The sequence below is a fragment of the Miniopterus schreibersii genome, assembly GCF_964146895.1.
Source record: "Miniopterus schreibersii genome assembly, chromosome: 16".
Classification (NCBI taxonomy): Eukaryota; Metazoa; Chordata; class Mammalia; order Chiroptera; family Miniopteridae; genus Miniopterus; species Miniopterus schreibersii.
The window spans coordinates 12,760,479-13,262,801 of NC_138116.1; the positions used below are offsets into that span (position 1 = coordinate 12,760,479).

General features: G+C 43.7%; 6 protein-coding genes across 18 annotated transcripts; 5 read left to right on the forward strand and 1 right to left on the reverse strand.

Moving 5' to 3' along the window:
- The first annotated feature begins 121,534 nt into the window (after positions 1-121,534).
- LHX1 (LIM homeobox 1) lies at positions 121,535-127,808 on the forward strand. The gene is made up of 5 exons (XM_081161937.1): positions 121,535-123,100; positions 124,898-125,124; positions 125,221-125,498; positions 126,840-127,005; positions 127,374-127,808. The coding sequence occupies exons 1-5, from the start codon at positions 122,931-122,933 to the stop codon at positions 127,751-127,753; spliced, it is 1,221 nt and encodes a 406-aa protein (XP_081018063.1). The 5' UTR covers positions 121,535-122,930; the 3' UTR covers positions 127,754-127,808.
- A 5,780-nt stretch (positions 127,809-133,588) lies between these two features.
- AATF (apoptosis antagonizing transcription factor) lies at positions 133,589-209,567 on the forward strand. Its single transcript, XM_081115667.1, has 12 exons — positions 133,589-133,867; positions 134,782-134,973; positions 137,238-137,651; positions 138,112-138,249; positions 161,074-161,188; positions 162,376-162,574; positions 163,093-163,257; positions 164,523-164,606; positions 183,912-183,979; positions 185,808-185,888; positions 191,292-191,363; positions 209,227-209,567. Exons 1-12 carry the CDS (start codon positions 133,777-133,779, stop codon positions 209,288-209,290), a joined length of 1,683 nt encoding a protein of 560 aa, XP_080971793.1. The 5' UTR covers positions 133,589-133,776; the 3' UTR covers positions 209,291-209,567.
- A 10,162-nt stretch (positions 209,568-219,729) lies between these two features.
- ACACA (acetyl-CoA carboxylase alpha) lies at positions 219,730-439,625 on the reverse strand. Of its 12 annotated transcripts, none has more exons than XM_081161544.1 (58): positions 439,535-439,625; positions 437,557-437,611; positions 395,164-395,210; positions 392,830-393,082; positions 381,527-381,659; positions 379,875-380,013; positions 377,783-377,892; positions 375,926-376,007; positions 374,732-374,830; positions 373,280-373,386; positions 372,099-372,209; positions 367,166-367,375; positions 363,989-364,159; positions 362,862-363,023; positions 362,355-362,518; positions 358,919-359,069; positions 358,040-358,143; positions 355,716-355,797; positions 355,145-355,290; positions 354,228-354,378; positions 352,794-352,928; positions 352,294-352,440; positions 351,786-351,974; positions 351,005-351,105; positions 350,203-350,291; positions 347,885-348,009; positions 340,625-340,738; positions 339,341-339,454; positions 338,302-338,391; positions 336,609-336,727; positions 325,929-325,952; positions 323,157-323,300; positions 322,273-322,369; positions 321,250-321,357; positions 318,649-318,705; positions 318,394-318,438; positions 313,095-313,136; positions 311,924-311,965; positions 310,653-310,868; positions 309,547-309,702; positions 307,212-307,415; positions 303,216-303,371; positions 301,285-301,431; positions 286,329-286,598; positions 283,485-283,582; positions 279,400-279,520; positions 278,717-278,827; positions 260,286-260,429; positions 259,603-259,723; positions 256,175-256,271; positions 252,673-252,769; positions 251,675-251,810; positions 244,791-244,968; positions 242,991-243,103; positions 231,485-231,639; positions 230,627-230,797; positions 223,427-223,563; positions 219,733-222,086 (listed from the first exon to the last, which is right to left on the reverse strand). In XM_081161544.1, exons 4-58 carry the CDS (start codon positions 393,054-393,056, stop codon positions 221,963-221,965), a joined length of 7,083 nt encoding a protein of 2,360 aa, XP_081017670.1. In that variant the 5' UTR covers positions 393,057-393,082; positions 395,164-395,210; positions 437,557-437,611; positions 439,535-439,625; the 3' UTR covers positions 219,733-221,962. The 12 variants fall into 12 exon arrangements, with proteins under 12 accessions (XP_081017664.1, XP_081017670.1, XP_081017661.1 ...); XM_081161535.1 differs by having other exon boundaries at positions 437,523-437,611; XM_081161539.1 differs by lacking the exons at positions 437,557-437,611; positions 439,535-439,625 and adding exons at positions 398,992-399,025; positions 405,291-405,371.
- On the forward strand, positions 416,403-429,952 carry LOC308568729 (uncharacterized protein C17orf78; the record flags this gene model as incomplete). The annotated part of the gene is made up of 7 exons (XM_081161974.1): positions 416,403-416,460; positions 417,474-417,560; positions 418,049-418,294; positions 423,573-423,692; positions 425,532-425,677; positions 426,384-426,599; positions 429,914-429,952. 7 exons carry the CDS (start codon positions 416,403-416,405, stop codon positions 429,950-429,952), a joined length of 912 nt encoding a protein of 303 aa, XP_081018100.1.
- A 493-nt stretch (positions 439,626-440,118) lies between the features above and the next one.
- On the forward strand, positions 440,119-477,822 carry TADA2A (transcriptional adaptor 2A). Of its 2 annotated transcripts, none has more exons than XM_081162856.1 (16): positions 440,119-440,269; positions 443,034-443,160; positions 445,914-446,020; positions 447,661-447,720; positions 454,107-454,198; positions 454,338-454,495; positions 455,807-455,895; positions 457,093-457,165; positions 464,999-465,062; positions 466,677-466,720; positions 468,589-468,699; positions 470,439-470,510; positions 472,196-472,328; positions 472,877-472,920; positions 474,973-475,046; positions 476,479-477,822. In XM_081162856.1, exons 2-16 carry the CDS (start codon positions 443,136-443,138, stop codon positions 476,662-476,664), a joined length of 1,332 nt encoding a protein of 443 aa, XP_081018982.1. In that variant the 5' UTR covers positions 440,119-440,269; positions 443,034-443,135; the 3' UTR covers positions 476,665-477,822. The 2 variants fall into 2 exon arrangements, with proteins under 2 accessions (XP_081018982.1, XP_081018983.1); XM_081162857.1 differs by having other exon boundaries at positions 440,128-440,283.
- A 22,672-nt stretch (positions 477,823-500,494) lies between these two features.
- Positions 500,495-501,837, forward strand: DUSP14 (dual specificity phosphatase 14). The gene has a single exon (XM_081115917.1). The coding sequence runs from the start codon at positions 500,586-500,588 to the stop codon at positions 501,180-501,182; it is 597 nt and encodes a 198-aa protein (XP_080972043.1). The 5' UTR covers positions 500,495-500,585; the 3' UTR covers positions 501,183-501,837.
- The last annotated feature ends 486 nt before the right edge of the window (positions 501,838-502,323 follow it).

Here is a 502,323-nt window from a genome sequence, read left to right on the forward strand (position 1 = left end):
CCAGCACCCCCCCAAAGCCAGGCAGGGTCACCAGGGCCTATAGCTGCCCAACCATGGCTTCCTGCCTCCTGTAATTGACAAGAACTCCCCGGAGACGGCCTCTCTTTGTGCCAGCCTCATGCCACTAAACTCCAAATTAAGAGGCCCAGCTGAGATTTCTGCCGTATTCCTCCTGTACCCCTGGGGCCAATCCGCTCTCATTTCAGGAGGGGAATGGCACTAGAAGTTTGGATTTGGGAAGGGGGGTACTGAGGGCTCACCACCAAAGCTGGTGCCTCTATGCTCCGGAGACATGTGCGTGTCCTACCATGCAGCTTAAGACTTCTCCAAAACACCGTCCCCCCAAATCCAATAAAATTGCAAATTTCACTGTATTTCACAATATCCTAAATAAACATGAACAGCATGCATTCTCTTCCTTGCATCAAATATTAATCTGCCCGTGGCCAGCGCCTGTTCCCCTGCGTGTGTGCACACGCTGGGTAAACACCGGGGAGATTGGGATGCCAGACCTTCCCTTCTCTTCCCTAAGTCGAGAGCATGACAAATTTTTCTCCTAATTACACCTGCCACTGTTTGCCTTCTAATACTGTAAAGCCTCCATCACATAGTTTTTCAGATTCGGGATTAGGTTCTCTTCCTGTCGTACAAATGATTGGAGGGGGCAGGGATGGAGGAGTTGGGGGGGCAGCGTGGGCTGTGTGGCATCGCTTTTCACAGTTTCTCCATGGAGTCCCTGAATTGGGCATAGACAGTGTCCCCAGGCCCCTGGCCCTCCTGCGGGGCGGGAAGATTTCAAGGGGGTGGGGAGAGGAGAGAATGGAGCAGACACCTGCTCAGGTGTGCAGAACCTGCTCACCCTAGGTTAGTCCCCTAGTTGCCCCCAAACCTGGACATAATAAAAATCCTGAGAAGAAGGGAGATGGGTGAAAAATGTCTAGGATAGTGCCTAGCACACAGTAGGTGAGCAATAAACCATAATTCCTTTTCCCTTTGTTCTGTTTCCTGGCTGATGCCATCCTCTCTCTCCTGGACCATGAAACCTGACTCTGGTTTCCTATCTCGCCTCGCCCCTCTCCAACAAACCCATGTCCCCCAGCTGCCAGGGTGCTCTTTCTAAAGCCCAGAGCTCTCTGCTCCTGCCAGGCGCTGCCTTAAAATCCCCTACAACTTCCGTGAATCATGTCCCGTCCCAGCATGGAAGGCCCTCTGCCCCTGGGCCACCTCTATTCTCTGGCCTCTTTTCCAGCCCTCCCCAGGGCCTCTGTCCATCTCCTCTGCGCTGTGGCCACCCTGCCCCAGATGTGCTGTGCAAGTTGCCACCTCCATTTCTTTGCTCAGGCTGTTGCTCTGCCTGTTGAAATTTCAGTCTTCTTTTCAGGTGTTCACCCCCAATGACACCACCTCCTTGAGTCTTTCCTGATGCCCCACTCGTTATAAATCATGGCCTCCTTTGTGTTCCCATGGGACCTTGCAGCTATCACGTTTTGGCTCAGACCTTTGCCTTGTCTGTCAGTGGATGGAGGGTCTCTGGTGCCTTCAAGGTAGGGACCAGGTCTCAAGCATCTCTGTCACCTCAGTATCTCTCTAGCTTCCAAGTCTAATGCTGCAGAGGGTGATATTTGGTGTGTATTTGGGAGAAGGGGTCTCCTGCTCCCTTAATCTCATGACAAAGTCGACTGCCTGGTCCATCTGTGGGTGAGAATGGGCACCCCAGGGTCAGCCCTTCCATGCCTCTGGGAACAGCCGCCAAACCTGGCAGGTATCATGAAGCCCCTACCAGCACAAAATATCAATCCCTCAAGACCACAATGGTGGAGGGAAGGGAGTCTGAAGACCTCCCCTCCCATCACTTCTGTGACCAAACCCCCCGCCCCCCGCCATCCTTCCCTGAGCCTGGGCTGGTCTGACTGAGTTATCTGTCAGTTATCTTCCAGTTATCTGTGTGTCTGGAGCACCCAAGCTGTGCAAACCACACGCGGATCACACCTGTGGGGCTTTGGCACACACAGGATCATTGGCTGCTTTTACCTGGTGACCAGGTGCAGGTAACAGCTTTGCCTTTCTTATTTTAGTTGGCTCCTAGAGGCCCTTCTGCCTCTAGGGATGCCCCAGCCCATTGGCTAAGGAGGGGGCCCCACCTTCTGGGGCTCGAGGCCTAGAGCTGGGCTAAGGAGGGCAGCCTTGGGTATGTTCCATGCTACCCTGGTGAGGTATCCACCTTGCCAAAGCTCCCCTGAAGTTGTTCTTGAAGTCGTCTCTCAGAGCCAGCTTGCTCAGCTTGAGTAATAACTGTCTCTGGCCCTGTCCCCTCCCCACACATTTCACCTTCAAAGGGCTGGGAGAAATTTCCCTAATTAATTAACTCCTCTGCAGCCTGCCCTCCATGTCATTGGGTGATTAATGGTCACTGTGCCTTTAAATCCAGAGGTGGAGGGAAGGTGGGTTGAGTTGGCAGCCGTGGATGCCAGAAGCAGACACGCTGGGGTGAAGGTAGCCTGAGGGCCTTTCCTGGGGTTGGAGGACCCCCGCCTCCACCCTCATTCATGTCCTTGCCCAGGGCCTAACTGAGAGGCCCCAGAGCCAGACCACAAATGCATCCATCAATAATCAATCGATGAGTCTCAAATATGAGACTGGGAAGTAGGGCATTCTAGGAGAGGCGGGATGGCTAGTGCCTATCCTAAAGGCTGCAAAACAGGGTATGTCGCTTTGCTTTCCTGAGCCTCATTGTTCTCACCTGTAAAATGGGGGCTAGTCATAGGACCTTCCTCCTAGGATGGCTGGGAGGGTGAAATGAGACTAGTGTGTATAAAGCCCTTACCGTGGTCCAGGGTATGGAGCAAGTGCTCAGTAACAGTGTCCAGCTAGGACCCTTGCCCCCCCTACCCCAGCTCTGTTCTCCTAAATAGCTCCCACCCACGCCCCCAAACCCAGCTATAGCTGCATGACCTGGGCAAGGTACTTATTTTCCTCTGCATTTATTTTCTGATCCAGAAAATGTGGATAAAGCTACCCTATCTTCATGCATACAAGGCACTGGGACACAGCCCTTCCTCTGAAAAGTTCCACAGCAGGGAAGAGAGGAAATAAATGCAAATATGGGGTGACGTGTGACAGAGGTGCACAGGGCATTCAGCAGGAGGCAGGCAATGGCATCAGGGGCCCAGAGTTCAGTGAGGGTAAAAGGAGATAATTCTCAGCACATAATAGTTGCTCAACAAATGTCCATTCTCTTCTCCAGCTGTCCCCGTCCTCACATGGTCTTACATTTTAGACTCAGCTCTTTTCACCTTAAAGCCCTAATTTCTGTACTTTCTGCTGAGCCTACAAGGTCTGGAAAGAGAAGCAAAGGGGTGGAGGGGCAGAAGGTGAATTCACTTGGGGAACCCTTGCTCCCCTCAGCTTCACTCCATTACCCTTCCCCCATCACCAACGTTAGCTAACGTTTATTGAGTGCTTACAGTTGCCAGGCACTGGGCAAGTGTTTTACAACAGCCCCATTTGACAGTTGAGGAGACTGAACCAGAACCTAAAGGAGACAGACTAGGGGATAAAGCCCTGGTGGACTTTGGTGGAGCTGGGGAAACCAAGGCCTGGGAAAGTGGGTGTGGCCAAGAAGGCAGGTCCAATCAGAAGAGGCAAACGTCCAGCCCTGGGGACTGCAAGCAGAGCCCTGCTGAGGCCTGTGGTTTTCAGGTATATTCGGTTCATTTGCACATTTAACAAAGTTTTGGCCTTGTGTTCTGTAACAGGATGGAATTCCCCGTGCCCAGCCCCCATCTCTTCTCAGGGCCCCTCGCCCCTGAACTTAGGGAGCCTCTCCCCACCCTCAAGGGCACTGGCCAGATCAGGTGTGTCTGCTCAACAGGGCAGGCACACTGGTGGGAACAGGGCGCAGGTGGGGAAGTCAGTCCTGTCTGGAGAAGGCAGGTGTCTGGGCTCAAAGCAGGCCTGGGGGGGTCTAAGAGATAGAGAAACACCGATCCTTTGCTTTGCATACACACTCCCACCTGCAATTGAACCCACAACCTAGGTATGTGCCCTGACTGGGAACTGAACGCACAACCTTCTAGTGAATGGGATGATGCTCCAATCTCCTGAGCCACCCAGCCAGGGCAGAATCTTATTCCTTTTTTTATGGCTGAATAATATCCCGCTGTATGGATATACCACATTTTGGCTATGGCTGCATACTCAGTGCCTGGTTCACAGTCAGTGCTCGATAAACATATGTTGGATTAATTAGTGAATGAATGGATGAATGAATAAATGGAAGGAGTAATGAATCTTTAGTTCTGCTTTTGTTTTATAACCATTGCATTTGAGATCCTAGAAGAGCATTCAATAGAGATGACAATGAGTGGCCCTGGGTGTTGAGGATGAAGGGCGCTACACCGTAAATGGGCTGCTGGGGAGAGGAGCAGGGGGTGAAGAGGGACCTGCTCTCCCACCTGCCCTGGGCAAGGCACCCCTGCCCTCCCTTCCTCACTGCAGAGAAGATGGGGCAGGGAAGATAGTCCCTGGTGGGTATACAGTTTAGGGCTCCCCGACCCCTGGCCTCTTCTCCCTTTGGGGTGCTCAAAATGTGTGTATGTCTTTAGAGGGTCCCTAGGTCCGGCAGGCTGGAGATGGTGCCCCTGCTGGGCAACTGTCCTCAGGCTGAATGTGCTGAGGGTCTGAACTCACCCCTGAGAGGGTCCAGATGTCCAGCCTCATCCCTGCTAATTAGTGCAATTAATTAACAAGTGACTTTGTGGCTCTGGGAGCCCTGGGCTTCCTTGGCATGCTGGGGCCAGGTGCAGCACTGTAAACAGGTGTTGGGGGCCTGTGAGGGAGCGGTGAAGGAGACAGGACTCCAGGATGTCCCTGCCCCGGGCAGAGAAGCCCCCTTTCTGAGTAATTGCATTGGTGTCTCTCCCCCTCTCCCTCTCTTCCCCTCCCTTCCCCCCACCCCATCCAGCTGTGCTCCGAAGAGCCACAGCTGGGAAAAGCTAGGATCCAGGGTGTCCAGATGGGAGGGGAAGCTCCACCAGAGGAGGCCCAAGTCCCAGGGACAGAGCCACAGAAGGAACAGGAAACATGGTGTTCACTATCCCAGGTTGATGGAGGAAACATGGGTTCTGCCAAGAGAAACCCCTTGGGTGATAGGGAGAGAGACAGCCCCTGGAAGGAAGTCTCCCTAATCTGATGTGAGAGAGAGACCCATCCTGGGAGATTTCCCCAACCTGATGATAGTTTCACCTGCTGCCCTGGGGGAGCTCCTAGTCTGAGGGGAGACACAGTCCCTGCCTAGTGGGAGATGAGCGAGGACACAAACTGGAGAAAAGGCTCCTAGCCCTTTGGGTGATGCCGAGATAAATGCCGAAGGAGGGTGTTCAGAGGAGGGAGGGCAGGTCGGGTCCTCAGGGAAGTAGCTGTCCTACTGCCCTTGAAAGAGTAGAGAGGAGTTGAGGATACAGGAGCAAATTCTCAGCCAGGATGCCCTCGGCACCTCCTGGGGACAGCAAACTGAAACACCGAATTGGGACATAGACAGGCTGACTCACTTCAGGGAGAAGATGGCCAAGGTGGGCAGAGACCTGGCAGGCAGCAGCCTTGTGACTTCGAGCTAGAGATGGTGGGGACCCGCTCTGGGTTGGGTGGACACTGGTCCTCCGGCACCCAGGGATGGGGGCTGGAGGGTGGTGGGCTGGCCCGAGTGATGGACTCAGAGAAGGAGCAGAGGATGTCCCTGGTGAGTGTCATTTTGACCAGCTGGTCATGAGCAAGAGATAGGGTGGCTGGGGAGAATGGCTGTCTGGAGGGAGGCATTCAGGGTGAAGTGATGGATCTTTTCAGGTTAGTTTCTGTTTTGCTAACTTGTTCTAGAACCACTGAGTTTGAGGTCCAATGAAACATTCAAATAGAGATGAGTCATTAGGAGGGGCCTGAGGCTGAGGACAGAAGTCATCAGACCAGAAGTCAGAGATTCAAGCCTCCACACCTGTGCCCGATGCTAATTCAGTGTTAATAGAGAAGCTTCTGTTCCTCAAACGTGGGCCACGGACCAGCAGCAGCCCTTGAGAGCAGGGAACAGGTGCAGTGGGGTGCTGGTGAGTGTTTAATAGTAGTCTCTTTGGAGAAAAAAAACAATGTCCTGACTTGTAGCATTCCCTACTTTCCCTAATTTCCATGGTGTAAATACTTCCCGCCGTGATGGGTTTCAAGCTATCAACATGCCATCCCTGAACATGGACTTGGAAAGACTTGTGCTTGATTGACTCTTGTGAGGCAGGAGCTGACCCCAATGCGTGCATATTTCTTGGCCTGAGAAAAATATCAGATGAGACAGAACCAATATCTTCCCCACTGACCTTAACCTGTGTCTACTCTCTCCATGCCCCCAAATGTGGACCGGTGGCTAGAAAGACTGATGGACAGATAGACAGGTGATTCTGTGCTAGTGCCTCTGCATATGGTTAGCTTTAGGTGCAGTACTTGCATGTGTCACCTCCTTGGGGACAAAATCAGTGACATGGTGACCTCTGGTCCTATCCCAGCTGAATGTCATTCTTAGCCAGCCTGCATTCCAGTGAGTTCTCTCCAGGCGTGAGCACTAGGAGCTCAGTGCCCAGGCCTGGGGAGCTATCAGGGGCCAGACCTGCCTGGTTTACTCTTTTCACCTGAAAAACCTGATTTCTCCAAAGACTCAGATCACCATGTGGAAGTGACCTGAGCAAGCCAGGAATCCCCCCCACCCCAAGCGGGTGGTCACAGCCCCTTCCCAGTGGGAAGGGTGCTGGATTAGTGGACGAGTGATACAATGGGCACATATGGTCCTGAGTGCCGGGTGCAGCCCAGGGCCTGTACTCAGCGCCACTAGGATTAGACCTAATGAATTGGAAGGAGTTAACAATGCTTTGGGGCCCTGCAGAGGCCCAGGAGGCCTGCTCAGGCCTGCACTGTGGCCGCCTTTCACCACTGAGGTGTAATCCTCTTTGAAATCAAAGGTGGTACAACGAATGAATTTAAATTTGACATTTACAGCTCTGCTGAGATGATGTATTCTGGAAAGGTCTCTTCTTTAAGGGGGTGGGAGTGGGGAGAGCGGAGGAAGGGAGAGTAGGAGAGTGCCACCATCTGCGCTCAGGGGAGGCCCAGTCCTGGCCAACTTCCTTCCATGCCTTGGACTGGGGGAAGAGGGGGATTTGGGGCAGCTGGAAAGAAGCAGGAGGGGGTACAATCCATTTTCCCACCCTCCCCAGAAGTCCACCAGAGCAAGGTTCCCCTGGTCCCAGAGCAGTCCCAAGAAGACAGCTAAAGCAGAATTTTTGCCAAAGAGGTTCTTGGCCCCCATTTGTTTTCCTGTTGGATTAAAAAAAAAATTTTTTTTTAATTGTGGTAAAATATAGAACATAAAATGTGCCATTTTAACTATTTTCTAAGCGCACAATTCAGCGGCATTAGTTACTTTCACCAAGTTGTGCAACCATCACCCCTATTTCCAAAACCTTCCATCTCCCCGAATAGAAACTCTGCGCTCACTCAGCAACAGCTTCCCATTTCCCACTCCCTGTGGCCCCTGGTAACCTCCCATCTACTTTCTGTCTCCGTGGATTTGCCTGTTCTAGATATTCACGTAAGTGGAATCATTCAGCAGTTTCCTTTAGTGTCTGGGTTCTTCCCCTTCGCATAACGTCTCCAAGGTTCATCCACGTTGCAGGACGTATCAGAGCTTCATCCTTTGTACGGCTGAGTAATACTCCGCTGTGTGCACATAGCGCATTTTGTTTATCCATTCATCTGTTAATGGGCACTAGGGTTGTTTCCACCTTTTTGGCTCTTGTGAGTAATGCTGCTGTGAACATTGGCAGGTAAGTATCCAGTCCCTGTTTCAGTTCTTTTGGATAGAAACCTAGGAGTGGAGTTGCTGGGTCATATGGTAATTTTATCTGTAATGGGTCGAGGCCCCTCCACTGTTTTCCACAGCAATGGCACCATTTTACATTCCCACCAGCAGTGTGTGAGGTTTCCAATTTCTTCACACCCTCTCCAATGTTTATTTTCTCTCTCTTTCTCTCTCTGTGTCTTAGAGCCATCATAGTAAAGTGAAATTGTACCTCCATTTCCCTAGTGACAAATGACATTGAGCATCTTTTCATGTGCTTGTGGCCATACGCGTATCTTCTTTGGCATCTAACCCCATTTTATAAATAAGGGAGCTGCGGTTCTAAACTTGGGTGGTGTGGCATTTGGACCTGGTCCTGTTTGGCCCCAGCCCCTGCAGGCTCTTCGCCCTCACACCCTCAGTGGCCACAAGGCACTCCCACGTTCCCCAGACACCTCGGGGACCCTGCTGAGCTCTGGGCAGGGCGGAGGGAGGACAGGGACCCCTTCCCACCGGCCCGAGGCCCCTTCTCTCCATATGCCTCCGTGATGACTTCCCGCTCATACTTCCCACCCAGGTCAGACGGCACCTCTGCTGGGAAGAACTCAGCATCCTGCTGCGGGCTCCCGGAGAGCTCTGCCCTTGTCCCAACACTCAGCTCCTCCCAGCAGAAGGTAAGCTTCAGGGCTCTTCTCCAAGAGTGGGAGCTGTGCCCCCTCCCTGGGGGCCCTCAGCGTGGGGCCCTGGATCATCAGGTAGGTGACCCACGGGCTTTATTTTCTCCCACTGCGCCGTGTCTCAACGAGCACTTGTTTGGGAGAGATAAGAGGAGAATATTAACTCTTTCTAATATTTATTGAGCACTTACTATATGCCAGGCATGCTAAGCCCTTTACTTATATAATCTGTCTCAACTTCACAACAGCCTCACGCAGCTAAGTAGTTTTGTGATCTCCTTTTTACAGAAAGGTTCCCCTCCTAACAGGTAGGCACAGGGGGCCTGCTTCCTGTCATCCTTGTATCTTTATGGTCACCCTTCAGCCTTCGCAAGCCTTCCCTTCTCCAGCACAGCCCTCTAGCTCTCATCCCATTTCATCCCATACCTGTCATGTCCCAGACTTGGATGGGGGTGATCAACAGGCCTGGAGACAAGAAAATAATGTTTGACCCCTCACCTGAGCGTAGGCCTTCGTGCTTCTAAGCTCATTCATAAGCGAGCCCTCTATCTGGTAATTGGGGTGCGGGTTTGTCTCCCTTGTGGCAGATGAGGAAACTGAGGCTCAGAGAAATTAAGTAACTTGTCTGATATTATACAGATAGTGGGGCTGGAGGTCGGTCTCAGTTTCAGATCTTTTGCCCTCAAATCCAGAGCTCTTTTCTCTAATCAAGATGCCTCTTTAGATCAAAGAGCTGGTTTCATCAACCTATAACACATTTTAAAACAGGACCCCAGCCTTAGATTGACTTTCCTCTAGCCCTTCATTTTCTCATCCCTAAAATGGGAATAATAAAGCCTGCCTCCTACAGCTGCTGGAAGAGGTCACAGTGAATGAAAAGCATCCAGCGTAATACCTGGCATGTAGTAGGTGCTCCATAATTACTTTCCTTTCACTCTTTGGACAACCCCCCTTTTCTTGGGGGTCTGTTTCGGTGAGAAATGAGAATTTCTGGGTTGGGGGGTAGTCAACTGTGTTTGAAGTGACAGTGACAGATGGGTGCGGTGGCTCTCCCAGGCGCCCGGCCAGCCCTGTGGTGCGTGTCCGCCAGTCCCCGGACATTTCCTCCCTCCTCCTGGCCACGATGAGGTGTCATTTGCCGCCTGTCCCTTCTCGTCATCGATTTCCAAGTCGTTAATTAACGGGGCTTGTCAGCTGGGAAGATGAATTCTGTCCTCGGTCCTCGGGGCCTTTTGTTTTGGGATTGTAAATGTTATAGATCTCCCGTGATGGAAGGCCATGGGGTCAGGGGGCGCTGGGCTGCCCAGTGGGGGTGGCAGGGAGGAGAGGAGCCTGTGGGCCTGGCAGAGCCCCGCTGGTTGGGGACAGGCCCCAGTGCCCCCTCACTGTGGCCTCTCTGACTTGGCTCCCTGGGGTTCGGGTGGGAGGGATGCGGGAGTTCTTCTGTCATCCAAAACTTCATTCTGGGAGAGCTGCCCTGTGCCAAATGGTGTAGATTCAGCCGTGCCCAGGAGGGAGACTGGCTGCAGGGGGACGGAGACCCTACTCCGTCGGATGGGGAACACAGCGGTATTCTCAGGGAATAGCTAGTCTGATGGGGAGACACATCGTCTTTGGGGAACAACCAGGGAGTCACAGTTCTGTCTGGGACAGCCCTCAAGCTGATGGGAGAGAAACAGTTCCTATTCTGGGAGAACCTCCATCATCTGGGGGAGACATGGCTCTGCCTTGGGAACTCCCCAGTCTGATGGAAACACACACACCCTGCATCGGGGGAATTGAAGCCTTGAAAAAATAAAATATTTGCAGGCAAAAAGCTACTCAGAGCTTGACTCAACTGGGTTTGGATCCTGTTTCCTGGTGTTGAGGCAAACCAGTCCCTGGGAGGGTGGGCGCCTGTCCCCCGGGTGAAGTCTCTGAGCAGCAAACAGTCTCACCAACAGCCGAGCTGAATTCTAGCTGGGCAAAACTGATGCCTAAGAACACTTGCAAAAATAAAAATGACACACTTGGTTGTTGTTTTTAAATTTTATTTTTCGATTACAGTTTATATTCAGTATTATTCTGTATTAGCTTCAGGTGTACAGCACAGTGGTTAGACAATCATATACTTTACAAAGCGATGCCCCTGATATTTCCAGTCCCACCCGGCCCCATGCACAGTTATTACAATATTATCGACTATGTTCCCTGTGCTGTGCTTTACATCCCGGGGACTATTTTGTAACCACCAATCTGTACATCTCAATCCCTTCACCTTTTCCCCCAGTTCCCCACCCCCATGCCCTCTGGCAATAGTCAGTTTGTTCACTGTATCTGTGAGTCTTTTTCCATTTTGTTTGTTCATTTATTTTGTTCTTTAGATTCCACATATAAGTGAAGTCATATGGTATTTGTTTTTCTCTGACTGCACACACTTGGGTTTTGATGACCCGGGCCGTGGGATTTGTGTGTGGAACGAGTATACAGGCCACTGACCAGTAGTGATGCAAAAGCCGCAAACATGAGGAGCCCCGGCTTTCCTGGTGCTGTGGAGAGGTGGAAGGTGGGCAGGGGAAGGGCTGCCCTTCAGCTTTCTGGGTGGTGCGGGCTCCTCTGCCCTGGAGCTCCCGGGACTGGCCAAATATGAATTGGAGTTCAGGGAGACCCAGATTGAGCGACAGTATAGCTTCTTTCTTAGCTGTGTGACCTTCGGGGACTTTTTTCCTGTCTCTGGGCCTGTTTCCCACAAGAGGAGAGCAGAGGTGCCCCCACCCCTAATGCTCAGGGTGGCGGGTGGAGCTCAGGCTTGTGAGCAGACCCCTGGGGTTTGAACCTGGCCTTGGCCTTACCTTGGCCAAGCAGTTCAACCCCTTTGAACCTCATTTCTTTATCTGTAAACTGGGAATGAGAGAAGCACCGCTACTCAGGGCTGTTGTTATGTTTAAGTGAGCTGTTATGGCTCAGTGCTGAGAACAGGGTGATGGGGGCCCCAGCTGGGAGGCAGAAGAGCCACGGCAATGGGGGTGTTGGCCAATGGCTGGGTTGAAGACGTCACTTCCACCTGCAGAGGCGGCTGAGGCTCCTGCTTCTCTCCCTTTGTAAATCACCAGCTAAGGGGCTGGAACCTGGGGGGAGGAGCGGGGCGGGGCGCTGTTAGGGAAATTTACGGTGATTTCCTCCACCTCGGGAGCTGAGGGGGCTGCAGTAACTCTGCTGTGGCTTCTTACAAGCATCACCCACGCCCCTAGCCCCACACCTCATTCCCCGCACAGGAGCAGGGGCGAGACTATGCAGGGAGGGTGGAGGGTAGACTTCAGCCAGAACTTCCCAGACACTGGGAGCGTTCGGGGGCACAGAAATGGCGAGTGATGGAGGCAGCACTGCACAGAGGCTGGGGGATGGATTGGACCGCCTGTTGGGTACCAGTCATCCATTTGAAAAATACTTAACAGGTGCCTAGTATGTGCCAGGCTCTGTCTGTGCCAGGTGCTGAGCAAGAGAGATGTAAGCAGAACCTGCTGGAGCTTGGGGGTGAGATGGACTTGGGTGTAATAACCCCACAAACACATCCTCACTGGGGATGGTGAGCCTGCCTGCTGGCTCCTTATGGCCAAAGGGGTTGAACCGATGGCCAAGGTAAGGCCAGGGCCAGATTCAAACCCCAGGGAATCTGCCCTCCCATGTGTGGGCTCAATCTGAGGCCCAGGAGCTGCCTTCTCTGCCCACACTGACCACCCTCTAATCAAGGGCTTAATTACAGCTTCTTGCCCTGTGCCGGCCTCTCGTGGTGACATCTTCATATGGCCCTGGGACCATCAAGTTTGCTGGTCTCTCCTCCAGGTCTCAAACCTGGCCCAGGCTGAGCTGTGGGGTACCTCTGTTTTTCTCTCTCCCAGATTTTGGTATTTACGGGGGTTTCTGGAACCAGTCCTCCATAGATACTGAAGGACAACCATATATTCGGATAGATAATTTAAATTGTTTGCAAACAGAGGCACATACCAGCTGCACCTTCTCACAATCAGAGGGGAGCTCCCCATTACTGGAGGTGTTGGGGCAGAAGCTGGGTAACTGCCTACCATATTGCAAAAGAGAGCCCAGCACTGGATGGGCTGGTCTGTGCTTGGTCCTGAGTCCTCTGTCCCCACATCCTGCAGAGGTGGAAACGAGGTATGGAGAGGTGAAGGGCATGTGCGATCTGTCCCAAAGCGAGTCTGTAGACAAGCTAGCGAAGACCAGGGGTCTGAGAATGATGCTGGGGCCGAGCCCATGGGAAGACGTCCAATGGTGCTTGGGTCTGTGATGAGGTGGGGCTGGGGAGGCCCAGGACATTCCAGGAGAGCGTCCTCATGCCTTGGGAGTGATCGGGAAGGGTGGGAGCACGTGCACCGTCTTAGCCCTCCCGTTTGTTTGTAAAGGCTCAGACAGGAATCTGCCCCCGTGATCCCGAGGCCTCGGGTTGCAAGGCTCAGAGCGGGCCCTGGGGACGGAGGGGGGACAACTGGCGTCTGACCCCCTAAACCCGGTGTCTCCACTGATCGCCAGGCCAGATAAGGGGCAGGTCACCCGCTGACCTTAGGCCTTGGGGCCCTTGGTGAGGAGGGTCTACAGTTCAAGGGTCTGTGTCATGGAATCAGTCTCATGACAGAGAGCCCCCAAAAGAACTTTGTGCCCACTATTTCCCAAACTTCAGTCATTTGCATTCTACTTTCATAACGCTGGCCATTCCTGAGTCTCCCTGTATTTTTAAACTTAAAGTGCATGTTATCTTACAGGCGCATCTTGATCAATTTTCACATGTGTTTTCCTTCCATCTCAGTGGGGAACGTTTTCAGCACCCAGCCCCCCACCAAATGTAGTCAAAAGTAACCATCGACTAGTTTAGCCTGCTCTCGAACTTCATTCGCATCCATGGACTCGCCCACTAGGCCCCCTTCATCTTGCGTCCTTCCCGCAGCATTTTATCTGCGAGCTCCATCTGTGTTGTTGGACGAGGCAATAGTTTGCCCTTTTTGGGTGATGGTATTAATACACCACAGTTTAGTTATCCAGTGTCCTACCTAAAGACATGTGAGTTTTTTCTGGTTTGGGGCTATTAAAGACAGTGCTGCTGGGAACGGTCCTGTAGGTGTCTATTGGTGGATGGGTGAACCCCTTTCTGCGGGGCTTACCCCTGGGGGGAACATGCTGTGTTCTGGGGGTTCGCCCCCTATTACTGTTTGCGCGGAATATTGGCAATAGACCTACTTTTGTGTAAAATCTGAGTGTACGTACAGAAAAGTACACAACTTATACATGAATATGTAGATGAATTTTTCACAAAGTGAACACTGTACCTTTGTAACCAGCTTCCAGAGTGAGGGATAAAACATTACCAGAAACCCCCACCCCGCACAGAGCCCGTTGCCGTTTCAAACCCTCTCCACCAGGGACAGCTCTCCTGACTCCTAATGCAGTGGATCAGTTTTGCATTTTTAAAAACTTTATAGCCCAGGGGAGGGGGGTGGAAGGGGTGGAAGGGGTCAATGGGGAGAAAAAGGGACATCTGTAATATTTTGAACAACAACAAAAACCAAACCAAAACAAAAACTTTATAGCCCGGCCGGTGTGGCTCAGCAGTAGACCATCAACCTATGATCCGGGAGATCTCAGTTTGATTCCCGGTCAGGGCGCATGCCCGGGTTGTGGCCTCGATCCTCAGTAGGGGGTGTGCAAGAGGCGGCCGGCCGATCAATGACTGTCTCATCAGTAATGTTTCTATCTCTCTCTCCCCCTCTCCCTTCCTCTCTCTGAAATCAATAAAGACATATTTCAAAAACAAAACAAAAAACTGCCAAACTGTATTCCAAAGTGGCTGTACCATTTTGTAGTCCTGCCAGCAATGAATGAACTTCCTGTTGCTCCAAATTTAATGTTGTTAGTAATTTGGATATTAGCCATTCTGATAGGTAGTTAATGGCATCTCGTTGATATTTTAACTTGCAATCCCTAATGACGCTTGGTGTGGAGCATCTTTGCATATGCTTACTTGCCATCTGTGTATCTTCTGAGATGACTGTTCACATCTTTTGCCCAATTTGTGAGTTGTTTACTTTCTTACTGTTGAGTTTCAGACTTCTTTGGATCGTTTGGATACAAGTCCTTTACCAGATATATGTTTTGCAAATATTCTCTCCCAATCTGTGGATTTTCTTTTCATTCTTTTGAAATATATTCATTTTCAAACAAAACTTCACATCACAGTAGTAATGAAGAAACCAGAATCATTTGCCATGAAAGAAGGTAACCATAAAAATACGTGAAATAGAAAGCGCTTTGCTGTTCCATTCTAGTGATTCCTGCCACCTGCTCCAGAGCTCTGAGCCTGAGGCTTAATTTCTCTTGGTAACAAGGGAACTAATGAGTGGCAGAGAGGTGCAAGATGTACTAGCTCCAAATCAAGACCTTCTCCTGGTCAAAATCAGAAAGTTTGAAAAACAATTGAAGCTGTAACTTTTTCTCTCTGTAAGAAATTATTTAATGCTGGTCAGTGTATCTCCTGAAATAATCTTTGTGAATCACTAATAGAGTCGACCCCTCTGCCCCTTGCTTTACCCATCTGATGCTAAAATCCTTTGATCTTTCACCCTCCAAAGAACAGGAAATCCCTCCCTTCAAGGACAGCCTGTTTCTCTAGAGACAACTCTAGTAGGAAGCTGTTTATTGCATCAATCCAAAATCTCCCTGAAACTTCTCACTGGTCCTGCCTCTCCACCTTGGGGATCCTAGGATCAAAGCTGATCCATTTGCCCCAGAGAGCCATTAACTTTTCAGAGCCTCAGTTTCTTCCTATAAAAATTGGGGAGAATAATACTCGCTCTCCAGGGAGTTTTTAATGATGCAATGAGATGCAGTATGTAAAGTGCTCAGCCCCATGCCTGTCCCCCAGGAGGTGAGAAGAAAGGAGCCCCTTTGTTGATTCTACTGTGAATTCCTTCATAGGAGGAGGTGAAGAGGGGTCCTTACAGCTTTGTCTGGGGGATGTCTAAGCATCCTTGGGAGGAGTCAGGATCTGAAAGTCTGGGGAGGCCCTACCATTAAAACACTGGGTCTGTGTCCTAGTAGAACCTTAACAATGACCTGACCTAACCTCTTCAATCTACAGTTTAAGAATCTGGAAATTATAGAGGTTGAGAGATTGGTCCAAAGTCATATGATGAGAGGTGGAGTGGAAGCCTGGGGGCGGGGGCAGATAGGGATTTCGAGGACTGTATAGAAAAAGGAACACTGGACTTGCAGTTCCTGAGCCCTAGCTATGGACTATCCAGCTATGTGGATACTTTACTGTGTGACCTTGGCCAAGTGTCTTTCCTTCTCTGGCCTCAATTTCCTCACTTATAAAGTGAGGCATTGACTTAAATACTTTTCGAGGTTCCTGAAATTCTGTAATCAAGGAGGGAGTTCTTGAGCTTGAAGAAAAGGTGGAATCAACTTCTCCAAGAGACAAGGGCATTCTGGGTGGGGGAGGCAGCACAAGCAAAGATTGTAACTGGAAGTAACTAAATTGAACATTTGGGGAGATGAGACCCCAAGACATTTTACCTGTAGAGGAAAGCATGGAGCATGGCATCTGAGCAAAGTGTCCCATTCCCACAGCTCCATCTCAACCATTGAATAGAGGATAGTGTCAAATCAAAGTCTATTCCCTTCTCTCAAATCAGTGAAGTGGCAGCTTGGCGCATGGTTGTTCAGCTGGGCACCAAACTCTCCAGCCCCCTTGTAGCTTGGCACGGTCATGGGACAAAGTCCCCACTAATGGAATGGAAGCTGAGGTGATGTGTTGCTATTTATAGGCCCTTAAAACACTACTTAGGTGCTCAGACAAGAGCATCACTAAGGGCTGGTGGAGGAAAACTCATGGAGCGAGAGGGTTCTTGTCCGGCTGTGTGGAGCAGTGCAGAGCCTCCTACCCAGCGTGTTACATGAAAGTGAGGTAAACCTTTCTGTTCTTTAGGCCAGTGGTCTCTTCTTTTGCCAGAACCAACATATTGTCTGTAGGTGGCTAGGGGCAGAGGGGCAGTCAGGTGGCTCCCCAGTGCTGGCCAGCTTGCTGCTGTGTCATGAGGAGCTCCATCCTTTGACCTCACCCCTCCCTGGGTGATGGCCGTAAGTCCATTAAAATGAATGGAAGGTCCCTGTTTTAAAAAACAGAAAAATAAAAAGGAAGGGAAGGAGGGAGGGAGAGAGGAAGAGAGACGAGAGAAGTCAAACATGATGCCAAAGCATCCTGGGGTCATAAAGCTGCCAGAGGCCTTGGAGATGGTCCTGTCGTCCCCCTTCAGAGGTGGAAACGTGTCTCTGGAGGTGCTCTAGTCCCGCCACAATGGCAATGCTGGCGAGATGCGGGGGACAAGCAGGCAAGGGCGTGCTGCTCTCCGTGGTCCTGAAGCACCTCCTGCTCCAAGTCAGGATTCTTTCCCTCACCCTGGGAATTAGGAGACGAGAAAGAGAGGCGGGGTCACGGGGCAAAAGGAGGTCACTGAAAGATGAGGGCACAGGGGTGCAGGCTAGAGAAACGTAGCTGTGGCATCGCCGGGGAAGAGGAGAGCCTTTTGTTTCAACATTGCTTTCACACATCTGCAGTTCCCAGCTACAGACTGAATGTGAAATGGCGAGGAGAAGGAGTGTGCGTTGCAAGCGATGCAAAGCTATGCGCGTGTCAACCTGCGCGAGCGAATCCAGGCGGGCACGCGGGGCACAAGTGGGGGGGGGGAAGGGGGCTGACTGTAGTTACTCTTTGTTTTCCTTTTCTTGCCTGATGAAACATTTGCGATTTTTACACTGCCACAGAGCAATCAAAGCTGTGATTATGTTTCACAATCCTGACAGCGAGTTCCATGTATTTTAAGTAGTTCTATTCAGTTTTAGACAATTAGAACAATTTGCTCGTCCCCGGGAAGTTAAAAGAGGACCGCACCGCGCCTCCGCGTCCCGCCAAACCTGCGTGAGAGCAGGCCACCCAGCGGGCGCTCACTGAGCGCAGCTCGGAGTGTCGGGCATCAGGACCCACTTACTCCCCACAATGGCCCAGGGAGGGAGGTAACGTCACAGCAGGAGTGGCAGGGGGTCGGTACCTGGCCTAAGATCACCAGCTGGTAGAGTGGGCTGGAATTGGAACCAGGGAATCTGGCTCCATAGCCTGCAGTCTCAGCCCTAGTCCGACCTTTGGTATCTTTCTTGGGGACAGCAGACCTGTATTCGAGCTTTCTGATTCTCAGAGCAGAGCCTTTCCTCGCCACCGTGTCCGTGTAGGCACATCACAGAACCAGGGTTCGTCTGCTGAAGGGAGGCGCAGTCATACGGAGCTCTGCAGATCTGCCCTACGGTAGACGCATGGGGCTGGTCTTGGTGGGAGACGTGGGGAGGAAAAATCAGGCTCCCGCTGAGACCTGGGTTCCAGCCCCCCCACCCCCGCTTCATGCTCCAGGGAGCTCTGGCCAGGGAGGAAGATCCAATTTCCAGGCATGGTTGAAACCGGAGCTGGGCTGTCCCCTCCGCTTGCCTCCTGTGTCCCTCCTCCATGTGTGCTGAGGTGGAATAGGCCGAGGGCACAAGGGGAAGCATTGTTCCTGCCCCCGCCTTGTGCGCCCCGGCTCCCAGCGGAGCGTGGAGGAGTTTGTGTAACTTTCCTGGGGGTTAAGAGCAGGTCAGCGCAGGGCTGCAGCCCAGGCGACTCTCCCAGCTAAGGGAGCCTGGGGCTAGCAGGCAGCCCCGTGGGAACAGCCGCGCATACCTGCTGCCCATGCCCTGAGACGCGAGGGCAGCCTGAGCCGCTGGGCGTGAAGCCGCAGGCCCAAACCGCCAGCTGCCCTCCACCTGGCCTGCGCCTCGGCACGGCTGCAGATCACAGACGCCAGAGCCCACGGGAACCTGGACGGAGACGTTTGGCGGTGGGCGGACTCAGTTCCGAAGAGGAAAGAGGAGCGAACACGAATCCCACACTTTACCGAGGGCCGTTCACTCACTCACCCATTTATTCAACAACCGCTGTGGCACGTTAAGTGTGGACACTGTTCTGGGAGGTTCATTACACTTCTCATTCAGATCGGCCTTCAGGGAAGGAAATAGAGGCTCAGAGAGGGCATGAGGTCTTTCCAAGGTCACACAGCTGCTTTGAGGCAGGTTTGCTGAGTACCAGCCCTCGACTCTCACTTGTGCCCCAGACATGCAAACATGTGTATATGGTACATAGAAAGTCAGAGGGGGGAGGGATTTTAAGAACCTATCTGATCCATTTTCCCATCTCCCGGCAACTATGACAGAGTCAATTCCACTCAACAATTTATTTGGTGTCTATCCTGGGCAAAGTACTTAATTGATTCTTTTTTTCTGGGAAGATTTCCAGGAACTAACCAGCCTCCTGCTTTGGGAAGTTAGTCCTGATAATATCTTTCCTCCTTTAATTTAAGCCATTTTCCCATTTGTCATGTACAGGATGTGAATATAGCTTGTGCTTCAAGCAAAATTCTTTCCTTTCCCATCACAAGGTGAGCAAAAGCTGGGGCAGGACCATGAATGTGGAAGAGTGAAGGTGTGTTCACTCCAATACCTGGTAGAGAGTCAGAGCTCAACAGAGATTGGTGGGATGAAAGAAAATGTACATAAAATTTAATGTTTAAGTAGTACTTCAAAATTTATAGAAGATGTCCACGTACACTCTTTCAGTCCACAAAGCAGTCCTGGAAGTGAGAAACTCGAAGCTCAGAGAGCATAAGTGAGTTACTGAGGGCCGCAGAGCTCACGAGCAGCAGAGCTGGCCCTGCACCCAGGCCTCTTGACTCCTAGTTGAGCGGGTGCATGGGCGAGGTACTAGTGGACAGTATCGTGTAATGCCGGTGGCAGGTGTGTGTCTCTCATTCTTGCAGACGGGGAAATGCTCATGTGGGCTGGAAGCCCAGTTTCTTCCTCCCCTGGAGGAGGAGTGGAGGTGGAGAAGGGAGGGACTTTCATCCGTCCAGATGTGTTGAAAGGAAGAGCGAGCTCATGGCTTGGGTTAATGACCCCTGCAGCCCCCATCACTGGGTGGGGGAGCAGGTGGCCAAAGCCAGGCTGACCATCCAGGGAATGGAGCCGGCTGAGTTAGGAGGTACACCCCCAGTCCACTCCCCCTTCCCCACTTAGGGGGACAGATATGGGCATCTTATCCCACTGTCCCCCCCTTAGACTCTCATCAGCACATATCCCAGCCGTGACAACTGCCTCTCCACTGGTCTCCTGTCCCCAGCCCCACCCAGTCCCATGCTGCCTCCTTGCTCTTGGCAGAGCTGGGTTTCTACAGCACAGACCTGCTTGTGTCCCTTCTCTCCCCCTCACCCCCAGTGCAGGCCCCAAACCCAGAGCAAACTTTTGTCATTTGGCCCCAACTTACCCTTCTAAATTTGACCACATGCACCTGTGACCTCACAGAGCTTCCCACCCCCCCTTGTCCTTGCTGTTCCCCTTACCTGAAGAGCTCCCCCCCCCCCAGTCTCCAGCATTGATCTTCCCTTTTTTCCATCCTGCAACTCAGTGTTTCTCTTGTGACATTTACCACCTTCTTACTTGTGTTTCTGTGCATTTTATCTCCTGGCCTGGACCAGGAGCACCTCAAGATGTATCTCATTTAGTCCCCTCTGGCCCCAGCGCAGCACTTACTCACCATGGCAGGGGCTTACTAGCCCACAGTGGACATGGACATGGGCTGGGGAGGGGGATGGGTAGCGGGGAATGCTCACAGTGCAGGCTCCAGAGCCAGGTTGTGCCTGGCCCCTGGAGCAGGAACCAGCCAGAGCTAGCTGCCCTGCCCTGGATGGAGCCTGCTGGGGAAGCATTTATAAGGGGCTGAGTGAGGTAGAGGAGACACTGGCCTCCTGGTTTCCTCTGCCCCACTGCTCCCCAGTCTGACCATCATTGGTGACTTCAGCATTGGGCTCCCTGGGACATCTCCTGCCTCCTAGTGGATGAATTTGAGCCTCCTTCCAGGGTGTTCGATTGTGTTGGCCCTTTAGTTCCTTAGCTCTGGATTCTTCAGGCAGCTGATCCCCTCGGACAGGAGTCGTTCAAATGAACTCTCTGGCCAAGATCCAACTGCTTCTGAGGCATATGCTCTGCCTTGTATGAATGGCCACTCTATACAAGCTTAAAGGACACACCACAAAAGGTTGTAGACATGTGACCATCAAAGGGTTAACACTGTAATATACCAAAAGGTTTTCTAAATCAATCATAAAATATATGAATGCTGCAATAAAAAAAAATTGGTCAAAGGACTTGAACAGGCAATATTACAAAAGAAATAGAAATAGTCAATATGTATATGAGAAGGTGTTTGACCTCACTAGTAATCAAAGAAATTCAAATTAAAGCAGTGATGAAGAATCATTTTTTTCACTTTTCCAATTGGCAAAATTTCCAATGTGGATGTGGAGAGATGGCCACGCTCATGCCCTGTTGATGGGACAATAGGAGCGTAAAGAAGTACATTTCTGGAAGGCATTTCTGGAAGGCATTTAGAAACCCTTGGCAATCCTCAAAAATGTGCATAACCTTAGAATCTGCAATTCAACTTCTTGGAATTTATCCTAAGGAAACACTGGAAGATGTGCCCAAGGATGTATGTGCAGTGATGTTTATCTCAGCACTATTTATAATAGCAAAAAGATGGAAATGGCTTAATGGTCCATCGATAGAGAACTGGTTACATCAATTATGGTTCATTCATATAATGGAATCTTATGCAGACATTAAAACTGATGAGGTACATCTGTGTCCACTGGCATCCAAAGAACCCCATGATCCATTAAATTCTTAAAAGTTACAAAATATCATGTACAGCATGCTTTGTCTGTGTTAAATTTTATACCTATGTGTGTACACAGGCCCAGGAAGGTGTCTGGAAGGTTGTTCACCTTCTGGGTGGGAGGAATAGTGGATTCTGTGGTTTGTGCTTTCTTTGGGTCACCAGTGCTGGGTGACCCTCTGAGCTTGCCACTCACCCCCTCTTCTCATTCTAGTGGCATTGACTCACCCTAGGGTCAGAATGACTGGCTCAAGGGGATTGGCCATGGGGACTTGAACCAATGTGGATTTGTTCTAGAGCATCGGAGAAAGACCATGTTGCATAACAGAACCTTCCAAAATGTATTGGTCTAAAACAACAACCACTTTATAACAGATTCTGGTATCAGGAATTTGGAGAGTACCCAACTGGAATGGCTTATCTCTGCTCCATGAAGCCTGGGGTCCTACCTAAGAAGTCGTAGATGACGTGAACAGCTGGGGTCTGGAGTCGTCTGGAGAGTTCTTCACTCACACATCTGACACGTAAGATGATGTGGAAGCTGGGCTTCGTTGGGACGTCGACTGGGGCACCTACTGTGGCCTGGGCTTCTAAGAGCATGGCAGCCCGACTCCAAGTGGGAGTGTCTTCCAGAGGGAAGAATCTGGAAAGTATTCCAAGAGATGGGGGCAAAAGCTACAAAGCTGCTTCTGACTTGGATACCATGCGGCATCACTTCCACCACATTCTCTTGGTTACAAATGAGTCACTAAAGCCATCTCAGATCCAAGGGCAGGGGCATTAGACTCCACCTCTTGATAGGGAAGGGCAAGGTCACATTGCCAAAGAGCATGTGCGATGGGAGATACTGTGGTCTCTTACGGCAAGACAATCTTCCATAGACAGTCTGTCTTCCCTGCTGGACTCGAAGCTCAGAGATCTGAGATCTGAGATAGCCACCGCCTCCTTGGAACCACAAAGGGGAAGCCTGTGTATAAAGCCAGCTTGGAGGAGAGCCAAGGGATGTGGGAGAGCGTGTGTGTGTGTGTGTGTGTGTGTGTGTGTGTGTGTGTGTGAGAGAGAGAGAGAGAGAGAGAGAGAGAGAGAGAGAGAGAGATCAGGTCCAGAGGGCACCATTTGGAGCCAGCCCCACCCCTGACTCCTCAGTCCCAAGAGCCAATAATCTCCTCATACTTAAGCCAGTTTGAGTTGGGTTTTTAATCTCTTGTAGAAGAAATAGTCCTAATCAATACAAGGGGATTTTACAAGAATTTTACTCCTTTTTTTTTGTGTTTCCATATTGCTTGAATTTTCTACCATGGGTTTGTCATGTTCTCAATGTTTTAAATTTTTAAAATTAAGCCACTGTTTGTGAATCACCATTGGCAATAACCATGACTTTAAGAACCTCAAATTTCGCTCTAAAATCCCTTGCCCACCATTATCTTTTGTTTGTTAGAGAGCAGCACCCACACTTCCATCCTGACATCCCTCACTAACTCCTAAGGTTTCTTTAAGCTTCAAGCATCTTCCAGCCATTCCAGTCAACACACAGCTGGCGGGAGGATTCTGGCACAGCACGGCTCCTGGCATCCACGAGCCCCCAGTCTAGACATGAGACGGAAGTGGGCAGAATCGTTCTGATCAAGGGCTGTAAGTGCTAGAATGTGCTGTGGGGAGATATAGAGAAAGAGAGACACATTCATACTAAATGGAGGTGAAGGGGGCATGCCCGGCAGAAGGACCAGCCTGAACAAAGGCCTGTAGTGAGACCACACAGGATGTGTGGTTAGCATGGCACAAAACAAGTGAGTGCAAAGTAGGGAGCACGGCCCTGATCCGTGTGGCTCAGTTGGTTCAGGGTCATCCTGTGCACCAAGAGGCTGCCGGTTCGATTCCCGGTCAGGGCACATGCCCCGGTTGCTGGCTCAGTCCCCAGTAGCGGGCGTGCAGGAGGCAGCTGATAGATATTTCTCTCTCTCATTGGTATTTCTTTCTTCCTCTCTCTTCCTCTCTCAAGTCAATAAAAGCATATTTAAAAAATATATATTGGGAGCATGATGTGGGGGCTTGGGGAAAGACTTAGATGATAGGTTAGAGCCTGAGCTAGGGAGGGCCTTGAATGCCAGGATAAGGAGTTTGCCTTTATTCTGAAGATCATGGGGAGCCACTGGAGGGCTTTAAACAGAGAAGTGTCATGATCAAATTTTGAGATGCACAGGTAGCTCTGATGATGCGGTAGATAATGAATGGAAGGGGCGTGAGACCAGATAAGCAGCTACTGCAATAGTCCAAGCAATCAGTAGAAAAGGCCTGAGTCACCTTGCATCCTTGTAGCTACTTTGTCTGAGCCCCACCTGAGAGCAGGCATTCCTGGCTGTCTATGTCCAGGCCTGTGCTCGGGGAGAGAAGTGATTCTGGTGTTCTCCACGGCCACACTCTGACCTTGGTCAGAGACCTCATCCTGCCAGAGCCCCATTCGTTCAGTTTCCCAACTATACCCAGATCCTGGCTCTAGTTAGGGTGTGTAGGACACAGGGGGTGTCTATATCTACCTTCCTGACTGAAGAATACCCAGATTTGCAGTGTCTTCAAAACTAACAGGTAAAAAAATAATAATAAAGACAAGAACAACCATCAGACAGTATAAACCTTGACATGGGTTATACCATTTAATGCTCTCAGCGACCCTGTGAGGCAAATTCCATTGCTGGGTCCACTTCACAGATGAGAAAACTGAGTCTCTGAACCATTAATGCAATAGCTGCTTACTCCGAGGCTCCCATACATATTTGGCCTCCAGTAGGGCAATACCTGAAGATTCCACCTCCGGCATCTATGAAGTCCTTGGTCTTCACGGCTGAAATGCGGTGGCCCACTTTCTACTGCTGTTCATCTGTCCAAGCCCAAGAAGGGTGTCCCTGCCTCTAGGCAGCCCCCAGCCATCCCAGTCCCATCACCACCCCCAGTCTGGGCAGGTTTCCTACTTCCTGCCCCAGAATCCACCTTGCAATGCTTTGCTTGTCTGTAAGAGGGGCAGCTTCCCAAAGACAAGCGGCTGCTCTCACTCACCCTGTGGTCCCAGCACCAGCAATGAATGATCAGATGAGGGAGGGAAGGGTGGGAGGCTGTCCGCCCCCCCACCTGCTGTGGGGTCTTCTGGCTCCCTGGAGGGATGGGCTGCCTCGCAGACTCCCCTGAAACCTGCCGCACCCCTGCATGGAGGGCTGAGGGCCCAAGTTGTGTGTCCCCATCACTGCTACCACCTCCCCACCCTCTGCCTTCTCTTTTCCAAGTAAGGAGCCAAGTTCAAAGGCTGCTGATAGTCTCTAAATGAAGAGAGGCTGGTATTGGCTCAGACTCATAGACCAGGGTGCCCAGCCCATGCCCAACCTGGGAAAATGAGAAAGGGGGAAAGGGAAAAGATGGGCACTGAGCTGGAGGCAGATGAAGAATCGAGGGAGTCAAGTGCCTTCTTTAGAGCCTCCTTGGAGATGCTCAGAGGTGGGGGAGAAGTCAGTGCAGCCTCCAGCAGACAAAATGGGGCAGTTGTGGTGTGTGGCGGCCTGTGGTACTTAAATGCAATAGCTGATCTAATCACCAGTCTGGCTCTCGGGAAGCTTTTTGCTGCATTTTAGCACAGAAAAGTGTTGCCTTTCTCTCTTTTGTGGCTGGAACTGCTATTTAAGAAAGAAAGAAAAAATCAATATGCCTTCCCTGGCTTTCAGTCTTTTCCCCCCAAAAGGTGTTTCTTTGGGGAAGAGGAAGAGGTGGAGGGGGGGTCGAGGAGCGTTTTTTGTCATTCATAAGCCCTGGTGACAAATCCTTGACATCATTCGCGGTTCCTATCGATCAGCTCCATCCGAGGCACCAGAGGACAAATAGAAATCATTTGTCTGTCTTGGCTCCCAAACAGCCCGAGACAAAGGGCTCCACCGGCAATCAGCAGCTGGAGGTATTAGCAGCAGGTCAAGTTCGGAGGTCAGAGGTCAAACAGGTTGTCATCAGTTTCTCACAGCTATCAGAGCAAGGGCAGGGGAGGGGCCGAGTAAAACCCACTAACAACACAGCTGGTTCTTATTAGCCAAATCCTGCCTCCCTGTAAAGAGAGAGAGGCCAGTCGGATCCACACCCACCCCAGGGACACCCCGGGGTGCCAGGTTTCCTGTGATGGCAGCAGGGCTGGGGGTAGTGAGAGGCCCAGGGGGAAATGAAGAAAGATCTGAGCTCTGCCTCCCACTACCCACCCTTCGCCCTTCCCGGGGAAGTCCTGGGCGATTCTGTCCTGGGTCCCGAAAGAGCCAGAAAGAGACCTTGGGTTTCTTTGGGAGTCTGAGCAAGCAAGTTAATCCTGTAAAATTGGAAGTGGCTTAGATGTCCTGGGAACCAGGGGTTGCAGCCAGGGGACAGTCGAATCATTTTAAGTCCCTGATTATGCACCACCTGTTTTGGTTTCTTCTCCGACCCCTGGGAGGAGGAAACCCTACTCTTAGGGCAATCAATCTCTTGGAGAAAGATATGAAAACACGAGGGTGGCAAATCCAGCCCCAGGGAGCCGCACACATAGGAGGTGACTCAGGAACGCAGGAGAAGCATGACAAACAGGATGGCAGCTAGCAGCTCTTCTCATTGAGCGCTTAGCCCTGAAGCTCGGGCCTGCTGCAGGGCGATCTCACTTTAGAACCCAGAGAGCCCTGTGAGGGCTGCTGGTCCCATTTTACAGAAGGGGGAGGGGCACTGAGATCAGCTCACCGGTATCATGGAAGCCGCAGGGGCCCCCAGCACATCCCCGAGAGGTGGATCTCCATGTAACAAAGGAAGAGGCACCTTGGATGGGGCCCACTCAGTGAATACAAGACCACCTGAGGGGAGCATGGTGCGCGTTCTGGGTCCCTGGCCTTGCCAGCTGCTCCCTTGGCATGCCCCCAAACACCCAAGGATTATATTGTCTTATGAGGATGAAAGGACCCAGGAAGCTGGCAGCTCCAAGGAGGACCCCACTCATGGAGAGAAAGCTGACTCAGGAGTGTGGAGCTGGCCCACGTGAGCCCTCGCTGGCCCAGGCTGGCCCGCAGGACTTGACCACACTGACCAGGTGGTAAATCCAGCTCTCAGGAGCCTTCCAATCAGGTAACAAGAAGGATGGGTTCTCTCTGGTACCACAGAGCCACAGGGAAACAGGAATGGGTGGGTTTAGGGCACACCAGAGACATGAGTGGGCTATCACTGAGGGGTGTCCGCAGGAACAGGGGCCCTGCTCGGGTCCAAGGGGCTCCAGGGGACATAGGAACGCACTCTAATCGAGGTGATTAGGGAATTCTCCATGTACCTGCTATTCAATCCAGCTCTCTAAGGGACTTTTGAATTTGGGGTGGTGAGCACACAATACAATATACAGATGATGGCTTATAGAATTGTACACCTGAAAACTATATAATTTTATTAACCAATCTCACCCCAATAAGCGCAATAAAAAAGTTAAAAAAAAAAAAAAAAGCCAGACACAGAAGAACTAAATAAATAAATAAAAAGAATGGACCTTTAAGATGTGGGAGAAAAAGAAAGGTAACAGGGGAAGTGGGGTTGGGTTGATTTCTGGGGTAAATGTCCTTCTGAGGCAGGAACCCTCGTTGTACAATAACTAAGGGCTGTGGCTCTAAAAGGATAGCATGAGGGATCTGCAAATTTGCGCATGGGGTAAACTGCATAGAACTAAATACACACACATGTGCATGCAAAACTACTGAAACCTGAGCGGGGTCAGTGGGTTGTACCGGTGTCCGTCTCCTGGTTGTGATATTGTGCTTTCATCACACAAGATCTTAGCATTGATGGAAACTGGATAAAGTGTATATGAGATCTTTCTGTACTATTTCTTACAACTGCATGTGAGTCTATAATTATCTCAAAAGGGAGAAAGGTGTAAAAAGGGAGCAAATAACTAAGGAGCATTCTGTTCCCTTGACAGAGCTCTGCTCTTTGCTGCTTGACATAGACACAGAGAGAAGCATAGGCAAGAAAGGAACCAGAGCTCAAACCATGAGCTCTCTCAGTGCAGAAGACAGATAAGAATGACCCACATTATATATTTAATCACACGTTTTTATCCCGTTTTTTAGAGGGGAAAACTGAGACTCAGGATGGAGTAATCATTGGCCCAAGGCGATAGTGGCTGGGCTGGCATCTCAATCGTGGTGGGCTGCATTATAGATTACCCCCAAACTTAATGGCTTAAACAATAAACTTCCAAGTGAAGATGGCAGAGCAGAAAGATGACATCACTGAGCCTTCGAATTAACTAATTCTGCTACAGAACATCTTATTATAGAGATAATGAATCCCCTTATAGTTTATGCTAATTTGAGCTGGGTTTTTCTGTTACTTAATAGCTGAAAGTGACCTACCTGATGCATATTTTTAGATACATGCTATCTCAGTCCCAATGAATTAAATTATCCTACATTGATAACCAGCAAAATCCCAGTAGTTTAAAATGTAAAGGCTTATTTCTCTGTTGTACTACTTGTCTACCACAGGTTGGCTAGGGGCCCTGCCCTATACCATGTTCACTCTAGGCCACCAGCTAATGGAGCAGCTGATATCTGAAATGTTGATGGTTGCCATGGCAGAAAGAGAGCACTAGGTGGTCTTGCTCCAGTAATTAAATGTTCCTGGAAGTTATACAGACCACTTTAGCTCATAACTCATTGGCCCCATGTAACAAGAAGGGACCAGAAAGTACCATCCTCCCAGTGTCAAAGCACTGGACATACCTGGTGAGCAGCACTAATGACTATGACACATACATTTAGTTTACAAATTTCCCTCTAAATATTGCTTTAACTGCTCTTTACAAATTGTATCTAATACAATAGTTCTTAAATAAACTTTTAACTTTAGAATAGTTTCACATTTACAGAAAAATTGTGAAGATGATACCTAGAAAGTTCTCATATATCCCACACCCAAATTTCCCTATATTAATATCTTACATGGTACATTTGTCACAATCAGTGGACCAATATTGATACACTATTATTAATTAAACTCCAAACTTTATTCAGACATCCTTATTTTTTCCCTAATGTCCTGTTCCAGGATCCCATCCAAGATACCACATTATATTCATCAGCCTCCTTAGGCTCTATCTGCCTGTGACAGTTTCTCAGGCTTTCCTTGTTTTTCATGACCTTGATGGTTTTAAGGAATATTGGTCAAGTATTTTGTATAATGTTCCTCCACTGAGATTTATCTGATGTTTTGCTCATGATTACAGTGGGGTTATAGATTTTTAAGGGGGAGACCACAGAGTTAAAGTGCCATTCTCATCACATCATTCCAAGGGTACATAGTATCAACATAGCTCATCACTGTTGGTATTGACCTTGATCACCTACCTGGCTGAGGTAGTGCTTGTCAGATTCCCTACTGTAAACTTACTCTTTTCTCTCTCTTTCCATACTGTGCTTTTTAAAAAAATCCTCACCTGAGGATATTTTTCCATTGCTTTTCAAAAAGGGGTGGCGGGGAGAGAGAAACATCCACGTGAGAGAGACACATCGATTGGTTGCCACCTGCCCCGGTCCAAGAATCAGTCATTTCTTCAAGGAACCCTGGTTCCTTTGATCGAAGACCTGTGCCAGGTATGATGATTGCCACTGGGGTCATTCTTTCTAGGCCCTCTCAGCTGGCAGGGCAAGAAAATACATGTGTGTTTGCTAACCCATGTATGCACACTTATCTATATAAAATTCTATATGTAGCATCTGTATTTATATTGAACTAAACATAAGTTCATTCTGATGTCTCCAACTCTAACCCATCGCCACATGGATCATTCTAGCCTGAATGCCTGGCTTATCTGGAACTTTCCTTCACACCAGCAAGAAGCGTGGCTTAAGATGTTCAATTCCAATATACATGTACAGTGGTTCAAAATTCTTAACCCTTTACCATTATTTAATTCTGAGTATTTAATTAATATTCATTGATTTACTCTTTAACCATGAATTATATAGAGGTTTGGTTTTTAGTTTCAAAATATAGTCTTGTTAGCTTTCTTTCCGCAGTTGCTTTCTAATTTCCTTACATTGTGCTCTGAGAATATTTCCTGTATAATGTCAATTCTCTAGTATGTTTTGAGACTTCCTCTGTGATTTAATATATGCTCAATTTTGGTGACAGTAACATATGATTGCAAAAAAAAGTATAAATTTTGATACATCTACTTTATGCCATTAAAAAACATTATGAAAATGTAGAAAGTATACAAATGTTTAAGATAATGTGGAAAGAAAAAAAAAGAACACTAAACACATGCCACGTGTGCAGCAGTGTAAGCTACTCAGTCATGAAAACAAAGCCCTGAAAGGATAGGCAAAAATGAAAACAAGTATCGATGTCTAGTGGTGGGATTCGAGGTCATTTTTTCTCTCCTCAAAACTGTATTATTGTTTCTATAATTTGTAACACTTTAAAAAAGCTATCCCGGAAAATACTGGTTTGATAAATTAACAAAGGAACACAAGTATTGACTTCTACAGACATTTTTTGGACCCCTGCTATGTGCTGGGCACCGTGCTGGATCCTATGGATCCAGGAAGGAGAAGTCAAGGTCACTTTCTTCAGCGACTTGTAGATCAAGAGGGGCAGACCAGCCCTAGCCGGCTTGGATCAGTGGTTAGAGCTTCAGCCCTCTGAATGAAGGTGGCTGATTTGGTTCAGGTCAAAGGCATGACCTCAGTTGCAGGCTCTATCCCCTGCCCCAGGTCGGGAGCGTGTAGGAGGCAACCAATTGACATGTCTCTCTCACATCGATGTTTCTCTCTCTCTGTCTCTCCCCTTCCCTTCCACTTTCTGTAAAAAATCAATGGAAAAAATATCCTTGGGTGAGGGTAAAAAAGAAAAATAAAACAGAGGGGCAGACCAAGCATAAGTAATTCCTGCACGAGGCAGATAGTGAGGGGATCCCAAAGAACTCCATACTGGTACAGCTGGGAGACATTAATTTAGATTCAGCAGGAGGAGGGGGTATGCAATGTCCTTGTGGGACTGGTGGGAACTATAGAGGGTCTCAAGGATCCCTATGTGGACACAGGCAAAGGGGAGACCTTGAATAATAACAAAATTTGATGTTTGTGTAAGACTTTATAACTTACAGTCTCCCAACACACACATACACACGCCCACACAAAATCTCATTGCTATTTACCTAGCTCTATGCTATTTACCCTGTGAGATAGATATTACTATTTTTATACCATTTTTCACAGAGTTGGAATCTGAGATTCAGAAAGGGGAAGCAACTTGTCCAAGGTTATACAACTAGTAAGTGACAGAGCCAAGACTCAGATGCTAGTTTCCCAGCTCCAGATAGAGTTTCCTTCAGGTAAACCCCTCTTAGAAAATAACTCCTTTGCAATGCACTTAGGAAGAGCCATAAAAACAGCTCAGCAGCAAGGCTGTCCCACTCAGCAAAAAGGAATATTATCAAATGTCCTCTCGAGGAGCAGCTACTGTGGAAAAAGAAATTGAGGACCAGTTGCCTTTCTGGTCCAACTGAAAAGAAACCAACAACAGTGTACACATGTTGGTATATCAACAGCATTAAGATGATTATTTAAAACATCATAAGACTTGAAAGATGAAAAAGTTGCCCAGAAGAAGAGCATTCCAAGCCGAGGGAAGAGATCATTCGAGGGCCTTGGGATAGAAACGAGCTGGCACTTTGGAGGCACTGAAAGCCTGCAGTGGCCGGTGCGGCTGGGAGCAAGCAGGCTGCGGCAGGGGCGAGGTAGGCAGGGGCCGAGTTATAAATTAAAAAAATGGAAATGAGTGCCGGCGGATAATAACCGAATTGCGTTAGGAGCGCCGATTACCCCTCCAGGCTCCTCCCCCCTCCTCCCATAAACTATGGTCCAGCGCAGGCTTCATCCTGAACGGATCCGAAGTCTGAACGACCCCTCAGAGGGTCAGGGCACTGCACACCCTGCTACCCAGCTGCCCGGCCTCAGCCCCAGGTTCCCGGTGGGGGTGACAACAAGGTTCAGAGTCCAGGGGAGATCGTGGCCGGAAGGCCTGGCTCCTCACAGGGATGCACAACTGCCAGCACCCCGCTTCTGTCCTTGGGGCTCCAGCGGGAGGTGGAGTGCGGTGGTGGAAGCTCCAGCTGCAGCGTGTGGGCGCCTGGGTGTGAACCCGCCATTCTCTGTTAGCTGTCCCTGGGCCAGCTGCGACTCTGGGTCCCTCTGTCTTTGCATCCGTGAAAATGGGGACAATCACTAGACCCACCTCACGGGGCAGGAGGGGGCCTTTAAATAAGGGACATCTCACTTTAAGCACTTGGCTTTGAAGCTGGCGCATGATCAGCACTCAATAAACGTGCGCCCAATTTCTGCTCCTCTGCCGAGGTTGGGTAAATGATGACCAGGCCGGTGGTCGGTAGCCTCTGGGGGGGGGGCTCTGACTGGGGGGGGTGCCCTCCCTCCCTGTAGCCTCACCCCTCTGGCCTGGCCAAGGGCTGCTGCTGAGAGAGCAGCTGCCTGGCGAAGCACCACCCCCACCTGGTCATCACTGGATCCTTCTGAACAGCCAACTTCATTTCCACTTCAATTTTATCAGCGGGGGGCCGGGGCTTGTGCGGGAGATAGAAGGGCGGCCCTGATTGCCCGATAGGCTCCCAGCCCAGTGGGCTCGCAGCCCCGGCTTCTGAGCCACCGCTGGCCGCCCTGCCTCTCCTTGGTGTTGCCAGGTCTCTTTAGGCCTCGCAGCTCCGTTCCCGTCACGCTACCCAGGGCGAGGGAGCTCCTTTGCATTTGGCCACGTCTACCAGGCCAAGGGGAAGCTGGCAGCTGGCTGCTCCAGACACCCACCCCACAGGGCCAGGCAAGGTCACCCTGGAGCCACCCTGGGGGTAGCACAAGGGCCCTGCTGCTCCTGCTCCCAGCCCCTCTCACTTTTCCACAGCCAGGTAGCCAATGAAGTGCTGTGGTGGGGGGGTGTCCAAATGGGTGTGTCCCTGTGCAGCCCTTTGCAAACGCCCTCCCATGTAATCGTGCCAAGAAGTCTGAGAAATTAGGAGACTAGGAAAGGGAAACTGAGGCTCAGAGAGGCAGCAATGCTCACCCAGGGTCACATTGTGTGTTAGCGGTCTGGCCAGGATTTGGACTTAAGTCTGTTCATTCCAGAGCCCTGGTGAGGGGCAGGTCCAGCATTCCCCTTTTTCCTACTCTATAAGTTGAGAGAATGTTATTCCCCAAATTTATTGCAAAAGAAGATGGAAGTAATGCAAGCACTCAGAGCTTCCAAAGGGGGGAGGGGAAGGCCTTCCTCCCACTCCTTCTGGCCCCCCACGACACGGCCCCCAAGAACCCACTCCATTTTCCCCTACAATCCCCACCCTCACTGCAGGCTTGACCCAGAGAAAACCCTTGCTATGTTCCAGCTAGGCTAGTGGCAGAGGCCCAGAAACTGGCTGTAGGACCCAGGGGGTCTTTCCACCCCTCCCCAGATCCTGGGGGAAGGGAGTCTAGCCCTGCCCAGCTCTGCCTCACCTCTGTTTCCGGGGTGCTGTTGGGGAAAATTTATGTCCCTCTCAGGTTTGGGAACCGATCCCACACTAAAAAGAAAGAAGAAAGAGAGAAAGAAATTATTTTAATTTTTTTTAGGTCCAGAAATGAAGCAGAAGTGAGTAAATTTTAATGAAACGGTGCAAAAATGACATCATTTACTCAGAAATCATTAATTTGTCAGCATTAATATTTCAGCTACAACATTGCCTGTCATTTTGTGCCTGCAATGACTGATAAATCTATAAAAGCGTGCTGCTAATTTACTGAATATTTATGTGCAGTGTCATTTGCAGAGTAAGAATGGAATTTATTTCGTGCCGAGTTCTGCGGGAGAACATTCCCCACAAACCTTCACCCTGGTGGGAGGGGGAGGGCAGGGGGAGACTCTAAACTTCCTGGAAAACTGGTGACAGGACAAAGACAAAGGGCATCCGGGGCTCAGGCCCCCAGCTCCAGTGAACTGGGAAGGGGTCGCCTCACTTTTGCTCTCCTGGTGCAAAGGCATTTTGGAATGCCCTTCTCCCCCCCATCTTGGCAAGCCCAAATTACACCTCTCCTCCCCGTCCTCTTCAGTGTTTCTGCTCTCGGGAAGGCGCCCTGGATGCCACCACCCCTGCAGGGCAGTGGGGTGGGCCTCCTGCTCAGTGGGTGTGGGGTGTGGGGTGTGGGGTGTGGGGTGTGGGGGGCAGGCCCTTTGCAGAGAGGATGGCAGGGCAGGTGGGCTCCAGGTTCTGGTGAGTGATCAGAGGAGGGGATCAGAGGAGAGGTTAAGCGCTGGAGATGGGAGTCAGCCTGAATTCCACTTCTGGCCCTGCAAATGGTCTTAGAAGTCTGGGTCTCAGTTTCCTCATCTGGTACATGGGGACACTACTAGTACTTGTTCCTGGAAACAGGATTGGCCGATCTAATGGGTGTAAAGATAGAACAGAGGACTCAGTAAACAGTACCTGCTGCCGTTTTTGAAGGAATCACTGCCACAGTCCCTACTCCTGAAATGTCCCCAGGACATTTCCCCAGGTGGGGAGGCAGAGGCTCTGAGACCCCATCCCCACATTCCTGAGAGGACTATGACCCCTTGACAAGGCTCCTTGCTCCCCTATATGGGTCTACCTCCCCAGCATTGGAGGGGAGCCCATCCTCTCCCTCCACTCCCTGCTCATTCCCACATGCTTGAGTGACCAGCATTCTGGAGTCTCTTTCCAGAAACAGCTTCCTGAAGCACCAGCTGGTGTTTCCTGGACTGGGAGCTGTTGGGGAAAGGATGACTGTCCTTTGAAATGCCTCCATTTTACAGAGAGCAAAATAGAGGCTCTGAGAGGAGCACTGGAGCCTGATGACCCCTCACCCCCACTTCCCCACCCCCCCACCCCACCAAGAGCACAAATCACAAGCCTTCGAGTTTTGCACAATTTTGCTCAATTTCCTGCCTGAATGGCACAGGGCCTGACCCTCTGCAGGTGCTCAGGAAATGTTCGTGGAATCAATAAAGAACAGCTAAATCTCCCATCTTCTGAGAGCTCTTTGTCTCCTCCCTCCCCCCTGCTCCCCACACTCCATCAGGGACCAATTCCAGTGGCATCCTCCTCCGTAATGCCCCTCAAATTGTTCCTTTTTCTTCTTTGTCATCGCCCCTGCTCCAGGGGAGCCCCCCGTTAATGCTTACCTGGACCGCTGCAGCAGTCTGCTCATGGATCTCCCTGCCTCCACTTCCCCCTCCGATGCAATCAGCATGGAGCTGCCCAGCTTTCTAGGGAGCAGTCCTGAGAATGCCACTCCCCACGCCCAAGAGCTCCAGTGACCCCCCACTGCCAGGGGAAATGGCATCAGTGTGCCCTTCCAGGTCCATCACACCCCACTCTTCTTCTTAGCTCTCTGACACACCCACCTCTTTTTCTTTTAAATCCTCACCTGAGGATATTTTCCCATTGCTTTTCAGAGAGAGTGGAAGGGAGAGAGAGAGAAATATCAATGCGAGAGAGACACATCGATTGGTTGCCTCAACCAGGGCCCCAACCAGGGCCAGGGATTGAGCCTGCAACCAAGGTACATGCCCCTGGCTAGAATCGAACCCAGGACCCTGCAGTCTACGGGCCGATGCTCTAATCACTGAGAAAAACCAGCTAGGGCCTCTCCCACTATTTAACATACATGTCCATGCTTTTGGGTCTCCAAGCCTTCATTGACCCTTTCGCTGGATATCCCTCCATTCCTCACAGGAAAATCCAATCTGGCCTTCAAGAACCATCACAACTACCCTAGAAAGCTTTCTGACCTCCTCAAAGGGAGGGGCACCCATTGTCTGAATTTAGGGGAGAACCCTAGACAGATGGTCAGGGGACCTGGGCTCTCAATCTCAAAGCTTAGCACTGCGTGGCCTTGACCTTGCTGGATTCTGCCTGTGAAATGGGATGGTCCAGCTCTCTCCAGTTCAGACTGAGCCTGGCATGTTCACAGCTGCATCCTGGCACCAAGCAGAATGCTGGGCATACAGTCGTTGCTCTGTAAATACTCGTTGAATGACCTCCATGCCAGGGTTCTGAGGATGTGTGACTTGGTCTTGCCCAGGAAGATCTTTGGTGGCTCACCAAGGGACAGGCAGAGGGGATACTGTGATACTGACACTGAAGAGAAACACACTTTCACATAAATTGTGTTATTTAACCCTCACAGCTGCCCTGCGAGCTGGATTTTCCTGTCCCCATTTCATAGGTGAAGAAGGTTAAGTGATCTGCTCAGGCCTCACACTCAGGCTCTTGGCTCCAAACCCAGTGCCCTCCTTGCTGCGTCCAAATGCTTTGCTTTGCCGTTAGGATAAACCCCAAGTCCCACGTGGTTCTGCATGATCAGGCCCAGAGGCCCTCTCCAAGTTTACTCTGCCCCTGGGTGAGAGCCACACGGCTCCTTCAACACTCGAAGCTTAATCCCACCTCTGGGCCTTTGTACTTGCCTTTTCCTCTGCCTGGAAAGTTCATTCTTACCATCCTCGTCTCAGCTCTAATGTCACCTGCTCAGAGAGGCCTTCCTTACCCACCCAAACCAAATAAGTGTTCGGTTCTTTCAGATGCCACCTGCAGTGGTCTTACAAGTCTATGCTCTGTTTATCATTGCCCTCCACGAGGGCAGCGACCTTGCTGTCTTGCTCATCCCTGTGGGCCCAGCACCTGGCTAAGAGTGGCTGCTGGTTAGGTGGATCTGTGCTTGGCAGCTCTGCCTGGATGTGTTTTACTGTGAACTCCCAGTATGGCAGGTTGGGGACACCAGGAATAGAAGGTGCAGCCTGCTCCCAGAAGTTGGATCCAAGAGAGGCTGAAGCTGGAAGGCACCGTCCCACCCTTGTCCTCACTGTCCCCCCCCATGCCTCACACTCATTTCCTTCCTGGAGTCAGTCTCATTTGCTTTCCCTAAAAGCCAGTGAAGGAGCCAATATGTATGTGATGAATATTTCATCTCCTGAGCGTGGGTTTGCGGGAGAGCTGCTATCACCAGGGGAGGCAGCGCTGCCCAGCCGTGCCTGGGAAGGAGGGGGCCCGAGAGGGGAGCTGGTAATAGAGTCTCAAAGATGCAGCTTCCACCCCCTACCTCTGTGGACACCCTTGGCATTAGGAGGCTCAGAGCTGGTGGGGCAGCCCCGAATCTGGGCACAGATACTCCACACTCCCTGGGGCTCCCAGCCCTTCCTTGGGGTTCACTTCTGGCTAGGGGTAGACTTTGTCATTAGCTCCGAGGCTGAAGTTGACCAAGGTGAAGATTCCACTGGCATGGCAATGGCCGAAGGTGGGAAACTTGTTCTGGTTGTTATCTATATAGTGGCTTGTTACCTAAGATCCTGCAAATTATCTCACCCCAGGGACTGAGGCTGGCAAACTGCAGACTGAAAAAGTAAGGAGTAACAGAGAAAGTGCTCAGGAGGAGGGAAGGGCAGGACTGTGAGTAGTCAGTCCCTCCTAACCCGTATGCTAAGCCCATTCCTAACCTGTCCATCATTCTCTCCCCTCTCCTCACCCATGGCCACAGCATCCTCACGGGGATGGTCCACCTGAGCTTCTCCAGCTCTGGAGCCTGACCATCCTGGCTGCCATTCCTCTGCTCTGAACCTCTCTGAGCCTCAGTTTCCCTATCTGGAAAACAGCGTTGGTCTCACCTCCTGGCAGGGTGATTCTGAGTGGCCAGCAGAATGCCTGGTACATAGTATTGACTCAAAAGATTTAGTGTTTGCACCATACACACACACACACACACACACACACATACACACACCCCGCACACAAAGCACCACCATTACAGTTCCTCTAGCGCCCACCTCTGGTTGGAAAAGAAAGGACCCAGTTTCTCCTCTCCCTATACCTGTCCCATTGCTGCCCACCTGACTCCACGACCATGAGCCTCTGCTAAGGGACTGGGGTGGCGGAGGGAAGGAAGGCACCTTGCTCCCCGGGCCTCAGCCGGCCCTGGATCCAGATGACCTCTTGCCATGGACCCCTTGCCCCCAGCCCCAAATCTCTGTAGCCAGCTCTGTCCCTCCCCCACTGGCCAGGAGCAGGCCCACTGCTCTCATCCCCACCCACCGCATTACCCTCTGAATACTCTCATTATACCATTACTAATTAGGGCTGCTCCGCAAATTGGCGGCTGCATTAGAGGGAGACAGTGTGCAGGAGCATATGGCATAATATCGTATTAATGAACACTCTAAATTCAAACCCGGGTCAGCTGCTCGCTTCTCACCGGTGTCACCCACGCTAAAGGGAGGGAGGGAAAGAAGCAGTCAGCCTTCCCCTCGCTTTCCTAGCCTCTCTGCAAACACACATTCCCCAGCATGGGCTGGGCTGGCAGAGGTGGCTTTTTTTGGTTTGGTTTGTTTTTATCGTATCTGGTGAATGGGAAAAGAAAGAAGAGCCTGGGCCTCCTTGGGGGCTGCAGAAGGACCTCTCCCTCCCTGCTCATGTGTAGTAGACACTTAGCATGGTTGGGAAAATAATAATTAATAATAATTAACAAGCGCCTGGAGCCAGAATTTTCACCCAGATTTTCTCTGCCTCCCAATATCCCTTGGGGAGGGTTTTAGCACAGAGGATCCAACAGAGGCCACAGGGGTCAGGGAGCTTTCTCAAGGCCGCAGGGTGGCAGGGCTGCAGAGCCAAGCTGGTCTTTCTGCTTTGGAAAGCACGCTTTTCCCGCTCTGTCCAGGGAGGAGGGAGGCTCAAGGAAACCCCAACACAAGACCCTTCCCACCCCTGCCTCCCTCGCTCCCAGCACAGTAGCCCCAAGACGCACAGAGGGTCGAGGCCTCTGGCTGGGGGTCCATCCCCCACACGCAGATTGAGGATTTGGCTTGGGACTCAAACTGGCAAGGGGGGGCACAAAGAGCCTTGCTTCCTTCTCCCTCCCTCACCTCTTTCCCTGTTCCTCAGAGACATGCAGGACTCTGACTCCAAGTCTGGTCTGTGAGGCTGGGAGGTGCCCTCCTGCCCCCCTGAATCTGGAGAGGAGGGGGTGAGGGAGAGACATTTGTGAGTGGGGGCCAGGCTGGGGTCAGCCTGCGGAGGCCTCGAAGAGGAGGTGAGCTCTGACCAAGTCTCCCAAGAGGAATGAAAAGACCTGAACTGAAAAAAACAAGCATAGTGTGTGCCTCCATGGGGGCTGCAGGAGGACAGAAGGCTGAAAAGCTTCTTTGGGGGGTGGGGGGCAGAGTCCACTGACGGCGGGCCCACACCTGTCTAAGGTGCCCTAACACCGACCCAGGCGTGAGTCCCATGCCATCCATCCGTCTTGCTATCTGATGATGTCAGTGATCCTCGAACAGATCCTCTAACAGCAGCCGGCTTCCTGAGCTCATAATTCCTCATTTCACCTCAAAATGCAGGGCTATTCCATTCCTGCTGTCTGATGGGCCCCAAGACTGGAGTGGGGGAGGGGCTGGTCCACTCAGGCACGGGTCTCCCAGCTCCACCCAGGCTCTTCCCTGCTCTGCTCAGAGCACCCCGGACTTCAGCCTTCCCCTGGACCACAGAGCTTTTTGTATCTGAGTGTCTTAGAGACTCATTTTATGTGTTATCCCCAGTTGGGGACAGCCTCTCTCTCTCTCAGAAAAGGGAGGGGTGGGAGAGCCTGGCCAGATTCCAAAACAAACCCAACAACCCTTCCTACCTCTGCCCACCCCACCTCCACTCGGGGAGCTCAGTACCTTAGGGGACACCCTTTCCATGTCCCCATGTGCATGGGTACTCCCGGCTAGGGGTCCAGGTGGATTTCAACTCGAAGTAAGTCACTGTGCAGACCTCTTCTGGCACCTTCTCTGGCTTCAATCTTTGTGAATTCAGTTCCTGGCCCCCTCCTTGTCCTCCTCACCCAGGCTGTGATGATCAGGTGTTTCTGGTGCATGAAAGGGTTTGTTAGGACACACTGTTTGGGGGACCTTGTTTAGCATTGGAGGACCCTCTTCTCCCAAGTCTGACAGGGACACGGGGTTGCTACCCACCTCTGGGTGTATGTGATGGGTATGGGGGAGGCATTAGGAGTGGTGGGCTGCTGACTGCCTTCAAGGGCTCCAGTCTGGAATTGGGGAGAAGTCACCTGAGCTGTCCTTGTCACCTAATGTCCTTGTTGCTGCAGGACTCCAGAATTGGGTGCCTTCTCTGTTTACTTTTCCATCTCTGAGATGGGTGCATTAAAGTAGCTTAGCCAGGATTGGGGGATGCTTCTGAGAAAGACACGCCTGCTGAGGCACGAGGCTCTGGCCAATCTAAGCATCACCTTCTCCTCCCCAGGCAGCTCCATGGAAAAGAAAGAGCAGCCTGGACAAGCGGCTGTTGCATAAGGGTTGAGACTGGGGGTACCCCTGCACTGCTGCCCCAGACTAGAGGCTGTGGGGGCTTAGAGATACCAACAGGAGGTGCAAAAGCTCCCCTCCCCCACTAGGAGCTGACCCCCTTCCTCTGGCAGCCTGGGCCTCCTCAGGACTCTGGCCCGGGGCTGTCCTGCGTGCACTTCCCGCAGCCCTTCCCACCAGCCACCAGCTGCCCTGGCCATGGCTGCTGCCCTCCTATCCCTGAGCTCTGCCCTGCTGCCACTCACGCTGCTGTGGGCATAGGATCATTTTCCTTTGTCTCAAAAACTCAAGGATCCTTTCTTTCCTCCCTATAGCTCTCCCAGCAGGAGAGCCCAGGAGGAGTAAATAATTGTTGCCCCTCCCAGCCCTGACTAACCTGGTGGAACGTGGGGGTGTCATCAAGCCGTGGATGCCAATTACTTTATCACCACCCCAATCCGTAACCACGACCAACCCTCCCTTCCCCACAGCTGGAGCCCCTCACCCCCTAGCAGGGGAGTAAAGAAGCCCAGGAAAGGTGTTGGCTGGTTTCTGGATTTTAGAAACAGCTTGTCAGGACTTGCCTGGGTGTGGGGACACCCCCCCACTTCATCTCTCCAGAGGCAATAGTGCAGCTCTATGTTGAGGCTTCAGCTGTGTGTGTGTGTGTGTGTGTGTGTGTGTGTGTGTGTGTGTGACCGACCAAGATTCCAAGGAGGTTGGGCCTGCTCCCCAATGAGCAATGACTGAGCCACAAGGGAGCTGAGAGGTCATCTCCTTGGAAGTCTGAGCTTGGGACCCAGAGAGGTGAGGGCACTTGCCCAAGTGACAAAGCCAGCAGGACACAGCCCCACATCTGGGTAAATTGCACTTTCCACAAGTGACCTCTGTTACTAGAGTTCTGTCCAGGGATGCCCTAAACAACAGAACCCCAAATTCATACTTTGCGACAGCCTTGTCCCACCTGCGCTGTGTCAAGGGCAAGACTAGGACTGGCTACATCATTTGAGGCGCCCATTGCAAAATGAAAATGCAGGGGCCAGGAGTGGCTCAGCGGTTGAGCATTGATCTAGGATCCAGGAGATCGCGGTTCGATTCCCGGTCAGGGCACATGCCTGGGTTGCGGGCTCAGTCCCCAGTCAGGGGCGTGCAGGAGGCAGCCGATCGATGACTCTCTCATCATTGATGTTTTTCTCTCTCTCTCTCCCTTCCTCTCTCTGAAATCAATAAAGGTATATTTTTAAAAATGATTACGGCTCCCAAGACACCTACAGAAGAGCATTAAATCATTAAGCCATCCAAACACGGGGTTCTGTGCACACATCACCAACCCCTAAACCTGGCCCTGGACTTGGCCCGTGGCAATCTATTACCTCTGCAGTGGTGAAGGCCTTGGGTGGGAGCCCCACACACTTTCTAGGAGCCTCCCTGCCTGGAGCCAGGGTTCTACAGCCACAGTGGCCCCACCATGGCCCACAGCCTGGCTGACCCCCTGAGCGAGGGGGAGCTGGCCTGGGGACCAGACTGGCTCTGGCTCTTGTAGGGGCAGCGGGCACAGTGTCTGAAGATGCCCAGAACTGAGGCCCTGTGGATTTCAGAAGAGTGCAGGGGCCAGGGTTTCGGGGGGAGGGGGTGCTTCTTCAGCGTTGCCATGTGTCTTGTAGAGGGCAGGGGCCATGCAGGTGCCATCCACTCTCGTGGGCGCATCATGTGTGTACCGGGAATAGCTGTGCGGGTGTCCCTCATGGGCTGCACTCACACCTGTGCGTGCACTCGGAGCCCCACACAGGGTGAGCGGGCTGATCCCCCCCATCCGTGCTGCCCCCACAGGTGCCCTGGCCTCTGTTATGAAGGGCACGTTCCTATCCCCGGGCACTCTGCATTGGAATTCAGGCCCTTGCCAGCCTGTTCCCTGCTTGCTAACTATAAACTATCTGATTTATATTCATTAACCAGTACTGGACAGCGGCAGGCACAGCAAACTTCGGTGGGGGACATGGTTCCATCGACAGGCGGACTGCATTTCAGTTAATTAAGGGGCTGTAATTGTTGTCCGGGACAAGGGTCCCCAGGGCACAGGCTTTGTAAATAACTACCCTCCACTGCCCCCTCCTCTCACCCCACTTCTCCCTCCTTCTATCCCTCTTTCCCAAGCCTCAGAGCCAGGTAAAGGGAGCTGGGGCAGGAGAGAAGACTGTATGGGTGGGAGTGTAGGGGTGAGGACCTGGATGTGGGGGGTGCCCCTCCTACCTCCCTGCCCCAGAAAGGCCACATTCTAAGGCCTGAGGTAGGCTGGGGGTAGTCCTGGGCAGAGCATGGTGGGTCTGGGTCATAGAAGCCTGGATTTTACTGCTCAAACTGGCTCAGCCTGGGAAGGCAGGACCCGCCTGCACACATCCACTGGTGTGAGCACACACACATATTCTCTCCCACCACCCCAAGCTCAGTTATTTATCCTGTCTCCCCCCACCTGCCTATATGCCCACCTGAGAGCTCAACCAGAGAACCTAGGCAGTGGGCAGGCTTTCTGGCATCTGTTGGGCACTGGGGGACATCAGGAGGTCCAGCAGAAAGCTGAACAAAAAGGAGGTGTCATCTCACCAGCCCAGACAAGTAGAGGAGGGACATCTTACAAGGATCTGATGAGGAAGCCTTGCCCCCTTTGCAGGCCTCAGAGGGCTTCCAGTCTGATGGGGAAATGGAGTGCCCCAGGAGCTCCCACTCTGACAGCAGGGGGGCTCCTCCTCTTGAGAAATTCTTGGTCTGATGTAGATCGGGGTGTAGGGGGTAGCCTGGAAGGACAAAAGTCTGATGAGGGAGGAACATGCTAAAGACAACCAGAGGGACCAGTGTATACAGGAGTCACGCAGATGAGTGGGCAGTCCCCGAGAATGTGACAGAGAGGGAGAGAGGGGCCTGCTGGGAGAGGGAGTCTTGAGCCAAAGTTTGCATGAAAGGATGTCCCAACTATGTGAGCAGATGAGCTTTGCTAGAGGCGTGTCTCATCCACTTCTTCACACAGATGTTCCCCAGGGCCCACTATGTGCCAGCAATAAAACGGCAAGTAAGACCTCCAGGTTCCCTCCCCTTGCAGAGAACAAAGGATGGGAGGCAGTGTGTGCTCATGTGCACACATGCCTGTATGTGCGCAGGTCATGTGCACACACGTGCATGTGCTATTTGTGCATAGTTTCAAAATACTGTATCTATCGGGTGCCTGCGACATTTCAAATACAGGACAAAACCACAAGCAGGACAGATAGTGTTTTTGTCCCATGAAGATCACTCTGGCCCGTGTACGTGTGCGGGTGGGGATGCAGGGCCTGTTCCTGCTCTGTGTGCGGGCCCCCAAACCCGAACTTCCTTCGGCCCACTCAGGACGTCAGCCAGGACTCATGCTACTTTGTAACCATCCCGTGGAATCATTCTTGGATGTTTGAACCTGTGACCGCTTCTGCTCTCACCTCACCACCTACCCCTTGCTGTGGGCCCAGGGAAACCACACAAGTTTTGTTTTCAGCTGCCCTTGAACCACTGAATAATTACTCTAAGCTTTATCAGACTTGTTTTTTAGTTACCCTCACTTGCAGTTCAGGATTATCTGTGCCCATCCTCCCCCTGCCACCCAGTAGGAATCTCAGGGTCGGCCACAACCTTTTTTTTTTTTTTTTAATGTTTTTATTGATTTTAGAGAGAGGAAGGGAGAGGAATAGAGGGATAGAAACATCTATGAGAGAGAAACATGGGTAGCCTGCCTCCTGCACACCCCCTACTGGGGATCGAGCCCCAAACCCAGGGATGTGCCCTGACCAGAAATCTAACTGGGGACTTCTTGGTTCATGGGGTGACCCTCAACCACTAAGCCATATCAGCTGGACTCGGCCACAACCTTTAAAGTGACTTGTGATAAAATACTCCTGGGAGTCGCTATTTAACTCAGATCTATCAAGACAGAGTTCAGCAAAGAAGAGAAAATAAGTTTCCATGTTCCTCTCCCCCATCTACTCTCCCCCCATTTCCACCTATCAGCCCTTATCTGAAAGAAAAATTAGAGAGTTATTAGGAGTTTTATTAGGGGTGAGCAGGTTGGTAATGAAATTACATTTCAGCTCTTTCTCAGCCCCTGTAAGTATTAAGTGGTTTGATCAATGGTGTTCACACAATTAATTCTGCCTGATTGCAGAGAGTGGCTGTATCGACAGTTGGGTTTCACACCTCGAACTTTGTCTCTTAGCCAAAACGTGCCTTCAGGAAGGCTGGAGGGCGAGAGTTGGGGTCCCTGTCAGTGAAGGCCTTTGCTGAACACCACATTCAAGCTCATACAGATTTGTTTTTATTTGCCTTTAAACTTCAAAGAAATTTAAGTATCACACCAAAATTAAGTAACTACATTCTAGACCGAGAGATGAGATAACCCGCCTCCAGTCTATGCAGTGGACCGGCGCTCCTTGAGCCCCCACGCCACTTCTCAGACCTGATCCACCGCAGGCCTCCTTCCCGGGACAGGGCGGCACAGCCTTCGCCCCGCAGCCTCTCCCCCGTGTTATCCCAGGCTATGGAGAGGGCCTGCCTTGTAGCCCACTCAAATATCTGCTGCTTTAATGTCATCCACGGACTCTTGTTGGGTCTTCTGGGGATATGGAAGGCTGTGTGGTATGGCCCTTTGTGAAACAACACTACTGATGACAGAAGTTATGATTTTTAAAAAATTTTAATATATTTTTATTGATTTTAGAAAGAGAGGAAGGGAGAGGGATAGAAACATTGATGAGAGAGAAACATTGATCGGCTGCCTCCTGCTCGCCCCCTACTGGGGATCGAGCCCGCAACCCAGGCATGTGCCCTGATCAGGAATCAAACCGCGATCTCCTGGATCCTAGGTCGATACTCAACTACTGAGCCACGCCGGCCAGGCAAAGGTTGTGTTCTTGAAGCTGGGGACCCTCCCGTTCCTGGGACCCTGCCCATCAGGGTATGTGTCCTTACCAGCACCCCTACCCCACCTCCCCATGCCTCTGCACATACTGCTCTAGCAGGAACCAAGCGGCCCTAACACACCAGGGCTTTGGGAATGCCTTCCATGGGGGAGCCTGAATTTATAGGAGGGAAGGCCATAGAAGTGTTGGTCAGTGAGATGCTGGGAAAGGGGTGGAGGGGCAGAAAGGGGTGGACAGACTAACGCTGGGAGACAGGAAAGGTTGCAATAACAGCGGCAGCTGCCTGCATTGAGCCCTCGCCAAGGAGCACATGCGGCTTTTCAGGCACGCTTTCATGAAACCTTCCCAGCTGGCCCAGGAGGTAGATGCCCCTTTCCCCCCCTTTAGCAGGTGAGAAAACTGAGGCTCAGGGGAGTAAAGGTCTTTCCCAGGTCCCACCCTATAATGATGCCATATTGTTAGCCAACTCTTTGCACTTTACAAGGTGCTTTAATGTTTATGAACTTATATAAAAATAGTTACTGGTGAGCACACAATAAAATATACAGATATTGAATTAGGTTGTACACCTGAACTGTACATAACGGCACTTCAATAAATTTAACAAAAAAAATCCATGAAGCACCTATTCGTGAGCCCATTTAATAGACGAAGGAATTGAAGCTCAGAGAGGTTAAAAGACTTGTCTAAAGGCACAGAACTCATCCACTGTGGCAAAGGAGGACTGAAACTTAGGCCTGTCCAGATGAGAGCTCAGCATTATTTCAAGGAAAGAACAGGAGCAGGCAGGAAAGGCCAACACGACAGACATCAGCACAGGCACAGCAGAGACCAAGCAAAGCGGAGATCTGAAAAGGGGAAGGAAAAGCATTTGCCTGCCTTTGCCTGTCTCTACTCAAATGTAGAGGGGAAAAATCACTTTAAGTAGGTGCCTTGCAGCCTTGCATTTAAGAAAAATGCATGGAATTAAGTTCCTAAAAAGCTAGGAAAGCTGAACCAAACCATCATTGGGGCTTGAAATGAGATTTTATGTTTTTCCTGTTCTGGGCACTGAGCCATCAGTGGTGCCACGTGCCAAGCTGGTGAGGACCACTTGTTCCTTAGGGGCACCGGGGCTGGTGGCCGTCCGCCCAGCCTGGACCAGGCTAGCTCTACCCTGGTGAGTGCCAGCTGCTTGGGGGCCTGTCAGAGGGCAGGGCTCACAGAACAGCCAAGGGGGAGTTCTAGCTCCTTGTTGCTCAGTGTGGTCCACGGACCAACAGCATCACCCAAACGTTGTTAGCAACGCAGAGTGTCGGCCCTACCTACCAGATCAGAATTTATATTTTAACAAAATCTGAGGGTGATGTGCGTGCCCATCCTAGCTTGAGAAACCCTGCTCTAGTGGAAATCAGAAAAGATAAAGGATAAGCCTGGGTCTCAGAGGCCCCTCTTCCCCCTGCCCTGGGCCCCTGAGTTCTGAGCAGCTCACACACACACCCAGGGATTGCTGAAGCCTGACAGTGTGGCCATGGGCACAGGGGAAGGAGGAGGGAGGAGGCCCACCCCCACCTGACCAGCTTGAGGTGCCTGCCAGCCACAGCCAGGGAGGGTGGGGGTGAGTGAGTTTGTCTCTGTCAGCAGATCTTTCTGGAAGGAGAGTCAAGGTGCCCCTAGTTCCCTCCCCTCCCACATGGGGACCGAGTATAAGAATGCCCTGTGCAGGGATGGCAAGGCAGGTGGCCAAGGCCACTGGGTTCACCTTCCCCAAAGGCACTATGGTTCTCGTGGCCTGTCCCTGCCCCTCCAGGCCTTATACTCCCAGAGCTGGCCCCAGAGGATCAGACCAAAGAGCTGCTTCTCTCCAGAAAAGGGGGGAGCTCAGTCCTCTGCTCCCACCCCAGGCCCGAGGGAGCTTGCCCTCCTTCCTGCCTCCCTTTGGAAGTTTGCCTCCCCAGCTCCTGCTGAGGCACCGGCTCCTCCCCAGCCTTCTCTGGCCACCTGGCCCACAGGGCTGGGTCCTCTGCTGGCCCCCAGCGTGCCATCTCCTTAAAGAGACAGCTGCTCCGTGTTTCTGCCAGTATAACTACCCTGAGAACAGACTCAGAGGCCAGGGTCTCCAAGCCTGGGGAAGGGGCTGGGCTCCCCCCTTAAACTCCGAGAACTAGCCATCATCCAGTCCAAGAGATTCACAGCACTAACCACATACTGAAATCACCGAGGGAGCTTTAAGAGATACCATACCTGCAGCTCAGCCCAGGACAATTAAATCAGGATTTCTTGGGCGAGGTAGGAGGTAGGGGAGGAGACATCAATAAGCTAAGTCCTCACTTAACGTGGATTGTTCTTGGAACTGCGGAGAAACAATGCATAACAAAACCAGTGTTACCATAAGCTAACTGATGTAAACAAGAGTTAAGTTCCTAGGTATCTCATCAACATTATAACAAAATGATGTTAATCAAGAACCCCATGTATTTTTAAAATACTAATGTGCAGCCAGGGTCAAAGGAACCACTTTGCCCATCCATCAACCGATGAGAAAGTATGGCCCAGACCATAGCAATCGTGTAGCTGTGTCCCAAGAGAAGGGCTCACTCAGGGTCCCAGGGCAGAGCCAAGGCTAAAGCATACCAGCCAACACAGTGGGCTGAATGAATGAATGGAAGAAGTTACACGTGGGCCATTCCCTGGGAGAGGCCTGGGCTGTTCCACTTAGAAATCTAAGCTCTGCAAACCAATCCCAAGAGAATCCTGGCTGTCCAAGGTTTCAGACTTTTGAAACTTCTACTGGAGGGGTGAGGGCAGGGGACCAGGCAGTGGGAGGCTTTTCTTGAAGGGGCAGAGTTTATCCACATGGCTGAGGCCCCCTGAGTTTCAGGCCAAGGTGTGGGAAACTTGACAGAAGAATTAACGCTTCATTCATCTCCCAGCCACCTCCTGCCCCAGCCCTGTTCCACTGCAGTGGCTCTGGCCGCACTGTGGGAGGGGCTGGGACCTCACCTTCCCTTCACCCCTCTCCCCCGCTGGAGCCCAGCCAGGGCATCTGTGGGGTCACGGAGATGCTGGCACAGTCAGCCCCTGGGGCGGGGGGCGGGGCAGGGCCCCCCCTCCTGTGCTGGCCAGGGTGAGGTCTAGTCAGCCAAGGAGAGGAGGGGAGGGACCTCTCAGGTCTGGTGACAGGTACGCTGCCTCCTCTGAGAGCTGGAGGAGGGCAGGGAGTGAAGGGAAGTCCCTTTCAGCTAGCCCCCCCACTCCAGGCCCCCCAGGCCCAGCAGGCAACCCTCTGCCACCACTCCCAGCCAATTTCCTGGTCAAACCTCTCTGCTTCACTGCCGAAGCTCCCCCTCCGATTAAAGCTGCAGCTCCAGGCCTTCCTTCCCTCTCATCCCCCCTCCTGTCACCATAACCCCCAGGGCGGCCTGAGCTGGGCAGGGCCCGCCTTAATCAGCTCCTTCATCGCCGCTTTGATGAGAGAAAGTCCTGCCGTAGGAGAGATCAAACTAGTTGTATTGGGGCATGAAGGGGGGCAGGGAGTATCTCCTGGGATCTGAGCTGCCATCCTGGGGCAGGAGGGGGCACCGGCTTGTTTTCCTTCCTTGAGCAGGTACAAAGGAAGCCACATTAACACAGCCCTGCCTTTGAAGCTCACCTTTGAAACCTGGACTCCTGGGTCTGAGCCAAGGGGACCCAGACGCCAGTGCCCTCTCCCCAGCCACCCTCCCAGCCCTCCAGAGATGCTGTTGTGGTTTCTGATCTGTGAGATCAAAGGGTCCTGGCCCCCTCCCCACCTTGTGTTCGAGCCCTGGGTGAAAGGCGACTGTCAGGGCAAGGTGTACAGGGTCCCCTGCAGGGGCCCAAGCTCAGATTTCAGAGGACCCCCAAATGCATAAGCTCCCCAATACATCTGGGGCATCTCCACACAGGGGCGGCCTCATTTCTTCCTCACACTTGTTATTGTGCTTCGGGGCCCATTTTACAAATGAGGGAACTGAGGCTTTGAGAGGTTAAATAAGGTATCCGAGGAATTAGGATTGGAAACCTGATCCCAACTTCAAGGCTGTCTCCCCACTGGAAAGTCCCATCCCTACCCCAAAGATGGAAGATGATTTCCAGTTCCTGGTCAGCAACCCAGTTATATGCTTCAGCCCCCAAAGCCAGCAGCTCGGAAAAAGCTACCCCTTTCTTGTTTCGAAGTGCACTTGCCTCAGTGGCCCCTCCTGCACAGGCAGGATGGGCCAGCATCCAGAGCTCCACCTCGAAACCCCATCTCCCTTCTCCTCCAGGCACATCAGCTCTCGCTTTCCCTTTGTATTTGCAGCCTGTATGGCAGCCAGGACTGGAGAGCTGGGGGTGGGGGTGAGCGAGGGTACCCAGTCTCTCCACTGAGCTCCCCCTTAGATACGAGAGAACTGGGAGAGGAGGGCCACTGGGCAGTGGCTCAGCTCTTTCCCAGGTGGAAAGAAGGAGCCGCCTCTCACCTGACCCCTCACCTGGCCCTCTGCTTCCTCTCTTCCTCCCACCACCCCAATCTCCTGGCCTCTCACCTCACTCCAGGCTACCTGATCAAAGGGAAGAATCTGGGAGGCATTAATGATCTCTTCCTCCCACCCTTCTTCCTCCCCCCTCCCCAACCCTTCCTGCCCTCTTCCTGCCATGACACAAATAACTGTTTCTGCAGGTGGAACGAGACTGGGTCAGAGATGGAAAGGTCTTCTACATCAGCTCCTTCATTTTACAGATGAGCAAGCTGAGGCCCAGAGAGGGTGATCTTTCTCAAGACCACACAGCTAATTAGTGGCTGACCTTTGCAAGCAAAAATAATGAAGAGATTTTGTCTCTCCCCTGGCACAGGCGTTTCAAAATAGAAACAACATTAATCTGTAAAACACAGAACTGTCCTTTTTGCAATGATAGGAATGTTGTATATTCACATTGTACTTTATGGTAGCCACTGGCCACATGTGGCCATTACACACTTGAAATGTTACTAGTGTGACTAAGAAGATGAACTTGTAATTTAATTTAATCTAAATCTACATTGCAATAGCTTCATGTGGCTACTGACTGTCGAATTGGACTTCTCAGCGCTGTGTGCTAAGTTAGCATCACTCCTTTCTAGATTTTCTGCTTGCAAAATTCTGGTTACATTCATCAAAGCTGACTTTGAGGTTTGGGTTTGTTTTGGGGGCACCCTAAACCACTAAGCCTGTCTGTTGAGTAATCTTGTCCTGTCTGGAACTCAAATTTGGTCTGTAAAAGATGACAAATGGTACAAAGACAATTCTATGGAGTGTCAGAAGAGGGATAGTGTGTGTCCAGGGAGGGGTAAGAAAACCACCTAAAGGAGGCTTTCATGCAGGAGGCATTGAGGTAGAGTGTGGAGGCAGTGGGAACAGCGTAAGCAAAGGCACAGAGGCAGGCAATGCAGGGTCTATTCAGGATCAGCATCCAGGGCACAGGATGTAAATAGGCTCAGCAGGACCCAGAGATTTCCCAGTCCCCTGAGCTGCAGTCTCTCACCCACCTTGTCATGCTCTGGCCATTACCCAGTTTTCCCCTGGGGGCTGTGCTCTGGTGGCCTTGTGTGCTGGAGGAGGAGGATTCCTATCTGAAGTGACGGGCAGGGAAGGGGAAAGCACGGAGGAAAGGCCAGTGGCTATGGGCCATGTGAGAACTGAACAGTGACAGGGGATCCCGGGTCTCCCCATCTGCACCCTAACTCTGACAGAGATACCTGGAGGGCAGGACAGTTGCTAAAGCCGTTTAGAGTCATAGTCCAAGGAAACTTAGTGTCCCAAACTCCCCACCTAAGTTTCTGCCCCAGGGTCCTTAGTAACAGCCTTCTTTTTTCAAAAAATATATCTTTATTGAGTGAATTGCATCTCATGGAGTTATCAGGGAACCAAAAAAATGTGTATATTTAACATGTTTAAAATGATACAAGAGGGAGAAACTTTTGATCAGTGAACTTGACCAGAGAGGCAGGGATACGGGGCTGGGCCTGGAGAGCCCACTCTGACCAAGCCCCGCTGCCCAAATTGGTGACTTAATTCACTGATTCACTCTTACAGTAAAACTGCGATCCTGCCTCACCACCGGGGTCAAAGAGGTGAGAGGCCCCATCTCTGCCCTCAAGGAGTTTGCAATAAACACACAGTAACAACCCATGGGAAAGGTCCTGGGCCTAGGAAGTGCTGGGAGCACAGGTGAGAGGAAAGGTGAGTGGCTTTTCACAGGGAGGAGTCATTTCTTAGAGGAGGTGACATGAGCGGCTCCTCCCCTCTGTCTCCCAGGACCATTTTTGCATCTCTCCCTATAAGAAGCAGAGCATGGGTGGCTGTGGGGCTCCCACAGAGAGCCCCGGGCTGGAAGAACTTCCCTGCAGTCCCCTGAGGAAGTAAAAGAGGAGACAGTTGTGGCTAATGACAATAACCACAAGCCTTAGGTCTGGGCCTCTTTCACTTCCACTCCCTTGTTCAATGATGTCAGCAGGGCAGGAATCATTACCCCAGTTCACAGAAGGAGAAACTGAGGCCCAGTGAAGGTGAGTGCCTTATCCAAAGCCACCCAGAGAAGGGATGACTGGGCTCACGGATTGAGTCTTCTGTGTCCATGCTCTTGAGAGGATTGGCTGCATGTGGCCTTCCTCCATGTCCACTGCCTTCTGCTCGCCACCAGGGCCCAAGAGCGAGAGCTAGTGACACCCGAGCTTCAGCCAGGAGCAGGGAAACTCAGGGCAGCCGCGCTGACTTCCCTGGCTGGGCATCCCCAACTTCTCCACAAGTTCCCGAGGAAGAGTCCCCTGGAATGGGGTGCATGAAGCCAACTTTATAAAATTCTCCACAACCAGCCAAGCGAAACCTATTTTCCCTCACAATGCAATTAACGGCACCAACATTTACAAAATATGATTACGAGAGCTTTGGTTAAGTAGAGGAAAGTATATTAGATAGCAGCGAGGGGTTGATCTTAATGTGCATTTTTTCGAGAGACTTGCATTTTCTTTGTGCAAATAAAGAGGCCCTAAATTCTCCATAGGCACTAAAATCAATGCAGTGGAACCATGATAACAAACACAGGCTCCACTTTTTGCTACATCCCCCAATTAATTAAGCCTTTCACGGGCATGTAATTAGGAACATTAGCAAGTCATAAAATTGCCGTGAGTCTTTAAATTATGTGCTGGCCCTCAGCAATTTGTTTTTAATTCCTTCTGAAGACAATGGCACTGCGGGGCCCAATAGATCTTCATAGCGGCCTACTGTGCTCTCCTTTAGGGGGAGGGCCGGCCTGCGGGGCTCCCCTCCAGGCAGCCGGGGTGCCACCTGCCTGTGGCTCCCAGGGCCCAGGGGTGCTATGTGGTTCCAGCTCCTTCTTCCTTCCTCTTTCTCCCCACTTGCCTCACTTCCCCTCTCTTCCCACGGCTCCCTCCCCTTCCCGTGATCCCTCAGGAGCACCTCCCCTCCCCAACCCTCCCATAGGACCCAGCTCTTGGCCCCTTGATTCCCACTCTTGCTGTAAAGAACCTCAGAGGCCATCAAACCTGACCTGCCACCTCTATGATTTGTGGCATCAGTTACACTCCTTGGGAGCCAAACCCTGAAGCAAGCTGGAGGTGTTTGAGGGAATGAGGGGCAGGGGTTATGACCCCACTCCCACCATCCTTCCCCCTTCCAGGGAAGGGGAAGTGGGAGGCGATGACTTGCTGGCAGAAGGCCCCTGAAAGTGCATGGGCCTTTCACTCACCTGCCACGGCTCCCTGGGACCTAAGGGAGTCGGCAAACCCTGCTCCCTATCTCTGCACCACCCAGACACCCCTCTCCCCCCAAGCCTGCAGCCACCAGTTTCAGGACTTAAGGGAATTAGGTCTTGGGTTTAGGCCTTCTAGAACCAGCCCGTCCTTCTATCTCCCACCCAAACCTGCCTTTTCTGCCAACCAGAGGTTTCTCACTTGTGAATCAAGATCAACTAGATCTTGATGTGGAGCCTGGAGGGGCAGGCCCATGGGCACAATCCAGCTCTTCTCCAAGGTCTGCTGAGATGCTGGGTACAGTACCACTGACCTCTGGCCGGGGCCCCCTTCCCTTCCTCTGTACTGTCAGTATCTCCTCCCCACCCCTGGAGATCTCGAGGCTTTGTGAGATCTTAGAGTCCCCAAGGTTTAGAACTGGGAGGAGCATTACTCTTGTTGATATCAATTAGCCTATGGGAAAATTGGTTTTATCATAAGTAGTTTTGCTTAAAGTCGCAGAACCTATTAATGACATTAAGTGAGGACTTAACTGTACCTTTATCTCAGACTTACCATGTGAACTTGGTCTTATTTGCTTATCTCTGCATGCTCAGCCCTCCCTAGACTCTTAGGTTCTCATGACATGGCCAGCACCTCAGTCATCACTCGGTCTCCCCTCTCACTCCAACACATTGTCGACAACACATTGCTGACAACAATTACAACGAGGTCAACATCTATTGATTGCTTACCACCGCCCTGCGCTGGGCTACACGCCACACCCAGCTGATCTCTTTGAACATGTACTATTATCACCTTCATTTTATACCCTCTGGAGCCTCTTCATCGACCCCCCTTACGGTCGTGCAGTTTCTCAGTAATACGCTGTTGAATGAATGAATGTTGCCTGCAGGGAACAAATAAATGAGTAAGCGAATTCTGACTTAGACACAAAGAAGAGGCTAGGGCTCGATGTAACACACCTGAGTGAGCACACCTCCTCCCCGTCGCATATGCCTGCTTTATGAACTGCCCAGGCAGCTGTGAGTTTGTCTGTAGGGGGCCTGTGAATAGTCGGGGTGTCCCCCGTGGGAAGGACACCCCCTCTCCCTCCCCCAGGCTGGCACATGCAGGCATTCCTGACCAGAGCCAGCAGCCCCAGGCGGGGCCCACCTGCTGGCTCAGCACCAAGGCAGGCGGGGTGCCCCAGGAGCCCAGCCAGGGGCTCTGCTGGGCCCCTTTGGAGGCGGCTGCTGCATCCCCTTAGGGACGGGATGCTGTGATTGGGAGCCTGGCGAGCAGAGTCTAACCTTGAGTAAGTGTTTTGTCGTTGTCATCGGCAGATCTAACGCAAAGCCTGCTGAGAATTCGTGGTAGAGACATATATTACACCCGGAGCTTTTTATCTCGCACATGTGACCCTGCCCATCACGAGCTGTACATTTTATTCTCGCTGGTGGGACAAAAACCGCCTCCCACTGCAGCATATATCAAGGGGAAGAATGTTGAACTTTCTTTGCATTAATATAAATAGCTGTTTAGGTCTCATTCCCCAGCCTGGGACCCTCTGTGCACCTGTCCTTCATCTACTCTATTTGGCATCTGGTTCAAGTTTGGTTTATTTAGAGCCCAGGTCGCCAGGCTTTTACATATTAAAGGTGCATTTTAAAAGAGCATTTTCTATTCTAATTTGGGGGAGCCAAGCTCTTTAGGGCTTTCGGGAGCGGTGTCCACCTGATTTACATTTCCCCCACTGGAGCTGAGCCACAGACGCGCATTAGAATGTAAATAATAGTGATGGATACATGTATCTTCAAAGATCCATTTTCTCTCCATTTTTTCTCTCTTTGGAGGGAGGGAGAAATGGAAGTACCTAGGCTGTGGGGGCAGAGGAAAGAAAGAGGTGAGAGGGAAGATGCACCGAGTTTCTTTGAAAGATTGGCTCCAGGGAGGAAAAGTGGCAGTTCAGAGAGCTGGGGTGCCAGGTTTCTGCAAGAGGACAGTCAGCAGCCTTCTTTGTCTCAGAAGAGGGTGTATTGTTTTGCAATTAAGCCAGTGTTCAAATATCGGCTCCAAGGTGACTTTGAAAAATTCACTTTACCTCTCTTAGCTTAGTCCTCTGATTGAGCTATGGGGCTCATCATAATTATCCCATCCAGGACTATCACGAGGAAAAAATGAGATGACACCTGTAAAACCCAGTTGCACACAGTAGGTGAGCAACTTAACACGTGTTAGCTATTGTTTGTTATTACTATGCTTGTAAATCTTGTCTTTTATCCCAAACCCTAGTGCCCTGCAGACACTTGATTCATGTATATTAGCTGGACTCCATTCAGTCAATGTCAAGAAATGGGCCTGGCTCCTACTCTGGGCTATAGACGCAGCACAAGGCCCTGGAGAAAAAGATGATGTTTGAGGCATAGTTCCTCACCTCTACCCACCTTCCACTCCCACCAAAGGCTTCTGTCTTACCTACCTCTTCGGGTACCCATCTGAGCCATGCTCTCTCAAGCTTTCAATGATCTCGGACCAGGACCTCCTCTCCCCTCTTCTTCAGCTAATAAATTTCATTCACCCTTTCCCAGGAAGCTTTCCCAACTCTCCCAGCTGGGTTAGGTACCCTCCTTGAGGGCCCAGAGTGCCCTTCAGTTCCTTCCACCACTTTGCTTACTGTCCTCTGTGATAACTCTTTTGGGGGTCCATATCCCTACTAAAGTGTAAGCCCCAGGGGAGTAGAATTGTGTCTGTTTTTTAGCAGTATAGCCCCAGCCTGGCATACAGTAGGTGCTCAATTAATGTTTGTTCTAAAATGATGAAGCTGATGCTTCCAAGCTGCTTACAATCTCAGGAGGGATGATGGACTCATATACAAGTTGTTATGATGCAAAATGAGCTTAGGAGGGGATGCTGGGTGAGGCAGGAGGACTTCCCAGAGGAGGTGGCAGTCAAGTAGGGCCTTGAAGAGTGAGGAAGGGTTCTTCCAGAGAAAGAGAGAGAGAATTTGAAGAGAGTGCAGATTTTGACAACAGAGAGACCCTGAATGGGAACAAAAAGAGATGGACTTCTTTTTTGAATCTTGGACCAAATCCTCTTAGACTAGTTTGGATGGGATCCATCTGGGAGATGTTTCCCAAATGTGGGCCCTAAGAAGATCTAACTGCGAGGGCAAGGGGAGGTTGAAGGCAGTGGGGAGAGAAGGTACCTGGCCTCAGCCATAGCTGGGAAGGGGGAGGCAGAGTAGGAGAGAATGCCCCCCGCTAACCCTGAAAGGAAACCTGGCATAGGTGCCCAGCACCGGGGACTGCACCTGGTTCCCAGAGCCTCTGAGGGCCCAGGACAGCAAGGATTCATTCGGGAGAAGACAAGTGGAGGGGGCCCTTCTGGCTTCGATTTCCCCGGCCAAGATTGCTTCAGAAATCCAGGGGAGAAAGCCTGGGGCCTTCCCTTAGCAGCCATCGTGGTGGGGCGGGGGTGATGTCAGAATGAAGGTGTAGAGAGGGGAAAGATGGGGGGGGGAGAAGAAAAGAGAATTGGGTGGTGGGGATGCTCTCTATCCAGAGACAGGGAATTAGGGGGAGGGAGTGGGAAGTAGGGAGGTGGGACATGGGCCCAAGGTGGGTGGCAGGGAGGGCCTGGGGGGGGTTGACAGAGGTTTGATTATGGCAAGGGGGGGGGACAGGAGGCAGAGAAGGAGATAAAGATGTTCTTTGGTCTTCTTCCTGGAGAGAAGGGGCCAGGCTGAGAGGAAAAGGGACGGAAAGTCTCACTGGAGCTGTTGGCTTGACAGAATTTGTCTTTGGAACAAGCTTTTTATCAGTCATCCTTAAAGATCAGGATCCTCAGAGGCCGCTCCGTCTTCCTCTCTCTCCGTTTCTCTGTCTTGCCCTCCTTTCCCTGCTCCCTCTGTCTCCTTTCGCAGCCCAGGTACCCTCCTTTGGCCCAGGTCTGCCTCTGCCTGCGCTTTCCTCGGTTCCTGGGGCCCCCTCGCATCTTCCTCTGCCCTGCCCACTGCTCGCTGACAATGGGCCAGGCCCTCCTCAGACCCTCGGGGGGCCAAGCCCCCTGTTCCTGCTATGAGTGTCTGCTTTGGCCAAATCAGGGGAGCTCCCTGAACCTCTGTTTTCTTCTCCATACGGTAATGGGGTTGGACACCATAACCCTTAAGGTTGAGGTTGTAGGCAGGTGTGACAGTCCTCAAGGAGAGCCTTCAGGCTGTCCAGGAGAGGAGATACCTTAGAGGGGGTGGGCCTTTACCCTCCTTTATCAAATGAGGTCCCAGGAGTGGGGGCGGCCTGCCCCAAGTCCTACAGTCCTGTGCCAGCTGACATCCAAACTTTGCTCAGGGAGGAGGCAAGGGAGAGGTCTGTGCCTCAACACTACCTGTGATGGGTGACCATCAGGGCCACACTGAGACCTTTAGATGCTCCTCCCCAGATGTAGTTTATTTAATTTTAAAAAAATATTTTTTATTGATTTTTAGATAGAGATGAAGGGAGAGGAAGAGAGAGAGAAATATCCCTCGGCTGCCTCCTGCCTACCCCCTACTGGGGATCGAGCCCGAAACCCCAGGCATGTTCCCTGACTGGGAATCAAACTGGTGAGTTTTCTGTGCACGGGACTACGTCCAGTCAACTGAGCCACACTGGCCAGGGCTCCCCAGATGTAATTAAAAAACCCAACAACTCAGTGATAAATCAGAGTACGGAAAGCCAACAAATTTCTGATTCTCCCATATTACTTATATGCTTTCTCTGGAATATTGAATTCTTTCTAAAACCTTATGTAGGTGGCCCTGCTTTGCTGGTGCTCCTGGCATGTGCTTGGCCTGCCTGGTGTGTTGTGTAGCCCAGCACAATCCACTAGGACATAGCAAACCTAGAGGTCATCAGTTAGCCAAGGGCACAGCCACAACCCCCTTCCAAGCTGTACAGGAGGCAGTGAGGTTGGGGCAGAGGGGGATAGGCCTCTGTGGGCCAGGTGGCGAGGCCCTGAGTCCCAGTGAGGAAAAGGGGTTAGGGACAGCCTGTGGCCATGGGAGCCCTTGATTCTGACACAACCCCCACCCCCACCAAGTTAGCTTCCTTTTCCACCTTGGCCAACTAACTATTGAGGTGTGGCTCTCACCTGTCCTGTGTCCATATCCTCCAGCCCCACCAGCAGGCCTTGGAGAGGGTAGATGGCAGGAAGGAGTTAAAAAAATATATTCATGCACTTGGCAAAGACGGTAAGGCAGACTTGATTCAGGACCATCACTATGAGTATAGGAACTGCCGCAATGGGATTTTGCAGGGATTCAGGACTCAACTCCAAACACAGCAGATGGGACTTGCTAGCCAAGGAACAGGGTGGTGGTCAGTGGGTGGAAAGTTACTAAGAGGAAACATTAGGGGTAAGGGGGATTCTTGCTCAGCCAACCTAACAGGATTCTTGCTGAAGACAGATCAGGGGGGTCAGACATCACCTGGGGGGGGAGCGCTGAGCAAATATCAAGCGTGGTGGGCTCTTGCCAAACTGGGTTCTTGCTAAAACTAGGTTTTACAAGGAAGTGCACATATGGGCCTGGGAGAAGTTTGAGGAGCCTGACTAAGGCTTGGTCAAGCAAAGAATCTTTGTCGCAGGGAGGGGAGGAGCAGGGAGCAGCTGGGAGCACCAGCATGGATGGGAGCTTGCAGTATGCAGGTGCTTCCCCCACGTTAGTGAAGGAGTCCTGTCCCCTCCTCCCCGGGAGAAACTGCCGTGTCTGCCAGTGTCCTGCGGCAGAGAGTGGAATGCAGGCCAAATCCACGGCAGGGAGGGCTGCTGGCTGGGAGGCGAGGAGGCCAAGCCAGAGAAGGTGGGGACTGGGCTGCCTGCCTTTCTCGGCTCACCTCTCCTTGAATATTAACATTTTGTATTCCCAGATAACGAAGCTCTTACCTGGACCCTGGCTTATGGTCCGGAGGACTCCCATTTCCTGCCCCTGGGTATTAACACTAAAATGTTAACGATTTGATTTTCTTGGGAGGGCTAGGGCCTGGGCTCAGAGTTTTCCATGGAGCCATCAGGAGCTTCCTGCTTCCCATTCTGACTCAGGGCCTGAGGGCCCCCAACCCGGGAGGGGCTGTGACCTGGGAAGGAGGGAGAAGAGAGGGTGAGCCAATGGTGGCCTGGTGTCAGGTCTGAGCCACAGCCCTAGAAGCCCCACCTCTGGGTGAGCGACTCTCAGTCATCTCTGAGGTGCCTAATCTGCAACCCCCATGAGTTTGGGGGTGAGCCTCTGGGGCATGCAGGTCTGCCCCGCAGGCCCAGCCCTGCTTTTCCCAGGGCCGTGGATGGGAGGGGCTGTGCTCCGGGAGGAGCAGGGAGCGGGCCAGGCCTGTGCAGAGAGGCCTCAATTTCACAGGGCTTGCTCCTGAGTGAGTTTCGCATAAAAGGATTAAGGCGAGAGGAAGTGCAGAGGAAATGGGATGTTGGACACCTTGTTAAACGGGCTGTCAGGGCTCCCAGAGCGTGGGTGCTAACTCTATTCCCTGCCTCTCTGAGAGCAGGCCAGGCCATTACCTGAGTGATCAAAGATAGGGCCTGTGAGTCAGCGCCTGGAGGACCCCGAGGCTGGATGAGCCAGAGGGGGAGGGCTGGGCTGGTACCCACCACCCCCGCCCCCCCTCCGCTCCTTCAGGTCTCATTCCTGAGGGAACTCCAAGGGGTCAGGGAAAAGGGGAACGGAGGCTCAAAGTGTCTTCCCACCTGGCCTGGAGAGCTCTCCACCCTGGGATTAAAAACAGCATCTTTTGGGTGAGGGAATGGGGGTTTGGGGGGGTGTATTTGACCTAATGATGTGTAGATTATCATTTCCTCCCTTATCTTCACACCAGGGACATTCTTTTTCCTGAGCCCAGGGAATTGGCTCAGTTTGTGAATGAGTTTGAGCGTATCAGCACTTTTCCTGAAGAGATAAGGGAGTTAGTTGTCACGATGGGGGGAGTCCTGAAGACCTGCTGTGGGGAAGGTCTCAGTGGCCTGCAGGCTGGGACAGCTCACACATCCACACAGGGAATCCCTGCCTTTGTCCCTGTCTGTCCTCTGCCCTGCTTGGACCACTTCCACCCGTGTCACCTAGCCAATTCCAACCCATCCTTTAGAGGGGTCACAGTCCTGGTTGAACATTCAAATCACCTGGGAGACTTGAAAACTTACCCATGTCCAAGACCCACTTGAGACAGATGGAACAGGACTCTCCCGGGGCTTGGGTACTGGCTTGGCTGTCACAGCCTCTTGGTGATTCTCAAGTGCAGCTGGGTTAAGCTCTGCTCCTCCAGGAAGCATTCCCTGGCCCCTGGCTGGGTTAGGTACCACCCCTCTGTCTCTTCTGCTCCCTGGGGCATACCTCCAGCAGTCACACCTACTACTTGGTGGTTTTGTTTACCTGTCTGTCTAGACCTCCCACCCCAGACTGTGAACACCTGGGTGTGGGGGCAAGGGGCACTCACCCTTGTCCCCTGGGCCTTAATCCTGCCCAAGGTGGGCCGCCAATACACAGGGCTGAAGGAGGGAGTGCTGGGAGCAGGCCTTAGTCACCTGCCTATCTCTGCTGCCCATCAAGTTACTGCTCTGGAAACGTGCTAACTGTGCACTGAATGCCCAGTGATCACATGGCCCTTCTGAGATGTGGGAGGTGGGAAGTTAGCTGAAGTTCTCTTACCTTTCCTTTTGAGGGAGGGGGGCTTCAGGACGACTCCTCCTTCGTTCCCCACCATCACCACCACCAACTTTTACATGCTTTCAATTGGGGGAAATGAGAGTTTAGATTAGAAGTCAGCAACCTTTTTCTGTAAAGGGCCAGGGAGTAACTATGTTAAGCTACTTGGGCCCTCCTGTCTCTGTCTCAACAACTCTCCTGTGACAGCTCAAAAGCAGCCGTGGACAATATATAAATGAGTCAGCGTGGCTGTATTCCAACAACAGTTTATTTATGGATGCTAAAATGTGAATTTCATATCATTTTCACATGTCACAAATTTCTTCCAATTTTTTCCAAAGTCATTCCCAGCTCGTGGCCATATAAAAACAGGGGGTGGAGCGGCTGGATTTGGCTGTCATTTGCAGATGCCTGATTTCAATGCACTCGGGGGTGGTAGTTTCCTGATTCTGAGCTTAAAGCTGGACACCCACAAGCTCCTGAGTCACCGGGGTCCTGGGCTGCCCCTCCATAAGATAGAGGCTGTGTGAAGGGACACAAGCGGAAGCCTTGATCCCTTCAAGGATGGGGGTGGGAGTGTGAAGGTTGTGAATTCTGAGACACTGCTGATAAGTAATGTGGTTTCACTTCAGGTCATTTCCTGAAAGTCAGATCCACTTTGCACGTGCAGACGAGAGCAGGAGCTTCAGAATTCACTCTCGGGGCCTCCAAATTAAAAGCCAAATAGGATGTAGCTTTTGGCTGCACTGCGTCTTCATCTGTCAAGAGCAGTTATTTTCAGTGTCCACTGCAAGGGCCTGCTCCTGTCAGTCACCCCCGGCCAGCCCCTGCCTTGTTACCTCCTCTGCATGGCACACCCTGGGCTGGGGGATGTGTCTACTCACGGGGCCTGAGATCCCACTGATTGTTCAAACAGGGACGGAGGTTTGATTGGGGGTCCTGATGGGGTGGCTCACCCATCTGGGTCTTCAGAGGAACCTGCCTCTTCTGGCCCAGATTCCTAGCCAGACTTCTGGAAGTTCTCTCTGGGGAAAGGGTTGGGAATTCTCTATAAAGGCCCAGTTACCTTGGGAGGAGAGTGGCAGAGTCTGATGCCTGCAAGCTGCCAGCTCCAGCCCCTGGAGGAGAGGTGGGAAGAGAGGCAGGAAGATGGATATGACACAGAGGGCCCAGAAGAGCAAGGGCTGCCGAGTTACGCACTTAGTTCTAGTCCCGGCTCAGACATTTACTTGCTGTGTGACCTTGGGCCAAATGCTTCATCTCTCTGAGTTTCAGTTTCTTCAACTTCTACAGCCTTACCAGCAGGCCCCTCTTGGGAATGTATCTTTTAGGACTCACAAGAAGCCCAAGAGAGCACCATATAGGACCCAAAGTACCATTCTGTTCAGGGCTGTGAGTCGGTATGTCCCGGGGGGGGGGGGGGGGAGTGGGCAGGGAGCCGTGGGTTTTGTGGCAGGACCACTGAGTTGGTGGGAGCCCTTGCTTTGTCCCTGCCCTCCCCCACAGCTGTTTGGGGGAGGGGCCTGGAAGCTGTCTTGGGCTGTGTTTGTTCTTGTTGCTCCCCTCATGACCCAGAGCTCTCAGACAAATTGGCATCAGAAGACTTAGGTTAAGATTCATCCCATTACTGGTGTGATCTCTGGGAAATTAGTTTACCTCCGTGAGCCTCGGGATTCTCATCTGTAAAATGGGGATAATATCTCACTCGGCTGACTCATCCTTCGGGATGTGAAGTGCTTTGTAAACATATGGGCCCCACACATAAGCATACAGATTTATATATCCCCTCCTCCCTCTAGCCAGCCCTCCTGCCATCCCCCAGCCTTCTCCATGGACACCTCAACCCCACCCCACCCCACCCCCAGACCATTTGTCAATGCTGAGACTTGCTAGACTAGATTCACTGGAAAAAGGGGCTCTTTTCCCACTGGGGTAACCTCACCCCCTGTAGCTGCGTCAGACCAGGAGGAAGCTTCCAGCCCTGTTCTCCCTGCCCAGTGGGAGGGCCTCCAGAGCTCTCATTTCTTTCTGGCACAGTGGAGAGCCCAACAATGTTTGAGATAGGACTGCATGATCAGTCTGAGTCCCTAAGCCTCTCTGATGAACAGAGTCCCAGACAATGCACACGGGACGTGTACTGGAGCAAGACGTAAAGGTGCTTGTTTAAGTCACTGAGACTCAGGAATTGTTTGTTAGGGCGGCACAACTTAGCCCATGCTGACCAAGGGTTGTGATAGGGACACTAAGAGTTAATCCAGGTAAAGCATTGGCACTTTACATTCCATAAACAAGCTGCTGTTATTAATGGTATTGCTAGAGAGGCGGAGAGGCATGGCCACGTAAGGGGCTGCAAAGGAAAGCAGAAGCCTGCTTCTGAGCATCTGAAACAGCAGGCCTAGGAGTTTGGGACTGACCCTGAAAGCACCAGAAGCAATAAAGATTTTAAAAGAGAAGAATGACATGCTTTATAGACAGTTCGCTCCAGAACCTGGCAAATAGCAGGCATTTAATAACTACTTCTTGGATGGATGGATGGATGGATGGATGGATGGATGGATGGATGGATGGAGCTTAGAGGAAGAGGGACCAGTGAGGAGACCATTTCAGCAACCCAGGGATGCCATGGTGAGGCCTGGAGCCAGGGCAGGTGCCTTGCAGGTGGGTGGGACCCACAGCCCAGCACAGGGCTTCCATGCCCACCCCTACCCCGACCCGGGCAGGGAGCTTCGTTGGCACCGCGGCTGGTGTGCAGCACACACCACCTCATCGCTCACTGTGTTTATGATGAAACGGAGCGGTTGTTGGAAGACAGCCACTCTGACACCCCCCAGCCCCCAGGGCCATTCCTGATGTTTCTCTTCCACCGTCCGCTGCTTAACATGCCAGCTCTCCCTCCCACACCCTGCTCCCCACACCCTCCATCAGTGGCACTGATCCCTAGCCCCATATACACACACCCTCCGCCTGCCTCTCCAGTGCCACAGCCAGAAGGAAATTTATTACAGCCCCAGACTGCTATGGGCAAATACTAATAAAATGCTGTTTTGCTGCAATTTGTTTAATTGGCCACAGAAGAGACGTCATGAGCATGTGCAGCCTCTGCTTGGGCCCGCCTGCCTGCCTGACTCACAGATGCTCTCTTCTCCCCGCACCTTGCTTCCCTGGCTGTGGCCACTGAGAATTGGACAATGGGAAGAAGGGAAGGGGGAGAGGGGCCATTGGAGTGGAGAGGGCAGGAATAAGCCCACCTCCATTTATTTTTACAGCACTTTACTGAGCCCCATCACCCACGAACTTCAGGATCCTTGTGGTCAGCCAGAACTGCCTGGGTTCAAATCTCACCAGTTCCTCTTCTTAGCTGTGTGACCTTAGGCAAGCTGCAGAACCTCTCTGTGCTCTAGTTGTCTCATCTGTAAAATAAGAAAGATTACAGCACTGTGAGGATTAAATAAACGAATTGATATTAACCCAGGACAATGCCCGATTGGTAGGAAGCGCAGGATCAAGGTTGAGTATTTAGATTGGGTTCTCATCCCAGCTCTGTCGTCTACTAGCAGTATGGCCTTGGACAAGTTACTTAACTCTTTGTAACTCAGTTTCTCCATCTGTGAAATGGGGATAATAAGTGTAACTGCCTTCTAAAGTTGTTTAAAGATTAAATGAGTTACTCGGTGTAAAGGGATTAGAACAGAGCCTGGCCCATGGTAGGAGCCACAGAAATGGGAGCTCAGCAGGCCATGGGCAGGCCAGTGCTCTGGGTTAGGGTGCTTGGGAAGCCTTTATACCCCATGCTCCTTCACTGGAGTGGATTGTAGGGTAGGAGTGAGTCCTTAGAGATAGGAATTCCCAGGAGTAAAAAGTTTTAGCTGGTTCCTGGTGTTTTGAAGCCAGCTGGCAGGGTAGTAGGAGACCCTTATTGTCACTCAGGGGTTGGGAGGTGCTGCTCCTCAAACAGAGCCCTGGGGCTGGCCTGCTCCTGGGGTCAGCCCAGCCTCCCAGCTGCTCCCCTCTTGGCCCCTGGCACCCACACCCTGGGGGTGGGCACCCTGCCACTGCCAGATGGCACCAGCAGAGGCTGGGGTATGGGGGGGGTGGAGAGGGTTAGGCCAGGCTGCAGGAGCTGGGCACTCGGGTTTTGGGACAGATGGGCCTTCGTCTATCCCCAGCACAGAATGCCTGGGGGCAGGGTGGGGGCAGCCTCCCCTTCCTGAAGACAAAGCTAGGCTTCACCATGTCCCTGTGTGGTGGCAGAAGAGTATGGGATGGGAGTTGGAAGTCTCCAAGCCAGTCCCTTCCCATCTTGGAGTCTGTCCCTCATCCAAGAGATTGTATTTATCTGATAGCCCAGGTGAAATGGTCAGCCTACTGCCTAGAGCCCACTAAGTCCTACGTGCCTGTGCTATTGTTGTTAATTCTCAACAGGACAGAAGTTGAGACTGTGGGCTCGGGTCAGACAGCCTGAGTTCAAATTCTGACTTGACTACTTTTCAGCTGTGTGACTTTGGGCAAGTGACCTCTCTGTGCCTCGTTTTCCATCTGAAAATGGGCTAGTGATAGGGGGTACCTCAGAGGATTTTGTGAGGTTTAAATAAAATAATATTGGACCCTCCCTTGTGCCGTCAGGCAGGTGCTCTTTTTCTCTATGCTTCAGATGACAAAACTGAGGGTCAGAGAGGTAAAGCCACTTGGCCGGGATCTCGCTTGGCCCAGCTGGCTCAGGAACTTTTGTCCAAAGAAAACTGGCCTGTCCCAAAGACACCCTTCACCCCAGCCTCTAGGTCATGAATGCTAGGGTCTGCCCCAGGTTACAGGAGGTAGTACGGCATTTTCATATGGCCTTAAGTCATAAGTCAAATTGAATTCTGGAGACAGCTGCCCTGAGGTGTCTTTCTCCAGACTTCCAGAGAAGGGGCAGGATGGCACAGGGTGGGGAGAGTCCTCCGGAGCCAGATGGCCAAGGTTGAATGCAGGCTCTTGCCCTGGGAATTCAACTGTGTGCTCTTGAGCAAGTAACTTTCCCTCTCTGTGCCTCGCTTTCCTTTTCGGTGCCATAGGTGCCCCCTCCCATCCCAGCCCTGCTCTGGGCCAGCTGCTCAGTGCTTCCCTCCCTTCTAGACTCTTCCCCAACCTCCTCCCTGCAGCCTCTCTGCCTTTGACTGCCCATCTACCCAGTTCGGGCATAATCTCTTCCAAGCAGGGCTCCAATCCTGGCCCCCACCAGGAGCCTTTTCCCACGACTCCCCGGGGCTGCTCAGTGGAGTGCAGCACCCTCCCTGGCCTGTCAAGGTCCTTGCCCGTGAGGTGAGGGATTTTCTGAAGCAGCCTTTATCCCATTGTACAGAAGAGAATACAGAGGCCCCAGGAGGGAGAATGGTACTATCTCTCACAGTCCTGAGCAAAGGCAGCCAGGAGAGCCAGGACTCAGGAATTCAAGAAGGAAGGAAGGAGGGGATGCCGTCAGTCTGGGCCTAGGACTGGACAAATGTGTCGTGTCCCCAGCCAGGAATATCCCCAGGTTCTGTTCACCCCTGTGCAATCTCAGATATTAAATGGAGTGGGAGGAGGGGCAGAAGGGCAGAGCCCACTCTCCCTGGCTCTGCAGAGCCCGATGCAGCCAGCTGTGGCAAGCAACAGCTGGATACACACACCAGGATGCATGGTCCCACGCCCTCTGCCAGGGCTGGGCATTTGGGGAGGGAGGGAGGGTCTGGCCCCGGCAAGTGCCAGGGAGGGCAGTGTGGCAGCTCTTGAGGATGCAGGCAGGGGCGTGGGGAAGGGGAGAAAGGAGGCCTGGTGAGCACTCAGCCAGGTCTTCCCCTGGAGGCCACTGGGACTCAGGCCATCACACCCTGACTCATGGGTGGCATTAGGGGCTCTGTAGATTCAGCCCTATCACGAGCCTCAGCCCTCACTCCCTGTCTCAGGGGACTGGGCTGTGAAGTGGCAGCAGGAGGGTGCACAGGATGGGACAGTTCTCAGGAGTGGGGGGGGGGGGTGGAGAATATTAAGAACAATCCAGGTTACAATACCCCAAAACTGGAAACAACACAAGAACGAATTCATAGATCATGATATGGCCACATAGTAGAATATTGTACACGCTTAATAAAGAAAGCATCAAATAGATGCATTTTAGTTAGAAAAAAGAAAGGAAGTCACAAAACAATTTAAAAAGCCTAATTCTAGTTATATATAGTTTTAAAATATACAAAATTAAATAATACACTGCTATAAGAACTGTTCATGTGTGATAAAACTATAAATAAGAACAAAATTAAGGCAACTGGTCACTTCCAGAGAAAAGGGGAAATGTAATATGATAGGCGCTCACACAAGCTTTAACATGGTTAGAATTAAACTATTCTCAAACTGGGATGAAAGTACAGGGTTTCTCGTTTTATTAGTAGTAGTACTCAAACAGTATATTTATCTGTTCTTTTGTACAAATGATATATTTCATTTTAAAAATAAAAGTTAAAGGTTTAAACTGTGCATTAAAATATCACAAGCATTAAAAGGCAAATAACAAAGTAAAAAATAAAGATAGAAAGAACCGCCCAAGGTGGGCGGTTACCCCTATAGCTCCTTACCCCTAGAGCTCTCTGCCCAAGTCCCTTTGAGGAGTTGAAGGGGCCCAGGAAGAGAAGGTATGTCGTTAAGTACTTGCTCCTTCACAAATATTCCCTGAGAAATGGCCTCAGTAAACAGGAACACGGGCCTTGTCTTCATGGAGCTTAGAGTCTGGTGGGAGGGACAGACAAAAGGCAAGTTCACAGGCAATTCCCAGTCCATGTTTTAAGGGCTATCATAGGTGCGTGCCAAAGCTTACATGGACAAATGGCACCTAGCTTGGTAGGGGTCAGGGGAGGCTTCCTGGAGGAAGCAGCACCAATTGAACCCTGGAGGATGAGGAGGAGCTCTCTGTGAACAGAATAGGGCAGGGAGGAGTGTTCTTGACAGAGATCAGTGTGTGCAAACATCCCAGGGCAGGGCGAGGGGGGCATCCTGAGGAACACAGAGTTCAGCGTGGCCAGAAATGGCAGAAGGTAAGGCTAGAGTGGCGGACCTGAGACAGATCATAGTGGAGTTAAGACATTTGAACTTCATTTTGGAGGCCTTGGAGGTGGAGGTCCTGAAGGGTTTTAACAGAGAAGGGACAAGGTCAAGTTCGCATCTGAAGGCGAGCACCCTGATTGCAACTGGAGAGCACACTGGAGGCAGGGAGGCCAGATAAGAAGCTGCTGCAGTAGCCCAGGATGGCAGCCCCAGGGCCCAACCTAAAAGAAATGTATATGATGCTGAACTGGCAGGACGTGGCAGTGACTGGCTGGTGGGGATAGGAGATGACAAGAGGGAGAGTCACACATCTGCTCAGCCAAGTCATAGCTACGATGCCATTCACCAAATATAGGATACCAGGGCAGGAGCAGCGTTGACTGATGGGGATGTAGCAGATTCTGGGTTCACCATTCGTCTTAGAGAGTATGAGGTGCCAACTCCTCCTGCTGTCCCTCCCCACCCCCAGTGTTTCAAGCATCAGGTCCGAGTTCGAGTGTTCACTCGCCAAACATCCTCAGCATGTCAGCAATGTAGGGAAGACAGAAATATACAGCCACCTGGTTCACGCCCTCCAGGCCCTTCCAGTCAGCAGGGAAGGTGGGCCACGTGTACAAATGGCAGGGACACAAGGTCTGATCTGTCCAAGTCAGAACTTTATTGTTTTTGACCAAGGCTGTTTGCAAGGGCAGTAATTGATTAAGGGCCACATGAGTGGTGCAGAGGGTAATTGCCTCAGCGGGTCAGAGGAGAGGGCCTTGGGGACAGAGAGGTGCAAGGCTGCTGGCAGACTCAGAGCCAGGGGACTGGGTTCAAAGGCCCAGCTATGTCCTAACATGAGTGACCTTGGCCAAAGGGCTATATCTCTCTGGGCCTCTATTTCCTCGCCTATAAAATGGGAACCAGGATAAAGCTCTAGCTCTCTCCTCTCGCAGGCAGTGTGGGATCAATAGAGCAAATGCACCCATACCATCTCTGAAAACGTCAAGTGTCACTTACTTGCAAGGTGTAAAATGAATCCACTCTGCCCAAGTTATAGGATTTGTCTGGGCCAGTGTTTTTGGACCAGAGTTCAAATCTTGGTTCTGCTATTTTCTGGGCACCTTTAGAGAAGTGACATAACCTATCCAGGCCTCAGTGTCTGTAAAATGGGACAAACACTTCTGGCCACAGGATGAATGAGACCATTCACTGTCTCTCCTGGCAAGGGCTCCAGCAGTGACACCCATTGCTGTGGGAGTGGCACCAAATCACTAGGACAAGTTCACCCCAGCCCCGGGTGCCCCAGGGCCCTAGCTATTCTTAACCACAAATCTTCCCAGCCTCACAAGAGACCCTCATTGCCCCCCTCCCTTGCCATCCTAAAGCTGCCCAGTGGGGGTGGGGGTGGGGGCCCCAAGTCCCCAGCCAGCCCCTCTGGCCCAGATAACACGCACACCAATGGGGATTCTGGCCTATAGAGACTTCCCAGATAAACGCTGCCTGCCCCAGATAGCCGGGGCCTATCAGCCTGTCATCTTGTCCTCCAAACCACATTGCTGGTGATAAAGGGATTGTGTGGCGCAGCATCTGCCTGGGCCCAGGTGGGAGCTTTTCGCAGGTTTTTTTCCCCTTCTCACTCTTATTAACAACAAATGTTTGGCCCCTTCCGGGACTAACCATTCCTTTGGCAGCCAGACTCTCCCAGCTCAGCTTCCCCTCCCTCTCTCTCTTGCAGCTCTGTAAGAGGGCCATTTGTCCCCTCTGTTGGACTTTCACAGGAGGAGAGGAAGGCCAGGAGAGGTGAGATTAGGTGGTGGCAGACAGGAAAGTGCTGTGTAGGGGTCTGTGTGGTTATAAAGGCTTGGAGTGGGGTGCCCTTGCTAAGGGGACACCTATAACAACATTGAATGCTTATTATACGTTAGGTATAGCTTATTTGATCCCATGGGAGAGGCCTCTTGTCTCCTTTGTTTCCATTTCACAGGTAAGGCAGCTGAGGCTCAGCAGGTCACAGACACAACTGGTAAACGAAGCTGGAATTGAAGGCCAGGTCTAGGGGCTCCAAGCCCCGTGCTCTTGCCTGTTGTACCCTATTCCCAAAGTCCACCTCTGCATCTGGCCATTTCTGGGGCATGGAGAGGAAACAGGTGGCTGCTGTCCTAGGCACGAGCAGAAAAGTCTGAGCCACAGCTGGAAGCTGGCTCTGGGCCAGCGGTGGGCTACTGGGTTGGGAACCTGGGCCTGAAGGAGCACTGCCAGTCCCCCAGTTTGGGTCTTCACATCCTAGGGCTGAAACAGCTTTGGAGGCCATCTAGAGCCGGATCTCATGGGACAAATGGAAAAACACAGGCAAAGCGCATCAAGGTGATGTGTGCCCAGGGCCAGCCAGCCAGTGAGGTCCCAACTCTCCAGTTTTACAGATGAGGAAACTGAGGCCCAGAGAGGGGGAATGACTTACAAAAGCCCACATCGGTTAATTAAAGCAGAGCCGGGAATGGAACTGATCTGCAGCGCAGGGCTGTGCCCACTATCCCACATTAGACACGGACCATCAGATGCAGACAGCCCCCCAGAAACATACCCACGGATCCTCGTGGACAGAAACTCAGTGCACAGGTCGGGGCCACCCAGATGGGCCCAAGGCTGGTGCACACTTCCAAGTATACGTGCTCACATGACATGACACTGAGTGGGACCTACTTCCACCTCTTCCACCCCAGGACCTAGAGGTGCCACTGCTTGACTCGTTCTCACGCCCCCTCTCCCCCCCCCCCCCCCGCCAGCCCCCACCTCCAGAACAGCACCAAGCCAGGCAGCGTCACGCTGTGCTTAAAAAGGGCACTTAATTTTTCATGCTTAAATGCTGGGATGCTCTTGTCTTCCCACTTCGCCCAAACCCCTTGGTGGAGATGGATGGGGGCGCGGAACACAGTTATCAGAAAGATTAAGCTGGGACTTGTCATTTTTTTATATCACGGAGCAGTCAGCCCTGCGAGTGATGTCCTCCACTCCGCCAGGATGAGTCCAGAACCTTTAGTGCCAGTAGTAAAAAAGACTATAAAAAACACCATCGGAGAAAGGGTAATGATGAAATTTAACTGCTCCCGATCACACACCTGGGGTCTGCTCGCCGCGGAACCAGGGGGTTCGGCCGTGTCATCCTTGACTGCTGTGTCCTTGTCTCAGAGTTTAAGGTCCTTCCACTGAACCAGAACCTGTGTCCACTGCTGGGACCCTGGGGCCCACCCGCCCTGCCCCGCCCCGCCCCGAGGGCAGAGAGAGGGAGGAAGCATAACAGGCTGGGTCCTAGAGGCCTTGGGGTCCTGGCCGAGGGGTCACAGGGCTATGGAGGAGCTCCAGCTTCAGCTGCTAGTGAAACCCAGTTAGGGAACTGCGGGCCTGGGGCTCAAACCCCGGTTGCTGCGAGCCGAGCTGCGGAACCTCCACTGCATGACCCTGCTCCCTCTCGTTCACCCTGTCAGGCCTTGCTGTCCTCCCTGCTAGTCCTCAGCATGCCAGGCATGCCCTTGCCTCTGAGCCTTTGTACGTGCTGTTCCTTCTGCCTGGAATGCTCTTCCTGCTGACAACCTTAGGCTCACCCCCTCTCCTCCTTCAAGTCTTTGCTCAAATGTCATTTTCTCAATAAAGTCCCTCCAGGGTCTGAGGCCCCAGGGCCTGGGTCAGGGTGAGGACCTACTGCTGACTCAGTGGATCTCCACTGTTCTTTTCCCGCTAAAACTCTGGAATCAGAGACCTTCAGGAACCTACCCCTCAGTCCTTGCCCCCTTCATGTTGGACAGTAGAATGTGATAGTGAGGACCCCAAGCTTTGGGGTCAGGCAGGCCTGTGTTCAAATCCTGGCTGCTCCTTTTCCAAATCTGTGTGACCACGAACAAGTAGCTGTACCTCTCTAGATCCCAGCTTTGTCGGGAAAATCAGAGAATAGATGCCGCCCTCATACGTTGTTGTGTAAGGCGGAAAGGACACGTGCCTCGTAATTGTGACACTTTGGAAACACTCAAGGGGCTTGGCAGCTGTAGTGATCCTCAGACCACAGACTGGCGGGCGCTCCCAGGGGTGCCAGGGGCTGTTGTTCCCCTGTCACTGAGGCTGAGTTGGGTCCTATTTGGCTGCCCCACTTGCTGCCGCACACACTCCGGCTCATCTGTGCCGACAGTGAGTTTCAAGGGCCAGGTGAGCATATGGCCTCATGCAGAACTTGGTCAGAGAAGGGTCGGCTTCGTCTCCCTCGTTAGAGTCGCCCGGGGGCCTGCGCCCTCCTTAGCAGAGGCCTGGATAACGAAGGCCACAGCCTATTAATTGCGGTGACAGTGATAAAGGAAGGGGGGAGGCTGCTATTTGTCTTGCCCGTAACCTCTCGCATCATTCCAAGATGAATGAAAACTCATTTTCTGCTTTGATTCGGTCTAATTTCTCCGGGCCCCCTGGGCCCTGTGGGGGGATAGGACTCACAGCCCCTGCTGAGAAGGAGTTGAAGGGAGGGGGAGGAGGGGGTCAGAGGTCACAGAGGGAGGAGGAATGGGCTCCACTAGGGAGCGGAGACCTTGGGGGGGTGGTGACTGGAGCATTCATTCATTAGGCACGGGGCTTACACAGGTGCTGGCTGATCAGATCGTGAACTAATCCCCCCGTGAAGGAGGGAATCTGCTCCCCGCTTCGTGGGTGGGGCAGTGGTGGTGGCCGAGAGAATGGCTCGCACAAGGTCACACAGCCAGTCGGGGCCGAAGCCCGGCTTCAGCTCAGAGGGTCTGTCCAGCACTGTCACCAGCTCTTTCCTGTCACCCCCAGATTGCCTCCCATGTGGATGAATGACTTCGTCCTCATGGAAACCCCTTGGAGGGGAAATGAGTGTCCAGATGGGGGAGCTACCACCCCACCTGTCCATTCGCCCCTAAGGGCTGAGGCAAGGGGAGGGAGGGTATGGGATGGAGGGTGGACCTTTCTCTCCATCAAGGAGCAAGACTGACTGAGGGCCTTTTGGGGAGAGCCGTTCTCTCTTTTGTGAGACAGAGCCAATGGCGCCTGCCTCCCAGGACCACAGGGTGGCTGGAGAGGCGGTGATGGGAGTGTGAAGGCGCTTCCTCTCCGTGGAAGGGAGAGGGAGCCGTAGCTGCCAGTGATTGGAGCATCGTCCCAGACTGATATGTCTGGGGGTCGCCTGCCTGTGAATCCCTGTGAGTGCCCTGCCTGGTCACTTGTTGTATCAGGGTCCCCTCTGATGATTCAGGGGTCTGATGAGGCCCAGAGAGTAAGGGCCCCATGATCTGTCTGCGAAAGTGGCCTTGAAACCCCGGAGAGCTGCATGGGCTGTGAGGAACTGGGGAGATGCCCCCACGTCTGGTTCACAGTAGGACTCAGCAAAGTATGCTGCACGTGGCTCATATGACATCCTCCCAGGTGGAGGGGTTGCCGTTGGGATTGGTTGAGGTGGTGTGGTCCACGAGGAAGGGTTTGGGCTCTGCAGTCAGGTGACCTGGTATGAATGACAGCTCTGTTGCTGACTACTGTGTGACCTTGGGCAAGTTGCTTTGCCTCTCTGGACCTCACTTCCCTTTTCTGTAACATGGGGCAATAATAGTATCACCTTAGTATGACTGTCGCTTATGTGAAACACTTAGAGCAGTGTTGGGTACAGGTCAGAGTCTGCGTGGAGCTGTGAGGGGCGGTGGCCACAAAGCACTGGTCTGGGGTCTGGGTGTGTGTGAGAAGTGAGGCAGCTGACTCCACCCATGCCCCACCCCTCTGCCGAGGAAGTTCTCCCATCTGCCCCCAGATCTGAATTGCAAATAGCCTTCCCTTTCCCACCACTCCAGCTCCAGCTGGAGCTGAGGACAGAGGAGCCCAGAAAAGATGAGTTCTTGCCCCTTCAGGATGCCTGTAGCCTGGCTTTGTCTCAAAGGGTTTGCAGGCAGAGCCCTCAGACCAGGGCCCCTTTCCAGCAGTCTGGGAAAGACGAAGCAAGACCCAGTTAGAACCATCTAGCCTGGCATTCAAGGCCCTCACAGTCTGATCTCACCTTTTCTCTCGGCCCTATAAGGAACATCTACTTTTACCTCCCCTCACCATCCCACTGCCCTACCCCCACTGTGCCTGTCTCAGCTATACCTCCCACACTGTGTACTGTTGATAGTCCCATTCTACAGATGGAGCCACTGAGACTCAGAGAGGTTCATAGCTAGCAGGTGGCAGAGCTGGGATGCATAACCATATTTTGCTCACTCCAGGGCCCAGCTCTTAACCATTACCCTGGCCTGGCACAAAATAGACTCTGCCAAAATGCATAGGAGAAATGAAGTCATGGAGTCAGGAACTATAATAAAGGTAAAAGAGGAGCTTCTACAAGAGGTCATTCATTCACTGATTTGATATTTACAAGCACCTACTAGGAGCTAGGCACTCAGATATAACAAAAATGATGATGAAAATAGCAAACACCAATAATAGCAACATCGATAATAGCGTGACAGTAATAATGTGAAAGCAATTGCTAAGATTTCCAGCCCTACTATGTGCTTGGCACTGAGCTAGGTGCTTTGTATGCGGAGCTCTAATTCTTATGGTAGCCCTGCCAGGCAGCTACTATTATTATTATCGCATTATAGATTAGATGAGTCCTCTGAGCCTCAAAGAGGCTAAGTGCCTAAGGCCACACAGGTTTCATGCACCTGAGCGAGAACTTGAACTCTGGCCTGTCTTTGAAGAAGAACAGCAATGATGATGATGGTAACTATCCAGTAGGTACTGGGTGCTTTCTTTGTACCAGATGATTTGCTAAGCACTCAAAATGGCAACGTAAGCTCAAGAAGAAATACCAAGCCCTAGACTCATTAAGCGGATTTGTTCTCCTACTTCCAGGCTTCCTGGAATCGGAAGGCCTGGCCTCAGCCTCTTCCTGGGCTGCCTGCAGGATTAGGCTGCCCTGGGTTTGAATCCTGCTCTCACCACTATCTGCGGGACCTTGTCATGTTGCTCATGCCCTTGTCTGTGAAATGGAACAATACTCCCCAACTCACAGTATTGTTGTGAACACCTGGAGCCTCCTTTATGGGGCAGAATTGACATTTTCTAACCTGGGAACCAGAGCATCACAGGCCCCAGGGCATCCTGCCTCCTCCCCCCTCATTCCTCTCCTCCACCTCTGTGGCTCCCTCGGTCTTGCTGAGAATCTCAGCCTCTTCTGCTATAGGACACACTGGATTTTTTTTTTCCTCTCTGTCAAGTTGTAGGTGGGGACACAGTAGAGACACTTTCAGGTAAAGGGAGAATCTGAGACTTAGAGAGAGCAACAGGGGAGAGGAAGAGAAGAGAGGGAAAGAAAGAAACCAAGAAGAAAAGGAAACTGAGATAAGAGAGAAAAAACAAAACTAAACACAGAACTGAAAGACCAAGAGACTAAGGGACACAACAGAGACAGAGAGATGGAGATGAAACAGAGGAAAGCAAGAAAGAGAAGTATTCGAAACTAGAAAGATGCTGCCACAGAGAAAGTGGGTGGGAAGGGAAGGGTCCCTCCAGCAGCCGGCAAGGACAGAGACAAAGCTGACCCCCGCCGGCCCCCAGCTGAGCCGGGCTTTCAGACAGCGGTTCCTCTGCCAAGAAAGCAAAGCCTCTTCCCCCACATGCGAATGAATTTGATATTCAATCAATGAAGATTAACTCGCCCAAGGTAAGGGGGTTTTTACATCTGCAAGGAAGTCAAATACGATTATGCAGATGAGAAAATTATCCTGAGATGAGGAGCGGCTCCAGGGTGACAATTCTATGGAAGGGTGGACTCCCACACTGATTCGCATACCTTCAAGACCAGGCCAGGCGGAGGAGGTAAGGGCCAGAGGTGGGCATGCAGGACTGCGCCCACCAGGGCTCCCTGACGACCTTTTCTGGAAAAGAGGTTTGATCAGTGAAGACCTTAACAAGAGCCTTGATCCTGCTGTGTCCACTGAAAGGCCCTGGACCTCAGCTTGCTCTTTTCTCAAACCAGAGAGTACTCCAGAGCAGGGCTTCTCAAACTTTCAGATGAGCGTGAATCACCTGGAGGTCCTCCTGAGGTGCAGGCTCTGATTCAGTGCGTCTGGGGTGGGAGGTCTGTACTTCTCACCAGCTCGCAGGTGATGCTGAAGCTGCTGGTCCCAAGGCCACACTTTCCAGGGCCCCGCTCAGTGGTTCTAATGATGATTCTCATGTGTCATCTGAGAACCTTTGGCCTGAATGATGCCTGGGATCTTGAGAAGTCCAAGGCTCCAGGGACCTTCAGGCCCTAGGGTCCTCAGAAGCTACAGACTTGAGCAGAGGTAAGGGTGGGGGCGATGGGATAGGCGGGAGACACAGAAATGGGGTGACCCAGGCAGGGCCCTGGGCCCTAAAGTCTGACTAAGCCAGGAAGTCCCTCCCTGTCCTCTATGCCTGAACTAGGCCCACCTTCAGTCCTGGAAGGGAGTGAGCAGGGGATTGGAAGTTAGGCAGCCTTGGGTTCAGATTCTCTCTCCTGTTACCTCTGTGACCTTGGGCAAGTCATTTACCTTCTGAGTGTCATGCTCCTCCTTGGCCAAATGGGATGATAAGACCAACTTCTAAGGGTGCTGAGCTCATCTAAGGGAGATGAGCTCAGGTAGCACATGGATGGCATGGCGTTCAGGCAGGAGAGATTTTCTCCTCGCAAGGGGATGGAGGCTGGCTGAGCCAAGGCTCAAAGATTCTAGAACTTGTGACTCTTTACTCCTGCCCAGAGCCTTGGCCAAGTGACCACAGGCTCCTCCTGCATTCTGTTGGTGGGACACCAGCACCAACATTAACCCAGTACTTCCCAAGTGATGTGTCAGGGTCAACCCAGGCCTGTCTGAGCTGTCTGGGCTCGTAACCAGTATTCCCACCATCTGGATGGCTGGGACTGGACCCTCTGCCCCAGGAGCCCAAAAGGACAGGTCTCCTCTGCCCTCCTCAAGGAAATTTGGGTGTGGCTTCCAGCACCTCCAGCATAGCAGGCACCCCTTTACCTGTTTGGGGGAGCTCTGGCCCTTGAGTTCCCCTCTGTAAAGAAAGGCAGTGGGCCTGGGCTATCTCCACAGAACCTTCCAGCACCAGGCAGCCTTCCTGAATGGGAATGTATAATGTGTAGTGTTTGAATGGGTGTGTGTGAGCATTGTGGGTGTGGGTTTCTGTGTGTGCCCCCATGGGTGCATATCAATATGGGCGTGGAGATCTGAGTGTGCGTTAGTATGGAGGCTATATCTGACGGGGTGAATCAGCATGTGTGTATGTGTACCTGTGTACATCTGTGTGGATACGTAATAGTGTACATGGGCATAAGTATGTGTGTGTGGCATGTATCGGTTTGTGAAATCTGGGTGTGTGTCTGGGTAGGTTGTATTGGTGTGTGGGGGATGTATATCCTGTGTGAGACTGGGTGAGAGGAAAGCAGTATGTGGGGTATGTATAGTTGTGTTTGGGGGGGGGTGTATCAGTGTATGGAGTGTGTGTGCACCCTTGAGTGTGTACATATCTCTGTGTGGGTCTGAATGGGTACGTTTCAGTGTGTGGAGAGTGTGTATAGCTGTACATGAATCACTGTGAGAGTGTCTGTTTATCAGTGCCTGGAATGGGGGGTGTCTTTGTGTATTGGGGGGGGTGAGTGCCCGTGTGTGTCTGAGCGTCTGTGTGAGCGTCTATATATCTGTGTATCTGTGTGGGGCTGCACCTCTCCAGCGTGGCTGGGCCCAGGCACTGTAAATCCATCAACTCCACATGATTTTGTCAATTCTGACAGCTAACTTCAACATGACGACAAATCTGGCCCCAGAGGATATTAAGCAAAGACACATGAGCCTATAATTTTCTGCTTCCACGTGTGAGATGCTATAATAATCAAAAGAAAATGAGTTTCTAACTACCCCAGCTCTTTGTGCTGTTGCCTTCATGCCGGCTGCACTAATTGAATCACCCGGCACCACTGTATCAATGGTAACTTGGGTATTGGGGGGTAATCAGGCGTGTGGGGGGGACCAGCTTGGAGAGGTGCGGGGGCTTTTGTGAAGGTCCCATCTGCCTCATGCGCCAAAGCCACCCGCCCGCATTTGGCTGGACAAGCGAGCAACTGAAGGGCAGCCCCTCACCCAGGGGAAGGTCTGGGAGGGGATGCCTGGGGGAGGCAGCACCTGTACCCAGATGCTGTGGCTCAGGCCCCTTGATCCCAAAGGGGGAACCGTGCAAAATAATCCAGATCCAGGCTTTGAAGATGGGCCTACCTGGGTTCAATCTGGGCTGAAGGCCCTTATGTCATTGGCCCTCTGGGGCTTGGTTTCCTTGTGTAGATCCCAGTCTGCCTCACAGGGGTGTTGCCAGGATAAGTGAGTACACGCCGATTAAGCACTCCCAGTTGCCTCAAAGAGAGGCGGCGCTTTGAAGTTGTCATTATTTTTGCCATTACTAAAGGTTTATGGTGCTTTACCAGGCCTTAGCTGGTTGTCTCTTCACAGCATGAGATAGGGCTCATTCTCCCTTTTTATAGCTAAATAAACCAAGGCTCAGAGAGGTTAAGTAACTTGGCCACCTAGGACACAGCTCTCTTTATACACAATTGTGGGAGTTTGAAGCAGGATGTGTGTGTGTGTGTATGTGTGTGTGTGTGTGTGTTTTCAAAGAGGAAGGTGGCTTTGGGATGTCCCCCTCCAACAGACCTGTGACTCAATAAAAATCATAGTTGGTCACCCTTGCAGAGCACTCAGCATGGGGCATTTACTGTGTATTAATTTGTATAACCCTCACATTGAATTTATAAGGCAGAAAAGCAAGTATTCCTGTTTTACTGATGAGAAGACTAAAGCCCAGGGAGGCTAAGTAAGTTGCCCAAGGTCACATGGCTGGTAGGTGGTGGAACGGGGCTTCAAGCTTAGGAAGTCTGTCTCCCTTGTCTTCATTGTCATTCACCACCCATTTTTAAAGATCCAGCTGTATCCCCACATCCTCTTCTAAATTGAATCCCTCATTTGCCCCTAAAGTGAGCCTCCAGAGTGGAATGAAAACTCCTCCATTCCAAACCCCACTGTTCACCCCCACATCATCCCATGTGGCTCTCTGGCTTGTGCCTCACCACTTCAAATCAAACAACAAGTTTTCAGCTAGCAGCTCCTATGTATCTGGGACTGGTCGGGGAACTGGGAGTGAAGGGGCAGGGAGACAAAGAGGAAAGTATTATAACTCCACACTTTTGTACATCACTTGACTGTTTGCAAAGCTTGGAGCAGTAGAAAGGGCACAGGCTTTGGAGCCAGGCAGATCTGGGTTCTGATTTTGGCACTGTCACTGACTCGCTAGGGTCCCTTTGGCTTGTGACAGAACATCTCTGACTCAATTTACTTAACTATAAAATGGGGACAATTTCCCCCCTAATATCAGGACCAAGGCAAGGATGTCTGTTCTTACACTCCTATTCCACACTGTACTGGAGATCCTGGCCAGTGCAATAAGACAAGAAGAAGAAATAAAAGAAAAACCATCTTTATTCACTGACATGATATCATCTTCACAGAAAACCCTAAGGAATCAACCCCCAATGACAACAAAAAAGCTACTAGAACTAGTGAGTTTAATAAATTGAAAGATACAAAGTCAATATAGAAAAATCAATTGTATTTCTATATGCTAACAATAGACAATAGGAAATTGACATTAAAATAAGACAGTTAAACCCACTTCAAAGACGTTTGGGAGGAATAAAATGAGGTAATATTTATCTAGAATTATCTAGCTCAACTACTTCCTGATAGCTTTCCTGAGATGGGGAAAAAGAAAGAGGCTGGTAGAGAATCATACCCAATACCCATCCCCTCCTGTCTGCCCCACAACCACTGAGAGGGAGTGTATCTGAATTGAATGTATCTGAGTGAATTGAATGAGGGATTCAATTTAGTAGTTGTCCTTAGTAGTTGCGCCAATGACAAATATTAAGGCAAATTTGGGGGAGTAGAGAGTAGAAAGGTGGTTCTTCAAAATCTGGGAGCTCCCTGGGAAACAAATTGCCCATGAATGTGTGGATATTGTCCATCATGTGGGCTCCCCAGAGAAGGAACTGAGAGCCACATCCTGTATGCGCGTTCCCTCCTTTCCCTCCACCTGCCCTTCTCACCTTTCTATCATACTATACTTCTGCTAAGCCCGGTCCAGGGTGAACAGTGCAACCTGAATAAACCACAGGGAAGTCTTACTGTAGATCACATCCAAAAGACAACTTAAGAGCCTCCAAAAGCACTGATTTGCAACAAAGCCTTTACCAAACTCTCTTGGACAAGTGGCAAAGTGGGGAAGGAAATTACATCACACAACAGATACCAAAATCCTTTTTAGTCCTGTCTTTCTCCAAAGTCTCATAGGCCATTAGGATCTCACACACTTTTCCTTTGTCTGTCCTAAAATTCCAGCTCTACTCCCTCTTGCCTCCACCACTAGCCAACTAGATTGATTTTATTCTGATCCAGCTTTTGCTGGATTTATAACTTTATGCTCTTTCTTGTAGGGGAAGCTTCTTCAACTGCATCTATCCCTATCCTCTGATCAGCTCAGGTGGGAGGAACAAAAATGCTGTAAATATTTACACCTTAATATTTTGGTCCCTGCTCATTAGAAGCCCTCAAGTCACAGCCTTGTGTATGTGTGGGGGGGGGGGGGGAAGGGGGAGATGAATGTAGATGGCTACACCACACCACAGTGATAAACTCTCCTCAAGGTAGGTCCAAAGCCCATAGATGCAAAGAGGAGGCCTGATTCCTTAGGGGGAGGGGTGGCCAAAAGCAGGTGGCATTGACCCAGGGCTTGAAGGACCGGTGGGCATTCATCTAATGGGGAGACGGAAAGAAGGGGGAAAGGAATGGGTATTTATGCCTCACCTCCTGGCATTTTGTATCCATTATCTTCTCTTATTACCACCAACCCCTAATAGCCTTATGAGGTGGGTATACATTAATATTTCCATTTTACTGATTTGGAGATTGAGGAAAGTGAACTTGTCAAGGTCACCCAGAGAGCAGCTGGCACAGGTAGGATTGAATTCCGGCCTGTATGGTTTCAAAACCTTTATGGTGGGCAGGTGGATGGAGAGGAGAACTTCAAATTGCCCCTGTATGGAGGGTGGAAATGGAGACTGGTCACAGAGACAGTGAGTGGAAACAGCGAGGTGCAGACCGCTGTGTACAGCGCACCACCATTTGTGGGTAAGGTGGGAAAGACGACATGTATTTGCCTATTTTTGTGTAACAGATCTCTGGAAGGATGCCCAAGAACCTGGGGGTGTTAGTTTTCTTGAGATGGGAACTGGGGGGCTGGAGAAACCTAAGGGACTGACACAGGGAGGGGAGGGAACCATTCCACCCTCCCTCTTATACTTTTTGAAATTTGAATGATGTGAATGTGTCACCTATTCAAAAAAATATACGAAATTGTTCTTAGAAAATAAACAAGTAAAAGAATAATCATGCAGTAACATTAAAATTCAAACTAAAACAGTGCCCAGGCATTGACAATGCACTTGAGGGAGCATGTAGTGGGTCACCTCTGGGCCAGGCTGTGGCCCACACTGGGGGCTTGGCCCTGGGGGAGAAGGGATTGGGGGGTGGGGAAGAGAGCCCCAGTGAGTGTGAGTCAGCAGTAAGGCCGTCTCAGCTCACTGGCCCCGTGGACGCTCCCTCTCATCTGATGGAGAGGGGCTGTCAGACAGAGGAGGGGGCTGCGGGAGAGCCATCGGAGATGGGACAGGACATTTGGGCAGTTGGGGCCGATTTGTTGCCATTTTCACGGGCAGACTTGGGAATTAAGTGGCATGAAATTGAGCACAGACCAGGTTCCCCCCAGAGACAGGGCAGCCCTTGCCCAGGAGGGGAGATGCCGAGGGGGTAGGAGTGGGAGGGGTGGCCTGGTGCCACGCTTGGCTGCTTCTGGGTGCAGATGGAGGGAGAATGGAAGGGGGCTGGGCCAGCTCCTCCTCCCCAGCCCCTCCCCGCCCTCCTCTCTCCTCAGACAAGCAGAGGGTCTGCCAGACCTCAGTGTTGTCAGGCTGAGCCTGGGCTTGCTCTCTTGTACCCAGGACCCCTGGGAGTCAAGGTTGGGGGTGATGGTCAGGCTGGAGCCCCATTCAGGAGCCCTTTTGCTGATCTCAGCATCTCTCTGCTGCCATTTTGCCAGGTGCCCAGGAATGGGGCTAACAGGAGGTAGAGAATACGCCCCTGCTTCTGGGTGGGGAAGAAGTCAATGAGACAAAGCATTGACTGAGGAGCTAGCAGGGACCTGAGTTCCAGTTCCGGTTCCAACAGTGTGGCCTTGAGTGAGTTACTTAGCCTTCTCTGAGCCTCCATCTCCTTATCTGTAAAGTAATAAGAGCATCCAGAATATATATGATGCTGACCATGTGCCCAGTACTAAGTGTCTTGCATACTTTGAAGCAATTTATTTGATCTCAAAAATACCTTTCAAGGTACTGTTATCAATTGCATGCCCATTGTACAGATGAGAAAACAGATCACCCAGCCAGTGAGTGATGAATATAGGATTTGCTGTTTAACATTCTGTTACCTCAGGGAGTCCAGGGGAAGATTCAATGAGATAGTGAAGGTTTATAGTTTAACACATGGTCCATAGGTAACCCATGTTAGCTGCTGTCACTCCTGCTCTGTGTGACTTTTCATGGGAACAGGAAGCTCCAATGCAGAACATTAAAACTGGAAGGACGAGTCCAGATCACCTCACTTGCAGTCTCTTGGGCTTGACAGATGACAAGGAAAGTGACTTGCACAAGGTGATACATCGAGGTGGGGCTGGGCTAGGATTCAAGGGTCGGTGACCTGAGCCCTTGCTCTTCAGGGTCCTGAAGACAGCCCTGGGGCTTCGGGGAGAGCATAAGACTTTCCTTTCCCATGAGGAGAGTCTTCAACTTGGAATTTCAATCCCTGTGGGCACTGTGGGCTATGAGTCCTCCCTCCCCAGGTGGAGAGGGACCCAACCCCAGTCCCAGTGGGAGTGAGGGGGGGTAGACAGCCTCAGTCTGCCAACCTGGGCACTTCCCTGCAGCAGAGCTTTGCCCTACAATTAGGAAGGCTGTGTCTGCCTCAGCGCCAGGCCCAACAAGCCCACGAAAACCATGAGGAGCCCTGCAGGTGGCGGGGGGAGGACAGGCCCCATGGTGCTTAATAGGACCTAATCTCCGCCAGTGTTGTCGGAAATGAAAATGAAAAACAGCCACGATTTTGTGGTTTAAAATTAGCATGTGTGCCTACCTCATAAGCCCCTGGACTGCATTACCATACAGATTTATCCCACGCCCAGCACGCGGCCAAAATATGTAATTACACACAGGCTTGAGGTGGAAAAGTTGCTCTCCTCTTTGCTATCTATATAATATGGATTTTTTAAAAATGAAAGCTAGATCTGAAATTTTGTGAGGGACCTACTTCAAGAAAGACTGGCTGTGGTGGATTTGGGGAAAGGGAGGGTCTCAGCCCCATCAGCAGTATGCTGTGGTGACACATGGATGGGTCAACTTAAGAGCCGTCTTTCTGGGCTGGGGGGGGGGGAGGTGAACAGGACAGGGGGGTGGAAAGCCTTGCTTTAAGTACTGTGGTCTCTATGTTCCATGTCCCATTCAGTTCTCTCATATACATTCTCTGTATATGAGAAGACTACAGAGAAAGCCTAAAAAATAGGTATGCTTATCCCCACTTGAAAGATGAGGAAACTGAGGCTGGTAATTGCTGAAGTCCAAGAGTTAAACTCATGACTCCAGAGCCTATGCTCTTTCCAATATGCTATGTATAGCCCCTGGCTTCATTAGGCTCTCTTCATCTGACTGGTGACTACAGAGCTTAGTTAAAGTCATTGCAGGCGGAAGAATGGGTGACAGATGCAGGATGATGGGTCAGCGTTCAACTATGAAGGCTGAAGGGGAATTGCGGTCTCCAACCGGGGACCAAGAGATCCCAACCATTAGCACAAGAAGTGACACGCAGTAGATGTAACAGATAAATGACTGGCGGAATGAGTAGACCAAAGCCCTAAAATAACAATCAGTGTCTTTACCCAGGGTTGGGTGGTGGATCATGCCCAGGTACTGAGAGAGGGAATAAATCAGCTTCCCAACGTGGGATCAATGTCTCAGTCCCCAGCTGGGTGGGAAAGGGAGTCAACATGCCAACGTAGGGATCGATTCCCCAGTGAAGATTTGGTTGAGGTAATCAGTGTCCCATGTAGGGGTCGATGTCCCACTACAGAGCTGGTTGAAGGGAATCAATGTCCCACCATAGGAATGGGTCCAGGAATCAACATCCCAATGTTGAGATCAATGCCCCAGTTCAGAATTGGTCGAGGGGAATCGATGCCCCAATATCAGGATCAATGGCAGTTAATCATATACTACGATGGGTATGACAGTCAATGCCCCAATGTGAGATCAATGATGAATGGAAGGGGGTTCATGTCCCAACGTAGACCTCATCTGGCCAATATGGAGGACAATAGGGTACCTATCTGTGCCTGTAGACTTCCTTAGGTGTATTTTCTTCTCATATTTGCTCTAACGGGACAGTTCCCAGGCCCCCTGGCCTTTTTGACCCCCTGGCTAAGTCCTTCACTGTGGAAAAATTGGGGCTGGGGGTCAGTGTTGTGCCTGCAACATGGCCCAGCCTGGTCCCCTTGGAGGGCTCCGGTTCCCTAGCCTGTCCCTGCTTCGTAACTGCATCCAGAGAATTCCAAGCGCCCAGAAGAGGCTAGTTACTGTGCAGGGACTATTTCCTGTGGGGAGACCAGGCTCATCCCAAACCAGTAGCAGGTGGGATAGTCACAACCACTCAGTTCTTGTCTCATCAGCCTGGTACGTGTCTAAAAACCAGTTATCTGTTTTATTTAACATTATATCTATCATTTGAACGACTGCTTCCCCCTGTTTTACGGATGAGAACAGCGAGGCTGGAGGATGAACTAATTGGCCACAGAGATGTGGCAGAGATAGAACTAGAAACCTGGTTCCCTGGCTGCCAGCTTAGCCCTTTTTCAGCTGCATTAGGTAGACATGACGGAGACCCCCCCCCCCCCCCGCCAAACCCCCCCCCCCCATGTAGGTGGGCTAAAGGAGTTTATCACACAGCTTGGGCAAAGGAGTTGAAAGATCTCTCCCTCAAACCTTCACTTTCCTGCATCTGCCCCATCACCTCTCCAATTCCCAGGCTTTTGGGGGCAGGGTGAAGGTTCCGTTGCTTTCCAGGGTTAGAGATGGAGCTGGAGGGTGACAGGGATAAACCTTCCAGCCTTAGCCGCCACGGGGGCTTAAGAGGGGGTGTGATTTTCTCTCTCGCAGACAAAGCCTGGGCCATAGCATCTGTCGGCCGACTCTTGTGTCTTGCAGCTGCTCAACAGTCAGACCCAAGGCAGGTGCCAGTTTGGGGAGGGAGGGGAACATCGACACATGCACTCACACTTCCCATCCTCCTCTCACAGACCCCCTGCACATGCAATGCCTCCTGTTGCCCATCCACCCCAGTAAGCAAACCCTGTGCCCCAGGACCCAAGGCACTGGGAACCGGACCCCTGTCCCACATGGCCCCTCTGACATTCCCCTGTACTTGTCCTGCTGAGTCTACTCCTAGTGCCCTCAGGTACCTTTGCCCAGCCAAGGAAGAACTACCAGTTAGTTTGGTATGAGATGGGGACCCTTGTGCCTGATGGGGTGTCTCTCACTTAAGCCTCTCCTACTGGGCTTCCTGGACACCTCCTAAGAGGCTGGGGAGGAGGGAGGTGAGATGCACAGGCTCACAGAAACGGGCAGACACTGATGGTGGGGGACAGAGGGAGGGGGTGCCGTATCGTCAGACTAAGTGAAAAGAGCAGAGTGTGTATATGTCTGTGTGCATAAGAGTTACACATGTGAGAACACACCCAGGCAAACACACAGGCGTATTCACGCAGTTTGACATACACAGAACCATGAGACAAGTTGGAAAACTGTTTCAGATGCTCGAACAACCAGAGCTCTGTGCAGTCCATCTTTTCAAAAATATTTATTTATATATTTGCTTCTTTAAATCGCATTACCACCTCACTCCCACTCTGCAAAGAAAAAAACTAAGTCGGCTGTGACTCCTTTGTTGAGGCAACTAATTGTAAAGTCTCTATTTTATTGTCCACATATTTTATTTTCAATTCTACAGGCAGAAGAGAATGTGGAAAGGGCAGGGGTTGGAGAGGGGTGTCTTATTAAGAAGATGATGCAGGAAGAAAAGAATATTTCCATGAAATCTGCTTGGTGGGGGGGGATGTACAGATTTTATACAGAGATGCTTCTGAGCCCCTCCCTGGCACAGCCAGTCCTCTTGACCTCTTCCTCCGCACTCCCAGGCTCCCAGCCACCTCCCTCCTCTCCTCCCTGCCTGCCCGGGCCTCTCCCTCTTCCCTCCCTCCCTCCCTCCCTCGCAGCCCCCACGCCTCCCCAGGGCCCCCTCCTCAGATGCAATCCCCCTGCTGTAATTTCTGGGGGAATTGCTTCATCTCGGGTGCAGATATATTTGTGTCAAGGTGCAGCTGCACAGATAGCCTTCCTCTATGCATAGTAAGAGGGTTTCAGAGAGAGAGGTTGTGCCCAGAGCAAGGCCTTATCAGAGCAAGCTGCCTGCCATTTATCTGATTCCCCATCAAATAGGAAAACGGGCCTCAGGCTGCTGCTTCCACTTTCCTTGGGAAAGCCATGGGGGGAATAATAATTTACTCCAATCTTTTTGTTTCCAGCTCTCACCTTCAGCCTGATACAGCCCAGGGTCTCCCCACCACCCCCTGTACCCTGCAACACCATCCTGGGAGTAGAAGGCGGGGCCCCAGCCTGCAGGGGCCCACCCTAGGACACCCCAAAAAATGTCCTTGCTGGTTGAGTGGACCTTCATAATGGATTGGCAAGAGCTGGAGAAGATACCCTTTGGCATCAGGGAGTGTAGACACGGGAGAAGAGAGGCAGGGACACAGTGGGGGGGGGCGGGGAGGATTGGCTTGGCTGCAGGGGGCCTGGCTCCCTTCCCAGCCCCCACACATATGCAGATCCCCCACGAACACTCACTGTGCGCATGTGTGCACACGCACATGCATTTGTCAGACTTGACCCTATAAGCATCCTTGTATGAGGACCTATCGGTACCTTTATCTGCGTGTGTCTGTCCATCTGTCTGTCTATCTGTGTCTGGGGTGGAGATGAATGGAGGACTGGGGACCGTTTCTGTTCTGTGTCACAGACTCTGACCTCCCATCTCAGTTCACAATCCCAAAGCCATGAACAAGCCCAAGACAGGATGACAGGGACTGTCTGAAAGGGAGAGAGCAGTGGGTGAGGGTGAGGGCGGGGGTTGTGCGGGGCCTGGAGGCAGTCATCTTGCCTCGCCCTCCCCGGCGGAGCTGCTCCCGGGAGCAGCAGGCAGCCCATCTGGTGTGGGAGCTGCAGAGAGGTGGGCGGCGGGGAGGGGGCCGCTCCCCACAGGCCAGCCATAAATCACAGTTATGTGGCCAGGGGGCAGGGGGTGGGCAGGGGGCAGGGGGCAACCACAGCGGCACACACGGGACGGGGCAGAGAGGCCAGGGTCAGGTGCGGCTGTAAATCGTCACCTAAATGCTTCCAAGCGAAAGCTAATCAGGGCGCAGTGACAGAACACACCCGGCCCCACCCGGCCCCAGCGGGCACACTCCCGTCTGTGCGAGCACATGCACACTCACAGATACAAAATACCCCGGACACATTCTACATAAGGAGCTGTGCATGCAAACGTGTCACCCTCATACCTGGGTAGACAAAGACACTTGTGTACATCAAAGTTACTGCTGCCACATGTGTATGTGTTCACACACACACACACACACACACACACAGGCAGCTCTGCATCCACTCAAGTTCATTCAGACCCACAAAGATCTACCCACAAAGATCTACCTAATATACCTCAGCATCTGCACACACACAGACACACACACACAGTGAGCATAGAAAGTGGTGGGCACACTGTACAGTACCCAGAGCAAGTACAGCTTGGAGGGCACACCCCCTGCAGAAAGGCATGGCAGTGAAAAGAGGTAGACGGGCTTAGTGGGGCTGTGCCACTCAGCCCTGGAACCCTGGTGCCTGGGCTCTGCTCCCAGCCTCTCTCGGCTGGGCCTCTGTCCCATTCAGCGGCCCTTCTTCAGAAGTTCACCTCTCATGTGTCCAGAGCGCACACTGTTGTTTGGTCTCGCCCTGTGGCCATGCTGGAGTCAGACTCACTCATTCATTCACTGGCCTTCACTAAGCACCTACTCTGCATCGTGTGGAGCCTACTGTGCAAGGCTCTGGCGATGGGATCCGAGCCCTCAAACTTAAAGCCTAGCAGAGGAGGGAGAGAAATGAGCAGACAATGACAGTCCCCAGGGATTCTTGCTTCAGGAGAGGCACCAAGGAGGAGCAGCCAATGGAGTACATAGAGGGGAACAAGGAAGGCTTTCTGGGGAGAGCTATGGCCCAGCTGATGACAGGCAGAAGCTGGCCAGGCTTGAAGAGAGGACTTGCCCGGCCTGACCAGAGAATGTCAGTGGCAGTGGGTAAATACCGCAGGAGACACAGTGGGCCCTTGGCCATGTGGTGATGCGCCCCATGAGATGCACCCACCTTGGAGCGTTGATGCTGCAGGGAGACCTACTACGCTTCCTCACCTGAACCCCAGCGGGGACATCAGCCTCATTTCCCGGGGTTTTCCTGGTCACCCCTGCATCTGTCCAGGAAGAGGTCTGAGAGCTGGGCCCAGCCTTCCCAGCAGGAGCTTGTATATGGGGTGAGGACAAGGTGTTCACGTGGGGGACCGAGAGCAGCGCCTGCTAAGCCTGAGAACAAGAACAGAGAGCCCTCCCCGCACCCTCCTCACTCAGGCCTCCTGGCCCTACTCCCATTCATTCTCCAGAGAAAGCTTTGAAACCTACTTAGTATCACTTTGTGAGTTCCACAGACCGGGGTGCAGGGCTTTGAAAAGCAGGACTCTGGAACCCCCAGCCTCAATCCAAGCATTTATCTACTTGTCCTATTTGACTTCCAAACAGGACCTCATTTGAACAAAGGACTTCATGTGTGAAAACCATTAATCCGTAAGACGGAGTCCAAAGTCAGCTTGGCATTCAGAGCCCTCCCCAACCTCTCCCTCCTCGGCCTTACTTCTATGATGCAGCGTAATGGTCTCTCCAAAGCCCTCAACACCACTCCGCTCCTCTCACCCCCACCACCCCTTCCATGTACACGGGCTCCATCCTCTGTCCTGCCCCATCCCACCCGGACCCTTCCCTCAAGCCGAACCCAAACTCATCATTTTTGTTTTTAAACATTCTTTGAGTGCCTGCAATGGAGCAATAGACACATTACCTTGTTTAATCTCCTTTATACAACTCTGGGAGGTGTAGCCTCATTTTACAAGCGAGGAAACTGAGGCTCAGAGAGCTTAAATGATCTGCTCAAGGTCACTGTCACCTTGGGAAAGCTAAGGGAATGGTGATTCTAGGTCCAAGCTGAGCCTCCAGGCACTGGATCCATCCCCCTCTCTTTCCCCCCACCCCAGAAAGACAGCAGAGCAGGGGTCTCCCTCCCTCGTGCTTGCACCAAGGCAAGAGCAGAGGGAGTGGGTCTCTGGTGGCCAGTAGAGAGGAAGAGGCAGAAGAGGCCCCAGGAAGCCTCTGAAGCAGAAAGTAGGGGCCGGGAGTTCTGGCTGAAGACCAGAGAACCCCGGGCAGCCCCTGGGGGAAGGGAGTGCTCCTGAGTCACCTGCTCATAACTGGAGGCGGTGCAGGCCATGGTGGCAATTTACATCTTCAGGTGTGTATTGTCTCCTACCTTCAAGGGGCAGCCCCCTGAGGCCAGGCATCAGTGCCTTTGGGAGGCAGAGCAGGCGAGAAGGGAGCAGAAGTTCTGGGCTGTCGGTCATGCTTCTGAACTTCTTGGAGCCTCAGTTTTTCCATCTCCTAAATGGGGATAATAATAGCATTGTTTGCACATAATCGACCCTCTACAAATGCCAGCAGCTTCCTGCTGCCCTGAAAGCATGGGGATGGGCTCCATATTTCTCAGTTGATGGAAATGGCTGGAGTGGGGGTATCACATTTTGGGTTGCGTGGCCTGCAAAGGGCCTCTGGTCTGGGCCTGGCTTGCAGGTAACATGGTGGGGTGATAGAAGGGGTGTAATCGCTCATTTTTCCTCTTTTCTTCCCCACTGGCTGTCCTGTCTTGTTCAAGGGAAGACCAACCCCTCTGAGATTAAGTAGATAAAGAAGATCGAGAACACTGAGACTGTTCCTCTACCCACCCCCCAGCCATACCGAGGCTTCTAGATCTCCTTCACGGATCACCAGAAGCAGGACCAATGCTCCCCATCAGCAACACGGACAAGGGCCAGATACACACTGGCAGGCAAAGGAGGGAGTTGATATGGATTAGAAGGAAGGGCCTCCCCGGCCTGGGGCCCCCATTGATTAGTTTCTTCACCAGCTTGGCCAGTGGCCGGCGGGCACCCAGTTGGGGGTCGCAGCCTCAGTCCACCTCCTCACCCTGCCGCAGAGCCCTAAAGAGTTGAGGGCCCCCACAGGAGCCATGTAGAGAGGGGTAGGAAAGCAAAGCGTGGGGAGAGAACAGGGAAGCAGCAGCTCAGCCTCAGGCCCAGCTAGCTTCACACCCCCCAACTGAGCGAGTTTTCTTGATGTTGAGAAAATGGTCAGCAGCTTGTCACAGTCCACTGGCTCCAAACAGCCCTCTGGAAATGTTGTTGAATTTAAATCCAAACACAGAGATACCCACATGCATGCCTATCGCTCCTCCTGCCCCTTCCTTAAACACGAACATAGTTATCTCATGGTTACATACACACCGCGTGATTCAATTCAGCCCAAAAGCATTTATTGAATACCTACGTGTGCCTGGCACTGCAGCTATAAACAGCTTCATGCCCTAAGGGAACACACATTCTAAGAGAAGACAAGTGTGGAAAGAGGTCATTATAGGGCAAGGGAACAGGTGCAATTACAGGAATATAAGCCATGTACGGAGGAAAGAGCAATTAACTCTAGGGTCAGGGAGGGCATTTCCCAGAGGAGGTGATATCTCAGCAGGGTTCTTAAGGATGAATAGGAGTTTTCCAAGTGGACTGAGTGACAAAGGGATCATTATCATGCTTGCCTCCTGCTGACACCTCTGGCCACACAGTGCAAACTTTCCCCTCCCTTTTGCTGACTTTGCACTTTTCCTTATGAGTTCCTTTCAACACTCTCTATGCTGTTCCAATTGCCTGAAATGTTCTTCCCTTCTTTTCCTTGGCTGTCCCTTATCCAACCTTTAAGTCTTGCCTTAAAGAACTATCCCTTCCTTAGAGAGAGCTACCGCCCCCTTCTAGATGCTGCTGTAGCATCCTGTGTCTCTCCATTCTTAACTCTTAACACACTTGTGTCCACCTGTTTTCTCCATGAGGACAAGGACTATGTAGTACCTACAGCATCTGGGACAGCGCCTGACACATTTCAGGAGCTCGTTGGATGTGTCTGTGGATGGATAAACACGGATGGATGGAGGGATGGATAAACACGGATGGATGGATGGATGGATGGATGGATGGATGGATGGATGGATGGATGGATGGATGGTTGCTCAAGGAGCTACAAGTAAAAGAGAATTTAGAGCTGCAAAGGTATGTAGAGGACAAGGGGGTGGGACTATGATGGGAGAATCGTGGGAGATGAAAGTGAAGAGGTGGCTGGTGGGAGGCCCCATGACCCACACCTAGCACACGTTGGCATATGATGTGAATTCCAGGACATTAGCAGTACAAGACCCCTCTGAGATAATATAGTGGTAACCTTCATTTTACAAATGAGGAAGCTGAGGTCCAGAGAAGCAGGGCTTGCTCCAAATCACCCAGGGGGCAAATCAGTGGATTAATCCCCTAAGCCTGACCTCCCAGTCCCGGGGCACATTCAGCTTCCTTTACCCCTGGAGAGATGAAGCCACACTCACTTTCCTGGGTTGGGCCTGACTCTCTGGGTACACTGACTGCTAAAGGACATGTACTGAGTCTATACTATACACAACACATGTGCCCATCAGAGCAAGTGACTGAAACCCAGCTTAATCTAGTGTATCCAAAGGGGGAGATCACTGTCCTGCCCTGTGTGACAGGGAAGGACGGGTGGGCTGACTGGGGTGCAGCTAGATCCAGGCATCCAAGCAGTGTTGCCAGATCTCTCCCTTCTCCCTCTCTCTGTGTGCTGGTCACACTCTCGCCTCCTCCTGGTGGGCTTTTTCCATGTTGGGTCTGAGGAGGTGGGTGGGAAGGGATGGGGTATGGCCCACATTGCTGGAAAGGGAGAGAGGCAGGAAACTTGCCCATCTCAGAGTCAGTATATAAAATCCAGCTAAATATTCTGCTGCTTCTAGATCTGGTCTGATCCGTTGGTCAGAAGGATAGACACTATGATTGAGCAAGTCTGGATTTCATGCCCACGCCGGAGGCCAGGAGAGGGCACAGGACAGGGAATGACAGCTCATCAGCGACGTGGAAGGGAGAGAGCAGCACTCCGAAGGACAAGGGTGCTGATTAACCCACTAGGCCTGCCATCATAGCACTAGGTATCTAGGGCATTAGAGAGAGCACTTAGAAATAATAATAACACCACTAACAATAATGATCGCTTTTAGAGTACGTCACGCAAGTGCTCTGCATACATTGTCTCATTTCATCTCATTTAAACCTAGAGTGAGAAGACCCAGGATTGAGTCCTAGCTCTGCCATTCACCAGACCCGGGGCCTGTTGCTGAACCCTTCTGACCCTGTTTGCCCATCTCTAAAATGGGAAAATAGGGCCCATCTTCCAGGAGCTGTTGGGTTCTCTGTACAATGGGAACAATGTTAGGGGTAGGAGAGGTTCACACGGATGCTTGTGCACTGGTTCCAGGTGGAGACAGGAATAAGGAGATGCTTTTCGTGAACCAGAAAGTGTTCATGCCAAAGGCGCAGCAGCCTGGCTTCCTGGGGTGCAGCTGACTCAGCAGCAAGAACGGGTCCGCCCAGGGCACAGGAAGCCCTGCTCTGGGAGCCCCCCTTGGCCTGGCCACTCTCTACCCTGGTGAAGGGGGTGAGCAGAGGAGTTAATGGATTACAGGGCTGGGCAGGAGGAAGAGAGGATTTTTCATTTTAAAATGTTCTGAAATAATTCATATTTGCTTTGCAGGGCAGCGTTGTGTGCTGTCAGCTCTGTAATAACTTCTAGGCCTTTATTTATTGTTTTGCCTTAATGATTTCATGTGGCTCTGGTGTGGAGAATTCACAGTGTCTGTAACACATAATGGCAGATAAGGTCCAGGCTGTGGCAGGCCCCAGAGGGGAGGGGTCCCACTCCCCCACAGACCCTGCCCTGCCCCCTGGAGACGGCATAGCCTAGAGCAGGAGGCAGCAGAGGGCAAGCTCTGTGTAAGGCGTTTTATCCCTGAAGGCCAATTCTCACAACACCCTACAAAGTTGTACTATTATCCCATTTTACAGAAGTGAAAACTGAGTCTTGAAGAGATTACAAGAATTGCCACCTAACTTTGGGTGACCAAGCTAGGATGTCGGCACAGGTGTGTTGTATTACAGCCTTCTGTATACTGTGGGTCTTCAACTTTGGTGTGTGTCGGAATCACCCGGGGAGAATCTTTAAAATATGGGTTCCTAGGGCCCAACTCTGAAGATGGGACTTTAGCAGGTCTAGGACTGTGCCTGAAGCTCTCTGTATTTAACAAGCTGCCCAGATGAATCACAGCCACATTTGGGGACTCAACTGGTAGCTGAGACCATACTAGCCACACACTTGGACCCTGTTCCTCAAAAGTTGTGGTCCCACCATCAGCCATCCCCCCATAGTCCATTTCTCTCACAAATATCCCATCAGCTCTCCTGTCCCGCTGTCATTCTCAATCCTGTATCCCTGAGAGCTCGGACTCCCCCCCAGACCTCTAGCCCCTTGAGTGAGGCCAGGAGAGGAAGGGTAGGAGAGGGAGGAGAGGCTTTCTTGGTTGCCATGGTGATTCTCCACCTCCCGGTCTGTGGGGGGAGCAGTTTCATTGTGAACCTCCAGCCAAGGCCTGAAGGGAAGCAAGCTGTCCTGAGCGGGGAGGAGGCAGAGGGGTGAGAAGAGGACTCTAGTCGCTGGAGAGGGGAGGAGGGGAAGGAGGGGTAGGGGACAGGGTGGAAGAGCATGCTCCCAGGGCAGCCGGGACAGAGAGCCAGCCCCTCCAGATGCTGGGGGCGCCAGCCTTCAGCCAGGGGGTTGGGAGGAGGTGTGCAGGAGCTGAGGCCCACAGGGCCTGATGCCTGAGCCCGGAGCTGGCAGGAGACCCCGGGCAGGTGGTGGCAGAGATGCAGGGGTGGACGAGACAGCCAGAGGCTGGCACAGGATGGAGTCAGAGCCTCAGGGCTGGGAAAGACCAGGGCTCCGAAAGCAAAGAGGAGAGATGTGGGCAAACCAAACAAAGCAGCAGAACCCCAGACTGCAGCCCACTCCCACCCCTAGCCGGGCCGGGGCTGGCACAGCCTGGGATCCCAGCCTGCTGGGCTGGGCTGGACTGGGCTGGCAAGCCGGATGGCACAGGCTGTGGCAGAGGCAGATGGAGCGAGGAGGGGGCCTGACCCCCGGCCCACCAGGGAACGGCTGGGATTGTCTGTTCGCTGGAGCCCTCCCACTGCCCCCACCCCCAACCTCCCGCCCTGGGAGGTGGCTGGGCAAAAGGGGGTGGGGGAAGACGCAACATTTCAGAGCCGGTGTCTCCACCTCCTCCTGCTCCCTTTGGCTTTCTGTCCCTGCCAATGGCATGCACTGCCTGCTCCCAGCCTGGCTCTGGCAAAGACTACGATGTTGGGGGTGGGGGGAGCATGATGTGAGAGAGGGAGGAGGGAGGGAAAGAAGCTGGGAGGTGACGTCCCAGAGAGGAGAAAGGAAGCTGAGGAGAGAGGCCTGATGGGAGCTACTCCCCCAACCACCACGTTCTAAGCAAGCACCTCCTTTGGACCAGGCCCCATTAAACACCTTATATGTATTAACTAATTTAATCCTCACAACAGTACTAATCAGCAGTGCTGTTATTCTGATTCCCATTTTACAGATGAGAAACTGAGGCAGAGAGAGGTTGAATGACCTGCCCAAGATCACAAGCTAGGAACTGACAAAGGGAGGATTCAGGCCCAGGAAAGCTTCAAAGTTCATACTCTTAGCCCCCATGCTCTACTGCCTTTCCCCCTCCCCCTCCCCTCTGTGTTTAGTCTATAAATTTCCCCTTCCTTTTTTGCCCCATCTTTTCTCAGCACTTCTCTAACCGGCCTTTGTTCCTTCAGGTAGCATGTTCCAGTCTATCCACGTCCCCATGCCAGCACTATTGTCTGAATGGCCATATCCACATGTGTGGATGCATGAACACTCACATGCATGACCGTTGGGGAGCCCACATGCATGTGAATGTATGTGTACACCTCTACGCGATAAGCACACACATCCACATGTCTATGTATATGTACACAGGTCCATTCACACGCGTATCCACCATACATACCACACCCTGGGTGGGTCTTGAGTGTTACCAACAGAGAGTTAACTGTGGCAAGATAATCCCAAACAATGGTGAAGCCAAAAAATCTGTTCGGCTTTGCAATAAAGTACTGCTTGGCATATGGGGTTTTTGGCAATACATTTACCTTTCTAGGTTTAGCTCGGGCTGATGTGGTTTCCTGCATGTCTGCAGCTTGGCAGCCCTGGATTCCAGGATAATCAGGCCCTGAGAACCTGCCAGATGCCAAGGCCCTCGGCAAGGCACCTACCAAAAGTTTGCTCCGGTCCTCAGAGCTGCACACGAGGCAGGTCTTGCTGGTCCCGTTTTATAAGTGAGACTCAGCGTGTCGTGCAGTTACACAGGGAGAGTGAGGATTCGAACCTCAGGTCAGCCCGAGGGTCTGTGAAGCTTCGGTGCCTGCAGGTGGGTTGGGGAGCCAGACATGTGGCTTCCCATGCGTGCCTCATCCGTCTGGAATGTGGCTGCCTCACCGTCTGGTCACGTCTGGGCCCCTCTTCTGCAGCCAGGCGGGTGGGCGTGGATGGGCTGCAGCAGCTCATGCCGAGCCGCTCTGCAGCACGCAAAAGCCTTCCCCCCGTGACTGTGGAGGTGATCGTGATAATGCTGGCTCGGACGATACAAAGACCAAACGGACTTAGCGCCCACCGCTGAAACTTAGGCATATCCATTCCTTCGGCCTTTCTGCAGTACCTACTATGTGCCTGGCATTTTGTTGGACTCGGAGGACGACACAACTTGAAAGCTGAAACTCGAACTCTGCCTTCTCTCAGATGGCTTGTCCCCCAGCCCTCAGTTCCTCTACCTAGAGATAAGCACAGTGACCATGTTGGGAGCTTCCTTTCAGAGATGATCTGTGAACAGACAAGCAAATATCCAGCTGCATTTTTATTACACACATTCTTCTGCACCTTGCTTTTCTCACTTAATAATACCTCTTAGAGATCCTCACACAGCAGTACATGGAGAGCTGCCTTGATATTTTTAATAGCAGTATGCTATTTCATTATAGTTCGATACTTACATTATGTCTGGTCTTTGGCTCTTACTGAAAATTTTGCAATGAATTAATATGTGTCATTCAACATATTAATCTATGCATTCATTCATTCATTCAATAGACATTTATTGAGCACCTACTATGTGCTAGTCAGTAATCCAGGTGCCAAAGGTAGAGCAGTAAACAAATGGGCAAAAGTCCTTGCCCCCACTGAGCGTACCTTCTGATGTTTCTGAATAGATCTGTAGGATACATTCCTAGAGGTAGAATCATGGAATCAAAGTGTCTGTGCATTTAAAATTTTAGTAGCTGAAGCCACATTTCTCCCTAGAGAGGTTGTACCAATTTTCCCTTGCAATGTAGGAGAGTGTCTCTTTCCTTACCCTTTATCAACAAAATGTTATTGAACTTCTTGATCTTTGCCAATGTGTCAAATGAAAAATAACTGAAGTTTTCGTTTGCATTTCTCTTATGGTGAATGGGGTTAGACATGTTTTCATATACAGAGTGTCCCAAAAATTGTATATACACTTTAACAGCCTATAGTTCCATTTTGAAAACGAAATGTATTTTAATAAGCACTGCCTTTATAATTATTCAAAGTATGTGTATACTTTTTGGGGGGACACCCTATATGTAAGAACACTATTCAGATCCTTTTCTGTCAATTATCTACTATCCATTGCTCATATTTCTATGAGGTCATGGATCCTTTTCATGTTGATTTGTGGATTCTCTTTATCTGTTAAGGAAATTAGACCTTTGCCTGTGATATGAGTTACAAATAATTTTTCCCTAGCTTGTCATTTGTATTTGAGCTTTGTTTATGATTTTTTAATACGGACTTTGTAAAACATAAAGTAAAATTTAAGAAGAATTCTGCTGAATCCTAGCTTTGCCCCCCATAGTGAAATGCTTGCTAGGTGACAAGAGAGATAGGTCACAAGAACATGATCTTGGGTTCCAATCTGGGCTCTTGATAGAAGCACAGGTTCTAGGCAGAGGAAGGTGATAGTCCTACCCTGTTCTGATGCCTCATCTCAAGAGGTCCAAAGGACAAAGGGGAACAAGCTCAAAGGAAAGTAGCCAAGAAGGTGACTAGGCTTGAAATCAAGTCACAGAAGGGATGGTGATGGAACTGTGTCTCTGAGCCTGGAGCAGATCTTGGTCTATGAATAGCATCTTGGGCAATAGGACTGGCCACGTGATGCAGAACCAGGGCCTGTGTGGAAGCTCTGGGAAGCCGTCAGATAATCAAGCTCTTTTTAAGGCAGAGCTGTCTGGAAATAGAATGGCCTACTTTGCAAGGAACTGAGCTTCCTGTCATTAGAGATGTACAAACCAGAACTGCATGACCACCTGCTGGAGAAGCCAAGGGTTAGACCAGATGCCTTTCAAAACATCTTCTAATCCTGAGAGCCCATAATTCTAGAAGACCACAAAGAATCTTAAAATTCCTCATTTTGCGGATGACAAAAGCAGGCGGGTGAGACTAACTTGCAATGAGCACCTGCTTTGTCCCAGGCACTTTGATGTCTGTGACCTGACTTAAAAGAATAGGACCAGAGAGGCTGAGTGATTCACTTAAGGCTGCACAGCAACCTAGTGGCAGAGCCAGAACTGGAACCCAGGTCCCCAGAATCCAAATCTAGAGCTTGTTCCACTGAACTATCTGTTCCTGTTCAACAGTTAAACACATGTTTATTGCATGCCTATTGCATACCTACTCTGAATGGACACTAATGTGGCCAATGAGAGCAGATAATATTCAGGCTATTTGCAAAGTCTCAGGGTCCATGCTCTGCAGAAGGTCACTGCTAGTGGGCAAGTACAAACACCACTTCTGTGTTGCCTGGCTCCGTGTGAATGGTGCTCTCTGGAGTTGTGGTAGCCCTGGGTAGACCTATAATGAAATATGAGGCAATTTGGTAAGTGCTGTAATAAAAATGTGTACAAAGTGCTACAGGAACACAGAAGACATGATTAATTCTACCAGGGAAGGGAATCCAGAAAAGCGGAGGTGACATCCGAGCAGGGCCTTGAAGGATATGTAAAAGAACAAAGAGCAGAAGGGAATAATTTCTATATTCATCCCACATACATTTATTGAGCAGCTCCATGTTGCCAGGAAGAGATGACTAATGCACAGTCCAGTAGTGGGGGCAGATAAGTCACCAATAAATTGCCATGGAGTATAAGTGTAATAGTGGCAACCTGCTCATGGTATAAAAGTGAAGTAACTCCTGAAATAAAGTTGTGGGGGGAAGGCTCTTGGAGAAGTGAAGACAGATTTGGGGAAGAGAAATAGACCGTTTCAGGCTGATAGTAAGAGAGCTGGGAGAGAGGGAAAGGTAATTCTAAGCAAAGGGAATGGCATGTGCAAAGTTTCTGAGTCTTGAAAGCTCATCCTGTCTTTAGATACCCAAAGCAGATCTGAAAGGCACCGATGTAAAATGCCAGGAAGGTGGGCAGCCAGGCAGGAGGTGGAATTGACATAGAGGCTTTTAGGCAGGATCTACCAGGCTTCCGGATGAATGGGGAAGGAGCGTTGGTGTGTACTAGGATTTAGCAGACTTAGCAACCTTCCTTCAAAGCTGTGTCCCAGATTGAGAGCTGGAAGAGAAAAGTGTGAGCCATAAATCCCCAGCTCCTCCTGCTGTGCCCAGCGCTGCAGAGCCGGGGAGTCTCCATGGCTCTCCAGTCCCACCGCTGCGACCCCAGCTAATCCAGCCTCCTGGCCCATCTGACACACACTTCCACTTAACATTTTGTTAGCGACTCTATAAACGAGCTCTCCCTGACCTTCAATCCCTGGCTAATTGCTGGTTTCATGTACAAGACTAGCTTAATTTTACGTGATAATTACCTGAGAGTGGCAATACATATGGCATTGCATGTTTGAAATGTCAGGCCTGGAAAACTACCAAGTGGCCGTAGTCGGGGGCCAAGGGAGGAGGCAGCTGGGTGGCGGGGGCCTTAGAGAGGCAGCCAGGAGATGAGGCCACGAGGGGAGAGAGAAAATGCCCAGTGCAGACAGAGATCGGGAGAACTGAGGCCCCGGCCTGTGGGAGGGCCCAGAATTCTCCACTGAGCCCGGAAAACCCAGGGACACACAGGCCGGGAGGGCAGCTCGCACATTTCCCCGTCACACATGCACACGCACCGTGGAGGAACACGGCCCAGCTCACACATACACTCTTTCAGTCACTCGGCAAATACTCACGGAGCACCTACTACACATCAGGCAGCGTGTGGCACTTCCACTGGCTTCAGACCCCCACCCCACTCAGGGAGGTTGGAAATATGTGGAGGGCATGTTGGGACTGTCAGTTATTTGGGGGGATGCTGAATAGGCAAGGCCCCCAGGAATGCTAAAAGACTTGCAATTCCCAGCGCAGTCCTGTTCCATAGAGAATTGCCCCCCCCGCCCTAGCTGCTTTGGCTCAGTGGTTAGAGCGTCAGCCCGCAGACTGAAGGGTCCTGGGTTCGATTGTGGCCAAGGGCATGTACCTGGGTTGCAGGCTCAAACGCCAGCCTCAGTCCGGGCAAGTGCAGGAGGCAACTAATCAATATATCTCTCACATCGATGTTTCTCTCTTTCTCTCCCTTCTACTCTCTCTGAAAAGCAATGGAAAAAATATCCTCAGATGAGAATTAAAAAAAAAAAAAAGAATTGCCCACCCCACACCCAGTTGAGAACCCTCACAGCTGAGCCAGGGCCACAGCCATGAAGGAGCCAAGTGGCCCCTGCCCCCTTGGAGTTGCCAGGAAAGATGAGAACAGCGAGGGTTTACCAGGAATGAAAGGGGACTCCGGACATTTCACAGGTGAACTGACCAAGTCCAGGGTTCAGAAAGGACCTCCCTTAAAAAGTGTCGATTCTTCCCCCAGCAGCTCCAGTTTGTGCCTAGAACAGTGCTTGGCACAAAGACGGGCAGATACCAAATGGTGTCCACGTGTCTACACCACATGCCACATACCCAAGTGTATACACGCCCTACAGAGCGATGGCTTGGGTTCACTTTTCCTTTATCAGTCCAAGGTACAGGGCAAGGCACGTGGGGTCCTGGGCTCTAAGGGGGTGGGGCAGGGGAGCATAGACCCAGAAGGAGAAAGGGTGCCCCTGGCCAGGAGGGAGGTCCCTCCGCAGGAGCACATGTGCGCACCCACCACACAGGCCACAGCAGAAGGAAGCGCAATCCCCAGATTAAGGCGCGGCCCCTTTAGCCTCCTCCCGTAGAATTGTGGACTCCTGAGCTGTGTTGGAGTAAATTACTTGCTTAATGAGATTTCAATTAACAAAAACAAATTAAAATCACTTTGGTAATTAAGCTGCTGTGAACCTCACCAGCAGCTCTCCCTCAGACCTCAGATTTCCACGGGGAGGGAGCTGGGAATCGAGGCCCACTCAGCCATGCTGTTGAGGCTTGGTCAGGGCCAGGAGCTCCTTGCCTTGGGGATTCCACCCCAGGAGCCACAGCTTCCTGGAGACATTCTACAGGCACCAAAAATGTGGGTGGGAGGGATGGGACAGCACGTAGCAGCTAAACTGAAATTCAAACTGTAGCCCTGCCACTTGGCTGTATGAGCTAGGGCCCATTTATTGATCTCTCTCAGCCTCAGTTTTCTCATCTGGGTAATGAGGATAACAGTGCCTATATCATTGTCTTGTGGGAGGATTAAGTGGATGAATGCATGTAAAACATTTAGAAGAAAGCTTGTCCCACAGCAAGGGCTTTTGATCTGCTTTCCCCTGTGGGATCAAGCCCTCACAGGGTGATCTTTCCAAACTTGCAATTTGCATTGACCTGAACCCCAGCCCCTCCAGGACAGCCCTGTTGCTCTGAGTTGGGTAAGAATCTACCACAGAGGTCCCTTGGAGGTGAGGTTTCTGCTAGGTTCTGTCCCACCTGGGCCCCTATCTCTTTCTATCAGAGCCAGTAGCTCAGATCTGGGAGCTATAAAGCTTTTTCTTCTCAGCTGGCCTGGAAAATACACCTTTCCTTGGGTTAGAGAATCACCCACTTCCTCCCATGTGAGAGGCCTGGAGAGTTAAGCAGTGCAGGTATTGCTGGCCCAGTGGTTGAAAGAGAAGAGCAAGTCTCAGTGCCAGCAGAAACCCACATGTTTGCTCTTGTGAATTTTTAGTAATAAAATTTTAGGTTTAATTCTTGGGTTGCTGTTTGCTACCTTCATTCACACGAACTGAAACAGGAAATTGAAATTAAAATTTATTATTCAAAATTCACAAAACTAAATAAGTGTATAATAAATCTAAATCAAGTTTTAAATAATTTCTTTGGTTTCTAAAGTTTGCAGCACTTACACTTTTGAAGTTATTAAAGCAAAAACTGCACTAAGCCTTTTGGGATATTTATGTTATAAATAATATATATTTTATTTATATAGAAGTATAAATGCACACACACCAAATGATGTTCTCTGTGGTAGTTAAAATTACAGACAGTTTTATTTTATGTGTTCATTCGTTCATTCATTCATTCAACGATTTTTTTTTTCATCCCAATAGCAGCTTTTTAAACTCAACAGCAGTTTTTTAGTGCCCATAAAGTGCCACAATGAACAAGCCAGACTTGAACTCTGCTTTGAAGGAACTTAGAGCTTGTTGAAGACGGACATTGAACATGAAACAATGAAATGACTATTGCAGAGAAGGGGAGGCAGGGCGTCTGAAGCCTATTACAGAAAGGGCCATTCTGGGGGTAGAAGTGGGGTGTCTGTAATAAACATTTACTTCTTTCATAAAAGTACTAAAATAAAACAATTTATATATTTTTAAATGAATCCCAAGAGTCCCATAGCTAGTTAGTATCAGAACAGAACATAGACCTAAACACCACCTGGTTCTCAGGCAAATTATTTTTTTAAATCTGACACTAACACCCTGGATAGTTTGAAGAGCATCCCAATTTTGAGTAAAAAAAACATCCCAAGATGGACATAGGAGATGTCTGACTAAGGTGGTCCTACCATCTGTGCGCCTGTCAGACCTAGGAGGTATCCCCATTCACGCTCCATGTCAGATGGAGGAGGGTGTGTGTGTGTGTGTGTGTGTGTGTGTGTGTGTGTGTACCAAGCAGGACTCGGTGGATGGGTGGAGTCCAAACATTGCTGCCCCACCCTCTCAGCCACGCTGATCTCTAGTGCTCCTTCCGCCCACCCTGGGAGCCAGGCCAAGGGGAGAACCTCCCAACATCCAGAACCTCCCTCCCTCCATCTGTTCCCTCTCAGTCCCCGAATAGTACTAACCTTGCAGCCCCTCTCCTGCAGTCCCTCTGTCCTGGGGAGGGAGAGGGCAGGGTGCCATCCTCCAAGGGCACAGCTCAGTGAGGGCTGCTGGCCCTAATGCCCCTTCATCAGGAGATGCAGCCAGAAGGGTGGTCCTCTCCCTGCCCAGACTTCTTGTATCATATTTTGTGCTGACTTCAGGCAACCAAGGGAGGAGGGCACAGTTGTACTTTCCAAGTAGCTAGAAACCCTTAATCAATGTTAATTGGTTCTAATTAGCATATGTTAATTAATGATATTTACTACAAATTAAAGGTATGAGTGCTCCCAGAGGGTTTCCTGTTCATCCAATTAGTGCCAATTAGTTGCAATTAACACGTGTAAATGAGATTCCATTGAACCCAAAACAAACAGCACGAAATCTCTGGGATTCCCTCTTGCACCTTTTCAGTCAGCCAGGGAGCTTGGGAGGGAGGGTGGGAAGTGAGGGTGGGAGGGGGAGGGAGAGACCCTTGGGCTGACCTCCTGTAGCAAGATACTGACTCGCCACATACCAGGAAGGAGAAAAGGAAGGGCCAAGTTGGGCCAAGCAAGCTGCTGGTCAATTCTGGCCTCCTGAGGCCTTGACTATGTTCCTCAGGGCCATGGGCCATCCCTTGGGCATCCCTTACCTGGCAGGGCCTAACCCAGTATATGGCCTATAGTAGATGCTCAGTAAAAATTGGCTGAATGAAAAGCTGGTTCCTTTGCATCAAAAACCAATATCTTTAGACGTAAAATTACAGGATGCATTGATTAGGAAAACATGCAGTGTTCTCTTCTCCATAAGGCCTTTCCAAGGAGCAAGATGGTATTTATATATCTATGGAGATTTTACTTTACTACCAATATTGCCATTTCCTAATTTTATTTCCTTCTCACTTAACTACTACCTGAGGCTCAAACTTCTATCATGGTGGTAACCGGATATAAAAACAGCCAGAAGGGGCTACCATGAACAATGAACTGCTACCCCAAATTCTCCACCCACACAGAGCCTTCTATGAAATCGGGATGGATGTAGGATATAGCTCCCAATAAGTTGTTTATTCTTAACTCACTTTTGCTACACCAAACCTTCCATTAAAGTTGATATGTATTGCTTTTTAAATATTTGTTGGTCACTGTACGCCAGGCACCAGGGGCTGGGGATACAGCAGCCACCAATCCTCTACAAACCCCTGCCCCCTTGGAGCTCACATTCCACTGTCTTATTACCTCCCAGTGTGTGTTGTGAGTATCTCGAGTCAGACTTGAGTTCTGCCTCTCAGCAGCTAGGAGGGTGGGGGAAACAGGATATTTTATCTACCTGGACTTCAGTTTACTTATCTGTAACATGGATATAATAATGCCTATTGCACAATGCACTGTGCAGATGATGTTTTATTGAGTTGTACACTTGAAAACTGTATGGTTTTGCAAACCAATGTCACCCCAATAAATTCAATTAAAAATCTGTTAAATAACAACAAAAATAATAGTCATACCTATCTACCTATTCTATAGTCATGTTATTGGGAGGATTAAGCTTCTTCCCTTGTCCCATTCCTTGGCAGGGCAGAATTTGGACGTAAGCCACCAGGAAGGTAGGAGAAAAAGAGGCAAAACTCAATCTAAACTCACAAATAAAAGTCTGATTAAGTCATCCCTACGTCTGGATCTCTATACCCCAGCTGGCCACAGCAGTCCCCACCACCCACACTGCACTTCACAGTTTACAAAGCCAGTGCCCAACCAGCTGCCCACAAACCAATAACCGCCATGCTGTGTTAAGTTAGTGGGGCAGGGAGGAAAGGTTCAGAAGGGGGAAGTGCCTCCTGGGTCACAGAGCTGCTAAGACTGGGACCCAGACCTCCCACTCCTCTGGGCACACCCCCCTTTACCCCTGGCCTTTCTGAGTGATGGGAGGTAAAAGTGGGTCCAGAAAGGTCACTGCCGCTGGCCAGGAGCAGGGGTTGGCTGCCAGTGACCGGACAAGCCTGGCCCAAGGTGCAGCTTTGTGCAACCAGGTGCCAAGACTCTTCAGGGGGGCCAGGCCTCACCCAGGCCAGAGACCACAGCACCTGCAGCTTTTGTTCCCTCCCTCATCCTCTGAACTCTGTCCCCATGGCTCCTCAGGCAGGGTGTTTGATCATTTCAAATTGCCTGAGTGTCCCTTTGTAAAGCAAAAGAGTCTGCCTAGATGGTCTCTAAGGCCCTTTCAGACCTGGCATTCTAGGATTCTGGATGGCCTCTGAAGGATGGAGCTCCCACCTCTATAGGGTATGCGCCAACATCCGGGGGCAACTACATGGTAGATGGGCAATCAAAAATAGCCTTGATTTCCTCTTGTTTTGGGGAGCCCTGCCACCTGTGACAGCCTAGTGGCTCCCACTCCCCACCCCACCCCCAGCAGTTTCCCACAGCTCTTGCGTCATCTCCACTCCCACCCCGACCTTCTCCAGGATAGTGATGAACCACCAGCCCTGGCCACCAAGACACCAGGCCTCAGAAAAAGTTCTCCCTCACTCCGATCAACTTCAAAGTCTATTTAGAAGGCCAGTGGGAGGAATGGAGCTGATAGTGTTTAATGAAAATTGCTCAGCTGGGTTATCTTCCTGGAGGGGCAGGCAGCCGTGGAATGGATGTCTGCAGTGGACCTTCCTGGGGCTCAGCATTTCTTTCCCACCACTGCACCCCATCCCAGGGCCAGTGGACATGTTGTGGGTGGGATCTGGAAGCAAGTGGAAAAGACCCTTTTCTGGCTGCCTTTCCTTCCAGCAAAAATAAAATCACCACTATTGGATACCCTCCACGTACCAGGCATGGTACTAGGCCATTTACTCACATTATTTCCATTCAGAAAGTATGGCATTGGCTCTGTTTTCATGTCTAAGCACTGTGAGCATCTTGGGCTGGGTTGGGCTAGCGTTGGGACCAATAATCAGCCAAATTTGACCATGGGAAGTAAAATAGGAAGGTTGCAGTGAAAGATGAGGAAAGTGCTATTTGCTGTGTCCCCACAACCAGTGTATACACACACACACACACACACACACACACAAGCACACTCCCCCTCCTCTCTCTTGGCCAGACGGATGCTGGCTTCACCAGTGGGCAGGGGAAAGATCCAGCGGGAGGAGGCTGCCACTAAGAAGGTTGAGTGTCAGAAGCCAGGGACACAGTGGGGTCAATTCTCAGCTTTCAGGGACTAGAATGCGGCTCCAAAGCAGGAGTCCCGGGAGCCCTAGAAACTCTGGGATGGAGAAAAGGGACTCAGGTGCAATGTCTGTTTTGTATCCCACTAATGCCCCTTGAGAAGTGATATCTCTCTAAAGCCAAAGTTCCTGCAATGAGGCTTAACATGGCCACTTTGGAAAAAAGCCTCAGCTCCAGGAATGTAACAACAGAAAATAATTAAGGTCTAATAAGGTCACTGTTCCACCTTAACACCTTTTCAGTTCCAGTTAAAACCTCTACTAATTTGCCAAGAAAAACCAGCCTCACTTGGGTCTTATTATTTGAATCACGTCCTGTCTCTTAATTTAAACGAGAGACTCACATAAGGATTTTTTTTATTTTAAATTACAATGCCGACTTTCTTCCAGTTGATTACGGTATATGACTCTCTGTTGGAAGGCCATTATTTTTTGCTATGATTTACAAAGCATTTAAAGCGAAATCAATGTAATAAATATTGAAGTATTGTAATAGATAATTCCATATATTTAACCGGAGACACAGTGCAGCCTGGTTTGGGCAGCCCGGAGAGGAACTGGGAAAGGATGGGGTGGGAGAGTGACCTGATATTCGCTCGGAGGGTGACGTCTTCTCTTTTCTCCTGGACTCATTCAGCCAGGACCCACTGAGTTCTCCCTAAGGTCCTGCACACTGGACTTGGGACTGTGGGCAGTGTAGGGTGCCCAAGACATGTCCTCCAGGTGCCAGAGACTCTTTGGGGAGAGCCCCCTGCAATGGAGGGACCAGTAATGCAGGCCAACAGGCCTGCGTAAGGAGCCTGTGATGGGGAAAGGGGTCAGCACAGGGAATGGCCCACCAATAAAGGAGGTGCACGTGGGGGTGCCAGCCTGCGGGTTGGCCCCCGTAACACACCTCTGATGCAGGCAACGCACTCTGTCTGCAGGGCCACTTGAGTGCTGCGCTCTTTATAAAGATTTTGCCAACAATACACTTCTGGCTTGTGACAGAGCAGGGGTAGGGCATGCACACGCATGCACTCACACGCGCACACACACTCACACACATGTTTAGCAGACCTCAGAGGAGGAAGATATATTGTCCCTTGCCTCCCCACCCCAAGCCTGAACCCAAGCCCCAAGTCCCTAGCTCTGAACATTTTCTACCATAAATTCCAAGAGGGGACACATAGAGGGAAAGGGAGCTGAGAGAGGAGATTTACAGCAAACTTGCTTTCTGACACCTCTTTGGCCCATCCCATAAAATAACAATATCACCAGATAAATCACACAGAGTCTCAGGGGGTCTTACCCTTGTCCTTGTGGGGTCTTTGGTGGAAGTCAGTAGGACATGGTCAGAGGATTCCACCTAGCTGGGTTCTCTGTGACAACATCAATCCCGTACAGCATGGGGGGGGGGGGGGGGGCTCAGATCTAATCCCTGGAATATGGGAGTGGTGGAGAAGGGGTGATGTAGAGAACATTAACCTATTATCGCCCAAGAGAGAACATGGCATAAGGGATTCAGCATGGGCTTTGAGCAAATCCCAGTTCAATTCCCTAGCTGTGTGATTTTCGGCAAGTTACTTAACCTCTCTGGGCCTTGGTTTACTTCCCTGTAAATGCAGGACTTAGAATATCCACCTAACAGTATATGTATGAAGATTTCTTGAGACTAATGTATGCCAAAGTGCCTGGCATATAGTAGATACTCAGAAACAGGTCTGATTCAGGGGGACTGAGGTGGCACAACCTTGAGGGAGTATGTGTGTGGGGCTGGGGGGCAGAAGGGGGCATGCTCTGGCCTGAGCACCCCCTGTATCTCCAGCGCCTGCAAGATCAGGAGTTCACCCGCAGGGCAGCTGTCAGCAGCTCAGTGGATGGATGAGTGAAAGTGTAAGAGGTGGGAGGCGAAGATGCTGGGGAGGGAGCCATCTTCAAGTAAAAATGAAAGGAGCATGGCGGCGGCTGAAATAACGGGGCTGTTTAATATAAGCCCCACCCAAGGCATCTCGGTCCTGGGACTCAGCCTTCCTGTTCAGCTCCCTCAAGCCCTGTGTCCCTGCCCAGTTTCCTGAACTTTCCCTCAACACAGAGGCCCATTAGTGTCCCTGATCCTTCGGGGAGGCCAGGGAGCAGGAGACACCATCCCCCCAAGTCCCTGGGCCCCTGCCCTTCCCAGCCTTCCCCATCTCCCACTGAGGATTGGGACCCCAGGCAACCTGCTCCCAATGTGATGTCCGGGCAGATTAGTGCCCAAAGCTGGCAGGCCTATTAGGAGGCCTTTGTGGGGGAGGGGGCTGGGGAGGAAAAGGGGATTTTCCATTCTCTGAGCAACTGGATCACCCAGCCAGGGGATCAGGGAAGAACTGGCTGCTTAAACTACCTCTTCACAGCCCAGCCTCTGCCCTGGCTCTCAGCCTCCCAGTGTTCTCAGCAGGGATCTTAGTGAGCCTTGCCTTGCCTGCTTTTGAGGTGGTTTTGTGCGTGTGTGATCTGAGTCAGCCTCAAGGGCAAAACAAAGTCTCCTCTCCCCACACCCTGAAAGCTATGACATCAAAGAGGGACTCAAAAGGGATCAGTGTGCCACCAACTTCCTCGAAGACCTCAGGTCTGAAGATGGATCCCGAAGGTCTAGTTCAGAGAAGTGAAGTGATTGGCTCTGAGTCACACAGCAAGTGATGGGCAACCAAGTTGGTTTCCTAACTGTGGCTGGATTCATAGGAGCATGTTCTCTGCAGAGTGAGCCAGGTCTATGCCAGGGACCAGAAGGAGCCCGAGACTCTACCATTTTCCCTTCGTAGAAGGTTTGCTGCTGAGCTTTCCTCAGCCCCAGTATGAGCTTTAGAGGGAAGGGAGCCCTGCTCCCATCTAGTCCCTCGGGCTGCAGGGGACCATACCACAGTAGATGGGGAGCTGGGAAGGAGATTAGGTTTAAAGACTTTAAATTCTTAAGGTCTAGTCCCAGGCTTACCACTTAACTTGCAGCATGACCTTGGGCAAACCACCTCCACTCTCTGAGCTCCGTTTGTCTTCTTTGCAAAACAAAAGTAACATCTCTTTCAGAATTGTTTTGAAAATACTGGAAGAGCATCATGCATAGCACCTTATGTACTAGCTGATTGAAATCATGGTGGAGGCAGAATTGGAGGTGACTTTATTTCCTTTTCACAGAGCTGTGCCCATTCCCCAGAACAAGAGTCTCTACTGCACATTCTAACAACTGGTTCATCCCACTGGGAGGGCAAATCCATCATGTTCAGCAACTACTGGCCTCCCCCACTTGGTGTAAGGTTATTGGGGGGTCATGCCCCCACACCTTGTGTCCACTTTCTAGAAAGAGGCCCAAAGCCCCCTGCCCTAGCCCCACGTGGCCCCTAGAGGCCTTTAGCTGACAAAGTGGTCATCTGTGACCTTCCTAATGGCCTGTGCTCCTTTCAGCCAGAAAATTCTATGATCCTGTGACCCCTTAGAGCCCTGCCCTGCTAATGGTTTTATGATCTTCCAGAGGAATCCTCTCTCTGCCCTCTTTAACCCCCAATCCCCTTTCAGTAGGTCCTAGTCAAAATAAACAACGTTTATGACCAGAGAAGGATTCAAGGTCCGCATTGCAAACAAATGCAGAGGCCTTTGAAGGTGCCTAGGGAATCCATCACGTCCTGGGGTGTGATGCTCCCCAGGCCCGAGGGGAGGTGGGCCCTGGGAAGGGGCACAGGCCTGGGAAGCTGGGCTCTGCATCTAGATTTAGAATCTGAGGATCCTGTGCTATGTCTGGGGCTCCCTCCCCAGCACCAAGCCTGCTTCCCTGCAGGGGAAGTGAGGGGAGAGAGGAAGGGGCCTGGGCACAGCCCAGCGATCAGCAAACTTTTCTGTCATGTGTGCCGGACGTGCCGTCAGGGGAGAAGGGACAAAATGAAAGAGTGGGGGGGAAATAAAGAGGCAAATGGAGAAATAGTAGGCATGAGTGGATGAGAGGATTAGAGCCGAAACCACAGAGGTCTCAGGTCTCATCACTGCCTCCAGTGACCACGTGAATGGTGGCGTAAGGGTAGCCACCTTGGGACAACTTTCCTAAAGAAAAGTAGTCCAGCTGGCTTCAGGAGAAAATCAGGCAGCCGAGCGAAAGCAAGAGTGGGAAAGAGAGACCAGGCTCTGTCCTGAGTTTCTCTGGGAGGCCCTGAGCCTCACCTTTAGTGAGTGAGAACATCGAGGGGGAAGTGGAGACCCTCCATCCAAAAGGAACAGCTCCTCCTCCATCCCAACCCAGGTGAAAGGCAGAATCCCTCCCCCCACACTCTCTGCAGCATCCTCAGTGGGAGACAGGGACCCACAGAGGTCGGCAGCCCATGTTGTCTCAGCTTTGTCTTCACTTGCCAAGCGGATGTGATGCCTCACCTGGTCTCAGCCTCCTCTGGCAGGTGCAGCTACGAGCAGATTTGTTTTCAGGGAGGACTGGCCCTGCCTAGGGACCGGTTGTTGGAGAATATTAAGATAGAATTCCCAGAGGCCCAAGTCTGAGAGCAGCTTTCTAGGACGCGCAGCTCAAGGCTTTTGTCAACCACAGCACCAGCCCCCAGAACTGGGGCACGGGCCTAGGGGCTGGTGTTCTCTGTCTCAGGGCTGGGGGAGGGAGGGAACTTCCCCTGAGGCCTGTGCCTTATCACTTACCCTACTAAAAATACTGTGCTACCCCACAGGTTGGGTGAGGAGCTAGACGGGAAATACGTGCAGGTGGCAAGGTATCTATCACATTTATCAGGTACCAGCTTATAGCATTTGCATATATGGCATTATAATTAATGTTTGATGAGTGAGAGTCAGGGAACTGGAAGATTGGAACAAAGATGGAAGGGAATAGAGATCGCTGGAAATGCAGGCATGAGTTTTTCCAGGATAAATAGTTTGCTCAAAAATGATCCTCTCCCTAAGCTAAAAGAATAATTGCAATGACTTATTATGATCTTACATGAGTGAATTTAGAACTTTCGGCAGAGTGCACTGGTGCCCAGTACAGTGCTTTGCATATAAAAGGTCCTCTGTGATGTAGAGTTTAAGGGTTAGAAGGGCCTGGGAGAGTATCTAGGCCAGTAGGTCTCAATGTTGGTTGAATATGTATAGAAATCACCTGGGGTGCTTTAAAAAATAAAAAATAAAATGCTGGATACCCACCTCCAGAGATTCTGATCTAATTGGTCTGGGATGGAGCCCAGGTGTCTGTGTTTTTTAAAAGCTCCCCAGATGATTTTACTGTGCAGCCAGGGTGGAGAACCACTAGTCTGGGCCAGTACTTCACTTTCCAGAGGTAGAAACTGAGGTCAAGAGAGCAGGTTACCTACGCTAACTGGCAGCAGAGCCAGGACCAGGGAAGGTATCCTGGCTCATTTGTTAAATGAGCAAACAAAAGATTGATTCTCTTTTGAAGGCATCTTTATCTGTAGAGACCAGCTACCCAGCCTCCTCCTCCCACCCACACATTTTCATATTATTTTCATCAGAGCCCAGGCAGGCTGGCATTTTGACCCTGCTCCTCCTGGCCTCCCATCCTGGATGCCTCGGGAGTCATAAAGGACAAACACTCAATTCAGATATTGTCAGACAAGTCTGGATCCTTCAAGAGTAACAGGGCAGCCGATGCACCTTGGCCCATGGGTGTCAGTGTATGCCCCAGAGCAGGGGTGCGGGAGCGTGTGCGCGCAAATGTGCACATGCACACAGATGCACACTTACGTAGGAGCCTGTGCAGAGGATCCCCCTGCATATGGGCACTCGTCCTTCTAGGCACGTCTGCACTCGCAGTGAGAGCACTTCCATGTGTACATATAAACGGCCACGCGTGGGATGGTGTGCATGTTCATGTCAGCATCGTCTGTGAGGCAGTGTGGGTGTGTGAGAAATGTGTAGAAACGTACCAAAGATACTAAAATGTCAGTATGTGTGTCCATAATTATGCACAGGTGCATAAAGCTGGATCTACCTTCACAGAATCTACACTCACATTTACCAGTGGAGACGTCTATATGACAATACATACAGGGCCGGCCGTGTGAATGTGTGTGACTGGCAGCCTGTTTGTGCAGGGTGAAAGTAAACGCGGACAGAGAAGAGGTTTCTGCTGTTTCCATCACATTTCTCCTAAGTAATCACTGGGAAATATATGTGTTGGAAAACTGTATCGTTCATGCTTAAATATATCTCAGCATATACAAATGAAACATGATTATTGTGCCAACTGAGATGCTACACATTAGCATTGTTTATCATTGATAGAATTAAATAACCCATGCAAGGCCCTGGTAGCATTTCTTACAATTTTATTTAACACTGTTTTGGCCAGGCAGCATTTGGCAAACGCCACATATACACTGTAGATTACCGTAACAAATGCATGCTTTGTGAGATATAATATACAACACATGAGAAGTATTAACAGAGGAGTGTTAAACATTCCAACCGTCTCCGTCTTTCTTTGGGCTCAACTCATTCCCCTTCCTTCCCCAAACCAGATTAAAACCCGTCCCTTCACACTTCCCTAGGAGGTCCCTGCATTTGTATTTGAGAGATAAATGGAGGGTGAGGATTTGGGGTGGCGAAGAGATAACACTCTAAGACCGGGTCTCTGGAATGTTTCTGCTCCTCCCCAGTCTGTCAGAGGCAGGCCCGAGTCCCAGCATGTGTTAAAATAAGGAGACCAGAGGAAGCATTTTTATAGGTCCTGCAGACCCTCGGGCTGACTGACAAAGTTACTCATTCAGAAGGAGTAAGAGCAATGAACTTATCAAATTAGTAGTAAATCCTTCATTAAAAGATTCATAGAAATGGTTCCCTGCTTCTCTGTTTTAAAGAGAAACTATCCTCTCTTGGGCTCAAATGAGAACAAGCTTACAGGTCTGCCGGCTCACCTTTCCAAATGTGTGCTGACTGATGGCCTAGAATGTGGGCTAAATTATGAACGGCCTGAGAGAAACAAAAAACTCAGGAGCTGGGAAGGCTGGGGTCTTCGTCGACAGTGCAGACTGGAACATGAGCAAGAAAATGGTAGCACCACAAATGAGGGTCATACAAGCTGAAAATGCTCATTTTCCAGCCCCTGGATAGTGAAAGAGGTTGCATTTATTCCCAAAGATTATGAATAAATGGCACTTGTAGGTCTTTTCAAAACTTGGAAAATCCAACTTCTTAATGTCTCAGGATCGAGGGCTGCAATCCCACATGGAACCTCAAAGCCCTGCTCTCTAGGATCTGTTTTTACCGCCACTGGGCTTCATTTGGGCATGGCAGTGCCATGATTAAGACAAGGAACTCCCTACACCTGCCTTCCTGCATTCTAAGTTTCTCTAACTTCTCTCCTACTGAGACGGAAAGACTAAAGATGGCCAAGTCTACTTTGAACATCGACTGGATCCACCTCCACTCCCCAAATGCTTTGCCACCTGCAATAAAGCAGCCATCAGAACTATCTTTCCAGACAGCCCGTTGGCCCCTCTCCTCCAGCAGGGATATCAGCCAGCCTGCCTGGGGGACAGCTGAATGTCAGCACCCAAAAGTATCGCATCATCTTCACACCGCTCAAGTCAGGAAGTTGGCTCTCCAGAGCTTGGTGCCATGCGCGATCTCCTGAGTGAATATAGAAAAAATAAATTTCCTAATGTTTGGATTAGAAGAACGGTGACAAGTACCCATCCATGTGCGTGCCTCTCCCCAACACGTACACACTCCCACACACCCACACACACCCTGTCCTTGCAGACAAATCATGAATCATCTCCGTGGCTGAACATTTTAGCGTTCAGTAATATTCTCAGAGGCCCAAGGTTTTCAGGCAAATCCCGGGTCTGTGCACAAGGACACTGCATAAATCCCTCCCCTTATGAAAGGCCAGTCTGAGCAGATGGGACCACTCTTAAGTAAACTGCCGAGCCCTCCCTTGTCCACCTCAGGAGGAGCAGCAGGGAGCCAGTCCTACCAGCCAGGAGAGCAGAGAGCAGCAAAAACTGCTAATTCTGAGGCTAATGTTCACGTCCCCGACTTATCTCTGGGAGGGAGGTGTCCGATTGACCACACAATCCTCCCTCCCTTCCCCCAAGGGGAAATCACATCTTGAAGTCAGATTGGAGGAGGCCACAGCAGGCCAAGTGGTGGCCAGAGTTGGGAAAGCAAATATGAGCTTTGGAGAGCTGGCCGGGGCTAGGAGGCCAGAGGGCCCCTCAAACCCAGTTTTTTTCCATGCTAAGCCTGGGGAAATAACCTCACAACAGCTTCACTTTCTGATAACCTGCCTCATTAATATTTATTAAACAAAATATATATATATTTTTTTAAGAAAAAGGAAGGGCCAGATAATTAAGCACTCTGTGGAGGTAGAGGCTTCTTCCATTCTGTTCTCTCCCTGCCCCCTACCCACCCCTGCAGCCTTGGCCAAATATATACACTGCACTATCTACCACCCCAGCCCCTACTCATCTATCTCCCCAGGTGTGTCGGGAAGACACAAGGCAGGTGGATGGAGAGAGAGACAGACCTGGGCACCCCAGGTGCTCACGAGGAAATGCATGGACTGTGAAATTACACCAGGGCTGGACAACTTACCACCACACTGGAACCCTTGGGGTACTGAAATAATTAACTTGCTAATCAGCTACACCTTGCTTTTTTCCCTTTCGTCCAGGAAAAAAACAATTGCAAATCGCCTTCACATCAAGTTCCTATGTCAGTCACTTGGAGACAAGTGATGCTGTGGGAGAAATACGCTTTGTGCCTCTCCGTGTAGACTGAAATGGGTCAGGCCGAGTTGGGCCCCCTCCTCTTCCCCACCCCTTCCCAACGGGCCTGGGGGCCACGTGGGGACGGAATGTTCCTGGAGACGCAGGGTTTTTTCTGCCCACGCCACAGAGCTTTTCCATCTCCGCTAAGCTTTCTCGCTTTCGGCCCTCTTTAGCCTGCTTGCTGGCGCTAAACAGCCAAGATCCATGTGGAGAAAAGAAGATCGATTAGAATTGTAATAATAATCCCCGATTCGTCCGGCTTTAGCCTCACAAAGTGTTTTCACACATTATCTCATTCGGTCAGAGGAGGTTGGAGCCGGAAGGGACATGAGCAACCGTTTAGCCTCGTTCCCTTGTGATACAGATGGGGAAACTGAGGCCCAGAAAGGTTAAATGTCTTCTCCAAAGGCCACAGCTAAGGACGGTGTGGCCAAGTCCCCATGTTCATTGTCTCTAGAGATCCCGTGTTACCTCTGATACTCTAAGAAGAGGGAAAGAGAATGGTCACCTTTTTGCTCCACAGTGGATATAAAAAACCAAGAAATCCAAAAATTAAAAATAGGACATTAGAAGGAATGAAGGCAACTCTTGTAAGAAATTATTTACGGAGGGGCTGGGAGTGGGGGAGACTAGTCTAAGTGCTAAACGGAACGCATTAACTAACACACTTTCCTTCCTCCCTTCCTCATAGGCAAGAGGAAGCCGTGTCCCTTTGTCCCCTCACCTCCCCCTTCTCTCCAGGTATAAATATGAACATTACGCACTTTGAGATCTAAAGCTTAATTTGGCCACAGGCCCTGAAGGAGAAGGCATACTTTCCTTGGATTCAAATCTGGCACCTACCCCCTACCAAGATTCCCAGCATGATGGGTTCGCATGTACACGTGTGTGTCCACTCAAGACATTGGCTTTAACGGTGAAAGGCAAGCATCTTGATCCTTTCACAGATCAGATGATTTGCAAATTAATAGCTCTTCGCCCCTCACCCCAAGGCTCTGAGGAGGTGGAAAAAAGATTTCTGATGGGGATGGGGAAGGCGGAAAAATATAAAATGGGGAAAGGAAGTAAAATGACATTGTATTGTGTAGGGAAAGACCTCCCTGTGAATGGTGCGTGCGTTTGGACACGGGTCTCTGCATTTCCACCCGGCCGCCTTGCCCCGGTTGCCGGAGCCTGTAGGAAGGTAAGCGGTTCCTTTGTGTGTTCGTTTATTACTAAGCCCAACTCTTTTCCCTCTAAAACTCCTTCTTCTCCCTGTTGAGCTGACCATGCTTCTGGATTTATGAAGAGAGATGTTTTAGCAGAAATCCCCCAGAGTGTCCCATCAGCCCTAAATCCCAGGCCCACTCACCCCCCCCAGACCCCATGACACACAGCATGCCAACACGGCTTCCTCTTGCCTATGCATTAGCCATCCATTGTGGCAACCTGACATCTCTCACACATAAAACCGTAAGAGAGAAATAAAATATCTGTCTCTTGGCGAAAATAAAGCTTTGCCTCCCTCCTGATGTATAGGATATAAAATAAAGCCGCGGCTCCGATAGTGGCTTTTCCTTATGCCGAGTTGCCTTTGCACACACAGAGACAATGAAGACGGATGGTTTGGGACGAGGCCCAGCCTCCTGGGGCCGCCTCACCTTTTTTATTATCTTCTACCCCCCCCCCCCGGGCCTTTTTCTTTCTCCTCTACTTTCTTTCCTTTCTGGTTTGGATTTGCCTTTTATATGCCCTTCTCTTTCTTTCCTCTGGAACTTTATTCCTTTTGCTCACTTTCTTTCTAAAGCATGACAGACGGGGAGAGAAGAGCCAAGTTTCTCACCTTCTCAAACACGCCCGCCATCTCTCCCCGCCTCCCCCTTCTCCGGACCCCCAACTCTCTCTGGACTGCCAGCCCCTTTGACGAATTTTGCTGTTACTGCTCTGGGATTTGCTTTGGTCAAATGTACAAATGTTCCCAAGGGACAATTAAGAATGTATTTCGTGGGGTGGGGGGTGGATTTTTTTTTTCCTGGGGAGCTGCCTTTCCCCCCTCCTTCCTCTCCCTAGGCTGGGTGGTTTATGGACCGCAACAACTATTTATTTAGCTTCGGAGGAGGCCAACAGAGCAAACCTGCCACCTCCAAGGGGTGAAAGTTGACATTCACCTCCCAAACCCAAGCCTCAAAGCTGCATCATAGACAGCCTGCGGGCCTTGGGCCCCTTCCAGCGAAGTCCAACATTCTCCTGCCTCTTTCCCCAGTCCCAAAAACTGAGGGTGCTGGGGGAAATAAGAGGAGCCCCTCCCCATGGTCACACTGAGTCCCACAGCCACAGAAACATGGTCACCTTCCTGCCCTCCCCCCCACAGTGCATGTGCCTACCTTTTTCCCCTCTGTCCCCAGAGACCTCCCACTTGCCAGGTGTGCATTGCACCCCACTGTACTTCTGTGTGTCTTCACTCCTGTCTGGGTGGGTTTGTTCCTAGAAGACTCTTCCTATCCTTGGCCTGACCTCATCCAACCCAGCGCTCGCCCTCCATCTACCCAAGGCTGCTTCCCAGCCCATTCAGAACCTCACCCACCCCACTCAGGGCTGCGGGACACATCCCAGGTCCTGGGAGAACCAAGTAGTGACTGAAAGAAGGGGGGCAGGGCCTCGGCTCCTGGGGGAACAACAAGGCAGGGGTAGATTTGGTGTTGCCTAGGGGTAGGAAATGTCCAGCAGAGGGGCAGTGGGTGGCTTTCAGCCTCTGAGATTGATGAAGGGCGTGTGTGTGTGTGTGTGTGTGTGGAGGGCGCCTGGTCACCCCTAAGCTGAGAAGATCTTTATTAATGCAAACATAGAGGGGTTGGGAGGACAGCAACATCTATTAAACTTTGGCCCCCAAAAGAGGGGAAGGGAGCTCAGAGCCGCCAAGTCCAGAAAGAACTCAATCCGATTCCCAGGGGTGGTTTAGCTTTGGGGGGTCTCTCCCCCTCCGTCTCTCTTTCCACTTGATATCTCTCCACATATCGGCAATGCCCACCGTCATTAGGTAAGGGGGGAGAGTCAATTAGTGGGAGGATTAATTACTCGGAGGCGCGAGCCCCGTTTGTCTTCCTTACGGGGTGTGTGTGCTCAGACAGGGGAACACGGGCACGCACCCAAATACACATTGTTGTCACGCCGTCTTAGACGTTTTATTTATTTGTTGGATTCCTGCCCAGAGCCGCTCACACGCTTTTCCACGGACGCTGAGTCTCCCACCAAACACGCCGCCTCCTTGTCTCCCGCCTAAGAGCGCGCCCGTCACACACCCGCCGCCCGAGTCCCGCGGCCCCTCGGCGCCTGCAGGGCGCGCGGCCCCGCGCGGTCCCCGCCGCCTTCTCGGTCGCGGCGCGTCTTTCCCCGCCTCTCTTCGCCTCCACCCCTCCGTGCATTTCCCGCGGCGCCTTTGCTCCTTTTATCGCCGCCGACCCTTCCACGCTCCTCGCTCTTTCCTCTGGGTTTCTGCCCTTGGTCTCGGCGCCCGTGCCTCGCCCCTCACCTCTCTCCCCGGCCTTCGCCAGGTCCCCCTCTCCCTCCCCAGACGGCGCGCGTCCCGTCCTCGCCGCGCAGCACCGACTCGCACCTGAGATCACCACGCGCGACCTCGCTCCGCGCTGCACGCCCAGGATCCCTCGGCGCCCGTGGGAAGCCCGGCTTGTTTACCCAGCCCGAGCGCACGCCGCGAACCCCGGCCGGATGCGGCCCTTTCCTGGCCTCCGCGTAACCCCCACCCCACCTCGGAAAACGTGGCCGAGGCAAAGTACGCGGTGGGGCAAGGGGATGAGCCCCCCAAACTTCTCTCCTTCAATAATGCCCAGACCGACGGACCTCGAGCAAACCGTCTAACATGGGTTTCTTCCCCGGGAAGGAGATAATACCGATCGCGCCCCCTCTCCTTACTATGTGGTCCAGGGGTGTACACTGTAAAGTGCTGCACAGAAGTAGGTCATTTCCAGGCGAGAGCGATGGAGCCAGACTAAGGCAACCTGAGGCGGGAGCGAGTGGGAGAGGAAAAGAAAGGAGAGAGCGGGAGAGGTCGGGTCGGATCCCAGAGCCTCGGGCCAGTTTCCCGCGTCGCGTCTGCGGCGTCCTCGCGGTGTCCGTGCGGAATTCGTAGGGCCTCCGGGGCCCGCAGGGTCCGGGACTCACCCGGCTCCTTCCTCCCCCCTCTTCCCGCCCCCGCGTGCCTGGTGGCCCCGCGCTCCTGCGGCCAGATGCGGGTAACCACCTGGAGTCCGCTCCGCCCCGGGCCTCCGTCCGCGGCCTCGCCGTGGGTTTCTGGGGGTCGTGGGCTGAGCAGCAGCGCGCAGGGCGCGCAGGGGTGCAGCCGCGGGCCGGCGCCGCTCTCGGGGGATGAACAGCACCGACCTCCCGGGCAGACTCGGGAGCCACTCGAGAACGTGGGCGGGGGAGGCGAAGTGGGGCTCGGAACCAAGGAGGCAGCGGTAAGAAAGGAGATGCAGGAAGGACTCCTTCAGCGCCCCCAAAAGCTGCAGGGTGACTGGGGAGGGCCGGCAGAACCCCGTCTAGCCCCAGTTCCCGGCAGGGTCCCTCCGCTGGAGCTTCTCAGAAGAGAAACCTATCACGCGAAAGCCGTTTTCTGGGCCTTCTCCAAGGGTGTCTGGGGGAGAGGCGGCGAGCACCCCTCAGGGCACCCGGTCCAGAATTTACAGGACCCGGGGCGGTGTGCGTAGGGGGCATTGGGTAGGAAGGAGCTTGTGCACCTCAGGGCGCAGGCAGCGCTGGCGGTGAGGGTGGGCAGGGGCGCTCGGTGCTGTCGCTGAGCAGACATTGGCTCAAAGGCAGGGCTGAGCCTCTGAGAGGCTTCGGAGCCGGCCAATTTGGAGAGCTCGGTCAGTTTTCTCTCCATGTCTCTGTGACCAATTGCATTTTAAAATAAAAACTCAGTGGAAACGAAGAAAACATTAATCTAGTGTGCTGTCCCCGTGGAGGCGTTAGATCTGGACTTTAAACCTAGAATAGAGCCAGGAGGTGCGCCTCGAGTTGCGCTCCCTGACCTCCTGGAAGACACTTGGGTTGGTTCCCGCCGACCTGTTTACTGAGCCATCTGGACACAGGGACAAGCAGAGCCCCACGTCCCAGAGCCCGCATCCTGTCCTCACCCTCAACTCCTTCACCGCAGGTCCCCCCGCAGGGAGGGGTTCCCTTTCCCCGGTGTAGAGGTCCCAAGGCGCCTGCACCCCCAGACTGGTGCAGCAACCTCCTCTGCTCCCCGGAAAGGAGGCGGCGGCGGGCCTAGGGTTCAGTAGGGGCTGGCAGCCGTGTCCAGCTGTCACCTCTTAGGTCCCCCGCCGACCTCCCCCCCTCCACCCCTTTGGCCCCTCTGCTTTGCATAAGAAGCAGCCCAGCTGGGGTGGGGGCGGTGGCGAGCCGCTCGGGACGGGGTCCGCTATAGATTCCAGAAAGGGGCGGTTGGGTCCCGGGCGGTAGCCGCGAGAACAGACAGCTGGGGGAGGGAGGAGCGTGGGGACCGCTGGACTGGGCCAGCCCCTCCCCCCGGCTTCGCCCAGCGCGGCCGGCTGGGGAGGCGCCTCGGGCCCCGCTGGAGGAGGCGAGGGTCCCGCGCCGCGCACCTCTAGCGTCTCCCCGGGTCCTGGGGTACCGGGTACAGGTCGGCTCGTTCCTCTTCAAGCGTCGGGTCCGCAGGGGGAGCACAAAGCCTAGTCTAAGCGTCCGAAGCCGGCTTGCTGGGTTGGAGAACCGCCCGCGCATCGCCGGGTCCTGCCCTGAGCCCCAGCCTGGGAGAGACCCTCGGGTGGGGCGGGTGCGCGCGAGAGAACCAGCCCCTACAGCGCCCTCCCCGCAGTGGGGAGCCCGAGCCCAGGTGTTCCCGTGAAGGGGGTGCGGCGAAGGCTTTAGGGGCTCCGCACCTAGAGGTCAGGAGGGGCGGAGCGCCAAAGAGGCGCGGGGCGAGACCGGGCTTCCAATGAAAAGGCGGCGCGGGCGGCCAGGCGGGGGCTGTCGCCAGGCCCCGGGGTTGCAGGCTGGGGCGCCAGGAGCCTTGGAGGCAGAAAAGGGGCGTTGGCAGAACCTTAAAATCCCAGTCCCACTGAGGCTCACACCGAGTTCGCTGTAGCAGTTTGCTGGTTCGCCCGAAGAGGGTATTCTGTTTGCAGAGGGCTCGGTTCCCCGCCCACCCAGGTTCGGTGCAGTCGGGTGTCAGCGCTCGTTTCCCCCTAGTTAGCCCCGGACCTGCTGTGGGATGTCTGAGCCCCGCACCGCGAGTGGGGCAAGAAGGCCAATTCCAAACTGCGGGTTAGACCTGGCTGGCCGCCTATTCTTATTTCCCTCCACGCTGGGGCCGAATGTTCTTTCCTAGTACCCCCTCCCCGAAAAAAAACACGAAACAAAAACAGGGAGCAAAATAGCAGGACCACCCAGCTCTGCTGCCTTCAAACTTCGGGAGAAATCCCTGTAAAGCATAGAAATGGTGCCGTCGAAACGGAATTTGGTATTTGCGTGGTGTGGGCCAGGGAACCAGACTGACTCCTCGAGGCTAAGGCTTCCAGGACCCCGAAGCGACCCCCGTGTCCCCGATAATCCGCCCTCGTGGGCGGTGGTCCCGAGTTTATGCTCTGGGCGGAATGAGGGAGGCATGGGCTCCCGGAGAGTGAACTTAGGGGGGTGTGCGCTGTGGGCGGTTGTCTCCAGCCCGAGGCCTGGAAAAGCGGGACTGGAAGCCAGGTGCCCGCGGCCCCTGGCCGCACGCCCCAATCCACCGCAGCCTCTCCGTGGTGCCCCAGGGACGTCCCTCTTCCCACCGCCCCCCCTCCCCTCGGGCCGCGGTAGTCGCGCAGTTTCCCGCCTATTCGCTTGTTTTTGTTTATAAAAGGTGTCTCCGGATCACAGTTTTCTCACAAGTTCGCGCTCGGGTTGCAACTCTTGGCCCGCGGCGTTTCCCCACCCACTCCTTTCCCCTCCGGGGCGCGCCGCCTCCGGTCTCCCCCGCCCCCACCAGGAAACCGCCGGAGTCGACTCCGGGACCGCGCGGCGGGAGACAGACACCCAGATCTCCCTGGGACCCGGGCCCTGTGGACTTTGGCTGGATGGGGGGAGGGGGAAACAGAAGGACGGGCTGAAGGAGGGGAAATCTGCAGCCAAGGGCCCTCCCTTCACCACTTCCCCTAAGACTCGCCCTGCGCTCGGGCGGCGCTTCTAGGCCCAGGTAGCGAGCGGACAGAGGGGGGAAGCCAACACCCAGTGAATTGCAAAGCCAACGAGTGCAGCGGGGCCGCCGGGGCTCCCAGACCCAGTTGCACCCCAGCCTCCGACAAGGTTTGATCTTGGATTACTCCCCCCCCCCCCCAGCAGAACGGTGCCCTCCGCCTGGCGTCCTCCCGAGTTCCCACCGAAACCGAGGCCTTACCGGAGCAGGAGGGGGCCCGGGCACCTCGCTGCCCGCCGCGCACACGCGCCGGGCCGCGGATGCGGCCGCCACTGGTCCTCTAAACGCGGTCTCCCCGCACTCTCCCGGGCCTGGGGATGCAGAATGGTTTACAGAGGGACCGCGAGCCGCTGATTGGTCGCAGGCCGCGGTGACGTCGGCGGGCGCTGCATTAAGGCGAGGGGGCTTCGAGAGCTCAGCCAACAGCCAGGAGCAGTGACCGAGCCGCCGGAGCTGGGGAGAGACGCGCCGGGGCGGCGGACTGGGCCAGGAGACCAGGGGCAGAGAGACGCTCGTCCAGGGAGAGCCAGCAACGACCCGCGGCCCGAGCGGCGAGAGCGGGGGCCGGTGCCGAGCTGTTCCCGCCGCGCAGAACTGTACCCGCGGCACCAGGACCTTTTAAAAAGCTCTCTAAGCTACTCCCCCTCCTCCCGACTCCTCCAGCTGCAAAAGGAAAAAAAAAAAAAAAAAAAAGGAAGAAAAGAGGCTAGAAAGGAAACCCAGATTTGCCACCACAACGAAAAAAAGAGGGGGGAAGAAACAGAAGAAAAAGTCCAGCGACTGTGGGGTCGGACGCCGGCAGCCGGAGCGCGGGCCAGCGATGCGGGGCTGCGCGCCCAGGCGGCCGCGGGTTGTGACTGGAGCCACGATGCACGGCCAGGCGCGGTGAGGAGCCAGCCCGAATCACCTCCCCGAGGAGTCCAGGCGCAGGGAGGGCGGTCCCGAGAACACGGCGGCCGCCAAGCAGGCCCTGGGCCGAGGTGACTGGGCTGGGGCGGTGGGAAGCGAGCGCGCGCGCCTGGCCGCGTCCCCCCGGAGTTGTCCCTCTCCGTTCTCGATTGACACAAACACTTCTCCAAGAGGGGAGAGACCCAAGCAACCACAGTCAACAACGAGATCTTACTCCAGCCCTCCCCTGCCTCCCTCCCCCCTCGGCCCGCCCCCGCCCCCTCCCCCGGCCCACCTTGGGCGCCCAGCGCGTCCGGACCCGCTGCGCGATGCCGGCAGTTTAGGATCCAAAGCTTCTCTACTCCATTTGTTATTTTCCTTTATAAAAAGAGGAGGGGAAATCCCGGTGGCGGGCAGCCGGGCACACACGCACCCGCACTCATACTCCGACAAAAGCAGATGCACTTTGACTTCTGACAGCTCTACCTCAAGCCCGAGAGAACTCAGCGGCGCTCTCCCTGCAAACAGAGCTCCCCGCGCCGTCCTCTTCCTTCACCGTCTCCGTTTTATTTATTTATTTCCGTTACCGTCACCGTTCTCAGTGACCTTCACTCCTCCGCGGGTTCTGGGCAGAAGAGTCGCTTTCGCGCCCGCCTGAGACTCTTTTCCTCGCCCCAGGAGCTGCGGCGGCGCTGCTGTGCCCCGGGGCCTTGGGACTCCCAGGCCGCTCACCACCGAGGCGCCCCCCCACCCCCTTTGACCGGTTTCCCCTCTTTTGATTTGCGCGCGCGGGTTTTGGCTTGCACCTCCGAGTGTGTCTCCTCTTTTTGGAGGGGCTGGGGAGCTCGTTTCGGTCGTCTTCGGGAGTCATCCCCTCGGCTCTTACCTGCTCTACTATCTCCGGGCCTCACCCGACCAAACCAAAGACCATGGTGCACTGTGCCGGCTGCAAAAGGCCCATCCTGGACCGCTTCCTCTTGAACGTGCTGGACAGGGCCTGGCACGTCAAGTGCGTCCAGTGCTGTGAATGTAAATGCAACCTGACCGAGAAGTGCTTCTCCCGGGAAGGCAAGCTCTACTGCAAGAACGACTTCTTCCGGTGAGTACGCCCCTCGCGCGCCTCTGGGCTCCCTCCCCGCGGGCCCTTCCCGGCCAGCCAAGGATCAGAGCGCGGCGTGGCCGCGGTAGGAGCTGCCTTTTGAGAGGGCAGCCAAGTCCCGCAGGCGCCCGCCTCTTCGCCAGCTGGCGCGCTGGGCTCCCGGGACGCGGCCCTGCTTGCGTCCTGGAAATCGTGGGTCGCGGCTTAGCTGCACGTGCCTGGGAAGAAAGGGTCTGAGCCCGCCTCGGCCCACAAGCCCCTCCAAGCTTGGAGGAAGGCGGCGCGGCCTCGGGCGTTGTAGCCCCGGCCCCTCTCTCTCCCAGTGCGCCGAGCTCTCCAGCCTCCTGGGTTGCTTCCCTCTAGGCTGAGCTTTGAAGCCCGGTTTAGCTCCAGGCCACCAACTTTTCAGTCTCCGAGAGGTCTTGGCGGGAACCGCCGAGCTTTTTGCATGGGTCTGAGTCGCTCGCCCAGGCAGCGGCAGGAAAGAGCCCCTCTCCTGCACATCCCGGGCGTTCCCAAACCCCAGCCGGCCTAGGCAAACCGCCTCACCGTTACCGTGAAGTGCCCCGAGGCTGCAGCCTCCGCGGTCTTTTCCTCAGCTTCCCGGGCTGCCTGCGGTTGGCATGAGGTTTGGCCTCCGCGCTGCTCGGACTTTGGCTGTGAGCGCGGGCTCCTCTCGGAGCTCTCCCAAGCACTGTCCCCCACCCCCAGCCACCTCCTCGTGGAAACCCCGGGGAAAAGCCAAGATTTCTCCCTACAGTCCTCCCTCATTTAGCATTTTAATTGTGTTCTCTTAAACTCGCTATTTTGTTACCAAATCCACACAAACACGCGTCAACAGAGAACAGAAGCAAATGCGAATTGTAATTCCCCTGTGGTGCTTGAAATCTCCCACTTTACTCGGCTGACTCGGTCTCTGTTTCCTTCGGAGTCTGTAGTGACAGATCAAACTGGGAGAGGGGGTGGGAGTTCAAAGCCACCTGTCCGCAATGCCGCCCCAGGACGCGTGGCTCCGGTTGCGGGAGGCTGCGGAGCAAAGCGCTGCGCAGGCTGGTATTTCCAGGAGGAAGCGCAGGCTGAGCCTCTGAGCCTCGGCAGGCCCTGCCCGTTTTCCCTGGGACTGGCTGGAACCCAGCCCCGGAGCTGCGAACCGTGCCGGCTGCCAGTGGCCCCAGAGGCCTGGCCCCCCGCAAAGCGCGGCCGGGCACCTAGAGCCAAGCCGCGGCTCTAGCTTGCGCCAACCTGCCGGCTTTGGGCTTGAACGTGGCGGCGGTCCAGCTGCGGCCGGCTGGGCTCTCCGCGGCTGTCTGTTCACCCGCGGCGGGGCTGGACCTTGCCAACCCCCCGCCTGGGCGCCGGTCCTTTGGCGGTGAAAAAGAAGCGACGCTAGGAGAGAAAAGTGGCGCGCGGGAGGCGTTTACATGAAGCTCTAATTAGAATTTGACTGTTTTCTGAATCTAATCGGGGGAAAAAAAGTGCCTCCCTCCCCCTTCCCTTCGCTGTCTTGCCGCCTTCTTCCGCAGCGCTTTTTCTCTCTGGGACAACGTTGGGCATGAGATGAAGGGTGGGGGCAGCTTGGGCCCCTCGCTCTCCCGCTCTAACCGTGTGTGCCTCCTCCCCGACTTTTCGTGGTGCCGCGCTTCTCTCCCCGCCTTGCCAGCTTGGTCGGCTTTCTGCCTTTCTCACTTTTTGGCTCTCTCTCTTCCTTTCCCCTTCCTCCATTTCTACTTTCTTTCTCCGTGACTTTCTCCCCGCCTCTGTGTTCCCCGCCCTTCACCAACCCCGCCCCCCCCGCAGGTGTTTCGGTACCAAATGCGCGGGCTGCGCGCAGGGCATCTCCCCGAGCGACCTGGTGCGGAGAGCGCGGAGCAAAGTGTTTCACCTGAACTGCTTCACCTGCATGATGTGTAACAAGCAGCTGTCCACCGGCGAGGAGCTGTACATCATCGACGAGAACAAGTTCGTCTGCAAAGAGGATTACCTAAGCAACAGCAGCGTCGCCAAAGAGAACAGCCTCCACTCGGGTGAGGCCCCAATTCCCCGCTCGCTAGGGGCGGCCAGGTCCCCGGGGAGGAAGGTCCGCCCAGGCCGCCGCTCACCTGTCCCTTCCTTCTCCCCAGCCACCACGGGTAGTGACCCCAGTTTGTCTCCGGACTCCCAAGACCCGTCGCAGGACGACGCCAAGGACTCAGAGAGCGCCAACGTATCGGACAAGGAAGGGGGCAGCAACGAGAACGACGACCAGAACCTGGGCGCCAAGCGGCGGGGGCCGCGCACCACCATTAAAGCCAAGCAGCTGGAGACGCTGAAGGCTGCCTTCGCCGCGACGCCCAAGCCCACGCGCCACATCCGCGAGCAGCTGGCTCAGGAGACTGGCCTCAACATGCGCGTCATTCAGGTCAGGGCCCTGGCGTGCCTCTCAGATCCCCCCAGAACCATAGGGCTCCTCTAGGCCAGCTTGCAGGAGCCGAGCAAGTGCGTGGAGGCTGGCCCAGGGGGAGAGGAGAAGCCCAGACCCACCCCTACCCCTTGCGACCTTTGGAGCGGCAGCCTGATGTTTAGAAGTACTGGGAATCCCTACTCTTCCTGGTCCAAGGCGGGTGATAGTGGTGGCCGAGAGGAGGGAAAGGGAGCTCAGCAGGAAGCTGGAGGAGGGGACGTTGTCAGACATCCGGTGAGAGTTGGGACCCTTTTTTCCTGCACCACCTACCCCTGTCCCGAAGGAGCGCAGAGGTCGCTGTGCATGTGGGACTTCGTCGATTCCTCCAGCTTCTGCACAAGGAGATCTCCCTCTGCATCCCCAACCCCGACTTTGTGGGTCTCTTGCCCTAGTCAGTCAAGTCCCAGAGCAAAGACTTCCCCTCCAAAGAGAGGTGGGGTGTCCGGGTTTGAAGGTGAGGCGGTCTTCTGGGAAGTCAGCCCTACCTCAAGGTCCCAAGTGGGATGGGGAGGGGAGGGGACCACCTGGGCAGCTGTGCTGGTGTTGTAAGGATCTGAGACTACACGTGATTTGCATGGAGTCTCGGGCCCAAGTTGAGCTGTCTAGTTCACCTTGCCTGGGTGTGCCTGGGAAGCTCAGTGTCGTGAGCAGGCGTGTGCCAGCTGCCCTCCGAGGAAGGCCCTGCAGCCTCTGGGAGGTTGTGCCAATGTGCGCGCATGGGGCGCATGGGAATGGCAGGCTGCATGCCTGTCACTGTGAGTGAGAGGCTGTGGATAAGTATCTTTGGCACTGGGAGATTGTGCGTGGGTGTGAGAAGGAGATTGTGCGTTTGGGTGTCACTATCGTTGGGACACTGAATGTCAACAGGAGGCTGTTTAGTGCTCTGTCACTATCATGGGGGGGGGGGGAGAGGGAGCGGCCAGCGACTGTGACAGGAAAGCTGTGCGTGTCTGACACTACTTGGGGAGGTTGAACGTCTGTGCGCACAGCCCCCCAGAAGCTGTAACTGTGAGTGTGACTGTTAGAAACAACTCCAGCTGCCTCACGTTGGGCAGGGCAGCTTGCCCAGGTCCTCCAGGCGGGAATCCTGTTTACTGTTGGCTCAGGCGCCGCCCCGCGCTGTCCTACTCTGAGGACCCCCCAGCACCACCATCCACAACACACACACACACACACACACACACGCACCCCCGGAGCCCTGAGAGCCAGGCGGTGGGGGTGGGGAGGGGCCGGCCCGCGGCGCTCCTGAAGTGGGGCCTGGGGTCTTTGTGGCCTCACCCCGGGGCGCATGTGCTTCAGGTCTGGTTCCAGAACCGACGCTCCAAGGAACGCAGGATGAAGCAGCTGAGCGCGCTGGGCGCCCGGCGCCACGCCTTCTTCCGCAGCCCGCGCCGAATGCGGCCGCTCGTGGACCGCCTGGAGCCCGGGGAGCTCATCCCCAACGGGCCCTTCTCCTTCTACGGAGGTGGGTGCGCTGCCTGCTGCGGGGCTCGGCCAGGCCGGGGTGGGCTTCGTCGGAAGCGGGTGGCAGCGCCCGAGGCGCTTCTCTCTGTCTTTAGAGAAGTGGAGAGATGGGTGGAGGCTGGGAATTCAATCCTGGGGACGGTGGTGAGCCCGGGGGCCGACTTCCCGACCCTGCACGAGGCCGGTGGGCAGGTAGGGAGCAGCTCCTGAGTGTGCGCCCAGCCTCCTGCCTGCCCCCAGCCTGGCAGGGAGCCCGCGAACCGCGAGCGCCCCCGCCGCCCTCCCCAGCCCGCGGGCCAGCGCCCGCCCCGCGCCGTCTGCCCCGCCCCGCCTCCCCGCCCTGACACCCTGCTCCCCGCCGCTCCGCAGATTACCAGAGCGAATACTACGGGCCCGGGGGCAACTACGACTTCTTCCCGCAAGGCCCCCCGTCCTCGCAGGCCCAGACGCCGGTGGACCTACCTTTCGTGCCGTCCTCGGGGCCGTCCGGGACGCCCCTGGGGGGCTTGGAGCACCCGCTGCCCGGCCACCACCCGTCCAGCGAGGCGCAGCGGTTCACCGACATCCTGGCGCACCCCCCTGGGGACTCGCCGAGCCCGGAGCCCAGCCTGCCCGGGCCTCTGCACTCGATGTCGGCCGAGGTCTTCGGGCCGAGCCCGCCCTTCTCGTCGCTGTCGGTCAACGGCGGGGCCAGCTACGGGAACCACCTGTCTCACCCTCCCGAAATGAACGAGGCGGCCGTGTGGTAGCGGGGTCGCGCACGGTCCGCCGAGCTCGCGGTTGTACAGAAACGAACTTTTATTTAAGAAAAATAGAAAAAAGGAAAAAAAAAAACACACATAAAAATCAAGTCACTCCCCCCACCATCACCACCTTCCTCCAGCCTCGGGGACCATTTTCCGTCTGGGGAGACTGGATGGGAAAGGGGGACACGAAATAGGATTTAAATCTGCCTGGAGGTAGGACTGGGATCCGCGAGCTGGCTGGGAAGGTGCAAGACTGGGGGCTCCCGACGCGAACGCAGACCTCTCCCCACCTCCCGCCCGGGCCCGGCTCTGCGGACGGACGCGGCGGGCGGGCGCGCGTGGCCGGCGGACCGCGCGGAAACCCCGAGGGCGGCCGCGGGAGCGCGCGGGGCCGCGGGGAGCCGCGGGGAGGGAGGCTGAGCCCGCAGCCGGGTGCGGGAGGCGAATCGTCCCTGGGCGCTCCCAGGCCAGCCACCAGGGCTCTGGCGGTGGGGAATCTAATAGTGCTGGTCTCAGAATTCAGCAACAGCGACTACAAACTCTTATAGCTTCAGAAACGCCGACCTGCTGTGCATCAGGTGGGACTATATATATATATATTTTTTGTCTCTCTGGGTTTTCTGTTTTTTTGTTTGTTTGTTTGTTTTTGGCCAAAATTGCAAAATCCTAAATGTAAAGCCCTCAGTATCAACTCTTCTACCTTCACAAAGCTCTACACACAGACACACAGGGACACACTGGATAGGACGGTCTCCAGCCAGACCTCTCAGTAAAATGACTTGAACATCAGCTGTACAAGAAAAGTATTCTACTTTCACACACACACACACACACACTTAAAAAAAAAAAAAGACTATTGAACTAAAAACAGTCAACTGTTTACGTATAATGTTAAATTCAGGAGTTCAGTGTTTTACTAATATATCCTGTTTTGAAACCTCTTGTTCAAAAACAAAATGTTTTGAGCAGTCAACCAAAATTATTCATTTTCCTTTCCTGTAGATGTTCTGACAGATTTGCAGGGCTCGCAGCTCACTGTGCTAGTAGTATGTAAAAAGGTGTTGTTTACACAAGGCAAAGAGAAAACACGATATTCAAACACTTGCCAAATAGAATAATTATAGCACAAATACTGTAAAGGTGCCTGGCACCACAACCTGAGAAAGTGTTAAAAAAAAAAAAAAAAGTGTTACAAGGTTTAAGAAAGAAACATCTTTGCTAATTTTTAGTCCTGTTGAACATTCATGGAATTGTTAATATGACTTATATAGACCCACACAGGTTTTATTTTTGTGTCTTTAAAATAAAAGTCCAAAATATTTAAATTTTATGGTCAAATATGCAGTCAACAGCTGCTACTTTTTTCTTTATATATTAAATTTCACATATGTCTTTTATTGTTCTGATAAACCTAAGCTTGTGTGACCTCCAGTGCATATTAGACCATTCACTGTATGAAAGAAAACATGTTGAATAAATTTGTGAGTTTTTAATAAAAATAGAAAATCTGATGTTTAGATAATTGGTGTGTTATTTGATGTTTTAAGAACTAGAAGGGAGGCAGGATGGGGAGCTGAATGGCCGGTCAGAAGTGAGGCAGGGCTAGGATATCTATTTTTACTTTGGCTGTTGTTGAACCCCATTGCTAACGCCAGCCAAGCTTTTCTCCATGGCTTCCTGCTGTTATTAACTACAGATTTTACATTCTGTGGGTTTAACTGATACAGTTGAAGAGATGTTTGCTGGTAAATTAATATAGAATTTGAAATAGAAATCAAATCCATGGCTCAAAATGAGTGACCCCAATCTGTGATTAGGCATGAGATCCCATGCACTCTCTCTCTCCCCCTCTCTGCACAAAATAAACTGGACTTGTGAATGTCAGTTAGCAGCAAATATATAGGGAGAGGTGGTCTTTTTCAGTTTCAATTCATTTCCCATAGATAATCCTGTTTTCTAATTTGGTGGTTTGAAAGACAATGTAAAATGAATGTACAGTACAGCTAAAAGTGAAATACCTTAATCTCTTTCACAGAAATGATATGAAATAGTTGTTTTATAGTATTTGTTACGTTTGACGTTCCCCAGAAGGAAAACTATTTTGTCTGGCACAGATACATACTACGCTTCTCTGAGAGATGAGTAAAAATAACCAATATAGAAATCAGATGTCAACTGGCAGTTGCCAATTGGTTCTGAAAAGTAGTTCAGTCCCTTCCAAGCTTTCATTAAACGTGGAAGGAATTTAAATATTTTATCTGCTATGAAATGCGTGTGTGTGTTTTAATATCAGACACTATTAGTGTTCCAGGATTTCTTTTCCGTATCACCTAGATTTCAGTCTGGGTTATTTGCTTCCTTATTTTCTTAAATCAAGGTTTTACATTAAATGGCATGTAATTTCCAGTGTTGTTTTCATATTTTGTTAAGACACAACCTAGTGTATGTTTCCTGACAAGGCTTTAAAATAAGCAATATTTCACTGCACCCATATGATGGCTTATCCAATGGGGAGGACTATCAGGGAGGAATCTGAGAGTATTCTTGTAGAAATCCAAATTTATACAATACAGGAGAGACTTGAAACACCTAGCCTCTGCACACAGCACCTTCCTTTCTTTATCCGCTCTGTATGCAATCACTGGATCAGCTTGTTTTTGCCCGTTTAGTGTTTATTTGTGTTAAATCATAGCCACCTTATTTATTAAAGCCACCCCCTTTAAAGACATTCATTTAACCGAACCTCATTGGGAAGCTGCGTTTTCCTATCAAGCCCGCTGAATTATTTAGCAGCTTTATTGTGGAACCGGGTACTTGATAAGAAGCGTTTTAGAATTGGGGGCTCAGGCTTGGTGTGGACTCAATTTTTCTCTGACTCCGTGGCAGCAGCCCAGTTTTTCCCCCTTGGCGCTGTGTCCTGAACCCTAACGCATACCTGAACAGGTGGCAAAGCTTAGCAGTCAATTTGGGAGCTGCCTGAGAGGAGGAGATCTAGAAATGTCAGGGGCTGTCCTCCTTCCCATCAGAGCCTCGCTGCCCACCTCTGGCCCTGAGGTGCAGGCAAGCGCCTCACCATCCCCACCCCGGTGGGGCTGAGAAAGACTAGGGGCCCGAGGGGAGTGGCAATACAGCCCCTTCCTGCCTAAGAGGGCAGTCTCCTCTCTGGCCGGTCTTGGCAGCCTGGTTTCTCCCTGCAGCCATCTTAAAGCCACCACCTCTTGTGCCTTTTCGCCACCTGCCCTCAGGGTGCCAGCGGAGGAGCTGCCATCTGCCCTGGGCGAGAGAGGTGAAACTCACCCACCCAGCCTCTCCAGGCTGGGGGAGTCTGTGGGAGCCTGGGGGGCTACTTTAGGGTGAGACAAGGACAGGGAGGACTATTCATGGAGAGCCAGGCCTGGGACCTGGAGATTGATAGTATCTGGGAAAAGAAGAGAGGCAGGTAAGAACCTGGTTTCCCCAAACTCTAGAAACTCCTGGTCATGTGACAGGCAGTTGATTGGGACAAGGGGTGGGGGCGGCATCTAAAGTCACCCCTGCCCATCCTCTGCTATTCCTACACCTGTCTACCACTGTGCAGCCCTTAGGCAGCAAGCAGAGGGACAGTGAACGGGGAGACCCTCTGAACTTCTCAGGAGAGGACTTTTTTTGGGAGTGCGCTCCCATCTATTCCCACCCCCCCTGCTTATCTCATCTGCTCTCCTCTCTAGAGCAGTCAGAGGTTTACATTTCTTCTAGGAAACGAGGTCTTTGAAATATGCCCTCCCATCGTTCACCCTCTGACTCGATCCCATCAGGAGACCCCTCTTTCCTTCTCAAGAAACTAGGGGGGGGGGCAGAGACAGCATTTAGGTGGTTGCTTTCCTGCCCCACGCCTCAATTTCTCTTTTTGCATCTGAGGTTTTAGAATTCTTCCCTCTTTACTCCACCCCTGGAGTCCCCTCCCTGCCCTCAGTGTGGGGTAATAAGTCAGGGGAAACATTCTGGGGGCTCTGGAATGTGTGTGACAGTAGGGTGGTCTTGATTCCTTCCTCAAAAGGCTTCCCAACTGAGTGGAACGAGGAAGGAGAAGGGAGAGGAGGTGAGCAGGTCTACAGCATTTTCTGCCCAGAATGGCCCAGCAGCGTCCTGTTTGCATGACAGCTGAGAGGTGGTGTCTGGCCGGCCTTGCCTTCCTCCCCACTTTCTCCCCTTTTCTTGACCCCTAGGCTAGATTTCTAAGCATTATTAGTGTCCAAAATAGGAAGGGAAGAGGATTGTGGGAAGTAATTTCCTAAATGTGGGCTGAAACATTTTTGTCCTTTGCAGCCCAAGGCAATGGCCCCTTGTCACAGCCTGAGGAGCGTGCATTTGCTCTGCAATTACAGGGGATGTGTTGGCGTTTTTTTAAGCTGTTTCCTAGCTTGAACTTTCTTGCAGATGGTAAAAAGCAGGGGTTTTTTTGTTTTGTTTTGTTTGTTTTGTTTTTGCCGGAGTCCCCTGCCTAAGGTGCTCTTGCCCTAGCCTGGCATTCTTTCCCTTCCACGGTTTTTTGGGGGGAGGGGAGGTCCATTCCAAGGCAGGTCTCCTTCCCCTATGCAGCCACCTAGGAAAGGGACATAGGACAAGGCACCCCAAAGTGGTGGTCTCTCATTGACCTTGATCCTGAAGCATACGAAGACTGTGCAAGGCAGGGATTCCCATTTCCCTTGGGCTCCGCGGTGAACACTGGGGAGCTGAGGGGTCCCTAGGAAGTTCAGCTGTGGGATCCAACTGGCCTGGGCTGTACCCAAGAAGGGCAGGGGACACCTCTAACAGCCGTTTTCTGGATCCTTTTGAGACAGTTTCTGTGTGGGGGTTTTCAGTTCTCCACAGGTGACTTCCAACAGGCGCGGGAAGGGCGGCCCGCTTTGTAAGCACCCTTATCCCTCGCTGCTGCTCCTGTTTACATGTTTGTCTGCCCCTCTAGGCTGATCGCCTTCGGGAGGGGATCTGACTTACTCCTCTTTGCATCTCCTCTGGCAGTGCCTGCCACACAGCGGGCAGTCGGGGAATGCTCCGGAGGGAAGGCAGTGTGAAAGGATCGTCTCTTTCCGTGTGCCCGAGCGCAGTTAAACTGATCCTGGGACGTCTTTATATTTCGAGTCTACCCGTGCCCCTCGAATGGCAGACTTGAGTCCTTCCGTATGTGTATCGGTGCCAAGCGTCTGAGTATGCCCGTCTCTTTGCACAGCGAAGATGTGAACGCCGATGGGTGTGCAGCCGAGCAGTAACCTCTCCCCCCCTCTTTCCCAGTGCAGACAAGTCTTCTTGGGGAAACTACATAACTGATCTTCATGTGTGCGCCGCCATAGCGATTTCTAATTATCCCTATTAATAAAGACGCCGGCAGTCCGCCGCACACTTACACATACACCTATCTGACGCAGGAGTCCCACATCCTGGCTGCTGCGGGGCCAGAGGCGGGAGCCCGGCCGCTGCGCACTGTGACCGGCCAGACCCGCGGGTGGTCCGAGGCTGTGCGAGCCGCAGGGCGCCTCTGAGGCTTCAGCTTCACTCCCCCCTCCTTCCCCAGTCGGCCACCATGGGTCACGGCTACATTGCACTTCATTTCTAAGCAAATCGCGGACACATCTTGAGGTATATTTTGCGCAAGGGGACAGCGGCCGCTCGCACCGCAACCCCTGCTGCGCGTCGGCTTCAGCCGCGGCCCCTTGCGCGTGCCCGCGCCGCCCAACGCACCCCTCGGCGCACGGGCACGCGCACGCGCGGCCGGCGGCCGGTCCGCGAGGATCCCTTCAGCCTCCAGGGCGCTTCCGCCTGCGTTCTAGCAGTGACGTCAGGCCCCGCCCCCTTCCGTGCTCCTCCCGGAAGTTGCCAGCTGGGAGCTGAGCGCGAGGCTCCGCGCGGTTCCTGGCTTGGCTGAGGAGAAGTCTCCAGGCGGGAGGACCCGGCGGGGAGAGAGCGTCCCGGGCTGGGGCCGCACGTTCACGTTCACGTTCACGTTCACGTGCGCGGCGCCGAGCGGAGCGGAGTGAGACCTAGTGACGATGGCGGGGCCGCAGCCCCTGGCGCTGCAGCTGGAACAGCTGTTGAACCCGCGACCACGGGAGGCGGATCCCGAGGCCGACCCCGAGGAGGGTGAGGCTGGCTGGGGGAGGCCACGTGCGGCCCCGGGCCGCGTGTGAGGGCCGGCATCCTTGCTCCTCTGTGGAGGAAAACTGCCTCCCGGGGGGTTTCCCCGGGCTCGGGCGGACGGCCTCAGCTTCTGACACGCTGCGGGGACTTGGTGCTCGGGTGGGCGGAGCGTCCCGCGGACCGCGGCTTGGTTAACTGTTGGGCTCGGGCTGGTGCCGGGAGCCCGAGTCTGGCAGCGGCTGAAGTTATCTGTCAGGATGCACTTAAGGGAATTGCGTTAGAAATGAGGAGAAGGAACACTCATCCGTTTTTTAAACTCCGCCTGTCCCTAAGAACTTACTTGGGGAATGAAGTAAGAAGTAGATTTCCATGGTGCTGTTGAAGCCTCTTTAGGCCCCAAGACACTTTGCTCGGTTCCTGTAGGCTCAGGTTCAAGGTCTAGTTGGGAGTAATCTTGCTTTAGACGTGAATCAAGTAAGTGTGAGGAAGGGAGAATAGTGAAGGATAAATGTGAGTGCTGGGCTGTGTCTTAGGAATATCAGTTGGAGGAACTGGGGCTGTTTAGCCAGATAAGTGAAAAAAACACCCTGAGGGATAGGATGATGGAGTGAGGACAGAACATGATGATGGCTGACTTACAGTATTTGAGTGACCGTCATACATGGCAGAGGAATTGCACTAGTTTTATATGATCCAAGGCATAGAAATATATCCTGCAGTAGATACAGAGTCAGCTTTCTGTTCTGAAACAGCAGTAAGGTAGAGGTCTACCTGGGGAGGTAGTGAGTTCCCTGTTCCTGGATGTCGGTGGGGATGTCCTTGAGGATATTCAGGTATGAGTTGAAAGGGTTGGACAGGGTTACCGCTCAAGTTTCTTCTGACCTGGAGATTCTGATTACTTTCCCCCTCCCCCACAGCCACTGCTGCCAGAGTGATTGACAGGTTTGACGAAGGGCAAGATGAGGAAGTTGACTTCCTGGCTGTGGGTAGCATTAGAAAGCTGGCATCAGCCTCCCTCCTGGACACAGACAAAAGGTATTCTGGTAAGACGACCTCTAGAAAAGCTTGGAAGGAAGACCAGTGGGAGCATCCTCTGTCAGGTTCATCTGGTGAGTGGATATATTTGCATGGTTTTTGTTTTGTTTTTGCATAGTACTCTTACTCTTCCCTAATTTTTCAGGTTAAAATCACCCATTTTAGTAATTAGGTAAGACTAGCCTATGTACCACCACCTATTATCATAAGGGAGACCATTTGATTTGGCTTTAGAAAGGGCTTTAGAGGTACTTGATTTCGCTTCATAAGGAATCTAAAGCCTGGAGTTATTAAGTTGCTACACTCCTTATATTTAGACTAATAGTTCACCGTGAAATGGAGTGAGAGAAAAGGCAGTGCATGTTGGATACGGAAGAAGGCTGTGTGTTGAAAAAACATTGCCTCTGATGAGAATGCTATTCAGGGATTTTGATACTTTTCCTTCAGTTTTTCAGTCTTGCATTGGGGTCACTGTATGATACTAATTTGTGATACCCATTTTTTGCCATTGTAAAAATAGCATAATCCTTCTCCTTTCCCTGCAAGAGTGTTAGAAGATGTTAGAGTTTATAGTTTTAAAGCAGAGTGGAAGAAGGGGCTGGATATGGTAATTATTGAGTGGATGTCAGTTTGCTTTTCATTGGAGAAATCAGAGGTGCTGGATTGAGAATCCACAGGTAATATAAAAGAAAATTTCATTTATGTTATGATATACATATGATTTAGTCTTTGATATATTTTGGGGGTTCCTGATAAGCTTGTTTCACATCCTTTGCCTAGAGACTGATAAAGAGACCAGTATGAGACAAGTATTACATTTATTGTGCTCTCACCATGTGTCAGGCACTGTGGTAAGCCTTTAAATTAAGGTCTGAGAGCCTGGGACACAGTAAGTCCTCAAAAATTGTTATCACCATTATTATTACATATATCATCTCATTTAATCCTCCCAATAGCCTTGTGAGGTTGGTACTATTTATTCCCATTTTAGAGATAAAGAAATTGAGGGACAGATTGGTTAAGTAACTTGCTCAAGGTCATATAGGTAGTAAGTGGAAGATCCTGTACTCAAATAAGGCAATCTGACTCCAAGATCTGTACTCTTAATTACTGCTCTGTAGGAATGTTTCTTAATCTGAGAAGTGGCATACCTTTAAAGAACTTTGCCTTTAGCTTTTGTATTTATATTTTTGACAGACTTCCCTGTGTCTTGAGTTTATATATAGTTTTTAAAGAAGTACCGAAGGCCTCTCACATTTCCATACTACCTTCATTTTATCGAAGAAAGTTGTTGGTAACTGGTCCCTGTGTCTAATAATTATGTTTGCTTTACATGGGACCTTTATGTTCTACCATGGAAGAGAGAGGATAATCAGTAAAAACCCTAATCAGGTGATACCCTAAGGATAAGTAAAACCAGGAGCCGTAACTAACATTCCATTTACTGTAGGATCAAGTTCGAACTCCTTCCCATTAAAGGTAAGACTCTCCTGATTTGGTCTCTGGGCAAATCTCCTACCATTCTGCACTCCAGTGTATTTTCATGGTGCTGGATCTTTGCATGTGCTGTTTTTTCTTTCTCCTTTCTCTGTGTGATGAGCTGTTAATTATCATTAAGATTATAAAGGCTCCTCCTACACATAAAGCCATCTCTCACCTTTCCAGAAGAGTTAAGTGGTTCCTTCTCTATATACTGTACTACTGACATTGTAACATAATTATTGGTATGCATATCTACCACTCCCACCAGACTATGAAGCCGTCCTCATAGGCATCACATTCTATTTGTCAGTCCTTAGCATTTTTCTGTGCCTGGTTCAGAATAGGTGCTTAATAAGTGTATAATAAATCATGTACACTTGTGTGATAGAGATTATGCATTTGGGATAGTTAATGATAACCTATAAGTTTTTAGATTCAAGTTTGGGAAAATTGGTAATTCCCTCACACCTGTTAAAATCTGACCATTCTTCAAGGTCCAGACCAAAGACTATCTCTTCCTTATAACTTTGCTTAAATTCACTTGCCCCACAGTTAAAATTTTCCCCTTTTCTGGGGTATCAAAACTTTGTCAAAGCACTTTTTATGTCTTTTCTGTATTATAGTTTTATGGGTCTTTCCCACTAGAGCCTTTCATTAGGATAGGATTTATGTTTTATTCAGCTTTGCTTATCTCTTAGCATTTTAGAATAGATGTGTAATAAGTATTTATTGAATTGAGGACAATGTACTTTTTTTTTATTTATAACTGCCATGGTCCTTTAGATGAAATGAAAAACATGGCCTGGTATTTGCCTCATGGTAACACCATTTTTTTCTTCTTTTCTCCCTTGTTTAGATAAGGAAATATCTGATGAGGAAGAGTCTGGAGATGGCGATTCAGAGGGGCTGGGTCTGGAGGAATCTGATGAGGATGCCATGAGTGCTGCTGAGGAGCAGGAGTGTGAGGACGATGGGGACAGGAGGAAGGGGAGCAGAAGCCGCTCTGGGAAAACGCCTGGCTTCAGTGTCCAGCACATCAGTGACTTTGAAAAATTTACTGAGGGAATGGATGACCTTGGTAGCAGTGATGAGGAAGACGAGGAAGAGGAGAGTGGCGTGGAGGAAGGGGATGGCGAAGACGACTTAGAGGGTGCCAGTGAGGAGGACGGGGCTGAAGGCAGGAACCGTGAAGATGATGGTGTGATGACCTTCTCCAGTGTCAGAGTTTCCGAGGAAGTAGAGAAAGGCAGAGCTGTGAAGAACCAGATAGGTTTGTACAACATGGTTTACTGTTTGCTTATTTTTCAAAGTGTCTGCATTTCATGTCCTTTTTGTTTGTTTGTTTTGGGCTGTTCGCTCTCTCCTGTGTCCTTCCAATTAGTTTGCGACATGCCCCACTTACCTAGAAGCCTAAAGCCCCGTTCCTCTATGCTTAGCCAGCCATTTCTACACTGAGCTGCTTAGCTGGTTCTGCTCTAGTACTTCCAGCAGCTGTGCAAGACTGAAGAGAAGAGTCTTTTCTCCTCTCTTTGGGCTTTAGCATTCTCTCATGTAGCACATATTTGCTTCCAAGATACTGAATTTTTTCCTTATAATACGAGTGTTTCCACGGCATGAAACTGTGATAAAGCTGTGCTGCTTAGAGACTGGTACGATTTCCTGTCTCTTTCCCCCGTCCCTCCCCAGGAAGATTGTATAACTGAGAAATGGAATTCTTTTTTCTTTCTCAGCACTGTGGGACCAGCTCTTGGAAGGAAGGATCAAACTACAAAAAGCTCTGTTGACTACCAATCAGCTTCCTCAACCGGATGTTTTCCCTATTTTCAAGGACAAAGGTGGCCCAGAATTTGCCAGCGCCCTAAAAAATAGTAAGAATACTTATGCCGTATTGGGGTACTTTGTAGCACCCCCGATGATCTTCTTCATGTCTTCCTTTGGGTTACACAGGGTAAGGAAAGATGATGACTGCAGGAGGAGGAAAAAGTTTTAGAATCGCTGAGTTTTGAAGGCCAAAAATTTTAGAAGAGAAAAGGAATTCAGAAATTTTACAGATGAGAGAACTGTGGCCCAGAGAGAATGAGTTGCCCAGAGTTACAGAGCTTGTTCGTGCACGGCAGAGAGAAAACTCCAGCTTTTCTGTCTTTCGATCTTGGAGTCTTCCTTCCGCATCACACTGCCTCCTGTGTGCTGCGTGCCTGTGTGCCCTGTGGCACTAGAGGACGTGGGTAGAGGGAGATGGGGGTAGAGGGAGATGGGGCTAGTGCACTGTGGTTGGAATCGCTGTTCTTCATATATGTGCTGAGACTTAGTGTTTTCATTTGCTCTTTAAAACTAACTTTTATCTTATGGAGTCAGGGTTGGAAGGGACCTGAGGAGGATGTCTAATTTGGTATCTTCTTTTAGGGAGAATCACCATAAATCATTTAAAATAAATGTGTAGGATTTCTAGGGAAAGGGACTCTGAACCTTTCATGTAGGGGAATACCTGGTTTAACTAGGAATTACTTCCTCGAGTCCAGTCTATAGATTGTATGTCCTGCCATACTTGAAGTCTGTTTCCTGTGTGAAAGGCCCGGTTAATTCCTTTAGGAACCCTGCAGATACTGTGAGGGTGGGTCTTTTATATCCTCTCCCCCCGCATTTCCCCTTTCCTCCCTTAAATAAATAACAGATTGCCAGTTTTCAAAATTTCTCAGATTTTTGGAGCTCTTCTTTTGCTATTTTTGATGCCCTAGCCCCCTAATTCCCGATTTGCCTTGGAATGAAACCTGGACTGCTCTAGATTAAATGTCTGAAATGTTTTGCTAAAGGCCTTTTTTTGTGTTACTTATTACTCTTCTTTATAATGTCTCTCTCTCTCTTTTTTTTTTTGGTATTTAACCAATTGCCTCTTTGCCTCATCGGTGAACCCCAGTTAATGTGACAGATGTCTCTTAGTCTGACAGCGTTGGCTATGGTGGAAGAGGGAGACGAAGAAAGGAATGTTTGTTTGTATCGCATATTCTAAGATAGAGGGTGGGGAGTTTCTAATAACCAGAATTCCTGCACATCTGAAAAGTAGTTAATTTTTGTTTGTTTTCAACCTTCTGATGACAGTATGACATAATACGTTATATACCTCCCTCTCTTGGTGAACAGAGTTTAAGAAAAATTTCTTGACTGCATTACTCTGGATGAAGAATTTATATTGTGCGTGCGATAGAGCTGGTGTGGAACACGGGCTGAATTTGTGTTGACCTCAAACAAACACTGGCACTTCCTGTCTTTAACTAAATCTCTTTTCAGTTTGCTTGGTTTACAGTAGTTAAAGTCAGACTGCCTGGGTTTAGATACCATCTTTGTGACCTTGGGCAAGTTACCTAACATCACACTGAAATGCTGATAATAAGGCTGCGAGGAGGATTAAAGGACGTGATGTGAAGCATTAGCACAGTGTCTGGCACAGAGCGCGCTGCAAAGGTTAGGTATGGGCAGAACTTTTTCCTGCTGAAAGAGGCATTTGGCAAAGTTCAGCTATGCAAATGATAGTCATTGTTGTAACTACCACCCCCGCTGACTTCAGTGTTTTTTGACTCTTTATGAGTATTCATATTCCTGATATAATTTAAATTAACCATTTGTTCTGAAAAGTGGATATTGTTGTATTCTATGATAATACTTGTAATTCAGCTTCTGCCTCTTATGCCTATGGAAAGGAGAGCTGAGATTTCCTTATTTCCAAACCCAGCCTATTGCCTCCCTGAAACGTTCAGCCTTTCCTGGAAATATTTGGCTTTGGTGCCACTGCGTACGCTGTTTGGGCCCTGCCTTTCTGATTTCTTCTCATCTCAGACTCTTCTTTTATCTTCCCGGGGTCAGTTTCATTGCATTTAGGATCCTGTTCTCAGGTCGTGTTCTCTTCATATATTCTGTCCTTGGCACTGTCATTTACCCTTATAGTCCTGACAAAAGTCTCTAAAACAGCAGACTCCAGCCGTGGTTTAGCTACAGTAAATTTCTGAACAGGTCTTTGTACCTTCAGTACCCTAAACTGTACTTTTCAGAAACTAAACAAACAACGCCTTCCTCCCACAGCACACACGCGCACTTAGTCCCCAGTCACCTTGATGTTACATGTTGGTAATTAACTCTTGAACTGTGAAGTCATTGCAGAGACGGTTTTTGATATTTTAGTAGCAGCATAAGTGGTAAATCATGAAGTAACCTTAGCAAAATTAAGGGATTTTCTATGCACAAAACCATTTCTCCAAAGAGATTAGTGTTTCATCTGATTTTCTTTTAAGAAGTTCTACAGTATTACGAAGCAGGTCTTTTATGTTGGTAGCAACAACATATAAGGAAGAGGGCAAGTTATCTAAGGAAAACTCAGCGTGAGTTATTAAAAACTTTTCATTATGCAATATATCAAACCTGTATAAAGTAGAGAGAATTGTACAATGGTCTCATATACCATTACCAGCTAAGTAATCATCAACTCACAGCCAGTCTTATTTCATCTATATTTATACTAACTCTCCCCTTACGTCTGGATTATTTTGAAGCAAATATCAGACATCCAATCATTTTATCAGTAAATTAGCATGTATTTCTAAAAGAAAAGGATTTTTAAAAAAATCACAATACCATTATTTCACAAAGAACATTAACTGATTTCTTAATAAGTATAACTGATTTGAATGGATGGAGGACTTGAGGGAGCATTTCTATAAGAGACACTCTCTGCTATCTTTTACAGAGTTTGCTCTATAGCTTTAAATGAAGTGATTAAAGGAAAGCCAAACTTCAGCCATAATAAGTTGACCTTTTAGTGAAATGCATGTTATTAATGTATTTAATGAGATGCATTACAAACGGCAGTGAGCGCCATGTTTCATTACAGGTCCAAAATGCAATATCATTAAAGACCTTTAATAGAAACAATGGTTGACATTTTGATATTTCCCATAAGCAAAAAAATCCAAGAACATAGTATAATGTAATATAAATATAGAGGCAGTGTTGGAATTTTTTACTTGCCTAAGAGTGTAAAAACAAATTCCATTGTTAATAAATTACATTTTGTTTGCTCCCCCTCACCTTCCCACCTATAGTTCCTACTCATCCTTTTATCTCTCTCTGGCCCTTCCCCTGGCACCCCTCAACTATTTTGATTGAATAGACTAAAAATTTTAATGCTATTTGACATCCGTACTAATAGATACCATAAAGAATAGCTTACCAGTTTTTGAGTAAGTCATGGGCAACCATAGAGTCTTGATAATGTTTCTGTTTTGTTTTTAAATTTTATTTATTTTTAAGTAGGCAGTATATTCACATGGCTCAAAATTCAAAAAAGATACAAACAACTATATAGAACCCTCCTTTCCACTCTTGTAACCCCACCGTCCGGTTCTCTATCCTATTCCGGTTCTCTATCCTATTGGCAACCAATATTCTCAGCAAACTCCTCCCCTTTTTAATTACTTAGTTGCCTTAGGTGACAAATTCATGAACATCTATTTCGGTTTTCTTTCAATTAACACTTTATGGGTTCATGGCAGAGTTCTCACAAATGATCTGTAGAACTCTGAAATAGTCTTAATTACTTGGAATAGATTTAAGTATTGCTTGGGATGAAGGCACTTGCAAGCTTCTCTAAGAGCAGCATTGTATAGAATTAAGGACCCTTATCACCATGGACTTCATCTAGCCAAGATGATGTAAGATTGATCTTTTTGTTTCAGCTGGTGGCTATCACTTTTTTAAATAGCTTTACTGTTCTAATTATAAAATTATGTCATGTTTACTTCAGAAATTCAGGAAATACATAAAAGCATAAAGAAGAAAATAAGGATTACCTGTATGTAATCCTGCTGCCCAGAGGTAATCACACTTGTCATTTTGATGAATATCCTTTCAGACCTTTTTCTGTGCTTACACACACACACACACACACACCCTTTTTTAAAACCAAAATGGAATCTTATAAATATGTACTATTTTGTAAGCTTATTTTTTCTACTTAATATATCACTTCATGTCAGTATATTTAGATGTACATCAGCATTTTCAGTGGCTACAGAATATTCCATTTTATAGATTTACTGCAATTTGTTTAACCAATCTGTGTTGATGGATGCTTAGGTTGATTCTGGTTTTCACTTTTATGAAGCATGCTTTGATAAACATCCTCGTACATACATATCTGTGCAATTTGTCTAAAAGTAGCACTGTCCAGTAGAAATATAATGCAAGCCACATGTGTAACTTTAAATTGTCTAGTAACCACATTAAAAAAATGTAAAAAGAGGTAAAATTAATTTTTGTAATATTTTATTGAACCCAATATATAAAAAAATTTGTTATAATTTTAACATGTAGTCAGTATACAAATATAAATGAGTTATTTTATGTACATTTTTTCATGTTAAGTCTTAGAAATCCAAAGTGTATTTTATATTTACAGTGCATCTCAAAATTTGGACTAACTACATTTTGGGTGCTCAATACTCGCATGTGGCTAGTGGATACTGTATTGGACAGCACAGGTCTATATTCCCTGGAAATGCAGTTGCTAGGACAAGGAATCATATGGTATTTTTTTTAGAAAGGCTTTTGGAATATGTTCAGAAATTGGCCCTAGAAGAATTGTAACAATTGAAATTTTCATCTGTAAGTTATTTTCCTGCAGTCCTACCACCACAGAGTATTATTGATCTCTTATTTTTCCTAAACTGTAGGTGGGAAATGGAAGCAACCATTTCTTGATAACTTTCTGTTTGATATTTACATAATACCTGTTGACTTAGCATTGAAATGTATGCTATGTTTTGTCTATTTATTAGAGAATGAACTCTGTGTCGGAAGACTTTTGGTCCCTCTTGAGCTACTACCTAATTTGTCCAACCTGGTTAATTATCCACTTATATTATGTAGAGAGTAAAGTTGGGTTACAGAGTAAGTACTTTTCCAAAGTAACCAAGTAGTGGAACCAGGATGAGAGTGTCAGATTCTTCTGCAGTGATTCCAGCTACCCTGAAAAGATGAGACTTAACAGATGGGTCACGGAGCTGCGAAAGTTTCAAAACTACAGAAACCAGTCTAGTCCGAAAATTTGTTTTGTTTTGGGTTTGTTAGGAATTAGGGTTGTCTTCAGCTTCAGAAACAATCCTTAGTACTAATGAGTTCAATAAGGCAGCGGCCCTGACTTGTAGTAGCTTGTAGGAGTTCAAGTAGGATCACTCTATCCGATATTCACCGTGAAGTTGTACACATCACTAAATGTCGGACCCTCTATGGACATTTAATTAGCTCACCTTTCACTATATGTCTGGCCAAAAGGAAAAGGGGGAGGGAAACAGCTTAAATAGTGCCAGCAATTCTGCCTCCCCTTTTACTGAGTGAGTGTGTGCCCTGGAGTAAGCATGAGAGGGCAGGTGGAATCTGCTTTTGTATCAATTATTTTTTGTTCCTGAATACTTCTCATCAGACAGACTATGAATTTAGTGTTTAAAGTTATATCATGCAGTCTTTATACAGCATGATCCCTAAGCACAATCATCTAAGGTTAATCAGTGAAGCAGCTGCATGCTCTGGTGTTTGAGGGGAGAAACTACGTTGAACTAGAGGAGAGACAGCATGGTGCTCAACTCTATGGGCAATTTTAGGGATTTTTAAAGCAGTTTTGTCAGAACTTGATTTTTGTTTTATGCTCAGACTTTAGAACCTAACTACTGCATGAAATGCTATTCTAATTTATTATTATTTATGTCTTAAAACCTATTCTTGAATCATCTTACTAAAATTATACATGAGTGTGATAAATACTACAGAAGCATTCTGGAAGACAAGAGTCCTTTGCCTTATATCCAGTCTCATTCTTTTTTTTAAATATATTTTTTATTAATTTTAGAGAGAGAGGAAGGGAGAGGGAAAGATAGAAACATCAATGAGAGAGAGTCATGGATCGGCTGCGTCCTGCACGCCCGCTGCTGAGGATCGAGCCCACAGCCCAGGCCTTCCAGGTCCATAGGTCAATGCTCAACCACTGAGCACACCAGCCAGACGACAATTAAATTTTTAATTATTTTGTTGTATTTTTGGAATCCATAGGATTTATGTTTATATCTCTAGTTAACATGTTTTGTTTCTACTTGATTTTTCAGTTTTAGGCATTATCTATTGACTCATTATGAAAATGAGGATTTAGCTCTCATCCACCCCCTTCCCCTTGGCAATCACCACACTGTTGTCTGTGTTTCTTTCTTTCTCGATCAATCCCTCCCTCCCATCCAGCCCTCCAACCCCCTCACCCCACTCTGACAGCTGTCAGCCTGCTCTCTATGAATCTGTCTCTGTTTTGTTTGTTCATTGTGTTCATTGGATTCCATATATGAGTGAGATCATGTGATACTTGTCTTTCTCTGACTGGCTTACCTCACTCAGCATAATGCTCTCTAGGTCTATCCATGCTATCATAACGGGTAAGATTTTCTTCTTTTTTATGGCAGAGTAATATTCCATTGTATAAATATACCTTATGTTTCTTTTATCCACTAATCCACTGATGGACACTTGGGCTGCTTTCAAGTCTTCTTTGAATGTTTTTATTTCACATATGTTCTTAAGGGTTCTTTGTGCAGAGTCTGTTTCGTCCAAGCTTCTATAACATGTTAGATGTTTTCCTCAGATATGTGGTGCTCCTGTGCTCTCTGTTGACTTTTAAAAGTAGGGTACCCAAAAGTTGATTAGAAGCTTTGTATGTTTAGATAGGGCTCTTTGTCTGTGGTTGCCATTGTAGTGACCTATCTGGGTCATATGGGGAACCCCACTATCTTTAGATCTTTGCTCTTCATGGGATCACTGTTGCTAGGGGACTTCTGGTCTCAGCCTGGCTGCCAACATTCTAGGAGGTGGGTAACCTGGGGATTTCAGCATTCAATCTGTGGACTTCAACTTATTCCTGTTTTTTTAAGTGATCTCCTGTCCAGAGACCTTATGTTAACTCTCTTCAAAGGATAAACCTCTAAACTTCTGCCTGAGTAACTGGTAACCACTGGTAACTGAAACCATAGAAAGCAAAACTACAGATAAGGAGGGGACTACTGTACATGTTTTTGTATGTACATATACTTTCACTTCTCCAGGATAACAGAATGAAATGGCTGGGTCACATGGTAAGTATATGTTTAATTTTTAAAGAAATTGCCAAGCTGTTTTCCAAAGTGGTTATACCATTTTACAGTCCAGTCTCACCAGCAGCATGTAAGAGCTCCAGTTGCTTCACATCCCCATAAATATGTGCAATGGTCAGTCTTTTTCATTTTAGACATTCTTGTAGTTGTTTCATCCATTGGCTTTTTAGCTTACCAAACTGAGTTGCTGTCATCTCTCTCATACTTTGTCCTTTCTTTGTGGGTTTATTAATTTTAAAAGTTACTTTAATCAGTGGAATAGAATAGAGAGTTCAGAAATAGAGTCTTCCAAATATGGGTAATTGACTTTTTACAAAGGTGCAAAGTCAGCTCAGTTGAGACAGGATAGTCTTTTCTGTTCTATGCTAGAACAATAGTACATTCATTTGCAAAAAATGACCTTCAATCTGTAGCTCACACTTTAGACAAAAATTGACATGACATAGATCATTGACTTAAATGTAAAAAATAAAACTATAAGGTGAAGAACACATGGGAGGAAAAAATTCTCATGACTACATTAGGCAAAGAATTCTCAGATATGTCACCAAAAGTATAATCTATGAAAGAACAAATTGGTGATTGGGCTAAATCAGAATTAAAATCTTTTGCTCTGTGAAAGATATGTTAACAGAATGGAAAGACAAGCTATAGACCTAAAGAAAACATTTCCAAATTACATATTCAACGAAAGAGTTGTGTTCAGAACATATAAAGAACTCTCAAAACCCAACAATAAAAAATACCCATTAAAAAATACCACAAGCCCTGGCTGGTGTGACTCGGTTGGGCTTTGTCCTGTGCACCGAATCGAACTGTGCCAGTTCGATTCCCAATCAGAGCACATGCCCGGGTTGCATGAAAGAGGCAGCCAATCGATGCTTTGCTCTCACATCAATGTTTCTCTCTCCCTCTCCTTCCCACTCTCTCTAAAAATCAATAATATATATACATATGTAAAGATTTGGACAGAAACTTCACCAAGGAAGATATATGATGGCAAGTAAGCACATGAAAAGATGTTTAACATAATCATTAGTGTTGAGGTAAATGCAAAATAAAACCACAATGAGATGCTATTATATACCTATTAAAATGGCCAAAAACAAACACCTGACAACACCAAATGTAAACAAGGATGCCCAGCAACTGGAACTTACATCCACCCATTGCTGGCGGAAATGCAAAATAGGATAGCCACCTTGGAAAACAGTTGAGCAGTTTTTTTTCATAGTTATATATTTGCCAGATGATCCAACAATCCTAGTCTTAGATACTTACCATAGAGAAATGAAAACATATGTCCACACAAAGACTTGTACATGCTTGTTTATAGCACCTTCATTCATTGTCACCCAGAACTGGAAGCAGCCCAAGTGCCCTTCAGTAGGCAAATGGATAAACAAATTCTGGTAACACTACACATCAATAAAAAGGAACAAACTGTTGATAAATGCAGAAACGTGGATGAACATCAAAGGTATTATGGCAGTGAACGACTCCAGTTTTAATAGATGATGTACATTAAAAGTTCATTCAGATGACATTCTGTAGAAGGTAAAAGTAAAGGGATGGAGAGCAGATCAATGGCTGGCAGAGTTAGGGGCGGGGAAGGGGCAGCCCTGCTTTCTTCTTTGTTTCCTCTAAGTTTCTATTTTCCTCTTCAGTAGCCTCATTTCCTTGGAGTGTTTCCCACCTGTTTTTCCAAAGTGGCTCACCGCTGAACCCTTGTAGTTCAGCTTGTGAACATTTTGCTTGGATTGAGGGAGGGGCTATAAACAGTTGTGAGCTGATTCCCAGATAACTCTGGGAATATTTCTTATGGTAATGGATACGTGATACAGTACTTCTAGGGATGGAAGATTGGGCTACATCAACCTATGGTGTCATTTTTGCTTGAAATATGTATCTTTGGTACTAAAACCTTACCCAGAAGAGACTAATAGATTACACAGGGCTTCTAGATTTTGATGTGGGTTAGAACTGAAAAATGAGATGTCTTTAAACTCTTTTTCCTTCTCTCTTTGATAAGTGATATAATGTGGTTTGGACACTCAGAGATTCCTGAGATTCCAGGTTCTGGTTGATGATTTACTGCAAAATTGCTTATAAATTGAAGTAGAAAATGTTTTGCAGACCTGGCAGCTTTCTGGCTTCACACCCATTTGTCACCCAGCATTTCCCTTTGTGTATAGAACAAGAATTAATTAGGCTGCACTGCAGGAAAAGTTTATGGCTATAATTTATATAGGATGAATTTCTTTTTAAAGAGACAGCATTGTTTTGTTATACCTGTATACATATGTGTGTATGTATAGAGAGTGGCTTTCCCCCCTTAAAGCAGTGTTTGTGAGCTTCTGGAGTAAGTGGTTCTGCTTAATGCAAGATGTTGAAGGAATAGATGCTTTGTAGTGATTGCTTTTGGATTGAATTGTTGGCTTTTGTTCCTGGTTTTTAAGTTCATTGTATACTGGTGAGCAGCACTGTTTAGGTTTGCACTTTAGACGTTGGTTGGAATTGTCTGGTTTTGAGAGCTTTGTATTTTGGTCTCTTTCAAGACTCACGATTCTGTGGGGTTGTTGTTGTTTTTTGGTTTTTTTTTTAGGGTCTTGCTCATTCAATTAATGTTTTCATAATCAATGCAAGTCAGAACTTGCAATTTGTTCCTGATTTGCACATTAAAGAGCTCCATTAATTAAGAATCCTGGTGTTTGGCATGTTCCCGCAGGATCTGTGCATTATTTACATGGTAAAAGTGCAAGATGCAAGTTTCTCAGTGTATGGCAATTGCAGTTAATCCTGCTTCCCTCCCTCCCTCCCTCCCTCCCTCCCTCCCTCCCTCCCTCCCTCCCTCCCTCCCTTTTGCTTGCGAATAACAGTTAATTCACAACTCATTGAAACTCCTTAGGAATACATTGTGCCAGAATAAGAACAAGTGATCCAAATGAGGGGGCCACAGTGAAAGAGCAGAAAGTAAGTCCTTTGTTTAAAGGGGAAAACTCCCCTGGAAGACACAGAGAATTATTTATGTTTTGTTTTTTGTTGGTTGTTGCACTTGGCTCAGTGTAGGAGGTGTAATAGTGTTGAGTTGTAATTCTGTTTATTCTGAATTTGCAGATTTTTTCTCTCAATAATAGTAGTTGCACTGATAAGTGAAATTGCCTTTCATAGCTCAGATAACCCCAGAAATTTTGACAAACATACCCCTGTGTTTATGTCAAGTAAGCTGTTTCATACTATTCCTATTTTTAGTTGCTTTTTTATTAAATGACTTTCCATAGTGTTTGGGTTCTGTTACCATTAGGAAGCCTTGGTCTGAGACTGAGGTGGTCTCCATCTTGGTGTCTGAGAGGGTGTAAATAGCAATTGGAAACATGAAGTAGATCACTGGTTCATCAGGCTCCTTCTTTCCAGTTTTAACCATGGCTAATGCTTACCTACTCATAATGTATTTTCCTAATGTAGCTAGTCTATTTTTAAAAATACTGTGTGAAGCTGCAAAGCATTTTTCAAAAGTGTAGAGCCATTTTGCCCCCTGAAATTATGAATTTGCTAGAGATTTTATGTCACTTAATTTAATTTTTCCTTATGCTCTTTCATTATGATATATATATTATCTATCATCTATCTATCTTTACATATATATAAAATCTTTACTATAAAATATATATATATAAGCCCCGACCAGGTAGCTCAGTTGGTTAGAGCATCATCCTGATACACCAAGTTTGTGAGTTCGATCCACGGTCAGGGCACATATAAGAATCAACCAATGAATGCATAAATAAGTGGAACTACAAATTGATATTTCCTTTTCTCTCTCTCTCTTTCCCTCTCTCCTCCTCCCTCCCTCTCTCCCTTCCTCTCTTCCTGTCTCTCTCTAAAAATAAATAAATATATAAAAACAGTATAGATGTATGTAAAGGAGAAAGTAAAAGTTCCCCCACTTTCCTAAATCCCTGCACTTCCTCCTCAGAAGAAACAAGGTGGGGTATATTATTTCAGACATTTTAATGTGTACATGTTATCTCCCACTAGATTTATTTTTCCATTGTTTTAATTCAAGTTTGACAAGAAGAGGAGATGGGGTGGGGGTGGGTGGTTGGCAGGTGGTGTGAGGGGGCATGAAACAGGTTATAAAGCTACTTATGAATTATCTTAGAGAAAGTCTGTATCATGATACCTTTAAGATAGAATTCTCTCTTGATTATTGTAATTATTATAACTTATCCCCAAGTAAGTTTTCCCATATGACTTGATTTGAAAATTTGTTGTACTTGGACAAAACTGGACTCTAGCTGAGTTCTTTGATAATTTTTAATTACCTTTCATATAATATTGATTGTTTTGCTCAGTGTTTAGTCTCAGATCTACCAGATTCTTTTCCTTGGGACAGTTGAGTAAATTTGCCTCTGGATAAATCCAAAATGCTACTATTTTGAGAAAAGTTCTTATTAGTTATTCATACTGTTTTATGTGAGGGGAATTTTTATAGGTAGAGAAGCTGTTCCGACAGTTTTAAGGGGTCTTACATCCTAAAGATGGTACATAACCTAGGCTACATAAATGTCAGCAATTGTGAGGGTTGGGAGAAGGGCAGGGACAAATGTTTTAACTCAAGTAATTATAAAGCATTTCTGGTGCCCTCAGTATGACTTATAAGATACAAAAACATGAATGGAAAGCCATCAAATGTGACATTTTGAGAATCAGGATAATCATTTTACGTCTATCTTGGTCTTTTTATTGTGCAAGTATAATGCTAGGTGCCCGTATACACTAACAATAATAAAAGTAGCTCCCTTTTGTTAATGGTGCACTGCTCCCCATGTACTGTATTAAGTTTTTTACAAATCTCTCATTTAGTTCTCACAGTAGCCTGTGAAATAGGTGCTAATAACTGTGCTGCACATATGAAGAAATCCAGTCTTGGAGAGGTCAGTAATTTGCTTAAGGTCACACAGAGGCAAAGCTAGTCCAGAAACGGAGGTTCGCTATGCTTCGGAGCCTCTGCTCGTGTCCAATCACTATATATAGAGTTTAACTATTTTGTTTTATTTTATTTTTTTCAAGAAAGTGTGAGGTAATAAAGGCCAAAGCTTAAAGGAATGAAGTCAGGAGAGCTATGGAGATGAATTTGTTGTGAAACACACTTACCAGAGTGCAAGTAGTAAATGCATCCTTCAATTTTTCTAAAGGTTTTTCCTACATACTGCTTTTTCAGTAAGAGAGCTAGAAGGGCCCTCGGGAAATCAGCTGATCGAGTTGCTCTGCTATAGGCAGATAAGACATTTTTTAAGTGATAAAGAAATAAACAGGTGGTTTTTTTCCTTATAAATGTAGTACATATTCATTATATAAAATTTAGAAAGTGGCCAAGCAAAAGTAAGGAAATAATCTTCCTTAATCTCAGCAACTCTAGAGTTAATAATTTTTAATATTTTGGTGTATGATATGTATATCTTTCTTAGTTTTCTCCCTCCTATGGGTATGTAGTTAGAACAGAAATGGAACTATATTCAATATTGCAATCTATTTTTTCTACTTAACAGAGATCTTGAATATTTTTCCATGTCATTAAATATTTTTCTGCAACATTTTTAATTGATTTGAGAAGAGAAAGAGAGAGAGAGAGACACACACACACACACACATCTATGTGAGGAGAGAGATGTCGATTGGTTGCCTCCTGCACTCACCCCGACCAGGCTGGGGGTCAAACCTGTGACCCTTCCATGTGAGGGCCGACACTGTAACCACTGAGCCAGGCCTGCTGTGCTACAGCATTATTTTTAATGACAACATACTCTTTCCATCATATGGATAGTATAACCAGTTCTTTATTGTTGGACATTTGGATTGTTTCAGTTTTTTATAATGTAATAAATGTCATTGTTACTAAATCTTTGCTTATATCCATGATTACAAAATAAATTTCTGCGTGTGGAATTAGTATGTGTTCCAAGGATACACAAAATTTTTAGGCTTTTGATCTGTATTACCAGTTCACCCTCCAGAAAAGTTGTATTTGTTTACATTGTTACATTCTTTATATGAATGTCCGTTTCCCTTATCCTTGTCAACACTGGATTAAAATTGTTTTTTTTCATCTTTTTCAATTTGAGAGATGGGAAATGGTTTCTGCTTATTTTAATTTACATTTCCCAGTGCTTAATGAGGGTAAACATTTTTCCCTTTACATTTATTGGTCATTGGTATTTCTTTTGTGAATCATACAGGGAAAATTTTAAACTAGTTATAGGGGTGGATGATCTCCTTGTCAATCAAACTTCTGGCCACCCCTAATCTCTCCTGTTTTTATTTTAATGTTTCTTCTTGTTTGATTTTCTGTCGACAGAAAGAATTACATCTACCTTAGAAGACTGCTTTGTATTCTGAAATATATTTAGTCTTAATTGCCTTTTAAAAAATCATAAAAATAAAATTTGTTTGTAGTAAAAACATTTTTTTCCAATAGTACTGACCACCACCCCTGACAGCACTGGAATATGTGACCTGGGTTGGGGAAGTCCTCTTTTCCCCTACTCTTGATAGTACTTTTCAGAGATGACCATATTTAGCAAGTTGGTGTGTATCTTTCCAGATACTTTGTCAATTTAAACTTTTTTAAAGCCATAGATGAGATTACGCTTTCCATCTTTCCATGTTAAAGAATATAAATCTACTTTTTCTTTCTTTAAAATCAATACTTTGCTATCTTTGTTTTCTTTTCCTTTTTCCCCTGAAGTATTTTAAAGTAAATTATGATCATTATTCCAATTTGCCTTCAAATACTTCTGTAAATGGCTTTTTAAAAATGAGGATGTTTCTTTTTTTTTTTTTAAATATATCTTTATTGATTTCAGAGAGAGGAAAGGAGAGGGAGAGAGAGAGACAGAAACATCAATGATGAGAGTCATTAATCAAGCCCGCAACCAGGCATGTGCCCTGACCGGGAATAGAACCCTGATCGCCTGGATCCCAGGTCGATGCTCAACCTCTGAGCCACGCCCGGCTGGGCAAAAAATGAGGATGTTTCTTAATGTAACATTATCATCTTGCCTAACCAAATTAATACTTCCTAATAATCCTAATAATATGTGCACTCCGTATTCGGATTACTTCAGTTATCCTAAAACATATTTTATACTTTAGTTTATTCAAACCATGTTTCATTTATACTTACACTTTTCAAAAGCTACACAGAAAGTTATCTGGCTAAACTAAATTAATTTAACCAATCTCCTGTACATGGTACTTGAGATGTTGGCAGTTTTTACCCATTATAAACATTGTTATAATTTTATTAACCAGTATCAGCCCAGTCAATTTAATTTAAAAAAAAAAACAACGTTAAAAATAATGTTTTTGTACCTGAGTCTTTGCTTTCTTATCTTTTTTGTTAGGATTAATTTCCAGAAGTGGAATAGTAGGGTCAGGAAATATGCATGTGTAAAACTGATATATTTTGCCAGATTGCTTTCTGCACATGTACTAATTAAACTCTTATCAGTTGTATATGGAGAGTGCCCTTTCCTTACATTCTTGCCAGCATCACACATTATCAGAAAAATATCTTTTTTTGTTTTTTGTTGTTTTGTTTTTTGTGAGGCTAAGCATCTTTTCTGATATATTTGGCCATTTGAATGTTGGATATTATCAATCCATTTCTTAACATTCACTTCTTCAGATTAAGCATTCCTTTATCTTGTTTTACAGGACCAGCCTGCTATCCATATCATTTGGGCTTCCTTTAGTTTTCCACTGTGTTTTTTTAAGTGTGGGAACCAAATTTGGATATAAAATTTTAACAGAGCCTCACTAGTGTGTGTGTTTTTTTAGTTGTGTAAGGGTATTGGAGAGGGCAGTTCTGTCACTTTTTAGTAACAGAAACTTTATTACACTTAGTTTCCCAGGTAGTGTTGTACCCATAAGTATACATTGATCTAGAAAATTGAAAAATGGGCGGGTATTTTTTTAAGCTTCTAGGAGTGTTTCATTTTCTTCATTTGTATAATAGTAGTATAATAATAGTACCTAATCAAAGGATCGTTGTGAGGATTTAAATGAGTTAATACATATAAAGTGCTTAGGGGCTAGTGCCTGCTACTTAGTAGGCTCTTAGTAATGTTAACTGTTAAACTTCATAGTGATAGTACAGCCTTTTCTTAGACTGTAGCTCTGTGGCCACAGTATTTGTTTCCCTCTTCTTAATAGGGCTATGTAAATAAATTCTAGTGCTGCACTTACAGTTAGTTCTTTGATGACTTGAATTGTGTGTAGGAAAAGTATGTGCCAAGGAAAACATTAGCGTCATTTTCATTCCGTCATTCAGTCAGCAACATGGAGTCTGCCATTTGCCAACAGCAAGCGCCCCGAGGCTCACAGTCCTTGCCTCAAGGAGCTCACAGTAAGGTGTAGAGATAGGTAAGCCAGTTTTAAAACATAATGAATTTAAGTTTTTGTTTTTTTGGGGTTTTTTTACATGAAAGCTACCTCTCAAAGTGGGTTGGCAAATAAACAATGCTTAGTCTTACTAATATTAAAAAACACACAAATAAAATAAACTTTTATTGTCTGAACCTCAGCTTATCCCTCTAAGTGATGATAACTACTAAATCTTCATGAGAATACATTGTAACATTTGTAGGTTCTTAAATCTGGTAAGATGATTTTGAGACTCTTAGGAGTAACCTCTACTTCTTATAGTTGATGCGTTATAATAAGGAAGAAGTTCAGTTCGATTACTTTGCTTCTGTTAACAAAGGTCAGCTTGTGGAGGGTACGTAGTTAATAGATACGTGATCCACAGTTTGTTTGCTTGTCAGCATTTAGATCTGGAAATGATGGTGTAATCAGATGCCCTGCCATGTGACTTAGGCATCATTTGTTGGGAACTAAAATATTATAGGATACTTTTTATAGCACAGGCCATGTGTTGGATGCTAGAGTGACAGGATGAGATCTCTGCTATCGAGCAGCTAACAGTGTAGTGAAATCAGACTCATGGTACAATATGATAAGTGTGGTAGCAGTGACATGAGTGATACTGAGAAAGGAGTGATTAATTGTGCACGGGAATCCTCATTTTCAAAAAGGTATTCTCTGAATCCCCATTTTCAAACAAGTTATTTCCAGACCTCTACTCAATGGAGAATTTGAGCATTTACTTAGGGATAGTTTCACTACCTAAGAGGCTGTTTATTTAAAGGCTATTTAATATGAAGGGATCAGACTATTTTATATAAAACAGAGAGGGTTACTTGGATTGTGGTTCTAATTTTATTTTTAATAAGTTTCCTTACTTTAAAGTTAAGTTTAAATTTTAATAGTATTTTAAATTATGAAAGTAATATATGCATATAAAATATTCAAACAGTTCAAAAGTCTAATCAGATAAAAATGACAGTATCCCCACTCTCCCTGGGTAACTCCTGCTAGACAGTTTAAACAATTACCTGTAAATAAACTTGGATTTGAAGTGCCTCGTATTCTTAGCGTTTACTTTTCTGTTTAAAGGGGGGAAATCAATTTCCCTTTTTAGGGAAGTACTCCAGAGCAATGGAGGTTGTCTAGGAACTGTGAAGTGGAAGGTAACTGTAGTGGATTTCGGAAGTACATTGATCAGTTAGATTGCTGTGTCCTATAGGGCTTTTTAAGGATTTATTGACACACTTCATCAAGGTGTTTGAGAGAGCATTCAGGGAGACCTAAGAAATTCTGCAGTTCTTTTTCCCCCTTATAAATTCATGCCTGGTCAGAAATTACAGCTTGAGTGGGATGTCCCTCCACAGAACTCAAACGCACACTATCTATCATGCTACTTAGTGTGGCAGTAATGTAAAATGTTAAGGATTTTTTCTTTTTGTTTCTTTCTGTGAGGGGCTCACCCAACATATTTTATCACATGTCTCTTCATCTCTCCCTTATTTCAACTTCCACTTACTCCCCCAATTCCCCACATCATTCTCTTAAGAGAAAAAAATAAGTTTTGCCCACTGAGTCCTCTTTCTTATTTGATTTAATATGTCTTGGGCTGAATGTTTCTCACAAAAACACTTTGCATTCTGAATTAGCCTCTCAAAGCTTTTTCTCCATAGACCCCTCCATAGATTGCGTGCCTTCTACTGTGTACCCTCGGAGGTATGAAAACCCAAGTCTGCTTTTGGCTTAGCTGTCATGATTTAGAATATAAGTCCCCATGCTCTGCTTTGAAAAGTTATCCCAGTGGTTATTTTGTACCATTAAAAAAAATTCTGCCTTTGGTCTACAGAATCAGCCAACACACTGGGACAGAACTCCGTATACTATTTCAGGTAAAACCACTGTCCTCATGATAGCACAGCCGTGTTTCCACATCTGGGGATCTGTGTGTGCACACACCTGTATATGTGTATACATACATGGATATATAAAAATTCTCGTTGGACACACATTGGAAATGATAACAGCTCATCCATATGGCTGGTGTTAAGGAATTTGTAACCTGCAGTCCTCTTTCTTACTGGTAACGCCATTCTGCTTGGGGAATATAGAACAAGCCGGAACAGTAATACTGACAATTTGGAATTATGACACAGTGGAGCCTTCACGTAATTCTTTGTTGAAGAAGTTAGGGCCTAAATGTTAAGGCTTATTGTTATTCTGAGTTGATAATCTCTGCCTTGCTTTAATAATTTTTCCTCATGCCTGGGTAGCCCGCGAGTTGCACAATAATCACTCACACAGCTTTGTAATCAATGCCCAAAGTAATAGGATTCCTCTGGCCACCGGCAATTAATAAATTTGTGTCTTTTTTAAAACACTAGCAAGTCGGGCCTGAAATACGACTGACTGGCTCTCCTCATTTGCATATTTATTGCAGTGGAAAAATTCTTACCAGATGATTGATGCTGAGCCTGCCTCTTGAATTCCAAGCAGCACATTATTATGAAATGAAAAATGCCGGCCATACAGTTGATTAAAGTTGAAGACAGTGGAATCGGTGTTTTTTAAGATTGTGGGAGAATTAAAGGCATATTTTAATAGATGTTGACAAGAAGTGAACTAACAAAAGCAAAGCAAAGGATTTGCTTGAAAAGATTTAATCAAACGTCTTTCTTGGGGGATTAATTGCCGGGGATGACTAGTGCAAGTGGCAGGCTTGTGTGGATTTGAATGAAAAGTATTGTTCTCAGGCCAATATATTGTGTGTCATTTTGACCTATAGTTTAGCTCTAGTTCTAGAGTTACTTTTGAAGGAGGAAAAAAATATGCCCTTGTAATCTGTACATTCTAGTTCAATATATTTATCTGGGGGTAATAGGAGTGTGGGAATTTATACTTGTACATAAATAATTGTATGTTTGCATATTGTTCTAAAAATAACTGGATAGATATTTAAAAACTGATAAGGTAAGCTTTATTTTACTTTATACATTCACTCTTCCTGTTGCCCCCCCATCCCCTTTCCAGAAGTTTTACATATTGGTTTATAATCTAATTAATGAACTGTACGCCCATGTCCAAACTTATTCTCTGCCTACAATTTTGTTTTTGTTGGACAGCCTAGATGAATCAGGGAAAAAAATAAAGCTGTTAGGTGAAAATGGTTTTTAGATTGGTGACATTTTCTATATAGAATGTTTGCATATGGGTAGCATGTAAATGAATACTTAATATAGGGCTCTGAGTACTAGTTCAGCCCTAGTGCTGTAGATCAGTACAAGCAGAGCTTAAGATTTTCGCCATGTGAAAATGATGCCTTTTTATGGTAATATTCTTTCCACTTCTATAGCATTTTAAAATTTGTAAAACACCTTAATATATTAAAAACATTATTTTTCACCTTCATTCGGTGAGATAAACAGGCAAAGGATTATCTACATTTTATAGATGAGAAAATTGAAACTCAAAGAGATAAAATGACTAGTTAGTGATAGTGTCAGTTAGAATACAGGGTTCCTGACCCTGAGTAAAGTACTCTTTCCATTTATTCTCAACTTGGAAAATTGTTCCTAAAGCTAGTGCCTAGACTTTTAGGTTGAATCTTGGTAACATGTGAGGCATATGTCTTTCTTAATCTCCTTTTAAGGGAAAGGCCTCTGGAAATGCACCGTGTAGGACAAAATAAACATATATCCTTGACAGTCTCCATTTTTTTGTTTGTTTGTGTGTTTGTTTTGACCATGTTCCAAGAGGGAGAGAGAAGAAAGTATATGCACATCTGCTGCTTTTTAAAACTTTTAACCCTAACAGTAATTGGGTGAAAAATTGGGGGTGAATTAGAAACTGTTGATTCCATTCTCTTTATTATTCATAGGGTTGGACAAATAGAATTCAGCCCTACATGAATGATAAAGAGGGTTTGTTTGATTTCAGTTTGGTTTTTGGCTGGGATGAATTCATTGTTGGCTTTGAGCCACCAGGAGAGGGTCTCCCCTCACTCTTGTCAGCTGTGGCTTTGAGGAGGCCTACCATGTCCAGCAAAAGATCGCTCATTGTCTCCTCAGGTTTTACATAAAATCTTATTAGGGGAAGGAAATGTGGCTCTAATATTGCAAAGAAACAAGAATTGGGTTCTTTTAAATCTCTTTACAGGAAGTTGTCTGTTGTCCATGTGTTGGCCACTAGTGACTTTACTTTGATAAACTTTTTTTTTTTTTTTTTTGGTGGTTAGAAGCACAGAATTGCAGATTTCATCTCTGGTAGGTCTCTTGACACTTTGATGCATGGTGGTGCTATCCCTGAATGGAGCTTAAATACTTCAGGGCTACTTTCTGACTGGGTGAAGGGGTGTATAAAATGAGAACATATGAGAGAGTATTAACAGAAAGGCACACTTTGATTTACTGATATTGGCTCTCTGCTTTCTTGTTGGATTGATAGGCTGTCTAATATATCTGCAATGGATTTTTTAAAACTGACTTGAACAAAATAAAAGGGCTTGTATAGCTATTTGAGAGTGGCCCTTAAAAGTAGTAGTCTTCCGTCGGATGTTTTCACAATTCTTAGTTATGCTACATGTTAGAGTCAAATTATGACTTGCTTGTTGGGGGCAAACAGCTATAAACATTATGGACTGCTTTGCAGCTTCCCTGCATGGTTCTTGATTTCATATTTTAGATCATGACACATGGTATCTTGCTGAAGTAAGGGACAGGCACTTACATTTTCTGTTCTTTTTAATTTTTATTGTGGTGAAAAATGCATAATAAAATTTACCTTACTAACCGTTTCTAAGTTTACAATTCAATAGTGTTAAGTATATTCACATTCTTGTGCAACCAATCTCCAGAACCTTTTAATCTTGCATAGCTGAAAATGTATATAATTCATTAAACAACAACTCTGCATTTCCCTGTGCCCCAACCCCTGGCAACCGCCTTTCAACTTTCTGTTTCTATGAACTTGACTACTCTAGGTACCTCATATAAGTGGAATGATACAGTATTTGTCTTTTTGTGACTTAATTTCATTTAGCATAGTGTCCTCAAGGTTTATCCATATTGCAACATGTATTAGAATTTCCTTCTTTTTAAAGGCTGAATAATATCCCCCCCCCCCATTCTTTTTGACTAGGCTCTCAAATTTGAGGGATTATAGATTATTTTGTCTAAATAGAAATGAACTTGGATGGTAGAATTATTTATTATACTCTGGTCTTGGGATTTTTTAAAGTATTTTTTTAAATTGTGGTAAAATCTACATGACATGAAATTTACCATTTTAACCATTTTGAAGTACACAACTCAGTATCAGTAAGTACATTCACACTGTTACCCAACCATCACCGTCACCGTCACCCATCTCCAGAACTTCTCTCATGGTCCAAACTGAAACTGTATCCTTTAAACAGTAAGCCCCCAGTCCCCCTCCCTTCAGCCCCTGGCAACCACCATTCGACTTCCTATCTCTATGATTGTGACTATTTTAGGTACCTCATGTAAGTGGAATCCTATAGTATATGCCCTTTTGAACTTCACTTAGCATAATATTTTCAAGGTTAGGTCTTGGGAATTTTGAAAACTACTTTGCAAATGCAAAATTGATTTGTGGTTTCACTTTGGAAAACATGGGTCCTGTCTCTTAAGATACAGCCATTTCTAGAAAAGAAGTTAAAAATAGTGGTTAATACATAGAATTTGGATGAGATGAGAGTTCTACATTTTCATGGGCTTCCTTCCAAGTATTAGCATCTCTTCTATTTTCTTAAGGTTCTTGCTATAATATATACTTTCAGAACCTTTGCTACTTGGGATATCTTATCAATTCTCAGGTCTTTTCACAGATGACCATTTGTGGTAACCTAATATTTGTAGTTATCATTTGTATTCTTTGTTCTACTCATTCCTTTTAAAATTTCCCATATATTTACATAATTTGTGTTCTACTTATACACTTAGCACATTTAGACTGACTGATTTTAGGCTTTAAAAATCACTTAAGCTGAAATTAGTGTGGATTATAAAACAAAAATGAATGCGGGGATTGCTTAACGAAAGTCGGGATGCTTGTGAGAAGATTGCAGTTATTTAAGGGAAAGAAGTAAGGAGTGATAGAAGCGTGGCCAGAGATAAATGAATAACTATGTGAAAAATATACAGTTTAGCACATTAAACAGAGAAGAGAAAAACCAGACAATGGAGAAGTATTAGGTAGGAAGGGAAAAGTTCTGTTTCTGACGTGGTATACATGAAGGAGTGATGAAGCAGCCACGTGAAGGTTTTTTTGGAAATGTGAAAGTTTGAGCATAGGAGAGATGTCAGAGCTATCAACACATAAACAGTGATGACCAGTGTCATTAGCTCCTTTAGTAGGACTAGGCTGATAAAGAAGGTAAGAGGTCAGTTCTTAGTGGGCCAGTTTTTATTCCGAAGGCTCTTAGCCATAGACTGTATACTTAATCCTGATCAGCTTTATTACAAATGCATCCTGTTGGCTATGAGGAGAGCCAGATGAGAACATATTTTTGATGTGCAAATTTTTAATACACAATTCAGTACTGCAAACAGTAAGTCATTAATTTGGGTTTTTCGTACATGAACAAGAATTTTCCATAAGGATGTGTGTGGAGAGATTGAATGAATGATGTGGCAGCTGAAACCAGAGGCAAATGAGATCTAAAGGAGGCTGGTGAAGGTGGTAGAGATCCTGGGGCTAAACTGTGCTCTTTAGGAAAAGAGGAGGACTTGCTTAAGGGGTTGAGTGAATAAGGGATAATCCAGGACATCAGGGGGTAACGTGTAGAAAGTAACACCACAGGAAAAAAAGATAGGTTGTGATGACAGGCAGGGAAGGAATTTGTCAGTCTTACTAAATTTAAGAACTCACGGTTTATTGGAGAAACTTTTCTAAGCACCTTACACATTACCTAGCTTGTTCCTCACAGCAACCCACTGAGGTAGGCATTGTTGCTGTTTCCTTTCGTGAATTCTGTCCTTCAGAGTTCTTAGTCCCTGTGTACCCTGTGCCGGCACCCCCAGCCAGAGCTGCTCAGGAGCCTTGATAATTGTTCTTTCTCTGTGCTTTATTTCCCAGGTCACAAGGCGCTTAAAGCATTGTTGAGGTCATTGGTAGATCTTCAAGAAGAGCTGCTCTTCCAGTACCCAGACACTAGACACCTAGTAGATGGAACAAAGCCCAAAGCAGAAAGGTAAGGAGGGAATGCAGCTGTGGAGTTGCTTATTTTCTTTCATCTGAATAGTTTCCCATCTTTTCTGAAAAAGAAAGCTGAATCCTTTCCAGGCAGATATCAGACTTAATGTTAGTAAAATAGAAAGAGCCACTTACATTTAATTGGTTCTTTTGGCTAGGATGGCACAAAAATTGGGAATTAGGTTTTGGATTTTTATACTTAGTTGTGCCTAATTCTCTTTGTGACTTCAGCAAAAGACTTGCCTTCTCTTGAGAGCTGTTGAAATTAGTAGATGAAAACACATTTTAATATCAGTGCTTAATTAATGTTTTTGAAGCAGTTTGTGTCCATATCATGGAATTGCTGGTCACGACTGTATTCTTTTCAGTGAGGGAAGAAACAGTTATTTTGAAGGGTGGACAATTTCAGAAAACGGTAAAATAAACCTTTTTCTTTACTTACACTGTCACATTTGGTGAAGCATCTCCTGCCCCTTTGTCTGGGCCTGCTGTGTGTGGGACCTACTTACTGTTTTCCCCTGGGCTTATTCTCGTTCCATTCTTTTCTACTGACTTGGTTGGAGGGATAAACTCACATTTATTGAGCACCTACTGTGTGTTGGGGTCTGTAATCTAGCGAGTACAATTGGCTATGTAATTGGAGGTTGTATTACTTTCTCATGGCAGTTGCATATAATATTGCTGTTTAATGTTGGTTCTGTTCCCTACCCCTTTGAGTTTTCTTCACACTCAGCTTCTTTTCATTTGGTTCAACTAATTATTATTCAGCTTTTCTAAACAATTGGTTACAGGGAGACATTTTTTCTTATTGATTTGGGGATTAAGGTCATAAAAGTATGATTATGTGTTTAATTTTTAAAGACCCTCTTATAACCAGTATAGGCCTGGTTCATATGCATTTCTAATGTTTTTATAATCTCATGTAATTTTATGATTTGCTTACCTTTTCAAGAAATATTTTGAAATCAGTTATTTTTATATTTTTTGAAAAGTTACATGAGTTTTTGATTGACCTCATGAACATTCTTTTCAAACAAACAAAAAGCCATCCTCACATCTGTGGTGCTATTTAAAATGTAGGCACAGTAGGCAAGGCCTAAATACCCTCAGCTTCATACGAGTCTAGCTTTTTATGTGGGAAATGTTGATTTATATTGGACTCACTGTTCTTACTGGTTTTTCTAGTGAGGAGATTTCCAGTGAAGATGAAGAGCTAGTAGAAGAGAAGAAGACACAGAGAAGGGCCCCACCAAAGAGGAAGCTGGAGATGGGCGACTATCCTGGCTTCATGGCAAAACGCTTTGCTGACTTCACAGTCTACAGGAACCGCACGCTTCAGAAGTGGCACGATAAAACCAAGCTGGCTTCCGGAAAGCTGGGGAAGGCAAGTGTGTGTGTGTGTGTGTGTGCACATGTGTGAGTAACACAGGTTGTGGCAACCTGAAGCAGTTGTAAGAAATTAGAACTACAGCTCATTTCTATGGATGATGTCACTATGGTAATTAGTCATTTCCATAGAAAAATGTACTGAACTCCTACCATTGGGGTTTATACCATTCAGACTTGTGATTTTAACTTGATTAGAAAGACGATTTTATTCTAGAAATTGTGGCCTTGGAAGTTTCAAGTGTTGGAAATACAAAATAAAGAAGTTAATGAACAATTAGTATTAAAGGAGCAGAAGTTAGACTCTTTGTATAGGAAAGTAATACGACCTACTCAAGACTAATTTTTTTTTCTGAGAACAATTACAGCCATTCACAAACTCAGTCTTTAACAGAAAGTCTCTTCTGAAAGAAAGGTTGTCTATTTCTCTGCTGACACAGAAAAATAGAGAAAGCAATGTAGCTGCCTTCAGCACAGACTTTCTGCATTATGTGACACTGGTTAATGTTGTTGCAGGGTTTTGGTGCCTTTGAACGCTCAATCTTGACTCAGATCGATCATATTCTAATGGACAAAGAAAGATTACTTCGAAGGACACAGACCAAGCGCTCTGTCTACAAAGTTCTTGGCAAGCCCGAGCCAGCAGCGCAGCCTGTCCCAGAGAGTTTGCCAGGACAGCCGGTAAGAACTCTGTGATGCACAGTGATTATGGGAGCAGTTTCTGTGAGGCTAATTAACTGAAAAATCTGATCACCTACTTATAGATATTACTCTTGGTATGAGAAATTAGTGAAAGAAAGGGAAAAAACACTACTAGATTGTTGAGAAACTGAAAATATATTTTTTTTAAATGGTTTTTTTAATGCGCTATTATTAACTTATGTGTAGTCTTTTAATTTTGAAATTATTATGATTCTGGTAATGGAAGCCTTCATAATCTAGTCTTTAAAATTCAGTTTGAGAGCAACCTCTTTACAAATGTCAGTATTGAAGCAAGTGTGTTCTTTAGGCTTTATGCTGGATGTTTGGATCCAGAAAAGGATCCAAAATTGGAACAGATTCTTTTTTTTAAAGGAAACTCTTTTAGTTATGGTAGAAATATATATGTAATACTTTTCATAAGTTCAGAAGAATTTTAAATGAAAAGTAAAATTCCCCCCGTCTGAAAATTTTACTCTTCAGATTTAACCAAAGTTCATAATTGTAACAAGCTTTTGGGTTATTTTCCATGTACACAACACACAGAAAATATGGTTGCCTTTTCTTTTAAACTAAATGGTATGGATATATGTGTATATAAATAAATAAAATGTTACAAAGTGTATATAAAATCTTACAACTTTTTAAATTTAATATATCCCAGACATTTTTCCATATCATTATTTAGAGATCTACCTCATTTTTCCTAATGGCTAGAGTATTCTATTGTACAGATTTTTACTATAATTTATTCAAACAATAGATATTTTTGTTGTCTCCAGTTTTAGAAACAGTGCTACAGGAAACACTCCTGAGCATTTGTATTGTAGTTTTGTGTTTGTGTGAGCATATGGATAGGTTTCTTGAAGTGGAAATGTTAAATCAAAGAGAATATGTATTTTAAATCAGATGAATGTTGCCAAATTGCCTCCAAAAAGTCTGCATTCATTTCCAGTCCCACCAGCTGTGTTTTCCAGTACTGAGTGTTGCCAGTTTTAGAGGTGCAAAATGGTGCCTTCTCATTTTAATTTGCATGTATTTCATTAGAATGAGGTTAAACATATTTTCAAATGATTTTTAACTATTTGTGGTTCTTATTGTCAAGTACCTATTAATGTTTTTGCTTTTTAATTTTACAAGCTCTTTATATCTTAAGGAAAACAGTGCTTTGACTGTTACACACAGTTTATAGTAGCTGCATTATTTTGATAACCTCAATGGTATTCACTCTTCCCTTATTGATATAGGAGGTCCTTCCTGAAGCCCCTGCCAATGCCCACCTGAAGGACTTGGATGAAGAAATCTTTGATGATGATGACTTTTACCACCAGGTATGATTTTTACACTCTTTTCTTTCGTTACAAATCAGGTTTTAGCATTTTAAAACAGCTGATCGACTTCTCTGACCAAAGGTAGCTCACTTTGGGATAGAGTCACACAGGGAGTTAAAACGCCTGTGTTCAGAATTGACTTACTGTGTAGTTCTGGATCTGTTGCTTTTCTTCTGTCTTATATTTTTCTTTTAGAAATGAAAATAGCTACAGCTACTGTGTTAGTTGTTGCAGAGTGTAAATTATCTGTAAAATAGTTTCAACTTCTTTGAGTCAGGTCGATTATTCTTCCTTAGCCTTTTTTGATAATATTAATGGAGGATTTTTTGTTAGTTATTTGTTTTTTGTCCATTACTATTATATCAGGATATGGAGTGAAAGGGCTGGGATCCCAGAATTCTTAAATTGCACATCTGGTTCTACTACCTATTAAGTCTCTTGTCTTTATTTTTGTGCCTGTTCACATCAGTTAAGTACATACTGGGATTGCCACTGTTGATTATAATAATATTGTAGTGCTTTGAAGACAGAAAGAATTGGTAGAAGTTGAAATGTGGTTCTGTTCTCAGTACTGTCTCTTCACAAACATCCCCCAATTCTTTCCCTGGCGTTATCATCTCTTGGCATGCTGCTCTTTTTAGCGACGCTGGTGAATGCTAAGGTAGAAAACATTTGAGCTGTGCTAAAGAACTGTTTCCTGTGATCCTGGGGCTCTTGAGAAGTCATACTTCTTAATGAAATGTGCTTTAAGATGTACCCTTTCTGCTCTGGAGAATCGAGGAGGTTGCTCAGCAGTGATATACCAGTTTTTGCTGAACCATTATTTATCAAGATAATTTTTAGTGTGTTGGCTTTTACCAAAGATTTTGCAACTGCTTGCTGAAGGTTTAGCCACAACGACTGTATTATGTACATGGAATGTGAAGGAAGGAACGTAGGAAAATCACACTGTGACCCCAGTAGAACAGGTAATTCTTTATTGCAGATACCTCTGTTTTTTGCCCTAAAAAGAGACAGAAACTTTCTGTTAATCTTTCTGTACACTCTATGATGTTCAGTAAAATTATTAACCATAATGAGTCTTAAAAGTAATGAGAGGAAAGAGGATTGGTGGAGTCTCAGGTATTCCTAGTCAGAGGTCCTGATTCTTTTTTCCTTTTATTCTCTTATTATATCCATTTGTCAGAAGAGTAGGGAACTCTATTTTGTTCTAGAATGTCTAAGGAAGTACCTGATATAGGATATTAATGGCGCATAATTGTGTGAGAGCATGGAAAACAATAAAAAATATTCTGGTCTTCATTAATTGAAGTGTACATTATTCATTGGAAAGTGTATCATAAGTTAAATAGGCTTAGTAAAATAAACTGAAATTACTGGGGAGAAGCTGCTTCCACGGGCGATCCTTAGTCTGAGAGATTTTTTTTTTGGCCTGGAGGTCTGTTTAAAAAGAAATAGCATTACTTGATTGGCCCTTCATCCCAATTAATAATTTTAACTTCAGTAAATTCTGATTTCAGAGTTATGACTAGTCACATCTTAGCTTTTCCCCTTGCTGGTTAATTGGGGTGCTGGGGTTAATCTAAATTAAAACTTAAACTAATAGAGGTCAGCAAGGCAGCTGAAACACCTGAGTGAAACAAATGGGACTGCCACGCGCAACTTTATCTTGGCTGTTTCCCAAGAGGGAAGTGGCAGCAAATTGGAGTTGTTTCAGCCTTCTGTAAAGGTGAACGATGGGTGACACTTGTTAATGTACAGCATCTCCGGAAGCATTCCAGATTGCTTTGCTGCTGTACCAACTGCTGCCATCCACGCGCAGTCAGTAGGAGCTGGACCAGTTGCCAACATCTGGCAGCACAGCAAGGAATGGGTGCAAGTCTTGAAACCCCGCAGATTCTAAATATGGTGCTTAGAACTGTGCAGGCTTTAATCACTTACCACGGTTTGGCAGCAGGCTACGACAGCTTATCCTAGCCTCGTACATCACATCCCGACATCTGCTGAGCCGCAAGGCAGCTGCACATTCATTTTCTTTTCTTGCCTTTTCTCTTCGCCTCCTATTTCTCTCCTTCCCACTTCCCGCCCCCTCCCTTCAGTTTTCCTCCCCCTCCCCAATATGCTTCTTGGGAGAGATGATCTGTAAAGATTACTGCTTCATTGTGTGCAAGTAATTGTGGTGATGCCAGGCCCTTGACAGACACAACGTAGCACCTGTTCTGCTGACCTGGTTAATTTCTTCTGTTGAGTGGGATTTGCCAGAGATTGGAGCTGAAGCCAATTCGATGATAAGGCTAAAGAAAATGGCTGTATGTTTTCTGTCACCTCCCAATTAAATTGGCTTCATAAAGTGCTTTCCTTTATTTGTCAGGGTAGTAAGCCTGAGCTAAGTGTTGCATTCAGAAGTGGTACAATGTATTACAATGGGTTTGTGAGTTTTCATTTGCGTTTTTTTAATGTGATCATATGGAAAAGCTGGGTGGTGAATATAATACATTTCACCCCCTTTTTTTAAAAAAAAACATACTTGAAGCCAGACTCTTTGGGTCCATGTTTTGTAAGGAAGAGATTATAGCCACATTGAATTTTAATGTTTCATTGTAGGGATTTAAAGGCTTACTTGGTTAATTCAGGTGTCACGAGGCTGTGTAAATGCCCTAACCACTGTGAATAATGTTTGGGGTCAGAACCCCCAACACACACACACTCTCTTTGTTTCATAATGGGCCTTAAGCTACTACAACTTTAAAAATATGTCTGCATTATTTAATAAAGGTACATACATATATATCTGAAGAGTATCAGATATCATAAGTAATTATATCATTTTTGAGCTGAAAAGAACTGATTCCCTGAAAAGTTAAGTGACTTCTGAAAGTTATATAGTATATGGCAACTCTAGGACTTGATCTCAAGACTTCTTAGACCAAGTCCTGTTCTTTCCATACCTTTATTTCTAAAATATTTCATCCATGAGCCATAAAAAGACTTCACTATAGTATTACAGTTTTCAGTGTGTGAATAAATAAGCTTCATTTTCTTAGGACTGGAAGAAATATTATGTGTGTTAGAAAGTAATGTCTTTTCCTTAAAAGGTAAATGATTTATTGAACTCCTGTTTCTTAACAATTCTAATGAAAAAATTAGCTTTATAGTCATGTGACTGCTTTGTTTGGGAATCCAAATTGCTGGAAGCTTGAAGTACACCCAGTGGTGAAGCTTTTATCAGGGAAACCGTTCACCTGCTGCAAGCAGTGCAGTGACTCCTAAATGGAGTTAGTTTGCATTTGGCCTATTTCTTGTCAAAGCTCATCCCGGAAGACAATTTGACAAAATGAGAAGGTTGTAAATGGCTTTTTAAACCATCAGTTGGTCTTTGACTTGATAAGCCTGAGTTCTTAAAGAATTGAGGAAGGGCTAATGTTTACTGGACACTACTTATGTTCCCGCTTCTGGACTAATTAGATAGGTACTTGACATCTTTATTTAATTCTCACAAGATTTCCATATAGAGATATGACTTACTTAGCAGTAATCTGTGGAAAGTGACTGGTTTTACCCTTCTCATAGCCGAGACTTCAAACTAGTTTCTTGTCACCTCCTGAGGTATTTTGTTCTGAAAGGTCTAATTGAGCTTAGATATTGACAGATCGATACCTGGATTTCTAAGGGTTCATTAGGGTTTTGTATGTTGCGTCTAGCTGTGTTTATTTTTGATCTGGTTTGTCCTGTCACTTTGAATTTAACCAGGAATGTCTGGAGAAGGGCCTAATAGATTTTGCGCTTTCGATGACCACTTTGATGGGTTAAATTCCTCCCTTCATTTGCCATCAGGACATGTCTATAACTGACCTTGCCACACCCTGGAGTTTTGTATCTAGGACAGTTGATAATGCCATAAACAAGTAATTACTGATTCAGTGAACTATTAAAAGTTGATAATGTTAAGAAATAGAGAAGGGGTAAGTTTTCTGATAAGATGGCTTCCCTTAATTAAATTGGTGAGTGATTAGTATGGACAGGTGATGTGGTTGGTGGCTTTAATTGTATGCATTTAGACCTTAGTGTGAATAAGAGATGTCCAAAGCCATTCCTCTGGTTAATGCTAATACAATGGGACATTCTTACTTTTGCATGTATCTTTCCAGTGGTTCAATTGATGGTTAATAATGTTTTCAGTTTGATCTGAACCTGCTTCTTTTAATTAGTTGTTGGAAAACAGATACCTGTGTTCAAAGTAGTGTTTCATTTTTAGCTTTACTTTAAAATGTTGAAATGTGGTTAGTGTTTTTTAAAAGCTTGATAAAATTTATTACACATAGATCTTTATGGTGATTTTAGAGAGGACATACAAATGAAGTACATAAATTTGAAAATTGAAATTATGGTTAAAGATATAGCAAAGAATTAATGAGGTTTTTTGAGGCATAGTAAAGGTGTTAAAAAAACAAACAAATACCAATGTCCAATTAAACTGCATTTTTAATAATTACACGATTATTTTGCTCTGTGTACAGTGTGTAAGAATTTTGAGATATATTCTGGTTTCTGTGCTGCCATTGTCTGTTTCTCAATGTTTAGACCCAAATACAACATCAGTATTGGCATTTGGTTGCTAGAGTGCACTCACTATTGTGAAGGTTGCACAGAACAGGAGGCCAAAAGCTACATTTTAAATGCAAGATCCAGAAATTTCATGAAACACCAGGGTCTAGGGAAGGTATACACGACTGGCCCTCATTTCTTTCTGTGTTCTTGCTTTAAAAAATATCAGCATGACTTCAGCACTACTACTTCATTTAAACAAAGGTAAAACCTCAGAACAAAGCCTAAAACAGTACATTTTAGGAACCAACTAGGAAAGAAATAAGAATTGGCTTAGAACTGCCTGGGTGGTGTACTAAGTGGTTAGAGCATCAGCCTGTGGACCAAAGGGTTGTGGGTTTGATTCCTGGTCAAGGGCACGTACCTGGGTTGCAGGTTCAATCCCTGGCCTGGTCGGGTGCATTCAAGAGGCAACCAATCAATGTGTCTCTCACATCAGTGTTCCTCCCTCCCTCTCTCTCTCTCTCTCTCTCTCTCTTTTTCTCTCTCTTTCTCTCCCCCACTTCCTCTCTCCCTTCTACTCTCTAAAAATCAAAGGAAAAATTATCCTGGGGTGAAGATTAACCAAAAATAAAAAATAAAATAGAAAGAATTGGCTTACAGCTATTGAAAAAACATTTCAAACACAGGTGGTCATGGGAGTTTACTGGGCAAATATGTGGTCAAAAATTGTCTTTTCTGTACTAATAAGCACAATGTCAGCTGGCTGAGTATAAGTTAAACACAGGATTCCAGCAGCATTTTAGAATTTGGCACTCCTCAAGAAATGAGAAACACTACCTGTTCACCAAAGTAGGCATGATGTCTTCTTATTAAATCGTATTCAATGTGAAGCTCCTTTAAAGTAAATTTTAGGGACAATGTTTTAGCATAGAAAGAGGAAGTTAATAAGCATCTTTAAAAAGCAATGTGTATTGTGGATCTACAATAGAACATAATTGCTTTAAGTTAGCGTCTTTGAAGACCATCAAGCCCGCACTGTCTTTTTACAAACTGGAGCCTAGAGGAGATAAGTGACTAGTGTAGGATCACTACACTTAGTGAGTTAGGACTTTGAAACCCAGGTGTTCTTGCTCCCGGTTTGATTTTCTTTCCAGCACATTATGCTGCCTTTTGATCTGACACGTTTAAAAATCCATGTGAGAATTTCCTTTTCAGATTAATATCTGCTTAGGAAATTGGAGATCCAGTGTATCCATTTGCACTCTGACAAGTCACATGTATCACTTTTGTGCAATTATGAACTTCATTCAATTAACATTTATTATACCAGGTGCTAGGCCTATAAAGACTAATAAGACAAAATCAATGCCCAAGAATTTGTGTCATCTAACAAGGGTAAGGTTCTCTGCAATTTTGTACAGTCATATAGCTCCTCTTTAAGAGTATGACTTTATTAAAATTTAAGTGGAGAAAATAAGTGGTGAAAGAGAGTAATCAGGTCCTTAATGTAAAAATGTACGTACATGCAGTTCTCTAGTGTTGTATTATCACAAATATGCCTCAAGCATTTATTAGCATACTGGTAGTTCTCTCAACATATACCTGATCTAATTCCTAAAGTCATTTCTTCATAACCTATAAAAGGCCCTAAGAGATGCTATTAGATATAAACTCGGTTTAATATAAATTCCCTATTTTCCAAAAATATAGTTACTGGTAGAAGCCAGTATCCACTGAAACTTATTTCAGGTTAGAAAAGCCTTCAGGTATTTGAAGGTTCATTTGCCATGCCTATTTTTGTGTATTTCTGAAATTATCTATAATAAAAAGTTAAGAAGGGGAAAAAAGAGTACATCTAATACTTTCAACAATAAAGATAAATTTTTTAAAAAGTTAAGAAGAAAAGCCTTTAGATTTCTTCCTTTCCTTCCATTCATTCAACAAATATTTGAGTACCTATTATATAGTTACTGAGTAACTGCTATTCTAGGCTGTGCTGTTTAATGCAGTAGCCACATGTAGCTATTTAAATTTAAATTGATTAAAATAGAATCAAGTTAAAATTTCAGCTCCTGAGTCAGTCATACTAGCCACATTTCAAGTGCTAAGTAGCCCCATGTGCTAGTAGTGGCTACTGTGTTGGACAGCGCAAATATAGAACGTTTCCATCATCACAGAAGGTTCTGTTGGAACTGTGTTAGGGGCTGGAGCAAAGTAAAGTCTTGCCCTCATGAGCTCTATTCTGGCTTAGAGATAGGGTGAAATTGGGGAATACATTGTGATACTGCAGTAGAAAATGATAAAACAGTATAGGTAAAGGGAATACTCGGCAAGGATGGGATGGTTACTGTTTTTATATAGGATGTTCAGAGGATAAGGTGATATTTGAGCAGAGACCTAAAGAAAGTGAACAGCAGAGCCATGCAGGTGTCTGGGGGAATAGTATGAGGACAAAGGGAATGGCAAGTACAAAGGCTCTGAGGCACATCAGGGACTAGCATGTTTTAGGCAAATCAAGGAGGCTGGTGTCACTGAGTTGGAGCCAGCAAGAACGAGTGATAGGAGAGGAGATCAGAGAGGTAATGGGAGGCCAGGTCCTGAAAGACCTTGTAGGCCACTGTAAGACCTTTTGGCTTTTACTGTGACTGAGATGGGCGACCACTAGAGGGTTTTAAAGAGAGGAATAACATGACCGGTAATGGCTCTGATGACTGTGTTGAGAATAAACTATAGGGAGGCAAGGTGACAAACAGGAAAACATTTAGGAGACTCTAGTGATAATTCAGGCTAGAGATGGTGATAGCTGGGACTAGACTGGTTTTAGAAGGAGTGCTGAGAAGTCCTTGGATTCTGATTTTATGCTGAAGGTTGAACTGACAGGGTTTGCTGATGGATTACATGTGGGGGTGGAAAGAGAGGAGCCCAGGGCGACTCGAAAGCTTTTGGTATGAGCAATTGAAAGGGTGAAGTAGAGATTTACTGAGATGAGGAAAAACAGTGAGAGAAGCTACTTTGGAGGTGAAATTTGGAACCCGATTTTGGTTATATTAAGATTCCTCCCCACCCCAGTGAACCTGTGTTGGCTTTAATTATTTTTATTCCCCAAATTGGTTATATTAAGTTTAGGATACCTCTGAAACATTCATACAGAGTTATTGAAGAGATTATTATTATGTAATTTTGGAGTTCAAGGGAAGGTCTGGGCTGAAGGTATGAACCTGAGAGCCATGAGCATATAGATTGTGTTTAACACCATGAGATTACCTAGGGAATGAAGGTAGAGAGGAAAAGAGAAGAGATTCAAAGCCTGAGTCCTGCGACATTCACACATTTAGCACTTGGGGAGATGAAGAGGAACCAGCAAAGGAGATTGAGAAGGAGCAGTCAATGAGGGAGGAGAGACGGAAAGGACTGATTTCCTGGGTTCCATGTGTAAGTGTTTCAAGAAGGAGGGAATCTAGTATTCCCAAAGCCAGACAAAAATATCACGAGGAAAGAAATGGCAGACCGATATCTCCTATGAATACAGATGCAAAAGTCAACAAACTACTAGCAGACTCCATCCAGCAACATAAAAACAGTTATACACTGTGGTCAACTGGAATTTAGCACAGGAATGCGAGGCTGGTTTAACAGATACCAACTAATGTAATACACTATGTTGATAGAGTAAGGACAAAAAACCACGCTCATCTCAACAGATGCAGAAAAAAATTTAACATCAGTGTGTCATTGATCCTGGTGGGGCTGAAAAATTACTGGAGTCTGAATGTTGGAAAGATGGATTGAGGTTTGTTTCAGCTGGGCTTTTAGTCCTTAAAGGGCATAATTATCGAATACAAGTTAGTATGTACTACCCTTTCGGTTTCTTTCTTGTGAATCCTTTTTAGTAAAATTGTCTCTAGTTCTGAATGACTTCCTCTTTATGCTTTTAATACAAATGATGTATTGGATGGTGCCATTAAAAGAAACATTGCCAAAGAATGCTCAGAGATGTCTTTGTTTGAGCTGGTGTCCCAAAGAATATATAACCCCTCCCCCACCTTTGTTATAGACAGAAGAAGGAAAAAAGAGACAATCAGGACATCGTGATGAGGGGACAGAATAACTGGAAATGGGAGCCATTGGGAATTCTGAAAAATAGCACTTTCTATACATTGTTACTTTTGGTATGGATTGGGAAGGATGGCTTAATGCAGTCACTTAGTCCTTGTAAAATTCATTTATTTGTAGGAAAAAGAAAGGAGAAGCAAATTGGCAAAAAGAAGTTCCTGAGCATTCGCACTGCCCAGGTCTTACCCTGTCTTCATACATCAGATCCCAGTACTGACAGTGATTTACTTACACTTCTAGTTAATAATTAGACTTTGGGAGACACTCTCTGTCATGCCTAACGGAATATATGGGGTCTGGTGAGAAAGTTTCCTGTTTTGACGAATACATTTTAACCCAAATGGCCAAGCCTAGTGAAATATTATAGCCTTTGAAATATTTTAGAACTTGTGCTGAGAAAACAGTGTTACTTTATTCAGTGAATGAATTTCTCTTCCCTTTCGAAGCACGGGCCTTAGCTCCAGCTTTGGAGGGGAGGCAGAACCAGACAGTGGGAAACTAATCAAAGCCTTAAAGACCAAGGGCAGTGGGGCAGGGAGGCTGACTTTTTCAGTGGCAGCCTCTAGCTGTACATCTCCTTATTTTTAGTAACCAAAGCAGGTTATTTGTGACGTCAGCACTAAGATACACTTGGATTTTATTCATACATCCCGATTCTCCACCATTCTTTCCTATGTTATTTTTCTTGTAAATATTGTACTTGCCATTGCAGAAGTTGGATGCTTTTCGTCCTGATTACAAGGCCCAGAAGACAGCTTGCTACCTGACTCTTTCATTTTAGAAATATTGTTGAATACGTGCAAGGCAGTGTGCAGAGTTCTGTGGGTGGTAAGAATTTGAGTCAGACTGTGCCCTGCCCTCAGGAAGCTTACAGCCAAGCAAGAGGTGACATAAACACAAACAACTGGAAGGCTTGGTGAGGGGGTATGAAAGAATTCAGAAGAGGGAGAAATTAATAACAGTTTGGGAGACTTAGAAAATGCTGCAGGGAGGAGGAGATGGCATTTGATCTAGGTCTTCGAAGAAGGATAGATAGGCTTTTAGATAGGTTGAGATTGAGGGGGAGGGCCTCTAGGTCCAGGGAACTGTGTTATCCGAGTGTGGCGGGGGTAGGAGCAGGTCATAGAAAGAGAATAGCAGTTAGGTGTTCAAATAGAATAAATGATAATGGAGAAGATCACTTTTGCTCCAGTTTCTCATGGTCTAGTTTGGGAAAGTCCTGCAAATAATAGCATATTTTTCAAGTATTGACTTACTATTTTTATATTTTCTTCTTTCCATTTTGCTTTTCCTTCATTTCATATCTTATTTATTATTTGTTATCTACTATTGAAAATCAATAGAAAGGAAAATAGAATTATTGTACTTGTTCATTGTTAGCAGCTGTGGTGATTCAGCTATGGAAGGTGTTGAATTTTTTTTGTCCTAAATGGGGTTTGGGGATTATGAGTATTATTATCTGATGCTGACAATATTTCTAATTATTGAATCCTTATATTTTGCTAAATGCTTTACTTTTATCATCTTTTAAAATCCGAAATCAACTTTATAAGGTACAATAGTTACCACTTTATGGATGAGGGAACTGTCTCAAAGAGGTTAAATAACTTGTCCCAAATGACACAGCTAGTAAGGGGCATAGCTGGAATTCAAAACCCCAATATGCCAGACTCCAAAGCCACAGTGTTTCTGACTTGTTGGCAGATATTCACAGTTATATTGAACTGTGCAGCACACATACACATGCAATTGAAAACTGTCTTAGATTTTAGGAAATGGAAGATGGAAACCTGCAACTGTGATTTGACAAAATTATTTCATAAATAGAAAACACTATATTGAAATTAATGCAGATCTTTATTACAAAAATGTCAAGACACCATTCTTGCAGTAAAAGGACCAACTCAAACTTACTACAGAAAGGGCCAGAGTATGGGAGGTGGTTAGAGGAAGTACAAATGATCTGTTCCTTCTCTTCTTTCCCTGAGAAGAACCAATTTTGTCCTTTGGGAAATGAGACCCAAGAGGGAGGATAGATCTACATTATTTTAACAGTAAAGGAATAAGAACTGTTTTAATATCTTTTCATTCATTTGGATTAAATAGCTTTTGTTTTGTTTTTTAAAATCAGGTACTCTTGGGATGGTTTAAAAAAAAAACACACAAAAGAATTCTCACCCACTTAAAACAAACCACCCAGTTCTATGTAAGACACGTTAGAAGGAGAGGAGGAATTGCTGATGACAGTAATGACAAAAACAAGTAGACTCCTCAGTTGCTTTGGTGGATAGTTGTGCTCTGGATTAGAGTCAAGGTATTATATAATATAATTCCTTTTGTTTAAGAACAGTGACAAGGAGTGTGTGTATGTGTGTGTGTGTGATAAAGTAAACAAATATTTGATCTTTTTTCCCAAAAATAATTTCCCCCCTCTGTATACATATTTACTGAGCTCCTTCAGTGGGCCAGTGCAGGGGATAGAGTGATGAGCACAGTCAGATACACGCTCTGCTCTCTGTGAAGCAGCCAGCCAGCAGAGGAAGTAGACATTAATCAAGTAATGCACTAATAACATGTAAATTAACTACACCAGCAACATAGTGCGTGTGCGTGTGGAGGGCTGCTTGTAAGAAAGGCTCCCCCTGAGGAAGGGATGGCGAGGCGGAGAAGGAGTGGGATACAAGCAGGTAAATGGTTAGGGACGCTTGTTCTAGGGCTGCGTGTGCAGAAAAGGGTCCGTGGTGGGAGTGAGCCTGGGAGCATTTCAGGTGCAGAGAAAAGGCTGGTGGGACTGGAGTGCGGAGGCGGAAGGCTAGGCTGGAGAGATAGATAAGGGGCCAGCCAGACTGTGTTGGGCCTTTAGGCTGTAATAAGAATTTTATCTTCTGGCATATTTGCATTTTGAAAATATTACTCTGATTATAGTGAGGAGAACAAAATGGAGGAGGCACAAGAACAGATTTTACTGAGGAAATTACACTAACACAGGTGAGACCATGTCTGTTTCAGTCTTCATTGTTTTCCTAGTGTGCTCAATACATATCTGTGGAATGAAGAAAATAATAGCCATTCCTAGGGTATAGGCAGGGGAGATAGAGAAAAATGGACAGATTCATGAATTAGCAGGTCACATATATAAGACTTGGAGATAGATTAGCTATTGAGCATAAGATGGAAAAGGTATTCCAGGGATAACACTTAAGTCATTGAGATCTTGAGAATAGAATGAAGCTCTTGGGGAAAGCGCATGGAGTGAGAGGAAAAGAAAGCTTGGGGCTGACTCCTGAGGAATGTTAGCATTTAACGTTTGGGTAGAGGAGCTGGCTGAATATAGAGTAGAGCAAAAGAGGTGCTTCAGAGATCCCAAGGAAACAGTTTTAGGAAGGTGAGAATACCCGGTGTCACTTGCTGCTTCAGGAAGTGTGGTAAGATGAGTCATGACAGATGTCCATTAGATGTGGAGACCTCGAGTTCTTGGCATGATTTGTTTTGGTAGAATAATGGAGGCAGAGATACTGTGGTGGTATAAATTGGTTGAGGAATGAGTGGCAATGTGGAAAGGAAACAAAAAAGTTACCTATGGGGAGTGGATCATTTTGTGGCAGTTTCATACATAGGCACGTACAGTAATTTCTTCCCAGCTATTTGAAATTATAGCATATGTGGATTTATTTTTTGTGTACTTCAAATATAGCATATAGAAATTGCATGTGACTCCTTTTGGGAATAATTTGAAAGATGAGAGAGCTGGGAACAAAAAAAAAATGGTGATAAAGCAGAAGGCAGAGCAGAAATAGATATATTTTCACCAAGAATTCTTGTGGGAACTAGAGAGGAAGCTGAGGGAAGAGCAAACCCAAGCCCGAGAGTCTGCTTTTTGTAATCTCTCAATAACAGAGGGACAGAAACACATGCAAGAGGATTTGACTTCACTTCTCTTACATGCTCTCTATGTATTGGGGAGGGAGTTTGAGAAATCCTGACTCAGCAAGTGAAATAGAGGGTTGCCTCAAGTTTTTTTCCATCTCAAGCATCTGTGGCTATGAGCCATGGAAGCCTGAGAGGTACGAATCAATAACTGTGGGTCACAAATTCAGAAAGCCAGGGAATATGTGGCCATAAAACCAAATGCTTTAAAAATTACTTGGCTTTTAGACAAGGGTGCCAAAACAATTCAAAGAACAGTCTTTCAGCAAATGGTGCAATTGGATAGCCACATACAAAATAATGAGGTTGGACCCTTGCCTCACACTGTATGCAGAAGTTAACCCAAAATGGATTATAGATCTAAATATAAGAGTTAAAACTATAAAACTCTTAGAAGAAAATAGAGGAGTAAATCTTTATGACCTTGGGCTAGGCAATGGTTTCTTAGACAGAACACCAAAAGCGCAAATGACAAATGAAAAAATTGGGCTACATCAAAATTAAAAACTTTTCTACTGCAAATGATGCCATCAAGAAAGTGAAAAGATCACCCACAGAATGGGAGTTGATAAGGGACCAATATCTAGAATATATAAAGTACTGTTACAACTCAATAATGCAAAGACAACTTAATTAAAGAATGGACAAAGCATGTGAATAGACCTTTCTTCAAAGAAGATATACAAATGGACAGTAAGCACAGGAAGATGCTCAACCTCATTAGCCATCAGGGAAGTGTAAGTCAAAACCATAAAAAGATGAGCCACTAGGATGGCTGTCATCAAAAAGTCAGATAATAACAAGTGCTGACAAGGATATAGAAAAAGTGGACCTCTCAAACACTGCTGGGAATGTAAAGTCGTGCAGCTACTTTGGAAAACAGTCAGGCAATTCCTCAAAATTCTAAACTTAGAGTAACTGCATCACCTAGCAGTTCCACTCCTAGGTATATACCCAAGAGAAATGAAGGCATGTGCTTTACACAAAAATTTGTAATGACAGTCCATAGCAGCATAGCCATGAAGTGGAAACAACTAAAAGGTCCCTCAATGGATGAATGGTTAAGCAAAATATGGTATATCCATACAATAGAATGTTATTCAGCCATAAAAAGGAATGAAGTACTAACACAATGAAGCCAGTCACAAAAGGCCATATATTGTATGATCCTTTTTATGTGAAATGTTGAGAATGGGCATATCATAAAGACAGAAAGATTAGTGGTTGCTTAAGGCCATGGGATATGTTGCTTAAGGCCATAGGGTATCCTGGGGATGACAGTTAATAGGTATGGGGTGGGGATGAAAATGTACAAAAATTAAATGTGATGATTGCATAATTCTGAATTTATTAAAATACACTAAATTATACACATTTTGAATGGATGAGTTATAAGTGAATTATATCTCAGAGCTGTTAACAATTGGCATTATCTGCAGCAAATGAAAATGTCATCGGTGTTATTTCTAGTGTGTTGCCATGTTTAGAAAACAGAAAAATATTCCTAAGGGTTTTAATCAATATTTCCTCAATCTTCCTGTCCCTTTTCCCCTTGTAGGAATTGTAAAGTTTCTCAGTGTGAGATTGCAGCCTGGGAATATTTTTCAGAAACATCTATACTATTTTCTCTGGGCATTGCTAAATTAATACTGACAAATTCTTCTTGGTTTCTCCATTGCCTAAGGAATGTTATAATACTAGGGCTCTAAGAAGACCTGAAGGGTAAAAACTTCCTATACTTTTAGTTGTTTTCTTAATTACTTACATATTTTAAAATAATATATACACTGTTGATTTATCAATTTGGGCATTTATCAAATCATCTCTTGACTTTTGGTAGTGAGACCCTAGCTTTCCTATATGCCCTCCCTCCACACTCAGTCCTCCATTCTCCGGGTGCATTATTGTCAGAGTTTTGTGAAAACCAGTCAGTGTTTACACTGTTATGACTGAATAAATGTTGTTCACAAGTAATAGACTGTGATTACATTTCCTCACAAATTTGTTTTTTCCTAGAGCTAATACTGCCTGTTTTTAAATGATTTGCTTAGTTTTCTACGCATCTCTTGGTATTCCACCCCCCACCCCCCTTACTCAGAATGCCTCGAGTATATAAAATAACCTATCACTTCCCCCCTCCTTCTGCCTTTTCCCCTGGGGACCTTCCTCCAGAGTTCCCTGGACTCTGTTCCTTTCTGGAAGTGCTGCTCCCTGGGCCACTGCCATCTGTAGTCTTGGGACCTGCCTTAGCTTCTTTCCTGAGTTAGACCTGTGTCTTAACATCTCATTCTTTGTCTTTCTTGCTGTGCGCTCCCATCTTACTGAAGCACACCTGCCTTTGAAGGAGTGTGTGGAAAGTAAATTGTTGAGGCCTTGCATGTGTGAAAATGTCTTTATGTAAGTAATTCTCATACTTGGTTAACACTGGCTGTGTATGGAATTTGAGGTTAAAAGTCATTCCCCTCAAAACTTTGAAGGCATTGCTCAGCTGTCCTCTGGTATCTGCTATTGCTATTGAGATGTCTAATCCCACTTAGACTTTCATTCCTTAATAGGTAGGATGACTATATAATTTCTTGTCAAATCTGGGACACTTGAGGTGCTTGCCTGAAAGAATACTAGGACAGCAGGCATAAACCAGGACTCTAGGGGGTAAACTAGGACATGCGGTCACCCTCTTTATATGTGACCTGTTTTTCTCTAATCATTTAGGATCTTCTCTTTGCTTCTAGTGTTCCACATTTCACAATGATGTGTCTTGGGAAAAATCTTTTTTCATTCATTGTACTAGATCTTTGTAGGCTCATTCCTGTCCTTCAATTTTGGGAAATTTTCTTTATTTCTTAAATAATGTTCTCCCAGCCTTTGTTAGTCAGATGTGTGACATTTTGGATTGTCTTCCAGATTTTTCTTCTCTCACAAGTAAGCAAGGGGATATTATCTTTTTGCCTTTTTCTTTTATATCTGAGAGATTTTTGTACATTTATCTTCCAGTCATTCTATTGAAATTGAAATTTTTCTGTTTGTGTTTAATTTCTTGTTTTACTTTTTTTTCTCAGCATCCTGTTCTTATGGAAGTGTGTCTTCGTTCACTTCTTTGAGGGTGTTGTAAGTCCCCCCTCCCCCCTTCCATCTAAGGTTTCTTTTGTGTTGTCGTGTCCCCCCCCCCCCCCCCCCCCCCCCCCCCGCTCTCTTAAGTCCCTTTCTTTTCTCTCTGGTCTGGTCTATGTCTGAGGCTTTTGTTAGATGCTGGTGATCCTTAACTGTGTTTTCATATTTAAGAGGAAGACATTCAAAAGTATCTCTGAAAATGGACCATAGCCTTTTGGCTCCTTTATAATCGTGCCGTGAATTCAACTCTTTTGGTTGGAATATTCTCAAATGTCAGAACTCGGACATTTTATTTTCTGGGGAGAACGGGGATCAGCCATGCAGTCCCTGGAAGATTCCTCCTCTGCTCTGCTGCCGGGGCAGTTTTATACCTGGGTGCTGGCGTTCTGTGCAGAGGGTGTCGGGAGGAGGCAGAGGTGATATTCTCCCTCATCCCAGCCTTCTGTGCCTCGTATTTCTCAGTCTGGAGCTTCTGTGGCTCAGTTTTTCCAGAGAATAAAACTTTCTTTTCCCCAGCAAGAGGAGGTGGTAAGAGGGGGTTAGTCCCTTGGCTGTGGGGGATTATGAGAAGACCCAGTAGTTCTGCCCCCAGCCCCGTCTCCGCCGGTCATGGTAACTGCCCCTCCAGAGCTCAGCCTCACAGGGCTTCTGTGGGCCTGATTAGCTCCACCCTCACCTTTATTCCCTCTGGGCACTTGAGTGATAACTTCCTTTTACTCCTTCATCTCCTGACTGCCTTTGAAAAATTTATGAAAATCTGCTCTCATTAGCTCTCCCTTTCTCTTCTTTCTTGTGGGTTAATACATTTATTTTATTCCTCTACTGTCTTTTAGAGGGCTTGAGAGGGAGAAGAGATAAACTAATGTGTTCAATCTGCCATTTTTAACTGATTCTGGCATGCATTTTTCCAGGCGGGGTATTATAAATGCTGATTAGATGTTGTGTAGAACTAGCGGTGCTATTCCTCATGTATGTTGTTATGGGTTAAATAGGTTTCTGTGGGCTGACCTGGAAACCTAACTACATCTATGATTTTCCCCTAGAACTAGAGAAACAATCAAGCTTCTCTGAGTTGACTCTCTGGAGGAATTATAATAGGCTAGAGTGCAAATATTTCACATACCTCTCCATTTCCCGATTCTCAGAGAAGATTACAAATATTGTGTCATCGTCAAAATTAAAAGCTCCAATAACTGTAACCGAAACCCAAATTTTAATGGAAAAGTTTGTTCATAAAGTTCAGCTATAAAAATTGAACTGAGAAGCAAAATTGAATTCTCCAGCAGTACCCCTAAAGCTTCATTTTTTTTTCCCCTGCAACTTTTCTGAAAGCAGTTTTCCTAATTAAATTTAAACCCAGTTATAGTGATAGCTGTGGGAAATAGTAATGGCCATGGGAATGGTTTACTTATATTTTCTTGCTACTTTCTTATTCCTACCTTGCCCACAACAGGATCTTTTAAAATACTGGACTGAATAAGCTAGACTTGGCCAGGCAGACCAAGAAAACCATCTCCCTAATCACGAATGACTAAGAATAGCCATGCAAGGCACTTGGGTAGTGCAATGCAACCCAGCATATGTAAAGTGCACAGTGCTGGAAGATAAACGCTGCACCAACCTGCCGTTTGAATTGCTGAGGCCACTGCAAGTGTAATGGATCCACTGCAGTTGTGCAGTCCAATTTTCAGCCTTGGGGAAGGGCATATGGGGCTTTCTTCCAGAGGATCACCCTTTTGTGCGGGGGCAGCCTTCCATGAGCACTTGCTCCCAGTGGCCATGACAGCCCTAGTCTCAAGGGATCAGAGCCGATTAGGAAAACCAGGAACGGTTGTTGTAATCTCTTATGTGGCTAGAATAAGGTAAGGGCAGTGAGATGCAGTCATTCCATTATTTCCTTTTTTCTTTCTCTTCTTTATCTAAATTTTTTTTTATTATTACCCTCTTCCCCCTTTTCCCTCCCATCCTTGCTTTTGACAGCATATTGACTAGGGACCAGAAGCCCATTTTTGCTCAGCCTTAAGGGCAGCTGTTTACAGAGTAGCAGCGTTACATAGGTTTACTGTGTCGTATGTCTGTGTAACACTGGATTTGGATCTTGTATTTAGCTGCCAGAAGTGACTGTGATGAAGTAGGAGAGATAAACTGATAGATTGGCTGCCAGAAAGGTGTTGGGAATCAATCAGATAAACAGGGTAGAGAAATAGCTTGCTGTTTTCTGGTGATAATAAACCAGTGGCCTCTGGTCCCCACATTTTAAACATAATTGCTGTAGTAATAATGTCCAAACTAAGCAAATGAAGAAAACATCACAGGCAGGTTTTTAATTGCAACTGAGCTATCCTTTTCCCTTTTGCTATAAAGATTAATCTTATATGGAAATGAATATTTTTATAAATTTGTTTTACCTCTTCCAGTGCCTGCTTACATAAACAAATGAAAATGAGAGCATGAGCTACTTTCATAGGAATTTATTCCTCCTTCTTGTCCCTCCCACAAACTTCAGCTATTTAACTTGGTGAAATATCTATGTTGCTGCCATGCCTCACCTATGAAACAATTACTTATTTTTGTGGAGAGACAAGTTTTAAAGTCAAACCTTATTATTGACAGATGATTAGCAGGAACTAGTTTATTTTGGTGTCTCCCCATAGATCTCTCTCAGATTTTTGGAATTTGCACCTCTGTTGCCATTTCCCTGCGTACATGTAGCGCTTGTACAGGAGAAATGATCTGCAGTTTTGTTATTGTAATTTAAAGCTCTCCTCCTTGAATGTTGACCTTTTAAATCCATTGCTTCTCTTTACCTAGGACTTTAAGATCCAATGCAAATGCTCAGGTCCGTGGGAAAGATGTAGATTTAGGCTTTGATTGCATGCAGTGGACTCTACCCAGGACCAAGAGGAGAGTAGGTTAGAGTTCCCATGGAGTTAATTGTATAGGATTAGAGACTGGTTTTTTGTGTTGTATTTGCTGTACACACATATGTCTTTCCTTAGGTTCCCTTTTAAAATTACTGTGGCTGTGAATGTGTTGATGTCACATATAGTTAAATCACTTAATAGTTAGTAGGGTAGAGTACCAGCTATGGAAAGCAAGAGAATGAAGTCCACACCTTTAATTATATATAATAAAGGCTTTTGCCTGAGGAAGACCTTCCTGACTGCTGGGGGTTAGAGGTCAGAAGTTAACCATGTACCATTATCCTATTGGTGAAAAGCTGATGCATCTTCCTTTTTGCCACACAGCCCTTCCCACCTGACCTTTTAAAGATTCTCCATTGATATCGATGAGGTGGACAAAACTAATCATAAAAACAATGAAGGGGATGTTGCAGACTCATTGATCCATTTGAAATGAACTGCAGTACAATAATTCTTCCAAATGGACTTCTGTTCTCAGCTATTGCTCTAGCCACCTTTTTAAAGATATATAAATATGAAAGGGTTAATGGGATTTCAGTCATGCTCCTGTCACTGGGTTGTCCCTTATTGATTGTAGTTTTAGAGATGTCGCTGTGCCATTCAGAATTCCTACTGTGCCCTTTTAAAGTTAGTTGGTGCTGGGAGGTGATAAATAAATCAGTTGCTTTCCTTTTTCCCCTAGCTCCTTCGAGAACTCATAGAACGGAAGACCAGCTCATTGGATCCCAATGATCAGGTGGCCATGGGAAGGTAATTTAGATATGGCTTTCTATTTATGCAAGCGGCTTACATAATAGTTTCTCCCTTTGATTCCCCTGGATTCTGCCTCCAAGGCAATGATTGGCCCTGTATTAAAGTTGAGTAAGATTATAAGAGCTAGAAAGAGAATGTGATGGAAACCTTAATTGTTTACCCTACATTGCCTTACATGCAGATTGAATAAGAGATGATAGATATGTGTTTGTTCTAGGGTTTGTTTTTCAGAGTCCTTTTTATGCTCTGTGCTCACTGATTTGGGTTGTGACTGTATCTGTATCAATCTCTGACCAGTGGACAAAAAGCAACCCCAGATGTGTGCTCTCAGCTGTCAGATGTGGCGCTGCGCACAACAGGTCCTTTGCTCATAGCCGAACCTGCTTTGTTAGAGTGTGCCCTGATTTAGACCTCTACCCTTCAGTAAAAGCCTCAGCACGATTAGAAATGGAACGTGGCAGCATCACCCAGACGTCAGGGGAGCATGTGAAGTGGTGAAGGAAGGCCCTTGTGTGGGCGTGTCACCCTGTGGTTGGAAAAGAAAAAGAGCACCTCGAGTGCTACCTAGTGAACAGTGTCCATTTAAATAGCCACGAGCCATAATTTGCAGAAGCCTGAAAGGGAACAAAAGCTGCAAGTGCCAGAGTGGGAGTCTGTGCAGAGAAGCATTTGGGGAATGCAATGAAAAGTTTGTGTTGACGAAATAATTTTATTTGAGTAAAACATTTGAATTTTAGGATAGGATGTTGTTGGTATTTTGTGTCTCTCTGGAATATTATAGAGAGCTGCTCACTATAAATTTAATGTGATAGAGCAAATTGTATTTAAGTGGTGATTATATTGTACATTTATCTCACTTTACAATAAAATAGATTATGGTAATTAAGATTATATTAAGATTACGGTAATTGGATTTCCCTAGATTTTTTTTTCCTGACGTTGAGTTTTCATTGTATAAATCAGGTAAGATGACGAGCTGCTGCTGTTTTTCCCAATTCGTTTTTTCACATTTGTTCATATGAGCAATTTATGAAGATTTTCTAAGCCCAGTATCTTTTATTTGAAAAATTAATTCCTTTTCATCTAAACTGACTGCAGAATATGTGACTCTTGTTTGGATCTTGACTCTAACAAACCAGCTGTAAAATTGAGACAATCTGGGAAATTTGAAGACTGACCGAATATTTGATAGTAAAGAATTATTGTTAACTTTTTTTAGGTATGACAGTGGTATTGAGATGATGTTGGGGAGAGGGGAGGAGAACCTTTACCTTTTAGCAACACATTCTGAAATATTACAGATTAAATAAAAAATAAATAAAATGACTGTAAAACTGGTATCAGTAGTGGATAATTATTTCAAAATTAGCAAAAATTGGAAAGCACAAGAAAAAGCAGTTGGCTTAATTAACAAAGGCAAAATTAGATTTAAAGAATTCATGTGTTTGAATCACACAATTTGCAGTATTAGCAATAGAACTTGCTGCACAGCTAAAACATTAAAAGCAAACCCAAGCAGCTGTACTCAGTTTGCTGGGTTTTTCCACAGACTGGTATATTTAGTGCTTGTCACAGCAACTCCAAATACTAAGGAGCATTGTTAACCAAATTTGCTGTAGAATTTCCCAGCTGCCATTTGTTTTTTTACCATTGCACAGATCCTCTTCAATTGATTAGCCGCTTTGGCTCCAGACTGTCTTGAGGAACTTCATGTAGGTTGATGATTTCTTTCTGCAGGGTTATTAGTGGGAAAAATTCCAATTTGTCAATACGTATAACTATTTCTGTTAGTGATGATGCATAACATTGCTTGTGAATTTCCCAGGCAGTGGCTTGCAATCCAGAAGTTACGAAGCAAAATCCACAAGAAAGTAGATAGAAAAGCCAGCAAAGGAAGGAAACTTCGGTGAGTTACTTTTTAGAAAAAAATTTCAGCATGTTATGTTACCATTTCTCTTCTCTTGCATTTTGTCTATTATGTCATTTTTCTATTCTTCTGGTGATTCTGGTTTCAAAGATCAGAAAAATAACTGAAACAATATGTGAGACTTTTTTCAACTCAGTTTTCCTTACTCTAAAATGGAAATACGGTTTTAGGGGTTTTTTGTGCTACTCTTGTAAATGGGTGGTTATGTACTATCTGCCTTTCTCTGAAAGAGAAATACTAAGTAAACAAGATAAGGTAGTTAAAATTGTCTTGGTTTTAAACAGTGATTTCTAGAGAACAATATAAAAATTTTATTTTGGAGTCTTATTTAGAACAGGATTATACTGGTTTATTTTCATGATGCTCTACGTGTACACAGTATGCTAAAAAGATATAAAGATTCCAGAGAATGTTTCCAATATGCTTAAATGAGATGAGAAAGAATTTTTATGAGAAAACCGAGAAATTTCTGAAAACCCTCAACCCTGTGATCTCTTTAAGGAGTCTTATAAATACACAGAAAAAAAGGAGTAAGAATAGGAAGTGACATTTCTATGCTTTTAGACTTAGAGTCCTTGTAACTATATATAATACATAATATCAGTCACACAAAACCTCTGTGTCAAAGAAACTACTTGTAATTCAGGTGCACATTGGAAAAAAATCTTAATCTCATTGTGTTAGGACAGTTTTAGGCAGGTGGCTAATCCCACATCATTATTAGAACCTGCCTGTCATTAAATTCCCTTTGGGCAAATGTGGATCTGTGTCATTTTTAAATACCTTCAGAGAAGCAGATTTCACAACAACTTTACTGAACCTGTTTGAATATTTAACAAAACTTATCAGGAAACGCTTACTTTTCTATAACTTTGCAGAAATTAAACTTTTTCATGTGTTGAGATGTCCAAATCTTCATACTTCTCACAGTGTCGTTTTTAGTGTAGTTATTAAGAGCATGTACTCGAGAGTCAGACTGCCAGGGTTTGGATCCCAGCTTTGACATTGACTAGTAGTTACTTTGGGCAAGACCCTTAGACTCCCTGTCCTAGTGTCTTGTCTGTAAAATGGGTGTGATAATAGTATGGGCTTGTAGGGTTGCCGTGAGGAGTAAGAGAGTAAGTATATGTGTTGTTCTTAGAACAGTGCCAGGTACATAGTAAGCACTATATAAGTATGTGTTGCCATTATTACCATCATTATTATTGCTATTACTATTCCAAGATTGGGTCTGTCTCCTGCTCTAGTGTTTGTGTACTTGCTTGCTTACATGCATGCCTCTTTCGTACCTGTCTCCTACACCCGCCACCCCTGTACGGACTTTAAAAAGAAAGTTACTAATAGTACTTTATAATTGACCAAGCTTATTCTTTAATTTTGAGATCAGATTTTTCTCCAATAGTGTGCTTTAAAAATTATAGCTGTATGAGGCAATGCATGGTCTCTACAGTGAGGAGCCCAGGATTTCAAATCAGAAGACTTGGGTTCAAATTCTGGCTCTGTTCTCTATTCTCTGGGCCTCGCCTTTCTCATTTATTGAGTGGAAATACTAATCCCTACTTTTAAGATTTGGTTTGAGGAATAAAATAATGTGCAGATGTCTGGTATATAGAGCAAGGGTTATGCCACTTTATCCTTTAAGATGAGTCCAGCCTTATTATTGGCTATAGTACCTTATAGACATTAGTCAGCCAGCCAGCGTTTTTGGATGACTCTGATGATAAAAGGAACATGCTCATCAGGTAATGAGAAATGGCAGTAAGTCTAAACGTAACACAGATTAAGATATCTGGATGAGTGTTGGAGAAGTAAGCATAGCAAATAATTCAGGAGAACTACAGGTCTGTTGTTTCCCAAATCAGAATACATTTATCAGAGTTGTTTTTGATAAGGTTAAAAATTTTAAAAAAAGGATTTTGTTTTAATAGTAACTGCTTTTCTTGTATTTATTTATTAAACCTCATTAAACTGTTCATCAGAGGTATGTGTCACTGCAATTCTATATTTCTCTGTTTTTTAATATTTTTATATTAATTGAGATTATAAATCCAGAGGCATTTGACATCTTACTCTGGCAACAGGCAAGCAGGAGATAGATATTCTACTAAACAGGGATAAACATTAAAATGTAAGAAGTGGTTTATTAAAATATTAGAAGGGTTCCTTCTAGAAGTCATATTTGGAGCTGGGTAAGACCCATTCTGCCCTCGAGGGGCATGTACTCTGCAGACGATGGCAGACAATAATCAGTAAGTGATGCTGTGTGGGAGGTGCTTTGGTAGAGATCATCCTGGTTATAGGGGTTACCTGACTCACTCTGGGGGATCACGTACTGCTCAGGAAGACTTTCCATAAGGTGTAGCATCCATACTTCACACTGAGCTGTCTAGGAACAGTTAACCCAGTGAAAGGCCAAGAAGAGTACCATTTGCAAAACTGTGTCTTGAGAGTATACATGACCATCTGGGGAACTGCAGTTCATTTGTTTTGGCAAAGACTTGAAGTCAATGTGGAGCAGGAGAGGCTGTAGGAGTAGTGAGTGCTGGATCACAGCCAGTCCAACAGTCTTGGACTTGGTTCTATAGACTGTAGTGGTCATTTAAGACTTTAGGCAGAGGGGTGTTATTATCACATTTCAGCTGCATTTTAGAAAGATGTAAGGAGGTAAAGGAAAGTGAGAAGGTTAGAGTTGACTCTCAAGAGTTTCAGAGGGAGGCTGCAATAAGGAAATCAGTTTTTTGTCTTTGAGGGAGAGAGTAGATTCAGTTTTTTAACGTGCTGAATTTGACACAACCTTGAGAAACCCGTCATAAAACATCATACAAATCCAAATTGTGAGACATTCTCCTAAATAACTCATCAGTACTTATCGCAAGTGTCAAGGTAATGAAAAAACAAGGAAGATTGAGGAACTGTCACAGAGGAGGAGGCTAAGGAGAGATGCACAACCAAGTGCAACGTGGGGTCCTAGATTGGATCCTGGAAAAGAGAAAGGCTGTCGGGTAAGAACGGGGGAAATCTGAGTAAGGTCTGTAGTTTAGTTAATAGTATTACAGCAGTGTTAATTTCCTGATTTTCACAATTACGCTATGTTAGGTAGCATTAGAGGAAGCTGGGTGAGGTTAAACATGAATCTCTGGACTATGTTTGCAGCTTTTCTGTAAGTCTAAAATTATTGCAAAATAAAAAGTAGAAAGAAAAGTAATGAAAATGGTCATGTGTTTTGTTTTTCAGTTTGTCATCCATGTTCACCTGGGTCTCCTTGACCATACATGTGAGGGGTGTGGTCAGAATCCGAGGACGGTCTTTACTAATAGCAGTAGTGATAACTAACATTTATAAAACTCCCTGTTGGGCCCTGCAGAGATAGAAAAAGCACAGCTGTGGTGCTAAACTGTCTAGGTTCGACCTACTGACTAGCCTTGAGACCTTGAAACACATTACCTTATACCTCTGTACTGTAATTTCCTCATCTGTGAGGAATGAAGTAAAAAGTCACATCTCATAGGCTGTTATGCTGATTAAATTAGCTGATTCATGTAAAGTGGTTAAAGAAAATAACTCACCCAGCATTACAGAGCTGGTTAGTAGCAAACAGGGATTTGAGCTAATTGCTCTGATTCCAGGGCCCATGCATCTCACCTCTGGCTGTTGAGTTCTCTGGCAGGACCAGTTGGCCTCTGTAGGCGCCAAAATGACAGCTGGGCTACATTAGCATTCTGTCCTGAAGGATTAAACCAAGTGGCCCGGGCTAGATGAGAATATTGTGAACACTTCTTTAAAGTAGACCTCAACAAGAGCTGGTAGAGTATACTAGCTATCATCACTGATACTAGGGTCTACCATTGAGCAAGTTTTGTTCTTTGTTTATGATAGGGTTGGAAAGATAAGATTTTCCAGAATGTTATGGCAAAAATGAACATTATCTTGTGGCAATATTAGTTGAAATGATAGGTTAGTGGCATCAGCCTGGTCAGACTAGGCCTGGCACCTTGCTAGTTGGATACTAGAAAATAATTTAGAAGAAATAATATTTTGGCCCCACTGGAGTGGCTCAGTTGGTTGAACACCATCCTGTGCACCAAGATTCCCAGTCAGGGCATATACATGGGTTGCAGGTTTGATCTCCAGTTGGAGAGCGGACTGTAACTGATTGATGTTTCACTCTCCCCTCCTATATATATATCCCTTCCTCTCTCTAAGCATGTATATATCTTCCTTCCTCTCTCTAAGCATGTCCTTGGGTGAGGATTAAAAAAAAGAAAGAATATTTTTGTGTTTAGAAATAATTATCATTATTATCAGTATTTTACACAGCAGTATATATAAGTAGATTTCACTGTGATTTAATCAGAACCCATAATGTAAATGACTGAACTTTCAGGTCTTTAGTAATGACATGTCTTACTGTGTTTGTCTCTTCTTCTGCAACAAAATTACATTTATACTTTTCTTAGTATGGTTGGTAAGAGGTGTTTTAATACTAAAACATGCTTTCATCCTCAGCATTACTGAGATTAGATGAAATGCATTGTGTTAAGTACACATTACTGAATGTCTTTAATCTGATTACTTCTTCAAGCCTGTCTTTCATCACGCAGTGAACAGTTACTGAGCATACTGCATTATAGCGTAAGGGTATTCCACGGAGCAGTGCCATCCAGTAAAAGTATGTGTTACATATGTAGTTGAAATGCTCTAATAGTTACACTGGAAAACTAAAAAGAAACAGGTGAATGTAATTTTAATATATTTCATTTGACCCAATATATAAAAAATATTGTGACTGAAGCTCTGGAAATCAGACTTATGTTTTATTCAGCTGTGCTTGTTCATTTAAAGATGGGGGGAATGAAAGACCCAGTGGAACTAGTGAGTAGAAATGATGTGGAGTTCTACAGGCCTTTTCTTACTCAGGGAACCAGTGCTATTGAGTGATATTGGTGGTGAGGATTCATTCAGGTATTATACCGCTCACTGCCTGTGCTCCTGCCACTGGGTAAGCTTTAATGACATTAAAATGATTAAGATATATATAGAGGTGAGAAATGGGGTAGTCAAGTCCTCATTGTCTTTTGTCTGGAGATGTTTAAGGGTTAGTATATTCCTCAAGGGCACAGTGTATCTATGTTTTGGGGGGCTGTGATATAAATGGATTCGTGTTGAACTGTCATTTATAATACGCTGTTACTAGACTTTCTTCCTGTGGCATGAAGGGAAAAGAGTTCTATAGTTGTGAGCATTACACACCTGTCATTGTTCCCTCTTCAGCTCTGGAGCCAAATGTTCCTGTGCTTTTCCCAGTTTGTTAGCTCATAGAATGTGTTTCTTTTTCTAGTTTAATAGTTACTAATGTTGCTGCCTATTTCCTGCTTTATTTAGGTTTCATGTCCTTAGCAAGCTACTAAGCTTCATGGCACCTATTGACCATACTACAATGAATGATGACGCCAGGTGAGTAATAGATTAATTATGTGTCTCAAATGGCTTCATGACAGCCTGATATTGACCTGTTCTACAGCCCGTCACCCTCTCCATTTCTTCTTATCAGTTAACCATTTGTCATTGGCATCATAGCAAGGGTCCTTGTCACATCTCTTCACTCCCATAATTACTGTAAAACCAAAACAAAATTTCCATACATCTCAATGCTGCCTCTGGTGGGTTTTTGTTTGATTTTGCTGTTTTGTTTTTTTAACTTTAGCCACCTGCCCAGCTCATCTGAGCTCTTGTCTAGTTCAGACAGGTCAGGACAGCACATGCACTTGATTTATGTTTGGGGGTTTGTGCATATGCTGTCCTTTTAAAAATGGCTGTAGAGATTGCTGTAGAGATGTGCATTATGCTGTGTTCAGGCTACTGTCGAGAATTTTTTTTAAAGTATTTTTATAAAAGAAGCACATGCTCATTTTAGAAAGCTGAAACAAAATCGAAATGTATACTCAATATTATAATTTAGAGATAGCCATTTAAAAAATAATTCCTTCTGTATTTATTAGTTCGCAGTCTACTATAATGTAATATTTTTGTAAGATTATTTACTTACCATTCATTTCTATGGACTCATGCTTTCCTATTTTATTCAGTGAATTATAATCTGTTCATATTATTTATTTTGATTTTAACTTGTCCCACATTGATGGACACCTATTCAAGTTGGCTTGTGTCCTTTTGAGATGTCCCCAATTATTCTTTGAGTTCTTTCTGATGTTCTGGCACAAACAGAAAGCTGTTCTAGGCTCATCTTATACTTTTCCTGTTCCAGCTCTGGAATCAGTCTCTCTCCAAGGAACCCTGATTCCTTTCAGTTGATTGTGGTATTTAGAAACCAAAATCTGGGTGCTAGGTGTGCTCCTTTTCACTGGGTGTCATTGTTTCTAGGCTCTTTCAACATTCAGAACTAGGAAGTGTGTGTATACATACATAAAAGATAACCACTTTTAACATGGCAAAATATTTTCTCTTAGTCTTTGAGTTTGCTTTTTCTATAATTAAAATTATATTCCACTATTATGAATTTTTCTTTAAATATTTTGTATACTGTGAGCATTACGCCATTAAAATTATTCAAAAATTTGTAATGATTGTGTAAACTTTTAAATATTACTTATTTAGCCATTCACTAATTATTGGACATTTAAATTGTTTTTAATTATGATTGTTGCAAATAATGCTGTGGTAGATATTTTTAAACATAAATCTTTACCAAGTGAACTGATTGGTTATAATGTGGCACATGTGGGTTTTGCCAGCTTTAAACCTCAAACTGCATTTAACCTTTTTATTTGCATGTATTTAGTTTGCTACTAAATCCTGTCAGATTCTCCCCTCTCCCTTTCCTATAAATCAGTAGATCTGCAGGTTTAGGTGAGGGCAATGATTGTTAATTTTTTGTTTGCTTTGTTCAGTGCTTTGAGTATAAAACAGCTTATGGATAGTTCTGAATATGTTTATACTCAGAATTTTGTGACCTCATATTTTCTTTTGTGCTTTGCAAGTGAATGCGTATGTATAGGCTGTTTTTGTTTTGTTTGTTTTTTCATTCATTTCTAGATTGGTTTGTTTTTTAAAAGAGTAAAATAGTGCATCCTTAGTAGACATGAAAAAATTTTATCACCAAGAAAAGAAAACTACATGCTTAAACCTAAACCCAACCCATTTAGGTAACATTATTATCCCAGGCATAAAGTGAAACCTGGTTTAAACTTTGGTGGCATCTTTTGAATACAGTACTACTAGATCACTTAGAAATCAACTTTTTGTCATTCTTAGTTGGGATTTTTCTTTAATCACCTAAAAATACCCCAGGGCCACTTAGTTTTCCAGAATCTTATTTATTCGCTCATAATGTTTGAAGCTCTGCTGTATCCTAGACATAAAGATTATTTAAGCCCTGGCTGGTGTGGCTTAGTTGGTTGGGCTTTGTCCCATGCATCTGGGGGATGAAGCCCAATAAAAGCCCGGTTTGATTCCTGGTCAGGGCACATGTCTGGGTTGTGGGCTCAATCCCCGCTCTCACCGATGTTTTTCTCTCTCTCCGTCCCTCTCTAAAAATCAATTTTAAAAATCTTCTAAAGATTATTTGAAAATGACTGTGTTATTGAGGATTATGTTGGGCTTGGTCTGTAAGAGACATACAAAGGCATAAGCAAATGGGATTTGTTTTTCTGACAGAATAATTATAGGGATGGGGGCAGTTATCGGCAATGGTTTTCCCATTGTAGTGACCTTAGGGCCGAATCTCCTGGTCTTTCCCCCGGGGTCCCATGGTGGCTGCTGCAGCTTCAGCCACCAGACATGCGTTTGAGGCAGGGAGAAGGGGAGAGGAGTGGTGGTGTCAGCCATACCTGTTTTCTTTACTTCAGAAAAGTCAGGAAATTCTCAGAATTCCCTCAAACAAACTTCTTATATCTTATTGGCCACAACTATGTTACATCGCCACTTCAGGTAGAGCGGACAAAGGAGGAAGGATTGGGAGTGTGTTTGTTGGGTAACAGTCCTTGTGGCTTTCAGTGGGAAAAGGGCTGTCCCTGTGGACTGATGGCTAATTATCAGGATGGCTCTCCAGCCAGGTTAGCCCTTTAAGGAGGAAGCAGAGACCTTTACCCTTTCATGCAGAGAATTCAAATATCCTCAGTGGAGAAAGAAGTACTGCCTTTAAAAGGATCTTGAGGAAGGTGGTGGTGCTCTCACTTCCTCCCGTGGTGTGGTCACGTGCTCTGTGTAGTGTTATCTGTTTAGTTATTTTCTGCTGATACATACTCTTTTCTTGTGCTACGAATTTTTCTCTTCAAGCAGTCTATTTTTTAAAAAACACCATTTAAATGCAAAGTAGCTCAGTTTGCACCCTTGTGTTACCAAATTTCCCTTTAGGGGCTTTTACTTCTAGATAAACTGTGGATACTGCTTTAAATGCCTCCACCTGCCTTCAGGTCTCCTTAGTGAAAGTCATATAACCTCTGGCACTTTGTACATGCTGGGCCAGTAGATCTTTACTCCATTATGAGGTAGGTAGTTGGTTTCTATTGCAGGCTGATGCACATTCCCGGTATTGAGAGAAAAGAGAAAACCCATGTTGCCCACATGCTGTGTGTTTGCATGTAAGGGAGAGTATTACCATGAACCTAGAAACGCCCACTGGCTCTGCTAAACCGTTGGGTGCCCTCGGCACCGGACTGCTCAGCTCCCAGGGCAGCCACTGCTTGTCCTTCAGTGTCGTTTTGCCAAGAGGCCAAAATATCACGTGATTGTAAAAACAGTTACCAGCGGGCTGAGGAGGCGGAGAGGCTGGCCGACTCCTTGGTAGAGAATTCCTCTAAGCACACTGTTTCCACCAAGAACAGTTCGAGGTGTCACGTGCAGGAGTGCTGTTCACTTCTGTGGCTGTTGAAGGACCCGCAGCTCATCAAGGACATTCCAGAAGCAGCCCACTTTACACGGTGTGAACCCCCTGGAGTGCTGTGAGACCAGAGGGAATGTGAAGTACCAACTCAGATGATCTCTTATTATAGTGCTAACGAAGAATTTGGAGGTTGTGGAAAAAAACCCGTTTTTGGTCTGCTTTTGAAAGCCTCTCTGAGGCAGACTTGTAAAGAAGTTAATTCTTCCTCATTTGTTGTATTGATGGAGATCAGACAGTAAAATGCTGGTGTGACAAGGAGGAGAAGCACATTCTGAGTAAGACCTCAGGGACAGGTCATGCTGTGTTCCTTAGAACTGGCCACGGCCTCAGATTTGAGGAAGGGAACCCGTGAATGGCTTGCTCTGTTTGCACATGAGGCTGTGCTGTCAGCGTGGGACAGGCCTAAGTGGCAATAGTCAGCTTGATGTGCACCAAAGAAAATAAGTGTTTGCCTTGCACAACTGCTGCTTCAGGAGGGTCCTTATTCTGGTACTGTCCCTTAAAGTAGGTTATTGTGTTGTCCTAAGAAGCTTTTCTTTCTTATTACAAAAATGATAGCAATATTAACATTTTATAGGTACTCCGTTCCTTAAAGAAATTCTCAATAGGAACAGCAGGAATTTCCATTTTGCCCCCCATCCCCATATTCTTCCCCCAAATAAAAAACATTTCTCCCACTCTTCTCATAAGCTACTGGCATTTAAAAAAAGAACCCAGAGAGGATCCTTTAATGATAACCACTAAGCACCGAATACATGATTGTTTTACATCTGGAGTTTTAGGGGGGAAAAGCACACATGTGATCCAGCCTTGTAGAGGGCTTTGGCAGTATCACTGCCACGCTGTCCTGAGGAGCCTCGGAATCATAGAATTTGTACAGGCGGTTTATCTTCAGCTTACCACTTTTGTGTGTGGGTGTGTATCCCAAATGTGGGACAAGATGTTCTTTTCCCCCTGCTTGGTAACCCAAAGGTTACTCAGAGCACTTGTGATTCCCCCTTGCCGACTTTACCCCTGTACTTAATAGAAATAGATGCTGAATTATGCTGAAATTCATAATTCTGGGGTGGTTTGCTCAGGGCTTGAGAGCATATCAGCTAATTATCCCAGAAATACCCTCCACAGAGCACTTTTCGTTGGTTAAAAACTTGCAAGCAAGAATGGTTAAGATATACAGATGTTTTCTCTGAAGCTTCTTATCTCCTAAAAAGACACAGGTTGTTCTGACAGGTGAAACAAGTCCGGGCGAATATGCAGCATTGATCTAATCGGTGTGAGCGAGAGCAACATTTTCTCTGGTGCTGCCTCCCACCAGTGTCATTAAAGGCTCCCATTACTCTTTTATTAGAGGTTCCCTCTCTTCCTTATCAGATTACAGAATGAACATAACTCATGGCAGCGATTTGATCTGTTGTTAAAGAGGATTACAGCTTTGCATTAACTCGGATTGACACAGTTTATAATTCGCCTGTGGATGCCCAGGCGGGCGGCGTCACATGTTTGAGCCCCCAGCAGTGCTGAGGGGAAGGGACCCCCATATATCATCATTAAAGATGGCGTCCAGCACAGAGATAGGAGGCGCGGGGCCTTCCCCCTCCGTAACGTCAGGAAGGACAAAGGAAACATCCTCAAGCTCAAACCCAAGGCTTGGGCCAGAGTCCTAAAACTGGGTTGAAAAGCAAGCGCCGCCATTGTTTCCTGTTTTTCCTGATTGCTGCTTGTTCAGCCTTACACAGTTCTGGAAAATTTGCATTCTCAAATTGAAGCCTTGGTTCCAAGCAGGATGTAGTGATAAAAGCACATCTTCTAGAAAGATTGTTAATGCTGAACAGATCAGTCTTTCCTCAAAACGGAGCTGCTTGCCTGTTGCTCTCGTTCCTGCAGTCACATGCTCATCACTTCTTCAGAGGGTTATGAACCCCTTTTATTCCCCCACAGGGATATTTCTGTTCTCTAAAGTGAGTGAAGATGTTTCTCCTAAGGGCTTACTGTTTTTAAGTTTTTGTATTTTATTATTATCGACTTTGGAAATAGACTATCTCATAGATATTGTATTAAGCACAGCTAAGTAACCTGCTGGCGGGTGGGCAGTGGCCGAATGTCCTCTGCGTTTCGACCTGGCATTCATACAGCTTAGTAAACTTCCACAGTGGCCGCTGAGCTAGCGTTGGGTTGCTAAGGTGTGTAGGCCATCTCTGTTCTTACATGCTCCATCCTTCACTCTGATTTATCCACCCAAAGTCTGCCGCCCTATTTTCAATTGGCAATGAAATGACATAGAAATAATATCATATTCCACTTACTGAGCATTTACTACATGCCAGGCACCGCACTAAGCCCTTCACATACAGCTTCATTCAGTCCTTATAAGAAACCACTAAAGTGTTTGACATCGCATTTTATGATAATAATGAGGCATAGAACAAATAAGTAACTTGCCCAAGTTAAACAGCGAGTAAGTAGTGGAGCTGATATCATATATGCACCTAGGAGTGTGGCCCTGAGCCACTACCACTGTGTCCAGAAAATCAGCGAGCTTTTAGAAGTATTTGGAAATGAAGTGCCAAGGGGCCGCTGCTGCTTCCCACCCCCAGCGCACATACACAGAGCCTGCCTCTCAACTAAAAACTTGTTTAAGAAAAAAAACCAAAGAACTTGTTTGGGTTAAAATTATTTTTCCTTTTCTGATAGAGATGCTTTCTATATAGGAAGGTTTTTGCCTATGAAGTCATTCACATTTTAGTGTGAATCACTGCATTTCCACACCTGCTCTTACAGTCATACCATTCTTCTGATTACAAAGACCCTAAACCCTGAAATTAGCTTTCACATCTGACCTGATATATTCAGTTAGTTTGCTCTTATAGTTCTACCTCAGCTGTGCTGTTACCTACTTTCCTTAGAAACACCTTCTAGGTCCCCCTACAATAAACACAATATGTGCTTATGGAAGAAAATTTGGAAAATACTCGAAAAACAGAGAAATTCATCTGTTATCTGCTATTGAGAATTATTAATAGATTTATGTTTTCTTGCAGAATAATTTTGTGTATATATTTTATAAAGACATTTATATATATGTTTGAATCCCTTTTTTCAGTTAACTTCATCAGTATTTTAATGCCATTAATTATTTTTGAAGACATTTTAATAACTATAATACTCAATTATGGAATATTTATTATTGGACATTTAGGTTGTTTCTGATTGTTTTTATTTCTCTTTAAGTAATGCTGCAATGAACATGTTTGTATAGAAATCCATGTTCTAAATTTTGCTTGTGTTTTTAATATAGGTTCTTAGAAGGGTAAATCCTGGGTCAAAGACTTAACTTTCTAATGATTCTTGGTAGGCTGTACAGTTACTGTGCACCTTCTTCCCCCTCCGCCAGCCTAGGCTCTGTCATCACACCTTTGCTGATATGGAGAATTGTTCTGCAAGTTTATAAACTTACTGAGGACCTAGAAGGTGCTAAGCACTGGACTAGGTATCTGATGTTTATTTTCTCATTTAGTAGTAAACTTGAAGAGTCTCTATATTTATTAATCACTTGTAGTTCTAATTTCATCTTCTACCTGTTTTTCTCTTTAAGATTTAGTTTTCCTTTGCAGTTTGTATGAGTTTTATATATTGTGGTCATAGGCCACGTTTAATAAATTTGTAGATTCTCCCTATTTTGCTTGCCTGTTGATGTTAATGATTTTTATTGGTCATATGTAACTTTTCATTCTTTATGTAATCAAATATATAAAACCTTTTCCTTTGGATATTTCTCAGCGCTTTAATGCTAGGCAATCCCCCTGCATCCCAAGCTCAGTTATTCACCTGTGTTTTCTCTTAAGTTTTGTCTGATTTCTTCTCTTACTTTTAATCTGCTTGGAACTTCATTTTAATATACTGTATTGTTCAGTGGTCTCTACTATCCATTTCTACAGCCTCTTTTTGAGTCCAGATTTTTTTTACTTCCTGCATAGACTGTTGCACTAACAGCTTCCTGACCACAGCCTGAGCTAACCAGCTCTGTGCATCATGGCCACATTAAACCCTCCTAAACATCACTTACAGCAAGTTACTCTTCGTTGCCTGTAGAATAAAAGCCGTATTCTTGAACCTGCCACTCAAGGCCTGCAGGGCCACATCTCCTTGCTACCTTCCTCTCTTTGTCACCTATTGCAGTGTATGTACGCTTTGTGCAGTCCCAGAACATGCTCCATACTCCTCGCACTGTGTCTCTTAGCTCTGCTCACTTAACCTGGAGCACCCCCTCATCCTGCCCCACCTCAGTCTCTCCTGTTGCGTGTTCAAGTCCTTGGGCAACACCAGCCTTTCCAGGGAGACTTTTAGGAACCTCCCGAGTTGGGGGGCTCTTTCTTCTTTGAACCCCTGTTTTATTTGTTCCTCTCTAACAGCATTTTGTACAGTTCACAAAATCACCTATTAGGTTTTTTTCTTGCTAAGAATGCTTAACTTATAAGTCAAAGTAGTATGGATGTTTACTGCAGTCTTGTATTTGGTATCATCTCGGTTTTATGCTCATCTCTGGATTAATGCACAGACATTCCCCAGAGATACTGCGGGATTGGTTCCAGATTACCGCAATAAAGCAAGTATCGCAGTAAAGTGAGTTGTAATCATTTTGCTGGTGGATAGTCTGGCCTTCAGTTTGTAAAAAACGCAATATCTGCGAAGAGCAATAAAGGAGGTACACCTGTATTATGATTCGTTTGTATCTTGCCTTATTATATAGCAGTTTGTAGCATAGGTATTACTTGCAAAACAATTTATTTAAGGTCTTTTTCTCAGTTGCCTTCCCTAAGCTAAAGAACTGATTCGGGATTCTTGAGCACATGGTGCACCCTGGCCCTCACGTGCTGTGTGGACCCTGAAGCCTCCATGTGCCTTTGTTTCCTTCTTTATAAAGTGCAAATAGTCCTTCTTGCTCATTAGATTCTTGAGAATGAAATGCTCTTTTTAATTTTTTGTTTCTGAGAAGGACTGTTTTAAATAAATCAGAACAGATAGTTATTTAAATAAATAACATTTATGTTTTCACATGTGTACGTATATATATCACATCACATCCCTTCGCATGCATCACAAGCATATCCATTTTCGTACAAACCTAAGAAAAGTTGACTGTAGGTCTTCTGTCCAAAATGTCTTTAAAGGTCTTCGGCTTATAAGTCTATTTACAATTTGCTGGTAAGATTTTTTTTTGCAAATAGTCCTATAAGATGGATGAACACCAGTTTCTTGCTTCTTTCACTGACATTTCTGCAAATCACCTTGCCCCTGTGATGCAGTTCCCCCTGCTCCCGCAGCACTATGTGTGGCATTCACCACTCATGGCCACCTCGATTACTGTGGGCTGTGTCTTAGCGCTAGAATGCCACACTGCTTGAGGGCCTGTCCACATCTTCCTCACTCATGGCCACCTAGGAAAAGCCCTGGAAACGAGGAGTCCAGATTTGGGACTTCACATTCCCAGCCTTTTCCCTAGAGAGTTTTTGAGGTCACGTTTACGTAGTATGATCCCTGGTAAAGATCTTCATGAATTTACCCTTGTATTTCCATCACTTCTAAGCGTGTACACCATAAACTTTGTATTATATCATAGGTGTTCTCCTGCCCATCTTGGCTATGATATCTTTACTGGGTTTGGTTCCTGGTGGTCCTCCTACAAACTGTTGGTTACTATGGAAACATGGCAAATACTGACAGGCCTCTGTGATGAACAGTTACAGCTTCAGGTCGGTTCTTTGGACTGCTTTCAGGATGTATTTGGTTTCAGAAGAAAACAGCTCTGGAATGGATTCTCTCTGTGCATTAACAAGGCATAATAGTCCCTGGTTACCTTTTGTTATTTTTAGTGTTGGTATTAAGTGTCAAACCAAAAAAGGATATTTAGATAAAGGGCATTGCTTCATTGTACTTTGAGTTGGAGGTGCTGGGAAGCCAGCATTTGTAAGGGAAGCTATTGTAACTACCCTGGAAATGAGGCCTTGAATGAGCCATAACCACACCTTGTGCTCTACCCATTGTCTCCTCTGGGGAGCAGAACACTTTATAAACATTAACTCTTTTACCCTCTGGGCACCTCCACTTAAAGGTAAATAAGGCTGAAGGCTCTTTCTTCTCCAATATAGATGAGGAAACATCAGCCCCGAGAGGGAAATTACTTGATCAGAGGCAGGGGAGGAGTCTATGGCCCAGGGTGTTTGGAGTCCCAGCAGCAGAGCTGGACAGCACCATGGCCGCTGACACCCAGGCCCTGCTCCAGTGCTGGTCCCCTGGCTCCCCTTTCAGCTTCGCAGAGGCTAGTGGGGGTCGGGCCTTTGTCTCTGTGGAATGTGAAATGCTGCAAGGACGGGCAATTGTTCTCCAGTGCTTTGTGCTCCTTTATGAGAAAGAAGAAATCAATACGCGTTTTCTCCTACACGCGCTTGGCAGCATTCCGCCCCTCGCCCACCTCTTGGTCCTGCGGGGGGGTTGGGGGGGGCACAGCTCTGCAGCAGAACATACTCACCAGCTTCCAGGGGCAGAAATGCAAACGACTCATTTTGCACTGAGCAGTCAGGCTTTTAAAAGCCAGTCACATAACCAGCCGAGGTCATCCAATTGCTGACTTCAGTGACGAGTTAGTGAACTGAGCGGGGTGCGGGGGAGATGGCTGAGTAGCTGAGTCCTGGACAGTACTCCCCAGGAAAGTTTAGCTAGCAGGTGTCTGGGACAGATCTTCCCTTCTCCCAAATTGCTCTCTAATTTACAGAGGAGAGGAGAAAGTTCTTTGCAGAGTACTGTTAAAAACCACAAAGATGAAGGACATCAATTTGCATTTTATCAATTAATGTAAGTAAACTGTCTAAACAAGAGCCCTACCTCTGGGTGGATTTTAATCAGAAAATGTGGTGTTGATACCTGTAACTCTTGTTTATAGTTTCCTGCCATTAAACAGTTAAGTGTGAGACATGAGTAACAGAATTTGCTTCCCTTATTAACAGAAATGATAGTTTAGGTGACAGACTAGCCTTGCAGGGCCAGGGGGTAGGATTCAGTGTCTGGGAGAGGAGGTGGGGACTCTGGCTCTGGGCTTCATCCTTTGTCCTTGTAGCTGTTAGAGCTGAGAGCCTGGGTGAGACTCCAGGGGAGAGAAGGGAGGGGTGAGCCGAGAACCCAGGAGGAGGTCTGTGCTCCTGGCCAGGTGGAAGAGAAAAAGAAAGGGGGAGGAGGAGAACCAGGGGAACCCAGGGCCACTGCACGAGGGAGGAGAGGGTGGGCAGTCGCTGGCCAGCATCTAGAAGTGCTTGCTGCGAGGGTCCAGCCGGCTGAGCCTGTGATGTGGCATTGCAGTCACTGCCTTGTGTGGTTTGCTGGGTACTTCTTTTATGTTTGGATCAGTGCTGGGTTTTTAAGTTAAATAATTCCAACTTATTGCCAGAAGTAATAGAAGGCCTTGCTGGACCCCTGGGGGTTAACTGTAAATACCTTCACTCATTTCCGGGCGTTTTGAACCCCTAAAAGTAAAAGTTACACTGGAGCTGAGAGATGCCCCAGGCCCTGCGTCACTGGGTAGGAGCCTTGATCGGGATACAAATGTAACTCCAGTGTCAGTCTCACCTCCGTGCGGTGGAGGAAGTGATTCACGTCCAAGCAGTGAAGCATCCCCGGGCTTTTAACAGGAGCTGTTAGAGGGGCTGCTGTTTGAACAAGGAGCTTCATCTTCCTGAAGCCAGCAGTCACAAAACCGTAAACACAACACCGGCCAACTCTATTGCCAGGATCGTGGCGGCTTGACGTTAATATTAAACATCTCCAGCAAGGCAGAGAGCTCTGCAGCTCAGCCACAGAATAAAAATAAATAAAAGTAAAGAGAAAACCCTGCTAAAAGCGGTGAGATGATTTGTCGTCTTTCCTTTGTGAGGCCATTTGTCTTCTCTCGCATCAGATCTGTTATAAAACAGTCAAACTGTGAAAGTGGAAATCATCCCAGGAATGTGGAATATTAATGTACAGGAGAGGCGGGATGTCCCCTTTGTCTAACGAGTGCTTCCCCCCCCCCCCCGTGTTTCCACAAATCCACCAAGGTAAATTATTTTTCTTTAAAAGAACCTGAAAGTCCTGAAGCGATTGGTAGGGATGACGGGAGTTTCAAGTATTTCTCTGCCTTTGTTCAAGTGGAGTGAATTTGTTACTGACGGGAATCAGGAGGGAAGGTGGGTGAGAAAACCTTACAGGTTTTCCTCTCCTTCCCTCCTCACCTCTCTACCCTCTTCCCTCTCCTTCCTTTACCCAGCCTCTCAGTTCCTTTGTTTGGGGCCTCAACCTGTTTCTTTGAACATTTATAAATCTCAGTCTGTCTGATCTTTAGGAGACAGGCCAGAGGCCACATGTCACCATCTGTAATTTAAAGCTGTGGGGCTAAAAGCATTTGCAGAGGTTTGAAGGACCTAGTTCTGACCTGACCAAAAGAGCGAATTGGAACAGACCTTCTAGAGTCTCCTTCAAGCACCGGGGACGATGGGGATGAGAGCAGACACACCAGGCAATTTATGGGCGCAGTTTGGCAGCAGCCACGCTGGGCTGCTCACAAGTGCGTCGTGTGCTGCCACCTGGTGGCGGGTTCGGGAAGCTGCGGTGTGGCTGTTCTGGAGCATCCGGAGAGTTCAGGTGTCTGATTGGTTTTGCCTTGTGTCTGGATTTAGGTAATTAGTGATAGACGGGGTTCTCTGAGTCACTGCTACTTTCTTAACTTGATCCTGTTAAGAAATAAGTCCTAGGTAAGAGATTTCTTTGAAATCTCAAGTTCAATAGGAATTGAGTATAGTTTATGAATTTATTGTGTTATCCTCTGAGGTCAGAGGCCATACACGTCTAATGCACATTTATAAGCTTCCACAGCACCAGTAAGTAAACTGTTTTCAAAACACACACATGTAAAAAAAAGCACACGTCAGTAACATCGCCAATAAATTTTAAAAGCACACCTGTCAGCAGTGACCACTCTGGTCAGTGTGAGCTTGTGTTCCGGCGTCTGCACTGTCTCAGAAGGATTCGGATGGGATCTGGGCTCTAGACATGAGCAGTGCTGGAATTGGAACCCTTCGTCTCACGGTCCCTTCGTGTGTTTCATCACCCTTCGATACTTAAATGTATGTCTAAGGGATTAAGTTAAGCAGAAACAAGTGCTACACCACTTCTGTGTGCAGCTCAGGGTCCTGGGTGTGCAGAATGGGGGAAGGTCAGAAATGAGGGAGGGCCAGTATGCATATTGGGATTTGTCTTGTCGTGTGTGTGTGTGTCCAACCCCCCCCCCCCCCGCAATTTAAGTAACAAATGAACAGTTTCAAGTTAATCAAGGGCACATTATGTGTATAATTTAAGCAGGAAAGCACGCTATCATCTCCTTGGGCACATTGGGAGGACTGTTCAGAACCCTGCGGGTAACACTTGCTCAGAGCCTGTGCAGGTTTCTTTAGGGAGCAGTGGCATTGCTGATTTCTCTCCACTGGCCGCCTGCTTTTGGCCACAGGGACAGATAGGTATAGCTCGGAGATATCTTGGCTGTTGGAGGGCAGCCAGTCCAGCTCCTTCAGTACCCCAGAGGCTGCAAACTACTGACCTAGCAAATCAAAGTCCCACACAGATCATCTGCAGGTTTAATGTGCTCCATACCGATTGCCCAAGTAACAGCGTGGAAGATGCTAGTCTGTGTTGCAGGGGGTGAGGAGGGCACCATGGAGCTGAAGGGAACATGTTGGGCGCACACACCTGGGGCTGCATTTTCCTACATGTACACTACTGTTCATTTAGGGCTGTTTAACCCTCACCTGCACTGATGTGGTCACCTTCCACAGCCAGCTCGACTGTGCATACTTTAAATCTCTTTAGAAGAGTGACATAATAAACCGAATCGTAACATACACACACATATTCTGTCTGTGGAAAATGGCTGCTAATCCATGATCTTTTTTTCCCCCCCAGAAACAGGTTTTATGATAATATAGTAAAAATATTAAATTAGAAAATACCTCACTAAGGGTTATAAAACCCCACTACACTAGAGATAGGTAATTATCCCCTCTACAGCCTAAATGACAGTTTAAAAGAAATAAAAATGTTAGTGCTCATTACTTGCTTTTGTAGGTTGCAATAAAGGGTAAGTTAAATTTTAATTCAAGGAAGAGCCCCCGCTACCGACCTTCTACCTTAGGTCCAACTCCTGTTAATTACCTGCAGGTTGTTCTGCAGGAAACCAACATTAATACATTTTCTACAATGGACATTCCCACTGGCCATCGAGGCCAAGAGTGTAGGGGGAGGGGTAGTAAAGGGGGGAAGGCATTTCAGCTTAGTGAGTCAAATCTTGGTTCTTAATGTGGGAGAGAGCAGGAATTATGTATTTAAAAAGAAAAAAAATCAAGTTCATTATGCATAGCCCTAAGGGGACCTCAGGTATTAAACTGTAGTTACCCAGAGACTCAGGCAGAGACGAGGTTAACCTGAAGGACTGGCTGTTAGTTGAGCTTCTCTGGTTGGCTAAATCCTGGTCAGTGAAGATGCTACAGGGGAACATGTCCTCGCAGTAGAAGGCAGCCTAGGCCTTGGTCCTACCTTTATTTTTTAAGTTTTGTTTTCCTTGGGATGGGGCAAGGGGTATGTGGACCAGTCCTGTTTCTTTTTAGATGCTTCTACCTTTCCCTGCACAGTGGCACCAGATCTAGCAACTGTCAGGGTTTGGGGCAAAGCTCAGTGTGCCCTCCACCTACCTCCAGTCCTTCGGATGTGCAGAGACTTCCCCAGGGAAAGTAGACACAGTTTCCAGGTACCCAGATGTGTTCCCGTCCCTGAAACACATTTGTCTGCCGGTGTCCCTCTGCTAGGGCCTGTCCCAGCTGCCTTCCACCCACTTGACCCAAACCCACCTTGAGCCCTACCTTGCTTGCTCTGACCGGGACATCCCAGTGCAGCAGGAAAGCCTCCAGGGCACCACACAAAAGGACGCTCAGAATATCAGTGCAGGGATTGAGAACCACAGTGCCTAAGGGCTGGGTAGCAAGTCCCTGCAGGGCTGAAGGTTCCCAGGCCTTTATTTTTAACAAAACTGCAGGAGTTGATAGAGTTGTCAGCTGGTGGAACAGTAAACTAATTTTTGGTGGCAGATCACTATGTGATTTTTTTTTTTTTTGCATATTATTCAGAAAGAATGAAGAGAATTGAGTGACGTTACTCTAGCAAAACTTGCCCATTTCCACCTACTTGTTCACGTGACAGGGTCTCTCTGTACTTATGTCTGCAAAGCCACAAACAGGGACAGGGGCGTGCTGAACCCTCTTTCATTCCAGCAATAGATAAACCTCATCCGTGGACACATGAATGAACAGAGAGGGAGCCTCGTCTGTGGCATCAAGAGATGCATTTCCAGTAATGTCTTGCTTATTTATGAACATTACGTTTCTACCAAAATTATAATACACTTTACTATATTGTTATTGTGTATATGATGATATCCTAATAATAACTGTAATGATAACACAATCCTGAAGTATTGTTTTTAAATTACTTATAGCTTATGGTTTCAAAAAATTGAAATATTTTTATTTCAACTTTTTGAATTTCAAAACGTGTTCCTATTTACATGCTTATTTTCGTGGCCAAGAAATATGGTAGGGTGATCAATAGAAGACTTTCAAGCATAAAACAATTATATCAAGACCAAAATCTCTAGGGAAAAGTCAAATGGAAATACACATTTAAAAAGGAAAAGAAGCTGTAAAATCTCCAAGTTGAAGAGTTTGTTTATGTGCTGTTTAGATGAGTGGCGGTGAGCGGCAGGTCGGTGTGGCACACATTCAGTTGGCTGTGTTACGAAGGGAATGCGAGAGTTTTTAGTGTTCACGGTATTCTGGTGATCGTATCCTTTGTGATTATTAAATTTATTGAAAAATTTATATGTAAACTTAAAATGTGTGAGGGGCTGTGTGGTTTTGTCACGCAGAGAAGCTGGAGGGCCAGAGCCTGAGGCCCCACCGTTGGTGGTGCGGGTTTCCCAGCCGCCCGGGCCCGCGGGCCAGGGGTGGGCGGTGCCGGCGGCCGGAGCCGAGCGGCAGCCCGGGGTCTTCGTGCTGGCGGTGCTCCTGGGCCCGGGCGGGCCTGCTCGGCTGTCTGCAGCCGGGGCTGGTGCGGGACGTGGAGGGGCGAGTGGAGCAGAGGAGCCGGTCAGGGCCTGCCGCATATCCCTGCTCAGAGGCCGTGAGATCTGAAACGGAGGCTGGAGGAGCCGGGAGCTGGGGGCGTCCGGGACACAAAGGGCCCCGCTGGCGGCCGTGGGCGAGGAGGCTGGGGAGCCGCGATTCTCGGGGAGCCGTGGATTGGAAAAGCCCTTCTCCTGCTCTCCCCTGTGGGAAGACCGAGAGCCCAGCCACTCCGCTTCCCGTTGCTTTCCGACAGCCGCATCTGTTTGTCAGCTTTGCCCACCTGAGTGTGAAACGATGTTCTAACAAAACATGGGTCTCAGCATTTCACTCCCTGCCTCTGACACTCCAGCCCCCGCGGACGGTGCCTGCTGCCTCCCGCTTCTCTGCTGCGGCGGCGACGGCGGGCTGGGCGGCGGGGTGGCCGTGGAAGAGCGTGGTTGCCGCGGCTGAGTGGCAGGTGCCCCTGCATTTCCCTCGTCGGACGCTGCAGCCTTAAACTCAGGCTGTCTTTTTGTCATGGCGGCTCTCCCCACCGTGCCATTTCATTCTTGTGTGACATGGTGAGAGACCTGTGCTTACTGGCGATAGGCCGGCCGTCGCGGGACCGGGGAAGCCTGGGCAGGGCCTTGCTGTTGCTTCTGCGGTGGAGCTGGGGATTTGGAAGCAACTGGAAGTGAGGAGCCTGTCTCTCATTTGCGTTTAGTGTGAAGCTGCCTTCCACCCTGTAGGCTGGTGGTCTGGGGCTGGTGTCAGGGGCTGCCGAGGGGGGGCAGGCCCCGCATGTGGCAGAGGAACAAAAGAGACAATGGGGCTCAGCCTGAACCTGCCTCCTTTGTCCCGAGGCCTGGGGCTGGTCTGACGTTCAGGGTGAGGGTTCAGGGTGAGGGTACCGGCAAATTCTTGCCACAGAATTTCTGTGCCACGATTGGAAGGTCACTGTTTGCTGGTCCAACTTTCCCTGTCTGCCCTGTGGTCTCGGCTTCTGCAGTTTCTTTTTAAAGATTTTATTTATTTTTAAGGAGTTTTAATATGCTATTCCTATTGCTGGATTTTTTAGTTATAGTACCTCTATTCCTACCACAGCTATAGCGGGGTGACTTCAAAAGCAGACTGATAAGTTTGTATGTTAAAGTCTTGCTGAACCGTTTGAAGGCTGTGTGTGTTTGTTTTTTGAAAGTCAGATTTGCTGATGATGACTCTCAGGTAATGAGAGCTCTTTTAAAAGCCTGTTTTCTTAACAAGAGCGACAGGCTATATTGGGGGGTTAGGTCTTCAAAGTATAAAACAGAGCAGGCACAGCTTTCTTCTGGGGCCCTTTTCTCGCTGGCCGTGTGTACCCACCCTCCTTCCCTGAGCGTTAGTGGCTGACCTTCACGCAGACGGGCAGTGTGATCGCCTGCCTGGGTTGGCCGCGTCCTCCACAGCCCACCTCCGTAGTGGATTTGACCTGCTCGGACCCTCGTGGTTCCTAGTCTCTATGATGATAGGAGAGACCCTTCCCCCACCCCATCCTTTTGAGACTTTTCAGGCCCTGACATGTGACTTTGGCCAGGTAGTTGTGTGTGTGTTGCATTTGAAACAGAGGTTAGAAGTGATCATTTGCTTTATTTCCAAGGACTCAAGACCCTGGCATGCTGTGGTTTCCATAACGTCAAACCCCAATTTTAGAAAGAATAAATTAGCCAATCGAATTATTTGTTAGATTGAGAACAGAGAAAGGGGGCCGGGGAGTGGGAAGCACCTCGGCTACAACAACGCTACACATGTGACAGTAATTGGAATCTTGTTGCTGGGTCGTTTTCATTGTTTTTCAAGTACTGCCAAGTCCAAGAAAATGTATGAAAACTAAATCATGTCCCCCTACATCCCATGTCTATCGAACCCTCCTCATCGTGTGGCAGTCTCATACATCCTATTAAAATATTCAATCTTGTTTTCCTACTCGAAGAGCCTATCTGTAAAGGGCAAACTTACAGAAAACTCATTCCCAGGAGACGGGGCATCCAGCCACACTGGACCGTTTAAACATCTCACTACTCGACTGGCTGCTTCTAGGTTTCTCCCTCTCTGTATTGGTAAGAGCTGTGGGATGCATTTTTAATTACATGCCTGTGTTTTCCGTTGAACAGACAGACTGGGGTGTTTCCCAGCTCTCTAGTTCTTTTTTTAACCTTGAAAAGTTAACCAGTGTGTTAACCAATTTGTTTTGCTTGTCTTCTAGGACAGAGTTGTATCGATCTCTTTTTGGCCAACTCAACCCTCCTGACGAAGGCCACCGGGATTGACAGCACCCGTCTCTCCTTCTGCAAGGCCATGAGGCAGGGTCTCCAAGGCGGCTCCTTGGCCGTGTTGGCTGCTCATCTAGCTCCAAGTGGAGGAGCCTATTGGCCTGTGGGGCTGAGCGAGTCAGGAAATCCCTGGGAAGGCGTGCTGCTCACAACACAGGCCTAACAAGTCCCAGGACGCCTGGAATCATGTGCCTCTGTCTCCAGTGCTTCGTGTGCAAAGGGCCCCTCCCCCATGTCCTTGAGCCACCACAAATAAAGAACCTTGTTACTGCCAGTGTGGTTTCTTGAGCAGCTGGGGTTAAGTCTGGTTTAGAGCTCCAGCAGGGTGATGGTGTGTCAGGAGGGTTTTCACTTTCTTTCCAACCAAGCGGCCTCTTCAAACATAGAACTTACCAGAAGAAATCCTGGGGCGGATGCTGCTTTCTGGGTGGACAATGTTTAGCGATTGATCGTGGCTCTGAGGAGCAGGGAAGCCCCAAAACCTCTAAGTTATGCCCTGGAGACTTTATCACTTGGAGGTATTTGCTGATTTGTTGCTAAATACAAATCTCTGACTTGTTTTTTGTTTTTTTTTCCCCACCCATAAAGGTTCTCCCAGAGCCCTTTCCCTTCTCACGATTCCTAAATCACTTTATTGAGATCAGCTCTGGTGTAAATCTAGCAGGAGGAAATGATTCACTTGTTTTTCATCCAGAGGTCACAAGCTGGAAATTAAATCCCCATAAGGGGGATTTATTGGCCTGCTGTGGTCAATATGCAATGGAGATTATCTTGCATAAGTAATGCGTGCGGACTGACCCTCTCCTAGGTGCCTTGCCCAAATCTTTATTTAAAGCTGCAGAATTAGAGGAGAAATGTTGCATCCAGGCAACTGAGTGCAGTTGTTGTCAATAACTAGTCATTGTTTTTAAAGTCAGGTTTTCATATGGTTTTTAAATGTCAAAACCAAGTGACAAATTTTGGTGCCCGGAAATCCCACGTGTCTTTAACTCAGTATCTGGGGACTGAGCCCAAAGGCTGGGCTCCAAACAAACGCAGCCAGTCCCGAGTGTGATCTGCCTCCCAGGGCAGTGTCAGCATCAGCGGCTGCTGAGCTCAGGGTGGGGCGCGTGGCGGGAGGAGGGTTTTTCCATCTCACATTAATTGGCCCCTGGAACGCGGTGATTTGTTTTTCTTGTCTCAGTAGTTACCTCTTGGGCTTGACTGTCAGGGAAATGTTTAATTTTCAGTGAGTCTCCAGTTACCCAGAAGATCAATCAGGAGAAATAGGAGAGTTCCCCCACACCCACTCTCTTCAAAATGATCACTTTTAAAAATATAGGCCATGCGGGCCTGGCCGACTAGCCTGAGGATCCGGGGAATTCACGTTGGAACAGCCGGGAAGCAGCCTCCTCATCGCGGACTTCAGTGAGCTTCATGCTATAACCCACGTGTCCTAAAAGATAGAACCTTCGTCATAGTCAGTCTTTATTGGTGAAGAAAAAGATTTAAACGGGTCCTTCAAAATATTTGGAGTCCAACCTGTTTAATTAAAATGAATGAAAGCCAGGAGAGATGAGAAAGAACGGACAGCGTTTTCAGTAAAGGGAGGCTTGCATTTTAAAATTCAGAAGACCACCCTCCTTCCAGCCAAGAATAAATTGGAAACTATTTTAATTGACACGGATACTGCAATTCAACTGTTACTAGAAAGACAGATTAGTTGATTGATTTGCATTTTAATAAAACTAATACTTCACATTTTGGTAGCGAATGCTGATTTTTAAATGAGTTGAGAACTGTTATCAGGAGTTTCAATCCAGAGCCCTTTCTCAGTGTTGACTGAAGCATTCCTCTCTTTTGTGTGGAGTTTGCTGATTTTCTCTTTGCCCAGCTGACTACTTCACGCACGACACTCAGAAACCGCAGACCTTGAAGTGCTCCCAGTACAGGGAGGCGGCCAGCCGGCCACAGTGGACACAGGCGGTGCCCGCCCAGCCCAGCGTCGTACCCGGGACAGGAGCCGGGAGCAGCACTGGGCCTCTCCCTTCAGGATAGAGAAGATGAGGCTGGTTTCTTGTCCTCGCTTATTTTAGGTTAGAAATTAATTACAGGGGCTACCTGTTTGGGACCCCCTCGCTGTGGGGGGAGCTTTTGTCGCTCCTCTCCCTCAATAAACTTTTGCTTTCCCTTAAAAATAATAATAATAATCACAGGCCCTGGCCAGCGTTGCTCAGTGGTTAGAGCGTCGGCCCACGCACCGAAGGGTCACAGGCTCGATTCCTGGTCAAGGGCATGTACCCGAGTTACAGGTTCGATCCCGAGCCTGGGTCGGGGTGCGTGCAGGAGGCAGCCAATTGATGTGTCTCACGTCGATGTTTCCCTCCCACTCTTAAAATCAATGGAAAAAATGTCCGCGAGTGAGAATTAACAACAACAAAAAATTAATTACAGAAAAGTGGAATAAAAACAAGGTTGGGCTGCAGCCAACCACCCAGATGCGCCCACTTCTCGCGTCTAACACTGAGGGCCTCACAGCCCTCTTCCCTGCGCGGGCGCCGTCCCCAGGCAGCCCCTCTCCCCCGAGCCTGGGGGGTGATGACTTGGTTTTACTTTTGGACGATTCAAAATTTTTTTCTTACCCTTTAAAAACAAAAAACACACCCATCCAGCCATGCCTACTAGAGTACAGTAAAAGATTTTTTCCATGTCTTTGCAGATATCACTTAAGTATTTTATTGCTATCTAGTAATTCCATTTGGGGCATGTGTCTTCAGTACTTAACCAAATCCCCTGTCGTTGAGCATGCAAATTGTTCATTATTTGCTATTATGAATAATGTTACAGGGAAATATTTGGGCATAAAGCTTGTTTATTGTATTTTAAAATTACTGCTTTTCTTGGCATATATTTTTAGGAGTAAAGTGAACCAAGTGAAAGAATCCGAACATTTTGAAGGCTCTGGGAACGCGTCACGGAGGCTTGTCTCAGGGCCCCTGCTCACTTCTCACTTGCCTCGGGCGGGGCTGAGAGGCAGACTGGAGATTGGCCCTGGAATCTGATCCTGGGATTTATTTCTTGCTCCCCAGGGAACCCTTCAAATCAGCAGCCTCCTCTGGGAGGATTAAAGAGCTACCGCCTGTAATGTGCTTTGAGATGCTCCCATGAAGGACGGTGGATAAACAGAAAGTGACACCAGCATCTCCCGCCCCAGGCCCCTCTTTTTTCCTGGCTGCTAGATCCCATCAGGTTGCTCTCTGCTCTCCCCTCTGGTTTTCTCGCTCCTGGGATCTCTCCGGTGGGCTTCCCTCGCCTTGGGTGGGTTTGCCTTCCTCCCAGCGGCTCTGTGCTGTTTTGGTGCGTAGCCATTCCCTCCAGAGCCACATCCAAGACTGAGTATTGCGCGTCACTGGGAAACCCTGGGAGCCAACAGAACCAGGGAAGGCCACCTCCTGCCCCAGCAGCGGACTCTGCGTCCATCTCCTGCTGAGGAAAGTAGGTGGAGGTTGGGTTTCCCGGTCTCCAGCGCTCCGCTGAAACCTCTCCGAGGCGACTGCCTCTACTCTTTTATTCCAGAGGAGCTGAGTCTGAGGCTCGGAGTGAACCCAAATGCGACATTGTCATAAACCTTGGAACCATGTCCCAGGACATGGCAGCCACTCTGTATGTGGAATGTGTTGATCCATGTCTGCCTGGGCTGGACTCTCAAATGAGGCGGCCACATGTCTCAGCAAAACTGCAGCCGGTGCAGGTGGAGGGTGTCCTGGCAGAGCCCGAGGCCGCGGGGGCGGAGGTGTGCGTGTTCCAAGCCAGGGCGGCCACCCTGCTGCTGACACCCTGAGAGTCCCTCCCTGTGTACTTGCGTTTAATGAAGACAAGTACAAGCAGTGAGCCTTGTCTAAAGCGAATGAGCCTTGTTTTCTGCATCTGAGTTTGTGTTTTTACTTTTTAAATTTATGTGTGTGCCTGTGGATCGGGGGCAGCTGTGCTAGGAATCACACTGAGCCTGCCTTAGCCATTCTTTTAAGCTTATCTACCCCATTTTCTTTCCATCTTTTTTTTTTTTTTTTTAATTTCTCTTCATAACATTTCAAAAACAATTGCCAGTAATTTGGTAAGTTCATTAATGAATTCTCCTTTAAGCCCGGGACCCGTATCGCCCCGCGGGAGTGTACACCTTCGCTTGGTCCCGCAGCTCCATCGAGGCCGTCACCGCCCCGTCTGCGGAGAGGGCGGGAAACGCAGGGGCCGCCTGGCTTTCGTTTCTCTGCAGATTCCTTTCCCGTGCCTTTCCTGCCCACGGTGCGGGGCCTGCCAACAGGTCATTGCCTCGGCAGCATTTCTATTCCTGGGAAGTTTGCTTGGTTTATTTCCCCTGGTTGAGGGTTCTCAGTTCACTTGTTGAGGTCAAGGACGCCGAATTCTCAGGAAAGAAAATTTAAAAGAGCGGTAAAGAAAAAAAAAGCAATCCCACTCCCCTGATAGGGCAGGAAAAGAACATAAGGTCCCCAAAAGACACTGTAACAGTGACGCATAAAGGTTCCTGCCCGCCCTCCTCCCACCCCGCCCCCTTTATGGCTCGGGTGGAAATGAGCGCGGTCTGCTCTGGGCCCCCAGGCCGACCCCGGCCGGCTGCTGCCTCCTCCCCACGGCCGGTCCCAAGGGAGGGAGGGGCTGTATTTATTTAGGGGCGTTACCCGGCTCTAACAGGCCTGGGGGCTCGTAGCTAGTTTTGGAATGGGCGTATGGTGTTTTGAGTAAAGAACAGATACGAATGAAAGGTGTACAAATGGCGAGAAACCTGGTCTAGAAATCAAACCTGCTAGGATGTGACCTTGAGGAAGTCTTCTGACCTTTGACCTCAGGGTCCTCACAATAAAATTAGGGTCAACTAAGCTGGTTTCTGAGGACCTTCCTGCTCTAAAGCAGCTGCTTGCAAGTAAAGGCAGTGTGGTAGACTGGGGTATGGCACAGGAGCAGGAATGTTTTTCACACTCATTCATTCAGGTATTTACTGACATCCTACTGTGTGCCAGACTTAGCAAAGGGCTACATTGGCAGGTAACACAGTCTCTGGGTGGGCCTCTGTTCTTTTCTGTAGAGCTCTAACTTGGGTCTGATCAAACCCATTACACCCCCTGGAGTTATCTCTATTAATCCCACCTGGTACCCCCGGAAACCCCGCCTCCGAGCCCCTTCCAAGCTTGGCATCACTCCCAAGGTTCTGGTTCTCCAAGGCGAGAGGTCAGCCTGGCCAGAAGGGGGAGCCTGGTGCTCTTGGGCTCCTCCTCCTGGGGCTCCAAAGTCTGCTCTGGGAGCCCAGCCTCCAGGGCCACCTGGCGCAGCAGTGTGCGGGTGTGGCTGACATCCAGCGGGAAGCAGTCAGCCTTCTGTCCGTGATTTCTGCCTCTCCACAGCCAGGGCAGCTCTGAATGAGGAGGGATTCCTTTGTCCTGGAGGCCGGCTGCCTCCCCCTCTCCTGTGGATCTCCTGTGGGTCCTGGGGAGCCCAGGAAAAGCCTCCTCCAAGGCTATAAGTGTCCAGAGCATCTAGGCCAGAGCTGTCCAACAGCTTTCGGGGGTGATGGTGTTAGGGGTAGAGATGTTGATCATGCTGTTGACCGTGATTGTTAGCTATAGTTATAAGAAATATTCATCATGCTGTTAACTGTGATTGTTCTGTTCTAATTAGAAAAAGCACTTTCTAACCTGACTGGGAGCTGTACGCCCCGGGACATGGGAATTACCCTTAGAATCGGTCCCTTTTCCTTACGGAGAACTGCCCATCATCAGGGAAAGATTAACCACCTTGTTACCAAAACAACGGAGTCCTGGAGGCACCTGCCCTTTGCAGCCCCCAGCCTACCTTGCCTACTTCCCCATACCTGTAAGCCCTACTTCCTACTTTCCCATGTAATCTTTGTCCTTCTACCCAATATAAGCAACTGGCTTATGGGGGGGGGGGTTAGCGCAGATTTCCGTGGATGACCCACCCTGCTCTCATATTGCTGGCAATATTGGAATAAATCCTCATATACAATTCAACCCTGTCTCTGCTTAATTGGCTCAAGTGGTGACAGGCAGCCCGGACCCATTGTTCTCCGGCTGCAATGGGACTAGAATCCTGTATCACTGTGCCATCCCGTAATACCTTGAAGCTTTTGAGCTTTGCAATGTGGCCAGTGGCCACTGTATTGGACAGCTCAGGTCTATGCGAACATTTCCAAACCTCTTGCAAGTGACACCAAACACGAACATTGAAAATGAGGGACATGATCAATAGGTGGGACGGGGAGAGTTCCAGCTGGCCCAGGGCTTAGGGCACAGTGTCCTCACACGGCAGGTAAGTGTGCAGGTGTGCAGGCCGGGAGGAGGCCCCGCCTTAGACCAGAGAGGTGGCTGGGAGTGTGACCTGGAGAATGAGGAGGGTGTGAGGAAGCCAGTGTTTCCTGCCTTAGTCCCCAGGGTGGCTGAGGGGGAACCTGGGAGGCCAACAGACCCCTACTCCCCTCCGGAAGGATCAGGCTGGGAACTAACTCCCTGATGCCATGAAATTATTTTCCAGTTTGACTCCTGTGTCCTTTAAAGTTGTCGCACACCGCACCGGGTTTTAAGAGCTAAGTGTAAGGCTAATACGGAACACTTGAAGCGTGATAACTCCCAGTTCATATTGTCAGAGGAGATAAGCAGGAGGGAGCAGGTGCTTTTGAATTTACTTATCAGCTTTTCAGCAGGCTCCTGGGCCGCTCACCCCAGCCTGGGTGCTGTGATGTCCAGGGGCATCTTGGGAAAGAAGGCTGCCCTGGGCCCTGGCACCTCTGTTTCATCTGCTCACCTCGCCAGTAAGGCCAGGCCTTTGTTCCTGGTGGGGAGTGCGGCAGGGAGCCTCCCACCAACCGGCGCCTCAAGCCTTCCAAGGGAGCCCTGTGGGGAGTTTGCGTTTTAAGGTCACATCCCGATCTTGGTGAAGGAGGGTAAGAGGGGACGAACGTGAGCCCTAGTTCTCAGTTATATAATTAAGCCGAGATTTTCCTTCCTGGAGGAACAAAAAGAGGCCAAGGACAGACTAATTGAAACCTCAAGATTGCTTCTCTGAGAGTGGCCTGAGCAGGGGGCCAAGGCAGTGCCACCTCTGGCTGGCGGGAAGTGGTCCCTGGTCCCGCGCTGGCTGCCATCCACCAGAGGGGGTCTGTTTGGCTTGGGCACCTCCCCTTGGCTTTCTTTTAAAATAAGCCTCTGTGCTTGGCCAATGTGGCTCAGTCGTTGAGCATTGACCTATGATCCAGGAGATCTTGCTTCGATTCCCGGTCAGGGCACATGCCCAGGTTGTAGGCTCCATCCCCAGTAGGGGGCGTGCAGGAGGCAGTTGATCAATGACTCTCTCATCATTGATGATTCTCTCTCTCCCTCTCCCTTCCTCTCTCTGAAATCAATAAAGATGTTTTTCAAAAAATTAAATAAGCCTCTGCTTCTCCTGGCCAGGCACAGAGGCTTGGGCACCTTCCCTTGGCTTTCTTTTAAAATAAGCCTCTGTGCCTGGCTGACACGGGAGCCGGCCGCACTGACACCTCCTGGGCTCCACCACTGCCCGTCGGTCCCGCAAAGAGCACCGTGCAGCCAGATGACCCATCGATGACCCACCTCAAGGGCAGCGAGAAGGCCCACCTCTCCCTTGGAGGACGTCAGTCAGGCTGGCTCTGCAGAAGTTGCTCGTCACTACATCAGTGATGGTAAAATAGTGATGCTTTATTAATTGCAGATATGGCTGCTAATTAGAACCCAGGCGTGTGCTCTCTCTACCTGTTCACACACTCGCTCCAGAGTGGAAGGGCTTTCTCGCCTCCTTCCCTCTCCCCACCCCCAGAAGAGAATTTCAACTTTAAGACAAACAACTTCATTTACAAGTGTGTCTCTAATTAGCTGCAGAATTAGGAAAGCTGAGTTTTCCCCCATAGATCGGCTGAACCCTCGAGGGAGACTGGTGGAATAGAGAGAATCGCATTTCCAATTATTTTGTTGAATTGCTAATTTAGTTATTGTGCCTGGTGTAATTGTGATGGGTATTGGGTGTGCAATTCAATTTGTTTTAAATATTTGTGGGAAGGCTGATCAGTAATGGAGCTGACCTATTTTGTGGCCCAAATTGAGGGAAAAAAAGGCTAAAACACAACAGCCACAAAGATATAGTTTGTTTCCATTTTTATTTTGATCTCTCTCATCCCTCCTAAGACCACTGATGCAACAAAAGGATTAAATTAAAAGATGACAGCACTTTGATCTTCTCCCTTTGAAAGCTTAGCTGTCCTTGGTAGTTCAGTGTGCAGATAGGCGCGGGCAGGAGCCGAGGCGTTGCTGGGGTTCGGCAGCTCCGCCTCCCGTGACTGCATTTCCGCGTGGGCCTGGGAGTGGTCTGGGCGCTTGACTTTTGAGAATGGGCACACCTCGGGGGCACTGTGGGTTCAGTTCCAAACCACCCCAATAAAGCAAGCATCGCAATAAAGTGAGTAAAAGTCTTTTTGCTGGTGGAGGGTCTTGCCTTCGGTTCATGAAAACACCGCCCTAGCCGGTTTGGCTCAGTGGCTACAGCATGGGCTTGAGGGCTGAAGGGTCCCAGGTTCCATTCCGGTCAAGGGCACCTCGGTTGCAGGCTCAACCCCCTGGGCCCCCGTCGGCTTGCAAGCAGGAGGCGACCAATCGATGTGTCTCTCTCTCTCCCCACCCCCTTCCACTCTCTCTGAAAAGCAATGGAAAAAATATTCTCAGGTGAGGATTTAAAAAAATTAAATAAAAATGGATTCCTCACACAGAATCATGTTATCTGTGAATAAAGACAGTTTGAACCCTTTCTTTCCAATCTACAAACTTTTTTTTTTTTTTTTGGCCCACTGCACTGGCTGGAGCCCCCAATGCGCTGCCGACCAGAAGTGGAAGCAGCTCACTGCCTCGTTCCTGGCCTTAGGACGAGCGTCGATTCTGTCCCCGCTACGCATGATGCGGGCCGAGGTGTTCGCAGGTGCCCTTGAGCAAGTTCCTTTCTCATCATAGTTTGTTGAGTATTTTCATCTGGAATGGACGTTGAACTTTACCAAATGCTTTTTCTGCACCTACTGAGATGCTCTTGTGGTTTTTGTCCCCCACTCTATCAATACGGTGCATTACATTAACTGATTTGGGTGTTTAACTTGGTATTTCTTTATAAATTTGATAGAGAACTCACCAGTGATGTCTCCCAGGACTGGGCTTTTCTTTGTAGGAAGATTTTTAATTACTAATTTCTTTACTTGTAGATCTGTTCAGATTTTCCGTTTCTTAAGTCAGTTTTGGTAGATGTCTTTCTAGGAATTTCTTCATTTAATATAATTTTTTGCTATTATTTCTCCAAACATTTTTCTGCCCATCTTTTCCCCTTCTGGCAATCCCATTACACGTAAATTGCTACACCTGATGTCGTTGCGTGGGTCCCGGAGGCTCCGTTCATTTTCATGTCTCTGGTCATGTCTGGCGTAATGTCACTTCAGCATAATGTCTTCAAGGTTTATCCATATTGTAGCATGTATCAGAATTTTACTCAGAACTTACTTAAAAATAATTTCTATAATAGCTTATTTGAAGTCTTTATCTGCAAAGTCTAGCATCTGGACCCACACTGAAAATTTCTATAGACTTTTTTTCCCCTGAGGATGGGTTATACTTTCCTGTTTCTTTCAATGTCTCGTAATTTTTGTTGAAAATTGAATATTTTAATATATTAGAGCAACTATGGATTCTAATACTTCTCCCTGAAGGTTCTTTTTGCTTTTGTTTTGTTGTGTTTAATAACTTGACTAAATCTGTGGACTGTTTCCTCTGTGGTTAAGCCTAACCTGTGCCCAATGGTTTGCTAATCACCTAGTGGTCAGTGAGTGATTTGGGTAGCTGTTGTGCTCAAATACTTTGCACTGCGAAGGTTTCCACTTTCTGTTGATAGCCCTGTGTGTGCACATGCACTGGGGAGCACATTAAAAATGTATGCAGTTTTGCCTGGCCGGGCGTGGCCCAGTGGTTGAGTGTGGACCTAGGATCTGGTAGATTGCGGTTCGATTCCCGGTCAGGGCACATGCCCGGGTTGTGGGCTCGATCCCCAGCAGGGGTTGTGCAGGAGGCAGCCGATCAATGACTCTCTCATCATTGATGTTTCTATCTCTCTCCCTTCCTCTGAGGTCAATAAAGATATATTTAAAAAAAAAAAAAAAAAAAGTATGCAGTTTTTAAGCATGCCCTGGCTTTTACTTTCTGATGGGACCTCTTGTATCTCCTCTTTATGTGCTTACAAGTTCATAGTTAGGGATGTGTGGGTAGCTTAGACCCTCTCTGGTCTCTTCTGCAGGCGAGCAGGGGCTCACCCATGGGGCTGGAGACTCCCCTGCTCCAAGTGGAACAAGAATGAGAGGCTGGGCATTGGCTGAAATGACAAACAGTGACTCTTCTACAAATTGGAGGTTTATTTCAACAAAATGTGAAAAGAATACATTTACATTTGACTGAAGCTCCTTGCTCATCAGGGTGTGTCCATCGAGTTCCAATGAGACAAGTGAAGGCTGCTTTGTGAACGAGGTGATCGGACAAAAGGACAATCTCAGCTCCAGCGAGTCCCGGTCAACGCATCCCGCACGCTCCTCCTGCCGTAGTCACCTTGCCTGAGTAACGGGCTACAGGAGTGGCAGCTCGCTCACACTCGGTGGCTCCTTGTCTTCTCCATACGAAAAACCCCTTTCAGGGTGAGACCTAAAGTGAGGTGCCCTGGACATGGGGGAATAGGCATTACAGGGGTCCAGAGAGGAAACGGATTCGTTTAATGTGTCATAATTTGGTGGTGAGGGGGGAGGTAAATGACAAGTCACCCACCCTGCCTCTGAGGAGATGCCACGGTGAGTGCAGGACTTCACACCCGCTGTCGGTGTGGGGATTTTATTTATTGCGGGAGAGGGGAGAGGAATAATTTGGTCAAAGATGAGTTCGATTCTTACTGGGTCAGCAGATACTAGCAACAGTGGGTGTTTCCTGCTGGACTGAAGTTGTTGCCCACCCTTTCCTGCCCTTCTCGATGGTACCAAACACTGTACCTTGTACCAGGGCAGCCTGGTCGAGGCTCTGAGCTCCTAGGGGCAGTCGGAGACGTACCCAGCCACACGATGCCCACCTGCACGACCAGTTTCTGAAGAAGGGGAAGCGGAGCCCGCTCTTGTGTGTGAACTACAGGGTTAGGGCTCACAACTGCAGCTGGCACACAAGTATTCATACCGGTACTTCTAAATTGTCTTAGTGATTTCCTCCTTGGTTGCCAGTGACAAGTGCAATTAGCTGCACTGTAGGAATGGATACTACACCAGCCCTGATCACCTGCCACTCTTGCTTTAGGAATTCCAGCGGGGGAATCAGTAAGCTCCTTCCTTGAACAAACTGGTTCTTGCACATAAACAAGCGCTCTCCACCCACCGTGAGGAGGCCCCTGCCGCCGCCCGGGCAGGGACCAGTGAGCCTGGAAGACAGCAGCACCATGAGGGGGTTGTAGGCAATCTTAAGGTCATATGGACTCTGTGTTCCCGGTGCCGAGAGCATAGATGTCACATGGTTCCTGTTGGCAGCTGTGGGGAACTGCTGCACCTGTTACCTGTGTACATCCCAGGGAGAGACCAGACCCAAGGGGAGTAGGACAGCAGATGCTCGGAGAGCGGCCCCAGAGTGGAGATGAGCGACTCCATAGGCACTATCAACCTCCCGTGACCATCAGAGCTCCAGGCTTCCTGGTAACAACCTTCCAAGTCTTAACATGAGAGACTATTCGGCCCACTCTCCCTGTGGTACAACGAACTACTTCCCATCAGTGACAGAGAGGGCAGCCCTCCGGCTCCTCCTTTGCCAGCTCAGCCAACCAACACTGCCCGTGGGACCTGGGAGGAGTGGCCCTGTAGCTCCCCCAGGTGCACCGGCCCATCGAGCAGTGACATGCAGGGTAGGTCACCAGCTTCCCGTTTGTTCTAAGAGAACTGAACTCAGCGTCGAGGCCTCTGAATCCACCACAGTGACTAGGTCTGTTTCCTCTCTGCTCCCTGGATCAGTTTTGCCTTCATCTTTGAGTTCCCATGGAGCTTGCCGATTTCATGCTCTATTTTCCTTCACAAATAGTACCTTGTGTGATGAGACTGGGAATGATTCCTCTCCAGTGCCTAGTGTTTGTCGACTGGGCTGAATGTGGGGGTAAAGAAATAGCGGACTTCCGGTGTCGTCCTCTTCCCAGCCCTCCTCTGCTGCCGGTGGCTGCAGGCTCACGGGGCAGGGACGAGTGGGGGCTGCTGACTGCCTGGCACTTCCCTGGATTGAGACCAAGGGGCCATCAGGGCAGCTCTGCTTCTGTGTGTAAGACCTCATGGTACCTGTGTACCCTTCATTGCCTTCTTGGGTGTGTGCAGGGGAAGAGGGCTGTCACTGCAGCCAGGGCAATAAATACTGAACAGGACAGGTGTGGCTGAGGGCTGGAGCCGGCTCTGTGACCCTGTATCCCAGGAGGTCATGCAGAACCTGAAAACATTTGAGGGAAAGCAAAATGCCGGTTGATTCCAGTGCTGGGTCTCCTGTGCCTTCTTATTACAGTGGTTTCCGTTGTAAGGCAGCTCTAGCCCTTTTCTCCGGAGGCGGGGGCAGGAAGCTCTCCCTACGTGGACGGGGAGTCCATCGTGGAGAGGATCCGGACGACTTCTGCTCGCTGAGTGGGTGAGATGTGCTGGGTCATGTGGACGATGGAATCCATGGCGACCTCTGGGTTGGCCTGGACCAAGCTGGAGAGGAAGATTTGGGAGGTGAAGCGAGAGAGAGGCGGCAGTGTCGAGACCAGGGCAGCTTACGAACCGCCCTGTAAATGTGCTAGCAAGGCTTACAGCAGACAGGTAGCACCTCGCCTGACCTGTTTCCTACATGAAAAATGTCCCCAGCAGCAAGGGAGGTAAGATAAACCTGAGGCATTTCACTGTGTCAAAAGGTTAAAGGTAAGGAAGTACTTAAAAAAACCCAAAACCGATGGGGGCACGTTACAAAGATAGTGGAGCGAGCACGAATAAGCACCCACTGGCTAAATCTGGGACATTTTGGGCATCAAAATAATAATGAATTAAAAATTATTGAAGAAATAGCAACTCACTAGTCTACACCAATAATGAATATATAACTGAGTGGAGGAGAGAGGACTTTGCTGGCAGCAGAATTGGAGTAGAGCCTGGAGACTCACGAGCACATGCTGCAGTTGGAAAATTATTTTGAAACCTCACAGTAAAGACTGGATCCAGCAAGAATCATCCGTGGATGCTGAATCTAGGTGGAAATTCTGATGAGGAACAGGATGTTTGCCTGGCCTTAAAGTGTTTCCCCACAGACTACTTATTGGGTACGAGGGGGAAAATCAGTGATTACACAGTGGGGAAGTTAACATCATGACCGGATGGTCAAAACTAACACGAGGAGGGGCAGATGGCGTCGTGTGGCTCCCAGTGTGGGACCCGTGAAGGCCACACCACCATGTGTGTAATGTTCTGGCTGAGCACATATGATCTGAATCTAATCATGACGTAGCATCCAACAAACTCAAACGAGCAGTTCTACAAATGGATTAGACAGGAGAGCAGGCATACTCACCACAATAAAGCAAATGGGGTAAAAAGTAAACAAGTACACCTGGGCACAGATTTGTTCTTTGTGCTGTTTTCAGTTTTGCAACTTTTCTATAAGTAAAATGTTTCCAAATAAAATGCTTTCAAAAGTGTCCCTGCAGTCTCCACCCTGCCCCGCCCCCCTTGCTATGGAAAAGCCTGAGACTCTAGAAGAAGACAGGGAGAGGAGAAGGTAGTTCCCCAGGAAACTGCGTGCAAACAGCCCCCCCCCCAAATGGTTCCTCCAGTCAGAGCATCTGCACTTGGAGATAATAGTTGGGCACAATGAACCAAGTCCTCATCTAGCTGAGGAAGAGCTGTGCTTGAGGGCTGTTTTATCTGTGTGTCAACTACAGTGGTCTCCGACAGAGAGACCACAAAGAGCGCAGGCATCATCAACTAAGGTCCGTTCTTCAGTGTTTCATTCCAAAGACCCGAGCCCCATACCTCCCGAGGAGCCCGCACTGCGCTCTCACCTGCGGATCTGCTTGAGGACGTAGTCTCTGCTGATGTACTTGATGTTTTCCTCTATTACTGAGCGAACGCCGTCTTCCTCTGTCAGCTGTTTCTCCAGCCACTCCACAAGGTCCTTGTTATTGTCCCAAACATAGGCCTGCAAACAGATAAAGTCTGTTACACACCAGGGCCAGGCCGGACACCCTGGTGGTTCGATACCCGGAAAATCCACTCCCAAAACTTGCTCAACATAAAGTTCGCGATTCTGTTACTGTCGACTCTGCAGAATAAGAACACAGGCCTCGAGACAGCTGCCCTCACCCTCCGCTTCCTTCTCTGGATGCAGGCGCACACTGGCAGCATCCACTGGGCCCCTCCGGGGGCAGCAGCACTCACGTTTGGCTCTGGCCTGTCACTCAAGGCTCTACCGACTCCACAAAGGCTGAGGAAACTAGTTAAAAGCCACACTGCTTAGTAAAGTTCTGACCGAGAGGGAAAGGTTGTTTACTTGGTTGAAAATGAAACGCGTGCTTTCTGAAGAACTGAGACACAATTTCTAAAATGTAAGTCCAGTCCCAGGCGGGCCCACCAGATAAGTTATCCGATTGTGGAAATCTCCTGACATAGGGCCCATGGCCTTTCAACAGGGCATGGAGGGAGTCCTGCCGCCAGGGGACAGCCACCAGGTCAGAAGCCCACTTGACTTTCTAGGAGAATATTCAGAAAGGTCAAGATGTCGGTAACCCTGAAAGACTCAACAAACCCCCTCCTAGACTCTGGTTTTCAAGATCATTTAGCTGAGTGTTTCCTAGGTAGTTGACTACATAATAATTCAGGAGTGTGTTAGAAACCTAATAGCCTTGCTCTTCTCCTCTCATTTTCTTTACAAATCATTTAGGAATCGTTTTGTTAATGGTTTCCGGAAAACCAAGTACCACCATTAGGGCTCATTCATATTTATGTCATTTTGTTTGGGTAATTAAACACAAAGCTCGTCATTTAAAGGTGCGCTATCCTTCTCTGTTATCACTAACGAAGCCAAAGTCAGAATGACAATGAGTTTGGCGCTGTGATTTAATAGGTGGGTGCATTAGGGACTCTCGGAGGAGTCACAGAGGAGGTGTTCATCACACCCCTCAGGAGGCCGCACACAGGGAGAGCCAGCCCTGCATTGTTTTCTAGCTTCCTATTTTGTGCCTTTAAAAATAATGGTTTCTCTCCAGACTCACCTCCCATTTCTAACTTAGCTGGCAAGTCAGATGTGACTGGGTATTTGTTATACATCGTGTAACTGACTCCTACATTTCTAACGATTCTTAGCCAGTCCTTCACAGGTGCCTTTTCTAGCTCTGTCTAGTTCTTTTTCTGATCCCAAATTTGCCCATCTCTGTAATCACTGATAAAAAGACCAGCTCCCTAGTCAGGTGGTGTGGCCAAGATGGTGTGATCCTGAGAGAGCCTTCCCACCTCTCTGGGCCTTGGTTGGGACACACCACTGAGGCTAAAAGGCAGCAAAGTGTTTCGTTTGGAAGGAGAGGAGGTGCCACATCAGTCTCTATTGACAGGGTGGTGGTGATGCTCTCCCCATGACGTGGTCCTAACTCTTGCATCCCAGCCCCTGCATACCCTGAGTGGGTGGATACACCTGGACTCCTGATCTCTGACATCTCCATCTCTGTCACTGGTAACTGCTCCTTGGCAAGAGGACCTCACAACACGCTCCCACTTATGGAGCTCTGGAGGTAGGAAAAACTAAAACAATGACTATTGCTTAGGTTTCAGTATGGAAAAGAAACAACTCAGTTTACCCAAGAACCCCAAAGCCTTTCATTTAGGAGAATATTTAATACTCTTATTAATCATTTTTAATCCGTTTGCTTTTAATTAAGAAACAGCATGATGCTTTCCTATCAACATATACCAGGGAGCAGATTAATTGTGGCTTAAGATAACGCTCCTTGATTGGTGTAATGTATTAGCTAACGAGATGCCTGCTTCTAACGATGTCAGACACTGCACTGGAAAGCCAGCCACCCTCTAGAGAAAAGCCCTCTGCCTCCCCTCCTGCAGCCACAGAGTATGTGATGCTAGGTGTTCAAATTAAACATTAAAACGTTCCAGACAGGACCAGAGCAACACATCCCAAGTTTTAGGACTATTGCTCTGAAGTCTTCCGTTTGAAAACGTCCTTCTATGAATGATCTGCTGTTCACAGTATAGCAACTGGATGACAACAAGCCAAACCCAAAACCCCACTGAAGTTCAGCTCGTGGTGCTGGGTACACGAAGGCAGAGGTGTTGGAGGTCAGAGTCAGCTGCATTTTTAGCAAGACTAAACAAACTTAAGCACCCACAGTGCCACAGATTTTCCCGCAACAGACCTGGGAGGGTTTAACACGCTCTGTTGTGAGCTAACCCCACCCCCCCAAAAGCAAGGGTCCCTCTTGCTGGGTCGGGGAGTCTATAGCCCTCGTCTGCCCTCTTAGGAGAGTGTGAGACTCCTCACTCCAGCCATCCAGAAGGATGAGCCAACCCTATTCCCGGGAAAAAAAGAGCCATTATCATTTCCCTCCTGAAAATTATGAAAACGTGGCTCATTATTCCTAGTGTCCCAGTGCGGATTTTAAACAAGTGTGAAATGCTGGGCTGCTAACCTCATCACAGGTCTGGGCTCATGTCACCTGCCTGACACTCATCCTAATCAGAAAATTTTAAAACCAATAAAATATCGATAATGAACCATCCCTACAGTCCCTACAGTGGTCTTACAATAATGTTCAGCAGACACTTTATCTCTCTCTGCATCAGCGGATAGCTATCTCCAGCATTACTCAGCCTCACTAATTGTGTGTAGTAATTAGTCTATCTTACAAAATCTAAATGACCTGTTTGGAAAGTTTCATTTTTTAACCTATCGAAAGCTGTTAAGTCCTCTTTACTCAATGGTAGAGCAGAGTCAGGGAGTGACCTGGGCACAGCCTGATGGATGTGAGCCCTGACTGCCATACCCCACAGATAACTCACCTCCAGCAATGTGATTTTTCCCCGAGGCTTTGGAATACAACAGAAAACAGCCAGGTGGGCTGAGGTCTCCTGAGAGCCACTCCAGTCTCAGTCTCAGGCCCAGGCCCACTCAGAGCCAAGCAATGCCGTCCAGGTTCTGCCTCACCTCCTGCCTCCGTGGCCCTAAATCAGAAGTTTGGGGCACAGACTTGTCCATGAGTAACGTGAGCCCAGGCCTTGGGGATGGTGGAAATCAAATGATCCTACCAACGGTGCTTTTCCTCTATCAGCCTCACAGGGGCCCCCACGACCACATCTCATTCGGAAATCCAGAATATGAGTAAATAGGTAGGTATTTGGACAGTAAGAAGGTATTCTGGCACCTTAGGTTGTGGATAAGTTAAAGCAAGCCAAAACAAAGAATAGTTACTGAGAATCTACTATGCTCATGGAACCATCACCCTCCTGCCAAGATCATTAAGATATACATCTTTAACTCTTATTTTTTACCTTCTAACAAGCTGTGCTGAGAGGAGGGAGAAAGTGGCATACTTTGTCTACTGAATGCCAGTCACTGTGCTCCATACTTTACTAACTTATCATGTCATTTAAATCTCACTGAATCCCGTGAAATAAACATCATCCCCATTTTACACATGAGGAAACAGAGGCTTAAATATGTGCACACCAGTAAATAGCAAAGCTGGGATCCAAAAAGTCTGTGAGACTCTAAAAGCCGTGTCTTAGAACCCATTAGAACTGTGCCCCAAGCAGAGTTCCAATCTCAATTTCTACTATGGTGGGGGGGGGGGGGATCAGTTGGTATGAAAAACCACAAACTTCAAACTGTGGATCTAAAATTAAAAGAGAAAACATGCTCATGAAACAATGTGTGCCACATTCTTATGACCCAATTTAAATCTACATTCTTATTTTTTTCAGGGAGCTGTGGTGATGCTTTTCTCCTGCCTGCAGTGAAACTATGAACCATAAACCTATTTCCTATGATAGGACTGTCCCAGGGATTCAAACAGAATCCTGTAACTCATGGTAGCAGATTCCTCTAAGGCAGAGATTTTCAATGGTGTGCTGCAAGAATTTTTAAAACATGTAATACCTGACTATTTAGTCAGGGGCACTGACCTTTTTCCCTCAGATTGTAAAAAAATGGCAACAGCCAACACAACAAATAGCTGTCAGGTGCGAATGCCGTCTTAACCATAAACATATAGGTCATATAATAAAGTTGCATCTTATTGGTCATGTCTCATAATAAGGTTGAGTCTAATTGGTTAATTCTTGGTACCAGAAATACTTATACACAAGTATAAGCACCTGATTTTTAAAAAAATATATATTTTTATTGATTTTAGAGAGAGGAAGGGAGAGGGGGGAGAGAGAGAGAGAAATATCAATGATGAAAGTCATTGATTGGCTGCCTCCTGCACGCCCCCTACTGGGGATGTGCCCTGACCAGGAATGGAACTGTGATCTCCTGGATCCTAGGTTGATGCTCAATTGCTGAGCCACGCCGGCTGGGCTAGGCACCTGATTTTTAAAAAGTCACTTTGGAGCAAAAAGGGGTAGGTAATTACTTTTTTTTTTGTAAGTCAATCACAATTATACCTTTCTTTTGGTCAGACTGGCAAAATATATATATATATATATATATATATTTTGGAGTGCCACAGAATTTTAGTAATTCTCTTATGTGTGCCATTAGGTAAAAAAGGTTGAAAATCACTGCTCTAAAACAAAAGAATTACATTGCTCAGTTATAAAGTTATCACAGTGTCTTCAAATTTTTGGTCCCAGAATCTTTTTTCAGGATTAAGATTATAAAAGCAAATTCTTTGGGGGAAAAAAGAACACAGCATGGCTAATAGATGTCTTTCCCTACCAGTAACCGCAACAAGGATTAGAGGGTCACTTCTTGGTGCAAAGCTGAATCTAGACCCAGCCAGTCTTCGCACTTGAGAGCCACAGCACACAGGATCTATCACTGTCTGAGGGACCAACAAAAGCGACAGTTTACAGTGTTTAAACCATTCCCAAACACCAAGCAGAGTCCATGCCAGCCCTTCAGAGGCAGCACAGGCAGCTTCTGAACACTGCTACACTTTCTTCTCTCAAAGGCGCTGCAGATTTTATCACCCACCCCACACTCAACTAGGTCCTGCTGAGCCTGCAGAATACAGGAGGAGGTTTCAAAGCCACATCACAGGATCACCTGCCCTTCCTTTCTCTCCTTGGCTATCCTGAACTGAGGGCTCCAGAGAACACTGTTTTTTGTAGATGGGGGCAAGGGGAACAGCCTCAGTTCTTGGGGACAGCTGGTTCCCGGGGCCTCAGGCCGCCTCCTCCTGAGCTGTGGGGCTGAAGTTGTCTGTGCATGATCTCTAGCCTGGAGTCTATCCACATACAGTCAGTGTTCTCTCCATCGGTAAGAAATGGGAATGACCTCTTCCTCCAGACACAGTCCCCTGAGAGCAGGACGCTAAGGAGCCACTCACATCATGCTCGGAGGAAAGCTGTTCCTTCCCCTCATCCTTGTGCCCACTGAGGCCGCGCACGTCCATTAGGGACTAATGCGGTAGGCAGCGGTGCGGGCCCCTCCTGGCCACATGCACACACTCCATTTACCTAGCCAGCCACTCTTAACTAGAGAGCAACCTCTGATTTTACACTTGCTGACTTTCAATGCCAACTTCCACTAGAAGCTGCCAGTAGCCACTGACAAAACTGTCTCACTCAATTACGATGCCACAGACTGACCTTAACCTGAACCAAATGTCACATAAGGCTGCACTCCTCTGCTGCACATCTGAAATATTTATCCAAAGCTTTTCAGTTGTAAAAAAATGGGTAGACGTAACACAAAGGTGAATCTTAGAAGAACTCTGATTCACTGCCTTTAAAACTGACGGCAAACAGAGGAGCTCCTTTCTGAGAACACTCAGAGACATTGGCAACGCTTTCCACACAGAGGCTGCAGTGCCCGCCCATCAGGGCTCCAGCCAGCAGTCACCAAATGCTTTTGATCATGTAGTTCTCAGGAAAGAGATAAATTTATTTTTAGCACATACTACCAATGTTCTGATAAAATGTTTACATGATGTATGTGACTTACTTTTAATCTGTATACTAATAAGGTTACATCCTTTTACTTAGTAGAAAGAAAGAGAAAAAGAAATTCTAACTTTTCCTCCCCATCTCCCTGTGCACTGTCTTGTGCAGCCCAGGATTCCAGGGGCAGATGCTGGTGCCTGGTCATCCTGGCCTCAGATGCACCCCATCTCCAACCCTGGGGCAAGAGCATCAGGGACCCCATCTCAGCAGGGTCACCCCAAGAACACCCCCATTCATAGCTCCTACTTCCCTCCAGCTTGGATTCGAAATTAAAAGATCCTTAGTGGCCACAGCACCTACTACCTCAATTACCATCATTCCTCTTAGGCTCCTTGCTCCTGCCTCCTTCAATTCCACCCTCCACATAGCCCCCCCCCCCCCCCCCCCCGAGGCATCTTCCTACAACACAAGTCAGACGATGTCTCTGCTGCTTAAAATACCTCAGTGGCTTCCCACAGGACAAAGTTCAAACCCCTCAACACAGCTTCCACAGCCCTGCACGATCCCAATCTTGAGCCACCCTGAAATATCTGTAGTGCACGATACTCTTGCTATCAGGCCTTAGAACATGCTGTTCCTTCCACCTGAACATTCCTCCTGTACCCCAAAGCCAACCTCTTCCTCTGGTTCATTTCTACTTTGTTCTCAGGCCTCTGCTACATCCCTTCTAGAAGTCTTCCTAGGCTCCCCTCCCCCTTCCCAACGAGTGGGTTGGGTGTTGTTCTCTGTGCTCTGCAACATCCTGGGCTTGCTGTTTCATGTCGGTCTCACTGTGTCTCTCCCTCTGGATGGAGAGGAACAACATCTGCCTCTTTAACTGCCATGTCCCCAGGGCCTAATGCAGTATCTGGTATTTAGTATGCATTCAAAAACGTTTGCAGAGTGACAGAATGAGTTGCAAAAAATGCCCTATGACCTCTTCTGATGAGACATCATAACATGTTACTACGGGGAAGGTAACAGGGCCTAGGCCTCTAAGCTTCCACTCCAGCCTGTAGAGGCCTGGGGATCTGAGATGACGAGACTTGCAGTCCTCATGTAGGGGTGAGGAGCATAGCATGAAGGCTCCTCTGAGGGCGCCCACCTACCTTTACCGTTCCCTCCACCTCCACAAACCAGCGCCTCAACATGGCCTGGATCTGGCCATCTGTCAGCTCGGGGTTGGCATTGTGGATTTTCTTCTTGACCAGGTCCTCCAGCAGGAGACGCCTCAACCGCCAGTAGAAGAAGGTACGGGATGTTTTCCAGTCCAGGATGTCCTATATACAGACAAAAATAAACTTAAGTCACCCCAGTCCAGAGCCCTGCTCAGTGCCCAGTCCAGAGGGAACTCCACAGGCACAAAAACACAGCAAGCCACTCAGATTCGAGAGCCAGCTGCAAATCCCCTGCTCCTCAGATGTGTCCCCCGTTCAAAATGCAGCCCCCCTCACCCTGCTGACCACAGCACTGTGCACAGTGATGGCTGGCTAACGTGTAACCCCAGTCATGGCCAAGATGTTCTAGGGGAGGGGTTGCGAAGTCCCAGATAACCAGAGTAAGGAGCTAGATTGAGCAGATGGCTCCAACAACTTGCATGAAAATCAAGTGTGAGTTAGCTGCTGCTGGACCCTGAGCACCAACAGGGCAGCTGCTGCTGGACCCTGAGCACCACCTAGGCAGCTCTCCCTAGTGGAGGCACATGTGACTCAGTTTCCCACCAGTGAAATGAAGCTTGCCTCCTGAGGAGTTCAGGAGGTAACCTAAATCACAAATTGTTTAAGGATGATAGCAGATATTAGAAAAAGGGAAAAATCTCTCCAAAACATGGAAAATGGTTTGATCTGCACACGTTGTTTTAATCCAGCCCCATCAGCTCCCTGCTTATGAGTGAGTCTGTGGGCATGAGACACACACTCCCTTGCCCACGGGTCTGACAGGTCAGAAGCAGCAACCACTGTACTTACGTTAATAACACCCTTCTCCTGCAGTCGGCCTGGTGTGTCGTGCAAGTCAGCAAACTGCACGGCTACCTGATGGTAAATGGGAATCAGGAATTCCTCCCTCTCCTTCAGCTTGTTCTCCAGCTCCTTCCGCTCAGTTGCACTGAGCTCTGGGGTGCCTGCAATTAAAGCAACCTGCCTTTCATACTCTGTGGTGACCAGGAATCTCTCTGCTCAGGAGCAGCCAGTCATGGGAAGTTCAAAATTGCCCCTCCTTCTGTGACCTGCTCTCCACTGTCTAGACCACCTCTCTGCTGAGTAACAGAAAGGACTCATCAAGATGCCAGTCCCATCTTTACCTTGCCACAGGAAGCCCGCATGTCCTCCTTTCCCTGTGGAGGTCACAACGATGGAAGCAGCCACGGGAGTCCCTGTCCTCAGGCCGCTCCCTGAGCAGGTGCAAACAACCACCTGGAGGCCAGTGTGTCTCATCATCTCACTGACTGACAGCCAGGCCCCTCCTTCACCAGCAAAGGACCTCATGCCCATGCCGTGACCAGCATTAGAGCTGCTGGACTATCAGAGTGTGGACTGTGGTGGGACAGCATCCCCTGTGCTTCTGAGCACAAACCACAGCTCTTCTCATGTCCATACCAGCACCCACACTACTTGATAAGGATCCAAATGACTTCTAAAGTTGCAAGCTGCTTTATTCCACAGCTTCTCTTCTCAGGTTTGGATGCTCTTAACCTGAAATTAGTAGAATCCAATCTAATCAGAGCCGGGTCTGGGTGTCTCATGCCAGCTCTGTGGGCTCCTGCCTGGGCTGCTAATGACAGAGCCGACCCCTGAACACAATGACAATGACAATGACATTCTAGTTCTTGGGTTAAAAGAGAAGGAAGAGGGAATAAGAGAAAGGCAGCCCACCAACCCCACCTGGGTCAACTGAGCTTCTGAAACACACAGTGCCCTCCTCACTCAGACCCGACACCTTGGAATTCCTTATACAAGGGCCCCTCCCCCATCAACAGTGCCCAGTAGAGGGGCTGCTCTGTTGTATTTTTATTCCTAATTACTCTCATAGTGGGACTGGCAATCAATACTGAAAATTTAGTTGCCTGCCTGGTAAGGAGGAGTAAGTCTAGCCGAAGGAGCAATAGGTGATAGCCCCTGGAGGTGAGGACAACCCGAAGTGCTTTGTCACCAAAGCTGACAAATAAATACATGGCCACAGGTGATAGGATGCAGAGGAGAAAGGTCTTTTTCTGTCTGGGAACAGGCCTTGCTATTTATGCCACTATGAATCATATGCCATAAATAGCCTTGGGCTGCTGAGTGAGCCGTAAGTATTATATACAAACACATGTTAATGGAACAGGGATGTAACTATAGTACCTAGTTTCATTTTTATGAGGTTTTTGGATGCCCAACTCTACCCTTTTATTTTTTTTTAAACCCATCACTACTTTAAAACTGTAAAGAACAGTGCTGGAGGCTATCTTTTCTTGGGCTCTCACACAGAGGACAATCACAGACTTGTCACTTTGGGTCCCTGACACCTCAGCAGCCTTCTTTCCAAACCAGGAAAACAGCATGATGGCACTGGGCCCCATGCTGTGGGCTGAGATGAAGGCCCATTCATTCTAACGTGGATCTGCTTGGAGAACTGATGAGCAGGGCCCGGCTGCTTTCTTCTGAGGCTAGACCGTCTCAGGTATAACACCCTTGACAGGGAAGCAAACATTTTTCCTCCTGCAGTAAAAGGAACCAAGACGCCTTGGAGAAACCGTTGATTCCAGGACTGGGGCAGGGAAAATATAAGATGAGCCTAGAACATATTGTCACAAAGAACAGGAAGCATGAAAAATGATTGGGACATGTTAAAAGGACACGGAAGCTATTCCGAACGTACTCCCACTGGCCAAATCTGGGACAATTTGAGTAGCAAATTTATCAAAAAAGATAATGTACTTATTATCAGACTGATCATATATGGAATCAAGTAAGAGCTTGTGATTCCATCCTGATATAAATGATTAAGTGGGAGTGAAGGGAAGGGAAAGCTCTCCCTTCTAGCAGAATTAACAGTTAATAGACATAGAGGAATGATGGGACTAGGAGATTACCATTGTACAACCACCACAGTAACTGATTTTACCAAGAATTATCAATGGATTCTAAAACCAGCAGGTGAAAGTTTGACGAGGAACAGGATATTTACATAGTCTCACAGTATCTCCTTACAAATACTTATTAATTACAGCGGAGAAAATGGTAATTTTACAGTGGATTAACCTAGTGAACAGAACCTTAAACAATAGGTGATAAAAGTTGCCAGTACCAAGAACAGGACACACTGTCACCATGTGCCTCCTGGTAAATGTCTGGAGGACACAATATCACTTCTGCAATATTCCTGCCCAAAACACACAGTCTGAGGCTAACCATGGGGAAATATGAGACAAACCCAAATTGAGGAACATGCTACAGAAAAGTGCCCTGTACTCTTAAAAAAAAATCCAGATCATGAAAGACAAGGAAAGGCCAAAGAATTCCAGATTCAAGTAGACTAAAAATACTTGGCAACAATTATAATGTGTGATATAATTTTAGATCAAAAAACCCCCCTAAAACTAGATAGGACGTTACTGGGACAATTGGCAGAATTTTAATATGAATCATGGATTAGACAGTAGTGTTGAATCATTGTTATAATTCCTGATTTTGATAAATGTATTGTGGTTATGTAAGGGAGCATGTGTTCTTAGAAACACACACTAAAGATTTATGGATAAAGGAGCATGATGTCTACAGATTATTCTCCAACGACTCAAAGGATATGTGTGTGCGCGCCCATCTGTGCACGCTCGCCTGTGTGTGTAGAGTGAGCGAGCACATGCATGTGAGCATGCAGAAATAAACGGTAAAGCAAAGGAGACAGGATGTTAACAATAGGTGAATCTGAAAACAAGGCATCAGAAATCCTTTGAACTATTTTTATAACTTTTCTGCAGAATTATATCAAATGGAAAGTTAAAAAAATATGCCTAACTAAAAAAGTTTTTCCTGGTGCCCCAATGCATACAAGCAGTAATCAAAGCTATAGTTTACTGGGTACTGGGCACTATTCTAAGTGCTTTATATCTATTACCTCATTTCATCCTTACAACAACCTTAGGAGTTTGGTATTCTTATTATCCTCATCATACAGGTGAGGAAACTGAGAATTTATGTACCTTCCCAAGGTCATAAAGCCAGAAAAGGGCAGAGCCAGGTCTCATGTGCAGCAGAATGGCTCCCATAGCTTTTGGACCCTATGCCATGTTGTCTCTACAGCTTACTTGCGGTAGAGGACATATGCTTTTGTGATAATGTCCCTTTGATTTCAGGCCGGTGAGGCTGAAGTTCCATCTTAGTCCCATTCCACAACCGAGACTAAGATGATGTCTCCAGAAATTCCCATTCTGTAGGTTAGACTTCAGATTTAAGGGTAGCTCCTCCTGTTATTGTAAAGATGGAGAACTAACACAACAGCCCTGCTGGGAGGGCGAAAGATGACAGGACTGTGGGCACAGATGAGTAGGGAGTTTCAGACCTTTATAACATTCTCCTGGGTAAACAACCAACACTGTGCTGGTATGCACATCTATGTTTATGTGCATCTTATAACAAATACCACTTCCTGATCATTTACTGTGTGCCAGGCACTGCACTCAATGCTTTCAGGATCACACAGCTCATAAGCCAGCATGCACAATTCAGACGTAGGTCTGATCAACTGTTACCACCGCTGCCAAGCTGAATACCTAAATATCACTGAGCGTTTTCCAAGTTGCTTCACACACACCATTTCTAGTCCTTATATCAACCCAACCTTAGAAAAAGGGTGTCTATTTTACAAATGAGAAAACCAAGGCTCTGAAACCCCAGTAAAGTGACTTGCCCAATGGCATCCAGCTCTTAAGCCACACAGGATTTGCACTTGCGGTTGGGTGTCGCTGAGGCATGTGTTCCTCACATTAAATGGTACTGAAGAGGAATCAGCTGGAGAGTTTGGTTGATTGGGTTAGAGAGCAGTTAAGAGCGCAGCTCAGCACTGGGTGCAGGGGGGAGGACTATGAGCTTAGGAGCAGAACATTCTGGGAACAAGGCCTTGACAGAGGAGAGGAGGCTGGCTCCTGGGCTAACAAAGGTCTTGTCCATCCAATCAAGCTATTCTAGACCTTTGAAAGGATAACAAAATAAACACCTGCAATGTTCTGCCTCCGAGACTAGGAAGATCACAGAGCATCCCCCAAAGGCGGCTCTGCTTGAGCCCTTCAGTAAAGCTTCCCATCCCATTCACGACCTACCTCAGGAAGCATCAAAGCAAGGGAAAGACACAGGTAGGGAATGTATGCATTTGAATCCTCACCTGAGGATATTTTTTCCATTGCTTTTCAGAGTAGAAGGACGAGAGAGAGACAGAGAGAAACACTGACATGAGAGAGACGCATTGATTGGTTGCCTCCTGCACGCACCCTGACGGGGGATCGTGCCTATAACCGAGGTACATGCAGTTGACCGGAATCGAACCCAAGACTGTTCAGTCTGCGGTGTGATGCTCTAACCATTGAGTCAAACTGACTAGGGTGGGAATGTATGTATTTTAAATGCACACGAGAAAGCTGAGGATTTGTGTGCTTTGTTTTAAGGGGGAGAAAACAGGTTTTCTAAGTTTTATTTTCTAAAAATAAAATGCTGCTGTTAAGCTAGTTAGACCCTTGTGCAGCACACCAAGGGCCCCGCTCTCCTTGTACAGCAAAGCAGCCAGCCCCGGTAATGATTTAGGGGAGATTAACAAATATGTCAATGTCTATTTTCTGCTTAATTTAAAAGCGGCGTCTATAAAGATTTTTGACTTCTGAACCCTGTTCTCCTGAAAGAAAGAAGGTAAGAATGAGGACGGGGTAAAGAGTGATTATCCCGTCATTGATCGCTTGTCAGGAGCATTCTTATTCGCTGGACTATTGTGAAAAGCTAAGCTCTCGATCAATCCTGTAAGCTCCCTGCACAATTAAATATCTTGGAATGGTTTTCTTTCTTTTCTCGCCAGATTGCAGGGCCTCGGGGTTTTTAGGGAAGCAAGTCGGTGTGTGTGAGTTTAAGAATATGCTGCAGAGAGGAAAGTCATTCTTTTCTAGAGCCCTACTTTAGGAAAAGGCTGAAATGAGAGAAGAGAGGTCGGTTACTCCCATCAAACTTCCTTCCCAAAATAAAAAGTCCCCTTGAAATCCTAAAAATCCAACTTCGTAATAATAAATTTTAATGTAAAGAGTTACACACAGAAGTCTGATCAAGTGAGAAGAGCTAACATTATTGAGATGTTACTATGTGCTAGTACTGTTTAAGTAGTTTTCATCTCATTTAATCTTCACAACTACCCTAAAAGATCACTATCTTATAGATGAAGAAACTGAGGCACAAAAAAGGGAGGTAGTATGCCTATGGCCACAAAGCTAGGAAATGGTGGAGCTGGGATTTGGGCTTAGGCAGCCTGGCGTCAGAGCCCGTGCTCTTTAAACGAAACAAGTTAAACTGACCCACGAGTGTCCATCGGGCAGCAGCCTGTCAGGTGTTCCCAGGGCCAATGTAATGAAAAGCCACATCTCTCCTCCATGGGGTCAGAAGTGAAAAAAAGCTTCTGAGGAGAAAGCTGATTTCTGCAGTAGGAGGTGTTTTTACCGGGCCACGACACTGGGGGAACTGAGGGGGGGCAGCCTTACCCTGTGGATGAGCTGGCCACATCCTATGCAGGAGGACTTGGTGGGAGGGGGGAGACCTTCAAAGCTTAGAATAAAAATCAGGCGTAGGCTAAAAAATTCTCTGCTCAGCCAAAGGCACTAGATAACCTTGCAGAAATCCCTTTCCCTTTCTGAGCTCGCTTTCTCATTTATGTAACAATGCTAATCTGGCAAACAAGAAAAATGTTTTGTAAAAGAATGTGATATTAAAGTGTTTTTAATTTTTTTTTAGTTATACTAAGAAGCCTTATGTAAATTAAAACCCAATTTTAACTTTTATGGGCCCTTCTTCCTTCTCTTAAGAAAGCAATTCGCTTTGATTGGTTAAATACTTACAAAGCTAGGAAAAGAACTAGACCACCCTCCCTACTAAGCTCCAGAATATCTCAGATAGAGGAACACACACCTCAACCTTAAGACTGAAATATTAGCATAAAAAAGACTGGAGTCTTATTAAGATTCAGAAGCACAAACCTAAGTAGCTGTTTAAAAGATCTATGTAATCATATTTTCTATGTTGAAAGAAATTTCTCTATAAAGATAGTTAAGATACAGTGAGGGGAAAAAACCCTGCAAAACTATTTCCGTATCCATAACAGGTGTGCCTTTTCTACACAAAAGCATTCTTGAAAAACTGCGTAAATCAGATCCTGTTTTAAATGCCTTCAGGGAGCTATTTAGAAGGAACCCTGCAGTGAATCCTTTGGTAAAGCAAATAATCCTTTTGTAATAGGAATAATTTCTCCCAATGTATCTAGTTTTTAAAAAAATCCCATTTTCATATATCTGCTTTTCTTCAAAGGGGGCCATACCTATCTAAAGACAACTTCATTTGCATATTGATTTTAACAGCAATCCTCTCAAGGGATGTTTAACCCTAAAGTTCCTTGCAATGGTGTTAGTGCTCTGTTGCTCATATTTTTAAAAAGTCATAATAGTAAACCCAGAGATTTCCAAATAGGAATAAAAATTATATTACTTCCCCTGCAGCCCTGCACCCTATACCCCCATGCAAACATCCCCCACAAAAGAATCAGGAAATGGCACAGAATTCTCTGAATTCTAGTGGCAAAACTGTGAAGTCTTTACTCTCCTTTCCCCAGGTTGCTCTCCCTGAGCTGGGCAGGCGTAGGAACAGGGATCTGGGTCAGCTGGGGCCAAGTGGGGAACACGGTGTCTCAGACAGGTCCTGGTGACAGCCTCCAGGCAGGCAGGACTTAGGTCAGTCTAAGAAATGCCTGCCAGGTCCCTCTGGCTGGATCGAATTGTGAAACTGCTTCCTGGGAAGAGGCAAGTTGGGCTGCTTTTATAAATATACTCAGATTAACGGATCAGGCCAAAATGAACCCTTCCCTTCTCCTCCTAGAAAACACTGTCACTATTGCACTAAACTTCATCAGACCAAAGAGCTTCTGAATCAGTGGGATGAGGCAGGTTTTAAGCTGCTGCTCATTTAAGGGAGGAGGCTCAATTCCATAATTTCTCCCTTCATGAAAGCAAACCTTAGGTTCTTTCTTATCGGCCTGCCTACCACAGACTGGTTGGGTGGCCACCGTCTTAGTGAGGAAGCTCCATGTACAACAGGTGATAGACAGGGCCAGAGGCTACTTCCTAGGCACACATATTGGAACTGCATTCTGTCCTAGTCTCATCTTTCCAGTAAGGATGCTGCTTTCTGCCTCAAACAAGCAACTTTGGCTTTTTCAGCTTACAACATATTGAAGATGGACACAAGAGATGGAAACACACTCAGCTCAGGTACACAGATCACCTCTGCTAGAAAAACAGCTCAGTCCCTACGTCCCCTTAACCCCAGGAAGGGGTTATTTCCTTTTCTTCCTGTCATCCTGGCTGCCAAAGAGAAGGCTTGGGAGGAGGGCAGTCCTGAAGATTTTTACAGACAATCTATCCACTCCCACAGCCACCACATTCCATCTGCACCTGGGTGCCTTGGACCAGGGGTGTTAGGTGCTGGGAGGCCAGGCAAGGACCAGCAGCAGAGCTCTGCCAGTGCTGCCTCTGCCCGTTGTCAGACCAGCACTCCCAGGGCACGCTCCGTGGGGGCGCAGCCAAGGTGCCGCATGGCAGGCTGCCCCGCTGCCTGGGAACAGGGCCACCCTGGGGATGTGTGCCTGGAGCAGAATAAAGTTCCACTGAGCAGCTCCTCTGCCTGGTGCTCTTTGTACTGAGGGAGAGGGAGAGTGGAGAACTTACAACTGCTTCACACTTGAGCGGGACAGTTCTCCCTCTGTCTAAATTGATTTGTCATTTCCTTCTGCACACAATAGGAGGGCGAGGATCCAGGGGAGGACCTCAGGTCACAGCACTCAGGAGGCCAGGCTAGGAAGGCCGTCCCGCTCCATCGCCACGCTCCCTGCCTCTGTTTCTGTGAGGAGGTAGGGAGTCAGAGAGACACAAAGAGGCCTTGAAGGGCTCAGGCTCTATTTCCAGAGGAAGAATTTAATTTCCCTAAGGCAACCAGAAAGGTAGGACATTAATCCTCCCCACACTGACTAACCAAGCCCCAGTCCTGAGAACACAGGGGCAGAACCAGTCCAGCAATGAAAGACTTTGGTATTTGGGCTGACATCATATTTCTTCCTGGGGTAATTCTTCCCTTTACTTCTATCAGGAATCAATGTGTGTAGCGTTTTCATACTCAGTGTTACAATCACAAAACTGCAAACTGGGAATCCACCACCTTCCTACCTAAACTAAGTGTGTAAAATGACAAAAGGTCACTTTTAAAAAATAAAAGTTCTGAAAGAGATGAAGTTAGCTGTTCAGAAATTAAACGTCACTCACTGTCCTTTGAGAATAGTAGTTATGTTTTTTAACAGTAAATCGGTGGTCATGTGTGTCTAGGTGATCTGACGCGTGCTCTTTAATGCAGAGGCCAAATGGAGAGGAGATTGGGAACACAGGTAACACCAACTCCTACAGGCTTCTCCTAAATCTGCCTTTTCTCAGTGGAATTGGCTTTAGATCACAAAGGGAAAGGCTTCTTGTTTAATTTTGATCAGGCTCAGTACTCAGCTGAGGTAGAATCTGAGGAAATCCTGAGAAAAGCAGAACACAGGGAACCAGAATGTCACTGTGGGCTCCAATGTACATTTACTTTGTATTTTGGATGATTCATTTAACTCTTTTTCTCCCCTCAATCTCCCAATCTGGAAAATGAGGTCCCTTTCACCCACTTTGTGAGAAAGCATTTGGCAGTCTTTGGTTCCAGGCACAGAGAAAGGTTAGCCCAAAGCCAATGCGAGCCCCAAAGGAACTGTTCACAGCATGTCCCATTACATTCCTGCTGATTTGTGTCACAAATACTCCTGGGTCTATCTGGTCTCCCTGAAAGACCGCAAACGCCTGAGAGACAAGACCACTTCTGTCTCTTTACTTCCTTTCCTCTACTACTCACTCCAAAGTGAACCCCAGCCACAGAGAGTACACCCAGTACCAAGCACGGCCATTTGCTTCATCTAACGATTACGATGGACTGGAAATGATGCCATCCCCATGTTTGAAAAATGCTTCGCAGATTGAAAACTAATGCACACTCATCTGACCCTCACATTTGCTACATGGGGGTCTTATCCCCACTTTCTAGATGAAGAAACTGATGTTCAGAGAAGGTAAACAATTTACCTGCAGGCAACATAACCAAGACTTGTACCTAGTTGTTTTTATTCCACATCCCAAGCTGCCTCGGGCCAGAGCCTGCTTCACATTTAGCAGACTAAGGATTCTTTCTCTACTGCCATTTTGGTCAAGGTTAAGTAAATATGGTTTTCTTCAATGCGGACAGTAAATTGATAATGAGATGATTTGTAACAAATGATTAAACGGCCATCACTTGGGAATCTCCTCCCTCTTCCCGTCCTATGTTTCAAAAGTGAAAAGGTGCTGGGTGAAGGTGGGAGCGATATCCCTCTCCTTCAAGAGGGAGACGCTTTAGCCCCACACCCCTCACCACCCAGCCGTTCTGCAAACAGATGTCAGAGCGGATCCCTCTTCCTACCACCCAGTTACTCTGAAGGGATGATAACAGCTACTGGGGGGTTAAAAAGAGGCGGTGAACCCCCAGTTAATGAGCAGGAATTCAGCAGGCAGTGTAAGATAAATGGAGCTCTCTCTGCTTCTGCTAGAGTCAGCATGAACTGCGGCCCTGCGGCTTGTTTGTGGCAAATGGAGTGCACGAAATATCAAAGGGCAGTGATCCAGAAGAAGACCGACTTTGACAAATTTTAAATTGGCCAGAAAGAAAACCAGCAAAAAAGAAAAAAAGAAAAAGAGAGAAAATTATGCAATTTGCTGTGTCCTGCAATTGTGGCATTGCTGCCTTTGTAGAGAATTAGTGGTACAAACAGCAGCAACGATCGCAGGATGCTGGGAGCAATTATGCGCCATCTGAGTGAGATGCTTATCGGGGGCTGAAGCTTTTAGAGCTTTCTCTGTGTACAGTTGTGAGGAACTTGCTCTTGAGCTGCAGTTACTTTAATTAAAGTGTATGGGGTTGGTCAGAAGTAATTATCCTGTTTGGAGAAGAAAGAGGAAAAATACCCACCTCAACAACTCTGGGTGGCAATAGATTTTAGAGACAACTTTGCCAATTTCTTGTTGTATGTGTGTATTTCCCACAAAAGGGTCAGGCTGTGGTGGGTTAGTTACTGGTGGTTGTTGCCTGATGGCAAACAATGGGACACACACAGGGTTTACTATAACCCAAGTCACTGGGTATGGCAAGCAACGTGGCTCAAGGCTGCGAACACCAGGATGTGCAGGCTCTAGGGTGGGAACAAACGCTCAGAAGTTTCTGTGTCTCTACACGGTGAGGATATAAAGAGTCTGCAAACGGTACTTCATTAATTAAACTGCTATTTGGAACATAAATGAGCTAGCATCTCTCTTTTTTACACCTTCCATTCACTGCATTTCACTACCTTTTAAAGACAATCTCTCTACTTCTCTGAAAACAAAACAAACCAACAAACAAAAGAAGCTCAAGCAATTATCTTTACTAACACAGCAAGAGGCTCAACGGGGGACCCGGGCAGAAAATCAGTGTTTTAAAAGAATCTGAAACACATTCAGACTCTGAACTCAACACAGGGCTCCCACGGTATAGTCCTATGTTCAAATCGCAAGCACCTTCCAAGAGCTCCAAAAACAAATGAGCAACAGAGCCCTGGCTGGAAGCATGAAGCGCAAACGTGCCCAGGGCTGCTGCTGCCACAGCCTCTCTTCGGAAGCACATGGTGCACAATCTTTATTTTAATTTTTCTAGCCCAGATTGGCCCCAGAACACAGCCTTGGTAGGTTTCCAGCTTTCCTATCCCATGACACTGACTCTCACATCCCTCAGAAATGAGGTGGGTTTGTCCAAAGAGACTAGTGGGAACACGACATTTAAGTCTAGCATATTCTCTGACTGATAAGCCTGCCCCAATAGCAACTTCTAGCTAATTATCCTTTACAAGGATATCCACAAACCTAGAAAGATGGGCTAATTTGAACTATAAGGATCAGAAGAAAAATTGGGTGACTTTTGCTTTTTTAGGGCCCACTTTCCCTCCTATTACACACACTATTTCATTCTACCAGGGTTCTTACCATATAGAGGACAGTAAATAAAGATTATCATGAATTTGATCAAATGCTTCAGTGCCTCCTCCCCTGGCCTAGAATGCACTCATTACAAATCAGCTGAATGGCTCATTGATTTGCAGAAGCACAAGCAGACATACCCAATCGCTCAGCCAAGTGGATGTAGACGGGGTCCACCCGACGCATGGTTTTCACCAGATCCTTTTTGCGGAATTTGATTTCTACTGTCCCTTCTGGCTCCAGAATTGATGCCCTGGATAAAACGGAAAGAAAAGAAAACATAACAAAACAGAAATAGAGGCACTTTAAAGGAAGGAGACAACAGAATGAGGCCAGTTACAATTTGTGGACCAGGAAATAGCTTCATTATGGTTTTGCCCACCCATGGTTCACAGAAGTAATCCCAGGGAGAGAAGCAGGCACCAGAGAAGTATCTCACTGAGGTATGAGAAAGGCCTGGAAAAAGGCAATTAAAATAATTCTCATTACCACACCAGTCTACTTCCATCTCAAAGGGCGAAGAATACAGATTCCACCACCTACAGCTGGTAAGGGTAACAGGCATCCCATTATTTTCCACTGGCAGGGGACAACTTCCAGCACTTAGGCCGTACCATGAGGGGTTGATGCTGAACAGTCCTACACTCAGATGCTAGTCTGCTGGCAGCACTCAGACACACGAGGCCAGGTCAAGCAGCAGAAAAATGTTCTACCTACTGCTATGGAAACAACATAGTGAAAGGTCTCAGGTTACATCTAACAATGTTCTATTACCAGGAACTTATCCTAAACACCTTGCTTTTTTCTTAACTTTTACAATGAAAAACAATTAGAGCTCAGGCTTACTATGTGCAAGGCACTGTTCTAATTGCTGACATAAAAATGTTCATGACAATCCTGTGCCCAGTCTATATCCACTGTGAGGTCAGGTACCATTATCCCCATCTTACAGATAAGGAAACTAAGGTACGGCAAGTTAAGAGACTTGCACAAGTCGAACAAGTGACAGAGGTGGATTTAAAACCACTGTCTCGTTCCAAACTCTGTAGAGGAATTGTCTTTGATCTGGTATCATAGCAGAGGCTAGGTTAGAATTTAAAAATAATAAATTCCTAAGCACAGAACGTAACCCTAATGATCTGCCAATAAAGCTACTGAACTCTCCTAAGCAGATTTGAAGTAGAAGGCTGACATTTTGGGGAAAAGAGAGATACAAGTGTTCTAATAAAATGACTGGATATAGAAATAGACATGGATGATGTCAAGGAAATACGATGTGCAGCTTACCTACTTTGGAAAGGGTTGAAAACAGATTATGAAAGGAAGTTGGACTGGATCCTTTTTACTTAAGGATTTTCAGGTATCACCTTCCAACAGAAACCTGGAATCTTCTCTTGAAGTTTTTTGGGCGCTGTAAACACTGTGTTTTCCAAGCCTCCTGGAATGCCAGAGTGAGACCCTGGACTCTGATGGAGAAGCTCTGGTTTGGAATCACAGAATATGGGTGCCATGGTGGACCTCAAAGACCACTCAGCATGTTCTACAGACAAGGAGAAGCAGCCTGGGGAGAGTAAGGACTGCTCCTAGTTCCTCACTAGTCAGAAGCAGAGCTGGGTAAGGCCTGAGAACTTCAGACTAACAATTTGGTCCTTCTGCTCTGACTCGCTTTAAGCTCCCTCTGTCACATACTTGAGGGAGATAGTGAACAGGCACATCTGAACAACAAAGAGGAAGAGAGGCTCTGAGTTTGGGGGTGCCTCACTGAGAGAACCTTACTCTAGCCTGGTTCTTCTGCCAGCTGACAGTTATTTGGAAAGTCCATTTTTCTGACCTTGGAGTGATCTGGGAAAGGACAGGCAAATAACGTTCCTCTGATTATGTGCTCCAGGAGGAAACCAAGAGCTAGAGGATGCCTGGAGGCAGTGAGGGAGGAGCGCTACCTGCTTTCTCGGTCAGCATATATCTCCATGTGCCGGGGGTTGATGGTGGGGTCAATCACGACCCAGGAGCCACCCCGGAGCTCCGCCTGGGGAGGAATGTAAATCATCACAGGCTGAGAGCACTCCCGTAAGCCATCCACGATGTAGGCACCAAATTTCAGCACTTGGTCGTACATATCTGTGGAGAATGAGACAGATTAGAAATCAAGAAACAATGCTTCCAAACACTGTTCACATCATCGCACACATGGGAAATCATATTTATATGGCACACTGAGCCTCCACGAGGTAGCCAGAGGTGACAGGCCTGAGGGTTTAGCCACCCTAGGTCCTGTTTGGCCACCCTGAAGACTAGAGGGATTGGCAGCTCTACCTGTATTCAAGACTCAGGGAATCTTCAAAAGCACAGAGAAGTGCACGGTCTTTCACAAGATTCAGTGTGTAGGCCCTATGGATGGCATATCCATTTTACATGCTCCTTGAATTTCTGTACTCAGGTCTCACCACATTAATTCACACTTGCTCTACAAATGTTGAGTATTTTTCATGTCAATATGTGATCTCTCTCACTACATTTTTTGAAGGAAGGAACTATTCAAGCTCTTTTCAGTTTTTCTCATGATACTTAGCATATGATAAGCTCTTAATATGTGCAGTTAATGGAAAAGACACTTCAAACACTGCATCTTTCACCTGAGTATCCCCAGCATCCTGTCCAGTGCCTGGGACATAGTTAGTGCTCACCAAGTGTCTGCTGGATGAACGAGCACATACACACTTTGGAAAGAACACAGTGAGAGAGAAAAACAAATTCTTTAAAGGCTGCATTTTTTATCAGAGTTTCAGTGAGAGAAAAAATTTTAAATGCATATGTCTTTATTGGAAATGTCTCAGAGACACATAAAGAGGAACCACCTCTTCGTTTTGCTAAAGAGTCCACTTTGTAATGTCCCCAAGGTCAGGAGTAGCCTGAAGAAAAGAGACCCCTGGTCCATAAATAAAGTGAGTCCTTGGAAAGCAGGATCAGTTATTTATTTCCCAATAATTTATGGACTTCTTCCCATTTCCTAGCTCACTGAAGTCTAAATAGTGCTAAAGCTTGAGGTTTATGATTCCAGATGTTTAATGAGTACTTCAGTGGAACCACAATGGATCCTTTTTAAACACCAAATAACAGGTTCAACGGAGTTCAAACTTTCCTATCAAGGAGAGGATCTCAATTTGGAATAAATCAATTCTGGAAATCCAAAGCAAAGGCACATTTTTCAGGAAGTGAAGAGCAAATCAAATAGAAATTGCTTTCATTGTGGTAACTGGCAAATTAAACCGCCACTGTCTCCAAAGTAAAAATGACTCTATCTACAAACCCTCAGTGAGCAGAGTTCATTGCAAGGCACATGCCTTTTCCACTGCCCCAACCTGACTGGTCTGTGAAGACTTCAGAAATTCCCAAACTCCAGAAGTTGCCTCAGAAAAAACTCCCTACTCTATGAGGAATGTGTATGATCATATACTCTGTATGTGTGATCAGAGCAAAGACATTTATTCCTTTGGGAGGAAAGCAAAGACCAAAAAAATTTACTGCTAATTACACAACTGCTGTATGAAGAGCAGGGAATAAAGGACTTTAAGAGCTTTACGCTAATTCTGTGGTTATGAAAATAATTGCTCAGTTCAAATTATTTTAACTAAATTAATTCTTTAGTGGATATTTCTACCAGTGCTACATAATAAAATAATTGTGTAATTAGCAATACATTTTTCAGTGCTGCCAAGAGTACAGTCTCAGAACAAGTAATGGAAAGGAGTGGCCCTCATCAGTATCACGCACAGAGAAGAAATGGAAGGCACAGATAAAAGAAGTAAAACAACAGAAAAATAGCACACAAAAAGTCATCCTATATGAAAAAGAAAAAAGTGAGTTAGAAGTAAATGAAGGGAAAGTTTCCAGCCTCTTCACTCACTTGTTTGTTAAAGACATACCTACATCAAAATCTGTCTCTGTACTATGATTAACAGACCCAGGTCCCCAAAAGAAAGGGGGGACTTTAAAGTGTACTTCCACTTAGTTAATTTTAAAAAGCTGGTTTCTTAGTATATGCAAATAGTTTGGGATGAAGCTGAGTGTGTGTGCATTTTTATTTTGTGAAATGCACTTTGGTCCCTTCTGTCATTATCATGGCTAGTTCACTGACTACTAAGAAGCATCATTTCATATATATTCACACATAAATTATTTAGTCATCAGAAAAATCATCTTGTTCTTTTTTTTAATCCTCATTCGAGGACATTTTTTCCATTGCTTTGTCAGACAGAGTGGAGGGGAGGGAGGAAGGAGGAGAGAAACACCGCCGTGAGAGATGCATCGGCCCGCTGCCTCCCGAACGTGCCCTGACTGGGAATTGAACCCAGGACTCTTCGGTGCTTGGGCCAATGCTCCAACCACTGAGTCACCCTGGCCTGGGACATCTTGTTCTTATATCCAAGTTACAGGTGAGTAAACTGAGGCTTAAATAAGTGGCAGAGAGAAGGCTTGAACCCAGATCTACTGGGATCTAAAGTCCATATTCTACTACCTCAATCTCAACTCACCAGTCTTACTGCACAGAAAGGGCACGGGGCTGAGGTAACCTGCTTTCCAGCACCTGATTCAATGGCTGAGCAAAACAGAAACCAGAAGAGACCTGGATAAGCGATTCAATATTTCTAAATTTTGGCTGGATTCTTTGAATGGTCAACAATGTCAGAAATTATACTGATGATACTACCAGCTTGTATCTGACTGCCAAACAATTATCTTCAGGCCCCAAGACTGAGTAGAAAAGGGGCATCAAGGTTTATTACAGCTGACAAGCTGGGGACTGAAAACAAAATATCTCCATCTAACCTGGAATACCAACAGACCAACAATTCAACCATCAAAACATCCTAAAAGCAACAAAGGCTACTGAAACATAAACAAACATACAAACAAACAGGCTCTACAAACAACAGGCTCACACTGAATCACAGCTGCCCCAAACCACACATTTTGAAAGGCAGGTTGAAGCACTTGGCAACAATCTGACACACACTTGTCTGAAATCCATATTTAAAAGACAGAGCAAAATCACAGCCAAGAATAGCAGGGGAGGGGCTGTTCTCAAGGGTTTAGGTGAGACATCAGTCTAGGGAATTTTAAAGCTATGCATATGCTGACTGTCGATTTTCAGGCCATAAGAAATGCAACTGGGAATGGAAACTACTGATAGGCTCTTCATTGGAAAGGCGGGAGCTTGGAGTTTTCTAAGCATTCTGACCACAGAACATCTGCATGAATGGAGATCACACAGCTTTTCCAGTGTGTTCTCACCAACCAGACACCAACCCTGCCTGGAGGCTTCACTGTTACACAACACAGATAAACCGTGGCCACCACATGCACCGAATAAGGGAGCAGGGTGATAGGGTGTTTCCACAGTGCCCCACACTCTCGAAACTGGAACAGATCATATTGACTTGGGGAGAGATTATCTGCTAGAAGCTGAAAGTAAACATTAGGCATATACAGGCTGCATATACATGATGTTCTCTCATGAGTTCATTATGGTTGGCTGACACTGTATTTCAACATCCAAGTAATCAGAGACTTTAACATAGACTTTCATTCCAGTTAAAGTTTTCAATAAATGTTTTTTTATTGTTATTTATAACCTGTCCCAGGAAAAAATAATAAGTATAACATGAAAAGCCAACTGAGAGTGACCCTGTAGCACCAGCAGTGAGGCGGCTTAATATCACTGGGATTTGCATCCTATCAAGCTATTCATGCTGAGACTGGGACCCTGGTGCTAATTTCTAGTAAATTTCACGCTTGATGTCTCCCTGTTGTGGGTCATTGCCGGTTCGTCTAAATAAACTGCTTCCAAATGGCTCTTCCATCTAAATATTCAGCCAGTTTTTATAATTTAATTTTGCATTATGCTGAATAGCCTTCCGGCCAGATAGAACTCATTGGAAAAAAAGCACCAATACCATCTTGACATGCTTTTATTTATTTATTTATATTTTTACTGCTCGAATTAGACCTCCTAGGCCGACTAGTAAAGAGTTTTTTTTTTCCCTCCACTAATGTCAATTTTCAGCATAGCAAGAGCTGTCTCTAATCTTTTCCTACTCATTACACACAATTTTGGAGTCATTTTACCCACAGTGCAGTCGGCTCCTGGCTGTGTGTTTGTGTGCACTGAGGGATGGCATAATTGTTTATTTTCCCTCCCTGCATAATCCCCAGCCAGTATTGAAACCAAAACTGCAAACATCTCCCCAAGGGATATGGAATGACACTCAGCTTAGGTCCTGTTACATGAGATAATACATAGAAAACATCCTGACCTGTATGTAAATACGAAAGGCAATGTTCTTCCTTCCCCCTCCTTTCACACTGATCTCTATCTTCCCCAAAGCTTTTCTGTCTTAAGTAATGCGTAATTGGATGCAGCAGCACCAAAATTCAGGAAACAGAGCTGGCCCTGGTCTATAGCAGCCCAATAACTCACTTCTGACCAGAGGGGAAGGGAGGGGAAAAGGGGGAGTTATTGTTTAATGGGCACAGATTTATGTTGAGGATGAGGAAAACGCTGGGTGCATATATTGGTGATGGTAACACAACATTGTGAAAGTAATGTTGCTGGAGTTGTACACTTACAAATTGTTAATATGAGAAATATTATGTTACGTATATTTCACCGCAATAAAGAACCATAACTCATTTCTGAGCTCTTGTCACAATAACCAAGGACAACTCCACAACAGAGGGGAGGTAGGTGAACAATAACTTTCTCAGGAACCTAGATACTCTATTCCAGGGATATTCTAGTAGATCTGAGCTCTAAAAATCAGCCAACTGCTACAGGAAGTCAGACAGATCTGTGTTCCTTTCCCAAATCGGTCATTTTTAGCTAAATGATCTTGGCAAATTTATTTAACCTAAAGTCTCAATTTATGTAAATTGCAGATAATAATATAACCGACCCCTCAGAGGTGCTTGTTGTGATGATTATGTAAGATGATGCGTGTGAAATGGTGAGCACAGTTTCGGGTGAAAAGAGCTCAATGAATCTTAATTGTTGTTGTTCTTATTGTTACAGGGCTAGCAGCCAATCTAGGCTTGGGCCAAAACATGTAGCAGAATTGAAGCTTTTCCTATAAGAGGCACATGGCAAACTTCTGAACTCTGAACCCATTAGACAAAGTAGCCAGGCTGACTTACTCCTAAGTAATGTTAGGAAGAGTCAATTTGCAATGCCCCACCCCCTACTCCCCAGAAGAATGTAACTAAGAAGTAATAGCAATGTACTCTCTCTTAAATTTTAATGTAAACCTTATAGCCAAAGAATTTGAGATTAAGTGAAATCTGACACTAAATGAACCTCATATATATAAATAAAAGTGGTTTCAGGCTCCTTTCCCCAAATTTAATATAGTATCATTTTCTTTTGAACACTGTGGGTATTTTGTTTATACTTTATACATTATGACTTTATCATTCTGCCCAAGACATTTTTCTTGACTCCTTGAGGCAAGATCTGTTTCTGACTTGTTTTTGTTTTGTCTGCAGTAGCTAGCACAGTTCCTTGCACATAGGAACTCAATAAAAATATGTAGGATTGACTTATTTAATCTCTACTTTCAATATCTCATGGTATTTCCACTGATTTATTATCTTGGTCAAAAAACACTTCACCTTGATAATCTATGAAAAGTATACAGACATTAATTTGCATTTATAGTCTAAGTCTCCCCTAAGAAAAGTGTAAATGTGGCAGTTCTCCAGCAAATATGGGCAAAGGGGTATTTTCCAACTAGAATTACAAAAAATCATGCTAGTCTTCAACATTTTGCCAGGAAGGCTGGCCATACAGGGCTTTTCCTAGCCAGGCAAAGGAGAGTTATTGGAGCAAGGCTCTAATCTCTCTCCATACATAGATAATAATCTATAAAAGGGTAACTTCCCCCATTTCCCCCTATAGAGCTAGAGATGCTCCTGCACCAAGGTACTTTCAGGTGCCCTAATGAGAGTTCATTCTCTCACATTTCATATGCCCTTCTCTGATTATTCTATTTACTCCCTCCTTCCATTCCCCTAACCCATTCTACTACACTTCACAATCCTGAGTACTCTGACATTCCTCAGCATACTCATCCTTTCCTGGTATATAGTCCTGGCCTCAGCATGGCCACTGGAGAGAGCACTCCACTCCTCGAAGAGGCAGAGTATGTTTCCTGTGGTGTTCCCTGAACTGTTCGAGTGGTTCTGCACACAGAGGGTTCTCAGTAATGTGGATACTGGCTGCCTAATCACTAAGCAATTCCCACAGCATAGAGCAGGGCCTTTATAATAATGGTCTAATAGGCTGGAGCCACAGGCCCAGGGCTGTTGTTGGATAATAATAAACCATATCACAAATTACCACAAAGAACAGCCTCTGGTATAGTCTCTGTTCGTTTTCTTCTGGTAAAGGCTAATTTCAGTATCTGTCTTGGTCACTGCAGTGTTAAAGAGTAACATCAACAAAAAGTATGCCCAGAAAAGAGGGACTAAGTACGATCCTTTTTCTCCAGGAACATCATTCACCTGTGAAAGCTAATCCATAACAGCAGTCCACCTAGATAACACTAGCAGGCTGTTCTGATATTTTGTATGGAATTGTAAAACATATTGAATTTTCCCATTCAGGTTGCCACTCAGAACCTATCTCAGAGGGTGCACAATCCCCAAAAAGCCTAGGGTGATGGGCTGCCAGGGCATCCATAGGCTCTGCCCAGTATAAACCCTCCCTCCCCCTGCTGCAGGGTTCAGGGGAACCAGCTATGCCCCTCCAGCCCAGAGCCAGGCCAATCACCTTTCATCCCACCAGAGAAGCCTCTCCAGTTAGCGAAGACCATCAGAGGCAGCCCTTCACGGTTGAAGTCCTTGATAGCCTGATAGGTCTTAAACGCAGAGTCTGGGAACCAAACCTGGCCAGCCTGCTGGATTATCTGTTGGGGAAAATGAAAGAGGAAGACACAATTAACAACACAGTCTGAGGGGGCATCTGTCCAGAAATTCAAAATCAAACTAAACAAAAACTGTTGGTCATCATGAAGATGTTCTTTGAAGTAGGAAAAAAAAGACCCTGGATCTTCGACTTTTTTTGAGTCCTCATTACACGGCCACTCTTTAGTCAAAAGAGGGAAACCTTACTGCTTCTACTGGAAGAATGCACTCTTAGGATCCTTGCTCTGGGCTTCCCAAGGTCAACTTTAGACTCAACTACATTACTCCTCAAGGCAGCCAATTGTGTACAGGCTGCAAGTCCTCTCACTTCTGTGCTTAGCACAGCTATTCCTGTTCTGTGGTTAATCAACAGACACTAGATGTGACCCTGCTGAATAGCCTCCTCCCTGATCTTCCCGCTCCTCATTTTCTGCATCTTGTCAGGACGTGAAAATGCTATCCATCCTTTAAAAAACAGATGGGCTGTGCTGTTCACAATTTGGCAGACTCCACTAGCTACTAGTAGTAGCTCTTACGTGTGTGCACTCAGAGAATCTGGGACCAAGGAGACCTCAGCATTGTCTCAGTTGCCTTTCTAAGACCACATCTCCAACAAAGGTAGACTGTTTTCCAGCATCAGCAAGACAACTGTAAAGACCTGTTTAATTTTCCAGGCAGATTTTACCTTGCAGTATATTTAGCATCACCTTAAAAGTGAGCACAAGATGGTTTGAAATCATTCAAGGCTGCTGACTGCCCTTCCCTCTAAAATTGGTGGTTTGCAGTGCTCCCAACATATCCACAGGCTCTGCAGAAGGGAAACAGCTCCAAGCACAGGTACACACAGTACTCAGAGTGACCTACCTTGGCTTCAGAATCCAGGTTTGCAGGATCAGCTGGGATACTTAGTTCCACTGTTCGGGTTTCTACGGCAACTACTCCCACAGGTATTCCTCCTAACCTGATAAAAAATGAGCCACGTAAGAACCTAATGTGTGTCAACATTACAGCCAGTCATTTATTTTCCAATCTCACATCAAAACATTGGGGGAAAATACTAGAAATGAATACAGAGAGCAGGGGGAAATCTTCTGGGGTAAAATGTGAGACTCCAGATTTGGTGAACATGGTAAATTTTTGTAAATATGGTAAGAAGCTACCCTCAGAATCACTCTGATTCACCACCACACGATAAATTCAAACCAAGGGTTGTACTAGGGGAGCCTCTAGCACTTTAGACTCAACAGCCCAGCATGTGTGCGAGCATGCACACACATCCGTCTTTGTGGTTGCCAAATAAGATTTCTCAGTTCACCATAAAGCCTCCCTCTGATGAAGATGGAGGGAAACTGTCCAAAAGGTAGTCAGAAGCTGAAACTTTCAGGAACTGTTTTAAGAAATGATGGCACTGCTGAAATAGAGCTGTAGTTTTCTATGAAGCACTAATAACGAGGTTCCAGATAAGACCTGAGCGTATGCAGGTCTCACCCCTGGGCGTGTGGGTGGGAAGTATGTGTAGGTATGTTGTGGGGATGAAGAAAAATATGTGTCAAGTGTAGGGAGGTGGCTAAACAATTTAACTTTCTTCCTCATTGGAAAAGAACAATGGGACAGGGATAACTTTCATCAGTAGTAATCTTGGTGAAACAGGTGATCTGTATTGGAAATATGTATTTAATCCCCAAGCTACGTTAATTTTAAAAACTGTCCAAAAGCTCAAAGCTTCTGCATCTTGGTTCTCATAAAGATTTCTGAGTAGTAAGCAGCAGAGAGAGAGAGAGAGAGAGAGAAAGGGAGGGAGGGAGGGAGGGAGGGAAAGAGAGGGAGGAAAAGAGGGAACGGGACAGAGAGAGAGAGAGAGAGAGAGAGAGAGAGAGAGAGAGAGGGATTTAACTGCAAGGCACAGGGTGAGTCCTTACTCAGAAATGTAATTCAATCTTCACTTTCTCAGCTGCATTCCTTGGGGTTGGGGCTGGGACGGGTTATAGTCTCTCATTCCCCCACAGCATGCCCATAACAAACTTTTCCATGAAGGATGGTCTTCGGTTGTTACATTGGATACTAGAAATGGATTCTTGTCATCACGAGAGACCTGACAGGGGCCTGAGTGGGGACCACCCACCCCCTTGCCACCTGCCTGCACTGCATCAGAATCAGAATCAAAAGCCCTCTAGACAACCAGACAATGGGCAGGAGGTACTCAGGAGGGTTTAGAAATATTTCTGTTCACGATGATTAACAATCCAACTGGAAACTTGTAATTGCAAAAGCCACCCTAAATCGGTAACTTATAACTTATATATTAGGGCCCATGTGACCTAATAAAGAACATCTTTATCCGAGTATTACAGTTATTTATTGAACTTGAAAACAGCTCAGAACAACTTCTGTTTCCTATTATACTTCATATAAATTTTATCAGGCCAGCACATGAAGATGCTACATCTTGTTTTATAGTGTGTCCCTGGACAAGGTGCCATGGAATAATAAAAGACAATTTACAGCCAATAGCACACATATTCCAAACATACATACCAAAGATGAGTTTTGGCAGCACTTACAGTAACAATCCCAGAAGAATACATTTATATTTATTTCTTGAAATGCCATTGCTTTTGAAAGAAGCTAGCTCCATTTGTGTTTTATATACTTGTGAGCATGTGTATGTGTTTGGAGCAAGAAGCCCAGAACTCATCAGATGGAAAGAAAGGAAGAATTCAGAGTGAGCGCCGCAATAAACAATGGCAGAGCTGGCCAAAGCCAAGCCTGACTGATCTTGCCCACAGACAATCATTCGTGTAAAGATTTATTCACTTGTTTACCATGGGAGGATCTTAAAGACCTTAACAAAGGTTTGGCTTTCAGAGGGTTAAAATCTGTCATGTTTTTTACAGACAGGAAAACCAGAGCAGAAGAGGTAAGAGGTGAATTTTCAGGAAAGTTGGTCCAAGTGCGGTGTGAGGACTCCCCAGCAAACCGACAGGTCCTGGGCAGGAGGGCTCGCTCTAGTGCATCCTCTACCTCCACCTCCCCAGTGGGGACTTCACCAGGTACAGAGAGTAATTCTCACTGGGGCCCAGACGCCTGCGGTTAGGTGGAAGCCCTGAGATGTGAGAGAAAGCGGGAGCCAGTCCCTGCGGGGTTTGGTCTGGGCGGACTCTAGGCTGACTCATTGAGAGTCACAGTGGAAGATCCTGTCTGTGAGACTTGCCGTGTGATGGCTCCTTGTCACTGGCAGCATGAGCCGTGCTGACCTGCTGTACTGAGAGAGCCACAAAGCCTAGAGTTATTTGCAAGGCTAGAATCTAAATCTCAGCCCAATGTGGCATGTTTGAGAATCTTGAGCAGGTGCCACTTTTCACTGAGATAAGAAAAACTGATTGCCCTCGAGAGGAAGGTGAGCCCCAGATGTGGGTCCCTAGGGCAGCGTGTCTCTGCAGTGCAGATGAGATTAAGATCAGCCGTGGCAGGTGCTCGTGATGGCGAGCGCTACAGATTATTTCGTGCAGAGCTTGCTGTTGAGTGAAGCACTTCTTAGAGTGGGTATTAAAATTTGATAGAAACTTACATTTCCCACTTGAAAAACATAGGTATCCCAGCTTATTTTACTCACTCCTGTTTCAGGTAAACGTCTTTCTTTTTTGGTAATTCAAATCTGCCGACAAACCAGTATAGTGCCCTTATTATTTAAATAATCCTGATGCCAAGAAGGAACTTCTTTCAAGTTACATAGAGAAGTAGATGAAACTGAGTCACTTACCACCTACTTCTGAAAGAAAATGGTCTTTGGGAAGAGGGGTGCCGTTGGTGGGCTGTGGCTATTTACACCCCCAAACAGCTTTTCTTTCAGTATTATAAAAAGGAAATATTGTCAAAACCAGATTTTAGATTAAACGCATCATTGGAGAGACACACTGGGAACCAGCCCTCCAGTTATGCTGCCTCAGGAATGACCATAATCCAGTATTCTTAGGAACTTTAGACAAAGAGAGCATTACTGGTCAGAACCTATATAGTCATGGGCCTTTCCTTCCTTGTTTTTTAAAATTTTTTAATCCTCACCCAAGGAGTAAGGATATTTTTTCCACTGATTATTAGAGAGAGTGGAAGGAAGGGGGGAAGGGGGAGAGAGAGAGAGAGAAAAACATCCATGTGAGAGAGACACAACTATTGGTTACCTCCCACAAGTGCCCTGACTGAGGGTGGGGATTGAACCTGCAACCCAGGTAGGTGCCCTTGACTGGAATCAAACCCACAACCCTCCAGTGCTCAGATGGACGCTCTAACCACTGAGCCACATCGACTGGGGCCCCTTCTTCTTTTTAGTTGGGAGGAAAAGGAGCTTCCAGAACAAACGAGCTCTTACCTGGCTCTGCCAACCACCACAGTCTGTGCCCAAGGCTGCATGATTTCTGAGAAAGACCCATAGTCAAAAAAGCCACTCAACCACTGACCTTTCTGGGCTATAGAAGGAAAAGAAAGAGAAGTCAGCCCACTTCAAATGCACGGGAACTGGCAAGTTTAATTTGCCAGCTGGGTTTGGGGGACTATTTTGGGGAGTTTGTTGTGTTTTTAACCATGTAATAGATGGAAGCATTAGGCAGCTAAATGTTCATTTGCCTTCAGACATCATCTCCTAGTTCATTTGCTAGGCTGCATAAAAAGACTCATTTATCAGCAAAAGCATCATTTATTGTTAAACGATGGGGCTCGGCTAGCAGAGAGAGTTTGCACTGCTTTTAAATAAATAACTTGGCTTTTTTCAAAACACCACAAACATTTGTCAAAAGACAGCCAAGTCATTAAAGATGTTTTCAAAATGTCTGTTTCTATTTTAAAATTTAGCTTACAATTTTGTTTGATTCCACTGATTTTCTTTTAATGGAAAGCTAAAGACCACCAAATGATAAGTATTAATGCTCAGATGAGGATCCAAATTTGGGAAAAAGAAAAGGGACTCAGCTTTTCTGATAGAAAAGCAACAAGATATACTTATACTTCATTTATAGCTGACAAAGAATAGTCTCTCCACAAGAAAGGGCCATACCCACATACTGACAGACAGTGAAAACAATGGTTAAGATGCACATACTTAATGTCATTAACCTCCCTTGCACATAAAATTTCCTTCACTGGCAACACACGTAACTCTCAACATCTTAGTTTAAGAAAAAAACCTTTTGTTCCACAGGTATCCATGTTTAACCAGGGCTCCATAAAAGCTTCTGCAAATAACTGTTTCCTAGCGTGCCCTCTCAGCTCTTGGTTTCTCAGTGATTCTTCTCATTTGAGCATGGCCCTCCGCCCCTTAAAAACCCAAGTCCAAAACCAATTAAAAGTAGAGATCCGAGCAAGCTAACCTCTGCTGACTTAAACAGGATGGAGAGTGTTTTATCAAGACTAAACTTGTAATTACTGTGTTCTACATTCCTTGCCTCTATGGCCCCAGTGTAAAATGTGATCATCCATTTCAAAATTATCTCTCTATCGTGAGCCCAAAGCTGATCTTTTAGATTCTGGTCTCGTGTTGGGCGTCAGTTTGAAGAATATCACAGCACTATCTTCTCTAATAAATGACTTTAACTTTTCACCTAGAAGATATCTGCTTTAACTTATCACAGGGAATCATCTGCTTTCTTTAACGTTTCCACTAAATTAAAATCTGAAGTCACTCGATTTGGGAGCAAGCGTTAGCTGCACATAGACAGCAGGATGAATTACTAGGGAGTTGATGAAAAAATATTATCCAAAAACCAGAAAACTTAGTTTATCACAAATTCCATTTTATTCTGTAGATCTCATTAATAATGGCCACGATAATGCCCATACACACACACGCACACACCTGTTTGCCCCATGAAAGAGAACTCAATTTTTGATGAAGGTTCTAAACCAAATTTCTGAATGCATCAGGATACTGTCATTTTAACTTCATCTGCTTGGATTATTTTATGATTCATACTTCAATGACAATGATTTAGAATTACAAAATTCATTTCAAAATGGAAATATTTTCTTTAAAAACCTTCCTGCCTTCTATGTCAACTGGGGGCTATGGCTATTGTAGGGGGCGCCTCACTGCCCTCAAAGAGCAGGTCATGTTCAGATCAAACAAAGAACTTAGAAACCAGCTAACATGGATCCCGCAGTTCCTAGGAGAGCACTCACTGAATCTTGTTCTGAATTTTCCCAGAAAAGTTCTGGATTTTATCTCAGGCTCATAGTTCTTACCATAAAAATGGTATAAAAATGAGAGGTAGGGAGGAGATTACTATGGTGATTTTCCTGGCTATGTAAGAAAAACTATTTAGTTTTATTAAGATAAATAAGAAAAGGCACTGAAGACAACAGGTAAAAATTTAAACTAAAATCAACCTTCCTCTGGTTATTTTTCTACACTATCTATAATTAGGCTTCAGATTAAGCCTAGCTCCTAAGTAATAGCTGTGTGACCTTGCACAAATCATTTAACTTCTCTGAGCTTCTAAAACGATGATCTCTTTGTATCTCTGAGAGGTAGCAAGCCCAAATAAGATAAATGCTTTATCGTCCTTCCTGGCTTAGAGTGGGTGCCCACAAAGGTTTATTAAGTCTTCCTTATGAAGACCTCTTTCTCTTTCAACAAAATCACAATGACTCAAATTTAATTATCTCCTGCATTCCATTCTTCTTTAAGATATAGCCTTTCTTTGCAACAGTTACAATAAACATGCAAAAAAGAACAAACACTTTCTCGAGCAACCTGAAAAAATAAATTCAAAATGGAGCAGGGGGATTTGGGGCTTCCTAGTAAGTATGGTTTGTGAAAACAGCCAAATGGACCAACAAATGAAAATGCACATTTGCTTTATATGGAGCTACTTTTGTTTTTGTTTTTAAAGTTAGATAAAAATCAGCCCCAAGACAGAGGGATATATTACATAAACATGGAGGAAGAGCTTGTTTTGTTCTATATATTTGTAAAATTAAAAGTTCTGGACAGTCTCCTCATGAATAAATGATCCTACATTAACAACTAAAGCAAGTGCCAAAACTATTACCAATATTGTAAGAAAAGAAGGGCTTACACAGGGTGGGTGCTCAACAGCAGCTCGCTGAGAAGGTGTCACACTCTATGCTGAGAGGTCTCAAAGACCTTTTCTTTCTTTTTTTTAAAAAATATATCTTTATTGATTTCAGAGAGAGGAAGGGAGAGGGAGAGAGAGAAAGAAACATCCATGATGAGAGAGTTGTCATTGATCGGCTGCCTCCTGCACGCCCCCGACTAGGGATCGAACCCGCAACCCAGGCCTGTGCCCTGAATGGGAATCAAACTGTGATCTCCTGGATACTAGGTCGATGCTCAACCGCTGAGCCACACCCGGCTGGGCTCAAAGACTTTTTCTAAAACTGATCCGATTAATCTGTTTATAGAAACTAAATGGTCAAAGATTTTGGTCCTGTAGTTCTGTGACTCTATGGCTTATATTTAACTGTTTTAAAGTCTTTGAACCTATTAAGTAATAAGTGCTTTAATAGCAGAATAAACAGAAGAAATGTATTAGTAACTATACTGCTCATGACTCAATGACGGATTTGTAAATCCCATCTCATTATTTTTCATTTGGTCTTGAAGAATTGTCCACCTTTTTCTTCGGAATACATTTTTCAGATTTTTCTCACTTCCAGGTACTTAGTAGCTGTTTTCTTTGTTACATGCTACTGTTCAGAAATTGGTTTGTGATTGAAAAAAATAAAACAAAAACTGAAAGCTGGAGGGCCAAGGTACCACAGAATCCTTAAACATATACATACTTGGGTGAGGACGGCCTGCTAGCATCCATCGAGGATCATATGGGGTCTTTGTGGGGACAAACTCGATGATTCTATCTATAGGATCTTTGGAGTTCAGGATAGGAACTGAACTGTTTACACTCTGAAAGGAAATTGGGAGGGAAAGAGCAAGCAATCAGTAAACAACAGTCTTATACTTCAGCTCGGCAACAATCATTACAAAGACAGCAGGGCCCACAAACGGAGTTACACCCATGAGCCCCAATCATCAGCTAGAAGCATTTCAATTACGTGCCAGACCCTGAGATACATGCACAGGTCTCAAGTCTCATGTAGGAGCCTGGCCCAAAGTGGTGCCTTCTGATTCTTGACTTTAGTGTGCCCAGGCTTTCTGGGAAGCTTCCCAGAGGGAGGGATGGCTATTACAAAGGAGAAGACCCACAATGAGGAGAAAGCTTTAATATGCTGGGATCTGAGCCCAGATAGGCCATGAAAACTCCTGTAGCTAGAAAACATCAGAAAGGGGCCTAACCAATGAAATCTGAAGGCATTTTAAAGGCAGAAAGCAAAAGATGGCTCTAAGAAAAAAAAAATGAACAGCTTTCAGAGGAATATTTCATAAAAGATTCCTGCACTATGAGGCAGCAGCTGCAGTGGAAAGGCCAGGTTCTGCAACTCTGTCAGTGCTGGGTCGCAGGGCTCACCTTAGGCATGTATGACAGCCAGTGCAGGACAGTGAACACCCCCTCAAAGTCATCACAAACGGTGCTGTGGGTCACCCCATTGTTGTGCATGATCTGGATGCCACCGAGCTGGTTATTGGAGGTATATACTTCCCGCCCGAGGACCTAGAGAAACAAAAGGAAAGACATGGGACTTGACATAAATAAAGGCAAAGTCTATCTTTTAATTCCCACTAAAATGGGTTCTTTTCTCCACAGGACAGAGATTCCAGCTTCTGCAACTTGTCTGAAGGGACTGTCTAGACCTCTGTTCTAAAAAGAAAACTTAGAAAACAAAAAAGGCTTTTAAACAATCACATATACTGCTGCAATTTAAAAACTAGCGAGCCTCTCCCTCTCTCTCTCCTGGCTGTCAAAGATATGCACAGCATACTTGGACTCTGAGTAGAAACCATAGCAGTGGGTGAGGCTGGACCCTGAGACAGTGGCTATCCCATCATCTGCAGGCCTGGTAGAGTTACTGTGCATATACACAAAAGAGGTAATGTGCTTGACTTTTGAAAATCTTTAGTCACAAGTCTCAGTTAAAGAAGTGCTGTGAGGTTGGGTTCTTCTTCTTTTTTTTTTAAAGGATTACTTTTCCCCTTGTATTTGATTTTTAAAGCTGGTCCCCACACACAAGTCCTAAGGCTGGCAAAATCCTGAAACATCTCATGATACAGACATAAACCCTCGAGTCTATAGTCCTTTGTGTGCTGGGTGCAGAGCAGTGATTTATACCTAAGCCCGCCTCTCCCCCTCTGTCCTTCCCTCCCAAGGTTTCAGGGAAGTCAGGGCCTCAATCCCCGGGGATCCCTGGAGTTTAATCCTTGTGAAGTGGAAGGGCACCTGCAACTGGAGATCACAAAGTTTTCTTTAAAGAAGGAAAAAGGAAGAAAAAATCTTCTTGAACTTGGAAATTGTAGGGTTTCTTTTTCTCTTGAAGACTGGTTAGTAATTTCTTTCAGGGAGGGAGGTTTTCTGACCCAGCAGATGGAAGCCGGGCAGCCTGATCACTGACGGTCGCAAACTGCTGAGTGTGTAGTAATTGCCAGTCATCTAGGGTAGCCCTGGAGAGCGCTAAACAGTTGCGGAGCGCTTACAGCATTTTACCTTTTCTCTTCCCTCTCCCTTCTCCTTTAGAAAATAACTGCAACACAACATTTCTTCCCCACTAACTTTACTCATTTCCACTCTCTGGGGAGAACCTAATAAATGAGAGACCAGCAAGTTCTACTCATATATTCCCATTGTTCCCCTTCTTGTTAGGAGCTCTGAGAGGTCCCCCTGCATGCTGGGTCAGCCCCTACATGAAGACCCTCCAAAGGCTGAGGAAGTTGGCGACCAAAGTAATCACCCAGTGTGACCTGGCTGGCCTTGGTTCCGTTTAACTTCAGCCAGGAAGGGCAGAAGAGACTCTTCTGAAAAGCATGGGGAAAGGGAAATGGCTCTCCGATTACTGCTCTCCTTGATAAGGAAGTGCCGAGAACAAGCCTTAGCAGGCTGCCCTGAGCTGAGCAACATGCCGGCAGCTCCTCTGAAGGAGCCCCAGGGACCGGGGAGGCAGTATCTGACCACTGGGCTCCCAGCCTCCTTTCGGCCTGTCTCTAATCTCCGCCCGGGCACTGCGGCTCTTTTCTCATTCTCCTGCTGTCTCTTTCCATTTGCCCTCTCTCTGACTGATACACTGATCTCTCGGTCACTCAGCTTTCTGCTCCACTGAGTCCATATTACTAATAACACCTCCGCCACGGCCAGTTTACCTCATGAAGGCAGGAGCACATCATTACAAAATAAACTCATAACTTTGACATTCTAGCAAATACACGCCGTTTGTTATTTTTATGGCTTTAGTCTTTCTAACAGGCAGAGGACATTACATACCTGTTTCATTTATATCTTTAAATGTGTGCACACATGCACACTCGCACATGTATCAGGAAATAAAACAGAAGAAAAAAACCCACCCAAACCAAAACAAATATCCAAAGCAGTGAACTGGTGGGGAACCCTGGTGGAAGCAGAAACCCTGCCACTCAGGGAGGCCAGGCTCTGATCTGGCTCCGGTTTTATGGACGTCATAAACCTGATGGCCCACAACTGGTCCTTCTGGGACAGACTGCCTCTCTGCCAGAAGTCATTCAGTGTGATCAGCAGTATTTTTAATTATTAAAATAAAATTGAAAAGGGGGAAAAGAAATAAAAAGGAGACACTGTGCTGACCCTGAATATCTGATAGTCACAATCTATGTCAGGAGCCAAGAACTTGCTGCCTGAAAGAGAGAGCTGGACCATTTTCTACTGAGAAACACTATTTTCTTTCCTATGAAACGGTCTCTAGTGCTTGGTAATCTCCAGCCACTTAGAATCTCACATCTCCAAAATTAGTAATGGACCGATGAAGAGCCAGCAAAGGGACCAAAGCACACCAAGAGCTGTTTAGCTGATCAAACACACCCTCCTCAGTTGTCCTTGCCCCTCCTTTCAAAGAGGAAGAGAGCATCCAGAACTGGGCTACTACCAGAGGCTCTGCCACGTGCCCACTCCACCCCATATTCTTACAAACTAATGGGAGACAAACTTGGAAGGAGCAAGAATTTAATAACTTTGCATGTCTTCCCTCTACTCAGGTTCTGACACTTTGTTCTGAAAAGGCAGCAGTATTTCTACATTTCTTCTCCCATGGATTCAGAAAAGAAACCTAACCAGGGCTTACCCCAACGAAGAACATTATTTCTGGGCTAAACAAATGTTTGTCATGTGAGGAGATTAATTTAATTTGGGAATTAAAGAGAAAAAGTATAGGATAGACCATCAGAGTATCTAAACGGCTCTCTCTGACCAGCCTTATCTTAGAAGGTCGGGGGTGGGAAGGGAAAGGACACAAAGAAATGAAACCTGCTTCACTAACCACAAACAATCGCTAGCAATCATAGCTACTTAACAGTCGGTGAAGAGAGAGCAGTACCCTCCAGTTCATCTTCAATGACCGTATGTTTGGAGCACACACCAGTAGAAGGAGGGCGCACACAATAGCTCTGGATTTATAGGGGTCGTTGCTGACTCAAGTGGTTTTAATGATTTTAGAATACTTCAGAACAAAAGCTCCAACCGAAGAAGCAGAATCTGGGCTAGGACAAAACTCATTCTGCCTAACTCTGAAATGATCATGCTGAACAGTTACGCAAAACCTGATCAGCATCTAGGGAGACAAAGAAAGGAGCCCACATAGACAGAACCACTGTTTTATTCCTCAATAGGTTGCCCTACCAACCTTCTATAGAAAAACTTGGGGTAAACCACTCTCATCCCCATACTAATTCATGAAAAAGGTGTGCTTCATTCGTCCATGTTTTCAACGTTGACGTACGTATTTCTAGACAACAAGTTGCTTGCCATGTTCCATTCCCCAAATTATTCCTCTCATATTTTTTCTACAACATGATACAAACTTTTAATTTATCTGCCCAACAAGCATCAATAACCATCTAAACACGGGAGCCATTCAAACAGAGGTGTCTCCTGAGGCCCCACCTAGCTGCTCCCCAGGTCTAAGTGGAGAAGCAGTACCATAAAATATTAAAAACAGGCACCATCTGAAGCGTGCCCACACTCGCAGAATTGGATGAGCTGAATATGAGAGGAAAGAGGATCTTCATCTACTCTCAATATAAACTTAAGCCCCATCCAGCACTGCATTCATTGGGGCTGGCAGACCTGAGAATTAAGGGCACTGCATAAAAGCCAGTGATTAGCACAGACACAATTGTTAAAGGCTCCACCAAAGATGCTACATAGCCTTTAGAAATTTTGAGACACATAACGAGTACAAATGAATGCAGTCAGACATACATGCTAAGGCCGGCCTCTGCTGCTCTTGCTGCTTATCTAGAGACACTGCAAACAGCTCAGGTTTACCACAGCTGACAGGCAATGAAAACAGTCTAATATACCGCCTGCTCTCTCCCTTAAATCCCTTTTTGGAGATCGAGATAAACACGTTCTTCCTTTCCCTAGTGCCCCTGACGTTTGACTGAAGTGGCAGAGCATTGTGAAGTTTTGTGCAAATGAAATCACTATGTAATACTGAATGAGTGTAGTATTTACTTGTCAGGATATCTGTCAGCACAGGCACTGAGATTTCCAAGTTTCACAGATGCAACTTAGCTTAATTTTTAAAAAATTACTTTTGTCCTGATATACACATTACGTTGGGGACCCTCAGACTCATACGCAAATATTTGCAATCATGTGCTCAAGAGGTGAAAAATAATGATGCATATCAATGGAATAAAAAATTAAATCTGCCACTGCTTTCCCCCTTTTATCCAATCCTTCCCCCATTAAACAACCCTAGGTGGGTCAGGGCAGTCTTCTATTTAAAGAAGCAGGGAGTGCACAATTCTTCCTGCACCTGAGAACTGAGCTACACAAGCTGGTCCTTACTGCAATTTTCCTTCTCATTAGGATAGTTCCATTCTCAAGAGGATTTGAGGAGGGGTTTTGTAAATTTCCTGAGCAATCGTCATCACTGGACTACATCCACGATTCCTGATATTAAAGTCACTCTGGGATCTGCCAGGTTATTGATAAAGGTTTGGCTAAGGCAGAAAGAGAGACAGCTATGAGGAAGAATATGCTGGAGCAGGGAGAAAGTGGTAAAACAGACAAAAGAAAGGAGGAAGAATGAGTGAGAGGAAAAGGGAGGGGGAGAGACAAGGAGACAGGGAAGAAAAAACTGCAGTAGCTCATCTACTCATGCTGCTAACAACCTCCTCCCTGACCTGAAAGGACTACATTTTTAAAAGCTGACAAGTAATTCAATCCCCAATTAACAATTTTAAGTGGTGCAGCACATATTACTGTGTAAATGTTTCTCCAGGAATATATCCAAGGGTGAATGGAATTAAATCTCTAGGGAGACAGGACCAGGGCCTATGTGACCAAGAATATTTGGGGGGTTCCAAGATACAGTCTCTTAATACAAGGACTCGGGGTTACAACTTCTACTCCTCCCCTTTACTGCCACTATTGTCACTAGCAAACTAGAGTGCTGGTTGGCAGCTGGTAGGGTAGGGTTGGAGGCAGGCAAGGGACACAGTGACATAGTGCTGGCACAGGGTGGGAAGGCCTCTGACTTGAGCCACAGATGGATTCAAGACCATCCACTGCAAGACCAAAAATCTCTCTATAAGGAGCAAAGTTATAAAGTGATCAGGCTGGCTGATGGGTAAATTATAGTAAAGGGACTGTGCTACCTGTGGTAGGAAAAGATATTTAGCCAAAAAGAGACAGATACAGGCCCAAAACAACACTGGAAGACCTGCTAACTGAGGTACAGGGAGAACAGACGGGTGAGTCAGATGGCAGAAGGGTGATGCGGATTTGAAGGTAGGCTGGGTGAGGAACAGAAACTCATTCTGAATGTAATGGTGGTAGAAAAGAGCCATGTGATAGTCTGTCAAATATATGAGAAAAGGCATAGGCTTCCAGAGCAAATGCTGACTGCCCAAAGAAATAATTCATCTCAGGGATCCATCAACTGACCTTTTCGGTACACACTAGAGCATACTGATAATAAGTTACTTCCAAATATGGAAAACTTTAAAAGTCTGGTTTATTAAGGTACAATTTACATACAGGAAAATCATCCTTTTTTAGATGTACAATTCTGACTTTTGACAAACACATATAATCATATAGCCACCACCACAGCACATCAAAAGTTTTCATTCCCAAAAGTGCCCTCATCATCTTTGCACTGAATTCCCTTCTCACACATAACCACAAATCTGCTGTCTTAACAGTTTTGCCTTTTCTAGAATGTTATATAAAATGGAGTCATACAGTATGTAGTCCTCTGAATGTAGCTTCTTTCAGTTAGCGCAATGCATCGGAGATTCATTTGATGCTGATGTAGGCATCAGTAGTTCCTTTTTACTACAGAGTAATATTCCATTTTATGGAAATACCAGAACTTGTTCATTTGTTTGCCTGTTGGTGGACCTTTGGGTGGTTTCAGTTTTTAGCAATTATGAACAAAGCTGCTACAGATACTCATGTACAGGTTTTTGTTTCATTTCTCTTGGGCAAACACCTAGGAGTAGGACTGCTAGGTTGAATGTTAAGTGTATAACTGTGTTTTTTTTAAAAAAGCCAAACTTTTTCAAAGTGGTTGTACCATTCTGCATTCCCACCAATATGTATGAGAGTTCCAGCTGTTCTGCATCCTCATTGATACTTAGTATTGTCAATTAAAAAATTTTAATGTAGTGGTATCTAATTGTGATTTAAATTTGCATTTTCCTAATGACTAATGATAAGCATGTTCTCATGTACATTTTTAATTTTTTTAAATTTATCTTTATTGTTGACAGTATTACAGATGTCCCTTTTGCCCCCTGACTTACTCCCTCCCCCCAACCCTAGGCCTTCATCCCATTATTGTCTGTGTCCATGGGTTATGCATATAAATTCTTTGGTTAATCTCTTCCTGCCCCCACCATGAGATTCCATCCCACCCTCCCCTCTCCAATCTGGCAACCAACAAAAAGTTCTCTATCTACGAGTATGCTTCTATTCTGCTTGTTCATTTTTTTGTAGATTCAATTGTTGATAGATATGTATTTATTGCCATTTTATTCATATTTTGGATCTTCTTTAAGAAGACCCTTCAACATTTCATATAATACTGGTTTGGTGGTGATGAACTCCTTTAGCTTTTTGTCTGGGGAGCTCTCTATATGTCCACTGATTCTAAATGATAGCTTTGCAGGACAGAGATTAATCTTGGTTGTAGGTCCTTGCTTTTCATCACTTTGAATATTTCTTGCCACTCCCTCCTGGCCTACAAAGTTTCTTTTGTGATATCAGCTAACAGTCTTCTGGCAGTTCCCTTGTAGGTAACTAACTGCCTTTCTCTTGTTGCTTTTAAGATTCTGTCTTGAACCTTTGGCATTTTAATTATAATGTGTCTTAGTGTGGGCCTCTTTGGGTTCATCTTGTTTAGAACTCTCTGTACTTGCTCTCTCTCTCTTCTCCTTCTGGTATCCCTATGAGTACTGTTACATCTCCTAATGTTGGCAAGGTGACCATAGGTAGTAAGTGTCCTGTGGAGCCCAGTGGTGCAGTCTCCCTGGTCACCTGAGTTGGGTGCTCCATGGGTGTCACTTATGTGGGTTGTGTGTGCTCTCTTGTTGTAGGTGAGCCTTGATTTCTGTTGGAACGTCAGTGGGTGGGACTGATACTCCGACTGATTGGCTGTGAGGACTGGCCATGACTACAGTGAACAAGATGTTGTGCTGGGGCTCACCCCACGGAGTAAGTTTGGTTTTAGTGGGGCTCTGGTGCCTGCTGAGTCCACCCTTTGGGTGTGTAATTTGTGGCACCAATTGGGTGGTGCTCTGGTGTGGTCAAAAGCCAGCCATGAGGTGTGTAGGTTCCTGGGCTTCTTGGGAGGGGCTGTGGTACAGGCCAAGGTCAGCTGCTGCCTGTGTCCAGCCCAGAGCCACCTGGTAGGAACTACAAAGTGATCTGCGTTTGGTAGCTGCCTGTTACGAGCTTGGATGTACCTGGGAGTGGTTATGCTGTGAACTGAGGCTGGCTGACACTAGTGCCAAGTTTGCGGCTGCTTAGCAAGAGGTGCAGGGTGCACTGAGGCCAACCACTGCTTATTTGGGGCTTGTGGACCTTCCTTTTTTTCTCTCTCTCCTGACTGTGGGTCCCTGTGCCAGGGGTGAGGTTTCTGGCAAGACCATGTCTCTGCCTCTCCTACTCATCTCACACTGGCCCTTTTAACCTTTGTTATGAAGCAGATATTTAGCTCATACTCAGGTTCTTCTCAGAGGGAATTGCTCCACATGGAGCTGTACATTTTTTTGTGTCTGTGGGAGGAGATGAGTTTGGGACCTTCCTATGCCACCATCTTCAACTGTATCTTGATACTAGGTTTTTCTTTCAACATCCTTATTTAGGCTAGAATTAATCTAGTACTCTATATAATATAAAGTCATATTATACCACTGACCCTTGAACAACACAGGTTTGAACTGCATGAATCAACTTATATAGACTTAAAAAAAAAAAATGTACAACTGTCCCCCCCCATCCCCTGGTTTCACATCTGCAGATTCGACCAACTGTGGAATGAACACAGCATTTTCAATCTGTGGTTGAGAATCTATGGATATGTAGGGCTGACAGTAGGCATTATGCTACCCATTTTATATAAAGGACTTGAGTGCCTACAGATTTTGGTATGCATGGGGGGTCCTGGAACCAATGCCCCATGGATACTGAGGGACTACTGAAGTTTTAGGGAGGTCAAAAGTTATAAGCAGATTGTCAACTGTGTGAGAGGTTGAAACCCCTTAACCCCCATGTTGTTCAAAAGTCAACTGTATCAGGGGGTTGTTCTACTGAGCTGTACAAATCTGACTTATCTATTGAGAAAAGCCATATTTTATCAATGGGTCATACATAAAACAAAGATACTCAAAACTTGATTATATATATGTTCCAATGCTTTTCACTTCTCATATTTGCATCTTATGCTATTGGTTAAAAATGAGTGGGTTCTTTTCCTTAATAAAACCGATTCTTCAATTTCTCTTATGTGCATAGTATTTTATTTTATTTATTTATTTTTTTAAATATATCTTTATTGATTTCAGAGAGAGGAAGGGAAAGGGAGAGAGATACTTGAAACGTCAATGATGAGAGTCATGGATCGGCTACGAGGCCACAACCGGGGCATGTGCCCTGACTGGGAATCGAACCGCGATCTCCTGGATCCTAGGCCCATGCTCAACCGCTGAGCCACGTCCAGCCAGGCTGCATACTATTTTAAAGAGCTTAAATTCTAGACACTGAGGCACTATTAAAATTAGGAACCAGTCAAGAATCAACCAGAAAAACGTGAAGCCTGGGCATAGTAATCTGAAACCTTCTCCTTTACAATTCAACACTCCTAACTGTGTACATTAGACTGGGTGAAGATGGCCACTCAGAATGAAAGGGAACATAGCTAGATTTGGATCCATGCACAGGGGACATTCCCTAGAATGATGAACAGCCAGAAGGCAGGTTTCTAAACAGACTCATTTCCAGAGTCTTTATCATATTCACACAGCAGTCTGTGCACAGCCAGGGCCCAGGTCTGTCTTCCTCCTAGAAAAGACTGGAGTCCTTGCATTTCTAATCTACCAATGTGTGCAGTTCTTGCACTTTTAATTTATGAGTGTTTAGGGGGGACCTCTCTGACTTGGGAACATATTGGCTCGGTCTAATGCTTGGAGATTATTAAACTTGGAGCTATGCTCCACTATCAAGTCTACAGATCTTTTATTTAGAAGATATGGTGCTCTAAATGCACAAAGAGCTCCCTGTCACCTTCACATTAAAGCCCCTAGTGCCTGGTAAATGGAATTATATAGCTGTCATCTCCTTTCCCCAAAGTTTTAAGAGTACAATGGGCTCATTTTTTCACACTCCATCCCAGCTTCAGAACTAAGAGACCTACTTTGTATTGATTTAAGGTCTCAGAAATAAATAAACCTGCTTCACTGCTGTGATTCACAACAAATTCATGATACACTATTGCATGATATATTTCAAGCTCTGGCTCTGGCTCTCTTTTTCCTCTGGTGAGTGATGGGGGAGGTGGGAGGTAGTGGGGAACTGCAAAGCTGACAGCCTGATGGTTATTGGAGATGGCTGCTGACTGCAAATCCAAGAACAGACACTGTTGGAAGAATATGGGATTTTTTTTTAACTGGGGAGCAGGGGTGAGAAGCTAATTTACTTGGGTTTCAGGCTGGGGTTGGAGGAAAAGAAAGGTTAAGGGGGAAAGGGTGAGGTAGATGGAATAGCAAAGCTTCAGGTGAACACTAATTTGCAAAGACAGAGGTATGAACATTTGTAGAAAGAGAGAAAGGTGAAGAAAACCCAGCATAAGGAGGTGTAACATATGACTGACTGCAAAATGAAGAAGATGAACCATTCTGCCTAAGGGACCATATTCACAGTCCTAAAGGACACTTAGCTTGAGTTCAGAGATAATGCTTTTTTAGGAGCAGAAAGTGCAGAGGCCCTACATGCCGCAGACCTGTGAAGCAGAGGCATTTCTTTATTCCCATACTCAGGAAGCAACACAATCCTGGAGGTTGAAACGGACACTGGAGGTAGGGCGGAGATATTATGGAGGTCCACATGTACAAAGTGAGCCAGAGACCACTCATTGAGGGGAGAGGGAATAAATCCTAGTATTTCAGATTGTGTGTACCCCTAGAGCTTTATAGAGTACCTCAGTCTACATCATCTTACTGGTTCCTGAAAGAAGTACCACCAAACTTTGGACTAATGAGTTTTGGTGGTTTTCTTTTTGGTTGTTTGTTTTTTAATCCTCACCGAGGATATTTTTTCCCATTGCTTTTCAGAAAGTGGAAGGGACAGAGAGAGAGAGAGAGAGAAATACCAACGTGAGAGAGACACATCCATTGGCTGTCTCTTACACTTGCCCCGACTGGAGCCAAGGACGGAGCTTGCAACTGAGGTATGTGCCTTTGGCCGGAATTGAACCCGGACCCTTCAGTCCCTGGGGTGACGCTCTAACCACTAAGCAAAACTTGACAGGGCGGACCAATGAGTTTTAACTAGCACCTAAATATACAGCATCCAAAAAAAGCTATCCTCCAATTGTGTATCACAGCAACTTTCAACCATGTTCTGCAAGAATTTTTAAAACATGCAATATCTGACTATTTAGTCGGGCCTTTTTTCCCTTAGATTGTCAAATAAAAAAAATGACAACAGCTGACACAACAATAGCTGTGCAGTGTCAATAATCAAAATTATACCTATTATTTCTGTCAAATCAGCAAAAAATATATTTTTGGTGTGCCACAGAATTTTAGTAATTAGTTTATGTGTGCCTTGAGATGGAAAAGGTTGAAAATCACTGGTATATCAGGATCCTGACTTTCAACTGGGCAGGTAATGGGAAAGTAGGACATAACCAGGCTCTAAAAGACTGATCATGACACTGTGCATCAGGCCCCTAAGGTTCCACAGAGTACTTTAAAGTAGTGTTAAGTTTTAGCCATTTCTCTTGTAATTACTACTTATTTCATTTTTTTTAAGCTCAGACTCTGAAAGCATAAGTACATGAAAAAGATTTTGGTTCCACTCAGTTCTACATAGGTTAGACCATAACACTGGGAGTTTTGTTAATTTTGAACACTACTTTTTAAGAGGAATTAGTCTACCTGTATAGAGAAACAGACTTTAGCTAAACATAGGGAAGAATGTTTAGCTAAAAAGTACTGAGCTTCCCTTCAGTTGAGTTTTTCAAAAATAATTAAGTGAATATTTGGCAATGGTGTCACAGAGGAAATTCAAATGATGGTTTGGGGGCTGGAGTGTTAGAGGACCCTCCACTCCCAACAATTATAATTTTATGGCCATTTGTTGTCATCATGGACACCACCACCAACCACATGGCATTTATTTTTCTGTAATATAAATAAAAAACAAGATAAAAAATAGTTAATCATTACACTTTACAACTCCTATTTCTAATCTCACTAGTATATAATAATTTTACATATCACTAATATGAAATCTCACTTACATGTAATACCCGAATATGCAGTAAATTTTTTAGACCCCTTCCTCCAATCTATCCTCTCCCTGCCCCAGCCTAACACGGTTCCCTGGCTACAAATCAATATCCATCTTCACAGCATAACAGAATACTAGAAATTAAAGAGAATTTAAGATTAATAGGAAATTGAGACTCAAACAGATTAAAGCCCAAAGTTGCTTTTCCTATGGAGGGGGTAATGTAAAGGTTATTGTTTGCTATTTTTAATCTAAAGGTTTTGTAATTTCAAAAAGTTTGAGCACATTTATAATAGCTTGTCAAACATGATAATTACTGAGTCTATATTCAATGCACCAGGCAGGGAGTCAGAGCTTTCACTTCATCTAGAAGTTCTGGACTGATAGTTACTGTAGGTTCTCCCAAGTCGCTAGTCTCTAAGCCACCAAACCTATGCGGGGTTGTCTTAGAGAGGGAAAAGTGATTTCTGCAATGGAGTGCTGAATGGCGAATCCATCCTGCAATTTCTCCAAACTGCACAGCTCGGGATCAGGCCGCTGGCAGATTAGAGTCACTAGCTGAATCACACAAACCTGGTACAGTTTTCTACCAAACTTGAGGAATATCAAATGAAAAACAAACAAAACCCCAACAACAAGCCAGGTTTGCTCATATTTTGTGTGGGTGGGTGGGGGATGGGGGTGGGAGAAGGGCTTGAAAACTAAGGAGATGTTACCATTGCAGTCCTTTCTGAGAACTCATTCATAATGCTACAGTGGGGTTTACTAAGAAAGGAAGCACAAATGCCCTCTTTAGAAAGGAGAGCGATCCCATCTGGAGCTTCAGGAGTACAGGGACTGTCCATCGTGAAAATAGGTAGTTAGGGACTTTTAAAAATGCAAATTGCTACACTGATCCTTAGAGTGATTATGGGCTATTGTACCAACAAGTCCTTGGGGACTCTTGTAGACAGATGACTGACACATATACTACCCTATCAGGACTGAACACGGTGCCTCTCACGTTAATGGCTTTCCAAAGTGCAGTGATTTTCTTTAGATAACATCTACTGGGAAAGTCAATACGTGCATGTACTGGTACAGTGAGGACTGACATCTAACATTCTCTTAAAGGAATTTTTGCCTTCAAAAGATAAGAAAGTATAGAGAATGTTATGTTTGTATTTCTTTTCCAGGGTCTGGATAATGACTTGCAATGAGAAAGGATCCTAAATGCATCTCAGGGAAGACTGCAATGCTAGTGATTTACCTACATTAACTCATTTAATCCTCACAAGAAGCTGGTAAATGGCTATTATTATTATCCCCATTTTACAGTTAATACAACTGTGACCCGAAAAGGCTAAGCAGATTGTCCGAGGTCACACAACTAGTAGGTGGTGGAGCCAGGAATTAAACCTGGTGGTTTGGCTCTAGAGTCCATGTTCTTAACTATTCCACCTTGTTAAGATATATGAAAGGTACACTGCTGCCTCAGAGAAAAGGCTAAATCTCCCCTTCCCTTCATGAGCCTCCATGACTCTTATGTTGTATGTCACAGTCATGGTGAATATGCAGAATGTACAGTGCAGGCCCCTGGTACTACAAGCTCATGGGAGGATCTCTGATACTGTACCCAACAGTCAGCAACTTCACATTTCATATTGCACAGATACACTAAAATATGTATTTGGAAACTGAGATCAAGAGAGGGTCTCAGACCAAGTCTTTTTTTTTTCTTTTCTTTTTTTAAAATTTTTTTATTTTTTAAATATATCTTTATTGATTTCAGAGAGAGGAAATGAGAGGGAGAGAGAGAGACTGAAACATCAATGATGAGAGAGTCATTGATTGGGTGCCTCCTGCACGCCTCCGACTGGGGATCGAGCCTGCAACCTGGGCATGTGCCCTGACCGGGAATCGAACCCTGATTGCCTGGATCCTAGGTCAATGCTCAACCACTGAGCCACGCCTGGCCGGGCTTAGACCGAGTCTTAAAAGCAAGTTTGGCAGAATTAGTCCCCTACCAGCCTAACGTACAGTCCTAGCCATACCGATCATATAATTTCTTTTTCCTTGGCATATGCAGAGGAAATAGGGGCTTGACCTTGCTAATGGGATGAGATTATGGGATGTTTTCCCCCTTAAAGCAGAAGCTTTAAAATGCTTATTACAGGAAGTCACAAATCCCACCTCCTGAATGAATCTATAACCCACCTATCACAGCCACTGGCACATGCCTTCCATAGACAGTGACTGTCCAGAGGACAAGTCATAAACTGCAAATTCTGATTTCTCTGTCTACAGAGGGAGCTCTCACCAAGTCTGGGGCAATGGACTAAGAACTAGAAGCTCTAGCCTACATCAGTGTACCCTTACAATACTGTCCTTCCAGCCTATCTAGCACCTGAAATTATGTTAAACATATTAAACAGAAAAGGAGACGAGGAGTTGTGGGGGAGGGGAAATCAGAAAGTTACTGCAAATGTCCAGTGACACCTTGACTTTGGAGTTTATGACTCTACAAATTGTCTCAGCCCCTTAAGGGTCTACCTTACCAGTTCCCCAAGCACACAGGTCACTGCCAGGCCAGCAGGACTCCCTTCAAGCAGGGTAGTTTGTCACATCCATCAATCTGTCCTTACCATTCCATGAGTCATTTTGAGGAGTCTGCCACAAATAGTCTACAGTGTGTAGAGCTAGCAACCTATGATCTACTACTTTGAGTGACATGGAATAGCAGGCCGTAGAAGCTTCTCTTATTTATGTCATCACTCTCATGACATTTGGACAAAAAAGGAAAATGACCAGACTACCTTCTCCTTTCAGGCCTTATAGACATTGAGCACAAGGGACTCAGCCCATCTGAAATGAAACTTAGGGATGTGGAAATTCATGTTCTGACGCTGATCTAGTTTCTGTCAATGGAACCAAGTCACTTTACCTCTTACTGTTTTAGCCTTCACCTGTAAAATGGCCCTGACACCACTAGCCCACCCAAGGAGCCAGATAGATGTTCTTGATTTTAAGTTCCCAATAGTCACCCAGACTGCCTTTAGTGCAAATGTCAAATCTGCTTCTGCAACACTCAAGAAAACCCAGATACTGTCTCTCTCCTCAACTTGGTAATATTTTACCAATAACTGCAGGCAACAAAAAGCACAAGACAGACAAAAAAAAGAGAATACACATATACTGAGATCACAGGGGGAAAGGCATAAAAATACAAATGTGGGAAGCACTTTCTGGTTTTAGAACAAAAGACATGGTGGCCAAGGACAGTGTCCATGAATAAAACATTTAAGTGTAAGTAAAACCACTGAAAGTAAAAAACAAGAAACCGTGAGAATATCCATACTTTGTATGCAGGTTACTACTATTGGCTACAAAAATGAAACCCTTTAAAAAGGAAGAGTCTTTGGAAGCAAAAGGTAGTAAGGTCCAAACTAATTAAAAATAGGTTGGCTAACGGCGGGGTGCAAACATGTGCGCACTGAGATGAAGTGTAGCCATAAAAGCTGGACGCATACATGCAATGTATTAAGTTGGAAATGCGTGTGTCTCCAGCTTCATATCTATTAAAGGAATAAAGAATTTACATGTTGCTGCATTATGGGAATATGCTATGTAGAGTGTCAACCCTTTCTGCTGAAATTGAACCATGTTAAGTTAAATCAGAGATGGGGTTTGAGGGGATGGGGATGGGCGGAGAAAAGCAGGGAAAAGAAAGTTTTAAAAAAATCTCTGCCTCAGCAAAAGTTTTCATTAAAATTTTAGACAAATGATCCCTGTGCCCTTCTCCCTTGCTGCCTGGGGCTCCGTGCTATTTCTATGCAAATAACAACCTCGTGGTTTATATCTTATTATTTCCACTGGAGCTGCAGCGACATGACCTGAGACGTGTAAGGGGTGGGGGTGGGAGGTGGAGATGGTGGGGGGGAGAGAGAAAGAGAGAGGGGAAAAGGGGGAGAGAGAGAGATGGAGTGGGTGTTCACTCAAGTGTGAAAAAATATTGTCAGGAGTAAGCGTCAAGAACAAAAAAAAAATTGCAGGGATAACGTGTTTATTTCAGCCCCCCCACTCCCAATCCTACACCCCCTCCCAATTGCAAACCGGCACCTTTTAAAATTCATTGGGCATCAGGCGATCATGCACAATCCATCTGCTTTCACTTTATCATTTGCATTTCATGCCTCCTGGCTTTTGATGTGCTGATACTTTGATGCAGTCAGGAGACGCGCATTATCATTATTTCAATTTTCAAAGGGGTCAACGGGATCGGCACTTGCACACACAGATTTTTTTCCCTACAACCTCTGCACCCCCCCCCTCCCTTCTTATTCTTCACCCCAATGTTTAACATAAAGGATGAAGACTCAAAAAGGTGGGGGTCAAATGTTTTCGGTCTTAAAGCTTACATATACATATAAAGTGGTACATTTCCACTTTACACAGTTACACACATACTATGAGCAAAATAGTCAAGGCTTAAGGAAGCTGGCTCTACAGACAGTGTTTCAGACACAAAGACATTCTCACACATGGATACTCAGGGAGGCACGCAGACAGAGGAAGAGAGGGATCTAGAAGCAAGATACAAACACAAAGAGACAGAGAGACTGGCACTCACATGGGAAGAGAGATGCACTTAAGTGACCTGCACACATCCAGAGTATGAGACAGATTCTTACAGAAAGAAAGGCAAACAGAGATGTAGAAAGTCACCAGCGCACACAAAGGCAGAACCTGCACAATAAGTCAGAGGAAGCAATTTGAGTATGTAGAGCCCGTACAGCCTCCTTTCTCATACCTGATAGGCAAAGGGGCAAACAGGACATTTTTAATGAATTTGCATGAAATCGGGTGTCTTCCAGAAACACGACTCTGTACTTAAGAGGCACTGACATGAAAATAGTGAAGCTGGAGGAGTAGGATTAGGTAACCTCTGTAACTGATCATTCCCTTCAGCTCCAAATGATCATGTCCTCCTGGAAATGAGCACTGTTGGTGAGTTACAGCTGCAGCTTCACTTGTCTTTTCTCTTGCAACTAGACTTCTCTTTAATAAGCAGCCCTGTAGGCTAGGAAGATGGTAAATGTAATGAATTTGATCAGAGCAATTTAACTAGATTTTAAAGAAGAAGAAAAAAATCCCTAAAGCTTTCTGAATGGCACAAAAGAAATTCAACTACCAAGTTTTTGGGCAAAACACACAAAAAAGCAACAACACCCCAACAACAAAACCTTTGCTTTTTGTAATACTGTTTGTATATAATATAGTATCAGGGAGAAAATAAGAAACTCACTGCAACAATGTTCATCAATATCTTATCCTAAGAAGGTATCCCAAAGAGCAACTTAAAAAAGTTTAGGACACTTAGCAGTTTCTCCCACTGTAATAATCTCCTTTACTAGTGGCGGTTCACAGTATTTACTTCTAGGTTACTCTCAAAAAAGGGAGCAGGACATCCAAGTTCACCATTGTCAGCGCAGTCTGCCTTTCCTTGCAGAGAAAGCCAAGCCAAGAGAAGGACACATGGATGCAGGAACAAGCTGATCACATCAAACCATTCTCCTCGTTTCTGACATCCCCAAAAGCTAACTGGGCCAGTGGAAATATCAACATGTTGTAAATGGGAGTGATAGGACAGGACACTTAATTCCTATCCTTCCACCTGAAGGTCAAGGCTTGATAAAAAGTTTATGCGTGTCTAGTAAACACAATATCCAATATAATTTAGCATGTGTGTAACTTCACAAGCTCAATCACCAAGCCATGGAAGAGAGAGGAAAAGGGAACTGAAATTGTAATGAGGGCCAGCATTTTGTGCCAAGTACTAGGTACTTTTACTTATGTTTTCTTGTTTGATCTCCACAATATCATTTAAGGGCATAAATTACCCCCCTTTGACAGATAAAGAAAGCTAAGAAGCTGAGAGATTCTGAGTCGTACAAGGTCATCCAGTCGGCCCCAGGCTATTACAAATATTCTTGGGCTCTGGTGAGAAAATAATTTTCCTATGCCTGCAAAGAAGTCAGAACTACACTGTCCTTTGTATATTCAGGTATTCTTTGGTAGTTTTCACTCTTACAAGAAGTGACCTCACCATACCTTTTTTATCCCCCTTTAGAAAAGCCCCAATGAGCTAGGACTGAAAAGACACAAGTATTTCTTTCTAAGGAAAGATAAACCTCTATGTCATACTCTTTCCCAGCACTTCATCCATCCATCCATCCATCCATCCATCCATCCATCCATCCATCCATCCATCTTTTCATTCAATATTTACCAAGAACTTCCTCTACATACAAGGGGCCACCTTACATATGTGCCCCTTTTTAGAGGTGCACTCACAAATTTCTCAAAAAATTAAAACTTGATATCCTCAGCACATTCAGAAGATGTTTCAGAGATGGCTCTATGTCTGGAAATAGATTTCACATCCCTTACTCATAGATGAGATAAAGGGAGGGAGGGCAGAACAGAAGCATTCAATTAATTCTCTTTCTAAAGACACTAGAATGTAAACTCTCTGGAGCAGGAGTTTTATGTGTTTTATGTTAGTTTCATTAACATATCCATAGGGCTTGAAACAGTGCCCAACACATAGTAGATACTCAAAATACTTGTTGAATGAATGAATGAACAGGCAAGCAAGGCAATGGGTACAGAAGAAAGAAGGTTCATGAAGATGGAAGGATGACGGTGAGGAAGGCATGGATTGAACGGCTTCCTCCCAATCAGGATCCTGAATCAAGAATTCACAATAACCTCCAAACAGCTTCACATACTTCTCCCAAACCCTAGAAACTTACTTTGTTGAGGGCCCCAGTTCCTGTCAGAATTAAGTGAGAATTTTCAACCTGGATGGTTCTCTGTCCCAGCCGGACAAGGTAAGCCCCAATTCCAATGGCCCGGCATGTAACCTTAAAAAAAAAAAAAATTCTACATGTCACATATTTATGCCCCCTCCCAAGCTGTAAAAACTAGGGCACAGATATCTAAAACCCACATTAACAGAAAAAAATACTGCTTTTATGAAATCTGATTAATAACAATACAAAAAATAGTAATTTTCTGGTCAAAGAAAAGAAGATACAGAACTCATTCGATGATTCATGTATTAGACACTTAAGGTCCAGAACTCCTTTACTTCTCTTACACTTTTGCCCATTTCACAGATGTTTGGCATCTATATTAGAAGTATAAACAAAGAAACTAGTAAGAGGAGAAGAAATTCAAGCTGTTAAAATTCTGGTAGAATATTTAGAGAAATAAATTAAACTAAAAGCTAAAAGGAAGTTCTAGGTTTACCTGGGAAATTCAATTATTTACACTATCCTATCTTCCCACTATCATGCACAGTTAACATCAAATTGCAGATGTACAATTTTTAAGAAATGCTCTCATTTTGGACTGAATAGCAGGCACGGGGCAAAAAAAAAAAATCCCAGCTACAGTCAGCTCTTTAAAAATTTCATATCCAGGCAAGATTTACCAGGCTAATGGTGATGATCTCATCATAGGCCAATGAAGTTTCTCCAGCAATCATTCCAGAACCTCGAAGGTTCTCTGCTCCAAGTCCCTCTTCCTTCCCAATAATATCAGTTATCTTGTACCTATTAGATATAGCCATTCCAAATTATAAAGGTTAAACACGGTAAGAACAATCTCTTAAAAGAATAATCACCATTAAAAGGCTACTAAAAGCATACAGAAAGCATACTGGAAGCTTATACATAACACCAGGGATCTATAACCTTTATTCATATACCTTCCCTTCTTAGCTTGGTGCCTATTTTGTCTAGAGGCAACATGGTATAAAAGAAAGAGCAACATATGGAATTAAGGAGATAGGCTTAAATCCTTGCTCTGACACATACAGTGTGATCTGAGGATAATGGTAACTTCCGTAAAATGGGGTAACAGTATCCCTCTCAGGGTTGACATGAGAGTTAAATTAAAGCACAAGGAGAGGGCTTGACACATAGATGACACTCAGATTTTAGATGTCCTCTCTTACTTTCTAGAGCAAGTTTCTTAAAGGTAGGGTCAATGTGTATCATTCTATAATAAGCAATAGCCATTAAGTCATCAATTTTAGACATGTTACCTAGGAATAAAAAATCCAGAGCTGCAGTGAGAATGGTAAGTCCAATTTCTAAAGTCAAAATTCCTTTCTCTAAGGCAGGGATGAAGGGGAAGGTAGAAACAGTGCACTCCCATCCCCACTCCTCTGTAAATATCAAGTGTATGCACGAGAGTTCCTGGCTATAGGCCTCTGGAGGGGCAGGTGGGGTGTGTGTAGAAGTGAAATGCTGGCCAGGTTGTCCAGAAAGCATCCTGTGGATCCAGTGGGAGCCACTCATCTGTCTTCTTGGCAGGGGATTAGGAGTGATAGCTGATAATGGGAAATGGGAGATGGGGAATGCAACTAATAAAAGAAAGGAAAAATACAAAGTTGGAAGTAGAGATGGGCATATATTATTTATTGTTCCATGTGTACCCAGAAGGCTTGGCACTGGGCATAGTTTCATAAATTGAAATAATAAATAAGTATCCCATAGTGGCTCTTAAACTACATTTTTTTGCCCCCATATTTCTCTGCTCCCTTCTTGACTTCAAGCGCTCCATCAATTCCTTTTCCTTGCCCTTGCTGTTTGTCTGTGGCTTTGCATCTCTGCTTCCCAGTTTCCCTTGCCTTTCTATTTTTAGCCTCTCCCAAAAATTCTCCAATTCTTCCTATGGTTTTGTATCTAGACTCTAGTTTATAGAGTTATGTTACAGGTAAAACTTCTCTCCCTTAAGGAGTTAATGAGACACATTAATTTGATAGGGGGAGGGAGGAGATTAATGTGTTCTTTTTATAAGGCCCACATGCCACACAGTCACAAACATTCATGGGCCCAGTCAGCCTGCCCTGCAAAGCAGATCTTTTCCCTCCTAAGGACTGCATATTACTTCAAAGGTGTTTGTGATCTGTTGAGTGCCATCTTCTTCCATTGTATTATGTGAAAAAGAGAGAAAATTTCCCACATTCTGCTCTATGGTCTGAGTTTTCTATCAGGAGGGTACCATTCTTTAAAGTGGTACCAAATTTTATGTTGTTTATTATAAAAACCTTTGTATAGTGTAATACAATGAACAAAACACATTCATATATATCATTTCTGGTCCTCACAACAATCCAGTGTGATAGGTAACACTATCTCCATTATTACGGACGATAATGATAACACCCAGGATTTTTGACTGCTTACTCTGTGCTCAGCACTGTGCTAAGGGCTTTACATATATTAGTCTACTTGGTCTTCACCTTATAGATGAGAAAAACAACTTGCTTTAACAAAAGCAATATACACACTCAATAGCTTTCTGAGATAACAGTAATAATGAGAAATTCATTCAGAGTAGCAAGGAAAAATGCAAAATATTTAGGAATAATCATTTAAAAATTGGTAAAGTTCCACCATACCTACACTGTGCACCAAGGCGTCCTGGGTGCCACAGTGAACTACCAGGGGCACTGAAGGATATTTTATATTTTTGAGAGAAACACTATGGTGTGATACCTGTCAAATCCCATGTGAACTACTTGCTTTAGGTAGTTCACCACTTAACATTGGACACAGCTACATTCTTTTTGACAAAGTCCTATCTTTGCAAAACTGAGTTTTCACAGTTTCTGTGAAAAAAACAAAACAAGGTCTGCACACAAAAAATCAATGCAGAACAAGAAATGAGAGTGGCTGATTCCAAGGTCTGAGATGTCATGCAGATGCAAATATCTCACTAGTAACTGTAATTACTTAAGAATAAAATTAAAAATATTTTCAATTATGTGCATTATATTTTTTAATGATTATTAAGTTGTTAGGGCATAAATACTTATGAAGTTGATTCGGTCTAACTACTTAATAAATAGAAATATCAAGCGTTTTTGTCTAAAGGTGCTATGGAAAAATTACCGAGACAGTAAAGGGTACTGTGAACCAAGAAAGACTGGTAACTTCTGGCATAAACTATATGAAAAAAACTACAAAACTTTAAAAACACACTTTGATAAATGAAAAAAACATACCATATTTCTTGTTGGGAAGAGTTAATATTAGGAAGATGTTATATCTTCCTAAATTAAGTTATAAACTCATTCAATGTGAATCAAAATCATTATGGAAAGTATTTGTGAATTTTGAAAAAATGAGCCTATACATAAAAAGACAAAAATAGCTAATAAAACTTGGGGGAAAATTAAGAATGTGATGAAATCTGCCCCAATAGAATAGTTAAAAGAGTGTGGCATTAGTCTAAGAACAGACAGAACAAAACCCAGAATACAAAGCCTAGTAAATGAGTTAAGATTACTATAAAAGAAGCATAAATTATTCAATAGATAGTATTGGAGTAATGGATTAACATCCTGGAAAGTACTTGCACATAGATTATAAGAATGTTCAACTTCACTGGTAATCAAAAATACCAGTTAAAATAATAATTGTTTTTATCCTGTTTTATTAATTGACAATAATAGATGTTGGCAAGGGTGGAGAAGAATTAAAGAAGGGAAACAAATAGTATTATAAACTGCCAGGAGTGCAGATCTTGGGAGAGCAATCATCAAAAATATCTTTAAAATGAACATATTTTCAAACCAGTAATTCCACTTTTAGAAATTAACCCAAAGGTAATAAAGATATTCCTAAAAGTTTATGTAACAGGATGTTCAGCCCAAGGATATTAACAGTAAAATTTTGGAATAGTCTGAACGTTCAAATATGATATACTCATTATGATGAAATACTATGAAACCATAAAGCATCATATTCTCAAATAACATTTTAAGAATATACAAAAATTTCCCCAAACTAGTTTTCAGTGAAAAGAACAAATTAACAAAAGTTTTCCTATTACAACCCAATTATTAGGGGAAAAAGTACATATACAGAAAAGACAGCAAGAATATAATACACACCAATAATTGTGTCTCTTGACAAAATAAACAAACAAACAAAATAGAAACAGACTCACAGACACAGAGATCAGACAGAGGAGAGGAAAACTGGGGAGCTGGGTGAAAAAGGTGAAGGGATTAAGAACTACAAACTGGTTGTCACAAAATGGTATGTAAAGTACAGCATAGGGAAAATAGTTAATAATATTGTAATAACTACGTACGATGCCAGGTGGGTTCTTAAAATACTGGGCGGTGGGGGGACCACTTTGTAAAATATATGATTGTTTCACTACTATGATATATACCTAAAATTATTACAAAATAATATTGAATGTAAACTGTAACTGGAAAAAAATTTTTTTTAATTTGTGTCTCTGGGTAGGATTGTAGCTGATTTTTATTTTTTATTCATAATTGTTTACATGTTCCGAATTTTAGAAAGTGAGTAAATATTATACTTAAGGTCTTTCGGCTAGTAAATGGTAGGTCTCAGATACACACCTAAGGCCTCAGATATGACAAGCAATCTTCACTGCTTTTCGGGGTCACGGTGGGCAGGACAGGGAGGAGAGCAGTCACATGCTCGTCCTTTAGCCCGTGGCCAGGCCGCCCAACACATGCGCACCTACCTGGACTCTCCTTCATCCTCCACATGCTCGCAGTGGACAGAGTTCAGAGCACTGACTCTCTTATAGTCCTGAGGGGTTAGGTATAAATATTTGTATCCCTGTGAAGCACAAATAGTTTTTATCTCATTATCTGCCACCGTGACATAACCAGAAAACACAGCAAAGCATGCATAAGGCAGCTTGTCCCAGAGCTGGCTTTAAAATGCTGCATCACTTCTTAGAGCTACTGTCTAAGAGAAGACCGGCAAAGAAGCTCTCCCTGAAAGACGCAAGTGCCTATTTCTCCAGCGGCTGACTGTCTGTCCTTGAAACAAGATGGCTTGTAGCTGCCATTTACTTCATTTTCACCAGGGTTAAAGGGTCATTTTCTGATCTTTAGTGATACCTCTATTAAAGAGATCAACACAAAGTTAAAGAATTCTGTGAATTACTATGTTTCACTTTCTCAAATCCACAGTATTATAAAAATATCAATGGGCATGGGATAATTGAAAGGATCACAATACTAGGATATTCAGTATTAAAACCAGAAGTCTATGCAGTGCTAATAACCAGTGACCACTCAACTCATGCCTTTTGTTTTTTAAATAAACAACTCCTAATTCCTATTTACATTTAAAAATTATACTAACATTTCATAACTGATTTATTTTATACATACAAATACATACTCACATACAAAGTAGAGTTAGTTATATGTTAAGTGTGTTTAACTTAAATGAATTAGTCACTCAGCCAAAAAAGGAAAAGTAAACAGAGAAATACATTTTAAATACTTTGAGAAATTATGCCCATCATTTACCTCAATGAATCAGAAGCTACATTTAGGCAGATACAGTGAGCATAATATGAAAGAGACATGAATCTGTCATTGCTTTTACAGGACTTATGACGAGAACACTTAGTAGCGCTAAGTGTCATTAGTATGTCAGTGAGCATGTATTTATTGAGTGCCTATTATGTGGACTGTACTGTTCTAGGCACTGGAAAAACAGGAACGAACAAAACAGATAAAAATTTCTGGTCTCATGGAACTTATCTTCTAGTGAGAGAGAACATATACAAAATAAATAAGTAAAGCATAGAATGTTAACGGGAATAATGTTTAAGAAAAAAATAAAATAGAGAATCGCCAAGTAGGGCTTCACCAAAAGTGTCATTTGAACAAAGAACTGAAGAACTGAGGAAATGAGACATGAGGATATTGGGGGGGAGGAGGAAGCATTCTAGGCAGAAGGAACCACAAGTGCAAAAGTGCTGAGGCATGAGTGTGCCCAGCAGGTTCAAGGCTAAGTATTCGTATGCTGCAGGGACAGACCCAGTAGAGAGGGGAAGGTGACGGTACCAGGAGCAGAGAGAAGTGCTGACCTACATCTTTAAGTTGGCAAGAAGAGAAAGGATCAAGTGAACAAGGAGGGACTGGCCTTAGGCAGGAGCAGGAACCGTTCTCCCAAAGTACAGGAGAGACGATGGAGAGTAAGGGCACGGGTGCAGTGTGTGGGAGCTCCTGGAAGCTGTCTTCTAACTGCTTTTGTTTTCTCAGTCAGTTGGACAACAAGATCATCAGTTAAAAGGATGGGAGGAGAGGGCGTTTGAGGTTTTAGGGGAGAGAAGATGCAAAACTGTCATTCAAAAGGTCGGTAAGCCTGAATTTAAAGGAAGACCAGAAACAGCACTTCGTATTTTTCTCTATCGATGTTCAGCTATGTAGGTTCAGGTATGGGAGTAGGTGGAGAGAGTTGGATTTAAACAGGATTGTAAAGGCACAGAGTAAGCAGAATGAAGAGAGAAGCGAAAAAGTTGAGGGTGTAGGAAAGGTAGTAACTATAATGTGATTATACTGATTAAACCTATGATTGACTTTGGAATTTAAGCTGGAAAGAAATAAAATGAGGATGTAAGGAGGGAGTGAATATCAGAAGAAGGGTAGTAGGATTAAGTTACAGGTTCTGGTGGGTTCAAAGGATTGTTGGACTTGGGGTACTGAAGAGACTGAGCTGCAAACAGGATGCAGGAGTGGCAAAGGATGCTTGAAACTGAGATTATGGGGAATGAGAGGCTGAGCTGGGGTGGAGGACAGGACCATTAGAGGGGAGGAAGTAAGAGGCTAGATTAGGGGATGGATCACCTATGTGGATATGGTAATCACAAAGAATTACAACAGGACTAGTAGTATTGCAGAGAGTAACAATATGCCAGCAACTAAAAGACGCAAAGAATGAGAGGGAGCTACTCAAGGTTGGGGAACACTATGGCAAGGAGCAGTGGTAACATGGCACAGACTGATGACATTGGATTCAAAAACAGGTTTTCAGAGAGAAGAGAGGGAAAAGGACCTGGAAGTAGCAATGAGGCACAAGGGAGATGCTCTTCCCCTCCAGGCTCAGTGATACCAAGAAAAGAGAGGAAATACTCAGCTCCTAAGAGGGCTACAGGGGAAGCAGTGTCTTTAAAGGATAGGCAGGTTTCAAGTAAAACAGAAGGCTGGAGAACAATCAGAGAAGAAGCTGAGGATATAAGGGATTTTGCTGACGACTGACCATAAGTCCTGGAAGCCACAATGGAATAGTTTAAATACATACATTTTTGGCTTAGCATGTCTTATGCTAAATGCATACCTACTATTTCACCTTGTGTGCAACCAAATTTTCAGCAATATATCTTCAGAGACAGAGGAAAACTCAGGTGAACATACTGAGAGACAATTTGTTTCCAAGATGGTTCACCATAAATAATGACTTTTGAACTTAAACCTCTGTCTCTCCCCCACCTCTCTACACATGTACACACACATATGTATAACCATATAGTGTCTTGAAGTATTATTTTTTTCTTAGTCTGTACCTTGTAAGGATCCTCAGGATCTACCCAGGCCACATGAAACATATGACGAATTTCCTCTGCCAGTCCAATTCTTGCTCCGCTGTTGGCTGCTACATAGATGCGTGGAATGCCCTCTGCCCTGGAAAGCTCAGAAGCTCTGAGAAACAGCAAATCCTCCTGGGGCCCAAAGGACCCAATTTGGTATGTGATGTCATTGCCAATAACAATGATATCTCGGCCTTCTGGATATTCAGGACTCTTAAGAGTCATTTTCCAAGCAACCATGCCAATCTGCAAAAGCATAAAAAAAACAAATAAAAACAAGTTTCTTACATGAAGATGTTTTTTGTAGGTTCCTTAAAGGTATCAGACACAGCCTTCATGTAAAAATATGCTAATGCATTGCTAAAGAGCCAAGCTCCCTGGGAAACTAGAATATTCCAGCATACTTCTTTAGATTATGTTGAGAACAGTTGATTTCCTATGTATTTCAGTTATCTCAATTTCATCTTTGGGCTTGCTCAAGGAAGATGAAAAACACAAAACAAAGTCTAAATGTATTCAGAACACCTGAGGAAGGATGCCATGGCACTGGGAATTAAATCTAGAACGCCTGAGCTTACTACCCTGTCTACTAGGACACTAGTTCATCTCTTTTGAGATTCTTTTCAAGAAACCTTCAACATATGAGAGGAGGGCAGGAGGATCACCTCTCATGTACTGTATAACTTTTGTGATTCTGCATCCTCTTACTGTCCTTTAGCATGTGATAGAAATAACATTGTTTACTGGCTTGCTTCCAAGTATCTTCCATTTCTGCAAGAACTTACTATAGCTCAACATCGCATCCTTGTGAGCATCTCTTGTCACTTTCTCCCAGAACCAGAAAACCAATGGATGCAAGGAACTATAATCTCTTGCTGCACTATGATCTATGTAAATCTCTGCTCTCTATTCAGCAGCATCTGACCAGCCACACAAATAAATGATATTGACTTAAAAGGTAGGGGTGACATGTCTCTTCCCAAACCCTCACAGCTCGCTCCTCTTTTAATCTCCATCTATATGAGAACTAGTCAATCCTACTACTTGTTTATTCGCTAGTTCCATTTCTTTTCTGTTCACTCACACTCCAGTTACAGCTGCAATTTTTCATGTCTGCCTGCCTGTTTCCCTATACCTGGATAAGTAATGTTTTCCACCCCCACCCCCAGTACTCGCCCCCAAACACAAAGCCCACCAGATGAGCCTTCCTGGTCCTGCCTAATGGAGCCCAGCCACATCTGCAGCCTTGGTCCCTCATCCCCAGGCTGCTGCATATCACCTCATTGGAGAGCCGGCCATCAAGAAGGGCCATTAACAGATGTAAATAGCAGCATCCCTGGAAAGCCACATGCATCACCCAGACTCAACCGGGCCAGTGATCATAAGCTCTGAGTACACATTCCTCAATCCAATTGCACATCCACTGTAATCAGGCTGGTTGAAGCTTCCCACATAGCTATTTGTGATTCTCAGCATTAAGAAATATATATATGAAGCACCCACAGATGAATATAAGCTATTTAATATATTATACTACTGGCAAAATACAAATCAAAATGGATATATTACACAGAAAAAATCCAATCACCTTCTGAGATCAGATATTACTCTATCTGCTCATTAAAGACAGAGAAAGGAAGGAGAAAGAGAGCATCCAAAAAAATAGCACAGAGAAACTCCAAATATCAGGATAATTTTGGTCATGGTTTTAAGAAGCTGGTTACTATAACTTAGCCTGTGTGGGGAGAAATATTTTACCCGCCTTCTCACATTGCCCGCTAACGCAACATCTCTTTGGCTTCTCAGGAAGGAAAAGCTATTTCCTCTAAATGCATTTGTAGTTAGGAAGGTCAAGTTTTACACCAAATTTTGTGATATATTAACCTTAGCCACCTAGGCCAGAAGCAGCTTAGACACGAGCCCTGAAGAATTTACTTCAGCATTTGCATGCTAATGCAAACATTGTGTCTATGTGGCACTGGGCAGGCAAATAATACTCTTATCTTTTGCTATTACCTGGGGAGTTAACTGTGTCACTTGGGCAGTCAGTTCAGCAATTGGCTAGGTCATTATGCTTGCAATATTGACTTCTAATTAGGTGTCAACACAGCAGCACCAAGAACACACTACTCTTTATCAATGTTCTTTCCAAAGTTAATTCCTCATCGACCGTCCCCTCCCCCCTAAAAATGTACCATTACCGAATGGAGAGTGCTAGCCCAGTCTTAGCATAGCAAGATTCATTATTGCAAGAGATTAAATTTCGAGTAAGCATAATGGATAAACATCTAAGAAAGCACCTACTGTTCAATTTACATTAAAATTGAGATATTATTGCTAATCAAATGACAGGCTATACAATGGTGAACATGGGCTCTGAGGTCAAACAAACCTGCATCCATATCTAGGCCCTACCACTTATTAACTGTGTGACTTGTGAAAATAACTTTATTGTGTTTCAGTGTCCCCACATACAAAATTAATAATACCTATGGGTTTGATGCACAAACTATTAGAAGCAGCAATCTTTTATATTAACATCAGCATGCAAAGTTTTGTTCCTTCCTCTCAACCTATCTAAATCTACCCATTCGGAAAAGGTTCATTCAAATTCCATCTCCTCAGTAAAGCTTCCCCTCACCTAAAGTGACCCCTTTCTTCTCCGAGCTCCTACTAATACCTTCATGCAGAGAATTTATTTCATAATTAATCATATACTGCCTAGGACCGCTTTTAGCTTGCCAGCTTGAACCATTATATCATCTCCTCCAGTGCCTAGCAGGATCCCTACACATAATATGGGAGTAATAAATATTTGCTCGTTCCATAGTCATTTCATTTTTAAAATGATACTTGGAAAACAGTCAACACCAACGGCTCAGAACATTGTCCATATCTCTAGGGATCACAGAATAACAGTCCTAAACATTAGTCAACTATTTTTTTTAAATATCAAGAATAGCTACCACTAATTGAACATCTATTACATGCTATCCTATACTAAATGTTGACAAATACTGATAGTAGTTAAAAGTTTAAACCCGGCCCGGCTGGGCATGGCTCTGCGGTTGAGCATCAACCTAGGATCCAGGCGATCAGGGTTCGATTCCCGGTCAGGGCACATGCCCGGGTTGCAGGCTCAATCAATGACTCTTTCATCATTGATGTTTCTATCTCTCTCTCTCCCTCTCATTTCCTCTCTCTGAAATCAATAAAGATATATTTTTTAAAAAATGTTTAAGCCCGGCGTGTCAGCCTGTCTTTGTTCAAATCTCAGCTTTATACTAGTTATATAACCTTGGAGCAGTCACTTAATTTTGTATAGTCTCAATTTTTCCAATTATAAAATGGGGATAACAGTCTTTCTGGAGGGATTGTTGCGAGGAACACCATACTAGATTAGTACAGAGACTGGCTTATCAAAGTCCTCAAATAATAGCTATTACTATTATTAATCCAAAAGCAGTTGTTATTATTGCCATGAGAAAACTAAGGCACAGAAAATTAACTTATAGCTATTATGAATTGTTTATTTTTAAAAATAAGGTTTGCATAACTTCATTTTCTAGAAAAATTAAGGAAGTATGTTCCAGACTAGTGCCACTGCACCTAGCTATAACACTACGGAAAGATAAATATAAATTATAAAACACACATAAATGTCATTGACACCTAAATGCAAACTATAGTTTCCTGGACTGGATCCTAGAACAGAAAAAGGACATTAGTAAAAACAAAAACTGGTCAAATCCAAAATGAAGTCTGTATTTTATTTAATAATATCATACCGATGTTAATTTCTTAATTTTTATAATTTTATTATGGTTATATGAGAATGTTAACATTAGGAGATGCTGGCTGAAGGGCATATGGGAATTCTCTGTACTATCTTTATGAGTTTTTTGCAAATAAAAATATTTTAAGACAAAAAGTTAAAATAATAAATGTCATGGTAAAAACTTTTTTGAAGGGAAGGAAGTAAATTGGCTAGTGAGGTCGTTGCTAGTGTTTTATAAAATGATGGCTATGAAAACTATAAATAGCATTTTAAAACACCCATGATGTAATGCTAAATGTGAAGAAGTGGTATAACAAAGTTGTATACATATCACAGTAACAAAATAGTGTGGTGATTAAGGGCACAGACTCAGAGCCAGATTTGGAGACTATCAATCTAATAGAATCTGATTCGGACAGAATAGAGATTCAGTCAGTTTTCTAGCCACATAGCCTTAGGTAAGTTACTAACATCTATGCACTTCACTTTCCTCATCAGTAAAATGGGGTAATAATAACCTACTCTATTAAGTGTGTGAGGATGAAATACATGGTAAACCTTAGAACAGTATCTGGCACATAGTGAGTGCATAATAAATATTATAATACTCTAACTAAAAGCATGTTAGGGAGAAAAAAACAGAAGTAAAGAATATAGCAAAATGAGATGACAGTTATTTTAGGATGGGATTGTGTGTTTTTCCCCATTTTCCAAATTTTCTTTAATATGTTTGTATTGCATTGATAACTTAAACATTTTATGGAATAAAAAAGGAACTGAGAAAGTACTACCAAGTACCTCTTAACTGGGTGACAGATAAATGGGAACTTATATTATTATTTCTAGTATACATATGAACATATCCATAATTTTAAAAAAATTTAAGGGGAAAAAAATCTCAACAGCCTAATGGATTTTCATATTTTACAAGAACTGACTCTAAATTTCAGTCATACTACAACAGATCATATTTTATAATGTTATAGAGATATAAACATGAAAATTAAAAATCACAACTCGCCTGAAAGGGAGAAGAATATCAGGAACTGTCGTAGTTTGCTGAGATCATCATTTCACTTTTTAAAAACAGAAATGCTCTACAATGATGTGGCAGAATGTAAACCTAAGTATATGTAGGTTTATACAATATTAATATCTCTACCTGAGAAGTAACTGCTTCAGTGTTTTTCTGGTCTGATGGTTAAATACATATTTATACTTTTAAAGTCAATATTTGTACACTAGACAAGAACAGTGCCTATCAGCTAAATACATATTTAGGACTGTACCACATGTATTACAAACATGCACTAAAATCGAAAGCTTCTGTTTATACAGAGCCTTTCATCTTGAAGAGGGCTAAAGAGCTTCACAAACATATGTACATAAAAAGGACGTTTGCACTGATAGGCAGGCAAGGTATCAATTCACCCACTCACTCCCCTATTTCCTCCAGCAGACCAGGGGAGGAACACATGGTGCCAACAGATGCAGGCCTGTAACAGCTGCAAAGACACGGAACACAATGATCCACGTTGCGATGCAGTCACTGAAAGAGGCCTTCAATTTGAGAACAGCAACTGCTCTCGAGTGTAGAAGCACCACAGCCAATTCCAAATTTGTGTTTTTAAATTATTCTCTACCAAACTCAACTAATCACTCGACAAAATTGAATTTGATACCGCAAATGGTTTCTGAATGCAAAATATTTCCTGTCTGATGATGAGAACTAGGTTGAAAAACGCTTCCTCCTGCCCTTGTTAAGATTTAGAGAGAGAGGGAAAAAAAAGGTCACAACATTCAGGAGAAAGGGCTCAAAATATCCTATCTAAAAATAGCTTTGTCTCAGTGGATTGGGTCATTACTTCAAAAGACTATGTCCCTCCCCCCATTTAATTAGGACACTGTAAGTTTTTCAGTCAAATAACTTTATATAGATGGGTCTATCTATATTATACACAAAATGGAGATTTGATATTGAAAATTGTGCAATCACTATAAAAACATACACCAAGTATGGCAATGTGATTAGGAATGTGACATTCACTGATTTCACCTAAGCCCAAGTTGCATTGTATATTAACGGAAAAATAATAACTAAAGGAAATTCCATCACCGAATCCCCTAGTTTTGGCTTCTCTCTCCCTCACACATTTTTATGCAGGTAAAACCTAGAAAAAAGGCCACTCCAGGAGTAAGGGCTAAGGAAGCAACAAAAGGGTAATATGTAGCCAGAAAGGGGCTTGTAAAGCTGAGAGGGTGGATGGTGCACAATGATCTTCAGACTCAGGCTTCCGGTCCTGGCAGAGTCGCCAACTTCTTCCCCTGATCGCTGCCTCGCCGAGGCACTGACTAACCAAGTGGTTCTAAGCACTACTGCCAATTACGTTTTCATTAATATGGCCATAAATTACTGGAAAAACATTTCATTTCAGATGATTTTTGATAACAGAACATTCCAATTAGCAGGTTTCTTAGGTTTAGGGTTATCAACCTAAACTAATTAACTTAAAGCAAAAAAGGGATACGGATCAGAAGGGTACTGTGAATAAGCTAAGGGTAAACAGAAATAAATATTAGTTTTCCTTATATGAGTTCTAAGGAAGGAAATACTTCCTTGGCCACAGTCTGATTCTGGAATATACACGTGCCAAGCGAGGGAGGAGGGAACGGGGAGGAGAAAGCAGAAGACAAGAGTCTTATTTAACTGTTTTTATGTGGGTAAAATGATTTGTGCCACAGTATTTCCATAAGAAGTGGGACCATTATTTTCCTGTAGAAACACATTTGGTTTGAAAAGTATCACTGGACAGGACGTGAAAATCAAACCGAATGAATTATTCACAACCTCCGATCAGAGGTGATCATTATTTCTGATGCTCCAAACAGTGATTAGAATTCTTCCCTGAGATGTCATTTTCTCACTGAGTAACACGAGCAATACAGAAAGACATTATCTATCTATCCATATATGTATTTTTTCTCCTGGGAGGACCTTGGTTTAATGTTACTATAACAGATACTAAAAACATGATAATATTAACATTTATTCTGATGGTGCCCATAAATGCCATTAGTCTGACACAAAGTGTCAACACTAATTATGACCCAAAGTTAACACCAAATTTGACATCAACGTTAATTGTACTATCAGTGTGAACAGAATGTGCAAATGCACACATACACACATGCACACATATACACACTTTCCAAAGCTGCTGTTACTACAAAATAAAACAATATTAAGCTCAATAAAGAAATCTGAAGAGAAAACTAAGGGACAAAAGAAGAAAGGATTTTGTTTTTAAGGATATAAGAAGCATCCATCAACTTTAGCTATGCTGTGGGAAGCAGAAAGGGAATATCTTTGCCACAGTTGTCTTTCTTATATCTATCTCCTCATTTTGAGTTCAACTGTAATAATAGAAAGGTTAGACTGTGGCTGAGATGTTGCAGCTTTATTTCCCATGCTAAAAGTCTAAAAGTTGAGTTTTTTTGGCAAAGGCTCCAGCAGCTACTGTTCTTCTGCTACTGCCAGAAAGATGACTATCCTGCAAGGCTCTGGAGCAGCAATACAAAGACTCCTAGAATGGTATGATGATTAACAGAGGGAAAGGGGATTGGGGGCAGCAGGAGAGGGTAAGGGAGGGATAAATGGAGACTTGACTTGGGGTGGTGAACACAATACAATATACAAGTGACGTATTATAGAATTGAACTCTGAGACCGATGTAATTTTATTAATCAATGTCACCCCAATAAATTCAATTAAAAAATTTAATTAAAAAAAAAAAGATTCCTAAAATGTTAGAGCTGAATTAGGCCTAAGCATCATTCGCATCACAAAGATAAAACTAAGACCCAGAGAGAAGGAATCTAAACTTGAGTTCCTTTACAGACACATAATAAAATGTTACCTTTCTCCCCTTTTGTATCTTATACAGAATATTAAATCTTCACTTTAATTAGATATTATCAAAAAATAATTATAACTTTAACTCATGTTAGAATCTCATGGAAAAAACATACTTGATGAAATATTAGAAAATACTGTGCAGGTGTTAAAAATGTGTATTTTTAAACCATAAGGCAATGTTATATTTGACTTAATTTGTGCTACTGAGAAAAACCATGATGAAAAAATGTTAATGCCTTTCCATATTGTATTACTTGCTGGAGAGCATGTTCCATTGCCTAGTTTGTATGATCACATAAAAGAGCTGAAAACAATTTTCGTAACAGCTGAAAAAACCTTTTTACATGCTTGGATAATTCAAAAATGGCTGAACAAACTTACCTCAACCCTTCTAAAAACTGATAAAAGGGTAAGAAAAAATAACATTTTTTAAAGCAAAAATTTTTATCCCAGAGATAACTCTTAGAAAATGTTACCAATGATTAGAAACAATAATTTTGAGCAGGGGAACTATTTCTCTATGTAATATTTATATACATGAAACCACATTAATTTTATACATATGCACACAATGCTTTAATAAACATACCGATTTTTTTTAAAAAAAAACACGCAAATGGAACACATGCATGCCAGTGGTATTTGAGAAATGGGGCATGGGAGTAATTGGGTGATATGGCAATTAACTGAGCTGGCCTACTACAGTTCCAGAAGCCTTGCCCATTAGTCATATAAACGAATGCTGAACTCTGATGCTCCACGCCACATCTCATCCTCTGGTGTAATCTGCAGCTGTCCTGATGTTCATCATTGCTTCTAGCTGGAGCTGTGTAAAGTTTCTTGACATAGGGTACAATATCACACCTTTTTTCAGTAAAATTTTAAAACTTAAGACATATAAAAAGGCTTGGCAAGTACATTTTTTTGTTTAAAGACTATCTTGAGGACGTACTTTTGAAAGGATCTGCAGAGCCCTCCACAAGTTGGCCAACAGATTCATTAGGATTTTCAAAGCCAGTCAAGTTCACTGGGCCTTGGTTTGCCACTAATGAAATGAGTCAGACTCAACTAAACCTGATGAGCAACCTCCAACACCAACAAGAGTTGTTCAGAAGAAATTCTAAGGAAAGTGTATGAATCCCAAAACAACAGTGTTAGAAATTCATTAAAAGTAATTCCATGGCAGGAAGAGGAATGCTTCAAAATTAGCCTTAATGTTTTTCTAATGAAGGACTCACTTTGGTTTTGAGGATGATTTTGGACAAAGAGAAACATTTTAGACATAGCCAAACATGCTCACTTAGAATGAAGATAATAGAAGAAAAACAGCATAATTTTAAATAAAACTATCTTACCACATATTCCATAATATATCTTTTATTATGCTTGAAAAATTCCTATCTTACTAGGCCTAAAAGGATTCAAAATTGGTTTTGTGAAGCCCTTGACAAAAAATAAGGCAAGCACAAATTATGAATGTCTATCTGTAATCAGTGGTCTGTGATACTTTCTATTGAGGATCTCAAAGCACTTACATTCTCCCATCTTCAGGAATAGATTGGTGGCAAGGACCATTAGTCTCTTTGTATAACTTGAACAATCAGTGCACAGACCATGGTCCTGTTTTTTAGATCCACTCTTATCAGGTCTATTTTAGAGCTCACCTTCAGCACACTACTATACAAATATGCCTCTTTTCCAACATATATCTAAAAGACTGACATGGATTCAATTTCCACACCCAGCATGAAAAGGTAAACTGATTTCAAAAGAATGAAATGAAAGCACAGTAAAATATATCCAAATTAGCTTCACATTCACTGAGCTATTCTGAGGTTAAATCAAGTAAAACAATACACAAAAGTCTAATGTTAAACTAGAAAAATATTTGGGTTCTGTGTACATGAGAAATGGTCAACACATTCCTTATTCAAGACCACACACTTACACACACTCTCTGCAGCCAGTTTCAAAACATAATGGGTTCCACTAGAGTCTGAATCCAGGATAACCCAAGCAATTCCTTTGAGAGTATGGAAAATGTCGACCAAGTGAATTAAGACAGAGGGTAATGGTGGTTTTTCTAAAATAAGAGGTCTTCTGGGTTAAGAAGTCCAGCCTAGAACTGTCAAAATGAATCTATTAATTAATTTCTTCCAATCTTTTAGGTTTATATAAGCTTACCAAACTTCCTTTCCCTAACCAACTCCTAATTTTTTTAATACTCAAATTTGAGATTTCAAAGGATTATAGCAACATGTAAGTAAGGACAGTGTTAAACATGGTAAGATTTGTTTAAGCTAGTCAGAAAAATGTAGAGGTATTTGTCATATCACTCTCCATATTTTTCTGTATGTTTGAAATACTTTATAATAAAATATTAAAGATACTGGACATCAGCACATTGTCAAAAATTAAATATGGGCAAGGCTGAGCAGTTCTAGAATCCCTAATCCCCAACATTTCACCCCTAAGAATATAAAGCAGAACTGAAACCAAGATACCAGTTATGATGGCAGCTAGTCTTTAATTTACACTTTTTCCCTCGATCATCCTTTTGCTAAAAAATTGTTTCCTATAAAAATGTGTACAGCCATGATGTAAAGATCAACTGATTTCCACCCCAAAGAGTTAAAAATGCAATTGCATATTGTAGGAACGCCAGGCAAAGCCTACCAATCCAACTGAAAAAAGGGGGAAGGATACTGCTGGATTTGCCTCACTAAACAGGGCAAATCAAGAGGCTTGTATGAATGCTAAGCTGCTGAGAAGGAAAAACCCTGACACCTAGTGCCCATCGGGAAAAATGAAGCCTTGGAGCCACTACAATTCTTTAAGTGTGGTAGTGTGTGCACAAGCGATCATAAAATTGCGCTCAATTTGGAATATACCTATTTCCAGAAAAATGTTATGGAAAAAATGTAATACCATGCAAAAATTTCAGTCTCTAATGACCAATCCTTTTGGGAGTACACATCCTAATTGTTATAACTGCTTCTAAACACAGCATCTTCTTCTCATCTCAGTTTTTCATTATGACAGGAGTGATGAGAGAGAATGGATGGGTTCCTGTTGTTAAAAAGGCCATGCTCTGAAGTAATAAGGAAACAGGGTCGTCATTTGTACCCTTACTAAATTACTATAAAAGGTGGATCTCTATCACATCCTCCATCATTGCTTGATTCAGAGATTTGTAATCTAGTTCACAGAGCTGTTAAAGGAAACATATTAAAAGAATGCTAATATTTCAAAACAAATAACATAGTCTCAAGAAGGTTAGTGTTTTCTTTGTCCTACCAGGCAAAGTTAAGTTGTTCTCTGTCAAATCAGTTACAGCCCTTGCCTTGATCTTAGCCTGAGCCTTTTAATAACAGGATTCTGTGCGAAAAGCAGCTGCATTGGATTGTGAACTGTTACTCAAAATGTTCCCACCTACAATTACAGCTTCCACCAAATGATCAAAACAGGTTAGCAAACTGGCAGGAAAATGAAAACAATTCCTCCAAAATCAAGATGTGGTAAGAGCAGAACTGTCGGTTGGTTGCGTTTCTTCTGTATCCAGGCCCAACAGCACACATTCATCTAGCTGTGTATTTACATACAGCGCCCATCACTGTAGCATCATGAAATCAGCTAGAAATGAAATCAGTTTAGTCTATGCTGCAATAGTATTTTCCTCAATTTTCATCTTTACTTGAAACTATTAAAGAAAAATCCTGGTCAACTCATCTTTGGAGCTATTTGCAAGTAATGTAGTTCACAGATTTGGTCTACATCTCTTTTATTCCTACTCTAAATTCTCACTAACACAATGCCATTCAAATCTGACAATGAGAAACGTTCTACACTTCATCGTACATAAGGTGGCCCTCCTTCAGTTACTCTTTCTTGATGGTGGAGGGACAACTAGGAAAAAAGAAAGGAGAAGGTAGCTAACATCACATCAGCAAAGCTGTTTCTCCTGCTTTTAACACGGGCACAATGTTAAAAATGCAGGTCACATCTCTGCTGAAACAGCCAATATTCTTCCTCAAATGGCAAATAAGTTGCCTAAAACGAAATGGAACCAAATTGTTCCAACTCCTGGACCCATCACCATTTTACCCATTTACTGTCCTGGAAAAAAAAAATAAGGAAGAAAGACTGGCCACCCACATAGCCAATGGTCTGTTAAGTGTAGGTTTTCTGTCTCTGATTATGGGGAAGCACATCTCAATTCCTGGGGAAACTACAGGAATCTCTTGTTTTACCTTTATTCGTATATCCATGTGCTAGCTTTTAAACCCAGAAACTCCAATCCTTCAAGGTAATGCAATATCACCCATAATGATGACCTGGAAGAGCCGTCACCTTTGGAGAACACCACATTATAATGATTTAATGTCTATGTAGCATTAATGCATTTACATTGAGCCTTGGCTCTCGGGACATTAACAGGTCAATTTTTTATTCTTTTTTTAATAAAACTATTTCTCAAGGCTCTGTTCAGATGCCCATTCTCTTTGGGACAGGACAGATTTGCTCCAAATCTCATCAGCATGAGCTCTTTTCTTTCCCCTCACATCATTCTTGGGTAATATGTAGAGCACCAGGCTCATGACAAACTTGTCTCTTTGGCCAAAGAAAATTAAACTGCAATAGCTGAAAGTCAACTTGCCCTGATAAAACTCGGCTCAGCATGAGGAAATACATCCTGTTGACACCGCGTCATCTCTTAGGAGGAGCTGTCCCTCAGAGTTCTGACTGCCAAAACTCCATCTTTAGATTGGTCAGTCTCTCAGTGGACATGCTCCATTGTATGTTCAAGCTATTGGTAACAGAATTTGATACTAATACCCCAACCTCATTCCTGTCGCACAGTGCCCCATAATTTAGCTACGGCCACTGACTGACTTCACCAGCCGTCCCAGACATTAGTCACTAACTGCTCACAAAAGAACATCGACCTCACTCCTCCTGAGCTCAAAGACTCAGAAATAGCAAGCTGGCGCTCAGCCTCAATTCTAGTCAGTCATTTGAAGAAAAGGAAAAGAGAACAAAGAAAATAGGCAACTAAGGAGAGAAAAGAATAGTAGAAACAAGTGAGAACGGACAGAAAGCAAAAAAATATTTTTAATACTATTAGATTTCTAGATTTCAAGTTTATTAAAACACTGGGCAAAGTGAAACGTGGTTTCTATACTGACTCTACTATTCCCAGCTATAGTATAAGACTTATCTTTTCCATCAAGGTTTGTTGGGTATTAAAAGGGTTAAAAAAAACCTTTAATTTTTTTTTTTATTCGTGTGTGTGTGTGTGTGTGTGTGTGTGTGTGTGTGTGGTCTTTGGGTACAGAGTCCGTATAATAAGACTATTTGTATTCATACTGGCAGAGTAAACACTACATGTTCATGCCCAGGCAGCTCTGTGCTTGTAATTTCAGCAAGAACAGAGCTGTGTCCCTCTGGGACTTCACTATTCCCCCAGTCTCCATTCGCTCAAACACAGAACAAGAGCGGAGAGAAAGCAGGAGAGAAAGATCATGGCAAGAGGCTTCACAGAGCACTGCAGCTAGCTTGCGCATGGCCAAAAATCTCATTTTGTGTTTTAATTACATTAGTTAAAGCCGTTTTCTCTCAGCTCCATGTTCACAAGGGTGCCTTCTGTTCCTGAAGACTACACTGTTCAATGAATCAGAATTTAAGGCTAGCACAATGAAGCTTTTCTTTGCTCTTGAGGGGCTCACTGAGTACGTGCTACACACAGTGGCACAAACCTCTGCTTCGGCTTTGTGTGCTAATGAGCATATGCCTACTCTTGTCAAGATCCTATGCATCCTTCCTCCCTAGCCTTTTGCCTTTGCTGTTCATCAAGGTGTTAGATTAGGAGAACTCCTGCAAGTCTGATACTCTCTGTTTGGTCCATGACTGCATCTACCTTAATACTAAATCATCCACTTTAGCATCCTCTGGTGTACTTATTGACACAACCATATACTTGGTGTATATAGTAACTTTTTTTTGGAATAAGATACTGCATAAAAATAGAAATGACGACATATTACCTCCAAAGGCCTACTCAGTCTGTTTATGGTGAACATACAAGTAAGGATTACCTCTTCTAAGGAAGAAGCTTTATCTAGGATTATATCTAAGTCTGAAATAAAAACATCTCTTTTTAGGTATTATTGTTATTGTTATAACTGTACATTAGAAGCATAGTTAAAACCAGGAAGAATACCTATGCATGGAGGTGGACATAGGGTATTGTGCAGAATATGACTTTAAGTAATTTTTTTTTGTTTTTTGAAATATATCTTTATTGATTTCAGGGAGAAGAAGGGAGAGGGAGAGAGAGCAAGATAGAAACACCAATGATGAGTCATTGAGAGGCTGCTTCCTGCACGCCCCTTACTGGAGATCAAGCCCATAACCCAGGCATGTGCCCTGACAGGGAACTGAACCTCGATCTCTTGGATCATAAGTCGATGCTCAACTGCTGAGCCACACTGGCTGAGGTATATCATTATTAATAGTGCACTACAGGAGAAAGGCCTACAAGGCTAGGAAATGCATTCTTGAATAACTATCAAAAATGGGTTCTCTGTTACTTTCTTTTATGTTTAAACCCCTCGTTCTGAACGAGTCACTTTAAGAAGAATATATTTACCATGCTCACAACAGCATCAGATCAAATTACCCCAGCATAAAAAACATACCAAAATATGCACACTAGCATGCAAATAGATATCCAAGTAAAGAGAAACATCAAGCAAAAACAGTACTTTAAATACTTTTTTTATAGAAAATCTCAAAATTTCAAACATATACAAAAAGCGAGAAAATAATCTATTCCTATGTATCTATCATCTAGCTTCAATTAACAACTCATGGCCAATTTCGTTTCATCCATACTTACACACTCACCCTCCATTATTTTGAAGTAAACTCTATATATCAGATCACTTCATCTGTAGCTATTTTAGTATGTATATTTAATAGAAAAACAAGTTTTATTAAAAAAAGCAAAATTGTAATATCATTTTTAAACAAAGTAGTATCACTAGCACACCTAAAAAATTAAACAATAATTCTGTAATAATCAGTTAATGTTCTCTCTCTAAAGAATTCTACTAATAAGACTACTATGATGTCTACTACTTGGATTTGAATTAACACTATTTAATGACCATCCCATGAAAAGCTGGTATTAGTGGGCACAGAGGTAAGAAAGGGGGGAAGGGGGCTCAATTACTTGCCTCATTTCCTCCTGGAAGCCTGTTCATGTGGACCAGTTGACCTTGATCATCCAACACGAGCTCAGTGTATGTCAGCATGTCAGAAGGCAGAGGAGGCGATGGAAGGAATGCTTGAGTGGACATAGACTCCCAGAGTTTGATCAGGGACTAGTGGAGGAGAGAAGTTTGACTAATCAATGACAATTAGCATTTCAACATGGATAAAAATGTTAAGATTTGGTCAAGCTGGTTTTGCTCTTTCTTTTCTAAGTGTTCTGCTGAGTGTCTAAACATTAGACCAAATTCTACAGCTCTCATTCTCAGTTAAAACAGATTTAATATTATTTTTCACATAATGTATTTACATGTCAAAAAAATCAGGCATTTTTCCAATAAAATCAAACTACTGAGGGATTCTCAGTCAGCACTACAGCATTAACAAATATACCAGACCTAACAATATCCCTGGGAAATTAAAATAAGAAACTAAGTCACATCACTCACCCTTAAGAAAGCAGGAAAAATCCTAGAGTAACTTGGCAATAGAAGAATAACCAGGAAAATGACATAACACTCAGCTAATATAAAGAAATCCCAAGAAGGCAAGAATAAAGTTTCTACTAGAGGTTCAGGAAAAGCATCCCTTTTCTAATATCTTTTAAGAGCTATAGGCCCATAAACAGGAATTAGTTCACCAGAGGTGTATGACTATTTGTAAATATACATGCCAATTCTGCTCAAATTTGAGAAAAACAGAAAGATACACCTATCCATTTAGAAACCATCATGATTTCCAACTTCCAGTTACCAAAACAAGTGCCTCATGAAGTGGGAACTAGTTGTTTCTTTGCTTGCCTCAAAGCAACATTTAAAGCCAATATGACTCATTCAAACCTAGATGTCCTAATCGATATGTTTATGTCTATTCCATAGGAAGAACTGTATATGGAATGTGATTTCTATTTATAGCACTGGCTTTGGGAAACAGAACCAACACTCAACTTTTAGACTAACAATGCCAGTAATACTGAGTGACGGTAGCTACATTTCAACAGAGAGAGAACTTGTAAACAAGTGGTTACATAAGGAAATCTCTTGTATTTGTGAATAACACAGGAATTACAGATAGACTATTTACCAAGACCACATATATTACCTTAGTAAAATTCAAATGTGGTAATACTGGTTGTATTAACTAGGAGATTTGGAAAAATTCTATATTCATAGACTTTTTAAAGGACAAATTCAGTATTCTTTTGATAACTTATTTTTTATCTGCTGCATTTTCTGCTGGTGATATACTTTTCTCGCCTTCTATTGATGGAAGAAAAATCTGCAGCATAGAGATGATTCACCATACAGATCAAAGGAATTTATTTTCATATAGAGGATAAGATTCATAATATCATATTTTCTCATGCTAGTTTTTATTCAGCTATAATAAATCTCCCACAAAAGAACGGATACTTTAAACTGTGTAGCATGAACTCCACATCCATTTGTATATGTTATCTATATTGATTCTTACCATATTCACCTAGGCTATGAGCTGGAGAGACCTGGGTTATCTTGGAAAACAGGAAAATGAGAACTAGAGTTTCCAAACCTCTTTAGTATCCATAATTTGCATATAGGCTTTGGAAATATAGACCTGAACATAACTCCTCACACAGGTCATTGTAAACTACCATCACAGGCATGTGGCCTCAGTTTACTCTTATCTACACAATAGAGGGTTCTATCCTCACTACTCCTCTTGGTAATTCATCAAGAACCATCCAATATCCAAGTTGGCAGTCACCAAGTCCCAAATAAAATAAAAAGAATAGTGTCAAGAAATGTCCTGCCCTTTGGGAATACATCATTCCAGTCTAAGCTGCATCTGATGGAGAGTCAAGAAAACGTTGCCTCTTTGGAATAGGTCAGAGTCCCCTCCAGTTAGCCACCATTACCTGTCGAAACATCTCTGGAATATCATATATGTATGTTGTCCCTAAGGATTGTGCCTGGAACCTCTTTGATTGAAGCAGGTCTTTGGTCACATAGGGAGTGTTGATTAACATTCCATGCAATGGCCCCTGTTTGTCTCCATACGCCTGAAACATGATCTGCAGGAAAGAGAGGATGGCATGTGGAGCTGAGACAGAGAAAAAAATCAGAGATCTGCCTAGAGGGGCTTTTTCCATAAAAGTTATTTCTTGAAACACATTTTTGGTGGGTTGAGTAGCTCAGTTATGCTTGTTAATATAGGCTACATGATGCTCTCACCTCTCTACAAATTAACCAATTGCAAAAAATGGTATGTAGCCAACTGCACACAACGGGCTGCTCTCACTTTTGGATTTGTTGAAATCCACAAGAAAGCACAGTGTAAATTTCACATTTCAGAGACAGACTGACAATGCTTGCCTTCTAAAGTGACTTGAATCCCACATATTCAGAAATGAAGTATATGTCAACTAACCAGTCTGAACAGTGCTACTAGTATTTAAATTGAGAAACAGCTATGCACTAAAGAGAATTCTGTTCTTTCCCCATGGTAGAAGGCCAGGTCAGGTTCTACCATATCATCCATGCTTTTAGTCTACTTGATTAGAAAGTGCTTCATAAGTATTATTAGCCATAGAAAGGCTTCAGAGATTTCTGCTACAAGTGGATTTCATCCATCCATCTAGCTAGCTAATTTTTATTAGCTTAAAAGACATAGCCTATAGTAAAAAACATATATTTTATTAAATTATATACACATCTACATAATATATACACACATATATTTCCCCAGAACATTATGTCTACTAGTGAATAGCTCCTGCAATACTTATACTGTCACATAATGAAATCAGCACACCAGCTTTTAATCATTTTAACTCAAATAATTCTAGAAGAGTGCTTCATACTCCATATATTTAATTTTATTTGCTTATCAATATTTATAAGGAATGCCATTATTTCTATTTAATTAATATTTATTGAGTGCTCAGAGGTTGTATAACACTAAACTAGGCACTTTATGCATGAATACATAAAATATAGATTCCTAATGCAGCAAACAGAAATGGAGATTGGGATGTAAGGATATGTGTATCTACCCATATACCTATTCAGGCCTAATATATATAAGCTTAAGTCTACCATTAATGATTAGATTTGTGAACCTGCTGTACAGGCACAAGAAGAGAAATAAATGCTTAGCTAAACCCTGGGTATAGTTCAGCTAAGGGAATCCTTAGCCCCTTAGATCAGAGGAACAAGTGTATTCTGCTGACTTATAAGAAAGGTCCTCTTCTGGGCAAAATTTGTCTTGGGCTGCTCAAACTGCCCCCCCCCCCAATGAAGTTCCCAGTCCTCTTCCATATGACCAATGGTGAAAGTCACCAGGTAAGAGGTAGAATTAACAATGTCTTAGGAATGTGAGAGGTAGAAATAGTAATGTTTTTAGAGATTCAAAGTGTTAGTATGAAAGAATTGGACTCACAAGTTATCAAGATGGTCTCTATCATGATTGTGATGGTGGTACACAGGTGTATACTATTTCAGAATGAACTGAACTATATACATCAAGTGAATGCATTTTATTATATGTAAATTGGTTCTCCATAAAGGTGATTTTTAAGTATATATTTCTCCCTTACACTACACGTTGAAAATCAGTTGACATGCAATGGATTACCCATATCTCTTCTCCCCACTATAACTGACTGACATGAGTGTTCATTATAGCTAATATCACAAAGACTGTACAAGGAAAATGAAACTCATGCCAGTCAACCTTGCTCCCTATTGGCAGAAAGAATAAACCATGTGCCAAAGTAAGAGGCTGATAGTAATGGATAGCACTAGAAGCCTCTGAATGATCAGATATCTCTGTTCATTCCATTTTCTACTATAACGGACATCATAATTAAAGACTGGTAAAGTGTATGTTTTATAAGTTTATGAAAATATGTACACAATATACCACACACCTTTCACCAGAGGCCATCAAAAGAGCTTCTCTTGGAAAACAATCTCTGATCCCATATAGTCTGTTCCCTTATTTTATGAAGGCAGAATCATAATCATACCACAGAGAAACTAATTATTTGTCTTCCATTGTGATGTAAATTTCTTGAGAATAGAGATCACTTTTCTTTGTATCCATACTGCCTGACACACTATAGGTGGTTAATGTTAAAACAGTGATCAAATGAATGAATGATATGCATGGTTCTATATTATTTTAAATTTATATAATGACTCATGAGAGCAAAGAAAGGGAATAAGCATCAGGCAGGCATTAGGAGTGCCAGAATTGCATTGGAGGCTGTTCTTCTTGTGGGTTCCCCCCAGTCCACATGGGCAGTGGCTGTTGAACTCTCTCAAGTGAAGCACCTGAGGGAGACTTCTCCCTTCAGGGCTTCCTAAATATGTAGGGCCCATAGTAAAAGGGGTTCTCCCTCAGGCTAAAGGTAGCGCAGGCATTCGTTCAGATACTTATTGAGTGCTTATTTTGTGCCAGGCATAGTACTAAACCCTGACTGAAGGCTTCTGCGACTTTTATGCTCCTGTGTCACCACATGCCTCATGTGCCAGCATGAGGGAAACCTAAGAGCTTTCTGATAAAAAGGGAAAACAAAGTAGTTATGAAGAACAAACTTATTTATCATAAACACTGAAATCTCAAGTGGCCATCTTATTTTTCACAAGAATAGACTTGCCTTGAAGCCATTGTAGAAGTTAATTAAAATCATCCCTACCCAATGGAAAGCTCTGACTGAAAATGTCTTTAAGGTTGCCCTGAAAAACATCAAATGCAGCAAAAATTATTGAATACTCTTTCCCTTGCTAACCCCTCATGCTCTTGCTTGCTTCTCTGTTTTAACTGTTCGCTTCTCATGGGATAGATTTCTCTGGCCATCTAACTGGGACTCAAAACACAAAATGAAAGGTCACTCTGACAGCTATCCAAACTCAGATTTTTAAAATTCATCTTCAAAGTACTGATAAAAATGTCTTTTCTTTCTTTTGTTCCCAGATTTAAAAGGGCACAGATAAAAACAATAGACTATAATCTCTTCCTGGTACTCAATGCATAGAACCGACTGAAACCTTTGTGTACACATACTGGAGCAAGTTCACCCTTTAAACAGAAAAAATGCACTTCCCAATTTCAGTCCAAATCCTTGAAATAACATCTCCATTCTTAAAAAGACATGAGCAATGGCAAACCAACTTAAATCAACTACAGTATCACAGCAAATGGCCCAAATATTTAGAAACAAAGACGGCAAAACAGACTAAAAAAAGAATTCTCTGTTATCAGAGAACCAAACTACTAAAAAAGTCACTTTCCATTTTCACATTCTCCATTTTTCTACCTGAAAAATGGGTTAAGGTTTGCCACTGTGCTCTTTTATAGACATAAAACTCTGAACTCTGGGTATAAATGGAATAACAATAGGTAAATACGATACAATCACTGCTTAATATTACTCAAACCACTATGTTGAAATTTTCCTTCTTTAAGACAGAAGTTGGTGACATATTTCAACAATTCTCCTTTCTTTACTTACCAATGAGTCTAACTAGGTGGAAAACAGGAAGGACAAACCAGACCAGAAAAGGCAAGACTGCTCAAGTAGTCCTAGAGTATATTAAGAAAGAGCCCTAAATGACACAATTACCTCTGGAGTTAGGTTCACTTGGCATCTGTTAGGGCTCACTAATTCATGACCAAAGGTTGAAGGTTTTATAACACCTATGATTAGAAACAGAGGTACATCTTACAAGGCAAATGGAGTTTGTCAAATTCATGAAATCGCATAAGCTGATAGAGGACAGCCCCACTAGGTGAACCAATGGGATTTATGAATTTGGGTCTTCTATAACAAGTGCAAGTAGCTTATCCTAAGGACCAAATAAAAACTTTGAGGACACTTCAAAGTTTGACTACTGCCTGACTACTGTACCTGTGCTGTCCTGGAGTCAGTCACTTCCTTGTACAGGCTGATGTCCAAGTAATAGCCAGACTCGTTTGTCAGGAAGAGGCGGATGGGAATTGCTTTTCCAGTTGGTGTCAGGCGAATGTTGATTTTCAGTTCTGCCTGGAGGACGCGTAATTTCCACAGCCGACTTCCATAGCGCATTACCATGCTCCGCACAGATTCCTCAATCTGACATACACACACAGCACCAAGCACAAAACTTAAATACCTGTAACTAGGACCTGTTTCCAGTCTGCCCATCTTTGGGAATTGAGGAACGGGAAAAGATGCAAGTTTCTCAAGATGTGTACTACATGTATTCCTTACAAAAAGTCATATAGTTTCTGCCCAACCCTACTTTTGCTTAGACAAGTCAGGGACAATTTCATGCTGGCCTGTCATATGAGCAGTTTTCTATGGCTAACAACACTGAAATGCATGCAACTCCTTTCCCCTTTTCCAATTATATTCATATCCTATCTCAAAGGTCTGCAATATCTAAAATTACAAGCCATGGGAATTAAGAGAAAGCCCCAAATAAGAATAAAATCTCTAGTTAAACAGCTATTAAGTAGCATTTATATGCATGGTAACTATGTTTCATTGCACTTTCAGGACCTTAAATCAACATAGCAATTACCACCCACGAGCTTTTTTCCATACATTTTTATTAAACTTTATAATATATGTCTCTTGGTAAATTGCACAAATTAAAGATAGGCAATTTGTAGGTGGTGCTAGAATGTTCTCTCTAAACAGAGCTCTGAAGCTTGATCATTGCCAAGTCCAACTGGGATTTAAGTATATGAAACACGTTTCCTAGTTTCTCTAAGCTTTATACCAAGGCAGCTTAGTGCTTCTAGTTTTCAGGGTTAGGTGAGTTTAACCAAATAGCCTTAGAAGTGATTTCTCCTTATTGACATACTAAAGCAAAATATTTTTTCCAACATGGCTGCAGGCAGCTAGGAATATTCTTCTCAAAATTAATATTTCTTAAGTGAAGTGTCTTTCTAAAATGCTTCCTCAACTTAGAAAACTCTCAAAAATATCTCATACCACCCTTCTCTTATCGATTTTCAGAAGCATGTGCCACTCTTGCAATTTGTTTCTGCACCACAGAATTTTAGGTTAAAATGTGTTCTAAGGAGTTAACTTCTCTATTCTCACACTTGCTTGTTAACCAAGTGATATCTACCCATTCTTTTCTCAAGGGAACAAAAGTCAACATCTCCCTATATAGGAAATTGACAGCTATCTATGATTAGAAAAGCAGAGCCAGGGTATACGGGTGTTTGGAGTTGAACAGAGAGGCTAATATAAAAAACTCAATGAGAAATTGTAGGCTAAATCTAAAAATATATAGTTATACAGTGTCCAGGCCATGTTTTAAGTCTTTCAGCTTCATCAGTTCCAGAATGTTTAGGAGAACCTTTGTTTAACCTACACGATGCGACTTGATACTCAATGAGTTGCCCTGTCCTAGGCTCTTCTGGCAGACTAAAGCAACTGATCAGTAGTAGTTTAGAGTCCTGAAGAAAAAAAGTAGAAAAAGATTTCTCAGGTCTTACATACTAAGTTCAAAAAGCAAAAGGTCATGCCTACAATTGATCTTGGGAAAGGGGTATATACTGGTTCTCCTATCCAAATTCCACAATATGGAAGAAAAAGGTTAGAGGGAGCAGAAACAGAGAGCAGCTTATCTGTGGGATAAAAGATCAAGTATAGAATCATTTTGTTTTCCTTCTTTAAATTATATGGAATGCATTTTAGAACAGAGCCTCAGGGAAGAAAACATACATAATACTTGTGAAATTCCTTATTAGCCAATTCTCTTCCTGTGGAAAAATACTAAAGGCAAACAGGTTAGACACTTTGGTAAGGTACATTACGTTCCTAAGGCCACCAGCTAAGTAACATTTAGTACAAAGAGGCAGTAATTTTGCCAAAATGGCCAATAGCAAGTTAATTATGCTAGATGAGAAATCCTAGGGAATTATATAAGATAGGACAGCCATCATGGCAAATATCATTATACAGGTACCAACAGAGGAAAAGAAAAGGGCTTAATGTTTTTGTACTGCTTATAAATGGCCAGCAAGGTAAGTCATACTACCTTCAGTTTTATTCTTTCATGGCTATAGCAAATTTCTGACACCATCCCAGAAACTCAGTCTATAAGTAGTCTGTAAACTTTACAGATCAAGGGCTCTCAACCAGCCGACCAAGAGTACCTCTTTCCAGGTCTTAGTGCAAATAAATATGAATGACTCTCCCTGCTTGCATTTGCTAGTCCTGGGAGACAAGCTAAGAAGAAATGTACCTTTGATGGGTCCATGATGACTGTAGGCACAAAGTTGAGGAAGATATGGTTGCAGTCAGTACGGACATTTGTATTATTAAAAGCGACTTCCAACTCATCCATGGCTTCCAGGAGTAGCCGCTCACCTTCATTTTGTAGATATTCAAAAGAAGCTTCCTATGCAGGAAGAGATCATCATCAACATTAATGTGTTTTAAGAGGCAATAAAGAAATGGCTATTATAATTACTTAAGCAGTAGTATCTCATGAATCATAAGGCACCTGCTACAGGTGCATTTACCTTTCTCCCTAGTCAGCCCAATAACCACAGGCAGCAGGGGCAGGCAGGGGCGGATTAAGAATTCCTGCAGTTCTGGCCAGTATGCTCAGTGGTTAGAGCACTGGCCTGTAGACAGAAGGGTCACGGGTTTGATTCCCAGTCAAGGGCATGTACCTGGGTTGCAGGTTCAATCCCTATCCCTGGTCGGGCGAGTGCAGGAGGCAACCAATCAATGTCTCTCTCTCACATCGATGTCTGTCTCTGTCTCTGTCTTTCTCCCTCTCCCTCTCCCTCCCTCCTTTCCACTCTCTCTAAGAATTCCTACAACCCTTCCTCCTGCCTCTAGTGTATCATTTCCTTCCAATAGGTGGAGGTACTGGAACCCCAATAGAACAGTCTAACAGAGCAGTCTAGAAAGGAAATGTTTAGAAAGTTGAAGAAAGGCCATGGCTATGGGATGTGGTCATGGCTAACACACCAGGAAGCACCCTGCTATGTGGAGAAACCACCCTGCCTCTGGACAAGTTTACAGCGGGGGCACTTCTTTCTCCTTACCCTTTGCCATCACCTAGCTCTCCCTGTGGTTTTTCTGTTAGCATGCTTTTCCTTTCTCAAGTGAGTGCTAGCACACTTCCATTACCGAGGAAGTTCACAGGGAAGGGGGGAAAGCCCTTTATCACATGGAATATTTACTTCTGTGAGAGAAATGGCTCTGACTTCTCCTGGTTATTGGAGAGTAAGATAAACAAGAGCTTTGATTTAAAAAAATGCAAACCTAATTTTGAACCATGACTGTTCCTCTGTCCCTTCCCTCAGGGATAACTTCCCATTCAAGTCCAGCACCCACCTTGGTGACCAGGTCAGAATGTCTGATGATTGCACGGACAAAGAACCTATAGTCTGTCACTTCTGTGCCCACTTCCACTTTGGCTGCCCCAAGATACAGGTGCATCTTGTGATTAGCACATGGAATGGCAGTCAGGTCAAAATTTCTCATCCGATTCAGCTCTAACTGGAAGGCGAGTGCAGGCTCCAAGTGGCGATAGATTCGGTCCTCCTCAAACTGAGCATAGGGAGCGGAGGCAAACAGGCCACCAGGGCGGTTACAACACTATATCATGAACGCGCGAAAGAGGCTCTTAAAAATAAAATACAAGCTGCCATGTGCTAATGAACAGCAAAAATGAGCTCTGGACAAGGGTAATGCTGGAGCTTACATAAGATTAGGCACCAAAGAACCTATTCAACATCCCAAGCGTTCATCATTTTTGCTTTTATAAGTGGTGATGCTCTCCATTAAAACAAACAAACAAAAAACATCAATTCCCTCAGAACTCCTATAGCATTTAATATCTTTATAATTCATTTTTTACAATTAACTACAAACTGTTTCACATTAACAACTACTTCACATATTAGTGTTTTGGGTTTTCCCAACTAGCCTAAAATGCTCACAGGCAAAACCCATGTCTTATGCTCTTTACCATTTGTGGCACAGTACAAAGGACACAGTAAATATTCAACAAATAAACATCATATAATTTTTTTAAATAGAGATATCTGGCTTTGGAACATACTATATCCATAAGATATATAATTATACACACACACACACACACACGCACGCACACACACACATATTTTAAGAGTTGTATTTACGTTTACTATATTTTTTGCTGAAACTATATTGTTTTTCCAGAGTACATGTCAATTGAGTGAATAGTAACAGGAAGAAACCAAGATGATCTGAAATTTTGTATTTTAAAATGGAAGAACTAATGCACATAAACAAGACCTGAATATAAACAAACTGTCTGTAGGTGACGAGAATAATCCTAATAAGTGTAACAGCCCTTTAATCACATCATAATAACCATCCTAAAGTATAAGGATAATTTTGAAAGTTATTGCATTCTTTGAGCATAAAAGTACATTCAATTGTTTCCTAAACCAAACTCTTTCAGAAGGGAGTCTTTTTTCATTCTAATACACATTAGGCAAAGGGAAGCACAAATTCAATTAGAAAAAAAAGGCAAAGATATGCCATTCCTGGGCTTGTAAGAAAAAAAGAAAAAGACATTAAAAAAAAAAAAAAAGAGGGAAGGAATCAGTTCTTACCTTATCCCTTGCTCGGAACGTGAAAAATTTAGGGAATTCTCTCTGTGTTAAAAGAAGGGGAAAATGTATCAGTCCTTCATAGCTATGGCTCTTTGGGGATCAACACATAGTACAGAAGCACTCAAGCATCTAGAAGACAGTTTCCTAGAAAACATGCTCCTTACCGAAGTTTAGCCCAGGGAACATGACTGCTCCTCTGGGTAACCATCGCTTTGACCCCACTTCCAATTTGAGAATCACCATACTCTTAACCTAACTTTAATAGCTACCCTCTCCTGGGGGGGGGGGGGAGTATTTTTTCATCTCCCAAGGAAAAAAAAAATCTTCCTGGGTGTTGCTCTTGGCACAACCTGGCAAATAAAACCAATATACCCCTAAACTTCAGCAATGCAATGGTAGTTACTGGACTGATTTCCCAAGTTTCCCCTTAAGAAAGTCTTAAAATGTAAACTAGCCAGAAAGCACAGAATCCCCAATCTGTGTGTTTTCCTCATTCACTCTCAAGTCAATAATTTCAAGGGTTTAAATAATAACTCTTCAAGACAAAGAAAAGTACAAGATGTTACTTTGGTCACTACCACTATATGTATAGGAAAGAATGGGGTGGAACCAGTGAACTTAGAATCATTTGGTCTTACTGCTCTTTTGCAGGGCATTACGAAAGAAAGCAACCAATTTACTAGAACCTTATTAATTAACAAAGATGAATTCAATTAGCAGAGTCCATTAGTTTCTGAAATTTAACTTATTAACACCAAATACCCCTGTTTCTCGGATGGGAAGCTCTCCTGGCGGTGTTGGAATCAAATCATTACTATTTGCCTCTATAGGAGGTTTCATTAGGCATCTTCTTCATTATGAATGCAATATAATCAAACACTCATCGGTACACAGCAGAGAGACCAGGACTAGCTGCATAAATGTCCCTCAATGAGCTTTAGGAACCATGAAGGAAACATGAACTGAAATGAAAGCCTTCTAGGTGGCAGGTGCTCTCATGTGCTGTCCCCTCGAATGCTCTCAACGACCTCTTGAGGTAGGTATCCGATTTTACAGCTGAGGAAGCCACGACCAAGTGATATGCCCAGGATCAGAAACCTGGAATAATGAACTTGGGACTCTTTATGCCCTTTCATCTCTACCACTCTACTTCTCAAGTGTAGGGAATTACCTTTCCATTCTTGTTATAATCCAGATTCCTCAGAGGACTTCTCTTTGATGAGACAACAAACAGAAATTAAGACGTATTTTAAAAATTAAAAAAAACAAAAAAAACAAAGCATAACTCATGCTGAAACCTTGTGGTTTTTGAATTTACTGAGGATTTCTTGAATACTTTCCACAGGTACTACACCTCACCCTCATTTAACTATAGCTTGTACAGTTAATAAATCTTCTTACATTTTCCTTGCATTTTAATTGTAAAACTGCATTTAACAGGCTTCTTGGAGCTTGTTTAGCAAGCCCAGGAAACCCCCTGTCCAGGCTTGGATCTTTAAAAGCCTTTTGAAAGTGGATGTTACACAGCAATGATCTTTTACTGACGGTGTTTTCATTCTAAATAATTCTCTAATTCCCCCGAATGACAGTAAAGAACATGGAGATAACTTCAAGGTAAGGCAGGATGTTCACCTGCGTTGTCAGTAGGTTTCATGCTCAGGGCTTTATAGTCTCATTTTTGTTTTATTGGTTTTCAGAGCATTAACTAAGGTAACACAAGTCAAAAAAGGAAGGGGAACAAAATCCTTTCATGAAATTTTCTGAAAGAAAAATCAAGGAAAGTGAAAATACAATCTTTTAAGCACACACTCTTCTATTCTGCCTTAATGATTGATTAATTAATTAAAATATTTATTTAGTACATCATTTATTCAAGTGTGTACAACTGTAGGACCAATATCATTTTTCTTCAAAAACAAAACAATGGTAACCAAAAAAATCACTTTCTTCACCACTTAAACCAACTAAGAAAATGTGCAGTAACTGAAAGGCATGAAAAGCAAACAATGTGAACAGAAATGCCTTTATTACAAATAATGGAAGAGCCTGACTAATCCTTGGCAGAGGTGGGAATAGACCACCAATCAGAAAAACCACTTTCATGAGAGTTAGCTAAGAAAAGGTGTCATGAGATGATATCACCAAACTTTTTTTAACTTCTGAGTAAACTTTTAGCTCTCCAGTAAAGTCCACAATTTAAGCATGAAGCATTCAGAACAGGAGATGGTAAAAACTTCTGTGCAATGGGAAGACAGGGTTAATGAGCAATTCTTCAAGTCTGAGGGCTTTTATACAGAGTCACCTCTTTTGGGACACAAAAATAAATAAATAAATCACAGAAGGACAGAAAATAACAAGTCCAAAAGTCTGATCCTACAGTTTCAGGAAATTCCTTCATCGTAGTTCATCCTCATATTGCCAATTTTTCCACTAACTGCATTCATGCTTATTCTATCACTAATGTAATTGCTTTCCAGGCATTCTACCAGTGTTATGGGCAAATATCATAATTGAATGTACACAAAGAAAAACCCTGTTAGAGTTCTGGTACCAAAAAACAAAAGAATGCAACATTTCTCAGGAAGAAATTATACTCCTGCTGTGTTCTAATCAGCCAACCATCATCAAGACAATCAAAATAATTTGCCTAAATTAGCCAATCAAGACACCCTGCAAATCAGGGAATGTGAAAACCTGCAACACAAAACATCATAGCTGATTATGATACTAATAATCGTGTTAAAAACCTAATGAGATGAAGAAATTGAAAGCTTGCTGGTGCAATTCTCTTTTACCTCAACATGCTGAGAACTAATTATATAGACTGTAATTAAAACAAAAACCCAAACCAAACCTTCTGAAAAACTAATAGTTGATCCACTAGCAAACAAAACGACTAATTTTTTTCAGCTTTATTGAGATATAGTTGACATATCAAATTGTTTTTAAAGAAATGAACTACTAACCATGATAACTGGTTTCGATAGTGGGCTCTTCCTTCCAAAACATTTAAATTTAAAGTGGGAGTCATTCACATAAAATCAGTAAAAGTATAACTATCTCCTAAGTGATTTAGAGTAAAATTTTTAAAATCTCATGAAATCTCACAAACAAGAATCAAAAGGAAACTTATTTAGAATCTCATCACAGTTTTTGGACCTAATGCTTCTGCTTAGGTGGCAAAGGATAAGAAGAAATCCTGAAAATATACATTTTAGTATCCTTGAAAACACTTGGCTGAAAAAAAGTATGGAAACTTCGAAAAGTGTAATACTTATATTCCAATTAAATAGCCCCTTCAGCTACACTTTTTGGAACCTGAAATGTGAGTGAAACTAACAGAGACTTAATACTACATGAAACTAGAGTACTGCATGCAGCTTTCATAGCTGCAGAAATTCAAAGCCTGTTCTTTTGCTTTTAAGGCTTCAATATATATTTTTTAATATGAAGATATTTACAAGAATAGGCTCATTTTTCCTCAAACTTTCTGTTTATATCTTAATGTTAAGCAGTTATTCAAATCCCATTATAGGTACTTGATTTAATTAGATGGTTCTGAAACAGACTCGACACCAAGTGTCCTTAATGCTGACAAATACTGCCAGCTCAGAACAGGCTCCATGTAAAGAGACTAAGGAAGCAGCAGGCATTCCAGTGGGACTGTGAGATTAAACAACGAAGCTTTGAAATGCTTATAGCCTTCACTGGCATCTGAATAAACACCTAACAATAGACCCCTCTCGGAACCTCTACTCTGGCCCTCATTCGCCTCGTTCTGGTTCTGAAGCAGTCTGAGAGACGACCAGGCAACAGCACAGCTGCTTCATCCCACACCAGCCAATGTTGTTCTTGAATCAAACTTGGTAACCTTCCTCCTCTCCTTGCCCCTGCATTCTCTTTTCTATTCAATAATATAAGGATTTCACAGTGTAGAACAGGGAGACTGCATACATCACAGTGGATTACCAAGAAGCCAGAGAGATCAAGAGATTCATCTCTAACACTCAGGGAAAGCTTCCTCTTTTTCACACTACACTAACTATGGGGCAAGGGCACATCAGATGACATGACAGAGGCTAAGCACCCTTCATGAATGGCAAGCTACCACCAGCAGAGGAACTTACAGAAGTACCATGGCAGCGAGCCCCGGATTTGTACAGCTCCTGCCAAGTCATCCTGGCTACAGTAGATCCTGGATGGAATTCAGTAATAGTTGCCCTTGCCCCCTGTGTAACCACTAATCATTTCTAAGAGGCCTAACATAAAAATAACCCAACTCCTCTGCCTTTCAATTCTTCAAAGAAAATTCAGTCTATACCTAAATCTTAATTTCTCTAAGTCCTAAAGCAACCTTTCCTACACTCATGACAAATCACATCACTCGATAATGTAACTGATTTCCCACTTGATGTCACTATAAATAGGAACTGGACCATGATTCCCAGGAAAGACCCACTGCCGGGCTCATTTCCTAGCAGATTTTGCCTATACATGTCCCTATTCAACCTAAATCCAGAAATATTAGAATAACAGGGAGAAAAAAAAATGTTTTAAAGCTATAGATAGACTCTAGGACATGACATAGATTCAGAGGTAAGACAGGGGGTTTTTTTGGTATGTATGCACATACAAAAAAATGCCCATGAGAAGTAATTGCTTTGGCTTTTAAAATTTTTGGTGGAGTGTTAATTTATCATGGAATGTTTATTATGAGAAACCAGTTCATGTGCTATAGACATGAAGACTCTATCTGAACCATCAGGAAAAAGGAAAACAATTTTTCAAATTCAATATTATTCCCCAGAAAATTATAGTATCCCAAAGTCAGTGAAAAAAGAAAAGTCATGCTAACACTTAAACCTAGCCCAATACTCTTCCCAAATCCAGGGCCTGGCTGTGGCATGTCTGTCTTAGCTCTGATCAGCATCCTCCAGCCCTAGTATTTATTCATGGGTCTCATATTCTATCCCCAAGTATCAATTTTATTCTCTAAGTTCTGGATTTTTCTCCCTAAAGCCCCAGGGTTCTCTTTAAGCTCCTCATACTTCTTCACTGCCTCCAGTTTCCTATCTGAAGTTATTGACTGATCTATATCTACACTCTGGTGTCTGGTTTCCTGACATCAATAACACAGGGGAGTTATGCAGTTCACAACATTTCCTAACGCATTTCAGGAAATCTTAGCTCTTTAGTTTGTAGGGTAGGCTCTTGTTTCTCTATAGACTAGACCAATGATTTTCAGCCTATGTGCCATAAGAATTTTTAAAACACGCAATACCTGACTATTTAGTCAGGGTAACTGACCTCTTTTCCCTTAGATTGTCAAATAAAAAAATGACAACAGCCAACACAACAATAGCCATCTGGTGTGAGTATAAAATTATACCTATTTTTTTGGTCATCTCAGCAAAAAATATATTTTTTTGGTGTGCTGCAGAATTTTAATTAGTTTGTGTGCGATGAGATGAAAAAGGTTAAAAATTGCTGGACTAGACCAACAAGGTGAACTGTAAGAAGGAAAACAAAATGCCAAGTGCTAAAGACCTAATAAACAAAAGGGCAATAAAAGCAACCCCGCATAGGTACTTGGGTTTAGAAAGTCCTTTCCAGAATCCCTAATGTTATCTTCATTATTGCAAATGACAAGGCTTGAAAACTAACTTAATTATCTTAATTGCTAAAACAAAACAAAATAAAATTCTTATCAGGAAAATTAAAACTTCCTAATATCCTTTGGAATCTTAGCTCCATTAGAATCAACCTATAAATAAATATTTTTAATACGATCAGCCATTTTAGAGAATGAGATCTAGATTGCAAACGAGATTTTTGGCCTTAGTGTTATCATCAAACTGGGTATGATCATATGGGTATTCTATAGTTCAGATACCAGGCTATTAACTAACTTATCTTTTCAATAAAATTTTTAATCTCACAAATATTAACAGTTAATTCAGTTAAATGGGAGAACAAACAACTTAATGCTCAATTTTTATTTATTTCTTGCTCCTAAAATTAACATAAGACAAAAGTACCAACTTGGGCTCTGTTAAGGCATTTTAATAATAAATTATTGTTTTTCATAATTGAGCGCTCTTAATAATAGAACTTGAATCCATCTTTGGTAAAAGCCAAGACCCCAAAATGCAATTGGCAGTTCTTGACTACTGACTCACTGTGTGGGTAGAAGTTACTAGTTAGCTCCTGCTTCTACCTTACTCATCTGGATATATGCATATGCTCATTCTTAATTATTTCTCAGAGATATACTGAGGATGTTATAGGGTAAAAAAAGGAAAAAAAAACTACAGAAGAATTGAATAGTCAGTATAATACTTTCTAAAAGAAGAGGGACCAGACATTAGTCCAGCCCTTCTAAATAACTCACACGTACTCTATGTTTAAATAATCAGTGGTAAACTGATAAAACAGTAAATAATATTTCATTTATTGTTCCCTTTACTTACATGAAATCTCTGATCCACCTCACAGCTGATCTGTTTCCTGAAATCCTTTCAAATGAAAGACACAAAGGGAAGAATAAATTTAAAATTGAATCGAGTAAAAGGTGATGAGTTAAATGTTTTTCTTAAACTTATAGAAAATAGTTTTTTCTCTGCATAAATTCTACAAATAAGTGTATGATTATAATTCCTTTTTTTTTTTATTCTAGCAGCAGCATAAGAAATGTTAGTGAGGTATAATTCACATATTGCCAATACCTTTTGTGCAACCAGGAAAGTAAGGCGGCGAATTCCATGCTCAACCAGAGTAGCTTTCTATGGAGAAACATGTAAAACAAGATAAATAAGATCTCCATTTATCTTAAATCTTACCCATTCAGTCCTTGACAGGCTCTAATTGGGCTAAGTACCTTTTTGGGTTGTCTATGTCTTGGCTAGTACCTTCAAACTTGCAAATAAACAAATCTCAATCTGCCTCCTAGGACTAAGTCTTGTGGGATACTTTTTATATTGATCTGGACAAAACTGAGAGAGAACTTTGTGCAGGAAAAAGGGTCAAGTGAAGTCACCTAAATTCTCTAAGGTCCGATTCACATCACAGTAGACCTTAACACAATTTCTGCTTATAGAAATCACATTTGGTGAACATGTTCAGATGTGAAGATTAAAACTACAACAGAAGCTAAATGAAATCAGGTTACTCAGGCCAGAAGGAAAAGAAGAAATTTTCACAAAATGGAAAATGTAGGTCCTAAACTGTTGTTTAGATTACAGACAGCACCTACCATCATATACAGTAGTCCTAGAACTCAACCTAACAAATCCTGACCCTTTCATTTCTTTTGAAACATGTCACCCCCTACTTTATGCAAAGGTAATTTTTAAAATATTCTCTTAGCAATTTTTAATAGACTTTTAAATTTAGTGATTATTCATATTTCCACTTGGCATAGGCAAAAGAGACCAGTAATTTCAAGACAGTCTCTTATATGAGTTTTGGGCCTTTGGATTTAAGCTTTCTTTTATCTTGCACTGCTCATTTATCTCAAAAGGCAGAGACAAAGCAATAGTTTAATGAGCTAAGTAAACAGCATGATCTTAAAGGGCCCTAACAAAGAGGGACTACACAGCAACAAGCAGAAAAGCAATCTCACCAGATGAATGACCTGGGAAAATACATGAGTAATACAATTGAAAAAATACATGGACTTTCACAACCTATATCCAGGCTTTAGTTTTATCACATTCCCTGCTGTAATTCTAACCAAGAGATATGTTCATAAGCCAATTCTTGGCTTTCATGAATTGGCATCCCCTTATAAATAAGCACCCATTTCTGCTATGGCATTTGCTTAGTAATAAAATGAATTAACAACATAAGCAAAATATAACTGGAAAAATAAATTTCCTAATAATAAATTCCTTGGTCAAATATAAATAAATTTTGGTTTAATCATATTTTAAAAATGATCTGTACTGGCATCATATTGTAAATAACCAAGTACTGATACTACAATAAGAAAAAGAGAGAGAAAGGAGGGAGGGAAAGAGGGAGGGAGGGAGGGAGGAAGGGAGGGAGGGAGGGAGGGAGGGAGGGAGGGGTTGGTGGTGGTTCTCAATCTCTCAGTATGCCAAGGAACAAAAGCATTTCTTCTGATACCACCAACAAAGAATTCCACCACAGCCAAGTCCTTCAAAGACAAGCATCAATAGCTATGCTATGTTCAGGCAAGGGAAGAAAATAACTTTAATAATGCCATGATTTAAAGTCAAAATTGTTATTGCTTTTAAAATTCCACAAGTGGCTGACAATAACAGCAGAGCAACAGGATTCTGATTACATTGTAATAATGCGGGTCTCACAGCAAGTCCACAGCTATTACCCAGCGATTAGGCGTCAGCACCTGGAGAAACTCCATTTACACTGACTGCTTCAATCTCCTCCACAAGTCATTTACAAATATATGATCCTAATTTCTATGAGAGAAAAAAAGACATGCTGGGACTAGAAGATTATATGGACAATTTGGATCAACCTATTTGATAGTTTAATGTGTGCTTTTAAAAAAGGCAACTTTTTCTAAACTGCTAGGAACATGATCATGAAGTTATCATTTCAACTTTTTTTTTAATTGCTTTCCCTTCTTTTTATTTTTACATTCTTTTCAAAACAAGGTGAAAATTCCAAATATTTCTGGATAGGCACAGTACCAGATGCAGTGAACAGCTTCTCTAGACTTGGAACGTTGGCACAGTCTACCCTTACCCTTCTGAACAGCCACAGGCAAAGATAATCAATTTCTCTGTGCCTCAGTTTACAAGTTCAGTAAAGGAAAAAGGTAATTTCTTATTGCCAATTAATGTTATAAATTTATGTCATGAAGATGAAGAAACTGCTTCTTTAAATCAACATGTGATGGCATATAGCACTAAGATCTGAGGGTAATAAAAAGCCTACAGTTGAGGTCAAAACAATCAAACAAGGGCACTTAGTGCCGCAAAATCTGGGAAGAAAATTTCAGATTATTTCAGCATGTGGAAGTAAACCACCAAAGGAAAATATTCAGTAGGTGACTGAAAGTTCAAGACTGGAGCTCTGAGAAAGATTTAGGACAACACTTCCCTTCCTTAAAACATTTCAAATATTTGAGGTCTATATTTCTTGACATGAAAAGATATTCATTATATTAAGTGACTATTAAGTCACTTTGGAATTTTACCCCTACAGGCAGAAGTATGTGAAGGACACAGCCATCATCAGTGATAGGCCTTACAAGTAGCGACTGATAAAAAGATGGGTATGATACCAAGCCAGCAGGAAAGGAGCAGTCACCAGTTTCCACCCAGATGAGGGCTTACGTTTTGCTGGGTAAACTCCCTGAACATCGCTGCCAGCCTGTCATCCTCAGTATCAGAGTCAGTCTTGATAGCCACATTCAGAATGTGAATGGGTTCGTCCCTGGGGACCTGTAACCCAAGAACACAAGACAAAGGAATTAGGAGGCTGGTGAATATAGAGGCACAGAAGACTTGGTAGAATACCTGAAAAAGAGATATGCCCAGAGGACATTCTGACTTGCCCACTAATATGAACAAGTAAATTGAAACCACTACCCAACACCCACAATGGAGAGTAAAGTAAAACATCCAATTTTTAAAAGATAAGGCAGCAAAGGTATTAGCTAGAGGTGGCCCCAAACCTTGACTTGACATGAACTTGAAGACCACTATGTCTCAACTTTTTCACCAATAAAACGGGAATGAAACCAATTGCCACATCTCTTTACAGAGGTGAAGAAAAATGAGTGAAAGAAGCCACCTGAACATATTCCCACATAATATATTTCCTAACAAATTATCACACAGTGGAAGCGTCAAACCATGAAAAAAACACCTGGTAGGGGAAAAAAATAACAATTTGTTTACTGAGAAAAGAAGGGATTTAATAAAAGGACAAAGTTTTAAACAAAATGTGTCTTTTCCCTGCTATCTAAAGTCTACCATTCCCTGAAGACTATAACAGCACCACTGCGCAAACACACAAACCATCACTAGGTACAAACTGAAGCAACCAAAGCTGAAGTCTTTGAAAAAACATTCAGAGACCCAGAGGCAGCTACAATGGATATAGCTGAGCCTATTCCACAGTAGCGATTCCAGGATTAATACTTTTTTTGTGTGGGTTTTTCTTTTTTAGGTTAGGATTTATATCCTACCAGTTTCCAAAAATACTTTGATGAGGCATATAAAATAAAATAAAATAAAGTAGGGTAAAAAGATGAATTCTTTCCTATAACATTCCAAAATCAGAAAGATAGTATGCACGCAGTACAAGTCGTGTATCTGAAGGAGCAAAGCAGTCTCCCAAACGGGACAGTATACCTTGTCTTCATCATATAGAGACGTGTGACCTGCCTCAGGGAATGTGGGGCTTTGGGGTGGGGAATCACAGAAGCAGCCCATCACTTCATCAAAGATCCTGAAAAATGCCAGAGAAAAACACCCATCATGAAATCCCAAGTGGCAGAAAATCCAAGTGGCAGAAAACGAACGCTGCCATTGCCAGCTCAGTCTAAAAGAATAATCCACCCTAGCCTGTGCTTCGTAGTTGACTGAATGGAATTGCCAGTGGCTAGAGATGATATGCAAAATTTCACCAAGTGGCAGAAATTAGGAGGATGGATTGTTTCAACTTTAATAAACCATATATATTTTTTCTTTCTAAAAAAGAGTGATCTAAAGCTTTTTTGTTTTGTCTTTTTCATATGTAAGATATGAGCACTGCTGTCATCATCAGTCTTAAAGTAACAGAAAGAGCCTGGGACTGGAGCAGTGACAGTCCAATGTAATTACCCCTCCCCCTAGGGTAATGCATCAGTATACATCAAGAGATAGATGCTGAATGCATTTAATCAAAAGATGTATCGTCTCTGGTGGGGCTCACTCTAGTGTTGTGTTTAATTTCTCCTGACATTTCACTCATCACAGAGCAGACAGCTTCTTCTGTTAGCTCCTCAGGAAAAGATGGTTTTTGTTTGTTTCTTTTTTTCTGACCAGGCTCATATAACAACCAGAGGCTTGTACAGTCTGAGTGAGAGGTAGAAATGGAAGGACATATACCTCTCTGAGGGCATATACAGCAAGGGCTATATCTCCTTAGCTGGCTCATGGCTCTTCTGGGGATCTTTATTCATTTGGCAGAAATCTGAGACCCCAAAACACAGATGCCTATCACTCCCCTTGTATAGGCACAGTTCCAGTCTTACCTGACAAAATCTTCAAAAGTCCGAAAAGAGACCATTCCGCCCATCCGCTGACATGGTGGAGTGAATGAGTTGTCCAGCAGCACATCGCTGACACTAGCTACATGAGTCATGCCATAGTGGTTGAGGTTGGAGGAGAAGGACATTCTAAACGGTAATTCAATCAAGTGAGTTAGACAAGGAGGGTAGGAGCAAGGACTGGGAGAGTAACAATAGGGAAAAGGAGCTAGGAGGAAACTGTGAAATAGGGTCAGGTTGCAGAGCAGATTTGGTTTTTACCCACTATGGATAAAGCTGTCTTGCTATATACCCATTAATCCTTTCATTTAATTCTACCCCAATCCCACTTATACACACATGCTATATTTTTACCACTCCAAAATTTTTCCAAATAAAAATCTAAGGACTATCAGGAATTTCATGGCAGTTTTAACACAATGACATCATGGTGTGTCTAATGAGTAAACAGCACATAAGGGTTAAAAACCATCCTGCATCTTCCCCTTCCCTAGCAAGCCAAGTGAGTTGTAACTAGGCAACACTTAAGGCATTTTTCTCTAGGAACAGTAATAGATTAAGTATTCACAGATAGATATATGCATGTACAACAACAACTCTAAGTCATTTGGAATGGTTTAGTCAATCATTATAAAAAACATTATTTACCATACAGAAACAAGTCACAGCCTATAAAAGGAACTTATGAGGTAGATACTTTTTTCTCTAATGGGCTGATAGAGATAGCAGTTATAAGGATTATAGCTCCTCCCTTTTTGAAAGAGAGACATTTTCAACCCTAAATTGCAAAATTTCCATTTTATAGTTAAACATTTCTATACCAAAAGCCCTTAAGAAATCCCAGCAGGATACGAAAGGGCAGAGCATGGGTCTCACAGTATGTGTAAGCATGACAAACAGGTGCTAAATGGAGATGCTCGAAGAGAACTGAACTGATTTGTTCAATCTAAAAACATAATGAAGCAGTATATTCCTTGATGCACCTCAGCAGTATGTTCTGATAAGTAATACTGTAAAGTGTTTCCAAATGCCCAGTCAATCAGGGCAGACTGTTAGGAAGGACCAAGCTGAAGGATGCCTCTAGGACTTGCCTGATGTGTTACCAGCACACTGATCGGAAGCAAGTTCAGAGTAAGGCAATGGCACCTGAACTTTGGGGAGCTGCTCCAAAATCTCCTTAAGTACACCACCTGCAGCGGTGCAGGGGGAAGAGAGCCAGCAATGCAGACTTCAGATCTGGATACATATTGTGTACTCTACTGCAAATTGTAATTATAAAAGGCAATGGAATTTTTTTATAGGATGGAAGTGCTGCTCACACAGACCAGAGAGACTGACACTCCAGATTTTTATTCTTTTGGCAAATCATGACTATGAAGAAGGCACTTCATCTTTTGACAGTACTAGGAAATAGAAAGGCAGAGTGGGAGAGGAAACCATTGATACCATGAATGAAACAAACAAATGAAACACACAGCAAGCAAGTCTTACACATGGTGCTCACTAGAAACTGGGATCAGAGTTGTATGAACTCCAAAATGCTATCATCCTCTTTTCTAGGATCACCAAATATATTTACTAAAGGAGCAAGTTTGTGAGGCATTATATCTTTTCTACCTGCCTGGTATTAGACAGGAAACATAAAAGGGTTCCAGATAGCACTTGAAGGGAATTCGCTCTATATAAGCTAACAGGCTGTGCTTGTGGCAAACATGGGGTTAAGTATATTTTCAGTCAACTGAACCCCATGGGAAATATCCACTATTCCGTTTCCCCCAGTACTATGTTCATGGGCCGGGACAACTAAAGGCAGGCAGGAATGAACCAAGCCAACTCTCCAAGGCTAGGCAAGAAGACCAAACAAAAGCACTGCCTTTCCTCTCCGCATCCAAATTGGACTCTAAAAGCTATAACGAGTTTTGATTACTTAATATTTAAAGGGAGAGGAACAAAATAAACATAAGACTATAAATATTTCAATGTATAATTGATCATGTACAAAGAGCTCGCCACCAACTTATTATTGCTTTAGCATTTTGTGGATTCAATTCCAATCAGAATTCCTTTCCTCTCAAACTTGCATTGTGTTGCCTTGCTTGGCTCAGAAGCAGGAGGGACTCAAAATACTAAAATATCACTTGTGTTACATTGGCCTAGAAAAACCTCTTCCCGGGGATATACACATCAAAACTTAAATATACTTTTCCAATGCGAACCTTATTATAGGTCTGAAATAGAACTTGACTTTCATAACACTTCAGAAAAAAAAGCTAACAAACTGATAAAACATGAGATCAGCTATTTCTGCATTTGCATCCCTCTAAAAGGAGAAGCAAATAAGAGAAACTCAAAACTGAAAAAAATTAGGAACAATTTACCAGGATAGGAGTAACCTTAAGGGGTTCTCCTCTGAAAGCCCAAAACTAGACACATAACTTAGCAAAAAAAAAAAAAAATGTTTACAGCAAAGCTGAACATCAGGTAGACAACTCCCCTATCATATACAGCTAGACAGGAGCTTTTCCATACTGAAGCTTTTCAAATATTGCTTTTTGAACAGCTGAAGAAAAGCTGAAGACATGTTTTCCAAGTAGAAAGAATAACTTAGCACATCCAAAGGGGAGCTCAGGACTGACTCCCTGGCAGAAGATAACGTATTAGCTTGTCCAGTATAGTGCTATTTTCCCCATATTTCACTATTCTAAGTTACAAAAAAAGGTGCTTTTAATTGTAAATAAAAAACTAAACATACGGTACCTGTTTAGCGTGGGGATGTTCCCTCTGTAATTAAACAACCACAGTTAGTTACTTATAGGTTAGTAAAAGCCATAATAAAAGAATTGACAGAGCAGATACAGACCAGTCGTGAGGAGCTCCAATTTGGCAGCTCTGGCATTCAGCAGACATAATTAAGTGCTCATTACCCTTCAACCTCCAGGGTGCCTCCAATGAGGCATGCCTCCTGACCTACCTCACCACAGCAGCCGTTGATGGAAAGGGTCGAAATATATTTACCATGGATTTTTTTAATAGCTCTATTACAAAAAATAATGCAGAGTAGGGATAAAACACAGGCTCATAAAAATTAAGTTATATGATATGGTATATTGAGCTTCAACATGAAATATAATTCTTGACAAGATTCTTAAAGAATTTTCTTTCTTGTTCCTATTTTACTAATATGTGATGAACCTACAAACTCTCCTCCAAAGAAAAGTCAGTGGGTTCCCAAGCTGCCTTTCTCTCTTCTACCATGCTCCTCTTCCCATAGACCTGGATGGGATAGTGGTAGTGGTGGTGGGGGTGGGGGGTGGGGGGTGGGGGTGGGGGGGGTGGGTGGTGGGTGGTGGGTGGTGATGATGGTGACGATGGTGATGGTGGTGATGGTGGTGGCGGCACTGATGTTAGAAAGGAGGGTTACTTTGTAGTACAGGAGCTTAAAGGAACTGAAAATCAAGCAGGAATGTAATTATAAATGATTCTATGGCTAGAGTGGCATAATATGCAAAAATTAACTTTTTAAATTAAATGAGTTTAGAGTAATAATGACTTTTTAAAACTGCTATAAGCTTAAAACTGAAGGCCTTTTATGAATAAAGCCTTACCTAAATTCAGCTAGCCCTCGAATTTCTTGATAAAGAATGTGCCAAAATCATGACAGACAGACTAGGGTAATTATGGAAACTGCAAAGCAAGTCTCCTACATTCTCTTTGGTCTTTGCCACTAACTCTTTGTGTTTCTTAATATGTCAGTCATTTCTTCAACTGAAAAAAACACACAAATTAAAAACCCTTATTTCCAATGTTAAAAGGGCAAAGTTATACTTACCGCCCACAATTTAGGAGGACTGTAAAGGGGTTGATTGGTTGATATCTTAACCTTCTAACATTCTTTTATCAGTGTTTAATCATTGTTGGGGTTTTCTGGCACACAGAGGACTTAATGGGCAGAACATAGTGGGTGGTGCTGATGATATGTGGGAAGGAGGAGAGAGGGAGGAAAATGATGCACTTTCCATGGCAGTGAAAGGAACAGAATAGACTGAGCTGGCCATATAAATAAAAAGCTGTGACATATCACTGCACACAAACTGTATACCTTGTGTGATTTGTGAGTAGCAATGCTCTCTGCATCAAACCTGTATCACAGAGTGAATTCCTAAGGCAGCAAGAGCAAAAACCTGCACCTCTGCTCTGTGGATTCTTTGAGCCTCTCACTCAGGGGAACGGGTTTCCTTTTACAAAAGAGTCTTAGTTGTAATGCATTGGGCCCTTATCAACAAACATGATGTATGCATAGGTTCAGGAGCAGAGGGAAGTGAAACTAAGAGAACCAAATGTAGATGCTAATGAGAAATATAGGAAAGTTTTCCATTTAAGATATAAAGGATTCTAAAGAAAGGAGTCACCTGTACAGTCCCTTCCCATGAACCTTACTCAGTTCAGAGAGAAGAACCCTACAACCAAAGCAATCTCAGGCTCCATCTATCCAGGTTTCTGGAATTCAGAAACAAGTATAATCTCTCTCAACTGTTAACCAATTTCTTACAGTAATAAAATGGTCTCGCTGCTTCTGCAGCTACACTCTAATCCCTTAGGGAGTCTTCACAGGATGAGGGCCAAGTTTTCAGCAGAAAAGGGCCTGAATTGAAAAAAAGCCACCAACAAAAAGCCAGCCCTTCTCCATCAGCAATTCTCAAGCTCTCATAGGGAGCCCCCTGCTGCTTTGTCACAGAAATTGTGTACCATCTACACAGTATGGGGTATGAACAAAAACTTCCAACATCTCCAGTTTTTAAAGAAATGGCACCAAATCAATCATGTAAGAGGTAAGTTTAGAGGCAGCTTTTCCCTTTTGGTACAATAAGAATCTGTGGGGCTAAAGGGAAGAAAGGATAAATTCTCTATTGCCAGGTAAATACTTAGCCATGTCCATAATGATTTTGTTACCCTATCAGGGGCTATCTGATCAATTTAAGAATATGACCAGCATGGCATACTGTACACTATTGTGATACACTAGAAAGCTAGATGCATGGTCTGCACAAAAATAAACAATCAAGGAAGAGATTGTATATGAGTCAAATATTCCATTTATATAGCTAAAAATAAAAATAAAATAAAATAAAATAAAATAAAATAAAATAAAATAAAATCTACCACATTCCACTGCATACCCATCAAGCAAAAATAGTTCAATTGCTCAATATCTGATAAGGCAATCAACTGCGTTTTCAAATACATGGGATATAAATTCACTTCTCATAAGACATTTGCTGTTTAGGCTATTCAAAGCACTTATGATGAATCTTCATTCACAATGTTTTAATAAATATTGGAATCATTTTCCTTCCAATAGAACAGCTCCATTTTACAGGTGTGATAACTGAGAAACCAAAGGGGACGCTTTCCAAGGATACTGTTCAATAGGCTGTCATAAACCAGAATCTAAACCGGGCAATTTCTCATCTCAGTTTCCGAGGCTAGCATTCCACATCAATATAGAATAAATTTAAAGAAGGACAAGAGAAATCCTTTGAATTCTGAAGTTCTTGGCATTAAGTCACCTCTGATTTTATTGATCTGTCTGCCTGGAATGGCTGGAGAGCCTGCTTCAATATGAATGCAAAGTCAGAGTTGCTGCCTGCTAGCTGAACCCTCTTTATTTAAGGAACACTGACTTCTCTGGCAGTTACAAGTTCTCTGAGCCGTCTGCCATCCCTTCCAGCTGAATTTCATTTTGTTTGATTTTAGCTGGTCCTACATAAATATTTTATCATATAAAAATGCTCCTGATTCTTTCGCCTTCTAACTTGAAGGGGGGGGAGACCCTATATGAAAATGATGGGGATGCATGCAAACAAGCAGTGGTTACATCAAGCTGTGACTGAGAGCCATATAGGGCAAATCTTTTGAAATCAAGCAGCAAAGCAGAATCAGAAGAGGTCGGCTGAATAACCTACTAGCAGTTGCTAACAGCAGTATCATAGGAGATAGAGAAATCTGACTGGCTGTGACCAGTGGTGGTCTCCTTGTGTGACTATATTTCTGCAGGAGAATCCAAATCAAGAGTTTTAAAACACATCTGAATCATGCATTTCTATGGGCATCTCCCCCACCACCTCCTTGCAGTTCAGATGCCCTGATTCCAATGTAGAGCTTTAGTTTATAATAAAATGATCACGGATTCATTCATTTGCAGCCCCTTCAAAGCCCTTCTTGGCTCTGCTGGAAGATTTTGCTTTCTGAAACAAGTATTCCAACAGAGTTCCAGCATATTACTGCTGCCTGCTGTATAATTAGCTACAAACCCACAGCACAAAACTACAGGGATTTACAGGTGCCCTGGATTCTGCTTTTCCTTCCCCCTGGAATCAGCTAGTCTTCTCTGACAAGAAGGGACCTTGGGCTACTCTAATGATATATTGAGAGTTTTAAACTCGACTCTCCAATCTTACAAGTCTAGAGTGCCAAAATAACACAGCAGAGACTAGCAGCTGAGCCATGGATACAGGAAAGCACTTTGGTAAGCACTTAAACCTGCTGAGAATCTTCTCTTCTCCCAGATGCTTGCATCTTATCAGCACACTACCCTGAATGAAGGAAGCAAGCACTGTAGGATTTTATTTATTTATAGCTCTTTCTGGCCTGCTAACTACAACCTAGTGCTCCTGCTGCTAAAAAATGCTACAAGTTGGGTGACTTTTGAGTGTCTCGGTATGATCCAAAGAAGAGTCTAATCTCTGGGTGTCAAAGATTATCAGAATTCTCAAAAATGGCAGCAGCTGCTGATTAGTCACATGGAAGGCTTCTGATTCCTGAACTTCCTCACAACCTTCTTCATAAAAAGAAGGTCCAGAGGTCATCCACTGACAGCTAAACATCGAAGGTGCCAAGCAGCCTAAACTCAGTCATGACTAAAACATGTGCTATCAGGGGAGAACACAGCCGACCTCTTCTGGATGTGAGACATAAAAAAAAAGTACTTGAATTAAAACATTATAACAAAGAAGGCCAAGTTCACAAGGAGCAAATAGCAGAGAAGGTACAATACAACTCAACTAAAGCATGGATTTCCATCTAAGAAATAGGTGGAAATAAACACCAATAGGTCCTCACCCATTACATATGTATAGAAACATACAAAATATACTTCCATCTCTTGCATCAATTTGATGCTTATTTGAATCACAGATAAAGTTTTTAAAAAATAAACTATGTTTGTTAATGTGTATTTCTCCTGAAAATCATTTGAAGTTAAAATTTTAAACTCCACAACTGTCATAATATGTACAGCCATATGCACAGCCAGAGTTTATGGGAAAATGTACTTTATATATGTTTGTATAAATATAGCTATATTTTAGAATATCAAATATATAGGCTGACTAAACAACTTATCAGTTTCCAGATTATTCTCAGTAATTTAATATGCCCAAAGCTAAGTGAAATCTTGAATGTCCAATGATTCGATGACTTGTCCAAAATAAAGACATTCAGGATGATGTTTTAGTGTAACGAGCGTTTCCATTACTAGTGCAGTGAGTGATAAACTAGGGTTTCAGAATGGGAAAAAAGACAGGCACACACACCTCAGGCTCTAAGCCCTGAGCCTAACTGGAGAAGAAAAAGGAATACTTAACAATATAGTCTGAGCTCCGGGATCAATCCACGTAAAATACTGGTGGAACTCACTAAAGAGCTGGGCTGATGGAATCTTAGACAACAGAATCAGTCCTGAAAATCTGGGTAATAATAAAATGTTCTCTTTGTACAGACCAGCCGTCCAGACTACTCCTGCAACAAGAAAATGACTGAAGAAACTCATTCACTTTTCCTTTAAAAACCATTTGCTAACTGGTTACAAGCCACTTTTTAAAAAAAATGTTCCCTCCCCTCAAAAAAAATTCACATACAGTAGGACATAGCCTTTAAATGCTAAGAAGATAAAGAAAAACACACATGTCACATATATATAGGTTTCCTATTATGCTTAAGTCAGGAAAATCTCTACTTCTACTAATATTCAAGTGAAGGTAGTTTAAGAAGAAAAGGGTATATTTACACCAGGAACTTCCGAGTGAAGCTCTAATAACTGGAACCTCTGGTAAGCAAGACCTAGGAATGCCAAATAAATTGCAACTACATTTCCCAGAAAAAAACTTGGAAGTCTTGAAAAGATCAAGAAGAAGATAACATACCTTGACTGAAGCCTACCTAGCAAGAAGGATGCAGAAAGTCATTGAAATTAGAAATAGTTTTCAATTAGCAATCATCGCGCCTCGGATACACCTCATTGGCTACGATACTTCCACTACGCAAAGCTTGAGATTAGAAATAAACTGTTTAGTCATCTGCTTCTTTTTCTGAAATATTGAGAGCAGTATTAGGAAAAAACACAGTCAAATTATACTGAAACACAGAGTAACTAAATGTCAAGTATATGTTTCAGTTAAGCAAAAGGAGTAAGTGCTAGAGATCTGTTGTACAACATTATACCTAGAGTCAATATTGTACACTTAAAATTTTGTTAAGAGGGTAGATAGATTTCATGTTAAGTGTTCTTTCCACAGTAAAATTAAAAAACTTTAAGGTATTAAAAAATCTCAAGCAATACAAAGTCCTATAATTAATTTAAACAAAAGTAAAAAGTTAGCAAATATGTTAGCTACCCACTAACTGCCCAAGTGTGCTAAAAAAAAGGGGGTCCCTTCGCCCTTCCTAGAGGCTGCTCCAGTTATTTTGCAATGGAAATCGCTTGAGTTTTGCCTACATCCCCCAAAATAAAAATATGTCCTAATGGGACATGGGTCTTCAACCCAAACAGTATCAAAGATATTTTCCTGAAAAAATACTCTGCTGTTGTCAGTTTGCAGGCAGAAAGCCATGTTTCACCCTAACCCGTGAGGTCTAAACCACTAGTCAAAAACAAACTGCAGGAATGGAATTCTACCAGGCGACCCCATACACAACAGGAGACTGCAGTCTTGCTTTGATAACATACCTTAGAAAGATATTCACTTCTAAGGACTTGCTGGACATATTTAGTTTTCTTCAAATGAATGCCTGGCTAAGAATGCGAAGACCAATTGCCAGGGAAGGAAACGCAAAACTTGGTTAAAGAATATGTCTATTTTCTTTCCCAAGAATTTTTGTTTGTCAATCCCAACTGGGAAAAATATCATAAAATTCTGTTTTGTATTGATAAGTAAAATATGTATGTTCATGTGCCTATTCTCTGTTCTCATTGAATATTTTTTAAAACATGCATTAAATGTCACAGCAGAATATCTATAATATCAGGTGTGGATAATTCCTGTAACTACTAAGAACAAGCAACATAAAAATAAGAGGTTTTTGGTTTTTTAATTCCTCCAAGGGGTACTACTTTATGAACATAAAACGAAGAGGACTTAGTATGATAGTCCTAATTAAATTTTGGTCTAGTATTGAGCCATCCATGTGGCTAGGAAGATTTGAAATATGGCTACCTGTATCCAGACATGCTTTAAGCATAAAATATACATAAATTTCAAAGACTTAGTATGAAGAAAGATATCTCATTAATAATTTTTTATTACATATTGAAATAGTGTCTTGAATATAACAGGTTAAATAAAATGTTATTAAAAGTAATTTTATCTTTTACTACACTTTTAAATGTGGCCAATAGAAAATTAAAAATTACATATGTGGCTTGTATTATACAGTAATCCCCCTTATCTGCAGTTTCCCTTTCTGTGGTTTCAGGTGCCTGTGGTCAACCAAGTTCTGAAAATATTAAATGAAAAATTCCAGAAATGAACAATTCATAAGTTTTAAATTGTGCGCCATTCTGAGTACCTCACGTTACCTCATCACAGTCATTGTCTCATCATCACAAGAAGGGTGAGTACAGCACCCTTCTAGTAAGATATTTTGAGAGAAAGACTACATTCACATAACTTTTATTACAGTATGTTGCTATAATTGTTCTATTTTATTATTAGCTATTGCTGTTAACCTCTTATTGTGCCTAGTTGATAAATTAAACTTTATCATAGATATGTCTGTATAGGAAAAAGCAGTACACACACACACACACACACACACACACACATATGATTGTATGTGTGTATATAATGTATATAATATATGGTTTGGTACTACCCATGGCTTCAGGCATCCATGGGGGTCCTGGAATATATCCTCCATGGATAAGGGGGATTACTGTGTTTCTGTTGGACAGTGCTGGTCTAGCAGTAGTGATTCTCAATTGTAGTTTTTCATCAGAATTATCAAAGCTTTTTCAAAAAGTGGTCCTCTGGACTCCGGTTCAAAGTAAATTAGAATCTTGGGAGTCAGGGCCCCAATATGTGCATTTTTATGACATTTCCTAGATAATTCTGATAATTATTAACTTAGAGGTTAGTGGACATAATCGTGTCTTTGGCGCCTTAAAGGACTGGGAGTGGAATGGACACTGGCAGATAGTCTCCTGTAACTTATTTCTGTAGAATAAGAAACAATGTGCTTACTAATTAACTGCTTGTTCAAAATAGTAAGAATAGAAAATAATAATAGTACTGGAGTTAGAAAAAAAGTTGAAACTTGGCTCAAAAGTAGCTAAAACTAAGAGACTCTAGAGTTCTTTTGTAAGGTAAGCAGGCCTACTATATAATAAAGAATTTGGCCTTTGTCCCTGGTTCCTGAGAGAGAGGTTAAATCCTTGGAATTTCTCAAGTAACAGAAGTGTCTTCATTATTCATGGGCACCTTGGATCACACCTGAATTTATGCTGAGAGATGAAATAACTCAGGACAGCGGTTGCTCACTAGGAAGAACCAACCATGTGATTAGAGGGTTGGGGGCTTTGAGCCCGCTGGACCTCTGCGGAGGGGAAAGGGGCTGGAGATTGAGTGTAATCATGTGGCCTATGATTTAATCAATCATGCTGTTGTAATGAAACCCTGATAAAAATTCTGGACACTGAAGCTCAATGGAACTTCTTGGTTGGTGAACACATTGATATGATGGGAGGATGACATATCCTGAGATTCCACAGAGGAAGAACAGAAGCTCTGTGTTCAGGACCCACCCAGACCTTACTCAATGTGTCTCTTCATTTGGCTGGTCCCAATCTATATCCTTTCTGATAAAATTGTGATTATAAATATAGTGCATTCCTGAGTTCTATCAAGTAAGTTGTTCTAATGAGTTGCTGAACCTGAGGGTCAGAGGAGCCCCCAAATTTGTAGCCAGTTGGTAAAAAATGTGGTGGCCTGGGAACCCCCCGTGGCCCCATGTGATGTAGGAGTAGTTTTGTGGAGAACTGAGTCCTGAACTTGTGTCATCTGCTCTAATGTGAGGTGGGCAGCGTCCCAACTGAACTGCAGCACACCAGCTGGTGTCAGAATAAGGTCACAAATCCAAATCGTAACAAAGACATTTGTAAGAGAAATCAAAACCTTCTAAAGTTCAAGGTGTGATAACTAAATAAATTAGACGCTAAACTGAATATATCATTCTGTGATTTAATCAGGTAACGCACTTTATGTTCCTAAACTAACAAGGACTTTAGATCTAAAAAAAGCATTAAAGTAATTTTTACATTTTTTCTGGTTGTCATAAGATTATTTTATCTTTCCTCCTTTATTTGCCCTTATCTTTACCTTCAACTCTATACCAACAATGATGATAATAATCCAGCGGTGTATAATTTTACATTCGCACACCCAAGGAAGACTTTCGAGAGTCCACAGAATTACAGTCTGTCCAAGTCTGGTCTTTATCCATGGAGGTGCATATACCTCAGATGTTGGGAGGGACAAGTACACAAGTTTTGAAACCATATCAGAAATAATCAAGATTCACACCCTTGAGATAGAAAAGCAAATAAGATTTCTTAACAGTTAAGAAGCATTTCTCTCATTTTCCAGTCAACTATCCCTCACCAAACTGGACACAGATCCACAAATAAAAAAGTAGGGCAGGGAGAGCAATTCAGAAAGACAAGGGGAGCGATGAGGAGAGAAGGAAATCACAAGCAGCTCTGCGGCCTGACTACAAATCACTGCCCAAAGGGAAGAGATGTGGAAAGCAGGAAGGAAGGAGAATGTCCTGAGAATTACAAAGAGCATTAAGTGTAGCTTGTAGTTCTCTACAATTATTCAAGGAATGCAGGAAAAGAAAGACGACTGAGGGCTGAGCCCATGTGTGCCATGAGTACTTCGCTGCTCGCTGAAGGACAACCATTCGTTTCCAGAAAATGAGATTCTGAAACCCATGGAGGCAAAAATGTACTGAGAGGTGCTTGCGAAATCAAGGACATATGCTTTTCTCTGCCAGCCATAAGGTATTTTTGAGGTAGAGAAGTGAAAGGATCTTCTGAGACAAAGGAGAGAAGTACTTTTTCTGAAGATGCCTCTCTCTGTTCATCTGCTGACCTCTGCTGGATCAACAGTGGCATCCAGTGGCCAAAAGTCTCAGCACAGACTCCTTTGTCTCTAGGAAGGGTTTCTACTGCTTTGGGTGAAGCAGCAATTCAGAACAAAGCTATTTCTGGTGTCTGTAACGAAGGGCCCCCAAAGACACAGTACTTTGTAATATAAAGTGAAGAACCAAAGGCTATAAAGAAGAAATGAGGGGGGCAGCTTAAGATTGGCTGTGGTGTTTATATTTCCTGTGGTATTACTAAAAAGAATAAAAATACAAAAGGGGATGAACATATGTGTGGGTGGAATTCCTAGGTTTTCACTGCCTCAGAAGAGTTTAAAAATAAATGAGTATACTACAAGATAAAGTGTTTTCATTTTAAAACCAAAGCAATACTGAATTAAATTTCCATATATACATTTAATTTTTTTAAGGACTTAGGAAGGGGAAAATAGTGGAATTAGCATGGCTTAATTATGTAATTTACTTGAATTTAAGTTTGCTTCTGGAGTGTGATTTTTAAAAACTGACTGCATGTCAACTGCTAAATTCAGGTCTCTGTTTTTAGGAAGATAATGAAATAGGATTAGGTATAACCTTAACCCATAACAAACATATTGAAAAGAAAAGCATTCCACCCAAGATATTTTTATGTTCCACCTGCTAAAAAAAAAAAAAAAAAAAAAGTGATTTTCTGGCAAAGTTCCAGCAAGTAAAATGCTAGTAAATTCTTGCTAACTTTTTAAAAAAAGAAAGAACTATGTTTCCTCAGTGACATAATATAAGCAAAAATTAATGAAGTAATCCTAAATTTTTATCTTAATTAGACCATACTTTATCTCTTCAGGTCAAAGGTAAAAAAAAAAAAAAGTGGGCAGAAGAGGCTCTCATGGTTTAAATTCGTTCATTTTCTGCTGTACATTTCTAGCTTTAAAAAACATGGGGTTGTCATCCACATTAATCCCCTTAACTGTCCTGATGGAGTGCTGGCTGGCTCAGGTGCACACACCAGCTCAGACTCACCTGTTTGGATGAGATGTGGGCAGCATGAACTGGAATTCCACCACACAGGTGTTGTCCTTAAGCTGGCGGTGTTGTACGCTGTTAAGTTCATAGGCAATATAAGCCCTTCGAACATACACCTGGTTAAAAAGTAATCCTCAGTAAATACACTTTAAAAACAGAAGCTAAGAGATGGTTAGCCCAGAAAAGAGACAGTCTTGAAAAGAGGTATCTATCTGAGGCAGAAGGTGGTGACAGAAGTCTCAAGGCTCTGTATAAAAATACCCTGTTTTCACTAATAAAGTTGGAATCTTAAAACTATACCCATGGCTATAAATGGAAACAAAACTAGGCTGACTCTGCTGGATACCTCTAGGTGTGCCATAAACCTTTCACATTAAACTAAACTCAGGAGGTTTGCTTTTTAGTAAAAGAGAGCACATAGAACCATGACTAATAACTCATTACATGTGATCATTTCAACAGGAGATAAAAGCAAGCATGAGAAAATGAAAGGGACTGACTCTGGACCACTTGAGGAGTGAAGATAGAAGACTGAAAGAACTGCAGTACTGTCCAACCTTTTTACTATCTTGTACCTTTATTTTGTTGTTTAGCTTTCCCATTGCCTGAAATCAATTTTAGGCAAAAGCAGTAAGGCATAATTTGATATATAATATCTCAAACACACTACTTGACTCAATAGTTAAGAGAAACAGCAACAGGCTACATCTCAGCAAAAAACAGCAGTCCAACCTTGCACACTTCATACAATTTACCATGCACATAAAATGCTACATGGAATTCTAACGGCATGTGAGGTACATAAGGAGACTTCTCATTAAATGGTGTGAAAGTACTGTTAAACACTTAGAAATTTTTAAAATTTGGTATCTACTGAGTGGGATACATTATATTCTACCTACAGAATACACACAGGGTAACTCAAAAGAGCTTGCAACAGATTGTAGGGATGTCATATTACATAAGATCATCTAAAATGCCCCTTTTCCTCATCTTCAAAAAACATCCACTTGGCAGTTTTACAGCAGTATTCAGGACCTGCAGTTTTGTGCTTAATGAGGTAGTGAGCTGAAGTGGAAACAGAAAAGTCTGTGAACCAGATTCAAACGCAAACTCTTCCACTTATTGTCTGTGTGAATTTAGACAAGTCACTTAACATCTCAGAGTCTCACTTTCTTCTTACTTCATGAAACAATTGTAGGATTAAATGAGAAAAATAAAGCACCTAAAACATAATTCATTAATGTTATTACTTTTTTTCCTCATGATGAAATATCTCACAAGAGCTGCTTGACAATTCAGAATATAATTAAAATCCATTTTATTTGGCCCAAATCACAAAATGTTACATGTTCTGAACAGCCATATTTTTTTTTCACTTATTGTGTTGTAGGGAATCCTAACTCATTATGAAATGGGAGAACCAAATATACCTAGGAAGTAGACTACTAAAAAATGCTAGCAGCAATTTTCCTGTGATTGGACCCTAGATGCTGGTGACTAGTTCAGCAGAAACGCTTGGGTAAAGCTAGATCACAGTTCAGCATTAGTTTCATAAGAAAAGACGACTCTACTCTTAAGAACTTTAAGGCCAAAGAAAAAGAACTGACACAATAGCCAAATAGAAAGAAGAAATCAACTAGAAACCAAGAAAAATGTCATGTCCTATCATGTTACTAAGAAAACTTACCTCCAGAGCTGCCATTCTCACCACCTGGTTGCTGTGGTAGAAGAAGTTTGGCAGGACATCAAAAATAGATGTTTCAGACAAGATGAGTTTCTGGAAGGTACAAAGACAAACTTAAACCATTACAGTCAAAAGAGAACAATTCCAATGGATAGTATTTAGGATTTGAAGTATTTTAGTGAAACTTAAGAATTTTGTCTATGAATGTCATGTACAAACTTACCTCCTTTGTGCTCAGCTTCCTTAAGCTACAAAATGGGGAAAATAATAATACCTATACTTACAGGCTGTTGTGAGCATTCGGAGTTAATAATTCATAGAATGTATTAATTATATGCATTATAGTATTTATGACTATTATTACCTTTCTGACATATATCTGTACTCAACTTCTTAAATATTGTCTCAATACTCCACTATGGTAAACCATAGAACTGAACCCCAACTGAAGCCCTTTACTTCAACTATGAACCAAATAAACAAAAACATCCTTCTTCCCTCTCTAGATTCCCCAGAAAGAAATCTGAGAGAAAGCGTTAAGATTCCCTTGGCTAGATATATGTTCAGGTAGACATACAGAAAGTCATTTCTGAGAAAATGATGTTGTTTAAAAAATAATAGTCCTTATGTTCAGGTAGACATATAGAAAGTCATTTCTGAGAAAATGATGTTGTTTAAAAAATAATAGTCAAGGTCCTTCCAATTAATAAAATTAGTCAGTACTCTTACAAAATTTGCTCTATATAAAGCTTAATTAACAGTAAGCATTAAAATAAAATGAAAGCACAAGAAGTAGTAGACTTCAATAGGACACTTCTATCAAGGCAGGCCTATTTGATTTTTAAGCTAAACCACAATTCTAACTGCATTTTTAATGAAAACATATTCATAAGTATAAATCATTTTAGAAAGTCAAGGTATAAAATTTCATTACACAAAAAATCAAAATTGATTGATTGATTACTCAATTAAACTATGCTAAGAAATAAAGGGAACAAGAGTACAGAGAGGCACTCTTGGTAGAAAAGGGCTATAAGTATACCTGCAGGTTTTCAATGCAAAACTGATGTCCGTACATGTCAATAGCAGATAGGAAGATAGACTCTACTTGGTTATGGCGAAGCTCATATGATGGCAAATGGGAGGCAATAAGAACCTAGAGTGAGAGCAAAATAAGAGGCATAAGTTCCTGTGGGAGTGATTATTCTAGGCTCCTATTAGGCCGCTCTGATACAAAAGCAATAAATATAAATCTCTAAGTGCAGGCATCAAAGATAAAACAGAGACCAAGTGAAACAACTTCTAGGTCCTGTAATATAAAGCCAGTGCCACCAATACTGCATCTCAGTTGACTCTCACCATGATTTGCGTTGTGGGCAATTTCCCATGGGGGTAGGGGGAAGGGAGAGAAAACAGCTTCAATCAAGTTCCATCAGTGCATGTGATTTTACCATTGCAAAGCTTCTAGTCCTCTGGACTGCTTGACTAGCTGTTAATTGGGAATCAGGTCTGGCAGGGAGCAGCTGTGGGAAAGGCAGATGCAGCAGAGCTAGCCTTTTGCAACTCTGAAGTAGAAAGAAAGACTAGGAAAAACTGCTCGGACAGCCCCAGGTCCTCAGTATCAAGAAAGAGGCTTTGGGATGTAACACCAATGCATGTGAGGAGCAGGGAGAGTGAAAGTAGTGTCACAAACAAACACGGTAGGACCTGAATACTCTCAGCAGGTCACTGAGAGGTTCAATAACTTTGAGTAGTTCAGTGACATGGATACAATTGTAGAGAAAGCAGAAGGTCACTGAACAGCTTCAAATGCTGCTTCCCTGTCAGTGCCCATGGACTGAAACACAAAGGGAGCGCCAACTCTGGGCTTCCCTGCTGAAACCTTTTGGAATGGAAATGAAGACTACAGGGTGAAACTAACTGGACTTCTCTGGGGTTGTTCTGATTGCTAGCATCCGAGATTCATTTCATTATCTTTCTGCTTTCCACACTTGATTTTTCCCCCATACACTTAAAAGTTTTCACCTGCTTCTAAGCTCCCTTTGGGAAGTAAGGAATGTTGAGCCTATTGCCTTCCTCCACATGACCCTGATTTACCATAACAGGGCTAGCAGGAAGGTGGGGAATGATAACAGGACTTTATATGGGGAAAGGACTCCTATTTTAAGGAGACTCAATGTTAATCTTCTCCTTTCTCTTTATACAAAACATATCCCACATAAAAACATTTGTTCTGAGGGCAATGGGACATAAGGCGTTGGAGTAAAGCTCATTGCCCAACATATAAAAATCATTCCTCCTTCAAGAAATCAACAAGCGTCCTTACCTGGCGTGCTCGGAGTGCCACTTTAGCATTGGTGGTCTTACTGAGTTGAGTTAGCTCTGTGAGGATATTCAGCAGCTCATCAGTGAGCGTAGGGTCCCGGCCACACAACTGATCCTAATTGTTTATGTGGAAAAGAGCATACACATCCACATGAGAAGAAACTGGGGTGGATAGGACTTTGAAATGGGGGAAAGGGAATAAAAACAAAGTAAACATAGCTGGACTAATAAAAAAATGCAAACTTGCTGGTATTTGTTTTGTGTTTTATCCCAAACAACGTGGTAAAGATGATCCCAGAGGAAGTTGCTGCTAGGGGAAGAAGCCTAAATCCGTCACTCATTCAGATTCAACATTCTGAATGTATTTTATAAACCAACACTGTACTTTTAACATGCAGAAGAAATCATCAGAGACCATTAAAATGGGTCAAGGGATTCTGAGTAAGAAATAACAGATGATGTTTTAAGAGGTTTTAAATAATATAGGGACTAAAGGCTTCCTGTTCCCTCTCCCACTTTAGAGGGGAAAAAATGGCAAAATGTAAAGCAAAAGGAACCACTCTTGGTGGTTTTCATTCCACAAACCAAATGTTCAGCATCCCAGGGGTGCCAAACAGAAACACAAGAACAAATTATTCACTTATAAACACACACTAAATAAAAACACCATCTCATATTCTGACAATTCTATACCCCAAATCATTTATCCTCTTGCTGTACCAAGAAACATTCCACAGTATCTAAACATGGTGAATCCTTAGATGGATTAGAAGAAAAAACGCAGATCCTACAATACAATCCATGGTTTACTCAGCACTGGGTCGTTCCTCTTCTAAAAATTAAAAATTGTTAAGAAAAACCTCTATCATATTTTGAGAAAAGTATTTCTTCTCCAGTGGAATGTCAGTTTATTCCCTAAATTCATCCCTGTAATTTTCATCTAAGCTGAAAAATGGCACATGCAGTTTTCATAAAGGTCTGTCCTTTTTGAAATTTACAGAGCTATTTGTAGTAGTTCTTAATACCACACCACATAAAATATACACATTTAGGTATAGCTCCCTCTACTTGGGAGTTTGAAATAATTGCCTTTATATTTAGTGAGTTTTTATTTTCCCCTTACTATCAATAGGATATGAAAGACGACCAGATCCCAAAAGGCTTCCTGTCGCTGCTTTTTAATCTCCTCCCTACCTTGATTACTAGCCATTTTCTTCAAGAATCTCCATTTCATACTTTGACTCTTCTCAGGGAGAGTCTTTATAATCCATGACCAGAGCTGCAGAAATAAAAGCTTGGGACTTCTGGCTTTTGGAGCAGATATGCATTTCCCAAAACACTGTTTCTACAATCTCTACTACTTTCCATGTCACAGGGTAAATAGGTTTTTTTGTTTTGTTTTGTATTTGTTTTTTAATCCTCACCCGAGGATATTTTTTCCTTTGCTTTTCAGAGAGAGGAAGGGGGAGGGAGGGAGAGGGGGAGAGAGACAAACACACATCAATTGGTTGCCTCCCGCACTCGCCCTGACCTGGGCCGGGATCGAGCCTGAAACCGAGGCACGAGCCCTTGGCTGGAATCGAATCTGGGACCCTTCAGTCTGCAGGCCGACTCTCTAATCACTGAGCCAGACTGGCCAGGGTAAAAATAGGTTTGAAGTGCTCAACATCACTATGCTGGAAAGGAGGCTTCTCAAACATTTCAAAGCAGGAAATGCTTTCTGGTTCCTCAACCCACCAACCAGAGGTCTGCTGCAACTGTACAGTCGTAAAACACATGATATGATTAATAGTTAAGAAAGTACAAGTGGGTAGTGTTTTCACCTATTTAACACAGAAATTCACTCATCTGAGTGGGAAGAAGGAAAGCTGCTATGAAAGTGACTATAAATCCAGGGTTCAGCTGAGCATGCAGTCACAGACTAGAGGACCTATTCCACCTATCCTAAGGCACAAACTTAAAAAGGAGGGAGAAAATGCAACCAAGCCTCATCTTTTATTGAGAACCAGCAAACAAAATAGAATTTCAAGGGAACAGAGGGGGGCAGAAGGAGGTTTACAGTTGTTCGTATGAAAAATAATACAATAATTAATAAATAATAATACAATAAACTTTCCCATACTCACAACTGTAAATCTACTTTTGCCCCACCCTGTATATAAAATTACTAAGAAAAGACCATAAAAAGACAGAAGGAAAGAACAGATAGATAACATGGGTAGGGAAATCAAGGTAACTTTTTCTTAAAGAAATCCTTCTTTACCTATTGTTACTAATAGAGAAAACATTCTTTTCTGAGGTACTCACTTCAATCATCAGAATGACCCAGTGAAATATTTAAAAACCTAAGATATGTCTTGGGTAATGCTACTCTACAAACAGCCAGACTAAAGTCTCAACATTAACAACAAAAGCCAATATGATAAAATGAGAACACTAGCCACCTACCCAACCTACTTCCTTGAAGGGAAATCCAGGTTTATCTTTTGAGATTAAACTAAAATAAATAAGTGAAAATAAAGTTGCCATCTTGCTTAACTACAGATCCTGTTCTAAGTTAAAAAAACAACACACATAATGCCCAGCTGGGCGTGGCTCAGCGGTTGAGAGTCGACCTAGGATCCAGGCGATCGGTGTTCGTATTCCCGGTCAGGGCACATGCCCGGGTTGTGGGCTCGATCAATGACTCTCTCATCATTGATGTTTCTGTCTCTCTCTCTCTCCCTCTCCTTTCCTCTCTCTGAAATCAATAAAGATATATTAAAAAAAAAACAAAAAAACACACACATAAAACCACTTTTTTATTTCATCTTTCCACTGTGAGACAAAGGGAGTGAGAAAGGGGGTAGGGAGAAAAAAAACTATCTGTAGGAAACTGTATCTGTAACTGTACTTATGGAGATTAGAAAATATAATAGGTAAGTATTTGTTCAGGATCACCAGATGACAATCTTCCTGAGCTCCTTGTGATAAAGTTCAGAAACCAAACCTTTCTGGGATATGAAATATCAAACACAGTATGAACAACTACTATTTCCATTAGTTTATCCTGACTTGGCAATTTTCCATTCAAATATTATTTTCTCCATTGTCATCATTAGCACTTAAGACAAAGATTGGCAATAGAGTAATCTTTCCAACCCAGTCTCATCCTTGACCTAGACACAGTATTCAGGTACTTAAAAAAACAAACAAACAAAAAACCCATCAGGGAAGAAAGACCCTTCTGTTCATCGGAACCACCCATCTGAAGATACAAACATCCAAAAGGAAGTTTAGGGTCCTCTAGCCTAAGAGACAGGCTTTCTTTGGACAACTGGACAGCCCAATATCACCATCTAATCCTGTGAACATTTTGTAGCAATGTGACATTAAATGGTGACTATGTCAGATGTTTATTGTAAAGCAGCTCATTTAATAAACCTACTCGCTGATTTTGGGATTACAGGTCACTTTCATAAATCTTCAGGCCCAAGTGTAAATTATTATTCAGTAATGGTTAAGATTTGTACCACACAGTTATTGCTTGTTTTCATTCTTAACCCTGATGGTGGCTAACGATGGGGAATTATAAGAAACATGCTTAAGTGTCAAAACCCTAGCCAGAGCCATGCAGCTGACTACCAGAAGAGCAGAAGGTAGTCCAACTTGATCTTAGCATCCTAAGATGTGAAGGCAATTCAAAATAAAAAGAATGTGACCTAATGTGTAACGAGCTCAAGACATTAACTATGTTTAGCTGGGTGAGGCACTAACCCCAATACCAGCAATGGACTTGTAGCTTCTTCCAGTCACAGCTGGACTTTTTGACATTCCAAGGATGTCATGGGACAGGTTTAACAAGAAATCAATATCACACTTATTCAGTAAACTGGGTTCACTGAGAAGAACATTCTTCTTTACCACACATTGGACAAATTATTTGCAGTCATGTTATGAGGAGGAAGAAAAGGCGCTGATCAGCATTTTAAATGATCCCTGTCTAAACCAAACCAGAGGCTCATAGGCATGGCATTACTCACAAGGAAGCATGGTTTATATCATGTTCATGTGGACCATACCAGAAATAAGATATAAGTAGTGAAGGGACAACTACTCAAGTAATGGCTATCTAGACAGCTATGAAGATGCTGATACTTTTTACTGCTACCAAATTGCTTATTTGGTTAAAGAGTATCCTAAATATCTCTAAATAAGTATAAAAAATGTTCTTAGCTTTTTCCTAAAAAATTAAATTTAATAAATAAGAAGTGTTTTCAAAACAATAAACTTACTGATAGTCTTCCGGACTTTGTTTTCAACTGTGGCATAATATTCCTCAAAATGGAGAAAAGTTGACAGAACTTTAGCGGTTTACTTGATATTTTGCTATTCCGATAGGGTGAAAGGTTAGAAGAAATATGCTCATGAGTCCTTGAGGCAAGTTATGTTAACACCTGGAAGGGATGGAGGCTTCCTTGGAGCAGCCTGCATTCCGTAACACTGATTCACGGAAGCTGGGATTCTCTTGATCCCTCACTCTAGGTTCAAGAGCCCCCAGAAATCATCATCTAGCTCAGCAAAGCACACCATCAACACTTCTACATCTAGAAAGCAGAGATTGGAATGCCGGGCACAGAACCATCAATCAGGAAGCCAAGGTAAGCAAAGAAAGTGAAACCAGTTCAGAATACAAACTAGGATTCAAGTGCTGCCATGTCCAGGAGATACCTGTAACAGACAGTAAGACCTACAGAAAGAGTAATCCAAACAACTAAAATGGCTTTTACCAGCTACCACCAGTAATGCTGATGTGGGGTGGGGGGACCTGACCACTGCCAAAGAAGGAGAGAGGGAGCCCCATGTCTGGTGTTCATTAATATCAGATCATATAGGAGCACACTTTGCGCTTTCGTCCCTGCTCTTTAGGTCACTGCTCGTGGGCACGCAGCTCAATCACGTCAATTAATTTCTTGATTTCCAAATCTCTAAAACAAGGTGGAAACAGCTGGTATTTCAAAAGAAATGTAATGATGTGAAAGCCTACAGATTCTCCTATGGTTACTGAGTTTTGTTTTCTTTTTTAAAGAAAAATGTGAGATGCCAAAATGAAGAAAAGGACAAATCCATCTTTCAGGTTCACATCTTCAAGCTGCTTCCTCCCCCCTCCTCCCCCTCTTCCCCCACCCCTACCCTCCCCCTCCTCCTGTTCCTTCCCTCTTCGTCCTATTCCTGCAAACCCAAACACTAACAAAGTGCTCAGCCTGCTGGAAAGAAAGTTTGGGCACTAGCCACGCAGGTAAGAAGTAATCAGGATGACAAGGTGGGGAGAAAAGGAACAGCAGCAAGCCGGAGCCCCATTGGCTTCCGCTGGTCCTGACTGGCAAGAGCAGAAAGCAGGCCTCAAACCAGCTCTCTGACAGGGCCCAACGCCTCGGCAGCACCCCCGTGTAATTACACACTTGAGTGACTGGACTCTGAAGAAAATTGAAGGCCTGAGCTCCGAACAGCTGCCATTTTCTCTCTCCATCACACCAGCGTGATTACTTGAGAAATGAACAGCCCCGGCTCAAAGCTACTCCAGAATTCTCAGAGGAAATATGGCTCCGTGTTCCAATAATGAGATTCTTAAGGCAAGCGTTACTTACAATCACTCCGCAAAAGGAGCGAGCCGAGCCCCTATATCTTACAAATTAGAATTTAAGAAACCCAGCGACAGTCTTGGACGATCATTACTCTTCTGCTGCTCCAAGGATTCTGGGCTTTGGTCTATTTTTAGTGCAGAAAACTGTTAAGTCCTTAAAAAGGTAATCATAATAAAATGAAAACTCACTATAATTAGCTTCCTAAAAAAAGGCAAATTCCACCCCATTTTAGGGTCAAACTGACAGATTCCTCCATTCCCTCATCGTTACCCTTTCTGCCAGAAAGTCTTGGCTGTATCCAAATGAGAATTAGCAATCTTTGCATTAAAATTAAAAAAAAAAAATCTAACTAGTCTGAGATTTCTTCCATCTTTTGATTGAGAGGAAAAAAAATCAGTCAAGTTGCCACAGATAATATCACTTCTTTGTCAAAACCTGTCACTTGGGGAAACTGAAATATTAAATAGTGCTGATATATATTTTTTTCCTTTCAAATTCATCTCCTGGTTTCCCCACCATCTAGCCATTCTAGGATAGCAAAGGTAATGAACTCTCCCTGCAATTAGATACTTTTAAAAGTGGGCATTCTAAAAAAATGTTATATCCTCGAGAGTTAACCAGCTAGGCAGATAACTGAAAGTACCGCTGTTGCTAACCAGAGATGTGAGGTAGATAGTTTCCCTTCATTCTGAACTATAAAATAAAAAACAGCAGTGAAGATGTATAGTTTTTCCCTCCAAGAAGGAAAGATGGAATTAAGGTACCAAAAATGCCGATTCCACAGTGGGACAAGAAAGGAAACTCTAGAAGCCCAAGGCACTCTAGTCCCCCCAAAAATACACACATGCAGGAGCAAGGCAATTGTTCATAGGGTGGGGGACTCTAAGAACAGCCCTATTGTTCTCTGACTCCTAGCATTAACTCAACCAGAAAAATCTAAGAGGGAAGGACTTACAAATCACCTTTAAAAACCCCTAAGTCCACTAAAATTCTACCCACTAGTCAAATGTACGTGAGTCCTGTTCACATCTACTAGTCTCACCTCTCATTCCCACTTTCTACTAACTCTCATACTACTAGGTTATAGGGACAAAACGATGTATCTACTCCCCAAACAATACTTTCAGCTTAGATTTCCATGTAAATAAAACAGAAAGGAACCAAGAAGATGCAGAATAATTTAAATGTCTTTCTTGGGGGGGGGGGGGCAGTACTGGATATCTAACAGTTGTTTTTTGCTTTTAAGTTTTGGACATGAGAACCATTGCTGATATTCATGGAACAAATAAGAGTTATAATGAAAACGTACATGGGCTGGATAGACTAAATTTTAAAGCTCCTGTCGCAAGTGACAGCAGGAATGAAGCAGCACAGGACATCTCCAAGTAGAGTCAAGAGATTTGAGTTCCTGTGCATGACTATATGCATATCAGTCAGATCAGTTCTTTCCTGACTGGAACAGTTTCCTTCAGGTCAAGGACACAGGCAGATGTGAGAAATTGTTAATCCACAACCCGAGCCCCACTTGGCCCACAATTATAAAAGACAGGAGCTTTTCCTCTGACCACAGCCATCAGAAGGAGTAATAGTTTTTCCATATCATTAACCATCCTCGCAGGTTCTGAAAAACTACTCACAATAAGCATTGTGACCAGAAGATTCTTCTTGGTGACCTGGGCGTGAGAGAAGATATAGTTCAGTACTGCGTTCATGTCACTCTTATTCTCCTCCCGAAGGGCAAACACACATTTTTCGTAGTGACCTGCAAGCAGCAAAAAGAATTGGTCCTCACCCATGTATGAATGTTCACATTTACATGCTATTTGCTTTTTAATGTCTATGATTCACCTGATAAGCTGTGAGAAGAAACATCTTAAGAATTTTCTTGGAGGAATCTGGACACAACTGGAAGTGTGGTTTAGTCAAAGGAACACTGGACTAGAAGTTAGGCAATCTGATATAAGACCTGAGCTCAAAGCCTAGCTCTGCTGCCAATTTATTATGTGCTCCTGGGAAAATCACTTTACCTCTCTGAGTCTGATTTTCATTAAAAAAGAACTGAGAGGTAGAGGAGGGTGTACCAAGAGACTAAGGGATTGGGAATAACTCCAACCCCCTACCCTTACTATAAACTCTCTCATTTAGCTTCCTGGAAAGATTTCTTTACAAAAGAGAGTTCTGCTGCTTAAAATGGAATGTCAATACCATTAAACCCGATGATCTTTAAAGCCTACTCCAAGTTAAGATTCTGTTTCCATGTTTGACTCACTGAAAACGTTTCACCTAACTAGAAGGAAGAGTTTTAACTAAAAATAAAACCACGCAAACTTATCAAAAACCACAAGAAGGATGGCTGCTACCTCCGGAGTCAACTCCCTTGTAAGTCCATGAAACAGCTAAGAAATGCATAGGAATTCCAGATCCAAACTAAGGCATGGATCAAGGAGAACCATGCATTAAGTCAAAAGGTCTGCAGGGAGAGCACTTTTGTATATTTCCACTGGCCTTTCATAAGGTCACCAGGGACAGGTTACTTCTGGCCAGGGACACTATGTTTTGCAAGAGAAGCATAAGCTTCAGGTATACTGTAGTGATATCTACCATGGGATATAAGTAATAGTCACTTCTTTAGGAAAAGCTTACCTCAAAATTAAATTTCCAAGTAAAAGAGAATTAGTATTTGAGTAGTCTCAAGGGTGAGAATTTTATGAAATCATGAAAATACTACATGATTATCGCCTCAATTCAGATTCCATGTTAGATTACAAACAAAAGAGTGCCACTCAAACTACATTACCATGAATTCCTAGAATACTGAGTATATTCAACCAGAGCAACTCTGCTTTTATCTGTTTTAAATACTAAATATTGATGTAAGATTTTCTTTTAAAAATAAAACTAAATATATTGGGAAAACAGTGGACTACTATATCTAAAGAGCTGCCAATTTCATAAAAGACCCATTTAGAACAAAATGGAAGCTGTTTAAAAATCAGATATCCTATATAAATTCATTTCTCCCAATCAAGACTTCTTGGTAAGAGGAATTACTGGGACCAAGGGAAATAAAAAGAATATTTACCCAGGGGAGAGGCAGCAGATATACTGAGCCAGGGGTGGGGAACCTTTTGTCTGCCAAGGGCCATTTGGATATTTATAACATCATTTGTGAGCCATACAAAATTATCAATTTAAAAATCAGCTATGAAAAAAGCTCCTACATTTATTGAATTTTGAGTCCCACCTGCAGTTGCCTCAGCAGGGCCAGACCAAATGATTTCAGCACCCCCTGGGCCAGACGTTCCCCACCCCTGCTTTCAAGGATGTAAAGGGAGCAAAAAAGATAAAAGAAAATGTTAGTTAGTATTTCAAAGTATATGGTGTTTCAATGCCATCTTGTGGCAGGAAGCAGTATCAGCAGTACGTAGCTTTAAAATCTTAGCCAGGTTGTTTCACATTTGGAGACTTTATACATCATTTAGTGAAGCTCTTCAGAGAAAGCCAAGGATAAATTCCACCTAAATGATACATTGAAAAGTAGTGGAAAATCTGAACCTTTTTCAGATGCCTGTGGTTCAATCCATGGATTAGCTGCTGAGAGCCAAGCTCTTAAGATAGGGTTTCTCAATTTCACCCTGGTCATGATTCAACCAACTCTCTCTAGACAAGGTCAAAAAGACATCAACAGGGAATGCTAATCTCTACTAGAAAAATTATCTCAGTGCTTTCCAAGAAGCACATGGATTCACAATCTCATCAAGCTGTGTTTTGTTGTTGTTACCTCCTTGGTAGTAATGGGATACAGAGGTTTAATTTTTAAGAGAGTAGTGAAAGGAGGAAGCGTTTGTTATGTGTTAGCAATGGCAAGTGTTAGCGAAAGGATGAACTGGCTCAGCTGTTGCACAGTCCTATAGGGAAACATTCTCAGATTCACAGTCCTCAGGAAGAGGCTTACCGTTCTGGAACTGTGTCTCTACTCGCAGGTACTGCCGCAGCAGATCCATCACCACAGCCTTCATGTGGCCTCGGATGCCACTTCGGTACCTAGGCAAACAGAACAAGTCTCCACTGAAAAACCTGACAAGCTAACACTATTAATAACAGACTATTAAATAATAAACCCAGAGCCCAGTAGACTTTCCACTGAACGGCTTTCCCTCTGAATATATGGCAGGACGGGGCCAGTCTAAAATCAACTAACCAGATTAATTCAAATCCCAAGCCTAAAAGAAATCTGGCTACAGGCAAGATTTCTTAATAAAGCAAAACAGAAAAAAGATGAACAAAAACCAAACCAAAACCCACTTGATAGCCCTACCTAACAATACTCTGGTTTAGATCCCACCGCTAAGTAGAAATGATCACCACACCCATGAAATGGCTAAGAGATATATGAAAAATTTACGAGTATCTTCCTTTAGTCCAATTGTTGGCTCCATAAGCTAAGAAAAGAAATGTTACATTGGGCCCTATGCCAGAAGAAAAATTGGGGGTTTCATAAAAAATGCAAGAAAAAATAAAATGAAATTTCTGTGCCTTAATAATTGTCAGCAAGATGTAGAATAGAAAGAGGTTATCACAAATATTGAGTATAACAGCTCACAATTCTAAGATATTTAGAAGATATAAGGTATTTTCTATGATATAAATGCTTTCTAATTTATCTAAGTCAAACCTGAAGTACATCTCTTTGTGACTACTTAGAAGGAAGGTGTGAGGATGAGTAGGCCTGGGAATCTGGAGTTACATGTAACTACCTCTGCACCAGCTGGACAATGCTCTGAGTGTTCATGAAGAAGACTTCCCGTTCAGATTTCCGGTTCAGTGTAGCTGCATGGCTATCTAGGATGTTGGCAATCTATAGCATAAGAAAGAGAAAAAAATGAAGCCCAACCCAACAAAGGGGCCCAAAGCATTAACCTGTATAACATCACCACTTGGAATCAACTTAATTATGACATGATAATTTCTATCTTTTATACGTTTGGGAGCAGCTAAAAGTTACTGGGCATGGTTTAGGGCTTGTGTTAAATAAGCAAGCAACCTTTATTTCTTTTCACTCTTTCCCAGATGAACTAATGAGTGCATCACAAAAACTACCAGAGGCCATGACAAGCAAGAAATGCCAAAGGTAATCCCCACTTGCCTAGCTCTACTCCTTACATGTAAATTTGTTTTATAGGCAAAGGATAAACATGCTGCTGAGGTGATAAAGATGTTTTTGATAATAAAACTCTGAATATCCTTCTACTTTAAATTCACAAAAATACCTCTGATTAGGGTATAGTCCCAGGAACAAACCTCTATGGTGTACACAGGCAATATCCTTTTCTCATAACCACAGATACTTTACATGTCACATACAGTACTTTAATTACTGGGCTTGTATTCTGAGGCAGTTTTTTGAAGGACACAATGCTTAAAACTGTAACAGCACAACATCCAGATAGTAAAGAGGAGCCAAACAGGAAAGAATCCTACAACATGAACTCCAGAATTGGGAGCCATTAGAAGTTGATAGTGTTGCTCTATAAATACCTGCTGGCTGGGAAATTGACAGAGGACAGATGTGATGTTGCTAGCATACTGAGCCATTTCCTTCTTGATAGACTTCTCCACGTTGGGGGGGATGCGGCCAGAGACACTGGTCATGATATCTTGCAATTCTAGGAGAGGTAAGGAGGGATCTCTGAGGGTCTTCATCAACCGCTCTACCCAGTCTTTTACCTAAGAAGAAGGAAATAACAAAATAGGAACCAGACAAAATTAACACAATAAATAAAATGATATATCCAAATTCACTATCATATAGCACTTACTTTGAAATTGCAATAAACACATCTAACACTGCCCTTGTTCTCTGGTTTAATTCCCAATGTGAAGTCAATGACGTGGATAAGCAGCAAGGATTTAAAGACTTCAAATCCCACAACTAAAGGGGAAAGAGGTCCATCTAAAAAAATCCTTATGCAACTTTTAAACTATCTTGGAGAACAGGTGCCTTACCTTATTTGTACATCCCTTCCCCAAGACAAGTGATTCATACCCTGCTGCTAAAGAAAGGATCTGGAAGGCAGTATCCATTCATCACGTTGACCAGATTATCCAGGACATAGTGGAACACTCGATGGAGCTTCTCGCCTCTGAGTGCTGTGCTCTGGATTTGTGGCAGACTACCCGTGTGAAGCTCAGCCTGTCAACCCCAATGAGAAATCAAGTCATCCACTACCCTTCTATGCAGGGTGCAAATATACCATCGAAACTTAGAATCATCATTCAAAAATCAAGACATCCCTTCACCATTCCCAGCTATGAGGAAATAAGTCAATGGAGAAAGCACCATGAAAAAAAAAAATCATAGAATCTCATAATCATAGTAACTCTACTTTCATAATAGTATAAGCACAAAAATAAGGCATAAGATGGGGGGGGGGGGAGCTTAAGAAAAACTGGCAAACCAAGCATTGAAATCATTTGCCCCTTCAAATTACCCCTATCATGTAATTAGCTCTTAGAATGCAATATTAAAAGCCCCTTCCTACTTACCTGCTGGACCTTGGTGGGGTTATCCAATTGCATTTTGGCTATTACACAGCCAGGGTCAAGAGCTGCTCCAGGCCGCTTGACATAATGAATACAGCCAGACTCAACAGCTGTTAAGGTCATTACCATCTTCATCACCTATAATAAAAAACAAATAAAATTAGAATTTAATCTCTCTTTACACAGATGAATGATTTAAGGAGGTCAGTTTTTCCCTCATCATCTAAGTTGGACTGTTATCTTATTCAATCCAGAAAAATGGAAATCTATCACAATCTCCAAGAGACTACTGAGGACAGCAATTAGAAAATCTCTCAGGATCTAGCTTTAGGGATTAATGACACCTACTGACATTTCTTGCTTTTAATGCTTAAATCCATTTTGCCATAGTTTGTTTTCACTTGTTTTGTACTTAGGAGTGATGAACAATTCAGCCTCTTCATAGCCTCAGATCTAACATAAGATACTCAGGCTAAGACCTAAGAGTCATTCTTTACTCGTCTTTCTCCCTGATCTACCAATTATGAAGCCCAGCCAAATACATCTTCTAAACCTCTCTTGAAAATTTTCTCTTGCCAGCGGTCTGGTTTAGGCCCTCATCATTTCTGGCCTAGAGTACTTCAAAAACCTCCCAAAAGATTTCCCTACCTGCTACACACCTCCAACAAGGACATTAGAAGAAATCATTCTAGAACCCAAATCTTGTAATAACACTTTTCTATGCAAAATCCTTCCATGACAGTCTAAGCTTTTTAATATGTTTTATAAGGTCCTTCATGATCTCAAATTCTGTTTACTTATTTAGCATCTTTGCTTGCCATTTCCTATTAAACCTTAGTCCATCTTTAAACAGTACCAATATGCACTTGCAGTTCCCTAAGTATACCATGCCCTCTTGTTTCTGTGTCTTTGTACATGGCTGTTCCTTCACCTTTAAACATTCTTCCCTGACATTCTGCACCTGGCCCATTATAATCTATCTTTCAAAACTAAAATCAAAGTCCTCTCTCTCAGGAAGTCTTCCCTTACTAGCCACCTACATCCACCCAGCCCCACACTGACTTGGGTTAGGTGGCCCTCTACACTCTGAGCTTGGCTCTATCAGAATCTGTATTTTATTACTTGTCTGTTTGTGGCCCCCCTCTACCTATCATATTTTTCCTGTATAATCAGCACTTAGCACAATACCTAACACTCAATAAGTACTGGTGCATAGTATCTATTTTTAGAGCTAGAGATTCCTTATCTGTCAAAGAAAAACTGTGAGCTTTGTATTTGTTGTTAAAATCTCAAGGTTCCTAGCCCCAATTAAACTAAGTGATGCTCTTTCCTGTCTACTTTCTATTTACTTTCGGTTATTCTTCAGTCCTAGTCCATCCCAGACGATCCCGTTCCTACCTTCCCTCCCATGAACCAACAGTCCAATCACCCCCCGACCTCAATCTCAGCATAGCACTGGCCAGAAAACACATGGCCTCCATCCTCCACAATGTACTGGATTAACTTCCCAGCAGACGGTGAGCGCATCACTGAAGGGTCATTCTCCTTCTCAAACACACAGGTTTTATTGCCAATCGTGATGCGGTATCTAGGAGACAAGTGGGGGTATATAAGCCAATAAAGTACCTGAGGTCATAACAGAGAATGGTAGAATAATGTCAATCTTTAAAAAAATAGAAAAACTGAACACTTTATTCTATATAAACACATGCACACAGAATACTCATTCCATCTTTGTTTACAACGACAAATAACCAAAATTTCCTTCAATAAGGGTCAGATTAAATCAATTGCAATACATCCATATAATGGAATATTATACAACCATTAAAAAGAGCAGGCATCTCTATTTTTAAAGAACCACAAAGATGATAATGATGTAATAGCTAATACTTCTTGAACCCTTACTATGCACTAGACAAAGTTCTAAGCACTTTACATGTGTGAATTCATTTAACTGTCACAACATTGATTGACTGGTGTTGAACAGTCTACAATACATGTTAAGGAAAAAATAGGTGCAAAATAGTATCTAAAAATTATTTTTATTTGTGAATGCATTTAAAAGATGTAGACGCATATAAAATTTCTACATATAAGAAACTGTTAACAGTAGCTGCCTATAAAGAGGGAAATTTATTTTTCACGTCTACTCACACTGAGGTAGCAGAGAGACAACGGTTTTCATCGTAAATACTTTTTTGTACTCTTGAAATTTTTGTTAAATGCATGTACTATTTTTTTAATTAAAATAGAATGCCAGGAAAAGACCCTGAAAAATTCCAAGAGCTAGTGACTGCTGAGAAGAAAGGCTGACACAATGACCAATAAATGGACCTCAAACAGCCACTCACCTATCCACTTCTTCCTTCATGTACGTGGTATAACTGCTGCCATCATAGGACAAGAGCAGTCCTCCATCACTCAGCCGATGCACGTCTACTTCTACACATGAGCCGTTCATGATCACCACATAAGAGTTAGGGGACTGTCGAGTCACCTAGGGGATGAGAACCAGAAGGGACAAGTCAGTATCCCTTCCGGATGGAGTCCCAGATAAAATTCAGTATCAAAACTATAGATAAAAAAGATCTGTCAGAGAGGAGGGAAATTCCTGGCACTGGTGCTCTCAGCATCAGTGTCTGCAGGCACGGCTCAGCCCTGCTACAAGCAAATAGGGTGACCTTAGGTGCTTCCCTAGTCTAGCTATTCTCTTGGCTCCATATATAAAGTTGAGGAACAAGTAAAACATTTTCAGAAAACCATCAAATATTGTTTCTGGCTTTTGACATATATAATGACCGTAATTTTATAACACTCAGCCCTGCAGTAAACTAAATTTTTCCCCCCATTTCTTTACCTACAGGAATCAAGTTAACAAAGAGAGCCAAAAAAGTGTGTAGGCTTCAGTGGAGTTCAGCATACCTTAAGTACATACTTGACTCCCTCATAGATAAGTTCAACATCTACAGTGTTCAGAAGTGTATGAGCAGGAAGGACTTGACCCCTGAAAGAACAACAATGTGAGATACACTTACTTCTAGAAAGTTCTAAAAGTTTATAAGGGCATCTCAAAGGTTATTGATTATAGCATTTCCTGGAATATCAAGACGGAAAACAACCTTAACGACCATCTGTAAGGGATTTATACATAAATTATGAAAAAGCCATATAACAATGGAATTTAAGCAGCTATTAAAAAAGAAAGATGGCTCAGCCAGTGTGGCTCAGTTGGTTGAGCACCATCCCATGCACCAGGAGGTCACAGTACGATTCCCAGTCAGGGCATATGCCCAAGTTTCAGGCTCAATCCCCAGTAGGGTGTGTGCAGGAGGCAGCCGATCAATGTTTCTCTCTGATTGATGTTTCTTTCTCTCTCCCTTCCTCTAAAAATAAAAAAATCAAAATCAAAAATCAATAAAAACATATTTTTTTAAAAAAAGATGAAGCTTTTTATGTACTAATAGAAAATATTCTCTAAAATAATGAAAAAAAGCAAGTGAAATTGAATAGAACAGTTTCAGGGTATGCCACCATTTATGTTTTAAAAAAAATAGGGGGTGGGAAGAATCAACTATTATATGCATATGTTTATATAAATTTACAATGTCTGGTAGGTTACAGAAGAAACATAATGGGATGACTACAGAGAAGGAAACTGGGTGGGCAGGGAACAGAGGTAAGGAAACTTCCACTATATACCTTTAGTGACTTTTTAATTTTGAACCATGTGAATGAATATATTACCTGTTCTTAACAATAAATAGAAGTAAAACTTAAAAAAAAAAAAAGGCCCCAGCACAACCAACACTAATCTATTCCTATTAACTGAAATTTTATTTGGGGTCTTAAAGATAAAAGCAGTAGTGTATGGCTGGGTGGAGGGGAAAGAGAAAGACATTGCCAAGCAGGAAACATTATCAAGAAAGACTTTTGATAATAATAAAAAAAAGAAGTGACAGAGCAAGTGAGGCAAGTTGTTAATAATTGATGAATCTGGCAAAGAATATATAGTAGTTGTTTGGACTATTCATGCAACTCTTCTATAAGTCCGAAATTATTTCAAGATACAAGTTTTGAGAATAAATGAAAATAATACTAAAAAGACAGGGGAGCTTATAGAGGAGATTACATATGACACATTTGTACACTAGTAGGGAAACCACTTAACTAGGTAGAGATTGCATGTTGAGAAACAGAAGTTAGTAAGACTGGACTGGTAAAAAGGGGCCAAAGTATATAAGGAGTTAAAAGTCACACTGAGGGATTTAGATTTTATAGAGAGGGTAATGTGAGCTGCTGAAAGTTTTAGTGCATCAGAGCAACAAAGTGAAAGATTTATCATAAGACTTGAATAACTGTGAAATCTCAGTTCAATACAAAAATTTTTTCTTTTCTTCCTTTCAGACTCCTCAAAGAGAGCTTATATAAGTCTACAACACAGAAGAAAACAAAGTGCCTGTTACTAAAGTTCTTTAAAATGATTAGACCCTTGGACCATTCCTCCAGGGACTCAAAGGCAGAACTTAGTCTCCAGAACCAGTGTTAGAAATTAGTTTAGCTCCATACAGTCTGATCCTCTACATGAAAGACTCATGAGGTCACCCTGAATATCAGCCTCAATTATTAATTCCTTAAAGGTGTTGCAGGTAAATATGAAATATTCAGGGTTCAATGCTAGAGAGAAACACCAGATTTTCATCACTAGGGTTTTGAGAAATTTGATGATTGTACTGGACAGAATGTTTACTTTAGCAGGATTCTAGGGGTTTTTTTGTTTTTTTAAAATATATCTTTATTGATTTCAGAGAGAGAAAAGGAGGGGGGGGAGAGAGAGAGAGAGAGAGAGAGAGAGAGAAACATCAATGATGAGTCATTGATCGGCCGCCTCCCGCACACCCCCAGGCATGTGCCCTGACTGGGAATCGAACCCCGATTGTCTGGATCCTAGATCCAGGATCAACTGCTGAGCCACGCCCGGCCAGGCAGGATTGTAGTTTTTAAAAAGCAACCCATTCTAACTGCAATATAAGCTAATTTCTAGAATCTGCGATGAGTCCCATTTCTAGAATCTGCGATGAGTCCCACAATAATTTGTCATAAACCCCTACATCCCTTTTCTTCCATCCCCATGGTCAGGTAGCACTCACAAGCTGCTAGAAACAGGGAAAATAAATGGGTCTTTGAACTTCAGTCCTGTACTCAGGCCCTTTGGTGAACTTGCACAGCTGATGAGAAACAAAGCCTACCTTTCTAAGGAGTGAAGGAAGTTAGAGACGCTATTCCGCAGGCTTACATCAGCCACATGGAGAGCCCCACACACAACTCCCAACATAGTGTCAGGTCGCTCTGCCTGAAAAGAAGAAAAACAGGGCAGATAAAAAGCATGGTCACTTGGCACCATGGCCCCTCAGTTTAAATCGGGCTCAAATCTGCTGTGAAGATACAGCTAGCATTGAGAATCTCCATCCTTATTGCCCAAATGATTTTTGAGTTAAAAACACATTTACTTTAGAGGCCTCGTTTGAACAGAGATGAAAAACAACTCTTCCCTTCACTCCCTCTAAGATTTCTACAGAACCAATCAAAGAACATCTCAAAAACAAGCTTTTATCAGAAATAAACTAAAAAAGGTACAGAGACTTAGCTACTGATAATATCAAAGAAAAATGGTATAAAACCAAAATTTGGACATTTAAATAATTTAATTAAATCTAATATTTTAACATAATCTTGGGTAATTTAGAATAGCCCTGCAATTCAGGAACAAGGGGTAACTCTGTTGATTTACATGAGGCCTCTCTAATCAGCATGTTAAACAAATGTAAAAGTTGGTAACTCTAAGCCAGATTTAACATCAAATGAGGAAAGAGAAAGGATCTCTAACCCTATGTGCCTCTCTTCAAATAAACCCTGGAAAGTATACTAGAACATATAAAATGATGGCATAACACAGGCACAGGAACTCTTACAGGGTTAAATTACACTGACTCCTTGGCTTTTTCCAAGTAGTCCAAGAGCCATTTACATTAGAATCAGATAAATTTTACCTAGTGACACAGACTGATCACACCACAGGCCCTTAATGCCCAATCCCAGAAGCTGTTTGTGCAAAAGGAGAAACACACCTGTACTTTCTCTGCTATCAGTCTGTCCAGCCAGCCAGTGTCGATTCTATTCAACTGAAAGCTTTCGGTCTCCAACAGTTTAATCAGGTATTCAACCGTGGTTCGAAAGTCACCCCGAATAGACAGCTCCTTCAGGGCCACCACCATGTTTCTGGGAGAAGAACAGAAGCCGATCTGTTTTAGCAACAAGCATTTTAGTGTTTTTCAATCATTTTAAAGAATTGTTTCATTCAGTTCCAAGGACAACTGAGGGTGCAAATATAAGTGTGCTCATTCGCATGCATTCCAGATGGGATGATTTGCAAGAAGTGAGTGAATTTATGAATTCTGACTGATATTACCATAAGTGCATCAGCAAATCACATGCATTTCATTATATGGAGTAAAGAACAAATCATGTGCAAGCCACCCTCGGCTTTCACTTACTAGGTTTCTGTCATTCCATTCATTTACTGATTGCTAACTAGAATTAGAGCATAATTTTCCTCTCCTTACACCTTATTTATTTTATTAAGGTATAATTTACATATAATAAAATATACTTAAGTATACTGTTTAATGAATTTTGATACATGCTCATACCTTAATTTAAAGGTTTCCATACAATGAGGCAACTGGCCGGGTATAGTCAGGTGTCAGCCTGACACTTCATTGGACAGTGTTTTCTTTTTTAAGCTGCATTTTAGATGTCTGTGAAATGACCGCTCATTACTTTTATTATTTCCCAATCAAATGTTAAATGATCTAATATTAACAGAATTTCAAATACCATGGTTTTTTCCCCCCCTGTGTATTTCTGCCCAGTTCTGTCCTGCACAGAACAGGTCTTTACTTCAACAAATACTTATCATGCACCTCACAGACTCGAGACACATACTAGGCTCATAAGGGAGAGAGAACGCAGGCACAATAATCGTTTTCAAAACATATGCCAGAATATCCTAAGTGCCAGTAGAGAGCTAGAGGCAATGTGCTGGAGAAGGTCTAAGAAGAGAGAATATCCACCTCCCTATGATTTCATGAAGAATGTGGAAGCTGACGTGGAATAAAAGTATAGCTGGGAATATGACTCTCACAGGAATGTTATTCTAGATGGTCCAGGCATTCCCTCAGCCTAGAACCGCATTCAGTTTCCCACCTCCACCCTCCTCTCTCTGCCCTCTTTTGGCCTGGCTTAGTCTTATATACTTTTTAGATATTAGTCTAGATGCCACTTCCTTCTGGGAAAACTTCCCTGACTCTCTCCAGACTGAGTTAGCTGACTCAGCTAAATGTTCCTATAATACCATTATGTAATCTCACTATCATAGACAGCAAATGACAACATTGTGTTTAATTGTTTATTTTCCTCTCTTCCTCTGGATTCTAAAGCTCTATAAAGACAGAGACCCTATTTTGGTCCTCGCTGTATTGCCAAAACCAGTAGATATTCAGCAATTTTTTTTTTTAACGGAGTGAATGAATAAATGGACAGAATATCAAGAACAAAGGGAAAGAAGGAAGAAAATATGGGTTGTGTTCAGGGAACATCATGATTGAAGCAGAGGGTATGACAGGAAATAGTGGTAAATCCATTCATTTAACATTTACTGAACAATTACTATGTTCAAGGGATACAGCAGCAACAAAACAGACATGGTCCTGTTCTCAGGGTATTTAGATTACGATGTATGGAAAATAATGCTGGAAATATTGGTTGGGGCTATTCTAGAGAACAAGAATATTATGAATATTATGAATAAGGAAATATAAATAACAAAGATAAAAGAAACTCTGAGCTGAGGGATGAACTTGTGGCATGAAGTCAAGAAGTAAGCTTACTGTAAAGACCATATTTTTAATATGCTACAAGTTAACCTAGTTAGCTTTACACCCAGTTACAGAAATGTACAGAGCAGGTCAGGAAGTAAAGAGCAAGGCTTCTGGACCAGGCCATAGGCCATGTCCTGTCAAAAATACTCAGTGGTCTGCCTAAGCAGGACTGTGAACCTAAATACCAACAGAGGGTACTCTGAGAATGTAAATGAGTGTGGCAGACTGGATGGGGTCCTTTGTGCACTAGAGAGTTTAAATTTCCTCTAAAATAAGCAGCCACACAAAGCTTTAGTTAACTTTTGCCAAGCGGAAAATAAAACCAACGTTGTCATTATTAGAGTGATGGATTTCCCAATTTTTAAGTATTGGAAAATTTTAATACATCAGCACTCTGTATCAAACACATGTGTGGTTGTGGCTATCTGGAAGACCACCAATTTGCAAACTCTAGGGTAAACCTTCTTCACTTTGGCAAAGCAGGATATGACTGTAATTTAAAAAACAAAAAGCAACTTTATACCAAATGGTTTTTCTAGCAGCATTGCTTTAATTTGGGAAAACTCCACTTATAGTTTTGTTCTGTTTTTCACCATTCAGAAAGTTATTTTATTTTATTATTTTATTTTATTTTATTTTATTTATTTTATTTTATTTATTTATTGTCAACACTATTACAGATGTCCCCCACTTTTTCCTCCTTTGCCCCCCTCCACCCAAACCCCCACACCCCCTCTACTTGTATTTTTGAATAAATGGGAAGAATTATAGAGGGCAAAATAGAGAAAAATTGAGAGTTCCCTATTTCCAAAAACACTATTAAAAACCAACATTATTAATAACTACTCATTGACTACTGGTCTATGTATACAGTCCAAAGGTCAAAGGAATGGTATTAAAAGCCTGATATAAGGAAACACAAAAAGTAGAATTAGATCAGTTTTAGATAAATATTCTAAAATATATAAACTGTCAAAATTACCTCCTAGAGCCCTATTTTTTAGCAAGCAAAATTGCTAATTTAATATTTAATGTTTATGTTTAATATAATATTAACTAATGACACTTATGATATACCAGTTATATTTGGATAAGCTGTGTGTATATGTCATAGCAGACTGAGGTATCTTATATAAGCAATGGGGACAGTTCCTTTATGTCCTTTGCATGTAACAATTTATTACTTTAAATGACTATGGGACATTTACGGCTATAACTTTATTTTTATGACTAATAACAGGTCTTCTCTATGATTTATAGGACGTCAAACTCTTGGTCAAGAATCTACCTCTCTCCAGCAACATGGGAAAATTATATCTTTTAAGCAATCACTTTTGTAAGTTTATAAAAAATATATCTTTAAAGCAATCAACTTTATAAGTTATCAAAATATTTAAAGGCAAACATACTTAAAAAGGCTCAAACAACAAACTGAAAAACATCTGCCACACACTGCATAATTTAACACAACATGAATACAAGTACAACTGAAGATATACGTCTTCATAAAGGTTGTCCATATTAATACTTCTGTAGCAGATAAATGATTCCCTGCCTATACCCATACCTTCACTGAAGATTAGCACAGATTTTTTAAAATGCAATCAAATGCTATTATACTCACGAAATTGCTTCCTCTCTGTTTTCTCCCCAGGAAAAGCAGTGACCGAACTGAGAATCAGCAAATTCATGAAGTCCCCCTGCAGCAGCAACACTAAAATAACCCCAGACGTTCTTATTGCTGCGGAAATTCAGTTCCTGAACTGTTCCTGAGCTGGGCTTAAAACCCTGTTAGAGAATGAAGAATATGAGAGACCATATTATAGTTCCAAGGAAGAGAATATTTATGTATTTATTGTTTAGGCTCTGTGTTAATCGCACATAAAAGCAGAGAAGACACACAAAAATCATAAAGGCTTGAGAGCCAACATCCAGTGCTACTATAATGACTATAGTAGGATGAAATGACCAATGGAGCAGTGATCACTTCTTTGTCTGCTCTGATGAAACCTCTATAAATTTCCCCCTCCAGAGGAAGTCCCAAAATATTTCAGAAGCATAGCCCTCAGGTACTATCTTAATATTAAAGTTCACAGGGAAAAAAATGTAAACCTTTTAAGTGATGGGTTACCTCATCTGGATTTTCACTAGTGATCCGAGCAGCAATAACGTGGCCCCTTGGGCAAGGAACATGAGCAGAATTTTCAAAATCAATGGGAGCATCACCCCAGGGAGATACTCCATACATCATACGAATATCCTTGATTCTGTAAAGAGGGATCCCCATGGCAATCTGAAAGGTAATAAAACACACATCACTCATTTTTCAGTTACTTTCCATAAAATGCGGAGGCTATAGATTACCTGCAAGACTCTTCATTTTAGTAGCCACCACTTAAAACATTCTATTTTTATAACCTATATTCTATAATCATCAAAGAAGAAACTCTAAGTTACTTAAAACAAAATATGTCACTATAGAAGTTGCTAAATACTTTTCACTTCTAAAAAAGTCCCCAAATTCCTAATGCAACAGACATAAGTTTCTCTCTATTGTCATTTTTCCATCAATGGATCAGAATGGAAATATCCAAAGAGTCAGTATCAGTGGCTACCCAAGAAGTTTAGACTGCTAAAAAGTCTATCTCATAATTATCCCCATAAACCATTGGAGGAAATAAATAAATCAATCTTTAGTCCTTAATGGGAACCCAGAAGGGGTTCCCATTATGGGCAAAGAATATGTTAGATACAAATATTATAAAACTTCATCATTAGCTTTACTGCTTCCCATAACATTTGTTTCCTGGGCTGAATGGGTAAAAGAATACTGACAGCTAGCACTTTAAACATTATAAAAATAAATGGGTTCTGACACAGTCTTGTCCAGAAAAACCCTCCCCACCTCTCTGATGTGGAACTGCTTCAATAAGGAGTAAAAGGAGTACAAGCCAATTACAAAGTTGTAAGGTTTTCTATAATTAAAACGATTAAGTAAAGCATATTCTTTCTTAAGTTTCTTTCTAAAATGACAGTTTTTACCAGATGTGTGTGGCTAAAAAATAGAATAATATTCCCAGATTTGTACCACATCAGGAAAACCAACCCACACATCACAACCCATACAGCACGAGAGAAGAACATTAGATGAGACTCAGATAGGAGGTGTTCTTCTCATCAGACACAGGTTAAACTGGTTTTTCAGGCATCTCTGACATTCTCTAGGCAACTCTTTGGGCCGAGAACAGGGTGATTCACCTGGAGTTGTGCTGCAGGGAGATTAACATCAGCCACCATCTCTGTACAAGGGTGCTCCACCTGCAGCCGAGGGTTTAGTTCCAAAAAGTAGAAGCTGCCATCCTGGCTGTAGAGGTATTCTACAGTCCCCGCACTCACATAGCCAACCATTTTGGCAAGTTTCACCGCACACTCAAAGAAAAAAGATAGAAAAACATGAGTATCTCACCTTGTCTAGCTGGTGGACCACTGCTTATCTATATAGCCTCTCCCTGACTCAAATATCTAGTGTTTATAAGAGCCACCAAAGACTTTTAGCCACATTAGAGTGAATTTCACCCTCTGATTATTACAGAAGGTCCTGGACATGGATGATGAACTCAATTTAAAGCAGAAGGAAAACTGTTTTTCATTTGGGATCATAGGCAACCTCACCCTATAAGTACATGCAGGTAAAAAAAAACCCACTGTAGCAGATTTTTCACTGTGCCCTGGTTTCTAGTACTCCTAGCATTCTTCCTAAAACATGGCTGCCCAGCTAGTGACTAGATTTCCCAACCTCTCTTATACCTAGTGACTAAGTTTTGGCCAATGTAATGTCAGCTTTGGTGAGTGATATACCTAATTCCTGAATCATGATTTTAAAAGAAAGTGCTTGTTCTCTATTCCTGCCTGTTCTCTTTCTATTGCCTGAAACATGGTCATGACAGTACAAGCCAGTTTCAACCACACAGATGAGAACATACTAAGAATGGTAAAACAAAACAGAAAGAACCTGAATTCCAAAATGGCCTCATGGAGCATAACTGTCCCACCAGCCCCGCGGAGCTTACCTCAGCTTATGATGGGAATTAAAAATAAACTTCTATCTTATCTGGGTTGAATTTCTTAGATCTCTTTATTATAACAGCTTAACCTATACCTTAATCACTACAGAAATTATTAAGTTCAAGTAGAATCTTGCTATTAAAAAATATTAAAATATGTGTTGTTGGCTTAGTAGATACTGAAGACTGGAAACTGGTGGCCTCCTTGTTAGGCATAACAAAACACTGGGTAAACGGTGTCCTGCAATAACTTGCAACGAGGACAACACACCAACTAAGCCCTAAGAAAAGGTCAGAATGTGAAAAATCCAACTGCTTTTGTACTCCCAAACCAGAAAATTAGATTCTCACCCTAAAGCACCCCAGTGTGAAAGATTAAATAAAAGAGGAAAAGTTACTATATCTAAAAATCTTGGAGTGTGGTTACTCCCACCTGAAGCTGACTGAAAGCAAATAGTCCAGGAACTTATTAAAATTTGAAGGAACTGTAATTCTAAACAAACCGCAAACCTGGCCTTCAAGAACCTGTGACTGATAATTGGAATTATCTTTGTGGCCCCAATCCTGCACCAGCAGGAAGTGAGCTGTGAAAGCTCTGTCAAAGCCTCCAAAGCCCGGTCACAGAGAAAACACAAGGAACACCTTCCCAGAGAACAAAGAAAGGTGCCTTAAGGGACCGTAGGCAAGGGATTTACTTGAGAGTAGAGCCAGGGGCAGCCAGAGGGCTAATTGAGGTATTACTCCACTACTTGGCAGGAAATCATCACAATTCCTGCCTAGAAGGATTTGGTAACTGCTATGGACCAATGATTACTATATATTTTTCATTTCTTTCCAAAGAGAGTTTATCCTGTTTATATTCCACCACTCTATATTTGATACATGGGAAAAGGAGGAATGACGAGGGGTAGGTAACTTGTATTTTAGGTCACTGGCCCATGAAAAGCCACATGTACATTTAATGGAGAGAATTAGAGATCTTGGACTTGGAACTATCTTCTTTGGGGAAGGCTAAATATATCCTAAGTGTGAGAAAAAGGGTGTGAAAGGCTAATGGGTAGCCAGAGGATCAGACTGAGGCACAGGTTATTAACTGCCCTCTAGTAATTTTTCTTTGTGTCATTCATTTAGTAATAGAGTTTCCTAAATTTCAGCTGAATATATGGCCACCTAGTTAGTGACTACAATTCCTAACATCCCTTACAGCTATGTGTGATTGTATAGCTGAATTTTGTCCAATGGAATGTGAGCAGAAGTAATAGGTGTGACTTCCAGATCATATTTTTACATACTTGCCCTCCATGTCTTCTTCTCTCCCCCCCAAGCGACAATGTGAATATACTCTTGTGAGCCAGCTTAATCATGAAGATGATGATACCTTGGGGCAACGATTGGCAAACTTTTTTGGTAAAAGGTCAGATAGTAATTATTTTCACTCTGTGGGCCATATAATTTCTGTCAAAACTACTCATCTCTGTCACTGCAGTGATAAAGCAGCCATAGATAATATATAAATAAGTTAGCATGGATATCCCAATAAAAATTTTATTTGCAAAAGTAGGTGGCAGGTTGGACTTGTCCTGGGAGCTGTAGTTTGCTGACCCCTCTCCTAGTGAATGGCAGAGCAACAAACCTAGGTCCCGGGCACCAGCTCATTTAGAACTATCATGAGAGAAAAATAGAACTTATACCTTGTTTAAGCCATGGTATTTTGAAAACCTCTTACAGCAATTAAGTAATATGTCTTACTTAACACATATGCGCATATACACACACGTAGGAATTAAACTTCCATAGATTTAGCTTGTTTGGAATTCAGGAGAAAAAAGAAATAGAAAATATATCTCCAATAAAATGAAGACTAAATAACAATTCCAGAAAAGACCAAGTTAGACCCCTAAACTACAACTATTTCCAAGGGACCCTGCACAACTGCTAAGAGATTCTTTTCTATACAAAAATATAGAATATATAAACTTTAAAGATACTTAAAGGACCTTTTAAAAAATTATAAATTTATCTGAGGACTCAATGATAATCAGTCTAAAAAATGGACTATCTGCTTATCATGAACTCATTAAAAAATCAAGTGATAAGATTAAAAATCCCAAAATATTTTTCTTCTTTATTCCTACTCAAAATAGCACACTGATTTTTTTTTTCCAAAGTGTTAACTAATTTAGAGCTTGGAATGTTCATTGGCAACTCTCCTACAGGGAGGCAGCCTAATTATTTCTACTGGAAAAAAATGTAATTTTATCAGTTACCCAGAATCATTGCAAGAAATTCCACTAGTCTCAGATTGGTACACAAATTGAAGGAATGTAGTTCTGTGTAAGAAAACAAAAATTAGAGTTTTTCATATAAATACCTGTTCCATATGTTCAAATACTGCTGGAGTAGCAATAGCAGCAGGTGCCTCTTCAATAATCTTCTGATGCCTGCGTTGTACAGAGCAATCACGACCAAACAAAGAGATGGCATTGCCATACTGATCTGCTAAGATCTGCACCTCCAGATGACGAGATTGTTTGGCTAGTCTCATCACAAATATAGGAGATCCAGGAACTTCAGCTTGAACCTACATTAAAAAAGAAAATAAAACAATTTTTTAAGAAGTAGGCATTCTTTTATCCTGATAAACTGCTTCAGTTTCAACAGGCAGATGCCTAGAAGTGTGAGGGACCATGTTAATCAGTAGGAATAGAAAAAAATGAATAAAATAAATTTCATGTTCTTGTCTCTTTTTAAGAGATTGCATTCTTAGTTATATGATCAATATTAAATGATGAATATGAAAACATATGAACATCTAGTGTGCTATAAGGGTAAAGAACAAAATATTTTGAAAATACATACACACAAATTCCACAAAAGGGCAAAATACTGCCATCAATTTCAAACAGCCAAATGTACAACTTGCTTCAGACTAAGATGCTCTCCTGGTTCACATCATAGCATATATGGTCTTATTGTAGTCAAAGAACTTTCAACTGCAATTTTGAAGCATATTGTCACTGGATACAGAATTCTATACTGGCAATTATTTTCTTTGAATAATTTAAAGATATCCCAATATTTTCTGGCTTCCACTGTTTCATTGAGATGTTAGGTATCAATCTTATTGTTATTCTTTTGAAAGTAATTTTTTTTTTCCAGCTGCTTGAAGATGTTCTCTTTCATTCTCTCTTTTTAGTGGAGTGAAATGGCAGATCTACTCAGATAAGCTTAAATGTAGTTTTCTCTGTACTTGTCCTGAAGGTCTCATAGTGCTTTCTGAATCTGTGCTTGGTATCTTTTATCAGTTCAGGAAAATTCTTAGTCATTATCTCTTCAAAAACTGCTTCTGCTCAATGATTTCTTTAAATATTGCTTCTGTCCCATTCTCTTCTCCTCTGAGATTCAAAGTAAATAAGGTTAAATAATTTTACTGTATCCCATATGTCTTTTATGTTCTATACCTTTTATGCTCTGTTTTGATACATAACAAGTCACCCCAAGTCTCAGCGGCTTAGGATGTCAACCATTTTCTCTGCTCATGATGCTTTGCTCATCTGGGCAGTTTTTCTTTAGGTCTTCCCTGGGGTCATTCATGTGCATTATCATCATCTTGAGGCTCAAGTGGGCTGAATAGACTCACTCAAATGGCTGATGACTTGTGTTGATGGTTGGCTGGTAGATCTAGAGCCTTGACTGGAACAACTCATCTATATTGCAAGTGGCCTCCCATCTTCCAGTAAGCTAGAAAGTTTTCTTCAATGCAGTGTCCCAAAAGGGTGAGGGCAGAAACTGCAAGGTTTCACAAGCTCTAGATTCTAGAACTGACCACTCTGGCCACATTCTAATGACCTAAGCAAGCTACAGGCCAGCTAAGATTCAAGGGGTAGGAAAGGCAAAGTAACATTGCAAGGGGATATACATACAAGTTTGGGAATAGTTATTGTGGCCATCTGCAAACAATCTACTATGACCCTCCCTCTGGCCACAATAATTCACATACCTCCCACATGCAAAATAGACTCACCCCCTCCCAAGACCCCTAAAGTCATCCAATCATGACATCAGGTCTGAAGTCCATTTTCTCATGAGTCATGTCCAGAAGGAATTAGACTCCTTGGGTGCAGTTCCTCAGGTACAGTTTCTCTTGATCCAAAATCTGGGCTCTAAAAAGACAAGTGATATGCCTCCAACACACTGTACATTTAATGATGAGATGGAAATAGGATAACTGTAAAAGATATTCCAGTTCAAAGAAGACAGGATGGGAGTACATTGCTGCCACTGGTCCGCAGCAATTCTGAAATCCAGATGGATACCTGTTGTGAGGTTCCCTTATTCCAGGGGTATAGACTGTTCTTTTAGGGTCTTGTTCTGCTCCCTGGGAGTGGTTTCCTAATCCATGGCTCCTCTGCTTTCTGGGTTTCTAGCTCTGCTCTCTCAAAAAAATATTTTTATTAAAAATGACTAATGTTTACAGAGGAAGAGCTTTCTCAGTCTGCTTCCTATTCATAGAAAATTGAAGGCCCAGGAGCCTCTTAGAAGTTTGAACTGTCTCTGTCTCTTTTATTTCTTTTGTGTATTCATCAATACAAGTCTCTTGAAAACTTAGTGAATTTCCTATGAACCATATTGGAGGAATCATTCCTTGCCCCAAAAGGCATATCCATAACTTTTGGCCTGGAGCCACTCACATAGCTATAGTCATTTGGCAACTTGACTGCAGTTGGATAGTCTAATACGGCCTCACATGTCTCAAATGCTGAAGTAACTGTTAGCAAGTAGGTATAGGGATCCTCAGTAGGGCAACTAATCTCTGTTTCATGCGGCCTCTCTTTCTCCAGAAGGCTAGATTGAGCTCTTCACATGGTAGTCTAAGGCTCATTCCCAAGAGGGCAATGGCAAAAACAACAAGACCACTTGAGGTTTAAGCTTCAGAATCTGTATGCCATTTCTGCCACATTTTATTGTCAAAACATGCCACAAAGTAAGCTGAAATTCAAAGGGCAGGAGAAGAAAGAGAATCATAGTGTAAAGGGATATGTGTATATATGGATGAGAGGAGTTATCATGATAATCTTTGCAAATAATCTCTCACATGCTCTTTATTATATTTTCCATTTTTTATCTCTTCATGCTTCAGTCTGAATTTTCTTATGACCCATCTTCTAGTCACAAATTATTTCTACATCTGCATCAAATATGCTATTAAATTCCTCTCTTGACTTCTTAATTTTAGTTACTACATTTTCAGTTCTAGAATTTTTATATTTTTCTTCTTTATGGTTTCTCGTTTTCTGCCAAAATTTCCAATCTTGTCTTTAATTTTCTTGAATTCATTAAGTAGAGTTAAAGTCCTTGTTTGATAGATCCATTATCTAAACCTTCTGTGGGTCTGTTTCTACTGACTTTATTTTTCTTGATTATTAATAATGTAATTTAATATGCTGCTTATTTTTAATTGACTGCTTGATACTGCATTTGAAAAATTAATAGAAGTAATTTGAGGTTCTGGATGGTATCTTCCTCTGGAGAGAATGTATATTTGCTTCCTGTTGGTGGCTAGGAACACTAGCAATCACAGAACACCTTGCTTGAATCAAGGGTTGAGTGTTTTGAAGTTGATATTTAATCCCTGTGAAGGCTGATTTATTTACAGTTCATTCTTACTCCTGAGATACAGTCCCTTCAAGCTGTCATCCTAAAACGTGGGAGGTTTCCCAGGGCACTCTACTCAGCAAGCCCTAAAGTCTAAGTTTTGTCCTTTTCGTCTTGTAAGACTGCTGAAAACTTTAGTTAGCTTCTTCTCAAACTAGATGATATCTCTAGGGAAAACGTGGCCTCAAATGCCAGGCTCACCTCTTTGGGTTTCCTTCTTGGCCCATAATTCTTCACTGCCTTGAAAGGTCTCTAATGCTTTACAATAGATTTTTTTTTTAACTTGGTCCAGCTTTTCTAATTTGACCTCAATGGAAGAACTGCTTTGAGTTATTCAGTTAATCATTACTGGAACTTAAACAGTCACATAAAAATTCCTAATCCTTACCAAAAAAATTAAAACAAAAACGAAACCAAAAAAAAACTTATTTCCAATTGTGTTGACTAATAAACTACAATCTGAAGAAGAAAAAAAAAAGAAAAAAAAATTCCTAATCTTAGTGTTCTAATTTCTTCAACTATTTGATTCCATAGTAATAAGTAGTTTTGAAATACCTACAGGAGTTAATATTTTTAAAAATTAACATGCTTTTTCTTTTGCTTCTAAGAGCAAAGGCCTTTTCTTTAGATCCCATAAGGCACTGAAATATCTATGAAATTGGAATTATTATAGAAGGCATGTAAAGAAAAAGACAAATAATACTCAAATTCTGACATTCAAGATAAGATAATGTAACAAAATAATATGTGTATCACTTTCTTTATTGAGTATATCAAATCATGAAAGACCCAGAACATAGACTTTTTCTCTTTAGCCCATGATAAGGAAGCAAAAAATTTGCTGCTGAATGATTTAAAAAAAAAAAAAAAAGAGTGCAAATAAAAGGTAGCCAAGGGTACTAGTAAAGGACGGTGCAAACTAAAAGTGTTAGGGAAAAATAAGAAAAAGTAGGAAGCTAGAAAAGTGAAAAGGCCAGAATGTGTCCCAATTTGACTTTTTCTGGGTATTGGTAGGAGAAAGAAGAGTGAGTCAAGTATGTGAGGGTAACTCTGAGGGCAGGGAAAAAGACACTCCTGTCTCCTAATTCTCTAAGATTCTGAAAAGAGAACATTTCTTTGGCTTCCACAACCAACCTGTAGTTTGGTCACATCAACTTAGCTGCAAATCAGAGAGAGATCAGAGAGAGATCCTAGGGTTAGCTTTTCAGAGCCACTCTCAGTTCTCATAAAACATGAGCCTGCCATAGGGTTCCTGTGCCATGGTACAGTGGCCATACAGCACAGGCTAGGATGTAGACTGCTGGGCCAGCAGGGTACATAAGACAGGAGAAACTCAAATTTGAACTGAAGGAGGTGAAGTCAATCAGAGAGTTTGGGCCTGACTAAGCCAAGAAAATCCTGATCAGGAGTTAACCATACCACATACATTGTACCACCAGCAGAAGAAGGGCACAAAAATATAAAGGCATTGACTCTTCCTTGCCACAGAAAACCCTACAAGTCACCATACAGGGAAGAGCTATCTGAGAAACTGATGACTTTTATATGAGAGAATAACTCTATTTTCTGGACTTCCAAATTATAGTGGGAGTTAAATCATGTATCACTAATATACACGTCAATTCGAACAAAGACAACTTGTACTCTACCTGTCTGAAAAGGTTAGGGAAGTCATCTGCATTGTTGACTTTTCTGATTCCCTTTCCTCCTCCTCCTTCTGAGGCCTTGATCATTACCGGATACCCAACTTCCTCTGCTGCCTTCAAGAAGAAAAGAGAAAAATGGAAGAGTGATATTAGTAGGGAAGGAGAAAACTGGCATTCCTTCCCTTTAAGGATGCTATTATTTGGTAGGCCTGTATATAGTAAAATAAAAAGATCTTGAAGATATACTATTAAGTAAAAGAATAGAACAATATTTGTAATTCTCTGGGTTGAACCAAGAGAAACTGCCTTTATGTTTAAGTATGATTACGTATGCATTTATACACCCAAATATTTTTTTTACTGATACACCCAAGGATATGTTTTACTGATTTTTAGAGAGAGGAGAACTGGAGAGAACTATAGGAGAATAAAAGATTATGTTGAAGAAAGGATCTCCTTTTGCTTGGGTTCATGTTTTTACATGGATGGACAATAATTATACAGTAACACTTTCTGCCTCTCTTAGTTCCCTCCCTCACTCCTCCCCAAGGAAAAAAGAGTAAATTATGTGACTGGTAGGTATGGAAGGAGGAACTGAGCATGCATAGCTCAGCCCCTTTCCCCTCTGGGATCAGCCCACTGCAGAGAACACATGCTCTTTGTCAGCTCTGAGTCATACAACAAGCTGAGTGGTAAAAGCTATGTCGATGTAAAGGGAAGTCTGTGGTTATTGAGCATCACCAGTAACCAGTGAATGAGCCTGTTTAACTGACATTTGAGGTACAAATCTGATCGCTGCTACACACATAAACCATTTTCAACATCTCTCTATTCTTAATAAAGGTGACATTTTGACCCCTATCTGCCTGGCTTCTTGGTTCTGAACACAAGCAGGGGCAAAAGTATATTGTTTGTTGCCCCTCCCCCCAGTAACAGATGTGGAGACTTAGTACTTCCTTAAAGCTCTGACTTAACCACCTACGAAATGTTCTAAGTGAGAGTACTGCTTCAAACAAATTTAAATTGTTATATGTAGGTCAGTTCTTTACTCTATAAACTATACCTCCCGATCTTGCAACCCTAATGCCATCATGAGTATATTATCATGAACCAGGCTCCAGATCGCTATATTTCTAACTATAATTGGCCAGTTGAAAGACATCACTTCCTAGTTAGTAACCTACCTGTAGCCCGTCATCCACATCCTTCACATAGCCTTTTTCATAGAGTTCCTGGGGAACATTTAAGATACGTTTTGAAAAATCACTTTCTTGCCAGTTCACACGAAGACCTGCAATAGATAACAGGGACTTAAATGCAGCTATAAGAGCATCTGTTCTTGTCAATTTTCTGCTACACCTTCTTTAAAATGCTCTCACATTGAGGGTAGATGGGAGATAGAAGGATGCCATAAGACTTTGGTCAGTTCTTGGGGTTAATGGTATATACCTATAGCAGGACCTGGCAACTTGGGTTTCCAGTGTAAACAGGACTTTATACTAGAAAAATCCAGGAGAGCTAATAGGAATCAACTTATAAAAATGCAAGGACATACCCGGGGGGGGGGGGGGGGGGGGGGGGAAGCATGTCAGGCTTCTCATAGCAATGCAGCAGGCAAAATACCCTCAATTTGTGTGTTCAGGCCTGCTCCAGGGCCAGAGGTCTGGGAAATAATTCAATCTTTATGAGCCCTTGGAAATGGAAATGGCAGTTTTATTGGCCTCAGCAGAGTCATGATTCCATGCTCCCTGAATGTCCCTGTACTCAGCATCAAGGGGAATGCTATGGCCTCTCCATTCAAACAAGAACAAATTCAACCTTTTATTTTAAACTGTTTGACCCAGCAGGTCTGGAGGGGATATTGTAATCCCCCTGGAGACCTAGAGAAACAAGAGTTCAAATCTGTTCTGCCTCAAGACAATGGTGATGCCCATTTGGAAGAGGTTTTAGTGTATGTCTGCCTCCTGTGCTTGAGTACTAAAAAAAGGGAAGCTCATATTACTATCCACTAGAATAATTCACATGGCACTCTGAGGAATTTGTAAAGAATAAATCATTTTTAGAAAAATTTTATCCTTCTGCATGCCTGGAAGAAAGCTTGAATACTGACCTCATTTTCTATATCAAAGGCAACTGAGAGGTTAAATGGTATTAAACAGGCAAAGCAAATCACCAATACATTGTGGGATGGAATCAAAAAAATACTGGCAGACGAATATTTGAGAGGTGGGTTTTAGGTATTCTCAGTCATCCAGGTCACTTCCTAGGCCAGTTCAAAGGCCTAATTCTGCCTAGGAAGTCCATCTCATAGAAAGATTCTAGCCTACCCAGAGTAAATCTGAATTCACAGAACTATATGAGTTTTCCCAGAGTTTCTCCAAATTAAATCCCAAGATCACTCAAATCCCAGTTTAGCATTTGTATACCTCGTACAAAATTTATATTCCTAAGACATGATAAAATCACAATTGTATTAATTAAGCCTGGAGATACAAGATAACATTAATCAACCTGGATTCTATCTCTTATTAGGTATCCCAACATTTTAAATAAACTTAAGCCCCAAAAGCCACAGTCCCAAATATCCTTATAAACTTTTTTGTACTTCAAGACACAAACAAGAAATAGTTTCTTACCACTGCCACTCCAGGGAAGAGTTGGGATACCTGCAGTTTGAGCCACTATGGAAGATGCAATCTTATCTCCCAAAGCCCACATGGCTTGGCTTGGAGGACCTAAAACAAAACAAGAAGCTTGACTATAACATTTTGGCCTCATTTCTGTCACATATATTTTGTCTTCTATATAATTATTTTTGTATGTTTCTTGTCTCCTCTACATATCATGGATATCATAAACTTAATTATAGGGATTACTATGTTTTAACTCATACTTTGTACCCTTTATAGAACCTAATGTAGTAAGCTTTTAATACACAGTGGGAGTACAATATATAGGGTGTCCCCAAAAAAAAGTATACATACACTTTGAATAATTATAAATGAAGTGTTTATTAAAACACATTTCATTTTCAAAATTAAGCTATCAGCTGTCAAAGTGAGTATACATTTGGGGGGGATGCCCAGTATATATATATAAATATACGCTGAAATAAATTCCTGACAAATCTCTCATTTCATCATCCTTCATGATTCAACTTTACCGGATTAACAGTCTTTTTTTCTCTTTTGTACCAATATCCTAAATTAAGGACTATAAAGTTTTGGGGTTCAAGTCTGAAATATAAATATTATACCTTCCTTGGTCTTAGAGAAACCAAAAGGGAAAACTTAACTTTAATAGGGTTTATAAAGCATAATCATCATTGTGGAAGGTCTCTGAGACAGAGAAAGAAACACTTTGAGTCATATAACCTCTATTTCCCTCTCTGCCGTAGGAAAGCAGAGAAGACAGGAGACAGAGCTCTCACTTATAGGAATATAACCTGTATGCTTAAATGTGAAGGTGCTGACTCATATTTAAGGGCACACTGCCAGGGTATCCTAAGTATTCAATTATCTTTGCTATATAAAAATACGTTTTCCACGTTTTCTTAGGTTAATGGCAATGTTTTTAAAAACCAATGTGTTTCGGAAATCAGAGCCTCCTCCATATCTCATAGAAAAGAACCTAGGGGACAGAAAACACAATCAAGATGCAGAGACATAAGCAGGGTATAAGAAATGAGGAAGGGAAAACAAAATAATAAAGAGGTTACTCTGAGAGTTGCTGACTGATGAAAAATAAAAGAATGTTAAACAGAAGTGGAATATGGGCAAAATTGACAGAGAGGGACAGAAAGACAGGAACAATATTCCAGAAAGGCTTACCCATGAAGGCGATGCCGTTTTTCAAAAGAAGTTCTGGGAGCTTGGGATTCTCAGAAGCATGACCCCAGCCAGCCCACACTGCCTACGAGGGAACACAATATGGTTCATTCTTAAAATTCATACTTAAAAAAACCCCATGATAAACTATTATTCTCTATCAAGACTGGGCTTTAGTCCATAAGGTACAATAGCTCCACAACAGCGCAATACTTAATTCAGCTTCTAAGCTTTATTCTTGGCAAACTTCTTACAGAACAATAGCAGTCCATTGTGGCAAAGCCTCTGAAGAGGTCGAAACCAAGCTGAAATTGATATTAAAATCCAGCCAGTCTTGTTGATCTTTAGGAAACTCAATTCACAGCCTCTCAACTAGACTCTATAGAGCCTTTTCTAGAAATATTGGTTTTCTTTTACATATTCAAGTATTAAGGCCACGCAACTCAACCTTTATATCTAGTGGTTATACTGTCCCACAAATCTCGGGGGGGGGGTTTCTTTTTGGGCTTTAAAACACCCTAAACTTCCTCACACAAGTGATAGGGAAATGAGCTATTTCTACAATACCATATTCTGAGCTAAGAATATTCCATTGGAAATAGGCAACTTTTACTTATTATGGATGGTTTGAAGGTAAAATGGTTAGAATAAATAATCTCTGAAAAACCCTTACAAACCTCCTGTTTGTATTATGTTTACTTTATTTTGCCTAAATGCATCTTTCCTTTCTCTTTTGGCTATATTCCACATAAAGGCATTTATCACTTTTCAACAAAGATGCTTTCTATAGAATTAAAAGTCCTTTGGATATTCCCTTGTGCCTAACTATAAGATGGCTAAATTTGTTGGTTTTTTTTTTTCCCTGTGACCACTTGCAGATTTTGTGTTTATTAAAACAATGAAGCCCTGGCCAGGGTGGCTCAATTGGTTGGGTGTCATCCCATCCACTGAAAGGATACAAGTTCAATCCTGGTCAGGGCACATGCCCAGGTTGCAGGCTCAATCCCCAGTAGAGGGCATGCACGAGGCAGCTGATTCATATTTGGCTCTCACATCAATATTTCTCTCTCTCTCTCCCTCTACTTCCCTTCTTTCAAAATCAATAAAAAATCCTCTTAAAAAATAAATAAATAAAAAATAAAACCATAAGATGCAATAGTTTTCTTTGGCAAGTGTAAATATTAGCTCATATATGAACTATAGTGCTGAATTTGAATAATATCTTTAAAGTGGCCCTGGCCAGTGTGGCCCAGTTGTTGAGCATTATCCCATGCACCAAGAGGTCGCCGGTTCAGTTCCCAGTCAGGGAACATGGCTGGGTTTCAGGCTCGATCCCCAGTACAGGATGTGCAGGAAGCAGCCGATCAATGTCTCTCTCTCTCCCTCTCCATTCCTCTCTCTCTAAAATAAAAAAATAAAAAACATTAAAAAAATCTTTAAAGTCAAAACACTCTTTTTTCCCCTTTTTCCAAATAAAAATCTTTCAATTATAATTGACATACAATATTATATTAGTTTCAGGTGCACAACATAGTGATTAGACAGCTCTCTGTATTTGTTTCAGTTTTGTTTTTTTAAATTCCACATATAAACAAAATCATATGGCATTTGTCTTTCTCTGTCTTACTTATTTCACTTAGCATTAATACCCTCTAAATCAATCCATGTTATTAAAAATGGCAAGATTTTATTCTTTTTTTATGGCTGAGCAGCAATATTCCATTATATATATGCACCACTTCTTCTTTATCCATTTGTCTATTGATGGACACTTAGGTTGCTTCCAGATCTTGGCTGTTGTAAATAATGCTGCAATGAACACATAAATTTGGTTTTAAAGGACACACTGGCATCTCTTACTTGTACTGGGATCCTTTTAGCAATATCAAGAATTAATTCCACATTTGCATAGTTGTTGTTGTTTGGTCCTCCTGGCACTGGCACATAGTGATCTGCCATCTTAATGTACTCTGAAAATGCAAGCAAATTAATAGAGAATACATGCTTTATTTTCTGAAATATAATAGCAGAGCAAAACTATGTAAAGGACCATCATAAGTAACCACAGGACAAACTGCATTAATGGGGTAATTTCCAGAACCATTTATTTGAAGACCCTGACTATTAAATCACAGGCACTAATCTCATATTTATACTAAAACAGCAGTTCTCAAACATTTCACTATGTGACCTTTCTGAGGAGTCTTCGTGATCCCTATATCAAAAATAATGTGTCTGTCACTTAGAGGCCCAGGTACAATTATTCTATTCTGGGAAAAGTTCTAGTCCTGACATCTTTTATCCTTACCTTGCACTATATTCTGAGATAGCCCTTTTCCTGATGTAGAGCTAGGACAGAATGAGAACAGAGGGGGGAGTCTAGAGGGTTTGCAGACTAGCTAAATAGGAAAGGGTAGATACAGGAGTCTCCTATTCATGTATTTTTGTTCATTTTCTATTAATGGATGCCTTTTTCTCATATCAAAGGTAGAAACTCTTTACTGCTAATATGTTTTTCCAGATTACCATTTGTCTTTAAATTTTTCTCTTTTTATTTGCTAAATAGAAATTTTTATTCTTATGTAGTCAAATCAAACTTTTCTATAGTTGAGTGGCCATAGAAAAAAAGTTACTTTAATTGCTGACCTACATCCTACACACACACACATCCCTAAAAAGATAAAGTCTATGCTCCGGAGGATGAAAAACAAGGCCCTCCTTAACAAATACTAGTTCACATTTTGTACTTTACCAAGCCACCTATAATTTCCAGAAAACTACTGTGTCACACCTTCAAACATTTGCATATACTGTTCTTTCTACCTGAAACACTTTTGTCTTCTCCCTAATTGCTTCATTAATTCTTACTCAGTTTTGGATAGGCATACATAACCCCTTCAGAAAGCTTTCTCTTACCCCTCCCCCTAAGAGCACAGGGCAGAGTTAAGATGTCTCATCTCTGTGTTCTCAGAGTATCCTGTGCATATTTCTATTATAGCACTGACCTCAATGTAATGAAATTATTTGTTTCCTAGAGCAAGATCACATCTTATCCAACTGTAAGTCCCCATGTTCCCTGAATAAATAAATTAATAGGAGTACTAGGGAGAAATAGATAAATAAAAAGAAATAATTAAAGGTAGTTTACATTTATGATAGAATATTTTCATTGAACTAGACATTATGATCATTCTTTTACAGATAAAAAAATTGTGGCTCAGAGATGTTAAAGGGTCAATATAAATGTTTTCACATAACATCAGCTTTCTAATAAATTAGTGCCTTCTCCATTTCTAAATAAGATAGCATAATAACCCTTCCTCCTTAGGCATAGTTTTAACATCATTATCTCAATATAGAAAGAACATATACAAAGCAAAATAGTTTTAAAATGATAGCTATTTAAAAAGCTAATGTTATCTGTGGGTACTCTAACTTAGAGATTATGCTTTAGTGATAAAAAGCATGGAGAGGAAAGCGACAGCCTCTCAGCTATCCCAACGACTCTCAGCTGGAGGACCTACTGAGTAGAGAGAATATACAGAAAAGCTTGCAGAGTGAAACCCACTTGGGTCCCAAGAGGTCTCTCCCTCAGGAGGAAGGGAAAAAATTCACTGTAACTCATAAGGGAAATAGTATTTCCCCCCAAACCTTTCCACTTACACATGCTAAAGTATGTGGCTTAGCAAATACTTGACATTGAAAAGGCATACAACCTGAAAAACCAAATCAACACTTTTGTTCAATTTCTACCTATTTTTACTTAGAATACAGGAGTCTGTATTGAGGTTAAATATAGCACAATCACTTGTATATGCCCATTATTAACACTTTTTAAAAAAGAAATCCTTCAGTTTGGGAATCTCCCTAAATTACCATTCTCCTACTTACCAGCTGTGCTATTCAATGTTTTATGCTCAAGAGTGATGCTTTCTTAATGCTAATGACTCACCTGCATTGGCTTTGAGGTCTTCAGGTGTGACCATGACAACAAATCGGATTGCACGTTCATTTCGAAACATCTCGTAAGACCACCTACGAATGGACCGCATGCATTTCACTGCTGCAATGCCATTATTGGCAATAAGAACCTAGGGGTTGGGGGTGGTGGGATTGGAGAGAAAAGTAGAAAAGGAAAGCAATGATGGAAAAAAAGAGGTGAGACAAGTTTTGTAGATCTGTCTTTGAAAATCTAGATTTTCAATAGGAATTTGTATTGCTGTTCTAGGCGATTAAGAACTAGCTCCCACATGACCAAGGGATACTTTCAAATGTTAACTAAGGAAATACTTAAATACGTGGCCTGCTCAAATTTACTTTCTAACTTCTTTCTTTTTTTTAAATAAGTGGTTTTTCTTTTTTAATCCTCACCCAAGGATATTTTTTTAATTGATTTTGAGAGAGAGAGGAAGGGGGAGAAAAACATCAATCGGTTGCTACCCATACATGCCCTGACTGGGAATCGAACCAGCGACCCCTCAGTGCATGGGAGGATACTCAGCCAACTGAACCACCCTGCCAGGGCATAACTTCATTTCTTGAAGGAAAAAAAGGTCACAGTTATTCAAATCTTACAAGTTTGTGAATTATTCTACCATACTACTAGGGAACAGAAGAAGACAAACTTCAGAGAGATGGTGTATTATCAAATTAGGAATGGAGGAAGGCTAAACAGTGCAGTGTTGTGCACTATTCTCCACTGAAGGAAAATAAGGCAGAGAAAACTGAACGTGTATAAGAACCTGGCACCAACCACCACCTCTCTCCAAAATGCGGAACCCCAAACACCTTAGAATTGTAGAGCCTGTCTCAGAAAGAATGGTCATAAGAAAAGGAGCAGAATCAATGACGCTGAGACGTCTCTGTAACAAACCTTCCATCTCCTCACCTGTATTGCAATCACACCTCCCAGGATCACACAGGCTAGGAGACATAGAATCTATCTTTATTGGAGGGCTAATAGAAGGATACCGCTGAAGCAATACTTTCAGGAGTGGGCATGTAGGTCCTCACCCTTTAATCTTTTAATCACTAGAAACTATTTCAACAAGTCATCCTCTCAACTCTGACATGGTTTAGATAACAGTGACACAGTTAACATTTAAAAATACTTGTAATCTCTTCAGGCATTTCATGTGGTATATTCCCTCTAAACATCTCAAATACTTGGTGGAAGCCAGGAAAGTAACTGTGTATCAAACTGTTCAAACTTTCTGTTCTGAAACTCTCTACTCCCTTGGCTCTAAATCCAACGCTATGACTATCTCCTCACCACCACCCCACAAGCTAATCGATTTCTCATAGTCTCTCAGATCAGTGCAGCCCAACCCTGTAAAGCCACAAGATCTTTTAAAAAAGAACTTTATGAGCACTGCTTCATCATCTTAATTAGCTGTGACTAAATTATTAGTGGTTAGTACATATTACAAAAAATAGTAAAATTATTTAATAGGATGTGAGGGAGGTAGAAAGGGTAGAATTTCACATAATAAAGAGGCAAGGTCTCTGAAAGTCTATAGATCAGTTTTGAGCAAATCTAGACAACAAATCTAGGCATGAAATCTCATGCACTCTGGAAAAATAATTTAGCAGGTTACAACTTACCTTCTCAATCACTTTATTCCCACCAAAACGAGTAACAAATTCTGCTGGAGAAGCTACAGTGAAATCTCGCTGTGAGTCTATTTTCTTTCGGTCTCGACCTTGCTTGACTAGATGCAAGCCAGACATACTGGATCTATAAAAATAAAGAAACCAGAAAAGTCTGTCAAGAGAATTTCTTCACACCATCTATCTCCCCTGGAGACCTGCTTTTCACTACCAAACTTAAACAGCACTTCCAACTAACTGCACTCTTGTGAAGGCTGCATGCAGGGAGACCACATACTTCTCAAAGAGAAGATAGGAGAAAAAATGATCTTTATGGAAATTCAAGAAAAAAATAACTGTTCCTGAATAATAAAAAATATTAAGGTTTACCAACATACGCCATCACAAAGAGATATGCAAAGGTTTAAATGAAAAGAGATGGTATAAATAATAGACTCAGCTGTTAGAGCTAAAAACAATTAGCAAGGCTGTTTCTGTATCATGATTCTGGCATATGGATGGCCTTCACCTCTGTATCTCTACCCTCCATCTTTCTTATGAGCTATAACTCCACATTTTTAATTGCCTACTAAATGTTTTACTTGTGTATCCCATAGATGTTTCAAAACAAAATTATTTACAAGGCAGCAAAATATACCATATTTCATCAATTTTACGATGCCCCTCCTTTTTTCAATTTTTAAAAAAATCTCTGAGTTCGGCTGACATGGCTCAGCAGTTGAGCATCAACCTATGATCCAGGAGATAACGGTTCAATTCCCAGTCAGGGCACATGCCCGGGTTGTGGGCTCCATCCCCAGTAGGGTACATGCAGGAGGCAGCCAATCAATGACTCTCTCATCACTGATGTTTCTCTCTCTTTCTCCCTCTCCCTTTCTCTCTCTGAATTCAATAAAGATATTTTTTTTTTTAAAAACTCTGAAATTGGTATCTTACAACTGATTGTATGATTTAATTGGCAGTATTTTTTTTCCTCAGTGGTGCCTCTGTCAGTGGTGTTTTAGATTATGTGAAATACAGTTGTTGAAACTGCACAGACCAGATCTGTCTAATAGCTCCAATGAGCTTTAGCAAATAACTTAACCTTGCTCAGCTTCGGTTTTCTCTTCGTAAAGTACACACAGTACTCACTGTTCTAGTTATTTACCTATTGTCTCTCGGCTCCAAGCCCACTCTTTTACGCTCTGCTCTGTGAAAACAGGGCTAAGCCTCTACAAAACTGTTCAGTTCTGCCAATGGGAAGACAGAGGGGTAAAAAAAGAAATTTCTTTCATGTTTTCCAGTTATTACCAGCATTGCTCCATAGTAACAGAGAGTTAACTCTAGCTTCTAGCATCTTTTGACAATCCTGGGAGGAACCCTGAGGCATTCTCTTAGAGGTATCAGGAGCAGCAGGTTGTGGCTCCTTGACAGTCAGTACCACCTTGCCATGCTCAGTCATCCTCTGGGCTACACTGCCTGGGCCTATCAGTCACCTGCCAGGCCAGGTCTCCTCCTCAGGGATCTGAGCACCAGCCATTCAAAGCTTACTCCCAGTGGTCTAAGCACCAGCCCCAGGGGCCCTCCTCCAAGCTCAGACCTCTTCCTTTCTTGTCCTCCCCGGACTATGGGTGGTAACTGCTTTCTATAGGTATTAACTCTGGGTTACCTCAGCATCCTTTTCTGTTCTTTAATTTTCTAACACCCAAGTAATCAATTCTCACTATTGAATGTCCTGTTTATTATAATACCCAATGCAGTTTCTCCTTCCTTGACTGGACCTTGATAGACCCTCTGAATGGGTGTTTTAAGGATTAAATGAGATAATACATACAAATAAGGTCCTTTATACACTGTTTAATAGAGAGCTATTTTCTTCTAGTCCTATCTTTTCTTCCTTTCTCCTACACTCTAATCTTGACACTATAGTAATTTAACTTTTTAAAATAAAAGAATATGATTAAAATACCAGGTCCAGATGGTTTTCAAAGGCAAATTCCATCAAACTTTCAAGGGCAGTAGTCTACCAAACTTCCAGACAATTACAACTCCCCAACTAGAGTAACACTGATATCAAAACCAGACAAAGCTGTTACATGAAGTAAAAGTCCAGGTCCATTTTATTCATGACTACAAATGCAAAATTCCTAAACAAAATATTCTGAATAGTAGCATACTGGTGCAAGGATGGGCATATATTAGTAAAAAAATATGTTCCTCCATGACCAAGTTGAGTTTGTCCCAGGTATGCAAAGATGGTTTAATTTACAAAATCCACAGATGTAAAAAACTGTGTTAGATTTCCTAACAAGTGCAATAAAATGGAAAAAAAAAACACAAAAAAAACCAGAGGCATTAGGATTGCAAAGAAGGAACTGTCATTATTTGAGAATGATATGATCATTTACATACAAAACACAGAAGATTGTGCAGACAAAATATCAGAAATAATAGGCATTAGTCAAGTGTCTAGATATATGATTAATATATAAGAAGTCCAAATATATACAGTAGACTATATACTGATTATAAAATTAAAAACAGATAATAAAGTTAAAAACTAAAATACACATACTTTTAAGAGATATGTATAGATACAATAAAACGATATAAACAGCAAAATAAAAGAATGTGATGAACATGAGATTAAGAAAATTGATTATCTGAGTGGGCGAAGGCAGGGAGAAGGCTTAGGGAGAGATTATATAATTAAATGTAGGTGAAGGCCAAGAACCTACCTTTGTTTTAAAAATTAAACAAAAGAATGTGGTGGGTTTCTAATTCTTTCTACATTATTTAAAAAAAATAACTAAATAACTAACCAAATAAATAAATAGTGGGCCACACATGGACGAATGAGTGTGTCATGGACGAATGATTACATAATTCTATACACCTAAAGTTAAACACACACACACACTCCTCAAAGGTCAGCATTCAGTTATTTAGGGAGGGAGTGAAGACATAGAGAGGATATAAACCTAGAACTAATAAGGAGCTGCTTGAGTATAACACAAAAAGGAAAGCAAAGTCTGTATTGATAAAAGGTGGAGGAGTCCTGGCCGGCATGGCTCAATTGGTTGGAAGTCGGCCCATGCACCAAGAGGTTGCTGGTTCAATTCTCGGCTGGGGCACATGCCTGAGTTGCTGGCTGGATCCCCGTGGGGAGCGTGCAGGAGGCACACGATAGACTGATGTTCTACTCTCACATTGATGTTTCTCTTTCTCTCTCTCCCTTCCTCTCTCTCTAAAAATCAATAAAAAAATGTTCTTTTAAAAAGGTGGAGAAAATTGGTCATTAGATTTAATCAATAGTTTTGAAATAGAAAGGACCTCAAAATCTTCACCTCTCACCTACCTTTTCTTGGGAAGCTATTAGAGAATGTCTTGTAAGAGAATGGAGAAAGCCAAGAAAAAGGAAGACAAGGGACGCAAGAAACAGAGGATCCAACACAGAGGGAAGGGAATTCCCTAGATGATTGTTCAAACTGGAAGACAGGCTGCTCCAGGAGGGATGCATTCTTAGAAAAAATATACAGATCACCGGTTGTATTTAACCACAGAAAAACAAAATAAAACTTTGTGTGTGTGTATAACATATATAAAAATATATAAGTGTGTTTTCTTTATATCCATATATATATGCTTGTTTTACATATATAAAACAAAACAATGCTATACATATAAATATTTGTTCTATTAAGTAAGTTGCTTTTTACTTATTTGACTACCAGTGGAAGTTTTGCTTGGTTTTTCGCCAAAAGTGTAGAAGGGGTCAAGTGAAAAGGGAAAAAAAGGATGACTGTTCTAAAGACTAATTTTACAAACTCAGTGATTTTTTCTGTTTTCTGTCTTTACCAAAGTCCAGTTTCATTTTCATATTTTTTTAATCCTCTCAAGATTGCAAAAACAAACAAACAAAGAAGATAACAGAGGGACACTTAAGTACTGTTACCAAGCAAATCATTCAGGTCTTCTATGTCAATCCTCTGCTGAAGAAAAAACCTGAAGGGGCCTGAAAAAGGCTAAGGCCTGACTCATTTCCTGCTCCTCCTGAGTTCTAATCGCAGGAAGAAGGAAGATCCCAGGGCAAGTGAGCTTGGCACCCTGACCAACTCCAGTTTAGCTGCCCACTGTCATGTGCCAGGACAAATGCAGCAGGTACCTTTCCTAGTGCCAGAGACACGTTCTAAAAAGTTTTCTTTAAAACTACTTTCAGCAGGGATGCTACATACTACGCAGAATCGATATCTACTTTCACAATAGTTGAAGAGACTTTACTGTTGAAAAACCAGCAAAATGCAGTGTGCAAACCTGGCACAGACTAAGATCCCTTAACGAAATAATAGCACAGCAAAATCTGCACAGGGGTGCTTGTTTTCAGGGTAACTACATCAACATACATGGGCTCAGGTGTCTTTGGTTCAAATTCTGCATGTAAAATATAGGTTGGGAATTCCAGAATATGAGGGGTTTTATTCATTTCCTTTAAAAAAAAAAAAAGATAGTTTCTTCGAGATACAAACCGTCATCAAATCAAATTTCACATAAATTTCAGGGCTTAACTGCAGTGCTTACTGTTTTTTAAAGGAATATATTGTCTAAATATGGCACCCTAAAACTTACCTTTGAAGCATGTAATATCTCATCTCTTTATTTTCCTCTGCAGAACCTCCATATCACAACAGCAAAGAAATGGAAGCTTTCTCTTCAGGTTGTGGCCTTGTAAACACAAGCCGCAGCTCGTCCTCCTGTTGCAGGTGCTTAAAACCCAGGAGGACAAGAGATACTGTGCCTTCTGCCTACTTTCTTGGCCCTGCTTCAGTCACACTAGAATATTCCTGATGGCCTCAAACGACAGTGTTTTTGTCCACTTTGTCCCCAATTTCCATATTTCCCTACATTTCCTCCTTTTTGAATTTTCTCCCTAAACTTGGCTCACACCTAGAATTAGCTGGTTTTCCAAAAGGATTGAGAGAAGAGGGGAAGAAATATAAAAGCTTGTTAAACTAGAAAACAGATCTTAGCAACTCTGCGTTAGCCGCGCAGCAAACATGTTTCAACAACGGTCACTTTCTTCTGACAGTCACCAGAGAAAAGCTCCACAGCCTATCCTGGCTGCCAGGAGCACATGACAGGGAGGGCCAGGGCAAAAGAGAAGACAACATTTACAAGAACAGCTAAGCCAAGAAAATAATGGGGTCATGAAATCCAGAGGGAGGAAGACAGCACAGCCTAGGTAAGTAATTTCTGAGACCCAATCAAAACAAATAATACTGATTATCAGACTGCAAGAGGGGGAAAAGCAGGTCAGGCAGTAAAAAAAAAAAAAGTACAAAGAACAAAACCTGCCACTAATAAGGAGCTCTGTATAAAGTGGGAGCCACAATTCTAACTTCCAAGCCAGAATAGTGATACGCACATACAAAAAACTTTTAAAAACAACAAAATCTAAGATTTTATTCACTAAAACCTGACAATTAGAATGAAGCTGGTATAAATGGGATATAGAGATGTGGATAAAATCCTTGAAAGGAAAAAGGAGCCCAGAAAAATATTTAGACACAGAGGTCTAACCCAATTTAAGCAGGGAAGGAAAACCCTGCCTAGAAAGGCTACGAGAACACATCTATTGCTACAAAAGCAAATTTGCCACAGATGGACAGGTCACTTAAATAAAAAAATAGTGCTGAATGTTACGGTAGCATAGTCCTGTTTTAGCTTTTAATTAAGTACATGCTCATGATATTGCTGCCTTGTAATGGGAGAAAAGACTCCAACAGCTAGAATCTACAGAATCACAACTTCCTGAGACAAGTCCTCAGGGATGGTATAATTCACCAGTTATATCTAAACTGATTTATACAGCACAGAAAAATTCATACCAAAATGCTGGGTAGGAATAGTTAATAATCTGATGCCAATTATGCTGAGAACCTATTAACGTTCCAGAAAAAAACACACCACAACAGAAGTACACGAATGACCTGGAGCACAGATAGAAGGTGAACAATGAAACTGAAGATAAAATGATTAAGATATACCTCAATCTTCAGACATTCAAGTGACTCAAGTAGAAAAGACTCAGGCCACTCAACATGACCACCAGCCATAACAGAAAAATGGATGTCTTGGGTTGTTTTCTGGTTTGTACCACTCTGTATCATTCCTTCTATACTATGCCAATGTCTGATAAACTTAGTCATTTACTTTTTCCTTTAAAGAACCAAGCTGACACAGAAGCTCCCTCCTATCTCTATGACTCTTCAGAATAATATGTCTCAAAATAGAGCACTGAGACCTTTGTTTAAAACATTTATAGTGACCACAGATGTAGAAGGAGCTCAATTTTACACACATCTTAAGAGTCTCCAGATGTAGGTAGTTCCCAAAAGAAAATCACTCTCTGCCTTTATTATATAACTTGAACATTCAAAAACCAAATAAAGCATTGAGTATAGAATAAAGCAGGCTATTTTGCGCTCGATTATATCAGAAAAATATACCAAAGAGGCACATTCAGTAATAGAATTTGTGCTTTCTTTCACCAAAGGGATCTTTCTAAAACAACTAAACACTAACACAGCACACCCAGACCCAAAAACAAAGCTAGTTTCTAATCTTTTATGGATGCTGCTCACAATCCTTCTGTAATATTAGAACACAGAGAATAAAAAGCCACATTCATTCATTCCTCCAAATTCAAAGCATCCCCGTTTTAATCTACCATAAATAAAGTGTCCGAAGTAGACACATACCTGGCACAAAATCCAACTAGAAGCCCACACTGATCCCAACATTGTAACATGCCAAGCACCAAGGATGACGTAGCAGTTTATCCAGCAGACAGTGATGCATTGGCTGGCTTGATTGCAATGCAGCCTGAGTTATACTGCAGCACACATTGTGAGAGACATTTACACTGGGGCTTTTCCAAGCACAGAAATCTTGAATCAAGGATGTACCTCTTCTGAAAATCAACTGACCACGCAGATAAAGATTTAGTTGTGGACTCTAAATTCTGATCCACTGATGTATATGCCTAACCTTGCAGCAATGCCAGATGGCCTTGATAACTACGGCTTTATAGTAGGTCTTGAAATCAGGAAGTATAACTCTTCCAACTTTGCTCTCCCTTACTTTTTTTTTAATCCTCACCCAAGGATATTTTTTCCATTGCTTTTCAGAGAGAGTGGAAGGGGGAGAGAGAGAGACAGACAGAAAACATCAATGTGAGAGTGCAACACCGATCGGCTGCCTCCTGCATGCCCACCACTGGGGATCAAGCCCTCAACCCAGCCATATGCCCTTGACCAGAATCGAACTGGCAACCTCTGGTGCAGGGGACAACACCCAACCAACTGAGCCACGCGGCCAGGGCCCAATTACTTAGTTTTAATAAATACAAGGTTACCAGATAAATTACAGGATGCCCATTTAAACTTGAATTTCAAGCAAACAACAAATACTCCTTTTTAGAAGTATGTCTCATTCAGTATTTGTAGTATTTAATTTTTCACACTAAGAAATCATTCACTGTTTATCTGAATTTCAAAATTAACTAGGAGTCCTATATTTTTATTTGTTAAATCTGACAACTCTACTGTACTGCAACTGTACTGTGATTAGGGAAAATGTTATTAGAGGAAGCTGAGTGAAGGATACACAGGAACTCTTTATGCTATCTTTGCCAGTTCTTCTAAATCTAAAATTATTTCAAAATAAAAAGCTAAATTAAAAAAATTAAGTTTATACAAGATTTTTAATGGCATGAGAAAATGTTACATATTTTTTAAAAAGCAGGAAACAGAGCTTTATATTCATTATAATGTCACCTATGTATGTATTCTTTAATGAAATTTATGTTAATGGGTAAAAAACACTGAAAGGAAACATATCAAATATTAACAGCAGTTATCACTGAATGATTATATTTTGTATTGTTTTATTTATTTCTTTATACTTTTTGGATCTCCAACTTTTCTATACATCTAATAATTTTTTAAAATCTAAGCAGTAAATGCAAACTTCACTAGCTCAGAAGTGAGTGGGAAGTGACACTATCTCCGACGCAGGATGCTGATCACACTCCAATCCATAGCTCCTCCACAAGGTATGGGAATGAGTTTTGCAACAGTAGGACATGCAAACAAATTCTCAGGTGCACATATCACTGATCACATAGCCATCAACTTTGGGAATGACTTAGCAACTACAAACTGCCTTGTAATATCATCAGGTGAGTTTCCTATAATGGTATTTATCTTACCATTGCCAAACTCACAATTTCCGAATCCGACAAATGGATATTGTTTCCCATAGTCTCATATTAGACAAATTTCTCAAAGTACTATGTGGCTTTAAGAATTTATATTTAACCCAATCTTTCTCAATAGGACACTGTGACATTTTGAGAACAATTCTTAGTGGTGTGGGATTATCCAGTACATTGCAGAAAGTTTAGAATCATTGGTCCTCTGTCCTCTAAAAGCAAGTACTGCCACCAAGCACAACCCCAACACATTTACAGATGATCTTGAAGGGGAAGATACCACCACCAGTATTAGCCTTCAGATCACAACCATTAAGTAAGTGACCTATAAAGGTCACTTAATAAAAAATGTTTACATAAAAATAAAGACCTGACCCCTTTGGTCTGCCACTAAATACTGCCCTCCATTCCCAGAGATTAGATATGCTCTACACTTAAAGACAGACATACATCTGAGAAATGTGGCCTTAGGCGATTCACTGTTGTGCAAACATTGTAGAATGCACTTACATGAGATGGTAGAACCTCCTACACATCTAGGTTATATGGCATAGCTTATTGTTCTGTAGGGGAGAAAAAAGAATTTTCCCTCTACCCTTCTGGGCTCTTGGCTGAGAAACCCCTATAATAAAAGACAGATAGGTTAACAGGAGAAAAACAAACAAAAGTTTAATAACATGTATACCTCCTGTATACATGGGAGAGACCCAGGAAAACTGAGTAACTCGCCAAAATGGCTGCAGCCACCACCTTCAATTCCATCTTCAACTGGGTGGGGGAGTCAGTTGTTAGAGGTTACCAGAAAAAGCACAGTAAACAAGGGTAAGACCGCTATGCGGCCCTAGTCAGTTGGGCTCAATGGTTAGAGTGTCAGCCTGTGGATGGAAGGGTCTTGGGTTCAGTTCCAGTCAAGGGCATGTACCTTGGTTGCAATCCCGAGCCTGGGTCAGGGCCCCTGCGAGAGGCAACCAATCAATGTGTCTCTCTCACATCGATGTTTCTCTCTCTCTCTCTTCCACTCACTCTGAAAAGCAATGGAAAGATATCCTTGGGTGAGAATTACGAAAGAAAAAGAAAAAAAAGATCGCTATGCAGATTTAAGTAGGATTTTCTAGAGATGAGGTCAGCCCTTCTCTTCCCTGTACGAAGAGGGAGACAAATGTAATTGGTGAACAAGGTATTATAGTCATTTACAAATGTAAATGTCTTTTACAAAGGGTAACTACTTAGTTTTCAGAGATTCTCCCATGTCTGCTATTTCTTAAAATTAACCAGCCTAAAATAATCCTTATGTCAAATAGACTTATTTTGGGGTGACAAATTCTGTTCCCCTACAGCTTCTAGGCTTCAAACCTGTGCAGCATGTTGCTGTACTGGATACTGTAGGCAACTGTAACACAATGGTAAGTATTTGTGTTATCACTAGGTGATAGGAATTTTTCAGCTCCATTATAATCTTACTGCAGTCCATCATTATGTGGGCATGACTATAATACCTTGTACACCAATCTTGTCTGAACTACTTAGATATATAAATTAGACACTTGTATAGTCAGGGAAGTAGAGTAGAAAAGTTACTGAAATGGAATTGGGGCATCTGACTTTGAATTCCAGTTTTCAGGCTATTTGTCCTTAGGCAAGTTATTTCCCCTCTTTAGGCCTCAGTTTTCTCATCTATTTAAATAAAAAAATGAGGTTAAATTACCCCTCTGGTTCAATGCAGTTCTAGGAATCTGTGAAGTAAAACATAATTAACTTGCTTAACTCCTTCCTTTCAACCTCCAAATAGCTAAATGGGGATGTCCACTTACACCAGGGGTGGAGAACTTTTTTTCTGCCAAGGCCCGTTTGGATATTTATAACATCATTCGTGGGCCATACAAAATTATCAACTTAAAAATCAGCTATGAAAAAAGCTCCTACATTTATTGAATTTTGAGTCCCACTTGCAGTTGCCTTGGGAGGGCCAGACCAAATTATTTTGAGGTCATATACGGCCTGAGGGCCAGACATTCCCCACCCCTGACTTGCACTATCTGATCTTTCAGAAGCCAAAGCCCCAAGGTCCCAGGGATAACCATAAAACAGGAAAGTCACATTCAGCCAGACCCAGTATGGGATTTTACTATAGAGTCTGTATCTTGAGTATATAAAAAGGAGGTAAATTATTTTACGATCCATTAATAAGCACCAAGATAATAACAACAGCAACATTCACCCTAACTTATGTTTATCTAGGCTAGACCTATAATCTAAACCCTGGCAGTATATTAGTCATCTGGAGAACTTTAAAAGAAATAGCCCCAGCTCTAAGCCAAGCCAATATCAAATGAATCAGAGTCTATGGTGATGGGGTTCATTTCTTAAGGCTCCCCAAATGATCCTGATGTACAGTGAAAACCAAGAACCACTAATCCAGACCCTTTAATCCAAGAAATGAAAAGCAAATGACCAAAGGTTAGTATGTCACGCACTGGTTGTATAACAAAACATCAACGAATAAGAATAATCCAGTGTTACTGTTTACTGACATTCTCAATTACATATAGAGGATTGTATTTCTAGAAAAAAAAAGGAGAGCTCTATAACAACCCCTTGTTCCTACCACAGCTCTTTACTGAGTACTGGCCCTGCCAGAAATAGAATATAACTTCCTGACATGATGAAGCAGTTCAAAGAGAGATTACTACAAATTTGTCCACCCTTACAAAAGTCCTATCAATCACCAAGATAGTTACAACAGTGGTAGTCAAAGTAGTACAGAGACTGGAATTCCTCAAACTAACTCATTCTCTGGGTCTCAGTAAAACACATAGTATGTAGAAAGAACCAGAAAAGGTTGAGAGGAACATTTAGGAAGAGACACTTTCAAAAACTGTATTCCAGACAAAATACATCATTTTCCACTTACTCATCAAAGCTTTAAGACTAGTGACATAGGAAAGGAGTAAGCAATCTTGGCTAAAATTATTCTTGTTCTTTTCAGAACTCAGTAAAACCAATAGGAAAGATTAAATAAGTAAAACATTAAACTACTCTCTCTTACCTCACGTGTAGGGCCAAGCCATCCTGTAGGCTAGAGATCCCCAAATCAGAAAGCGTATCTGAGCTGACCGAAGCTGGTGACAGAGAGCCCTCCTTCTCCTCCAGTAGGTCCAGCTTCACCAGGCTGCTGATCTCATCCTCTGAGTTATCTTCAGACACGGAACCAATTATGAATCGGGAGTGCTGATTCAGCTCCAGAGGTTTGGCCAAGGGGGTTGGTTCATCCATTATTTCTTCAAAATGAGCTCGCAGAGCTATGGAGAAAATGAACAGTGAGAAAAGCGGGTTACAGACAATGACCTATACCTAAGGATAGCCACAGGTTATACCTAATGCGCCATGCCACAGCTTGAACTTGCAAGCAAGGCAGTTTCAGAATTTGTTTCCTTGGCTATTCTATTTCAGGGCCTTTATTTTCTACAAGGGAGAAAAATCCAGATAACAGTAACTCTGCCTAAAAAATTAAAACCAATTTCCTTTTCCTCAAAGAAATCTTTCTCAAAAAAATTAAAAGCCATTCTCAATCTCTTTATCAATTTGGTGATGTCCAAGAGATAATTAGAAACCTTTTTAGTAGGTGAAAGCTGCTTGTTTTGATATTGTACTTTCAGTTATTAGTATTGGGGAGAATGCAGTAAGAGTTTGGGAAGAATGGTGTTCATTTAAAACTTGGTGTTTAGCCCAACCAGGCGCAGTTCAGTGGTTGAGCATCTACCTAGGACCCAGGAGATCATCGTTTGATTTCTGGTCAGGGCACATGCCTGGGTTGTGGGCTCCATCCTCAGTCAGGGTCATGTGGGAGGCAGCTGATCAATGACAACTCTCTCATCATTGATGTTTCTATCTCTCTCTCTCCCTCTCCCTTCCTCTCTCTGAAATGAATAAAGATATTGGCCAGTGTGGTTCAGTTGGTTGAGTATCATCCCGTGCACCAAGAGGTCGCCAGTTCAGTTCCTGGGCAGGGCACACGCCGGGGTTGCGGGCTTGATCCCCAGTAGGTGGCATGCAGGGGGCAGCCAATCAATGTTTCTCTCTCTCACTCAAGTTTCTCTCTCCCTCTCCCTTCTTCTCTAAAATCAATAAAAACACACTGGACAGTGTTGTTAAGTGGTTAGAGTGCCGGCCTGTGCATCAGAGAGTCATGGATTTGATTCTCCATCAAGGGTACATACCTGGGTTGCAGGTCCAATCCCTGCTCCCAGCCGAGGTGCATGTGGGAGACAACCAATCAATGTGTCTCTGTCACATCGACGTTTCTCTCTCCCCCCTCCCCACCCTTCCCTTCCACTCTCTCTAAAAATCAATGGAAAAATATCATAGGGTGAGGATGAAAAGAACCCAAAAAAAACTAAAATCAAATGGAAAAATATCATGCAAACTTGACATCTAAATTTTCTATACATTTCTCCCTTAGAATATTAGGTTTCCTTAAAAAAATTTTTTAATGTCTCCAAATTTTATAAAGAGTTCACTTCCAGAACCTAAATAGAAAATCAAATCATTTTTAAAAAGGGGGGGGGGGGGAAGGAAGGTTAAAAGGGAGAGAAGGATGAAGCAAGGGAGCAAGGGAGGGGGGAGCTCTAACGAACTGGCCACTCCAAACACCAGAAGGTACAGCAGCAAAAAGGCTCCCTTTCCCATTTTAGAGCAGTGCATAACCAAGTTTAAGAGCAATAGATTTTAAAAAATTCGATTTCAGCTCACAGAAAATAATGGCCGCCTTCTTCACAAGAGAAATAAGTAAGGTGCTCAGGGGCACATTCTACCTTTATAGTCTGACCAAAATTAGGTGACAACACTAAAAAATAAAGTTCATGAGAAAGAAGCATTTCTCTGATTCCATGGGAGAAAAAGGGTTGACTAATAAACGAAAGGCTCCAAAGAGTCAACTTCAAATTTTTCTTTTCTAGCTAAGAAGAGCATGAAGGCAGCCTTCCCCTAAAGGATTGCAGAGATCGAAAGCAGCCCAGTGTCAACAGCTAAAGAGCCTGTCCACCAACCAGCAACTCTACTGAATGGTATTCCTAGGCACAAGCCTACAAACCACCAGAAGAGAGGTCATGTATGGAAAATCACTGAGTAGCTGCTGAGACACTCTAGAAGCTACTCCACAGCTCGTCCCACTTCCACTGATTCTAGCCCTGGATTAAAGAGAAAAGGTGGTGGAATACTACCACTGTCAGACTCGTTCACTCAAATTATCCCCCCTAAACCTGCCTATATTCTTTTGTGGGAGGCAACTTTTAACATAAAAGCTTACATTTTAATATTTTAGCACATGAACATAAAGTTTTCATCACACTGAAAATAACAAGGGGCATTATTTGTAACTGACCTCTTATAATTCTTATTGTCTGAGAAGATATCCACTTCCAAAAAGAACTAAAAAGAGAAAGGGAAAGATATTTGAAGTATTTTTTTTAAAGAAATTCAAATTTTATCAACTGTTTTGCTCAGCATAATATAAAATAATACTCAAAGTATGATTTTTCTGGTCCAATCTATTATTTAACTTGAAGCATAAAGTTCAGTTATTATTTGTTCAAATCTGTGAATCAAAAACGTTACACATTCAAAGACTTTATTATTCATGAAAGTATTAAACAATAATCCAAGATTACAATTTCACAATGTGCCTTTTCCAATTGTATTCTTGGATGAACACATTCAACTCTATGATTTCCAGTATTTCATCAAAAGAGAGGCAGCAGGGAGAAGAGAATCACTAGATTCTATACAACTCAGTGAGGTAATGATTATGTTTCCAAGTGAGCCCTGGCGGCGTGGCTCACTTGGTTGGAGTGTAGTCCCATGTTGGTTCAATTCCCGGTCAGGACACATACCTAAATATGTCTTATTGATTTTAAACCAGGTGGCTAGTTCAGTCTCCAGTCAGGGTGAGTATGGGAGGCAACCAACCAATCAGTGTTTCTCTCTCCCTCTTCCCCTCTCTTTAAAATCAATAAAACATACTTTTAATGTGTGTGTATATGTTTTAAATGGCTATACCCATCCACAAAGTTAGGGAGAGGACAGACCTATTATATTAAGTCCCTAACCTTTAAGGGACCAAGGAGTCTCTAGCTACTTCTCAAATCTTAGGTTTCCTTCTAGGTCTAACAATTTAAATGTATCCAGGGTAGAAAAATCTCAACTTTGACTATATATAACAATTATCTGTAGAGCTTTTAAAAAACATATAGTATGTCTAAACTCCACCCCAGATCAACTGAGAATCAGAACTGCTGCTGGAGACCCAGAGATCTGAATATTAAGTTCCACAGTTGACTAACACAGTTCCACTGGTCTGAGGTGGAGAAGAAAACAGAAAGAACCTATTACAGAGATGGGGAAATCCAGAACTTCTAAGAGTAGACCCTGGATGACAAGCGATAAGATTGGGGACTGTGCAGGTATGTTAATTGGGGAATTAGGATTTGCCCAATGATGTAGTGTGAGCTAATATTATTCTCCAAAACTGTGGTAGGGAAGGCGGTAAGAAAAGGAAAAAGGAAATACAGTGCTGACCCTTGAATGCCACAGATTTGTGGGGATTTTGTTTTATTGAATTTATTAGGGAAACATTGGTTAATAAAATTATACAGGTTTCAGGAGTGCAGTTCTATAATACATCACCTATATATTGTACCATGTGTATACCAACAAAGTCAAATCTTCTGTCACCATTTATCCCCCTTTTACCTTCTTCTACCTCCCCCCACCCCTCTTTCCCACTGGTAATCACCATATTTTTGTCTATGTTTTTTTGTGGGCTTTTGGGGGGGTTTTTTTGCTTCATCCTTTTGCCTTTTGCATCCAGCCCCTCAACCTCCCTCCCCTCTAACAGCTGTCAGTGTCTTTTCTATATCTATGAGTGTGTTTCTGTCTTATTTGCTTATTTTGTTCATTAGATTCCACATATAAGTGAAATCATATAGTATTTGTCTTTCCCTGACTGGCTTATTTCATATAGCATAATACTCTCCAGGTCCATCCATGCTGTCACAAAAGGTAAGATGTCCTTCTTTTTGTTATGGCCTAGTATTCCATTGTCTAAATGCACCACAGCCTTTTTATCCACTTATCTATTAATGGGCACTTGGGCTGCTTCCAAAATCTCGGCTATTTTAAATAATGCTGCAATGAACACAGGCATGCTTATATTCTTTCAAATCACTGTTTCAAGTTTCTTTGGATAGATACCCAGAAGTGGAATCACTGGGTCATAAGGCAGTTTCATTGTTAATTTTTGAGGAACCTCCATACTGTTTTCCACAGTGGCTGCACCAATCTGCATTCCCATCAGCAGTGCACGAGGGTTCCCTTTTCTCCACACCCTCACCAACACGTGTTTGCTGCTTTACTGATGATAGCCATTCTCACAGGTGTGAGGTGTTATCTCCTTATATTTTTTAATTTGCATTTCTCTAATGATTCGTGGCAGTGAGCATCTTTTTACATGTCTATTGGCCATCTGTATGTTCTCTTTGGAGAAGAGTCTATTCAGATCCTTTGCCCATTTTTTTAAACTGAATTTTTTGGGGGGTTTTGGGTGTTGAGTTGTATAAGTTCTTCATAGACTTTGGATATTAACCCCTTATAAGATATAGCATTGGTGAATATGTTCTCCCATTCAGCGGGTTGTCCTTTCATCTTATTGATGGTTTCATTTGCTGTGCAAGAACTTTTTAGTTTGATACAGTCCCATTTGTTTATTTTTTTCTTTTGTTTCCTTTGCCCAAGGAGACATATCAGAAAAAATACTGCTATGAGAACTCTCCGAGATATTACTGCCTATGTTTTCTTCAGGATTTTTATGGTTTCAAGTCTTACATTTAAGTCCTTAATCCATTTTGTTTATTCTTGTGTATGGTTTAAGAAGGTGCTCTAATTTCATTTTTTTGCACATATCTGTCCAATTTTTCCAACACCACTTACTGAACAGACTATCTTTATCCCACTGTATGTTCTTGCCTTCTTTGTCGAATATTAATTGACCATAAAGGCATAAGTTTATTTCTGGGCTATTTTGTTCCATTGATCTATATGTCTGTTTTTATACCAGTACCATGCTGTTTTGATTACTATGGCCTTGTAGAATAGTTTAATATCAGGTAGCATGATTCTCCAACTTGGTTCTTCTTCCTCAAGATAGCTGCAGCTACTCAGGGTCTTTTGTGGTTCCAGATAAATTTTTGGAATATTTGTCCTTAGTTCTGTGAAATATCCTGATGGGAATTGTGTTAAATCTATAGACTGCTTTGGGTAATATGGACATTTTAATGATGTTAAGTCTTCCTCTCCATAAACAAAGTATATGCTTCCCCTTATTTGTATCTTCAAGTTCTTTCTTCAGTGGCTTATAATTTTCTGAGTACAGGTATTTTATACATACTTGGCTAAAGTTATTCCAAGGTATTTTTTAAATGCAACTGTAAATGGGATGTTTTCTTAGTTTCCCTTTCTGGTAGTTCATTATTGGTGTATAAAAAGGCAACTAATTTCTGTATATTTATTTTGTATCCTGCTACTTTACTGAATTCATTTATCAGTTCTGGTCATTTTTGGTGGAATCTTTAGGGTTCTCTCTATATACTATCTCATGTCATCTGCAAATAATGACAGTTTTACTTCTTCCTTTCCAATTTGGATGCCTTTTATTTCTTCTTGTCTGACTGCTGTGGCTAGGACTTTCAGTGCTATGTTGAATAAGTGTGCTGAAAGCAGATATCCCCGTCTTTTTCCTGATCTTAAGGGAAATGCTTTTAGTTTTTGCCCACAAATGCCGCAGATTTGAACTGTGCAGGTCCACTTATGTACAGATTTCTTTTTTCAGTGAATATCGTAAATATATTTTCTCTTCCTTATAATTTTCTTAATAATGTTTTCTTTTCTCTACCTTATTTTATTGTAAAGACATATAAATATGTGTTGACTGTTTATGTCGTTGGTAACTTCCAGTCAACAGTAGGCCATTAGTAGTTAAGTTTTGAGGAAGTCAAAAGCTGTACATGAATTTGACTGCACAGGGGGTTCAGAGCCCCTAATGCCCACGTTGTTCAAGGGTCAATTGTAATTTGAATCAGATGTAATCAAATGTGCAATGGAGCTGTGGTCAAAACCTAAGACCCAAAGTCAAATTCTGACTCTGCTGAGTACTGACAGTAAAACTTGAGCAAGCTTCTGAGCCATCTCATCTGTAAAGACAAGAAGAAGATCATATGTACCTCATAGGACTCCTGTGAGGACCAAGAATATATGAAAGGGTTTTTTCAACGATGAGATACTAGACCAGTATTTTTCAAACTATGGGTTAACACTAAGCAGAATAATAAGAAATCAACTTAGTGGGTTCCAACCACCATTTAAAAAATAAAACAGAATAGAAAATGTTAAGAGTATACCATGCTTTATAATGATAAATATTGTTTTGTCCATTTTTTTTATCAGTTACATATACATACACAGTGACATCAACATCTTCTTGCAAGCTGTGTCAAAAAGTCTTAAAGCCATGGTTAATCCTCACTCTCCTGTTCACTCCACTTTGTGCCCTCACCAGAGAGCAAGTAGTGAGTTAAGTACCTAAACCAATGTGTCATAAACTTTCTTAGGTGAAGACACTATTAGAAATCTGATAAAAGTTATGGACCCTTTCATGACAAAAATTTACTCACACAAAATTCTGTTTGCATAAGGGTTTGGGATCCCTAAAGCCTGGCCATGAATTAGCTAAGACCTCTCTCTCTAGAAAGAGGGCAAAGGATGGAGCTGACATCTGGGGAAGGCTCATACAACTGCTGTCTTATCGCCTCCAAAACAAGGCCTTTCCCAGGAACAGCTATAGTACATTCTGCCTATCCAAATAAAAATTTCCTTCATTGTAGCAAATTGTTGGCAATGTCAAATTCTCTTTTATATATATTCTTGAACTTTTATTTGGGGATTCCTGAAAATATTTGCAGAAGGTAACCTATGTTCCTGAAATCGGGATAAAGCTAATTATAGCAAATGTACTTATTTAATAGTTAGCACGCATTTCATTCAGAGATATATCTCTAAATAAAATAGAACAGACTTTACCAAACTTAGTTAACAAGTTCTCCTTGAACTCAAATGACACTGTATTTTCTAAGCAATACTAATATAAAGCAGTAATTAGTTTATATAGCCACTGATAAAAATATCCAAGGTAATATAACACTTCCTTGCCTTTTAAGCCATAGTAACTTCATTTAAATTTTTTCAAAAAGAATAATTGAATTTGTCTTTTCTCATTTTTATCATTTTATTGATGAATTTTAGATGGATTTTGGTATTAATTCAGTATCCATAAAAAAGGATACAAGGTCATAAAAAAAAAAAAAAAAAAAAAAAGTCAACTAAAAAACTATCACAAATCAGGGAGACTAGGAAGATATGACCACTAAATGCAATGTGGTATCCTGAGTTAGATCCTGGAATAGAAAAAAACATATCAATACACAAACAAACAGAAAACTACAGAAATCTGAATAAGGTCTATAGGTTAGTTAATAGTATTGAGCCAATGTCAATTTCTTAGTTTTGACAAAGGTAGTGTGGCTATGTAAAATAATAACATTAAGGTATTACAGAAGTTTGGGGAAGGGCAGTGATTTTCAACTACTTTCATCTCATGGCATACATAAACTAATTACTAAAATTCTGCAGCACACCAAAAAATATATTTTTTTAAGATTTGACAAAAAAAAGTATAATTTTGATTCACTCATACCAGATGGCTACTGTGTTGGCTGCTGTCATTTTTTATTTTGATAATCTAAGGGAAAAGAGGTCACTGCCCCTTACTAAATAGTTAGGTATTGCGTATTTTAAAAATTCTTGCAGCACACTAGTTTAAAATTGTTGCATTAAGTGAAGAAACCAAAGGTGAAGAACAGTATGTAAAGTATGCATAATTTATGTTACAAAATTGGGAGAGTAGGGAGAGAACATATGAGTATTTGTTTGAATATGAATAAAACATCTAATAACTATTTAAAAATCAATAAATTTAAATTAATATATTTGACCATTACTATTAAGAAATTATAATAAAATACTAATAACATTGCTGTCTCTGGTGAAGGGAACTGGATGGCTACAAGACAAAGTTAGGGCGGAGAATGTCACTACATATGCTTTTGTTACATTTGCTTTCTCTCTCTCATATGTTTAACATTTTGAACTATGTGCATGTATTACTTATGTATTAGCAACTGAAGATTTTAAATAAGTTTAATAAAAAGTTTTACCCAATTCATTCCATGCCACTCTGATCCTTTGTCTCCTATCTGTCGGAGCATTTACGTAGACAACTAGCATGTCATTCACTTATTTATTAATATGTGTAATTGACTCTATCTCCTTAATGAAGCCAGAAAAAGTTATTATCTCTTCCAATTGTTTTAGATCTACCACCTCTAACACCTCACAATGTTGCATAAAGACTAGGCTTCTGCAGGCCATTTCAAAGGAAATCTAGTGAACATGTGAGTAACAAAACTAGGAGACATGAACCACAGGTTTATTTCAAATATTATTCCCCAGAAACATTTAGAGGCCTCTAGGTAAAAAGCCATTTTGTGAACTCAAAACACTTTGGGATTATAAATCAATTTCCCTCATAATCTTATCTCATAGAACAGTATTTAGAAAAACCTGGAGCCATGATTCAGGTATGTCAGCTACCTTCCAAGGAGTCTGAAGATAAAAACAATTTCTTCTTTGAAGACACACTGCTTTTTGGGGGGGCCCCCAGTTCTCTGAATGTGTTAAGGCATTGTACTTTATGTTACCTGGCAGAGATGTTAAGCTGGAGAAATTGACAGGTTAAAGCAGAAATTCCTAATCCTTTTGGAGTTACAATATCCAGTGTCATTTTAGAGAGACAGTTTTAAGTTGAAAATGATGAACTCTCAAAAATTAACCACTTCATGATGCATTAGAGCAGATAATGAACTGCCTACAGCTGGAAGTTTTCAACAAGAGCATCTGATAAAATATTCTCACATGAAGTGGAAAACAGGACTATAAAATTCCTAAGGTACATTCCAGTACTAACAGTTCTATTAAGTTCTTGGATTTTATAAGATGGAATCAAAGGGAAATTAAACAGCTTGCCTTGTCAGGGCCAGGAATACCGCTAAATGCTGACGCACAAAACACAAACCAGCTATCTATCTTCCTCTACTGATATTACTCTTATTAAACTTGAAAACTAATCAAGCTCTATCAATTTACTATTCCCCTCAATTTGACATGTGTGTAAATACATACATATACATGTGCACCAACTTCTATGACTAAGGACAGATTTGACAGCTTTCTACAAAAACAGAGGGTAATTTTTAGGAACTTCATTAATGAACGTACTCTCTATCACTGAACATAGCCAAATATTCCTCAGTGAAACCTTATATTTCCTGAAAAAGATTCTCCAAAACTGAATCTGCTTTTCAAACTTAACTCCACAAATTCATTCAGAATTTTCAAAGTTTGTGTTATTTCAAAAATGAAAATCATTTAAACAAGCTTATTCTCTCTGGGATGATCACTTTATAACTAGTCCAGCCATACAATTTTAATTCCTATTGTCATGTGACGGTAAACATTACTGTGGCTCCTTAAATAAAGGAGGGTAAGTATAGCATACTGAAACAATGAAATAAGCCTAAGTCCCAAATAACATCATTGGAAGGCCAAACCAACTGGGGCCACCAACCTTTAGGTAAGGCACTTTTCACTTGCTTGCTTAAACATTCCGAGACCAGATGGCTTTACAGTAGCTTGAATGAATAACAAATTGGTAAGAGAACTGTATCATTAGAGCATACACACTAGTATGTATGTATACATACTAGTTGAACTCATAAGAACCTATGCTCTATCCATCAGATTCATATTCCTGTGTTAAGTGCAATGTCCTTATGACACTATCTGTCAATTTCCTATCTAATAGCATCTTCACATAAGCCATTAGATTCAAGTAAAGTAGTAAATAGTCACTAAATTCTAAAATTAATGAAACAAACAAAAAACTAGTTAAGCAATAATCTGTTAGAGTGGAAGATCAGTGAATACGTCCTTTAAAAATGTTAGTCATCTCATAGTTAAAGAAATTTTTTCAGCCAATAAGTCTTTAGTGTTCACAGTCACTTCTTCAAATCTTTATTGTTTTAAGGGTTTGGAAAAATGCTTTGTATAATTCCTATCATTATTCATCTTTAAGAACATGTTAGATAATGATATAACATTTTTTCCTGAATTGTAAAAAGACTCCTCCAATTAGAAATACTAAATTCCAATACATTATTCCAACAATTTTAATTAATTATTTATTTATCTTTATTGTTGAAAGTATTACAGATGATCCAGAGACATAGAAGCATGGAACAAACTAAGGGATCTCAGAGGGAAGTTGAGTGTGGGGGGGGATTAATCAAAAAACTCATATGTTTATAAGTATAACCCATGGACACAGGCATTGGTATGGGGAAAGCCTGGAGATGGGGTGGATACAGAGTGGAAGGGACCAACAATTTTAATTTTAATTTAAAATTAATTTTATTCTTTCTTCAACCAAGACTATAAGGGTATTATATGTTTAAAAAAATTGTTTTAAAGGAAGAAAAACACTAGCCCCAGACCTGTTAAACCAGTCTGTGTAACAGCCAAAATATTTTCCAATCATTGACTGAAAAGGGAAATAGAATTTTACATAATGTTCTACACCTGAACCTGTTCACAGCACTTTAGAAAAGTCAATATCAGAAGAGAGTCCTGAGGATGGCTTTCTTTCACAATGCCAGTTCTTTGACGTAACCTAATCATTATCTGAACTATAAATTCACTATGCTAAATGCCACCATTTCCCAACCTTTCCCTCAATTTTAAAAACAATTAAATCTTATGGTTGGTGTATTTCTACTCTGCACTGGTAAATTCAAAATAAAACTTCCGCAACACAAGTAAATGCAAGTAGCTTCATAAGTTAGTGGTTTGCCTTTGACATCTTTTGTATGCCCACTTCATGATATTTGTTCATTATTTTTGGATTCACAACAGTTCCCCTATTATTAGAAATGAGGAAATTGAGGCAAGAAGAATGGAAGAAACTTGCTACTTTGTAACAAGCAGGCACTTACCTGGACACTGCAGCTGCTATCCTGCTCTATATTATTATATTAGACCACAACACTTTCCTTACAAGTGCCTGTCAAATAGGCAGCACAGAAATACTTCTCAATCACAGACATCCAAGCATTCCCTCCAAGAAGAGACAAGTCAGAGAATTCCTACCACCCAGAAAGAAGAAACCATGTAACCAAAGTAAGCATGCTTCTCAACCTGTACCATTGAGCTGGAAAAAAAATAAAAATAAATGAATGAAAAGAAAGCAAGATTAAAGGGATCAACTTTGAAACTGAGGGCTAGGTTATTAGGTTTATCCCACACATTGGTAAATTACTGAAACACTGCTTACGTAGAAAATGGAATTGATTAGGAAGTTCTAGGGTCTTGTGATTTTGAACTTAAACCCCCAAAACAAAAATATCTGAAATTAAAGTATTCCCTCCACTCCAGCAGCTATATTCTTACATGCTTCTATGAAATCTACAAGACCTACATGAAGTCCCTGGTATTTAGAGCTGATTCCAAGTGTCCACGAGTGTCCACTTTCCGCGTCCAAATCCAAAAATAATGTTGGCACTGACCCCAGCAGGACCTTGACGCACATTTTCCTCTGAAATTAGCCTCACATCACCTTCCGACGTCCTATATCCAATAGTTTGATCAGTATAGCAAACGGGAAGGAGAGAGTAACAACAGGCACGTACATTTACTAGTCCTTCACAGAAAACATAATAAAACCCTGGGAGCAAGATCTGTCTGGCAAGGGACAACTCTCCTGGCCGTGGCTCCCACCACCATACAAAGACAGCGAGAGCAACAGAAGCCGGGGTCTCTGCACCCTACAGCTCACTCTGCAAGAGTTGGAAGACTTTCAGTGCGACTAGACCCAACCCTCCACATTCCCCTCCCACGTGGGTTTTCTGCCTCTCCAGAGCGAAGGGTCGCGTTGGAGAGGAGTCAGAGGAAAGAATCTGACCACGCCGGAACTGGGACAGGAGTGGTGGAGAGGGGAGCCCCAGGCCCACATTCCAGCCCCATCCTAGAGGCCCTGGGCTGTACACCTCCCAGTTCCGGGTCTCAGCTCTCACCCCGAGACCCCAGGCCCCTCCACGTCTCCCCAGAGGGGAACTCGAGGCCCCGGAGCTGCGGGGAGGGTTGGGCTGCCTAGCACCGGGTCGCGACCGGATGGAGCCCGGGCCGCGTGCGGGTGGGAGGAAGATGGGAGGTAGCCCCCTGCTGCCACCGCCCCTCCCCGGGCCCCAGCCCCTTCAGGCCACGAACCACTGGCTCCGGGGCAGCCCTCACCTCACTCCCCGCGGCGACGTCCGCGATCCGGCGGAGGCGGTGCAGCTAGGGAGAAGACGCGGTGAGCTCCGGCGATGGCTGACAGGCGCGCAACACCAGGCCGGCCGGGCACACGGGGGAAGGGGCGGGGCTTCACCGGAGCCCGCCCGCCCCCGCCCCGCCCCGCCCCTGCCTCCCACCTCAGCCGGCGAGCCCCATGAGGTGACTACATCCCGGGTTACTCAAGGCCGTTCACCTCCGACCCCGCTCCAGGCAGCCGCGCGGTCTGGCCAACCGAGAGGCGAACCGCGGACCCCGGACCTGGCGACAGCCAATGGGAGGGAGGCGCGGGGCGGGGCGACGTGAGGCGAGGCGGATGGTCCGAGCGCCGCTCTGCCATTCGGGACCGAGCGGCCAGAAGGCAGGCGGGTCCAGGGGGATCGCAGCGCCCCCGGCCGGGCCTCCGCCGCCCTTTCTGCCCGGGGCGGGTGCTGGGCCGGCCGGCCGCTCCCCCTCCTGGCTAACAAGGGAGTAGGGGAAAAGGGCCCCGCTGGCACCTCCCATCGGGGAGAGCAGCGCCCAGGGCCGGCAGGCGCGTAGCGCGAAGGAAGCCCAGAACCGTGCGAGACTGAGTAGGGCGGTTGGTGCGCGAGCCTCGTAAGGATGTTTTCGTGTTCAGTTCTAACATCCTGAAGAGGTGGGTGTTGCATCCGTGAATTGTTCAGGATCACAGGCTGGTCTGCAAGTTAGTGCGGGTTAAATATCCCCTTTTCTGGAGCTACATAACCAGACTCCCCTGGCTTGCTCCTCAGTCCCAAAGCAGCCACCTCGAAGGAGCCGGGGCTGCTGGATCTGGAGCAGTGCGGCGAGCCTCAGTGACCAAAGCTCCGTGAGAAGGGCCGTGTGCTCAAGACAGCAGCCTTTTCTGCCTGCCCTGAGCAGGGAAAATAGATGACAGAAAATTCCTGAGTGGAGCGTGCCTCCCAACTTTCACTCTGGTTACACCAAACCTTTGAGAAGAAGCCAACAAATTTCTCTAGTTTTTCCAGTTATTTCATAGCAGACTTTCATGGTGACTGTGTGTTTAAAATTAATAGGAACTAAAAAGAGTTCCAACACATAATACAACTATTGGGCGGGAGAAAAGGAATATTGCACTTCAGAAGAATGGGGTGACTTTAACTCCGCCAATGATTTAATGAAGCACCCAGAGTACTTTTCTGATCCTTACACAAGCTTATGCTAAAAGCCAAAGGCCAGAGGCCAAAAAATGAATAGGGTAAAAATGCACACCGGAGGACATAAGTTCTTGGGCCAACTGAGGCAGGGGGATAGGAAGATTGGTCAACAAGGCGCAATATTCATCTAGGAGCCCTCAATACTGCTAGGTGTTGGCTTCGCCAAGAGTTTACCAGCCTACTTTAAAATAATAGGGACTAGAAACAGAAATTTAGAAAGACATACACTTGACAGAGCACTGACCCACATACTTTTCACAATAGCTTTGTTTGTCATTGGATGAATGTCAGTTGAACAAACATAGGAAATCAGAACTTAAAGATAATTGCAGGTTTGACAGGATGTTTGACTTGGCTGACTGAAAAAAAAAAAAGACCTGAGAAGAGGGAAGTTTGACCTCTCCCTAATAGTGGTCTCTGAAGCTGGCATGAAGGAAGTGACTTTGGAAGGAACTAAAAATCTTGAGGTTGCCTCTTTTTTCATCTACCTTTCCTAGTTTCTATTTAGTAATAGGAACTCTGGCCCCAAGATTCCTTCCTAGTGGTGTTGCTGCTTATCAGCCTTAGGAGAACTGCAAAATCAGGTTACCCTCAAAAACTGTCCTTATGTGAAACTTCAGCAAGCCCTTACATGTCCTGCTTTTGACCTCACTGAATATTTGAAGTAATTGAGCTCTTGAAAGAACTAGCCAAGGAACGACCTAATGAAAGAGCTACAGTGAAAGAAAATGAAGGATGAGTTAGGATACACCAAGACCACTTACAGAGGATCTAATAATTTAATTATTACCAGCAAATGTTAAGACGAGTGGGCAGAGCTGTGTCTTTAAGACAATACACCTGAAACTTCAACAGCTCCTAAGTGGTGCATGCCAAAACCTGCCAATCTTTACTATAGGCTCTATAGAGCTGCTCCATGAGTTCTTGCCACACAAGCCATTATGTCTGTAAGAAGCGGAGGAGGAGAGCCAAAGGGTGGAGAGAACTTACTATACAAGACTAACAGGTGAAAGAGAAGGGAGTAGAACATTTCTAGAAGCTGAAACTAGACAGCAATAATGGGATGAATTGTGTCTCAGAATTTATATGTTGAAGTCCTAATCCCCATTACCTCAAAAGGTAAGTATATTTGGAGATAGGATCTTTAAAGGGGAAATTAAATTAAAATGAGGTCATTTAGAGTAGACCCTAATTCCAAATGATTGGTGTTCCTATAAAAAGAGGATATTAGAACATGGACACACACAGAGAAGAGACCATCTGTGAATCACAAACTAATACAAGCTCCCAAATATCAAATGGCATCCAAGTTTTTCAAGAAGGTTGTATAAAGGTATCAGGGATTTATCTTGAACATTCCAACTATCATCCAACTTTAAAGATGGTCTCTAATATTGTGTGTCAACTATAATTGAAAAATGAATTTTTTTTCATTGAAAAAGATGCCCGGCTGGGCATGGCTCAGCCATTGAGCGTCAGCCAGGATCCAGGAGATCACGGTTCGATTCCCGGTCAGGAAACATGCCGGCTTGCGGGCTCGATCCCCGTCGGCGGCTCGCAGGAGGCAGCCAATCAGTGACTCTCTCATCACTGATATTTCTCTCTCTCTCCCTCTTCCTTCCTCTCTCTGAAATCAATAAAGATATATTTAAAAAAAAAAAAAAAAAAAAAGATGGTCTCACCCTATTATGGGAAAGTAAAATAAGTCTGAGGGGTCCCTGTCTTTTTGAGTGATTACAATCTAGTTGGGAACACAAAACTAAACACCAAAACAGAATGTCTACGACTTGCTCCTCAGATAATAGTCATGTGAATTTTATAAGAGCCATAGATAAGAGTAAGTTCTCAAAAATGAATAAGTCCAGAAATACATAAACAGTATGTGTGTCACAGTCCATTTTGGCACTTTATTTGTCAATTCTACTTTAGTTTATGGCAGTGCTTCTTAAAGTCTGTTCCACTGAGCACCTGAAACAGAATCACTCGGTGCTTGTTAAAAATGCAGCTCCCCAGTCCCACTGCAGACTTTTGAAGCAGTAATTATTCACCCTAGTAATTATTCACCTGAAGTTTGAGAACAATAGGTTAGGATTTATTATTGTTCCCCTTTTTGCTGCCAGTGTCTCTGGTCAAACAGCAATGCTTTCTACACCTGCACTTCCAAGAAAGGAAATTCTTATCAGGTCAGGCCAGAGTTAAACCAAGGGAGGAAAGTGCCTTAATAGAAAACAGAACTATGAAGAGCCCCCTCTCCTGGAGTCTGTCATGGTTCAAACTTCCTTAAGTAGCAAGGTCAGTGATCAACCTTTCTGAAGAGGACAGAGGAAATACTGGGGTATTTCCCACTGGTCCCCAACATATAACATACTCCCAATCTGGCTTCTAGCTCTTGCCATGCTTATTCTTACCTTTGTTTATACTGTCAAACTCATCTTTCCTCCCTCCTAATTTTCTGAATCTTTCTAGTCCTTGGAGTCCCCTTTTCTCTTAAGATTTCTTTACTTCTCCAGCTTCTACTGATGTATCTCTCCTCTGAATTCCTGTAGCAATCTGATCACCACCACATGGTTCAGCATTTATTATGCTTTAATTTTTTGTGTGTATGTTGGTTTTAGCTCTCCAGCTAAATTTTAATAATCTTAAAGGCAGAGAGCATTCCTTATAGTTCAGTATTCTCCATAACTATTAGAGTAGGACTAAGTATGGATGTTAGTAAATGATTCATTGGTTGCGCTAAAGATTAGCTAGCTCTATACCTGAGAAGCCACACTACTCCTGATGTCTGCTTATCCATCTTCACGTCGCCTCTGGGAGGCAAAGCCTCTAGTAGGATACTTAGCTGATTTATAGATGGACAGACTTCATCAAGAAAAGTCTGATCCTTGAACAGAATTATGGCTCCAGTCATGAGATAGAGAAAAAGAAGATACACAGACCTTTGTCTGAACACTACATTCCTTTGCTCTGGTCAACCATTCAAGTTTGTCCAGAGTTAAGAGCCTGGAAACTTCACACCATAAAGTCAGAAAATGTCCTCAAAGATGCCCTTTATAAGTCTGGTCCTGATGATGAAAGGTAGGATTGCACAATGAAGGACAGAGTTCACAGTGGAGACCCACCACGGTATTTTCACATGGACATTTGGGTTTTCACAAGGCATTTCAGCTCTCCCTCCCTCCTAACTCTCTAATACTGAACACTTCCACCTCCCTCCTAACTCTGTAATACTGAACACTTCCAGTCCCCATCTATACAATCTATATTTGACAGTCACCAAATCTTAGCTACTTCTTCCACAGCACCTCCAATATCTTTAAAAAAAAAAAAAAAATCTCTAAGTCCTGCACATCTCATAACTAAATACCTACAGAAAGCTTAAGAGACCCTTTTAGCTAAAGGCAGGAAAATGGACAAGATGACTTGTTTAGGTCCTGCCCAGTCCTGGGATTTTGACATTTTATATTGATCAGCTTTACAAGCTGCTCATCTCTGACCTTTCTCCTGCAAACCCATGAAAGTGCCCCTGGTGAGCTGACTTCCTGCTCCTGTCCTCACCTTTTCTTCAGACTTTTCCAGTGTCTTCATCACCCCTATTTCAGACTCCGCTTTTTCCTGTTATATGTTTAGGCCTCTACCCATCTACCCCAAACAAGTACCCTCGCTCTTCATTGTTAGTATTATATACGAAAAAATATATAATAAAACACAGCATTACTCATTTTTATAGAGCTTTTGCTTTTACAAGGAGAACTGAGCCATCGCTCAACTTCCTTTTATCATTTTCATTCCTTCAGTCTTACAGCGTTCCTGTATTATAGAAAGATGTCACAGCATCCTATCTTTTTTAAATCCCAACAGATGTCTTGCTTATCAGTGGACCTGCTGTGCTAATGTGCCCATTTTTCTTAAGGAAAACAAAAAGGAAAGAAGGATAAAGGAAACAAAAGATAAATGAAAATAAAATGCAGTGCCCTCGCCAGCGTGGCTCAGTAGTTAGAGCATCGGCCTATACACCGGAAGGTCTCGAGTTCGATTCCCAGTCAAGGGCATGTACCTGGGTTGCAAGTTTAATCCCTGCCCCAAGTTGGGGCTCATGTGGGAAGCAACCAATTGATATCTCTCTCTCTCTCTCTTTTTCCATCCCTACTCCTTTCCACTCTCTAAAAATCAATGGAAAAAGTATCCTCACTCCTCAGATGAAGGGTAAAAAAAAAAAAGTAGTTTAAATCAATGAATGATACAGCCATAATCATTTGAATAGCATATAGTTTGGGGGATGACTTCAGGCGAGCAAAACTGAGAACTGGTGATTCTTGGTATTGGTAAAAGGAGCCAAAGATATCTTAAGAGCAGCAGGAACTTTGCCTTCTCTGTGTTCTGTATTGTAAATAGCTTGAGCTCTTTAATTAGGTAAACCAGGCTTTAAATCCTGACTGTCATTAATTAGCTCTGTGACCTTGAGCAAATGACCCCCTTCTGAGCCTCAGTTTCCTTGTCTATAAAACTGAGACATAATATCTACCTTGTAAAGTGGTGTTTTTAGAGTAAATGTTATAATCAAAATGTAAAGTTTCTAACACAAAGCTTGGAACACAGTAGGCACGCTGAAAATATTACTTCCCCTTTTCTCTCTGTGTCTCCCTCCATTTCCTACTAGTGTTCAGTACAAGAACAAAATAGCCTAAGGATGCTCACTTGGCTCAGGAATGATTGTGTTATTAAACCCACCACCCACCCCACCCAGAATCAATATTCCCAGGGTATCAGAGCAGGTGATCCGGAATGTAGGGATAATCTGAATCGTCTACCCTTACTTGGAGAAAGCAAGTAAATAGAAGCAACTGTGGCGGTCTGAGCTTCTGAGAATCAACCAAAGGGTTGGCACTCTGACGGTATGTATGGTTGTGCCACACTGAAAAGGCTCTTTGGCACCTTTGGGAAGGATGTGAGACAACACGAACTTTCATACTCTGCAGATAGGAGTGTAAATAAGGACAACCTCTTAGAAAACAGCTTGGCATTCATTAGTAAAGCTGAAGATACCCTGCATACCCTATAACCCAGCTTCCCTTTCTGGATTTATATTCTGGAGAAACTTTCAAATGTTCTCCAGGAACATTGTTCATTATGACCAAAAACTGAAAATAACTCAATGTCTCTCTGTAGTAGATTGAATAAATAAATATTGGTGCATTCATACAATTAAATATTATAAAGCAATGAGAACAAGCTATTGCTACATGAAACAACAGGATGAATTTTGTAGAAACTTTCAGATGTTCCCCAGGAACATTGTTCATTATGATCAAAAACTGAAAATAACCCAATGTCTCTCAGCAGTAGATTGAATAAAGAAATATTGGTGCATTCATACAATTAGGTCTTATAAAGCAATGGGAACAAACTATTGCTACATGAAACAACAGGATGAATTTTGTAGACATAAAATTAAGCAAAAAAAGCCAGACACAAAAGAGTGTGTTTCCTGTTATATAAAGTTCAAAAATAGACAAAAGTCATTTGTGGTAGTAAAAATCTGAATAACTGTTACTCCTAATGAGGCTAGTGACTGGGAGAGGATATGAAGAAAGGTGTATCCATTTTGTGTTATGCATAATAAAAAGCTTACTTCAAAACACATAGCATCTCCCTGGCCAGTGTGGCTCAGTTGGTTGGAGTGTCCTCCCAGGCACTAATCAGGGAAATACAAATTAAAACCACAATGAAATATCACCTCACACCTGTCAAAATAGCTGGCATCAATAAAGCAGCAAACAAGTGTTGGAGGGCATGTAGAGAAAAGGGAGCCCTCGTGTACTGCTGGTGGGGTTGTAAATTGGTGCAGCCACTGTGGAAAACAGTATGGAGTTCCCTCAAAAAATTAAAAATAGAGCTACCTTATGACCCAGCAATTCCACTTATGAGTATTTATATGAAGAAATCAGAAACACTAATTCAAAAAGAGATATGCACCCTACATTCACTGAAGCATTATTTACAATAGCCAAGATATGGAAGCAACCTTAGTGTCCATCTATAGATGACTGGATAAAGATATGGTACACATATACAATGGGATACTACTCAGCCATAAAAAATAATGAAATCTCTTGCTCCCAAACATATGTCCTCATTTTGGATCAAATAAACTCATAAAATAAAATAAAAATAAAAAGAATGAAATCTTACCATTTGTGATGACATGGATGGACCCAGAAGGTATTATGCTAAGTGAAATAAGTAAGGCAGAGAAAGACAAATACCATATGATTTCACTTATAACAAATAACAAACAAAATCAAAACAAACATAAATACATAGAACAAACTGGTAGTTAGAGGGAAAGAGGGTTGGGGGTCTGGGTGAGTAAGGTGAAAGGAATTAAGAAGCAGTAACCGCCAGTTATAAAAACAGTCCTGGGGATATAAAGTACAGCACAAAAAAATAATCAGTAATATCATAATAACGATCTATGGTGTCAGGTGGGTATTAGACTCATTCGGGCAATCACTTCATAAGGTATATAAATACCTAATCACTATGTAGTACACCTAAAACTAATATAATATTGTATGTCAACTGTAATTGGAAAATAAATTTAACAAATACAGAGAGTATACTCCATCCATTTATATAAATTCAAAAGCATGCAAGATTTATTAAAATATTTAGTGATATATATACAGATAGTTCACTACTTTTAAAAAGCCTGGGAAAATAATGATTGGGAGGAAGGAAAGGAGTGTGACCAGAAGGACAGACATACAAAGAGCTTCTAGGATACTGGCAATGTTCGATTTCTTCCTTTTGGTGATGGTTATATGTTCACATTATTATTATTGTTGTTGCTGTTATTGTTATTATTTAAAATATACTATGTTCTATATACTCTTCTACATGTATGCTATATTCCACAATAAAATAATTTTAAATAAACTCAAATATATAAAAAGCATACACCCTTAAAAGAAAGAGTATCAGAATACGGCATCGAGATAATAATTTTAGAGCTGAAGAGGCCTTTAAAACCATCTTGTCCAACCATCTCATTAAAGAGAAGTCAAATGACTTACTCAAAGTGACTCAGTCTAATCTAGAAGCTAGGTAAGCCTCCTGGCTTCTTGTCAAGTGCTCCTCCCACAAACCCACCCTGATTCATTTAGTCAGTCCCAGTTTCCTAATATCTTCCAGTGTCACATCTCTCATCCGCACACATCATAAGACTCAACTATGTTATAGCCTTTTTTCCTTCCTAAATTTGTAATTTTTGTTGTAGGGAAAGGAGATTAGGTAAACTATCCTCTCCTCCACAGATATTCCAAACACTTAGAAAACCAGTCAAAATATCTAGTAGAGAAACAGTCTGGGTCCATTCCTCTACTGATAGTTATTGTGACTTGTTAATATAGCTCTCCCACCATATAACCGCTCTAATATGCAGGCTGACTTTTGGGCCTCCGAGACACAAGAAGAAGGGAAGGTTCTGAGAGTTGATAAAAGTAAACATTTGTCCTTAATCTTCGTCCAAGCACAAGGTCTCTTTAGGGAAGAGTGAACTCTTCTGCCACCCTGTGACACAGAATGAGAACAGCAAGTCCTCAGATCCTTTCCTACCACCACTCCAGGTGGCAGCATTGTAACATGGCATCTAGGAACTAATCCACAGAAAATCTGAAATAAAGTGACAGGGGAAAGTGTCTGATACTATAAGGAAGCAGAGAACCATGTAACCATGTTAAAGAAATAGTAAGCAAAAACCAATCAGGCAACTGTAGCGGCGAGAAAAGAATGAGACAGTGCTGCTCTGGACCAGTGAAGATTTGAGGTACTTATGTTCCCTCTACTCAGCTGGCCTCACTTCTCTGCTCCCTTCCATAGCAAAATGTCTTGCAAAGATTACATACACACCTTCACCTCCAACTGCCTCTCAGCCCTCTCTGCCCTCTCCTACTTCCAGCACTCTGCTGAAACTGTTCTCACAGGACTGTCAAATACAGTGGACAGTCTGTTCTCATCATTCACACCTCTCAGCACCTGACCAGCTGGTCATTCCTTCCTTGGAATACTCTCCTCTCTTGGCTTCTATGACATCCACTCTCTTGGTTTTCTTAGCGCACATTTCACCTCCTCATGGAAGTCTTCCCTGACCACCCTCCTTAAAGTGGCTTCTGTCAGTAATCCTTTGCCTCATCGTTGTTGCTTCACAACAATCACAATCTCTGATTACCTCATATATGTATTTGTATTTCATTATTAGCCCTTTGCACTATTTTCTTTTTCACCAGGCTTGTTGTCTGCTTCCCATATTTTCATGTGAACAAAGACTTGGCCTTGTGCTCACTGCTGGAATAGGTCTGACCCACAGTAGGCCCACAGTAAATACTTGCTAAATGAAAGGCACTGTGGCTGAAATGTTCACCCCTCCCTCTCCTCTGTCCCCATTCCAGGCAACATGTTGTCCTTTGGTGACATCTCTTTCCTTTTTGTTTTCCAAGAGTTCCCCTGATGCTCAATTTAGCCAGATTCAACCTGAATTAAAATGTCAGGCAACAGGGTAATATTTAAATCATGATTTGACTCAGATCTCATGAACTCCCTCATGGAATGTCCCTACTCATCATTATCAATCAGAGTGTCAGCCTCTAGAACCTTCATTCACATAGCCAACCCTATGTTGGCTCCAATGGAGTACATTTAGTGGGTAGAAAGACTATAGAGGCTCTGGGCTTGGGCAGAGGATCTGAGTAGATCTTCATTTCTGCTTTATGATCCACCTAGATATGCTATCACAAAGTCTACAGAGTATTACTAAAATGTGCATTTTTTTAAAAATCTTCAACAGTTATCTGTCTAGGAAAACCTTACCAAACTTCAGGCAATATCATTCATCTAGGGTTGGGGTGGGGAACCTTTTTTCTGCCAAGGGCCATTTGGATATTTATAACATAATTCTCGGGCCATACAAAATTATCAACTTAAAAATTAGCCTGCTATATTTGGTCTAACATTTAATTAACTCACCGATAATGTGATGGGTGGAACTGCGGTTGCGTTGTAAGGGCCAGACCAAACAATTTCGTGGGCCATATGTGGCCCGTGGGCCGGATGTTCCCCACCCCTGATCTAGGGTATTTAGCTCTTCCTCACACCCTCTCAGTCCAATAGTCATGGAAAGGTGGTCTACCTATACTCACTTCACTGTTCAGGAGTGTGAAAATGTACAGAACTAGAGAGGTAAGTCTGTGCTAATGTAAGTCTATGTGTGTAACTGTGAATGAATTCTAGAGATAATTTGGTCGGAACATTTACAGAGGAAAAAATTGAGATGAGGAGAAATCAGGCAATTTTCTCGAGATGACAGTTAATAATAATAGCCTGTATTAGAACCCAGTTCTCTTAATTCCTAGTCAGTGCTTTCTCCAGTGTAACCCACTGACTTACTCAGTCCCAGTTTCCTGCTCTACTCTAGAAATCACTTTCCTTAATAGAAATCTCTTTCTCTCTTTATGTTGGTGTGTAAGTCTGTGTGCCTGTGCCTGTGAGCATTATTGAATGTCTACGTGTCTACCTGCAAGTATTTATAAAGCATATCACTGGGCGTTTATGCCCTTTCTCCTAGGGAAACCTCTAGGTAATTACCGTTTCTTATGTTGGCACAGCAGTGGTCAAGGAAGACCTTCTGAGTCAATGGTTAACAAGCAGACTTGGTCCTCTCTCCAATCAGCTCTATTCCTGGGTCTTCAGGAAATGGGGCAAAATAATTAGGGTGGAACCAGACTCTCCCAGGGTCAAACTTGGTTCCAGGGCAGTGAAAACACCTAGAGACAAAGCTATAAGGGACAGTGACAGATTAAGCAGCATACTCTCTCTGCAAGGAGCATGTACTCAAGCTGACATGGATACCATCTTGGTTTTCAGCCTAATCATTACATCCTATGATGCCAACAAGAAAGGTAAGTGCTTCTCTAGCCTAATAACCTGGAAAATACAAAGAGAGGCCTAGAAAATGTTTGGGGTCTATTCCAGCAGATAGAGATATAGCCAGTACTCAGTAGGCAATGCTTTCCAGTCATCCTATACATCCTCTTGCAGGACTGCAACTTACTCAACTCAGAGAGATTGTTGTGTTTCATGGCGAGAAGTCTTCAGAGAATGTGATGCATTCTTCTGTCCTGTTCATGTAACTAACATTCAGAGTCCTTCCATTGTTACATGGTTTTCTTTCCTGGAGGGTGCTGTCACAGTTTTAGTATTATCACCACCTAAGCCCCCAAATTCATAGCCCCTTGTAAGATGTTGTCTTCCATTCTAAAGTGTTACATCCAAATACGTGGGGAGGCTCTTGGGAGAGGAGAGCTATGAAAAGAGTGGTGTGTAGGTGAAATGGCACCATTTTCTGCTCTTTGATAACTTAATTTAAGACATGATTTTTCAAAGTGTCCTAAACATTTCATCTCTATAACCAGCACACCAGAGTTAAGGCCAAACAGTAGAATGTGCAGCAGTAACAAATTTAGCAAATAAAGAAAACTCACAATACCCTGTGAGTTATGTGCCAAAAAGCATAAATAACTATGACCTATGGTTCCATGGAAAACTGGAAAGATACCTTGTCCAAGGTTACACTTATACTTTCAAAAGTTTTAAAACAAGAAGGCAGATGGAACAGGAAGGAGAAGAGAGAATAATCAGTGTTTGAAGGAAAAGGTTAGTTAGTCTTTCATTAACTTCACTTAACTCCATTTTACCTCTTTTTCCCCTAAGGATAACAGGTTGGTATACACTTTTCTATATACTAGTCTAACTTCTCCTTGTATACACTTTAAAGTCTTTGAGGGGAGTTTTTATCTTACCAATTGCAAGTTTGATGAGAAGGAACTGCATTCTTTTGTGTCTCCCTCTCCAGTGCCTGGAATTCTAAACAGTAAATACCCAGTAAATCCTGACTTTTTTTTTTAACTTCCAGAATTCAGAGATAGCAGTTGCCAAGTGGAACAGCTCCCTGGGCTCTTTCCAAAGGGTGTGAGAAGCATCAAGGATGTGCTAATGCCAGGTACAGAATGAGCTCTCCCTTCCTGAAAAAAAATCACTTTGCCATTCCAGAAAATTTTTACTTTTAAAAGATGCCTGTCTCCCCCATTCCTAGACAGATCTCAAATACCCTATTTTAAAGATATATATTCCCCCCAAGAGGCTTTCTGGAAACCAATTTTTGAATTAACTGTTATCACCTAAGGCGTGGCTATATAAATCAGAAGGGGTGGAGAAAGAAGGAGGCAGCACTCAACCCTCTCGGCATGAGAGAAGACCATCTAAGAACATTTATCTGGGCTGAATTTACTGCTGTCACCTATCTTCATGGGACCATGGCAGGAAGGAAGAAAGGCAGGGTTGTATATTAAGTACCATACATGCTGAGGAAGAAATTAACCTAAAAAGAGCAGAAAGTACAGCAGTGGAATTTAAAGAGTCAATAAAGTAGTTTGGCCATTCAGATTAAGAACCAGGTTCCTTTATTCTCTCTGGCTTTTCTCTTTCCAGAAGCTCAGGCAGAAGCCAGCAGGTCCACCTTCATCCAAAATCTGACTGTGGCTACCCTGCAGTGCCTTGGCTCTGGGAGTGAAGTAAAAGTGAACCTTGTATATTCAGAGAAAAGGCCAAAGGTCAAGCATGCGCTAAAGAACCTGAGAGTCATTGCTGCTCCCCACAGAAACAACACTGCTTTCCCAAGCTGTCACCTAACCCCCACATCCAAGTTTCAGAATGGTTCTCTTCTAACTGGCAAAGGTGAGATTGGAAAATGAGATGGAGGTAGGCATGACTTTTACTTGATACCCCTGAACGCAGGTAGAGCAAGTAGCAGCTAGAGCCTGGAGAAAATGGACTATCCTCTCCTTGGACAAATCTATGTCCTCTCTGAGACTCAGTTTTCTAATCTCTAAGGGCCCTTCTAGTCCTGACATGCTGCAATTTCCGCATGATCTCCATTTCTGATGGGTCGTCTTTGACAACGGTTATTTGATTTTCTTTGACTGCACATGGTAAAATATTCAAATAACACAGTTCTACTGTGAAAAGTAAATCTCCCCTGTACTCCACTCTCTCAGTCATCCAGTACTCTATCCCTGAGGGAACCACTATTAACAACTTACTGAGTTTTCTTCCAGAGACACTCTAAGTATATATGAATGTATATATTTTAAAAACACAAATGGTAGCATACCATACACACTATTCAGTACCTTGCTTTTTTTGACTTAATGTATTTTATAGGTTGTTCCATATCAATATGTATAAATTTGTCTCACTCCTTGTAACAGTTGTACAGTATTACATTTTATGGCTGTACTATCACCAGTTCCCTATGGATGGATATTTGGGTTGTTTCCAATCTTTGCAAATACAAACAATGCTGCAAGCAATGACCTTATACATTCTTCTTTGTGTACCTGCAATTCATCAATAAGATAAATTCCAAGAAGCAGGACTGCTGCACCCAAAGTTTAATAGATATTGCTAAATTACCCTCCACAGCGGTTGTTCAGTTTTTCACTCCCACCCACACTGAAGATGCCTGTTCCCCCCAGTTGCTGAGCAATGGCTCTTGACCTCAGCCTTAAGTTTCTCTGCTTCTGTCCTTCCTTCTCCCGCCCATTCTTTCTGTTAAGTAGTTTATGATCAATAAATTGGTATTAGCAGTTCTACCTTGCATACAGGCAATTCCCTAGATGCTTCTGCTGCACTGCTGGAAAAATGGAATAAAACTTGACACTTTTAGAAAAAGTGGTGGTTCACAAGTAGAATAATAGGGAAAAAACTTTTAAAACTACAATCTGTTTAGAGGACTGGAGACTGGGAAATAAGTGGATAGTTTCTTGGGATGTGGCCCAGGTATAGTAAATTATGTATCCTCACATGACATGAATGTTTTCACTTCTTTATTATACTTTCTAAAATTCACATGGTGATAGTTTTTGTGTGTGTGGCGGGGCGGGGGGGACTCTTAAAAACTTAAAAGCCTCTGTCCTGGCCGGTTTAGCTCAGTGATTAGAGAGTTGGCCTGGGGACTGAAGGGTCCTGGGTTTGATTCCAGCCAAAGGCACGTACCTCGGTTGCAGGCTCAATCCCCAGCCCCAGTCAGGGCAAGTGCAGGAGGAAGCAATCAATGTGTCTCTCTCACATCAATGTTTCTCTCTTTCTCTCTCTCTCTCTCCCTTCCACTCTCTGAAAAGCTCTCTCTGAAAAGCAATGGGAAGAATATGCTTGGGTGATGATTAAAACAAACAAACAAACGAAAACCTTAAAAGCCTCTGACAGTATTTGGGAGCTTTCCGTCACTCAATGTTAGTGGAACTAGATTTACATTGTCCTAACTTGTGACACCCACCCCTTGAGTCAATTGTAGGTGTGACGGACAACAGTGAACTTAAGTCATTTTAGAGTCTAGAGCACTTTGTACAGGGTGAATCTTTCTTGGATATAGTGCTATGCAGTCCTGAACTCAGAGAAATTAAGGACAGTAGCTCTTAGAGATTTGGGACAAGGAAAACTTGGAGATTAAGGGGGAAGAGAGGTGCCAAAGATCAACTTGACCTAATTCAGCAATTTGCTTTGGGTTACCCTAGAATCCAGGGACGGAGGAAGAGTTTAAGCCAGCGATTTTCAATGGGAGTGCTGCAAGAATTTATAAATCATGTAGTACCTGATTATTTAGTCAGGGGCACTGACCTCTTTTCCCTTAGATTGTCAAATTAAAAAATGACAACAGTCAACACAATAGCAGCCATCCAGCCTGGCCAGGTGTGGCTCAGAGGTTGAGTGTCGACCTAGGATCCAGGAGATTGGGGTTCGATTCCCGGTCAGGGCACATGCCTGGGTTGCAGGCTTGATCCCCAGTCGGGGGCATGCAGGAGGCAGTCGATCAATGACTCTCTCATCAATGATGTTTCTCTCTCTCTCTCTCCCTCCTTTCCTCTCTCAGAAATCAATTTTTTTTTTTTTTTAAATAGCCATCTGGTGTGAATGAATCAAAATTATACCTATTTTTTGTCAGATCAGCAAAAAAAGCCTTTTTGGTGTGCTGCAGAATTTTAATAATTAGTTTGCCATGAGATGGAAAAGGCTGAAAATCACTGGTTTAATACCCTGTACTATTTGAGCTGTGCAAAGAGATTAAATGGATGTTTGTAGGTTACTTTGGGGACCTGATTACATCAGTCAAGATACATTTCTATGGAACAATGATGAATTGCAAACAACCAATTTATGAGTGGACTTTTGAAATATTGGCCCATTTATAAATTTGAAACTGCCTGTTCTGGACTTAAACTTACACTGAGTACTAGGAGGTGACAGACTCCAAGTAGGGTAGAAATAAAAATTAGGTAAATGGTCAAATTTATAAGGTCATAAAGAAATGCTCATTATAGGTGACATCAGTCTACACAGGAGGATATCCCAGAAACAGAAGATAGTTCCCGGAAATGTTCCCAGAGCAAAGTAGGAATGTGAAATTACAAGGATAAAATGTACTGCAGCACAGTCGGTCATCAGAAGATGTGAGTCGACATGCAATGTAGGAAAACGTAAGATGGAGACTACTGGTTACTGTTTATGGAATTTGGCCAAGGACAAGATCCTCTATTATAAATACTGTGTAATTTCTCATGAAAGAGGACTTACAGGACTTGATCACTTCTGATAAGGTTTACACCATCTAGTTCCTATTGCTTAGATTGTACAGGGTGCCCCCCCAAAAATGTATACACACTTTAACAGCTGATAGCTCAATTTTGAAAATGAAATGTATTTTAATAAACACTGTTTTTATAATTATTCAAAGTGTGTGTATACATTTTCGGGGGGACACCCTATATATTAATCAAGAAGCTTTCAATGATGCGTTAGGTTTCACAAGAACCCCTACATTTAGAAAGAGAAAAACATCCTATCTGATCCATTTGACAGACACATTCTCCTACGTAAATGTTTTTAATGTCACTTTAGTATATAGATTAGGCTCTTTGGAATTTGTTTGGTGTGAACTAATTCCTATGGTCTGTTTACTCCTTGTGAAACTGTGGGGATAGGAGAAATATTACACAAATGTTTATTCTGATATTAATGATCACCTTTGACAAGTTACTTAATCTCTCCAGTGCTCAGTTTCTATAGCTACAAATGAGGGATTTGACCAGATGGTCTAATTTCTACATATGTAAAGCAGAGGTTTGGTTCCAAAGTACAGAGGTTTGGTTCCAAAGCAGTATATAAGGCTTCTCAAATAGCCCTTTCACCTGCTAATATTATTACAGAATAATCTCTAAAACAGACTTCCATTTAAATATAATACACCTAATGCTCCCTATTTAAAATAAATTATTTTGTAATAAAGCAAAGCATCATCTCCTAAACTATCCATTTCATAAATCTGGATTTTTGTTTATCTTCTTGAAGTGGGGTATTCTTGCTGAAACATCCTTAGCCAAAGAAAAGCTAATATTGCAATTCCATCATCACTGGGAATGCAGAGCTGTGTTTACAAACGTGCTCCACCTTAATGCTCAGTTACCTAGCAGATGAGATCAAAAAGAGATGGATGGACATTAATTCAGAAACTAGGCAGAAATGAAAAGACATTGACAGATGAAGCCTATTAACATTGATGAGAGAAAAACTGATTTCCACTAGGGCCACTGTCTGTGTGGTTTGCATGCTCTCTCCAGTCAGCATGGGTTTTCCCCCATATTCTGGTTTCTTCTCACATCCCAAAGACATGCACGTTAGGTGAACTGGTGTGTCTACACTGCTCTGGTCTGAGTGTGGGTGGGTGTGAGTGTGCCCTGCAATGGAAGGGCTTCCTGCCCAGGGCTGGTCCCCATCTTGTACCCCAAGTTGCTGGGATAGGCTCCAGCCACTCTCGACTCTGAACTAGAATAAGCAGGTTAGAAAAGAATTATCTTGCTTGTTTTTATTAACTTTATTAAATGTATGTATAGCTCATATTATTTCAAAGTTTAATATTAGAAGTGTTTGGGGTCTTTAGAAGTTTGGTGATGTTTTTGTGACCAGAAATATGCCATAGGAACTTAACTCTTGTTTATATCAATCAGCCTATGGTAAAATCGATTTTGTTATATGTCATTTTGCCTTAAAGTCACAGTTTCCAAGAACCTAGCAACAACATTAGTGAGGACTCACTATGCTTTCCCAGGCATCTGCTTGGCTATTCCCCTCACCTCCTTTAAGTCTTGGCCCAATTCCCGCCTTCTCAGTGAAACCAGCCTATACTGTATGTTTCCAAACCACTGCCCACCCACACTCCAGACTGCTTCCTTACCTTCCTCTACTTTTTTTTTTGGTAGCCTTTATCCCTTTCTAACATACCATAAAATTTACTGTACTAACTGTGGTCTGCTTCCACCTACCCCCCTCAACCCTTCCTCCCCTTTAATTGTTCCCTTGATAGAATGTATCCAACTGATATATCCAAAGTACTGGAGCAGTCCCTGGCACATAATAGATATTCATTTTTAATTATTTGCTGAATGAATGAAATTGAGGAGTGCATGCAGCTGGGTGGTCTTCCCTTCTTCCAGCTCCCTTTGCTTTCCCCAGGCCCTCTCAGAATAGTTGACTTAGACTCCACCAGACAGACTTGCAGCAGTCATTAAGGCAAATTACGATATTTCATCTTCTTCCTTGGACTTTGGAGTCACCTTTTTTAAAGACGGAAACTTTGAACAGTGTTACGCCCTCCACCTTATTATTATTATGGCCTTAAGAATGATAGGCAAACAAGATATGGTCTACTCCTCCATTCTGATCCTACATTAGTCAAAGGCCTCAAAGGGATTTTAATCCATATCTCTTAATAGTATCTCTAGCTTCTTTTACCCTTGGCATTATTTGGTGCTCACACCCTAAACCTATGGACAGGTCAATGAGGCCATAGTGAGAAGTTAAATATCACCTGGGTAGAGGTAGGGTTTTTTTGTCAGGTAAAATCAAAGGCAGGGTAAAGTTTTCTCAGTTGTCCTTTAATTATTTCTTTCTTGTTTTATAGCTTTTTTACCAGGGATCTACCAATGTAAGGTCTATCCAGTGATGGTGGCTTCGTCAGAGATTTTTCGCACCACTACCACCTCCATAACTCCAGCGAATAAAAAAGGAGAGATAACTACAAGTATTGGTGATTTTTCTCGCACTTTGAAACAAGGTACAGAATATGTAGGGGTGAGACAAGAACAGAAAGAAAAACATTGTTAGCTCCAACATTAGTCTGGGTCTCCTAGGATTTTCCTGAAGGTTGAGAAGTTACACAGAGTTTACATTAGAAAATCGCTCCATTTCTTATGGAAAACATAGGTTTCTCTATAAAGAAGATCCCAGAAATGTTTGTAGTTTTACACTATAGTCACGCTTTGCATAATGTCATTTTGGTCAATAATGGACCTACCATATATACAACAGTGGTCTCATAAGAGTATAATGGAGCTGAAAATTTCCTATTGTCACATTGTAATATCATAGGGTAGTGCATTACTCACCTTTGTGGTGTTGCTGGTGTAAACAAACCTACTACACTGCCAGACATATAAAAGTAGAGCACATACAATTATGTACAGTAGATAATACTTGATAATAATAAATGCCTATGTTACTGCTTTATGTATTTATTATACTTTTTATCGTTATCTTAGTGTACTCTATTTATAAAAAAAGTTTGCTGTAAAACAGTATGCCCTGTTAAGCCAGCAGCAGCCTCATACATCCCATGTTTGCTGTGTCTCTTGACTATATCATTTTCTCATGTGCTTGATTTAATCTCAGATTGTTTTATAAATTGTGTGTAGCCTAAGTGTACAGTGTTTATAAAGTCTACAGTAGTGTACAGTAATGTCCTAGGCTTTCACATTCACTTACTACTCACTCACTGACTCACCCAGAGCAACTTCCAGTCCTGCAAGCTCCATTCATGGTAAGTGTCCTACACAGATGTACCACTTTTTATCTTTTGCACTGTATTTTTACTATACCTTTTCTATGTCTAGATACACAAATACCAATGTGTTACAATTGCCTACAGTATTCAGTACAGTAACATGCTATATAGGAGCAATATGCTATAACATATAGCTTAGGTGTATAGTAGCTATACCATCTAGGTTAGTATAAATGCACTCTATCATTTTCACTCAATGATGGAATTGTCTAATGATGCATTTCTTGCGATGTATCCCCATTGTTAAGGGGCACATGACTGTATTAGTAATGCTTTACGTCCACATAAGTGAGCTCTTCTTATAGCCAGATTTGGGGACAGACTAAAAGTATTCATGTGGTAGGTAATTCAAACCATTGCAGATATAGATAGATGACATTTACACACTAAGCAACCATTGCAGTGATGACAACAACCAAGTGCATGTTTTGTGTGCACTGTTTTTAGAAACAGCCTTTCCTAAACTGTCCTGGACTCAAATTCTGTAATATTCTAGTTTGGGCTACATCCTAGTTCCTACCAGGAGAAAAATAAATATGAGACTAGTAATAACAAGATGCATATTAAGCCATTTGTCCCTAAATTTGGCTTATGAGCCAGAAGTAATTCACCTTTGTTCCTCCTATGCCCCACTAAAGCCACAAGGAGCACAGGAGGTGCTTTTCTAGGTAGAGAGCTTGAGAGGGCTGCTGATGGAAGATGAGTTTAGAAGCCCTTGTGCACCCCTACCCCTTTTCCTTCCAAGGGGGCAGTGTAGGAATCGGTCATACCTGATCATGGAAAACTCCAAATCTCAGGGAAGGTGACTCACTGGGAAGAGGCTGCAAAGGAGTTTAGAGCAGAGCCCGTGGTGCCCACCCCACTCCTGTCTCTACGTCTGAACTGGAAATTCGGCCTCTGCCTCTGAATCAAGCTGGACCCCTCCTAGTCATGTGAGCCAGGAGAACTTCGAATCAGAGGGTCAATCTCTTCCCTCTCTCAAATTCTCTTTCTCCCTCTTGTATTCCTCTCTCCTTTTAGACACAGATGAAAACCTAGAGAAGAGGAAGAAATGGAGCACTGTGGTCAAATTTCTGATTGCTATCACTCTGTTGCTCAGTGCAATTGCCATTACAGTGTTTGTCATTTTTGGAGTCCCATGTCCTGTAAGTTTGCTGATATACTGGGTCCTTGGGCTTGATCTATAAAAATCTCCTTTTCCAGAGGCAGGTTGGCATAATTAGAAAAGCAAAGCCCAGCCAGGTGTGGCTCAGTGATTGAGTGTCGACCTAGGATCCAGACGATTGGGATTCGATTCCCGGTCAGGGCACATGTCCGGGTTGCGGGCTCGATCCCCAGTGGGGGACGTGCAGGAGGCAGCTGATCAATGACTCATCATTGATGTTTCTATCTCTCTCTCTTTCCCTCTCCTTTCCTCTCTCTGAAATCAATAAAGACATATTTATAATAAAAAACAAAAACAAAACAACAAACCTTGAAAAAAAGAAAAAGCACAGACTTTGGAGTTTGGACAGACCTGCCACTCACACTCACTAGCTGAGTGGCTTTGAGAAAGTTGCTGGACTTGTCCAACCTCAGTTACCTCATCTTTAAAATGGGACTAATGATATTTGCCTCTTACAGTGGTTACGAAGGTTAACTGAGATCCTGTATTATAGGTGGTCCTATAGCTGGCACATAGGAGGTCCTTGCTAAATGCGAGTTCCTTTCCTCTGCTGTACTTGTATATTCTCTAGGGAGGACAGAGCCAACAGGACAGAATATTTTCTTTAGAAGAGATGATTTTCTTTAAGTGGCCTAACATGAGGTTTAGAAGATAATGAAATGCGTACCAACGACCTGAAGTTAATACCAGTCATTTTCTCCCCTCAGTGTCAATGCCTGAGAGCCAGAGAGCTATGCCAGTGCCGGGGACTGTGGAAAAGGCAAAGGACGGGAGGTCAGCAACCTGAGGCAGCCGAATCCCAGCCTGACTCTCAGCCAGTGAAGGAAAGTGTTCTCTCTATGGCCTGTGTCATTTGCCCGGAGAAAATGGGGCTAACATATAAGTGCTGGGACATAGGAAGCTGCTTTGGTTATGAAGCAAATGTGGGTAATTGTTTTATGTGTTGGGAAATAGGCAGGTATTGGTTGGTACTGCTGTTCTCTTAACGTCAGCCCAGCCAGAACACAGTGAAAATACAGATTTCTGGGCCCCAGATATAATGAATCAGAATGAATCAGGAACTTTTAACATGCTCCCTAAGTAAAGGTGAATTTACTGTAAAATTAATGAAGCTTAGCTTCAGGAACCATGGGACCTTATATACAATTTTGCATTTTTAAAATTTGTATTCTTTTTCTTTAAAAATGCTCCCCCAAAACTATTAGAGCTTCAGAGCCCACAACTATGTATCCATCCCTGCCCCTAGGTAACTCTTACATAGGCCAAAGTTTAGGAGCCACTACACTTGAACACAGTTTGATATTTGGCAACACAGCTCCTTTCCTCCCTACACTTAGGTTTCCTGATAGGATTATAAATTCATCTTGCCCTTTGGTGTCTAAAACAGACACTGGTTCAGCACACCTGCTTTAAATCCCGTTTCCCCACGAGGAGAGGACTCAGCCTTTGAAGACTGGCAACTGATGGGTGCCTTCTCCTCAACACCTGCAAGACCCACTACGGCAAACAGACAAGGTCCAAAGAATTGTAGGTTGCACACTGAGTGCACCGTGCTGATACGTTCCCTGTGTAAGCAAAGTAACTTTTCCTAGAAGTACTGGGAAACAAACAGGCAAAATGATGTGTACTCGGAATTATGCCGGGTTTTGTACTTAGCTCTCTCTTTGATGGTACATAAACACCTATTTGCATCCTTCTTTATCTTTCCTATTTCCTTTCAATCTCCAGGTTGGAGAAAATGCTCCCAACGCAAGCTCAAAGCAAGTTGCCGGGATCACTGTTCTCCACCAGACATACTTCTAAAAAGTTCTGCTCTGCTTCACATACCGCGTGGCGGGTACGACGCTGCCCTCTCCCTGTTATTAATCACGATGGGCAGATTCTTGCCAGTTCTACACTCACATCTTCAGCAGGAACATTACAATTGAACAGTAATGCCAGGTAGAGCCTGGGCTTAGCAATCAGTTACCCTCATGCCACTGGTGCTGACTGAGTCACAAGTCTCTGAGATTCGCTTTGTACTTCCACAAAAAATGGGTATCTTCTCATCCCATCTAATGAAAACAGAAAGTCTTCCCTCTGGGCACTGTGAATGGACTGACTGACAAAAGGTTTAAACACAGCCTCCAAAGAAAGGGTCAGAGCAGCCACAAGGGTGGCACAGTTCACCAACTCCTGTCATCTTCATGGCTGACTTCACGCTCACTGGCTGTCAGCTGGCTTAGGGAGGTGGTCCTGTGTCCCCAAGGCTGACAGCCGTCGGGTTTATGATTTCCCTCTGCCACCACAAGCAGCATGAGCACGCTGGTGGAGGGAATGGGAATGTAAGCATGCCAAATGTCCTCCTCAGGAAGCCCCGAGGGGCTCAGAGGCTGCAGATCAACAGGACCCAGGTGAGGTCTCCGGACAGGATTGGGTCTGACATATCCCACCACAGAGCGAGCAGCGAGCACTCTGAACAAGGACACCAGAGTAAAATGATTATCATGATCTTCCTCATGGAGGCACAGCTCTTAGTCAAGTCTGACCTGCTGAAGTAAGAGTTTGGTAGGAAAGTGGAAAGAGCTGATGCTAAAGGAGGGTTTAGGTAAGAAAGGGAACGGTGGAGGGATAAAATTGTCATCCTGCCTCCTTTCATAAGGGGCTGAAGCCATTCCATTGTCTGTGGTAAAACGTGCCTGTTTCTAACTAACTGTTTTCTTAGTTCTCTGGTAAAAACCATACACAAATCGTAGCTGTCTTTCTTTCACTTCAAGTACTGTCTAAAAAAGAGTGATCCTCAAAACTGTACCAGCATAAGCCCTGAATTAATTTTCAAGCTGAGCCTGAAAGAGGTGGAACAGAGAGAAAGCATGGGTGATGGCAGTTTCCAAGGAAGCCCTGGAGACCCTCTAGGCGTCCTAAAGCCTCACAGAGCCTTGAAGAGGACAGAGCACTGGGGCTTGCATTTGGATGAATGAGTATATTACCTGCACCCTTCCACCGATTCACATCACTCCCCTTCATCCTGCCACCTGTGGTTCAGTCTGACCATGAAATGGGGGGCGGGAGGCTTGTTCCTTCCCAAGACCAAGAGGGAGGGTGATTAAAAGCATTCTATGCTTAGGGTCTAGGACGGATGCCTACATTCATAGCCCCCATTCCCAGCCTCATCCACCACAGAATGTCCTTTAATCAAGAAACATGAGATTTTTCAGGACATGAAACCTGGCGCAAAGTCTACATTCATTAATGCTTCTGCAAGAGTATAATTTGGATAACATTTATAGTTACTTTCTTTACAGAAATTCACTGATGGGATCAAAATCATTTATTTTGCTTTGGGGACAACTTGTTTCCCCTGACAAAGCAAGGTCCCTCTGAGGATTTTCTGACTCCCTAATCAGTTAATCATTTTGAATCCCATAGGCTCTTAACAGTGGAGATCTTTGAAAACTAAGAGATGGATGGGAGAGATAGCAGAGGGGAAGGGAGAATTCCCATGTGGAGTTCGGGATGGGCACCTCAGTCTGCAGATCACTTCACAGCAGGACACAATTCTCCCTGTCACCACTACAGAGTAAGTTATAGTCTCAACTTGATAAAACACTGTTTCTATGGAGTGCCAACTATTCCTCTGAGGAGTAGTTGGCAAGGTTTTTATTGCAAAGTCTTTCTCATTAAGTTACCACCCTATGTTTTTCAATTATTAAAGCACATTCTCATTATAACAATTTTTAGAAAATACTGGAAAAGCTAAAGAATAAAAGAAAAAAAATATACCTAATCCTTTCTCCCAGAGACAACCACTGTTAACACTTTGATGCACCACTTTATAGACATTATAACTACATATCCTTATACATAAAAATACACATATGTTACACAAATAACATCATACTCTTCATATAATTTTAAAGCTGCCGCCCCCCCCCCCCCGTGGCTAACACATTACTACCGTATTTCTAGTTAGCCCAAGTATCGTGTTTTTTTCAAGTCTTAAGAGTAGAAAGGACCGGAAGTCACTCTACCTTTTCTAGGGGTCTAAATTATCCCAATACTTTTTGATAGCTCCAAAGATTAAGGTAGGAAGCTGCTTAGGGGCAGAGAAGGCACATTCACAGAAATTTCCCATTTAAACTTTTGAAGGTATCGCTGAATGACTGTGTGTGTATGTGTGTTAAAGCATGCCTTGTTCAATATAAATTTAAAATATACAATAATTTTATATCTGTTTTGCCACCTCTTCTCTTTTTAGATATACCTGTGTTCTCGAAAAACCAAAGTGGACCTCTGAAAGGTCTCAGTAGGCCATTAGCATCCCTCCTTTTCTGTGCACCCAGGCTGGTGCAAGAGGTTACTAATCACAGAGGGACCTAAGGTGGCTCTAGCCCTAATTGTTCTCCCCCTCTCCGCCGCCCCTCTTGTTGTTTTGGAGCCTCTTTAAGCACTCCCCAGCAGATTCTTACCTGGAGCACTTCTCCTATGTGTGCATCCAGAACCAGCCGTTTTCCAAGGAAGACTTGCTATAAGTACTTATGGCTAGGTGCTAGGAACCCTTTTTTTTTTTTTTGCCCTGCACAGGTTGAGTCTTATGGCTCCTCCTCCCCTCACACTCTGATCCTCCCTCCACTCCTCCTCTCCACCCTCAGAAAGGATTCAGTTTTGAGTTCATACAATGGCCCCCATGTTGCCCTGAGTTGCCATTGATCTTTTTATGTATACTTCCTAGTTCCTGTGCTTGAAGGTTGTAATGTGTTCTCTACATCTACATGTGTATATCTCTATATTACTTTGTATCCAACAAAGCACTATGTTCATAGTAGACGTTCAAAAAATGTTGGTAACATCACACTACTAGGGTATCATAACTGACTTTCCAGGAGAAAATGAAGTAACTTTTGTTCTTATATCAAAGCTGCTATTGGTTAAACCAATGAAGGTGGATGCAAACCAATGAAGGGCCATCCTATAATTGTTGGTAACACTTGAATTCATCTCTCTAGACTTATATGCTTTTCTCTCATACTTTTTTAAATGTTGTTTTTTTAATTTTTATTCCTTTTTTAAAATCCTCACCTGAGGATATGTTTTATTGATTTTAGGGGGAGAGGAAAGAAAGAAACATTGATGTGAGAGAGAAACATCGATCGGTTGCCTCCTGTATGTGCCTCGATGGGACAGAACCTGCAACCTAGGTATGTGCCCTGACCAGGAACTGAACCCGCAAACTTTTTGGTGTACAGGACAATGCTTCAACCATCTGAGCCCTGTCATTGTTGTTCTTAAGTGCATTTTCCTGCTTACTAGTGAAGCTGAGCATCTTTCCATATTTCTCTATCTCATCTTTCTCTTCTTTCTTTGTATTCCAACACTTTTCTTTTTCCTTTCCTTCTTTCTTTCCCTTATTTAGTGACTTGACTTGTCAGTAACCCAATACTAAAAATTTCCCTTAATTTTCATTCCCAGGGAACTTAGATCCATGTCTATATTTAAGTTTCAGGCCCTAAATGCCTTTTTTCTTCTACCTCACCTCCTTCAGGGGGTGCAGTGTAGCAACAGGCAGGCGCTGGTTGGGCTGTAATTTACTTTCACCAGACTCTTGTGAATTTGCGCCACCTGGTGGTTGAAGTTGCTAACTTCATCCTCTGAAAAAAGTGGGCAAAAATAATTACTAAATGTCAAATAAACAAATGAAAAGCCTGTATAACTGCCCTAAAGGAAGAAAAATCATTCATAACAGCCAAATTTTTCCCTTATTTTTATGTTATTTTCTAAAACTTAAAATAGGATGAAGAAGGATATGTTCAGAGGTGTAGGGCCATGGTCTCTATAAAATAAGATGATGTCCAGAAGACTCTCTCAGGATTTACTCAGGTCACTATTGCTCCCTTCTGCACTAAAAAAGAAGAATAAACAGTGCAGACTATAGGGTAAAGTCCTAATTGCCCTCTACTCTAGAAGAACCAAACATTCACCAGAAGAAACACTGACTATGAAGACATAAGTTATATACACAATAATATCAGATAGCAGTTTAACTTATTTATAATATAATAAATTTTCTTAGACACGTATATGTCTAGGACATAGGCCAAGGAGTAGAATTCATTGTTCAACTTTGCTAAATCACATATGGTTCTCCAAAGGGGTTGTACTAAATACATTGCCCCAGCAGCAAAGAGTCTCTATTTATTCCACACCCTCCTTAACTTGAAAATCTCAGACTAAAATTTTTGCCAATCTGATAGCTATAAAGTAGTATGTAATTGTTGTTAAGTGCATTTTCCTGCTTACTAGTGAAATTGAGCATCTTTCCATATATTCACTTGCTTCAGGTTTTCTCTTGCTTGCTTATAACCTCTCCCTTTTTTCCTACTGGGTTGTTCGTTGTTTTTTAATTGAGTTGTACAGTCTTGTATTCCTGGCTCTACACCGTTGTCCCTCTCTGTATCCATGTGTTCTGCATCCACAGATTCAACCAACTGTGGTTAGAAAGTATTGTTTTTAAAATGTTATTAGCACATTGTTATTGACATGTACTATGTTGTTAGGCCTACAACATAGTTCTGTTTTGTGGGACTTTTAGACCTAAGTGTCAATAGCTTTTTAAATGTAGCCATAGAAGACAATATGAAAAGAGATTCTTGGAAGCAATGGGACTCCCAGAGCTTTAGAGCCTGAAAGTTGTCCATTTATGGGTATAGCTGCATGTTGAGGAATATTATATTAGAAATACACTGTAGACTGCAACATGTTTCACAAAGGATTAGTATTTAGGAATACAGTAGTCCCCCTTATCCATGTAGGATGTGTTCCAAGACATCGGTGGATGCCTGAAACCGCAGATAGTACTAAACCCTATATATATACTATATTTGTTTTTTCCTCTACATACATATGATAAAGTTTAATTTATAAATTAGGTACAGTAAGAGATTAGCAACAATAACTACTAATAAATATAACAATTATAAAAATATACTGTAATTAAAGTTATGTAAATGTGATCTCTCCCCCCCTCCCCCAACTGGGAGATGCTGGAAAAAGGGACAAGTCATATCCCATGAGAGACAGAGTGAAATGGGGCGAGATTTCATCATAGCATGCAATTTAAAACATGAATTGTTTATTTCTGGAATTTTCCACTTAATATTTTCGGACCATGATGATCACCGGTAATTGAAACCATGAAAAGCAAAACCACAGATAAGGGAGGGCTAATGTACATATTCTGTATCTCTTAGGAGCCATTCGATTTCCTTAAAAAACTTTATATCTCTCTGCTGGGACCCATTACCTCCTGAGGTTGTATAAAGTATGGTTAGAGGCTGGGGATAGAAGTTTGAATCTCCACTATGCTGCCTGCTTACACTCTCTGGCCATCAGTTTTTACATCTGTAAAATGGGGGTAACGCCACCTCCCATAAAAGGTTTTTAAGGACTAAAATGAGGAAATATATACACAGAGCCTTGAGCAGTAGCTATTTTCAGGACCAGGTAGGGAGGAGACCTCCTGCTGTCATTTTGAAGAGTGTCAACCCCAAGAAAGAATATCTGTCAAGAAGGGCTCCTTGTGATTACTTGCACGCAAATTCATAACCAGAGCCTCATAGCCATTATTTACAGAGGTCTCTCTGGCATACTGCATAGGAAAAGCTGAACACTGAGCTGCCAAGCCTCCTGCACTGTGCTCTGGGGTGAGCCAACCTTTATAAAGAAAGGTCTGGTATTGTATTTCAACCAATGGGACTAAGACCTTCCCCATCCAATCAGAGCTCTTGAATATTTACTGACCAATTAGAGCTGCTCCACAACAACCAATCAGACTGTGTGAGCTGGCCAAAAAAAACAGTGCAATTTGGGCCAATAAAACTGTGTGAATTTGCCAGCTGGCATGGCTCAGAGGTTGAGCATCAACCTATGATCCAGGATATTGCGGTTGGACTCCAGTCAGTGCACATGCCCAGGGTTGCTGGCTAAATCCCCAGCAGGGGGTGTGCAGGAGGCAGCCAATCAATGACTCTCTCATCATTGGTGCTCTCTTCCCCCCTTCCTCTTTCTCTCTGAAATCAATAAAGACATATTTAAAAACAAACAAGCAAACAAACAAACAAAAACCCTGTGTGAATTTGAAGTCCTCATTTGCATAGAAATGGACCAATCAGGGACTGGGGCAGGACCTCTTTCTGTCTAAGCCATCCTCCTGTCTTCCTTGGAGTGCAGTTTCTGCTGCATTTTCCCAACCTGTGGGCTGTAACGTGAGCTGTAACACAGGCTATTTCACTACTTTGCTTAAGCAGCTTAGCTTGAGCTGTTTCACTGGACCCCACCTTCTCTCTGTTTTTCCCTTCACCACACCCCAGATTGGGGGACTCCTGTTGGCACTGAATTGGTAGCAGTCAACTTTGCTTGACGAGAGTTTATTTGTGTGTGTCAGCACATGATTAACTAGTAAAGGGTTTCAGGGATATTTGTAATTCTTTCAACAATAAAGATAAATTTTTTAAAAAGTAGTGAAGGGTTTCAGAGAAAACTATTGTCCTTGGCATGATTATAGATTCTAGAAAATTAATAAAGTGAGCAAACACCAAAAAAATGTGTTTGGCTGTGTAAAGACAACCAATTACAGTCATTGATGTAAACAGCTTAGCATTTAAGGCCTAATTATCATGCAGCACAATAATTACATATATCATTAAATATGCATCAGATTAATCTTGTTGTTAGTTTTATTTGATTACAATAGTAAAGTACTTGCTGTACTGTGAGGAAGTCTTATAGTTAATTTAATTAATGTAAATAGTGAACTATTTAAATGGGACAGAGCTCCTGAGTTTGTTCTGCATTTAAGGTAAGTCTGCATTAATCGTCCTTGATTGCAACTATGCATTTGCCCTGTGAGAGAATGCATCGATGTGATCTGTGAGATAATGTACACTCTCTTTAGTTTTGTTTTTGTTTTATAAAAATGTTTTTATTAATTTTTTGAAAAAGGGGAAGGGAGGGGAGAGAAAATATCGATGTGAGAGGGAAACATCAATTGGCTGCCTCCTGCACGCTCCCTACCAGAGATCAAGCCCACAACCTGGGCAAGTGCCCTGACCGAAAATCAAATGAGCAGTCCTTCAGTGCATGGGAGGATGACCACCCAACCAACCGGGCCACACCGACCAGGGCCCACTCTCGTTAGTTCTGTGGTGAAGAAGGTGCTAAAGAAGCAAGCAGCAAAAAAATTCTGTTTTCCTGTTTGGTGTTCTGTTGTGGAAGCCTATGGTTCCAGTAGACAAGTCTTGATTTAAATAATGACAAAATTCTAATGCTGAGCATTAGCCAGCCTATTCTAGAACAAATTTTTTTTTTTTTTTTGAGAGTGGAAGATCAATGGGTTGTCTCATATACGTTCCCTGACTGGGGATCAAACCTGCAACCCATAACCTAGAACAACTTCTAAATAAGCCCAGGGTCATCCTATGGAGCACTTATAGAATTAAAATTAAAACTACCACTATAATTTATTTGAATCCCACCATGAACTAGGTACTATACATACACCATCACAAAACTCTTATTAGGTATTATATTTTTCATTTTACATATGAGGAGAAAAGAGGCACAGATAATAACTTGCCTAAATTCTTGAAGGTAGTAAAGGGTGGGGGGGTCAGGATTCAAATTCAGAAAAGCTTTAAAGTCCATGCTTTTTAAATTATATTAAACTGTGCCAGGTTCCTTACAAATCATAATTCAAATATTAAGCAGTTACTGGTTGCAAAAGAATATAGACTTCCTGTCATCGAATGATGAAAAATATTTTCAGAGCCTGTTTGACAGTCAAAAGGTGGAGGCCTTGTATATTAGGCTGAAAAGTATGCAGCTAGGCTGCTTAGTAGGCATTTTAAATTTTCTGATAAACAGAGGTCACTGGGCAACAATACATTCCTAGTTTACCTAACTTTTTGGATTCTATCCAAAGCCTGGTGACTCAAGAGACAGATATCTTGCACTTTTTGTAGAGCAAAAATAAGTCAGTGAGGTAGGAAGAGGCAGATGAGATGGGAAGCAAAGGTTTAGATTCATGAAAACTCTGCTTAATGGCCATAGATAGCATTATATAAATCTTGATTCCTGCTAACTCTTCCATTTTAACTAGTCAGAGGCAGTTTATTCGTCACATTTGGACAGACCTGGTTGTAATTCTGGCTGTGCTACCTAGAAATTGAATGACTTTGGGAAAGTGATTTCACCTCTCTGAGACTCGTTTTTCCTTATTTGTAAAGTGGGATGCAGCAGGGCTCTTAAGCAGAAACAATTTCCCACGCTCTTGTTTGCCTTTGAGATCTTTAGGACCCTCCTACTTACGCAGAAGCATCCCCAGACAGGCCTCACTGTGTGGAGAAATAGCTATAGGCAAATCTTACATTTCTTTAAGTAAATTAGTAGAGGTGCCTCAACCCTTTCTCTGCAGACTGGTCATAGTTTGAGTGGATCAAGTTAAATAAGCACTCCAGGAGCCTTTTGGAAAGAGAAGGACTGATTCTCTAACTCCTTTGACGAGGGTGGCCACAAAGAGACCATGGTAGGGAGGCTGGAGTAAGGGCAGGGCAGCAAGGAGGTTGGCAGTGCTCCTGATGCAAGAGATAGCAGCAGAGGCTCAGGAGGAGCCAGGCCTCAGCCGGGCCTTTAGAACTTAAATCCTTGAGGCTCAGGCCTTTTGCTGGATGGAGCCCTCTGTACTGAGTGCGACACAGGAAGACTCCCTGCCTTGAACAGCCCTTGCGATTGGCAAAGGACTCTGCTCTGGGACTTGAGCCTCTAGCTAATTTACATTGACTGGAGCATATCTCAGAGTTTAAAGAGGAGGAAGTTGAAACCTAGAAGGCATAGCTAGGCTTTTGGACTTTCTGTTTTTATCTATTTGTATACAAAACTACAAAGAGCCACCTCAGTTCATAGGAAAAATAAATATTAGATGAGAGAAAGTTTACAAAGTCTTTCAGCACTCTGGACATAGTAAATATCTAAAAATGGTTGAGAATCATTTCCATAGGGAGGGAGGCTCAGAAGCTGCACTTTTTATTCCAATCACTGAAGCTTAGTAGTTGAAGAGGAATTGCTGGGATATTCTGGACTTGGTCAAAGGCAGCCACATCACAGGGCCTGACAGTATAATACAATTTTCTGTGTTTGGGCCTCAAGCTCAAAAGTCAACCTCCTACGTCAGTTATGAATGAAAGGGCTTGGAGAATGTGCTATTAATCTGTCCTGAAGTTCAGTCTTCAAATATATTAGCCCAACATGAACTAATCTTGGATATTATTAAATTTCTGACTTAAAAAAGGTGTTTTTTTCAGGTTCCTCTACAGACATGTTTAGTCAGGGGAGCAACAAGACATTTAGTTATCTCTGCTATGACAGGTTAAATACACGTTGCCCTGGGAAGCACGTATAAGGTCTACTTAACTCAGACTTGGGGGCCGAGAGAGATGTTCCTGAGGAAGTGATGTCTAAATTGAAGTGGAAGTGCCTTGGCAAAGGAAGCCTGGAAGGAAGAGAGTACATAAGGGAAAACTGAGGTACTTCTGTCTGTCTGGGGAATGAAGTGTGAGATGGGGCAGTGATGACAAAGAAACAGGGAGACACTAGACCCTGAAGGGCGTTCTACAAAGAGTGACCATATAATTTATTGTACAAACTGAGGCACTTCTGAGAATGAAATGAGACAATATTACTAATTACATGGGGACAACAGGAGTAAACCAGGACTGTCCTGAGCAAACTGGAACTTATAGTTACCCTACTTGTAAGTCATGTTCAGGTGCTTGAATCTCCAGTGAAAGCATAGATTGCATATCTTCTCTGTTTACCTTATACATTTTGCCTGAGTGACTTCATCCATACCTTTGCCTTTACTTGCTCATTTCACAAATATTCGTCCAGGATGCACTTCTGGGCACTGAGGTTACAAAGAAGAAAAGACACAGTGTCTGTCCTCAAGCTCTGTCTAGAGAAGACACACATTCCAAGAAACAATTCTAATGCAATTATACAATTTTAGCTCTGGCCTCTCCTCTGCGCTCTAAACTCATATATGTCATTTTCACTCAGAATGCAAAAGGCAGATATGAAACAGAACTTTTATTTCCTTCCAAATCTCTTTTCCTTCAACTGGTCTTCCACCTTCCCCAGCTGGTCATATCGATATCACTATCCTTACATTCCTAAGGGCAAAAACCCAGAAGAGCACTACCTTAATGGGTGCTATCCTTCTCACTGTGCATTTTCATTTCTCCACATCTTTGTTAAGCACAATGTCTAAACTGGGGCTTAGGATTCAAATGAGGGCCTAACGTCAATTGAAGAGGAAGGGTGATTTTCAGGTGCTTAAATGCAATGTTTTTAATGAACAGACCCCAGTATTATGTGGGGCTGTTTTCTCCACCATAGCACACTGGTAACTCATATTCAGGCTGTTGACAATCACGATGTCCAGATCTGGATATATGCCCTAGCCAGTCTCAACAAAATTCAGTGTAGGTGAAAAAGACATGAAGATAAGTCCTAAGTGTTTGACTCTATCTCCTCTTTGTGGAGAATCTGAGAGTGGTTGTAAAGGTGTGGGTAAAACACCAGTGTTAACACACTATCTGTTGAACAACTGCTGTGGGAGGGGCAATTTATGTTTTATAGGGCAATTTTAATGTTTCTATCATCTGTTGGCCACATAGCTAGAGCAACCCTTTTCAAGCAAACCTGATTATTCCTTGGCTCTCAACCCTTCTACGGTATTCTGTCATATCCCAATCAAGTCCAAAGTCCAGCCGTGGCTTATCAGATGATGCATGATCTTGCTTCTGCCTGCTTTCCCAACTTGCTCTCTAATTTGGCATGTTCCAGCCACGCTGCTCTCCTAGCTGCTTCTCCTATAACACGCCAACCAAGTCCCTATCTTAGGGCCACTGCAATCACCGTTTCTCTTCTCCTAGAATAGATTCCCTCTAGAACGCCAGCCGCATAGCTGCCTCCCTCATCTAATGATTAATTTCTGCCTGTGGGCTCTTCCCTTAAGAGGCTGTCTTTGTCTATCCCATCTAAAAGAGCATCCCCACATCGCTCATCCCTTTACCCTGACTGTTCCCCATAAAACTTGCCCCATTCCTGGGCATTATATATTATTTAGTAATGTATTCTTGTATTGCTTATTGTCAACCTCCCCCACTGTTATAAAAGGCAGACTTTATTTTGTTCACTGCTTAATTCCCAGCACCTAGAACAATGTCTGCTACGTAAATATTTGTTGAATGAGTAAATACATTGTTCAGGGTACACCAAATGTAAAATGACTCTATATTTATTGATGCATAGGAAAATGTCTGTGAAGCATATAGCAAAATGTTAACTGTTTAACATGTTGGGAGCTGCTTTTCACATTTTTACTCGTGTGAATTTTCTGATTTTTTTTTTTTTTTTTTACTACAATGAACTTGCTTCTCACATACTAAAAAAAAAAAAAAAAGAATGAATAAAAAAGCCACATAGGCAGAATGTATAAATGAAGTCTAAAAGAGGTTGGGCAAATTTATGAAAGACATACTTCTAAACAGATGCAAGAGCCTCATGGTTACGATGGAGCACACTTCGGGTCTCCTTCGCCAACACTTCGCAGCAGTGTGATCTCAAGTTAGTTCTTTATAAGCCAGAACCTCAATGCCTTCACCTGGAAAATGGGGATAACAAGAGTCCCTACCTCACAAGGTTGTTTCTGAAGATTAAGTGAGCCCCTGTATGTAACCTCCTTTGCGCAGTGCCTGGCATGCAATAAATACTCGACATACGGCAGCTATTATAATAAATAGCAGTAATAAGAGTTAGGACATACCTAGCCCTCAAGATTGACATCAGAGTGGACCACCACATCCTCTCATCATTGCGCCTCAGTCTGGGCCTCTGAAGCCCAAAGAGGGGATGGCTCTTTCCAAAGGAGATAATTTCGACGGTCCAGAAGCATCTGAGTGAGGCGTACCCTGGACACCCTTACACCATTCAGTCTGGTCACTCCATGAGCAGCACTCCAAGACCCGGGTTCCAGAGGCGGCCACTAAGTCCCTCGGTCTCAGTTCCCTCAGGGCGGCAACAGGGGTGAGAATGTGAACCACACAAAAGCAGGCCGGTACCGGCCCGCCCGCCTCACCGCACAGCGCCCGGCAGGCCTCTGGCGACCCGCAACGCGCCTCACCGGGAAAGCGACCCCTGGGCGGGCTCAAAGCCGGGCGAGCGGCTCACCCGCGTCCTCCCAGGCCTCTGCCAGGGGGCAGCAGCGGCAACGCGGCGAGGCCCGGGCGACGGCCGAGGGGCGGCGAGCGGCGCGCTGCACGCGGCGGGGCCCCGAGGCCCAGGGAGGGAAAGGGGCGGAGCCGGCGGGCGCGCGGCGGGGCCTCGAGAGGGCGGGGCGAGCTCGCGCTTGCGCCGCTCGGGAGCGAGCGCGCAGGCCCAGGGACGCGCACGTGGCGGGCTGCTCCTCGGCGTCGAGGAGGGGGACGCGGCGCGGTGGGGCGCGAGGCGCTGCGAGGCGGGCGGCGGCGGGTTCGAGTCCTTCTAGCGGGACGAAGAGGAGGTGAGGACCGCGAGGTGCGGCGGAGATCGGGGTCAGGATGCGAGCCCCGGCGGCGGGGGAGCGGCGGCAGGGGGGCGGGCGGGAGGTCGGGCCACGTCGCGCTGTTGGGAAGGGAGGGGCGGGGCGTGACCCCGTAGGCCCCGCCCCGCGGCGAGCCGGGCGCGCCGTGCGCTCGGGGCGGCTGCACGCTGTCCCGACCTCCGCATTACCGCCCCTGGAGTGCGGCGCGTAGCTGCCCTAACGACACCCACTGTGTGTCTGTCCCCTACCCACGTTCCCCGCAGGGTTTTCAAGTAGGCTTTCCACAGTAGGCATTTAAGCTTCCTTATTTAGAGCTAAGGCTGAGGCTCAGATAAAATGACTTGCCCAAGGTCCCACAGCTAATAAGAAACTCGGGGAGTATTGACCCTTGTCTGCAGAGCTCCAGCGCCTGCACCTGCCCTCTGCACCGCACTGAATTCTGTTCTTCACGTGCCTTCCTGGCCTCCCAGGAACATCTTTGAATTTGGTGAATATCGATTTGGAACTAGTACCCGTCCTTTCATGGGTGTTAGTGTCGGAAATGTCTCGTGAGAAGAAGGGTGAAGTAGAAAGAAGATTCTGTGTGTTGCAGTATTGTGCTTATGACGTGGAGTGTTTATCAGACTGTTTATACATCCTTATCTTGACCCTCTCTGTTTACCTCGGTTGAAATGGCGCCGCTGTTCACTACCTGTAAGACACTGTACAAGTAACATAGTCTTTCAGGGCTTCCTTCCCTTCTTTGAAAAAGCAGCATGCCTCAGAGGGTTCAAAGAGATAATCCACATACAGGGGTACCGCAATATCTGGCATACGAGAAAAATTCAATAAATGTCGGTCATTGTTTTATTACCGAGTGCATAGTACCCCTTGCTAAACTCATTCTTCTTCAGAGACTCGCTTTCCTGAGACTCGGGCGGAGGGAGAACTACCCTGCCCCAGCCCACTGAAGAGACAGGTTCATTGACGGCCACGTTATCCGAGTGTTGATACACTTACTGATGAATTATTCCCCAAGCTAAAAATATCAGGTGGAAGAAGCCGCTCCAGGAAAACTAAAGATGAATTAACCTATTAAAGAACTAACACTTGTCCGTTACATTTGTGTTTACTGTGTTCTTTCTATATGCTTGGTACTTTTAAAGCACACAAATTTGGCCCCGCGGGTGTGGCTCGGTTGGTTAGGCAGGTCCCCTGCACCAGAAGGGCACTGACTGGTTTTTGGTCAGGGCACATGCCCCGCTCTGGGGCTCAGTCCCCAGCAGGGGGCGTGCAGGAGGCAGCTGATCCATGTTTCTCATGGACGTTTCTCTCTCTCCCCTCCCTTCCTCTCTCTGAAATAAATAAAAACATATACTTTTCTTTAAAAGCATACAGATTTGTATTGGATATAGTCCCTGCTTTTATTTTGTCTAAAAAGAAGGGGGGGGGGATATGCATGCAGAAAGAATCCTCACAAATTAGGATGTGAAAAATGCCAGAAAAGAGGTAGGTAAAAACTATGAGAATATAGGAGGAGGGATGTTTTCTTGGCTTCGTGTGAAATATGATTTCATTTCTGCCTTCAAGAAGATACTTTGTACATTGAACATACCTATAGAATATTTGTTCAAAGAGTAAATTACTGAACAAATATATGTTGTAATAGATAGGATTCCTTAGTTTCTAGTAACAGAACTCATTTATATTAAAGTATTGGAAAGACAGAGAAATGAGAGAAAAAAAAACCCAGCCCTGGTCAGTTTGGCTCAGTGGTTAGAGTGTTGGGTCACGGGTTTGATTTCCGGCCAAGGGTGTGTACCTCTGTTGGAGGCTCAATCCCCGGCCCGTGGAGCCCATTCAGGAGATAACCAATCGATGTGTTCTCTCCCCCCCCCCCCTTTCCCTACTCTCTGTCTAAAATCAGTGGAAAAAATATCCTGGGGTGAGGATTTAAAAACAAACAAACAAAAAAACTAAACAGTTGGGCCACCCTTGAGGATGGGAATCTCAACAGACAGAGCTCATGGAAATATTTTGACTAGTGAATGACTGAGCTCCAACTGCCTTCTGTCCTTGTATGTCTTTTTTTTTTTTTTTAAATATATCTTTATTGATTTCAGAGAGAGGAAGTGGGAGAGAGAGCTAGAAACATCAATGATGAGAGATCATGGATGGTCTGCCTCCTGCACTTCCCCTACTGGGGATCGAGCCCACAACCCAGGCATGTGCCCTCACCGGGAATCGAACCCTGATCTAGCTCCTAGGTCAATGCTCAACCGCTGAGCCACACCCAGCGGGCTGTCCTTGTATGTCTTACTCAAGATTCAGATTTCTCTAAGAAGAGATCTGGTTGCTTTCGCTATTGTGAAGGTAGAGAATGGAGTATTGCAATTGGCAACCCCACTGGACTATACGAAATATCTGAGAGTCAGTTTCCCAAAGGAAGGGAGCTGAGAAGAGAAGTGATGCTGGGCAGAGAAAACCAATAGTTGTTTGATAGAGCATTGTAGTTTTTGTAGAGGGCTTAGTATGGGCCAGGCACCATGGTACCTAACTTATATGGATTTTTATATTTAATCCTTACAACACCTCTAGAGATAGAAACTACTATAATCATACCCATTTTACAGAGGGGGAAACAGGCTTATAGAAATAAAATATTTGCTTAATGTTACCAAGCTCAGATGTAGTAGAGTTCAGTACATTATCTTGCTTCTTTAAATTATTTCCTGATCCATGTGCCACTTTTGTTTGTTCATAGGGGGTTGTCAAGCTTTGGTGTATGTATTGGCCAGTTCTGAAGTCTCCTTGAAGGGGCACTGCATTGAAGAAGATCAAAGCAGCAGTCTTTGCCAATTAAGGAATGGACCGTTTGGGTTCCTTTAGCAGTAAGTACTGTGTGAACAAGTCTCAGGTGAATATTAATAGAAAATTGAAGTGCAAGTTGATCAAAGAAGTAAAATAAGGTCTTTGAACTTAAACAGAGCCCTGTGAATCTGATCTAAAGGAGAAAGAGTATCAACTTAAAATAAAATCAGTATTTATTGATTGCCCACTGAACACATAACACAAACATATCAGCCCTAGATCTTTTAAGAAAATAAGGTCAGATGGACCAGTCATAGTATGATTAAGCTGCATTTAGATTTTAAAAAGCAGATGGATTTCTCATTAGAACCAATGACATTTTTGTGATGCCTTGATAAGAGATAATGTCAGTGGTAGAATAAAGGAAATACCCTTCTCCCCCTTTTAGGTAGAACTTGTGTTCTAAGAGTAAACTACAGTGTAATGATAATGCAGAGAATTATGGTGTATGTGTAAAATAATTTCAGGCAGCCTCACTATGCAGAAAAAATATATACTGCTTTTTCTCTGATTCTGAAGATAAGAGATTTGGCAGAAATAGAAATCCACTGTCAGATGTTAGTAGTGACCCAATGAGGAGACTCCGGAAGGTACTTTTTGGGTGTTGTTTTCTCTATAGCAGTTTCTTAAAGGAGGTCTAATTTACTCTCTCATCACACTCTATATAAATTTAGTACAGAATGGAGTCTTCAAACACGTCAGTTCAAACCTCTCATTTTGCACATTGAAAAAGGACCTAAAAGAATTGTCCCAATGCTGGGAGTGAAAACTGAAACTACTCCCTCCCCATGATTTCAAAGAAATAAAAACAGTAACGCCCTAACTGTAATACAAAGGCCAAATAAAAGAGAAATAATTTATAACAAAATAATGCAATTTATAAAATAATATGTATCTCAATGTGTTTAGACACGTTACAGTGGAAGACATAATGATCTAGGTAGTCAGATGCTTGCACGCATATGTTGAATCACAGCATCTTATAACTACACATGCACAATGAATGATTCATGTGTGATGTATTGGTGACTCAGAAATACCACAGGCTTGAATAACTCTTGGTAAAATTCTGAGCAAAACAAGATACAGTCTCCTCTAGAAGTACGTGCAGTTGCTTTCCTGGAAAATTCAATATATATTAAAACTATCACATATTGTTTTATATGTAATATGGAATTGGGTTCTAGGTCATGTACTTATGGACAGGTGTGTTTTTTTAACCTACTTGACTGTCTGGTGGGACATTTGAAAGTTGTGCAGAATACAGGCCAATTCTTTGTTGTGGAGGAATGTCTTGACCATTCAGGGCAACTAGCATCTTTGGTCTCTTCCTGCTAAATGCCAGTAGTGCTCCCTAGTCCTTGTGGCAACAAAAAAGCATCTCAGATTTCCAAAATGCCTTCCTAGAGGATAGGTGAAAACCATTAGGTTAGATAATTGATACAATGGAATATTATTCATCCATTAAAAAGAATGAAGAAGCCCTCGCTGGTGTGGCTCGGTTGGGCGTCACCCCATGCACCAAGAGGTCACTGGGTACATGCCTAGTTTGCGGGCTCGATCCCCAGTAGGAGTCATTTAGGAGGCAGCCCATTGATGCTTGTCTCTCTCATCAATGTTTCTCTCCCTCTCCCTTCCTCTCTCACAAACCAATAAAAACATGTTTTGAAAAAAAGAATGAGGAAGATCTATGCGTATGGTCATGAAAGGTGTTGACAATATGTTGTCAAGTGAAAAAAACAGGCTACAAAACATCATGTATAGTATCCTACTTTTGTTAAAATAAATACACACTGATACATAGGAGAAAGTTTGGAATTCAAAATGTTAATAGAGGATGACATACTTTTATTGCCTAAAAAATTTTAAACTACATATTGAATTGCTGTTACAAAATAATTACTTCTTGACATAAGGGTTTTAAAGCTCTTTACTTTGGTCAGTGGCCAATTTTTTTTCTGAGGGATGTTTGAGGAAAGAAAAACAAGCTCATATCATTAATATAAATGGATGATAAGAAGAAGGTAATTTGGTAAAAACTGGCACCTGGCACTTAACATAGAATAATTTTTGTTCTTCTTGTGTCAGAATTTTAAATGGGCAAAGTGGGGTAGTTGCTGTTCCTTATATTTATTTTGAAGCTATTGCCAGAAGGATTACATTTCTTTCCCATCGTCTTCCTCCTGGTCTTTGTTTAGAAACAAATGAAAAGAACAGTAATGGTCACTTTCAGGAGGGAAAGGTGCCTTGAAGAGTCTCAGATTTTAGAAAGGAAAATGCTGTTACAGAATGTGAGAAATCCTGCCCCAGACTAAACAGGTTAAGTCCCTTCATCTACCTTCAAAGCCTATGTTTTCTTAGACTCCTACCGTTGATCACAGAGAACTACTCTGTGATGGTGCCCTGACTCTAGAGAGGCAGAGTTTGGGGCATCCAGGGACACACATGTCTGCATTTTTATGACTAAGTTTGGTTAGTTATGGGTGTTATGAAACTTCCAGTTAAAACTTGTTTTTGTAAATTTCTTTGCAGGGGGCATATCTACTTAGATGTTGTTTGAAGTAGTAAGTATACTGCAGGGAGGAACGAAGCTGCCTTGAAATAAAAAGGAACATAATTTTTGTTTTTTCTTATTTGGAATGAGCTCATCTCTTCTCCATGAACTTTTCAGCACAGCTCACTACCTGTGTAGTCATTTGCAGATTTTCACCCTCTTGCTCTTAAGATAATCATAAGGTGTTTTGAAGCTAGTATATTTTTCTTTTTGTTCTAGGTGATCCCTCTGATAAGCCACCTTGCCGAGGCTGCTCCTCCTACCTCATGGAGCCTTATATCAAGTGTGCAGAATGTGGGCCACCTCCCTTTTTCCTCTGCTTACAGGTAACTCATTAAGGAGAGGCCTGCTTCTCCTAGGCTCGTTTTATAGATATAATAAATTCAGAGATGACTATCGATTGCTCGGAAGGACCATAACTTATTAAACCTGTTCCATGCAGTCAATCTTCCAGTCTACATTTTACCAGTGAAAAGCTGGGGAACAGAATGGGTAGATGAGATAGACTGTTGAATACAAGCATATCTCAGAGCTATTGTGGGTTTGGTTCTAGACCCCATAATAAAGCTAGTTTCACAATAAAGCGAGTCATAATCTTTTTGCTAGTGGAGGGTCTTGACTTTAATTTGTAAAAAAAAAAAACCAACATAAAGTGCAATAAAATGAAGCACATCTGTGTATCAACTTAATGCTTAATACTGTTTTTGCCAGTAGTGTTATATATTGAGACTACAGGAGCAGAATAGGAGAGTTATTCCTTTCCATAGCACCTGTGACATAATGTTTATTGTCTTACTGAAGAGCAGTCTTTGGGCAGGTGACAAACAAGGGAACAAACCATTTTGTGGATGATGGTGAAAATAATACTAATTCTTAGCACTTACTCTTTGCCAGTACTATTTTAAGTACTATACATGAATTAACTCTTAAATCATCACTACAACCCAATAAAGTAAGTATTATTAGTATCCTCATTTTGTAAGAGAAATTCAGGCAAAGAGAAGGTTAAGTAATTTGCTCAAGGTCACACAACAAGTACCATATTTTATTGGATCTAAGACACTTGATTATAAGCAGCATCCCAGTTTCAGAAATGTAAAAATGGCTGATGGAAGTTATAATATACTTTGTATTATAAGATGAATCCTCATTTCAGAGTTTTAAAATATGAAAAAAAATATGTTGTAAAATTGCTGAAATAGGTAAGCATGGAGCCAGAATTCAAATATAGGCAGGCTGAGTCCAGGGCTTATGCTCTTATCAAAGGAGTTGTTGTCCTAGGAAAATGTCTTTTTTTCCAGATTGTTTATTCTCTGTGAAGGCCACAGAAAAGCTGTGATCATGAGTGTAACCATCCTATCGTGGATGCAGACAAGATTAAATGAAATCTTAAAAACTTATCACGAGAGGAGCTGGGTCACTGTGGCTTGGTTAGGCATCGTCCCATGCACCATGAGGTTGCTGGTTTGATTCCCCCTCAGGACACGTGCCCCGGCTGCAGGCTCCATCCCTAGTAGGGGGCGTGCAGGAGGCAGCCAATCGATGATTCTCTTTCATTGATGTTTTCTCTCTCTCCCTCTCCTTCTCTCTATAAAATCAATGAAAACATATTTTTAAAAAAACTTATCACAAGAGTAGACTATCCCCAAACTACTTTCTGTCCTTTTTTTTTCTTCTTTTTTCTTTTTTATTGATTTTAGAGAAAGAGGAAAGGGGAGGGAGGGAGAGAGAGAAACATCAATGTGAGAATGAAACACCCATTGTCCGCCTCCCACATGCGTCCCACCAGGGATCGAGCCCAAAACCTGGGCATGTGTCCTGACCGGGAATCAAACCAGCAACCTTTTGGTGCACGGGGCAATGCCCAACCAACTGCGCCATGCTGGCCAGGGCACTATCTTCTATCCTTTAAGAAAGCATTTCAGAAAGTAGCTTTTTGGTAACTTAATTTTCCTCTTTTTTGCAGTGTTTCACTCGAGGGTTTGAGTACAAGAAGCATCAAAGCGATCATACTTATGAAATAATGGTAATGATAAAGTTGCAGGGAATTTCTGTTAATTTTTCAAGTCTTACATGGGAATTGGTCTTTTTTTCCCCTTCACCTCCAAGGATCTCTTTCCCTTTCCTTTCCTCCTCTTTTGAACCAGATAATCATTACCCAGTAAGTTTTTTAGAGTCTTATGGATCTCCTGAGGCATGTTAAGTCCAAAAATCATTTTTATATACTCAGGGTTTTGTTTCACATTTAGAATTTAAAGGAAGCACTTTTTAGGTTCATTGATAAACATATAGTAGATGTGTTATCGATGTGTTTTAATTAATGGTATTTTTATATGGCTCCTGGGGGTAATGGTGATGTTTATTTTCTGGTATTCCCCCTTCCATGGGGAAGTTAGTTACCTTTTCAGAGTTAAGTTTTAAATGAAGATAGAGTGAATGAGACAATATATAAAATCACTTTGAAGAGACAGTGGTTTATAGGCCAGAGTAAGACTTGGCTGCAATTTTGATTAATTGTATTACCACCTCTTAAAGAAGGAATTAGAGGCAGATGTTGGTAGTGTACTTCTAAGGTCTAGCCAGAGGACTGGGCACTTTAATAAGCCAAAGTAAATATCTGGTCTGCTTGGTAGGTATAAATACCTTTGTCAAGATAGTTTTGTGTGTTATCGGAGCATAACTCGTAGTTCACCATGTAGTTTTTCTTTCAAGAAAGAGAGCTGGCTGGGGCATCTACTTGACAGTAATAATGCCTCCCTCTTCTGTTAGGGGCCCATGTGATTACATTGGGCACATTTGGATAATGCAGGATGCTCTTCCTGTTCTAAGGTTATAGATTAGTACATGAGTCCCATCAGCACAGTCCATTCACATGAGTATGTATTTGGTGTTTGAATAATCAGGGGGCAGGAATCCTGGGGATGAAAGGAGTCATCTTTGAAATTATGCCTACCACAGCGCTATAATATATCCACCTCGATCTCTTAAAAGTTCAGAAAAGGTGAATCAGCATCTCTGAGTCTGATTACTTGTGGAGTCCTGGTAAGGTGAATTTCTGGGACTGCAATACTGAGAGTCAGATCCTGGTCCATAATGAATTAATCAAAAAATGTTCTTTAGTAAGAGTTCTTGGCAGCCAACTGGCTAGCCTTTACCTCTCTCTAAATACTTTGTCTTCTGACCACTTTTTTCACTAATTATATGACTTGGAATACATTTTTTTATATTAGACTTTGTTTTTTAGAGCAGTTATAGGCTCATAGCAAAACTCAGCAGGAAGTACAGCTTTCCCATATATTCCCTGCCCCCACAGACACTTAGACTCCCTGTTGTCAGCGTCACCACCACATTTGTTACAATTTTTTAACCTACATTGATATTTCATTATCACCCAAAGTCCATGTTTGCATTAGTGTTCACGCTTGGTGGTGTCCATTCGGAAGGTTTGTACATATGTATGTCATGTGTCCACCCTTATGGTATACAGAATAGTTTCACAGCCCTAAAAATGCTCAGTGCTCCCCCTATTCATCCATACTCCCTGGCAATCACTCATCTTTTTATGATCTCCATAGTTTTTTCCGGAATGTCATATAGTTGGAATCATACAGGATGTAGCTTTTTCATATTAGCTTCTTTCACTTAGTAATGTATTTAAGTTTCCCCCATGTCTTCTTATGGCTCGATAGCTCATCTCTTTTTAGTGCTGAATAATACTCCATTGTCTGGATGTACCACAATTTATTTATCTATTCACCTACTGAGGAACACCTCGGCTGCTTCCAAGGTTTGGCCATTATGAATAAAGCTGCTTATAAACATCCACGCGCCAGTTTTTGTGTGGACATGTTTTCAGCTCCTTTGGGTAAACACCGAGGAACTCGGCTGCTGGCTCACGTGGTGAGAGCATGTTTAGTTTTGTAAGACACTGCCAAGCTGTCTTCCAAAGTGGCTGCACCATCCTGTCTTCCCACCAGCAATGAAGGAATGTTCCTGTTGCTCCACATCCTCAGCAGCGTTTGGTGGTGTCTGCTCTGGATTAATGGCCATTCTAATAGGTGTATAGTGGTAACTCATTTTAATTGGCATCTCCCTGATAACACAGGACGTGGAATACCTTTTCATATCAGTAAATTTTCTCCCTTTTGTCAATTGCAAAGTGAATGAAGTGTGGTCGGAATAGCTATGGCTTTGAGTACATTTCATCAAGGTTATCAGATCTTCAGAAAGCTGGTTTATTTTTCCCACATTCGCCTAGAGCCAGAATACACATTTACTCATTTGAATTGTGAAAATAATTCCTTAAAGCATAATTGAGTATAAGTGGAGTAGGTGGATGGTTACCCGCTGTAAGGAAGCTGACCATGAGCTCTCTAGCTGTTCTGGGCACAGTGCCTTCTGCGTAATGCTGAAGGTGCGAAGTTTCACTCTAAGTCCACTTGCTTCTGATTGCATCATCCTTTCTCACATGTTCAGCACCCATACGAACACATTTAAGAAGTCTGTCTTTTTCTTTGAGGAGCTTTTGGAAGTCACTAATACTCCCTCTTTTTCTACCAGTCTTACCTATTCCCAGATAAGGGAAAGAAGAACCTTTCCTTCAGTAGGAGTAATGACCAAATGTTGGCTTTCTACACAGGGAGTCACTAAAAACTTGATTTTTTGTGTTTTTTTTTTTTTAATTTTTGGCATGTGAAGCCTCAGAAAACTTTAAATGGTTTTCAGTACTTTTGTCACTTCACAGTGCTGTATTTTTGGAAGTTACTCATGCTGTGGTGGGTGTCGCGTTAAGATTTCTGAGTTCTGTGTCTATTTTTGTCCTATGATTCTTAGAACCTTGAACAAGTCAAGGCACCACTTTCTACCACACCCTTTATACCAGTGATTCTTGAACTTTAGTGGAGAAGGATCATCTGGAACATCTTAAAAATGTAAATTCCTAAGCCCTGCTGTTAGAGATTCTGGTTCAATAGGGCTGAGATTGGGTCCAGGAATTTAATGTTGATAAATAATGTTTCTTAATAATGTTAAGAAAACTGTACTATGTCCATCTACTTATTTTTGGTGTAGAAAGTCTTTCTCATTTACCTCACAGTAAAGTTGGTGAAGGCTAATTAATATTCTGAAATACAGTTTTAGAAATAACAAAGGCTCTTAGACTAAGAGTTGTCATATTTACATGTACTTATGGCACTTGCCAGATTGAGTGATTATATAAATTTAATAGAGACATAGACTAGACTCTGAAATTTCTTTCTGGTCTCATAGACCCTCACGTGCTAAGCATATTTATAGTAAGTGCTCAGATATTGCTTAGTAGTGTGATTTCACAAGTCACCGCAGTATTTTTGTCATTAACAAAAGATGTAACCATTTCTAAATGCCTGTGTAATCTGAAGACCTCTTGTGTCACTTTTTTTAAAGCTTACTATAAAAAATTTTAAAGGTATACTAAAATAGAGAAAATGGTTTTTCGGTGATCTGTTGCTACCTAACAGCTACCACAAAACTCTGTGGCTTAAAATGACAGCCATGTTATCCCCCACAGTTTTGACGGTCAGGAATTCAGGTCGGGCATGGTGAGAGTAACTTTCAGTTCCACCTAATGTGCTGGGGCTGGAAGTCCAAGGGGCTCTTTTCACACACTCTGGCCCCGCAGGAGGATGGCTCATTTGGTTGGGAGTTAGCTAGAATGTACCCTCCTGAGGCCTAGATTCCTCATTAGTAGTTTGGGGCCTGTCCCCCTCCATGTGATCTTTCTACACGGTCTTTCCAGCAAGGAGGCTAAATTTCTTAAGTGGTGGCTCAGGAATCCCAAGAGCACAAACATGGAAGCTGCTAGACCTTCTTAACCAAGTCACAGGTCCAAGTTGTAGCAAATAAGAAGAGACCACACAAGGATGTGAATTCCAGAAGTTCATTGAGAGCCACCATTGTTACTAGCTACCATACATAGTATAATAAATTCCCACATACCTGTCACTAGCTCTTAAAATGATCAACTTATGGCCTATTTTATTTCATTTAAACCCCCACCCTTCAGATTACTTTGTAGCAAATTTCCCAGACATTGTATCATTTTAGCTATAAATGCTTTATTAGATCTCTCTAAAATTTAAAAGTAATTCAAGTCACTTTTCACTAAAAGCTTTTTAAAAAATCTGCTCCGTTCTCCACCTCTGAAACAATCACTGTTCTGATTTTTATCATCATAGATCAGTTTTGCATATTCTACTCCATATAAATGGATTGATATTGTATGTATTTCTGTTTCTGGTTTCTTTCACTCAGCTTGTTTTTGAGATTTGTTCATGTTGTATTCCTTTTTGTTATTGAGTAATATTCCATGGTAAGACTGTAGCAGTTTGTTGATCCATTCTGTTAATGGACACCTACCTGAGCTTTGCCTAGTTTTTAGCTATTATGAATAAAACTGCTATGAATATTCTTGGTTAAGGCTTTCTCTGAATATATATTTTTCTTAGCTAAATACTTAGGAATGAAGTATTACCGGGTCATAGAATAAATTATTAACTTTTAAGAAACTCAAAAAGTTTCCTAAAGTGGTTGTGTCATTTTACACCTCTACCAGCAATGTCTGAGAGTTCTGATTGCTCCACATGCTTGTCAGCTTTTGATGTTGTCAGTTTCTTTACTTTAGCTACTCTTGTGGTATCATGAGTATGTAGTGGTATCATAAAAATTTTTTTTCAACTTTTACAATTTGTTCTAATTGGGATACAAATAAGGCCCATACATTCCAATTGGTTGCCTTATATATTTTCTATTCTGTGGATTTTTCTCCTCCCCAATCCTCCCTCTCTCATTTCTTACAGTTTTTTGATTTTTTAAAAACTGGGTTGTTTGTCTTAATAGATGTCAATACAGGCTAGATTTTGCTGACTAATGTGTTCCTTTGTTTTCTGTGTTTTCTAAAATTTGGTATTTAGTTATAGTGGCTACATTAGATTCATTTATGATTATTGTGTAGATCTATAAATTTATTGGGAGGGATTGCAAAGTAGTTATCTTTTAATTCTATCACTCCTTTTGAGTTAAATTCTATACAAAGATAGTCTGTATCATTATCTATGTGATCACCCTTAGGTAAAGTTTGTACAGGAAAGGCAAGATAAATACTTAATTATCCCCCCCCCCCCTTTTTTTTAATACTGGTTTTGAAATATGAGTTGGTTTCCTGGCGCCTTTAGATATTTATAATAACTTTATGTGTTCCAATCCTTTGCAGTTGATACCCTTATTCATGCTCAAAATGTTCCATTTTTGGTTAGTGGGAGCCTCTACAAGTTAGTCTTTGAATCCTTTTGACAGGGCACTTAAGTCTTTGAGAGCGTCTTTGCTCTCCAGTATGACAAAATGTTCCAGTGTCATCTTGTACATTTCCTGACACAAAGCTGGAATCAGCTTTTTCTTTAAGGAGCCTTAGTTCCTTGAGTGGAAAACAGTATTTAGAGACTGCATACTAAGGAATAGACGTACGCATTGCTAATGGTTTGGTCATTGTTTCTAGGCCTTTTCAGTAAAAAGTGTTAGGAAATTATTCCTTTAAGACAAAATACATTTTGAGTTTATCCTAAAACTTTGAATTCCAATATAAGACTACAAAGTTTTACATAACCTCATAGATCTTATATCTATATCCCCCCCCCCCCCGGGTCAAAAGTCCCACTGCCCAGTGAGGCCAACGCAGTTATTTATTTGCTTTATCCCATAACACGTCCACGTACAAAAATCTCAGAATATACCAACACTATTGAAAACAGTTTAAGGGTTATTTTGTCAGTTTCTTTTACTTTTAAGGTATATTCTACAGATGTACAAATTATATTTTAAAGTCAATTGATATATTTTCTTCTTAGTGATTATGCCTTAAAATTGATTCATATGTTTGTTAAATTTTGCTTTTAATTCTTATGATTTTTAAAATTTAATAATTACATACAGTATTTATGATTTCAAAGTCAAATCTGCAAAACATGGACTATTCAGAGAGGTCTAGCGTCTATCCCTGTCCTTTGCACTATTTTCTCCCTCCCTTCCCCATAGGTAACCTTTTCTTTTAAATGTATAGTTTATTCTTCCATTAAAAATATGTATATACACATATGTGTAGTCCCCTCTTTCTTAGCTAAGTGGGAGCATACTATAATATTGATCTCTATCTTTGTGCTCAGTTTAAAAATGTATATATTTCTGCATGGGTTACATGGCACTTATGGGTAATAATATTTATTGGAGACCCTTGATGGTGGAAATAGGAGTAAGGGCGGCAGACCACCATGAGAATAGTTAGTGAAATGGAATAGGTACTGAAAAGGACATAAGTTACTATTACAGTTGAGGTTGCTCAATTCCATTTCTGTATCTAAAGCAAAACCTTTTGTTTCTTAGACCTCAGATTTTCCTGTTCTTGACCCCAGCTGGACTGCTCAAGAAGAAATGGCCCTTTTGGAAGCTGTGATGGACTGTGGCTTTGGAAATTGGTAAGAGCTTGGTGTTAGGTTGTCCTGCCCTAGTGGGCTCAGAGGAGAAGGTGCTCTTGAAGGGTAAAAACAAACCTTGCTTTTATCATTATGTATAGTTGAAAGCACTACTCCCTTTCTTTTCCTCACATTCCTCTAGGCAGGATGTAGCCAATCAGATGTGTACCAAGACCAAGGAGGAGTGTGAAAAGCACTACATGAAGCATTTCATCAACAACCCTCTGTTTGCATCAACCCTGCTGAACCTAAAGCAAGCAGAGGAGGCAAAAACTGCTGACACAGCCATTCCGTTTTACTGTAAGTGCCTCCCTTGTTTAAAGAGATACTTAGGTCATCTTTGGGCCCTGTTGCATAGCAGATAAATAATGGTTTGATGACTTGGACAGCTAACAAGTTTACGAAAGATAGGAGGAGTTGGCATGGCCATTATTGAGAGTTAGCACCATAATGGGGCAAGGAGGGAACATCTCCCAGAGGTCAGAGTTCTGTACTGGATGTCAGGGTACCTGGATCCAATGTGTAGTTACTCCTGAGACTTCTAAACATATTAGTTAACTTTAATGCTTGCTTATGTGAGGTGAGATGTGCAGAAAGAGCCAACCTTCCCATGCTATTGTGAACACAACGCTTTTTACAATCCCTTTGGAGAGTATGATTGTAGATATTAGTTACTAAGGAAGTTCAGTATTTGGCTCTTTTATCATTAATTATTAATCATCCCAGTATTAAGTCCAAGAAGCAATTTGTTATCTTTGTTCACTTAGTTGTGGCAGTAATAGCACACTTTTTTTTTTTAATCTCATGTGGCTGAGGGACCCATGAGTCTTCTAACAAAACATAACCAAAACCATGATGCATTATAAATGGACATCTTTTCTCAATGACTCCGGGAGCACAAGTAATGAAATATGAATGTTTTCCCTTCCTCCCCCCCTTTCCTCATACTCTCTAGAAACAGTTTCATAGCTGACTGACTCAGAGTCTGATGCTACCTCCTGTTTGGATAGTACTTTGGATGTTAGTGCTCTGTTCCCAAATTCCTTAGACCATTTGTTCCTCATAGAAATCCAGTGAGCTAGGCAGAACAAATGCTTCTGTCTTACACATGAGGAAACAGATTCAGAAAGGTTAAGTAACTTGTGCAAGGTCAAGTGGATGTTAAGGGACTAGTGAATGTTAGAGCTGGGACTCAATTCCAGCTAATGTCCAGATCCAATGGGGTATTTTTGTTTCTCAGTTGGATGAGATTTATAAATTGAGATTGGTCCTGGAGCATAAGGATGCTGATGGAAACAGGGTAGATACCTACGTTCTATAATATTAAAGAAAAGATCCTTGGTTTTTTTCGCATGTTAAAGGCAAAAAACAGAGCAAATTTTTCTATATTTACTTCAAGGATTCCTTAAGTCTTAATTTCCTTTTAAAGAGATCGAGTCTGTTTCCATAATATTTTTTTCACTTTCACTTTATAAAAATCTTCAAGTTTATTTATTCTCTCAGACACTGTCTTTCTCCAAACAAACATATTTCAGAGTGTAAATGAGGACTATTTGTGTAAAGGCCAGTATATTTTATAAAGTAAGTAAGAAAAACTCTAAATTCTTCCAGCTGCAGATGACCCTCCCCGACCTACCTTTGACTCTTTGCTTTCTCGGGACATGGCAGGATACATGCCAGCTCGAGCAGATTTCATCGAGGTAGGAGAAACTTGCTTTTGTTTCTGATGAAGCTTACCCATACCACTAAAAAAAGATTTTCAAAGCACTGTAATTTGTAGGGCCTTATGCAGCCACATTTTCTTCTATTTGAGTGCCCTTTCTCATTTGTACACATTCCCATATGTAGAACAGTGATCTGGGCATGGCTAGTTCCTTCAGACCAGGAACCTGTTTCTTAAGTTTCATTGGGGCTGGCTCCCACTTTCTTAGCAAGTGCAGGGCTTCTATAGACTGGTTCTCATTCCACACCTAGGGGGTTTCTAGGTTATACTATACCAGGGGTTGGCAAACTTTTTCTGTTAAGGGCCAGATGGTAAATATTGGGTTTTATAGACCAGAAAATATCTTTTACAACTGAACTTTGCCACTATTGTTGCAAAAGCAGCATTGATAATATGTAAACAAATGAGCATGCCTGTGCCCCGGTAAACTTTGTTTACAGAAACAGGCAGTGGGCTGGATTTGCTGACCCCTGTACTGTATTTATAAGATAAAGAATGACAAATGTATATATATATAAAAACTACGTATTCCTTCTTCAGCTATGGAGTTAAAAGCCTTTTGATTGTAGTCACAAGTCTCTTATCATCTAATTCACAATTACAGTGCTCCTGGAGGTCAGATGAAAGTTTAGCGAGCTACAAACAATTTTGCTAGCCATGCCCAGGTCAGCGTTTTTTTCATAGCAAGTGATATTTTGTAGAGCTACCCCATAGACACTGCCCCTATGAATTGTACTCATTGAATAGAATATAAACAGATCTACCCACTGAGCTATATAAGCAATATTACTGAATAAATAGAGCCCTTAAAAGGTAGTAAAAGTAGATAAATTTAATGCAGACAATTTTCATACCTGAAGATCGAGTCAGAGTTAGATTTTCTGGGGTTACCTTTGATGAACAGACTACTTTTAATTTTTAGAACAATAGCATTGGCTTTATTCTTGAACTCATGACTGTTCTCATTTTTGCTGTCACTACTGCCTGAAAGCCTCTCAGATTTTCCCCATGGCTGCTTCTTATTGTGGCAGTAACCTGGCCTTGTGTTCCATTCAGTACTTTTTAATGAGGGTTTGCCTATATATTTTCTGCTTGCTTCTAATGAATGGCTACTGTAAAAGGTATTACTCAAAGCTGGTAAGTTTGAGGTGGTAATTTTTTTTCCCCCAAACAGGAGTTTGACAATTACGCAGAGTGGGACCTGAGAGACATCGATTTTGTTGAAGATGACTCGGACATTTTACATGGTAACATTTTCTTTCAACAAATGTCTTTATTGATTGCAAACTATGTGATGACACTATGTTGGGGTCTAGGAATATATGGATAAATAAAACATGTCCCCTACCCTTAAGGGGACTCAGAATCTAGTGATTAAGTTGCTGAACTTACCCCGTTGTTGGGTTTTGACCACAATGAGAAAGGTCACTTGTGCTGATGGTGAGACTGTTGAGTATATGATGGTAGTTGGGAATATCCCATTCCTTGGACTGTGTGATCTTTCTCTTGACTGAGGTGAGCCTACACTGAGGTAATTGGCTAACTGGCCCGCACTGCCTCCTTAAAAGGAAGGGAGTCAGTGTGAAGACCTTGGGACTTCAGTAGCAACTGCTGATAGCTAGATGTTCACTATCATTTGTTAACCCAAATTTCCCATAGCAGAGGAAAAGAATGGAAGTTCTTTGAGGATTTTTTAAACTAATTAGGAATTCCTCATTTCTCAGAACTGTTGAATTTTTAGCATTTCTGAATTCTCATATAATTTTAGCCCTCTAAGGATTTATATGTTATAACCTAAATGATTAATGTCAGTAGGGCTCTTAAAAGTGGATGGTTGCCCTGGCTGGTGCGGATCAGTTGGTTGAGCATCGGCCCATGCACCAAAGTCACAGTTTTGATTCCCAGCCTGGCACTTGCCCGGGGTTGTGGGCTTGATCCCCAGTAGGGGGCATGCAGGACGCAGCCTATTGATGTTTCTTTCTCTCTCCTTCTGCCTTCCTCTCTCTCTGAAAATCAGAAAAAACGTGTGTTTTTTTAAAGTGGATGATTAGACTTTTGTTGAATCTCTTTTCCCTTCTTTTTGTTTTCAGTGAACTACATATTTAAAATATTCCCCCATTTTCTCTTTCATTTCAGTCCAGAATTGACTATGATGCAGTATGAATAATGCTCCTTTGGATTCTATATTTCCCAAACAGCATCTTCATTGTTTTTCTTAAATCTATATTCCAGGCAGGAAAGGCAAGTAGAATCCTTATTGAATTATACATAAATCCAGTTTTCATGTGGCATTACCTGCTACTCTGTCATTAGAAGGGGAATTCGAGTCTTCTCTCCATAGAAGAGCTGCCTAGGTGTTTGTTACAGCAGCTCTAGGACAGAGAAAGAGTCCTCATAAAAATTTTATCTCTACATATTTCTTAAGCAGTTTTCTTTTCAAAATTTCATTTCTCTTCTCCCACACAACTTTAAGCAAAGTCAGAGTGACGCAGATTTAACTAAATTGGGAAAGCTTGAAAGCAAACTGCTTTAGCATTCACTAGATTCATTGTGTTTGTTCAGTCGTCACGTCAGTCTCTTCTTTTCAACCCCGGGTCACTCATGTTATTGTCTTTTCTCTCCCATGTTGTTCCGTGACAGGTAGTGTGTGGATTGCCATTCAGAATTTCTTCTCATATATACCAGCTTTAATTAAAATGGTATTGTGTCCTGACTTGTATCTTTCCTTTCCAGAATGCAAAAAAAAAGAAGCAACTTAATAAATATAATCCTTTTAGATACTGTTCAAAAGTACCGGACTTTGAAAGTCAGCATGTCAATAATGGGTAAACTATGTAAGAGACTTGCTGAATCACTTCTCTAGGCCCTAATCCAAGGTCTCCATTCTTAAGCCTCAACATTATTAAGAAAACTGTAGTAATGGTTGGTGTTTAATTTCACTGTGTTCATTCTTCGTAGAAGCAGGCTCTGTAATTTGTTCTAGTGCACTTGTGCTACTTTCTGTAATTAAGTGGGAGCGAAAGGAGCAACTGATTGACTAACAATTTTTATTTCAGTTAGCATTTCAAACCTATAACATACTTTATTTGTGCTTTTCCTACAGTTTCTACAGCCTTGCTAGTCACTGGATTCTAGTTCATTTGAACTAGACCCAAAGCATCAGTTGTTGATTGTTATGCTTAAGTAGCTTTAACAGAGCAGTAATAACTCCTGCTTCCCTTTCCTTCCCTGTCTGGTAGTGGACTGTAGGATGTTGAAATGGGTGCTTTTTAAAAGGCGATAACATTTTTTTCCTTCATTTTATTTGTTCCCCATCGCATTTATCCCTCCAGACCCTCTTCCACCTGCACACTCCCCGCCCCCAGCAATCACCAAAAAGGTGATAACATTTTCAAGAGGTTCTGTAGCACTAGAGGGAAAGTTGCTGGTGCATAAAAGGATGCTTTGCTATGGCTCTGAGTTTTAGCTCCTGTGGCAGCATGACCCACTGTCCCATGGGGCATATTGCCCCTGAGCTGAGCAGTTTCTCCCAGAGCACTCACCGAAAGGGAACTAGGAGCCCGAGGAGACTCAGGGAGGAACGAGAAGGAACACGCCTAGAGCAGACAGAGGGACACATATTTTGGGCAAATCAGAACACTGATTCAACCTCGGGCTTCCTTCTGAGTCACCGTGTGATCTTGGGCAAGTCCTTAGAATCTTGCTTACTGTTTTTTGTGTCCCCTGCCAAAAAAGGGGTGACACCAATTCGTCATAGAGTTTGAATGTCTCCAATGAAAGATGGTACATAATTCAGGATGACATTATTACCATTCCATTATACCATTATACTCTTAATATTACTGAGCATTAACAACATTCCTTTTATGTTCCCTCACTTATAACTACTAGAAGGAAGCAAACTGGCTGGGCGTGGTTTTTTATATTCCATCCCAGGGCACCTAGAAGATCAATAGATGCTACCAAGCCCTGTTCCTTACCCAAAGACTTTTGCTATGATTCATGGAATTTGTCTCATAAAATGGGTTTGAATGGTCCATTATAGAAGCCTGAGACACGGTGGAGTGATAAATTGCATTCCAGCCATACCAGATGGGTTTTAGAATGGGCGCAAGGAAGATCCTACAAGCGAAGTAGTGTCTGAGGAAGAAAATAAGGAAGTTCTGGGTTCCCTGAATGGCACCTCCTTATATTTTATTGAGATAAGCAGAAATGATGGGTTCAGAGAGAGAGATGCAGAAGACTCATAACTTGGCACTCTACTGGGTCCTGCTGTCTGGGTGTGTTGTGGGAATTTCAGTGCAGACACACAGTGTAGTTTCCTTTTCCTGAGAACACTCCCCATCTGCTTTCTTCTGGGAAAATCTCTCCTAGACTTGTGGACTCCTCTTTCCCAGAGTTTCACAGGTCCTGAAACCCTCGGTGCAACTTCTAACCATCGCTGTCTCAAAACCCACGCAAGCAAGAGGCATTATAATTATAAGCTCTTTCCTTTGTGTTGTGTCTGTGTGTAGAAAGATAATTTCAGTAAAATTTCTTGGCCAGGCATGGATTTTCCCGCACTCCCTTCCTTTCCCCCTTGGCCAATATTGTCAGCCTTTAGATCCTATTGCAGTTAGTAGATCAGAGATCCCCTCTGGTCTCTGTGCACACTCGCCTTATGCAAGTGCCCTGTCCTTAATAGTGATTTCACTTTTTTATGCTTAGGACATTTTAGATTTAAGTGCTGTTAATAATAACTAATACATATATGTGAATTCACCTATCTGAGCTCAATCCTCACAAAACTCTATGAGTTGGGCATTATGATTATCTCCATTTTATAGATGAGGAAATTGAGGAATGGAAATATCAAGTAATTTGCCTGAGGTCATGTAACCTGCAAGTGACAGCCACCTCCAAAGTCTTTTATCTTAATACTGTACTAATTATCATTACAACCTTAAATTTTTGTTGCTGTGTGTGTTTTTAAGGGGGGTGAGGGCGGGGAATGACTTTTAAAAAGCTTTGGTTCTTGGGAATACCTGAGTCACAGATTTGTACTTGTGTGGTTGTAATGGGGATTTTGATTGGCTTTCCCGCAGTTAAGGCCTCTGACTTGATTTTCTTGCCAAACAAACACTAAGTGCCTTCTGTCAGGAAAACAGAAACATGTTGCTAGCTATTTTGAACAATGTTAGAAATACATCGCAGTGGGAAGGAGCTGCCTCTGACTTCTGCCCACTCCTTGAAATATTTTAAGGCCAGCCATTTGGAGACTGTTCCTCCCCCAAGGCTGAGATTTCAGAGGCCTTACCAGTGGATAGGTGGGGTTACGGGTGGTTTTGGTTTGTCTGTTTTTAATGATCTCTGGTTCTTTGTTTGTCCACGTTACTGGAACCTCCAGTCCCTGTCAGTAGAATGTGAACTGATGATTCTCATGCTTGCAGTGTCTGCCCTGTCATTTCTCTTATGCCTGCTGTGCTGTGGTCCTCCCTGAGTCACTCTGCGGTAAAGAGCTTATAATCAGTTGCTGCTACCTGAGTGTGCTTTATAAAGAAAAGAGAGAGCTTCAAACATGATCTTTCTCTGGGAGAATTCCAGCTCTCCTTTCATTTGTGTCTATGTGTTTCTTTCCTTCCCTTTGTCACCCAGAGCTAGTTGTACATGTTTAAACTACTGAAATGATCAAGCCCATGAACCAGTTATCAGCAATATTTATAGAATTTTTTTTTATAACATAGTCTCTTCAGCTTTTCTGTTTTAATTCATTCCCACACAAATCTCAGGAAGCATCATGGTAAGTTAGTGTCTGAGAAAAGTTATAAAAATATTCTGTCAAAATTAGCAGTGCTTTCCACTATATCATCAAGTAGTTTCTTTCCTATTGAACACATCTTATTGGGTGGTAAATGAGATAAGGCACATGAAGAGCCTGGGACATGATCAGTACCCAGTGTGTTTTAGCTGTTTACATAGCTCTCATATTTGCTTGTCTTTCTACCCCTAACTGTTGACTTCCTAATTCTATTTGTCATAAGAAACAGAATCCACTCTGAACCTTGTATGTGGCCACACTGCATGTCAGAGCCGCGTCCCCTCCCCTTTCTCCCCCCTCTTTGTGCCTCCAGCAGCACCGCGTTCTGAGCCTGTCCCTGGAGCTGGGCGGGGCGGGGGGGGGGGGGGGTCCTCGGTGCCTGGGCTTTTCATAGGTCAGCGCCCCGTAAAGCAGGGGAGTTCATTGGTAGAAAGAGTTCTGCTACCTGAAAAAAGCTTGAAACCCATCTTGGACTTGATATAATTGAATTCTTTTTAGTTTTGGGGCAGTTATAAGAAAAAAATGAAACAGGAATGCTTAAATTTTTGAACTTGTTAGAAAAGAACAAAAATTTTTTTTTCATAGTAGTTGATACTTTTTTTTTAATACTTAAACTTTAAAAAATATTGCATTCTCTCACCTCTTCAAATCATCCCAGCTAGAACTTATGTTATTTTTATCTCAGATCCAACGGAGAATGGCCTAGATAAAGTGTTTCTGGTCCTTTCCCAGTGATTGAAGTTATAGACATACATAACACATCTGTTCAGAGCCCAGCATGTTAGACTTTGGTATTTCTTTCTTCTAATCTGAGACTATCCTTTAGGGCAAGTAACAGTAATGAGTCAGGATGGAGTCTCCAGAATTTATTTCTGGTATCTCGCCAGGGCTACCATGTTGATAGTGCACCAGGATCGTGTATTGCTCAACTTTTATTTGTTTTCATGTAGTGAAAGAAATGGTGATTCTAACAGGCCATTGTGTTCTGCTCTTTTCCTTAATTCGTTCCATTTTTCCCCCATCCTAAAACTATTTCCAGCAGAAGCATGGGCTTCACACTGATCCGTGGAGGTGCCCTCAGGGACTACTACTGGGAAAGGTGGCTGGATGTGGAGTGAGGAGAAGAGGTTGGGCTAGAGCACAGCTAGCTTATGCTTTGGAAAGGAAGGTGGAAGAGTTACTCTAACAGAACGTACAAAGCTGTGCTGACTCATTGACCCCGGGAGCTACACTGGAACTTGTATCTCACATTCTTTGGAGAGATCGGATTGATGTTTTTGTTTATTAGTATTACAGAAGCTGTGTTTTGGAATGAAGCTTTCCATCCTGGAAGAAGTGATTGTCATACACAACCAAATTCCTTGTTGTGAAGGCTAGTGTGTTATTAGAAATTATGTTACCTAACATATGAATAATGTATTTTAGTTTTTCAGAGGACACATCAGGTCATATGTTGTGCTCTAGGGCCTCTTCTGTGAATACATTCAGTAGTTAAGACAAAACCACCAAACTCTCAACTTACACAACGCTTAAGGAGATAAGTTATTAGGGTAGTTCCAGCATCTAATGAAATTATTAAGTCTTAACATTTCTTCAGAATTCATAGATTGTAGATGAGAAGACTGGTTCAATGTAGCATAGTGCTAAGTTATTCATGCCTCGTATTTTTTTCTGGAGTTGTTAATAATTGGTCTTCATCTTTTAACTCTAGAGGTCTTCAGACTATAAAAAGCCTGTGGAAGTTTTTTACTTCTGAGATTTTTAAATATATATATATACACATTTCATTTTCAGTTAAGCCAAATTCAGGATATAGGACTAACTTGGAGAAAATAAACATATTGGGCAATTTCAGTGTCTTTCCTACTCAAATGTCTGGAACCAGGCAATCTAGGTTTGGATCCCTGCTCTGTACTTAGCAGCTGTGTGATCTTGGGCAGGTTGTTTTGTGTGCATGGTGTAAAGGGCATGGGGGGAATGGAAAGAAACAAGACTGGAAAGATAGGCAGAGTCAAGACAGAAGGGTCTAATATAATATGTAAGAGTTTGAACTCCTATAAGTGGGTGGGAAGCCACTAAAGAACTGTAGGCAGGGGAATGACATCATTAGATTGTGCTTTAAAGCATGACTGTAGTACCATTTGAAGGGGATGAGTTGTTGGAGTGAGGCAGGAATGGAGTCATTAAAAGAGTGGATGCGGTGAGTTAGGCGAGACAAGATACCTGAGTTAAGGAGTAGGATTGGGGACAAAAAGGAAGGGATGAATTTGAGAGAGATTTCAGCATTAGATGTAGATAAGATTCACTGACTGGTTAGATCTGGAGAGGGAGGAGAGTCCAGACGGGTTTTTATGTTGGACCAGTAGGCGTACTGTAAAGCTGTTAATCGAACCACGAGGCGCGTTTGGGGGACAGGAAAGAGGTAGAATACACGCTTGCAAAGGAAGACTGCGTGAGTGGAGATCTCCAGTGGGGTCTGTGAGTTCGAGATTACATATTTTGATGGTACTTGGAACCGTAGGAATAGATGAGTTTATAGGAACAAGGGGAGAGGTGAGAAGAGAGATGAGAATTGAACCCTGAGGAATTTTGAATGTGGAAAAATTGGCCGAGGAAAGAAAGAACCAGAACTATTGTATCTGTGTAAGCTTTTGCTACCCACGGACTCTTCTCCCAGTCCCCTGTGACTTCAACATGAGACTAAAGCCGGGAAGAGACTGGGTGTGGGCAGCCAACCAGGGCACAGCTTTTGGGTTGTTAGGCTCTTCAGTGGAGCTTTTCACAAAACTACCCCCAAATAGTTGCTGCTCTTCAGCTGGAAGCTGCTGAGACTCCGGGGAACTGTCTGTGCTGCTCCTCACTCACATCAGTCTCGTCCTGACGCCCGTCGTCTCCTGAGCTTGTCGCCTGTGCAGTTACAGCCACAGTCGGTGTTCATTTTTATGACTCCTCTAAGAGATGGAGTCTCTAGCCCACGGGTTCGCAGGGTTAAGGCTCCTTGTCGAGCTGCTGCATGAGAGCTAGTGATACACACAGCGAGGCACGGCCAAAAGAGGCGTTCGGCGGAAGGCAGAGACGGCCACCTGCACAGTACTACCGTAGGGATATACGCAGGAAAAAAGTCACTGATGGCAAACAGTATCCTGGGCTGGTTTTGTTTCCGAGAGACAGACTTCCTGGACCAGTGAGTGAGTGGGGGATAATTAGCAATACGAGGCTCAAAGCTTGGGTCAAAGATTTATTTTTGTTTTGGCTTTATTTATGTGTGTGTGTTTGTTTCAAGCTCTGAAGATGGCTGTCGTAGATATCTACCATTCCAGGCTAAAGGAGAGACAAAGAAGGAGAAAGTAAGTACGGGAATCCGCGCCCTGCCTTCCCTCAGCTTTGGGCTGTGGGCCACGTGCACAGAGCCTCTGAGAACGTCCCAGTTGTGGCTCATCTTGTGACCCTGGGGAAGACACCCCTTGGGTCTCAATTTTTCCGTCTATCAAATGGGGATAGTAATACCTGCTGGGTTTGTTTTGTTTTGTTTACCTCCTCCTGAGCCTTTCTTGAACTGTTGGTGGCCAGTGAATAATGTGAGTGCGCTGTTTTAAGGAAAAAGGAACAAGATAAATTCAGGTGTCATTAAGTTGTTAAGCTTTTTGTAATGTTTTCATTCTAATTGATTTTTTTTGATTTTTTTATGAGAAGTTGTTTACCTAAAAGAATTCCAAAGGAAATTCTGACCAGGTTTCAGGCACTCTTGGTTATTCCTTCTCTTTGCAACAGAACAAAAAACACATTCAGGTTGAGAAATTATGGGTCCCAGATCCCTGTTGGATTACAGAGACTTCAACAGTTCAGAGGAGGGTATGCAGAGAGTGCGTGTGTGTGTGTGTGTGTGTGTGTGTGTGTGTGTGTACATGTAGGCATGTTATTAACACGTGGTGTTGCTAACTGGAGATACGGTGGCATCACAACAATAAAAAGGAATGGAACTTGGGAACTACGGTATTGATGAAATTGGGAGGCACTGTTGAGGGACCAACATGTGATCTACAGCCTGGCCGGGCATGGCTCAGCGGTTGAGCGTGGACCTGGGATCCAGGCGATCAGGGTTCGATTCCCGGTCAGGGCACAGGCCCGGGCTGCGGGCTCGATCCCCAATGACTCTTTCATCATTGATGTTTCTGTCTCTCTCTCTCTCCTTTCCTCTCTGAAATCAATAAAGATATATTTTTTAAAAAAAGAAAAAAGATGTGATCTACAGTAAAGCATACTCTCTGTGTGTCTGGAGTTAGCTTCTGATAGGTGCTGAAGAAGCTTACCCAGCTGCTTTTGTGAGAAGCTCCATTGCTTCATGAATGCCTCTAGTATAAATCGAAGTTTCCAGACACATAACTCTGCATGGTTTCCTTAAATTCTGTTTTGCTGAAAACACGCAATTCGAGCTAAACAGTATTGTAGAACTTAGTTGTTGAGGTTGCTGTTAGATATTATTATGTTTTATGATGCCCTTCCGTTAAATATGCACAATATTTATTTCAACTAGTTTTAATGCATTATGTGAATGTATAGTTGTAAATGTCGAATGTGTGATCATGGCACCCTTTTACTAAATTTCCCTTAAGTTCCCTGAGTTGAATAGATTAATTTCTATGACATGAACACAGCTTCCCTTCTGTTTCATCTTGTTAGACATGTGTTTTTTAGTATTTGTCAGTGCTCATTGATTCATTCATTCTTCCAGCAAGTAGTTATAGAGAGTCTGCTAAGCCCAAGGAGAGGAAAAATGTGTGATGCTTGAGAGCCTAAAATTGTGTTAGTGACTAATTGACCTGCAGAACTTTGTGGGGAGTGACTTTGGACTTCAGTATTTTGCCTCATAGTGTTCAGGATGTTCAATAAAAACTGCATGTGGAAAACAGTACCAAATGTAAAACTAACTATAGTAAACATTATTGTGGTTTTCATTCTAGAATTATAAGAGATCATGGATTAATCAACCTTAGGAAGTTTCAGTGTAAGTATTAGCCATTTTCTTTGTTTTAAAATTTATTCCAACGTTATTTGTGGTTCCTATTCTAGTTGCTAGACGCTTACAGGCTCTGATACACTGTGCCCCTGTGGGGTTCTGGTCAACCAGTCGTGGGTTGCCTTTTAATATAGTCATGATCATAAATACAGTATGTTACATTCATGTCCTTCATTGTTTCACTTTTCCATTATACACTTTTCAAGTGATTGTGGTGTTCTGAGGATGTCACTTTTAACAGTTACATAATATGTTGTATATATGCATAAATACATAATAATATGCTTAACCTGCCTTTTATTATTAGATATGTAGCATCTTTTAATCTTTTTAATCATTAAAAATAATGCCATGATGAACTTGTTTGTGAATAAAACTTTGTCTATGTTTAGATTTTTTTTTTTTTTTTAAAGTAGAGTCCTAGAAGTGAAATTAATAGTTCAAAGACTATGATCATTAAAAACTCCTGACACTTGGGGCCAGGTTGCTTTACAAAAGATGTTATATCAATTTATATCTCTTCTGGCAGAGTATGAGATTGCCTCTAACTCATCCTCATTGAGAGCTGTGGGTTTGCAGAAATAACTCAGGAGCAGCTTTCCTTTGCCCTTTCTATAGACAATAATTGGTCAAGTAGTAGGTTCCTCTCTCTGAATCCCTGGGCTTTTCTTAGTAGGGTCAGTAGGTTTTCACCTTTATTTCTAATAAACCTTGATCCTTGTGTATATCTAATCTCAGCTGGCGGGCAGAGGCCAGTTTAGCTTTATTCTTTTACCTGGAGGCTGCTTCTGAGAAAGGAGTGGTGTGTGCAGTGTGGTTTCAGAGGTTTTCAGTGGCCATTATACTGAATATACATGTGACATTAATATGGTAGGCAGAGGTGTTTTTCATCAGATTTTAAAATTATACACCAAATTCTTCTGTATTATCCCTGTATAAGAGGAGGGGAGGGAGGGGCGTTAATAGTGAAAATAATCAGTCTGTGGCTGCCCATCAAATTGGCTCCTAGAATATGTGGGTAAGAATGTCTACTGCAAGGGAGAAGATTCATCTGAAGAGAAGACTTTATTTAAATAAGTGTCCGAGGTGGACAGAACTAACCTAGTTACTATTGATTATCTGATTGAAATGACCAAGTAGCACTTTGAGAGTTCCTGGCTGCTCCACCCTACTAATTATTGTTGATGGGTTTTACTTCCTGTCTTCTTTGCCAGTACCTCTTTTTATTAGACATTTGGTCAGTAGTGATCCTCAAAGCTGCTGATCCTAGCGACCCTGTAATGTGACCATTTACTTGCAGATGGTTATCAAAATATAACTTCATTAGTAGTACCTTAAGTTGTGGTACTTAGTTTAGTGAAGAAATACTGCATGCCTCACTTGAGGAAGATTTTTGGTGAGGCATGCAAGAGATCACACCCTTTTTCCAGGCTTATCTCTTGTAGATGGATTATTATGTCTGCACATGTATTGTTTTCCTGCAGAAGTTAATACCAGAAAATTTGCCCAACATTGTTCCTAAGAGCACATGAGCTGCTTTTCCTTGTCTTTCCCCATTGCTGCCAGCAGTTCCTGCCCCGTACAGATGAGAGAGAGTGAGGGGTGGAGGTCATCAGGATGTGCAGTGGTGCAGATGCTCTCCAGTGATACCACGTCCCTATGTGATTGTCATTGTGATGCTGTTTTTATGAGTAGTGTTTTGCATTCTTAGCTTTCCTGTTGGCTTCCTGTCGTGGTAAGTTAGTCATGTGAGGTTATGAATAATGCCCTTCCATTTCACTTCTTGTAAAAGAAATGCAGAAAACCTAGATATCTTTATATCCAGTGTGATGTGGTTGCGTTTACTTTCTCTGTAGTAATGGAACGGCGGTATCCCAAGGAGGTCCAAGACCTTTACGAAACAATGAGGCGATTTGCAAGGATTGTGGGGCCAGTGGAGCATGACAAGTTCATTGAAAGCCATGCACGTAGGTGGTTTTGAGCCTTGAGAGAGAGAGAGTGTGTGTGTGTGTGCGCGCGCGTGTGTTTATATAAATAGGAGAGATGATGGTGTGTTTTATGTGAAGTTCTGTAAATAAACACATGGATATTTTTGTCTTTGTTTCTCTTTATTACCATGAAATAAATTTGTAACTTTTAGGGTGGGAGAAGAGAGATTAAGAACCGTATGGCTTTCTTTTTTTGCCCAGATAAATAATAGTTTAGTTGTTTTTCCCCTTTTTGTTATAACAAAAAATACAAAAGTAGAGAGAATAGTATAATGAACCCATGTATCCATCATGTAGCCTCAACAGTCGTCATCACATGGCCAACCCAGTGTTGTCTCTGCCACTCCCTTCCCGCCCTTACCTGGATTGTTTTAAAGACAATCCTGGACACTATATTCTCATAACTATTTTACTATTAAAACGAGGGGGAGCGGTTTTTTATCCTCACCTGAGAATATGGTTTTTTATTGATTAGAGAGGAAGGGGGGGAGAGAGAGAGAGAAAACATAGAAACATGGATGTGAGAGAAACACTGATCAGTTGCCTCCCATATGCGCCCGACCTGGGGTGGAACCCGCAACCCGGGTGTGTGCCCTGACCAGGAATTGAACCCGTGACCCTTTGGTGCACAGACGATGCTCCAGCCAACTGAGCCACACCAGCCAAGGCTTAAGACTAGTTTTTAAAGTGGGGACAGAGTTAGATAACTCATGGAGCTCGTACTTCCATCATTCTCTTGCCTTTTGCTCTGAGAGAGATCTACCCAGTTATTTGATTTTCACTGTAAAAAAATCAAAGTTATTGAGGAAGGACAGCTTAGACGAACGAAACAGGTTGAGCCTGTACCTTCATCATGAGATTCATGTATTTCACATGAGTTTAGACCTGGGCAGGTACTTTAGCAAGGCCCTCGCCTGTCCTCACCGTGCAGATATCTCTCACGCGGCGCCGTAGGCGTTTATCTGACCCAGGTTGGTTGCCCTCACCGTGTGCCTGGTCTGGTTTTATTGTTTGTGCGGTTTATCCTAGGTGACTGGTCCTTTACTTCCTGTCCCAGTTTGTGCCATTCCCAGTGTATGGTCACTTCAAGGACCTGCACCCCACGGATGGACCAGGCATTTCCTCCGTCCTGTTTCCGAGCACCCAGATCTGACTGCTGTATTACGGAACAACCCAAGCAGCGCGGCCTAAGCTGTGTGCTCAGAGCAAGTAGCCATCTTTGGCTTATGGGAAACACAATGCTCTTTTGTGTCTATGGAGAAAGAAATTATCTGGGACTTGAGCACCAAGCTTTTGACCTTCCCTTGCAAAAGGGCCACATCAAGTACTGCCAGAGACAGGTTTCATAAGAGAACTCAGTTATGTGGTAGATCTTTTAACACAGGGTGAATAGAGCAGGGAAACTTGGTTGTCTAAAAAGGTTTGTTACTTCTATAGCTGAATGAATTCAGCCAGTTCACTGCAACTTTTCTAAGAGACAGCGCAGCTGCTACTGTCTCCAGCTGGTGAGAGCAGCTGGAAGACAGCTGGAGGAGGTTTTCCCCAGCTCTTGGGTAAAATTTCTAATGAGATGTTACCAACAAATAGGATTCCCCAAATGGAATTACCCAGCCTTTTATACAAGGCAGAGTTACTGAAAATACTCGACAGCAAAAGTGCTCATTGATGTTGATTTTGTTTTTCCCATTTTCCTCCTTCGTTCTTTTTGGGGTAAATAGTGGAATTTGAACTCCGAAGGGAAATCAAGAGGCTGCAGGAGTACAGGACAGCAGGCATCACCAATTTCTGCAGTAAGTGCTACACACTGTATCCGAGGACAGGCGTCTCCTAACACACAGGAAGTCTCTGTTTGAGGCGGTATGAATTTTTTTTAAAGACCCACAAGCTTTTCTTTCAGAATGAGTTTTTAATCCTTCCAGTAAAGTTTCATCTATTTCATGTATTTAAGCTGCTATATGGAGTCTCTGAGGTAAAAGTGACAGCACGAAAGAGAGGCACCGCTTTAGATCTAGGATTCGACAGCCTCTTTAAAAAAAAAAAAAAAAGGATTTTGTATTCTAATTTTTACCCCCAGCCTTTTAAAGTAGAATGATGCATGGTCTGATCATGCTTATTAACAGACTTCAGCCAGCTCTGGGTGCTTGCGTCTGTGTCTTGAGGCGTTGATATTAATTACACTGTAGCAGCTAAGCTCTCATAGAAACAGTTTACAGTGCACCAGGCCCTAGCTGAGCATTGCGCCTGGGTCGTGTCATTTAATTCTCATTGCAAACTCATGAGCTAGGTATTGTTATTTCCATTTAATGAAGAAACTGAGGTTTAAGGTGGTTAGAGAGAGATGCATGGAAGAGCCAGGTAGTAAGGGAAGGCAGTGCGTTACGGTCGCTAAGGGCTTGAGGTCTACACTTGGACAGCGTGGGTTTGGGCTCTGGCTCTCCTGTTTGCCTGATCTGTCGTTCTGTTCCAGTTTTAATTTTCTAAGTTTCTCGGAATTAGTCTGAAGATAAATTGGAGATCATGCATGACCGGGCACGCAGTAAATCCGCCAAAAATCGCAGTTTCTGTGGTTTTGTTGTTAGTGTTGGGATGACCTTTAGCATCCCCTCCTTCCTGCTGGTTGACAGCGATCACTCAGTACCCACAGGAGATAGCCCTATGGGTGTAACTTTAGCCTAGTATAATGGTTCTTTATTTTTAACAATGGACATCATTTTCAAAATAAAATTTTATGCGGAGCCCTAATCTATAAATAAGGTAAAAGTGGAACAGCTTTGGTTGACGTCTGATGGTTCAGGTCAGGTGTGGAACCCAGATCCACCAGCATGTGGGGGTGCCCTTGCTCTCCTGATGGGTAAATCCTCATGGGACTCCAGGGCTCTGTGGAACATAGTTCCCAACCCACTGGTGTGGCATTTTGGCATCTGTGTACCTTTGTATAAAGCACCATGCAACTTCTGTTTGGCCATGTGCACGTAGACGCTGGCTGGTGCCAGGGTTTGTTACCTGATACTGGTTGCCTCTGGTCAGTGAGGACTTGTTTTTATTTGTAATCCTGATTGCTTTTTAAGGAAAATTGTATGCTTATAGCACTTGTGTGACTTTGAAAAATATACAGATAGAAAAATAGAACAGGAAGCAAATATGACTATTAAATGTTAATTACCTTTGGGGGTGGAAATATGAGTCATTCTTTCTTACTTTGTACTTTCCTGCTTGGGGTTTTTTTTTTTGTTTTTTTTTTTGGTATTTTGTTTGTGTTTTTTTTTTTACTCACAATTTCTTAAAGGTAGAAAAGGAATAAAAATATTTTAATTTCTTGTCAAAAAGATTTTAAAATAGGAGAAATCTACTTTGCTCTTGGAAAAATAATTGTGGGAGCAGTTTTGCAAATAAACCTAAAAAAGACAAGCTGTTTGCTGGTCAGTTAGTTCTGCATCATCGTTGCAGTTGAGGTGGGGTTTTTTTACACGTCCAGGTGCCAGGACCTATGATCACCTCAAGAAGACGCGGGAGGAGGAGCGCCTTAAACGCACCATGCTCTCCGAAGTCCTCCAGTACATCCAGGACAGCAGCGCTTGCCAGCAGTGGCTCCGCCGGCAAGCTGACATGTGAGTCATTAGTCCAGGGTGGAGGAGCATCTGTTTGGCCTTTTACATGTATTTTCAGGCACTTCCATGGGCACCCTACTCATAGCATAGTAATAATAATTGGGTAGCTGGAAGAATTCAGAACATTTTACGAGTCTATCTCAGAAACAACAAAGTATAACAGTTTAGAGAAACAACTGGCTTCCTAGAATCCTACTTTGCTACTTTGATCTTATTTTTTAAAAATAAGTAAATTCCCTCTACCCATGTCTCCTCTCCCTCTGTATCTATTGGTATAATTTCCACCGAAGAAGCATGTTCCTATCTTTCCCCATGAATAGTCTCCGTGACGTTCCGGGCTAAGGGCTCTTAACAAATCCAAGTGATTTCTCCTCCCAGAACAGGCATCTTTTCCTGGTTAGCACAGTGGTATAGCCTGTAAAATGTGTAGTCTGTCTCGTTACATCTCTTCTAAGTAATCGACCTGATAAATGGCAGCCAGTCCCACATGTGCTTTTGGGAATTGTCTTTAGTATGGCATAGGTTTAAATTCTTCTTCTTCATTGTAGTGATTCCGGCCTGAGTCCTTCTGTTTCGATGGCTTCAAATTCAGGTAATTATTTTTCAAGCTAGAGCCAGTCTTGATAAGTTTTCATTCTAGGGATTTGTGGTGACCCAACAATCCCTCCCCGCTTTGTGGGATCAGGGTGTTTAGACAGAGTAACGGTAATTATGTGTTGTCCCAACTTACAAATATCAGCAAGTTTTCAGAGTCTTCATGGCCAGACAGAGACTCTCCTCGGGGTTAGAGCACACAGACAGGGAAAAGACAACTCCAGAGCGGTGGTTTCTTTATTTTACCAGTGTCTGTGGGCAGCTAACTTACTGTGGTTGCATCTACCACAGATTTTGAGATTTGTCTTACAGGGGAGAAAATAAAGGTTTTGTATCCTGTACAAGCAAAGGAACATGTTACTTGCCAGAAATGCAAGGGTTTCTTTTTAAGTTGGGAACTGAAGGTATTTCTGTTATCTTCACCTCTGTGGTTTTGTCCTATTTTGAGGATAGTTTGCAGAGCCAGGTATTTTAAGCCAGATGCTGTCTGATCATCTTTGGTGCTCCATATGGTACACTGGCCACTTCCCCAGATCAGAACATACAGCCCCCTCCACTGATTAGAAACATAGTAGTCTAAAAGGCGACCCACTTGCATCCCTACCATTCTTTGGAAGTTTGGAACAACAGACTTGTGATGGTCCCACTCAGATCTCTCAGTAGATTCAGGATCTAGATAGGACTCAGAGGAAGGCCACGTTAGGGATGATCCTTCCCCGCCCCCCCCATTTATTCCTTTGTTTCAAGTAATTATTTTTTAATACTTAAGGAGAAAAGAGAGTCTTTTAGGGAGTAGCCAAGTTTCATTTTATGTTTCTTACTTCCAACCTCTCCCCGCCAGTCTAAGTGCAGAAATACAAATAACTTAATATTGGCTAGTGAAAATGAACAACCTAACATGGCCACGCAGCATTGGCATTTGTTTCTGAACCACCTGTACTCACTGGTTCTTTCTTTCTTCCCAGGCTGGTGTTAGCCTCCCTCACGCCCTGTATTTAGGTTGAGGAGGCCCCTTGCTCTTGCTCTGAGTGGGAACTGAGGCCATGCAAAGTGGGAAACCTGGATCCTTGATTGTAACTTAGCCTCTAGTGAGGCAGCAAATGATTTTAGTCTCCCTTTTTTGAGCTTTTAGGGTAAGGCGAGGCCTTTGGGTTGTGGAGAAGCCCGTATCCCTTTTGTTGATTTTACAGAGAAGCACGTTTTCTAGCAGAGCAGCCTGTTAACAGTCCCTCCCCTTTCTGTCTACCACCCAAAAGGCAACGCCCACGAAACTTATATTGTTCTACACTTTTTTTTGCTTAACTCAGTCTGTCCATCCGCAACTGAACACTAATCTCAACTAAACATTCAAAACAAAACCGAAAATATTTCGCACATCAAGCTTTCCATCCTGCGCAGTCGTCTCACACTTAGGTTTCTTTCTTAGGTGGGTGAGTTCACTTCAGCCCCTACTTGGCCATATAATAGCTCATTGTTCCGCTGTGTGGATCTTTCCGGTAAACAGGGCTGCTTTGGAAGGAACAGATATTCCCTCACATAGGACATAAGAAGGGCCTTCTGCTGGCCTAACAGTCTGCCTTTGATCCCAAGGCAAATGGTACTTGGTTAATTACCGTGTTTGCCTTGTACTGCTGGCACAGTGGCAGGGTTAGCAAATGTCTCCCGCAGAGTTGTTATTTCCATTCATCAGCTGTCAAGGCAGGTAGCGTCTGACCTTTCTTAACTGGATGAGACCTGGGCTTTAGATTTTAGAATCTCTATTGGGTTCAGAATAAATGGGTAATAACTGCTGTGTTAAGTCGTCATATTTGATGCTATGATATGTGTAATTATATATAGAGTATTTTAGCAGAGCAAGGGGCACACATATTAGCATTTTAGTTTTCAAGGGAGCATTGTGGAGCCCATGCTGCTAGTTAAACTGGGGCCTACAGCTGTACAGAATGATCTTGTACCTAACTGGCCTGGCTGCGGTGATCTTGGTTACATTTTACACCTGAGGACTTGTCGCTTCTATGAAATACATGCCCTTTTCTGTCTGTGTCTGTAGGTAGACGAAGTGCACCGCCCTTGAACCTCACAGGCCTCCCTGGCACGGAGAAGCTGAACGAGAGAGAAAAGGAGGTAACAGGAGGAATGGGAGCGAGGGGAGGGAGGCTGAGAAGTCACTGAGCTGCCACTGCAGGATCAACATGTACGGTCTGGTCTTCCCAGAAGGCTGTGAGCTACGAGCTAACCGCAGCCGGTTTCAGGGGGCTCCTTTCCTTGTCACCTGGCCACCACATGCCTTCTAAGAGAAGAACATAGGATGTGTAAATCTAAATAGTAGCAACTGTCATTTATTGAGCACTTACCATGTACCAAATACTGTACTAAGTGCTTTATGTAAATGAAATTAATTTTTCATAAACCTAAAATAACTTCTGTATGAAAATGGTTAATTCCTATTAGAATGGCCGCTTCGAGTTGTTCTACACTTTTTCCAACAGTATAACCATCACTTCAGATACTTGGAATTGTCTCCATAGCATGTTTGCAAGCATAAAGAAAGGAATTCATTATCATATATAGTCACACATTAATTTTTATTTTAAAATGTCATGATTCACTTTTCTTTCCTATTATGTAATCTTCAGACTTGTCTTCATACTACTTTTGGCTGTTTCTAAAATTTAAATCCAGCCTCAAAAGAATCATCATCAAGTGTTTTCAAAAGAATGTGCGTGGCTCTGAAGTCCATTCCAAAAGAGGGAGTCCTCTTTTGTTCCTGGTCTGCTCCTTTTACAGTTCCCAGGACCGGGTCCCCACCTGCCACTCTGTACCATTAATTCAGGTCAGACTGTGAAGAAGAGTCGGGGAGAAGGGGCTAGTATTAGTCTTTTATTTTATCCACTATAAGAATAGTAAAGATTCGTTTGGGGATAGAAGGAAGTGTATTTATGTCCCAGTATTGCTTAAAAAGGTCAGGGGCCATTCAGATTCAAGTGTTGGATGGCCTGGAGTTTTAAGCAGTTTTTATCTTTGCCTTCAGAGTGGAGCCTTAGGCTGCTCATGGCTGGATAATGGCAAGTAAACTGGGCTGAGCCAGCTTTCTAGATTTTTAGCAGCTAAAGTGGCCTCTCTTATCAAGGTCTCTATATCTCCTCTCCCTTCAAAGCAGGGAATGTAATCACAAAAGCAGGGATTGCTACTGTATGCCGATACTAAAAATAATGTGATTCACACTTGGGAGTCCAAGTGTCTGCACCCCCAGCCTCCCCGAGCCCTGTGGCTCTTCCCTGACTGGCCGTGTTGGAATGTGCTGGGCCCTCAACCAGCCGACACCTGCCAAAGGCTCTTCCAGCATCACGTCCTGGCTTTCTCTTCCTGAGTGTCTGTCTTTAGTGAGTCTTCCTCCAAAGAAGAGACTAAGTGGAATGTAGTCCAGCCACCCAGCAGCTCCTATAAATAACTGGAGGTTGATGTCACTTCTTAAATTCTGTTTGGGCTACACCTGCTGGATTAAATGATGAGAACGATGGGTGCTAATGCTTATTAAATCTGCCGTGTCTTACAGCTCTGTCAGATGGTGAGGCTGGTCCCAGGAGCCTATTTAGAATACAAATCTGCTCTGTTGAACGAATGTAACAAGCAAGGAGGCTTGAGACTGGCACAGGCGAGAGCGCTCATCAAGATAGATGTGAACAAAACCCGGAAAATCTATGACTTCCTCATTCGAGAAGGATACATCACTAAAGCCTGAGGGCCTGGGGCTGGGGGTGAAGCTGCGGGTTTGGAGTGTGGCGGACCAGAGGACACTGGATATTCCTGAGCTGAGCGCTCCCTGTACAAAGAGGGGAAAGGACAAGGAACCCTAAGCTGTAATGATGTCTGCTTGCTTCCCCACCCTGCTTTAAAACGCTCTTGTTGGTATTGTGCGGCGGAGCTGTGTGCCCGACGCGCTATTATTAACCGTGAGTGGGCTTCCATTCCTAGCACCTCTTGTAACTGCAACAAGAACCGTGGTACCTCGCATCACAGTGCTGGTAGGGAGAGAACTAGCCCGTCATTAGCCCCGGGGTCGCAGCTCAGACCCTTGTACTTGAGTGGTCAGTTTTCTGATGATCTGCGTTGCCTTCAAACGATACAGACAGATTTAAAGTGAAGAGAAAGGTCATCGAGCAGAGAAAGCTTTCTCTTTCCTTCTGAGGACTTTTTAAGTTGACAACCTATGTTTATGAGCAAAGGGGAGGGAAATCTCCCCGCGATGGTCTTGTCCCAGACTGCATCTTTAACTCGAACGTCTGGCTTTGTACTTTGCAGTCTGTCTCATCTGCAGTAGACTTTTGAGGAGGTGGCATCAGATATAAAATGTCTCTATTATTTTTAGAATTAATGGATTAAAATGTTTTGCTGCTCAATTTGTGGTGTGTCAAATATTCTGGTAACTAAAGCACACTTGGGGTGCTGGGTGCCCGCCTCATCACGATGCACCGTCTCTCCTAACATGTGTGTCCTGGACTCACCCTGTTCATTGTTCATACCCTGGGTTTCCCAGGACACCAGGTCCCTGAGGATGGAGATGATGCAACTAACCTCCGCTTTGCTTGGATTGAGGCCTGAACGCTAATTTCTTAATGGGGAAAGGCTAGCCTGCAATAAAAGCTGCTTTTCAAACAAAAGTAAAGCAGTTTCATATATGGGACTCAGTAGATACGAGGGTGACTCCACCACATCTGAAACTCGGTCCTCAAAACTTTCTGCAGAGTAAGACGCCACACTCAGAGTCATAGTTGTCCCACCTCTCACAGAAGGAAAGCTGTGTATAGAAATAACTTCAGAATCTGCACGTATGACCTCTAGTAGCTGATTCTTTCATCCTTTCAACACTCAGAATATCTAATAAAAATATTATATGCTTTGTTGGAAGTTTCTGCTCAAACTTTTTGACTGATGTAAATATGCATGCAGCTTGCTGACAGACTTCATCTAGGGGGTTTCAAGTGAAAAGGAGACTGAGGATCTGAAGGAATCGGAATAATTAAAGACTTCAATCTTTAAAATGGGTGGCTTGTGGAAATGGTCTTTTTTTTTTTTTTTTGCATACTCCTCTCTCTTAGAAAAACGTATTCTACCACCAGTATCACTCTCAGTTGGTTATAAAGGGACTGCTTCTTAGCCTTGAAAGGCGATTCTGGTTCTAAAAATTTGGGATGCTGCCGGGTGGCATGGTTCAGCGGTTGACCATGGACCTATGATCTGGGAGATCGCAGTTCGATTCCTGGTCAGGGCACATGCCCGGGTTGCGGGCTTGATCCCCAGTTGGGGGCATGCAGGAGGCAGCCGATCAATGACTCTCATCATTGATGTTTCTCTCTCTCTCTGAAATCAATAAAGATATATTTAAAATTAATAAAAGTTTGGGATGCATTAGACATCAATGTCAGGTGATGTCTCTTATAGTCTTAAGAGTCCTTAATCTTGGTTAAGGAAGGCTTCCTGGGAGAGGTGAGGAAAGAGAATTTCGCAGATGGAAGTGGGAGACTGTTCCAGACAGAGTGGGTGGAGGGTGATGTGGAGGCAGCAGTGGGAGTAAGGAAAATGGTGCCAAGAGATTTAGTTGTCTGGGACACAAGGGGTAGCTGTGGGTGTTGGGAGTGGGAGGATGGTAGAAACCTTGGAACCAGCCAAACTCTGAAAAACTGATCAGGCAACCAGCAGATTTGATGAGGAAAGCGGCATGGTTGAAAATAGTGATTGGGAAATAAGGCTGGAATTTCAAATAACTGGATTTTTGAAAGTAGAATTGTTATTGTTGTCTTGGTAAAACCCAACTTTGCGAAATTGAAGACATAGAATCCCTGGGGGGGGGGGGTTGTCAAAATCAAGCCACATTGTGGGTGATGAGTGCTGTTGAAAGGTGTCACTAAGTCGCTGTCTGCATTTATAATAGAAGAGCACCTGCTGATATGTGTGATGTGGCTGGTGTATGTACATACTTTTCTTCCATGTTCTTATCAACCAAGGGAAGGCCCTTCCTTTTACTGAAAATCAAAAGCATTTGCCCTGGCTGGTTTGTCTCAGTGGTTAGAGCATCAGCCCGAGCACTGCAGGGTCCTGGGTTCAATTCCAGCCAAGGGCACGTACCTCTGTTGCAGGCTCAGTCCCCAGCCCCAGTCAGGGCAAGTGCAGGAGGCAACCAGTCGATGTTTTTCTCTCTCACATCGATGTGTGTCTCTCCCCCTCCCACTCTGAAAAGCAATGGAAAATTATCCTCAGGTGAGGCCTGAAAAATGACAATAATAATTAAAAACCAAGAGCATTTCAGAGAATATTCCAGCTACATTAACAGAGGTCTCAGTGCAGATCACCTCAGAAGAGGAACCCTTTACTCTGAAAACAACATGAATAAAGAGTTTTTACTGTTAGGAATTCTTACTGTGATTTAACATTAAAGGTTTCTGCTGACGTTTTAAGCGTATCTTTCTCTGCCAGTGCTGGGAAATGGAGAACAGATTTCTTTTCCCTGCCATGGGACCAACCATTTGTGGTGTATCCCTTCTTGGATTCTAGTTTTCAACCTTTTATTGTTTATAGCCGCCGCCCACTTAAAAACTGAACTCGGTAGTTAATTAGCCAGCCCTTGCTGAGAGACAAGAACAGGAGGCCCAGTTTTTAGTAATGAAATTACCAGCTTGTGGTTAGCTGGAAGAAGACCAATGACATCAGAAACAACAAATTCCAGTTGGTAAGTCATTCTCGCTTTAGGAAATATGTACATATGTAATAAATGAACTAAAATGGCCCTGGCCGGTGTGGCTCCATCGGAGCGTCGTCCCATACACCAGAAGGTGGTGGGTTCAATTCCCAGTCAGGGCACATACCCAGGCTGCAGGTTCAATCCCTGGTCGGCGTGAGGCGGGAGGCAACTGAGTGATGCTTCTCACATCAATGCTTCTCTTTCTGTCTCTCTGTCTTCCTCTCTCTAGAGTCAGTATTTAAAAAAAAAACACTAAATGTCCAGTGTGAAGAATCGGAGGCCCAAATTACAAAGAGAAGCTTGGGAAAAAAAACTTGTTCATATTTACTCCCAGACACTTCCCCACGGGCCTCCAGGCAGGAGAGCAGTGTTGTGTTCTGAACAGCACTGTGGGACGCACTTCATTTTTAAGGATCTTCCTGGATGCCGCCTTTTTTTTTCTTCCTTTTTAATGTTTTTATTGATTTCAGAGAGAGGAAGGGAGAGGGAGAGAGAGAGAAACATCAATGATGAGAGTCATTGATCGGCTGCCTCCTGCACGCCCCCGACTGGGGATCGAGCCCGAAACCCGGGCCTGTGCCCTGACCGGGAATCGAACCGTGACCTCCTGGTTCATAGGTCGACGCTCAACCACTGAGCCACACCAGCTGGCTGTGGATGCCTTCTAAATAGATGCTTTGTTAATTGTTAACACAGAAAGCTTTTCCACAGCTTATGTACCTGACCTTTTATTTGTTTACATTTCTAAAGTTTGATTTAAGAGGTACTGACCTGGAAGCTTTGCTTTCCTTTCTGATCTGCCAGAGGGACCGTCTCTGGCACAGTAGGACTCTGCCATGTCTATGGCCTTGTGTCCTGGCCAAGACAAAGGATTTCTCTTCAATCAGACACAGTAATCAGTCCTCTGAGTGAAATGGAGCAGGAGCTCAGAGTACAAGCAAGGCCAGAGCAACTTGCAGAGGATAGCAGTGGTCATGCCGGCAGGCATTTAATTTGGGAGTGAGCGTAGTGAAGTGCATTTAGCAAATATTTGGGAACCTAAGCCTGTCCGTGAAATATGCATCAGAGCTGAGTGTTCGTGTGCGACTTTTGAAGGGTGGGGGCAGGGGGGACATGAATAATTTCTGAGAAGTCGGGAAAGCTTTTCGCTAAATCTGAGGCGATGGCGTGTTTCCCTGGTGCCTTGGCTTCTGTCAGTTGCGACGTGCTGGGATGAAAGCACGACCTGCCCTTTGAGGTGACTGACCAGGCTTACAGTTAAGAGACCCAAGTATTCAAGGAAAGAATGAATGTTTCGCCTCTGACATTAAAATGCCTTTGTCACTAGGAGTCACTTGCTTGGTATGCATTGTGTCCTGGGCCCCCTTCCCTGTGAAGCTTAGAAATAAGGAAGGTGAGATGCAGAAAGTAGGCCTTAAATGGTTTAAAACCCCAAACTGAAGGCTACAGAAACATTCGAACATCACCATACAGCCTTGTTTTGAAAGCCCTGTGGTTAACCTCTGCCAGCCCAGGCTTGTTTTGTGTCTTTCGGGACGGGACCGTTCAGTCTGATGCACTTATTCCTACTTTGGAGCTAAGGGGTGGCATCAAACTAACCTGGTTGAATGAATCTTTCCTTCTTAACCAAGCACCCCCCCCCCCCCACCTTGCTCTGGTCTCCCTCGGGGTCTTAGGTGGCAGAAGGCTTCCCGGTGGGGCTTGCTAATTAACCTACTGCGGTCCAGAGTTATGTTGAACAGAAGTAGCATCTTAGGAAGTGTCAAAAGGAGAAAACCTCCTAGTTTTAAGAAACCAACACTTTTTCCTAATTGAAGCACAAATGCTGAGGTGCTGTCATCTAATCACCCTTACTCAACAGTGAACTGAAAGCTAAGTGCCAGCTCATGACACTTCTAATGCATCTCTCTTCTCCTCCTTGGAGGGCTGTCTGCCAGGAATATTCCATTTCTGAAATTATTTGCAGTGGCCTAACCTCTTTTCTCCCATTAAACAATAGTAACTGATTTGGATTCTCCCCTTATCACCCTTCATTTAGAGGATTCCTTTAAAACATAAAAAATAGATTATTTTAAAAAATAAAAAATTAATGGAACCTGTATTATGGAGCTTGATTTTAATGTTCCCAATCAACATCCCCTACAGGAAAACAGATTTTTAATTTGTGGTAAGTGTCCGATGTTTATATTTCAGTTTCCAATGGTAGGATGTCTAAGAGGAAAAGGGTAATGTTCAGAGTAATTTAATAGGTTTTCAAAAAAAAATATTTAAAGGGAGTGAAAAGTTCCAAAATGCCATGAAGACACTAGCTCCCCAAGTACCAGAGGCTTTGGAAATGGGGGGAGGGGATGATTTGAGCTTTGGGTGAAGAGAGGGCAGTGATGTCAAACCCTGATCCCTTGGGGGTTTGCTGTCTGCTTTGGAGAGGTGGAACCGCTTTTCCATACAATATCCTGTCAGGAGCCTCTTTTTAACCAAAGTCAAGCTGCAGCAGAAAAAGCCACCCTACCGGGGGCAGGAGCCAGAGCCCTTATTTTTTGCCTAAAGGAGAACACTTGGATATTTTTACCAAAGGACATTTATCTTAAGTGCTAGCCACAGGTAGGTGATAGCATGTCAACCTCACCTGGCAGCCCAACTCCCCCCTCCCCCGCCACACACACAAGATCTTTGCCTTGTTTTGGGCGCTTGATTTCAGATTCAGGACAGCTGTCAGATCTAAGTCGGCATAATTTTAACTTCCCGATGCAGAGCAAAACGCTTTTGAGAGCAACATCTCCCCGGAGCGCCTTTCACCCCCAGCAACTGCAGGAAAAAAGGTGTCTGCCGCAGAGAAGGGTGGCTATGGATGTCACTGCGTCTTCCAGATCCCAGCTGCGACCTGGCTCAGAGTTTTACGGTTAAAAATAACCATGGCTTAAAGTTGGGGGAAAAAAGTAAACTGTTGGGTCTCCATGGAAACAAGGAGAAAGAAAAAGGCAAGCCATGGATTTCCAGCAGATGTGGCAAGGTGGGGTGGGCACAGGGGCCTGGAGCTTAGGGGCCCTCGGGTTTGAAAGGAGATGCCCCTGCTGAGCAGCCAGGAAGCAGCCAGGGGTGGTTCCAGGGCTCTGGAGACACTTCGTAGCCCAGGTATGTTCGTAGCAACAATATGCATTGTGGGGTGGAGGGGAATCCCGTGAGGGGCTAACTTGCTGTGACACAGCTTTGCTACTATTTGGCACCGTGGAGAGCAGTGAGCAGCACAGTAGGTCAGACGTTGCTCCTAAACGTCCTGGGACCTCTGCTCCCTGTGCCCATTCACAGTCCACGCTCCCATTTGCAGAGTCGGAGACTTGACCTGGGAGCAGAGATTTATAACTGGAGCGAAGTGTTCAAGCTCAGGCCGACAAGGATATTTCCTTCCTTTCCGTAGGGCCAGGTTTTTCTCTCTTCGGTGTAGGAGATTATACAAAGTGGCACTAATTACCTAAGATGTCCTTAAAAATGTGTATGTCTCTTAACATTTCTGGTATTATCGCTAACAGAGGTGGCTAACCCTTTGGGGGAAATAGTTCATGTCTTCATTTTCCTGTTCTTTAAAAACAATTTTTTAAGAATACATGAATTCATTCTAGTTGTAAATTTTTCAAAACTACTCTCTTTGCCTTTTTTTATGTTAAGAGTTTATTTACTTTCTTGTTCACCTGCACAGTGTATTGGAAAGACCTGAGTGCTAATGCTTGTTCTGCTCCCTAATAATAATACAACCTTGGGCAAGTTTCTCAACCCCTCGTGCCTAAAGTGTGCTTGGTAATACCTCCCTGTCCGGGTTTGAGGAAGAGTAGATGGGATAAGGTATATTAACCACCTGACACCTCTTTTCCCCGCTCTGGAGTAGATAAAATGTGTTTGGAACTTCTGTCTCCTAGTTCTTTTATCTTTTCCACATTTATAGTTTCCTCCCAGATACCTTGTGTCCTCTGTCCCTCTCAAATGTGCCAAAGGACAAGAGCTTAAAGATTTCCTTCTCCAGAGGGGTGCATTTTAGCTACCAAAGGACGGCATATACTCTGAAATTACAGGCATTAGCAAGCAGGGGCTTGAGACATCTGTGACCTCCAGGACCTGATGACAAACTTTAGACCAAGAAGCCCTGATCACAGCTGCTCCCCAGTCCTGACAGAGATATCAAAGCTGCTGTCAATTTGTTAACTAGAGGCAATGATACAGATGGAAGATGCAACTATTCCTTCCCAGGGACCCATAGAGGTCTGATTAATCTAAGGAGCCCAAGCAATTGAGGAGAATGGCTTTGGAAAGGCAGACATCAGCAGCTGAGCAGAGGAGAAGCTTCCACCCTCTACTTACTCTGTCTAATCAGATCGGCTCTCGTTGTGGATAGAAGCTGCACCCCTCTAAAACACTGCTTATTTAGATATAGTCAGGAGCACCCACACCTCCCAAGGCATATAGACCAATCATACTTTTGTAGCAGATGACCTCTAAGATGTTTCTATATTTAAAATAGTTGACACCTATAAAGATACCTATTTCTAGTCTAGTAATGTGCTCTCCAGAAAGGTGGCCACTAGCCTCACGTGGCTACTGAAATTTAAGTGGATTAAAATTAATTAAAATCGTCCTGGCCTGCCCTAGCCAGTTTTGTTCAGTGGTTAGAGCATTGGCTGGTGGACTGAAGGGTTCCTGGGTTCCTTTCCAGCCAAGGGCGTGTACCTCAGTTGTAGGCTCAGTCCCTGGTCCGGGTTGGGGTTTGTGGGTGAGGCAACCAATGGATGTCTCTCTCTCGCATCAATGTTTCTCTCTCTCTCCCGCCCCCCTTCCATTCTCTCTGAAAAGCAATGGAAAAATTACCTTTGGGTGGGGATACAAAGTTAAAGTAAAATAAAATAGAATACCCCTGGCCTGGTAGCTCAGTTGGTTAGAACATCATCTCAATACACCAAGGTTGCAGGTTCAGTCCCCGGTCAGGCACATGCAAGAATCAACCAATGAATGAATGCATAGACAAATGGAACAAAAATTGATGTTTCTCTCTCAGCTTTGCCCCTCTCTCTAAACTCTATAATAAACAAACTTAAAAAATAATTAAAATAAAAAATGCAGCTCAGTCACACGGGCGCACACTGGAAGCGCCCGAAGGCCACCTGGGGCTGGGGCTGGGGCTGCAGGGCGCAGATACGGGAACGTGTCCATCCCAGAAAGCTCCAGGGGCCTAGGAGAAGGTCATGCCTCCAGCTTTTCGCTGCCGCTGCTTTGCGGAGGCGCACAGACTACGGGGAGCCCACACTCCCCGTAGAGGCAGGAGGCGCCTCCCTGCCCCAGGCCCTGCGTGCAGTCCCCCGGGGCCCCCTGAGCTGAGCGCTTCCCTCATCCTCAACCTCTAGATCTGCGCACGTGCCCCGCGCTCCCCACGAAGCTCCCCGCCCCTCTGCGCTGCTGAGGACGGGGTTCTCCACGGCGGGCTCGGCTCCTGTCACCCGTGGACGTGCCCTCTCGCCGTCACTAATCGGGGCTGCTCTGGGAACCTGCCTGCTGGGTAACAAACAGGCCGGAGCCTGGAGACGGTGCGGGAGGGACGCACCTGCCTGGGCGGCTGAGTCACCGAACTGACTGAAGGGAAGACGGGGGGCGCGAGGGGCGTGGAGGGGGGGCTGCGCACGGTGGTTTGTTTCTCTCGGAGATCTGGCTATTTCGGTATTGGCATGTCAGAAACAAGTCGCTGGATGCGTGACGGCGGAGCGCTTTAGCGCTGGGGAGACGCCTTTCCCAGGCGAGGGCTGAAGGCCCGGGGTTTTCTCTAGACCCAGAGTCTCCTCTCCTCTCGCAGGAAGGTCAGCTCTGCCTAATTTTAAAGCTTCGATTCGATATTTGTGAAGGCAAACCGAACAAATCTCTCCAGCCTGGGCCTTTCTGGCTCCCCGAAGATGATCACGAAAGCGCCGCAGGTGGTTTGCGCTTGTCTGGGAAGCAGGCACAGCTTTGGGACGCTCCCGCGCCCACCGGGTGACTCCTGAGCCCGAGCCGGAGCCCGACCCGGCCGGGGCCCGGGAAGAGCGCGGAGAACCCTGGCAGCTTCCAGGGCGAAGACGCCGGGAGGCGTGCACGCGCACGGAGGCTTTTACCTCCCTCCTCAGTCCCTCCCCCCAAACCTGGGGCCGCTCGTTGGACGGCTCGGCAGCCCCGACGCCGCCGACACCCGCCCGCGAGGGGCGCGGGGCGCCGCCGAGGGAGCCGCTCGCACCCGCTCTCCCCGGGCAGGGGGGGCGGGGCTGTGCTGAAAAAGCCCGTTTGCATCTGCTCGTGGTACAGACGCGCGAACTACGTTAAAAAGCACCCTCGGAGGGGCAGCAAATAAGCCCTCGGCGAAGCCCCGCGCTCAGCCCGGCTCCGCGGCCCTGCGCCCCCGCCTCGGGCGCCCGGAGACTCCGACGGCGCCCGTGCGCGCGTCGCGGTCGAGCTACAGCTACTCTCGTGCCTCGGACGACACAGCCTCGCAGTCCCTGGAAGCCGCCCACACCGGCCCCAGCAAAAGTCACCGAGAGTTGCCACGAGATTCATTTTCCCTCCCTCGTCGGTCCCAACTCCCGGGCTCTCCGGGCGGGATTAGGGGCGGGGGCGGGTGAGAGTCAGCGATTAGTCACTAACTGCAGTCTTCACCCTTTTTCTAATTGTTGTTTTCTTGACTTTAACCCTCTCACATCCAGAAAGCACCCTAGTACACCACCCCGGCGCCCGCGCCCCAAACTCGGCCTGCAAACGCTGACGTGGGAAAGGGAGCGAGGAAGCTGATGCGACAACAGGGACCCCTAAGCCGAGCCTGCCGGGCGAAGCGGGTGTCGCGGGGCTGGGGATGCGCCCGGGTTTAGCGGCTCGGCGACGGAGGGCGCAGTGCGCACGCGCGCCTCCCGCGGCTCCGCGAGTTCCTCCCCCTCCCCCTCGCCCCCCGCGGCGCCGAGGCCCCGCCCCCGCCCCGAGCGCAGCCCCGCCTCCGGAGAGGGCGGCGGGGCGCAGGGAGCGTGCGCGCGGCCCGCCCCCGGCGCGGGCGGAGGGGAGAAGGCGGGGTGCGCGCGGCGGGCAGCCCGCAGAAGCGGAGAGCCGCGCGGGGGGACGGAGCGTCAGGCGCCAGCCCAGCGGAACCGGTACGCGGCCCGGGCGGGGGGCGGGCGGGACTGGGGGCCGATGCGGCTCCGGGTCGCTTGCGGGGCCGGGCGGCCGGGGCCCCGCGAGACCCTCGTCTCTGGAAACTTTGTGCCGGCGCCCCCACCTGCTCCCAGCAGCTCTCCCACCTCCGGGCGGCGGGGAGGGGAGAGGCCCGGGGCCCTCCGCAGCGCCCCCTCCTCAGCGCGCGGCCCCCGCCTCGCCGGGTCTCCGCGCGCAGCCCTTGCTGTCCCCCCACTCCGCGGACACCCCGGCCCCGGACACCGACCCCCGGCTCCCTCGCGAGCATCCTCGCCTGCTCCCCCGACCCCTCCGCGCTGCGGCCCCGCCGCGGCCTCTGTGCCTCGTCTCCCCGCCGTGGGCATGGGCCCGCTCGGAGCCCCGGAGCCGACGGCGGCCTCGTGCGTCTGCCAGAGGTTTCTGGTGCATTGATAGGAGCAACTTGACTTTCAGCAATGCCAAGTATTCAACTTGAGTATTTTGCTCTGCGGTGGTGGATTGGTGCGCGCGGTGCTAATGTAGAGTCTTTATTTCTTCTAAGTATCCCTGCTCCAGAGCGAAGTTGAGCTGTGTGAGCGAGGGGAGCTGCACGCAGGAACTGCCTTAAGTGGATTGTATAACTATATTTTATTTAGGTGGATGTTGCCAAGGGTACCGGCCAGTGTTATGGTAACTGGGCATCCCGGAGGCAAGGAAAGTGACTTACAAAGGCAGTTCTGCTGTGTGGGGATTCATTTAAAAACAAAAACAAAAACAAAAACCCTCCCTTGCACGTTTTATCCAGTAGGACCTCAAGGCATTTAGCATGTATTAACTAGCAGCCCTTCGCTGTAATTTTATAAGCGGGGTAGGTAGAGATTAATTACCATCCCGTTTTACGGAGGTAAACACGGAGGAAAAGAGCCAAGTCCCGATTCTTTACTTAACCTTAGAGCAGTATGGACCGAGGGGCTCACCCAGAGTTTGCGGGATTCCTGTTCTGTAAGGCCACTCGGAAGCACAGTGCAGCGTTCCAACGTCCTTCCCCAGATCGTACAGATCCTTTAAAAATCGGAGGCTGGGGCGGGCCTTCAGCAGCTCCGTGCTCTAGGGACTCAGCTCTGTGACAGTGAAGTGATACTGGACAAGCCACAGCTGCTCTGCGTGTTTCCTGCCCTTTCAAATGAGGGGAACAAAGGTGCTGTATCCTTTGCCAAGTTGTGTGCGTCTGGAGGCTCCAGTGAGGAGCTGCATTTGGCAATTGTTACTTGTGTGGACTCCTGGAGACCCCCATTCTTGAGTTCCCTTTAGAAACGCAGGGAACGAGGCGCCCCCAGAATGAGTAACCGTCTGTCTTCACTAGAGACACCCGAGAACCCACGGCAGGGACCCCAGCCTGAGGCAGGGACCCCGGCCTGGGTGAGGGGAGAGGGTTGCCGGGTGGAGGTAGGAAGGAGCCCTGCACAGGCGGCTTGACACACAGGCACTCTTCCTGCCTCCAGCTCTGACTCATCTGCTGACGCTTGGGGGAGGAGGGGTAGCTGCTTGATATTTTTGGCTTTCCCCCATAAAAGGGGAGACAGTTTCCTTCATTCCAAGTCTCTTGAACGTCAGTGTCGAACGTGTCTATGCTGCTTTCTCATCTGAAATCTTGCATATTGGTTGAATTCAGGTATGATTTCTATAATATCTTTCAATAGACCGGCATAAATGTGTATATTTATATCATAAAAACTGGCCAGGTGTGTAACTCCAGGAAATCCTTTAAAATTTTAGCATAAAAAATTGCATTTTAAAATGATGGTCTTTAGGAAGGTATCTCGGTTTGGTGGGTTCCTTTGTAATTGGGATTTTATTTTTAGGCAAAGTGGATTAAAAATACTTTTTCTAAATATCCTGAGATGCATTAATTGTTCTTTATGTAAAAAAATTAAAACTTGACAGACAAGGTTAAAGCCTCGTTTTAAGCCTCTTGCCCAAAAGCAACTGCTGTCTGTATGTCTATCGGTTTGTGTGTATCCTTTTACACTTTCCCAAGCATTTTCATAAATGTCTTTGCACAACGTGATTTTTTTAATTGAAATGAATTATTATAAAATTAACTGGTCCTGTTCATAGAGATTTGATTTCGGTCTAGAATAGGCAGCATGCATATTACAGCTGGTTGTAAAGTTTTCTTAATCCTGATATATGGTAGTATTTTTCTGGACAACTGGCAAACGACCCCTTCTTAACCAACTTCGAAAGTTAAAACATGATCCTAGATGTTACTCTCAGTTGCAGATGAACCTTAACCCTCAGAAAAAAAGAAATCTGGGACTACTAGTGTATCCATCTTTTCTTCGCTTATAAGGAGGCATAAAAGGGGAGTGGAAGGCAGAGTTGCTAAAGGAACAGCACCTGGGTATAAGCTTACAGAGCAGACGCTGAAGGTGGTAGCTTTAGTTATTTATGACAGCGGCACTGGGGCAAAGAGAGAACGGGAAGCGTTCATGTGGGCGCAGTTTAAATCGGTCATTTCAGGAGATGGGTGAGTCAAAACAAAATTCCCATCAAGAGCTTATGGGTTTAAATGCTAGATATTTGTTGAGGACTTTGCCATGCTAAAGGTATTGTGCCGAATACTGGGGTAGAAGGCATATAAGGTCCCTGACCCTACAAAGCTGACAGGCCTATAGTGACATTCAGAGAGGAAGTGTTCTTTCCCCAGATTAGAGCTGTAATGGTTCCGAATTCCTGGGAATCAACAATGTAGCTATTTAACCATTTTAAAACTTGTGAATTGTAACACAGAGAAAAGGCTATTAAAACATAAATGCGTAACTAAATTATTTTAAAGAAAACACTCTTTCCCAATGACAACCTCTCCCTTATCCCAGAGGTAACCACGCCAGTAGCTAGCCTCATTTGTGTGGAAGTCACTTCCTTTCTTTTCTGTAGTTTTATCCCCTAAATGCAAATCTCTGAATAGTGCAGTTTCATTTTGCCTGTTTTTTTTACCTTTGTGCAGATGGGCTCAAAGTAGGAATTCTTTTAAATCCTTTTTTAAATCAATATCCTGTGTGTGTATCTACACAGAGACACATAATTTTTTGTTTAAATTCTTATAGCATTATATATTTTTAAGATTAAGCCATGTTGTTACCTGACTGTAATTAGTTCATTTTTGTACGAACATACTACAAGTTATTTATCTGCCATCCACTGCTGATGGACATCTGGGTGGTTTCTGGTCTGGGGCATTTATGAACAGTGCTGGGTCATACATGTGTGTATCTCTAGCTTTACTTGCTGATGCCTATTTTCCAAAGTGGTTGTACCAATTTACATTCCTCCAGTGATGTCAGCCTTGACTTTATAATCCACTGTATTTGCTGTTTAACCACAATATGTTTGGGTATTTCTTGAATGAATACATGTTACCTATGTGGACTGATCCCTGACCCTTCATGTACCATTGTACTCATATATACTTATGTTTAATTGTATGGATTGGACTAACATACCACCCAAAGGCCAGAGATGGTTTTCTCACTCTATTTAATTGATAAATACCCAACAGAACCCTTCCATTGACGTTTTTTAAAAAACAGATGTATAGTTAGTTATAGGGACATTTAAATATGCCAAATGAAGTATTAAAAGTAGAAGTGTCCAGTACCTAGAAGTCTTGTAAAGATTTTGGGTGAGTCCTATCTCTTGGGCTTACCAGATGGTTTGACTTGCCCTGGTGAATGCTTGCCTTGTGTCCAGCCCTGACTGTGCAAGCCAGCATTGCTGGGCTTCAGTGTGTGACGTGCGTAGGAACCCAGGCCAGTTCTTGTTAAAGTACCCTCGGAGGACAGGTACTCACATGCTTGTGTACATGTGCAGATCCCCCAAGAGGCACCAAGCACAGACCTTGGTTTGTCTTTTCTTGGCAATTCCAGAGGAACCATAGCTTCTTTGCTACCAGAATAAATGACTCTTTTACAATCTTTAAAGTGTACTTTTCTGCAAATCTTCCTTTGTAGAGGTAGTTTAGAACTACCTCTTTTGATCTAGAAAATTCCTACTTTTTGAGTAAACAGTTGCCAGGTTAACTTTAATTGCCTGTGTTTGGTGTTGCTAGCTATATTTAAAGAAAGCACTGTTGGGTGGGGGCAGGGGAGTGAGAGAAAGAGAGGATAGGGAGATGTGGGAGGTAACGTTAGGACAGTTATTAAATTATTAAATTCGGGTATTGTTGAGGATCTACTCTGCTTAGTATCTGCTAACAGTCTGCTTCTCTCCTTAGAGCAGAATGTTCTACAATTCTGTAGTTTTAGAAAACACCCTCAGGGAGATCCTTTTTCTTAGCTGGAGAGGTGATGGAAGAACAGTAGCCCAAAGAATGTGAGATTTTAAAATTTCTCTTCATTTTTATTTCTTTTTATTTCTTCTGTAAGGCATCTTGGAAAATGGCTAAATTTGTTTTATTTTCAGTACTTACATGAATCATGATTTTTTTTTTTTTTACTTACACGTTAAAAATTTTTTTCCAGATTCTCTAAAATAATTATAATTAAAAAACAAACCTGCTTACATTTAAGTTCAAGAAAAACACCCACGGGGGAAGATAGCAAGTGTCAGAGCCTTTCGTCTGAGCGATGAGGGGAGCAGCCCTGTTTGTGTTCTTTGATGCCGTCCTGCTGGACAGAATTTAGAGGTGCTGCTTCCCAGCTGGTGCAGGAAGGCAGGGCCATGTCCTGTCACCTGCGTCCCACAGCCCTCTCAGCTCACCTCGTCACTTCTCATTCTTGCTTTTACCCTGACAGAGTGTGACCTCCCACCCACTGTGGTCAGCTTTCTCCTGCCACCTTGGAGTCTCAGAGGACAAAAGGCCCTTTTGAAATTCATATAGAACTGCCTTTGTCCCAGAATAGTTTTAGCATCAATTGCCTGTGGTAGGTGTTTTTGACTCCTTACCTCTTTAAGTTTGTAGATACACATGAGAAAACTCTTAGGCAAGAGCCTGTTGTTTCTGTTGACTAATAAACACTTATGTGGCAGAGAGACCTCATATTTACTCTTTGATGGTGGTTCCCTGAGTTTATAATGGAGCTGGAAATTCCTATCTCCTAGTGATGTCGTAGCCATCCAAGTCATAGTGCAACGCATTCCTCACGTTGATGGTGATGGTGGTGTAAACCTGTGCTGCCGTCATGTGAAAGTACAGCACATACCCTTATGTACAGTGCATATACTTGATACTAAACGACCATGTTACTTGTTTATGTATTTACTATACTTTTTACTGTTATTTTATTTTTATTGATTTTTAGGAAGGGGGGAGAGAAACATCAGTATTGTTTTACTTAGTTATGCATTCATTGGTTGCTTCTTGTATGTGCCCTGGCTGGAGATTGAACCTGTAACATTGGCATGTTGGGATGACGCTCTAACCAACTGAGCTACCCTGCTAGGGCGTTTGGAGTGTACGCTTTCTACTTACTGCTATAAAACAGTGTGCCCTGTTGTGCTGGCAACAGCCTCAGACATTTCGTGTTTACCATGCCTCTTGATTGCATTATTTTCTCTTGTGCTTGATTTAATCTTGTGTTGTTTTGTTCATGATGGTCCCTAAGTGTACAAAATCCACTGCTAATGTTGCCAGTATGAGGTCAGGTCGAGTGATTGGCCTGGAAACAAAATTAAACCTAAGGACTACAAAGGTGGAAAGTCAGTGATGGTTATTATTTGTGAGTCAGGCGTGTGCCATTCCACTGTAGCCACCATCTCGGGGGAAAAAGAACAAAGTGATGGAAGCAGTTGAAGGATCTGCTTCAGTGAAGGTAATGAGACTAACCAGTATTCAACAAGGGCCCATATTAGACATGGAGAAACTTCTAATGACCTGAAGACCAGACACAGAAGTACATCCCTTTCAGCACCATGATGGTTACGGCCAAAGCAAAAAAGTATTTTTCTGAAGTATTGAAAGAAAAAGCTGGACCCAACTACGATACTAAATGTACTGCTAGCTCTGGGTGGCTTAAACAATTCAAGAATCATTATTCATGACATAATGTGTACGTGAGTGCTGATGTGAAGGCAGCTGAAGAATTTTTGGAAACTAGATAAGCTGATTGTGGAGGAAAAGTACTTGCCAGAGCAAATACAACATGGATGAAACCTCCCTATTCTGGAAACATACTTGAAAGGACTTTCATCCATAAGAAGGCAAGTCAGTGCCAGGTGTCAAGGCTTTTAAAAGTACAAGATAACAGTCTTGCTGGGGGACAGTGTTTTAGGCTACAAATTGAAACCCTCTGTGATCTGGCACAGTGAGAACCTCAGGGCCTTCAAGCATGTCAATAAGCAGACACTGCCAGTGTACAGACAGGAGCGGTAAGTCGTGGATGACTCAGCTCCTCTTCCAAGACGCTCTCCTGAATTGCAATGCCAGCAAAATGGAGAGGTACTGGTTGAGAATAACAATACCTTTCAAGATTTTGCTAATTGTTGATAATGCTCCTTTATTGTTGACATTCTCCATTTATTGTCATTTTTATCCCAATATCAAAGTGGTGTTTCAGCCAATGGAACAGAGTTATAGCAGCTTTTAAGGCCTGCTATGTGAGGAGGACCTTAGCCCAGGATACTGCTGCAACTGAGGAGAAACTGATGCAATTCTGGAAGGATTACAACATCAACCACTGCATCAAGAACCCTGCTTGGGTCTTGGCCAGGTAACTCAGTTGGTTAGAGCGTTGTCCTGATATGCCAAGGTTGTGGGTTTGATCCCCAGTCAGGGCACATACAAGAATCAACCAATGATGCATAAATAAGTACAATGGCAAGTTGATGTTTCTCTCTCTCTAAAAATCAATAAATGGAAGATTAAAAAACAAAACAAAAAACCTTGCTTGGGCTTGCGGTGATGTCACCAAGGAGCATATGAATAGCATCTGTAAGAAGACACTCAAGAGGTTTATTCGTCCATAACTTCAAAGGATTTGCCGAGGATCAGGAGTTGCAAAAATCAACAAGGTTGTGGTTGAAATGACAGACAATTTTAACCTGGGTGTGGATGAGGGTGACACTGAGGAGTCCCTAGAGGCGATTCCTGAGAATTGACTGATGAGGTGTTGGAACTGGAACAGCAAGGCAGAACTGAAGGACACTCAGAAGAAAAGGAATCGCGAAGAAAATTCACAGTGAAGGGTTTAACCAAAGCCTTTTCATACTTCAATAAACTCCTTTAAAAGTTTGAAAACGTGAACCCCCAACATCAAAAAGTTCTGACCTATAAAAATGAAAGTTCATCGCTTAACCAAGAATCTATGATTCTATTTAATTTTTACCACTTGCTCCTTGACAGTTTTAAAGTATAATTTATATAGGCTGTGGCCAAACTGGTTTCTTGTTATCACCAGGCAAGTTAAAATGTGACTGGAATTTTGCAAGCATTTTCATGGTTTAGGCTTATACTTGGAAGTTTTTAGATTAATATTCAGATTATAGATAAAGCATAACCAGACTGACGTATGTTCCTTAAGTTCTTCTCTTTGCATGAAATGGACATTTTGGTAGTCTTTAGGTCACTTGATCTGTTGTGGTCAAATTGTATGACTAATAATCAGACAACTCATAGAAAGGGGTCGTCTGGTCCCAGTGGGGTTACTGCTTTTCTGTGTGGACTCTGGGAAAGCCTCTTACCCTCCATTGACCTCTGCTTCCTCACCTGGGAACCATGACAGCAGAATGGTACTGATCCGTGAGAGGCTGAGCATACTTGTGTGGTTTAAACAAACAGGTGCTCGAGTTTGCTTCGCTATTCCAGTGGGACACACTGAGGCAGATTAGTGAGAGCGGTGCTTCTCACACTTCAGTGTGTATACTGATCACCTGTGGAATCTGATTCCACAGGTCTGGGATGGAGCCTGAGATTCTGCATTTCTCCCAACCCCCAGGTTGACACTGCTGGGTCTCGGATCACACTTTTTAAGTAGTAAGAGTAGTAGAAAAGGGCTTGTGTTCTCCATCTGGAGACTAAAAATAAGGAGGCTCTTGAAAGGCAGGAATGGCAGCATGTTTTAAGTGGATTGGTGAAAAAACATGATAGCATAATTATAATCTATCAGATAGCTCCCCAAGTAAGACAGTCTATTCAGTAAATGGTGCTGGGAAAATTGAACAGGTACACGCAAAAAAAAACAAACAAAAAAACCTCGACCACCATTTTACACCATGCACAAAATAAACAAAATGGATTAAAGACTTAAAAATGCAGGACTCAAAACCATAAAAACCCTAGAAGAAAACATAGGCAGTAAAATCTCGGAGATTTCTTATAACAGTATTTTTTCTGATATTTCTCCTTGGACAAGGCAAAGGAAAAAATTAACAAATGGGACTGTATCAAACTAAGAAGGTTTTGCACAGCAAAGGAAACCTGTCAACAAAATGAAAAGACAGCCCACTGAATGGGAGAACATATTTGCCAATGATATACCCGATAAGGGGTTAATATCCAAAATGTATGAAAAACGTATACAACTCAACACCAACAAAAACAAACTGTCCAATTGAAAAATGGGCAAAGGACCTGAATAGATACTTCTCCAAAGAGGACACACAGACAGCCAGGAGACACATGAAAAGATGCTCAACATCATTAATCAGAGAAATGCAAATTTTAAAACAAGGAGATATCACCTCACACCCATGAGAATGGCTATCATCAGTAAAGCAGCAAACACGTGTTGGTGAGGGTGTGGAGAAAAGGGAGCCCTTGTGCTCTGCTGGTGGGAATGCAGATTGGTGCAGCCACTGTGGAAAACAGTATGGAGGTTCCTCAAAAATTAACAATGAAACTGCCTTATGACTCAGTGATTCCACTTCTGGAAATATATCCAAAGAATCCCTAAACACTTAAAAGAATATATGCACCCCTTTGTTCATTGCAGCATTATTTACAATAGCCAGGATTTGGAAGCAGCCCAAGTGCCCATCAGTAGATGAGTGGATAAAAAAACTGGTAGCCCAGCCTGTGTTGCTCAGTGGTTGAGTGTCAGCCCATGGACCTGGAGGTCAGGGTTCCATTCCGTCAGGGCATAGGCCTGGGTTTCTGGCTTGATCCCTGGTAGGCGTGTGCAGGAGGCAGCTGATCAGTGTTGCACGCTCACATCTGCGTCTGTCTCCCCCTCTTCCTTCCCCCTTTCTAAAAACCAATAAACTATTCGGAAAGAAAAATCTGATTACATAGGCTTTTCAGTTACAAAAAAAATAACAGTGTAGGCCTCCAGCATATACTGGGACCCTCTGAAATTCCTAAAGCTAAAAATATTTTAGCAGGTCATTTTACGCAGTCATCTCTAGCACCGTTGTGGCCACTTTCTGCTTATTCAACATGAGGCGAAAGGCAGTGGCTAGAATTTCCGTTTTTTAACTGCTGATTCTAGTGGTTGTCATTTTTAAAATTTTTTTTTTTTAAAGGGAAGTAGCCTCTGTGGCACTGGGATGGATGCTCCAAATAGACGATGACTCCTGGCAGTAATGCCAAGTCTGTTCTAGGTACGGACGCCAGTGCTAACATGAGGCTGGTGCCCATGTCCCAGGAGCTCTCCATTGCAGGGAGTCGTCGTTTATAGCTTATGCATTCAAGATTTCAGGCCCACTGGGCAGATACTAATTCTTCATTTTGTTTAGCACTTAGCGCTTTAGTGCTTATTAGAGACCAGCATCATCTCTGATGAGACACTGCTTATAACTTGTAAAAGAAATACCTCACCCAGCTGGCGTGGCTCAGCAGTTGAGCATCAACCTGTGATCTAGGAGATCAAGGTTCAATTCCTGGTCAGGGCACAAGCCCGGATTGTGGGCTTGATCAATCCCTGGAGGGGGGCCTGCAGGCAACTCTCTCATCATTGATGTTTCTCTCTCCCTGCCCTTTTCATTCCTCTCTCTGAAATCAATAAAATTAAAAAAAAAAAAAAATACCCCTCTGGGGTTGTTTAGGACAGCTCCTCCTTTTGGTCTTTCATCCCACCCCACCCCCTTCCCCAGGCCAGAAAAAGCATTTTTCTCTGAAGAAATGCAGCTGTCAGAGCAACTTGACAGGGTTGAGTTGAACACCATGGACAGCGACATGGACAGTCCTTGGCTTTACCTCTGGTCATCCTCCTCCCAGAGACCAGTGTGCTGCAGTGGGAGTGGTGGGTTCGCTCAGAGCACCTTGCAATCTTTGACCCTTCAAACGTGGGTATTTTTTCTGTCTCCCAGTACACATTTACTAAGTTGATTTTGACACAGCTGTGATGTAATACTCATATTTTCTTTTATTCTTTATTAGCAGAATCCCAACCTTAGAACAAAGGTTTCTTGTGCCTACTCTGGGACTTCTTGCTGAGATCCCTCTGCTATCAGGAGGGCTTTCTGTGTCCTGAATGGTATACCAGTTTATGGCAAAATTTTCCAATTCTGGGCAGTCTTTTCTATGAAAAGTGGCATTTAACCAGGTTCTTCATAGGCAGATCCAAGACCCCTTTCATGCATTGAAGGTGCCGCTCATACAGAAAAGCAGTGTGTGGGCTTGAGCTAGGAGCCTGGACACCTTGGATCTCTTCCTGTTCAGTTACTTATGTGCCCCAAATTGAAATCATCTCACCCTTTCTGAACCTTGGTTTTTTTTTAAATCTGTAAAAGGGGTCAGGAGTGTTTGTTATAGGAGCATCTGTGGTGTCTGTGCCCTCTGAGTAATCCCTGGCAGAAGTTTTTCTGAACCTTGGACCCAGTTTTGGCATTTTAAGCAGGTTTGTTGGCATGACTGACTAGCAGCAGCTGGGAGAGAGGATCATGTCTGCCTCACATGGATTCTGCCCTGAGGACTCACAATCTGTTTTCTCTGTAGCACCCAGTACCCTATCACTGCCCAACAAATGAGAGTTAAGAGAATACTAGGTTTCTAGCCCACCCATACTTACCCATGACCCTTGATGAAGACCTTTCTGCTGTAAAGGCCAGTGAGCCTGGGACCTCTGCCTCAGAAGGGCAGATGTCCTCCCGAACAGAATGATTATCTGGGAGACCGCAAGACTGAGCCTCTCTTAATTAGACAGTAACTAGATAACCTGGTTGGAAGTCTGATGAGCATCTTCCCGATTCCCATTGAGGAGGGAATTATCACCAGCAGTTTGAGAATCTAACTTCATGTTTATTATACAGTGACTTTGCTTTTTAAACTACTAGGATTCTGCCAGGGGAAGATTTGTAAGTGGCAAGACACTGTGCTCTGCTGCAGGACAGGATGTTCTAATACTGTAAAAGTTCTGTCCGTTTCTGCTCCCATCTAACACCCACATCCCTGCACCTTACGCAAACATGTCCCTGTTCTTCCTCACACTTTGATTGCATCTGTATACTTCTGCACGTACCCCTATATCTAGTCATCAGATGTGGGCCCCCAAAGAGGGGTGTAACTTTGGGTGAGGCAGCTCCCTTTAGACAAGGGCAGTTTCTGGGAGGGACTTGCGATCTCTCAGCACCAGCACTCTGAGTGCCTCAGTCTTGAAGGGGGATTCTGGGGGGCACACTACAGCATCCACCTCTGCAGTGGACTCAAAGTGTGTCCTCTGATGAGCAGCATCAGCATCACCTGAGAAATGTTTCCATTAACTTGTAATAGCCTAAAACTAAAAACAACTCAATTTCCTTGAGTAGGTGAACAAACCATGGTATATCTACCTATACAAAGGAATACTACTCGGCATTAAAAGGGAATGAACTGTTAATATGTTCAATAACATGGATAAATGCCAAAATAATTACACTGGCCTTGGCTGGTGTGGCTCAGTTGGTTGGAGCATCGTCCTGTACACTGGAAAGGTCTCGGGTTCGATTCCCAGTCAGAGCACATACGATCCCCTGTCTGGGCTCATGCAGGAAGCAACCTATTGATGTTTCTCTCTCCCCCATCCTCTCTTTCTAAAATCAATAAAAGCATGTCCTTGGGGGAGGATTTAAAAAAAAAATTCATCAAAAGGAAATAATTACACATCTGCAGCATTGCCCTTCATGAAGCTGTCTTCCTGCATCTGGCTGAGCTGTGGTGTCTAGCACACTACACACTGCTGGGCTGAGGGCACATGGAAAAGACTTGTAGCTTGTTTTGCATTTCTTGCTGGCCCATGAACAGTGCCTTACATTTCATCGATATTTTGTCTCTGAATCCCCTTTTAGAAATTGTTCTTTGTTATGGCCAAAACCATACTTAAATTTGTCACACCGTGGGTTGTGTGTTATTAATGAAAGGTTGAGACTTAGGTTGTTATTTCTTACTGGCGCATTCCTTAAATGCACATCTAGATACAGTTAGCATGCTTTCTACTTCCTAGATTTATTCCAGTCAAACCCAATTTAGTAAAAACCCAGGGGGAATTCTTTTGAACTTCCTGATTGGCCACATGCTTGCCTCCTTGTGTTTCTGCAGATCTGATTCATACCCACTGTGATCAGCTCTCTCACTTAAGACTTTCCAGATCCAGGACTCCAGAGTAACCAGACCCTTCCCAAGTGAGTAAGCCCATCACTACCTCTGTCTGTGGAACTAGGGATATTCTGTCTGACTGAAATCACTTCAGGCATTCCTACAGTACCCAGTGGACACAGATTATAAAGCAGCATGAATTTGAAGTGAGAAGCATTGATGTTTAAAATCTCAGGAAACCAAGAATTTTGTTTTCTATTGTTGCTAATATGTGGTACAGAGAACTTATATGATTTTGAATGTCTTATAGTAAAGACTGTACTAATGAGGGAATATATATCTTTAAATATTAAACTAAATTCATTTTAATCCAACACATCTGAAGCTGGTGAGATTCACCTTGGAGCTGAGAATTGGCTAAGGAAGGTGAAGTTATTTAACTAACACAGGGGTCAGGTCAGCTAAAATGCTCATTAACAAGACAAATGAATTTTTGAGACCGTGGCTTTCAAATTACTTGGGATTACTTTCATGGAAATACCACAGCACAAGTTACCCAAAGTTCAGTTGGACTTCCAAAGTATTCAGATGTCACAAATATGGTAGGAGCTGTTTTCTAAATAATAAAGGGCAAAAGTGACCATATGGTCCTGGCTTTTCTATAACTGATCCAGTTTAGTGTCTTTTTAGTCCACAAAAGCAGTTCATTGAATATATTACCTAATATGGTGTCATAAGATCTCTGTCTAGAATTAGACATGGAGGTAGGCAATAGTATATGAAAGAACATGGCTATAGGAGGGATCAGAATTTCTGATTTCTTCCTAATTCCCAAGGAACACCACACCCCTCAATAAGAGCAAGACCTGCAAGATTGTTGTTCAGGAACCAGCAGGGAATGTTTCTTTCTTTCACTTTTCCTAAAATAGGATAATTATTTCCATTTAATATCCTTTTTCAAAAACAAAAAATCACTTTGGACCCTGGTTAACCCTCTAGAGACAAGCTTTGCCTGAAAAAATCACTAGAGTGCTCTTTTACATGGATTTTGAGTTTTGGCATCTTAGGCTACTTTTTCTAACTGATAATCCACAGAAGATGATTTGTCTACAACCTTGAAAAAATATGTTCTATTATAGAAAATAACCATTTCTAATCCTTTTACCTTCCCATTCCACAGTACTGCAGAAGGCTGTGATGAATCAGTAGCATATAAAGTACTGACAGGTACCTGTATTTTGCAGGAAGGAGCTTATACTTTTGGATTCCCTGGTGGAGGAAAACAAAACACTCTGGTCTTGCTTCCAATGATGCAAGTGTGATTGTTGGCATCTTCATGAGCTCCAGAGGTCACAGCACACTACCACGGACTCTCATGGCCCCTCGGATGATTTCTGAGGGAGATGTAGGAGGCATTGCTCAAATCACCTCCTCTCTCTTCCTGGGCAGAGGCAGTGTGGCCTCCAACCGGCATCTCCTCCAGGCTCGTGGCATCACCTGCATTGTTAATGCTACCATTGAGATCCCCAATTTCAACTGGCCTCAATTTGAATATGTTAAAGTGCCTCTGGCTGACATGCCTCATGCCCCCATTGGACTGTACTTTGACACCGTGGCTGACAAGATCCATAGTGTGAGCAAGAAGCACGGGGCCACATTGGTGCACTGTGCGGCAGGGGTGAGCCGCTCAGCCACTCTCTGCATTGCTTACCTAATGAAATTCCACAATGTGTGCTTGCTGGAGGCGTACAACTGGGTGAAAGTCCGGAGGCCTGTCATCAGGCCCAATGTAGGCTTCTGGAGGCAGCTGATAGACTACGAGCGCCAGCTTTTTGGGAAGTCGACAGTTAAAATGGTACAGACACCTTATGGCATAGTTCCAGACGTTTATGAGAAAGAGTCCCGACACCTGATGCCTTACTGGGGGATTTAATGTCACCAAAGCCTGCATCAGCAGCCCCTTGAGCAGTACCAGCATCTGCTACACACCGTCTGTCTGCTCCCCTCTTCACCTTTCTTTTCAAATGGTTGATTTTTTGGTTCTCCCTGAAGTGTTTTTTACACTGGGTGTTCAAATTTATATTAAGAGGTAGGGAGGAGGGGAGGAACATAAGGGGAATGCATACATTGCTAGTAACATTTTTAAAACTAACATTTTGGAATAGTGTTTATGAAAATCTTTAACTGGCTTTTAATCATTTTTAATAATTTGAACAGTTTAATAAACTGGCTCTGCTCTATTTTGAATCCCATGCCTTTTGGCATCATGACAGGTGCAGGAGCTCAGTGCAAAAATCACTTTGGGCCCTGGTTAATCCTCTAGAGACAAGCTTTGCCTAAGGCTGCTGACCACATAAGCACTTAGGGACGACTGATACCAGCTTCAGTCTCTACTGGATTAGCCTTACCCTTTCCTTTCCCCTTTATTATTTAGTAACTTTGTAAGTTAAAAAAACACACAAAACACCTTTATTATTTAGCTGTTAAGTAATTAAGTAATTATAACAAAATCTGCTGCAAACACCCTCTTGGAATCAATGTGCCCCAAGACTATATTAACATTATTTTTAATAAACCTATCTGCTTAACATATTAGAATTTTTAGTAAGAATTTTAGGGGTGTGTGTGTGTGTGTGTGTGTGTGTGTGTGTATGGAAGAAAGATGCTACAATTAACTGTTAAAATATGGCTCCTATGACAATGATGACTGAAAAGAGACATCCCAACTGAACCACGTCAACATTTCACATCCTTGCAGATGGGCCGATATTAGTATCGTTTAAAGTGCTGGAACTGGAAAATAGCATAGAGTGTACACTCTAATAAAAGGTAGTTTTCAGTGGTCTTTTGGTAACTGGAGTGCACCAAAGCAGTGACTCCTCCATCAAAGAATTTGGTTTTTCACAAAAGTGTGCCTTTGCTTGACTTCACAGACACAAATGCCCTAAACCAAACCTCAATACTGTTGATAACCAGACAACAGCAGCTTCCTTTGTTGAACCCTGGTCAGAGGTTTAACTGCTCCTAACAAGTCTGACAACACAACTCATCAGGGACTTGATAGTTTAATTGGT

Coding starts and splice junctions, on each gene's coding strand:
- TADA2A (XM_081162856.1), top strand. CDS start 443,136: ATGGACCGTTTGGGTTCCTTTAGCA. Junction 443,161..445,913: donor CCGTTTGGGTTCCTTTAGCA/GTAAGTACTGTG, acceptor TTTTTGTTCTAG/GTGATCCCTCTGATAAGCCA. Junction 475,047..476,478: donor TGAACGAGAGAGAAAAGGAG/GTAACAGGAGGA, acceptor CGTGTCTTACAG/CTCTGTCAGATGGTGAGGCT.
- AATF (XM_081115667.1), top strand. CDS start 133,777: ATGGCGGGGCCGCAGCCCCTGGCGCTGCAGCTGGAACAGCTGTTGAAC. Junction 161,189..162,375: donor ACAAAGCCCAAAGCAGAAAG/GTAAGGAGGGAA, acceptor TGGTTTTTCTAG/TGAGGAGATTTCCAGTGAAG. Junction 162,575..163,092: donor CTTCCGGAAAGCTGGGGAAG/GCAAGTGTGTGT, acceptor ATGTTGTTGCAG/GGTTTTGGTGCCTTTGAACG.
- DUSP14 (XM_081115917.1), top strand. CDS start 500,586: ATGAGCTCCAGAGGTCACAGCACACTACCACGGACTCTCATGGCCCCT.
- ACACA (XM_081161535.1), bottom strand. CDS start 437,554: ATGGATGAAGTCACTCAGGCAAAATGTATAAG. Junction 372,210..373,279: donor ATGTGGATGACGGGCTACAG/GTAGGTTACTAA, acceptor TTCTTCTTGAAG/GCAGCAGAGGAAGTTGGGTA. Junction 303,372..307,211: donor CTGACTCCAGGACAGCACAG/GTACAGTAGTCA, acceptor TCTTTCCTGCAG/ATCATGTTTCAGGCGTATGG.
- LHX1 (XM_081161937.1), top strand. CDS start 122,931: ATGGTGCACTGTGCCGGCTGCAAAAGGCCCATCCTGGACCGCTTCCTC. Junction 123,101..124,897: donor TGCAAGAACGACTTCTTCCG/GTGAGTACGCCC, acceptor CCCCCCCCGCAG/GTGTTTCGGTACCAAATGCG. Junction 125,499..126,839: donor TCAACATGCGCGTCATTCAG/GTCAGGGCCCTG, acceptor CATGTGCTTCAG/GTCTGGTTCCAGAACCGACG.